The sequence below is a fragment of the Puma concolor genome, chromosome A1 (genome assembly GCF_028749965.1).
Source record: "Puma concolor isolate L17-30 chromosome A1, mPumCon1.1.hap2, whole genome shotgun sequence".
NCBI classification, from domain to species: Eukaryota; Metazoa; Chordata; class Mammalia; order Carnivora; family Felidae; genus Puma; species Puma concolor.
In genome coordinates this window covers 217,676,086-218,252,801 of record NC_141667.1, presented here as the reverse complement: position 1 = coordinate 218,252,801, position 576,716 = coordinate 217,676,086, and the positions used below count along the sequence as shown (strand labels likewise).

Genomic DNA, 576,716 nt, shown 5'->3' with positions numbered 1-576,716 from the left:
GAACAGGATTTATTTTTTTGGAAGTGGCTTCTTGGTGACAGCTGCCATGTATGTGCCTGACTTAGAAGAATGAGGATATGGGAATAGAGATTTTAGATTTATAGAATGTTAACATTGAAGGGGTTATGGAAACCAGAGTTAAAGTCTTGCTTTTTTTTTTTTTATCAATTTACTAATTTACTTGGTCATACAATGATTCCTATTTTGTGGTATGTAAAATACTACACGCTGGACAGTGATGTAGGACAGCTTTATAGTAATTTTATCTACAGATTCTTCAGCATAAACTCTACTTCCCTAGTTTTTAATAATTCTGAAAAGTCTTTTTTCAGAAGTGTATTGCAGTCTTGGGTTTTACTTCAATGTTTCTTTTTCTCTTCTCAACGAATCACTCAGCTTCTTAGACCACCCACCTTATATACTTGCCTTTTCATTCTTTGCCCATCCTTCTAAGTATTGCAAATTCACTAATGAAATCAACAGTTAAGGATAATCCCCCAGTCACCCTTTATTTGTTCAAAGGGAGTTATATTTTCCCTCTAAAATCATGATGCTTTAATACCTGTCCCATCTGTCCCTTAGCTCCTGCCGGCCTACCCATTTCCAACCAAGTGATAAACCCTCATATGGAGGGAACCCTTAGGAAATATTTCTCTCAAGTGAATAAGAGTTCAGGAAATGAATAAAAATGTAAATAATATTAGTCAATATTACAATTAGTCAAAATTACAGTTGTAATTAGCCAATATTATACTAAAGTAATACATGGAAAAAAGGTTACGAAATGTTATTTTTTTGTACATTAATATCTTCCTCTGCTTAAGATTATTATTCACATCAGCAAATATACATTTGGCTCCCCAAATTATGATTTAACAGGAATTAAGGAATAGTAAGCACACAAGACTCTCCACCACAATAAGCATTCACCATAAGAATACTCATCGCAATAAATATCCAAATCAGGTGACTAGAATTAGTCAAGTGTAATTACTTTAAGCACCTAGGCATAGCATTTATAAAATTAATTTTAATGTCCAAAAAAAGAGAACTCTAAATATATGAATCCAAGAAAGGGGTTGGTCTGTCCTTTCCTATTTAGTCTTGCATAAAAGAGTATTCTACTCAGTCCTGAGAACCAACCATTAAATGTAACATTAACAAACTTGTCTAAAGGAGGACAGAATAAAGTTCTAGAATATGACAAAAGTGTTTAATGAAGAGTATGACAAAGGTGCTAACAGGGAGAGAATTTTGCTTCAAAAAAAGAGGATTTTAGGAAAAGAAATAACTAAGGTAAAAGGGGAAGTCCATTAGCCTTCTGAGAGACAAACTGTCTCTCACCGTTGTGAGAGACAAAAAAAAAAAAGGCTAAACTCACTAGGAATATGAGAGAGACACAAAGATTCTCAGAGGCATGTGCTTGGAGAAGAACTGGATTCAGAGAGATTTGAGCCTGGCCTGGGACAGGGAATCCTCCACTGCTCCCCCCCCCCACCCGCCCAAAGAACCAGTATATGATTGCCAAAGAGAAACTTTGAATAATACATAATTGTTATGGTTAAAAAATATAGTACAAGAACATTTGTAATGACATACACTCTCTTACCACCTTACTCTTTACCTTCCAAAACTCCATTTCAGAGCCAGTAACTTTTAAATATTTCTGGTTTTAGATCTGTTTTCAAATGCCATGATGCTTTTATTTTAACTACCACACATATTATCTGTTGATTTATTACCCTTAAAAATTACTCTTGTAGGGATGCCTGGGTGTCTCACAGGCTTGACTACTGATTTTGGCTCAGGCCATGATCTCACGGTTCATGGGATCGAGCCCACAGTCAGTCTCTGTGCTGACAGTGTGGAGTCTGCTTGGAATTCTCTCTGCACCACGCCCCCTCCCCTGCCCGACTCCATGCTCTCACATGCATGCATGCTCTCTCTCACAAAATAAACATTTAAAAAAAATTATTCTTGTAATTGCATCTAATATGATTAAAATTCTTCATCCTCTCCCGTCCTCCAGTATAGCCCAATATCATTAGGTTTTTGGTGGTTTTTTGTTTTTTTTTTAGTTTTTAGTAAAATATTTAAGCCATTTTAGATCAACTGTATTCACACCCTTACCTTCATCCCTTCCTGCTTCTCTCCTTCCCTTTTCCCACCTCCACATTTGACATTATCAAGGGTGAAAACATTTATATTTTATTCTGTAATCGTAATTAAGTAATCCTTAGTCTACAGGGGATTACAAAAATAAAAGGCAGGAAATAGCATTTACAGACGGTAATATCTGAAGTAAACAACATTTCTTCATGGTCTCAGAGCTCACAGCTTCAATGCTACCCTAAGATGCTATAGAGAGTCTCATTCTTTTTTTTTTTTTAAGCTTATTTGAGAGAGAGAGAGAGAGAGAGCGCGTGTGCGCACTTACTGGAGGGGCAAAGAGATAAAGAGGGGGAGAAAGAGAGGGAGGAAGGGGGAGAGGGAGAGAGAGAGAGAGAAGGAGCAGGGAGAGGGACAGAGAGGGATGGGGAGAGAGAGAATCCCAAGCAGGCTCTGCACTGTTAGCACAGAGCAGGATGTGAGGCTCAAACTCATGAACTGTGAAATCATGACTTGAACCGAAATCAAGAGTCGAATGCTTACCCAACTGAACCACTAAGGGTCCCCAAGAAGTCTCATTCTTATACTCCATGAAAAGCCCAATCATGCTGCATTTTAATTTCCAAGATAGAGTAGTTGTTGTTTGCCTGGTTTATACAACAAGTGTTTTACCTGAAATTTCAGGTTGCTATGTGTGTGCCTATGTGGCAGGGTTGAAGAAAAGTTGCACCGGATGAATATCAACAGGTAAGGAAGATTTTACTCAAGACTGTTAAAATAGAGATTGAATTTGAGCCCACAGAAACGAGATGGGATGAGCTAGTGAGAAAGTACTGGAAGACATTATGGGATATTTGGCCTATGTGATCACACCATTTGTGTTTGTTAATTGCCATTTATAAAGGTTAGGCTCCCACTCTCCTACAGAAATTGAAAGACAGGGCTGCTGGTCAAGATAAGGGGACCCTGGCAATAAAAATCTATAACAGTATTGGAAAACCAGTACATGGTAATCTCCATGCCCTTAAACTCGTTGCATTTTATTCTTTCTCCATTGATACTCAGTAAAGTTTCCCAAGTTCCAGCTTGTTTCTCTAAGCTAAGAGGAGCCAATTCAACCGCCCATGGCTACTCTATGGTCACAGTGGTACTGATGAAGACAGAAAATTCTAGTAACAGTATACATTAAGGGCAACTGAATCAGGGTTACTTGATTAGAACACCTCTCCCAATGTAGTCAGTCTCTGTGCTTGAGCTGGTGTTTCCGAGCATTGTTTCTAAGAAAGGAGGCAATCTACTATCTCTTAATGTTTAACCCTTCCTCTGTCTCAGCCACAACTTTCCAATTTCTCATCCTAGTTCTAGGTTAACATCAAATGCCATTTCTTCCATGTAAAGATTTCCAGTCCCTAGGCAGAGCAAGTTTTCTTGTTTTTCTGCTATGCCATTAATGTGTTATTTTAATCAAAATCTCTATCCAGACATTTCCTAATACATACAAGTGGAGATGTCAAAACCTCCCTCCCAGGGACACCGTGAGAATTAAGGAAACATATGAGAAGGCTTCAGGCATGGTCCCTGGCTCTTCCTTCTTTCTGGTAGTCCGTGACTCCAACTGTAATGCTATTTTTCCCCCCTCACATGTGGCTCTGATATCCCTAGAATGTGGCCATGAGGACAGGGATGTATTTTGTTAACTCGTATCCCCAGCTCCTAGCACAGCTCCAAGGACAAAGGACCAATAAATGTTAACTGAGTTGGATACACGTTTACTGCAAGCCATTTGCCTTTCTATTTAAATCTACCTGAGGGGCTCCCAGGTGGCTGAGTCAGTTAAGCATCCGACTCTTGGTTTCAGCTCAGGTCATAATCTCATGGTTTGTGACTCTGAGTCCTACACTGGACTCCATTCTGACAGTGTGAAGCCTACTTGGTATTTTCTCTCCCTCTCTCTCTCTCTCAAAAAAAAAAAAAAATCTACCTGAAACCATACTAAATTGAAGTTGTTTGGCTGGGGGTGGGGTGCACAGGAGGAGAAACTTACTTCAAAAACATTTGAAGTTATTTTACAGCAGTAGAGTGACCTTAAGATGACCAAAAAAAAACATAAACAAAAACAAAAACCAGCCAAGTAACACAAATTGTTTTGGGAGGGGCATTACGCAGAGAAGTAGAATGGTGTCAAATACAAATATTCATGCAAATTCCCTCAAGTTCTCTTTAAGGCACAGTATTTTTTGGACAGGAATAATGAAGGATCCTTCTCCAGGAGTCAGAACTGTGAAAAATGCACTTGCATTTATAGGAGCATCTGGATCTCCTCTTACAGGCCCTGGTGTCACCTGATAGCCAGCTGCAAATCGGAATGTGCAAAGAAGGAAGAGGTTGAAGGAGACCCAGAGGGAAGGCTCAGACCTAGATTCTAGATTCCATTGTCCTGCAACATAAAGACAACTCCATGATCCCTAAGTGAATGGACTAAACCTCAGCTACCTTAAATACGCTCATTCCTCTTTCTCCAGTAACCTGTTAGAAGAGCAAGGAAGCCATATGCACGGATTGCCATTTTGGAGTCAGACGTGGTTCTAGACACTTTACTTGTGTTCACTTAGTTTTGTCTCATGAAAGCATGACATTTCCATTTTTCAGAGTAAAATGAGGCCAAGGGGAGTTTTATCATTTGTAGTAAACAGTCAAGGATTCAACCCCAAACCTTGCTGCTTCCAAAGGTCTGCCTCTTCTGCTATCCCTCACTGAGGCCCCCCTGTCAGTATGCTAATGATGGAGTCCAGCTTCCTAGTGGAAGTCCTGAATAGTGGCACAAGTGGCAGCTGGCTCTCATTCCTGGGCCCCAAAGACCATGGCAGTTTTCTAAGACATACAAGCATAGCTGGATGTATGCACTCGGCACATTTGTTGAGCTCTGTACTCTTTGACGGAGCACGTTCGCTTAGTCAGTCTGATCGTGAGCTCTTTGTCAGGAAATTCAGCTTTTGGTCGAAGTAGAGACAGGATAGTGATCCTCCTGTGTCTGTATTCATCTATGTTCATTAAGTTATTTATGTGCCACTCCAGGAAGGGCCAGTATTAATATTCTGACCTGGCAAAAAGCAAAAATTATTACCTCAGTAATGTGAAACCAATCATGCACAATTTCAACTATAATTAGAACACAGAGTGAGATCACAAGTCAGTCTCCCTTTTGCTCTTTCCAGTATTGTTTTGTGTGGTCCATTAGGAATGAAAGTTAGATCGAGAGTGGTTCCATCCTGTGAACCCTCCAAGACTCAATGGGCTGTTTAGTCCAGTGCCTTAAAGAGCATGAAGAGCTGTGTGCCCAGCAACATGGTTCCAACGTCTACAATACACTTAAGCAGTGTTTCTCTATAAATACAAAGTCAAACGGAGGACTGTTGTAATTTTCAGTATAATTCAGGCCAAATGTTTCCTATATGAATACTTAGCTGGTCATTACTGAGTGGAGAATCTTGTTGGAACCATATTGCTAATGGTCTCAACTCTCCATTTTGGATTTCCCAGACAGAGCTTTAAGAGGCCAAGGCCTCGCTAATCAGTGCAATAAATCAGTATGCCCTTTAACTTCTTAAAGCTTCCCTCGTGTCCCTCCAAAGACGGAAGCAGACTAACATGGCTTGCAGAAAGGTCTTGCTTTTTGGTCCATACACTGGATCCACCTATTTTTGTGTAAGAAATGTGTTAATAAAGAAATGAAGCAATTTATGAACCTCTTGACCTCTCTACTTCTTACTACCTCTGATCCTCTTGAATTCTAAACAAAATGAGTGATTTTTTTAATTTTTTTTATTTTTTAAATTTTTTTTTTCAACGTTTTTTATTTATTTTTGGGACAGAGAGAGACAGAGCATGAAGGGGGGAGGGGCAGAGAGAGAGGGAGACACAGAATCGGAAACAGGCTCCAGGCTCCGAGCCATCAGCCCAGAGCCTGACGCGGGGCTCCAACTCACAGGCCGCGAGATCGTGACCTGGCTGAAGTCGGACGTTTAACCGACTGCGCCACCCAGGCACCCCCAAAATGAGTGATTTTAATACAGCCAGCATATGATTACATTCCACCCCCTAAGAAGTCCATTCTATGTCACCTCCAGATGCTATTTGAGTTGTGTGCACAATGAATATTCTTGATAATCCGATGAAGCATATTTGTGACATGGCCTATATTGTGTGCTTAGAAGACAAAAGGCACAGCTTTTTCTATCAGGTGATTGGAGAGCTACAACATTAAGTAAAGTGCTGTGATCTTCTAAAAAATTTATACAAGTTGATGAAGAAAAGATACATCCCTATAAGAATATCCCTTAATCCCTTTAGCAACTGAGAAGATCATGTTCAAGGGCAGGTCTTACACAAGATTATATCAAAATCCTTGACTATCCCCCCATCCTGTCTCTCCAGGGATGTCATTCTTTGTGTGCCTTATTAGAACAAAACTCAAGATTTTTAACATCTTATACTTGCATAGCACTCAGTTTATAAAGCATTTTAGCGCCTATCATCTCATTTTACCTTCTGAACACCACCCTGATATGGACAGATAATACTGTCCACATTTTATAAAAGAGGAGAAAGTGAGGCTCAGAAATGGTAAGTGATTTATCCAAAATCATACTCAGTACTGCCTCTGTTCTGCCCCACCAGCGCCCTCCATGAAATGTTGGTACAGACGGGACTATCAGAGCTGATCCTTTCACATCTGGGCTTTCCCACCCCCAGTCCTTCAGAGTCAGGTATTTTAAGATTTTGAGACCTAGCACAGGCCTTAAGAAATTAACAAGGTTATGTTTCTTTACTGGAAATTAATTTCTCCTCTCATTCCCTTTGCAATCCATAAGGTATAAGTAACATAAAGATGCTTACTGCAATCAGCAACCTGAAAGACTGATGAGTGGTGAGTAAGACCCTGAAGGGCAACCAATGGTCATTTCCACTTTATGTACCTTGGGTTTTTTCACAAATCCAACAGACATTTGGCTTTTGCCTTATTTGTCTACTTCCTTATGTAACTGACTTTAGGCGATTATATAACATGAAGAGTGTGATTCAGTACGCTGTTATTTCCTACTTAGTATTATCAGAAGCCATCAAAGAAAACACCGTCGGTACACTCCAGAAAGCGATCTTTTGATATTCTATTTATAAATCTTGCATTTTCCTGTGAAAAGGAATCAAAACTAAAATTGTCACACATAAGATTGTAAAGTGGTAATTATTGATTTTTATGAAAAACATTCATCTCCAGAATGTTTTATGTGACTGAAAGCTAAGCAAAAAAAAAAAAAATTATATATTATAATTATATATAATTATATATATAATAATATATATATAAAATGAAACTCATGATCCATGTACAACAGATGTGCCACAGATAACATTACCTAAGACATCAGCCTGGACACTTAATAGCTACTTCCTTAAAATTCTTCCGCAAAATGCTATTAAGAGAACATTAAGTTTTATTCATGAGTATTGGTATAGTGTACACGTAAAATAATCCTGTAGATTTTCTCCCTACAAATTCTGTAGTAGTACATGTGAAAATATGTTGGGAACTGAAGGAAAAAATCTTTTTCCTCAGTGAACAGAGAGAACCATTAAAAGTTATGGATATGCTTCACAAGAAAATCTGAAGCATCCCAAAGAACTGTTTATAAAACCAACCAAAGAAGAGGAATAAAAACCACTAAACACAGGGAGTTCACCAAAGATGGTTTGTTTTTCTTGGTTTTTGGGGGGCTTTTGATCCTGTGATGATTACTTGCCAGTGCCTTTGTGCAAAGTTATAATCACAATGACTTTCTTCTTTTCCTAAGATTTATCTGTTTACCTAAGGCAAGCAACCATTCAATTGCCACTACTCCAGAATCGTATCTCAAACTCCTAGCCATGTGCCAAGACTTTCCTTTTTTTTTTTTTTTTTTTAACCCTTGCCAGCTTCCTTGGTTCTTTCCTCTTATTTAGGAAGTCCAATCTTTGAGAATTGTTTTACATGGATTTATTTTGCTACCTGATTGATGCAATCAACAACCTCATCCCTAAAGACTGCTTCCTTTGTGTATCACCATCTCCCACCCCACTCTCTCCACAGCAAGGTTTCCTTATCCATTATGGGAGTACAGGATAGTAGCATTTGAACCACACATTTTAAATTATCAGCGTATGTTAAGAATTTAGCACCTAAACTGTTACAGACAAATCATTATCTGCCAAAAGAATGCTCTCAAGTTGAAAGGAAGCCCTACTTTGTACTTATGAGAGATTAACTTGAAGTGTTCAACCAAATCACAAGTTCCGCAAGCATTTGCTTTCTTTTTCAACAGACAGATCTAGGTCTCCACAGAGTTTGTGGCCATGTCTATTTTGAAGCCTAAGCCCTATGTTCATCTTTGCATAACTAATTTCTAAACTTGTAGGTACACCGAGAGAAGGGTCAGAGGAAAATTAAAAAAATGATTCATGGCTTGGACAAAATCATTACTTCAGGGAGGTTACAGCAATTTTCAGGTGTACAAGGTGTCCTAGCAAGTCGAAGGGAATTTCATGGCCACATATCTCCTAAACGAAAATGTGAGACAGACTTAAGGACATATTTGCTGGGTTAAAAGGAAATGAACCAAAGGTAGGGCTTTTCTTTATCAGAAACAAAAAAATTCAAGCTTTCTTGGTGCCCAAATTTGATCATACTGGAACTTCCATCTTCATAGGTCAATATAAAAAGAAGACTGTCAAAGAATAAAAGAAAAAAAAATACAGTACAGGGCACCTTTATGCCAAGCCCCTAACAAGATTCAAATATACAACTTACACGGGCTTCCAAATAGGCACAGACACTAGAATAAACTTATCAGAATGTAATGGGAGTCAGAAAGCAGCCGACTTTTGACTTCAGCTCAGGTCATCATCTATCGGTTTGTGGGATTGAGCCCCACGGTGGGCTCTGTGCTGACATGTGGAGCCTACTTAGGATTCTCTCCCTCTCTCTCTCTCTCTCTCTGCCCTCCCCCCCTTGCATGCACACACACACACATTCTCTATCAAAATAAGTATTTTTTAAAAGGTAATGGGCAAAAAAAGGGGAACAGCAAAAATATCTTAAGATCTAAATAACCCAAGTAAAATGTTATGAAGCCTGAGACTTCTTTAACATATCCAAGAGAAGTCAGATAGGGGCAGAAAATTGGCCATGAGTTGCTAATTGATTAAACTGGGTGATGTATACCTATATTTCATTACAAGTACTCCTTTCCCTACTTTTATGTATATCAGAAAATAATAAGTAAAAAAAAAATACTAGTTTGATAGATTTCTAAAGAGAGCAAGACTGAGATCTGCACTTAATGGGACAACTGGTCAAAAAAGAATAATTAAAATGATTGCAATGCCCTTTAAAACTAAACTGGCACCCAGACCCAATCCAGATGTAGTACGTATGTGCCAAGTGAAAACCCAAGATTAATTCTGATCACTGTACCTTAAATTATTTGCTCAAAATTGGTTCCTAGTTGTATAGGAAGTGACTGAATAGATCCATCTGTTAAAGTACAGTTTATTTTTCTGATTTCTGGAGAAGATGTGTGATGTATAATTGCTTTAAGTGGATTAAGTCCCGAGTTCAACCTTCACACTTTGAGAGACCAAATATTCTGTTTGTTGAGAGATCATTCTCCACCAGTTTTTTTTGTTTGTTTCTATGTCTTGCCAACAAAGACGCAGACTATTCTTTAAGATTATCTTTTCAAGGATTTTTGTGTAGGAACAGCCTTGAAAGATAGAAATAATCTCTCCCTCTGAATAAAAGAGCCAACAGGTCTACCTCCTATTATTAAAGTTTGGGGTTCCTCAGACTCAGGTTTCTAACACAACTTGTGAGGACTGGGTCTCAGCAAATCGTCATGCCTGAGTATGATGCTCAAGATCCTTGCTATGCCATGAGTAATAAATTTCTTTTTCTCTGTCCCAGGCATCTCATGTCTTTTGCTCGCACCAACCAAACAGTAAGAAGATAATCTATTAGCTTGCTAGTAGAATAAAATCTCAGGCCCTTCACAAATCTGGAGCCTGCTAAATTGAAATGGTAAATATACTGTGCCTGGCATGAAAGTGACCTGTACTGAGACTGAATGCTAAGGAGGCTTCAACTGAATTCGTTTTAAAGGACTCTAGTTAAACATTAGCAATGCCTGCCAAGCAAGGCAGCAGGTAAGCTGCAGTGTGCACACCATTAATGCTGACAAAGTTACTTGTGTCAGTGCCAGCCACATAGAAAATGCTCAGTAAATGATTACTAAACTGAAATGCTTGCTAAAATTCTAGAATTTAATTCTAAATTTTAGTGTATTGAACCCTGAAGAGTCACATATAAATTTTGGCACTAAGTTTGATTTTTTTTAATTAGAGTTTCTTTAAAAATTAAGTAGAAAAACAAGGAAGGCATTTTACATGCCACAAGATAAAAGTACTGAAACTCCTTTTAAAAAATAGGAACTTCATGGGGCGCCTGGGTGGCGCAGTCGGTTAAGCGTCCGACTTCAGCCAGGTCACGATCTCACGGTCCGTGAGTTCGAGCCCCGCGTCGGGCTCTGGGCTGATGGCTCAGAGCCTGGAGCCTGTTTCCGATTCTGTGTCTCCCTCTCTCTCTGCCCCTCCCCCGTTCATGCTCTGTCTCTCTCTGTCTCAAAAAATAAATAAACATTAAAAAAAAAAATAAAAAAAAAAATAGGAACTTCAAATTTTCATTGCTATTCAAAGATAATTAGAAAAAACAAATTATCCTAAGTAATCTTTATTAAGTTCTAAATAACTTTAAAAGATGCTAAAATTGAAGTCTCATGTGTTACATCAAAATGTTTGCCAACTTCTCATGCATCTACAATGTCCTAATTTTCTTGGTATATATACATAGCCAAGGTTCCCAAAATAATTTGGAGACAATATATTTAGGGTCAAACCAGGACAGGTGTTCCAACAACACTGATAAAGGGGATACTTTTTATTATCCATGATGAATAAGGTATTTCTTCTCAATGGGTTAATCAAGAGATTTTAAGGGGGGAAAAATGGCTTGACTTTGGATTTCTCTACGATTGCACTTACTTGACACAAGTTCATTTCCTAGAATGCCATAAAGATGACACCAAAAAACGGAAGAAAAGGGGAAATCTTACTACACCCAATCCTAAGAGTACAACACCTTTAATTAGTCTTTTTTTAGGGAAGCATTTAGTTGGTAAGTCCACAGACCTGCAAACCTGCTGTTTCTACGAAAGGGGTGTGTAAAGATGGGATATTAATTTTACTTTAGTGGATGCAGGCCTGGACGCTCCCACTACCCCCTCACTTCAAAAAAGAGAAGGAGAAGGTGTCAGTGGCAATGGCCATTAAAAAGTTTGAGTGTCAATTTATTATGCATTTCACATGTTGTTATTCACTGTTTAGAAATTGTTATAAACACATTTTTTGCTTGACGGCATTTGATTTCAAGCATGTACAATAAATCCTCAGCAGAAACTCCGATTAAGTGATCACGGTTTGAGATATTCCCAAGATTCCTGCTTCAAGTAGGTAAACTACTTACTAAATTGGGCAAGACTGTGGGAATAATAGGGAGGAAAGACCTTATGTAATATATAAGTGAAGATAAAATATGAAATTGAAGTAAACATGAAATATATATTTTTAAGATGTCCAGCATCATGGAGATCCTTCAATGAAGACGATTTGAGATTTGTCAAAATACAGATAGAATCTAAGGAAACCTGGGTGGCTCAGTTGGTTAAGAATCCAAGTCTTGATTTGGGCTCAGGTCATGATCTCAGGGTTGTGGGACTGAGACCAATGTTGAGCTCCATACTGAGTGGGAAGCCTGCCAGGGATTCTCTCTCTCCCAGTCTCTCTCTGCCCCTCCCCTGCTCACACACATGCTTACATCCTCTCTCTCAAATAAACATTAAACACACACACACACACACAGAGAGAGAGAGAGAGAGAGAGAGAGAGAGAAAGAGAGAGAGAGAGAGAAAGATGGAATCTAAAGCCCCGATAATGAAATTAACTACAGAATGAGAGAAAGGATTTCTGTACTGAGTCATATATTACTCCAATACTGCAGTCTGGTAGCAGGAGCTAAGGAAATAGAAAAGGGATGTCCAGTGAACAAGGATATATCAAGGAGATGATCCCAAAGATGGAAGAACCAATGTCAATCAGTTTTTGATAGATTATCCAGAATAAGAAGTTAAAGGATTTTCAAAGATGGACTTATCTAGTAACCTTGGGTGGGGGGGGGGGGGGAGTTTCTATATATGGAAAGAACAAAATGAGTACAATAATGAAAAAGCACACAAGGAAAGAAAATGTGTACACAAAATTTTTGAGAATTTAGGCAACAGAGAATAATGAAATAGTTGAAGGGGGAGAGAGTGTCAATGAAGGGTCTTTTGTGACTGAAATAATAGAAGTTGAATATACAGAAAAGACGGGCTATTCTTGAAGTAACAAAGTCCTTAGGATAATGAAAATGGAAGGGATCCTAGGCACACATGGTCATTTTATATGCAGGAGCAAAGGATAAGTGGATGAAGGTACATTCACATATGTAGATTTAAAGATGGCAGGATGTGGACATAGCTCAATAACAATATTTTCTTCAGTGACATAGAAAACAAGGTATCAGATAAAATGACGATTGGGGTCTAAATGCAAATTTTGAGAAGAGAGTTACAGTATGCAATTTTCATTACAGAGGATGGAAGAGTGAGCTTCTTAGAGAAATAGATTTGTAGTAATAGGACTGCTCAGCATTGGCAGCTAACATGGCTTTACAGTATACTATTTCCCTTCACATGCATGACATCTTTTTTTTTTTTTTAATTTTTTTTTCAACGTTTATTTATTTTTTTTTGGGACAGAGAGAGACAGAGCATGAATGGGGGAGGGGCAGAGAGAGAGGGAGTCACAGAATCAGAAACAGGCTCCAGGCTCTGAGCCATCAGCCCAGAGCCTGACGCGGGGCTCGAACTCACGGACCGTGAGATCGTGACCTGGCTGAAGTCGGACGCTTAACCGACTGCGCCACCCAGGCGCCCCATGACATCTCCTTTTAATGAAACGAAGAGTTTATTTAAATAGGTCGGTTATACTTTATGGCAATGGTATGTTATAGTGTTATTCTTAATTTTGGCAGCTTTCAACTATTTTATTTTCCCTTTGTACACGTCAAGGATTGATTGACTAGTTCTAGATTATTTTGAACCTTTATGTCCTCAGAGATTTAGAAGTAGTAGCCAAGTTAGGGTCAAGATTCCCTGGAAGTCTGGTACTGAAGTGATAGCTTCACTGAGTCATGTAATTTTGGGCCTCACCATCCACAGAACTAGGTAAATGGTGACTCTGAGACAAGGTAGTGCTCTTGGGCTTTTGCACAGGGATTTGTAAGGAAGGTGGAAAAGTAATAATTTGGTGATCACTGATATTAGCCTTTTTCAGCAACTGAAAGCAGACTAACCATGTTACTAAAGAACATACCTGGAACAAAGCAATACTAAGGCATAAAAGAGACTGGCCAAGACTTCATGTCTCCTGCTGCTCTCATTAAGGGCTTTTTATGTAGAGACACCTTCTGTTTTTGCAAAAGTCAACATGTTTTCACCCCATGACCCTGTCCTCTGGTGATAGCCAGCTGAATTAGTATAGAACTATGACCTAGTAGTGGCCAACAATGGCACTGGACATGAATCTCAGAGTAAAAGTGCTGAAAGACAACTAGTTTTAACAATCACGTACTCGTTTTTGAGATTTTTTTCTTAAATTAACAACAAAAAGAAAGACTCTGATATAAGCCATGGCAACATTTTTCTAAATGTGTCTCCTGACACAAAGCAAGCAAAAAAAAGCTTCTGAACAGAAAGGAAACAATCAACAAAACAAACAAACAACAACAAAGACACAACCTCCTGAATGGGAGAAGACATTTCCAAGCGATATATCCAATAAAGGCTTAGTATCCAAAATATAAAAAGAACTTCTGTAACTCAAAACCAAAACAAAAGAAGATCCAATTTAAAATGGGAAGAAGACACAAACAGACACTTATCCAAAGATAGCATACAGATAGCCAATAGACACATAAAAGGATTCTCATCACTCATCATCAGTGAAATGCAAATCAAAATCACAGTGAGATATCACATCACACCTGTCAGCATGGCTAAAACCAAAAGACACATGAAACAAGTGTTGGCAAGGATGTGGAGAAAAATGAAACTTTATGCACTTTTGGTGGGAACACAAACTGGTACAGCCGCTTTGGAAAAGAGGATGAAGACTCCTCAAAACATTAATAACGCAATTACTGTATGATCCAGGAATTCTACTTTGGGTATTTATCCAAAGAACATGAAAACACTAATTCAAACAGATACATGCATCCCTATGTTTATTGCAGCATTATTTACAATAGCCAAATTATGGAAACAACCCATGTGTCCATCGACAGATGCATGGATAAAGAAAACATAGTATACACGTAACATGGAGCATTACTCAGCCATAAAAAATGAAAAGGTGCCATTTCCAACAACATGGATGGATCTAGAGGATATAACGTCAAGTGAAGTCAGTCAGAGAAAGACAAATACCATATGATTTCACTCATGTGGAATTTAAGAAATAAAAGAGAAACCAAAAAAATAGGCTTTTAAATATAGAGAATTGATGGTTACCACAGGGGGGTGAATGAGAGGATAGGTGAAATAGATGAAAGGCATTAGGAGTATATTTACCGTGGTGGGCAATGAGTAACGTATAGAATTGTTGAATTGTACACCTGATGCTACTGTAACACTGTGTTAATTACGCAGGAATTAGAATGTTTTTTTTATGTTTTTAAATGAGCAAGCTGAGCTATTAGTGGAGAGAACGTAAGCCAAATGATATACAGATGTTTGCAGGAAGAACAGTAACAATAGAACACAGAAATCTGTTAATTCCTGGTATCAAGTGATAACTTGGTTGTATGTGTCTATTTCTTATCAGCACTTGAGAATTCTGGGAATCTTTCTCATAGTACAAAAATCGACTTAAGGACTACCTTCCACATTCTTGAGATAGACTGTTACAAATGGGCCTGTAAAGATTCCCACCTTCCTATGTGCATGACATGTGTCATCTGCTCCTCCACTGACCCCAGTTATCCATGTGAGCCGTGGAACATTAGCAAGCAGGATGTCATCTGAGGCTTGATGCAAATTTATACAGTGAGGCTTGTCTTTTTTCAAACACTTTCCCTTGAAAGCCAGGCACTATGGCATAAAGGAGCTACAATTAGACTACTGAATGGTGACAGGCCATATGGAGAGAAGCCCCAAAGGATGAGAGGCCATCTTGTATGTTCCAACACCAGTAAGTTCCCAGGTGAATCTGTCATGTGAGTGACCCCAACTATACTGATATGTAGCTCAAGAATACTTAGCTGAGCCAGTAACCCACGCAATTATGACAACCAACTGCAATTGTTACTAAGCCAGTGGGTTTTTCAAGGCGTTTTTTTTTTTTTACACAACAATGGATTATTGAAACACTTACATTAACTTGGATAAACTTCCATAAACAGCTGCTCTATTCAAAGACAGAAGCAAACGTACTAGAAATTCGAGAAACCTGAATTAAAGTTCTTACTCTATTACTTCTGTAAATAAGGTTTTCTAGGCTCATTTTTTTTTTCCTATCAGCACTTCTGTCCTGCCTGCCCTAATAGATCATCCTCACATGTTCCAAGAGCTCAGTAAATACTTATGTACTAAGTATAAGAATGAGTGAAATCTGTGCCAGTTTGCTAGGACTGCCATAATAAAATACCAGACTTGTGGTTTAAACAACCGCAATTAATTTTCTCACATTGCTGGAGGCTACAAGTCCAAGATCAAGGTGTCAGCAGATTTGGTTTCTCCCGAGGCCTCTGTCCTTGGCTTGCAGATGACCACCTTCTTCCTATGTGCTTACATTGCCTTTTCTATGTGTGCACACATCCCTGGTGTCTCTCTCTCTTCTTACAAGGACACAAGTCCTACTGGATTAAGTCCCTAATGACCTCAGTAACTTGGTCATCTCTTTGAAGGCCCTATCTGCAACTACTGATTTCCTGTTTCTGCATGGTCACAGCTTCCTGGGCAAAGAGTGGTGGCAGCCTGGTTAAAGGATGGTAAATGACAAACAAGTCTGAGAAGTTAAACATAGAGCTAGCTGGAGAAATGTACTATTTTCTCTTCCCAGGAGCCATTTGTTTACATTCCACAGAGTAACAGACCTAGGCACTTTGGTTGGTCTCTTTAGGAAGGATTTGTTTACATTCCACACGATAAAAGCTAAAAAGTATTCTTTCTGTCTGAAAGTGACAAGAGATAGCTGTGCAAGCAGTTCCTCTATAAACTCCAAAATTCCTCATCTTAAACCTCCTCTCCTTAAAACCACTGTGTATGCAGGAGATAGCTGGCTTTACCATGTTGTTTCTAGAGAGAATGGGTCCCAGGAATGGGCACAGATGTTCTGTAAGTAAATAATTCTTCTGTTCTCTATTCCAGAAACCTCATGTTTCCTGTCAAGGTAAAATAAATACACACACACACACACACAGTAGGTAAAAATACTTTAAACAACATTTCTTTAATAGTATATCATCAAATACTAGAGCCTTAACAATTTTCCCCCTTTCAGACAGACAAGTCCATCCACTAAAGTGGCTTCATTTTTATTTTTTAATCTTTAGTTTTTAAAAATCTTGGACAGCTTTTTACTGGTCCAAATTTTTAGCTTATCTTTTACAATAAGCACAAGAAATTATATTATCGAGAGGCTTCTGGTTTTGTTGGTGTGAAGGTAATATGAGAACAAATGAGAACAAGGATCAGGGTTGTTTGTGGGACATTCTATTGACATGTTGCCTGAAACTCACCCCGTTGTCTTTAAACTGGTGCCTAACACTAAAACTTCCGACAAATACATCCCCAACTCTGGGCTAATAAGAAAGACAGCCCTACGAATATTCTCATTAATTTTTTTTTATCTTGTGCAGATTTTAATTAGAAAAAGATAATATCAACTATTATAATTTTTTTTAAAGGCTTGACTCCAAGGTGACAGAGTAGTGGTACTTTCAGTTGCTCCTCCAACTGTGCTACTTTTCTGCTTTTTCAAATCTCATGACAAATATGATAGACTCCCTTGCTTCAGCAGCCTCTTACATCCTTTAGCAAATACCTAATAAAAAAGTTAATGAAATTAAAGTGCTGCTGAAGTAAATGTATTTAAAGAAAGTATATCCTTACATTTGGCAACAGACTCATTGACCACAGATAAACACCAAGACAAACTTCTCAGGGATTATCTTCAAATGCAATCCACTTTCTACCTACTAACCATGTGTTTCTAAAACTTCTCTCAGGTTTGACTTTGAGAGGATCTTGGGTTATCTAAACCAATTATCTGTCAAAAATTCACATATTCTCATAGATGAATGTGCCTCCTAAACAAGTAAAATGGGTTCATGATCTTAGAAATCCACTTATTCCATCAACGACACTCTCTCATTGTTAGAAAATCCTTCTTTATGTTGAACCAAAATTGGGGGGCCTCGGTGGCACAGTCGGTTAAGCTTCCAACTCTTGGTTTCAGCTCAGGTTATGATTTCATGGCTTCGTGGGTTTGAGCCCCCTCAGACTCTGTGCCAACAGCTCTGAGCCTGCTTGGGATTCTCTCCGCCCCTCCCCCACTCATGCTGTCTCTCTCAAAATAAATAAACATAAAAAAAAAATTGAACCAAAATTTACATTTCCAAAAATACATCTGTTGATCCTAAGTCTGGCCTATGAATCATAAAAAATTAAGTCCTTTTTCCCCCACTAGTTATCTCTTCAGATAATTGAAGGTCATTGCCATGTCTGTTTTAACCTTCTTCTTCAGTTAGTTATTGATTCTAATGTCCCAATCAGTGTTCCTTCATGCTCTTTTGGATCAAAGTTTTCTACACTTCGGACTCATCTGACGATGCCTCGACACCTACACCAAGATCAAACTCTACAGCATTAAGTGGGTTTATCTTTCAAATATTACAGACACCTGGCCTTGGGACCTACAAGCTTTTCAGAGCTTAATATATGTAAAAGTGAGTATTGACTCCAAAGTATTAAAGAAAACTTTAAAAACTGAAATAAAATATGTTAGATATCCACAAAACCTATCACTTGCCAGATTAAATTTATGTTCATTACAAAATAATTACATATGCAAACAATGAGTAGGTTTTTCTCACTTGCCAGTAATTTCCAAATATGCACAATTGTAGAGAAATGAGAGCTCGTTATAAATTATTATAGTCAAATCTCTTTAAAAAAATTTTTATTAGTTTTCTTTTGAGAGGCAGAGAGAGACAGAGCACAAGTGGGGGAGGGGCAGAGAGAGAGGAAGACACAGAATCTGACGTAGGCTCCTGGCTTTGAGCTGTCAGCACAGAGCCCAAAGCGAGCCCAAACTCACGAACCGTGAGATCATGACCTGAGCCTAAGTCGAATGCTCAACCCACTGAGCTACCCAGGCGCACCTAGCCAAATCTCTTTAGAAGTCAAAAGCAGATCTGCAGGTGCTTGGGTAGCTCAGTTGTTTGAGTGTCAGAAGTAGGCTCAGGTCACAATCTTGCATTTTTGAGTTCAAGCCCCACGTGGGGCTTTAGGCTGACAGCTCAGAACCTGGAACCCTTTCAGATTCTGTTCCTCCCTGTCTGTGCCCGTCCCCTGCTTGCGCACACTCTCTCAAAATTAAGTAAACATTAAAAAATTTTTTAATTAAAAAATTTAAAAGTCAAAAGCAAATCTCAAAAATCTTCACAAGACATAAACAATTTACATGTATACAATCTTAATGATATTTGCATTTTGACTTAAAGTCAAGGAATTCAACAGAATTGTAAGAATCTATAAAGGTCTTAAAAGTGGCCCTTAAAATTATAAAGGAAAACCTCAGTAAGAATCACCTGAGGGATTTATCTTGCATGCAGTGTTCTGGACCCACTCAGCCCTAAGAGTCCAGTGTTTCAGGGCTGACTTTAATCACAAACTTCCAGGTCCCATCCCTAACTTTTGCTGATTATTTAGTCACCCTTATCTGACTTCTGACCTGCAACCTGTTTCCCATCAATTACACTGACATTTATATCCCTCCACTAGCTGTAAGCACTCAGTCCTCACATTACTGCTCGAGGGCCCCAACTATAGACCAAAAATAAACAAAGAGATTTTAATTTAAATTGTATCCACAATATATACCAATAGAAAAGTGACAAGGCAAATTGTCAAAGTAAAATCTTTCCCAGCAGCCGCAGTACTAAAGTGTAATTATATATAAATTATATATATATATATATATTTTTTTTTTTCCTTTTTGCTCCATGATTCCAGCTTTAATTGCCTTAGGCAATTTGAAACTGCTGCCCTCAGTGCAGAAGTGAAGCTAACCCCTCCAAGGAAGATGAACAAGTGTCCAAAACCGAAGTGGGGGTTAATTATAGCTCAAACGATTTATCTCTGGAGTCGTGGCTACAAGATCCTGAAGTATAGCGTCTCATTTCTTGAGCCACTTAAATAAGCAGGGAATACAAAGATCTTTTTAAAAACTTACACCAAGCCAGGGAACGTTGCCCATTTTTTTTCCTAGTGGTAGATTTTGGTTAGTCATTTTTCTAAAAATGATTCTAGCACTTACTATGCCTTAAATGGTCTCCAAGGAACCTGAAATGGTGACGGAGTCTCCTTAAATACAACTGGGGGTATGACGTAGAGTCCAAGAATTATGGAGTTCAATAAATATTAATGAATTTTAATAATATCAAAAATATCCCTATAGGATATGCAGCTTATCTGATTTTTATATGATTTTTTTTTACAGGACAAGTTCATCTCTTGTAGAAAATGACACTGCCCTGATACCATTTTCTGAAGACAAACATTTATCATTGTGAAATCTTTTTTTTTTAAAGCAATTTCTTCTTTCTTAAATTAAAATCAACTTCTTGGAAATCAAATATATCTATTTAAGGCCATAATGCAAAAAAAACAAAACAACCCTTGGGGAGGATTTTTATTATTAGACTTGTCAATGTATCTGTCCTCTGCTAAAAATAAACTAGGCAGAGTGCTAAAAGACAACTTTGGCAAGAGAACATAATTACTGAACATTCAGAATGGAACATTTATAAAAATAAACACTGGACACATGCCTCGGCCCATATAGAAATTGGGCCTGGTTCTGTGTAAAGTTGCCACATTGAACACATCCAACCAATTTTGCTATAGATTTAGCAACCCCCAAAAGAGCTATATACAATGAGTTTTCTTTTTTTACAAGCATAAACTAACATGACTAGAAGAAAAAGATCCAATAACAGAATTTTGGTTAGTAACCTGATTTACCCAGTATATGCTCAAAAAGCTCAGAATTCAGCCCTTCCTAGGGTAGGGCTCCAGGGGAAACGCTAAGATTGGTTTAAAAACATATGAGAACCATTAGATTCCTACATTACATACTCATGCTGCTGAGTTGCTGCCCCTTCCCTGGTACAGAATGCTGGACATTTATCCTCTGGAGAAAATAAAGTACAGATCTCTGCCCTGAGGGGAAAACACACAGATAAAGACAGAGCTACCTCACTGCAAACAAGGGAGGTTATCACACTTGGGCATGGTCAATGCTGAGATCCCCAGGTTGATTCTGACACTTGGCTCCCCAAACAATGGTAGTTCTCCCTGTCAGTCTCCAGGCAAGGGGTTCCAAGAATCTTCATGGGAAATCCGCTCAGCCTAACAAGAAATAGCCAAAGATACCAACTTCCACATCTGGAGTTTCCTCAACAGTGAGACCAACCTGAAGTGAAGGGCACCAAAGGAAATCCCACTGAACTTTCCATCACTTTTGCTAGCCCCTACCCTTCTACGAGCAGACAACCCAAAATCACCAGACACCTCACATATGCCTCTCAGATGGATACCAAAAGACACAAACATTAGAAAAAAACTTAGAAACAGACTGTCAAGGGTTAAGAAAATTCCAAGGCAAAAGGAAATTCCAAACCATTACTATTAATATCCTCAGAGAGGTAAGAGAAGGATCATATATGTGAAAGAATTCAATCATCCAATAAGAAACGTTTAAAGCAGCAGTTTTAAACCTTTTTAGTATAAATATTCCTTACCTAAATACTTTCAAAAATTGTTGGCCCCCCAAAGCTTTTGTTTTTGTAGGTTATCAGTATGTATCTTATTAGAAGTGAAACCAAATTTAAAAATATGTATTCCACATAACCAAATATTATGTAGGATATTTAAGTAAAAACCAAAGTAATGCATTTTTATGAAAAAATATTTTACAAAACAAAAAATCATCAGTGACAATCGTTACTTTGCTTTAGATTTTTTCAATTCTCTTTAATGTCTAGCTTAATAAAAGACAGCTGGATTCTCACATCTGTTTCCACATTCCATCTGTTACAGATCATCCAATATTCACTTAAATAATTTTAGAAAAAGAAAACAAAGGATATCATTATAGAAATGATTCAACAGAGTTTGTCAGAACTAAGGACATGAGTTCCAGATTGAAAAATTCCATCAAATGTCTAAGTCACAGAATAAAACTAGACACACTAGTCTACGTCATTGTAGACATTTCAGAATCTGAGCTGAAGATCATACAAGTCTCCAGAGAGAAAAAGATTAAGTCAAACGTGAAGGATCAGGAAATAGAAAAACCTCAAATTTCTCAATGGCAATTCTGGAATCAAAATGGAACAACGTCTCCAAAATACTGAAAGATAATTATTTATAACCAAACTGCCATCAAGTTTAAGGACAGAAGAGAGACATTTATAGTAGCAACACAAGATCCCAGAATGTGTTTCTTCATACACTATTCCCAGAAAACTACCAGAAAATGTGTTCCTATAAAACAAGTCCTTAAACCACATATTAAAAACAAAGGGACACAAGAAACAGAAGACACGGCAGCCTGGGTGGCTCAGTTTGTTGAACACCCAACTTTGGCTCAGGTTATGATCCTGAGGTTCATGAGTTCAAGCCCTACATCAGTGTACAGCCTGTTTGGGATTGTCTCTCTCCCTCTTTCTCTGCCTCTCCCCTGCTCGCTCTCACTCTCTCTTTCTCAAAATAAATAATAAACTTAAATAATAATTTTAAAAAACAGAAGATTCCCAAGGTAACACATCTGTGACACAGGTATAGAAAGCAAACAGCCTGAAGGAAACAGATCAGAAATCATCAAGAGAGACTTCTATAAATAGATAAACCTGTGTGTACAGAGAATATATTTACACAACTGTTACAAAGTATGTGATTAATATCACAAATATAGAAAGATAAGCAAACATGCATAATTACTAATGCCAGGAAAGACCAAAAGTTGTACGTGAAGGAAATATGATCATAGCTTACTAACTTAGCTCTAAATAACACGTCCATAGTTAATGTAAGATTTAACAGAAGTTACATTCTAGTTATATTGAGTCAACAGAGTAGGGAAAGGCAAGTATGCCTGTCAAGGTAAAAAGGGAAAAATTTGGTAGTTCCTGATCTTCCAAGTGTCAATCAACAGAAAGTATTAAAAATTGATGTAAGAAGAAAAGTAGTGGGACACCTGAGTGGCTCAGTTAAGTGTTAACTCATAGCGTGTGACTCCTGATTTTGGCTCAGGTTGTGATCTCACAAACCCTGAGATGATGTCCCATTTGGAGCTCCGCACTGATAGGGGGACACTGCTTGGGATCCTCTGTCTACCTCTTTTTCTCTGCCCCTCCCCGGCCGGCTCATTCTCCCTCAAAATAATAAACAAACTTGAAACAAGAAAAAAGAAAAAAAAAGTAGTAATACACACATATTATATATAGACATGGAAGTAAACTGCAAAACCTTAGGTAAAAATATTCTAAGAGGGTACGTCTGTAGAAAAGGAAATAAGGTTACTTTGCATCCTACCAATCTTGCATAGTTATTTGACTCTTTCATTGTATAAACAGGATGAAACACAACATTTTTAACATCATACAAGCTTCAAAAAGCAAAATAAAGTGCATTTAAAAAAAGCAGCCTTTGGGGGAAATAAAGGTAACACTATAGTCCAGTTTTGGTTAGGTCTTAAACATTTGAGTTTTGAGGAGAGTGAACACATATACCACAAATTGAAGCTAATGTCCTTAAACATTATATCTTTGCTAAATTCCATTATCCCATGTGAATTGCAACAATGAAAATTCGCCAGGCAATATAATCATAGGAACCTAAAAATTTTGATAATTATTTTCTAAGCTAACAATAAAATTCGAGAAGGAATCCTGTCATTACTGCTTTATAAAGGCTTGTTTCCTTAGTATGATTGTTTCAAAGATCGAATACATATTAAAGCTAAAAGCTAGTCTCATACGCAATCTTACTAAAGATAAAACCAAGGAAAAATTTTATTGCATCTGATATAGATTATGGTATTATCTCACTCTTAGGTATTTTGGTTTCCTTTCCACTATTGGCCACATACTAAGATCTCAATAGATCCTAATATTAACAATGATACACTTGAAGGCAATTCTGCTAAAAACCATATGTCAGTCTTTGTTCCAAACCATGTTTGTTCCAAATACTTTGTTAGGCGGTCCAGAAAAAGGGGATGTGTACCCTAAAAAGCCTAGACTCATGCTTGGACTATTTCTCTGGTTAGTCGTAAGTTCATAAGCAACTGGTTTCATTCTTCTCATTAAATTTCAGTATGCCCTACTTGCTGTCAATCATCCAAGTTACCCTGGAACAGAACTAGAGTAGCTCACTCCCTGGGAAGAAACAGACATCACATTTCCCAAGCACGGCAGTGGGATAGGCTTCTCTGAGTTTGACTGAAAGACATTCTTTTAGCTCATACACTCACAGGCAAGTGCTTTGAAGGAAACTCTCTCTGAAGCTGTACTAAAATGGAAATAGAGGGAGTCTAAGAAGCCATACACAAGGAGGTTCTGTGATTCACTACTGTTTTATGTCAATGGGAATAAGACATGATGGGTCCTCAGCCACAATGATAGAGAATGATGAAGAACAGGAAAAGGCCCATTCATGGTGGGACAGGGCCTCAGGAACCACTATGGTGAAAAGTGAAGAAGCAACAAGAAAAACAGCAAACAGGGGCACCTGGGCAGCGGTCACTTAAGCATCTGACTTTGGCTCAGGGCATGATCTCCAGGTTTGTGAGTTCGAACCCCGCATCGGGCTCTGTGCTGACAGCTCAAAGCCTGAAGCCTGCTTTGGATTCTGTCTCTCTGTCAAAACTAAATAAAATTACAGAAAAAGAAAACATGGGATTGAAATCAAAGACCTAAGTTGAAATATCAGGTCTAATCCTTTCTAGCTGTCTTGTCTAAATTACTTGTCCAGCAAGTAATTTATCCTTTTAAGTTCAGTTCTTGCTAGTGAAGTTACAAAGTTAATACCTGTTTTTAATTTAATATAATTCATATAAAGCTCGAAAGCAGTAGGCTCTGTGTATTGTTGTAGTAGTATTAAGGCACAGCTATCTCAGGTCAGGTTAATTTCAGTTATGATGCATAAAGTGCTCTCTCTTGATTTGAAGCACACCAAGTCTCAACGGCAGAATTTAAAATTCTGGTGTCATGTAGGAGGGCTGGTCACTAGATCAATTAATGTTGATGTAGCAGCCCGGACAGGACACCAAGGTCCGGGAAGAAGTTAGACACAATACTACTTCTCAACTCCCCTGGTTTCCATAAAGACAGATGATAGGCATAATAATAGCACCCCTAAAGAAATCGACATCCTCATGCCTGACACCTAGCAAATATTATATGTGACCTGACAGTTATGATTAAGGATCATGAAATGGGGCAAGTATCCTGGAAGGTCTCCATTGGTGGGCCAACGTCATCACAAGTGTTTTTTAAAGGCAGGAGGGTCAGAGTCAGAGACACCACCAGGGAAGCAGAAATTGAAGTGATGCCATTACTGGAAGGGAGCCATTAGCCCAGCAATGTGGGCAGCCATTACAAGCTGGAAAATTCTCTGCGAGAGCCTCAAGAATGCACCCTGCAGACTTCTTGATGTTAGCCCAGGAGACCCACTTTCAGACTTTCAACCCCCAAAATTCTAAGGTACTTGTGTTGTCTGAGGTCACTAAGCTTATCATAATTTGTCACAGCAGCAATAGGAATACAGACTTTCCCATAACACCCCTGGCCTGTCCCCACTCTTTACTCTTCTCCCTAGAGTTTCACTGAGAAGCCATATAGTTAACTCAGCCTCTCCTTACTCCCTTCCTCCTAGGGGCAGCCCTTGCAGGAAGCATATACCTCCCTGGGGTTCTCCAGGCCATTGCTTCTACGGGCACCAACCCCTGTGCAGGGTGGGTGGAAGGTGTGCGGTCTTTCAGCGGCTGCCTATGTTTGGATGAGTATCCAGTTCTGGAGGTTGGTATAGGGAACCCACCAAAGAAGCAAATGTAAGCCATATCCTCTGATCCAGCTATAATCACTAATAAAGCTAATGGATTCACCCCCACCTGTCTGCTTTACTTCTCACATGATTCAGAACTCAGGTGGACAAAGGCAAAGAACCCCGTTTCAAGCATTGAGATTCTCAAAGGTTATGCATGATGCTACCATAGAGATTCAATTCTTAGGAGAGGAAATGGGGACAGAAAGATAGCCCTTTTATTCAGACAATATAGAAGGCTGAGATTGATATATTTAAGAGTCAACGTGGAAGACAGACTGCTATCCTCAAGGTATCCTTTTACAAGTAAGGATTCTAAATCCTTAATCTACCTGCACCTAAAACCACCTGCACCTCAGACTGCAGGTGGAGGTGATCAGTGGGTCTGGCTTTCGAACATTAGAGAAAGCAAGACTACAGCTGGCATTCTGGACACACAGCTCAGAAAAAACCTAAAGAGCTAGCCTAAAATGTATCCACGGTCTTTTTTTCAAATAGGCAAATATCATACCACAAGCATGTGAGTTGGCATTTTCAGTTTTGCAAAGAAGGAAAGGCAATCACCCTCAAATTTCTCAACCAATTTCACAAGATGGTGCTCTGATGATTCCATCATGAGAATTCTCTTTGAGGCTACAAAGAGAACTTGGAGACAAACAAACGTATGAAGCAGTTCTTTGGGGTCTAATTATTGCTGATTTTGTTAGAGCAAATATATGAAATTCCATTCTAATCCCAAATAACATGGAGATACTCATCATCCTCATGACAGGCATAAAGCAAACAAACATTGTGTATCTATTTTTATTAATTTTTTCAGTCAGAATAACATATTGATAAGACCATTAAGAGACATTGATTGAAATTATCAATCATTTCACCAAATTAGGAAAGCACTTCCCAGCTGTGGATTGATCCCTGAAGAGCCTGGCTCTAATGATCTCCATCATTATCGCAGCTAGGAACAGCCCATGGGGAGCCTCAGCCCCCAGGGTAAGAATTTACAGCCCAAATGAAATTTCATTACTCAATAAAGTAGAAAGCAACTAAGTCTAAGATCATCACTCCTTCCTTCTCTTATTTGTTCATTCAGTTTTTAGAACCCTCCCTAACTTACTGCATTCCAGAGAACAACTCAACGAAATCAGTTCCCCTCTGAAGAGTAATTTGGAGTGTGTGGTTAACTGGGTGAAATGCAGACCATACAGAAAACTAAGTCGATAGAGAAGGTGGACGTATAGCTAAGAGCAAGAGCTCTGCCTTGGAAATTGCAACACAGAAGAAATGGGAGGAATAAACTCCTTCTCTGTTTCTCTGTAAAAAAGAGAAAAAGATTTTGTAAACAATTAGTTTTGAAGAAGTATTTCAGTAGTTAGGCTCCATGGCATCTGAACAGAGCACTGTTATGTGCACAGACTGACTTGAGTTACTCAAGATTAAGTCACATTATAAGGAGGGCTTTTGTTATAAGCAAATTCCCATTTTTAGACAGTAGGAAAGAAACTTAGTGCATGTTAAGTCACCAGCTTTGAAATTAATTGGAATAATGTAGTCTTTAAGTAAATGATGTATGGTCAAGGAGCATTTTTATCTGTTCATTTAAGTCCACAGGAAATGAGACCCTGGGAGGGATCCTTTCCAACCAGGGTCATGTTGGTGGACATTAGATAGAAGAATGTTCATGATACCAAGTTCTATCACAGGAAAGTATGAGAAATTTAAATATATATTATCTACAAAATGTACAGTCCCTTTTTTAATTTCATCTACCTTAGTACTTTGGTTTATTCAACATACATTTACTGAGCACCTACTATATGCCAGGCTGAGAGGCTCAGAAATACATTAAAATACAAAGACCTTGCCTTTAAGACACTTGATATATGTAAGACAAACATGTAGAGCAGAGGGAAGAGTATCTCTGTGCTAGCTACTCTTGGCCTTGAGGCATGCTAGTCACTATTCCAAGTGTCATCCTGGTTTGTCAACTGCTAGTTACTGGTCTGCAAGGAATTCAACACAAAGTGAGACTATACCTTTAGAAAATTTTATGTAAGGTTGAAATTACTGCCATATCTAAGCATATGATCACTTTTCTAGTAATCCATTTATTTTGTATGTTACATAACTTCAGACTATAACATATTTGTAATTAAAATACATATATATGTGAATATGTATATGTATGTACATGTGTATATGTGTATATATACATACATGTACATATAACCAGTCCTTAAGCACAGAGCTTTTGAGAAACACTACTTAACACTTTAGAGAGTTCATATCAGAACTAAGTTAATCTGTGCAAATAGCATCACTTTAGAATCCTTTCCCACTCCACCCTCACAATTCACTCCAAAAGATTAGGTAAATGTTCTTATAACAACTCATTGCAAAGTCCAGAAATATGCCTAAAAACTTTCTTTTAGCTTATAGCCTGGGAGCATGCTGGCTATCTAGGATCATTAGACAAACTTTATTTGTCCTGCTCAGTATCTTTAAATTTTTTATCCCCCTATTGAAAATTTACAAAATTTCAAAAACAAATCTAAATAATTGTCTTTTCTTAGAAAATAATAAAATGTGGGAACACAGGCCTATAGCCCACAGGATTGCGATCCCAAGAAATGGAACCCACGGGCACTTCGGTGGCTCAGTCAGTTTAGCATCTAGGCTTGGCACAGGTCATTTCATGGTTCATGAATTTGAGCCCTGCATCTGTGCTGACATCTCAGAGCCTGGAGCCTGCTTTGAATTCTGTGTCTCCCTCTCTCTCTGCCCCTTCCCCGCTTGTACTCTGTTTCTCTCTCTCTCTCTCTCAAAAATAAACATTAAAAAAGAAAGAAAAAAATGGTACCCAAATCTCTCCTTTGAGTTGCATACTTGTCCTCTGTAGATATTTGAATTTAGCACATTTACTTTTCTTCATTTCCTTGGTCTCTTTGGGGATGTCAGTACATCCCAGCTCATCCCCTATAGCTATCTTGCCTATAACTTTTTGCAGCCCAAATAGGAAACTAGGGACCCCTGTGGTAAATAAAATATGGAAAGGTTGTAATTTTCAAAAGCAGAATACTAGTTTTGGTTCAAGAAATTCTGAGGTGATGGGGAAAATGAGAGGTTTTCCAAATACCACTCATTAGAGATAATCCCTAAAAAGTTGGATGGTAAAAACCATACACTCCTGGAGTGTAACAGGGAAGAAATTTTGCCTATCAAACTGAACTCCTAGAAGAAAAACTTGAGAAACTATCCTTTTCCTCATAGCATCTCCTAATTTCATGAAGATTTATTCACTAAACAAATGTTTATGTAGTACTTGCTATGTAGCAATCCTATACACCATGGATTCAGTTGTGGACAAAATTAAGTCCCCACCGTTATGGAACTTACATTCCAATCAAGACACAGAGACAATAAACACCCCCAAAAATGTATGAATAAGTAATATAATTTCAGACAGTAACTATGGTGAAGAAAACAAAACAGGACAACAGAATACGACATGACTGGGTATTTGTATCAGGGAGGAGTGGTCCTCTATAGTGGTTGGCAAAGGACTCAAAAAAGATGACGTTTTATTATAAGACAAAAATTAGGAGAAGACACCCACATGGACATTTTGTGGGACATAAAAAGTCACAGAAAAGAAGGAAATGGGGAACTGGCAAGGACATATTTAAGGTGGTCTGCCAGACTGATGAAATGAAGAAAAACAGAGATGGTCGACTCAAGCACCTACAGGTAGTCTGGTACACAACCTCAAGAAGAGAACGGACAAAGAGATTTCCAGGCTAAGGAAAGAGCACACAGGTCCTGAAATAGGAGCGAGTTTGAAATGTCACAGAACTTATAAAGGTTTCCACATGTTTCTTATTCTTCTTTGGAGGACTTTTTCTAAATTTCCCCAGGATTCTCAGCAAACCACTACTGATAGGACTGATAGCTAGTCCTTATTATTTCCACCATGTTTTCACCTTTGCTTCTTCTCCATGCCACTCCCCAGTACCTGATAACATCCCTGTCAGCACCATCATCACTAGGACCAAAGTCTAAGACAAAAGTTTGAATTTACTGCCAAGTGATACACCAAGTAATGACAGTGAGTCAGGTATGTGACATCCAGGCACAAAATGGGAGTGGTATTTGAAGATTTGTCCTAATTCTATTGTGCACATTTTAATAACCCATGTCTTAAAGGCCCCTGATGAATTTCAATGGTACAGGAAAACTTTTGAAAATTATGTGATGGTAGTTTTTTTTCTCGGGACAGTAGAGGCCGTGTAGCGTCACCGTTACTCTGAGGAGAGAACAGTCGGTAGAGGGGTGCAAAAATGCAGAGCAATAAAACCTTTAACTTGGAGAAGCAAAACCATACTCCAAGGAAGCATCATCAGCATCACCACCACCAACAGCAACAGCCACCACCGCCACCAATACCTGCAAATGGGCAACAAGCCAGCAGCCAAAATGAAGGCTTGACTATTGACCTGAAGAATTTTAGGAAACCAGGAGAGAAGACCTTCACCCAACGTAGCCGGCTCTTTGTGGGCAATCTTCCTCCTGACATCACTGAGGAGGAGATGAGGAAACTATTTGAGAAATATGGGAAGGCAGGCGAAGTCTTCATTCATAAGGATAAGGGCTTTGGCTTTATCCGCTTGGAAACGCGAACCCTAGCAGAGATTGCCAAAGTAGAGCTGGACAACATGCCACTTCGTGGAAAGCAGCTGCGTGTGCGCTTTGCCTGCCATAGTGCATCGCTCACAGTCCGAAACCTTCCTCAGTATGTTTCTAACGAACTGCTGGAGGAAGCTTTTTCTGTTTTTGGCCAAGTGGAAAGGGCTGTAGTCATCGTGGATGATAGGAAGGCCCTCAGGAAAAGGCATTGTTGAATTCTCAGGGAAGCCAGCTGCTTGGAAAGCTCTGGACAGGTGCAGTGAAGGCTCCTTCCTGTTAACCACATTTCCTCGGCCTGTGACTGTGGAGCCCATGGACCAGTTGGATGATGAAGAGGGACTTCCAGAGAAGCTGGTTATAAAGAACCAGCAATTTCATAAGGAGCGAGAACAGCCACCCAGATTTGCACAGCCTGGCTCCTTTGAGTATGCCATGCGCTGGAAGGCACTCATTGAGATGGAGAAGCAGCAGCAGGACCAAGTGGACCGCAACATCAAGGAAGCTCGTGAGAAGCTGGAGATGGAGGCTGCTCGCCATGAGCACCAAGTCATGTTAATGAGACAGGATTTGATGAGGCATCAAGAAGAACTCCGGAGGATGGAAGAGCTGCACAACCAAGAAGTGCAAAAACAAAAGCAACTGGAGCTCAGGCGGGAGGAAGAGCGCAGGCGCCGTGAAGAAGAGATGCGGCGGCAACAGGAAGGATTCAAGGGAACATTCCCTGATGCGAGAGAACAGGAGATACGGATGGGCCAGATGGCCATGGGAGGTGCTATGGGCATAAACAACAGAGGCGCCATGCCCCCTGCTCCAGTGCCAGCTGGTACCCCAGCTCCTCCAGGACCTGCCACTATGATGCCAGATGGAACCTTGGGATTGACCCCACCAACAACTGAACGCTTTGGCCAGGCTGCTACCATGGAAGGAATTGGGGCCATTGGTGGAACCCCTCCTGCGTTCAACCGTGCAGCTCCTGGAGCTGAATTTGCTCCAAACAAACGTCGCCGATACTAATAAAAATTTCACTGTCTAGTTTCCCAAAAACCCTCAAAAGAAAGACCCTTTTTGGACTAGCCAGAATTCTGCCCTGGAAAAAGTGTTAGGGATTCCTCCCAATAGTTAGGTCTTCCTTGTCTGTACTACTCTAAGGGAGTATGCTGGAGGCTGAGGGCAAGGGAGGGGCGATAAAATTTAACAAATCAAAAAAAAAAAAAAAAAAAAGAGAAAGAAAGAAAATTATGTGATGGTAAATAAAACTTATTCAACAATTGGACATTTGAAATCTTTACCACATGGACCAGAATAGATTTAGGACCTGGAGAGGTACTTTAAAAGCCAAGTATCATCACCAGTTCCGAGAACAACCACACTGTATACTATACAATATCTAAAAAAAGGAAGCTATCTAATACAATATAAAAACCACTGTGATTATGTTTATCATATTGTAACATGTAATCAAATCAATAAAATTAGCACCCCCCCCCACCCACTCCCAAGTAAATGATATGGGATAAAAGGTTTCAGAAGTGAAACTAAAAGGAAAATGAATCATTCCAAGAATATGAAATTATATAATTCATTTTTAGAAGATTAAAAATAAAAAGATACTTAATAACTTCCTTCAGTGAAAGGAATTATTTATGTTGGTACAAGAAGTATAACTGAAAAGCAGGTATAAGAACAAGAAAACTGAATACTAGTGTGAAAATCGGCAGATGGTGGGAGATATAGATTATCTCATTGTTCTTGTTCAATATTTATTAAACATCCTGTTTTCCAAATGCTGTCACTTATGAAATTCCAAGTATATATACCTTAGTGAAGGAAGAGGTAGGGTTTATAGCCTCAAAAAACACAACTAAAACGGTAGAACTTTTGAAGTTTGTCTTTGAATGAACTTCCAACCTCTGTTTTAACTCTCCTTTCCAATACTATTCAACCACCAGTTTTGGGGATGCGACTGGGGATGAGGCAGTGGGTTACAAGCAAAGGTATAATTCAAACTCTGGCCTTCTTTCCAGGATGTCAACTCAAATTACCTACCTTCCATACAAACCCATCAAAATTCTTAGTCCTATCTAGAAAGTAACAATTGGACTCAAGTTTCACATCCCATTGGAAATGACTAATGATGAATTTGAAAAAAATACATGTTACGTATTATATTATTTACATGCAATTTCACAGAAACAAGACAGGTAGCACATAGACTGCAATACAGTGTTAATACGAATAGATGGGATACACATATACCTTTCTGTTAAAAAAAAGCAAAACAACAACAAAAAAAACACAACCTCTCTGGGTGGCTTCCCAGGCTCACCAGGGCCAAAGGCATCAAGTTGTCCAGCGGCCCACCGGGTAGGGGCCCCAGGGGATGTTTGATTCAGTGATACAAGCTCTCACTGCCCATATTCCTGGGAACTTACATAACATTCTATCTGTGCCTACAGTTTTCCCAGAATGAGTAAGGATGAAGTATGTATGAATCAGGCCAGAAGCTGTGGGTCATTAACATCTTCACCTCGCAGGCTTCAACTAATGATTCGAGGAAATTGGTTGTATCAAAACCCTAGCTCCCTCCTCCTCAAGTTAGTGAATTCTGACAAGTGTATTTTGTGTGTTTCCCGGGGTTTCCTTGATGGATTAACTTCTAGTCTCCTACCATTGTTGTCGGCATCATGATGTACTCCCTATTGACTGATTTATCTCCTCTGTGTCAATTCTTCACTCCCTTACCAGTGTTCCCTACATCTATCTCCCAAACAAATTCTTTGCACACAGATTTTTGCCTCAGTATCTGTTTTTGAATGAGCCAAATTAAGATACTCTTTATGAACTTATTTGCCTATAAGATGAGCTTGTTTATCCAAATAGATTTTCTCCATACCGGTAGCTAAGGGGCAATTGTGACTGAGAGGGCTGTCCTATGCACTCTGCCTACATCAGCACCTCTTTTTCTCCTACTCAGTTTTCAAGCCATCCCATGTTCCTACCTTGCCCACAAGCATGCTCTGCTTTTTCCCAACCCCACTTATCTTTTCCACATGTGGGATCATGTCTCACTTATTGCTTCAACCACACACCTAACACTCATCTCCAACATAACAGGACCTCAGGTGACTTAACATGTGGAAAGGATGGCCATGTAAATTCCCTTGTGTTATGATATGTCTCATCGCTCCTTCTTCAAGGCCAAGGTTTCCTTCAGGGGCAAGATGATAAGGATTAGATTAAGTCTTCAAAATATCCTCACTCCTTTGGGCATCTGAGATCTGGACTCTGACTTGGCCTCAGTTACGCCTGAGCTCTTATCCAAAATTACTTGTGGCTCATCAGTGATTTGTGAAGTATGGATATTATCCTTTCACTTGATCTTAAAAACAGCATCTAATTTTTAAATCTTTATTTCTCAAAAGACTAATCATCTGCCATCATTCAAGTCTAAACTCTTCTGTCCACCTGTCTTTCAGGAAAATCCCTACTGAACACCCAACTACAGACTTCAACTGTAGTTGAACAGTTGAACAGCTTGGTTTCACAGGCTGCAGTTGGATATAATTTTCCTGATGCTGAGATTAACTTCCTTCTATTTCTGAGCAATGAGGTCATCATCAACCCCAGCATTGTCAACAAAGATGATGATTTCCATAGACGAAAAAGTTCATAGTGAGTGTATTCCCATGCATGTCTTTTTAAAAGTATCTTTTAGCTTTATTGTGCTATCCTTGATTCTATTTTGGTTTAAAGGCATTTATAGTATCCTAAACCATAATGAACATCCCTATGGCAGAAATAAAATCCATGTTATAGCTTTCTTTTGAGAGGTGAACATCTTAGCTTTTAAGATACTTTCTCCCATAAAGCAAAGTCTACAGCAGAGATGCACTCCCTTGTGATCTTTCTGGTCACCTTCCCAAACTTCTAACAATTTACGAGTATCTTCCACGTCAATTTCTTGCCAAGATTTTCCAAGTTTCAAATATTGAACAATGCAAAATCAGCCCTGTGTTTAGACTAGCAGTACTAATCCTATAATGCTGCATCTTCAACTTGCAATCCACTGGTCTCCGGAGAGGTCAATGCTCATACTGCAAGTTACCTACTTTTTTGTAACAAAGTGGCATGCAATTTCCCAGTAGTAAAATCTTGAAGGCTTGCTTTCTAGTCACGTGGATCTAAAAGACAGCTGTGTTTTCCATGAATTCTTTGCTGCCTATTACACACATGCCACAGAAACTGGTATCCTTTTCCCATGCTGCTGTTGCTCCAGAAACTTTTCAATCTGTTTCTGAAGCTGCTCTGATGAAACATCATGCAACAAAACGTAGTTGTCTTTTTCTTTCCAAAGAGCATGTTGGGTTGATTCTCATTGCTCTACAGGACTCAGTGATAAACCTCTTTGCTTGGGTGGGGGTGGGGAAGGGGAGGTTCTCTCTCAACTCTGTCTCCATTCTAAACACAATTCCCAGCTCCTGGTTTGATGGCTTTCCGATTCAGTTTTCTTGTCTTGCCCCACAACATCCCTAAATTGATACGCTTTTCCCCTTCAAATTTCAATTGTCTTGCAATTTCTCTGAAGTGAGCTTGCTGTACAGCTCCTTCACTGACACAAGATACGAAAGAGCATTCAGGAAGAAAAATTAAGGGCTTAGCAAGCATTCCAGTTTGGCTTTCTAAATGAACACTTTTTATATCCTTTGAAAAAAATATCAGGGGACCTACAAAATACAGTTTTGTCAACTCTAACTTATAGGTGTGGAGTTCGTATGAGGGACGGTACAAGAGTGGTTGAGAGCCACTCCACCTTGCTGTAGGTCCTGGCCCCACCATTTACCACCTATTCAATAGTTGCTATTTGTGACCCTGCACAAGTTTCTTATCCTGCTTCTGTTTCCTCATCTGTACAACGAGCAAAAATAGTACTTAATAGGCTAGTGGTAAGGATTAAAAGGAAAAAAATACATATTGATAATTGCTTACCTTGTCATAAATGTTACTAGCTATTTTTATTGGTCAGTCTAGTGCCAAGTCTATTATAAAGGAGAATGTTTACTTTCAGGAGATGCCTGCATGTCATTTTTGGTCATTGGGCTCTGAAGGTAGCCTCTATGTTTTCACCACCTCTATGAATTACTCCCCCAAATCTCACAGTCTTTCTTCATATGCCAGCCAGATGTTTCATTTGCTGAATCCCTTCTCTGTCTCATGTCACTGTTGGCATGCTTTTGGGGTACATGGAACGGTACTGAACAACTGTGTTGAGGCACCGATGGGCTCAATAGGTAATACCTGTCTCCCTCACAGAGGTTCAGGACCAACTGAAAAATGCAGTATCATTAGACAAGTAGAACACCACACTTATTATAAGGAAAAGATTAGGGAAGGTGGCTTGTATCTACAGGGAGCTAAGTTTCCTTCTATTAAATCCCTCAAACATACAGACTTCCCCTTCCAAGTTGTGACTGTAAGCTTCCCAACCTTTACAACAAAACTGACCAGAAAGGTAAGAGCAGACGTGCTCTGTGGGCACATTTGCTCCCAAAGGGGGGAAAAGGAGGAATGAAAACGTTTACGTCCAGGTTCTCCTTGCCAAATGCCTACTGAGACTGTCACATCTCTAAAGAACTTGCATGAGGAAGTAGAAGCAGGCAAAGACTGATATCCCACTGGTGCTGCATCTACCCTGGAAGAAACATCAGGAGTGAGAAGAAGCACTCCTCTCCAAACAGGCTGGAAGCTATTACAGTGTAAGACTGGCCAGTAGTCCTATCAAAGGAGAAACCAAACTGCAAGCTCATAGTCCTATCATCAGAGCCTTGCCTTCCTCCTGTTTCCTGCCCTGAATTTGATAGAGGAAAAAAAAAAATTAAAAAAAAAATTATCCGACAAGCCCACATTTGAGTTTTAAATAACTCAGTTTTTCCTCAATTTGATCGGTCTATTATAATCCCTGACATTCTAAGAAGCCCCACAAAACTGTAAAATAGAGCCAGTGCTACAAGAAAGTGTTTTTTGGTGCCATAGATGTACAACAAGTTATGATAGTACAGATAGGCATTACCCACATCCATCCTTCCCTTTCCGTCCCAGACTCACCAAAATGAGATGACACATGACACTGATCACAGCGTGATACAGCATTGTTTCTGACATACCCTTAAGCACAGTGACCCTAGAATTTGTTAAGAAAAAAAAATGTGGTAGGCGGGGAAAGTTGTCAATTATGATTTCATGGTTGTGCTTCATTTCTTCGGAAAAGGGCACAATATTTTAAAGGTCAAATCTCCTATTTGCCCTTTTGTCTTGCTTGATTCCTGTAGTAACTCCTCAGCCTTGTCTGGGATCCTGGCAGGGGATTTCAGAGGCTCTCCCTTAACACAACACGCCCAAGCAAGCTCATCAACCTTGTAACCAAGCTGTTCTTTTTTTTTTTTTTTTTTCTCTTGCAGCCACTCTATTTTCTCCATTTTGTGGGTGTTGTGCTAGATTTCAGAAATAAGCCCAAGTAGAAGTAAGAACTAAATTATTCCCTTTAACTTAAAAAGGTAGCATCTTCCAACACAAACACAGACCTTCCTTGATGCCCAAAGCTTCACTTGTTGGAAACCCGGTAGATCCAAGGTCTAAAGACCAAGGAAGGACAGGGAGATACTCTTCTGACGGCAAGAGGAGCCCTCAAATAGTATCAATGAGAGAAGAGATACATTTTAGAAAGGATCTCAAACTCTGAGGTAGAAGCATTGAAACAAATTTTGTTTTCTTTTTCTCGCCCCCCCCCAACTCAGTATGTTAAGAAATACTATGGGAATATAAACAACATGTGATCTGTATACGGCCTACCATTACTCTGACCCAAATTGGAGCATTTCTTCAAAAAATTGCCAATGAAATACAAAATGCTACTACCACGACAGTGTAGTCCGCAGTTTTTCTTTAACTAGTGTCTCTCTCTGGAGTGCTGGCTTTCTTTCTCATTAAGAGATAATAGCCCCTTTTCAGACACTCAAGTTAACTTTCATGACTGTTTCTACACGGTTTGAGGATTCTGAACAGCATGATTGTAACGAACTCATATTACACACATTGACAACTCAGAAGAACACCACAAATCATGTAAAAAGGAGTTTCATCTATACTAAACTGTTCAGTAAATTGTAGGGTATAAACCACCTATTTGCCTAGAACATACTTACCAATTCCTCATACTAAATATTACAGTTTTCCAGAAATTGTAAAGCTTTAAGTCCATCCCACTTTACTACAAAATGAAATATAATGTATTTTAAATGTGTACAATTTTTTTTTTTAATTTGTGATGCAGGTGGGGACAGGAATAAAGTATGTTTCAGAATAGACAGAAAAGGACTCTATTTGGTCAGCCTTGGGGCGCCTTCATGGCTCAGTCATTTGAGCATCGACTTCCGCTCAGGTCATGATCTCACCGTTGATGAGTTCAAGCCCCACATTTGGCTCTGTGCAGACAGCTCAGAGCCTGGAGCCTGCTTTGGATTCTGTGTCTCCCCCTTTCGCTGCCCCTCCCCCCACTCATGCTCTGTCTCAAAAATAAACATTAAAAAAAATTTATTAATCAGCTTCCCAAAGACATGATTGCCTCATCACTCTGCAAAGACACACTGCCCAGGGTTCTTTAGCACCACATGTGTTCATGTTGCCACATAAAACGTAGAAGGCTTAGTTAGATTTGAATTTCAAATAAGCAACAAAAAATTCTAAAAGTAAGCATGTTCCAAACATTGCGTGGGACACACTTATGTGAAAAAAAAAAATGTATTCATTGTTCATCTGAAATTTAAATTCACTTAGGCATCCTCTATTTCTATTTGCTACACGTTGACCTTTCACCACCTCGTTGGACTTTTAAACCCTCCTTACTTGATATGAGAGATGAAGCTGCTTCATGAACAAAATCAGGGCAGAAATAGCATAATTCATGCTGGCCAAGTTTGGTTTTTTCTTTTGTTCCTTAGTTCAGAAAATTATTTTGAGAGAGAAAATGTCAACCCACCATTATATTTCTTTATTAAAAAAAAATAAGAACGTACCTCAAAGCCATCCGCTTTTAAAGGCTAGTATTGACAAAATCTTCACTCTAGGCAAGACAACGTTCCAACCTGCCCTAAACAGGTATCTATGAAATTAGGACTACTGTGATAACAATGGTTACCAGGCAGCTTAGGCAACGAAAAATTATGGCACGTTACCCAAAACAGGTAATAGTGAAGCCTGGAATTAAACCTAGCAATGTTGATGCCACAGCTGGTGCTTGAAACAACTAATCCACATGCTTCATGACTCGAGCCCTGAACTAGGAATTTATTGTATTGTTTGAGCATAACTGACACATAGTGTTCTATTAGTTTCAAGCGTACAACCTGGGGATCTGACAAGTTTATACGTTAGGCTATGTTCACTACAAGTATAAGCTACCATCTGTCCTGTTACATCACTATTAAAATATCATTGACTATATTCTTTATGCTGTGTTGCACTCATTCCATAGCTGGAAGCCTGTATCTCCCACTGTCCTTTACTCATTTTGCCCAACCCACCATCCCCTTCTCCTCTGGCAACCATTAGTTTATTCTATTTATAAGTCAATTCTGCTTTTTGTTCTTGTTTAGAAACGTTTGGAACTTTTGTTCTAGGTCCCTGTGTGCAGTCTCAAGTGGCACAGTCTCATCCTCTTTTATGGCTAACAGTCCATTGCATAAATACCAGGTTTCCCTAATCCATTCATCTATTGATGGACACTTAGGTTGCTTCCATGTCTTGGCTATTGTAAATAATGCTGCAATTAATATAGGGGTGCACGTATCTTTTGAAATTAACTTATTTTCCCTGAGTAAATACCCAGTACTTAAATTATTAGATCAGGTGGTATCTTTAATTTTTTAAAGATACTGGTTTCCACAGTGGCTGCACCAATTTATATTCCCATCAATAGTGCACAAGGGTTCCTTTTATGCTACATTCTTGCCAATATTTGTTTCTTCTCATCTTGATTGTAGCCGTTCTAACAGATGTAAAGTAATATCTCACTGTAGTTTTGCATTTCTCTCATTAGTGATGTTGAACATCTTTTCATTTGTCTGTTGGCCATGTGTAGGTCTTCTCTGGAAAAATGTCTATTCAAGTCCTCTGCCCATCTTTTAATTGGATTGTTTGATGTTCAATGGGTTAAGTTCTTTATATTTTAGGTATTAACCTCTTAATGAATATATAATTTGCAAGTATCCTCCCCATTCAGTAGGTTGTCTTTGTGTTTTCTTGATGGTTTCCTCTACCATTCAAAACCTTGTATTTTGATGTAGTCCCAAGAGTTTATTTTTGATTTTGTTCCCCTTGCCTTATGACAGGTATCTAGAAAAAGTGTTGGTATGGTCAATGGCAGAGAAATTACAGCCTATTTTCTCCTTCTGGGACTTTTATGGTATTGGAACTCACATTTAGATATTTAATCTATTATTCTTGTGTGTGGTATTAAAAGTAGTACAGTTTCACTCTACATGTAGCCATCCAGTTTTCACAGCACCATTTATTGAAAAGATGGTCTTTCCCCCATTGTATTTTCTTTTTTCTGGCATAGATTAATGATATAAATGTGATTTTATTTCTAGGGTCTCTGTTCTGTTCCACTGATCTGTATGCTTATTTTTGTGCCAGTACCATATGGTTTTGATTACTATGGCTTTGTAGGACGTCTTGAAATTTGGAATCGCTTGGAAATTGGAAAAGCTTTGCTTTTCTTTCTCAGGATTGCTTGGGCTATCTGTGGTCTTCTATGGTTCTATACAAATTTTAGGATTATTTGTTCTAGTTTTATGAAAAATGCTGTTACTTTGGTACGGATTGCATTGAATCTGTAGATTGCTTTGAGTAATATGGACGTTTTACTCAAACGTTTGAGAATATGGCAATATTCTTCTAATCCATGAGCATGGAATACCTAATTTAGGTCATCTTTGATTTCCTTCATCAGCATTTTATTGTTCTCAGAGTAAGATCTTTCACCCAAGTTTCTTCCTAGGTATTTTATTCTTTTTGGTGCAATTTCTTTCTGTGACTTCATTTTTAATGTTAGAAACAATACGAATTTATAACAATTTTGTATCCTGCAACTTTATTAAATTCATTTACTATTTATAGTTTTTTGGTTAAGTCTTTAGCATTTTCTAGGTTTAGTATCATATTATCTACAAATAATTAGTTTAACTTTTTCTTTAACAATATGGAAGCCTCATTTCTTTTTTTTTTTTTTTTTTTTTTTGTCTGATTGCTGTGGTTAGGACTTCCAGTACTATGTCGAATGAAATTGCTAAGACTGGACATCCTTGTCTTATTTCTAACCTTAGAGGGACATCTGTCAGTTGTGCACCACCGAGGTTTTGAGTTTTAGGTTTTCATATATAGCCTTTATTATGTTAAAGTATGTTCTAATTCCATTTTGTTGGGTTTTTTATCATGAATGAATGTTGAATCTCAAATGCTATTTCTGCAACTATTGAGATAATTATGTGATTTTTATCTTTCCTTTTGTTGATGGTGGTGTAGGATACTGATTGATTTACAAACACTGAAACATTCTTGCATCCTGTTCATGGTCCTGGTGAATAATCTTTTTAACCTATTGTTATATGTGGTTTGCTATTATTTTGTTGAGGTTTTTTCCATTTGTGTTCATCAAGGATACTGGCCTTAGTTGGTTTTTTTGTCTGTGTGTTGTTTGTGGTGTCTTTGCCTGCTTTCAGTAACAGGGTAATGCTGGCCTCGTTGAATTCATTTGGAAGCTTCCCTTCCTCTTATATTTTTTGGAATAGTTTGAGGAGTATAGTTATCAACTCTTTAAATATGTGGTAGAATATACTTGTGAATCCATCTGGTCCTGGACTTTTATTTTTTGGAATTTTTTTCAATTACCAATTGAGCTTTGTTACATGTCATCAGTCTGTTCTGATTTTCTATTTCTTCATGGTTCAGTTTTGTAAGATTATGTTTCTAAGAATTTATCCCTTCTAGATTGTCCAGTTTGTTGGCATACAGTTTTTCATGGTATTCTTTTATAATCCTTTGCATTTCTGTGGTATTAGTTTTTACTTCTCTACTGATTTGAGCCCTCTTTTTCTTGATGTATCTGGCTAAGGGTTTGTCAATTTTTTTTTTTAATTTTATTTAAATCCAAGTGAGTTAACATATAGTTTAATAATGGTTTCAGGAGAGTTTAGTGATCCATCACTTACATAAAACACCCAATGCTCATCATAACAACCACCCTCCTTAATGCTCACCACCCATTTAGCCCATCCCCACACCCACCTCCCCTCCACCAACCCTCTCTGTTTGTTCTCTGTATTAAAGAGTCTCTTATAGTTTGCCCTCCCAGGATTTGTCAATTTTATCTGTTTGAAGAACCATATGCCTGGGGTGCCTGGGTGGCTCAGTCAGTTGAGCATCTGACTTTGACTCAGGTCATCTCCCACTCAGGTCATGATCTCACAGTATGTGGGATCAAGCCCTGTGTCAGGCTCTGTGCTCACACTTGTGAACCTGGAGCCTGCTTCAGATTCTGTGCCTCCCACATTCTCTGCCCCTACACCCCCAATACTCTGTCTCTGTCACAAAAATAAAGCAAAAAAGTTTTTAAAACATATCCTGGTTTCCTCGTTCTATTTTTTTTTTTGTATTTTTTGTTTTTGTTTTTTTCTTAAGTCTCTATGTCAATTATTTTCTGCCCTGATCTCTATTTACTTTCTTCTACTCACCTTGGGATTTTCTTTTTCTAATTTCTTTAGGCATAAAGTTACATTGAGTTTTTTGTTTGAGGGGGTAAACTCATTTTGAACTCAATCATCTCCAAACAGTACAGAATATATTTCCAATGGACTTAATTTTCCTTGAAAATTATCATTTTCTAAACATTTGCCTAAATCTTTATTTTTGACCATATTACCTCTTAAATGACTTCCAGAAATTCATTAGCTGCTGTCTTAAAAACTACCTATTTTAAGCTACACGAAGTGATCCTACTTCTAGTTTCCTACATTTGATAAGGGCCACATTCTATCTAGTCACAGATTGCAATTATATGACATCCAACCAGAGCATATCCTCCTAATATCACTGTCATTATAATGAAGAATTAATCTCACAGATTTTTAGTGACATTTCTCTATCATTACCCACCCTCCTTTTGTCTTTACTGAAAGCTAACTGGAAATGAGATCTTAAAGTGGCCACACCCTAGTTCTTTACAATGGTCCACAAAACTTTGTAAGCCTTCCTTTCCAGGCAGGGCTTCCTAAGTCTTGGTGCTGTCTGGCATGAATTAATTTGGTCTTCAGTTCATCAAATATCTAATGAAAGTGTACACAGTGTAAGAACTGGATGGGGGCGGGGGAGAGGGGAGCAGTCTGATCTCAGGTATTTTATAATCTAATGAGTGACACCTCAAACTGCTTATAGTGACTTCTCATTCTCCTGTATCTGGGTTTGTACTGCCTGCTTAAAGCAGCTTGCTTTATGCACACTAGATTTCAAGTGGGAGACTAATGGGACAGGTCCTCTAAGAGCTCCAAATACCTTTGAATACCAGCTCTGCCCACATATGTTGTCCCACAAGAGCTAATATGGAGGGCAGATAGAGATGGTTGATGGTTCCTATCCTGCCTGGCTCGCTCACCTTCTGAAAATTAGAGTTAGCCCAATGTCATCAGCACAGTCAAGCTAAGGTAAAAGGCAATTTCAAAATTGCGTGACCAAACAAACCTAGTTACGAGGGTCGCTTTTCAAAATAAAGTTGGAAGGCCATAGGGAGGAGGAATTTATGCATGTCCTCATTGGAGAAACTATAAACTTATTTTGTAAACCTTTCCATCAGCTGGAAGCCCTCAGTCAGCACTTAACTGCCTCCACACCCTGAGGCCTGGATCACTGGCATTATTCAAGTCAAAAGGAATCAATGCAATTTAACAAGTTTCAACTCCTCATTTGAATAGTAACTCAATGAATCCCAGTTTAACCTAGCTTCAATCCCTGTTTCCTGTAGAGGACAGACCTGAGAACCACACTTGTAGCCTTCTGCCTATATAATTCTGTACACACACATGCACACATACAATGTCTTTCTCAGAACATGAGTTAGGTTTCTACCTGAATCTGTCTCCCAAGTTGCAATTCTAACAGCCCAAATAAACAAACCTATGTTAGCTTTAATTTTCAGTGAGTTCTTTCTTGGTTAATGCTATGTTCCAAACAATTCCAGCCAGCCAAATACATAAAACAGTCATCATGCTTTAAATAACTTCAGTCGTATGCAACAACAGTAATTCTTTTTAATTTCCATCCAAGTTAGTTACCTTATAGTGCAATAAAGATTTCAGGAGTAGAATCCAGTAATTCATCCCCTACATATAACATTCAGGGTTCATCCCAGCAAGTGTTCTCCTTAATGCTCTTTGCCCACTTAGCCCATTATCTCACTCAAAACATCTCCAGCAACCCTCAGTTTGTTCTCTGTATTTATGATGCTCTTATGTTTTGTCCCTCCCTGTTTTTATATTTTTGCTTCCCTTCCTTTAAGTTCATCTGTTTTTTTTTGTTTGTTTTGTTTTAAGTTCATCTGTTTTTTACCTTAAATTCCACATAGGAGTGAAGTCATATGATACTTGTCTTTCTCTAATTTTGCTTAGCATAAGACACTCCAGCATCATTCATATTGTTGCAAAAGGTAAAATTTCATTCTTTTCAATTTCCTGTAATATTGCATTGTGTATGTACATATATCTATATACATACACAAAGATATATACACATACATGTATGTTTGTATATATATATTCACATATATGTATATATATATACACACACACACACAAACACCCCACATCTTCTTTATCTGTTCTTCAGTGGATGGACATTTGGGCTCTTTCCTTTGGCTATTGTCCATAGTGCTATCAATATTGGGGTGCATGTGCCCCTTTGAAAGAGCACACCTAGGGGCGCCCAGGTGGCTCAGTCATTTAAGCTTCCAACTTCGGCTCAGGTCATGATTCACAGTTTGTGATTTCCAGCCCCATGTCAGGCTCTGTGCTAACATCTCAGACCTGGAGCCTGCTTGGGATTATGTGTCTCCGTCTCGCTCTGCCCCTTCGCTGCTTGCTTGCTTTCTCTCTCTCTCTCAAAAATAAACTTTAAAAATATATGTATGTCAAGAAAGAAACAGCACACCTGTATCCTTTAGATAAGTACCTAGCAGTGCAATTCCAACAGCAGTAATTTGTCATGGTATCTACTGTTTGAAAAAAAAAAAAAAATAGGCTCCAAAATGGTGTCCCTTAGGCCAAGTCACCAAACTGGGGCTTAGTATCTAACATAATTGTATTTTCAATCTCTCCTGGGCATTTACGTCTTCATCTGTCAATCATGAATTCTCAGATTGTCAATGAGGTAGTCTGTCACATGGGTCCTCTCTATTTCCCAAAGGAAGATGGGATAAATCCACTAAATAAAAATTCCCTGCCTTGCCCTTTAGGGTGGTTGACCTTGCCTAAAACAGTCTTTTCTTTTACCATTAACTTTCTTGTCCCCCCTTCTTATAAAACCTTTCCATTTTGCACAACTCCTCAGATCTCCCCTTTATGTGCTAGTTAAGATGCTGCCTGATTTAACAATCAGCTAAAGCCAATCAGATCCTCAAACTTACTCAACTGGGTTTTGTTTTTTAATACTACATTTGGGTCTCTTATCTGCCAGCCCAACCACTTATGTAGGCGTTGAGTTAGGTTTCTTTCTCCTTTCCCAATGCCTTGTTCTCATACGGGCCACAATAGCCTAATGATTTAAATTTCTGGATTTAAATTTCAAACAAATCAACGTTGTTTTCTCCAGTTTCTCGGTCTCACGTGACACTCATTCAAACTCTTCTCCATGTCGAAGGAATCGTGTCAGCTGCCTCTGGAGGTTCTCTCTTACAGTGTCCATTACTCAGTCTCCTGTCCTTTGCTCTCTCTTGATTCCCCCTCACTGACTTCTGACAGCACCAGTGTGAATTGTGGTGCTGTCATCACATAAAAAGTCACACTGCTCCTCCACTGAGGGTTGTTGCTTTTGTTGACCACATGTGCCTTATGAAGGGCTGAGCTCCCTGTGTTTCAAAATTCACTAACAAAGCTGTTGATGTTCTGGAATCCTTGCTAGGTATTCAGACTGTGCAATGTTCTCAGAATAAGATACAATTCTTTTATTTTTAATTTTTTTATACCACATATATTACCTTCTTTTAGAGGAACTCATACCCAAGCAGTATACTGCCTTGCACTCCAGCAGGCAACAGTAGAAACAGGATTTTAACATTTGCTTTTAAGTCTCCTCCCTTTAGGCCCACAAGTCCGTTCTAGGCTCACTGTGCTTATCCTTTCCGGAAACATAGGCTAATTATTGAGCCAAGTTTATTGGCCTGAACCACCCTTCTAATGTTCTTTTCCAAGAGGAAAACTTTAGACCTTCATGATGGGACCTCTCTATAGTCCTCCAGGGTCAGAGTCCCACATTTAAACACATTAGGTTTAAGCTCCAACTCTTGCTGTCTTTGTGAGATTTTTTTTTCCCAGTCCAGAGAATAAACTAGCCACTTATTAAGCCCTGATAGTACAAAACAGTAGTGTAAAAGGCTGTGAAGATCATAGAAATTTCTAGACTATTAATAAAATGTCCTGTCAACATAAACTTGACTCCTTCAAAGTTTAAAGCTTTACAAAAGAAATAAAGTCAAAAGGCAAATGGCAAGTGAAGAAATATATGTAGGTATACATGACAGATTACTTATTTCCTTGACAGGCAGATAACTCTTACAAATCAATACAAAAGATGAATAGCACAACTAAAAAATGAGCCAGCAATGTGAATAGAGAATTCACAGAAAAAAAAAATAGCAAATAAATCTAGAAAGCAATACTTACCTTACTCATAATCAAAGGAATATTAATTTTAACAGGAAAATACTAGAAGATATTCTAGATTTTCACCTGGAAAATTAGAAAAGGTTTACAAGAATAATAAATCTAGTACTATGAAGGTAGGAAGAATCCAGCACTCTGATACCCTGCTCTAAAAGGAACAAATTATTACAATTATTTGGAGACCACCTTGATGATATCAATAAAAATGAAGTTTGCATACCTTTTGACCCAGAAAGCTCTGGAAATTTATTCAACAGACATACCTGCAAACATGTATTTAGAACATGTATTCAATAGCATAATTGCTCTGAGGATCTATCCTTGTGTTTTCAAATGGGAAATGTCGCTGTGAACAAAGCCATTGGCTGAAACTTATGCATGGAATAACATGGTTTGTATAAAGTAAGTAGGTAGATGGATTGATAGGTAGATAGGTAAGTACTTTTAACGCATAGTAAAGTAGGTTAGATGAAGTAGAAAACAAAGTGGTTGGTCTGGGGAATAGCAATGCATATGGGGGCAAAGTAGAAGCGACCACAGTCATGGCAGCATTTAACCTTTCACTTTATTCCCCTCACATTGTGCAATTTTTTTTTCACAACGAACACGTGTAACTTTTGTAATTTAAAATGATATTTTTTTTGAAAAGAAAAGAAAAAATAGCCCCAGCTTAAATAGCTCCTGTAAGTAGCAGGGGACTTCATGAAAGTGTCCCTTATTTAAGGACTCGGTCCTTAAAGTTGAATGTGCGTCTCCTTTCTCTGATATTCTTCTGCCCAGCCCACTGCTCTCTGTGGCGTATGGTCTGAATCTCTTCCCACCACGACACAAACTCCACTTTCTCCTGGTCACAACGTCACATCTTTCACGTATTACACCCCTGTCTCTCATCTTGTCAACATAGCACAATCACGATTGCCCGTCTAGCCTGGTACTACTCCACAGTCTTCCTACCAGAACTGTTTTAGCCAACATTTCAAGGACATGTTGGTAAATTAGAAGAGTAGTAGCTATGGTAGTCTTTGGAACACGATATAAAAATAACCTGTCAGAACACAGACCTACATAGTTTAGTCACACCCTGCACATAAATAGCACATTGCTTGCTTCTTCATGGAACAAAATACAGAGGCAAGGACACCCTCACAAGTCATTCAACATCTATTTTTGAAATTTTTTCTTTCTAGTCCCACAGGTTACACATACCTTTGTAGAGAATACAACTAGCAAGTAGAAAACAAATTAAAATAGTCCAACTGCTTTTTCACATTTTGACACACGCAAATATGTGCTGGCTTTACAAAAATAGGTTTGTATCTATTCTAGAAGTAAATATGCAGCCACATTATCATTTTGAACTGATATTTAATATTATGTTCCATTACTTGATGCATTCATTCATACCACAAACGTTCAGGAGAGTTTTCTGGTCTCAACGCATATCATCATGAATAAAAATACCCCTGTGCTCTTGAGTTTATATTCCAGTGGGAGAACAACAAATAAATATATATTATAAATGCATTTGGGGACAAGCACAATTTACAAAACAAAGGAGGGTGATGTGATGTTGCACTGCAGAGCTGCAGAGGGAGAAGCCAGGCTTTTAGGCAAGTTGGCAAGGAAGGTGACCTCTGAATGGGTGGGAATGAACTCTTCGGATGGAAATACGTAGGCAGAGTCCCAGTAAAACTAACAGGAAAGGTCCTAAAGGCTCCAATAGTCTTTTCATGTCCCATATCTATTTTTCACACTTAAAGATTATATAATGATTCTCATTTGATTTCCTCTAGTATTTGGGGAGGAGGATTTCATTGTTGCATTTAAATCTTTTATTCAAACAAGTATATTTATCTTAATACAGGGATTTTAATCCTCTTGTGAATGAGTAAATGTATCAGTGTATATGCTCCCATTATTTCCCCAGGATAATTTCCTAGAGGTAGAATAGATTTAAAACACTGAATTTTTAAAGGTTTTTTTGATGCACATTGCCTAACTGCACACCCAGGAGGACTGGAACAATTTGAAGTGTTTAGGATATATCTCACCACACCCTTAAAAACTTGTGAAATCCAGAACACTATCATCTAGGAGAACAAAAGCATCTCAGGTTTTTCCACTGCACAGTCTTTTAAAAATTGCTTTATGTATGTATATATCTACTTGGTTATATTTATCTTTTCTGGTTTCTCTGTTCGTCCTTAATCATTTTGTAGTATCTATTTTAATGCTGTGATATTACCTCCCTGAAGGTTGATGAAAATCATACTTTCATTTTTCGGTAATTTCCTTCATTATAACATACAATTCCACCTTTAATCAGTTTAATGGTTCATATTTTAAACTTCATTTTGTCTGAAAATACTGCACCCAACTTTCTTTAAAAATGCTCACTTGTGGGGCGCCTGGCTGGTTCAGTCGGCTAAGTGTCCAACTTTGGCTCAGGTCACAAGTTTGAACCCCATGTCAGGATCTGTGCTGACAGCTTGGAGCCTCCTTCGAATTCTGTGTCTCCTTCTCCCTGCCCCTCCCTTGCTCATGTGCTCTCTCTCTTAAAAATAAACGTTAAAAAAATGTTTTTTTTAAATGATCGCTTGCAGAGCATCTGGCTCAGTCAGTTAAGCATCCAACTTCAACTCAGGTCATGATCTCAAAGTTCATGAGTTCAAGCCTCCCGTCGGACTCTGCGCTGAGAGTTTAAGCCTGGAGCCTGCTTCAGATTCTGTCTCCCTCTCTCTCTGCCCCTCCCCCACTTGCACTTGGTCTCTCTCTCTCTCTCTCAAAAATAAACATTAAAGAAAAAAATTTAAATTTCTTGCTCTCTAAAAAAAATGTTCACTCGCACTAAGTTTGTTGTTGTACCTTAGTTTTCATGAGGCACTGTGTTATGGTTGCGTCACTTGTTAATGGTATAAAGTTCCATTTTGGTTTGGTACCCAAAAGTATACATTTTATTCAATTAACTTTGTGTAATTTATAGTCATAACAGGCACAGTGGGTCTTATTTCTGATTGTTTTTTTTCCCAGTTGGTTTCTTTTAGATATTGCTTTTGCTTCTCTAATTGGAAAGCCACATCAAGGTGATTTTTATAAGTACTTAATTTTCAGGTTTTAGAAAAAACAATTTAAACAATTTTCTTAATGTCAACAGAATTTCTCTTTTTCTATGTAAGGTTAAATAATGCACTTCTTCCCTTTCTCTGACATTTTCTTTTTACTTGTGTCAAGTATGATTTGGAACTTTCATTTCATTATGGTCATTGTTTTTCTGCTACAGTCCGTATGTTCTCAAGAATAATATTTGCATCTTTTCTAATCATTTTTACTTAGAATTAATTCCATTCTCAAATAGTTTTCATAGGTACTATTATTTCTCAGACTGTGACTTCCTTTGTGGTCTTTCAATTGTTTCTCAGTTGAGTAAAATATATCTTGCCACACAGTGTGTGTGGAAGGACTTCCACCTTGAGCCTTATTGATCTGAAACTACATTTTCATTGTTGTCATAAATGAAAAACCACCTGCTATGACATAGAGTTGAAAGGGTGAGGTCACAAAAATAGCCCCAATTCACTTTACGTATTTCTCCATTTGTTGGGGGGGGGGTATCTAATATTTCAAGTCTGAGACCAATTCGCTATTTTCCCCTTTTATTAGCACTTTTCTCCCCTCTATTCTTGCAGGTCTCACAAAATTCCAAACCTTTGCTATGTGCAGATATTCATCAATTTTCATTAACTTTACTTGGTGGACTGAGTCTTTTTACCAGCTGGTTCAGGGCTTTTCAATTCAGTATTGGTTTTTTTGTTGTTGTTAAAACTGAGAATGGTATCATCCTTTCAATTCACACTGTTCACTTCCTCAGAAAAACCAAACTATCCTTGTGTTAGGTCTTTGTTAAATGTCCTCCTTGTATGTTGTCTTCAATCACATTCATCTCATTATCCTTCTTTTCCTTTATCCTATTTACCCTTTTCTCTAAGATGGAGTCTCACAATCTGCTTTATACCTCATTTGATTTTCAACAAAAACTCTGTCAACTCTTTACAATGTCTAATGTTATTTTTACTTCCACTAATTGTGTGTTCTGGTTTTCCATCTCCTTCATTTTTTTCCTCAGCACTACCAGGTCTTTAATTCAATAAAGTCTGTTGCTTGTCTTTTCCTAACAAGTTCCTGTTTTCTTTTGTGTACACAAGCACTCATAGCAAATTCTAAAGTTTCTTTTTCTGTCTGTAATAATTTTTTTAAATTTTTTTAATGTTTATTTTTGAGAGAGAGAGAGAGAGCATGTGAGACAGTGTGAATGAATGGGGGAGGGGCAGACAGAGAGGGAGACACAGAATCCGAAGCAGGCTCCAGGCCCTGAGCTGTCAACCAAGAGCCTGATGTGGGGCTTGAACTTATGATCTGTGAGATCATGACTTGAGTGAAGTTGGTTGCCCAACCGACTGAGCCACCCAGGTGCCCCTGTAATAAAAATTTTTAATAGATTTTCTTCATTTTAGAGACAGAAACAGAGCGCAAGCAGAGGAGAGAGGCAGAGGAAGAGAGAGAATCTCAAGTAGGCTCCATGCTCAATGAGGAGCCCAACGCAGGGTTCTATTTCAAAACCCTGGGATCGTGACCTGAGCTGAAACCAAGAGTCAGATGCTCAACCCACTGAGCCAACCAGATTCCCCTAAATAGGTTCTTCTTCTAACTTGCCATTACTTATGACACAAAATCTTTCTCCAAAAACTCCATGTTATTCTAAGTGCAATATTTCCTACAACTGTTATTTGTTTGAAAATATGTGGTAGAAACTTCACCATTTATGTAATGTTGAAATTCTCCTCTTGCAGAATCTCTGAGAAAAAAATCTCATTTCTATCATTTCAGTTTTCATCTTAATAAAGACAGGCATTCTTTCACCTAATCTTGGCTTACAATTAATGTAAATAGATCTTCCTTCGGGTCTCCCGTGATTTATCTAGTTATGTTCGAAATTCTCCTCTTACATATTAACCAAGAATGTTAGACAGTCTAGTTCAATTAACTTCAAATCATTAGGAGCCCTAATACCATGGGAAGCAAGGTCATGGAATGCCCCAGTGAAGGGGAGAACTTTCCACATGTTTTTGCATCTATTTATCTATATGTGATTATCTCTTTGGTCTGGCCCTTACTTCAGAGATATGGACTAAAGGCATCTACTATTTTTTTTTTTTCTAGTGCTCCTGACTTTTTAGTTGGAAAATGGTTACACCCACCAATTATTGAATTTTCAAGGGAAGTGCCCTACTGCTCACACACTTCCTATTTACTATAGCAAATGTTACATTTCCAGGGTCTATGCTGAAACCCTTCCAAGTCCTTATCGGTAAAACTAAAATTAGCTTTGAGTGAAATAGTCCTTGTTTTCCCATGGCACCCCTCACCTCCACAGTTGAACCCTCAAAAATAATGTTGTGGTCTTCTCCAAAACTATGTGTTTCCTAGAATTCTATACTATTTAACTGGGGAAAGAGAGCTATGAATTGATCCTTTGTTACTTCCTTCAATATACTACCAGGCAGACCAAGATTTCTCCAGGATCCTGATAGGTGGCTGGCATCATTCCCTTTGTCAGCAATGAGGCAAGTTTTCCTTCTTTGTGTTTTTAGTTATTACAGGCACTTTCTATAAAGTGAGTTTGTATGCTGGCTCTTATATTGATATTTTCTCCTGACCCTCACCAACTGTGTTGAATTTATGTTATGTATCAATCGTAACGCTAAGTAATCAAAGACAAAGGACTCTCCCTTGTCCTCAAGCCACTTACTTTTTTTATATGATCAAAGTAAGATCTGAATCCATCAGCTCACTCATGCCTGGTGCCTCTTCTTAGTTTCTAGGTATAAACTTACCCACCAAGACTTGGTTATTGAATTGGTTGCCAGGAATCAAGCAGCAAGACAAGGGACTAGAGCAGTTTCCAGAATCAAAGGGACCACAAAGACCAGCTTAGTCTATTGACAAGAATTTAAAGAGAACACAGAGGACAACAGTTTCCTTGCTAATGGTTTCATTATGTCTGAGAGGCAGAACTAGGAAACAGACTGAAACCAAACTCACAGGGAGGTGAAAAGAAGTGGTAAGGGGTACAAACAAAACAAAAACAAAAGTACAAGAAACAAAAAACCTACCACCAACAACAAAAATACCCTAAGGTCATTTAAAGACTGAAAACTCTGATCTAAACATTGAGAAGTTCCTTATTATCTTTCCTGAAATCTTGTGACAGGAGGCGCCCAAATTTCATACTATGTTTTAAATTAAGACATGACAATTGAACATTCTTATGAAAAATAGTCCTGTATAACAATGGGGGTAAGTATCGTTGTTCAAAGACAAATCACACCCGTTCTTTTACTACTAACACACACATTTGTTTTGTTGGGTTGTGTTTTTGTCTTTATGTCTTAAGGAAGACTTAAAGAGTGAAATTAGGTAAGAACCTCATGATCTTTCATTTGTCACTAACTGAAAAATTTAATAAATGTGATTCTATAAAGATGAAATTGGTTTCTTTGTGACCCTCAAAGTTGTTGCAACATCAAGTAGGCTAGTTGACTGAGAAAACAAAGCAAAAGACATCAATCTCAGAGGTATGATGTCCTTGAGCATGATTTGTTTATGTTTCAATTAATAATGACAAGAAGTTTTTTTTTTTCTTTTTGAACTGTAATTTTTAATTGGATTCCGGCCTTTGTGATTTTTACCTTTTAGGTCATGGATATTTTCACATCCATATAAATACTCTTCAACTTTGTTCTACGATGCAGTCAACTTACTGATAAACAGTTTGGTCCCTGTGAGCATTATTTTTTTATTTGGTAGGTGAGACAAGAGAAGTATATAGTCTGAGGCTAATCATTCTCCATTTCTGACAGAAGACTCTTCTGATTATTCTAGTTCATGTCCCATGAATAAAGGTTTTTTGCAGTTTGGTGGAAAGAGGCCCAATTCCTGGCCCTGTGTCAACTCCAGGGACTGTCACTTCTCATTCTTTCAGATAGTTCTCCAGTCTTGAATACTTTCCTTCTATGTTTGCAATCATCAGTTCCCTGCCTAATACTTGAGGATCCCTTCACACATCTCTGGTATGTTTCTGCTGGGCACAGCAATCGTCTTTACTGTGTTCTGTCCTACAAACTCTAGGTGCCTTATCGCTCCTGGCCCCTCACCCTAGTCTCGTTCAACTGAGGGGGTCTTTCTGGGTTCCTCCTCTTTGCACAATGGGCTACAAGTTCTCTCAAGCCAGTATTTGTGGCAATCAGAGTGCATTTTGCTTTTTTCCCCGATTGCTTTGCTTGTTTGCCATCCTGCCTGATGTGATCAGAGATCACATTCATGGAATCATACCCATTACCTTTTAAAAACTGTTGTTTCATGTATTTTTATCTGAGTGAAATGTTTCAGGCAGGAGGGTAAATATGGTCCCTGTTTTTCCAACTTGGACAAAATGGTGGTCTCCAGGGAAAGGTTTCTGAAATCTCAATATGTGAGCCTCACAGTAATGCATGTGGGTACTCTAATGTTTTCTGATAGGGAGAGAGAGGCTTACAGATTCATTAGTTCTTACCAATCATGTAACAAAAAGCCCAGCTGGTCAAAAGCAATCTACTGTTTTGGGGGAACTCCAAGGCCAGCTGCTGACCTAATGTGGAGGATACTGTAGAATATATGAACCAGCACTCTGGTTTCTCTTTCCGATCACCCTAGTGTGTGACTCAGTCCCCTGGTGTTGCAAATACAAGATACATACTCAACAGTAGGGGCCCAGCTAGAGTTCACCACTAACTGAATTCTTCTATTCCTCCTCCCCCACTCCTTTAACACTACCATCTGCCTCCCATCTGGTAAGGAAAATCAAATAAAAGGCTTCTCCCTACACTCAGGTTAGAGCAGTGTACCCCTAAAAAAAGCATTAAAACACCCTTGAAATGAAAGCGCTCCCCATCCAAAAAGAAAACAAAATTCAGAAAGGCAAAATCAGTTTCCTGATCTATTCATCACACTTCCTCTCCAATAGTCTCAAATAGTCCCTGTTCAAAGCCACCATCTTGATAGATTTTTGTTTATTCAGCTAAGTGATTTCTTCTATGCCCCTCACCCCAACGAAACACAATCACAGCTTCATTTACCCAAAGGACAAGTCAGCACTGACCTTGGGGTAACAGACCCCAGTGTTGTACAGCTTCTGTGGGGGTGGTGATGGGGTGGGGAGTATGTTAATAGAAAGCATAACGAAGAAAAATTCAGGAAAACAGTACAATAGAATTAGGGGCAGCCTCTATGACAGGCATTGTTCTTCAACTATTTCTAATTGTTAGAACATTTAAACATTGTTTTTATGCTATCTACAGATGTCAAAATTGAGGTTTGGAGTTAACGAACTTGTTCAAAATACTATAGTAAGTGGTTGATAGGAATACATTCTCAAACTGTGACCTGATTCCAAAGCTAATGCCCACCACAATGTAAGACTGTATTTTCTATCTCCAAATAAAGACAGTCCTGCCAGCTAATGGAATAAAAATTAAGTGAATCTCAAAAACACAATCAGACCCAAATCCTACATCCTTCCTACTGCCAACATTACCAAGTTGTTTGCAGTGCTAGCTTCACACATCTTCACACATTTCTTTATCATCTTAGGGATGCCCTCAATAGTCACTTCAGAACCATCTTGATGCCCTAAACTTCCAATAGAGCAGGTTACGGGATAAAGGTTGTGCATGCAGGCCACAGGCAAGGCAAGAAAAGATGCTAAAAAAGCAAAGTTCCCTTACCCCAGACCCTACCAGGAAGTTTCCTGTTAAAAAAAAAAAAAAAAAAAAAAAAAGAATGAAAGAAACAATTCCGATTGACTGCTTATTCACCATGTTAAAAGGCCTTTCTGCCCCCTCATTTCCTCATTGGTCTTTCTTGGCCTTTAAAAGTTTAAGCACAGTACTGTTATCAGTTAGAATGTAACCCTCTGGAATGGATGTTTGTTCAATTTGCATAGGGGAGAGAGATCTAAAATTCCCTCCTTTGTCAGCTATGAATACAAAAAAACAAGGGAAGGTCTTCTTTTTCGGTTTATACAATCTCACAGATACCAAATCTGAAGTATCTAAATTCTGAGTCTTGGGTATATTCGCCCCTTGACTTGAAATCAGGGACAAATGGAACAAACAACAAGTTATTTGGTAAGGAGAACACAAATGTTGTGAAAACACTCTATGTTGAACCAATGCTATGTTGTTACGAGTAAGGCATAAAAGGCAAGTACTCAAAGATTAAGAGTCAAAATGTGCTTTCAGGAATTCTACATAAACACGAATGTACTAAAATAAGCAAAAAATTATCTTCAATAGCAATTTTTTAATTTTCAATTTATCATTGCTTTTCCTGGTAGCTATTATTTTAGCCACATGCCCTTTAATACACCCACGCTGATCTGAAGGTGCAGGAACACGCAGATACACAGAAGCAAATTGATTCTTCTGTTTTGGTTTTTTTTTTCTTGCCAGGAAAATTGTCTGACAAAACACAGTCAGGTTTGAGGATGATGTGTTAAGATATCATTGTGGTACCCAGGCCATCCTTCAAGCATTCTATCACCAGCTCCATTCAGCAGTTTTCTGACCTGTGAGGCATTTTAATCTCTCCCACGTTTGGAGATGATCTGTTGCACAATAAATGAGCTCTATAACAGAATATAAGGTCTGGTGTGCTCAGAGGGTGAGGATAAATCCTAGCAGAACATTGACACCATTGCTCATGTATTATCGGAAGGCTACACAATAAAAACCACCATGCATTTTATATAATGCCCACTGCTATAAATCTGCATACAAAATAAAGCCCTCTTTAACAGGTCAGAACCATGCACATTCCAGCCAACATTCATATTCTATTGATTTCAGCCAAATTGGCTGTTTTCAACTCAAGCTAAGACCTTGTTCCTCAGAGAAATTTTAGAATCTGGAATGACCGTCTAACTTTCCTTGTGGTGGTGTTTTGTTTTGTTTTCCCTGCAAAAACTAACATGATGCAGCCCAGTGACTTTCATTTGTTAGAAATCTTTCCATGGAACTAAAAATTTGTCTTTGAGGTAAAGAGATCAATTTGTCTGAAGGACCTTGCTGTATTCCATACCAAGTTTGACTGTGGCTTTTTTTATTTTTAATTTTTTTAACGTTTATTTATTATTGAGAGACAGAGAGACACAGAGCATGAGCAGGGGAAGGGTAGAGAGAGGGGGAGACACACAGTCTGAGGCAGGCTCCAGGCTCTGCGTTGTCAGCACAGAGCCCGACATGGGGCTTGAACTCACAAACTGCGAGATCATGACCTGAGCCGAAGTCGGTCGCCTAAACAATTGCGCCACCCAGGTGCCCCATTTGCCTGTGGCTTTTAAGCAATATAATGTATGTATGACGTTGAAAACTTTACAAGATGGTGAAAGCCATAAGGACACCTTTGGTAGTTTGATGACTGCCATTTGTACCAAAGTTTCACCAAGTCAAGAAAGTGGCATTTTCCATGTACATGGATTCAACAAATGTTTGCTGAACATCTGCTATGTGCCAGGTGCTCTACCAGGAAAGCATTGAGTTGAACAAAATCCCCAACTTCATAAAGCTTAGTCAGAGGGACAGGAACAACAACAACAAAATACATACCATTATGTCAGGTAGTGATAATAGCTATCAAGAAAATGAAACAGGTTCAAGGCATAAAAAGGGGTGAGTTCTATTCTACATGCAATGGTCAGGGAAGTTCTCCCTACGGATGAGGTATGTGAGCAAAGATGTAAATCATGTGAAAGAAAATCAGGCTGAGAACAGTGCTATAGCATAGGAAAGAGCAAGTACAAAGGTTCAGAGATGCAAATGAACTTGGTATGTTCTAGAAATAACTTTTAGCTCACTGGAGCTAAACAGGGAACACAGTAAGGAAATGGGGTTGGAGATGAAGAGATAGTCAGAGACCTGGTAATGTAGGCCTGTGGGATCTACAGATACTAAGATATTGCAGAGTACTGAGTCTGGAGTATGCTCTTAGAACATTACTCCTCTGGCTATGTTGTGGAAAATAGAAGTTAGAGGATCCAGAGTAGAAGCAGGGACCAGCTGCTGGTCACAGCAGGACTGTGAATTAGTAATGACTAGGACAAGGTGAGAATCGTTAATAATTTGGATGAGAGGAGTTGAGAATTCACTGTTCTGTTTTCAGTGTGTTTAATTTGAAATGCCTATAAAGAATCTAAGTGGACAACAATTAGATCTCCAAGTCTGGAGGTCAGGAGCAAGGGCAGAACTAAAGATACAAGCTCAGAAGAGAACAGTAGGAGAGACTCTTAAAACCATGCACCTTTATGAGATGTAGAGTAGAAAGTTGTGTAGGGAGAGAAAACAAAGACTCCGATATCTAAAAGTCAAGAAGAGACAGAATCAGAGAAGCAAACCCAGGAATTAAGGGACCACTTTACCATATGGTATTTTAGAAGTGAAAGAAGTATTTTAAAAAGAATTATGATAAATGCTACTTAAATAATGAGTGAAATAAAACTGACCCTTGACCATTGGATTCAGTGTGTAGGACAACATAAACTTAAAATGGATGTTAGAAACATTTTTAAATCGATTTTCAGAAAGCTATTTTACCTAGTGGATAGCTTGCAAAAAAGGCAGCTTTCTGAATTTTATATTGTATTTATATTATAATTTCTAACAGGAATTTTTAAGATACTTAAAAAGATTTCAAAATATATATAATGAAATAGAAGTATGTTTTATCATAATAAAATATATGAATATATAAAATATATTTTTTAATATAAGAATATAGAAAATATATACATATATTTTTAATATGAATATATATTTTAACATAATGAAATATAAATATATCAGAAGTAATCAAAATGATTTCATATATGGTATTTTTCTTATAATTTTTAATACAAGATCATCTGGGCTAATTTGATTCCTTTCAGAGATGTCATTGATTTGAATAAAATTTAACTTGAAATATTAGTCACATATTAAGATTTCTATTATACAGATTCAAATATTCAAAATATTTCTAATTGTAATATTATTTCTAAGTTATGTGCTAAAATGTCAATCTAGTTTTGAATTAAACTTATTTTAAAATTTTTAGATCCATAATTGTTGCAAATGGCTAGTATCTTTCAAGCAGTTGAAAAAGAATACTAAAAATAAAGTTTGAACAAGAAAAAAAATGGTTTTTAAAAGTATCTAAAGGAAAATGAAATTAGCCAAAGCAATCTGGGTAAATGTGAAGTGCTTATAACAAGATTAACTACGACATGAGTAATTGGTACAAGTTTGCAGAAAATAGAAAAAAGCAAAGTGTCAAGTCAAATCAGGCAGTGAGGGGGGACTGAGTAATCTAGGAAGGGTTACTATTCTGGATCATTAAATCTGGACTGGTGAGAAATCACAGATGTGTCAAAACAAACACTTTAAATATTAATTTTTGGATACTAATTGCTAAAACCAAAAAAGTAAAGTTGACAAGCTACCAGAGAAAATTTGTAGAAAAATACTAAAAAGTTGGCAAGATTAGAAAGAAAAACAGATGTGACAGCTATAAAGCAATTTAAATTCAACTTAAATACCTATCAAAAAGGCATTTTACAATAAATAATGTGAATTACAAATTTATCTTAATCTTAAGTTTTCAATTCAAAAACATCCCCAATATATCAGAACTGGCAAAACAGTACAGCATAGAAGTCCCATATTTAAGCGTCCGTGTGAATGGCAGTTCTTGCTGTTTCTTATTTCAAATTCTCATGCAACCAACCTCAGAGAGGTGCAGTTCATCCATTCAAGCCAAATCACAAATTTTAAGTGACTGCCCTGTCAACAGATTGGCTTTTGGTGCTCAAGTTCTTCCCTGTGACTTGGCCTGAGGAAGAGCATAGCCCAGAGGTACAGGGCAGGCATGAGAGCATAGTGGTTCCATGACTGGTCTCTGGAATCAAACTCCAGGGTTCAAACCTTGGATCTTTCTTTCATTTACAAGCTGTGCAACCTTGGGCAAGTTATTTAATCACTCTGTGTCAGCTTCCTCAACTGTAAAAGGGTAAGAGTAGTATCTACCTAACAAAACTGTGAAGCAATGGGTGGAATGGGTTTAGATCTTGGCACACAGTGAACTAATGAAACATATAAACTGTTATTACAGTATGAAAGAGCCAATTAAGGGTTACTTTGAAACCCAGAATTCAGAATATTAGCATTATCCAGTAGAAAACGAGCATTGGTGGTTTTGGAGCAGGAGAATATGGAATGCACAACAATTAATCCAATGGTCCTGGGAATGAAAACTGTACACACATTTTAACAACTGGACTCTAGGGTCCCTGGGCACAAGATTTCCATTTTGTTCAGGGTAAGTTAACCATATACCCCAGTTTCCAGCACTGAGCTGCGGCTGTAGCTCATGTCCAACAGACGGGTTTATGGAATTGAACGGACTTACTTTAAAAAAAAGAATTGGTGGAATTTGGTGAAAACAGGAATGTAAAAGCAAGATAAACTTCCAACTACACTCAATCTGATTTTGATACTGCATCAAAGAATATCACTACCTTTTTTCAAAAAAGCAAGCAGGAAGAAAGTAAGTTAGACACTTTGCATTTCAGATACGGGTGGTACACTTAGGTGCAAATGTCTAGCAGAGAGAGTTAGGAATGTGAGACTGAGCTTGGAAGGTAAGACAGGGCTAAAAATACAAATTTGGGAATCATCTGCTTCCATGTGTGAATTAAAGCTAGAGGAAGGGATCAAATGACTAACGGAAACTCAGAAGAAAAGACGAGGCCAGAGCATGAATCAGGAAAAGCAAATAGTCTTATATAGTCGGATTCCGGATGGCCCAAGACAGGACTGCATTGAGCACAGAGGTAGAGCTGTTAATTTTAGAAATCTATGGAGATACCTTTTCCTTGATAAATGACCCCTGCATTACTTCATCTACTGTCAACAAACTCTGCCAAACTTCCAAAAAACAACTTCATCTCTTTTCTATGGAATGGTCTCGAACAGAAACTGTAGCATTAACCACTATTTTCTGCTTCTCCCCTGTAAATGCTGGAGCAATCAACATTGAAATTCTGAAATGATTTCACACTCTTGACCAGAGCTGAAGAAGGAATTGACATTCTTGGAAGGTAATAGTAAAATTGTATGTTAAACAGGGCATTTTTTTTTCCTCCCTCAGCAAAAATTTTCTCTAAGTCTTATTTTTTTATTTAACTTCATGTTTTCAATAACTTAATTTGGGCTTCACTGGAAATTTTTTTGAGGTGAATGACATAATGATAGCTAGAATATTAATTGGCATGTTCAGGCAGGGATGAAAATCTATTTGAGGAAAATGGAAATTGGAAGTACAGGGAGGTGGCATTTAAGAATCCAGAAGCACAAGAACAAACTGAATCTTCATTTTTTTTCCCGATTTTACTGTTTACATAAACCATGTGGCAGAATTTGGAATGAGTCGTTTCTGACCTATGCGGATAGCCTCTGAGCATACTTAAGAAGCTTATACTGAATGATCATTTACAGAAGGGGTAGTAGGCATTTCACAAAGGTGATTTATTTATTTTTACTTATTTTTTTAAATTTAATGTGAATACAGTGAGAAAGAAGACATTAGGACATTAAGACTTGCTTAAGATTATATCCTAAAAAACTAAAATTATGGGATCATCTTTTTAATCTCATGTTTAGTATTTACTTACATTGTAATTGCAAATGTGCATTCTTAGGAAAAAAACTAGTATATGAACATGGTTTTTCAAACACAAATATACTGTATATAATTTATACTGGATTCTTATGATCATAAAGACACACGTTTCACACACAAAAATTGTGCCACTTAAGCCTCTAATTTTCAAATTCTTTTCAGGTCCATCACTTCATTATTTTTCTCTTCAGTTGGTAATTGAAAATGTGGTAGACTTACACTATCAGTCATTTTTATGTGATTAATCACTTTCATGGATGTCATGAAACCTAAAATCCCTCCACCATGATTTGAGATTTTCAGTATGTTTGCATTGAATTTTTGGGTGTTTACAGTAACTGATATTCAGCGATGCTCTTCTGTACAGATATTTTTACAATGGGTAGGGATGGATGCTAGTGTTAGGACCAGGGAGAGGCTAGAAAATGGAATCTTTTTTAAGAACTCACTTCAACCGAGGAACGTTTTCATGTAATGTCAACATGTGTTTCCTTAGCAACTGTGTAACAATGGGAGATTGAATCATATATATTGGATTTCACAGACTCACCAGACTATAGTTTTTTAGACTGGATGACCTTTGCCTCTTACTCCAGAGATACAGCATAAAAGAGCAGGATAAACGCCCAGAACATACTTTAAGGTGAATACTTCATAGGGGTTTTAAGTAAATGAGCACTTTTCATTGATATTAACAACACTTATTGAGTGATCATTATTGCCCAACGTTTCACTTGCCTTAATTCTACTTTTCATTGTCACATAACCCATTAAGATGGGTATGATGACATTGCCTGCATTTAACCAGTGACAAAAGTGAGACCCAGAAAGGCTAGAAATTTTGCTCAATTTCACAAGGCTAGCAAAAATTTTGAAAAAAATAATTCTAAGCTCTATAAACTTTATTTGAGTGAGGTTATAGAGCTGGGTCACATGGGTGGCTCATTCAGTTAAGTGCCAGACTTCTGTTTTTGGCTCAGATCATGACATCACTCTTTGTGAGATCCAGCCTTGAGTCCAGCGCTATGCTAACAGTGCAGAACCTGCTTGGGATTTTCTCTGTCTCCCTCTCTCTGCCCCTCTCCTGACTGCTCACTTTCTCTCTCTCTCAAAATAAAGGAAGGAAAGAAAGAAAGAAAAAAAGAAAGGTTATGGAGTTTAGATACAACGGCATATACAAATAATAGATCCTGTTGGGGATAATGTAGCTATTAGACTACTTACACACTAGTTCATAAAGAAGGATAAGCTTACCTATGGAGTTTAAAGATGGAAATAGTGATAAGCCACTAATTCATTCTTTAAGCATCAAACAAGCTATGAGGTTATGTTTCTAATTTATATTAGTTTTGTTCCATACAACAGCCAAAGACTACAAGAATTTTAAATTATCTTTTGTGACTAGAAGTTAAAAAGGAATTCCTCAGAACTATCATGTTCTATATGGAAGTGCTAACTACTTAGTTGTGCAGCCGCATTCATCCATAAAGCACTGCATTTGACATTGATTTCTTCAGGCACTTGAAGGGAGTATCAACAGCTAGAAGGGTGCATGACCATTCATTATTTTAACAGTGAAAATACAAGCTCATGAGGTCAAAATCCATACCAGTAATGTATAGGTATTCATTTGCAAATCTTGACTACTTGTAAGGCTGATGAGACACTGATATTAGAGTATCTCAGTAATAATTCATAAACTGGGTTTAGACAGATATTTGAAGCACCAAGAATTCCCTAAGTGCCTCCTTCCATAAAACTGACACGAACAAATCCGTCCCCTGAAAATCCACTGATAGTTTTGAATAAATGGCAGGGGCAAGGACAAAGCATCTCTAACACATTATTCTTAAAATGTTCTAAAAATTTCAAAGTTTCCTAATTCTTTTTGCTAGCTCTACCTTACTTATCAAGTCTACTCAGTCATCAATGTAAATCAAATCTTAAAACTAGCAAATGAACAAGTCAACAAAAACCTACCAGGTTTACCAAGTCCCTGGATACCACTGATGTTTTCTGGCATTTTTCTAACAGGTGTTTCAGATGATCATTCAGTTGCCATCCCACAGGGAAAATTCTCTGGTTCACCACACTTAAGTCAGGCTCCTCTGAGCACTCTGCTTAACTTAGACTGGACCCTTGGTTTCTGTTACTGTCCTTGTAGTGTTTCGTTTTACCAAGAATACTAAGTCAGATTAGCCAGAATGCCCACCCACCTTCCTTTTCTTCCATTATCTTCCAGGTAAAATGTGACCACTCAGGCCTGCCTTCAGCAAGAATCATTTGAGGTTCAGTTTGGCAAAGAACTACTCTACTTTCTCTATCATTTTGTATCCACTGACCCCTCCACCTTCTTCCTTGACTATGAATTCCCACTTGCCCATGCTGTATTTGGCATTGAGCCCAATTCTATACTAAGATCTTTTTTTCCCATATTGCAATAGTTCCTCAGTGAAATCTGTCTTTACTGCTTTAACTACCATCCAGTTCTCATTTTGACAAATGGAGCAAGTCCAATAGCGAAAGTTCATGTTGATAATTATGGTCTAGGTACTCTACAAACATCTCCAACTGTCTTTGAATCTATGCATCAGCTTTCTCATCTCTAACATGAAGATAAAGTCTCCTTCACTTTGAGGATTAAATGAGTTAATAGTAGTTCAAAACTTAGAATGTCTAGCACATACTAAATATTCAGTCAATGTTATTTTTGTTACTCCTACTACCAAATTCTACATTCCTAAGTTCTTCTAAACCTCTGGTGCTTTAGCCATATAGGTACTTCAATATTAACAAGTCTTTTCATTATGCCCTGAATACTTAAATTCAAGCAAAATTTCCAAATACCGTGTAAGTATCCTGTAGGTAACTACAAGTTAGTAAGTGAAGATCTGTAACACATGAAAAAAAAAAAAAATCCCCTTGTTACTTCTTGGTCACCTATCAATATAAATCCATCAGTACATGAGTAGATTCACAAACTGTTATGGTTTTAAAGATAAGGAGCACCTACAGAGGTGTAAAAAGTAATCACTAGCACAGTAGGGATCAACCATGAATTTATCAGAGGCTGTAAAAGCAATTAGTATTTGATCACATAGAACCATGCCTGACTGACTAGACTCTTAGATATCTTTTTTAGTTGAAATAATCTGAAGATACCAAGCTCTAAGCCTTTTGGGGGTTCAATAAACGTTAGCTTTTGTTTTATCAGTGAAAAATGCTGATTTACTTTCAACTCACATATTTGGTGTGTAAAACACCTCTCAGAGTTCCTAACATAAAGGCTCTAAAGAAACTTGTTGCATCAAAGAATAGATGAGTAAATACATTAATGTGATCATATCAATGTCATTGTGATTTGAGTATCTCTGGTCTTCTGCCTGTCCTCAATCTCTTATTCATTCTTCCCTCTACCTGTTTATCTTGACCTTTTGGGGATTGCTTCCTGTCTTCCACTTCAGTTTGACTTTACCTACTCTTGTTTATTTGGTCATCTTCCCCCCCCCCTTTTCGATCTTATATACACACTGAACTCTCCCCTCTCAAAATTCTTCTAAGGTGGAAATAGATAATTTCTTTCAAAAGTATAGATCCTCAAGGACAAAGATAACAGGGTGAAGCAAACATCAAGATTTTAGAAGCTAGAAATCCTATGAATGAATGGGAAATGACTTAGCAAACCTGAAAGCCCTAACCAGCCTGGTTGATGGGGAAGCCCAAAATCTGGTCATTATATACCACAAATCACAAAAGCGTTAAAGAATTGAAGTTACATGGTACCTCCGAAAGGAAGAGATACAGATAGAGCTGATTGGCTGAAAATCTGTTTAGAAAGAAAATAAACACGCTCCAAACTCAGCCAAAGATGGACAATTTACTCTCTCAATAGGGTTAATTGGGGGATTCTAGAGAGTATCAGGCACAGTTGGGAGCAGAGTTACCCAACTGAGAATTGCTAAGTCAAAGACAGTCCACTGGGTAATGAGGCCCCCAATCCCTTCCCCAACTCAGATTCCAAAATAAAATCAACTAGACTTGTACCTTCCACAGGTAATTGAAAATAATCCAAAGTCATGAAGGAAATATGACCAGAGAGAATAGAGCTAGTGAAACTAATAGGCAAGTGATTGCCCCCACCAACAAAATGGTCTAGAAGACACCCCCACATAGACACAGACAGTGCTTAGAATCAGGATTTCTGCTCCTCAACCTAAAGTGAGTGGTGAGCCTGAGACCGTTAGACATTTGAGAAAAGCTTCTCATATAAGAGACAGAAATCCATCAGAAAATAAGAATTGTTCCTTGTGTCCCTTCATTACCTACCTTAGTCCTTTCATGGTTCTTTATTATAGTTATTTTTTCCCCATGTCTACCTTTTGCCAGCAGACTATGAATTGAACAGACAGAATGTATCTTATTTATTTTTCCATTTCCAGTGCATAGCCTGGGGCCCAGAAAAAAACAGAGTACTTGATAAAAGTCGGTTAATTTAAGGAGAGAAGGAGAAAAGTAGAGTGATAGAGATTATAAGGAGAAAAAGCTAACTGTGAGTGACTGAACACTAGACATGACTCATATAAAGCAAACAAAATGACTGGACTGTTTCAAAATTTAGTAGTTCAGTATAGGAAGAGAAGTTAGTGCAAGAAAATGAAACCTGCCAGGGAGTTAGAAGCACAGCAGCAAATATGGTCTCTGAAGGACAGGCAGTTAAAAAGTGCTTTGAGGAGTTCGTTGTCTATAATGGCAGTGCCACTGACCACATCAGCTTGGAGGAGGACAAAGAATTACCCAGAGGCTTTGGCATGCTGACATTGCTGGCATCCATGATAGTAGCCATTTCCAGGGAGAGGGGGAAGGAAAAGCCTCATTGGGCTGACTTGTGGAAAAATCTAAGCTGAAAAGTAGAGACAGTAAAAACATCCATAGAGATGTCTGCTGTGAAAGAGAGTTGCAGTGGGGGAAGATGGGGACTCACTACCAACATGAATAAAATATTACGAAGGGATAAGTGTACGCCCACAGGAAGGATCTGATACGGACACAGAAAGTGGTGATGGAAGAGCAACAACAGTGTGAGCAGATCTTTCGAGAAGATCAGAAAGATTGTAGAGAGGCTGCCCTTAGCAACGAGAACAGACAATTCCATTATAAGAGGACAAAAGGTACACTCTGTAGGAGCAGAGGAAGATGGGCTGGTAAAAATGGTGCTGGGAACATGAGGCAGTTCTCAGTTGATTGCATCCCTTTTGTCCATGAAATGTGCACCATTTGCACACAGTGAGAGGGGAGATTTTTCTTCTAACATGAGTAAAATTGGGTTGTAAAGACCAGGAAAAAAACCTCAAGTAGTTTTTTAGAGTAAGATGTATTTGCTGGGGAAAACTAACTAAAAGGCCAAGCTCTGGAATGTGCCTCTAGGAAACATTAGCGTCCTAAGTCTGGAAAGAAAGAAGTGTATAATTTAACTTTACAACAGACTACTACCCAAGCAACCACTGGGAAGGTTTTTTTTTTTTTTTTTTTTAGCTCAAGGCAATAGCCCCAATCACACAAATTCAAGGTTCTTCAGAGAACATCTCATAATAGCCATTTCTTTTAAATTTATTGATATATTTTGAGAGAGACGGTGTGGAGAGAATGCGTGCAAGCTGAGGAAGGGCAAAGAGAAGAAGAAGAAGAAGAAGAAGAAGAAGAAGAAGAAGAAGAAGAAGAAGAAGAAGAGGAGGAGGAGGAGGAGGAGGAGGAGGAGGAGGGGGAGGGGGAGGGGGAGGAGAGAATGAGAGAGAGAGAGAGAGAGAGAGAGAGAGAGAGAGAGAGAGAGAGAGAGAACGAACCCCAAGCAGACTCCATACTGCTAGCATGGAGCCCAATGCCAGACTCGAACTCACAAACCGTGAGATCATAACCTGAGCTGTAATCTAGAGTCAAACGCCCCATCAGCTGAGCCACCCAGGCACCATAATAGCTATTTCTAAATGTCAAAATACCGGGGCACCTTGGTGGCTCAGACAGTTAAGTGTCCCACTTCAAATGAGGTCATGATCTCACAGTCTGTGAGTTCGAGCCCCACATCAGGCTCTGTGCTGACAGCTCCAAGCCTGGGGCCTGCCTCAGATTCTGTGTCTCCTTCTCTCTCTGCCCCTCCCCCACTCCCATTCTGTGTGTCTTTCTCAAAAAAATAAACATTAAAAAAAATTGAAAAAAATAAAATGTCAAAATAGAAAATACCATGTACACTAGGTGTTTACATATATTTTACATACCTTAATTTCACTCAGTCTCATAACAATACTGTAAATTATCCTTTCCCTGTTTAAAACCCAAAAAAATGATACCCCAGAAAATTAACCAAGCCAACACAGCTGCCAAATAGCCAAACTGGAAGTCAAACCTCAGTGTGATTCCTAAGATCAGTTCTTTCTCCGACCCTATCAACAAAGACACCCATGACTTCATGCAATACCGTAACTTAAAAAATGCTCACTTTAGGGGCGCCTGGGTGGCGCAGTCGGTTAAGCGTCCGACTTCAGCCAGGTCACGATCTCGCGGTCCGTGAGTTCGAGCCCCGCGTCAGGCTCTGGGCTGATGGCTCAGAGCCTGGAGCCTGTTTCCGATTCTGTGTCTCCCTCTCTCTCTGCCCCTCCCCCGTTTATGCTCTGTCTCTCTCTGTCCCAAAAATAAATAAAAACGTGGAAAAAAAAATTTAAAAAAATGCTCACTTTAGGTAATACTTCAAAATTTAAAATATTCTTTTTAAACTCTATTTTTCAGTTTATTCAGAATTATATGGATCTCACGTGTATGCTGATACATGCAGAATTTGTTCATTTATAGACAGATGATAGATAGATAGATGCTAAATGTTGCTCAAGTATATACCTCTCATGACCGGTAAGACATGTTATAGGAGCATGGGTGGGGTGAGGGATGGGAGAGAACAACCTAGTAAGAAATAACTTCAAGAGTAACAGGCTTCATTTGGAGGCACAGATGGTTAAATTATGTCTACATTAAAACAAAAGGAACACATTTTCTGTAAAAGAGGACTAAAGCACATAGACAAGACCTTTGGTATAAGGTCTGGCACATAGTGAGCGCTCAAGAAATGTTCCTTTTCTTTTCCTCCCAGTACCACTGAAACTAGCAACATCCAAGATTTGGCATCTTAAATCAGTCCCTTAGAATAATCTATTATCTGAAGAACGGTATGGGCTCATCAAGATTTTGCTCTAAAACTACCAATCAGACACACAAAGAAAAACTAAATACAATGACCTTTGTATTTCTAATCTCAAGTTAAGTGTGGAGAAAATGTGAATAAAAAGCACAGAACAATCACTAGACATCTGAACATTCACCTTGGGGAAGCTCTGTTGACTAAAGAAGAAATCTACGAGGCAGAAAACAAACTGGAAGAGACAGCTTTTTCCATGGGGTCACTGGATGAATCATCAGTTTTGAGATTTGCTTTTGATTCTACAAAAATTCTAGAATGAAGGAAGAAAGCCCAGGGCCCACCCTAAGTGGGGAGTTTAATAATAAAGCCTGTGTAACAGATGCACTGTCCTTATTCTGAGCTATAAAATATCTCAACAAGTCAAAATATCGGTACTTATGTTTAATTATAAAAATGGGACACAAATATCCATAATTACAATTTGCTTACAGTACATGTAAAATATACTTCCAAATCTATAGGTTGTTAATATATCCAACTCTGCCTAGAATTACCCTGGTTTGAGTCTGTGGTCTTCAGATAATTAATAGTACATCCTTTCATTCTCAAATAAGTCCTAATTTAGACAATAGGGTATATGATCATCCTGATGGCTCAAGAAAAAAAAAATTTAATACCTAGAATAATAAATACCTGGGAAAATGTGAGATAGGGTATTTACATACTCTTTTCAAAACTGGCTGTATTAGTTTACCTCTCATCAGTGGTAGATTAGAGTCCCTTTTCTCCACATCATCACCAATAACTTTTTTTCATAATAACTATCTATACACATGTGAAGGTGATATCTCATAATGGTTTTGATTCCTATTTCTCTGATGATTAGTGATGTTGGTCAAGTTTTCATATACCTGCTGCCATAGGTTTATCTTCTTCCTTCCCTTTCTTCCTTCATTCCTATTTTTTTAACTTATTTAAGTTCAAGCTACTTAACACACAGTGTAGTACTGGTTTTGGGAGTAGAAGCACAGTGATTCATCACTTACATATACCTAGTGCTCATCCAAACAAGTGCCCTTCTCAATGCCCATCACCTATTTAGCCCATTTCCTCTCCCACCTCCCTTTCAGCAACTCTCAGTTTGTTCTATATCTTTAAGAGTCTCCTATCATTTGCCTCCCTCTGTTTTTATCTTAGTTTTCCTTCCCTTCCCCTATGTTCAAGTGTTTTGTTTCTTAAATTCCATAGGAGTGAAATCATGTATTTGTCTGTATGATACTTGTCTTTCTCAGATATATTTTACTTAGCATAATACACTCTAGTTCCATCCACGATTTTGGAAATGGCAAGATTTCCTTCTTTTTCATTGCTGAATAGTATTCCACTGTACAATATACCACATCTTTATCCATTCATCAGTTCATGGACATTTGGGTTCTTTCCGTAATTTGGCTATTGATGATAGCACTGCTATAAACATCGGGGTGCATATGTCCCTTTGAATCACCATTTTTGTTTCCTTTGGATAAATTCCTAGTAGTGTAATCGCTGCTGCGGTTATCTTCTGCTACCAAGGCAGCACCCTACAGGTCAAGTTCATCTATTGAAGACATCATGGTCTTTGGCATTTTCAACTCTGTCAAGTTCTTCCTTGTTAAAACTAATTCAAGGGTTTAAGTCTCCATTCTTTCATTTATTAATGCTTATTTGATATCTGAATGAGGTATTCTGTAACTTCCATCTTAAACTAACCAATACTTTGTGTACAGTTACTAGTATCAAAGACAACAAGTAAATACACACAAAAATAAAGTGGCATCCCAGCTAGACCCTGCTAAGAACAGGTACAAGAGCAAGTGGAAGCTGCATGCACTGACTGCCTACTGTATTAGGCATTTCACTTAGGCTCTCCCAATATGTTTATAACCTCCCATGGGGACAGGTGTCATGAAATAGCTATTGTTCTATTTTACAATAGGGAAACTAGCTCAGTGACATTAAAGAACTTTCTCAAGGTTATCCAAGTCCCATGCTTGTACTAAAAATTCACATCTGTCCCAAACTCATACTCTATTTTGTCCAGATTATAAATGAAATTACTAAGAGCGGACTTGAAATTCATCAATTTGACAACTACTTCTTACCACAAGATACTTGGACACTCACCCTTGTGTGTTGGTCCACAGCTCATCTACTTTTCAACGTCTGGACATAGCTAAGATAAAGTATTAATTCGATAAATAAGATTATGCAATTTCACATCAAAGTCAGCTGGGCCTACTCAAAGACTTGCGATTTTTGTAACATTTTACAATTCTACTCTGAAGATGTTATGACTTAGCTTGTCTGGATCACCTCAGTGACGTGGAGTTTTTACCATTTTAAGATTTAGCCGATAACCACACTTAACACATTTAGGTGGTGAGAGCTTGCCATACTACGGACCTCAAATTGCCATTCACACAGGCTAATGTAAAAACTTTTTAATTCAACTGTGCAAATCTGTCTCCTGCATTCAGTATCCTTGTATCTATGTCCTAATGATATAATCAATTAACGCCAGAAGCTTTCAAGTGGTTCCTTTCATCCTCTATCAATAGGTATTTTATACATTCTTATGTTTTCCTACCTTGTAGTGACACCTTTTAAAATCAGTTTACTATCTAACCTCCTATGACCATCATCCATCCCCTCATTTGTAAATGTCACTTCTGCAGCAGCTCTTTTCCCTGAAAACTTTGTAAATACTAATTCCACTCTTGGTTCTCTCCCCCTCTTTCCGAGTCACAATTTATTCTGGTCTTCTCTTCCTCTTATCTCCTTTCTGCAAACCATACACCTATAACCTGTGTCTTATTGTGCTGTGCGTTTTTTGTCTAACGTAATCTGTCCAGTATTGGTTCAGTTCTTGGCTCCACACTACAAAAGATCGTGTTTTGGGGAGACTTTTGTTCATTCTTCTTCTTCAGAGAAATGGAAGCAATTTAACTTCCTTAGCTCTGATTCATAGGCACTTTCACGTCCTTGGAGCTTTTCATGTTCTGTTGCTCGTTTAATTCAACAAATAACTGAACATTCCCAAATTCACTTCCTGGCTATCTAATTCCTTTGTCGGGCAGTGCATTTCCATAGTGCCTTTCAATACCTGACATTCAATTATAAATGGGACACAGAGGAGAAGCAGGGATGAACAGACCCTCCTCCTCCAGCGCTGTCTTTCCTGATTAGCTGGCTGTCTGAAAAAAAGCTCCTAGATGCCAGCTTTCAAAGTCCCGGAGCTAAAAGCAAGGGAATGACCGGACAAAGAGATAATTTCTCTTCCTGAAGAGATTCCAGGCATCAAGCCAGGGAAAATAAGTGCCATCATGTTTAATAGTTTAACCCAAGAGAAATTAAAGGGGAATGGATAGGGGAGGTGGATGAGTTACAAGAAACTGGCTGAAAGCCAGTCCACCCCAGGATTCAATCTTAGGCTGGCCTAACAAGAGGCCAGCAAGTCTGCGTAATGGGCAACTTCAGCAACATTTGGAGCTGTATTCTTCCTTCAATCCTCAACATCCCACATCGTGATTTTACAAATAAAATTATTAACATATCTCCAGTCCTGGACACCCCGTTTGCCAGGTTTTAAGTGGTGGGAGACAAAGGTCCCAGGGAATATCTACCTTCAGGAGTACAAATAGAATCTAACAAGGGAGTGAAAAATAAGGTAATGGGATCAAAAGCATGCGTGCAGAGGCTTTATGCCAAAAGAAGGCAACATGACAGTCCTGAATATTGATTCAAGATCAAATAGGAGAGTGCTTTGGGTTTTTGGAAGCCAGGTGCTCTAGGGATGCCAACTATGGCGTTATTCGTTCCTTTGCAGGCGATGAAGAATGAGACCATGTAAGGAGACTGCACGTGGTCTCAAAAGCACCATATCTATGCATATCATTCTTTAAATTAATTTGCATAGCTCAATTTTCAAGAAGTAAAATACTCCTTAAGCGCCCCATGCATGACCTACTTTGGCCAAGATGGACAGCTAAGCTCAAGCCCTTACCAGCATCTGCTGCCACCACAGCTTCACATATTAACCACCTTTAGAAATCTTTATGGATTAATCACTGGGAAAATTAAGCTCATAGCAAGGTTGTTCTCAGGAGAAAGATGCTGCCATTTTGAGACCTATTATGCCAAATATGAACTAGCACAAAGTACAGAACGATTTTTTTTTTTTTCAGTAAATGGTGACTCTAAATTTTGTTAGGTGTAGTTAATAATAGCATAGTTTTCTGAATACAGAATAACATTGGCACTGAGCATTCCTCTCTGGATGCATTCGATCTATTAATACCTTCAATTCAAACGATCATTTCAGAAGGTTGTTTAGAACATTTCATTAGCATGTAATAGGGCATTTTACAGTGATCCAAGATGAAGCTTTTATTAACTGTTACTTCTGAAGATAGAACATGTTTTTCAAGAGGTCCATCTATCTTAACGTGTATGTCAAGTTGCATAAAAGGTCAGTTGACCTCCCTGAACGATGGACCCCAGTTAAAGGAGACAGTGGCAGGCTCCTGACTGTGTCCTACCTCCCACCCTCATTTTAAGATGTGGGTTGTTACAGTTACAGGGCGAAACTCTAAGAGGATTGTGGGATGTTATGCTATAAGTAGGTGCTTCTTTTTAAGAATGTCTATTTTTGAATTACACTCAAGTCTCCCCAACTTATTTCCTAGTGCTTAGTTACGCTATCAATCAAATGTCAAAAGATTCAAGTCATTATTTGTTGTTGTTTTAACTGAGGACCATACGAAATATTTAACTATTAATTGGCTGAGTTGGCCAAAAGTCTCTAGGGAAGGGGCAGTGACTAGCCCAGGGACATACAATAAGTGCTTAATAAATGCATGTTGATGCTTTCATATCTTATTTCTGCAAGAGTTCTTATAGTTTTTATCAAGAAGAATTAGAGTCTATGTGTATGTAGATTCATATACAATTTTAAGAAATAATAAAGAGAAATTGTGTATACCTTTAGCCTAGTTTTCCCCAAAGGTAACATCTTGCAAAACTATAGAACTGTATGCTAATTGAAATTGATACAAGCCATTTGTCTTACTCAGATTTTCCTAGTGCTGAATTGCTGTACCTGTATTAGCTTCTATAACCTTTTTTTTAATTTTTTTTTAACGTTTATTTATTTTTGAGACAGAGAGAGACAGAGCATGAACAGGGGAGGGTCAGAGAGAGAGGGAGACACAGAATCTGAAACGGGCTCCAGGCTCTGAGCTGTCAGCACAGAGCCCGACGCGGGGCTCGAACTCACAGACCGCGAGATCGTGACCTGAGCCGAAGTCGGCCGCTCAACCGACTGAGCCACCCAGGCGCCCCTATAAACTTTTATAACAGAGTTTCTTGTATCCAGAACTGCAGACAAGATACAGAACAAACAGTTCCATTGCCACAAGGATTCTTCTTGTTGCCCTTTTATAACTCTGACCTATCCCCACCCCATGCCACTACTAATCTATCCTCCATTTCTATAATTCTATAATTTCACAAAGTTGTATGAATAGACTCACACAGTATGCAACCTTTCCTTCATGGTTTTTTTTTTTTTTTTTGACTCTGCACAGTGCCCTTGTGATTGATCCAAATTGCTGCATGTTTCAGTAGCCCTTTCTTTTCTATTGTGCTGAAAAGAATTTTTCTGGGGGAAACGCCCACGAGTGCAATTGCTGGATCCTATGTCAATTGAACATTTAGTTGTAGAAGCAACTACCAAAGTCATTTCCTGAATGGCTGTACCACTTTCAATTCCTACCAGCAATGTATGAGTGATCGACTTTACATCCTTGCCGGAAATTCATCTTTTATTTTAGCCATTCTGATAAGCATGTAGCCATATCTCGTTGTGGTTTCAATTTGTATTTCTGTAATGGTTAATAATGTTGAACATCTTTTCATGTGCTTATCTGCCATCTGTACATCCTCCTTGGTGAAATGTCTACTCGTGTGCTTTGTCCATTTTCTAATTGGATTGCACTTAGGCTGTTGAGCTTTCAGAGTTCTTTGTAAGTAGGATTCTATTTTAGGTAAGCTTTGGCAATGTTAAACCACTGGAGAAACTACAGTTGATTCCAATATAGAATGGATTTCATGGCTTTGAAAGAGCCAGCAGATTATCTGGCCAAATCTCCTCTTTCACAGGTAAGATTGCCTATGTTCACTTTAGCAGATAAGAAACTGGGACCCAGCAAAAGCACATGGTTTTCCCAAGTCAAGCACAGTTAGTGAATAAAGAAGGGGGCAGATTCCCTAGCAATGGAAAAATCACCTACCCCTTCTGGTCCTCAGGATTCCACCTGAAAAATTAAGGTAATACCGGTACTCTATCTCCAAAGAGATTAAAAGCCCAAAGTCTGTTTCAAAGTCTCCTAAGGGCACTCATTCCCAAATCCGTAATGACACTACCCAAACAACCCATGTCCTTTCTTAGTGGTGGCAGAGCTGACTTATTCTCGACCGTAGCTTTATGTCCCTCATTAAAATTGGAAGAAATAACACTTCATAAGTAGAAAAGCTTCTGTTCTGCCATTTAAGTAAGAGTCACCTAGTCAATTAATACTGACTTTCATTAGAATACAAAAAACATAATGAAGTTCTGAGAAATAAAGGGAAATACAATGAACACAAATAGTGGGTGGGAAGAGGGACCAATGCGTTTCCTCATTTGATGCTGCTTCATCTGCAGGCACCAAAGAAAAAGATTCCATTATTCACAACAACGTGAGAAGGTAATTACTAGTAGAAGTTGAACCTCAGGCTAGCAAAGACTACCAGGACACAGGCAGAATGAAAGGACCTATTTTGTCTCTTGGCAATGGGTCACTTAGCTCTTACCACTCATCAGGTGATTATGGAACAAACTTGCCATCTCCCAAGGGACTATGCTTGGTGTGATGAGTTACGGGGTCCTCATGTTCTGCCTCTAGTTTTTTGTTTTAGATTTTAACACAAGAAATGTATAATTAACTAGAAAATGAATCTGAAATATCCAAAGCTTTTCTTCTAGGGGTCTTCATCACTCAATCAGAACTTTCCCTGCTAGAATAGTTTTCAGTTGCTATGTCATAAATCCTACGAAATTAGTAGCTGGAAACAATCTACATATATTGCCTCATGATTTCAGTTGTTTAAGAGTCTGGACACGGCTTAGCTAGGTTCCCCGCTTAGGATCTGACAAAGGCTGCAAGCAAAGTGTCAGCCAGGCCCTACTCTTATCTGGAACTCAGGGTTTTCTTCCAAGTTCATGTGGTGTTGACAGAATTCAGTCCTTTTGGAGTGTAGGACTAAGGCCCTTAGTTCCTGGACACTGGCTATAGCTAGCTACCATGTGGCTATCCCCATAAGCAGAGTTCATTACGGCATTTGCTTTTTCAAAATTAGAACGCCCCAGTCTTCTAGGATGCAGTACTATATAATGTAACCATATGGAAAATGACATCCCATCACCTTTGCCATATTCTACTGGTTAGAGACAAATCACAGATTCCACTTCTACTCAAGGGGAGGTAATTATACAAGAGCATGATGCCTTGGCCATCACCTGAAAATGTGTCTGCCATGCCTACTTATGTTTAGTTGTGAAAGAAAATAAGCCTTTCTTTTGAATGTCCCCCTAAAGCAATCAGGCAGGCAGAGTGCCACGGGCAGTCAACTTATTCTCAAGATAGATCTTCTCAGCTGTCTTCCTCAGTTGTCAACTTTGAAAAAAGGGCAGGACACAGATAAAGAAACCAATGCAAACACACAGGGGCTTGCTGATGACACTTTTCTGGGGTAAACCTGAGGCGTTTCCTCTGGATTGGCATCAGGTGTAAAATGCCAAGGCTTTCACTCAGTGTTTGCCTAGGAAAAACCATTTGTTTAGCATTCATTTTGTAGAAAAGCAAAACGGCTTTGATTCAGTGTAAATGTTACATTTGCCAAGCACCTTGACCAACTCAGGTATTTTTGATTCAGCCTCTAAAACATTCCCTCCAACCGCATTTCTCCTACCTTGTCTTCCTTCTCTCTCTCCACTTCCAAAACAAGTGAGAGTCTCTTCCACCCACCTTCAACACTCCCGGAATCTAATGATAGATTCTGACATTTGACAGTAGTGATGTCACTTAATGAAAATTCTTCATGCATGGAGAGATAAAAGAATAAACATCACGCCTTCAATATGGAAGGGTAATTGAATCTTCTCCCTCCACCTTAGAGGGGAAGAAAAAACCTGATGTCATCACCCAGTGACTATTCTTCCCAAGAAAGTTCTCCATGCTACTTTATCTGGTTAAAAAATCTTTCGATTTCATATATAAAGCTTCCAATGCCATCATTTTCAGTCACCTATGCTCATAGTTTCAATCTTTAGTACTGACGTCCTCCAAGTGAAATCACTGACTGAATATTCACTATCATTTCCATGACCTCACCACCACAAACACATCCTATTTGAACAAGAAACTCTTGCTTTATTTTGTGCTTTTTCCTGCCTTCCTAATTATTAAAAGCAACACATTTCCCCTAGCTTCTCAGACTGAAATTCTGTAAATTCCCTCCCTCTCTTTAAAGACTATTTTCAGGGTTTTTGCTGCCATCTCAATCACTGCAGGATTGCTCCCCCGTATCCTCCCCTTTCCACTCCCTGTGCTCCTACCTCTGCTCTGGCCCACCTTTCTTGTTCTGTGCTGTAGGAAATAAATTCTTTTTTTCTTCTTCCTGCTTCCTTTATCATCAATTGCACACACTATTCCCAACATCTTTTTAAAACAACTCGTATTGGGGCGCCTGGGTGGCTCAGTCGGTTGAGCATCCGACTTCAGCTCATGTCACGATCTCACGGTTCGTGAGTTCGAGCCCCGCGTCAGGCTCTGGGCTGATGGCTCAGAGCCTGGAGCCTGCTTTCGATTCTGTGTCTCCCTCTCTCTCTGCCCCTCCCCCATTCATGCTCTGTCTCTGTCTCAAAAATAAATAAACATTAAAAAAAATTTTTAAAACACCTCGTATCATGGCGTGATCCTGTTGAAAAGTAGTCAATAGCTCTCTAAAACACAGGTAATACAACCCAAACTCCTCGGGCAGGCATTCAAAAATTTCCAGAATATGGTGCCCAACGTCTATTCCTAGCATCATCTTCTGTGACCATTACAGTCGCATTCTGTCACACTCTTACCTAGTCACAGTCATTTAGTCACTTATCTTCCACCTGCTTCATCTAATTTACCCTTTCCACACCATATATGCTTATCGCTGTGCAGAATTACGTTGATCTCTTTTAGGAGTTTTCTCAATATCCATGTGCCTCATGAAGCATTCCAGGTTTCCTCATCTGTATCCTGATTTGGGGAGAGGACAGAAGCAGCAGAGTGTTGCCATAGTACTCCACCGTAATGAATGAATGAATGAATGAATGAATGAATGAATGAGAAAGAAAGAAAGAAAGAAAGAAAGAAAGAAAGAAAGAAAGAAAGAAAGAAAGGTCTCTTGCTTTCCATATGACATAATAAGTAAGTATCTGACTAAATGAAGGTCATTTGGCAGAAACTTTCCTAGGAAAACATTTTTCAAAATTTACCCATTCACTCAACATTCATTAACCTTTTTATCATGTTCCAGGAATTGAAGGTGATGAACAAACAAAGATATGAATTCTGGCTATAAGGGACTTGGGATCTAATAGGAAACAAAAACAATGTGATAAATATCTGTACAAGCATACCTTGTTTTATTGTTCTCTGCTGATATCGTGAGAGTTTTTTTTGTTGTTGTTTTTTCTGAGAAGTTTTGGGAGGTTTTCTATGTGGTTTTTTTTTTCTATTTTTTTTTAAACAAAGTTTGTGGCAACCCCACATGTACCAAGTCTATCAGTGCCCTTTTTCCAACAGCATGTACACACTTTGTGTCTCAGTAACACGTTTTGATATTTCTTAAAAATACTACAAACTTTTTCATTATTATTATATTTATTATGATAATTTGATCAGTGATTACAACTCACTGAAAGCTCAGGTGATGGTTGACATCTTTTAGCAATAAAGTTTTTTTTTTAATTAAAGTGTATGCTTTGTTTGGGTTTTTTTTTTTAGATATAATGCTTTTGCACATTTAATAGATTACAGTATGTTGTAAGCATAACTTTATACGTACTAGGAATCCAAAAACTTATTTTGACTTGTTCTACTGTGATATTTGTTTTATTCCAGTGATTTAGAACCAAACCTTGAATATCTCCAAGGTATGCCTAATTGATAATAAGTAAATATAAGTAGACTGAGTTATTCTGACAAGAGGTGGAAATCAACAACTGAGAAAGGCTGAAGCCTTCAGTAAATAGAATAAATGACATTTCAGATGGGCCCACAATAGTCTATGTAACATTTTTGAGTAGTTATTACGTGCCAGGCACTATACCAGCACTTCATCTCTTTCTTTCATGTGATTCTAACATCCATATGAAATTGTCATTATTCCCTTTTACAGATTACAAAAAAAGAAAAGGCTCAGAGATGTTTAACAACATAGCCCAACCCACACAATTAATAAGCAGTGGACTTGGGATGAACACCTAGATCTGGCTAAGTCCATAATGCAAGCATTCGCAACCACATCAACCAGAGCTCTAGGCTCCAACAACCTAGATCTCAAGTGCCCCCATCGCAGCCCCTCCACAAATGTAGACAATGAAATCTGCACTGGACATTTGCTCATGACAACAATGCATCAAAACACAAGCAATAGACAGCAACAGAAGCTTTACTGAAAATTTTGTAGAGACAATTTGGGAGGTGGTCACACTTTTCATTATGCGTTTCCATGCTGCTAAATCACTTGTCACTCCGCTACCATCTGAGTATTTCTCCTCTCCCCTTCCTTCCTAGACTCCTTTATCAAAATGCCTGCTCCTTTTTTTCCTCCTTGGGTATACAGAGCAATTTCATTCATGCACATGCAAAACCACCAGTGATCCACAAAATGACCTCTAATTAACATCTTTATTAAAATCAAGTATCAGAGAAACTTCTGACAGTAGAATCTGCTGCTTGGGGACCTACTTCTCATGCCAAATAGATTTTACTATATTCTTCTCCCCCAAAAATGCAATGCTATCACCAAAAGAACTCTGGTCAATGAATTTTTCCCCCCACAATTTTACTATATTGGTATAATACTCCAATTTTGAAATATATTAACGTGATTTTCTCTGGCACACTTATATATACACGATTCTTCAGTCAGATCGAGTCAGACAGATAAACTCTACTAGTTTTCTTTAACAGAAAAATTTTAACAAAGATGAATTGGCTGAGTAGGAGACGATAGAGAAGGCCAAGAGAGAATAAATGGAGGTAACACCAAGATACTAACTGCAAGAAGCAGCTATGGCCCCATAGGGCTGGAACCAAGGGATGACAGTGGAAGCTCAGAAAAACATCTAGAGAGCCGGTATTCAGGCCTCTGAGGAGGTGGCATGAATGAGACTGAAACTCACAATTGTAACTACCTGTCACTAGTCAGGTTAGAAGTCATTACTGAAGTAATGTGACAAGGATAGGAAGCCAACAGGAAAGACTAAGTTGCTTCCCCCTTCTCATATGTTCCAGTCTTCCTCTGGTTCCCCTTCTGGCAAAACAGAATATTGCTTTGCAGAATCATTCCATTTCAAAGCCAAAGAGAACTGAAAGCCTTTGAAACACGTAATAGCTTGAAAACCAGTACAATCATCTCTCTAGTTAACCTGAATCATCCATCTGCCTGGATTGGGGCAAGGAGGTAGGGGTAGTAGTAAAGATTTTTACAGAAAGAATTCCAAAGGATGGAAAGATGGCATTAATATTTATCTTCCAATATCTGCATGATGAGTTCCGAGTTTGCAGTGAGACAATAGGCACTGTTAGGAGACAAAAGTTTCTTCTAAATTCTTTCATCTCAAGAAATAAATCTAGAAATCCAGAGAATTAAGTTTACCTTTATGCTCAGGATAGGAAGAGAAAATTACATAGATAAATAGTCTAAAGCTGGCCTCTTCCAGCTCAGTGGATTGTGGGAACAAGGGGGCAGTGAATAGGTCAAAAGCAAGGGCCTTCAGAAAAATTCTGTATGTTCTCACTTATATATGGAATCTTTAACACCAAACTCATGGAGGGGGTGGGGGATAGGGGGAAGACCAGATCAGTGTTGTGGTTACTAGAGGGGGGTGAGAATGTAGGAGAGAGAATTGGAGAAAGGTGGTCAAAAGGTACAAAATCACATATGGTGAGCCCTAGGATTGTGACACATGACATCATGACTATAGTTAACACTGCTGTATGATAGTAAAAGGGTTGTTGAAGTAAATCCTAAGCACTCTCATCACAAGAAAAGTTTTGCTTTGTCTTTTTCTTTCAACTATATTAGATGATGGGTGCCAAATCAACTGTGGTAATCATTTCACAATATACCTAAGTCAAACCATTATGCTGTATATCTTCAACTTAAACAGTGGTATGTGTCAATTTTATCTCAATAAAACTGGAGGAGGGAAGTAAGCAAGAGCTTTCATTTCTTTTGCTTCTCTTCATAGCAAGCCTCACTAGGACAGGAAAATGGGAAACATGCAGGTATACAGAAGGATAGCTCAAACACACTGGCAGTACGCTTAGGAATGCTAGGGGAAGACTGCAAGCTTTATTCATGGATATTACCAAATGGCACAGATTAATGCAGCAGCCAACATAATGGGAGGTAATTAAGCAGAAGCTTTGGTGTGAGGTGATAAATATTCCTGGTTGTCGATGAGCTATATGTGCTATACATGGAATGGAGAAGCTCCCACATGCCTCAGTTACTAGGTGTAACTATGCTCAAGGAGTCAATGGGTAACCAGGAGTCTGAGAAAAGAACAAAGAGGCCACAGTGTGTGAGGCCATCAAGACAGAGACCATGGACAGAACACCATCTATAGAGGTAGGTTCTAGCACATTGCCCAAAGGATGGATCAGAGGAGATGCAGCATGAAGATGATCAATTCAGAACAGACTGGCACTCATCTCAAGATCCAAAAGTGAGTTTCAGGCCAAGGGCCCCAAGGGCTTTATTATTTGTCTACTTATGATCATGAGGCTTCCTTTTCCCCTTCCTCCAATCTCTTCCTTCCCTCCCTCTCCTCTTCTCTCCTTCAGCTAAAACATTATTCTTTAATTGCTTTTTAAAGTTTAATTTAGCTAATAATGAATACTTTTTCACCCAGGGCTTTAATTCCTAAGCTACAACTTTATATTGTCACAGACTCTGCATATTACAGGTTAGGAGTAGGATGTATTCATTAAGTTGGCCTACCATAGAAACTCACACCTGCATCCAAAATGGACTAATGTCCGAGGAACATGGCAGCATAGCAGAACCTAAGGCTCACCTCCTCCCACAGATACACCTCAGTGTAAATAACCCACATCAGTGTAAAGAACTGAGAAAATGGCTTCAAGACCAGCAGAACAGACTCCACAGATAAATGGGAAGAAGCAATATCGAAGACGTTAGAAAGGACAGAGATGTGGACATGAGCCAAACTGACATGTGGGACTGTCTGCAAGAGAAAGGGATATCTCCAGAGCAGAGCAGAGCACATGTCCACACCAGGTACATCAGGCACAGGGACCCACACTAGGAAGATGAATCTCCTCAACATTTGACTTTGAATACCAGACGGACTTAATTGGAATTCTTACAATCAATGGGGCTTAATATCTACAACTTTAAAAATCAGCAGGTTCTGCACTGGGAGATCTGGGAAGATGACAGAAAACTGTGTACCTACTCTTAAAGAGACAGCATAACAAACAGTCCCACTGAAATACAACACTACAACATAAAAATACCAGTTTGAAAAATGCCTGGCGTATACGGGAGGCATTTTTACTATCATCAGGGCCTATGCTGGAGGGGCAGTGACCTTTGGAGACTTCTCCAAGAACAAAAGAGCTAGAGGACACCATTTCTCTCCCTTCCCCCTCCCCCGCCCCAAGCCTAGATACATTAACACCTGGGGGACAAGTGCAGCACCAACACTGCCCACCTAGCTTGCTAACAGCATATGCAGCCCTCACATTCTCCTGAAGACCCATATCCTCCAATGCACTGCCTATAGGAATCCATCCAAAGCAGATCCACAAGTCTGGCAGGGTGCAAGCCACCACAACAAAGGTCAGTACCACCTCTACCCAACTCCCGCCCTAAAGGGAAGAAAATCACACCTGAGTTTGACTGCAGCCCCAGATATCTGGTCTGACTGCTGGCCCCAATCTACAAAAGCTACTCAGGATATAATATAGGGAGAGCACCCTGAAGATTGGTGTTACTACAGCCCTGGCAAAAGCATAGCCTCACCAAACCCAAGCCAAAGGCAGCCACCAACTGGCCCACTAACAACACATGGACCAAACTCTGCCCACAACAGATTACTGAACTGAAGGCACGGCCACAACAGTGGGGTACCTGCAACCCACATGGGAGACACCCCTGCACTAATCCTGGTGAATAGAAGATGTTGCACTGCAGAGCATCACAGGACTTCTTCATAAGGCAACTACTTTCAAGATTAGGAGATGTACCTGACTTTCCTCATGCATAGAAACACACAAACAGCATTTGTAAAAAAAAAAAAAAAAAAATGGACAGAAGTGTATGTCCCAAAAGAAAGAACAGAACAAAATACCAGCAAGAGAGATAAATGAAACACAGAAAAGTAGTATGCCTGATAGTGAATTTAAAGTCATGGTCATAAAGACACTGGACTTGAGTAAATAGTGGAGGACCTCAGGGAGACCCTCAGAGAGAAAACAACGAATTTGACAAAGAACTCAATGACTGAAGTTAAAAATACAGGAGAGTGAAGAAATTGTAGACTAGAGAAAACAGAACAGATCAGCAACCTGTAAAAGAGAATAATGGAAAGCAATCAAGCTGAACAGGAGAAAGTAACATTAATTAAAAATGCAAATAGATCAATGGAACTCAGCAAGACCATCAAGTGTAGTAACATTCTCATTGTAGACATCCCAGAAGAGAGCAAAGGAGGCAAAAACTTTGGACACATGGTAGCTGATAACTTCCCTATTCTGGGTAAGGAAACAAATCCAGATCCAGGATGCACAGAGCGCTCCAACAAATCCACCCAAAGAGGTCCACACCAAGACACAGAGTAATTAAAATGGCAAAAAGCAGTGATAAAGAGTTTTAAATGCACCAAGAAAAAACAGTAACATACAAGGAAACACCAGAATGCTATCAGTGGATTTTTTAGCAGAAACTTTGCAGGCCATAAGCGAGTGGAATGATATACTCAAAGTGCTGAAACAAAGAAACAAACAAACCCTGCATCCAAGAATACTTTATCCAGCAAAGGTATCATTTAGGACACAAGGAGAGCTAGTTTCCCAAACGAACAAAAATTAAAGGGGATTCTACACAGAAAGGAATGACCATAAGAGGAGGTAAGGAAAGTAAGAAGCACAAAAGCAGTAAAATTAAGTATATCTATAAAAATCGGTCAAGGGATTCACAAAATAAAAGGGTGCAGAGTATGACACCATATACCTAAAATGTGGCAGGGGGGACAGGATTAAAAATTTGTTGCTTTCAGAATGGATTCAAACTTAAGCAATTATCAATTTAATATAGCCTATGTGAATAAAGTGCTATATATAATGCTAATAGTAACCACAAATCAAAAACTAGTGACATGCAAAAAAAATAAATGGAAAGAAATCTAAGTATATCACTAAAGAAAAGCAACTAATTTAAAAGAGAGCAAAAGAAAAGAACAGAGAAGAAAAACAAAAACTAAGAAAAGTAAAAAGAAAACAGGCAGTAAGTACATACTTATCAACACTTATTTTGAACGTACATGGACTAAATACTCCAATCAAAGGACAGGGTGAAAGAACGAATAAAAAACACCACTCTATGTACTATTTACAAGAGGCTCATCTCAGACATAAAGACACTGCAGATTGAAGGTGAGGATATAGAGAAACATTTATCATGCAAATGGATGTGATAAGAAAGCTGGGGTAGCAATACCTACATCAGACAAAATGGACTTTAAAACAAAGACTGTAACAAGAGACAAAAAGGCCAACACATCAGCATAAAAGGAATAATTCAACAAGAGTTACAGTGGAAAATAATTATGTGCCCAACACAGAAGCACCCAGTCCACAGAGTAGCTAATAACAAAGATAAAGGAAGTGGCCCATAGAAATACAAGACTTAAACACTTCTACTTCCATCTATGGCCAGATCATCCATTTTGGTTGACAGAAAATCCACAAGGCAACAGTGACTTTGAAATATCAGACCAGATGGATCTAATAGATACATTCAGGAACAGCCCACTGTGAAACAAGAGAATACACATTCCTCCTAATTACACACAGAACATTCTCTAAATCACACATAGGCTACAAGGCTCAACAAATTCAAAAGATGAAGTCAAACTATGCATCTTCTGACCACAGCACAATGACACTAGAAAAAAACACAAGAAACAATCTGGAAAGAGCACAAATTCATGGAGGTTAATTAACATACTACTAAACAATGAACGAGCCAACCAAGAAATCAAAGAGGAAATTAAAGAAATACATGAAGACAAAAATAAAGACACAATGGCTCAAATTCCTTGATATGCAGCAAAAGCTGTTTTAACAGGGGAGTTTATAACAATACCAGCCTACCTCAAAAGGCAAGAAAAATCTCCAATGAACATCTAACTTTACACCTAAAGGAGCTAGAGTACCAAGAACAAAACTCAAAACCAGTGAAAGGAAGAAAGAATATAGAGCAAAAATAAAGGAAGTAGAAACTTAAAAAATGCAATGATAGATAAAACCAGGAGCTGATTCTTTCAATGGATCATCAAAAAACCTTTAGCCAGTCTCACAAAAAAAAAAGAGAGAGAGAGAGAGAGAAAGACCATGAACTCCAACAAAATCACAAATGAAAGGGAAGAAAAATGACACTACAGAAATACAAAGGATTCTAGGAGACTATGAAAAATTAAATGCCAACACACTGGAAAAAGAAGAAATGGATAAAGTTCTAGAAATAACTTCCCAAAACTGAAGCAGGAAAAAAAAAGAAAATTTGAACAGACCAGTTACCAGCAATTAAGTTGAAGGAATAATCAAACTCCCAGCAAACCAAAGCCTAGGACTAGATGCCTTCACAGGTGAATTCTACCAAATACTTAAAGAAGAGTTAATACCTAGTATTCTCAAACTATTCCAAAATATAGAAGATGAAGGAAAGCTAAATTCATTCTGCAGGGCCAGCATTCCCAATACCAAAACCACATAAAGACACCATAAAAAAACAACTATAGGCCATTATCTCTCATGTACATAGATGCAGAAATCCTCAAAATATTAGCAAACCAAAGCCAACAATACATTAAAAATATCATTCACCACAATCATCTGGGATTTATTCTTGGGATCTAAGAGTGGTTCAAGTGAATCAATGTGATACAATCCATCAACCAAACCAAGGATAAAAACCACATCATTTCAACAGATGCAGAAAAGGATTTGACAAACTACAACATTCATTCATAACAGAACCCTCAACAAAGTGTTGAGAGCTTTTCACCGAGGATCAGGAACAAGATAAAGATGTCCACTCTCTCTCACCTTACCACTTTTATTCAACATACTACTGGAAATCTTAGTCACAGCAATCAGACAACAAGAAATAAAAGACATCCAAATTGCTTAAGGAGGAAGTAAAACTTATTTGCGGATGACATGGTACTATTTATAGAAAACCCTAGGGGCACCTGGGTGGCTCAGTCAGTTAAGCATCTGACTTCAGTTCAGGTCATGATCTCATGATTTCTGAGTTCAAGTCCCACACTGGGCTCTGTGTTGATGGCTCAGAGCCTGGAGACTGCTTCAGATTCTGTGTCTCCCTCTCTCTCTCTCTGCCCCTCCCCTACTCACTCTCTCTCAAAAATAAACATTAAAAAAATTTTTTTAAACCCTCAAGACCCCACCAAAAGACTACCAGAACTGAAAAATGAATTCAGCAAGGTTGCAGGAAACAAAATAAATATCCAGAAGTCCCTTGCATTTCCATACAATAACAAAGCAGCAGAAAAAGAAATTAAGAGAACACTCCCATTTATAATTGTCCCTAAAGTATAATATACCTAGGAATAGAGTTAACCAAGGAGGTGAAAAACCTGTACTCTGAAAAATATAATACACTGATGAAAGAAAGTTAAGATGACATAAACAAAGGGAAAGATATTTCATGCTTATGAATTGGGAGAATATTTTTTGAATGTCTATCATACCCAAAGCAATCTACACATTTAATGCAATCCCTATCAAAATGCTAACAGTATTTTCCACAGAAAAACAAATAGTACTAAAATTTGCATGGAACCACACACACACACACAAAACCCAAAGAGCCAAAGCAATCATGAAAAAGAACAAAACTGGAGGTATTACAATCCCAGATTTCAAGATATACTACAAGCTGTAGTAATCAAAACATTACGGTATTGGCACAAAAAATAGTCACACAGATCAACGGAACAGAATAGAGAGCTCAGAAATAAACCCATGATTTTATGGTCAATTAATCTTTGACAAAGGAGGCAAGAATATGTAATGGGAAAAAGGTAGTCTCTTCAACAAATAGTGCTGGGAGAACTGAAAACCTACATGTAAAAAAAAATGAAACTAGACCACTTTCTTACACCATATGCAAAAATAAACTTAAAATGAATTAAAGACCTAAATGGGAGATCTGAAACCCTAAAAGTCCTAGAAGAGAACACAGGAAGTAATTTCTCTATGATCTGCCAGAGCAACATTTTTTAGGTATATCTCCCGAGGCAAGAGAAACAAAAGCAAAAAATCATTTCAACTACATCAAAATAAAAAGCTTATGCACAGGAAAAGGAACGAAATAAAAAAACAACATACTGAAGAGAAGATATTTGCAAATGATGCATCTGATAAAGGGTTGGTATCCAAAATGTATCAAGAACTTATACAACTCAACACCGAAAGACATAATCCAATTAAAAATTGGCAGAAGACATTAAAAGACATTTCTGCAAAGAAGACATCCAGACGGCCAACACACAAACAAAACGAGGCTCAACATCACTCATCAGGGAAATGCAGATCAAAAACACAATGAGGTATCACCTCACACCCTTCAGAATAGCTAAAATCAAAAACACAAGAAACAAGTGTTGATGAGAATGTAGAGAAACAAAACCTTGTACACTATTGATTGAAATACTGATAGAGCCACTGTAGAAAACAGTATGGAGGTTCCTCAAAATATTAAAAACAATTACTATACGATCCAGTTATTCCAGTACTATTACCAAAAGAAAACGAAAATACTAATTCGAAGGGATATATGCACCCCATGTTTATTGCAGTATTTACAATAGCCAATATCTGTAAGCAACCTAAATGTCTATAAATATGTGAATGGATAAACAGTAAGTGGGGGCACCTGAGTGGCTGAGTTAAGCGTCCAACTTCGGCTCAGGTCATGATATCATGGTTGGTGGGTTCAAGCCTGGTGTCAGGCTCTGTGCTGACAGTTCAGAGACGGAGGCTGTTTAGGATTCTGCCCCTCCCCTGCTCATGCTAGGTCTCTCCCCCCAAAATAAACAAACATTAAAAATTAAAAACAAAAATAACTGGTATACACATATGATGGAATATTATTCAGCCATAAAAAGAATGGAATCTTGCCATTTGCAAGAGCATGGATGGAGCTAGAGGATATAATACTAAGCGAAATAAGTCAGAGAAAGGCACATACCATATGATTTTACTCCTGCATGGAACTTAAGCAACAAGTGAACAATGATAAAAAGAGATAAAACAGTCTCAAACTACAGAGAACAAACAGATGGTTACTAGAGGAGAGGTAGGTGAAATAAATGAAGTGGATTAATAGTATACTTATAATGAGCACTGAGGAATGTAGAGAATTATGGCATCATTATGTGTACACCTGAAATTAATGTAACACTGTTAATCATACTGGAATTAAAATTTTAGAAATACTATTTTTGATGAAAAAAATAGAACAGATTATTTGGCTTAAAAAAACCCAAGGGGGGCGGGAGGACCTGGGTGGCTCAGCCTGTTAAGCATCCTACTTCGGTTCAGGTCATGATCTCATGGTTTGTGAGTTCAAGCCCTGTGTCAGGCTCTGTGCTGACACATCAGGGCCTGGAGCCTGCTTCGCATTTTGTGTCTCCCTGTCTCTCTGCTCTTCCCCTGGTGACCTGCTGTCTCTCTCTCAAAAATAGATGAATATTAAAAAAATTTTAACTAAAAAACCAACAAACAAAAAAAACCCCACAGGGGCGCCTGGGTGGCTTAGTCGGTTAAGTGTCCCACTCTTGATTCTAGCTCATGTCATGATATCACAGTTCATGAGTTCAAGCCCTGCATCGGGCTCTGTATTGACAGCAAAGAGCCTGCTTAGGATTCTCTCTCTCTGATTCTCCCCCCCACCCATGTTCTGTCTTCATCTCTCTCCATCTCTATGTAAAAATAAACTTAAACACACACACACACACACACACACACACCACAGACTAATGTTTCCCTTAATAGAATTGGTAAAATTAGAATTGGATGAACCATGGAAATAGGCTCAATTCAAACATTCTTTGTGTTTGATTTTGGAAATTAATAGGCTTCAACAGTTGGCATTCCTGCCAATGCTGTGAATTGCATCAGCCATCAAGAATGAAGGAAGGAAGAGGATGATGGAATTATCGAACTGTGGAAGAGAGTTTCCAGAGAAAGGTTTAATACTGCAATGTTAATGAAATTTATAAAATGCAGCTTACATTTTAAAAGTTTATCCTTATCTTTTCTTCCTTTGCAATACACTTTCTCTTCCCTATCACCTGTATTTTTCCTTACTCTCCAATTCCTTTTTGCCTGAGGTATAATTAACCTAATGAGGTATAATTAACCAAATAAATTGCCTAAATCTCAGTTATTTCATTTTGTTAAATTTCTATTATTGTATATACCTCTCTATTAGCCACCTGAAAAAATGGCCACCTTTACAACACCCTAAGAAGTCTTTTGTGCTCTTTTCCAGTTAATTCCTGTCCCCCCACCCTAACTAAATTTCTAACTCTTTCCAATTGAATAGAATACTTATTACTCGAGGTTATGTATCTAAGTTTTTCAGAAAAATTCCTGGCACACATTAAGTATTCAATAAATGCTATTAAAATGTTAATGAGGATGTATCAGGAGCCTTATCAGGGTTATCATCATCCCTTATCACTGCCAGGCAAAGAACCAGGTTGGAAAATGGCTCAAACTATAAAAAGGGACATGAATTCAACTATCAAAGAAGACCAGGTGAAAAGGCTTAATTCACTCATGATTATCAACATATTCCCTAAGAAGTTAGTGGAACTAATTTCTCACTGATTAACTCCAATAGTCATGTATCTGAAGACTTATTTTGATTATCTTCACCCATATGTAGGAAGGAACTAACAAGAAAAGCAGGTAAGAAATTCAAGTGCTGTTCTAACTGCACCAGCCCCTCTCATCATTTTTATGAATTTACCAAAAGAGCAGAACCCAAAACATTTTACATCAATACATGGAGTTTAGATGCTGGAATTCAGATGGTCCAGGAGAGCATGGCTAAATTCTGTAACTTGGAGCAATGACAACAGTGGCAAAGCCGTTAGAATCATATCCACTACCTTTTACTTAGTAGTCAGTTTTATCTACTGAGGAGGAACAAAAGCTACAGTGTAAAATGTGTGAATGCTGCTCTTACTACATCCTACAAAACAGCTATTGCTGGAAATCAGGTGATAGAAAACACAGAACATATTCTTAAACAATGTGTTCCCTTTAGAACCTGAAAGGTATGTTAGAATTCAAAGGTATCTCTCTAAGGAGGAATAATATTGCTCAATATTAGTGTTCCAATTTCTTCTCATTTCCAGGGTTTTTATAGTAATTTAATAGGAAGTTTGCTGATTGTGGCTTTTTGCAACAATTAAGAACCATTCTTACTTGCTATTTAAAAAACAAAGGAGAGCCACTACTGAAGAGTTGGACCTCATTCCAAAGAATGAGAAGAGTCCCATGATTGTGGCAAGACCCCAACCCTCACAGCTACATACCACTACCATTTGCCATGGGATCCCCAGGACTCATTTTGTTCATTCCTTAATCTCTATTTCATCAATCACCCAAAGAATCTCACAAGGCCCTGGTTTTCCCCTCATCTTCCAGATGTTTTTCCATAGGAGGAGTATTGGGAAATAAGGAACACCAACCCTATACCCCAGCACTCCCTACACCCCTTTTCTTCTCTCCATACCACTTAGTATCTGATATACTATAGGCTTATTTGTTTATCTCCCCCTTCCCAGTAGGAGGTAAGCTTTATAAGAGTACATAGTTTTGTTTGGTCCAGATGTATTCCTACTGTTTAAATAGAGTTCCATTGTAGGCATTAAACATTTGCTGGATAAATTAATTCACCCTCTTTGCAATGGCATATAGGACTCCAGAATTACTCTACTCCCTACTGCTTTTCTCCAGTGGACAGAGTGGTTAGGCAGAGAGGAACAGAGCAGATGCCATGGTTTGTACTAGAAGGTCATCCCACTTCATTTTTCCCCCAAATTACGGTCTTTTCATCTTTAACCACTGAAGGTCTCTGGGTATGTATGGAACTAATTAAAAGGAATGATTCTAAGCACCAAATTTGACTTAGGCAAGTGCATACAGATGGCCATAGGCTAGGCTTTTCCACATTAAAACCCTAAGCCTAAATCCTTGGGTGAAAGCAAGGCAATAGTGAAGTGTTTTAATGTAAGCAACATGTACCCCGCTACTGCAGGAAATGCTCATGAACATGAGAATGTTCTTGCTGAGATCTACATAATACTAGAATCACTGAGATTAAGAATTTACATTTATCAAAATGTACTATAAAGAGTAAAATGGTGAGACACAGATTGAGAAAAGATCTGTCCAATCATGAATGTAAGGAAGAATGCAAATCTGGGGCACCTGAGTGGCTCAGTCAGTTAAGCATGTGACTGTTGATTTTGGCTCAGGTCATGATCTCAGTTTGTGAGTTGAAGCCCCACCTTACGCTTTGTGTTGACAGCATGGAGACTGCTTAGGATTCTCTCTCCCTTTCTCTCCTTCTCTGCCTCCCTCTCTCAAAAAAGAACAAACATTAAAAAAAAATAATGGAGATCTATACCTACACAGACACACACACAAAGCATTAATGACAAGAAAACTTGACAGAAAAAAAATTGATATGAGGCTTAAATAGGCAGCCCACCCCCAAAAAAAACAAATCATATTTAAATGGCCAACAAACACGAGCATAGTACTCCACATCATTCATCTTGAGAATGGCAATTATAGTCACAATGATATACCATTAACTCAGCAACATGACTAAACTAAACTGACAATGGGAAGTGATGTTGAATTATTAGAACTCCTATTACTGGTGAAAGTGCCAATTGTGCAATGCATTAGGCTTGGTAGTATGCATTAAAGAAAAATACATGCCTACCCCATGACTAGGAATTCCACTCCTGAATATACCAATGGAAATAAATCTGCATGTCCACCTCAAGTTATGCACTGAAACATTCAGAACAACTGTGCTCATAATAGCCCAAAAAGTGGATACAAAGCCCTAATCCTCACCAGCAATAAAATCCAAGGACTGATCCATTTACTGAAAGGAATACTCTACAAAAAGAAGAAAGGTTTTTAACTAGTGTTACACACAATAGCATCAATAAACAAAAACAAAAAAAAAAAAACACACACACAGGAAGAGAGGGGAAGATGGCGGCATAGGAGGATGCTGGGCTCACCTCCTCCTGATGATCCCTTAGATTCCACCCACATCTGCCTAAATAACCCAGAAAACCGCCAGAAGACTAGCAGAACAGACTCTCCTGAGCCAAGCATAGACAAGAGGCCCACTGAAGAGGTTAGGAAGAACCAAGTGCTACACGGACTGGTGGGAGGGAGCTGGGGCAGTGGAGGGGCAGCCCACCCGGCAAAGCAGAGCCCCTTGCAAAAGCAGAGGGACTGGACTCTGTGAGTTCTGGCAGCCAGAGGGACTTAATATCTGGAATGTTAAATGTCAACATCTCTGCTCTCAGAGAGCTGGAAGGGTGAGAGGGCACCAGGAGGGAGAGTTGTTGAGCCCCAGAAGACAGAGCTCAGCTCTGTGGGGGAACAAAGGCACGGGCAAGTGCCATCTCTCTCTCACATCTCCCAGCCGAAATCCCAAAGGGAACCAGTTCCCGTCACCAAACTTGCTTGCACCATGCAAACACCCAACGCTGTGCTTCTGTGGATCCATCCCTCCAACCGGTCTGCCTCCCTCCTGGTGCTGAAGGGCTCCTCCCACAGGGGACCACCGCCAGCAAAGCGGGCTAAGCCTGCCCTTCCTGCCCCTGTGCACCTTGCAGATCCACACCGGCTAATATGCCAGATCCCATAGAAGTAGCACCACAAGCCTGGCAGTGTGCAAGTAGCCTAGACAGGGGCCACACCACTCCACAGTGACTCCTGCCTCTGGGAGAGGGGAAGATAAGGTACATACCAGTCTGACTGTGGCCCAGCAGTGGGCTGGGGGCAGACATCGGGTCTGACTGTGGCCCCACCCACCAGGACAAGTTCCTCCAGACAGCACAGGGGAAGTGCCCTGCAGTTTGGTGCCAATGCAGGACTACCCCAAAAGACAAAATGGAAGAGCTCTCCTCAAAAGAAACTCCAGGAAGTAGCAACAGCTAACGAATTCATCAAAAACAATTTAAGCAATATAATGGAACAAGAATTTAGAATAATAGTCATAAAATTAATCGCTAGGCTTGAAAAAACTATAGAGCACAGCAGAGAATCTATTGCTACAGAGATCAAGGGACTAAGAAGTAGTCATGAGGAGCTAAAAAATGCTCTAAATGAGGTGCAAAATAAAATGGAGGTGGCTGTGGCACAGTTTGAAGAGGCAGAGGAGAGAATAGGTGAATTAGAAGATAAAATTATGGAAAAAGAGGAAGCTGAGAAAAAGATAAAAAAATCCAGGAGCATGAGGGGGAGAATTAGAGAACTAGTGATGCAATCAAATGGAACAATATCCGTATAATAGGAATTCCAGAAGGAGAGAGAGAGAAACGGGCTGAAGGTGTACTTGAACAAATCACAGCTGAGAAATACCCTGATCAGGGGAAGGAAAAAGGCATTAAAATCCAAGAGGCACAGAGAACTCCCTTCAGACGGAACTTGAATCAATATTCTGCACAACATATCTTAGTGAAACTGGCAAAATACAAGGATAAAGAGAAAATTCTGAAAGCAGCTAGGGATAAACACGCTCTAACATATAAAGGGAGACTGATAAGACTAGTGATAGATATATCTACTGAAACTTGGCAGGCCAGAAAGGAATGGCAGGAAATCTTCAATATGATGAAAAGAAAATATACACAGCCAAGAATCCTTTATCCAGCAAGTCTGTCATTCAGAATCGGAGAGATGAAGGTTTTCCCAAACAAAAACTGAAGGAATTCATCACCACTAAACCAACCCTACAAAAGATCCTAAGGGGGATTCTGTGAGTGAAAAGTTGCAAGGACCACAAAGTACCAGAGACATCACTACAAGCATGAAACCTACAGACATCACAATGACTCTAAACCCATACCTTTCTAAAATAACACTGAATGCAAATGGACAAAATGCTCCAAGCAAAAGACATAGGGTATCAGAATGGATAAAAAAAACAAGACCCATCTATTTGCTGTCTACAAGAGACTCATTTTAGACCTTCAGATTGAAAGTGAGGGGATGGAAAACTATCATGCTACTGGAGGTCAAAAGAAAGTTGGAGTAGCCATGCTTATATCAGACAAACTAGACTTCCAATTAAAGGTGGTAACAAGAGGGGCGCCTGGGTAGCCCAGTCGGTTAAGCGTCCGACTTCAGCCAGGTCACGATCTCGCGGTCCGTGAGTTCGAGCCCCGCGTCAGGCTCTGGGCTGATGGCTCAGAGCCTGGAGCCTGTTTCCGATTCTGTGTCTCCCTCTCTCTCTGCCCCTCTACTGTTCATGCTCTGTCTCTCTCTGTCCCAAAAATGAATAAACGTTGAAAAAAAAAATTTTTTTAAGGTGGTAACAAGCGAAGAAGGGCATTATATAATAATCACAGGGTCTATCCATCAGGAAAAGCTAACAATTATAAATGTATATGTGCCGAATACAGTGGCCCCCAATATATAAAACAATCACAAACATAAGCAACCTTATGGATAAGAACATAGTAATAGCAGGGGACTTTAATATCCCACTTACAACAGTGGATAGATCACCTAGACACAGAATCCATAAAGAAACAAGGGCCCTGAATGATACACTGGATCAGATGGACTTGACAGATATACTTAGAACTCTGCATCCCAAAGCAACAGAATATACTTTCTTCTCGAGTGCACATGGAACATTCTCCAAGATAGATCACATACTGGGTCACAAAACAGCCCTTCATAAGTATTAAATAATTGAGATCAGACCATGCACACTTTCAGACCACAGTGCTATGAAACTTGAAATCAACCACAGGGAAAATCCTGGAAATCTCCAAAAGTATGGAGGTTAAAGAACACCCTCCTAAAGAATGAATGGGTCAACCAGGTAATTAGAGAAGAAATTTAAAAATATATGGAAACAAATGAAAATGAAAATACAACAATCCAAACGCTTTGGGATGCAGCAAAGGCAGTCCTGAGAGGAAAATACATTGCAATCCAGGCCGACCTCAAGAAACAAGAAAAATCCCAAATACAAAATTTAACCACACACCTAAAGGAAACAGAATCAGAACAGCAAAGACAGCATAAACCAAGCAGAAGAAGAGAAATAATAAAGATCAGAGAAGAAATAAACAATACAGAATCTAAAAATACTATAGAGCAGATCAATGAAACCAAGAGTTGGTTTTTTGAAAAAAAATAAACAAAATTGATAAACCTCTAGCCAGGCTTCTCAAAAAGAAAAGGGAGATGACCCAAATAGGTAAAATCATGAATGAAAATCGAATCATTATAACCAATTCCCAATTATCACGGAATACTATAAAAAATTATATGCCAACTAACTGGGCAACCTGGAAGAAATTGACAAATTCCTAAGCACCCACACACTTCCAAAAATCAAACAGGAAATAGAAATCAAAATCAATCAAAAGAAATAGAAAACTTGAACAGACCCATAACCAGCAAAGATATTGAATCAGTTATCAAAAATCTCCCAACAAATAGAAAACTCCCAGACTCAACCTATGAAGCCAGCATTACTTTGATTCCCAAACCAGACAGAGCCCCAGCAAAAAAAAAAAAATAGAACTATAGGCCAATATACCTGATGAATATGGATGCAAAAATTCTCAACAAGATACCAGCAAATTGAATTCAACAGCATATGAAAAGAATTTCACCATGATCAAGTGGGATTCATTCCTGGGCTGCAGGGCTGGTTCAACATTTGCAACAATCAATGTGACGCATCCCATTAATAAAAGAAAAGAAAGGAACCATAGGATCCTGTCAGTCGATGCAGAAAAAGCATTTTACAAAATTCAGCATCCTTTCTTAATAAAAATCCTCGAGAAAGTCAGGATAGAAGGAACATACTTAAACATCATAAAAGCCATTTATGAAAAGCCCATAGCTAATATCATCCTCAATGGGGAAAAAGTGAGAGCTTACCCCCTGAGATCAGGAACACGACAGTGATGTCCATTCTCACCACTATTGTTTAACATAGTGTTGGAAGTTGTAGCATCAGCAATCAGACAACAAAAGGAAATCAAAGGCAAATCAAAATTGGCAAAGATGAAGTCAAGCTTTCACTTTTTGCAGATGACATGATATTATACATAGAAAACCCAATAGACTCCACCAAAAGTCTGCTAGAACTGATACATGAATTCAGCCAAGTCGCAGGATACAAAATCAATGTACAGAAATCAGTTGCATCCTTGTACACTAAAATGAAGCAACAGAAAGACAAAGAAACTGATCCCATTCACAATTGCATCGACAATAATGAAACAGCTAGGAATAAAAATAACCAAAGATGTAAAAGATCTGTATGCTATCAACTATAGAAAGCTTATGAAGGAAATTGAAGAAGATATAAATAAATGGAAAAACATTCTATGCTCATGGATTGGAAGAATAAATAGTGTTAAAATGTCAACACTACCCAAAGCTATCTACACATTCAATGCAATTCTAATCAAAATTGCACCAGCATTCTTCTTCAAGATAGAACAAGCCATCCTTAAATTTGTATGGAACCACAAAAGACCCTGAATAGCCAAAGTAATTTTGAAGAAGAAGACCAAAGTGGGAGGCATCACAATCCCAGGTTTTAGCCTCTACTACAAAGCTGTAATCATCAAGACAGCATGGTATTGGTACAAAAACAGACACATAGACCAATGGAATAGAATAGAAACCCCAGAACTAGACCCACAAACGTTTGGCCAACTAATCTTTGACAAAGCAGGAAAGAATATCCAATGGAAAAAAGACGGTCTCGGGGCGCCTGGGTGGAGCAGTCGGTTAAGCGTCCGACTTCAGCCAGGTCACGATCTCACGGTCCGTGAGTTCGAGCCCCGCGTCAGGCTCTGGGCTGATGGCTCAGAGCCTGGAGCCTGGAGCCTGTTTCCGATTCTGTGTCTCCCTCTCTCTCTGCCCCTCCCCCGTTCATGCTCTGTCTCTCTCTGTCCCAAAAATAAATAAACGTTGGAAAAAAAAAATTTAAAAAAGACAGTCTCTTTAACAAATGGTGCTGGGAGAACTGGACAGCAACATGCAGAAGAATGAAACCAGACCACTTTCTTACACCATTCACAAAAATAAACTCAAAATGGATAAAGGACCTAAATGTGAGACAGGAAACCATCAAAACCCTAGAGGAGAAAGCGGGGAAAAAAACCTCTCTGACCTCAGCCGCAGCAATTTCTTACTTATCTCCAAAGGCAAGGGAATTAAAAGCAAAAACGAACTATTGGGACCTGTTGAAGATAAAAAGCTTATGCACTGCAAAGGAAACAATCAACAAAACTAAAAGGCAACCAACGGAATGGGAAAAGATACTTGCAAATGACATATCAGACAAAGGGCTAGTATCCAAAATCTATAAAGAGCTCACCAAACTCCACACCCAAAAACCAAATAATCCAGTAAAGAAATGGGCAGAAAACATGACTGGACACTTCTCTAAAGAAGACACCCAGGTGAGGGGCGCCTGGGTGGCGCAGTCGATTGAGCGTCCGACTTCAGCCAGGTCACGATCTCGCGGTCCGTGAGTTCGAGCCCCGCGTCAGGCTCTGGGCTGATGGCTCGGAGCCTGGAGCCCGTTTCCGATTCTGTGTCTCCCTCTCTCTCTGCCCCTCCCCCATTCATGCTCTGTCTCTCTCTGTCCCAAAAATAAATAAATGTTGAAAAAAAAATTTTTAAAAAAAAAAGAAGACACCCAGGTGGCCAACAGGCACATGAAAAGATGCTCAACGTCACTCCTCATCAAGGAAATACAAATCAAAACCACACTGAGATACCACTTCATGACAGTCAGAGTGGCTTAAATGAAAAAATTAGTAGACTATAGATGCTGGAGAGGATGTGGAGAAACGGGAACCCTCTTGCACTGTTGGTGGGAATGCAAACTGGTGCAGCCACTCTGGGAAACAGCATGGAGGTTCCTCAAAAAATTAAAAATAGACCCAGCAATAGCACTGCTAGGAATTTACCCAAGTGATACAGGAATGCTGATGCATAGGGGCACTTGTACCCCAATCTTTATAGCAGCACTTTTAACTATAGCCAAAGTATGGAAAGAGCCTAAATGTCCATCAACTGATGAATGGATACAGAAATTGTGGTTTATATACACAATGAAGTACTACATAGCAATAAGAATGAAATATGGTCTTTTGTAGCAACATGGACAGAACTGGAGAGTGTTATGGGTGGGAATGAGGGTAGGGTGGGTGATGGGCACTGAGGAGGGCACCTGTTGGGAGAGCACTGGGTGTTGTATTGAAACCAATTTAAATAAATAAATAAATAATACAAAAGCACACACATTATGATTCTATGTATATGAAGTTAAAAATAGGCACACCGTACCTATGGTGATACAGGTCGCAAAAATGGTTACCTTTATGTAGTATTCACTTAAAGGGGCAACAGGAGGCCTAACAGAATCCTAACAAATTTTATTTCATGATCTGAGTATTGTTCCATTGATACCTACCAATATAAGCATCCATTGAGATGTACCATTAAGATCTGTGTACTCTATACAGTTTACTTAAAAAACAAGCTCTATAAAGGTAAAAAAAAAAAAAAAAAAAGTACTGAAATAGTTCTGTGTAAATCAGCTGATGGTCTTGCACATTTACCTAGTGAAATCTCCTCAATCTGTAGAGTTCAGCCATGAAAAACACAGAGGTGACACTACAAAGAATTACAAGAGGCACCTGGATGGCTCAGTCCGTTAAGCGTCAGACTCAGTTTGAGAGTTTGAGTCTCACATCAGGCTCTGTGCTGGGCTCTACACTAACCTCTGTTCTGACCTTGCAGAGCCTGCTTGGGATTCTCTCTTCCTCTATCTCTGCCCCTCCCCTGTTCATGCTCTTCAATAAATAAAACAAACATTAAAATTTTTTAAAAATAAAGAATTACATGCTGGGTAGTTTCCTCCCTTCTGCCCCAAGGATTCCTGTCCTTTCAGGAAGGATACAACCAGTAGAGGGGAAGAATGGTGAGTAGATAGTCTCAAGTTGACTATACTTTAGACAAGTGTCTTCCTGACTTTTGTCAGGCTCCTGGCCTCCCTTATTTACTTTAGAAAACTTCCTTTTGTAAATTCTTTCTCTGCCTCTTTCAGATGTAAATCTCGCATTCTTTTGCCAGTTTTACAGGGAAGAATGTCTTTCTCAAGGACCTGGACACCATCCCTTAAAAATGTAATCCATTAAAAAAAAATGTAATCAATAAAGATGATGCCTCCTAGTTTCTGTGGGAAGAGAGGACCCCAACTTGCAAGAACACCAATTAGGAAACAGATGGCCCAACCACATTGACCTACATCCCCCACTAAAGTCCCCCAGGACTTTTCAACTAGCTCACCCCAGCATTTGCTAAAACAGTTACCTTTTGCTTCAGCAAGGCTGAAATTAATCTTTCCTCCCCAAATAGTCTTGACCCCTACTGCAATAGGTTGGAATAAAGTCTTCTATGCCTGCCCAGGAATTTTGTCTGGTGTAATTTTTTTTGACACCCTGCTCCCTTGAAGTATAAGACCCAGTGTGAGGCCATAGTTGCCAGGTGCTAAGGACAGTAATGAATCTAGGAGCCACAAAACTTCTTGACAATCTTTGTCAGGGGCTATGCCCAAAGGTTGTATCTCATGGCAATCAGGTATTGCCAGTGGTCTCTAATGAAGATACCTATTAAAAATCAGACACACACCAGTTAGTTTTTTTTAAAATAAATCCATACTAAGTGACTATTTATAGATGGTCAACAAATGTACTAATTCTTATTTCCTAATAAATGACATACATGCGAGATAGAAACAAATCCAGAAATGCTTAGAATTGAGATTAAATTGAAAAACCATATGGAAGCCACAAATCAACCCACTATACATAGAAATAGTGATTTTTGTGGGCTTAACTAGATGAAGGTTAAGATATACATTTTTTTCATTTTTTTAATGTTAGTTAATTTTTTTTTTGAGAGAGAGACATAGAGACAGTATCTGAAGCAGGCTCCAGGCTCTGAGCTGTCAGCACAGAGCCCAATGTGGGGCTCAGACTCACAGACTGCGAGATCATGACCTGAGCCAATGTCAATATTTAACTGACTGAGCCACCCAGGCACCCCAAGATAGACATTCTAATTTAACAATAGAAAAATAGGTAAGGAGACACTTGGGACAATCAACACCCTAGAAATGTTCTATTTAAGTAAACAACATGGCTGACCAATTTCACTAAGAATAAAGATCAAAAAAAAAAATTCTTGATTGACAAAATAAAAAATATGAGCTTTTTTTTTTTTTTAAATTTTTTTTTTCAACGTTTTTATTTATTTATGGGACAGACAGAGACAGAGCATGAACGGGGGAGGGGCAGAGAGAGAGGGAGACACAGAATCGGAAACAGGATCCAGGCTCCGAGCCATCAGCCCAGAGCCTGACGCGGGGCTCGAACTCACGGACCGTGAGATCGTGACCTGGCTGAAGTCGGACGCTTAACCGACTGAGCCACCCAGGCGCCCCAAAAATATGAGCTTTTAAAGACAGACAAGAGAATAAATAAGGGCACATACCAATAAAGCTAGATTTTTCTTTAAGTTTTGGCTGATAATTTAGGAAATGTAAATTATTGTGGGAGAGAAATAAGAGACTTTGTTAACAACAACAAAAAAGTCACACAACATCTGAGATGACAAATCCACAAATTTCTACCATTAAACCCTCATCGTTCCTGACAAGAAAAATTTGCATGAGAGAGGCTTTGAGTCTCACATTGGTTAATAACCATATTTAATTTTTCCTCCTGGGATTTTGGGTATTCTTACAGGTTTAGATAATTTCCTAGCCCCTTTAAGTCTAAATTATACTTGGTGGACACTAAGCAGGGCAGACATAATCTAGTCTGAAAATCCACAGCCCCAAGGCAGAGTGCTTTGCAAACCAATGACTGGAAATGCCAAATTGAGAATTACCAGATGCAGACAGTATTTCCCTTAGGCTTTAGCCAAAGGGGTCTGCCCCAGGCCCACAAATCAGGAGTTCCCACACTTTGGAGTGCCTTTCTTATAATTTTTTAAGTCCGTATCAGGTGTCTGAGACAGGTGAACAAAAGCATTCTAGCAAAGCACCCCAAGCCAAATCCCATTGCTTCCTCTCAAGGCATTCTCAGACCTTCTATCCTGCACAGGATTTTGACCAAAGCCTGAAGGACCTCCCTGGCTTGTGCTTGTGGGGTCATCCTGGGGCTCAGGGACCAGCCCCATTTAAGGAGAATGAGATATGAGAGGCAAATCACTCCTGCTGACAAGCAAGCTACTTCTTTTGTACGTTTGAGATTGGCCTCCAGAATGGTGCTGACATGCTCACTTGGAGTAACTTCAGTTGTTTATAGGTGAAACCCTACACACTCAAGGAATAACCTGGGCTTCAGAACGTTCAGAAAACATTCTCCTGACTTCTAATAATGCATATATAAATATTGCAATAGAGTGTTAAGAGAGTTGTTTTATTACAAAGATCAAGGGAGAAGGCATCGACAAAGGGAGAGAAAAACAGACTTCTGTTTAGTGCAAAATGACAGTGATATGGGCATTATAATGACCATTTTAGAGACAACAAAACTACAACTGGCTCAGAGAGCCTAAGTTACTTGTCCTTGTTCACACAGCCATTGACCACATCTACCATCACTACAATAGAACTAGATCAGTATTGGATTCCAAGCAAACATTGAATCAGAAACAGAACGATGCCAAGAGATATTTAAATGACCAGATGCGTCTTATGTCCAGGAATTTGAGAGACCCCTCTGCTGTCACCATTAGCATCCAATGACCCATGAAGACATGGCTTGGACAAGCAACCCTATACAGGTCATGTTGACAGCTGTCCTCTGGGAGTGTTTTTCTCTGTGTGAATTCTTTCATGCTCCTATGAAGGATGTGTTCCTATGCCAACATGACCTGGTTATTATTATACCAGCATGTGGGATTCCATTTGGATCACAAGTCAATGGACAACCCCAATTCAGAGCATCAACATACCTCCAAAATACATTAACTCATTTTAGTCTGGATCATGGGAAAAAGTACTTTATGTCATCTATGATTTTTTTTTAAATTGAAGAACCCATATTATACATAAAAAAAAAAAATCAAAGAAAGTTAGAAGAATTGAATGAGGAGGAAAATTTCTTCAGGGAAAAAAACTCGGAAATTAGCTAAATATACAACTGGCTTAAATAGTGCCTGAGATATTAGGGAGCCCTGAGATTGGAATTATCCAGAATTCATATATGCATCTAATAAAGTGCCTTTCTACATGGTTAAATCAAGTTAGAGAGCTAGAAACTTCTGAGAGGTGGCAAGCTTTAGGTTATGCATTCCTCTCCAGAGGAAAGTGGCTCTTGACCCATTTCTCACTGAAGTGGGAAAGGTGATATCAAGTGCCCTGTGGGTAGGCATAAGTTAGGTGACTTCATGGCTTGGCTCTCATTGCCGTGATAGCAGGCCATCCAATATAAACTAGAAAATCCGTAAAACACCTTTCCAACTGCTCTCACAGGTATTTTGTGTAGGCTGGCATCCTTCTGCCAAAAAACCATCACAACTTTATTAGGCAGTTCCTTGTCCCACATGGTAAGTGTCTCCTGAAGGTATTCTGCTGAGTAATTAAGCTTATTATGGATAGGAGAAAGAGGATCATTTGTGTTACAGTGGTTTTGGTATAGCCTTTCTTTCCCTTTTCCCCACCTAGGCCTAATATGTACGAGCTCTAGTTTTTTAGATCAGATTAGTCCATTTTCCTGTTCCACATCTAACACAGAATACTTAGAGATCCATCTACAACCAAAGAAAATTATTTCCATTCCTTCAAAGTTTGTTTCCCCATTCCTTTGTTTTTGAGGTGGAACATGCAACTCAGCAATGAACATTTTACTGCTGTGTTCAGTAGGCCAGATTTTTTTTTTTTTTAATTTTTTTTTTCAACGTTTATTTATTTTTGGGACAAAGAGAGACAGAGCATGAACGGGGGAGGGGCAGAGAGAGAGGGAGACACAGAATCGGAAACAGGCTCCAGGCTCTGAGCCATCAGCCCAGAGCCCGATGCGGGGCTCGAACTCACGGACCGCGAGATCGTGACCTGGCTGAAGTCGGACGCTTAACCGACTGCGCCACCCAGGCGCCCCAATAGGCCAGATTTTTAAAGGAGCCATCAGATGGCTGAAGGCGAACAGAAGACAGGATGCAAAATTGTATCATTGCCAAGATGGCCCCACTCACACTCCAGCTCCACACTGAATCTGCAGTAAATTGTCCATTTATAATTAGTGCAATGTGAAGTTGGATCAATTTATGAGATACACTAAAAAGCACTGAGTCTGCTTAAATGACCAAAGCAGAATAAGAACAGAAAATGTTTTTGGCTTCCTTTAACATGACTTTCTAGGTTCTAGGCTTTTTGTGTTATAAACACAATGACAGAGGCATGCACAAAGAATTACAGTAAGGTGGAAAATGTGTACATGATCCAAGTAATGATTAAGATTGTGTGAGGGGGCACCTGGCTCAGATGGTAGAGCATGCAACTCAATCTTAAAGTTGTGAGTTCAAGCCCCACATTGGGCATGGAGCCTACCTAAAAAAAAAAAAAAAAAAATTAAGTTAGAAAATGAACAAGTTCTTCATTTTGCCTTTCAGAACAAAGATTAATCTGTCTCTGAGTAGACGTGAAAAAGGGATATGTATGGTAAGTAGACACGGTTTATTCAGGGGAGTCCCCTAGTTTTAGCAAAACACCCTGAGGAAAAGACTGGGAGTGAGGAACTCAGTCCCCCTGTGCATGACCCCCAGAAGGGAGATGAGGAATGGCACCAACGAGGTCTGAGTAGACTCACTGCCGTTTAAAAAGGGATTGTGTATTAGTTTGCTAGGCCTGCCACCATAGACTAAGTGGCTTAAACATCATAAATTTCTTCTAGTCCTGGAGGCTCAAGTCTGAGATCAAGGTGTTGACAGAGTTGGTTTCTTTCAAGGACTCTCACCTTGGCTTGTGAAAGATCGTCTTCTCCCTATGTTTCCCCATCCTCTTCCCTCAGTACATGTCTGGACAAATTTCCTCTTCTTCGAGTAACACCAGTCATACTCAAGTACGGTCTACCCTAATTATCTCATTTTAACCTAATTATCTCTTTAAAGGTCCTATCTTCAGGGCACTCGGGTGGCTCAGTGGGTTAAGCATCCAACTTCAGCTCAGGTCATGATCTCACAGTTCATCAGTTTGAGCACCACATCGGGCTCTGGGCTAACAGCTCAGAGCCTGGAGCCTGCTTCAGATTCTTTGTCTTCCTCCCTTTACCCACCCCACCTCAAAAAGAAACTTAAAAAAAAAAATCTTAAAGATTTTATCTCAAAATAGGTTACATTCTCAGGAGTTAGGATTTTAATATATGAGTTTAGGGAAGACACAATTCAGCCCACAACAGATGGTCAACTTCTGCCTGATTTTTAAGGGTATTTGTCTTGAGATTAAGGTAGGACTCTTAATTGTATATAAATTAACAAGAACAATCAAGTATAGGCTTATAAGTAGGTTGACTGGTACAGAGACGCTAGAGAAAATGAAAAGACATATACATATTTCTATCTGTATATGGGTAATATATAGATCTCATTTTCTCAGAAAAATGTTATCAGCAGGTATAGATTTTCAAAAAGTTCAAATAAACAACTCCAATTAAAAATGACTAAGGACACACTTGTGGATAGCTTTGAATACAACTAAACAATGTGGAATTGGTCAAAACAAACTATGAAGATTTTATTGCCTTTTTTCAACTAAATGAGGACCAAGAACCAAACAATTCTTTTGAAGCTTAAATTGCTAGTATTATGTAGGGTAGGCTGGTAGAAGAACAAACTAGAATTTCACCAAAAAAATATCACCAGGTGCTAAAAGCTTACATCAAATAGCAACCGTGGAAATGGGGGATGGAGATAGTAGAGAGAAAACTAAAGAGAAAATAAGAAAGAACAGGATCAAAGTTAGTAACTCTGAACTCAAGAAAGAGTGAGAAGAGTGAACAAAATACCAAAATTGAAACCCATCTTATTCATCACCACCCTTGATAGCAATGTTTCTATTTTCCATTTTTAAATACCTAATTAAAATGTCACTTTAAAAATGGAGCCATTTCTCTGTTGTTAGTTGTCTGAGTTGCTTTTGCAGAGCTGTGATTATTTAGAGGATACCTATTTTCCCCTCAGAATGGTTTTACATTAAGTGAAATGTTAAATTATTCACAAAAACTTACTAATTAAATTGACTTTAAGTGCCACTATTAAAATGTGATGGCCAACATAATTGGCCTGAAAGTGACTGCTAATGTCTCACGCATAGAGGATGTGCAAGTTAATTTTATTGTTTCCCATTTCAAAACAGTGCCTTCCATTCCCTCCATTACCCATCTGTCAGCCCCTGCCTACGTAGCCTCTCTCACCAGGCTCACTTATGACGTTCCTACAACTCCCTCCCAGGTTCCTAAAATAGTCATAACAGGAAATAAAGCAGCCACCTCATCTTAACTAGCACAAGTGTGGAGACAGTCTCATTGCTATAGGTAACAAGTTCCTGGCCCAAAGTCAAACTCGCAAATCATGGATTGCCCCACTCATTTCCTCCTTCTCCAGGACCACACCATGGTCTTACTTCTACCAGACCCGCCCGCAGGCATGCATATGCATACCCATGCATTTGTGACACTTGTCCAATAGCTGGCTGTGAACATCTACCTTGATTTCCCTATTCTGCTTTTATTCCCATCTGTTACAACTCTGCCTTAACCTCAACCACCTGATTAGGGCCCTTAAGATTTGAACTGCTTCTGTCAGTTTTCCTTCCCCTAAAAGCAGGATCCTGCACTGAATCCTAGACATAAACTGACCACCTTTGGTGAACTAATGAGACCACAGCCACTAACCTGAACTTTCAGTATTCCCTACTACCCGACTCAGGCTACCAGGCTCCAACTAACAAATCACATTCTTAGGGGCCAAGAGCAAGCTGAGTTGATTATACTTCTGATGACTCCCTCCAATAGCAGCCCATGCCCCAAATAGACCCAACTTTCTTCTTTCTCCCCATGAATCATTGTTGCCAAGGTCTTTGTAGATCTCAGAACAGAGACCCTGTGAATGGTAATGCTAATTTATGTTGGAATTTCTATACTGTTGGCTTCACCAGCAAAAGGAAAAGTTCACTTTACACATTACAACTCTAGCATATTCCAAAAATAACCATGAAGGTATTACAGGTAGCCAGGTCGTGTAATAAAATTAGCAATTCTAAAATCCTTGGGGAACCCTTAAACTCATTGTTTTCAAAATGTAATAAATAATATACATACCCTCTTTCCCAACCATGTGACTTTTCTCCCCTGGGGATTCCTTGCTGTCATGCTCCCCTCCCCCATACCTTTTGGAAGAGGTGAGGGGCCTCATCTCTTTTCTCAGACATAAGTCAACCTGTTTTGGGTCAGAGCCTCAGCGTCCTGCCTTCTGAATTATTTAAAGCCCAGTTGTTGAGTGGGGAGGGGGCTGCCTCTCCCTGACTCCCATCCCCTAGGTCAGGCATAATGGCTGGCCTGTGTTGCCTCTGCACAGAGGAAGTCCCTCCTCCTTCAACGTATTGGCTTGAGACCTGCCTTCCCACCCCCATGTAAGATATCTAGACCCTCTTGGGCAGATTTCTGTCAAGTCTGCAATAATCTTGGGGGGGGGGTATATAATAAATACCATAGCTGGTTTTACCTAACATAAGAATCAAGTTTTTCTTTATGGAAATATAGTCTATTACTTATTATAAGGGACTCCTACAAATGATCAGAAACAGCAACCCTCTAGAATGGTCTGGAATCTAGAAATCCATTCAAAGCTTCCAGGGTGAAAATCTTAAATTATGTGTCACAAATTGTTCCCATGCACTTTATTAGTCTTACAAATAGGACTTACGTGATTATTCCAACTTTGCGTTTTCTTCTTTTTTTTTATATTTTAATTTTTTTTCAACGTTTATTTATTTTTGGGACAGAGAGAGACAGCATGAACGGGGGAGGGGCAGAGAGAGAGGGAGACACAGAATCGGAAATAGGCTCCAGGCTCTGAGCCATCAGCCCAGAGCCTGACGCGGGGCTCGAACTCACGGACCGCGAGATCGTGACCTGGCTGAAGTCGGACACTTAACCGACTGCGCCACCCAGGCGCCCCAACTTTGCGTTTTCTTCTTGACAAGAAGCTGTAATTAAGTAGAAAGACTAGGAAATTGGAACCACAACACCTAATATATCAATCAGTGTTCAGCTGAAAATGACAACCTAGTCTGGGAGGTGTAAGCAGATGTGGATTTTGTCCAAGACAAAAATCTCTACAGGTGCTGGGGAACTTCCTTGGGCATATTATAGTCAGTCACTGCCCAGACAAGAGAACAGCTGGCAAGTTAACACACAAACTGGACTAGTAAGTCCCTCTAGGTGTCACCAGTGAGGAAGGAGCTCCAGAAAGTCCACTGTGGCCACACCATACACTCAGATATTTCCACCACTACACTTGCTCCTTGTTCACAGCCACAATGACTCCTAAGTCTTTTATGTTGCATTGGTTTGGTGGAACCCAATCCACTTGCTAGCACTTTAAGTTGCTAGGGAATCCAAAAATGTTGGTCCCTAGCAGAGGAAAACAAACAAAAAGGGAACTAGAATGGGTGTTATACAAGCCAAAGTAAGTATTGGTCATAGTCTGTTCCTATAACAAAACATCCTTCCACCCCTTCCTTGTTAGAATTGAACCTTAAAAACACAAAACACAACACCTCCTGCTAACTTACTCCAACTTTGCCTTACATAAACATTAAAACTTTTTCCCCAAAAAGTACAGATCCATTGTCCTATTAATCCCTGTACCTATATGAATGATACACATTCATCCTCTAATTCAGATACAATCTTATGTTCTGTAGGCTGTGGCCTAAATTACAAACATATTCAATGTAAAAATAAGGGGGAGAGTGATAGGAGATAAAGCTTTGAGCTTTCATTTCTCTTAAGCTCTGGAGCCCAGCCAGAAGCAACCCGTCCATTGGTCAGTATTCCTTGTGCATCCATATTACTTTGTGGGAGATGCCTTCAGTTCCATCCAAGCTATGTCTTGAGAGGCTTTTCTCTCCAAATGACCTCAAATGGTGATTAAATAACCATTCCAACAGGGAATACTTATGTCTCCCACTGTAATACAAGGGATCCTCACTACCTTCAAGCCTGTAAAAGCAATTACTAATCCCAGTACCTATTACTAAATTAACCCCTAGGTTTGGATACTGGTTCTTACACTTCCCAGCTCTGTGATCTGGTGCACATTCAACCACAAAGTGGGTGTAATACAATATGGTTCTTTTGAAATTAAAAAAAAAATGGTGAATGCCTTACATGATGCACTTCGTAGATGCTTAATATATGTGAAATGAAACTTATCTGATGGATTACCACCAAAATAATTGTTTTGGGCACAGGAACATAGGACAGGGAGGGCAACAAATCAGATATTGGGGTTGGGTACAAGGAACTCAAAGGCAGGTTAAAAGAGGATAATCCTAGGGGAGTTTGTCTTAGCTTGGGCTGCTTTAACAAAAATACCAGAGATTGGGTAGCATTAATAACAAACTTTTATTTCTCACAGTTCTGAGGCTGGGAAGTCCAGGATCAAGACGCTGGCAGATTTGTTTCCTGCTGAGAGCCTTCTTTCTGGCTTATAGACAGCCACCTTCTGGCTGTATCCTTACGTGATAGATGGAGGGAGCTCTAAAAGCTCTTCCTCTTTTCACAAAGGTACTAATCCCATCATGAGGGGTTACCCTCATAACCTCATCTGAACCTAATTACTCTCCAGAAGCCCTACCTCCTAATACCATCCTATTGGGGATTAGGAATTCCGCACATTAATTTTGGGAACATAAACATGCATAAACAACTCCCTAACAGAGTTGGTATGAGAAAACACATGTGGAACCAAAAAGCAATTGAGGGACTCCAGTAAGAAATAAGTCATGCCATATACATCCCAGGAGCCCTTGAAGAGAACCCATTTTACACAACGGTACAATGAATGCAATCAACAGTACTCCTGAGGCCTTGCAGTATAGTATCAACTGGCTGACCCTCTGGAGTGATATAAACGCAAACCCCAACTCCACAATTTACTAGCTTCATGACCATGACTAATTTAAATTTCTAATGAGGAAATTTAAATACAGTTTCCTCATTAGAAAGCCAGAGACATTTTAGTAAAGCTTCTTAATAGTCTTAAGAGATTATGTATGTGAGAAATAATACCCAGGATATGGCACATAGTCAACAAATACATTTTAGTAAAACCCTATCTGTGTTTCAGGCACCATATTAAGTCCCTTACATGCCTTATCTCATAAAATCCTAGGATCATCCTGTGACAAGGTTTGTTCTGCTTTACAGATAAGAGAACAAAAGCTCAGAAAAGTTAAGTGATTTATGTTTTCTATAGATGGCAAAAAAAAAAAAAAGGCATGATTTGCACACAGGTGATCTGGCTTTATAGTTTGTATTTTATTATTATTCCCTATGTCCTCCTTGTAAGGACAGTTCCTAGAACCAGAGTAGAACATCTTGACCTCATTCCCAATCCTACTGTGAAATACCAATAATACTTAATATTCTCTCAACATTAAAAATGGAAGTATATAAAGCATTTTCAAAAAACTTTCCATCAATACTAGATACAAATCAAAGTATTTCCAGGCCAAAAGACAGCACCTCACTTACCTGGGGGACAAATGCCACTAACCTAGGATAAGTGATGACCTAGGAAAAATGAGGAATACGTAAGAAAACAAGGTAATTACAGGACATGCTGCAAAACACCACCATAGGAGAGAAGCAAACATCTCAAATTACAGTAAAATTCAGTCTAAGGGTTTTCTAAACCTTAGAGACAGCAAAAGATAAAAATGACGGTCCTCAGAGTTCATTAGTTTAAGGACTAAACAGAAGCAAACAGGGGCTGTTTGGAGGCCTACAGAGCTAGGAAAAAATATATATACACCATCTCTTTATAGCAAATCAAATCATTCCAAAAATGCACTACTCAGCATAGGGACTGGGTGGCACTTTCATGGCAGCTCCTTCCGCCTCAGCAAACCAGGAGGCTGAGGCCCATAATGGCAAAACCCTAGGATGAGGAGACGATACATCTGGTTCCCATGGTCAACTCTCAGGCCAATTACTGGCATGACACTGAGCAAGTGGCTACAGGTAAGACAAGGGCCACAAAGCAATGAAATTGAAGCTCTCCCTTTAAACTAGGCAGGGGAAAAACCCTGGTAATCTGTACAAATTGTGAACAAGATGACCTTCTCCTGGCTTATACCTGGAATTATTTTGAGAACTCTAAGGCTATAAATCAATGTTAAACAGGCTGTGAATAGTCAAATTAGAGAAAAAATGTCAAATATTCTTGTATCAAAGTTAACAGAAATAGGGAAAAGCCCTGAAGAAAAAAAATGACTCATTTGCTAAAATATTGTTTGGGGAATGAGAATGGTTTGTATTTGTTATCTCTCTTATTATCTTAATCTTCCAAGTTCCCCACTACACTTTGCCGTTTTTCCTATCTCTGACCTTGATACCTTGGATCCCCAGGATCCTGGCAGTGAAGCACATAATCAACTTTGACTCAGCACATTTGGTTCTGACCACGTATTAGTTGAGCGAAGGGGATATAAATATGAGCTACCCAGTCCTCAGGATGCCCATCAGCCATCAACCACAGAGAAACATGCTCTATTTCTGGATACAATTCTGTAACTTACTCTATATTGAGGAAAAGACAAAATTCCTTCCCATAGCCTCAAAATCCTTGCAGGATATGTTGCCTACCTATCCCTGCAGCCTCGGTCTCATGATGCTGTCCCTAACCATCTTCACACCATGCCATCTAATGTTTCCTCCTACTCTAGGCCTTTGTGTATGTTGTTTCTTCTTCCTGAAAATTCTTGTATTTCATTGGTTTGCTCTTATTCATCCTTTAAACCTCAACTCAAGCATCACTTCCTTAAGGAATTTTTCCTGACCTCCCAGCAATCACCCTAGTTCCAATATTACATTTGATCAATATCTCCTTGATGAGACTAAAACTTTGAGGACAGAGAATCCTTTCCATTTTTCTCTTTATCACCAGCACCTATTGTAGTGCTGGGTACATAAGGTGTTACTAAATGTTAAGTAAATAAATTAAAACACTAGCTATTTATAGGCCAGTATTTTGGGGATATTTGGTGGTAACTATCCATGTTACACTAATATTCTCCTTTCTCTCTGAGCACACAAAACACCAAAATTCCTGTTACCCTTATAGTTGGGTGAGGATATGCAACCAGGTCTGGCTTATAGGTTACAGATCAATGAAACATTTAACTGTCAGTTGGAAACCTTTCTTCTTTTCTGATTTCTGTGGTGATCTTGGGATCACACTGAAATGCACTTTTCAATCAGGCTGGCTCCCTGAATGAGGACAGCAGAGACCAGAGCTTGCCAGTCAGCCAGCAATGGGTATGTAGTACCAGGGATAATAGGCCATTACCATGGAGTTTTTAAGGGGTGTTTGCTACAGCAGCGTAATCTATCCTGAATGAAGCAGACACTGCTACTAGGAATATGGTAATCCATATCATACAGTGAAAACATTTGACAATGTTATTACCTATGATGATTTGGTCAACTGATCAATATACTTAGTGAGTGTGTATCTCTCGAAGTTGTTAGGAATCACAACAGCATACTATTCCCACTGTGGTTGGCTTCATTTGAAGGGTTTATAGTTTTCTAGGGCTTCCATAATAGACTACCACCAAAAGAACAAATGTATTGTCTCAGTTCTGGAGGCTCGAAGTCCAGGATCAAGTTGTCACCAAGGTTGACTTCTGTGGACTTCGTATGAAGGACAATCTGTTTCATGTCCCTCCCTCCCTCCTGATGTTTTGTTGACTATCTTCGGTGTGCCTTGGTTTATACATGGGCTACTCGGTCTTCATCTTCATATGGCATTATTCCTGTCTTTCTAAAATTTTCCCCTTTATAAGGACATACACGGTACTGTATTGGCATTCAGCCTAATAAACCTCATTTGAACTTAATTATCTCTGTAAAGACTTTCCAAATAAGGTGACTTTCTGAAGTAATGAGGGGTTAGGACTTTAGACCTTTTACAGAGGACACAATAGCATAGCATAGGTACTACAAGAAAGATAAAGTCAGGGAACAAATTAGCCATGCCATAAGCAGAAATATCAGGTAATAGAGCCCATACTGCAGGAACTTCTAAGTTTAGAAGAGACAACTCTTTCTCAAACTTAACATATATAGGAAAAATGACCAATGTCTTCAACAGTGCATGCCCACTAAAATTCTCCATTGCAGGAAGAATTCAACCGGAGTTTAGCTGCCTCACTCATAGTTACAATCTTTGAACAGATTTAAGTCGCATCCAATTATGTCAGATGGGGAAAAAATGGCTCAGCAAAAAGTACACTGAAGAAATAGTTCTGCCAAAGCAGCATGATAGGCCCCTATGGCATCCACAATTAAGCCAAGAAAGAGAGGGTTAGAAAACAGATACAGAGCAAATCTGGAGAAAACATCTACCAAATATCTGAGTGTGGCCATTAGAACATTTTGGTACTTGGACTGGAAGAGCTAAGACATGGAGAGAATTGAATTGCCAAAACAAACCAAAACTATGACACCTACTAAGAACTTGATGTTCTCAAACATCTACAGTAAAAAGTGGGTTGAGGGGGCTGCTCAGATCACAAGAAGATGTCTTGTCCAATCCCTACTTCATACGTGACCAAAGAGGATAGTAGGAAAACAGCACATCTCCCAGAAGGTGAAGCCAAGGGCTACGGAGCACAATGGGGTGCGAGCTCCACCCAGCAATCATTACTAGTTAAGTCTATTCCCAGGTATGTATCTAGAAACAATGGCCCTTTCCCGGTCCCTGGTGTGTAAACTCATATACACAATCCAGAGATGCTGTACTTTGAACTTCATGACATGACTAAAAGGCACTTCTGGAGCATGATCCTCAGAGAGGGAGGAGTGTACTTCTCGGGTGTTTAGGAGAGTAAACTAAATATTTGATGAACATACGAGCAGAATGTGATCGTTATTACAACTACTCACTAAAATCCAGTTATCGGTTCCTCTTGGGGCCATGGGCAACTAAATCTCCAGGCTCCATCTGTGGGGGTGAAACCATGAAACCATGGAGCATGAGTGATGTGGGTCATTTCCAGGCTACATTATCCAATTGCTCTTGTAAGATCCTCCAGAGTTTCCCACCCCCATTTCTTCTAAGCTCGTCATGAAAGTCCATGTCAGGCTATGGTGTGCTTTTGAGCCTGAGTCTCAATGAGTAGAATAGAGTCCCCAACACAATTCAAGATGAACATGTAGCCTGAACAAGGAAGATGTTTGCTTTACAATGTTGACATTTTGCCTTAACATAATGCAGTCATCATGCTCCTTGCTATTTTCCTAAAGGAGTTGAAAATACGTATCTACACAAAAACCTGCACATGATGTTTACAACATCTTTAACCATATTTGTCAAAACTTAGAAGTAACCAACATGTTAAGTAAGTGAATGGTTAAACTGTGAAATACTCAAGAGAGTATTATTTAAAATGAGACATCAGGCCATCCATGAAAAAAAAACATGAAAATCTTGTATTCATTCTGGAAAAGGCAAAATTATGGGGACAGTAAAAAGATCAATTGTTGCTAGAGATTTGTGGAAAGGGGGAAGGCAAGAATACATGGAGCACAGGGAATTTTTAGGGTGGTGAAACTATTGTGTAGGACACTGTGACAGTTAATATGGATCATTATGTAGCAGTCAAAATCCACAGAACGTAGAACAAAAAATAAACTTGATGTGAACTTTGGGCTTTGTTAATAATGTATCCATACTGGCTCTTCAATAAAAATGAAATCAGAGGTTATTACAGAAGCATTTCCCTCTCCTGATACAGCATTAATAAATCAGTTGATTAAATAATCTCACAAAACTAAAAAGGATAATGTGGATTTACAAGAGGTGAAGCAACAGCACCTGATTAATGGTAATACAACATAAGAGCAGTCTTCCAAAATGCAACACCTTTCCAAAGTAATACGAACCACTTTTAAAAAATAACAAATTCCAAGAATTCTTAATACATCACAAAAATATGGGCTTAATTATCTTCAATATGTTAGAATTTATTTTTCAGTGAATTGCAATGAATCATTTCACTCCTCAAAATTTTAATGAACTCAAGCCAGCATTTCTAAAAAAAAGTGAACCAACTGTACTGGAATAACCTGAAGAACTTTTGAAAAACGTAGATGCCCAGAGTCCCTCCCAGCTTTGTTGACTCAAAATCTTTAAGAGGCCCAGGGATCCAAAGTGTGTCATGCTACACAGGTTTGAGCATCACTGACTTTAATTCTATATAAAATTATAAGACACCATGTGATAAATCTTTCATTTCTCAAGACACTAGCTTCTCGATGCTTCATAAGCACCTAAGCACTGCTGTCACAATTAATCTTATGCATACGCAATACCCAGAGTAACAAGTATGAGCCTTCCTGGGGCACCATTCTCCCTCTAGCCCTTGAGCTGTACTGAGTAGCACAGTTGTTTTATAATAAACAGTCTCAGAGTGGGGCTTACCAACAGAATGCACTTCAAGCAAAAAGAGCTCATAAATGAATTCCCATTTTTCCTAATGCAAAATTAAGCTACTTCTATATCTGAATTTTCTTCCTTCTGCCTCCATTTCCTATAAGGGCTAAATGGTATAACTTGAAGTAATGAGGCTTTGCAGTTAAGAAACTGATGGGAAACATAACATAAATTGCAAGATCCTCAAGTGTCTGTCTGTGGAGGACCCAGCCTCATTGTGCCAACAGCAACACAATAACACAATGCAAGTGCATCCATTCATCTGTGTTTTCCTAAGAATGAAAGCCAAAATATGTTATTTGGTGTTTCTTTTGATAATGAGTTTATTCTCTAATTGCACATCTATGACTTTTACAATGAATTAATCAAGGGTGATTAGACACAGATAGACATGTTCTGTATCTGTAAAATATGAGCACCTCTGTCCTTCTTACAATCTAACATTAAGGAGCTAAGATAATGTTTCCATTGTGCAAATATAGGGAAGTTCAACTGATACTTTTTCACAAATCAGAGGCAAGAGTAGGCCAATTCTTACATAATGGGATTTATTCAACCTACACTGACCTTTCTCCTCCTCTATTTAGGGTCACAACCACTTAATACTTTTTTAATGGTTACGTATCTGTTAGTTTTTCTCCCTCAAGTTGCTCAGTGTAAGCTTTTTGAGAACACAGACCATATCTAAATAACATTATAGCTGTGAAAACACTGATGACTATAAAAAGCAACATAAAAGTTACATATTATCATTTGTTCCTTGTTCTAGAACAGCAAAGAAAATATAATCATTTGAGCTATATTTAATGAACAAAAACAGTGGTCTCTGAAGACTCTAAGATTAAAATTCATTTCCTAACTAATTAAAACCAATACACAAACCGAATCTTAGTTTTACCTTTTATCTAGTTTTTACACATATGGTCATCAAAAAAAATGTCATCAGTTACATAAATGTCTTGATTTCACAGTTACCAAGGAGGCTGAGGAACTGGGATATTATATGGTAAGCCAGTTGATAGATTTCTGAGTTAACTATGTTTTCTTTCAGCAAGAATGGACTTTCAAGATTTTTGGAGATACCAATGTAAATTTAATCTAAAACACATTAATATGATAATCTCAGCATCTGAGAATGTACTCAGTCAACACACAGTTTCAGTTTGGTAGGTAGATGTAGTATCAGTAACAGGCTTCATAACACAACTTCTGTGACACAGGAGCCATGACCTACAATACAAACTTCCCCTTACTATACCTGAAGGGTCCTCAGGGGTTGAAGGCCCTCCTGGGAATAAATGTGCTTGTATGTCCAGCCATCAAATAAAACTCACCAAAGAAGTCACAGAGATGTCTTAGAGGTAGAACTACAGAGGTAGTAGAGGGAGGCGGCGGCTATCCATCAGCCGGAAACAAATATGCACGATAGAAACAAGGCATATAGGATCTAAAATAGGTCAGGACATTAGAACATTGGTCAAAATTTATAGTGCAAAACAGAACTGATAAATATGCAGTTTGGTGACCAAAATAAGGGAGTTGGTGTATGGGAAAGCATCCTGTACAGGTCTAGCTTATAGTATGTGCTTGATACATGTTAAGCTTGGTTTTTTAATGATGACCTTATAGTTCATGACAGTCAGAGGCTCTGCCTTTCTACAAAATCCTACACATGGCTTCTCTGCCCCTGCCCATGGCTGCAAAACACATTCTCATGGGAACTGGTACTATGACCTGTAGGAGATTAACAACGGATACTAACAAATTACATCCCAAGCAAGTTCAGCCAAGGTGAAGGGTTAAATGGCAAAATCCTTCCTTCTGTGGATGAATTTGGTGTTTAATGAAAAAGAGCATTCATGCTGCCAGCACTCCGCAGGATGTGCTGTCACCCAAAGACACAGAACCTGATACTTGAACTGAATGCTGCTAAAAGTGGCTCATCACCTATCTGCTCCTTCATTCTTCTGTCCAAACCTGCATATCAGAAACCACAGAAGAAAGAGTTTCCTGGGTTTTATTCAGAGACGAGACCCATAATCAAAGATTTAGTCTGGGACAGATCCAAGAACTTTGACTGCCATATTTACCCAGTCAATACCAAGGAAAGTCTGAGAAAGAAACAGATTTGAAATTGACACTGTAATAAGACCAGGCCATTGATCTACAAGTCAGGTACACTCCATCTTCATTTCACAGATAAAGGAAGCAGGTTTAGGGACTTTCCACTGATTACAGAGTAAGAACTACTTTTTCCGGTACCTAGTACCAACATCCGTTCTGCCATGCTGCTGCTCCTCAGGACCAGGGTGGTCAACACTCCTGGCCAACAATGCTCAGGAGCTAGGTACACTCTCTTAAAGCAACTCCTGTACCTTCTCTTCCCGTCCTAATGCCAGTCATTCCCTCTCCATCAAAGTAAAGGGGATGAGCATCTTCTAATTTCAGACAGACTCACCTCCATCTATCCCCTTTAACTTACCCTTACCCTTATTGTCCCCAGAGAATATCTTCTATATGGTGTATTTGTGTGTGTAATGTCTGTTATGTATAAATAAACTGTATACATTATATCTAATTATGTGTAAAGTATATATTCTATATTCTAAAGATTTCTGTATTTATTATTATTAAACTTTTGGGTTTCATTATAAAAATCAAATATGATTTGCTTTAAAAATGGGGCCACTAACATTATGAACACTATTTCCTGAGTCCTTAATCAGTTTTGCCTAAACCAGGAGCTTTAAGAAACCAGATCGTATCTATCCATCTTCAATTCCAAAATTTAACATGTTTTCCTTTTCCTTTACTTTCTCATGTTTCCAAAAGTCTGGTAGATTGGGTGGGACACAAAGATGACAAAGATGTTATCTATTGCTCTATTTTTTATTACAGTAAAAAAAAAAAGGCAATATGAGCTCTGCAACTAATTTTTAAGTATATAGCACAGTATTAGTTACGTGCATTGTGATGCACAGATCTCTAGAACTTTTTCATCTTGCATGATAAACCATATCCACTGAACTGCATAGCTCTTCTGTACTCTTCCATACCTGCTAGAAGTACGATCATGCAGGATTCGTCTTCCTGTGGCTGGGTGATTTCTCTCAGCATTATGTCAAGATCCAACCATACTGTAGCAAATACAATTTCTTTTTTAAGGCTGAGCATTCTATTGTAAATTTTTGTCACATTTTCTGTATGCCGTCCTCTGTTGATGGGCACTTAGGTTGCTTCCACCTCTTGGCTAATGTGACCAATGCTGCAATAAGCATACGTATGTAAATATCCATGCAAAATCCTAAGTTTAATTCATCTGGATAAATACCAGGAAGTGAGATTGCTGGATCACAGTATTTTTTTTTTCAACCTCTATACTATTTTTCATAGTACCTGCACCTCTTTATATTTCTACCAACAATGGAGAAGAGATCCATTTTCTTTGCATACAAACCAAAACTTTTTCTAATAGCCACCCTAACAGGTGAGCAATAACAGCTCACAGTATTGATTTGTATTTCCCCTGATAATGAGAGATGTTAAGTATCTTTTCATGTACCTGTTAATCACTGTAGGTCTTCTTTGGAGAACTGTCTATTCAGTCCCTTTCTTCTTTCATCAATCAAGTTTTGGTTTTGATTTGTTTTAGTTTTGTTTTTGGTTCTGTTTTGTTTTGCTGTTGAGTTGAACGAGTTTCTTACACACATTGGATATTAACCCCTTATCAAATAGTTTCTCCCATTCCATATACTGTCTTTTCACTCTATGGAAGGTTTCCTTTGTTTAAAAACTAAAAAATTAACAAAACCAGAAGCTTTTTAGTTTAATGCACTCATCTACCTTACAATGGGGTTACATCCCAAAAAAGCCATCATAAATTGAGAATATCGTCAACTGAAAAAGCATTTAATACACCTAACCTACCATTCCTAGCAGTTTAAGCTTAGCCCACCTTAAATGTACTCAGAACATCAGGGTGCCTGGGTGGCTCAGTCGGTTAAGTGAAGCTGACTTCAGCTCAGGTCACGATTCATAGGTCAGGAGTTCGAGCCCAGTGTTGGGCTCTGTGCTGACAGCTTGGAGCCTGCATCCTGCTTCGGATTTTTTGTCTCCTTCTCTCTTTGCCCCCCCCCCCCCACTTGCACTCTCTCTCTCTCTCTCTCTCTCTCTCTCAAAAATAAAACATTTAAAAAAATATTTTTTAATACTCAGAATACTTACATTAGCCTACAATTGGGCAAAATCATCTAACTCCAAGTCTATTTTATGATATAGGGTTGAAGATCTCATTTAATTTTTTGAATACCATAAAGTGAAAAACAAAATGGTTTTATTGGTACAGGATGGTTATAAGTATATCAGTTGTTTACCCTCATGATCACACAGCTGACTGGGAGTTGCTGGTGCCCAGCATCATACTAGAGTGTTGTACCACCTGTCACTAGCCCCAGAAAAGTTCAAATTCAAAGTACAGTTTCCACTGAGTATCTGTCACTATCCCATCTTCATCAACTTGAAAAGTTTTAAGTGGAACCATTGTAAGTCAGGGACCACACATAGTCCCATTTGTCCAATTTTTTGTTGCTTGTGCTTTTGTCATATCTAGGCAGGCAATCATTGCCAAGACCATTATCATCCATCTTTTCTGTTTTCTAACAGAAGTTTCATAGTTTCAGGTCCTATGTTTAGGATATAGGACACTGTAGCTTTATAATAGATTTTTACATCAGGAAGTGTGAGCATTCCAGCTTTGTTCTTCCTCAAGATTGTTTTGGTTATTCAGGATCTTCGTGGTTCCTTATGACTTCTAGGATTATTTTTAAAATGTTTGAGAGAGAGAAAGACAAAGACTGAGTATGTGGGGGGAGGGGCAGAGGGAGAGAGAATCCCAAACAGGCTCCACACTGCCACAGCAGAGCCTAACTCAGGGCTCAATTTCACTAACTGTGAGATCATGACCTGAGCCAAAATCAAGAGTCAGCCACATAACAGACTGAGCCACCCAGGCACCGTAGGATTTTTTTTTCTATTTCTACAAAATATATCATTGTGATTTTGATAGGGATTGCATTGAATGTGCAAACTCTTTGGGTAGTATGGATGCTTTAAGTCCTCCAGTCCATGAACACAGGTAACTTATTTATGTCTTAAAATTTCTATCAACAATGTTCTCTAAGTTTTCAATATACAAGTCTGTCACCTCCTTGGTTAACATTATTCCTAAATACTTTTTCCTTTCTTACGCTATAATTGAGGGTTTTTTTCTTAACTTCTCAGATTGTTGTTTAGTATATAGAAATACAAGTAATTTTTGTATGTTGACCTTATATCTGACAACTCCGCTGAATTAGGTCCAATAGTTTTTTATGGGGTCTTCAGGGCTTTTTACATATGCCACCTGTGAATAATGGTATCTATACTTATTTTGTTCAGTAGTATGTTGAATAGAACTAGCAAAAGTAGGTGTCCTTGACTTGTTCCTGATCTTACAAGGAAAGCTTTCAGTTTTTCGCCAAGTATGCAATTATCATGGGATTTTAACGTATGGCTTTTGTTATGTTTAAGTAATTTCATTCTATTCCTACTTTGAGTGTTTTAACTTGAAAGGATGGTATATTTTGTCATTTGCTTTTTCTGTATCTATTGCCATGTGATTTTTTTAGCCTTCATTCTGTTCACATGGTATGATTGATTTCCATATATTGAAGACTCTTTGCATCCCAGAGATAAATCCCACAAGATCATGCTCTATGACCCATTAAATGTGATATTGAAATCCGTTTGCTAGTATTTCGTTGACAAGTTTCACATGAGTATTCATCAGGTATCGTGCACGCGCACACGTGCATGGGCGCACGCACAGGTGCACACACACGTACACACACACACCTTTGGCTTTGTTAGCAGGATGATAGCCTTATGAAATGAGTTTAAAAGCATTTTTTTTTTTCTTGGCAAGAGTTTAAGAATGACTTGCATTAATGCTTCTTTAAATGGTTGGTATATTTCTCCAATGAAGACATCTGGTCCCAGGCTTTTACTGTGGAAAGATTTTTGATTACTGAAATAATCTCCTTACTAGTTATACGTTTCTTCAGATTTTCTTTTTCTTCATAATTTAGTCTTGGTAGTTTGCTTATTTCTAGGCATTTTTTTCCTGTAGATTTTCCAATTTCCTGTCTTCAATTTTTCATAAGTCTTCTAATTCTTTCATTTTTATGAATCATTTTTTATGCCTCTGCTTTCATTTCTGATTTTGAGTCTCATTTTCTTGATTCATTTTTATCAAAGAACCAACTCTTAGTTTTATTGACCTTTTCTACGTAATTCCGTTTCATTTATGCTCTGATTTCCTTCTACTAATTTTGAACTTAGCTTATTTGTTTATAAATATATATTGTTTTTTATTTAAATAGTTAACAGACAGTATAATAATCATTTCAGGAATAGAGTTTAGTGACTGATCACTTATATTTAACACCAAGTGCTTATCCCAACAAGTGTCCCTGATGTCCATCACCCATTTATCCCATTCCCCCACCCACCTTCCCTCCAGCACCCCTCAGTTTGTTCTTTCTCTTTGTCCTATGGTTTGCCTCTCTCCCTGTTTTTATATTATTTTTGCTTCCCTTCCCTTATGTACATCTGTTTTGTATCTTAAATTCCACATGAGTGCTATCACATGATATTTGTCTTTATCTGATTTGTTTCTCTTAGCATAATACACTCTAGTTCCATCCATGTAGTTGCAAATGGCAAGATTTCATTACTTTTGATTGCTGAGTAAAATACCTTTGTATATATATACCACAACTTCTTTATCCATTCATCTGTCAATGGACATTTGGGCTCTTTCCATACCTTGCCTATTGTTGATAGTGCTGCTATAAACATGGGGGTGCATGTGCCCCTTCAAACCAGCATTCCTTTATCCTTTGGATAAATTCCTAGTAGTACAATTGCTGGGTCATAAGGTAGTCCTATTTTTAATTTTTTGAAGAACCTCCATACTGTTTTCCAGAGTGGCTGCACCAGTTTGCATTCCCACCAACCATGCAAAAGTGTTCCTCTTTTTCCACACCCTTGCCAACATTTGTTGTTGCCTGAGTCGTTAATTTTAGCACACCATTCTAACAGGTGCGAGGTGGTATCTCATTGAGATTTTTATTTGTATTTTCCTGATGAGTGATATTGAGCATTTTTTCATGTGTCTGTTAGCCTTCTGGATGTGCCTTCGTTGGAAAAGTGTCTACTCATGTCTTTTGCTCATTCATTCACTGGAATATTTGTTTTTTGCGTGTTGAGTTTGGTAAGTTCTTTATACATTTTGGATAGTAGCCCTTATCTACTATGTCATTTGCAAATATCTTCTCCCATTCTGTAGGCTGCCTTTTAGTTTTCTTGTTTCCTTTGCTGTGTAGAAGATTTTTATCTCAATGATGTCCCAGTAGTTCATTTTTGCTTCTGTTTCTCTTGCATCCAGAGAAATGTCAAGTAAGAAGTTGCTGCAGCTGAGGTCAAGGAGGTTGTTGCCTGTCTTGTCCTCCAGGATTTTGATGGCTTCCTGTCTTACATTTAGGTCTTTCATCCACTTTGAATTTATTTTTGTGTATGGTGTAAGCGAGTGGTCCAGGTTTCCAACACTATTTGAGACTGTCTTCATTCCATTGGATATTCTTTCCTGCTTTGTCAAAGATTAGTTGGCCATACGTTTGTGGGTCCATTTCTGGGTTTTCTATTCTGTTCCATTGATCTGAGTGTCTGTTTTTGTACCAGTACCATAATGTCTTGATTATAGCTTTGTAATACAGCTTCAAGTCCAGGATTGTGATGCCTCCAGCATTTTCTTATTCAGGATTGCTTTGGCAATTTGGGGTCTTTTCTGGTTCCATACAAATTTTAGGATTGTTCTAAGCTCCGTAAAGCAAGCTGGTATTATTTTGATAGATATTGCATTGAATATGTATATTGTTTGGGGTAGTTTTGACATTTTAACAATATTTGTTCCTCTGATCCATGAGTATGGAACATTTTTCCATTTTTTGTGTGTGTCTTCCATCTCTTTAATAAGCTTTCTATAGTTTTATGTGTATATATTTTTTTGCCTCTTTGGTTAGATTTATTCCTAGGTGTTTTATGGGTTTTTGTGCAATTGTAAATGGAATCGATTCCTTGAGATCTCTGTTGCTCCATTATTGGTGTATGGAAATGCAACCAGTTTCTCTACATTGATTTTATATCATGCACATTTGCTGAATTCAAGAATCAGTTCTAGCAGTTTTTTGGTGGAGTCTTTTGGGTTTTCCACATACATATCATGTCATCTGTGAAGAGTCAAAGTTTGACTTCCTCGTTGCCTATTTGGATCCTTTTGTGTCTTTTGAGTTGCCTGATTGCCAAGGCTAGGACTCCCAACACTATGTTCAATAACAGTGGTGAGAGTGGACATCCTTGTCATGTTCCTCATCTTAGGGGAAAAGCTCTCAGTTTTCCCCTGTTAAGGATATTAGCAGTGGGTCTTTCATATATGGCCTTTATGATCTTGAGGTATGATCCTTCTATCCCTACTTTCTTGACAGTTTTTATCAAGTAAGGACGCTGTATTTTATCAAATGCTTTCTCTGCATCTATTGAGCATTATGTGGCTCTTAATCTTTCATTAATGTGATGTATCACATTGATTTATTTGTAGATATTGAACCAGCCCTGCATCCCAGGTGTAAATCCCACTTGGTCGTGGTAATTTTTTAATATATCAGTGGATCCAGTTTGCTAGTATCTTGTTGCCATTTTTTGCATCCATCAGGGAAATTGGTCTGTAGTTATCCTTTTTAGTGGGGTCTTGGGATTTAGCATCAAGGTAATGTTGGCCTCATAAAATGAATTTGGAATTTTCCTTCAATTTCTATTTTTTGGAACAGCTTTCAAATAGTAGGTTTTAACTCTGCTTTAAACATTTGGTAGAATTTCCTTGGGAAGCCATCTGGCTCTGGACTCGTTTGTTGGGAGATTTTTATTTTTGATTCAATTACCTTACTGATTATGGGTCTCTTCAAATTTTCTTTCTTCATGCTTCACTTTTGGTAGTTTTGTTTCTAGGAATTTGTCCACCTCTTCCAGATTATCCAACTTGTTGGCATATAATTGCTTATAATATTCTATTTTTGTTTGTATTTCTACAGTGTTGGTATTATCTCTTTCACTTGTGAATTTATTTACTTGGGTCATTTCTCTTTTTCTTTTTGATCAATCTGGCTAGCAGTTTATCAATTCTGTTACTTCTTTCAAAGAACCAGCTCCTGTTTTCATTGATCTGTTATTTATCATTACTTTGATATCATTGATTTCTGCTCTAATCTTTATTATTTCCCTCCTACTGGTTTTAGCTTTTTTGTTATTTTCCAGATCTTTTAAGTGTAAGATTAATTTGTGTATTTGAGACCTTTCTTCCCTCATTAAGAAGTCCTGGATTGCTACATACTTCCCTTATGACTGCCGTTGCTGCATCCAAGAGATTTGGGGTTGTCATGTTTTCCTTTTCATTGGCTTCCATGTACTTTCAATTTCCTCTTTAATATTCTTTAGTAGGATGTTCTTTAATTTCCAAGTATACATGGTCTTTCCAAATTTTTCTTGTGGTTGATTTTGAGTTTCACAGCATTGTGATCTGAAAATATGCAAGGTATTATCTCAATCTTTTGTACTTGTTGAGGGCTGATTTGTGACCGAGTATGTAATGTATTCTGGAAAATGTTCCATGTGAACTCACAAAGTACATGTATTCTGTTGCTTTAGGATGAAATCTTAAGGTATCTGTTAAATCCTTCTGGTCCACTGTGTCACTTAGACTCATTGTTTCCTTGTTTATTTTCTGCTTAAATTATCTGTCCATTGCTTTAAGTGGGGTGAAGTCCCCTACTATTATGGTATTATCAATGAGATTCTTTGCATTTGTAATTGGTTTATATATTTCGATGCTTTCAAGTTGGGGGCATACGTATTTACAATTGTTAGATCTTCTTGGTGGATAGATCTCTTAATTATGATACAATGACCTTATTCATCTGTTACAGTCTTTATTTTAAAATCTAGTATGTTTGATATAAGTATGGCTACTCCAGCTTTGATGACAATTAGCATGGTAGATAGCTCTCCATCCCCTTTCCATTTTTGAGTGTCTTTACATATAAAATTAGTCTCCTGTCAGCAGCATATAAAAGGGGCTTGTTTTCTTTTCCATTCTGATACCTTAGGTCTTTTGATTGGAATGTTTAGTTTATTGACTTCTAGAGTGAGTTCTAAAAGATGAATTTAGTGCCACTTTGTTGCCTGTAGAGTTGGAGTTTTTGGTTATGTTCTCTGGTCCTTTCTAGTCTTTGTTGCTTTTGTCTTTTTTTTCTTTTCTCCAAAGAGTCCCACTTAAAATTCCTTGAAGGGCTGACTGAATGGCCACAAACTGCTTTAGTTTTTGTGTGTCCAGGAAACTCAATCTCATTCTATTTTGAATGACAGCCTTGCTGGATCAAGCACTCTCATTTGCACATTTTTCAGATTCAGTACTATGAATATATCCTGCCCCTCCTTCCTGGCCTGCCAATTCTCTGTGGGTACATCTGCTGCAAACATGATCTGTCTTCCCTAAAGAGGTTAAGGACTTTTTTGCCCTTGCTTTCATAATTCTTTGTCTGTGTATTTTGTGAATTTGACTATGATACGCCTTGTACTAGTCTTCTAGGGGATGTGCTTGGAGGCTGCAATTGGGCAGAGCTTGGTTTAACAACTCCATTCTCCACTTATTAGCATACTGGGGTGGATCAGTGTGGCACGCATGCACACGTGCAGATGTGGGAGAAGCGGCAATGGCTTCACCCAGCTCCCGAGTCTTTGGCATAGGAACTTTGCACCCTCACCTACCTACGATCAAACACCCCTCCTTTAACTCAGGCCTTTTTCCATTCCCTACCTCTACCCTATCCATGTCCAAGCTGTCTGCCTGCCACATGGTTTTATCCAGAGTTTTATCTCAGATGGGGTTGTCTCTCACAAGTCCATACTTCAAAGACCCTGCAACTTGGACCCCCCCACCAACTCTCTGGGGGAGAGTCTTGCTGAGCAATGGCCTGGTGCCATCTTGCCCCAGAAAATGTTCATTAGATCACACAGTGGTAGAGGTTTGGAGATTGTGGCATATCACAACAAACACCTGGCACCAGGTTTCACCACACTTTGGCATCTTTGTTCCAATAGCAGCAAATGTGGCTGTTCTCTGGGGTCCACTGGAACCTTTGCCTGTGTGTAGGCTGTATGGCCTCTACCAAATGCTATCCCAGCAGGGGAACTGCTTCTCCCCATGTGGCACATGGACCCCTCAGACCCCACTGCCTGCCTCTGGGAGTTTGCCCTACTTCTTCACCAGAGCATCCCCAGGCACTGAGCCCTAGAATTTCCAACTCTGCCCTCCACTCTTTATAGAACTCTGGTGGTGTTGAAACCTTCTCTTTTCTTCTCATCAATGGTTTTGCGGAACAGATTTTTTGTTCAGTCCCCTGCAAGCATTTTCAGTCTTTCTCTCCAACTACTTTCAGGGGGAGTGCATTTCTTGCACAATCCCGACGTCCCTCTCTCTCAGCCTTTTGCTCTGTTCTCTCTCCATAGTAACAGCTCCCTACCCTCCACGGCTTTTCTCTTCCCCAGTTCACCTCTCTGTACCACATGCTGGCCAACTTTTGCGGGTCAAGTTACACAGATTGTTACATTAATCTTCAAATCAATTTCCCAGGTGTTCCAAAATGGTTTGGTGCTGATCTAGCTGCATTTCAGGGACAAGACAAGCTCAGGCTCTTCATACAGCTCTGCCATCCTAACTTCTCCTCGTGCCTCCAAGCTTGTTCTCTTTCTTGAAGTGCCCAGTTAGAATACTTGAGAGATCTCAACTTAGGTATTTATCACTATAAATTTTTATTCTAGTACTGCTTTTGATGCATCCCAATATTTTGTTACCTTGTGTTTGTCTTACCATATCTTCTATTTTCTCTTTTGATTTCTTCTTTGGTTCATTTGTTGTTCAAGAGTATTTGTTTCATTTCCTCATATTAGTATTTTCTGGTTTTCTTCTGCTATTAGTTTTTAGTTTCATTCCATTGCAGTAGGGAGAAATACTTGGAAGGATTTTAGCCTTCTCATTAGTATTTTGTGACCTAATGTATCAACAGTCTTGTAAAATATTTCATTGGTGCAATCTTCTGTGTATGTGTGGACTGTTTGACCTATAACATGATTCATGCCGTCTATTTCCTTACTGACCCATCTGGATGCTCTAGCCACTATCTTAAGTGAAATTTTTCATGCTTTAATATGGAGTACATTTATACTTGTTACAGCTTCCTAGTGAATTGGCTCTTTCAGTGGATTTTGTTCCTTGTTTAAGTTTTTGATTTAATCTACCTTGCTTGCTTTAACTTTGGCCATTACCACTCTTCTAGTTACCACTTGCCAAAATATCTTGTTCCATCCTTTCACTTTTAGCCAACACATGTCCTTAAGTCAAAAGTCAGTCTTTTGCAGATAGTGTATATTTACAACTTATTTTTTTTAATCCAAATAATCTTTGTGGCATTTAATTCATTTGCATTTAAGCTAATTACTGTTAAGGGAGAATATACTATTATCATTTTGTTATTCTCTTATAGTTCTTGCATCTTCTTTTCCTCTCAAAGTCTGTCTTCCTTTGTGCGTTCCTTTTTCTGTAGTGTCACCCTTTGATTCCATTCTCATTTTCTTTTTTGAATCTTCTATAAGTATGTTGTGTTATATGAGCCCTCTGGCAACCAAGATCTATTTTAAGCTGGTAACTTAATATTAATCACATTGAAAAAAAATTCTAACTCTGCTCATACTGTTACTAATGTGACAAATTGCATTTTTTATATCCTATCCATTAACATTTTTATAGTTTTATCTTCTAGGGTTTTTATCTTTTAAATTCTACATGACCATTAGAAGTGGTTTACATACCAGTATTATAGTGTTCTCTATTTGTCTATTTACTTTTCTTTTTAAATATTTTATTTATTGTCAAACTGGTTTCTATACAACACCCAGTGCTCATCCCAACAGGTGCCCTCCTCAATGCCCATCCCCCACTTTCCCCTGCCTCCCACCCCCCCATCAACCCTCAGTTTATTCTCAGTTTTTAAGAGTCTCTTATGGTTTGCTTCCTTCCCTAACTTTTTTACCCCCTTTCCCCCTTTCCATGGTCTTCTGTTAAGTTTCTCAGGATCCACATAACAGTGAAAACATATGGTATCTATCTTTCTCTGTATGACTTATTTCACTTAGCATAACACTCTCCAGTTCCATCCACATTGCTACAAAAGGTCGTTTTTCATTCTTTCTCATTGCCAAGTAGTATTCCATTGTATATATAAACCACAACTTCTTTATCCATTCAGTTGATAGATACCAGATGGCCAACAGGCACATGAAAAGATGCTCAACATCACTCCTCATTAGGGAAATACAAATCAAAATCACAATTAAATGTATATTTACTTTCAACAGTGAGCTTTATGGTCTCATGTCCAGTCTAGAATCCTCAATTTCAACTTGAGGGACTTCCTTTTTAGCCTTTCTTTTAAACCATGTCTCTTCATAATAAAATGCCTCATGTTTAGTTTCTCTGGAAAAGCCTTTATCTCTCCATTTTTAGAAGAATTTTGCTACATACAGTATTCTTGGCTCAAAATGTTTATCAGCACTTCGAATGTAAGATCTCACTGCCTTCTGGCCTGCAAAGTATATACAGGAAAAAAAAAATCCACACGTAGTTTTATGGAGTCTCCTTCCTATCAGGCCACTTTTACTTGTAAGATTTTTGGTTTTTGACAACTTGATTGCAAGAGGTTTCAGCATGAACTATGTTTTCATCCTAGTTGAACATCTATGTATGGAATTCTTGAATTTGAACGTGTATCTCCTCCAGATTTGGGCAGTTTTCAGCCATTATTTATTCAAATAATCTTTCTGCCCTCTCCCCCTCCTCCTCCTGGGACTTCTACAAGGCATATATTGGTTTACCTAGTGTTCTTCACTCTGCTGTTTGCTTCCCTTTTATTTTTGTTCTTCTTATTGGGTAATTACAAATGACCTATCTTGGACTTTACCAGATCCTTCATCTGATCAAATCTGTTGAATTTCTCTGGTGAATGTTTAAATTCAGCTATTTCTGTAGCTCCACATTATTTTTTTATCTTCTCTTTGCTTATGCTCTTACTTTGTTCATGCATTGTTTTTTTCAAGTTTATTGACCATCTTTAGGTCATCATGAGGTGTTCGGTAATTCATTTTCCTCCATTTCTTTGGGATTGTTTTCTGGAGACTTGCCTTGTGCCTTTGGCCATATCTCCACCTTTTTTCATATGCCTTACAACTTGTTAGGATTCACACTTTGAAAAAAAAAGAAGAGCCAACTCTCCCAGTCCTTAGGGTCCATCTAAACAGGGGCAAAGATTGACCAATTCACTATTCGGCCTGGCTAAAGATTGTGGGGAACTTTCAAACCTTTTCTGTCAGTATGGTTATTCCCTGCATTTTTACATGTAAATTATGAATTAGAGGGATATTCCAGTTCACCCCCACCCCTCCCCGCAGGAGCTCATTTTCTCTTCCTTCCTCTGGAGTTCGTCTATGCAGCTGCAGTTTCTCTGGAGATCCCCTACCCACCCAGGAGTCTTTTGTTTCTATGGCTCCAAGTTTCTAGAGTATGCCAGGCCCCAACAGTGCTCCAAGTCAGATGAGACCGAAATCAGTCCCTCAGGCAACTGCTTAAAAAGCTGTAATAATAAATGCACGATCTACCCCTTTCTCCCTACTCTCCCACAAAGGAGAGGTCAAATTTCATTAGTTTCTGTTTGCTTTACTTCACATCATCTTCAACAACAAGCTCCATAGTGCTCCTGTTCTCAGTGACATCTAGATAATCCTAAGTATGCCAGGTTCTACCCATGCTCCTAGTTCAATCAGACAAACCAGTCCCCTCATATATCCCCCTAAAATACTGAAATGTCGTATTCATGTGCCAACTCTCTCTCCCCCCACAGAGAAGGTGGAATTGCAAGTTTTCTCACATTCATTCCATACTGAGTCAGGGGGAGAGACTATAGAAGGTCTTAGTTCAAACCATCACTTTTGTTCTCAGCTGCCCCCAAGCTTTGGCTCTTTCAAGTCAATACTTAGATTCAGGCAACACAAAAACCAGTTCCTCCAGTACCTCCTCAATTTATCTGTATATTTGATGTACAGTCTGGTATTGTGTGTTTCCCTATCCAAGAAGCCAGGGTGTGGGAGTTTTCTCCTGATAACACCAAAGAGCTATGGGGACCAGAAGACAAACTGAGTGCCATGAATTCTATAGACCTTGAAGCAGTTGGTTTCATGCTCACCTGGGATGCAGGTGCCTCTTAACTAATTTCTGGAGGTATCACAAAGGAAATTGGTACAACCGTGTCTCTTTTGTGGAGAAGTGAAGTATGGGGCTTCTACCCTCTTTCTAATGTCACTCCTACGTCATGTCCTCCCAGTGGAGCTAAGGATGTAACCCTACATGCTCAACTACAATTTCTTCACCTATGAAATGCAAGCCTACACTGTATAATTTCCATGTCCTATAAAATCCCAACAACCTAAAAATTAAGATCTATGACCTAAGTTGAGAATAAAAAGTAGTCTATAATGAAGGTGGACAAGCCATTACAACACATTGCCAAACCGATTTGTGAGATTTCTAAGTATGACAAACTTAGTAAATATCCTTTAAGTTTCTCCTCAGAATTAAATGTACTTCCCCTTTTTAAGTGCCTTTTCAACTTACATATACAAATCCAAATGTCTATTTTGTAGTTTACAAAGTTAGAAAATGGACTTTTATAGTAAAATAAAAATTCTCACCTGGAATTAGTAATTATAGGATTAGTAATAAAATGATAACAGTAACAGCTATAATGTTCATTAGTAATATCAATGCAACCATGGTGTGTGTATGTGTGTGTGTATGTAAATTGCAAATATTCCATCACAGATGCAAAGTTGTAATTGCATCCATTATCTTTGGTCCAATTTCTACCATGCTCACCATTCTAGCAGCCTCTCAAATAGAAAAGCATGGGTCTCAAGCTTTCTCTGCTGGAAGCTAAGCAATATGAAATGTCAAACAGCTGCACACACTTCATTCCTCTTTTGTCTTTTATTATACACACAGTTTGGCCCCTTTTAAAATAGATTAAATAAAGTCTAGCAGTAAATGAATTCTTGTTGACAAATACAATCATAATGCTCAATTGAACAAATTGTTTTTCCTGCCCTCCAACTGTTCCTAAAACAAGAAGCCACAGAAGTTATTTACCAGAAAAAAATATATACATATCAAGCCTATGAGGACAAAGTTTTTTTATGTTATTTCACCGATTTCCTTTCTGTTAAAAATAGGTATTTCCTAACATTTGGCAGAATGTGCAGAGTCCTACACAAAAAAATGCCTACAAATTTCAACAAATATAATACTATTTTGGTTTTATAATGTTCATTTATTTTTGAGAGTCAGAGTGTGAGCAGAGGAGGGACAGAGAAGACACACACAGAATCCAAAGCAGGCTCCAGGCTCTGAGCTGTCAGCACAGAGCCCAATGCAAGGCTCAAACCCACAAACCATGAGATGACTTGAAGTCACTGCTAAACCGACTAAGCCACCCAGGTGCCCCTATAGGAATACTATTTGGATCAGACCTGAATGGCAAGGAGACTGTTCTTCAAGGTGTAAGGGCAAAGCATTTGAGACAGTAGTAGGTAGGACACACATTTGGGAGAATGAGGCTCAAAACACTTTAGGGGAAAAAATCAGAGTGGCTCAAGAGGCATCACATGTAGGGGAGAATGATAAAATTGAGATTGCAGATACAGATAGGAAGCAGGTCAGCCAGACATAACCTCTGTAAAGGAGTACCAATTTTATTCCATGAGGGTAGCAAGACATTTTAGAATTTTAAGGACAGTGACATCACCTGGCTGACATCAAAATTATCACTCCAGCTCTTATGTGGAGAACAGCTTGTGGGTACTAGATATAGAGTGGGGGTAGAAGTTGCTAGACTGCGATAGGCCTTCAGACAAAAGGTGGTGGCTGCTTAGAAGATGGTAGCAGTGGGAGCTGGGGCACAGAGCAGGTTAAGGATAGATTTTCAAAAACGCTGCTGATAGAGGTTTGTTGATCAATTAGAGGAGATGGGGGGAAGAGAAAACAAGAATGAATTGTATGCTTTGGGCTTTGGTGGAGCAATTACATGTGCTAATAGAAGGTGGTTATCTGGAACAGTGGACCAAACATTAAAAATTAACTTTTGTGATGATTACTTTAGAATTCTGCCCTTAGGTTTTTAAAAAATGACTGCCAAGTTTAGAAACATCTGGGTTAACTCAACTGTGTTAGAAAAAAGTTTTGTGGGGCGCCTGGGTGGCTCAGTCGGTTACGAGTCCAACTTCTGCTCAGGTCATGATCTTGCAGTTCCTGGGTTTGAGCCCTGTGTCAGGCTCTGTGCTGACAGTTCGGAGCCTGGAGCCTGCTTCAGATTCTGTCTGCCCCTCCCCTACTCACACCCTCTCTCTCTCTCTCTCAAAAATAAACATTTAAAAAAAAGAAGAAAGCTTTGCGTACTTAATAGAACCCTAGAGAACAAGTAACAATTCCTATTGTGTATCTTCAGACTGCTTATGTGCAATGCACATTATAACTCAACAACACAAGGCCTTCGCAACCATTTCATAAAGTTCATAACATTCTTATTAAATACCTCAAGACTTAAACAGTCCCCTATGAAATAGCTTAAATTATCACAGTGACTATCAGCATGTATATGGCTTTTTGAACATGCGGGCTCACTTCCTGGGAAAAATTTCTCAAGACAGAATTTTAGAGTGAACACTGATTAATATTCAGCCAGTACACATTGTATAGCAATATTAGCTTCTAAGCTATTACAGTATATTCATATTGGGAAATAGCCACTGCCCAGCACCTCCTGAATACCTCCTTTCCTCCTCAACAGGCCTTCCCTTGCAACCACCCTGCCATCTCCAAGATCCTAAATCAAGAAGATTAACACCTGGCTGCATAAAAGGGTTGTGACCAGGGCCCTGATTGGTCACCGGCCACCCATTGTCAAATGTTAAATATTTTCATTCCCTGGAGTCAGAGACTTTTGCATCTATCATGACATTTGTGTAAAATTAGTTCCATTTTAACAAGTTAAATTTAACTTGTCCTACTGTGTTGATATTGGTGCTATAACATTCAAGGAAGAGTGGCCATTTCATCCAATTTGCCATCTTTTAATCATTGTAGCTTCTTTGGAACCTAAAAATGCCTCATGAGGAACAGCTGGCTGGTTCAGACGGTAGAGCATTTGACCCGATCTTGGGGTCATGAGTTTAAGCCCTACACTGGGTGTATAGAATACTTAAAAAAAAATAGCAATACACTTTAAAAATGCCTCAGCAAGTTGCCACAGATACTCCCCAGCCCCATCCCACCTCTCACCCACACTTCACATAGGTGCTCTTCGAGCTACCCTGAGATATTGCAAAATTGTGGGATCTCTTTACCACTGCACTCCTCCCCTTTACTTCAGTAAATATTGGGCTCTGCAGATGGCCTTTCTTTCCTCTTCTGTGTAGGAATAAGGTCTATAAATATTTTTTGATTTGTTGACGGTACATAGTCTGTATTTTTTACTGTTGTCCTAAGGACATTAGGGCTTTGGAAGATCACAAAAATAGTACCTTCAGGGCTGCTAAGGGATCAGACAATTCTGAACTCAATGAATAAACTATTTTTCTCCTTCTGAAATAAATACTTGAGGGTGCCTGATCTTGACAAAAGAACAAATATTCTATTCAGTGAATAATGCATGTAAGCAATTTATGCCAAACTTATTTTTCTAAAAATGTTGTTCAGCCAAAGCAATCAATCAGACAAGGATTATTGCACAGTATGATAGTCACCACCCAGGTAGCTATTACAGGTAGTTTTGTGGTTCTTCCCACAGCTCATTTCCCTTTCTCTTAGCTGTACCAGTTGGTTTTGAGAATCACTCAAAGCAAGGCGAGTGTAACACATAATTCCATCAGTAAGAGACCAGATGGACCCAGTTTAGAGTAACTGGGAATTTTATCCTCAGAGAAGATACATGGAGAAAGTGTGAAATTCTGACAAGTCTATCATCTGCAAAACTACCACAGTGAAATCCACTAAAGGAACTATCAAAAATTATCCTAGAATACGCTTAAAGCAGATTGCATTTAGGATGAACTTATCAAGACATACATAGAGTTTGGTAAGTGCTTTATAGATTTTGGATACTAACCCTTTATCTAATATGCCATTTGCAAATGTCTTCTCCCGTTTCACCAGTTGCCTTTTAGTTTTGTTGATGGTTTCCTTTGCTGCACAGAGGCTTTTTATCTTGATGAGGTCCCAATAGTTCATTTTTCCTTTTATTTCCCTTGCCTCTGGAGACATGTCAAGTAAGAAGGTGATGGGCATTAAGGAGTGCTCTTCTGGGGATGAGCCCTGGATTACTTATGTACGAGATGAATCACTCGGTTCTACTCCTGAAGGCAAGACTACACTTTATGTTAAGTAACTTGAATTTAAACAGTTATCTCACCTGAAATTCCTCCATTATTGAAAAAAAAAAAAAATCCATCCGCCACTGAGTACATATTTATCACTCTATACAAACTACCATGGTAAGCAATCCATGTGGTAAATACAATATGCAACTCAAAGAAACTTTGCCTTCTAGTGGCAAGTAAAGGCAGAGTTGAAAGGTAATGTTAAGTGCCAGATATGTAAACTTACTGTGCTAAGCAAGCTACTTTCCTGTTTGTTTCACAAATTGGACCATGTGCTAGATGTTAAAGGAACAACTGAGGAAATGGAAAATAGATGAGTATACAATAGAGATCTAGGTAGTGTCATGAATAAAGGAATTGAAACAAATTTTCAGGATAGGGTGTTCTCTCTCTTTGCTACTCGAAAGAGCAGCAACCACACATGTGATTAACCTTTACAGAGAGCTTTGAATGTTCCGATTGGAAGTTTGTACACTTCCTTTGAAGGGAATGTCAAAGCCATAACCAACGAGTGGCTCTCCTCTGAGGTACCTCAAGATTAGACCCAAGTTTTTTTAACAGCCCATCTAGAAGCAAGTTAGCTGAGTAATACTGCAATGATCCAAGTAACAGCATACCTACAACCATGCTTCTCAGATCAACAGAGATTTAAAATCAGCTTATCTTTTTACAATTGTCATCAGGCATGCGGGAAAGATAGTAAAAGAATAGGAGAAAGATTTCCTTAACTATCTCAAACTTCCTCTGCACAACCTACTTAACAACATGGGTATGTTCTTAGTAACCGCCAATTTAGGGACCATCACATGAAGCTACACCTCTATTCACAGAAAAGCCCTCTAAAATTTAATCACTTGTAATTTGTAAATACAGATGGTCCTAAAAACATAGACATATAACCATTAGGAGAGGCAATCTGCTATAGGCCTTGAGTGCTCCTTCCCACATGTCCCTGTCGAGTCTGCCAAACTGCAAGGCCCGACTGTCCTGTCATAATTTCTACAGTTAGTCACACAATTAAGGTGAACACAGTTGACTACTATGCGTTTCCCACACACTAGATGGTTCTGTTTGCTGCTTATGAAACTAGCACTACTATACGGATATACTATACGGATGCCCCTATACAGTTGACTACTATACGGATGCCCCTACTCTGATGTAGGGGCACTCTGTCAACAGTCAACAGTCTTGTTTTGATCCATTGTGTTCTACTGGCTTTTTTTTTTTGGCCTTAGGTTATGATATAGCTATAGGGTTGGGAATCTTCTGCAGCAGCCAACTAGGTGCCAAGACAATGATATTTAGAAAAGAAAAGGCAAGAGCCTCATGGGCCAGGTTCTAAGATATATGAAAACTCCCAGGGACTAGCGGCAAAGGCTCCCATCCAAGTGATGGGCTGGGGGTGAAGGGAAGCAATGATCTCTCACTGTCCCAGTTGCTAAAAAGAGTTGAGCCAATGAATGGTGAGAAGTAGGATTGAAACAAGCTGTCTAAACAAGTGCCATTGTATTCTTGCTCTGTGGGATAATGCATTAAGAAAGCACCCTGGGCCCCTGTCAACAAAGAAAGCACGGCCATACCTTGTTTTAACATCTACCAGAACCACCCCTGCTGAGCACCGTATTCCAATACAAACTAATAAGATGTAGACCCACAGTGAGAGAAGGGGAGGGAAATGCAGAACCGCTTTCATCAACAAATTTAGGATCTGTTAGGGACATGGCTAGTGTATTTCTGTGATGAGGGAATTAGAGATGTTATTCTCTTAGGTGAATGGCAGCACCTAGGCCAGCTCGAATCTGACACCACTATTCCAACATATAAGATCATTTGGCTAAAACAATGTCATGTTTCACAAAAGTGCCTCTATGGAACCTGATTCCTCTTTGGAGATCGATGTTGTTCCAAAGAAAAAATTAAGAAGGTGGGAGCTGGGTAGCTCCCTTAGAACTATTCCTTCAGTATCTCCATGTTGCCTGACCATGCACCCTGCCCTATTTGACAGCCCTTAACAAAAAGAGGGACTTGGGGTGAGTCTAAGAGTTCTGTCTCCAGAGGCAACTGTCAATCTCATTTCCCAGGGAGGGTACATAGCTCAAAGCCTCTGCCCATTCCTGGTGAACAGAGTACCTCAATCCCCTTTTATCTTCTTCTACCAGTGTTGTCTGGAAACCATCAACAATTACTCCAGCCATGACCACACAGTAGCACTGCAGACCCAACTATACCATGTTTGGGGGCATCTGGGCCTTTTACAGTAAGACAGTGATATTGTTTCATGGAAGAAGGGACTCAACAGTGGGTAAACAGGCATGGCATTCAATGGATATTTCACACCCTTATTATCCTGAGGCTTCTGGCAGAACCAAAAGGTGAGATAAACATTTAACTTCTTGACTGAAAAAGATCGCTGTACAGAATACACTGTCATCATTGTGGACCAACACGTAGTGAGACAGCCAAGTCATGAGATGCAGCTGTTCTTTTTGAGGGAACCTGCCTTTGGCAAACTCAGGACAGCAGTGGGGAGTAGAGGACAGATGAACTTTTCTGCAATTCCAACAAAATGATGTTTCTCTTTTTTTCCACTGACTCTTCTATCTGGGAGGTCTGCGAAATTTCATCTTAGTGTGGCAATTAAACAACAGGGTGTGAGTGACTCTCCCCTGTTGCTTGGACTCCATTTCATTTCAGTTATCAACTATGAGAGATCACAGACCACAAGCACATGTAACAGCCGCAAGAATTTTAAACTCTAGACAATCCCTACTCGGCGTGGCCTGCTTGGGAAGTGTTAGGGACATCCTAAGTTGCCACCAGTCTACAACTGTACCCTAACCCACTTGACACCTGACCCATCAGGTTGAGCAAAGGGAAGAAGTGGCTAATACTAGAACAAACTATGTAGTTGTGGAGAGAGGAAAAAAAAAAAAACCAACTCTGGCACCTGAGAAGAGCTTAGATCCTGAAAAGTATAGAGAGAGAACTGATTCATGATCTCCTTGTCCCCTAGACCGAGCACCACAGTTTGGAAATACCATCACGTAGCCTGAGTCAAGCAGCAGCTGAACTGGCCATCTGATCTTCTGCTGGCTTTATGGTTCCCTTTATTCTAAGGGAACAGGAAAATTTATATAGGCATGACTGGCCAGCAATTTTTCTGTGCTGGACACCATTGTCAGGGGCTCCCAGTGTCGATCTCCCCTCTCCCATACAGGACAAACATGGACAGTCACAACTTCTTGTTTACTTGATTGTCTACTACCTTGAGTAGTTTAGCATACTCATCTTTATACCCCAAGTCTTTAATACAGTGCTTACCCAGTGCCTCACATACTTTGAATGATTAAATGATGTTTTAACGAATGATAACTTAATAAATCAATCCAAAGAATAGCTATCAAAGGCTGGTGTAAAGCAAGATTAGTCAGGACTCTCTTTTAAGTGACAGAAACCCAAACTGAGTTCCCTCGGGCAAGATTAGTATTTATTAGAAAGTAACAGTCTTAGAAAACTCTCTAGATCCATTGGGATCTAATTAGAAGACAGAACCATGCCAGTAATTTGAACAAGGAAAATATTAATACAAAGGTCAACAAGGTAAAAGGTAGTTAATTATTTAAAAGTTGTAAAAACTTTTAGGTCCAAGGGGGTAGCAACTTCACTAAGTGGCTGCCACCATAAGGCAGAGAAAAACTGAGTAAGGGTCGTGGAAACGCAAAAGAAGGGGTCTACCACAGGATGAGCATTCTGACATTTGAGGAGAAACTGGCTGCTGCAAAAATATGCTGCCATCAATCAAGGTGAAGAGGCAACAGGTTCCAGGTTACTTGCCAGAACCAGGAAAGCTGGTTGCTGCTGTGGCAAGGGTTGCCAGGACCCACCAGTCCCCTAGCAACTGACAGCAAACTCAAAGCACCCCCCCCCCCCCGGGGGGTGCGGGGGGGGTGTTCCTTCTCCCACCTTGCTATCTCCCTACAGCACCACCTACTGGCAGAGCTTAACATCAAGCCAGTTGGTAAAGCAGAAGTTACTTCTACGCAGTCCAGATTCATTATTACACATTAAAACAAAAACCAGTGGATTTGAAAGTAATCACTGATACTTCCCAAACTGGAGCAGGTGATAATAAAAACCAGGCTAGCTCCTAAGACTGGAGATGCTAGGAGCCGAGGCTGCCACACTGTAAGCATCTTGCCTGTGCAGCTGTCTAAAAGCTTTCTTCTCTAAAAGAATCCTCCTAATTCCACCATTCAACCTTGGATGAGCTTTTTTATGAATCAGAGATCATGGATATTGTCACCTTTGGAACCATACTTTTCAAATCAAAACTAGAGTTTAAGCGTTGGACATCTTCTCCTTCAACTCCATTATAAAAAAAAACTCCAAAGAAACTCCAAATAAGTTTTGAGTCATTCAGTGATTCAATGACCAAGACGGTGTACAAGTCAGACACTTCATGTGACACATGCTTGTCTCTGGAGAGAGGAAATAAGAGCTATCATTGCAACTGCCACCAAAAGCACACAGGTGAAATGGCAAACAAGATCTCCCCCAAAAGAAGGAGCAGGGTAAGACAAAAACAGTAAATGTCTACTACAGATACCTCAGAAATATTCTATGCCTCCCTTTTCTCTTCTTCAGGCCATTGTCTCAAACCCTGTGAACAAAGCAGAGAGGCAAAATTCTGCAAATTCAATACCTACATAACCAACTTGTTCACTGTGCTCGATTCTCCTCTGCTCTCATTTCAGCCATGACTCAAATAGAAGGCCAACGCATGGTGGTGGACACAATGATAGATCACAACGCAGTGAGTCTTATGGCTGGTTGTGTTTCCCCAGTGTAGCTACTTAAATGCAGGAAAAAGGGAATTTGAAAGGCAAGTTATATATATATGAGAAAAAATTGGTTTTAAATTAAAAACTTCCTTACAGAGAACCAATATTTATGACTAATGGGTTTTTAATTCAAGGAAAGGAATATACATTACTATGGTCTTTTAATATTAGTCTATTAAACTTTTATCTGATTAAAAACTTGAAGATTTATGGAGGACTTAGACATCGATTATAACTTTGATTAAATCCTCTCAATTTAAACTGTAATTACAAGTTGAGTATGGTTGATTCCTTTGACTGTATTAAGCATCTAAAACAGCAGACAAGTCATATACAATTAAAAGGATTACAAAATTTACAATACACTAAATCTAGTTATCAAAATGCTGAAACATGTTTAACTGTCTCTTATTCCTACCTTTATTTTGACACCTTGCTAGGGCTCCTATTTTTAGATACTCTTAGGAGTTCTTCATCTTACCGAACACAAAGGAAAAAGATTGATCTTATACCCATCAAGGTTGCAGATTCTGAGTTGCTGGCTAGGTGACCCTGGGTTGGAACCTCAATTGTGACTCAAAGGTCCACAGTGATTCAATCAAGAGACACTAAATATGGTAAGCTGAATCATCTTATATAATAAATGTGTGGGGTTTTTTTTGACTTGGTGACTGTCTGGAAATGATATATTCCTAAACTTTTGTTTCTCATCTACTATTCTGCCCTTATGATGTATGAACCTAAAACTACTGACATTTTAAGTATATATTTTACCAGTTTTATTTTAATTACTGGAGGCACCTAAAACTTAATCTCTATAAACAGCTTACCTCCTGGGCTATTTAAGGCTTCAAGATGAGAGATTAGGTTGTTTTACTGGAAGCAACTTATGAAATATCCATTATACTGACCAACAGGTCTGATTACCTTTTGTAGTATTACATGTTACAACCCATTACAGTAGGTTCTTTTATATAAATAACTACAAAAGTGCATCACTACATATCGTTCTTGGTAGAGTTCCTACTTTATACAGGATTTGTCTCCTGCTTACAAAGAAACAAGTCTATGCATGCGTATTTGTAATAGAAGCCAAATACCAAATATACTCTACTGTAAAAACCCATTTTTTAAAAAGTATCCGCATACAAAAGCTTCTTTTATATGACCACCCTCTGCATACTAACTTTTTACTTCGTGTGTATTAGGAATTCATAGATTTTATAGCCCCTGTATCTTTGAAAGCATTCTTGCTTTCTGACAACAGAATATTCCAGACCTATCCTGTTTTGTGTTTTTTTTTTCCCTACAGCTGTAAAGCAGCAAATATCAAATACCTTCAAGAAGACCTGGTCTTTTATGTAGAGGACAAAACTAAAGACCAAGCTATATCTGGACACTAAATGTACACTGTAGAAATGAGCCAAAGATATGAATGCAGGATTTTTTTTTAGTGTCTGATCTAGAAAACTGTATGTGTATTTAAAAGTATGGCTTAAAGCTAACTTTTCCAGCTTTCTACCTTTTTGCTCCCTGTTTTTCTTATGCTACTTCATAAGCCACTTTCATACTGGCATTAAGGCCTCTATGGTTCAACAAAGAAGTCTCCAAAAAAGTAAAAAGTTTAGGATTCCATATTGCTTATACAGTCAAAGACTCTTTTCCTATAAAAAATTAAAAGTATCTGTTTTTCAAAAAAACAAAAATATATCCCCCAAGGAAAGCCAATTAGCAAATAGAGTAGGATTTATGATTTTGGAAAGGAAAATTACTGTAATAGTGGTCCTAGATAGAGAATTGCCACTTTACTCTTCTTTGAGAAGAATAGAAGGCTAAAGTTGGAGGAGTGAATGGAGAGAGAAGCCAGTATTTTATGAAACTCAGCCAGTTTCATAGGAGTCCATGGATCATACTGCTATATAATCAGTTCTAATTCCAAGAAATTTTTACATACTCCTATACCATAAAAAAATGTTATGAAATCATCCGTGTGTTGAATCTAATTCCATGAATGACTCAACTATCCACTGCTTTTGTTATATATTCTTGAACGTATAATAATAAAGTTTGATTCAGGGAAGATGGTGGCAGTGGCAGCTTAGTTTTTCAATCTCTTTTAATCCCACTATACAAAGCAGATTGAAAGTTAGAAAAGCAGACGACCCATGTTTTCAACAAACTTAAGTGACAAAGTATCTTCATGCACCCCACAATATAGGCAGGTGTGGATAAACTTAATAGCTGTAACATGCATAGCATCCACACCAGAGAAAGACTAAGCAACTAGGCATCCCACAGTCCTAAGAATCCTAAAATAGCCAAGAGGAAGTCACTAGACATTTCAGAGGGCCAGTGTGAGAACGGCAGCTAGAACTTACTGGGTTTTTCATACACTAGTAGTAGGTCAGTGTGATGAACCTTGCAACTGGCTGTGGAGAGACTGGAACAGTCTGTTCATCATTAACTCTCAAAACCAGCTGCCAAGCTCCCTTGCAACAGAAGTCCCACACTGAGAATAAAGTGCTAGGAGTAACACTTCAAAGAGAAAAAGGAAAAAAGGGTGGCTCACATGTTAGTTGGACATAGGAACAGAGCCAAGAGGTCTCAAAGTAAAGCAGGTATTTTAACGTTACACAGAACAATACAAGACCTACCTTTCGAGTGTCAAGTCAGAAAACTCCCTCTAAACGTTAAGAAAATTTCAGGGGCACCTGGGTGGTTCAGTAAGTTAAGTATCCGACTCTTGGTTTGGGCTTTCATAATCTCATGGTTTTGTGGGTGCCAGCCCTGTGTACAGCTCCTCCACGCTCAGGGTGTGCAGCCTGCTTCGGATTCTCTGTCTCCTTCTCTCTCTACCCTTCCCCCACTCATGCTGCCTCTGTCTCTCTCAAAATAAATTTAAAAATTTTTCAAATAATAAAAGTTTAAGAAAATGTCATGTAAAACTAAGCAATAGAAAAGAGCAAGAGGTCAACCTCCTTTCATAGTAAGAAAAATTAAGTAATTGCCATCTTCTGTAGAACTGAGGTCATCATGATTATATACCAGGAAACAGCTTCAGAGGATGTGCCACGTGACTTGGAGGGTACTTGGGTAAAAATCTGTACATTTAAAAGTATTTTATTTATAGAATCATTTGGTCCAGTATTTGGAGTTAGCCACAAAAAGATTAATAGTATCCTCCTCATTTATAACTAGGAAAACTGAGGCTCACAGGAGACCTTCTTGGGATCCCTTTGCTAAACTACCAGAATAAAAGCATTCTATAAAGCCATCTCCAAAAAATCATCTGGAAACTCCAATATTTCAAAATGAGTCAAATATACTTAAAATAAGATTAACATAAATCAGAATTAGAGAAACGAGGTTAACAGAATTCAGAAGAGAAATAGAAATACAAGAGTAATTTTAGAAAAGAACACTCAACTAGAATAAAGTGGGGAAAAGTAGACATCGGAGACATAGAAGGTAAGAGGAAAGGAAATTGTAAACATCTTGAAGAAATTTCAATAGGAATTAGATGCTACTACACACCTATCAGGATGATGAAAGTCCCAAACACTAATGAAACTAAATGCTAGCAACAAAGACTCTCACCCAATCATCCACCCACTGCACTGCTTTAAGTATTTACCCTATTGAGTAAAAAACTTGTATCCACACCAAAACCTGCATAAGCTAGATCTTAGTAATGTTAATAGCAGTCTCATTCATAATTGCCAAAACTTGGAAGCAACCTAGAGGTTAGTAGGTGAATGGCTAGACTACGGTACTTCTAGACAACAGATTATTGAAAACTAAAAAGAAAAAAAAGAAAAAGAAAATGAGCTATCAAGCCATGAAAAGACAAGGAGGAATCTTCAATGCATAATACTAAGTACAGTAAGGCAATCTGAAAGACTACATGCTGTATGATTTCAACTATATGACATTCTGGAAAAAACAAAACCATAAAGACACTAAAAAGACACTCAACGACCCAACAGAGGTTGGGGTGAGGGAGTGATGAATAGGCAGAAAACCGCATTTTTAGCGCAGTGAAATTATTCTGTATGATACTACAATGGTGGATTCATTTGTCAAAACACATAGGATGTGCAACACTGGAGTAAACCCTAATGTCAATTATGGACTTTGGTTAACAATCATGTATCAATGTAGATTGCTTAATTTTAACAAATGTAGCCTGATGTAGGCATGCTGATGAATGGAAAGGCGGTGTGTGGCAGTGGCAGGGGCAACCTGGGAACGCTGCTTTCTGCTCAGCTTTGCTGAGAAACGTAAACTATTTTTAAAAACAAAGTATTTTTTTAAGAAGCAGAAACAAAGATTTGAGACTACGGGACCAATATCAAAAGGTAGGTAGAGAAGATACAACATACATAAATATAAGTGCTTAAAGATAAAAATCAAATTGAGGAAATAGAATACAGTATATGAATTGATACAACTTTTTCCTTAATTAAAAAATTGAAACTGTATACTCAAACTGAATTTTGAAACAAATAGGGTACCTAAATAGAAACTACCAATACCTGGCAAAATTCTAGTGAAATGGGAAAAAAAAAAAAGAGACTAAGGGTGTATTACTTCCAAAGAAATCCTATTTTTATCTGATCTTTCAATAAATAGCAGTGTTTTATACCATCAGAAAATATAGTAAGACATTTGAGTTATCAAGGAAAGAAAATGTAAGCCAAGGATTTTTATAACTAGTCAAAATAACTTGTTAATAGGAGGACTAAATCAACCTGGTATCAAAACATAACAACTCAGGTAGTATTTTTTCCCATGATTTTCCTGAGGGATCTACTAGAGAACAAGTTTAATATCCAAATTACTAGAGAAACATTGACCTATGGACAAGAGATGAGCATTAATATGCCCTTACTTGTAGAGCTAGGACACAGTGATGGTTAAAAGTGTGATAATATTACTATACTATAATAAACAAATTGTGAAGTTTTTTAATGGGAAATACTGAGGAAACATGTGCATAAAGAAATGTTAACCATTTTTACATGGACCATAACAGTAGTCCTATGTAATTCTTAGAGCCTGCTGTTTAAATGATGCAGAATAAAGTAATAGAATAATTATATGATATTCTAATTCAATCATCCTATCTCCTTGAGAAGCAAAATTCTTGATGTGGGACAAAAATTCAGATTTTAGATACAAACTACTGAACAGAAACCCTATAGTCATGAAATTTAATGTCTACGTATTTCTCTTCATATAATGTATTTATGCTTTTGGGATTTTTCTTCCTAACCATCCACTCAAATGGCTTAGCAACAACCAGTCCAGTAGCAAGGAAAAGCCCTAGCACTGAGGTTAGGGTCTTGAAAACCATTTCCCCCTAAAAAATACCAGGAACCCCTGGTGAATGGCTGATTATGCTGTATTAGGAACAGGAAACATAGAAAATGAGCCACAACCTGTTATCTTAATGAATGACTGTACCTGAGCAATGTGCACAAATGGCTGCCACCATCAGTCAAGAACATGTCCTACCCATGGAATAGTGTTGCCAAAAAATTCACACGTAATTAAATTTCTATATCCAGTTATCAATCTACATGAAACAAAGAGGACAGAGGAACAGGCTAAAACCACATGTGGGGCATGCAACTAGCATAATCCAGAGCAGGAGAAACTCTACATACAGATCAAATATCTGAATTTCTTCAGCAAAAATCATTTCAAGGGAAAAGATGGAAAGAGGAGAGAGAGAAGAAAAACCTGTACATTATGGAGACCATAAAGGGACTATATTATACTCTACTGTAGAAGCACTATAAAGGAACAAAGACAGGGAGGGAGGGTACCAAAGGGCACCAAAGTTGCACACTTTGGTGGTAAGACAAAGAAAAGCAAAAAAGTAATTACTTTAAATGTCAGTATAGTGGTTATTTTTTTAGAAGTCTAAGAGATTTTGAGTAGAATAGGGAATTGCAAATATAAAGACTCAAAGACTTCTAAGGTGACTGCAAAAAATTTTATTTCTTCACATGGGTGATTTATAAATGTATTTGCCTTAATTCACTAAGTTACTTATGTGTTTTATACAATTCTTTCATTTTACAGTGATTTTATCAAATAAAGTTCTTTAAATACTTTATTTCAGACCAGGGTTTTGTTTTTTTAACTGAATTTACAATCATGCTTTTTAAATAACTCCCCTTCCTGGAGTTGCCATTTTATTGAAAACTAAACTTAGTCATATCCATGCTTAGTACACAACCATGCATACAACAGGGGCTCAAGAAGTGGTTACAAAGCAAAGTAAAAAGTGCTTCGATAGCATAAAAGTTCCAGAAGTTTGAGAGCAAACAGGATATCCACGGAAAATAAACCAATTTTCAATTTAGACAGAACTAAAGAGATGTGGTGTTTTTCTTAGAACTGGAAATGTTCATTGGACAGATCACAGGAGAGCAGCCATTGCAGGAACACAGAAATAAACATCATTAGCCTAAGAATGAGCAAGAGCCCACAAAACAGCTGCAATAAGGTGTAATTTTTATTTTTGAAATGAAGACTGCCTTTCCACTAGGCACAAAGGTCTATCAGACTGGCTTTGATGAAAAGGAAACTAACCTCTGCTAATCAGAAACTTCTTTCCCAAGGCAACACAGACCTAAAAGTTGACCATAAAGAAGTAGGAGTAGAGGTATTTTAAGAGGTCTGTGAATCCACAGGTGAGTAAACAATGCTTATAGGTTCAAAATATCATCCTTATAAAATGTTCTGTAACTGTTCAAATATAAGTAATTCCATTTTTATTTAAAGTAACTTAGATTATTGAAGTCAGTTTCTTTCTCATTTAGATTTTTATGAATGTTTTAGTATCTTTATCTTTATTTTGAATATTTCCAAAGCTACAAGGGAGTTGGAAGAATAGCACATGACCCCATATAACTTTCAAGTAGATTCACTAATCCTTAACATTTTTGGGTGTGGGAAGTAAGTTTAGGAATTCCCTGAGCACCAATGGGTTAACAAGGCTTAGGATGAAAGCATCCACAATTACATAATCAGGGCAAAAGCATCCCCAACATAGTACAAGAGCAGCAAGCTTCTTTCACTGGATGGAAGATCCAGAATAGGTAAACAGGATAACAAGGTTATAGACTTCTGTAGCAGGGTGAAATTGCCCAGAGCAGAGCTAATTAGCAAAAGAAAGGTGCCCTGTGGACCCTGAGGTAGCATGCTCTATCTTATCCCCCAGGCAAGTTAAGATAAACAGACACAGTACCTCCTGTCAGAAATAACCATCTGCTCAGTGCTAGGATTTTGTTTTGTATTGACCCAAATCCCTAACACCATCTATCTTTGAAACCCCCTTTCTCTCACACAGGAGTTTATGTTCACTGTTTTCACAGTTTCTTTCTGCACACCCATCACGTTTGTAAGCCTTCTGATCCTAATAAAAATGGAACAAGGACCCTTCCTCAGGACTCTTGTCTCCTCCCAGACATTAGCCGCTCTCACATTTAATTTTGCATTTCTCTCTTGCTGGACAAGAGCGAATTCCAGACTCAAAATCTGTGACAATTGGGAATATATTTTCATTCTCTCTTGCTCACTCTTATATGCTTACCCGTGGTGGGTTTGTTTGTTTTCCTGATCCACTTTTAAGTTAACTTCAGACTTCCCTTCTTTTTTAAATTTATTTACAGAATGTGAGTGTTCAAGTCAGTCAGTTAAGCATCCTGACTCTTGATTTCAGCTCAGGTCATGATCTCAGGGTTCTGAGAAGGTGCCCTCCTTAGTCTCTATGCTGAGCATGAAGCCTGATTAAGATTCTCTCCCTCCCTTTCTCTGTCCCTTCTTGGCTGGTGTGCATCAATGTGCTCTCTAAATAATAAAGGGAGACAGAGACTAAATTCAGTAACTCCTAAGTATTACCTAAATTTCAACAATTCCCAAAATATTCCTAAATATTTATTTTTGTTTCTGAATATGAAATTTGTTTTTCAAGTTTGTTCTCCCCCCCCACTCCCCCGACCCAGGATCTAAACAGGATTCAAGGAATGAGTTTGCTTGTGTGTTTTTTTTCTTCTTTTTTCTTTAATATAGAATTGTCCCTTGGCCTTTTTAATGGCTTTTTTTTTTATTTTTATTTTTTTTTATTTTTTTTTTTCAACGTTTATTTATTTTTGGGACAGAGAGAAACAGAGCATGAACGGGGGAGGGGCAGAGAGAGAGGGAGACACAGAATCGGAAACAGGCTCCAGGCTCTGAGCCATCAGCCCAGAGCCCGACGCGGGGCTCGAACTCACGGACCGCGAGATCGTGACCTGGCTGAAGTCGGACGCTTAACCGACTGCGCCACCCAGGCGCCCCAATGGCTTTTTTTTTAAAGCCAGAGCCAGGACGATCTTATAGAATATCCTACATAATTTGTCTGATTGAAAGTTCATTAATAAATTCAGTCAACTTTTTTTTATAAAAACATTAGAGGCAATATTAGGTGTTTATTTCATTTAATCAGGATGTACATGAGGGCCATTGTCCCACTATTAAGGATGCTAAGTTTAATTGCTTAAGATGATCACAGGCATACGTCCCCATTACAAGGTTGAGTTTTCCCTAAGTTATCTAATTCTCAACAAAATATCAGCAAATTTTATTTTCCAGTATTACTATATTCCCTAAGCTTTTCATCTCAGTGACTTATTTTGAAACCAGAAGTTTGTACCTCTTAATTCCCTTTATCTATTTAGCCCATCCCATTCCCCTCCAGCCACAACCCCTCTGGAAACCACTTGTTTGTTCTCAGTATTTAAAGGTTTGTTTTTGTTGTTGTCTTTGTCCATTTTCCTAAGTTCCACAAGTGAAATCATATGGTATTTGTTTTTATCCACCTAAAGCTAATATAATACAGTACATTAATTGTATTTGAAAAGAAGAAAAAAGGAACCAGTTAAAGAAAAATGTATAATATCCATATACTGGCAAGCTGAATTCAATAGTACATTTAAAGAATCCATCATGATCAAGTGGGATGTATCGTGAGGATGTAAATATGATTCAACATATACAAATCAACAAATGTGATAAATGGAGCACCTGGGTAGCTCGGTCAGTTAAGCGTCCAACTTCAGCTCAGGTCATGATCTCCAGGTTCATGAGCTTGAGCCCCATATCAGACTCTGTGCTGACAGCTCAGAGCCTGGAGCCTGCTTCAGACTCTGGTCTCCCTCTCTCTCATGGCCTCTTTGTCTCAAAAATAAGTAAACATCAAAAAATTTTAAAAAAATAAATGTCATATATACATTAATAAAAGCTGCCATGATCATCTTAATAGATGTAGAAAAAAAAAAAAAACACTCGAGGTAAATTCAACAAATGAGGTATAGAAAGAACATTCCCCAGTATAACACAGGTTATATACAGTAAGTCCACAGGTAACATCATGCTCAATGGTTCAAAGTTAAAATCCTTTCCTCTAAGATCAACAAGACAGGGATGCCCACCTTGTCACTTCTATTCACCAGAGTCCTGAAGTCCTAGCGAGACCAATTGGGCAAGAAAAAAAGAAGGCATCTGTATCAGAAAATAAGTAAAATTATCTGTTTGCAGCTGACATGATCTTATATATAGAAAATCCTAGGGGTGCCTGGGTGTTTCATTCATTAACCATCTGACTCTCAGTTTTGGTGCAGGTCATGATCTCAGTTTCATGAGTTTGAGCCACACATCAGGCTCTGTGCCGGCAGTACAGAGCTTGCTTGGGTTGCTCTCTCCCCCTCTCTCTCTCTGCCCCTCCCCTGCTCACACTGTCTGTCCCTCTCAAAATGCATAAATCATCTTAAAATTAAAAAAAGAAAATCCTAATAATTCCACTAAAAATAAATAAATGCATTCAGTGAAGTTACAGGATATAAAAATTACCATATAGAAATCAGCGGCATTTCTATACAGTATTTGAAAGAGAAACTAAGAAAGCAATCTCATTTACAATAGCAAAGTCAATAAAATATTTAGAAATAAATTTAACCAAGGAGGGGAAAGATCTGCATGATACAACTATAGGACACTGATAAAAGACTGAAGACAACACAAATAAATGGAAAGGTATTCTTGTGTTCTTGGATTGGAACAACACTGTAAAGTCATCCATATTACCCAAAGTGAACTACACAGATTCAATGCAATCCCAATGGCAATTTTTTTTAACAGAAAAACATTTTACTAAAATGTTTTCAGGAGAAACTTAACAGAAACCCATGGGGGAGGGGAAAAAAAAAAAAAAGAGGTTAGAGTGGGAGAGAACCAAAGCATAAGAGACTCTTAAAAACTGAGAACTGAGGGTTGATGGGGGGTGGGAGGGGGTGGGAGGGAGGGGTGGGTGGGTGATGGGTATTGAGGAGGGCACCTTTTGGGATGAGCACTGGGTGTTGTATGGAAACCAATTTGACAATAAATTTCATATATTGAAAAAATTAAAAAAAAAAAAAAAATAAATAAATAAATAAATAAATAAATAAAATGTTTTCAGAACCACAAAAACTTTGAATAATCAAAGCAATCCTGAGAAAGAAGGGCAAAGACAGAGGCATCACACTACCGTATTTCAAACCATATTATAAAGGCCTAGTAATTACAACAGTACTATACTGGCATTAAAACTGGCACATAGGTCAGTGGAATAGAAATCCCACACATAAATCTACAAATATCAGGTTAACTAAGTTTTACAAGGTTGAAAAAAAAAAATCACAATGGGACTGAACAGTCTCTTCAAAATATCGTGCTGGGCAAGGTGGCTATCTGCAGGGAGAGGAATGAAACTGAACCCTCATCTTCCACTACTCACAAAAATTAACTTAAAATGGATCACTTAAATGTGAGACCTGAGATTGCAACACATAAAAAGCAAAAGGAAACATTTCTTAACATTAACCTTGTCAAGGATTTCTTGGAAAAGACACCAAAAGCACAGGCAACAGAAACTAAAATAAGTGGGATTACTTTAAAGAGCTCTGTACAATAAAACAAGTTGAAAAGGCATCCTACAGAATGGAAGACAATATTCACAAAATGTTTATCTGCTATGGAGTTAATATCCTAAATATATGACGAACTTATACAACTCAGTAACAACAAAGGAAAGAATCCATTAAGAAATAAGTGTAGAACCCGAATCGTCACTTCTCCAAAGAATATATGAAAATGGCCAACATGAAAAGATGCTCAACATCACTGTCAGGAAGATACAAAACAAAACCATAATGAGCAATCACCTCACACCTGTTAGAAAGGTTAGTATCAAAAAGAGGTAAATGCTAAGAAGGATGTAGAGAAAAGGGAAGCCTTATACACTACTGGTGGAAATGTAATATGGTACAGACATTATTGAAAACAGCAGTTTTCCAGTTTGCATTCCCACCAACGCAAAAGAGATCCTCTTTCTCCACATCCTCGCCAACATCTGTTGTTGCCTGAGTTGTTAATGTCAGCCATTCTGACAGGTGTGAGATGGTATCACATTGTGGTTTTGATTTTTATTTCCCTGTTGAGTGAGGTTGAGCTTTTTCTCATATGTTAGTCATCTGGGTGTCTTTTTGGAAAAGTGTCTATTCATGTCTTTTGCACATTTCTTCACTGGATAGGTTTTTGGGTGTTGAGTTTGATAAATTCTTTCTAGATTTTGGATACTAACCCTTTATCTGATATGTCATTTGCAAAAATCTTCCCCCATTCTGTCGGTTGCCTTTTAGTTTTGCTGATTGTTTCCTTCACTGTGCAAAAGCTTTTTATCTTGATGAGGTCCCTTCATTTTTGCTTTTGTTTCCTTTGCCTCCAAAGACATTTTCAGTAAGAAAGTGCTGTGGCCAAGGTCAACGAGGTTTTTGCCTGCTTTCTCCTCTAGGATTTTGATAGCTTCCTGTCTTACACTTAGGTCTCTCATCTATTTTGAGTTTAGTTTTGTGTATGGTGTAAGCAAGTGGTACAGGTTCATTTTTCTGCCTGTCACTCTCCAATTTTCCCAATACCATTTGATGAACAGACCGTCTATATTCCATTGGATATTCTTTCCTGCTTTGTCAAAAATTAGTTGCCTATACATTTGTGGGTCTATTTCTGTGTTCTCTATTCTGTTCCATTGATCTAAGCTTCTGTTGTTGTGTCAGTACCATACTGTGTTGACGATTACAGCTTTGTAATACATCTTCAAGTATGGGATTAAATCAAAACAAATAGTTATCTAGGAAAGGATATTTCAAAATAATGTTAGTTTCTTGTTTTCAACAATATTTTCCCTCTAATTTTAACATCTATTGATGTTATTCTGCTGGAGGTGCCAAGATAGAATAATGAAGTTAGAAAACCACTTTCTGCATTAACATGTAGTTTTTATCTTATCTCAATCCCTACATATAGAAACATCTACTTTTATGATAGTACAAATCTTCACCTAACTTAGAAGTCACACTATCTAGGCAGACACTAGACTTTTGACTACAGAGTGCTTAACTGTCCCACTTTCCCACACATTTTCCTGCAACAACACACAGGACAATTATCTGTTCACTTAGATGATCTGTTGATTGAGAGCACTGATGTTTGAATTATTTGCTCAGATTTCATTATTAAATAATGATCAATGGTTTTTGTTTTTATAAAAACCAGAACATAATTATTCCAGACACCTAGTATCAGGCTTTTAGAAAGTGGTAGGAAATAAATCAGGTTCTATCCATATATGGAATTAGTAAGCAAATAACTATTCAACCCCTATTCTCCATACATGCTGAGAGCAATGCAATTTACCATTTGCTGTTTTATACATCTTCATTTTCTTTGATTTCTGATGTGTTTAATGCAAAGACTACATGGGGCCATGTTGTTAAACTTTCGTGCAGGCACATTACTCTGTAATTTCTCATTTCCTGGGCTTTCTTGAAAATCAGCTAAAAATTGCTACAGGTGCACAATTCAGCAGCTTGAAAACTGCATTCAAGGAGTAGAGAGACAATTTAATTAAGTAAGAACACAGTATGTAGATCCTTCATTAGATTCACAAATAAGGGCCTGACTTACTTGACCTAAGCCAAGTCAAGAATCTGGCTGACCAGTTACAGTCTCGCCCCTCTGATGTTAACAGAAACATCAGTTAAAATAGAGGTTCCATTTCCTAGATATGCCTGTACAAAAGTGTTTAACAAGTTGTTTTTGTGAAGATTACTAATTACTAAATTATCAAGTCTTCTAGTACAAATAATAAGAGCCTCTTTACTGATCTGGGGTGATCTTCTCCAAAGCAGACCGATGGTAAGTATTTAAAATACAGCAGAAATCAGAGACTATTGTAGTCAATAGACCGTACCAACTTTCTGGATTATGCTAGGATTACTACTTTTGTTTTAATAAAATTTGAACGATAATAATGGAGTAAATACTTGCTTATAGGAAACACTAGCTTATAGGAATTATGTAAATTACTTAAATGAAAACCAATAATCCTTGGATGAAATTTAGGAATGGCTGAAATTTGGGAAGGGATCATACAAAAGAGCTAATTCCTAAAACAGATGATGCTTTGTCCTTTTTTCAGAAAGTCACAATCAACACTATCCTATTATACATTTTATTTTCAAGTATATTACCATGTTTCCAACAGAATTCTTCTACCTAACAATCCAAATGTTGTCTAATAAGTCCAGAAAATACATGGAAGTTTGCCTTGCTAAAAGCCAAAACACATTTCTTCTCTAAGTCTGTTGTTTGTGTAGCTATAAATGAGCATCATTCATTCAACACTAAGATTCACCTTGGATCAGGAGAGTTATTACCTAAGGCTGTATCTATCGCCTAGATTAAAAATACCCATGATTGAGCACAACTCCAGACATTCTGGTTTACTCAAAATTTACTGGATTCAGGTATGTTCAGATTTTAAAACCTCTCCCAGGTGATTCTGATGCATACTGCCATTTGGAACCACTCAGTATAAAGTAGATATATATAGGTTTGCCTAACTAGTTATGCAGTATTGCAAAGGATAGTAATATCTCCAAACACTCCTTTATTCATATGTAATCATGCCACATAAGCATAGAAAAATAATGAAGTATCCTTTTATTTCATTTCTTGCTTTTTTTATAATGTTTTAGGTAAGAAAATCTATGCACATGTTTAACAGCATTCCCCCCCCACCAAAAGCTAGTCCTAAAGTCACAGTGAGTCTTAAGATGAATGATATCCTAGGATGAGCAAGCAGGGTGTGGATTCAAAGGCCATGGCCCAAAATCAATGTTGCCCTGGCAATGTTCTACCAGCCACATACTCCTCTACTATGTCAAGAAGCGCCTTAGAACCTGAAAATTGAGTTTGAACAGTCAAATCAAACCATTTGAGTTCCTTCAAGTGTCAATCTCTATAGGTGTGACAATTAAGTTTGGGTAATCAGAATCTATCATTTTAGTACCATCTCAGAATGTAAATATAACCTTAATAAACAAAAAAAGACCCACAATTAGTCCTAATCGAAACTCCAAGTGTCAATTTTAAGTTCTTATACAAATTCTTCCTCTCTTCATACCAACTTCAAAAGTCACATCCCTCTTGCTTCCTGGTCTTGTCTTTTTTGAATCACCCTTAGGGTGGATAATTATCCTTTCATGTGTTTGGGACCACCATCCATTATTATTACTCTTCATCATTTCATTTTATTAAGGGAGGAGACCTAAGAACAGACCAGAATGGCTTGAGTAGGGGCCTCTCTACCACAGTAGGGGTTATTTAATTATGACCTATGTTAGTGTATTAGGAGTTTCTAACAAGAATTTTAAACTTTCATACCTCTCATCTTCCTTTCCATCCTCTCTATATCCTCGAGTGAAATAATGGTAAGCTTTCATGAAGGATAAAGTATCACACAGTACAGTGTAGGTAGGTAATCCTACAGCATTTTATTTTTTGCATCTAATCTCCTTCATATAGCCCTGAGAGCTTCTGATTTGGAAAACAACAACCCATAGTCCTTAGCTTTAGCTTTTATCAGTTCTTCAGTTATTCCATTATTGGTTTAATGTCTCTTCTGCAAGATAAGCTAACTAAAGGATTTTGTCTCATCATTGCACCTTGTCAAATGCTTAACAAAATGGTAGGTATAGGGGCGCCTGGGTGGCGCAGTCGGTTAAGCGTCCAACTTCAGCCAGGTCACGATCTCGCGGTCCGTGAGTTCGAGCCCCGCATCAGGCTCTGGGCTGATGGCTCAGAGCCTGGAGCCTGTTTCCGATTCTGTGTCTCCCTCTCTCTCTGCCCCTCCCCCATTCATGCTCTGTCTCTCTCTGTCCCAAAAATAAATAAACGTTGAAAAAAAAATTAAAAAAAAAAAAGGTAGGTATATAACAGAGGAACATTACTACTGAATGAAAAAATTTTAAGCCTAATTATATTGAGTCCAGAAGCTACTCCTGAATCAGTCTGTGACTCTACCTTCCATCATATAAATATGAAGTAGCAGTTATTTTTGTTCCTTATTATAATATCCAAGCACCTCTCTCAAGCCATCTCCACTCTCTGTGAGGCTCTTAGGGGCCCATGTCGTCGTTCAAGATAGCAGCTGTGTCTGTGGTTAATAGAATGACTCACCAATGGTTATTTCTCATTTGGCCACATGAGAGGTTCTTTCTGAACTTGCTTCTGCCACAAAGTATCTGGGATTTTTCCTCCAATTAACTGGTTCTTCCATACTAACTGGGTGTCCAACAATTCAATTCTGATACCTACTCCTGGGATTAATTCAGACTCCACAGGTTAAGAGCTCAGTCCCACAAATCTAATCCCAATTCAGATACCAGCTGCAAATGGGTTTCCCAGGCTACTCACATTTCTGCCCAGCTAATATAAACGCATGCATTTCTCAGGTTTGATAGTTTAATCACAGAACTTGTGAAAACTTCAATTTACTATTACTGGTTAATTACAAAGGATATACCTTAAAACAGCCCAATTGAAGAGATACATAGGACAGAGAATAGAAGAGGTACAGAGCTACTATGCACTCTCTGGGTCAACGATCCTCCTAGCACTTTTATGTGTTCACTAATCTGGAAGCCCCCCTACCCCAAGCTTCATTTTTAGGGGTTTTAATAGAAGTTCTATTGTGTTGGCATGAATGATTAATTGACCTGTCACTGAACTCTATCTCCAGTCTATCCCTTCTCTAGATATTGAGGGGTAGAGTTGAATGTTCTAAGCTTCTAATCAAGGCCAGGTCTTTCGGGCAACCAGCCTCCATCCTGAAGCTATTTAGGGGACCCACCAAGAAGTGCCTTATTAACATAAACTCAGGTATGGTTGAAAGGAGTTCCTATCATCCTTTTGAGAAATTTCAAGGATTTCAAGAGGTCTATGCCAGGAATTTGAACAAAGTCCTACTATTTTTTCTTATTATATCACACACCATGGGTGTTGCCTCTCTGTATTTTACCTGTGGTCATACTGAAGGGAGAAATGCAACCCCCTGTCTAGGTTGAAATCTACTTTTAAGCTATAATATAGAACAATCTTACGTTCCACAGAACCAACACAGTCCTAAGACTATACATGGTTCTTTAACTTGCCTCCTTAAAGCTTTAATGTAGGTCCACCTCAGCAACCTGTTATTATCTCCCTAATGGGAATTTGAAAAATAACCCAAGGGATCGTATGTCATGTTCGACATTTCTTCCTTCAAACTCACAGGGACTATCTCCAGACCAAATTTCTATGTTCAGACTATCTGCCTTACATGCAGCTCCTTCGGTATCCAGAAATATCCTTCACCTTGGTTGAAACCCAGAAGGCTGCCCTTGAGCTCCGTGTAACAAGATTTTTTTTTTCCCCAAGTAAGTGAAACTTATATAGTCTACTACACAGCAGGCAATGTACTTAGTGCTTTCCTACACTAATTCAACCCTTACAACAATCCTTTGAAATAGGCACCGTTATCTTCTCCATTTTCCAGATAAGGAAATTGAGGCAACAATATATTAAGTAACTTGTCCAAAGTAATAAAGTAGGGGACCCAAGATTCCAATCCTGAGACATTGGCAGCACAATCTAAGCTCCTATCATCAATACTACTTTCATGCAAATTAAAACCCACACACTCAGGGTGCCTAGGTGACTCAGTTGGTTGAGCGTTCAACTTCAGCTCAGGTCATGATCTCATGGTCTGTGAGTTCAAGCCCTGCCTCGGGCTCTGTGCTGACAGCTCGGAGCCTGGAGCCTGCTTCAAGTTCTGTGTCTCCCACTCTCTCTACCCCTCCCCCACTCATGCTCTCTCACTCTCAAAAATGAATGTTAAAAAGAAAAAAAAAAACCAGTCTACAGAGTGGTTGTAATGATTCAATGATACACTTTCAAGTATTAAGCTATTATTTTTAAAAGACATGTTGGTTTCTCAATTTCTTATCTCCACCTCTTCCTTCCTTCTCCCATTTCTTTTTTCCTTTTTCTCCTATCAGCTCCTCAAACAGTATTATGGCAAAACCCAATGCTCTTCAATGAGAGGTGCTGAGCAGAGGTAACAGAAATTCATTAGAAGTGTCAACAGGAACCCCAGGATACAGCCTCCCAACAGCGTCTTCTAGATGTGAAACCTTAGGCAGACCCAAGTAACAGAAACTCCAGGGATGCCTGCTTTTACCAGAGTAACCAGACTTCAGTCAGCAATACAAAACTGAAAATGGCAGTTCTGCCAAGAGGTCTTGTCTTCCCATACAGAAAAAAAGAAAAGAAAAAAAAGGACTTTCTGGGATAACACTTAGGCCTAGGCCCATCACCCTCATAGACCCTCACATACATTTGTTTCTATACCTGCACGCTGGCTAAGTTTCTTTGGTCAAGATGTACTTCTAACTGGTTTGTGTAGCCTTGGAGAACGTCTAAGAGAAGGCTTCTATTTAACCAGGAATAATATCAGCAATCTTTTGCGTGCTAAATAGTAAAGCCTGTGCTGATATGCCCACTAGAGTTAGTTATACATGTCAGCCTTGTCCTATTAAAGCATCATGCCTGCTTGTCATCTTCTTGGCTGACACCTGCAGAGGTACTGTTGCCTTCAAGTATGTTTACAGAATCCAGTTCAGATAATGAGACCATTTGCCATCCCACCCTCATCCTGTCAAAAAACAACATTGAGGAAAGACATAGCTAACTAAATCTCAGACAAGAACCAAGTAGTTCTAAAGAACAAAAGCAAAGCAATGAGTGACAGGAGGAATGTAAGAGAACATTGTCTGTAATTCAGGAAGTAAATCCTCAACACTTTAATGCCCAGTAGGGTACATTGCAACAGGTGGGAGTGTCATAGTATTTAATTCAGGATGAGGTAATTAACTTTTCAGAGTTATCATCCCTGCTAGATTTTCTCAGTGAGTTGAAGAGAGATTTTACATTTCCTATTATCATTCCACATTCCTAGTAAACATCCTTCCCTCAGTATGCAGTTCACTCATTATCTACAATGGAGATTGGCAAACTGTAGTCTACAGGCAAAACACCTGTTTTTATAAATAAATTCTTACTGGGACATAGTCATACCCATTCATTTATATGTTGTCTATGGCTGCTTTTGTACTAAAACCGAGTTCAGTAGTTGCAACAGAATTCATATGACCTACAAACCTAAATTGTTTGTGGCGCTTTAAGAAAAGAATTTGTCAACCTTTAATCTAAATTCTGGGCAAAATTCTCTGGCCCTGGGTAAGATGGGGTAAAAGTACTCCTACCCCATCCCACCCTCAGCGTTCCTCCCATTTGCTTCAGTTATAAAACGTGGAAAAAATGCACAGGGAAACTAGGAGAGGACTTTGAAAATTACCAGCAGGTGGATTGAGGAGAAAGAGCCTAATTCAAAGTACCACCAAACCTATGGTGAGTTTGCCATTTTTCATCCCTCGTCTCAAAATTCCCATTTGTCCCCAACAAGTGGACACAGCTGCAGAAGACCATGGCCAACCAGTTTAACTAAAGCCCCATGTATCCAGCCCGAAGACTGAAAAGGATATCCCCAGAAAGCTGGAAAGTACCGAGAAGATTTCAATGGTAGAGAAGCTTGTGACTTCATAAAGGGATCTAATTTTTTTTTATTTTTCATTTTTATTTTTGATCTTTATAGTTAAATTATCTACAATATAAACTATACTAAAAATTTAAGACTATTTATAGTATGTTATTAATAGCTGGGTTCATCCTTGAGCCATTCATGTGTAGATAGGATCTTAATCAGAGTATAACAGATTGAGAACTGAACTAAGACTACCACCCAGATCCCAGACTGGCCATCGCTGGCTGATGCAACATGGGGTAGACACAATCAGCACTGCAAAGACTTTGAAACCTGAGCTGATATTGGAACCATAGCACACTGAAGGCAGTTGTGAATCTGCAGCCTAAAGCTAATCAGGATGCTAAAACAAAATGTCAATATTCACCATAGGATTAAAGAAGACCCAGCATCTCGCAACCTAATATTCAAACTGTGTCATACTTGATGCAAAATTTCTATAGATACACTTTTGATGATCACTTTGTTTTCTTTATGTTGAATTACTAAATTGTACACCTGAAACTAATATTGCAGTGTCTGTTAACTGTATTTTAAGTTAATACTTATAAATTACTATGCTCCCAATCAGCAAATTCCCCATTCCTAGGTCACACGGTAAAGACAACTGACAGATGTTAACACTGAGATTAAATAGATACTAGAACCATCTGACAAAGATTTTAAAGTGGTGAATTATAAAAATGTTCCAGGAAGCAATTGTAAACACTATTGAAATAAGCAAAAAACTCAAGTCTCAGACAATAAATGAAGGAACAAAATAGAAATTTTACAACTTAATGTAAGAAATTCAAGACAAATGACTAACAGATGAAGCTCTACCAGAGGCACTAGGATAATTTTTTTTAACCCATATAAATATGCCTTCATCAGTGGGCAAGATGACAGAGGAGGAGAACCCTAAACTCACCTCATCCCAGATACAACTAAATAACACTCAGAGCAAACAACCCAGAAGAGGACCCGAAGCTAACCAAACAAACTCCACAACTAAATGTAGATAAGAGGTCACAGCTAAGATGGTACGAAGGGTGAGGACTCATTGTGAACCTAAGTCCTGTAGGTCTGTCTGCAAGAGGGAGCCATAGGCACAGAGAGAAGCCAGAAGCAGTATCCTACCAGGGATCCTGCAACACGAAGAGCAATCCCCAGAGCATTTAGCATTGAAAATTATAGGGGCTTAATTTTATGAGTGAGTGTAACCAGCAGGACTTAAAGCCTAGCCCTTTTAATATCAGCAGGCTCACCACTAAGAGCCTGAAGGGCAATAGGAAATTGAGTCCCTGCCCTTAAATAGACAGCACAGCAAACAGCCTGCATAAATACAAATACAGCTCACAAGCAGCAGTTTGAAAGGCACCTGGGGTTTAGGCAAGGGAGAGTTACTAATCTCAGAGTTCACTGAGGGACTTCTCCAGAAACCAAGGAGCTGGCTGGCACCATTTTCCTCCCCCGACCCCCAACATAAACACCCAACCACCTGTGGGAGCCAGCAGGCCACTGGCATTCTTTACCTAACTTACTTACACCATGACCCACACCCTCCGGCCAGGCCTCTGTCAGTCCCAGGGCTGAGGATCCCCTCCCTCCACAAAACCGACACAAACCTTACCAACACTGGGTCTCCTGACCTCCCATGGAGGATGCACTACTAGTTAGTAGTGCACATCCCACCCACTTTCAAGAGAAAGACTTGACTGACTTTCCTAACATGCAAAAACAGGCACAGGTAAAATGGGGAGACAGAGGAATAGGTCACAAATTAAAGAATGGCAAAACCACAGCAGGAAACCTAAGCAAAACAGTTATTAAAACTTCTTAAAAGCATAAAGTTGAACAAAAAGCAAAATGGCTGTACTAATGCTTCAGTAAGGTTTCATTTTATACTAAGTATCCTTTTCCCTCCCTCCTGGAACCTCCCCTCCACCCTTCTTACACTTCTGTTTTAGGAAACTGGTACCAACCCAACCTAAAGACATGATAAATGAGGCTAGCAGCACTTAAAAAAAAATCCCTGTGAAAAGAAGCTAGATACTTGACTTTCCCATAAACCTCCCAGCCCTTTCCTATAGGTGGGCTTTAGTTTTCAAGTACTCAGCCTGGGGCAGTCTCCTTTGCCTGGGAAAGCAATAAAGCTACTGGTCCTCTATTATACCCAACTCTGTCTTCACAGTAAGTAGTTCAGCTTCAGAGCACAAAGGTCAGTTTTAGGCAACAATCTGAGTAACATGCCTGATAGAAAATTTAAGATAATGATCATAAATATAGTCACTGGACTTAAGAATGCAGGACCTCAAGAGACCCTCAAGAGGTAGAAAACTACTAGAGAGGAAAAGCACAATAAATAAGATTGAAAATACACTTGATAGATGGGGTACCTGTGTGGCTCAGTTGGTTGAGTGATCTTGATTTCAGCTCAGGTCACAATCCCAATGTCATGGGATTATGCCCCACATCAGGCTCTGCTGCACTGTGGAGCCTGCTCAAGATTCTCTCTCCCTCTGCCCCTAAACCCTACTCACACATGCTATCTCTGAAGAGAGAGAGAGAGAAAGAGAAATACACTTGGTAGAACAAGTAGACTGGAAAAGCAAAGGAATGAATCAACCAAATAGAAGACAGAGTAATGGAAAGTAATCAAGTTGAAATGAGAGAAAAAAAGATTATGCAAAATGACAACCATTTAAACATCTCAGTGACTCCATCAAGCATAGTATCCATCACATTATAGGGATCCCAAGAAGGAGAAGATAAAGAAAATGAGGCAGAAATTTTATCTGAAGAAATAATAGATGAAAACTTTCTTAATCTAGGGCAACAAAGAAACATATCCAGATCCAGGAAGCACAGAGATCACCCAACAAAATCCACCTAAAGAGGTCCACACCAAGACACCCAGTAATCCAGATGGAGAAAACTAACGAAAAAATTTTATCACAAGAGAAAAGAAGATAGTAATGTAAAAGACAAAAGACACCATATACCTCATCTGTGAGGGAGGGGAGTAAAAAGTGGGTTTAAACTAAAGGAACTTAATATATTAGACTGCTATATGCAGAAGATTTTATTTACAAACCGAATGGTAACAAATCAAAAGCTACTAATAGGTATGCAAAAAATAAAGACAAAGCAATTCAAGTATATCACTAAAAGCCAGCATACCATGAAAGAGCAAGAGAAGGATCAGAGAAAAACAAAAACAAGCACAAAGTAAGTAACAAAATGGCAACAGATACATATCAATAATTATTTTGAATGTAAATAGACTAAAAGCTGCAATCAAAGGACATAGGGTGACAGAATGTTTAAAAAATATTTTTTAAAAAGGAACACCCGGGGCGCCTGGGTGGCTCAGTCGGTTGAGCGCTGACTTCAGCTCAGGTCACGATCTCGCGGTCCGTGAGTTCAAGCCCCGCATCGGGCCCCTGTGCTGACAGCTCAGAGCCCGGAGCCTGTTTCAGATTCTGTGTCTCCCTCTCTCTGACCCTCCCCCGTTCATGTTCCATCTCTCTCTGTCTCAAAAATAAATAAACGTTAAAAAAAATTTTTTTTTTTTTAAATAAAAAGGAACACCCATCTATTTGCTGCCTACAAGAGACTCTTTTTAGACATAAAGACATCTGCAGATTGCAAGTGAGGGGATGGAGAAACATCATGTAAATGTCAAAAGCACGCCAGAGAACCAATACTTATATCAGATAAAATAGACTTTAAAACAAAGACTTTAACAAGAAGGACAGTATATAATAATAAAAGGGATATTCCAACAAGATGTAACAATTTTAAGTTTTTATGCACCAATATGGAAGCACTCCAATACATGAAACACTTAGTAACAAAGAAACTAATTGATAATACAATAATAATAGGGGACTTTAACACCCCACTTAAATCAATGTACAGATCATCTAAAGAGAAAAATCAAGAAACAGTGGCTTTGAATGATGCTGGATCTGATGGATTTAACAGATATACTCAGAACATTCCATCCTTAAACAGAATACATATTCTTTCCAAGTGCATATGCAACATTCTCCACAATAGATCACTATTAGGACAAAGCAAGCCCCAATCAATTCGAAAATATTCAAGTCATATATACAACTTTTCTGACCATAAAGCTATGACACTATCAACCACAAGAAAAAAATAAGATATAAAGACCACAAATACATGGACATTAAACATACTACTAAATAATAAATGCACCAACCAAGAAATCAAAGAAGAAATCCAAAAGTCCATGGAAACAAATGAAAATGAAAACACAATGGTCCCAAACCTTTGGGATGCAACAAAAGTGCTTTTAAGTTTGTAGCAATACATGCCTATCTCAAGAAGGAAAATCTCAAACACCTAACCTCACACCTAAAGGAGCTAGAAAAATAAAACCCAAAAGCTGAAGAAGGAAGTAAGATGAGAGCAGACATAAATTATATAGAAACTAAAAATCCATGAAACTAGGAGCTGGTTCTTTGAAAAGATCAAAGCTGATAAACCTCTAGCCAGACTCATCTTAAAAAAAAAAGGAGGGAGGCAAGAAGAGATGAACAAAATCACAAATGAAAGAACTATAAAAAACTGTATGACAATTAATTAGACGGCTTAGAAGAAAAGGATAAATTGCTAGAAACATAATCTACCAAAGCTGAAGCTAGAAAAAAATAGACAAGTTGAACAGATGATCAGCAAGGAGATTGAATCAATAATCAAAGAAAAAAACTCCAACAAAAGTCTAGAAACAGATGGATTCACAGTGCATTCTACCAAAGATTTAAAGAAGAGTTAATACCTATTCTTAAACTATTCTAAAAAAATTGGCGGAATATTCTCAAATTCATTCTAAGAGGCCAGTATCATCCAGATAACAAACCCAGATAAACATACCACAGAAAAACCCTACAGGCTAATTTTTCTGGTGTAGACAGATGCAAAAAATCAGTAAAAGTACGAGCAAATCAAAATAAACAACACATTTAAAACACCATTCACCACAACCAAGTGAGATTTATTCCTGGGATGCAAGGCTGGGGGGTTCAATATTTTCCAATCAACATGATACATCCCATCAATAAGAGAAATGATAAAAACAGTATGATTATTTCAGTGGATGCAGCAAAAGCATTTAACCAAGTACATGCATTCATATTAACATCCCTCAACAAAGAAGGCTTAGATTGAACATACCTCAACATCATGAAGGCCACATATGAAAATCCAACAGCTAACATCATACTCAGGAAAAACAGAGCTTTTCCCCTAAGGACACTGTTCACTTTCACTGCTTTTATTCAACATAGTAATGGAAATCCTAGCCACAGCAATCAAAGAGAAATAAAAGCCACCCAAATTAATAAGGAACAAGTAAAACTTTCACTATTTGCAGCTAACATGATATTCCATACAGAAAACCCTACAGACTCCACCAAGAAACTACAACTGGTAAATGAATTCAGTCAAGTCACAGGATACAAAAATCAATCTGCAGAAATATGTTGCATTTCTATACACTAATCATTAAGTAGCACAAAGAGAAATTGAGAAAACTATCTCCTTTACAATTGCAGCCAACTTAAGATACCTAGGAATAAACTTAACCAGAGTTGAAAGACCTGCATTCCAAAAACTATCAAACACTGATGAAAGAAATTGAACAAGACACAAAGAAATGCAAAGACATTCCATGCTCATGGATTGGAATATATTGTTAAGATGTTTCTGCTACCCAAAGCAATCTACACACTTAATACAATTTCCATCAAAATACAGCATTTTTCACACAGAATAAACCATCATAAAATTTGTATGAGGCCACCCAAGACCTCGAATAGCCAAAGCAATCTTGACAAAAAGCAAAGCTGGAGTTATCACAATTCTACACTTCAAATTTTATTCCAAAGCTGAAGTAATGACAAAAGTAGACACATAATCAATAATCAATGGAAAAGACTAGAAAACCCAGAAATAAACCCACAATTCTATAATATTCAATGTAATCAGTGGAAAAGAATAGAAAATCCAGAAATAAACCCACAATTGTATAGTAAATTAATCTTCCACAAAGGAGGCAAGCAAACCCAATCGGAAAAAGACAGTCTTGTCAACATATGGTGTTTGGAAAACTGGTCAGCTACATGCACAACAATGAAACTGGACCACTTTCTTACAGCATACAAAAAAAAAAAAAACCACTAAAAATGAAGACCTAAATCCATAAAAATCCTAGCAGAGAGCAGAAACAGTGATATCTCTGCTCACAAGTGCTCAGTGATATCAGCCATAACATCATTTTCCTGAGGCAAAGGAAATAAAAGCAAAAATAAACTATTGGGACTACATCAAAAGGTAAAGCTTCTGCACAGTAAATAAAAAAATAAAACTAAAAGGCAACCTATTGAATGGGAGAAGATATTTGTAAATCACTTATGGAATAAAGGGTTAGTATCCAAAATACATACAGAACTTAAAATTGGAAGACAGGATCTGACATTTCTCCAAAGATGACATACATCCAGCCAACAGACACATGAAAGGATACTCTGTATCACTCAGCATCAGGGAAATGCAAATCAAAAACACAATGAGGCATCACCTCACACTTAATGAGAATGGCTAAAATCAGCCCAAGTGTTAGCAAGGATGTGGAGAAAGGGCAACCCTCTTGGTGGGAATGCAAAGTGGTGCAGCCACTCTGGAAAACAGCATGGATGGAGGTTCCTCAAAAACTTAAAGGGGTGCCTGGGTGAGTCAGTTGAGCATCCAACTTTGGCTCAGGTCATCATCACACAGTTCATGAGTTCAAGCCCTGTGTCAGGCTCTGTGATGGCAGCACGGAGCCTACTCGAGACTTTCACTCTCTCCTCTTTCTCTGATCCTCCCCCACTTGTTCTTTCTCTCCCTCTCTCTAAAAATAAACTTCATAAAAGTTAAAAATCAAAGTACCTTAGGATCCAGTAATTGTACTACTGGCTATTTACCCAAAAAACTCACAAACACCAATTCCAAGGGATACACGCACCCCCTACGTCAACAACAGCATTCTCTACAATAGCCAAAATATGGAAACAGCCCAAGTGTACATCCACTGATTAATGGATAAAGAAGATGTGGTATACATACAAACGGACTATTACTCAGCCACCCAAAAAATAAAATCTTGCCATTTGCAACAACATGGTTTTAGCTAGAGTGTATAAGTGAAATAACTAAGTCAGAAAAAGACAAATATCGTACGATTCCACTCGTATGTATAATGTTGAGAAATGAAACAAAGGAGCAAAAGACAAAAACACACCAAGAAATAGACTTTTAGACAACAAATTAATGATCACCAGAGGCAGGTGGTTGGGGGGATAGGGGAAATAGGTGATGGCCATTAAGGAGGGCATTTGTTGTGGTGAGCATTGGGGTGGTATGTGGGATTGTTGAATCATTTTATTATACACTTGAAACTAATTTAACACTGCATATTAACTACTAGAATTAAAATTAAAACATCCTTTCACCAAATAGCACAATTACAAGTTCTAGATCTCAAACTATATTTTCAAAAAATGTATCATTACTCCTTTGATCTACCTCTAAGATAAAGTTTTTGTAGCTGAGAAACTTAATTTTACAGATGTGTGTGTGTGTGTGTGTGTGTGTGTGTGTGTATTTTTGGCTTGTGAAATGAAACTGGTTTCACCAAGTTCAGTTTTCCATCAAATGCAATGTTTTCTGGCAAACACCTATCAAATATTTGCCACATTTACTGAAACACTTGTACCCATTAACAAAAAAATATCAAAGACAAGTGTGTTGTGCCAAGAGGATATGGAAGCTTATCAGAAAGGGCTATCAGGGGCGCCTGGGTGGCGCAGTCGGTTAAGCGTCCGACTTCAGCCAGGTCACGATCTCGCGGTCCGTGAGTTCGGGCCCCGCGTCGGGCTCTGGGCTGATGGCTCAGAGCCTGGAGCCTGTTTCCGATTCTGTGTATCCCTCTCTCTCTGCCCCTCCCCCATTCATGCTCTGTCTCTCTCTGTCCCAAAAATAAATAAACATTGAAAAAAAAATTTTTTAAAAGAAAGGGCTATCAAAGAATGAATGCTGATAGAAACACAATACTAAAACCCATGAATTCATAATGACAATTTAAAGAGAGCAAGGGAAAAAAACTAACGGAACATCTCTGAAAGTAAGTAGGTCACCAGTGCCTTATTTTGGAGGTTGGCTATTGGAAATTAAAGAGGAAAGAATTTGACCATCAGGTTGCCTTCCCTACATGAACTGTGTTTTAGCATAGTTTTAGTTCATGATGGAAATTTTTATTTTATTTTTCTTAACCCAAATATTCTAGCTACAGTATGTAAGAGGGACACGAGATGTAGAAACACACTACTCTAGACCAATTTCCCTGACGAACATGGATGCAAAAATCCTCAACAAGATATTAGCCAACTGGATCCAACAATACATAAAAAAAATTGTTCACCACGACCAAGTGGGACTTATACCTGGGATTCAGGGCTGGTTCAATATCCACAAAATAATTAACATGATTCATCACATCAGTAAAAGAAAGGACAAGAACCATATGATCCTCTCAATAGATGCAGAGAAAGCTTTTGACAAAATACAGCATCCTTTCCTGATAAAAACCCTCAAGAAAGTAGGGGTAGAAGGGGCATACCTCGAGATCATAAAAGCCATATATGAACGACCCAACTCTAATATCCTCAATGGGGAAAAACTGAGAGCTTTTCCCTTAAGGTCAGGAACAAGACAGGGATGTCCACTCTCGCCACTGTTATTCAACATAGTATTAGAAGTCTTAGCCTCTGAAATCAGACAATACAAAGAAATAAAAGGCATCCAAATCAGCCAGGAGGAGGTCAAACTTTCACTCTTCACAGATGACATGATACTCTAGATGGAAAACCCTAAAGATTCCACCAAAAAACTGCTAGAATTGATTCATGAATTCAGCCAAGTTGCAGGATATAAAATCAATGCACAGAAATCGGTTGCATTCCTATACACCAACAATGAAGCAACAGAAAGAGAAATCAAGGAATCGATCCCATTTACAGTTGCACCAATAACCATAAAATACCTAGGAATAAATCTAACCAGAGGTGAAAAATCTATACACTGAAAACTATAGAAAGCTTATGAAAGAAATTGAAGACACAAAACCATGGAAAAAGATTCCATGCTCCTGGATAGGAAGAACAAATATTGTTAAAATGTCGATACTACCCAAAGCAATCTACATATTCAATGCAATCCCTATCAAAGTAACACCAGCATTTTTCACAGAGCTAGAACAAACAATCCTAAAATGTGTATGGAACCTGCAAAGACCCGAATAGGCAAAGCAATCTTGAAAAAGAAAACCAAAGCAGGAGGCATCACAATCCCAGACTTCAAGCTATACTACAAAGCTGTAATCATCAATACAGTCTGGTGCTGGCACAAGAACAGACACTCAGATCAATGGAACAGAATAGAGTACCCAGAAATAGACCCACAAACGTATGGCCAACTAATCTTTGACAAAGCAGGAAAGAATATCCAATGGAATTAAGACAGTCTCTTCAGCAAGTGGTGCTGGGAAAACTGGATAGCAACAGGCAGAAAAATGAACCCGGACTACTTTCTTACACCAGACATGAAAATAAAGTCAAAATGGATGAAAGACCTCAATGTAAGACAGGAAGCCATCAGGATCCTTGAGGAGAAAGGCAAAAACCTCTTTGATCTTGGTCCCAGCAACTTCTTACTCAACACATCTCTGGAGGCAAGGGAAACAAAAGCAAAAATGAACTACTGGGACCTCATCAAAATAAAACCTTCTGCACAGGGAAGGAAACAATCAGCAAAACTAAAAGGCAACCGACAGAACAGGAAAAGATATTTGCAAACGATATATCAGATAAAGGGTTAGTATCCAAAATCTATAAAGAACATGTCAAACTCAACACCCAAAAAACAAATACTCCAGTGAAGAAATGGGCACAAGACATGAATAGACACTTCTCCAGAGAAGACATCCAGATGGCCAACTGACACATGGAAAGATGCTCAACATCAGTCATCAGGGAAATACAAATCAAAACCACAATGAGATACCACCTGACACCTGTCACAATGGCTAACATTAACAACTCAGGCAACAACAGATGTTGGCGAGGATGTGGAGAAAGAGGATCTCTTTTGCATTGTTGGTGGGAATACAAGCTGGTGCAGCCACTCTGGAAAACAGTATGGAGGTTCCTCAAACAACTAAAAATAGAACTACTCTATGACCCAGCAATTGCACTACTATGCATTTATCCAAGGGATACAGGTGTGCTGTTTCGAAGGGACACATGCACCCCCACGTTTATAGCAGCACTATGAACAATAGCCAAAGTATGGAAATAGCCCAAATGTCCATCAAGGGATGAATGGATAAAGAAGATGTAGTATATATATACAATGGAGTATTACTTGGCAATCAGAATGAAATCTTGCCATTTGCAACTACGTGGATGGAACTGGAGGGTATTATGCTAAATGAAATTAGTCAGAGAAAGACAAAAATCCTATGACTTCACTCATGAGGACTTTTAGAGACAAAACAGATGAACATAAGGGAAGGGAAACAAAAATATAAAAATGGAGGGGAACAGAAGGGACTCATAAATATAGAGAACAAACTGAGGGTTACTGGATGGGTTGTGGGAGGGGGGATGGGCTAAATGGGTAAGGGGCACTAAGGAATCTACTCCTGAAATCATTGCACTATATGCTAATTTGGATGTAAATTTACAATATAAATATAAATATATATATAATATATATAAAAGAAAAACACTACTTTGCAGCCCCTAAGTAAAATAATTGATTCTGACAACATTAAGAAGAAACCCTTAGACTTTTCCTAATGGCAACTTTACGATGGAAGAGTCAGGCTTCAGCAATTGACTCTTAATATCCCAAGGATTAAAACAACCAGACATTGCCTTCTGATGTTATACAAAAGCACCCAAGATCCATTCTATGAAGTATTCTTGCCAAAAATGTTGAACAAAAGTCAAATCAAGTACCTAAAATTAGTATAAATAACAAGAAATACAGGTGATGGAAGCTATCATTTAGTTAAATGACACAAGGAAGCCAACTATTCTATACTTAGGACTTCTTACACGTTTCTTATAACAAGTCACTGACCTGGTGCTGTCACAAGTCAAAAGGTCATCCAGAGAAATAGGGAAGGAGTCAATATACATGAAAAGAGTCTTAGGAACCAATTATGAAATACAATGTATAGATCTTCTTTGGATTCTAGCTTTAGAGAAAGAGACCTCTTTGAGAACATGGTACTGGGTTATAATGAATTATTAGGTATAATAGCATCGTAATTAAATTTAGAAGCACGAAGGTGTAAAATGACATGTCTGATATTTGTCTTCTGACACTTCAGAAAAGTTATGAAGTCAATATAGAAAAATCCTAACTCTTAAACCTTGATGTTGAGCATGTTCAAGTACTAGCCTGTGTACTATTGTATGTTTGATGTTTTTATGTTTAAAAAAACTTTTATTAAGAGTAGTCACTGAGATCATAAAGATATTTCCAAGTCTGCCAGCTAAGTTCCAGAATTATCTCTGATAAAGTAATAGAAGATTTGGGTGCATTACCAGCCTCTTTTAAGCATACGGTTGTCTTCCCAAAGTGATTTTATTTATTTTTTATTTTTTTTTCAATATATGAAGTTTGTCAAATTGGTTTCCATACAACACCCAGTGCTCATCCCAAAAGGTGCCCTCCTCAATACCCATCACCCACCCTCCACTCCCTCCCACCCCCCATCAACCCTCAGTTTGTTCTCAGTTTTTAAGAGTCTCTTATGCTTTGGCTCTCTTCCATTCTAACCTCTTTTTGTTTTCCAAAGTGATTATTTTAAAGGGACAACTGTCTTGAGTTGGAAATTGTCTTCTTTTTAATGCAATCACTTGCACTTGTAGTTTCACATGTCTTACTATTTACTGTAAAGTCAAATCATTCCGTCTCTGAAAAAAAAAAAAATTAAACCCCATATCTTCCATTGATAATGGAAAAGAAGGTCAGGTGGAAGAGAAAGCATCACTGGACCTCATAACCTTCCCTCTCAGAGATTTATCTTCTTACTGACTATAGCTGTCTCCCGGGGGAACACCACACCTTTAATATTTCAGGCTAAGACACAGCATAGGAACCTTCTCTTACAACTCAAGCTAAACTGAGGTAATGTGGCAAATTTACACACTAGATTTTAGTTGATAATTGGGAATAAAAAGTGAGCACTAAGAGTAATATAACCAGATCAGGACTCCACGAAAAGTAGCCACTGAACCAGCATCATCACCACCACTTAGGGGTCTAATATACATGCAAACTCATGGACCCCACCACAAGTTACTGAGTTAGAGGATCTGAGGATGCAGAGCACAATTCCATGCTATAAAAAGCTTTGATTTTTAACAATCATTAAACTTGATAGCCACCAGAGATTCTTATTAGGTTGGTTTATTATAATCATTTTCTCAAACTTGACGACACATTAGAATCACCTTGGGAATTTTACAAGTCCTAACACCCAGGCCTTACAATAAACCAATTAAATGAGAAACTCTGGGAGTAGATGCCAGGCATCAGTAGTTTTTAACACTTCCCAGAGGATTCCAATGTGCAGCTAAACTTGCGAATCATTGCTCTAGAATGGAACATAACCCAGCCATCATTATTTAAGAATTCCCTTGGGGCACCTGGGTCTCAGTCAGTTGAGTGTCTGACTTTGGCTCAAGTCATGATCTCACCATTTATGAGTTCCAGCCCCGTGTCCGGCTCTGTGCTGACAGCTCGGAGCCTAGAGCCTGCTTCACATTCTGTGTCTCCCTATCTCTCTGCTCCTCCCTTGTTCAAGCTCTGTTTCTTTCTTGAAATTAAATAAACATAAAAAATTTTTAAGAATTCCCTAGATGACGCTGAAGAGCAGCTCAAATTAAGAACCAATGAGTGGCTTACACACAAGATACATTCCATTCATCTTCAAAGAAGACTCTAATGCATCTATTTGCTTCCATAGAACATTGATCATTTTTTCCCTACACACCAGAAATACCCACAATCATGACTCAATGCCAAAGAAAAATCCAAGAAAACAAGAATGAAGTCATCAATTCCTTTTTCTAGCCTTAAGTGTGTTCCTTAGAAATTCTCATGAGCTTTTTCTTTAATAGATGGGTGACAGAAGCGATTTTATCCCCAAGACCTTAGTAACAACCATATCAGAATCTAGTACAATACAGTAATTTTAACATAAAATTCTGATTTAGTATATTAGGTAAAACATGTAATCTGTATTGCCAAAAGTAATTCAAGCATTTGAGCATCCAGAACAGACCATTAGAAGTATGTGTGTGCTATACACATGTGAACTACTCTGGTTTCTAATTTGATTGTAGACCCTATGGCTAGAAATGACTTTAGATATTGATCTCCACGATTTCTGAAGGCTTTAGGGTTCCAAAGAACAATTCATCTGCTATTAATGCTATCCTCAACTACCACCAGAGGGATACTACCACGTTATGAACTTGTGTTTGGGATTTAGACAGACCTGCATTTGAACCCGGATCCCTCAGTTACTATGGGATCTTGAACATGTTACTTTATTCTAACCTTGATTTCCTGATGTAATAATGGGATTAACACCTGCCCAGAAGGACTTTTATGAGGATGCCTGGGACATGCTGAAATTTTGTAGCATATTTGTGTTCAACAATGGGTAGCTATTGTTTTCAGAACACCCCGAGTCCTTTTGATGCCTCCATGATTTTGCCACACTATTTCCTCTTCCTGGAATGCCCTTCCCTTATGTCAACCTGGTTCATTCATTCATCTGGTATATTAATTACCTGCTATGTATTGAACCTTTATTAGGCATCAAGAATAAACTAACCCACATCAGACATTCCATCTCTCATGTTAGTACAACCCAAGCTGATAAATGCTATGAGGCAAAATATAGAAATAAATTGAAGGGTATAAAAGAGCCTCTAGGGTATCAGAGAGCAGTACAATGTAGGGGTTGAAAGCATGAACTCTGGAGTCACACTCCCATTGCTGCTTAACGTGTGACACTGAGAAAGTTATTTCAGCCTCTGTGCTTGGTTCCTTTGTACCTACTACATAGTGTTGCTGGGACAATTAAATGCTGTTCAATCAACATAATACTTGGCATACAACAAATACTTAATAAAGCCTTCATCTGGTGAAAGCCATCTTGACTTAAGTGTTGTATTTTGTATGAAACCTTTCCTGTTATTGGCCTAAGGCACATAGCAGAAACACAATACTGTTTCTAGTTGCATGAATACAATGCACATGTGCTGCAAATAAGTCAGATGCTTTGATCAAGTTATACTAGATTGTATTGCAGTTCAGCATGGCAGCATTTTAGCATCTAGTTTAAGGTTTGTCATTTTAACCTCTATGTAATAGCTCACGTATTCCACTAACATTCCCTAAGATCTTCAAAGGGAAGCTGTTTTAGTATAGGAAATGGTTTATCTTTGTTAAAGTATAGCTTAAGTAAGTCTATCTTGGCAATTTTGCACCTATCCATACTAACTATAAGGTGGCAACTACAATACCCCCTATGAATAAAAAATCATATTAAGCACTTATTAATACACTTGTATACACACTAAAAGATAATATTAGAAGAATAAACCCAGCTTGGAGGCTACTATGTCCATATTTGTAACTACTAAAAGAGAGACACAACTCCTTCAAACATAGGCTTCCAAGCTCCATGATTTTTCACCTTCTTGCAGCTACAAACCACAAGATCCTTATTATATTTAAATCCTTTTTTTAAGAAAATGATTACCAATATCCCCTAGTAATTCTAAAGCCAACTGAGTCTGTGTCAACATGTACACAGAGGCCAATGTTTCACTGCAACCAAGCCCCACCTAATTTCAATTTCTAACCCGTCAGCTCCGATAGGTATTATAAACATTAGGAAGAGCGTACTAACATTTATGCTTACTATGTGCCAGACACCATGCAAAGCACTTCACAGGTATTATCTCATTTAGTTCTCTCAACATCTGAGATACCCAGTGCCACTGCCCTATTTCACAATGAGTGATTTGAAGGTTAGAACGGTTTATCTAGTCTATTTTCAAAGCTTTAATTTTTAGCCAGTTTTCTTTTTGGTGTTTTCAGCTCATCTGGGTTCTTGGTTATGGATAGGATACCATCTTAGAGTTTCCCATTCTTGTCTTCTCTGTTGCTTGGTATTATAGTTCTCTGCTTCAGGTTATTGTTCAATTTTTTTTTTTCAACGTTTATTTATTTTTGGGACAGAGAGAGACAGAGCATGAACGGGGGAGGGGCAGAGAGAGAGGGAGACACAGAATCGGAAACAGGCTCCAGGCTCTGAGCCATCAGCCCAGAGCCCGACGCGGGGCTCGAACTCACGGACCGCAAGATCGTGACCTGGCTGAAGTCGGACGCTTAACCGACTGTGCCACCCAGGCGCCCCTAGGTTATTGTTCTTAAAGGTCATTATATTCTCTGCCAAATTTTTCCTCTGAAAGGTCCTCAACTAAGTCTGAGAGTCTGTGTTCAATGTATCAGCCTTTGTACCTACGTGGAAGGATGTGGCAGAAGAGGAACCTTTCTATGATGTTGGTTGAAATGTGAATTGGTTCAGTCCCTGTGGAAAACAGTTTCGAGTCTTCTCAAAAAATTCTAACTACCATGATTCAGCAATCCCACTTCCAGATATATATCCAGTGGAAATGAATAAAGGATATTCAAACAGTATTTCCACTTCCAAGTATTTTTGTTTATTTTTATCTATAGCAGCATTATTTACAATAGCCAAGATATGGAAAAAAAAACTTAAGTATCTATCAATGAATGAATGGCTAAAGATATGGTGTACATGATATGTATTTTTCTAACCATGACCAAGAAAAGGACATCCTGCCATTTGAAATATAAATTGGAGGGTATAACAACCAAGTGAAAAAAGACAACATACTTCATGATCTCACTTACATGTGGAATCTATAAAAGCTAAACTCTTAGAAACAGTAGAATGGTAGTTCATGAGGGCTGAGGGGTGGGATGATTGAGGAGATGATTGTTAAAGTATGTAAACTTGCAATTATGAGTAAGTTCTGGAAACCTAATACCCAGTATTGTGTTTATAGTAATATTCCATTATATACTTCAGAGTTGGTAAGCATAGATTTTTCTCACACACACAAAAAAATTAACATGATCACTTCTTAGCTAATGGTAACTGTAATGGTTACCATATTACAACATAAAAATATATTATAACACATCATACCCTTTAAATTTACAATGTTATAGGTCAGCTATATCTCAAAACAAAACAATACTGCAAACTCTATACATGGGTTCAAAATCCAGAGAACTTGGCAGCAAAGGAATACAGCAAAGGAATACAGATGAAGCACTCAGAAGGTACTATCCTAGGGAGGTTCATGTGGAAAAAAATTCAGACTTGAGAGACTGAATTCATGTTATCAGAAGAGCAAATGTGGGAACCAACAGGGAAGAATTGGCTCCCTGAGGGAATGAGACAAGGAGTTTAAGGATAGCATTGAAGTAGAGAAGAGAAATGGCTTAGCCTCTTAAAAGGTTACATCCTTGTCAAGTAAGGCCCTTGTGGTCAGGCAGGATTCCAAGCCACCCAGTCTGCTATCTTCACAAGGATGGTAACCAACGGCAAAGCCGTTACCAAGTATGTAACAACTACCAGCTCCTCTTAGACACCATTCATGTGGGGAAGATTCTAGATCAATTCTGGCACTGTCCAGCATATTGAGGGGTAGAAACATACACCTATTTCAGTTGTGATGAGAAGGAACACGTGCAGACAGACTGCCACCACAAAGAAATATACTTAGTGATTTAGCCACGTGTCTTTATCAGAGGAAATCCGAAAAGAGATACTTAAGAGGGGTGGGAGGGAACCTACACAGTGTTCCTTATCCTTTGCAGAGTAAGAGGAGGGTCAGATAACCCAGGTATGGTTGGATTCCATTTGAAGCAAACACAAAAGGCAGCCCAGATGGGGATTCTGCCCCATCACTGGTGTGACTCAGTTTGACTCAATACTCAAATCCCTCATGTTCCCTAAGGCACCGGCTTACCTCTAAGGCACTCATCTGCCTGGGCAATGGCAGGAGAGCTGTACCCAGAGGTTAGAGCACAAATCTTCCCAGCACTTTAATGTCCAGGCTAAGGAGAGATACCTAATAAAGTTCCTCAGATTAGCCATGCTCAATCCTGAAGGGACAGGGAAGAGGTGGGTGGCTGGGCCTAAGAGATGGGGCTCAACTACGCATCTTAGTCAAAAGGGAAATCAAGGGACAGTGAATATTACATAGGATTTTTCCACCAATACTTCTGTCATCTTCCTCCTCTGCTACAAGTGGCTTAGCAAGAAGCAAAAGTTACTTTGTTTTGAAACTCAGAAGGGTAGGCAAACTAATGGGGACAGCCCATTCTCTTGAATAATAGGAGGGATTTTAGACAGATGGCAGGGCACACACATGAGAAAAAAAGAACATATTTGTGTAATGGGAAATTCTTAATTTTTTCTGTATGGTGTAGGATATAGAGGTCTCCTCTAATCCACTCCCAAAGAAAGTACCTTCAGAAAAACTAGGCAAAGAGTACTCTGGCTGTTCCGGTAACAATAGAGTGAGGTGAGGAAGTGCTAAGTCTGGCTGGAAGGTAGGAAGCAGTGAAGGTGAAACACATAGAGTCAGCCTCACCCAAGCTGTGTGAGGTCCTCCTATGGACCAACAGAAGGAGAGCTCACACTGTTTGCCCCTGTAAAATCAGACTTGTGCGCAGAACTGGCAGGGACATTGGCACTGAAAATCTGAGACCCTTTGGTTGCCAAAGGAAACAGAAGAACCAACACATCCTGAGGAAAGTCAGAAGCCACCAGTTATAGAAATATCACTACATAACAACTATGTCCAAAATTATGTGGCTTAAAACAACTGTTGTATCTCAATTTTATGAGTCAGGAATTTGAACGAGTCTTGGCTGGCCAATTCTGGACCATGGTAGTATCGCCTTGGATCACTCAGCTGTATTTAGGTGGTGACTGAATAAAATGTCTAAAATGTCTGCACTCAATGTGCCTAGGCCTTTCAGATGAGGGAGGCTGGAAGGTTGGGCTTGGATGGGCCCCTCAATTTCTCCATCTAGACTCAGAACTACTCCAGGGTACCTCCCAGCATGTTGATTTGACTGTGGACGTATGGCCCAGAACTCTCAAGGAGCACTCCAAGAGACAGTAAGTAGGAACTGCTATCCCCTTAGTAGTTAGGCCTACAAGTGACATAGCACTGCTTTTCCAAAATCCATTGGTAAAGCTATAGCAGGCCAGCCTGAATTCAGGAAAAGTGGACCCACCTTCCAATGGAGCATCCTTAAATCTGTCAGAGAAACAAGTTTAGCACACCAACAATTCTGTTTTCCAAGGAGAAGGATGACTGAATACATACAGTATGTGTTTCTCAGTCTGCACTGAGGCACCCAGGCATATACACCAGGTTTTACAAAAGGGAGCTGCAGTGCAGAGAGGAGATAAAAGAACATCATCTGAGTTTTAGTAGAAAACTGAGGAGACTGATTAGCCCGAGTTGGGGCAGATCACCTGTCAATGTCAGATGTGCACCAGGCCAGGAGCCACCAAGGCCCTGAGCCTCCCTTCTGTATCACAGCCTCAGAGAAGCCTCCACCACAGCCTAAGGAGAGGACAAGGGATAGTCAACACCCATGGCCACCACATACCCTCACACACATAATGTGCCTGTCAACTCCAGGGCATCAGAGAGAAGGGGACCAAGTCCCACGATGTTGTAGGTGGAGAATGAGAGAATACATGTCTATTCCTACTCTTGTGATCCCCTTTCTCTCCCGGACAAACAGATGCCATTTATTCATCCCATTTACTTGTGATCTGTTGCTGAGAAGGTGGAACGAAGGTTGGCCTCTATGGGAACTTCTACATACTGCATGAACACAAATAAGCAATTTCTGGGACACTTGAGTGGCTCAGTTGGTTAAGCATCCAACTTTTGATTTTGGCTCAGGTCATGATCTCATGGTTCCTGAGCTCAAGCCCCACATCAGGCTCTGCATTGGCAGTGTGGAGCCCACTTCAGTCTCTCTCTCTTCCCCTTCCTCCCCACAACTCACACATGCTCTCAAAATGAACATTTACAGAAATAAGAGATTTCTAGTACATCATGACTTTCTTCCATATTTTGTCATTATTGCCAGTCCTTCTGTTCAAATACTGCAATAAATGTTAGGGATATAGAGTTTCTTGCTGCAGGACATTCCTTCATGTTCATGGCAATGCATCATGGTGGGCTTCCAAGAAGAATGTGAATATACTCACTAAACAGACATGGTCCACTTCCCTAGTCCCACAGACTCAATTACTTTACATACAACTCAGCAGCATAACCAAAATTGGGGCATATGCTGGCAACTAGAATGACAATGTAGTTTCTTTGTTAGAAGTAGGTGGTAAATAATCTGAACGAAGAAGCTCAACAATAAGATATAGGCAATGTATTTCTCTACTAATTTCCTTTCTTAGACTATCCACCCACATTCCATGCAGACATGGAAATCCTATATGACAACCAAAAGATTTGATCATCATTGTTTTCCAATAGGCTCAGGATTCAGTATCTGAAAATATATAATTCTGTTACCTGTGCCATGTAGTGTTAAGGATTATTACGACTTTTTCAGGTACAACTTGTAGAAATTCACCCAACGACCCTAAGCCAAAAAAGGGAATTGACTTAGGCAACTGGAAATTTCAAGGGAGGATACACTTCAAGCACAGATAGATCTAGAGGCTTGAATGTGGTCATTCACACTGTCTCTCTACCTGGGCTCTGCTTCTCCTTCTGTATTTACCTCATTCTTTCCTACCTCAAGCTTACAGATTATTCTTCAAAAGTGAGATGTTCTGTCTCCTAGAATCTATAATTGTAATCTCACAGGACTCTACCTCAGTCTTCTTAGATGCCATGTCCACTCCTAGACCAAGCACAGCGGTGAAGGAGATGGGCATCCAGATCACAGTAGTTAGGTCCTGTTCTCACCCTAAAAGTCAGAAAGCCCTAACAACAGGACTATCAGAACCCTGGACTTGAGAGGACAGTTTCCCTACTACTCAAAGAGAGATGCTGGGCTGAAAAAGGCAACACATGTCCATCTCACATGATCAACTGGGTTTGGTTAAACTGAAAAGCACGTGCTAAAAGCAATGGTAAAACAAACTCTTGAAAGTAATCTAACAGTTTAAAATACAACTATTATAGTCTATGCTGTTCTACTTTTATTGTTATATTTTTGTTAGATTTTAATTCCCATCTTATTCCACTTTATATTTAATGCAGTTATAGCTCTTCTTCCTTAGCACTTCCTGCTCCCTTGCTATAGTATTTTTTTCTCTAAGCATAGAAACATACTGCAACATTTTCCATCACAGTCTCCCCCTTAAACCCCATCTTCTTTTCCAGCTCCCACACTGTTTCTCTGGTCCTATTTATGGCAAAACTCAAGAACTGCCTATTAACTATCCTTCTTTTTCACCTCTAATCCTGTTCTCCATCTATGCCAATCAGACTTTCATCCTACTTACTTCCTCAAACCTTTAGTCAACAAAGTCCTCAAGTGTTATCTCTTTTTTAAGACTTACAATCAATTATCAGTCTTCTCTTGATTCATTGCTCAGAAACATTTGACACTATCTGGTCACCTATGAAGATTTCCTTCTCTTGGCTTTCAGAAGACTTTTCTTTCCTTAGTGTCCTCCCACCTCAGTGACTTCTCCCCTTGTTTCCTTTGCCAGTGATCCCTCATCTTCTGGACTTCTATCTCAGAGGTCAGCCTTTAGTTATCTTTTTCTCATCTATGTTCACCATTTAGGCAAGTCTGCCAATTCCATAGCTTCAAAGACTGTATACAATTTGAGGACTTTCAAATTTATACTCCAGTATTAATCCCAATGCGAGGCTCTACATTCAACTGTATCACCATTTGCATGCCTAAGGGGGCACATCGAATGTAACATTTGCCCTCCACCCCACAATAAGTTTCTCCTACAGTCTTTCATGTCTCAGTAAATGGTAACTCCATCCAATTGCTTAGGTCAAAAGCCAGAGTTGTCCTTGACTCCTGTCACACTCCATATTTCAATCCATCACCAAGTTTTATTGCTTCTACCTTCACAATATATCCTGAATCCAATGAGTACTTTCTCACTTTCACCAAAATCAGGTAGCCCAAGCCTAGATTATTTGAACAACTTCCATCTGGTCTTCCTTCTACCCTCTAGCTTCCTACAATTTTCTACCCCACTGCCAAACACTCTTGTGTTCTGAAGCATCCACCTACTTGCCATGATCTGTGCGACCCTGCATCATCTGATAGTTGTTTATTTCTCCCACCTCCTTAAACCATCCCCCTCTCACTTTCTCCCTTGTTAAGCTGGACATTATTATATTCCTCAAATATCCCAAATCCATCTCAAAAGGTCTTCACATTTACTTTTCCTCTGCCTGGAAAGCTCTTGTCCCAATTCTCAGAGCTCGATCCCCCTGGCTATTCAGATCTTAGCTGTAACATAGCATCCTCTGAAAGATGTTAACAACCCTCTCTAAATACTTCCCACCCACCTATCTTCCTACACTGTGTCATGGTCTTTGGCACTCACCATCACCTGGCCAAGTATTATATATTAATTTGTATACCGTGATTTATCTTCCCAAGGAGAATGGAATCTTTATACACATCTGTATACCCAGAATCTAGAGCACTGGGGAAAAAAAAATGGTAGACCCAGAATACTTAGTAAGTGAGGCAAATGTCAGAGGCTGTTGAAGAGAAACTGGGGGAAAATGTTAGCTGTCAGGGTAACTGGAACTGGAAAGAGATTACAGAAAACATCTTTCTGTTTAATTAGAGAGTTTTTATTAGTGACAGAACATCACTAACCCAATTATGTTTGCAGGAATATAAGTGATTTTTAAATACTGTTAAAAAAAGTACCAACATTGAGAATGTCAAACTTCTGACAAGAAAATGACAGCTGAGATTTGTTAGGAATACGTAATGAACATCTTCTGACTAAGTAGGTTATGATTAATAAATTGCATCTTAGAACTAGTATGTTTAAGTAATGCATATGAAATTTGATAGTGTCCAGTTATCTTTGTAAATCCATGTTGTATGGCATTTCTTCATTTAATACTAAAGACTATTAATATCTATGATTTATCATTTAAATTTTGTCTCGATCTAAAATATTCAGTCCATTTTCTTATATCCATTCATACTTAATTTGTCCATTTATAAATAGTTTTCAGACTGCCCAAGTGGTGCTAAAGTGGCATCTTTTCTCACGAATGGCACACAATTAAGGACAAAGATAGTGGTTTTTCAAACCCTTAAAAAACCTATATAATAATTACCTCATAGAGCAACAGCCTATTCTAATTCCCCTTTCACAGGTTCTGCTTCCAGCATGCCAACAGAGTAGGTACTAAGTCCCTAACAGTACTGCTCTCCTTATAGATAAATAGAAAGAAGTGGATAACTGGCCCTAACTGGGCCATTCAGATGGTGTTTAATTCTGAGATGGTCTTCAAAATCCTTCAGCAATAAAACTTCACTTCCAGGAACAGAGACATACTTTTCCTTGTTCTTTCCATGGAATTCAACTAAAAACCCTAGACGTTGTATGTAAAATGAATTTAAGACTATTCTGAATGGTGGAAAGGAGGCAGACCAGCTAGGGTCCTTGGAATCCAAGGAACACCACAGTGGTGAGTTCCTTGGGTTTTCTTTTTCTCTCGTAGATTCCAGACCGACTTCTAGAGAAGGCAGAAACCTGGAAACACCAATAGGATTCAACAAGAAAAAACTTTAAACGTTTCTCTCTAGCCAAAGGATCAAAAAAAGGCAAGCCTAGGAAGATGTTTTTTCAACTAATAACAACTCTCTTCCAATTCAACATCAAAAGATTAAACTGTGGTCCCATCAAGCAAAAGCAGAGTGGAAATCCTAGACTTCCACTCTTTCCAGGCTATACTGAGGTACCTAAAGGACCTAAGATGTTATTAGAGAAGGCTGAGTAGGTTGCCAGGACACTTACCTCTACTGAGTGACAAACAGCCCTAACTCAGTGTCACTGGAAACTGCATGGGGAACCTGGACTTCTAATGTCCACATGGCAGTAACAGAGGCACTCCCCTCCACTTCCCTGCAAAAGCATGTATCAGAGGAAGCCAACAAAAACAGAAGGTTTACTAAAGATCCCTAATCTCAAATCAAAATACCCAAATGTCAGATTTCAATTGAAAAAAATTATACAAAGCAACAAGATCTCTAATTGAAAAGAGATAATCAATAAACACTCAGATAACAGTGTATTAGAATTTTATGACAATGATTTTCAACTAGCCATTATAATACTTCAAGAAACACAAACACACTTGCAACAAATGCAAAGTATCAAGTGTCAAGGAAGATATAAAGAAATGAATGAAAATTTCGTAACTGAAAACTACAAAAATTTTACATGCTCAATGGGTTCAACAGCAGAATGAAGAAGATATGGGGCTAGGCAGTGAGTGGGCAGTAAATGGAGAGAGCGAACAATACAAGTTAGCTAATATGAACACAATTTTTTTAACATTAAAAGATACTGGTTGGAAATGAGGACAAGTCTCAAGTCAATAATCAAAACTCCCTATCAAGGATCCAGAAAAAGCAAAAATAAACTGAAATATAGGAATGAAGTAATGAAATAGCATAATCAAGAAAATTGAGCAGAAAAAAAATGAGTAAAATCAATGAAACAAGTAACTGGTTCTTGGAAAATAAAAAAATTGACAATCCTCTATCAAGATTGAAAAAAGACACAAATTACCAATGTCAAGGGAAAAAAATCCAGCATATCACTAAAACCTTGTATATATTGACAAAGTGTCCATTATGATAAGTCTACACATGTAAATTTGACAATTTAGATAAAATGGACCAATTCCTTGAAAAGTACAAACTACCATAACTCACTGTAACCTAAAACAAAATGAAATCAAGGATCTGAACTGGATAGACATTCCATGTTCATGGAGTAGAAGTTTCTACATATTAAAGATGTCACTTCTCTCCAAATTTATGCACAAATTGAGTTAACTCCATCCCCAATTTCAACAACAATTTTATAGATACAAGTGGAGGTGTTGAACATTTCAATGAAAAGGCTAAGGATCTAGAACAGCAGTCATTTTTTTGAAGAAGAAAGTAGGAAATCAAGTTACTCAATGTCAAGGATTATTTATCTACAGTAATCATAATTGTGTGGTTTTGGTAGAGGAACAGGCATACCGATCGAAGAATAAAGAACTCAGAATTAGTCCCACACAATTATGCCTTTTGACAAAGGTGCAAAAACAATGCATGGGCAAAAGTTGCCTTTTCAATAGCACTGGAGCAACTGGTCATCTATAGCCAGAAAATGAACCTCCACTTAAGTCCCACACCTTATACAAAAATTCCTTTAAAGCAATCCTGAACATAAAACTATGAAACTTCTTCGGAAATAAACCCAGATTCATCTTTGGGGTCTAGGGCTAGGTACAGAGTTTCTCAACTTGACACCAAAGTAACAACCCATGAAAGGAAAACTATATAAATTGGATTTAATCAATTTATCAATTAATCAATTAATACTAAAAAAGCTTTCTCTGTGAAATTGTGGATTAAGAGGATGAAAAAACAGTCTGTGGAATGAGAGAAAATGTTTATAAGGTGCACATGTGATCAAGGACTGGTTTGTAAACTATACAAAGAATCCTCAGTGTAAAATTAAAATTTTTTAAATTAAAATTGAAAAACCCCACACAAACTGAAAATGGCCAACAGATATCCACAATTGTTTTACTGAAAAGGATATACAGATGGCAAATAAGCACTGGAAAAGATATTCAATGTTATGAACAACCAAGCAGCTAAAAAATTAAAACAATGAGATCACTACATACCTGTTAAAACTCAATAAAGAATAGTGACAGCACGAAATGCTTGGAAGGAAACCAAACAAACTCACACCTTTCTCATGTGAATATAAGATTTTATAACTACTGTAAACATTAGTTTGGCCTTTTTGTAATAATCTAAACGTGCAACAACCTTACAACCCAGCAGTGTTATCAGATATTTATCCCATGGACGTTTATGTTTACACAGCTACCCGAACATCAAAGTTTATAATTGATTCGAAATAGCAAAAAGGTGGAAACCTGTTGAGCAACAGGTCAATAGGTAAACTACAGTACACTTTTACCACAGAACTCTATTCCACAATAAAATGAACTGCCAGTACACATAAAATCCTGATATACCTCCAGACAATTAGCTGAGTGCAAAAGCCCTTTTCAGTACATCACATTCTGCATGATTTCCTTCACGTACCATTTGAAATAACAAAATTACAATGAGGAACAGATTAGTGGTTGTCAGGGGATCAGGAGGAAGTGGAGACAGGAGAAATTGGGTGTAGCTATAAAAGGATAACGTAAGGAATCCCTGTGATGATGGAAATGTTCTGTATCCTGACTGTGCCCATGTCAATATCCAGGTAATATTGTCTTCCAAGAGGTTACCGTGTTGAGGAAATGTGTAAATGGTACACAGAATCTATTTCTTGAAACTGCATGTAAATCTACAACCATCTCAAATAAAACACAGCAAGTCTGTTGGGAGCTTGAGCTGAGAGTGGATTTCAAATGGAGGCTGGGAGGCCATGTTGGACCAAGTAAAGCAGGAAAAGAAGTTTGAAGCGATTGGAGAATAAAGCAAACAAGGCAGGTAAGAATGAGCAGCTATGAAAAAGGAGCAGTCTAAATAGACAGCTGCCTTGGTTCCTCTTGACAGTGGAGTTCTTGGTTCCATATTAATGCAAGGCATAGCAGCACTTCCCAATTCTGAGATGTCTAAGACAGGTGTCCTTGTGTTTTTCCAGGTCAGGTTCCTTTGGCCTTATGCCAGTGTGGGTGGGTTGTATTACTTGCTACGAAACAATTCCTAACAAGACAGCCATGTTCAAATCACCTCAACTCTCCTTAGAAAAAAGAAATGTAAGGAAAGTAAGGATACAGGACATATACTTCCTTTTGTTTGGTTGCACCAGGGTTCTGTATTTTTAAGGCTAATATAGTGTGAAGTATTAAGTGTATTCAAATATTGATGTTATAGGTTAATTTTAATTGTAAAAAGCCATCTGCCAAGTAACATACATAACCTTACAATGTCACTTATATGTCCCATTTCAGTGGGAAATTTTCAAATTGTTTTTCCACTAAAGCAAGGTGTTCTGATACGACCTGTTTTTCTCTTTAGATCAGCTCATATTCAATTGTTTTAAAAAACAAAGAAATGGTTAAGAGAAACCACTGTTTGCTGGACATTTTTCAAGCTGGATAGCATAAACAGTGATCAATTTATACTACAGGACTGTGTGCACTATGAGTGAAACATTAGGCTTATGTTCATTTTATGCTTTTAATGGGGACGACAATTAAATGCAACAGGTGATTCAGATCCCTTCTTAGCAAACAGAGAAATCATTCAACTAAATAATCCTCTAAAAAGCATTGGTGTCAGATTTCTTTAAAATAGCAATTACCCTTCCATCTCCTAAAATTCAGAATTAGTAAAGTTAGCTGGAACTGTTTCAGAACACTTTTATTATAATGAGGATCCCTCACCCACCCATTTATCCATTATTTATTCAACACAACACAATTATGGCACTCAGTGTTACAACCTCTCTCAACAGCAGAGTATCTCATGATTTTGAAGAAGCATATTCTGAGATGTACCAATATAGTCAACAGAAATTAGTCCATCCCAAGTAAAACCTTGCATTTTGTGTGTGAATGTAAGCACATTATGAAATTGAGCACAGAACCTCGCAGGACATATCTCCTAACATTGTTGTGTGGCAACTAAAGGTAAGGTGGAGACTTTATACAAGTATCAGAAACTATTTCTAAGAAGAATGAAAAATTCAAACCAAGATCAACACTGTATTTTAGAAATTAGACACTTTTGACCCTAAAAAGCACTTCTGATAGGGACAAAGTAAAATGCATTATGCCCACACAAACTATGAATTTAAGGATGAAAACATCATTTTATCTCCAACAGTCACAGATTGTCCAGACCCCAGAAAATAGAACTTAAAGCAGCTTGGCATATTTTTAACTCAGCAAATTACAAACATACCATCCTTATTTTCTTTGAATGAGACAAGCTTTTAACTTGTCCTCTGTATGTGGAAATACGATTCATGTAGAGTGAGCAAATGCTGCCTGAGAGTAAAACCTGAAGCACCTTCTTGACCTTCATCTCTCTTCACAACAAAGCACTTGTTGGCTCTCATAATTCTAATCCTAATTTTCCATTTATTGAATGTCTGTTACGTGCCAGGTACCATACTTTGTACTCTTCAGAAACTGCATTTATTCCTCACAATCTTCAAAGGAATTACTACCCCATCTTATAGTGGAAGAAGTTGAGGCTCAGAACGTTTGGGCTAGCCTAAGGCCACCATATTGCCAACACAAGTCCAACACCTCACATATGCTTGGAAAAACGAAGATGGGCTCGCTTCTGGGAACTGAGCCCGACAAATGGTGGCTAAACAAGAGTTTGTATCCACTGTTTGTTTTTTTTTTTTTTAAACAAGGAGAACGGTTATCTTTTATAATAAAAGCTATTGAATTCCTTGATCTGTTCAAACACATGCTGTACAAAAATTTCCAATCCCTGGAGAGCTGAACACAGAGCAAACACGGGGTATAAATAAAGTCGGTTAAAATTGATTCCTCTTAAAAATTGAAGATAAACTATACATACATCTTTATCATTTATGATGTATCATTATACTATATATGAATATACATAAACCCTTATATCAAATATAGTTAATGTGCCCAAAGAATATTTAACATTCTTCTCTCCTGAATATGATTGATTCTCAACTTTCAAAGCACAGGTTCATCCCCATGGACTTTGTTTTAGTGAAGAAAATTTGGCCCCACTCCAGAGGAGCTGAATCTCAACCTAAGGTAGAATTCAGGCATATGCATTTTTAAAAATCTCCACATATCTGTTGAATGGACCAGTGACTCAGAATCCCTACAAAAACAGAAACTCAGCAATTCCTCCTTCTAGGCATATGCCCGACAGAATACTCATGTTTACCAGAACACATGTAGTAGATTAGTAACAATAGTCCCAAATTAGAAGCTAACCAAAAGCCTAGTGACAGAATAAATAAGTGCTGTGGTCTATTCACACAATGGAATGCTATAAAGCAGTCAACAGCTACATGCAGTAAGGATCAATCTCACAAAATGTTGAAAATAGCCAGACACAAAAAAGTACACCATGTGTAATTCCATTGCCCTAAAACGCATATCTGAGGAAACCCATTTTTGCTGTCACAAGTCTAGATGGCAGCCACCTGTAAGGCTGCAGGAAGGGGAGAGTGACAGGGAGATTAAGGATTTCTTGTATGCTGCTACTGTTCTGTTTCTCCAACTGGTCACATGGGTACATTCAGTTTAGGAAGGTTAATCAAATGGTACAGAGATGCTATGTGCACTTTGCTATATTATACAGCACCTTAATGATAAATACAAAACGCCCATAAAATAGCAGTCATTTGGCAGTTTAGAATTTAAGAACCAAGATCATTTAAAATACACAAAGAAAATGTGATGTGAGTAATAGATAGGGGTTCAAGTCCCAACAGGACCATCAGCCTATTGGACTTCAATGGACTGTCATCCCTAAACTTCTGAAGACTCAGTCACATATTATATTTCATCTCTTGCAAAGGTTTTTCCTAGGATTATGTAACACTAACAAAGCTTAATATTTGGCACTTGGTTCACCATACACATAATTTCTCTTCCTTCCTTGATTTTATAACAAAATTGAAGCTTCATAAAAATCAACTCTTACCATTCTTAAATGCAGTAGCAATGCAGGAAAAACTACCAAGAAATTTTAAGCCAGTTCAGAAGTAAGTAATTGCAGAGTATTTTTAGATACAGTAAAACATTGGTTTGAGAGCAATTTGTTCTGGTAACATGCTTGTAATCCAAAGCATTTGTGTATCAAAGCAAATTTCAACAATCATTGGCTCAGTTATGATCATGTGGCTTTTGGCATCATGTACTACTCAGATTGCAAGAAATCACTCATTTCTCAAATTAAAATTTATTAGAAATGTTTGCTTGTCTTGCAGAACAGTCACAGAACAAGTTACTCACATTTCTAGGGTTCACTGTAATTCTAATTTTGCATGCTTTTCTGGGGTGGGAAAGCAAATGATAGGTGATGACTAAGCTACCAGACAGACATCTCCAGCAACCAAATCCATGGAGTGCATAATGTGCTATCTGAAACACTGACAGTTTTCAACAACCAGGAGCTGTGATTCTAACTCAGTGGGATATCGCTAAAATGTGTCACTGAAGGAAAAAATGATCAAATTCCAGCAGCCAAATTCAAATGCAGCAGAAAAAAAAAAGAGATCTGGGTATTGAACGATTTTGAGTTGAATGGCAGTTAGCACTAGCATGTTTCCATTTAAAAGGCAAATCATCAGATGTAGCACGAACTGGCCTATTGTTAGTCATAGCACACTGACAGAACATTTGCTGTGTATGGAGACTCTGGTCTCACCACCCAGTCCTCATCTGGGCTTTAGGGAAGGGTTGAAGATGCTTAACAGCAGCAAAGGTTGATGACTAGGACATATAAGCACAACTCCAACTGACCAACATTACTCAAAGAAGAGAAAAGCAGGGCACAATTCAACAATCTGTGTTTGAATCAAAAGATCAGATTGAGAGAAGTTACAAATACATGGTCAGTAAGATCAAACCTATTTGTCATTCAACCTTACTGCATGTTTTTAGCACCATGCCTACTGGACCCCTTTCTGCCCCCCAGACAAAATGATGCCTCCTTCACTGGCCTTGTTTTAGAGTAGTATGTGCAGTTAGGATATCATCCCTTTAATTTCTGATTACAATAATGAACCCATGCCTGGAAATGGAGGAAGTAGAATGGAAGGGAAAGGAGTGACTGGGTGAATAGGGTGGTTTTATATCCCACTATCTTTATGTTACTTGGCTACCAGGTGAATTGCAAATGGCTTTGTAAGTCATGAATCATGAGCACCCCAAAATAGATCGTAACTAAATTGAGGGAATTATGGCATGTTATATAGCCATGAGAGATTGATAAATGATACACACCTGAGTATCACAAAAGGTAACTCAAGAGTAAAATCCTGTAACTTTGCTCTTTACCTTTAAATCTTTAAAATCTAGTTTTCTGTCCTCTCCCCAAAAATGAACGATGGCTTACAAATATGGGATCAGGCCCATGGCTAAGAAATACTTTAAAAGCACTGTTTATATGCCAAACTTTCACATGCCATCTACTCAGATAGGAGAGGAAGAATGGAAATTTGATTTATTGTTAGAGTGACTGTAATAGAAAAAATAAAAATTGAGCCTTGTAAGATGGTAGACAACTAGTTCTTCTCAAGTAGGGATCAGTTGTTTTTTTTTCCTCTAAAAAAAAAAAAACCACTTTAGAGTATGTAAGCTAAATGGTTTGCCACAACTATTCAACTCTGTTGTAGCTCAAAAGAAGTCATAGACTACATGGAAGAAAATGAACATGGTCATTTTCTAATAAGCCTTGACTGAAACAGGCAGGGGGCAGTATTTAGCCTGAGAGCCATACTTTGACAATTCCTTTTTTTTTTTTTTTTTGAATTTAATGTTTGTTTATATTTGAGGGAGAGAGAGAGAGAGAGTGCACAAGCAGGGGAGGGGCAGCAAGAGAGATGTAAACAGAATCTGAAGCAGGCTCCAGGCTCTGAGTTGTCAGCACAGAGCCCGACGCGGAGCTCAAACCCATGAGCCCTGAGTTCATGACCTGAGCTGAAGCTGGATGCTTAACCGACTCAGCCACCCAGGTGTCCCTGTTTTTTTTATTTTGAGAGAGAGAGAGAGACAGAGAGAGAGGGCAAGAGAATGAACACTCAGCAAGGCAAGCAGGGGAGGGACAGAGAGAGGAGAGAGAATCCCAAGCAGACTGTGCTGACAGCACAGGTGGCCCGACTCTTTCTTTAAAAAAAAAAAAAAAATTAATGTTTATTTTTGAGAGAGAGAGAGAGAGAGAGAGAGAGAGAGAGAGAGAGAGAGAGACAGAGACAGAACATGAGCAGGGGAGAGGTACAGAGAGAGAGAGGGAGACAGAGAATCCGGAGCAGGCTCCAGGCTTGGAGACGTCAGCACAGAAGCTGACACAGGGCTGGAACCCACAAGGCAGGAGATCATGTCCTGAGCCAAAGTCGGACGCTCAACCGACTGAGCCACCCAGGCACCCCCAACCCTTTCTTTAGAATATTAAGATCTAGTTAGCAGAGGGGAGATGTTCAGTAGGTGTTGGGGCTTGAGAAATGCGCTTGTGAGGAGCACAGGGTGATATATGCAAGTGCTGAATCACTATGCTGTACACCTGCAACTGATATAACACTATCAACTAAATAGGATTAAAATAAAGCAAAAAAATAGAGGCACCTGGGTGGCTCAGTCAGTTAAGCATCCAACTCCTGATTTCGTCTCAGGTCATGATCTCACAGTTCGGGAGTTTGAGCCCCACATCAGGCTCTGCACTGGCAGTGGGATTCTCTCAAAAATACACAAAAAATTTAAATAGAAAGATGTGGTAGAATATGGCAAACCACCCTTTTCCTCAAACTGGCCATGAATAGATAACAGTCCTCAAAGCCTTGGCCAAAAGCTTGAGCACACATACTTTGGAAGACATTAAGTTCTTCAAATCTCCTTACACTGAGAAAAATAAGACGACCTTCTCTTCTTGATATTTAAACACATTTCACCTGTTTTCATAAGCTCAGGAATTATAGAATCAAAACTTTAAAACATAAGGCTTTGACACAATAGAATTGGTAGGAAAAGAGAATTCAGTCTGATTCCAACAGAATTCATCCAGTGCAACAAAAAGACAATTCCAATATATGTACTTAAGACAATTTTGCCCCTTTGTTTTTTCAGTGGCACCATACAAACTCCAGGAGTTAGAAGCAAATACAGGCTGTATAGCTTATTGCAACCTTGCAACGCATTGCAACCATATGTGAAAAAACGCTGCCAAATTCAGGAGAAAAGAGGTATGGGACATGCCAAGAGAATGCCTGTGGCTTCGTATCTCAAAGCTGGCAGCACAGACGTTCCCAGGAAATGGTCCACTATGAGAGGACCAACAAACCATTTTGGTGTTTGTTTTTTGTAATACGCAGGATAGAATAAGCATGTTAACATGAGCTTTCCTAATCCAATTTGGGATAGAGAAGGCAAGGCTGAATGAAAAATCTTCAAGTAGCAGTGAGGAAGGGTATCTACGGCCAATATTTGCATCATTGTCCTGCAGTATCCATCTCTCACAGCTAGAGAGAAGTAAGCTGTAAACCTCACAGTGTATGATCAGCCACTTGAGCAAACAAGATGTAAATTGCTCTAGACCTATGGACAAATTCTCTAAGCAAAGGGGAAGAATATAAGGGGAGTGGTTGAGGAAAAACTAGCAGACCAAGACTATATGCTCTTCTCAAACATTTCCGTGGAGAATATTAAAATTTTGACCAAACATAGGTCATGAATGTAAAGGTATTAATCAATCTCCTCTATAATCAAGAGCTTGAAACAGTGATTCTAAGATCTCGGGCAGTCTCAGGTAAGATTAACAGGGAAATCAAGAAATATAGCAGGACCTGGCTCATGGCAACAGAAAATACGAAGTAGCTTCACAAATGTAGACCACACTGAAAATAGCAGAAATAGACACTGCTAAAACACTAAAATGTAGGACAGTCAAGATTAATAAAATTGAATACAAAGATGCATTACAAAGAAGATGATGGCCATGAAATTAAAGCAGTAAGACAAACTCATAATTGGTGTCCTGAAGGGACAAATACTAGGAAAGTTTTTTAAGGATTCTCTCCAAGAGCCTTTGGAAAGATCATGGCCCTGTCATAACCTTGGTTTTAGGCATCTGGCTTCCACAACTATTAGAGTATTTGTTGTTTTAGGCCAGACAAAAAAGATATTAAGCTATAATTCAGGAAAGTTTCAGGAGGACTTCAAGAGGAATTTCATCTATACGTTGAAAGGGCACAGTATGTTCCAGGAAAAACTGACAAGGATCAATAGCAGTACATTTCCAGGTAAACTTACTTGACATCAAAAAGCTCAAAAAAAAAAAAAAAAAACCTAAAAAACACACCGAAGCTCTTTGAGCATTCCAACACAAGGAATCAAATGCTTAAAATGGTGAGAAAAATCTCACTACACTCGTATTTCTACACAGCCATATTCAACAGAAGATACTAAGAATATACATGGTGTCCTTTTATTGGCAATAGCCAAGACATGGACGCAGCCTAAATGTCTATGATCGATAAATGGATTAAGAAAATGTGATATATACACAATAGAATGTTATTCAGCCTTAAAGCAAATCCCACCATTTGGGATCACTTAAGTGGACCTGGAGGGCACTGTGCTAAATGAAATAAGCCAGATACAGGAGAAATACTAGATGATACCACTTACATGAGGAACTCTAAAATAGCTAAACACAGAAGCAAAGAGTACAATCACGGATGCTACGACTTGGTGTAGGGCAAGGGGAGAAAAAGAGGGAGATGTTCAAGAGGACTAACTTTCAGTTATGCAAAATGACTAAGTCCTAGAGGTCTACTATCTGGCATAGTTCCTACAGTTAATAGCATATCGCATACTTTAAAATTTGCTTAGGGGGTATATCTTAAGTGTTCTTACCACAAATAAAAAGTGAGGAAACCTTTGAAGGTGATAATTATGTTTATGACAAAAATGTGTTCAGAGGTTCCTAGATGCATACTTATCTCCAAAGTCATCAAGCTGTATCCATTAAATATGTACATTTTTTTTTGTCAAGCATACCTGAATTGAGTGATTAAAGACTTTATGTACAATGTTCAAGAAAATGGCAAGAATCTGACTAAACGTTTAAGTATACTTACAGAGGTGTTTTTTAACTTTTCAAAGTCAGGTCATATAGTTTCAGGTGTCGTTTGTGAATAAACTACTACAGAACTATCTTCTATCAACCAAAAGATAACTAGACAAATGATCAACTACATGGTGGTACATCCCAGAAAACCATAGGATTAAGCCTAGATTAGATATGGGGATTATGGTCACAAAATAGTATTTAACATTATAAACCCCAGAAATTCTTAGGATTGTTATTAACAAAACCGGAAGGAAAACCAGGGGGAAAAAAAGTAGTAATATAAGCATGCTGATTTTCTCTTTTTATAGTTTATTAAAGCTCTCTAGTAAAGGTATACACATATACTTAAAAGTTACAAAAGATGTAAAAACCTCAATCACAGGCACAGATCTTCACAAGTACTAGGTGTTACATTTTTACGTTGCCTGAGTAGGTTAAGTATTTTCTCCTGTCTTTGACTTTTCTTTGTGGAAAATGATCTAGAGAAAGACATTTGACCTTTGTTAACAAGTTATCTGGAACCAAGTTACTACAACAGAGTTAAAATTAACTTTGATGGAAATGGTACAAGCAGAGAATTCCCAACTAAGGAACAGAGACATTCCAAGTGAAAGTCAGGGTTTTTCAGTTACAAAGATTGCAGGTTCCCCAAATTGCTTCATTTTTAGGCCTTGAAAGTTTATATATAAATGAAAAAAAATTTGTAGGTACAATAAACATTTCTTAAATATTTTTATGTGTCACTTAAATTTTTTTGTGTCTAACAGTGAGGTACAAGTTTTAACAAGTGGTGTTTCATAAGATGTATAAAAAAAAAAAGTTTTTAAGAATGTAAAAATGTTTGAGCTGACAATTTAAAGGAAACCTGTGTTTTGATCAATTCTACACTACATTTAGAAAACTAATACCTATCCTCCTCAAACTATTGCAAAAAATAATAATATTAATAATAAAAGGAGGAAAAAGAATGATTCCAAGTTTATTCTACAGAGCTAGCATTACCACTTCTGGGTGTTTGTTTGAAAAAAATAAAAATACTAATTCAAAATGATACGTGCACCCCTATGTTTATTGCAGTTTTTTTTTTTATAATAGCCATGACATGGGAACTACCCAAGTACCTATCAATAGATATATGGATCAAGAAGATGCAATACACACACACACACACACACAGGATTATTACTGAGCCATATAAAAGAATAAGATCTTGGCATTTGCAAGGGCATGAATGGACCTAGAGGGTATTTTGCTAGGTGAAATAAGTCAGAGAAAGGCAAACACTGTATGATTCCACTTAAATGTGGAATCTAACCAAAAACAAACAAAAAAACAAAACAAAAAAACAAAAGTGACTCAACTACAGAGAACTGGTTGTTGGCCAAGGGGTAGGAGTGAAGATGGAGTGAAACAGATAAAGGAGACGAAGACATACAAATTTCCAGTTATAAAATAAGTCATGGATGTAAAATTTACAGCATAGCGAATAGTTAACAATATTGCAGTAACTTTAAATCTTGAGATGGTAATCATACTTATCATGAGCATTTTAGAATGTATATTATTGTCAAATCACTGTATTATACACCTGAAACTAACAGGATATGTCTACTTCAAAGAAATTTTGAATGCTTACAAAAACCTTTAGAGAATCTTAAAAAAATAAAAGGCCATAATTAGATATAAGAACATGATGAATGAAAGGATGTAAAATCTAACAGCATATACATAAAATGTAAAAGGAGTAAGCAAGTTTTTTACAATGTGTTTGAACTTAAACGATAGTCAAATTAATATAGACTGCTATGTACTTAGGTTATTACAAATAAACCTCATGGTGACCAGACTCACAACCTGTAATAGATCCACAAAAAAAAAAAAAAAAAAAAAAAAAAAAAAAAAAATCAAGCCAAATGTAACACTGTAGAAAGTCAATCCCCACAAGGTACCAGAATAACTCAAAAAATAAACAAAAACTAGAAAACATAACAAAATGGCAGTAAGTACATACTTATCAATAATTAACTGTAAGCGGCCTAAATGGTCCAGTCAAAAAACAGTTTGAATGGATTAAAAACAAGACTCATCTGTGTGCTGCCTCCAGGAGACTTACTTCAGACCTATAGACACATACAGACAACAAGTGAAGGTATGGGAAACCATTTACCCTGCAACTAGAAGCAGAAACGTTTTGTTTTTTTCTTGGGGAGAGGGGAGGCCCCAAGCTATAGTTTTAACCAATAAAAGAGACTTCAAAACTATACTATAACAAGAGGGGAAAAAAAGAGCACTACACAATGATAAAGGGATTGATCCCACAAGAAGATATAGCATTTTTAACTGGAGCTAAAAAAATGCATTTTTAACTGCATTTTATCTGGAGCACCTATATACATAAAGCAAAAATTAATCAACAGGAAGAGAAATGGATGGTAATGAATAGTAGGGGACTTTAACATCCCACTTGTATCAATGAATAGATCACCCAGCCAGAAAATCAATAATATAACAATGTCTTTGAATGGCACACTACACTAGATGGACATAACATGTATACAGAACATGCCATCCAAGAACAGAATGTATCTTTTACAAAAGAAATTTTTTTTCATGTTTATTTTTGAAGGAAACAGCATGAGCAGGAGAGGGACAGAGCACTGTTTTTGCTCAATGAAGTTGGTCAGTGCTGATGGACAGGATGAAAAAGACATCCCCAAGCTCGTTTGTCCCTGGAGTGGGAAGTGTGGGCCACCACTCTTCAGGAAGCCCTCACCTCTCTTGTGTCCCCAGCTTCACCAGATCCCTGCCTGCATCTGACCTGCCCACCTGCCAGGTGGCACAACATACCTGTGTTCTGTCTCTCCAAATTTTAGAGATTCCTGCAGCACGGATCACACTGATCCTCTGGGAGAGGCTCTCACTGAGCTGTGCCAAGTGTTGGCTTGTCCAAGAAATCAACTGTACAGCTGTGCAGTGGGTCAGAGTTTATGGTAAAGCACAGAAGGCTTACTGCCCTCAGCCAGTGTCCCTGGTCCTGTGTTGAAGAGGGCAGCTCAGTGGCACCTGCCGGGTCTTTTGCTCTCACAGAGGCTGTGTCCCATCTCCCAAATGTATCCCAAGCAGGGGAACATCTCCCCCATGCAACCCAGGGGAGCCTCAGCCCATACTACCCACTCCCAGGTCTCTGCCCTCCTTCCCCACTGGAACAACACTAAACCCATCAGACAACATCTTTGATGGCCCAAACCTCCCCAATTTCAGACTCTGCACTCCACTGTTTATGAAATTTGTGGTATTTAGCCCTGCTTTTTCCACAGTTAATGGTTTGGGGGAAGAGGCTTTTTTATTTATTTAGGAGGGAGGGAGGGAATCAAATGAAAGCAGGGGAGGGACAGAGACAGAGGGAGAGAGAGGGCAAATCCCAAGCAGGCTCTGCACTCTCAGTGCAGAGCCCAACACAGGGCTCAGACCCATGAACCAAGAGGATCATGACCTGAGTTGACATCAAGAGAGGGAAGCTTTACAACCGAGCCATCCAAGCGCTCAGAGGAAGATTTTCCTTGTGCAATTTCCTGCATGTGCTTTTACTCTCCCTTTCTCCCATCAGGGTTCCCTCCCCATTGCAGCACCTACAGCTCTTCTCTCCCCCAAATCAACTCCCTGTAGTTCCTACCTTCCATAATGGGTTATTTTCACCTTTAGTTGTACATTTTTGCTGAGCCCTCAGATCAGTTTCTTGGGTGTTCAAAACGATTTTATATTTATCTGTGCTCCAGGAACCAGACAAAACGAGGGTTTCCATACTCCTCTGCCATCTTAAACCCTTCTCTCCTGAAGGAATAATTTTAATGTACAGTAATATTCTTGTCCATTTCAATAATTTCTGGAACCCCATTGGAGGTTTTTTTTTTTTTTTTTAAATTTTTTTTTTCAACGTTTATTTATTTTTGGGACAGAGAGAGACAGAGCATGAACGGGGGAGGGGCAGAGAGAGAGGGAGACACAGAATCGGAAACAGGCTCCAGGCTCTGAGCCATCAGCCCAGAGCCTGACGCGGGGCTCGAACTCCCGGACCGCGAGATCGTGACCTGGCTGAAGTCGGACGCTTAACCGACTGCGCCACCCAGGCGCCCCTCCATTGGAGGTTTTGATAAAAGGCCCTGAGGGGTTTAACTGCCAGAAATAGCAATGTCAGGTGGACAGAAGGGATATTTGGATTTAAAAAGTCACAAATTATACAAATTAAAAATGGGCAAAAGACATGAATAGGTATTTTTCCAAAGATGACAAATGGCCAACTGATATGTGAAAAGCTGCTCATTACCACTTATCAGAGAAATACAAATCAATAACTCCAATGAGATATCACCTCCTACCTATCAAATTGATTAAAATCAGTAACACAAGAAACAAGCGTTGGCAGGAATGAGGAGAAAGTGGAACCTTCTTGCACTTTTGGTAGAAATGCAAAGGAATGCAACCACTCTGCAAAAACAGTATGGAGGGTCCCCAGAAAGTTAAAAATAGAACTTCCCTACCATCCAGCAATCACACTAAGTATCTACCCAACAAATACAAAAATACTATTTCAACGAGATACGTGCACCCCAATATTTATAGCAGCATTATCTACAATAGCCAAATTATGGAAGCAGCCCAAGTGTCCACTGACTAATGAATGGATAAAGAAGAGTTAAGATATATATAAACATACATACCACACATGCATACATATACATACAAATAGTGGAGTATTACCCAGCCATCAAAAACAATAAAATCTTGGGGCCCCTGGGTGGCTCTGTCAGTTAAGGATCCGACTTCAACTCAGATCATTATCTCCCAGTTCAGGGATTGAGCCCCGTGTCGGGCTCTGTGCTGACAGCTTGGAGCCTGCTTCAGATTCCGTGTCTCCTTTTCTCTCTCTCCCCTTCCCATTCATGCTCTCTCTCAAAAATAAACTTTAAAAAAATAAAATCTTACATTTTCAATGATGTGGATGGAGCTGGAGTGTATTATACTAAGCAAAATAAGTCAGACAAAGACAAATACCCTTTGATTTCACTCACATGTGGAACTTAACAAATGAGCAAGGGGGGGGGGGGGTGGGAAAGGGTCAAAGCAAGATTTAAAGTCTTAACAATTCAGAACAAACCAATGGTAACCAGAGGTGAAATGGGTGGGTGAATGGCTTAAATAGGTAGTGGGAATTAAGGGGTGCACTTGTTGTGATGACCATCAGGAGATCTATTCAAGTTTTGAATCACTATATTGTACACCTGAAACTAATACTGCACTGTATGTTAACTGTAATTTACCTAATTTAAAAATAAAAATAAACAAGGGCCTCATGAAGGTGAAAATTTGGCTTTTCTGATATACATTTTTACTCCTGAGGAAGGTCAATAATTACTATTCACATTCACTAAACTATGATTATTGCAGCCATTAGAATACAGAGGAACCAAGTATATGGTCTACCCATCTTATTCTACCAAAATTCAAGATGAGGTAGAGATCCAATGTGGGTCAAACCCAAGGGCACAATTAGGCTGTAATGTGAAAAGATACAGCCTTCCCTGAAAGAAGCCAAGACATTAAAAATCTATCCTCTGAGCAATGAGCTGTCATGATTTGCTTTTTAGATGCATTTCCTCTAATAGGCTGCTTTTCTCATAGTGCTCCTTCAGTAAAATTGTCCCCAAGGGTTTTTCCCCCTTGGAAAGTACCTCAACCATCAGATACCCATATTCCCTATTACCCCAAAATTGGAAATGGAATGGGGACACAGAAGGGAGGTCTAACAGGCTGTTAGGTGTGGCTCTGATCACACAAATAGAACCCTCACAGCTCACATGGTCCAATGTGGTTCACTACATGTCCTAGTTAGGAATATGTGTATTTGCCAGGAATATTCCTGCAGCACATATCACAAACAACTACCAGGGTAGCACCACCCTCAGTTGGTGCCAGAACAAAATTTGGGATCCTGCCCAAATGTCTTGGAGATTCACTTAATAGCATCTGCAAGATTTTTATGAGGCAATCCTTTGGAACCGGCAAAAATATTTGCCTTAAATAGTTCTGTGCTCTTCATATAAGAGGTTATCCCCCTGCCGTATAATTAGTCTAAAGAATATATATATGTTTATCCCCAAACCTGCATTGTGTCTGGTTGTAAATTAGGTATTTCAGGAAGCACATCTAGTAAGAATGTACCAAGTGGATTCCTTATGACTTTAAATAAAGGCAATGCACCTTGAAGCACCTCAGTTAATCCGACTGAATAAAGAAGAAATTGGCAAATCAAGTGTGTCATTCAATTAATAGGCTAGATAGTCATTTTACTAGTCTGAGTAGAAGTCCTTATTCAGGAAAGGGGTCCTAACTCACTGGTTAGTCACATGTCCTGGTATCTCTGCACAAGGATGGTCAGGTGGCAGGACCCATATTGGCCAGTTCAAGTACTCAATTCTTCCAGCCACCATGATTGGTTCAGAGATGGGCATCTGAACATCAGGTCCAATCAGGATCTTCCCTCCGTGTGATAAAAGGATTATGACAGTTAAATCCTTTTCGCAAGCTCCAATAATGCAAAAATTGGCATTGTCAGCAGCTATCTTTCACAACTATATGAAGGAAGCCATCTCAGTAAAAGAAAATCAATTCAGCCCAAAGGAAAGCCAGTTCTAGGGATAGAAATATTGTCTCCATCTTTTTAGCTTCTAGATATTGCCATGCCTTAAGCTCCAGTTCTATTCCTGGACTTGTCAATTACCTCTCTTTCTGAGGTTTCTTTGACTTAGATATTTTCCCCTTGCCAATAAAATCCTGAATACCACAACTACTATGTCTTAAAGGTACAAGCTATTTTTTAAAAATTTCACCTTAAAGTCAGTGTATCCCATAGTAAGAATGTAAGATCATCCCCAGCTCTCTTCATAGGACATTTGATCATTAAGTAATATTTCTAGGAGCATATACATGGCTCAGAAAGCTTATAAAGTCCAAAATATGATGGACTTCTTGGCCCAGATGGTTTTGACCATTTTAATGTGTTTGCTTTAAATTTAAGAAAGGCATACATGTTCTCAAAAGTAACAATAATATTCTAGAGAGGTCTTTATATCCTACTCTTGTTTAATGTTACCTTATGAGTAGTTTTCCACATGATGAAATACTCTTCAAGTGCATGATTCCTAGAAGCTTCACAGTATTTCACCTTCTTTTTTAAGGAAAAAGTTCCATTTACCATTACACCAAAAAGAGTTCAATACCTAAGAATAAAATTAACTGAAGAGGCCAAAGACCTGTTATCTGAAAACGCAAGCACTGAAGAGGACACAAATGGAAAGCTATTGTACATTCATGGATTGGAAGAACGTTGGGAACATGTCCATTCTACCCAAAGTAGTCTACAGATTCAATGCAGTATCAACAGCATTTTTCGCAGAACTAGAATACTAAAATTTATATGGAACCACAGAAGATCCCAACTAGCCAAGCAATCAAAGCTGGAGGTATCACAGTTCCAGATTTCAAGTCATACCACAAAGCTGAAGTAATAAAAACAGAATAGTACTGGCACAAAAACACATATGGATCAATGGAACAGAATATAGAACCCAGAGATAAAGCCATGCTTATCTAGTCAATTAATCTAGGACAAAGTAGCTAAGAGTATCCAGCAGGGAGAAGACAATCTCTTCAATAAATAGTACTGGGGCAACTGAACAGCTACATGGCAAAGAATGAAACTGGACCACTTTCCTACACCATATACAAAGAAACTTCAAATAGGTTGAACACCTGAAACCATCCAACTCCTTGAAGCAGGCAGCAGGCAGTAATCTCTTGGACATCAACGGAAACTTATTCTAAAGGTCTCCTAAGGCAAGAGAAATGAAAGCAAAAATCAACTATTGGGACTATACCAACATAAAAAGCTTTTGCCAAGTAAAGGCCAACAACAAAATAAAGGAACATAGTGAATGGAATATATTTAAAAACGATGTATTTGATAAGAGGTTAATATCTAAAATAAAGAACTCCAACGCAACACCAAAAAGACAAATAATTTGATTAAAAGTTGGGCACAGAACCTGAATAGACCTTTGACCATACAAGATATAGAGGACCACACATGAAAAGATGCTTAACATTACTCATCATCAGGTAAATGTAAATCAAAACCACAATGAGATATCACTTCACACCAGGCAGAATGACTAGCATCCAAAAGACAAGAAATAACAAGTGTTGGTGCAAATGTGCAGAAAAAGGAACTCATGCACAGTTGGTGGGAATGCAAATTGGAACAGCCACTCTGAAAAACAGTACAGAAGTTCCTCAAAAAATTAAAAATGGGAATACCATATGATCCAGGAATTCTACTACTGGGTATCTACCCGCCCCCCCCCCCCAAATGAAAACACTAATTTGACAAGATCTATCATCCCTATGTTTATTGCAGCATTACTGACAATTGCCAACAAATGGACGCAACTCACGTGTCCATCAATAGATGGACAGTGTTATATGTATTCAGTGGAATATTACTCAGTTAAAAAAACTGAGATCTTGCATTTTCACCATATATGGACCTAAAGGGTATAATGCTAAGCGAAACAAGTCAGACAGAGTCTAAAGACAAACCGTATTGATTCACTCATATGTGTAATCTCAAACAAAAATGGTTACAATACAGAGAACAAACTGGTGGTTACCAGAGGGGAGTTTGGGAGAGGGCGGGGTCAAACAGGTAAAGGAGATTAAGAGTACATTTATCATGAGCACTGGGTAACGTACAGAATTTTTAAAGTATTTTTTAAAGTTTATATACTTTGAAAGACAGAAGTGCATGCAAGCAGCGGAGAGGGGCAGAGAGAGAGCGTGCACGAGCACGCAAGGGAAAATCCCAAGCAGGCTCTACACTCAGTGCAGAGTCTGACACAAGGCTCAGTCTTACAAACCGTGAGATCATGACCGGAAGCCAAAATCAAGAGCCGATGTTCAACCGAGTCACCCAGGTGCCCCTACAGTTTTTAAATCATTATGTTACACCCTCTATGTTATACATCAATGTAAATAATTTTTTTTTAAAATACATTCTATTGTCTTAGCTCCCAGGACACCACACTCTTGCCTTTTTCTCCTTCGTCATCACCTCCACCCCACTGTCCTTTGTGGGTTCTTCCTCATTTCCCTCACCTCTAAATATTAAAGAATCTCTGGATTCTGTCCTTGGACAGCTTCTTACTCTCCTTAGATGGGATGATTTCTCAAGTATTTCATGACTCTCAACACCACTTATATATTCACAATATCCTAATTTGTATCTCCAACTTCAATCTCCCTCATTCTCCTCCAGACCTTTACATTCACTTGTGTTTTAAGACATTGTTATTTGTTATAATTCATCTCCAGTTTAACATGCCCCAAACTGGTCTGAAATTTTCTAAAAGTTGTACCTCCTAAAGCCTTCCCCACTTCGGTTAAGGACCACTCCACCCACCCAGTTGCTCAGATCTAAAACCTCATAGTCACCTTTAGACACTTGGTTTTCTCACGTGTCACATGCTATCCTTCCACCTCCCATTCACCCCCTGCTATCAACCCATGTTGTTCGTGTGTATTTTAACATTTTCAATGAAAGGGATCTTATCAATGTTATCACCAAACGCATGTTGCTAAATCCAATGGACTCTTCCGTGCTTTCATCTTAATAGACATCTCAGTATTCACGGACCTCTTAGCCTCTTTCTTGAGAACACTTTCTTCTTTTGGGTTCCAAGACACCATACTCCCCTAAGTGATCTTACCATTTCTCTAAAGATTCTTTGTTGAATCCTCTACCTCCTTAAAATCTTTAAAATCCATCCCTTGTCTCTAAATCAAAGCTGTCATTCCAGCAATTATTTCCTGCCTCTATTGCATGGTCAATTTCTTCCTTTCTTCTGGATCATTCCTATCACCACAAAAACACAGTATAATTTATCTTTATCTTGAAAAAAAAATTCTCTTTGCCTCATATCCCGTCATTTGCAATTCCATTTAGATTATCAAAGTAGTTATCTCTGTCTATATTTATCACTTCTTCCCGTCTTCCTATATTTTTTTTTGTATCCACATAGTTGGGCTCTTACTCCCAACTACTCCAGTTACAGTCAAAGCCAAAAGTTTCCATTTTGGCAAATGTGATGGTCATTTCTTCTATCTCATACTCAGCTAATCAGAGCATTTGACAGTTGAGTATATTCCCCCTTCACCCCTTTTTTTATCTGACTTCTGGGATAGTACTCTTTGTCCCTCCTAATTCACTGAGTGCTACTCATTCTGCTTGAGTAGTTCCCCCCTAGATTGCTCCAACATCAAAATATTGGAATAATCCAGGGCCCATTCCTCAAACCTCTTTTCCCTTATGTTTCCACTCCTTCCCTCAGCGTTCCCACCAAGTTTCATACATTAAGTACCACCACAATGCCATGGATCACCAAGTTTGTAACCTCCTCCCTATACCCCTGAACTCCAACTTGCTGCCACCAACTATTTAAGTTTATGAATTAAGGCAGGAATCTTATCTTCAATGGTCTACTCAGCACTACAACAGGGCTTGACATAGCACTCAAAGGTTGTCTGTTAGGAGTATTGTTAAACTAAACACCACTGTGCAAATATTTAACAGAGAACAGTGATTAGCTAATTCCAAGTAATTGCTTCTTTTGACCTAAGTCAATGGTGTAAGGGAGGACAATTTAAGACCTTGCTTTTCAAGCATGCAGTCATCAAGTGGTCTGGTTTGTTCTAAACCTGAGAACTAGAGCATCCAAAGGAAGGGATGGATCATTTATCATTTGGGAAATCTTCTGTTAAAATTTGTTCTCGGGGCACTCGGGTGGCTCAGTCCGCTGGGCAGCCAACTTTGGCTCAGGTCATCATCTCACAGTTCGTGGGTTCGAGCCCCATGTTGACAGCTCAGAGCCTGGATGCCCCTTCGGATTCTGTGTCTCCCTCTCTCTCTGCCCCATCCCTGCTCATGCTTTGTCTGTCTCTCACTCTCAAAAATAAATGTTAAAAAATTTTCTAAGTAAAAAATTTAAAGAAAATTGTTCTCATTCTCAGACTATTAGTAGGATTTGGACAGTCTAAATCTCAAGGACATATTCTTAAGAACAGAGTTGAAGAATTCTAGGCAGCCATTTCAGAATAAAATCAGACATAGTCCACTGAGCAGAGATGAAGGTTGACACGGCCCTGAAGAGAAACCTAGGAAGACTGCAACAAGGATGTGGCCTAGGTTTCTTTGAACAAGAGGAAACAAATGACTTCCCAAACATACAGGTCATTTAACAGTTTTTCAGACTACGATCCACAGAAAGTTTATAGCAACATGGATAAATCTCACATACTGCTGAGCAAAAGAAGCCAGAACCCAAATCAGTATATACTACAGGTTACCATTTAAATCAAGGTGAGAAGAGCAGGAGGAAAGAAATTTCAGAAGTGATGGCAATGGTGGCTTTTTTGTTTGTGGGATGGTCACACCGGTGGATGCTCAAAACTTGAACTATATGCTTATGATCTTTACATTTTAGTTTCACATTCCTTAAATGAATGAAAGGGGCCTGAAATGAGTGTTGTGGGGGACAGATCAGAATTGAGAAAGGTAATTGTGAACAAATCTCTTCACTGCACAGTCCCTCACTGCATATATTAGGTTTACAGTACACTGCAGATATCTAAGAGGAGGCAATAGGATGCATCCTACTCCCAATTTACTTGCTCAACAATTTCCTTCACACATCTACTAATATCTGTAAGGCACTCATGTTTCAGAAGCCACTCACTTTTGACTGTAGAAAAATTCAAGGTTGCAAACACCACTGCAACCATTAAAAAAAAAAAAGTCAACATCTGATTTAGGCAATCATCCTTTGGTGAACCCTCCCAGAATAAACAGAACATTGCAAAACATATCCTGAAAGAAGGCCCAATTAGGAACTCAAGTAATTGTGCCCCAAGGAAGTTTCTTTTGGGGGTTATTGGCCTTAAATTCCTTGTGGAAGTATATAGTAAAGCCAGTTGTCCAATAAAGAACTTCTAGATTATTAGAATAATGTATTTTTATAAAGTTTAATTTCTGAGAGACAGCACAAGGGGGGGAAGTGGCAGAGACAGGGAGACACAGAATCTGAAGCAGCTCCAGGCTCTGAGCTGTCAGCACAGAGCCCAACATGGGGCTGAACTCACAAACCGTGAGATCATGACTTGAGCCAAAGTCGGAGGCTTAACTGAGCCTCCCAGGTGCCCGGAGGATAGTATATTCATCAATATACTTTTTTTTTTCTATTTTCTCTAAGATATTAAGCTCATCCAGAGTGAGCATTAAAAACACAGGTTTAAAAATATAGGCCTTTCTTCCCCCACCCCCACCCATGATGGGCATAGAGGACGGCACTTACTGGGATGAGCACTGGGTGTTGTATGTAAGCGAATTTGACAATAAGTTATATTAAAAATAATGAAATGGGACGATTAAAAAAAAATAAATAAGTATTAGAAAAAATTATGGGCCGTAGGGGGGGTGCCTAGGTGGCTCAGTCAGTTAAGTGGCCAATTTGGGCCGAGGTCTGGTCTCGAGGTTCGTGAGTTCCAGCCCCATGTCGGGCTCTGTGCTGACGGTGCAGAGCCTGGAGACTGCATTGGATTCTGTGTCTCCCTCTCTCTCTCTGCCCTTCCCCTGCTCACTCTGTCTCTCTCAAAAATAAATAAACGTTAAAATTTTTTTTTATTTTTTAAATATAAGCTTTAGGTTCCCTAGGAAGCCACACTTGTGTGCAAGAGACACACTTGTGTGCAAGAGAAGGAATGCCTAGAGCTCCAGATCCGTATCTGCAGGGCAGCGAGGGAGGCAGGACAAGGGAGAGGGAGGAGATTAACTATGGTGAAGTCCCAACAGAGGCCTCAGCAGATGCCACGGAGGCTCTGGTATACCAGGATGGTCCCTCAGCATCATCCAGTCCCGAGGCAAGGGAGCCAGACTTTTGTATCCTCACAGCAGACTCCAGGGGAGAGGCAGGACTATGGCCAAAATGGCCTCTTTGGTGGAGGTTAATTTTCACAATGAGAATCCACTGAGAGCCATCAGTTATCAACACTTCCAGCAACAGGGAAAACGAGAACCTCTGAAGGAGAAGCCGGGCTGCACATCAGTGTTCACCATAGCAGCCAAATTACAACCCTCTTCCCAACTCAACAGTGTCTGACCTTTAAGAAACCATTCCTACCAAATCTCACCCCCACCCTATTAATACACAAGCTCTGCTTAAGCACAGTCGCCAAGGCTCTGAGTTTTGCACAAGTATTCATACAGTTGTGAATAACCCCAAAGGCTACTGACAATTATTTTTGCAATATAAATCGTACACCAAGAAATTCATGGACTGGCTTTGCCATGATTGCAAACCTATTCATGAAGCCTGAGATCAGATTTCTCTAAGAAAAACACAGTAATCCATAAAACAAAATGTATCATCAGAAAGCTTTAATTTTATAACAAAGTATTTTTCAATCACACTTCTTCTCTTAAGATTAAATTAGTATCTCATTGGGCAAAGTAATGAAAAAGGAACTAGAGATTCTTTGTTTCCCCCTGATTCTGCTTTTTAATACAGGCTGCCAATTCATTTATTCTTTCAAAATTCAGCGGGAGATACCATGCATAGCCTTGAAGATAGGTAAGAAGTTCACCATTTAATAAAGACAGACATGTGAACAGGTATTTATCAGTCACACGTTTCTTTCAACAAACAAATCTAAGCACTATGTGTACAGCCATCAACAAGACAAACCTAGTCTTTACCTACATGCAATGTGAGCCCTGATAAAATAGAAAGCTGAAGGGGCCTACATATGGGAGAAGGAGAGCCATGGAAAGCTTGATAACCGTAAGCCAACAACTAGACTTTACAGAGCTCTTAAGTTTACACGTGTCTGGTGATTTTTTGTTTGTTTAGAGAGAGCAAGAGTGCAACGCACAAGCATGCGTACGTACACATTTAGGGGAGGGGGCAGAGAGAGGGAGAGAGAATCCCAAGCAGGCTCCTTACCATCAGCACAGAGCCAATGCAGCATCAAACTCATGAACTGAGAGGTCACGACATGAGCCAAAATCAGGAATCGGATGCTCAACGGACTGAGCCACCCAGGTACCCCATGCCTGGTACATTTTAACTCTGACATCAATTATCTAAGGTAGATACGATTTTTCCCTATTTACAGATGAGGCAATTCAGGCACAAAGATGAAGCAGCTTCTCAAGGTCACACAGGTAGTGAGTGTCAAGAGTGGGATTCAGAGGACTTACCTCTGGAACTGAGCCTTGACAATGGAGTAGGAATTTGCCAGACGGATACTAGGAGGGGGGTGGGGAGCATTCCAGACACAGGGAACTGCAAGTACAGAAGCTTCGAAAGGATCAAACCTGCAAGTTCACTTGCACTCAGGCTGCCTATAGAAGAAAACAGGAATCCAGGCCTGGGAAGTGGGAACGGTGGGGGCAGAAGAGACCGGAGTTGTGCCTCACAAGGGAGAGACTGAACGAATGGAAGCACAAGTTGATTGGGAGTGAGGTCAATTTTGTTTTAATAAAGTCAACACTAGTATTAATAGAAGCCACTGACATTAACAACATCCTTTAAGCATGTTGGGTTAATTATTTATATGCATGACCTCCTTTTAGTTTCATTGCCACCTTGAGGGAGGTACTACAATTATCCCATTTTTACAAGGGAGGATACGGAGTCTCAAGGAGGACAGCTGGATTGTCCAGGGCTCTGCTGTTTCAGTCAAGGAGCCGGGATTCAAAACCAAGGAGTCATGACCCAGAGCCCAGGCTCTCCGCTGCCTGCTCTAGGTGCCCGGCATCACCCCCCTCCTTCTCTGAGGAATGCAGAGGGGGAGGAGGGTGGCAGAAAGGGAAAAATCCCACTAAGGAGATGCTCCAGCCCAGCAAGCTTGTAGGGCATGGGCCAGAGGATAGGACATCTGAGTCCACCCAAGTGGCATTGTGGACAAAGTTCTGGCAGTGAGAACAAATGAAGAGTCTTGCTAACAGCCAGCTGTCTGTAGAGATGCTGATTCTGTGACTAAGAGAATGGGTGGAGATAAGCACCAAGAAGTGGGCACAGGGTAGGGAGAAAGGTGCACAGTCAAGGTCTTCTAGGGCACAGACGAAGGGGGTCAGGCAGCTGAATGTCTAAGTCAAGAGCCGAGAGAAACCATCTGCTAAGAAGATACAGGTTTGTCCCAAGACATGTTGAAGGGACTCAAGTGATGGAATGTGTCCAGAGACAACGTGAAGACAATGGACAGAAGCCGAGAAAACTGTGCTATTCAGCAAAGACTCCTGTTTTCTTCTGTAAAAATAAGCAGATAGCGTGTGTATGCATACATACACTTCTGCGTCTGCCATATAGCTGCTTTCTTTAGAAACTATAGAAGGCGCATTTTGTTTGGTTTACAAGGAAGGCAGGAGGCCTTCAAAATTCTCTGAGAAACTAACTCTGTCTTCCACATGTGAGATTTTTAATTACTTCTAGGCGGTACAAGTCTGGACAAAGTAAGTTAGTTGAATGGTGTTATGCTTTTAAGAACTAAAAATGCTACAAACGGTTTGAGTATCGCCCAAGAGGTGCTTGGCCACTCTGAGCCCAAGTCACTGACGTCAGTAGCTGCGCTTCGGGCATAAGCGCTTACGGGCTCTGGACGGAAGCATGGCATGCTTACAGCGCTCCCGGGATATGCCATTTTCTAGCCTTATTTATGTTAGCTCTTCACCCTAAAAACACCACAGAGCAGCTTACCTGCTTTAGCCATCTGTACAGAAGGCGATTTCTCCCGTTTCTAACAATAGAAAACTTCCCAGTGTTAACATGTAGCAAAAAGGAGAAACGAGAAAAAGAAAAAAAAAAAAAAAAGCCTCTTTGGTCCGCCCTCCCTGGCTGTTGCTACCTTGCAGTTTATGACATGCAGATAGAGGGAGGTCTGGTGAAGTGAACAAGGCAGCCGGAGAGCTGGTCCATTCCCGTGGAAACCACGAATCCCTGGGCACAGGCAGCTCTCCCTACTTTCCTGTGGGATTTCTTTTGTGCGACTTTGAGAGGGGCTCATGAATGATTTCTCAACGTGTGCCTGGCTCAGGCAAGCCGCACAGGGAGGGAGTAACCCAGCTGAGTGGGGGCAGAGCCAGCAAACACAGACCGCGCAGCGCTGGAAGTGCTTCTACTCGTGCATGCAGTTTTTGAAGTCAGCAAAACAGAAATCAAATTACTATCCTATTATGCTGGTCGATGCTCAAGAAGGGACTCTATGCTCGCTTAATTACCATGAGAGATGCGGCAAGTCACAGAACAGCAAAGTATGTCTAACGTGGGGACCCTGAAGACAAATGTAAGTTCTCATGCTGCTGTATTTTTACTGCCGTGCAATTTTCTTTCTGGCTTGAAATCGTGCTTGGCCAAAATGTTACCATTTCCATGAGAATTGCTAGCGTGGAAAGTTGTCTGATCTTTGCTTAAGACTTTTTTTTTCCTTCTTTTATTAACTAAGAATAATGCAAATGGAAATTCCCGACAGCAGCTGGGAAATTCCCGACATTCAGCCTCAGACTTAGAACTATAACCCCAACTAGATTCAATTACTATGGGATTAACACTGGATGTATTTTTAATGGATTTTCTTAATGTAGAATGCCTCCCGCCCCACTGTTTTGGACTGCATGCTATTTTAATACTGCTGTGGCTAAACTAGTGTGATCAACATAACCAACAGAATGAGATAGAGCTCAGGGAGATTCCTGGTAATCACCAAACTTTTCTTTTCTGGCCAGGATCACCTTGTTTCTTCCTGAATCCTCAAAACTCTGCAACCTCTGTTAAAAAGTTCATTCTGCTTTTTTGACCTTGCTTTGAAGGAAAAAAAAAAATGCAACCAACAAGACTCCCCTAACATTGTAAAGGAAAGAAACAGAAGAAGCCACTGCAGTTCCTCAACAACCATTGTGATCATGAGGGAAAAAAGGCAACCCAAGGAGCCCAGCATGTACACCAGCTTCCGTGTGACAGAGCGTGAGGACAGAAAGATGAATGGCGGGCTGAGGCTCTGACTTGTTAGTTTTCCTTTACTTCAGCTGCTACAAATTCCGGCTTAGCAATGGATGTTCTTTTTGAAGAAAATGCTTCCTTGAGCTCCACTACAAACTCCTTAGTGCAATTACATGACGACACAAGGCTCTACAATAATGACTTTAACAACGGAGAAGCTAACACTTCAGATGCATTTAACTGGACAGTGGACTCGGAAAATCGAACCAACCTTTCCTGTGAGGGCTGCCTCTCACCACCCTGCTTCTCCTTACTTCATCTCCAGGAAAAAAACTGGTCTGCTTTGTTGACAGCTGTAGTGATTATTCTAACCATTGCTGGAAACATACTCGTCATCATGGCAGTGTCCCTAGAGAAAAAGCTGCAGAACGCCACCAACTATTTCCTGATGTCACTTGCCATAGCTGATATGCTGCTGGGTTTCCTTGTCATGCCCGTGTCCATGTTAAACATCCTATATGGTGAGTGGCGTTAGTTTCCCAGCTATACCCACCCTGGTAATAGCATGTGCATGTGAGGAGCAGATGAGCTGGGGCTCAAGGGACAAACTCAACACCAGGGCTTATTTATAGTCAAGGGTCTACGGTGTCATTCTCCTTAAATTTAAAGTGAACTTTCACATATTACACAATCTGACAACCTATTATTGGAGAGTTTGGGGCTTTGGGACACGTACATTTCATCTAGTAATTTTAAATGCCCCCAAAGAAGTCATAAAGCAGTAATCTATCCTTCTGAATCCCCTTGATTTTCACTTCTGTAGATTCCCAAGTATTCCAGCCTCCGGGACAAAGCACAGTGGTAGCTTTGTCACAGTTTTCAGCACTTCTACTGGAGTGGTAAAACCTTCCCAGTTGCCTTAGAACATGTGCAGAGACAATCTCAGTGGTGCAGCGGGTGTGATGTGAAAATATGCAGATTCTCCTTTAGAATAAATGAATTACTCCAGTGTCAGTTGTTCCTACCCAGAGAAGCTAATTCGGAAGTGTGCCTCTGAATTATGCCCTCCGCTCTTTAAAAACACAGCCACACCAACTCCTCCCGTCTGGTTTGGAGGGTAGAAAACAAACGGGAAGACATTAATCCTGCTGTCTCCAACAGTTTCAAAGAGTCAGACCTCTTAGCAAGTCAGCAAACACTGGGACAGCTTCAGCAGAAAGCAGAATGTGAGGTTTTCAAGTCAGGAGTAATACATCCGGGGTTTCTTTTTAAAACAATATTTAGACTGACATAGGCACACAGTCACTCAGAGCTGGAAATACATTATGGTCAGTGTAAGAGGGGATTTTTCTAGCCAGGTCTTAGGGGCTATATATGTATCACCCCAGCGCCGAGTCTGGAAGAGGAGGGAGATGGGCAACGCAGAGCAGGCGCCGGTTTGCACAGGGTCGATAATGCTTCCTTGCAAGGCCAGCCTCCGTTTGGCCACTCAAATGTCACACCGGGATGATTTCATTAAATTCGCCGTCATTTCCCAGACAGGCTGCAAAGGTTCTGGCTTCCTCAAACCCCACCCCCTTAGAAGGCGAACTCCGGGAGTTGCGCACGACTCCCAGAGGTTCTGTCAGGGAACCAAAACCACAGCGCGGGGCGAGGGCGGGGGCGGGTGACCCCAGTGGCAGGTGGGGGGCAGGCACCCGCCAGCTGGGTTAAGAAGCTAGGACCTGGCCAGGGCCTCCCGCTCGGGATCCAACTGCGCCCCCTGGCGGCGACCACTCCGCGTGCAACCTGTTCCAGCAGGAGTTGGACCTCTCCCCGAACCCATCACCGCAGGGTGAGGAAATGCTCCCTCCCTATCCTTGCCTCGGAAACCAGACTAGGCCCGCCCCAACTGCCTCCTCCCTGCAGAGCAAACTCCAGAGGCTAACATCAGTTCCGACCAGATGGAGCGGGGCTTCCCTCTAGGCACTGCAAATGAAGACGCTCCTGTTTTAGGTTTTCGTTGTTGGTTTTTTTCCCCCTCCAAATAATCAGAGTGAACAGCATTATGTTAGGCTGGTATCCTGCACCCTTTACTTTCCTATATATAGGTGATGGCATTTTCACAGAGTCTGTTTGCGAATGTAGTTCATTCAGCTTTGTGAGTCTGGAATATCGCAAAGAAAGGCAATCTTTAGGACTTGCCTTTTCACAAGCACACAGATGCAACATCACTGCTTACACAGCTATCAAAACTAATACAGGTTTACCTGTTTGAATCCCTCTCCAACAAAGACAGGGCACTTCAAATATGCCTTATGGACCCTCCTCCCGCAGAGCTCTTCATATTGGAATCATCAGGGACAGATTTGCAACACTTTGTTTGGGGCCCACCTCCACCCACACCCCTAGGCCCCGGGACCCTAGAGAAAAGCTCTCCAAGCTGATTGCAAAGTGCGGGGGGGGGGGGGGGGGGGGGGCGGGCTGACAACCACTGCCGGCAGCAGCTGCTGCCCAAATGTGATCCTTCCACCAGCAGCACCAGGCTGCAGATTCACATCATCAGGACCTCCAGGTGGGGTCCGGCAGTACCATTTTAAGACCCCATCAAGGAAATTCTGAGGCTCCCTCAAGTTTGAGAGCCACTTCCCTGAAACAATGGTCAGGGCAAGAACACCATGCTTTTCTGCAGGTTTCCCCTACCCACAGGCACATTCCAAACTGGAGTTAAACATCCCCAAATATTATGTAATTACTTTGTCTTTCCAAATAAAAATATTGTCCATCTGGACCTTTTAATCATTTATTCATTCACACCAATAGCATTGATTGGGAGACCACCAAATGCAATCACTGTGGAAGACTGAGGGGTTCTAGTGATTCGCAGGTGGGTCGAACCTCCGGGACCCTACAACATGTGTAAGAGGTGAACTGAAGGCAGTGCACTACAAGAGGAGCTTCAATAGAGGGGCTCAAAATACATCGAGGCTGCTAGCTCATTAAAGACAATAAAGGTCGGTTCCGTTAGGCAGAGGAGATAGATCAAGAGAAACCCTGAAGACAACCCACGTTAACCACAACACCCTGGCCTAACTGCAGCCACAAGAAATTTCCAAACCTTGTGTTCCTCAGCTAGTATGGGCTTATTGTAAACACAATTTTTTTAAGGCTTTTTAATATATTGAAAATCTGTGGTAATTGCCCTTTGCCAGCACCTGTGCCTTTGCCCGGAATGGAAACCCTTCCGGCACGGTAAGTGCCACCCACCAAGAGGCCGGAGGTCCCTTACTAACGCTAACCTTCTGCATCACAGGCTATCGGTGGCCTCTACCTAGCAAACTCTGTGCTGTCTGGATCTACCTGGACGTGCTCTTCTCCACGGCCTCCATCATGCACCTCTGTGCCATCTCGCTGGATCGCTACGTTGCCATCCAGAATCCCATCCATCACAGCCGATTCAACTCCAGAACTAAGGCATTCCTGAAAATAATTGCTGTTTGGACCATATCAGTGGGTAAGTTGGGTACAGGATTTCAGGGTCTCATTTGAAAGGACAGGTCACACCTTCCAGAGGGACTGGTCCTGTTTTGTTGCCCTGAAACCTGACACCCTGAATCTCTGGGTGTTTTTTTGCTGTTGTTGTTGAGAGAGAAGGTATAATGTAGTCATTATCAGGTTTGCTTTAGGAAGCAAAGTCTATTAACGTCACTGGCTGACAATGTCAAGCTTTCACAGTTAAGACCATACATACCTACAGCGCCAAAATTAGACCTAACTGTGCCAAAGCCACTTCCAGATGCTTTTTCCCCTTCTCACACTTTCGAACTCAGTTCTCTACAATTCCCCCGGAGACCTCAGCATTTGTCATCACCAGACTGTGGTCAGTTTAAGACTACAGATCCCCACGCTGAACAACACACAGCTTCTGGAGACTGGGGAAAGGTGCTGGATTCTGTAACTCAGAGGCAGAGGACAGAAGACTTGCAGAGGCAGTACTTGCTCAGGGTCAAGACGTTTCTGCCTGCCTCATGCCTCTGTAAACCCTGGTCCTGTTATGCCACCACACCCCAGAAGATCTCAACCCCCTTATGTTGATCACACACATTCACCGCTCACCAGGATTGATGTTCTGTCACACACCCAACAAACAGGAAAGCCCGGGTAATGGAAGCCAGAGGGGCAGCTCCCAGGTAACTAAGTCAGTTGCACCTGTCACCTCAGCAGACTTGGTTTATAACCAGATTCCCCCGGGGTTTACTTTAAAGCTGCAGAACTTCACAGGCAATAACACTGCACCTCCTTATGGTCACATGGGTACCAGCATCTACTAACATGAGAGACTATGGGATTTGATAGCAGGCTTGAGTCTACCCCACAGCGTGTAATAGAAATCCTAGTTCATAGCTAACACGAGGATGGGTTTTTTTTGGGTTCCCATTGTTTGCCTTGCTGCTACAGATTCCTCTGCAGAATAGGTAAGTCCATCTTATGGATGAGGGAAGTAGGGTTCAACAAGTGAAAAGACTCCTGCACAGCTAGCCAAAAGGACTCCCACAGCTAGCACATAGGACCGTGCCAAATTATGATGGAAATGCTAACAATCTGCATGATTTTTTAAGTTGTGTAGAGCCTTCTATTTTCCATTTTAAATTTCCTATTGCAGTTTGAACTAGATAGATCTCATTAAGCTTATTTGATCAATTAGGGAGCCAGAGCAATGAAAGGTCTTGTGGGCTTGCCAGATCAGCTCTCCAACTAATGGCGGGACTGGGACTCCCACCCTTCTGGCACCAAGCCCTGCACTTACTGCTGAATGACCACCTTCTTTATAAAACCATATTTGCTTTACCAAAGTTTGTGGTTTCTGCATCTATGCAATCTTAGACTCGTTCTCTTTCAAGAGAAAGACTAGTGACTCTCAATCCCAGCTGCACCCCTGGGGAGCATTGTGATTTAATTCTTCTATGGGAGGGTGATTCTAAGAGTACAACTAGGGTTGAGGAGGACTGAAACAAATAGCAAGAGGTAATTAGCAAAAGTAGGCAATAATTCAAATGAAGTAAACCATGCTATAGTCAAGTTTTACCCTTGTACACTGTCCCATTGGTGAGACAGACACTAGGAGCACTACCCATCTTTTACCTTCTGCTGTACTAACAGCCCTTGCCCCATCTTAGTCAAGCTCAATAGCACTAGAAGTAAGGGCTGTTTCTGAGCAAAGACTACCAACCCGGCAGTGTTTAAAGCACCCTACGGGAAATCAAGTGCAGAGAGGTTGCACAGGATGACATCACTCCATTCAGCCATCACTCCAGGAGGAAGGCAGGCTGCAAAGGTTGTGGGGGTGCTAGTAGGGGTCATCATCAATGAAGCCATGCTTACAGCATAGCTACTATGTGCTTAGCACTGAATGGACCAAGTTATGTATTTGAAGACCTCCAACAAGGTGGTGGGGGAAGGCAGGTAAGAAGACAAAAATGGAGTTTACCTAGGCTCTATATCGCAGGTCTGAGATGTAAGGCTGAGTAGAGGACAGTTGGGGGAAAAAATTCTTAAGAACCCAAAGGAGCTTAGCCTAACTATTCTGAATTTTCTTGTGTTTCCTTTTCTATTTTACATTTAGATACTTATGTGAGATGGAATTTTGTGTATACAAAATAACGGGTTCTTTGACTAACTTCACTTAGCATCATACCCTCCAGTTCCATCCACGTAGTTGCAAATGGAAAGATTTCATTTCTTTTTGATCGCCAAGAAATACTCCATTGTATATATATACCACATCTTCTTTATCCATTCATCCATCGATGGACATTTGGGCTCTTTCCATACTTTGGCTATTATGATATTGCTGCTATAAACATGGGGGTGCATGTGTCCTTCGAAACAGCACACCTGTATCCCTCAGATAAATGCCTCGTAGCACAATTACTGGGTCGTAGGGTTCTTGTACCAATGAACATAGCCTTTTCAGCATCTATTGATAGATCAATAAACTGAAGGGGAAAAACTGGTATCTTGTTTTCTTCCTAGATTTGAATTTGAACTGCCCTTGCATTCCTGCAATACGTTCCTAAATGAAATTGTTTTTGGAGGACCTTGTTAGTTTTTCTTAGAAAGATTCTTTTTCTAGCTACAGTAAGTAAATTTGGGGCATTACTCCCCCCTTCCACCATGGTCTTTATTTAAGTAGGAACATTCTTTAAAAGCTAATATAGAATTTAATTCCAAATCTCTCTTCCTGCTACCTTTTCAAATGTTACCTTTAATCGCAACCCTAACCTTTCTTCAGTGGTTATTTACATTTTCTACCTTGCCTTGGGTTAGTAATTACAAAGTTAAAATTTTCTATCATACTGATTATTATTAAATGCAATTCTTGCCTTAACATCAAAGTCAACTGATCTTAGTATAGTTATGCCAGTTCCCTTTTGGTTATCATACTCTGGATCTATCTTATTCCATCTTACTACTGTTACTTTTTTGATTTAATAAAGTATATTGCTTTTAAGCAGCAAATAGTTTTCTTTATAATCCAATCTTTACCTTTTAATTGGAGTATTTACTCCATTTATATTTCATGTAACCCATATATGCAGTATTTGGGTTTAAATTTACCCAGTTATTTTTCTTTGTATCTTCACATTTATTCTAAAAAAATTTTTTTATTAGTTTTCTTTATTTTTGAGAGGCAGAGACAGACAGAGCATGTGTGGGGGAAGGGCAGAGAGAGAGGGAGACCGAATCGGAAGCAGGCTCCAGGCTCCGAGCTGTCAGCACAGAGCCTGATGCAGGGACTGAATTCACGAACCATGAGATTATGACCTGGGCCAAAGTTGGACGCTCAACCGACTGAGCCACCCAGGCACCCTATCACATTTATTCTATATTCTGGTTTCTATCCTTGCTTCAGTGTCCTCATCAAGAATTATTCATTCATTATTCCCTTTATAAGCTTGTTATTTCTTTTAAATCCTTTTAGTGATTTAATATTCATTTTTTTTTTACCTAATAGAGTACAACACAAATTACCTTAGTATTTGTTGGATAGTGGAAAACCTTTGGAATAATTTAACCCATGTACCCCTAGATTTCCTATTATTTTTTCCTATTTCCTAATTTTAAGAATCCTTTTAAAACCCCTAGGACTTAAGTGTTCTTCTCCCTACTTCCCATATACTAACCATTTCTGTTGCTGTTCATTACTTTGGTCATTTCCATGATTCTGCTGGCCCTCATATTCCTTACTTCTGAGGAATTTCTTTTAGCCTAAGGATGTAGTTTTCTTTCAGCTTATTATTCTCAACACCTTTATTTTGCTGTCTTTTTTTAAGCAGGATTTTTGCCCAGTCAATATTTCCAAGTTTCTAGTTTTCCAGCAACTTAGAAGTGGCATTCTCAAATTCTAGTTTTTAGGATTGTTTGATTGTGAGAACTCAGCTGACTTAGCGGTGTTCCTTAGAAACCACCATATCTCTTGCTACCCTTTGCTGCTTTGGGATTTTTTCTTTGTATCTTAGCAATTTTACTATGATGGGCGTACATGAGGTTTAGCTTTGGTTTTGTCCTGCATGGTCCTTCTTTCTATTATTGTATTTGTTACTCAATGTCTTTTGTTAATTTAGCAACACTATTGGCCATTGTCTTTTCAAGTACTGCTTCTGCCACATTCTCTCCCCCCAACACATTTCTTGGACTCCAGTTTCATGGATGGTGGAACTTTCATGGTTAGGACTCAGCTTTTCTACTTTTCATCTTTAAGTCTTCAGTCTGGGAAGTTTTACTGCATTTTCTTCTGGATTATTAATCCTCTCTCCAGCTACTTCTAATTTGCTGTTCAACCTACGTATTATAGCCTTAATAGTTCACTGTGTTTTCAGTTTTGATATTTCCATCGAATTCCTTTTGTATGTATTTAGTTCTCTGGAATAATTCTCCATGTTTTTAACAGTTTTCTTAAATACTGAATCACAGGTGTCTGTATAGCTGAGTTACCTGGCGATTTCTATTTTCTGGGATCTTTTTTCCCTTTGGCTCTTAGTATGCCTGGTAATTTTTTTTTTTTTTAATACTGGACACTGAGAAAAATTGTGAATATTCTCTCTTGATAGGGGTTCTTTAGCTTCAGCAGGCAGTTACAATAATCCCCTTAATCCAATCAGGGATTGAGTTTATTTTAGTCTGACTTCATAAGCACTTATTTTTAGTTTACCCTTATACCTAAGGGTATAGTCCTTCATGACTTCAAATGAAAGCCTCAAGCGTTTTCCATTTTGCGCAACTCTGACCACCTATCTTCTCAGCACTTTAAGGACTACTGCTGACTCTTCAGTTACTCAGCCTCTCAGTCTATTCCTCTAACTAACTGGTATAGGACTACTTGGCAGAAGTGGATAACGTTAATACATTCTTTGTGCTCCCTTCACTCCTGAATCTTAATTCCTGAAATCCTGGCTGCCTTGGTAGCCCTAACTCCAATTTTTGATCTCCCTAACTCCTGAGACCAGGCTTTGGGCCTTGAGTTCTGCTTTATTTCAAACTACTATTACCATACCTTTTCCTCATTTGAAATTGTCCAGTGCATCTTTTCTCCTCTCATTTTTGTCATTGTTCCTTTTATCTTTTCACAACTTGTGTTTAACACACCATCTGCCTACCTCTGCCTTTTGAGGAAGAAATTCAGCCTATGTTACTGTCACAATTGACAGTTTTATTCTTCTCTTTCATATGCTTTTCCTTCATAGTAGCTCATTTTCCCTTTCTCAGGTTTACTCAATTGTACAAGGCCTTCATTTCCTTCACCCCATCCCAGCAGTTTGGATTAGCTGGTTTTTCCATTCTTTTCATTATCCCAAATCATTTCACTGATATTTCTATTAATATATCATAAATAATCCTTCTAAGGTTGTTTCATTTCCTCGTTCACCTTGAGGCCAAAATCACAGACTTTTCCATAACTTTAAAAGAACTTAGTAGTGAAATAGCTTTTTAAGTCAAAAAAATGCACAAACTGTCAATATCCAGACATACCTGAGTACCTCCTGAGAAAAAATTTTATGGCTAAAAAATCAATATGAACAGTCAAAAGAAAAATTTCTGTGTGTATGAAGAGACCAAGGGTTGCCATTTCCAACCTACAGTAAGTACCTACATTTTGAAAAACAAAAAGACAACCCATAAAAAAACTAGGAAAAATATGAACAGGAACAAAATGGACGATAAATGCTGGGGAAAAAAGGACAATAAATCGACTGGAAAATGCTTAGCTTCTGTAATAGTCACAGAACTGTAACTTAAAACAATGCATTACCATTGTTCACCTGTCTCATTGTTCACCTGTCTCAAAGTTAAAATGAGCAAGACACCACACTAGGTGTTTCCACGTGTACTCACATTTGTGTGCATATGAATTGCTCTTGGAGAGTCTAGCCAAAGTTATTAGAATTTTACCTACTTCAGATCATCTGTTCTACAAAAAAACCAAAGTAGATGTAAGAATCTATGCCTACAATATTAAGAGGTGCAACAGTCTTGGGAAGTAGCAGAAAAGAAGGTTGGATTATGGTTTGTTGTATTGTTTTTATCCTAATTACAGAACATTTTATAGCTCTTAAGAATACAGAGGTGGGGTTATTGGATATTCAACTGGAAAACTGGCCATGGTTCTAAGTGAAAAAAGATTTCAGCATGGTGTGGACGACATGAGCCCCTGCTGGTAAAGTAGGAATTTATGGAGATCTATTAGCAAGGAGAATCTGAGGACTTCACGTTTGCCAACAAGGTGAAATTAAGGGGAAAAAATGGCAGGATTATCGTATTTTCCCTTGTATTCTTCTGTATAGTTTTGTCCCAAATATTGTTATGATGATCAAGAATGAAACATTTCCATCTGTGGTATGGGAGAGGCTTCATGGAGACGGTGGCGGACCTTCCAAGTTGGCTTGAATCTAGCATACAGCAAACCTTGGGAACCACAGCCTGGATAGCTCGTTTTCTCCTGCACTTGGCGTTTCTGAGATTTGCTGCTGCCTCCCCTGCTTACTGCTACCAGCTTGGTCATTTTGCCGTTGCCAAGGCTTTCATCCAATTCTGAGGCAAATGAACGTAATTACAAATCAATTGCACTTTCTATTCGTGAGCTTCTTTGAGTCAAGAATTGATGACAGAAAAGATTGAGGCATTAGATTAAGAATGATCCCAGGGTTCTTTGGATTTCATCATCCCTTCATAAACCCAATTCCCATGATCAGAGGCAACCATGACTTCGCTACAATGTATAAAATAAGCAAACCCTTTCCCCTCAATGATTGCCTTGCTTATGTCATGTAACAAGAGAAAATACTTTATTCCCCAACTGTCTTTAACAAGTCTAAGTATAGATTAGATGGAAAAAGTGAAATAGACTCTCTTTCACAGTCATTCACGTGACAGGCAAAGACACCTATGTAAATTTTTTCTTGCATTTCAGAAATCTATTTGCAGCTCATGGAATCATTTTTTAGTATCATGGGTCCAAAAAGAAAGATTTTTTGCCTCCCTCCTCAAGGCTATGCCTGACTATGTATTCTCTACATTACTACTTTTATAGTAGGATAAAGGCCAGCTGTGTCACATGTATTCAGAACCTGTGTTTTCACAAACTGACAGCAGACAGAAATCCTCAAATTAAATGCTTCGGCCACTAGGTACAACCTCTTGCCTTCGAGCAAGTCAAAAATTTACCTTCTTAGTGCAGATTGATAAAGAAACTGAGGGACAGTGGAAGGATCTCGGTGTAGCCTTAATATTTTGTATAGGACTTTGAGTATCTTTAGACAATTTTCTATCTTGTTTGGTATGGTCGGTCGGTCACAGATCTGGGTTATAAGGTAAAAGCCTGGAGTATGGCTATCTAACTGTCGCTCCTAATCTCTGTGACAGAACAAGTTTTTACTAACCTCTCTGTACCTTAGGTTCCCCAAGCACAATGACAGTAATAGTACCTATGTCCTGACATTTAGGGATTGAGTCAATATAGTGTTTGTGTCTTAAGTGTTACAACATGTAAACCTTTCTGTAAAGTTCTTGGGTTTTTTTCCTAACAAGTTATCGGGATTAGCATTTTGTCTCTTTTCAGGATTGAGCTATGTATTCCCAGTACGTTACTACTGGTCACTTGACATTGGTGGTTTTTACCATAGGGATTTTTGTTTTTGGGTATGTTCTTTTCTTCTTTAGGTCTTCTGAATTTTGAGCTACTAAAATTGCCTAAGTTATTAACAATATAAAATCAATAAAAGTAATGGAAGATTAAGTCTTTGAGCCATTTAGAGAATTTAACCTGGGGGCGCCTGGGTGGCGCAGTCGGTTAAGCGTCCGACTTCAACCAGGTCACGATCTCGCGGTCCGTGAGTTCGAGCCCCGCGTCGGGCTCTGGGCTGATGGCTCAGAGCCTGGAGCCTGTTTCCGATTCTGTGTCTCCCTCTCTCTCTGCCCCTCGCCCGTTCATGCTCTGTCTCTCTCTGTCCCAAAAATAAATAAACGTTGAAAAAAATAATTAAAAAAAAAAAAAAAGAGAATTTAACCTGCAATTTTATTCTTTCTACATTGCTACTTATGCCTTTTTTCCCCGATTTGACATGCCACTTTATCATAATCTGAGTTCCCATATATGTATTTGGGTTTATTTCTGGACTTGGTTTGTTCATCTGTTTATTCTTTTACCCAAGGTGTATTTTGGATTAAGAATACATAATAGCATTTATTATCTCATATCAACTCCCTCATTCTTTCAGACTTACCATGACCATTTTCACTTGCTTTGAGTTTTAGAAATCACATCTAGCTCCAGGGGGAAAAAAAAGTTTTATTGAAATTGCATTTAGCTTAATCAACTTTCTAGAACTTTTGGGTGGTATAGTGTATCTTTTGGGTCTTTTCTACTTTTCTGTGTTTTTGCAAGCAGACTCCAATTCAATATGGAATGAACTGAACGTATAGAAACAAATATAACTATCTAAAATTCTAGCATTTGGCATTTTAAAAAGCCATATGCACATAGGTCCAAGAGAAACAATAGTGAACTATGCTTCATTTTTCTATCAGATCCTATCTTCTGGGGGAAAAAAAAAAACTTACAAAATACAAACTGAATTAACTGAATCAAATGAGCTCAACACCAGTGTTCTGCTGGCCTTTATGCTGGGGCCAATTCCCAGCTCCACTGCCTGAAACCAAGTATCTAAGGAGTCTGCCTGGGATTCTGTCCTCTGGAATCCTACGGGTTTATGCCCAACTCCCTTACTGCCAGGAGTCAGCCCAGGAAGTGGGGTCCAGAGACTCAAGCAACCAGGACAGGAAGCCAATGGGTCACCTGTTCTGTCTCCCACTGCTGGGAGATCACAATGTAGGCTAGCACCTACCAGGACACAAAGGCAAACCTGACGAATTAATCTACATCTTCCTTCCCGTTGGTTTCTGTAGTCATTTCATCTCCTGGGTGAAGTGAAATTGCCCTCCCCAACTTTTTTTTTTTTTTTTTTTTTTTTTTCCCCTCTGCCGTACTGCATTGTCTTAATCCAGGAGCTCTGGGCACCACCTCAGCCTGCAGGTGAGTGAGCCAGTGTCCACGGACAGGGATGCTCACAGCCACACACAGATGGCTGTCCTTCCCAAGAGGAGCACAGTGCCAGACAAGCTGCCAAGTGGCCAGCCCCCACAGGGCCTCTACCCACTCAACCCACCTTCTCTTATCCCTTGAGTTCCACAGTCCTTTCCTTTTCTGCCCACAGGTGCAGAATTTAGGGACCTCTTCCCTGCTGACCAGCGCTTCTCATACTTAGGAACACCACAGAAAGGCTAGGCTTTTGGAGGACATGTCCTTGATTGTCCTCCAGGATGCTCGCCCATGGATAGGAAGCCACTTAATGGTCCACGCAGCTCAAAACCTGCCAGACTAACAGCTGACTTCTTTCTGCATGGCAGACTCAGCCATAGCTATGGGACAATATGCTCAATAAAATGACACTTAGCATATACTCTCCAGGGTTACTGGAAACTGGTGAGAACATTAACAACTGATTTTGGTGGTAAAGAAGAAGGGCTTATACTTTGTCTGTCTGCTGCTGTGGCCTGCTTATGGACTTTTTTGCTCTTTTTATCACTCCCTCAAGGAAAATGAGGAAGGAAAGGAGGGACAGGGCTCGGACTTTTGTTGCCTCTGACCATTTTTTAAGTCTTACTTAGAGAGCATGTGCACGTGAGGTGCGGGTGACCTAGAGCAGGGGGGGAAGATCCCAAGCATGGAGGCCGACATGGGACTTGATCCCGTAAACTGTGACATCATGACCTGAGCTGAAATTAAGAGTCGCTCTGCCTTGGGTGACTGAGTCACCCAAGCACCCCACTTCTGGCCATTTAAAGCAGAGGACTAGCATCCATATACTGCCCCTCCATGCCCATGGGCTGTGTCAGGAAACTTCAGGTTATGGAGGCTTTTACTTTTTCCACATCTAACCACTCCTTCTGGGGTAGATGGTAGGAACCCTCCAGTCAGAGACTATGGTAGATCATCTGATTGATAGGTTATCACCAGCACCCTTCATGTCCTAGTACCTGTTTCTTCGTTGGCCCAACAAAACTCCAACCCTGGATCACTCAGACCACCAGTCCTCACTGTTGCTGCACCCACGTAACCAAGAGTTTTTGGAGAAAGTAGCCCACTGAATTTCATGGCACCATAGATCCCTGGTTTCCAACTTTGCCTGGACCCTCACTCTGGTCAGTGCTTTGGTTTGTCCCTAGTGGATCTTTCAAGTCTTTTCCTATTTAAGTTTTCTCAACCTCAGACATTCATTCTCCATATAGATAACCTTATCCCATTCTCCTCTAAGGAAAGGCCATCAAGCCCAATTCCCCCTTTCCCTACTTTACTTCCCATTTCCAATTTCCACATGCATTCTAGGACCATCCATGTTCTTCTGTACTTTGGGGAAGGACAGGAAGTAGAGACAAAGTGTCTTCAACTCGTCCCCATCCTCTCTGATTTAGCTCCTTCACAATTACACCCTTGCTTGTTCCATCTTGTCACATTGTTCACCCTCAAAGCACCATCCAGCTTTGGCCGCCCTCCTTTTCATTGTTCCCAAGGTCACCAAAGCCTTTCTCATTTCCCGTATCTGGAAGGCTTTAATAATATACTCAAGTAATATGTAAATACCTTCTCAATGTGAAAGTCAAGCAGTTCGGACTACAGAGAACACAAAGTCGCTTTCATCTCTTCTGCCTTTCCTGAACCCACTGGGGTAACCTTGAACCTCACCTTACCATTCAACACGGAGCACAGGCATGAGAGGAGCAAGCGAGTAGTACCGAGCAAAGATCCCTCAGATTTCAGCCCTTTGACAATGCTCCTCAGTCCCCTTTCATCTGTCTCTCCTTGGACTCTGCACTTCAAGCTGTTCCTTCTAAACCCTGCTGGCCTTCGCTGCAGTTGCTCTGGTTTGGCCCTTTCTTCAAGTTCTGCGTTTTCTAAACCAGATCCCATCTGCTGTCCTCCATCATTTGTGAATTACTAATGAGTGTACATTCTTTACATGGGTTATTCCAGTTAATTTTGACCTGTGCGTTTTGTTTTTTAATCAAAGGAATTTTAGGGTTGTCTACACAACCCTGATTCAAAGAGATTTCTCATTCCTTGTCTACTCTTTTATGTATTTAATTCAGATTAATCTCTCCTTCAAAAAATTCCTCTGTTCCTTTACTACCTCCAAGAATCACTGTGAAGGTTTATATGAGGAATCATATTTACAGGCTACACTCAGATAATTAAGACATGACCAATTCCCACCACATTTAAGGATACCACTTAGGAAACACATTTGATATAGGAACTTTGGAAACCACCCTGGATATAGGAACCCAAGATCTGATTACTCAGGGATCCTTTTTGCTTCCGATACAGCAGTTACCCCATCTAGTTTGTTTTTGTTGTTGTTGTTTTTAATTTTAATTAAAATTTCATTTCATCCAATGAAAGATACTCCATCCTGTCTGGGAGAAAGTTGATGCTCATTGATTGTTTTATTTGGCCCAGTGGTTATTGTGTCTGCCTTACGCACTGGCTAATGAACCCCTCATAAATGCCCATGTTGTACTATAAACCATGTACCTGTGGTTTCTCTACTCAGAGGGAAAGGAGAGGGTCCTCTTACATTTCCCAACTACCTAAGTTCCCAGCACCTTCCTGTACATTCCTACCAGCATTCTATTGTGGCTCCCATCACTATTCAGGCATCACCATTCTTAGATGTATATTGAGGCATTACCTTTTGGATGCCATGATGAAAAGTCACCAAGTCTACCCTATCATTCTGGCTTAACACACATGCTCCCCCGATGTATACCTGAAGACATTATTTCTTTTAATTGGTCTCCTAAAGCCACCTATCAAGGAATCAAACACCTAGGAGACAAAGGCAAAGTGTATTTAGCCACATAGAGGAGCTCAATCATGTTGTTTCAACTAAGTAAATCAACTAGAAAAGGATGAAGACCTGGAAGAATGGATAGGGAAGCAAAGGGAGGGAAAGCAATAGGGTTTCTTCAGAGGCCCTTGTAGTTTTTCCCTGATACCAAGTCATATTTAAAGTAATAGGTCCCCTATGCCAGCTGTTTTACATACAGGACCTCAGTTAGCCAAGCGTAGCTTTTTTCAGTATTCAGATGTAAGGTCTGTTACCATAGAAACAGGTTTGGCAAGAGGGGTCAAAGCAGCAGCAGAGACCTACCATAAGCATTACACTAACTTCAGGCAAATGTTAAAAGTCACACTTTGGTCTCTTCTATAACTTGGTGCTTTAAACTCAGCAGGAGAGCTTTATTAAGTCAAGCAAAAAAATAGTTATTAACGAGGTTCCATTTTTGACTTAGATTTCTCATAAAATTGACAGCAGTCACACAACAGTGTGACTTGGTAATGTTCCTCTAGGGAATGGAAAACTTTCAGATTCTGGGTATGGTGTTCAGAACCGCCCCCCACCCAGCCCTTTTCTCCGTGAACTGTCATAGCCACCACTTGCTCATCTGCATATTTTGAGGTATTTTATGGTTTAGCTAAACACTTGGATTGTTAGAGAAAACTGAAAGACTCAAAGAAGATGACTGAATTGTGAAAGTGAAGTGTTTCTCTAAGCATCCCTAGTAGCCATTCTCAGACCAGTTTCTGAAACCATGTGCAACAAAATTGACAACCCATAACTGAAGACCATTTCCACCCTTGGAGGAGAACTTCCTTTGTGTCTGAAGGAGGACTTTTCTGTAACAATGGAAGTACCTTAAAATTACTGTAAAATGCACGTGCTTGGGGCCCATTCCCAGATCGTCTGGTTCAATAGGAACAGAGAAGCCCAGGAATTGGTATACCTCAGGAAGCACTGCCCGGACTATCAGTTTGGCATTTGAATTTTTTTTTAATGTGTATTTTCATGTATCATACTGCATGTTTTAAGATTTCAGATTGTACGTATTTGTCAAGAACCAGGTCAGCATTTCCACTGGTACACAGCTGTTCAACCATGAAGAACATTCTAGGCTTTTAACAAGGGGGGTGGGGAGGGGCAGGGGCAGGTCTTACTGGTCTGTGTTCTTTACTAATAACAGTAGATAGTCACTAATTTCTTGCAAAACTGACCAATAATGAGCCAATCCTCATTTCCTCAGTTTTCCTTTCAAATCTGTCAAGGTAATAAAATACTTTCTCACATCTAAAGGAAGATCATGATATATTTTACAGATATCAAGACCCATCAGTAATATTACCAGAATTTAAGAGGTAAAATACAATTAAGACCTAATTTCCCTGGAGCTCTTTTGAAAGGGTTTAGAAAGTTTTACATCTTACATGGGATTTGTCTAGAATTAAATTACATTTTGATGATCCTAACTTTCTAATTCCACTTTCTACTCTTGGGTCTCAAGACCTAGAATGGTCAGCAAGCCTCTGAACAAAGATGCTTTTGTTCCTGTAGCAAAGAATTCTATTTCTAGATCTGCATTCAACCTTCAGAATCATGCTCAGAACAAGTTGTGTGTCAAAATATGGAGGAGAGCACTGAAACCACTTACTGGCCTGCCCAGACAGTGTTACCTCCAACTATCTGTTCCCCTATTTGGAAAGTGTGTCAGCTCTTCATAATTATTTTGAAATGGGGATGGTTCTTGGGTGACTAATTTACAGACCCTATTGAAAGAGTAATGCTAAATAGCCTAGCTTCAGAATGATTTGCTTTTCTTTTTCCATAAAGATTGAAGGCAGAGAAGACATCGCTTATTTAGCAACCCAATCAGTGGCTCAGCAGCGCGAAACATTATATAAACAGAATTAGAGCAGGTGAGGAGTAACGAATCTAAAGGGGTTTTTTGTTTTGGTTAGCCCAGATCCAGTTTCAAGTAGAACTCAGTAGAGAGCAATCATAAAAGATAGGGTCTTACGATTGATATCCCTTGGTTTGTCAGGTCAAAATTGACTGGTTTAGGGGCTCTTAACAGATTTTTCCCAAGGATAAAATAAGAAGTCAGAATCAGATTGCTTTCAGAGTTCTTTAGGAAGATTGTTCCACATTAATACATGCTAGAAGCTTAGGTCCAATTACTCTAAGTTGAAATAATTCTCACCATGTCAAAGACCCCTAAAAGTTAAAAAGGAGAGTAGGGATGATGGGTGTGGCTCATAGCAAGGAGTTCAACATTTTAGAGCGGCCTTGCAGCACCAAGCCCCTCTGTCCATGGTACATTGACATTCAGAGTTGAGCACCAACCAGGTAGGAAGCTTCACCGGCAGGATGAGCTGGGTATGGAGACCCAGGAGACCTAGGCTACCATCCAGCTTTCATCAGCATGTGGGCTGTGTCCATGCACTCGCGAAGTGCCAAGTTTGGACTACAGTCCTAAAGTCTGTAAAATTGAACCCTGAAGTCTTGGTATCAAAGGAGAATATTTAGGGAGAGCCCAAGTAAAGCTTAATTAGCATTTATTATCTCTAAACCACCAGTTTGGCTGTTCTTCACATTTTAGCTCAAATTAGATAGAATTCACCAGATTAAAATCGAGTATAACTGATATAGCTCTAAAATATGCCTCAAAACTCCAATAGGTAATTAACAGGTCATTAATATACATAAGGTTTTGAGCCAGGCAATAGCTTTCCTCTTTAAAGAAAAAAAAAAAGTTGAAAACAGTTGCAATTTTAATCCTAGAACTATTTTCATCGGTCTCCCACGTAGAAAGTATTTTAGCAAAGATAATACCCTTCACGCGATTCTATACCCTAATACTCTCATAAGATTGTTTTGATGTTTTTCTATTTTTCCATTACAGGCTCTGTTATAGGGTTTTAACAGAGACAAGTTATTCCCTCATGTTGGTAACGCATACTGTGTTAGCAATCTCCCTGTAGTTTCTAGTTTTGACCAACAGTAGTATATTCAGGACATTCATTTGGCACTTAATAGCATTTACTATATTCTGTCCTTATGGTTGTCTACTTTTTAGTTTAGTACTTTCAGTTTCACTTGCCCCTATTTCCTTCAGGTGCATTTACTCTGGTCCAAATGATTTCTTCACTGTTTTCCTATTTAAGCAAATCTGACCAAGGTTTTTTTGTTGTTTTCATTTTTTTAAGGTCACAAAGGCATGTACTTTTCGAAACCAAGTTTTAACATCCAAGGTGCCATTTCACTATTAAGCATCTAATCTCACGGTTTCACCTTCAGAATCTTGTGCAACCATCACAGCTTTCCAATTCCAAGCTTCCATGCCAAGCAGAAGCTGACCATTAAGCAATTATTCCACATTCCCTCCTACCCTAGCCCCTAAATGCTAACCTACTTGGTCTCTCTGAATCAGTCTCTTCATTTCATAGAAGAGGAAATATATTCGTCCTTTTGAGCCTAGCTACCTCACTTAGGTTTTCAAGGTTCATTACACTATGTATCTAGAAACTGTATTCCTCCTTCTGGCTCAGTAGCCTATTGTAGGTACATTTTTTGTTGATTTATCTGGTGGTGGACACCTAGGTTATTTTCACCTTTTGCCTATTGTGCCAACTGCTGTAATGGACTTTGGCATTCAAGGTTCTGCCGGAGTCACATTCTCAATTCTTTTGTGTATTTACCAAGGAGTAGAATTGCAGGTATTCTAGGTTTACCTTTTTGAAGAATTGCTACACTGTCTTCTACAGCATTACATTTCCATCAGCAACATGTAAGGGTCCCAGTTTCCCCGTATCAAAGTTACCTTGTTTTTTATTGTAGCCATACTAGTAAGGGTGAAGTGGTATTTCATTGTGGCTTTGAAGTTTATTTCCCTAACGACCGATGTTTTTTCATGTGTTTGTTGACTTTTGTGTGTCTTTGACGAATTGTCAAGTCCTCTGCCCATTTTTTAACGGTTTAATGTTTATTTTTCAGAGAGAGAGCAAGCACACATGAGCAGGGGAGGGGCAGACAGACACAGAATCCGAAGCAGGCTCTAGCCTCTGAGCTGTCAGCTCGGAGCCCAACGTGGGGTTCAAACCCACGAACCACAACCTCAACAACCTAAGTTGGACACTTAACCAGCTGAACCACCCAGGCACCCCAACTCTTCCCCTTTAATTGGGATGCTTAGCAGTATCTGAGTGGCTCAGTCAGTTAAGTGTCCAACTTCAGCTCAGGTCATGATCTCACAGTTCGTGGGTTCAAGCCCCACATCAGGCTCTGTGTTGAACACTTGCTCAGAGCCTGGAGCCTACTTCAGATTGTCTCCTCTCTCTGCCCCTCTGCCGCTCACGCGCTCTGCCTCTCAAAAATAAGTCAATGTAATAAAAAAAATTTAATTGGGATGCTTATCCTTTGATTTCTAGGAATTCTTTACGTATTTTGGACATAAGCCTTTCAGGCAACACTTGCAAATATTTTCCCTTATAGGTTGTCCTTTTGACAATCAAAATTACACTTGTGCATGGAAGGACATTAAGTCCAATTTAGCTTTTTCTTCTGTTGCTTGTCCTTTTAGTGTCCTGGTTTAATCAGTTTTTATTCCTTTCATCTAGTTTCCTTCCTCCCTTCATGTTCCCTAAGGTTTATCACAAGCTATACTATTGTTAGATAGTCAATCAATTATCAAGGTTTAAATAGATTTGCAAAAAGTTGTTTCCTCTCATTTAAGTGTTGAAATCGTGTGTGGCACTGTTAATAGAAGTGAACCCTTCCATTTTCAGACATGGCAATATGTCAGCAGTTGGCAAGTGTTGATGTTGTTTACAGATCACTTTTGGATGCTTCAAGGATAAAGAGCCACCCTAGATTTCTTTGGGGAAGTACCTCATGATAGATCATGAAAATAAGGTGTAGACAATGAAATACCCATGCAGTCAAATAATAGAGAATTTAAGATATTCTACACCTGTGTGAAAACACTCTCAAAAGAACTAGGTATAATTACACATCTGATGGTGCTAACTCCTTCATTTAAGAGATAAAAAGAATCGAGCAATATTTTAGTCAAGCGTTAGGTAGTCTAATTCCTTCAGTCGGAGTTTGCTCTTCCTCATATGGTTGATTCTTCCCAATACATGATCTTCTGAATAGTTATTTGTTCTTGGCTTCACCCTCCAAGACCTTATAGGAAGGTTAAATCTCAATACCAAGCTGTCAGAGCTTTGCCATCTAGTTCATCTACAGATTGCATTTCCAGCCACACAGCAGCCTTCGGTGATTCCATTCGGCTGGACTCTGAGCCAGCTCTGGCAGCTTTGCACATCCAAGGATGCTGAGCTTTCAGATGATGCAAATGTTATGTGCTTCCTGAAGCCTGACCTCTCAAGGGAGAGGACATCCGCATGGCTTTAGAGATGGGAAGGAAACATTTTAAAATGGGAACGATTTCCACTGATCAGCTTTTAAATTCACAATTTCTATCATCTAGGTTTCTAATTACCTAAGGAAACAAACTACCTAAGAATTGACCATCTCTCTGCAATACTGAGACAATTAATGAAATATCCTCTTTATATCCTACTTTATGATCTGGTTATTTTGTACCTCAAGACAAATGAGGTGTAGATTCTTCTGTAACTTCAAGTTTATTATTTCTTCAATTTATTCTGTTCTAGCAAAATCTAATTAATTCAAATAATAGATGTGAAGAATTAATGTGGATCTTAGGCTTACCTCTACGTGCAAAGCTAACAAATTAGCTTGCCAGTTTTATAGATGCTGGCAGAGGATATCAAACTCTTGGGTCAGAGATTCCTCACATAGAGTATCCGAATATTCTTATCCTAGTTGCCCGAGCCCTAGTTCCCCCAGTATGCCACCCAGAGAGCCATCTCACAACCACACAGTGTACTGCATTACAGGAAATGAACCTCAGCTTAAACCCAAATCCTTCCTCGTGAGCAGTAAGCAACCAGCCCCTTGCTCCACATGAAGAGGTTAGCTCTGTCATCCAAGGCTGTTCACTTTTCAGACAGCCTTGAAGAGATGCTCTGGAGGAACAACAACTCGGAATTCTGTGGAGAATGGTCTCCCCAGTTTAATTTTTTTCTCCCTTTAAAATTTTAATTCCAGGGTAGTTAACACACAGTGTTAGATTGGCTCTTTTTTATGCTATATTCCACATCGTATGTACCAGGCGGTCACAAAGTTGATCTAAATTGGCGAGAAAAAAAATGCTAAAACAAGACAGATTTCAAATTAAAAACGGCAAATTATCAGTATCAGGGGACAAGAGAGCTGCCTTCACTTTCTAGGATGAAGGCCACTTGGTACCAGCTTGTAAAGTAGATCTACACTATTTTAGCTATCATCTATGCCAGGTACTTCATCTACTCTGGGCCTCACATGTAATAAGCATCTTGGAGGAGCTGTTTTCAAGGTCATTAGGTCCAGGAAAGTGTGGTTTAATACATTAAACTATATATAAAATATAGAAGCTATGAAAACTCATTTATATACAACAAACTAGGTTTTGTATTTTCCTGTTTCTGGATCCAGAACTGTGTTACTTCGAAAGCTCCTCCCCAAATAGGAAATGGGCCAATAGGACGTGTACCTTCAAGCCTTTGCTCCCGTGTTCATTTTCTGGAGAAGCCTACCTGACCCCATCTGGAGAACTTCTCACATTCTTTCCTGTCTACCCTTCCATCCACCCTACCCAGCTTATTACCTTCTTTTTATGTGTATTTATGTTTATCTTCAGCTTCCCCCACTGGAATCTATGTTCCATGAGGGTAGAAGTTTGTAATCTAGTACCTGATCAATCTCCAGCCCCCAACAATGTCTATCCACCCACAGTTGATGCTCAGTTTGTTCAAGGAGAGAACAGAGGCACAGGATTTCCTAAAGAGGTAGGATTGGGACGCAGATACAGATCTTCTGGCTCAGTTACTATCTCTACCTCTCCCTGTCCTCAGGCCTCTAGGCATGGCCTGTGCTAGCTGGACCTAGGAGCTGAATGACCCCAGGAAAAGGGGGGACTAGGAGGCGGCAGAAGGATAAGTCAGCTTTCCGGGTAAACAGACTACCTGATCCAGCCGTATGTATGCGTTGGCCTCCTGGGTTAGTAACAGATGCACATCTCTGAAATCTACAAAGGTGAGCTTTCAGAAGTCTAATCTCTCCAAGTCAGGACTGCCCAGAGTAATAAACACTTGATAATGAATTTTAATCTACAAAGCAATTTCTAAAACTCTCCCAAGCGAATCCTCTTAGGATTCCCAGGATGTAGACAAAATAGCAGAACTTGAAAGGAATGAAGTGAGACCAACAGCAAAAAGGCCTCATGAGATGGCTGGAAAGCCCAAAGGAGTTTACCTCGGTCTGAGCATCCCAATATTCCCATCACTGCTAACAACTTTTAGAACTTCCACTCCAGTGTCTACATATCCTGCTGTCATTCATAGGTCCTCACCAGTATCCTAGACTTATTTCCCCCTCATAACACAAGTGATGTATATTTTCACATATACCCTAAGTGAACCCAAGATTTCCATTAAATCAAAGAGTTCCATAAAGCTACCCATGAAGGAACCACTCGACCCGTGCATTGCTATTTAAACTTGAAAATAGGGGCGCCTGGGTGGCGCAGTCGGTTAAGCGTCCGACTTCAGCCAGGTCACGATCTCACGGTCCGTGAGTTCGAGCCCCGCGTCGGGCTCTGGGCTGATGGCTCAGAGCCTGGAGCCTGTTTCCGATTCTGTGTCTCCCTCTCTCTCTGCCCCTCCCCCGTTCATGCTCTGTCTCTCTCTGTCCCAAAAATAAAAAAAATAAAAAAAAAAAAATTAAAAAAAAAATAAACTTGAAAATATAAGAGGTAATTATTCACATTGCTACATTTTCAATTTTCAGTAGACACATATGGCCAGTGACAACTGTGTAGGACAGCAGATATACGACACTTCCATCACAGAAAGTTCCAATGGACAGCACCATTCCAGGTACAGCCCATGTGAACAGGTATACTCTGCATGTCAACCTGGTAGAGCTACGATGGTTTTGTATGGCAGTCTGTGGGAAGTCCTGGTGCTAGAACTTGTGCCCAATAGTCCCTTCAACACTTTTCTTATGAATTTTGGGGCATTGCTTGGTCTCATACAGCCTTATGAGGCCAGCAAGAGTTTTACTCTCCATCAGGGTTTTCTTGTTGACCTTGAGTCCTCAACCGTTGAGACTGTTCCCTCCCCAAATGCACTAGTTTTTGTCAGCCAGCTGGCACTTCCTGGCCACATGAGACTAGGACAATCTAGTTTGCTATTCTCCTTCTTTGATGCATCAGGGTCTCCATGCCCAAATTACAGGATTAGCTGTAATCCCAGAATATGGGGAGGGGTAGCAAAATCTCTTCCAGTAGCAAGTAGCCAGATATGGAAATAGGAGAACTCAAGTTTGGCACTCATGGTTAACCCATAGGCCAGTCTCCTAACGTCTCTCAAAATCTCTGGTCATTTAAGTATTCACATCTGCTGGAGGCCTGGCAGAATATTTTAACAGCAGGAAATAGAACATCAATTTTAGATCTTGTTGAGAAATTAAACACAGATTCTCCCAACCCAGAAAACCTCTCCACAAAACAACCGAGAGTTCTTAACTAAGAACCATTGGTCAGCACATACTCTGCATCACAGGCAACTTAAGACTGAGGAGACAGGGTGAATTTTCCTTTATTTAGCCAGGCAGGGACAGCCGGATACCCATGTGGTCTGAAGCAACTGGTCCTTAAGTATACAGGATTTGCCGGCAACACTTGTCTCACAAAGTTCATCCTAGACTTACCTGGTAATTGGCATGACCTGACTATCTGTGTTAGCTAATTTGTTGTATACAAATGTGAATTTCTCATCTTTATGACAGGAGGCAGTTTTGCAAATCAGTGGGAGGTATTGGCCAAACTTAAGATTCCACTTTCCTACAGAACCTGGTAAATGTGGCATCACTCTTGTAAGATCTCCTTTAATAATTACATTTCAAAAGGATGGCTTCCTGATCCTTAAGATATCCCCTAGTTTTAAGACTCACAATAAGCTTGTAAGATGACTTAAAATTCAACAAGGCCAAGAAAGAATATACCATTACAATTTGATCAAAGAAAATGCCTTAAGAAAAGGAAGGGGAAGGTCTCTCCCCTTATTAAGGGGAATTAAGCCTTTTTTCACTTGTATTTGTCCTTTAAGTCTTTATAAGCAATAGGCTATTTCCAATTTGTATCTTGACTTATAATGAAACCTTATCTAATTGTTGGGAAAGCAAATCTGAATTAAAGCATCTTAAGTGCCTATTAATTTTACCCTCACGTGCACATAGTAAACTAGGGTTATACCAAAGAGAAGGCAGTGAATATAGGTCCTTGATATCTTCTCCCACTGAATTAAACAGTTGTGTAAGTAGTGAAGTCACACCAATGCGGACCATGTACCTAAAAGCAGTGTAGACATCTTAATATTTCCCCCAATAACTTGAGGTTATAGAAATGTCATTTTGTAGATTGCATATATGAGAAATACTTGTGTGAAGTAGTGATAGTTTTATTATAGGAACTGAAGAACCTAATTTTTCTTGGATGGGTTGCATGACAGGCCTTACTATAGGTCTGACTTGTGTTATTGAAAATGTCATATGTAACAATGATGCACTCCTATCAGCTTTGTCATTGTGAAGGCAAACTCAAATAACCCTATTTCTTAGCAGTTGATTCCAGTACTTGATAAACATCAGTCAGGAGTCCTAGCATCATTCACCTCAAGAGCAGTCAGCTATGGTCCACATATTTCATGCTCCTAGAGATCTTAATGACAATCAAGTGGTCAGAACAGTACCAAGATTGTTATATACTCTTTAAATACATATACCTATTAACCCAGTTAATTTGTGGTTGAATAGTTGAATGTTTAAACACCCAAAGGTTTGATTCATTATTTTAGGTACTCAGAATTGAGAGGGAAGGGTTCTGAAAAAGCTTTTAGTAACTTTTCCAATGGCTTACCAGCCTTTAGGAGGAGTTTGAGAGGTGTTCACTAGGCTTAGATGCTAAGGAAGTCCTTCTGCCCACCCCCCCCCCACACACACCTGCTCATGTCTCCACCCTCTTTTTACCCAACTTGTTCCGTATCTCCCTTCAGACCTGCCTTGACTTTCCCACACCAGTCTTGCTCCTGCTTCAGGGGTCAAGGACTTCCTCCCCCACCCACTATTCACTTCACTTCCTATTCTTCCTTTAGGTCTGAACCCCAAATTTTTTAAACTACTAGGTTTTACTACTGGAGCCACTACTAGTTAGAGGACATGGAGTTAGTGAACCCAACGTAAGTCATCATCAGTTTAACGGAAACCACTCACAACTTTATTTCCCCTCACTGGTCAGCCAAATTCTCATTCTTCTTCCTATTTCTGGGGTTTCTCACTAGGGGCTTCTAGGTCCCTGTATGCCACATTTAAAACCATAGTTTAACTTCTTTTACAGCTAATTTTCTTTTGTTTATATTAGACTGTATAGTGAAACAGTTTATTTTCCCCATTTATTTGGACTGAACTGATCTTACAGTGCTTACCTCTAGACTCTTTGGTTGTGATACCTACCACAGTAGGCTCGAAATGATCTAATACACAAAATCCCTACCACCACTGCCCCCTAAGAACTGCTTGCCACGAGTCTATTTCTTCCAATGTGTGATATGCTTGAGCTTTGAGCTGCTTGGTTCCCAACTCTAGATGTAGTTCCTACATGCTGTGTAGTAACTGTTGAGTTTAAGTATACTTTCAGAAGGTACAGTAATTTCCTTCATTAGAACAGAGTCAGACAAGAAACTTCCCCATCTTCATCCAGTACTCTGTTTCACGCTTGGATAGAGATCATTTAAACCCCCAACTCATTTCTTATGAAATAAACTAGTAGGTCTTAGACACCTGATCCAGAAACTAAAGGACAAGCAACAGCAACACAGAATCTTGTCTGTGAGGTTGCCTCCCTAATAAATTCAGTATTTACCATCTTAGGCTCTTCAGTAATATATCAAGGTATGACAACTGCCATCAGTAAGCCTGCGTGGCTCAGTTGTGTGTCCCAGTCTTGGGAGGGCTTGGGAGTTTGGGGAGTTTGGGAGTCTTGGGAGTTTGTGGGTCTGAGCCCTACATTGGGCTCTGTGTCGACAGTGCAGAAGCTACTTGGGATTCTCTCCTCCTCCCCCTTCCCCTCCCCGTTCGTTTAAAGAAAGTTTAAAGAAAAAAAAAAACGGAAATTGACTTGAGTTGGGCAATTAGTGATTGGGGAAGTTGGCAGTAGAAACAGAGCCAGAAAAGGAGCCTCCTCTTCAGAGGAGAGCAGGTAAAACCGAGTTCTCTACACATAAACGCACAGGAATACAAGAATAATTGTCGGTAAAGGAATCTGAAAGCCCAGTGTAGTGGGTTGAATAGTGCCTCTCCCCACCCCACGTTCACCTGCACCCAGCACTTCAGAATGTGATGTACTTTTCTGAGGTTGCTGTAACACACCATCACTAGCAGCTTTCTTGTGGATTCTGTGGGATTTTCTAAATATAGAATCCTGCCATTCATGAATAGACATAGTTTTAATTCTCTCCAATTTGGATGTTTTTTCTCTTGTCTAATTGCTCTGGCTAGAATTTTCTGTACAAATATTGAGTAGCAGCAGTAAAAGCAGGCATCCTTGTCCTATTCCTTATTTTAAGGGGAAGGCTTTTGGTCTGAATGTTTTTTTTTTTAATTTTTTTTTTTCAACGTTTATTTATTTCTGGGACAGAGACAGAGCATGAACGGGGGAGGGGCAGAGAGAGAGGGAGACACAGAATCGGAAACAGGCTCCAGGCTCTGAGCCATCAGCCCAGAGCCTGATGCGGGGCTCGAACTCACGGACCACGAGATCGTGACCTGGCTGAAGTCGGACGCCCAACCGACTGCGCCACCCAGGAGCCCCTGGTCTGAATATGTTAAGTGTGGGGTTTGCGCAATTGTCCTTTATCTAGTATATAGTCATCATTTAAATATTTTGGTCCACACTGGGATACCGTTTATGCAGAATGCCATAGTTAAAAAGAAAGAAAGCCAATGTGTTATGATACCAATGAAAAAGATTTTCATTGTATAAATAAATGCTCTTTACCATGAAAAAGAAAAATCCACTCTTCTCCCTTTGGAGTGTATTACTCTCCCCCTCTTTCATATGCTGATTTCCCGATCATCTATTCTACCTGCTTCAGTCCCCACAGGACTTCTATTTGGGTTAAGGTTTTAATTGAGCTAGTAGGTTCCAAGTTCCTACCTCTTCCAGAAAGGAGTGTTCAGGAACAAAGAACTGGGGGGGGGGGATCAAGATGCTTGATACAATGAATGAATCTGATTGAAAAATTGTAGGAAGGTGGGAGAGCTCATTTGAGAACAGGTCTTTCCATGGTCTCCCAAACTATATCCTAGAAGCAGGTTCACTCCTTTGTCCACAGCTGACTGGGGGTTGTCCATGGAGGGAGGAGGGGAACCCGTTTAAATACTTGTTGTTGCCAGTCATGTGCCTGGAGATAATCCAAGTTTAATAATGGCCTGGGGGATAAGGGAAGAAAAATTTTTACCATCTCCAAATATGTCAGGGAGGAGGAAGCTGCTTAGGAGAAGAAAATCTCATTCTTGTGTACAGCAGCCCAAGCTTCCCGACTTCAGAAACGCTAACACTCCATAGGATTTGATTTATTCTCCTTCTCACTTCTAAGCTTTTCTCCTCCATTTCCCTCTGAACGTGATTTCAGTTCAGTTTCCTACCAGCTGTTATGAAATAACTAGGACCTTTTGAAAGGATAAATTCCTATCCCCCCCCCAGTCAGCTCCCCATTCCTGCCTCCAACAAAAACATCTGGCAAGTCTAATTTTAAATCAACCTTTCCAATATGGTAATTAAAAGATATATATCTGAATTTGCATTCGTTTGTAGGAATTCTTCCTGCAAGCCATTCATTTTTCATCAAGCTCCCTGTGCTTTTCATTACTTCCTTCCTCACCTCCTCCCTGTGGGTTAACCTGAGTAAGCAAACGAATTTCACTCCAGGCTCATGTGCTCTGCACAAGTCCAGCCATTAGCATATGTTAATAGTAACCCATCATAGTTCATTATTTCTGTAATGGAATCTGTCAGTCAGCCCCTGATGGCCATTAATGACCACTTTGTTGATAAATACAGGATAACTTCAACAATATTAATTTTAAGCAAATAAAATATGTTCTGATTAAGAACTCATTCTGCCCAGTGGGGATCCAATTAAGCCAGCTTCTGGAGGAAGGTTCATTCAGGATCTCTCAGTCGTAGAAACTTAAGCTTGACTGGGCTGCCTGGGTGGCTCAGTCCGTTAAGCATCTGACTTGGGCTCTGGTCATGATCTCGAGGTCCAGGTGTTTGAGCCCCACATGGGGCTCTGTGCTGACAGCTCAGAGCCCAGAGCCTGCTTCAGATCCCGACTCCCTCTCTCTCTCTGCCCCTCCCCTACTCACACGCTCTCAAAAATGAATAAACCTTAAAAAACTTAAGAAACTTGTACTCCATACAGCTCTCCTCTTCGAAAGCAAGGCAACTTTGTCCTTCTTTCAAAACAAAGGGTGATAGCTCTGCAATCCTCCCTGGCCACAGACCTCCCCATCTCCAACCTTAACACACACAGACCCACCCACTTACCATTTCTGACACTACAGGTTTTCTTCCGTTTTTCATGTTACCATTGCCCATCTCAAATTCTAAAGGTTTCCATGTATCATAAACCAACATAAAGCAGATTCTGACCGCGAATTAGGAGTGTAGTCACAGGGGACCATCAAAAGATTTCACTGACCTATTCAACACAGACACCAAGGACATTTCAGTAAGAATGAAAACTATATAAACAAAAAGCAGGATTTGAAGCTGATGGAAGTGCTCTGAACACATAGTCCATAGTTCCCACTATTATGATACTATTTAGAGAAGGTGTTCAAGGAAAGCTTTTCACATTTCAGCTGAAACTTTAAAAATAGATCAGCCATATAACATCTTGAGGCCTTGGACAAGTTATTAAAAAGCTTTTCTTACCGATATCTGTATCTGACTTGGGAAAGAAATCCGTCCTACCAATTCTAAGTCCTAGTACTTTTCCCTCCACGTGTTGAATACGGATACCTCTTTAGAAAACAAAGTAATTTGGGGCACCTGGGTGGCTCAGTTGGTGTAGTGTCCGACTTTGGCTTGGGTCATGATCTCGAGGTCTGTGAGTTGGACTGGAGTCTTTTTCAGATTCTGTGTCTCCCTCTCCCCCTCTCTGCTCCTCCCCTGCTCACACTCTCTCACCCTCTCTCAAAAAAAAAAAAAAGAAAAAAAAGAAAAAAATTTTGCAGAGTGAAAATTCCTAAGCCTCAATATGGATATAAACAGGTAAAAAGGGACATCACTGCAAATTCTTTACTGCAGATGGAAGTAAAAGTTGCTTTTTCTCATAGTGACTGCCACTTCTAATCCTTCAGTAACTCTGACTGAAGTCAGACGAAAAACCGAGGTTTGTGACCCATCTACACTGCTTTCCCTAAAACTCCCTCTTATCACCCATCTGGTGTCCTTACCAAATGACCCGCCATCAGCCAAGTCAGAACCCGGAGCACCATTCTTGCCTTCCTGCCTCCCTGAGTCCATGGCTCCATCTACCTTTTCTGTCTCAGTAGTGCCTGGATTCACCCTTTCTCCATCCCCTCTGCCTCAGTTTGTAACTTCTTTTTTGACAGGAGTAGTACTGTGTTCTCCTAAGTAGCGTGACTTATTCCCATTTCCTGTACTCCTGCTAGTCACTTAGGTTCCTAAAGCACAAATAAGAGGAGGTCTCTCCCCTGTCTGAAACCTTATGGGCTCCTTCCTAGTCCCTTAGGCATAGAACAGGCCATGGAAGACCTCATGATTTCCTGCCTTCCTACTCCATCTCAATCCCCTATACCATGTACAGTTCCTCGATGCATTCTGGTCTCTTTCACCAACCTGCTCCTTTCTGGAGCACCTTTACCTTCTTTACCACCCAACTACTACTATTCATCCTTCAAAACTCAGCTCAGTACTGCTTTCTGGGGTCCTCCTCCAACAGCAGTTCTGAGCAACTCCTCCTCCTGCCAGAGTCTCTAGCACCTTCCCTCTCCAGGTCTCATGAATCTGTTTACCTGAGAGCTCTACTTGGATATGCCCTGTCTCCCAATTAATGTGTCTCAAGCTAACTTCCTTTCCTTTTCTCTAAAACTGATCCTTCCCCTGGAGTTCAAGTTCCAATGGGGGGGGGGTACCACTCTATTAACCTTAAGAAACCGAAACACACTTCAGTCTTCCGTTTCTCATTCATACCCACTAAATTCTACCAGTTCTATTTTTTAGTAGCTCCTGTATCCCACACTGCCACTGTTGGTCACTTCTCCCCTTGTTTACTGCATCAGCCCCATTACTAATCTAATTCCTTTCTAATCTTTTTTTTTTTTTTTTTTTTTTTTTTTTTTTTTACACTGCCAGGCAACTCCTCTGATCCTTTTCACTAAGATTTAATGGCAACCGGTTGCTCTCAGGATAAAAGTAAAACTTCAAATGGCTCACAATGCCCTTCTTGCATACCTCTCCAAGTTCTTATCTCTTGAGGATCCTCCTAGTGAATTACTTTCAGTTCCTATTATGTGCTGTGCTTTTCTGCCTCTAGGCAACTTGTCCAGTTTGCCTGAATATATACCCTTCTTATTTAGAGTCATAACTTAGAGTCCCTCTCTATAGAAAGCGTTCTTGATCAGTCCTCAAATTCAAGTCAAATGTGCTCCATGGTTTCTTCACAGCACCAGTTACCATGAACCTGTTCCCATGAATTCTTAATGCCTCCTACTGAACTATAAACTTCATGAGGCCAGAGACTGGCTGTTTTGGCCAGGCATCCACCCTGCTTAGCATCATGCCTGACACTTAGTTGACATCCAGAAAGGATTTGCAGGATGAGTAAGTAATTAGATCATGAAATCCCTTTAACCTAAGTTATGAGGATTTTAAGAAGAAACTGATCCCAGGATCAAAGTACTTAGATCGTAAATATAACCACCACCATGGGGCACCTGGGTGGCTCAGTCAGTTAAGTGTCAGACTTCAGCTAAGGCCATGATCTCTTGGTTCGCGAGTTCCAGCCCCAGGCCAGGCTCTGCTGACAGCTCAGAGCCTGGAGCCTGTTTCAGATTCTGCATCTTCCCTCTCTCTGCCCCTTCGCACTCATGCTTGGTCTCCCAAAAAATGAACATTTAAAAATAACAAAACAAAACAAAACCCACAACCATCACTCTACTATTCTAGGGGTCCTTTCATCCTTGTGTTGTTAGTAAGAGTCGAAGCCTGCTAAGAAAGAACACGTTTATCTTCCCTTTTACCAGCTTTAGGGTCTCAGACTCCTATCCACTTAAAAGACTTCTATTCCATAAAGGAGGGGGATAACAAGCTTCATGTCCACTTCGAGGACTGCTATTAAAAACTCTGCATTTTTTTTAACTTCTTGAGTTTCAGAAGCTTGGATCAGAGTGAATGAAGGAACACCTTACATCTTTACTTCCAACTTGTCTGCCTAGGAAAAATAGAGGCTACCTCCACTTATTGAGGGTTCACTGTCCACTTAGGAGATAGTGCCTATGTATGTGCTTTCATTTCACATCTTTTCTAAACCGCATATTTGATTACAAAGCCACAGGGGATTGCTGGGTTTTTGTTTAATGAAAAATTTTTTAATGGAGATCGACTACTTCAAGTGGGGACTCTTACAAAACAAGGAAGCACTGGCAGGGAGAAAAATCACCTGAATCTTGTTCCCAGCCCACTGTCACAACAGTCCATTTTCCCCATGTATCAGAGATGAAGTAGCACCAAGGATTGCTTTATTCCAGGTCTTTTGTGCTCCGTTCACAAAGTCTCTCATCTCAGAGGTCAGTGTACGAGCAAGGAAGGGGGGTAGGTGCTAGACGGCAGTAGCTAGAGGAGGAAAAACCACTTGCCCCGATGCCCAGGGCTGTTGAAGATTTTTGCTTACTGTTACATTTAGAGACTTCACCCACATCATAGCTTAAATAGGATTTCATGTGGTCTACTGATCTGTAATTATCTAAACCGATCTGGCTGGGCTATAGTTTAGATATTCAAGTGTTTGAGGTTCCATATATTTTGGATATTTTTTTCCAAGTCTTAAGATTTTCTTAGGCCCTTCAGAACACCAAAAGGTCCCCACCTACCCACCCACCTCAGGCCTTTCCAGGGAGGGAAAGCTTCAGAGTTCTGTTCCTCCTCCCTTATCCCACCAGATTTTTACATCACCATATGGGATAGGAGAACCCCACAAAAAGGGAAAGCCTAAGAAATAGGTGGCCAGGATGTTCCCCAGTTCAGAGCACTTCCTTCATTCACCCCACAGCAAGTGAAAAATCCAGAGAGCACCCCCACCTACCCTGAGATTCTCAGGTCTCACAAAAGGGTCCCCCCACTAGAAAAGTTTTTAAGTGGATCATGGGATACTACCCTTCCCGAAGGTCAAATACCAGCCTTTTCACTTCCAACCTAGTAGTTCACTGAGGGTCTCTGAAGTCAACCAATCCATGGCATCCCTGCTCCTGAGAGGCAGACAGAAATAGTGTGTTGGATTCCTAGGGTTGCCATAACAAAATACTACCAACTAGGCAACTCAAACAAGAATTTACGGTCTCAATTCTGGAAGCTACAAGTCCAAAGTAAAGATGTTGGCAGGGCCAATTCTTCTGGATGGCTCGGAGAATCCATGTCATGCCTCTCTCCCCCAGCTCCTGCTGGTTTGCTGACAATCTTCTGCATTTCTTCAGTTGATGGACATCATCTAACTTCTACCTTCATCTTGATAGTGTTATCCCTGTGTGGTCTCCACCATCATTTCACCTCTTGTAAGGTCACCAGTTATATTGAGTTAGGGCTCACCCTAATGACCTTATTTTCACTTGTTCATCTCCAGAGATCCTATTTCCAAATGAGGACACATTCAGAGGTGCTAGGGGTTAGGATCTCAACATGGGAGGTGGGGGGTGGGGTGGACAGAAAGGCATCTATGGTCTACTAGCCCCAATCAGTTTCAGCCTCAAATGTTCTTATCACATCTGCCGAGTTCTGTTAGGTAGACTAATAACCTCAGGGCAGATTCCAGCCTGCAGAGGCTTGAGGTCAGATAGGGCCATACCTGGAACGGTGAGATTTTATTCCAATATATTCTAATACGGACTCAAAAACAAAAACCATTAAGTCCAGACACAAAGTTTTATCACCTTCTACCAACAGCCAATCCAAGCCTGAAGTTACAGGAGGTTTAATGCCCCTCTTGTAGCCTAACAGAGGAATCTCATCAACTAAATTCTAGCCAATTCTAATAAGCGATCTTTTTTTTTTTTTAATTGTTTTTCAACGTTTATTTATTTTTGGGACAGAGAGAGACAGAGCATGAACGGGGGAGGGGCAGAGAGAGAGGGAGACACAGAATCGGAAACAGGCTCCAGGCTCTGAGCCATCAGCCCAGAGCCCGACGTGGGGCTCGAACTCACGGACCGCGAGATCGTGACCTGGCTGAAGTCGGACGCTCAACCGACTGCGCCACCCAGGCGCCCCTCTAATAAGCGATCTTAACAGAAGGAAGCACTGAGGTGTGGCTCACAGCCACTGAGGAACCCCTAAGTCTGTGATTTTTTACCACCACCTACTAGATGGTTCTTCTATTCTCAGATAACTGATCCCTGGTCACTTATCAGTTAATGTTTCTATCCTATTCCCCCCACAACAGTTAACCTCCAGCTAATATCTAGGATTACCTCCTGAGAGCCCATTGCTGGTGCATACTTTTCTATTTTATCCCATTTAATCCTCACAAGAACTCAGGGATAAATTTGTTTTGTTAAGTATCTAATCCCAGACTTGGCACTATGTGGCCTGGGTCTTCTCCAATAACCCCTCAATTGGATAATGTTCTGAAGCAAAATATACAGGACACCGAAAACCAGGACCCTTCAGACTGGTTTCCCTTCAGTTCTCCAGGTGCTGTCATGTAGGCAAGTGGATCAGGTTTACAAGAGGCAGCTGGCAGTTCTAAGAGGGAAGTTGGTGAATCTTAGAACATAAAAGCTTTGGGAAAAAACCTTAGAGAAGGGGATTAGATCCATACATGGCAGACACGTAACCCAGATGGAAAAGCCAGAGAGCCACAGACAGGGTGGTTGGCTCCCTTTTGGAACCTCCACAAGGCCCTTGGCAGGGGCCCACCAGCCCAGGACCAAGCCAAGACAAACGACAGTGGTGGCCCAGGTCCTCCTCCAGCTGGTTGAGCAACTTCAGGATAGGCCCAGAGCCACCTAGATAAAGCTTAGGCTTTGTGGCACATTAGTATCACCTGTGGAGTTTTAAGGCCTCCTTATGCCTGAGGCCTCACCTGCAGCTCCTGAGAGACTCGGTTCATTCTAAGTGTCAATATTTTTAAAGCTCCCAGGTGGTCCCAACATGCTCCAGGGTCGAGAACCACAGAATTTAGGCAAGTGGAGGGTGAAAGGCCACCTGTCTGGTCTTAGCTTTCTCTCCTCCTGCTCCTCCCAACCCAAGAAATTGGAATCTAGATTAGCAGCCCAGACAGGTGTCCGTAGAGGGATCTGGGAAGGATGCAGGTAAATGGGGAGTGCGGGGGTGGAGGGAGCCTTAAGCCCACATTTTAATTCTAGAGGTTCTCTGCCCTCATTTCCTCCTTCCACTCCAGCCAGAATCACCAGGAGGGGAACAGAGTAGGGTTTCAGCTGCAGCCCCTTCTTCTGTTATATAGACTTGGTTGTGGTAGCTTATATCCCCAGAGCAATATTAACACACAAGAAAAAAATATTTCAGCATAGGAAAATCAAGTCTCTATAAAAGACACGTAACAAGTAGACCAACCTCTACCCCACAATTCAGAAGTAATACATGACACAAAGGAACAAAATGAGCAAAAAGAATAACGCAGCAATACTGGATGTGAAGACGGGTTAACATAAAAACTTACAAGATCTTTTGGGGGGGAAACAATGAAACCTTAAGATTATAGGACATCAAAGACTTAGCCTTTTCAATACAACACGTTTGTACTGGGATAGTTTAGTGTTGTACGTTACAGGACTAAGATATTTGTTCTCCCCCAAATTAGCCCACGGTTTTGATGGTGTCAATTCAAATGCCGGTAGGACTTGAACTTGATGAAATTCCTGTAAAGATGTTTCTGGGAAAATAACCACAGCTTGCATGGGGCAGGGGAAGGAACAAGGGAAAAGCCAGGGCCCTCACCCCCCAGACTGGGCCTCACTTTACCCTACTTGTCTACAGCTCTGAGTTACATTTTAATAGGCTAGTAAAAGTGAAAAGCATTGCTTACTTACAGCTTGCTCACAGAAAAATTTGAAAGTTAATCCAGAAGTCTGAAGGTCATAAAAACCCACCAAGTCCATCCCCTTGAAGGATTCTCAAAGTGAAGATCACTCCAAACGCAAAGTAATGCCATTCAAAACAGTGGGAGCAGGGGAGCCCTCCACACAAGCAAACCTAGTCCTCCCAGGCTGAAGAGCAGCCCGCCACCCTCTCCAGGAGTGTGCACACCTACAGCAACATCCAAATGTTGGAGCAAGAATGGGGCCAGCCAACATACATTTATTTTGCTGCTCTAAAACACTAGCACTTTTGTTAGTTAAAAAAACAAAACAAAACGTAAATTCAAAACTTACAGTTTCAGCTCAAGGTCCAAAACTGGTCTCACTGGGCCAAATTCAAAATGTCAGCAGGGCTATATCCCTTCCGGAGGCTTTAAGGGAAAAATCGTCTACTTGAGACTTCCAGCTTCCAGAGAACACCCGCCACTCTCTGCAAAGACAGAAGCACTCTGACATACCTCTCTGCCCTCCTCCTCCACTTTTAAGAACGCTAGTGATTAAACCAGATCCACCCAGAAAACCCACGATCCTCGCCCTATTTGAAGGTCAGCGAATTAGCAGCCTTAATTACCCTTTGCTGTGGAACACATCGTATTCAGTTTCCAGGAGACAGATGGAAACTTTGGGGGGGATCGTTATTTCTACCACAAGATGCATTGGGGTCAAATGTTTAGCGGGCTGAAGTTGGTTAAACAATGTCCCTGTTACTGTCACAAACTTTAGAAAAGTGATGAGTACATCACGAGTAAGTTCACAGCTTATTTAGCTGACCCACAACCATCCCAGTTGCCTAAAATACTGTTAAAAGGAGGACTTCTCTCCCAGTTAGCTTAAAACCACCCTAACTTTATAAGGCGAGGTGGAAAGCTGAACCAATTTTTCACATGTTCCTATTCCCATTAGATAGGGATATCCTGTGTGAAAGTATCTTTTGGGCTGACTTATTCTAAGTGCTTCAATTTTAACATGTGTCTAGCCTGGCAAGTTAACTTCTCCACAGGATACCAAGGTGAATGAATTAATGTGTTTTGTGGAGTGTGCGTCTGTGGGTTTTAACCTGAATACACGACTCATAAAGGAACTCATTCTTTACCACTTTCCTGCATTTCCTTGAAACTATCTGGCTCATTATATTTTGACTGTGAATTGTCTCCTTAATGTCTTGCAAGGCTCCAGGTTGCTTCCACATTTTCAGAAATGAACTATCCAGGGGAAGTAGAACTCTGGAGATTTTTTTTTTTGTTGTCTTTTTGGTTTTTTTGGGACACACACAACATAGCCTTTGTACACCCACGCTCAGTGATTCAGAATCAATTTTGTTTTACAGAGTATTAGGGGATTACCTGTCTAATGAAAATTTTACACAGTCACAACAACATAAATTTTCTATTCATTCTCAGGGGGTTTCTGCCCCACTCCCACCCCTGAAATCATATAAAGGTTAAGTTGGAAGAAAAGCATTCAGCATCAGAATGGGTGTAGGACGCTAATCCTCTGGAACCCATGAAAAGAAAATAAGCATAGTAAGAAATCATGCCAACAAGTCTTATTCAATATGCCTCAAAGATATAGCATAAAATTCCATTAAAAAAAAAGAATATAATGGTTAAAATAGTAAATTTTATATTATGTATATTTTACCACAATAAAAAAGAGAATGCAGAGTGCCTTACAGGTATAAATTTCCATGTCTTCCAACATTTAGTGCCTGTAAACTCTCATTATTTTCTAAAATACCTGAAACCATAATAAGAGCGAGTTTAACACTTCGCAGATGTTTAAAAACATATCTTCCAAATATACTGCTAGTGAGAAGCCAAGCACAAAACAATTCATGCTGAGTGACTCCAATATAGAGAGTTTACAAGCACAGGAATCTAATCTATTGCAGAGGAAGAAGACCCGGGACCTTTGGGCAGGGGGAGGGGGAGAGGAGGAGTGGCCACCGGGAGGAGTCTCCAGGGTGCCTTTGAGGTGCTGGTAATGCTGTGTGTCAGGCACATGGATTCACTCACCTTCAGTAACTCAGCTCTACCCTCTGATTATACACTTTTCTTTGTGGGTGTTACACTTCAATAAGTTTTAAGTGTCCACTTTAAAAAAGTGGGGAAGGGGTGCCTGGGTGGCTCAGTCAGTTAAGCGACTGACTTCAGCTCAGGTCATGATCTCACAGTTTGTGAGTTCAAGCCCCGCTTCGGGGCCTGTGCTAACAGCTCAGAACCTGGAGCCTGTTTTGGATTCTATGTCTCCCTCTCTCTCTGCCCCTCCCCTGCTCACTCTCTGTCCCTCTCTGTCTCTCAAAAATAAATAAATGTAAAAAAAATGTTTTTAAGTGGAGGAAATTATAATTTTTTAAATGTTAACATTGTTAATACTAATGTAAAAATGCTAAATTAGGGGGAAAAAAACTCCTGAGGGGTGGATATCAAAGGCTTACAGTACATAATGACTCCACAACCATGAGCCCCGCAACAGCACGTCCCGTATCGTATCTCATTCATGACTCAGGGCCATGACTGGCCTTCCCGTGGAGAGCACCTATGTGACTCTAAATGTGAAACGTGTGCCCAAACACAGGAATAAGGAGACTCAAGCTAGTCGCACTCACTTTATCAGTAGAGCACTGCAGGAATGTCAGGATCCAGACCTGAGGCTGCAGGGTGCAGGAACCAGGCCTGACTGATGGGGCTCGTCAAGCAGCAGATTCTCTGCAGTGGGGTAGTTTGATCCCTCCCCCACCCATCACCAACACACACACACACACACACACACACACACACACACACACACACACAAGCCTGCGGGCCTGAGGGCCTGAGGGCTAAGCTGGGCTGACGCCACACAGCAAAGCAGCTCACAGACTGTGGAGCCAGGCCGAGTGCATCTCAAAGTCCTAGTTCCTACCTAGGATTGTGTGACTTTAGGCAAGTTACTGTGTGACTTCAGGAAGGAAACTTCACTTCTCTGTGCCTCAAGTGTTTCATCAGCAAATGAAGACACTGTAGTATGTACTTCACAGGGTTGCTGCTAAGGATCAAGTGAGCTAATTGGTATAAAGTGCTCAGGCTAGTACTTGGAACATCGGAAACATCATACAAGGATTTGCTGTTACTATTTTTACTGTTCTTATCACTACCACCGCGGCATAGTGTCCCTGAAGTAGTTAGGTTGTAAAGATCAAGTATTATCAACTCCAGGATATTAGAGAAAGAGTAATATCTGTAGAAAGCTCTCATATTTAATAACTTTACCTTTCACCTAAAAAGCCCTAATTTACCAGAATTTTTCCTGGCCCAAATGACCTCTTTTTTGGGCAAACTCTTACCCTTACCCCTATAACCAAGATAATGAAGATGTCTACCATCTAGTCATAATTTCTCTTTTTATTTCCCAAAGGCCTCTGAATTTGCCTGTTCACTTATTCCACAGATCTTTATTTAGTATTTACCATTTAAATACTATGTGCCAGGCAGCCCCTATCTTAGGAGAACGCCTTGATTTTATGGGGTTCACATTCATGAAAAGAGACAGACAACAAACAAGCAAATAAATAGACCAACAAAAAATGTCATGGAGTCACAAATGCTATGGAGAAAACAAATCAGGGAAATGTGCTATAGAGTGACTCAGGTAGGGGTGAGGAAGGACTAATTTATGTGAACGTCTCAGGAAGGGCCTCACTGAGGAGAGGGCATTAAAACTGATGCTGAAGAATAAGAAGGAGCCAGCCTTAGGATTGTCAGTGGAGGGCATGTTCCTGGCAGTGGGATCAGGAAAGTCTAAGGCCCTACTGTGGAAACCAGCTTTTGGGGTTGAAGGATCAGAAAGAAGCTAATGCAGCTCGAGCAATTCATCAAGAAGGGATAAGTGTAGGAGACAAGGAAGGAGAGGTAAGCAGAGCCTTATAACCAAGTAAGGAGTTCGGACATTGTTCTGAGTGTAGTGGGGGACCTCTGAGAGTTTTAAGCAGGGGTGGGGGTACATAGGTAAGTGTAGAAACAGTGAGGGTAGCTTAGGTTAGAAAAGTGAGTTGCTAGTTGGGGACTCTCTGTGTCCCTTCCTCCACAGACACTGTCAGAACAAGAGCTTATCCACCTGGTGTGACACCTGTGTGACTGGATCTGAATCCAAGGGGATTGCATCTTGCTATAATCCAGTTGTGAGTCTTAATGGCTTGGAGTACTGAGACGGCAGTGGAGATGGAGAGAGGTGGACAGATTTGGACAGAAAATATATTTCAGAGATAGAATTAATAGGATGTGGGTGAGGTTTTTCTAAGGGGAGGCTAATGGAAAGAACGACTTCTAAGTTTTTGAGCCGTGCACGTGGAAGGATGGTAGCACCATTAGCTAAGATGGGGAAATGATGGGAAGTGGGCATTCAGGGGATAGGGAGGCAGTGTGCATTCCAGAGTTCTATTGTGACCGTATAAGGCTACGGGTGCCTATTCAAGACATCCAAGCTGAGAGGCGACATAGGTAGCTAGATGCTTGTTTACTCCTTATTAAAGAGTTGTTTGTGACCTTGAATAGAATACTTTTATTGAAGAGCTTCATGAGCCCTGAGGTGGAGGTTTGATTTGTTTTCCATTCCTTATCTCCGGTTTCTATTCCTACCTCCCATGTATAAGATCTCACATAACGTTCAAGTGCATCTCAACATCTCAAGTGTTACAAATAAACACTCGTAATCCTTAAAGCCTAACGAAGTATTTGTTATAAAGTGAAAGCAAATGAAAAAGCTGACTAAACGCTGATGTAGTCAAAGGCCCTCTAGACTAGGGATCACAAGGCCAAGGTCCTAACACAAAGCGAGGTACAGAAGAGAACCAATGAGGCCTACGTTGGAATCCTAGTCCATTCATTCACTAACTGAAAACCTAGAGCCAATTACAGAATATCTTGGAAACACAGTTTTCTCCACCTGAAAATGGGGATAATAACTCTTGCCTTACGGGTACCTTGTGGGGATGAAATTTGTTGCAGGCTTACACAGTGTCTGACATATGGCGGATACCTGTAAGTATAGGGTTTGTCACTCTTTCTGCCAGTACACCACTCTTTTATCAGTGTAAAGTTGTGAGAAGCATTTAATGTCTCTCTACCTTAGTTCACCAACTATGAAAGGAAGATGCTTCACCAGCTGATCGTTAAGCTCCATGTTAGGTCTTTGAAAACAACAACAAATGATTGTCTTGATAACAACCAGATAACACTTCTTGGTGAAGGCTGCTTTTTAATCTGATATCACTGCATCTTTCCGCAAAACCACTTAGACCAAAGAAGACAGGGCATTCAGAAGCAGAAATTAGACCAGAAAACTGTATCTCCGATGTCACAAAAATGTTCTTCCCCCAAACCACTAAAATTTCAGGATACAAACGACTATGCAGAAGATGGAGTAAATGAAATCTCACCACAAACACAGTCTGAGAGGAATCAAAACCCAAAGCTCTTCATCTCAGGCTTCCTAAACTGGATGGGAAGTTTGGAGGTCTGGGCCAGACCAGATGGGAAAGGTGGAACTACAGATAAATTTCTAGAATCCTAGCAGCTCAAAGAGATGGTGGCTAAGACAGGAGGGAGATCCTGAAGTTTAGCTCAGGTTAGAAAAATGAGTTGCTAGTTGGGGACTCTCTGTGTCCCCTCCTCCACAGACAGTGTGAGAACAAGAGCTAATCCACCCTCTGTGACTGGATCTGAATCCAAGGGGATTGCATCTGACACCCATGCTGAGATCAAGACCCTGCTTGATCGATGGGCTTAGGAACAAAAACAAAAACGTGACTGAGGCTTGTGATAGAAATAGTGTCAATCTATCAATGCAGGACCAGTGACCCCAAGAGCAAAGCCAAGATAAGAAGCCCATAAGAGAGGGGCGCCTGGGTGGCGCAGTCGGTTAAGCGTCTGACTTCAGCCAGGTCACGATCTCGCGGTCCGTGAGTTCAAGCCCCGCGTCAGGCTCTGGGCCGATGGCTCAGAGCCTGGAGCCTGTTTCTGATTCTGTGTCTCCCTCTCTCTCTGCCCCTCCCCCGTTCATGCTCTGTCTCTCTCTGTCCCCAAAATAAATAAATGTTGAAAAAAAAAAAAAGCCCATAAGAGATATGAATAAAGAAGAACCCCAAATAAAGTTTATTTAAAGTTCCAAACCTGTGCCAAGCTAACTGAATAATGAAAAATTTGTCTAGCCCAGAGATATGTGTTCTCTGGCTTGTGTAATGTGTATTTTTTTTTAACTGAACCTGATTGTCCTTAGACACTTCCCAGGTTACCAAGTACTGTTCTATCTATCACCTTATACCCCACAACATGGCTCAGTTATATGACCACGCTAGCCCCACAAACATTTCACAGGTACTGGTAGGTAATTTCCAGATTGGCTCATTTTAAAATATTAAATAGTTGAACGTATGCTGACCACAGAGATGGCAGAGAAAAGAGAACAATCACAGGAAAAAAGATGAACATAGGAAAATGTCAGAAATTCTAGCATCACCATCTTTGGGAGAAGCATCTCCCAGGCCCAGCTCAGTTACAGCAGCTACAAATCATGCCATATAAAGGTCAAGTTAAATGGGTTCTTGACATATTTGTGGCTGCCTGTCTCTTTCAACTAACCTTTCTATATTTAGGGAAATTCCCAAGAAGCAGAACTCAAATTCCAAGCCTTCCCTATAGCTAGAACATTGGCTCATCGCCTAGATTCACCCAAATAGCAGTACCCTGGCAAAACTGTGATGTAGAAAAGAGCAAAGTGAACAAATAGGTGAGCAAACCACCTCTATTTTTGCCAGCATGGAGGTGGCTGAGGTGTCCGGCTTCCAGCAGTTGCGTAATTGAGTCCCTGATGTAGAAGTGGCATTGGTGAGGCAGGACCTTCTGTTGTTGTCGCCCCGGTGCTGAGTGGACAAGGAAAACAGACATTTCCTCATCAAACCAAATTTGTAATGCAATTTTACCCCTGGAATTTTAGCCTGGAGCCCAGCCCTGTCAAGAATTCTTTGAACTACTCTGTATCATTTTATTAAACTCATTTTCTGCTACATCAGCCCAAATCAGCTTCTGTTGCTTCAAACCAAAGTACCCTGACTGATAAAACAAGCAACGGCAGACCCTCCTTTCATTGGGGGTGCCTTGGGAGAAAGCCAATCACGCTGATATCTGTGAACCCTAACACCTGTGAAAGAAACCCCAGATTTTGTAAGGCCATCCTTGTTCCCACAGAGGAAGTACGCAGTAGAAATCTCTCTTTATCCTTGCTCTGTGAATCCTAGCATGTACTTTCTAAAGCAATATCATATTACACACCTGTTACTCAGTACTCCTGGCAGTTGACTTAATTGTCACCATTCACAGAAGAGGCCATTAAATTTTCATCATTTGCTAGTCAGCTATGGAAAATTACAGCTTTGAGGAGTCCATTATCAACCATTCTGGGCGATGGTCTTGCTCGACGAGGCCTCTAGGTAAGTGATAACCAGGTTCCATATTAACAGACTTCTACATGAGCAAGCGAGGCACAGATTTTTAAGCTAAACTGTAAAGATGACATCAGGCTGGTTTGGATTTCTATGACATCCAAACAAGGGGCATTGGAGGTCTCAGCTACAGAAGGGATTTTTAGACAGAATAAAGAACTCAGCACATTAAGGAAGGCTGTGGAGCATTCTTCTCTATGATTTCCATCTACTAGACAATACTGTATTTATTACCAAGAGAACAGCAATTTTCATTGTCCCTCATGATAAGTTGTTAAAGGGGATACTATTAAATAATAGAACATTACCCATTTTAAAGGTGAAAGATCTCACAGGGATTAAGTGGCTTGCTTAAAAGTCATAGGGAATCCAAACGTGGGTTTTCTGATCCCAAGCTAATAGTTTCCTCCTACATCAGTGGGATTTCTGGGGATACCTGAGATGCTTTCAAGATGTCCAAGAAATTGATACTATTTTCATAACAACAAAAACAAGAACAACAACAGTACTAATATCCAAGGAAAAGAAATCACTATCTCAAAGAGATATCTGCACCTCAATGTTTGTAGCAGCCGTATCACAATAGTCAAACATGGAAATAACCTAAGTGCCCAACGATGAATGGATGAAGAAAATGTGGCTTGTATATCTATATCTATATATAGATAGATAGATATGTGTATGTATGTAGATATAGATATAGATATAGATAGATACAATGTGACATTATTCAGCCACGAAAAAGAAGAAATTCCTGTCATTTGTGACAACATGGATGGACTTTGAGGCCATTATGCTAAGTGAAATAAGTCAGAGAAAGACAAATACCGTATGACCTCTCTTGCATGTGGAATCTAAAAACATCAAACTTCTAGGAACAGAGAAGAATGGTAGTTACCAGGAACTGAAAAGCGGGGAAAATGAGGAGGTGTTGGACATAGGGTACAAACTTTTAGTTATAAATAAGTTCTGGGGTTTCCGAGGTACAGCATGGTGACAACAGTTAACAAAACTGTATTGTATATTGGAAAGTTGCTGGGAGAGTAGAGCTCTAATGTTCTCACCATAACAATAACAATGAAACGGGAATTGTGTGAGGTGAAGGATGTGTTAACTAACCTTATTGTGGCAAATACGTCTCAATGTATAGGTGCTTCAGATCATCACACACTACAGCTTAAACTTGCACTTATATGTCAATTATATCTCCATAAAGTTGGCAAGAAATCAGGTGTTATCTTCTCTTTTCCTTTTCATCCTTTTATAAGGGTATAGTGGAGTTTTCTGGAGGATATGTTGTATGTGATATAACAGACTAAAACAGAAGCATCTGTGAGAATCCAGCTGTGTTCTATTAAACCAGTCATAAGAGAAACTTTCAAAACTACAAAATAGTGCCATTCTTCTATTGACATTTGACATTTGCCATTCTTCTATTGTTCTGGAAAATATAATTCTTTTCCATAAAAATTTTATTTATGTTGGGGCGCCTGGGTGGCTCAGTCGGATGAGCGTCCTACTTCAGCTCAGGTCACGAGGTCACAGTCCGTGAGTTCGAACCCCGCGTCGGGATCTGTGCTGACCGCTCAGAGCCTGGAGCCTGTTTCAGATTCTGTGTCTCCCTCTTTCTCTGACCCTCCCCCACTCATGCTCTCTCTCGCTCTCTCTTTGTCAAAAATAAATAAACATTTAAAAAAATGTTATTTATGTTAACATGGAATGGGTTTATTAGTTTTCTTTTTTAATGAATTGATACATCATTATTTTAAGTGCCCTCGGTTTTCATTTCTAATACCACAAATATTTATAGGTATAATCCACAGAAATAAAGATTCTTTAGAGTCCTTTATCATTTTTAAATGTGTAAAGGAGTTTTGAGACCAAAACATTTGAGAACTGCTATCTCTCATTATAGCTGCCTTTAAAAAACAAGAACCCAGGGGCACCTGGCTGGCTCAGTCAATTAAGCATCTGACTCTTGATCTTGGCTCTGGTCATGATCTCACTGGTTCGTGAGTTGTAGCCCCACGTAGGGCTCTGCATTGACAGCATGGAGCCTGCTTGGGATTCTCTCTCTCCCTCTCTCTCTTCCCCTCCCCTGGTCATGCTCATGCACATTCTGTCTAAATAAATAAACAAACTTTAAAAAAACATCCAGGCTAAATACAGATTTCCCTTGATTGTATTATTTTTAACCAACTGATGCCCCTGTTAAACCTAGTTTTTCTGCTTACATCTCTGTGCCATCTTTCTCCCTAGTCTTGGTTTGGACTGAGGAGTTCATGCATGACAGCAAAAAGTCTTGGAATGGAAAGCAGCGATTATAGACTCAAGCACCTCCTTCCTCTCAAATCCCTAAAGTACCTACTTCACTGTATATTCAATTAATATTTGATTAACGGGTGGATAACTGAAACTGATTGCTAACACAGAGAGGCCTGCTTGATGCCTCTGAGAAGTAACATGTATGCTTGCTCCTGAGTTCACAGGTGCATGCCAAACACAGCAGAACTCAACCCAGCAAGGCCAGGTGCACCGGGGTCCTGGGTGCACAGCAATCATACACCTGTCTCCCCCATCCAGATCATACTGCCATCCGGATTCTGTTCACTCACAGGACGTGAATCAGCAACTCGTCTCCTACACAGCTTTTTCCCCCGGAGACGGTAACCCACAATGAGCGTCACATGCTGAGCTCACACATCCATCCATCTTTATCCATGTGGCTGCTTTTGTCCCCTGATCTCATTCTTTTTTTTTTTTAATTTTTTTAATGTTTATTTATTTTTGAGACAGACTGCAAGTGGGTTAGGGGCAGAGAGAGAGAGGGAGACACAGAATCCGAAGCAGACTCCAGGCTCTGAGCTGCCAGCACAGAGCCCGACACGGGGCTCGAACTCACGAGCTGTGAGATCATGACCTGAGCCGAAGTCGGACACTCAACCGACTGAGCCACCCAGGCGCCCCCTCTTGATCTCATTCTACTCCGCACCACTGTCTGTCTAGATTAGGTGTGTGTATTTTATCTTAGGAGATAAAGATCTCAGGCTCCATGAAGGTTCTCAAAGGCCTTTCGAGGTACCCAAGAGTCTAGCATAGCACTAAGTAAATTATAATCACTGTCATCTCAAAAGTTTACAAAATAGTTCAGACACATGGCCCCACTGTTTTCTCACCAAAGCCCTATATGTGAATTACAGAAGGTCCTCTGTTTATGTATCTGCACCTCACAGAGGGAGGCTTCAAAGTTAAGCAACCTAAGGTCACACAGTCGGTGATTGTCAGCCAGGGCGCACGCGTGCCTCGTGGGGTGGCCCAGTCTGTACTTACCTCACTGCATCAGGCTCTTATTTGTCAACACACACTCATTCAGTCTATCTGAAAGAGAGCTTTGAGAAAAATAACAGCCCTACATCCAGACTATGAGCCAAAACATACAAGAATAAGCCCAGGTCTCCTGATTCCCGCTCAGGCACTGTATTTTACAGCATCTTTCCCCTGGTGATTTTAGCTGTCAAAGTAGTCAGTGCACGTGCTAGTTAATCTTATATGTTCTTCTCTCCGAAAAGTACACAAATTATTAAGTATCATTGCAATACCACTTTCCTTCTTTCTGCCCTCAGTGGCTAATGGGAAGCCACATTTTATTGTGTTTTCCCAGCGAAAATGAAGGGAAACATTATAAAATAATGCAGTAAATTCAAGCTGTGTCACTAAAGTTGATTATGATTCCTTTTTTTTTTTTTTTTTCTCCCTTTCACTGACTCACTCATCAATCCCACAAAATGCTGGAGTGGCTTCCAGTAAGTAAAAGATACCCCTGCCATTAATGAGATTATCGCCTCGTGGGTGAAATGACACTTCCAGAGAAAAATTCTAAGGTATTAGAAGTGTGAATTAGCACAGCATAAATTATTTATGAAGGTGATGAAGGAATATAGACTAAAAGAGCTCTTATTACAGGGAGAATTTTAGGAAAGCTTCATACAGGGCATGTCCTTAAAGAAAGATGTCATGACATATATCTTAAATGTAGGGAGTGGTTTGGGAACATAACCTCCTTCTGCAGCCCCCCAAATCCAAACAATCATAGAGTCAAAGCAAAAACAGTATGCTTCCTCTGCAAATGGAGCCACAAAATGAGGTTATTTCAGTCTCCCATGTCCAGCCAGATGCCACCTGTAGGGCCCTGCTACAGAGACATTCTGGAGCCCCCACTGGTTGGTAGAGTATTTCAGGAAAGAGGATGGAATCAGAACTGAACCAGGGCAAAATGGAGAAGTGAGTCTACCTTTCAGTTACTATTTACAGTACACGTTCCCCCAGAGGAAACACGACATGCCACAGATACCACATCCTCTCTGACCTGCATCCCTGAGCTATAGCCTGTGTCTTCTCTCCTGTGACTACTTTCCTTTCCAAGGGCCACGCCCCCAGGGTTCTTCCTGGCTGTGCATCTCTGTGCCACTACAACTTGGGCTTGGATTATTAGTTAACTGTCTGAGGTGTTACAGGTACAAAACAATGGGACCTCTCTCATTCTATCAGTGGCACATTGCAATGTTCCAGCAAGCAAGCCACTGGGAAAAGACACAGGTGGGAGCCGGCAGATTTTGAGAGTTCTTCAGATCATATTATGTGATTGGCTGAGAAATCAAGCTATATATAACTCCATTCTGAATCGTTCAAGAGATGGCATAAAGAAGAGAGAGACTGCCACATGACTATGTCAAAAATTGACAACGTTGGGGGCGCCTGGGTGGCGCAGTCGGTTAAGCGTCCGACTTCAGCCAGGTCACAATCTCGCGGTCCGTGAGTTCGAGCCCCGCGTCGGGCTCTGGGCTGATGGCTCGGAGCCTGGAGCCTGTTTCCGATTCTGTGTCTCCCTCTCTCTCTGCCCCTCCCCCGTTCATGCTCTGTCTCTCTCTGTCCCAAAAATAAATAAACGTTGGAAAAAAAAATTTTTTTAAATTGACAACGTTGAATGATCACATTAAGGCCAGATCACAAAGACCTTGTAGGATGGGCTCAGTAGTTGGTAATGGCTTGAGCATTAGGGCAACTGTAGTCCTTCATTATGTCATATGATAAATGCTGCTTTGGGAAAGTATAAGAGAGGCTAAGGGAAGGAGAATTGACAACCTGTGGGCCTGGATTATGTGGTCACCTGCTGCAAGCCAACTTTCCAGCTACCATCCCTGTGGCTGAACACACTCTAGACCAGAGTCTCTGAAATGAGACGTCACATGTGAGACCCATTCCCCATGCTTTCAGAAAGAATCACTACAAGATCTTTTAAAACAAATGGAGGAAAAGATGTGATACTTTGAAGATGAGGTTTAGTAATATGAAGCAGAGATGATTTTTTTTTTCTAAATAAACCTCTGTTTGTGAGCATATTGCTAAAAGAAACTTTTCCATTGTTGGTGAATAGTGTAATATCCGCTTATTTAAAAAAGGGTCAGTGGATGACAAGTTGAAGAATTTGATAAGTTTCTCTACGAATTGTGATTCCAACAGCAAAATGAGGCTCTGATCATTTATCCACATGCCAACATATCATTCAGATTCTATGTGAGATACATAACACATTGACGGGAAAAGATGGTACACGGAAGTCAATCTGCCTTGGAAGGAAAGACATGATGGGCTGCCAGGTGTCAGAGCGACAGCTGACAATCCACATCCTGCAAGTCAGAATTCAGTCCCTTTACCTTTCAATGCAAGATTATCATAGTAAAGCACAACTTCCAGGCTACGAAACTGAAAGGAAACAGAATGAGGGTCTGAAGAGCAAGAGACCATCTTTCCAGGAATCCATGACAGGGCAGTTGGGCCAGTGGCTTTCGGTAGTTCCTGACTGGTTATACTTCAGGGAGACTGAGTATTTCTTCCGAGTATCTCCTATCTCCTGGGACAGAACACAAGCTTTAAGCCTTTGGGGGCATTTAGCCATAACAGTCAAACTATTAAAACAAGGATGGGTAGCTTTATACAATAACTCACGCAACACATTTTTTCCCCCAGATAACTCATAGCCAAGTTGAGGGAAGGGTGGAGGCAGGCTTCTTTCCCTGGAAACTCTCCATCATTTCTCCACTTGAGGTCAGCCCGAGCCTTTTGGAAATTAATAGAGTTGTTTAATAAAGGCAAAGGGAGCAGCTGTAAGACTTTCCTCTATTTACTCTTCTTTCAAAATAAAGACATTTGTACTATGCTTTTCACCCTATACATCCCAGGTTCTCAGCACTAGTTGCATATCAGGATCACCCAGGTGTTCTTTTGTTTGAGTAACAATGTTCATGTGGGGTCCGAACATTACCATTTTCTAAAAGTACCAGTATCAGAACCTCTGGGAATGGTGCCCATGCAATGTAATTTTTAAAAGCTCCCTAGGTAATTCTAATATGCAGCCAAATTTAAGAATAACTACCATACTGGGGCGCCTGGGTGGCTCAGTCACTTAAGCGTCCGACTTCGGCTCAGGTCATGATCTCATGGTTCGTGAGTTCGAGCCCCGCATCGTGCTCTGTGGTGACAGCTCAGAGCCTGGATCCTACTTCAGATTCTGTGTCTCCCTCTCTCTCTGTGCCCCTCCCCTGCTCATGCTCTGTCTCTCTCTGTCTCAAAAATAAATAAAACATTTAAAAAAATTTTTTAAAAAGTATAACTACCATACAAAAGAGGAAACTAGGTGTTGATTATAAGGATTTTAGTTTTAGAATAGCTGTCTGACTTCAAAGAATAATGTCTCACCAGAGGAAACTTTGACCTTGAGATTAAAGAATGAAAAAAAGAAAGTATCAAAATGCAGAGAATCATTAGAGTGTGTGTGTGTGTGCTCTTGACACAGGGAAGCAATATAATTTAGTGTTTATTAACTGCCTTGGGGCCTGGAACTTTTTTTGATAATCTGTGTCAAAAAGTAAGCACATATATGAAAATTGTGCAGATTTCAGAAACATCACAGACTTCCTGAAACCAATGTTAAGGACCTCTGGTATAGTCGTAGACTTCTGTAGCTACTCTTGTAAATAAGCAAGTAGGAAAAAAAAATCATCCATAAGAAATGAGAAATTTACATAGGAGTCTGGATTTTGCCCCTAAATTGCTATGAGTGTAAATAAATCACCTAAGCTTGCTAGCCCTCAGCTTTTCCACAAACTGAAATTTTTATCTACCCATAGGACAGTGTGGGTAATGTTTTTACGATTTTGTAAAAAAAAAAAAAAAGTCAAGAGTGAATGAATACATGTGAAAGTACTTTGAGAAGTTATGATTTATTATTAGAGATATTAAGAATTAACCTAAAAAGAAACATAATTTCTTGGGTAACTGACATGTTGATCTAGCTCTCACTTTTATCTGCCTGGTCAGCAGACCATAGATTATAAGAAATATAGCAACTCTTGAACTTTACACTTCCTATTAGAAGGATGAGTCCCAGCCCCAGTTGCCCTTAGATACCCCATCTCTCTCTCTCTCCCTGCCGTATGATGACTATCCTGCAGTATTCACGAATGGCGCTTTCTGTCAAACTGATAGTAAAGCCATTCGTATTACTGGAGAACATTCGGTGTGAGTTAAAATACAAAGGAAAGGAAGTAGTTCCAGAGGAAATGAAACCCATGAACCAAAATTCAGTCTTTTTCACAAAAGCCCTGAAGTATTTGTTTCTTTCCCCTCTACCCCCTACAAGACCTGAGGCCCTGCGGACTCCACTGTCGTGTTCCCTATCAGAGGATCATACCTAGTAAGGCAACCTTCTTACTTCCCAAGGAAACGCTCCGGCAGAAGCACACTCAGTCCCCAGATATTAAAACGTAAAAAGCTAGGATTAAGAATAAAGCTTATCTTTCACAGCCAGTGCTCCAGAGTTAAGGCCATTCACCAGGCCATGGTTAGATGTTAACCAGAGGTGCAAACTTAATGTGCAGAGTAAGCAGAGGCACCCTAAAACACGACACCGGCCCAAGTCTTCATGCTCCTGGGTGTCAGTATTTCCCATGCATTTCATTGTCTGAATTTTAATGAAAAAAACAAAATGAGAATGTGCATGGAGGAGCCAGTACTGATATTGAATCTTGACTGCTATTTACCACTCCTCAGAAAAATATATTAAACAAAATGCAGAGTCACGTAGTTTAAGCTACTGTCTATTTGTTCATAAAGGAAAATGCTTTATATGCAGAAATTTCAAGTGAGAGGAGATGTCAGGTCTCCAAAAGCAGCTATTATCAAACAAAGCAGCCAGAAAATTAATGCACTGCAGATGGCTGTGACCTCAACCTTGGATACGAGCCAGTGTCTTCGTCTCTCTTGGTAGAGTTTTTGAACTCTCTCCTACCCACAAAGCCTCCTTAAATGTTCTAGTTCTTTGACATAAAATTCTTTCCCCTCTTTTACAGAGTATTGCTTTAACTGTCTAGTTTTTCTTTCCATAAACCCTTGCTGACCTTTACTACAAGTGAGGCACTAAAAAAGAATGGTAAATTGACAATAGTCAGGACATTGGTGTTAAATGTAAAGAGGAATGGGTCATTTAAAGAACAATCAGGTTGATTCTCCTCTTCCAAATCAAGGTCCCCCTTCCAGACAGCCTGCCTGTGTCTTCGTTCCATATCCAATTTATAAAGAGGTTTTTTTTTTTTAATTTTTTTAAATGTTTATTTATTTTTGAGAGAGAGAGAGAGAGAGAGAGAGAGAGAGAAACATAGCACAAGCGGGGAAGGGGCACAGACAGAGGCAGACACAGAATCCAAAGCAGGCTCCAGGCCCCGAGCTGTCAGCACAGAGCCCAATGTGGGGCTCCAACTTACAAGCTGTGAGATCACGACCTTAGCCAAAGTCCGGCGCTTAACCGACTGAGCCACCCAGGCGCTCCTTGCCATATGCATTTTAAAGTGGCTCTTTATCCCAGGCAGCTAAAAGAGGGAATCTCCACTTTGTAAAATGGCTCCATCATCCCTTTATCTCCCTGGCTACAGAAGTTGAGCCATTCTGGAGGGTGTGTGTTCTTTTGTTCTTGCCAAACAAGTACACTCACCTGACTTCCAAATGACTGAAGAGTTTTGTGTTTTAAGTAGTACTTTATTCTGGTTAATTGAGAATTGCCACTTATATAAACCACCAACCAGGCTGCAAACAAAATAGGGCAAAAGACTCACAGTAGCAACTTCCTTTGCATTAGGAAAATGCACACCCAAGAGTTTAATAACAAAACCATATACCTTTTTACACAGTTGGTATTTTGTTTATGTGTATCATGACTAATAGTAATGGCTGTAATTCATCACAACAGAAAAGCAATCAACTGCTCTAGCTGTAGAAAATTAAAATTGATTGAGACCTTTTGTCTACCCTGGCAGAAGCTAATAATTACATCATTATTAACAATATAGCCAGTAGCCAAATTTTTTTAACTTCTTTTGGTTTAAGACAAAATAGAACAAAATCAAGTTAATGTATTCAAGTTGAGTGATTCTGTGGAGCAGGCTACTCCCATGTGGATCTACCATTGGCAGAACATCCACTCTGGACTAAGGACTGTCCTACGTGTTTGCACACTGGATTCATTTTATCCTCCCCACATCCACGGAGGCACATTGGTGATAGATGAGGAACTATGAAAATGAAGTAACCAGCCCAGGAGCACAGAGCCAGGACACAGACTCAAATCCAGGGCCTGTCTCACTCCAAAGCCTCCATTCTAACCAATGAGCAACTACACTGTCGAACAAAGACCTTCTAGATGAGTACAGGAAACACCTGTCACAGGTACATACTCAAACACCTGGAAAACAAAACATTCTTCTTAGAAACCATCTCTTAATTTTTGTGATCCAGAGTTTTCTGAAGGCTAAACAAAACTGGTATGTATACAGTCTCAGAGGATGTCCCCAGGCCATAGAATGTTCCCAACAACAGGCCAGGGATAGAGAGGAATAAAGGAAATGAAGAGTCATTAACCACACTCAGTGTCCTTAAGACCAAGCTCTGATGTCATTTATTTCCACCTTCCAAGAATACTGGGATGGCCCGGCATGGACAAGTGACAAATACTTGTCAATTAAGTTTGTGAAGATAATGGCAAATGCCACTGAGAAAGACTTGCATTAAACATTAACTCAAGCTAATGTCCCCTCCTTGCAAAGATGGCCAATGTGAGGTTAGGAGAGTCAGGTGCGTGGTTGGATGGAGCTGAACTGTGTTCTGAGTATGCACAAACTAGATTACAGAGCCTCAAAGGAAGTTTTCCCAGATGGATAGAAGAGTCCAACAAGCAGCAGCTCCCAAATCTGAAATGAACCTGTGTTCTTGGCTGGACTGTGACCATTTATTAGGCTCTAACTGATGGTCAGAAGCAGTGAGCAAGATGCTCCCTGTTACACAGCTCTGAGGGAGAGGGTAGGAAGAAACTTTGTTCTGATGTTCTCCCAGGGTGCCCCTGCGGCATCAACCCTTTCATGAAAGAAGCCACCTTAAACTAAGTTATACAAAGTAGTTATTTGATTCATGTTTTCTCTCCTTCCTCTCTCCCTGACTCTTCCTTTATGGCAATCACATGATTGTCTTGGTCTGTCCCAGGCCAGTAGAGGAAGACATTCCCAGTCCCCCAAAACTGCACAGTGGTGGTAGTGGCCGGCTCAATCTCCCTTAAATAAGGCCCTACATCATGGGGGAGAAATTAGCACCATTAGAGGCCAAGTGTTCCTTTAACTCACTTTGTTCTCTCTTCTGCCTAAACCCTGTGCCTAAGGGAGCTGCATGGGTTCTCTAAATTTCAATGATGGAACAGTTGACCATGGGCTAGTGTTCCCATGTATTCTCTCATCTCATACCTAACTCCCGTATTTATCAATAAAAGAAAAGTTTGTGGCTGCTTATGATTTTGTATTCCACCCTTATGAATGTTCTACTACTAAAAACATATAACGATTTTTATGGACCAATTGGAAATTTGAACGCTGATTCCATATTTAAAAATATTAAGGAAATATTAAATTTCTATTTAGGAGTGGGAATGATACTGTAATATTTGGGGTTTTTTAAAGAATGCATAGCTTTTGGGGCGCCAGGGTGACTCAGTCGGTTAAGCGTATGACTTGGTTTCAGCTCAGGTCATGATCTCACAGTTTGTGAGTTTGAGCCCTGTTTCAGGCTCTATGCTGACAGCATGGAGCCTGCTTGGGACCGTCTCTCTCTCCCTCTCTCTCTCTGCCCCTCCCCTGCTCTCTCTCTCTCTCTCTTTTTCAAAATAAATAAATAAACTTTAAAATATAAAAGAATGCATAGCTTTTATATCTATATATGAAAATATTTACAAATTGGATGATATGCTGTCTGGGATTTGTTTCAAAATAACATGGGAGGAGTTGCAGCAGGTGGGAGTATGGGTGAAACAAGATTGCCCTTGAATTAATTATTGCTGGAGCTGGGTAATGGGTTCATTGTGCCAGGTTTGTTTTTGTTTTTCGGTGGTACTTTTTCTGTATGTGTGAGAACTTTTTGATAGTAAAAAGCTTTTTTAAAAAAGAATCAAAATTAGCTAGATTAAAAAAAAATAAAATATAAAATATAATTGGTGACTTACTTTAATTCACATTAGGAAATTATATTTTTCAAAAATACTTTAAAATATGTGCAATTTGCATGATTGAATGTTAAATGGAATAGGAAGATCTAAAACTGCACATAAAATGCTGCATATACATAATTATTTACACATGCATATAAATGGAAGAAAAACTACATAAAATGTATATCAGAATTTTCCCTGGCTGGCAAGAATATATATTATTATTCTTTACTGTTACTTTTTTTTCTATTTTTCAAGTGTTCTGAAAAGAAAATATGTTTACAATTTCATAAAGTTCTTTTTATAAACTATACTCATAATGTTAGGGGAAAAATAGTTACAGAACTGAATGTGAAATTCAGTTATAAAATGGGTGTGAATGGTGTGTGTGTGTGTGTGTGTGTGTGTGTGTGTGTGTGTTTATCTAAAATAAATAGCATCATATTGTTAATAGTGATTATCTCTGTGTGATAGCATCATTGGTCATTTTTATTTTTGTTTGACTCTGTATTTTCTCCAATTAACAAGAATTATGTTATAATCAGAAAAAACATGAAAAATTAAAGCTAGATTTATTGTACTTCTTTAGAAGTAAAGGACTATCTCTGTAGGGCAAACAACATACAAGTTTAAGAAACCATGCATTATATATAGCAAATATATATTATATACATTAGTATAATATTATCACTACATATAATGTCACTACATATAACCATATATTATAACCATATATTAAATTTTATATAATAACCACATAATACCTGTAAAGACAGGAGACTTTTAAATTCTCATTGAAGGTATATGTTGAGATTTTAAACAATGTTAATACAGAATCCTTTGCACAGCCACCATGATGTAGCGATACTCACAGATGATTCCTTCATAATCATGTTTCGTTTTCTGTCCAACTCCAGGGATATCTATGCCAATACCAGTCTTTGGACTACAGGATGATTCCAAGGTCTTTAAGAAAGGGAGCTGCTTACTTGCCGACGATAATTTCGTCCTGATCGGCTCTTTTGTGTCATTCTTCATTCCCTTAACCATCATGGTGATCACCTACTTTCTAACTATCAAGTCACTCCAGAAAGAAGCTACTTTGTGTGTGAGTGATCTTGGCACACGGGCCAAACTAGCTTCTTTCAGCTTCCTCCCTCAGAGTTCCCTGTCTTCAGAAAAACTCTTCCAGCGGTCAATCCACAGGGAACCAGGGTCCTATGGCAGAAGGACTATGCAGTCCATCAGCAATGAGCAAAAGGCCTGCAAGGTGCTGGGCATTGTCTTCTTTCTGTTTGTGGTGATGTGGTGCCCATTCTTCATCACGAACATAATGGCCGTCATCTGCAAAGAGTCTTGCAACGAGGATATCATCGGAGCCCTGCTCAATGTGTTTGTTTGGATCGGTTACCTCTCCTCAGCGGTCAACCCACTTGTGTATACACTGTTCAACAAGACCTACAGGTCGGCCTTTTCACGGTATATTCAGTGTCAGTACAAGGAAAATAAAAAACCATTGCAGTTAATTTTAGTGAACACTATACCGGCCTTGGCCTACAAATCTAGTCAACTCCAAATGGGACAAAAAAAGAATTCAAAGAAAGATGCGAAGACCACAGATAACGACTACAGTATGGTTGCTCTAGGAAAACAACATTCAGAAGATGCTCCTACAGACAATATTAACACAGTGAATGAAAAGGTTAGCTGTGTGTGATAGACTGGTTGCCATAGCAACCACAGAGGGCACACTGGGCAAATTTTTACCTATCTGGGGGAAAAAAAAGACAAAGGGGAGACTGGAAAAAAAATTAGGCTGATCTAGTAGAACCAACAATAATATTTATATGCCTCATTTTATTCTGTCAATGAAAAAAAAAAAAGGCAGGGTTAAAAGACACAAAATGTGCACTTCAAAAATGTTCTGACAGCATTTCAGCTGTGAGCTTTACGATACTTATTTTTAACATTGTAAATGATATACATCTTTAAAATAATTAGCTTTTATTGTAAAATTATAATGAGGCCATAAATAAGTCTAAATTAACTTCTATTCCAAGTGGAAACCTTGCTCCTACGTTAGTTGATGGCATGAGTTGGTTACCTATTGCTGTAAATAACAATAGCTACAAATAGTGAGAAGTTGGGTGAATATAATATAATGACCTCTTAAAGAAAAATCCTCTTTAAAACTTATGCTACATATTTTGAACAACAAAAAAGACACTAACGACGGTGTTATGAAATCTGTATTGTTAAGATACTTAAATGAAATACTTGACAACTTTTTCATTCCTGCTTTTTCACAGATGTCGTTTTGAAATATTCACAAAGTTGCTGACATTTGCTGCATTTCAACTTAATTCTTCAAAGAAGTGAAAAAGTTTTAAAATGTTATTTAATAACTACTGCTGCTTTCTCTTCTACTATTTGTGCTTTATTCTGAATTTCCAATGTGGTCTTGTTTAGTGTTTCTTCTCATAGGTAAACTATCAAAAGGATAACTTAACATTACCAAATACATTTCTAGAAATTGCTTCTCCTAAACGACACCATAGTGGTGTTTGGTAACTCGCTGTTTAATGACTGCACCGTGCATGCGCTCCGTTGAGCAGTAAGCAGTATTGATGTAACTGTGTCAAGATTGAGGAATAAACTCAGGTTTTTGGCTACTGCCAGCAGTACAGTCTTAGGAGATCTCTGTAAAATAAATGCAGGTGACTTTCCCATTGGCACCCATCAGGTAAATTGATGCTTTCTGATCAATTAATCTCTATTATTTGCCAAAATTGTTCAGCTTTGGTCTCACGATCATCTACTGAGTGTACATTATCTGTGAAGAAATTTCCTGGGTACTGAGGATATAAAAATAATTAAAACAAGATCCCTGCTTTTAAAGCAAATGACCTAATTGGAAGAGTCCTTGTCAAAAATATTAATTAACAGACATTTTGAGAATTGGTTCAAACTATTTCCTTCTACATAGTTCAGAAAAAGGCTTGTTTTGACCCTGAGGGTAATTTTCTCAGTAAGTTTCCTGATTGGTTGTCGATGAATATCAACCAAATGACCGAGAGGGAAAATATTACATGAGGTCAAAATTTGTAATTAGTTTAGAAATATACACCTCAACCTGGGCCCAACCTATGACTACCAAAGTTTGGAGCAAACTTTTGGTTCATTTCCATAAAAACTAACTTCTTTATTACTTACTAACACTGGACTCCATAAAAAAAAAAAAAGCAATAATATAATGCTATGTAAAAAAGTTTGCTAAAGAGAGAAAGACTAACAGCAGTTAATTCACCTTGACGTCACTCGAGATTCAATTACATATCCTTACTAAAATAGAAGTTAGGTATGAGATTACAATACTGAAGCATTTCTATTGAATGAAAAATAGTGTTTTGCACTAAGCCATTTGAAAAATATTATGGATTTGAAAACTAAAGAATGTGGGAGATGCCACTGTGTAATTTGGAAATGTATTAAGACTATCCAATTATGTCCTTGTAGATACATTGAAAGATATGTATTTCAAAGCTAGAATTTATAGTAAGCCACTTGTATCAAGGCTGCATTTGAACTGAACTACTTTAATGATTACACCATACTAACTGATAAAACTACAAATGTTAAAAAATCTCTTCTCTACTGTATTTTGCCTTAGTTTGTAACTCTGCACATCTCATTAAATATTAGAGAAAAAATTCCAGATTCTATCCCCATACACTCAATCTTGATCAGAATGAACATAAATACTGCCTGACAGATATCTTTTGACTACATATATATTACAAATGTGTATGTGTTTTCTTTCCATAAGTATCTATTCAAGTGTATATAGACAACCATGTATCTGCGTACATGTACAGACATGTTCTCATGCACTTTATTCGATATTTATATATTTATATGGAGAAAAAGCAAGAAGTCATTAATGAAAACCTTCAATATATACACATGTGTGCATGTTTGTATCCTGTCCATTAAAATGTGAATTCATGTTCTAATGTTTCTATGACCTTCCATTGCAGTCAAAGGCAGATTAAAATGTAACAGAAGTATCAGCTCTTTAAATAAACTGGAAATTCACCTGATTTTATGGGAAGACTTTAACACAATTCTGTAAGGGTGGTGAAAACAATAGTCCTTATATACAGTTGAGTGATCTTGAATAAAATGGTACCTTTGGGCCCTTTGTTTAGTCTAGGGACTTTCTGACTACTAAGGATTTCAAAAATACACCCCCAGCCCCAGTGAAACACGGTGCTTGAATGATTTATGGATCTGTGATTAAAGGACTCACTCCTAGTCAATACTATTAAAATACAGTGACCAACCTTACTCTACTTTAAGTTGAATGGTAGATTCTTCTATATTTAAAGAAAGGAATTAAATGCCATACCTAATTAGGGGAAACACTCAGTTTAGACATACTTAATCTACTTGGCCACAGCGGCACCTCATGGTCATTTTTTAAAGTGCTACCGTAGCCAAATTGAACTAAGTTACTGTACTGCTTTTGGCAAAGGGTGCTTTTCCCATTTGCGAATCTATGAAACATGTTCATAAAGTGTTAAATTATTCTGTGCCATATATGATAAATACAGTGAAGATTATTTTGTGTAATGATTTTAATCAAGGTAATTCTAAAAGATTTCAAGAAAGAAGGAATAATTATCAATAAAGTCTACTCAAAAATCAATGCAATTATGTGAGTCCATAGTTTTGTCTGCCAAAGGGAGTGACCCACACCTTTCAGATACTCACACTAGGAACTCCATGTATCATTTAGATATTTTGAGAGAACAAAGCCTGTTCTTCTGAAGTTCAGTGACTCAACTAGGACTTACCTGCTTATGATTCAGCTTCCAGTTATCTGCAGCAGAGACACTACACATTTGGTCACTCTGTCTGGTTGCACACAGCCCAGAAACATAGAGAACTGCTGCTGTAACCCCAACACATGCACACAGGTACTGATGGCCACGTGTGTACAGGCGTACCCCAAGACATGCACGGGTGCATTCACACAAACAGTACACACATTTTCACAGGAGATAATTTCAGGAATTAAAGTAAACCAAGAAGACACAGTATCATTGAATAAACTGGAAAGCTGCCTTGAGTTGTCATTTCACCTCTAAATGTTGGAAAAGTTTATGAAATAGGGACAGCAGGTATCTTTTCCAGGTGTTTACAGCTCCCTGTATTGAGTACCTACCACGTGCCAGGCATTAAGCTGTTCGATTTGTTTGCTTCACCTAATGGAATCTTCACAACAATCCTATAAAGTAGGTATTATTATGCCTTATTTTTCATAGCTAAAGAAACTGAGATTCAGAACAGTTAGTAATGTGGCCAATGTCCCACAGCTGCCAAAAAAAGAAAAAGTGGCAAGCCTGGCTCATCTGACTCCGAAAAATAAGTTCTCGTTTCTACCCAATCTGGCAGAGAACAAAGAGAACTGAGTTTAGAACCAAAGGATGCGCGATCCCATCTTGGCTTGGACAAACCACTTAATAACCCCGTGTCTCAATTTCATTGTCTCTAAAAATGGAGCTACTAGCACCTGTCCTGACTGACAGCATCACTTAAATGAGGTCATGACTATAGCTGTGCTTGATAACCTGTAAAGCACTATGTAAATGTAATAACTGTTGTTATTAAAAAGAAAAAAAAACACAGCCATTATATATTATTAGCTATCAGAGCAAAAAGTAGACAAATTGTGGGATAGTCAATATTATTATTCAATAGCTTCCACATTCTGTGAATACTCTCATTTTTAATTTTTTTTTTTTTTTTACTTCTGCTTTGTCCTCACCATGATGCAGCATTCCCTTTGCTGGTACTCTTTCTTCCTGCTCACATCAAAACTTGCCCATTCTATGACCCATTCCATTAGGTTTCTCCTCTTTGCTGGAGCACCAATAAGTAATGCAGGCTGATAAACTATTGTCTATCACTGAGGTCCCTTTAGCTGTTCACCATGATATTAATCCAAAAGGTAAAACTTTAGCACCAGGAAGACAAGTGAGAAAGAAATTTAGGGACAAGAAATAGTCTCCTGGTATCACTCAAATGACCCACAAAAAAACAAGCACCTTCAGAAACTCCATAATTTATATAAAGTTTTATAACTTAATATTAAATTTCAATCCATAGTAATAACAGCGATTTGAAAGAAAACATCTGATTTCTAAGATTTGATTTTAACTGAGAACACTAATAATATTACCAAGTTTATCTCAAGTTTAATACCCAATGGACATTTGCCCCAGTCGCTATGCAGTAAGACAAAAATTTTGTTAAATTTTTATTATTTTAACAGGTGGCTTGCTAAAACAAATGGTTTCCCTATTTTCCCTAGTGGTACATACCCCAGTCTTACCTCTATTCTTCATTTTAGATATTTAACAACAGTATATCCACCTTAGCTAACACATGATGGGCGGTTTTCACCCCCAATTGGAGCCTCAGGATTTGATGTAACCTATTGTCATGGAAGACTGAGGAAGGAAACCGAGGTTCAGTCTGCTGCTACTTTCTGAACCTGCACAAACAAAGCCTCTCTTCCCTTGAGTGTATACTATGGGACTAGAGTCACTGATCTTTTCAAAAGGTCTCTTCTAGGTTTATGCTCATCTCAATGCTACGGAGTCCAGTCAAGGCTTTGATGAACCAAGACACAGCTTCATGACCAAAGAACATTCTGGAACAATACTCACATTCTCTTAAATTCTTTTAGATGAATTGCAAATAAATGACAGTTTTAAGTTTTATATGGGAATATTATGAGAAAAATCAAATTTTTAATGATCCAAGGAGTTTCTAAGATATGAGACCAAGAGTCAGATTATCAACACAAATGATCCCTAACGTGGCATTTTTCTTACAATCAGCCTCCCTTCTGCACAGTTTCTAGCTGCTACCAGATATCAGGTTGCACTTTATAACAGCCCCCGAGCTTCCTGAAGAACAAGTACTCTCACTATTTAAGTTAAATTTCCTTAGAGGGTTAAATTTTTAAAGCTCAAAAAGATTTAGATATCATGGTGCAGAGGAGGTTTCTTTTTAACTGCTAGATTTTTATTGAAAGTGAGCCAAGGTCATTTAAGTTTTTATTTATAATTAAGATTATAACATCTTCAAAGGTGTTTATTCTGGCTTCTGGAGCACAGCACAATCTGTACTTCCTGTCCTACATTTATTTCAGATATTGAAAGGTAATAATATGCTATTATTCTGATGATCTTGTCTACTTGGGGTGACCCAAGTACAGAGCCAAGACAAGAACTTGAGTGCAGATTGTTTATGTGGAGCATGATCCCAAGAAGCAGATAGAATTTGGGAATAAGTCAAGTCTATTTAAGGGTATGGTACCAAGGATCCACAGACAGGGATCAATTCCCCTACCAGGAGATGCCTTGGAACTCTTCACTGCAGATGGAACTAAAATCAAAGGTGGGCCAAAAGCAACCGGTTGAGCTTGCATGAAGGTTTTACTCAGTTGGTGACTAACCATAGTCTCAAAAATCAATATGCATCCTGAACAGAAAATGCTGTTATTATGGTCAGTAACAATACTTAAATGAGCATACATTCATATTGTACAATCACGTCTAAAATTATTACTGAGACCGTCAAACACATTTCTTATAGAATGAAACTCAGTAATTCCTTCCAGCTTTGCTAAGACAGTTCTGGTTAGCCATTACCATTCCCACAGGAGCTGCAGAAGACCTAGAAAAGTTCTCTCACATCCAAATACATAAGTGACTAATTCTCTGTATGAGCTCTACTTATTTAGCCTATGTAATGGTTCTAAACTACTAAAATATAAGGAACAAAAAGAAACATACTCAATAAATTAAAAAGCTAGAGAAGCTTATACATCATCTGATCCAGGATTCTCTTTTAGCAGAAATGGTGATAAAGAGCCAGGGAAATAAGAGAAATTATGCAAGGCCACCTGGCCAAGCAGCTGATCAGAGCCAGCAATAGGATCAGGGCCTCACATCTTCCAATCTCTAGATTTCTCCTTTTATATGAGAAAAGGATCTAAGAAGGGCCCATTGGTCCATGGTTTATATGGCGTATTTATTCATATAACCAAAAATATATTTAAATAAGGTTGAGAAACCAGTGCTGCAACACTCTCTCAACATGCTTCTCAGTGAGGGTCTACTATGTTTATGTTATATCTCAGACATCGTCTAGTGTAGGAAGTCTCAAGATGAAATTACTCCCGGGGTGCCTGGATGGCTCAGTCAGTTGATCATCTGAATTCAGCTCAGGTCATGATCTCACAAGTCATGGGTTTGAGCCCCAAGTCCGGCTTCAGCGCCTAAGCCTGCTTGGGATTCTCTATCTTCCTCTCTCTAATTAACACACTTACCCATGATGCTTCTTGAGAGACTGCATCTGATAGGTGTCCCCAGGGCATGCCACCTCTCTCACGCTGATGTTTCAGTGACTGTAGACCCTAGTGAAAAGCAGACTCATGTGGGCCACTGGCAAAAGTGTTAAAAATATTGAAATTGGAAGTTAATTTTAAAGGGGGGGGGAATTAAAACTAGATATAATGTTCAATATCATTATCTCCAGGCTCTACTATCAATGTTCTGCATTCTACAACACAGGTTCACAATAGTTTATATAAAGAAGACTATCCAAAAGCTGGGAACTGAGTCAACATAGACAAGCAAACAGAGAAGAATTTTTTTTTAATAAGAAAAAAAATTAAAAAGAAATAAAACGATGATAAAATTCAAAACTAATTTGCTCAGCATGTACTCATTTAATAACTTGTCTGATACTCTGAAAATGAGAAATATCTAGAAGTATTTAATTTCTAAAAATGAGATGGTGCGTTTTTTTTCTGAGTTAGCAGGGAATAGGAAATGTTCGTTATTCATGAGTGATTATGAGTATGACAAATTTAATTCAACTAAACATTTCCAAGACTGAAGAGCAAGAGTGATTTGCATGAAAATGTCATGCTATTCTCAGCCTTCAGTTCACCAGAGAAATCGTCTTTGATAAATGCATCCCTGTACTTGTCTACAGTAGTATGTGAAGTTCTGACTCACATTTGGTCCTCCATCTGTCCACCAGATAGACCTAACCAACTTGCACCACTCAAAAGGAATAATTCTTGTCACCCTTAGAATTATAATGGTAATCATGATGCAAATATCATGTTATCTCAATTCATGTTAAGCATAATAAATAAAACACTGAAGCTATAGGTGCATTTATATAATCTTCTGGTTTAGGAAATTTGCTTAATACTTTGAATTTGAAACACAAATTTGAATTTGCCAATGACTTTGAAAGACAAATTTACTTCCCCCTTGGAGAAGAATTTTTTTTTATTTGAATTCAATAATAACTTGCATTGCTAAGGGTTTTGAGTGGTCCTACTTGGTTCTAAGAATTCATGCAAAGTACAGCCAGCTACTTGTAGGTAGATGATAACGTGTATATGAACATAAACTACAGTGTTTTGCCATCTTTTTGAAATCATGGAATTAAACCCAGAACTATCCAATCTTTCTTCCTTACAGTAGAAAGGAAAGCAGAAGGAAGAATGTAAAAGGAAGACACTGACATTACTATTTATTGAGCAACTATTTGGTACTAAGGGCTTTCACATATGTAATCACAGTGATACGTATGTCCATCTGTCTATAGTGTATCTCACTATAACCAGTGAGGAAACTGGGTCTCAAAGGGAAATTGGCCCAGTTTCCCTAAGCTAACGACTACAATCAGAATTCAAGTTCAGAGCTGTATGACTGTTATGCTTTTACTGTTTCCTCTTTCCACTATGCCAAAGATCAGAAAACAGCTTCTACAAACAGCCAAGTAGCATATATCTTAGGTTTTGTGGACCATACGATCTGTCAGAACCATGCAGCTCTTCTGCTGTAGTGTGAAAGCAGACAAAGACAATAAGCAAATGAGAGGACATGACTGTCTCCCATTAAAATTGTATTTATAAAAATAGGTGGCAGGCCAAATTTGGCCGTTGGGTTGGGCTAGCCACCCTCTGGAATACACCATCCAGCAACAGTAATAATTACAACAAACACAATAACTATGACATATTCTACCATCACAACTATTCATTTGGACCCTTACTGAATGCTAAGTATTGTTTGGTCCTTTAATATATCATTTCATTTAATCCTTACAGCATCAACACTAAATGCTTGATACTATTATTATCTCCATTCTGCAAATAAGGAAATTCAAGATTAAGGGACTTGACCAAGCTCACACATAGTAAATGGCAGAGCTGGATTTTTGAATCAACAGTCCATATTCTCAGCCACTTGCTCTATTTCTTCCCTACTCCAGAAATGTAAGAGCAAATCTCCATCATGCCTACATTATGTCCAAGATTGTTCTTCCTAAGTTAAATTAAAAAAAAAAAAAAAAAAAAAAAAAAAAAAAAAAAAAAAGGTGAACAGAACTCTAACCTTGTCGAAGGACAACCCCTCCTAACTTCACTAACCTATAATGCAGAGTACAGGAGACATTGCTGAATAAACATTTTAACCTGTGAGTATAGTTCATCATCAACATGATTAATGCTTACCTAAAGGATCATTCCGGATCTTAAAAGATACAATCACCATATATTGATTGCTGTCTCTTCTCTTGGCTTACCTTCATACCCAGAGAACGTATGTCACGTTAAGTTCCTCCCAAAGAAGGCTAAAATGAACAAACCTTATGTCCTTCATGCTAGTAGAATTATGCTTAAAAATACATTTCTGCTGTTTCCTTTCTATATCTTGCACTAGTGAATAAAAGAATGAATTTGAACTAATGATAAAAATACTATTTAAAATGAGTGTTAGACATGCTGGTTTGTTGAAAAATGTCCTCAAATTCCTTCAGAGAACATGGAATTTATTGTCAGGAGGCACACAAAATGAGTAAGGAGGAATCACAAATGTTAAGTAGACTTCCCAGAAGCCAAAAAGAAAAGCCCAGTTTCATAACAAATCTAAGATCTGAGGTTACGCAGGCACCAGTTCTTCCACCTTGATTAGAGGGTTTGATCATCCATGGGACCCAGCTACTCCCTCTCAGCCTGTTCCTCTCTGTGCTTCTTTAACTCCTCCTGCACCTACCAGTTGGCTTCTTTCCAGGTTCTCCTTACTTGTAACACTCTCACTCATGGTCCACCATAACCTCTCTCTACTTCATGGACTTCCATCTTCTACACCTGCCACTAGTTACTTGATCTTTGCTGTAATACCCTGTTCAGATTTCTAAAAGATGGTGATCAAGTTGGTAGTTGGTCCATACTCTCCCTATTTAGGCAGAGATTTTGTTCTGAGCCCCTCTTATGGTCCACTACCATGGTAAGGCCAGATGCCCATCCCAATCCAATCAGCTGTGTGGACTGTGCAGAATGTACCCTCCAACTTCCATTGGGTCCCTGGACAGAAGAAGAATTTTCATGTAACAGGTTAAGAAGTGTTCAGTACTGTGTCTAATCAGCACCTTATATGAAAAGGTAAAAAATCTACTGACTTACTATTCTGTTAAGGAAAGCCATTTCTTTCAAATAGCACTCCTATTTTTCCCCTTGTAATACAATAATTTCCAATTTCCTACCTGTTACCTAGTCTATAAAACAGAACAGTCACATTTTAAAGAATGTTACCAAAAAGCGAGGCAGCCAATTTTCTTTTATGGGGCAATCTGCAAAACAGTCATTGCTAAAAAATACAGAAGCTTAAATATGAAACCCAGAAAATACAATGGACAGGAGATGAACCAAACTCAATGACGCTTTTCCAGCACTCTCCCTAGGAACTTTGATTTGATGACCTCAACAAGTAACATAGTGTACTGTGATTAAAATAGCCACCTTACAATCTAAAGAAAGTTAGACAACACAGAAGAATAAATCTGCCAAGCCTCAGTAGAGGAGGAAATCATTTAGTAGCTGAGTTGGAAACATTTGTGTTATTGACTGGGCTAGCAGAGTCCTCCAAACACCTGACCCTGATGTTATGAAGACAAACCTAGGAGAAGAAAGGCAAAGAATGACACAAGTGGCCTGCAGCCCTCAGTACAATGCCCAGCTTATACCCATGAGCAGAGAGAAGCATGGGTTTAGTTATCTGCAAACCAAGACTCTAAGAAGAAATGAGGGAATTAACTACAGGATGTTAATAAAAATAAGCTAATAAAATATTTTCCCCTGTAATGCAGCAAGCATTGTTCGAGTTATTCCATATTCCTTGGATTCACAATAACAAGAAGTTACACCAGAGAGCTAGGGGGCTTTATTTTAGTGAAAATTGCACCAATTCAAAGTTCATGGTAAGGCCATTAGGGGAGGTTGTGTTTTAAACCTAATGGGAAAACACTTAGGAAAATGTTAGAAAGGGCATGGGTTTAGGAGTTTAATATAGACATTACTTCAGATTCTGCCTCTACTATTTAATGGGGCTGTATGAGAAAATTACTTCACTTCTGTGAGACTAATCTGTTAAATGGGGATGCTACTACCTCATGGTGTTGTAAGAACTAAAGGTAGATCCTCAGACAGCATTTGACCTATTCTAGATGATGACTATTAATGTCACCAGCTAGAGAGCAAAGACACAACTCTGCTTATTAAGAGCATCTGCCTGCCTATCTCTCACACAAAGGAGGACCAAAATGAAGGCAAAGGGATCTCTAGAGCTACCAAGTCATAGGCAAAATTTACACCTGAGGTCTGGCAAGCCTCTCAAACCAATCTATCCCTACCCTGCTTTTCCTTTGGTGTTTATATAATAATGTGGGCTGGCAAGGAAAAAAAAAAAAAAACAACCCACGATTGTTTGGGGCTTTTTACCTGCAGGGATTTAAAAGGAATAATTTCATTTGCCTACTTCCACCTGTCTCTAAAACTCTGTGGGCTCCTTGCCACAAGGGGGTTGGTGAACAGGCCTGTTTCAGACCTACCAAGACTGTGTTCTATCAGAAGCACAGAAGACAGAGCTAATGCTTTAAACTGCAGGTGGAGGTGATGGTCTGCACCACAGGTTCCCTGAGTTTCGGAAAAGTGCAGTTGAGCATTTCTATAAGTGAGAAAGATTTGTCCTCTACCCCATCCAGGGCCCTGGGACTCAGGAATGCTTCTGTCTGGCTCCCAGTGAATGGCAGAGAACAGAAAAGCAGATGCCTTTGCAAAAGCACTCCAGGCCTGGGGCACCCGGGTGGCTCAGTCAGTTAAGCGTCTGACTTCAGCTCAGGTCATGATCTTGTGGTTTGTGACTTCGGGCCTTGTGTTGGGCCCTGTGCTAATAGCTCAGAGCCTGGAGCCTGCTTCAGATTCTGTATCTCCCTCTTTCTCTCCACCCCTCCCATGCTCATGCTCTGTCTCTCTCTGTTTCTCAATAATAAATAAATGTTAAAAATAAATAAATAATAATAATAAAAAAAAAGCACTCCAGACCTGATGAAGGCCTGGGCGGTATATGCTTCCCACCCTCCCTCCTCAGCACACAGCCATAGCCATGAGTGTCTCCAAGTTTCTGGACGATGACCTTTGGATTCTTACAAAGTAAAATAATCGACTCCCTGGCAACAGTGACCAAACTGGACTGTTCTCCAAACCTGGGGGGTGGGGAGAGGGGAGGGAGAGGAGGGAGGGGAGCTCAGGCCCAGATTTGTTTTTATTTAGAAAACTAAGTAATTTTTTGTTGTTTTGTTTTGTTGCTCTTGGGGGTCATTATATAGAGTAGCAATAAGAAGGAAGAAGGAAGGAAAGTCCCATTTCCTTTTTCAACTCTGCCCTTTGATGATAAGTCTGTTTGTCCGTTGATGATGAGTCTGTGAAGACTATCAGTCCTGACTGTCCATGAGAAGGCCTCATTCCATTCTAGTGAAGCCATCTCTGGGCAGAATAATCCTGTTCTAATAAAGGAATTCTTGTACCACTGGCTGACATTTTCTTGGCATTAGCTGTCCAGCCACCTCAGATCTCCAGAACAGAGTTACAGAGAGAAATGAGTGAAAAGGGCTTGAGGGGCCAAAGTAACCTCCATCAAGGCCATCGACGTAAGTCTGTTCTTTATTCCACAGAAAATGCCCTCAAACCCCGAAGCAGAGTCAATCTGTCTATGTAATAAGCAATATTTTTTTTTAATTTTTTTTTTCAACGTTTATTTATTTTTGGGACAGAGAGAGACAGAGCATGAACGGGGAAGGGGCAGAGAGAGAGGGAGACACAGAATCGGAAACAGGCTCCAGGCTCTGAACCATCAGCCCAGAGCCTGACGCGGGGCTCCAACTCCCGGACCGCGAGATCGTGACCTGGCTGAAGTCGGACGCTTAACCGACTGCGCCACCCAGGCGCCCCCGTAATAAGCAATATTATGTCCCTCACACCTTCATAAACTTGAGGTTCCTTGTACCTTGGGATTGTGGCAAGGATCAGAAGATGAGGTGCTCTTGATTACTATTGTCTGGTTGCTGGTTATAAAACAGATTAGGAATTGAAGACTGGGAAATAGGAAGGAAATGGGATCTAAAGAACAGCCATGGCTGAGTGGAAGGCAGAAAAACTGTAAAGCGGGTAGGAGAAGAAAATCACCTGAACAGTTTCTTTCTGCTACAATTCCCACGTGCTTCAAAGACCCCCAAAATAACAGCTTTTAGCTTTCAAAACACCCCATGAGTTTGTTTAAAGTGCAGATTTCAGAGTCTCCCTTTGGAATTCTCTTTGGGGCCATCTAGGGTTGGGCCCAGAAACCTGAAGTTTTTTAAGAGACCTTGGGTATTTTTGTAAGAGTAAGCCCTTGAATCACTTTTCAGAACATTGAACTGAAGGTATGACTGCACCCCAGTTATTCATTCCTTCAAATAATGTTTTTTTTAAATGTACCAGGTCCTGGGGCGCCTAGGTGGCTTGGTCGGTTAAGCGTCCGACTTCGGCTCAGGTCATGATCTCACGGTCCGTGAGATAGAGCCCCGCGTCGGGCTCTGTGCTGACAGCTCAGAGCCTGGAGCCTGTTTCAGATTCTGTGTCTCCCTCTCTCTCTGCTCCTCCCCTGTTCATGCTCTGTCTCTCTCTGTCTCAAAAATAAACAAACGTTAAAAAAAAAAAAAAATTAAAATGTACCAGGTCCTGAGCTGGATGCTGGGAATACAGAGATGATGGAGTCATGGCCTCTGCCCTCGGGATGCCCGCAGCCTAGGTGGAGATACAGACAGGTAGATAAAATCTGCAACAATGCCATCGATACTCTGCTGGCATATATTTATACATATTCTAAGCACACTGGTGACAAAAAGAGAACAATCAACTCTACTTTGGCAGAGCTGAAAAGCCTTCCCTGATGAGGAGATGTTTGAATTGCACCATGAACATGTATGAATTCACAAAGCTGACCTAAGGGAAGGGCATTTAAATAACAGATGAGCTCCGAAGTTGGAAAAGTGAGGACAGCAAGAACTGTTAGGTCTAACCTTGAGAGTGAAGGAGGAAGAGAGAAACAGCAGAGGAGGTACAACTGTACAGGTAGGGGGCCGGTCAAAGCCAACCCTGAATTGCAAACTTGTCATGTTAGGACTCTCTCCTGTGGGCAGAGGGGAGCCACTGACAGAATTGGTGGAAAAACAACACATAGATTTGTACCTTTGATCTTTCGGGTGCCAGTAGGCAGCCCACACTTGAAGGTTAAGGGTGCCGACGGCTTCAACAGTATAAGCCCGAGCCTCATGTAAAGCAATAGCAGCAAGGGTGGAGAAGCCCAAAATGTTGAAATGTGCTAGTATAAAGAATAAATTAGAGATGGGAGGACTATAGCATCAAGCTTTCCTGGAACTATTATACAACAGGCACTGAGTTTTTTAACTGTTAAGTCCCAAATCCATTACCCTCAATTCCAAAGCCAAAAAGCTCTGAAAACTAAAAAATAATTCGTAATAACTGATGTGGTAGCAAAACCTGACCTGATCTAGTCATTTATGACAAAACCAGCCCTGAGCTGATATGATAAATCTTGCATAATGTTTAGTCGTCCCCCTTGGTGTGACTTTATGTTTTGCTGCAGAAATATTAAAGGATCCGATTCCTCGTTGCTGTTCTAGCTCCTGCTGGTGATGTTATGGAATGTGTGCTTCAAGTTCCAGATTCCTTGCCTAAAATCAGGATAATCTGAATTCACAGACACATTTGTCTGGTCCCAAGGATTTTGGATAAAGGGCTGTGGCCCTATGAAACTAGAGCCAAGAGCCTGCCCTGACTTAAAATAGCCACAGCATCAAGAGAGAAAAGGAGATCAAGACTTGTACCTGCATGTGATGGAGAGAGAGAAATCTCATTTCTGGCCTGGGTCTAGGACAATAAAAACTCTCATCATCCAGAATGATGAAGAGGGAACCAAGAGATCAAGGAACACTTGAAAGGAGCTCAGGAATATTCCAATTCAAGTTATTTATTTTGGGGGCACCTGGGTGGCTCAGTCGGTTGAGTGTCTGGCTCTTGATTTTGGCTCAGGTCATGATCCCAGAGTCATGGGACCAAGCCCCACATCAGGCTCTGTGCTGAGCATGGAATCTGCTTGAGATTCTCTCCCTCTCTCCCTCCCTCCCTCTCTCTCTCTCTCTCCCCCCCTCTGCCCCTTTCCCCCCACTTACACACTCTCTCCCCAAAATAAAAAGCAAAAACAAAATAATTCATTTTTAAAATGGTGTCTAAATGGGCACATTACACCTATCTAGAAATCCATGTGTCTAGAATATCTCAAATCTCTTTAAAGCTAGATAAATGAAATCAAAACAATAATTCCTTACATTGTCGTGTGCTTCAGAGATTATGGAGCACTGTCCTATAACTATACCACTTAGCCCTCTGAACCACTCCAGGGGATTTTTTGTGTGAATGTACTCATAGACTTAGCTGAACTTTAAATTCAAAAAGAAGCACTCAGTTTATTTTTGCATCTGTAATGTTTGAAAACATGCACTGAATATCAGAAAAGCCTCTGTGTACAGGGAAAGGTTTGCTAATCTAGGGAAAAGAATCTATAGAGCCACATGAAGTCTAACTGGTGTACTTTCATATCAGTGTGGAAGATGTTGAAATCTATATTGAATTCATCAAATGGTACAGGATTATGGGACTTCTGTAGGGGAAAAAAAAAAAGGCAGGCTGTACCTCTCTCTCCTTAAGCATTCTAACAATATGGTTTGATCACTATTTCTTTCAATCAGTAAACTTTTCTCCCTTCTAAAATATGCACCATGATCTATAATTATACATCTGTTAACCTCAACTGTATCTCAATCTCCTGAGTCAATAACGAATTTAATTGTTCACTCTTGATTGCATTTTTCTTTATAATTCTGTTTATCAGATGATTCCATGGCACTTTGCAGTGTTCTTGCCAATTGTAGGTGCTAACTATTTGTCTCAATTAACCTACATGTCTGATAAAACTCATGTTAAAATTGCATACATGTTGCCCAAATGAAGGGAGAAGTGTCCTTGACAAAAGTTGTCAGTCTCATCTGTAACTTTTTTTTTTATATCATGCAAGTAACATAAGACTATATTGTTGTTGTAAAAGATTCAAATACTCAGCAGCACACAGCAAAATGGGAAGGTTCCTTTCACAGCCATTTAGGCTCTTGTATTTCATGCCACTGACAACAGTTCGGTATAAGTTTTTCATGCTGCACACCCTTTCTGTGCTCCAAGAGTAGTTCAAAGGGGATTCAATTGTTTCTTTTAGATTCTCTCTCTCTCTTTCTCTCTCTCTGTATATTTAATGTCTTCTCCATCAGGAAACCCTGTCGACTCAGTCTTCAAAATATATCCATCACCCCATTCTGTCACCACCTTGGCCCAAATCACCATCATCTCTCACCTGGATGACTGCAGTAGCCTCCTTCCTGGTCTCTCGGATTCCATTCTTACCCTACCCTAAAAATCTATTCATAACACAACAGTCAGAAGGATCCTTCTGAAAAGAGTGTTCTGTTCAAAAGCCTCCAGTGGCTCCCCACCTCACACAGTCAAAGGTCTAGTCCTTTTGGAGCCCAGAAAGTTCTATAAAATCTGCCCCAGTTCTTACTTCTCTGAGCTCATCTTCTGTAACTCTCCTAGCTCTGTCCAGCCGCACTGGCTTCCCTGCTATTCTCAAATGTGCCAGACCTGGGTCCACTTAGGGTCTCCAGAATGAACACAGCTCCACCAACACTTCGATTTTAGGCCTGGAAGACTCATTGTGGATGTCTGACCTCCAGAAAGTAGAAGATAATAAGTTTGTGCTGTTTTAAGTCACTAAATTTGTGATAATTTGTTACATAAATAATAGGAAACTAATATATAATCTGCAATTCTTTTACAGTAGCCCCAGGCAAGCATCCCTTCTAGACACAAGTGGAAAAAGTACTTCCAACTTTGAAATTTCACTAATCTCCCAGTGAATCTGTGGATGCTTATTTACTTGCTTACATATTTGTTTGTTTATGCTTGTATAATATATGGCAACTGGAATTCTAGCCTATTCAGTAGACATAATGTATAGAAAAACAGGCATTCAAAAAGAGAAAGGGCAGAAACCTAAAAAAAATTTTTATTTATCCAGAAATTACTGAAAATCTCCAATGGGCCAGATGCCATAACCATGGCAGGCAGTGTGCCCCTGAAAAAACAAAGGACAGTAATCATTCAAGGACTGAATTTGGGACTATGGTTACTGCTCATCCATCAGCCATCTAGCAATTACTGGCTGATCATCTACTACTCAGTACTATACCAGACACTGAGTAACACAAAGAAGCATTAAGATTCACAATTATGTATGACTAGACTGATAATAAACAATGTAAGGCACCACAGAGTTTACGTTAAATCACAAGGATGGCAATAGATCCACATATACGGACCAGAGTGAGGGCTGCATTCAGCAGGGCCTAAATGGAGGACTGCAAGATTAGGATGAGTGGAAAGGGGATATCAGGGCATCTTAGGCAGGAGAAAGAGCAGGAGCAAAAGTGTGGAAGAGGAAATGAGCATAGCACAAGTGAGGGAGAGTGAGGAAATTAGCTTGGTTACAGCACAGGGCTTGATAGGGAGCAGTGGAAATAAAGTTGGACAGGTATAGCACAACTTTTTAATTCTGAGTTTTAACAGCCCGGCAGAGGCATTTAGACTCAATGTGATAAAAGTAGGGAGCTGTGGCATAGATTTTCCCATCTTACGTGGCAAATTTTCAAACAAGAAAAACAGTTGAAAAAATTGTACATAAAAGATCCTATATGCATAATGTGGGTTCCACAATTCACCTGCTGCTATGTCCACTTTATTCTTATCTAATCATCCCTGTGCCTCACTAACAATCAATCCATCCCATGTTTTAGGACTTTTTAAAAGTCTTAGGGCTTTTTAAAGATTTTTAATTCTTATTCTTCCAGATGAATTGTATCATTTGCCAAGTTCCACAAGAACACCTTTGGAATTTCGAGGGATATTACACAAAACTTGTCCATCATTTTGGAAGGAATTTACATTAAAAAAATTTTTTTAATGTTTATTTATTTTGAGAGAGAGAGAGAGAGAGAGACAGAGCATGAGCAGGGGAGGGGCAGAGAGAGAGGGAGACACAGAATCCATAGCAGGCTCCAGGCTCTGAGCCGTTAGCACAGACCCTGACACAGGGCTCAAACCCACAAGCAAGATCATGACCTGAGCCAGTCAGATGCTCAAGCAACTGAGCCATCCAGGTGCCCATGGAAAGAATTTACATTTTTAATTGTCTGCTTTTCTTCTTAGGGAAGTGGTTTCAGTAATTTTTTTTAGGTTGATTTATTTATTTTTAGAGAGAGAGAGTGCACGTGCAGGGGGCAGGGTCAGGAGACAGGGAAAGAGAGAATCCCAAGCAGGCTCCACACCATCAGCACACAGCCTGATGGGGTTGGGGGGAGGAGGAAAGGGGAGATGATCCCATGAACTGTGAGATCACAACCTGATCCAAAATCAAGTGTCAGGCGCTCAACCCAGAGACACCCAGGCTGCCCAAGTACTGTACTGTATTTTGTGTTTTCTGTTTGCATAGGTTTCACAAACTTACAATCAAGATTCCTTAGTAGTTTATCAATAATGTGAATATCTTTTCCCCCTATTTCATGTTTCTAACTAGTGGCCCAGATCTTTTCTTTCATGGTCATGCTTAGCCATTCTTTGCTCGTCTTGTATGTTTCTCTTACTGAGAACCCATTATCTCCTGGACTCACAATGCCTCATGCAGGGCTGAGATGGGTGTAGTCTATACACACAAACCAGCAGTCTTCTCAACAATCCATTCAGAAAATATTCATAAGACTTGTTTCTCAGTACTTATATACTCTTTTGCTAACATTTGGGAGAACAATTTACTCAAAACACATTTAAGAATTTAGGGAACAGGGGCACCTGGGTGGCTCAGTCAGTTGAGCACCTGTCTCTTGATTTGAGGTCAGGTCATGATCTCATGTTTTGTGGGATAGAGCCCCATGTGGGGCTTCATGCTGACAGCACAGAGCCTGCTTGGGATTCTCTGTCTCCCTCTTTCTCTGCCCTCCCCAGTTTGCACTCTCCGTCCCTCAAAATTAATAAACTTTAAAAAAAAGTTAAGAGAATAAAAGATCTAGCAATTGACAAAAATTAATAGCCCAAAGTAAATATACATCCTTCATCAATAGTTGGTAGCATTTATTTCCTGAATAAATATTCTTCTGAGAGAATAAAAGGCCAGGATACACAAGATGGTCATTTAAAATCAAAGATAAAAGGTGGTGGATATGATCAAGTGAAAAGAAAGGGGAAAGCTGTGTGGCACATACCTTCAGCAGCACAGGGCCACCTTCCTCTGGAGTCATCATCTTTTGATTCAACACTGAATGAGCAGAACTTCTAAATAAATGATGTATTTCTTTTACAGCTAACCACAGAACATAAATATTTTCATTTTGCTTTAAAATTAGTTTTATAGTTAACAGATTCAAATGTTTTCAAAAAATCAAACCAAAATAATTAGGACTCCCATGGCTTCCTGTTTCCTCATTTTCTTCCTCATTTCCTCATTTCCAAAATTTTATTTATGGATAGCACACTTCAGTAGATTTGCGTATCCTCCCAGTATTTCTTTACACAAATACAAATACCTACTTATATTTTTCCACTTTTATATATGAAAGGTACCATACTACATGCATTAATCTACACCTTTCTTTTTCCTTGAACTACAGATCATGCCATATTTGTACACAAAGAACCTCCTCGTTCTCATGTAAGGCCACAAAGAATCCCATTTTGTGATGTGGAACAGTTTATTTAACCAGCCTTTTACTGACAGAGACTTAGGTTGTTTTCCTTGGTTTACCATTATAAACAATGCTGCAACAAATAGCCTTGGATGTATAATATTTCATATATTTGCTGTCATATCATGTGGTTTATAATGTATGTAGATGTAATATTAATGATTACAATAGCTAAAAGAATGATGGTGGAGAAACGAAACTATATGGTCACAAAATTCTCATTTCATAAAGTGGCATAATATTAAGTCAAGGTAGACAATGGTAAAATGAGAACGTACATTGTAATTTCTAAAGAAATCAATTTAAAAATATAGAGGTTGGGGCGCCTGGGTGGCTTAGTCAGTTAAGTGTCCAGTTTTTTGGTTTCATCTCAGGTCATGAGCTCAACTCAGGTCACAAGTTCTAGTCCCATATTAGGCTCAGTGCTGACAGTGATGAACCTGCTTGGGATTCTCTATCTCTCTCTCTCTCTCTCTCTCTCTCTCTCCCTCTCTCTCTCTGCTCTTCCCCCACTTCCTTGCACTCTGGCTCTCTCTCTCAAAATAAATAAACTTTTTTTAAAAATACAAAGGTTAGATTAAAAGGCAATAAAGAATACTGAATACTGAAAATAGAACACTGACAAATATTCAATGAACCCAAAAGAAAGCTAGAAAAAAATATCAGAAAAATAAAAACCAGAGGGGACAAACAGAAAATGAATAGCTAACGTATAGATGTAAATTCAACCAATATTTACATTAACTGTAAATAGACTGAACATTCCTACTAAAAGACAAAGACACTTCAGGGGGTGCCTGGGTGGCTCAGTTGGTTGGGCGTCTGACTTCAGCTCATGTAATGATCTCATGGTTTGTGGGTTCAAGTCCCATATTGGGCTTTGTGCTGACAGCTCAGAGACTGGAGCCTGCTTCAGATTTTGTGTCTCCCTCTCTCTCTGCCTCTCTCTCTCTCTCTCTCTCAAAAATAAATAAACATTAAAATTAAAAAAAAAAAGACAGAGATACTTCAAAATGAAAAAGGGTCAATTTATCAGGAAAGTATAACAGTAAAAAATGTTTACCAGAATTTCAAAATACATGAAGGAAAACTGACAGAACTAAAGAAAAAGGACAAATCTATAATCATGGTTGCACATTTAAATACCCTTCTATGAAAAATTAATGGAACACCTTTAAAACTACCTACACAAAAAATAGTAAAGATATGGAGTAGCTGAACAACATTATTGACCAACTGGACCTCATCAATATTTATAAACAGTACACTCAACACCTCCTCATACATATTATATTCAAGTGCACATGGAATATTCACTAAAACAGACATTATACTGGGTTGTATGAATGTCTCAATAAATTTCAAAAGTTTGAAAGCTTTCACAGTATGTTCCCTGACAGCAAGGAAATTAAATTAGCAATCAATGACAACAGACAGCTAGAGGATAGAAAGGAGAATTACAAGTATGGAAAGGAGGGAACACTAGGTCTTGGCATTGGATAGGAATTGGGGACATCAGCCTGAACACATTAATCTTAATATGTATAGAAATAAATACAGGAAGGTATGCCTACAGGAATATGTGTGCCCATTCTAGTCTGGCTTCCTGAAAGGGCCCAGAAGCAATTACATGCCAGAAGCAATTAGCACACTTAACTCCTAAATCTTAATTTATAAAAACAGACCTCCTTGGAGAAAAGACTGACTCTGGCTCTGGGGCAGGGATAAGCCTAGAGTATCTTGTTGCTCCAGAAAGTAAGAAATTGCTCAAAAAAATAATGGAAACATGTCAGAAAGACATGAGAGCCCCTCGCAAAATCTGGGACACCTCAAGCATCAGAATAAATCATATTAGTAATGGATTACATAACCCATTGAAAGATACAAATGCCTGAGTACATTTTGATATAAATAAGTGAATTAATAAACAAAAAGAGGAGAAGGGAAACATCTTCCTTATATTAGAATGCCCGCTAATAAAGACAGAAGAAACAAGAAAGCTAGAAAAGCATTAATGAATGCTAAAACTAACAAATAAAAACTCAATAAGAAAGAGGATACTCTAAAATTAACTAGCCTGTGTTCTTCAAAAAAGGCAAAGAAAACCTGAGGAACTGTTCTAGACTAAAGGAGACTAAAGAGATATGTCAGCTAAATGCATGACTCTGGACTGTGAGGGGTAAAATACACACACACATAGATGCACACGTGTGTGCATGTGTGCACGCACACACACACACACACACTTTGAATATTCAAAGGGAAAGCTGACAAAATTCAGACATGAACTGTGGATTAGCTAATAGTGTTATATAATGTTAATTTCCTGACTTCAATAATGGCACTAGGTTATTTCAAATTTAAATAGTGTCTTTGATAGAGCATAAGTGGTAAAGGATGTACAAGACTTCCTTATGTTATTTTTGCAATTATTTTGTAATCTCTAAATTACATCATCATAAAATGTTACCCAAAAATGAATATCCCAAGCATGTGAAATTCCTCTAAAATCTTTTCTACCACTCTTGTAATATACCTCCATAAGACTGTTTTCTCCACTATGGTGCTATTAAAACAAAACATAAAAACATTTTAGATGTCTATTATCCCTTGTGTGTAACACAAGTTATCAATCCACCCTACTTTAGATAAAGTAATACACAAAAGGCAAACTCATTTGTCAAATTGAAACTTCTTTTTCATGTGCTTTATATATTTTCTTTTATTTATTTATTTTCAAGTTAGTTAACATACAGTGTAGTCCTGACTTCAGGAGTAGAACCCAGTGACTATGTCATACATATGACACGCAGTGCTCTTGGGACTTCATCAAGACAAAAAACTTCTGCTCAGCAAAGGAAACAACCAACAAATCTAAAAGGCAACTGATGGAATGGGAGAAAATACTTGCAAATGACATATCAGATAAAGGGTTAGTATCCCAAATCTATAAAGAACTTTCCAAACTCAACACCCAAAAAACAAATAACCCAGTGAAGAAATGGGCAAAAGACATGAATAGACACTTTTCCAAAGCAGACATCCAGATGACTAACACACACATGAAAAAATGCTCATCACTCATCATCTGAGAAATACAAATCAAAAGCACATCAAGATATTACCTTACACTGGTCAGAGTGGCTAAAATTAACAAGTCAGGAAACAACAGATGTTGGTGAGGATGTAGAGAAAGGGGAACCCTCTTGCACTGCTGGTGGGAATGCAAACTGGACAGTCACTCTGGAAAACAGTATGGAGGTTCCTCAAAAAGTTAAAAAGAGAGCTACCCTACAACCCAGCAATTTCACTACTAGGGATTTACCCAAAGGATACAGGAGTGCTGGTTTGAAGGAACACATGCACCCCAATGTTTACAGTGTGCTATCACCAATAGTCAAATTATGAAAAGAGCCCAAATGTCCATCAATAGATAAAGAGGATGTGGTACATATATAATGGAATACTACTCAGCGATGAATGAAATCTTGCCATCTGCAACAACGTGAGTGGAACTGGAGCATATTATGCTAAGTGAAATAAGTCAGTAAGAGAAAGATATCATATGACTTCACTCACGTGGAATTTGAGAAATTCAACAGATGAACATAGGGAAAGGGAAGGAAAAATAAGATAGAAACTTTTTTTAAGTTTATTTATTTATTTAGAGAGAGAGTGAGAGCAAGTGGGGTAGGAGCAGAGAAAGAAAGGGTGCGAGAGAGCATGAGAGAAGATGAGAGAGAATCCCAAGTAGGCTCCACACTGTCTGCACAGAGCCCGGCCCAGAGCTCAACCTCACAAACCATGAGATCATGACCTGAGCCAAAATTAAGAGTCGGATGCTTAACCAACTGAGTCACCCAGGGGCCCCTGATATCGACACTTTTAATACTGATATGCACTATGCTCATTCAAAGTATGCATATAGGCATTTTATATGTGGGAATGACTATTTGATTCAACTTTTAGTTTACTTATGAATGTGGAATTTAAAAAGTAATTAGTGATTATCATCTATTCCCATGAACATATTCAATAAACATTTTTTCTAATTAGAGTTTTTTCTTCTTATATTATGCTAATTATATTTACCGAAATGTAGTTTTTTTCTGTTTAATCTACTAATTAAAAAATTGGAACTTACTTACGTTTTGGCCTTTGTGGGGGGTTTTTGTTTTGTTTTTCGAGAAATTCATTTTTATTGTCTTTGTCCATAACATTGGGCATTATGTGTGCGGTTATTCATCACAGACAGTTTAAGAGGCACTGGTTAAAAGACTGATTTATGCATCAACAATCCAGCCTCCCAGAGGTATCTGCTTACTGAAAGGACCTGATCTCTTTCACTAAGAGAATAAAGGATCCAGTGGGTTGATAGGATTTCTTTAATTTGTTTGTTTGATTCAAATAAATATTCCCACTGCAACTGAACTATGCTGTCACTTCTACCCACTTTGGTAATGGAAGAGTCCAAATATGTGGGTTTCATCTCTGCAAGCATCAGCTACCCTTACTCACAGAGGAATCATGCGAGACCACAGCCTCGTTCAAGAAGGCACACTTCCACGGCCATCTCACATCTGCAGTGTGCACTGATTCTGAGGGGACTGTATACTTAGCTCGGTATTTGGAAGGCTGGAGAATGGGAAGTGGAGCACATTTAGGAGGTTAAAACCCACTGACTAGTTACATCTATGTGGAAATTTATTTTTAGTTTTCTTTAATGAGGAAAAGTTTTTCTCTCATCTTCTCACAGAAAGCTTTAAAATTCCTGTCTCCAGTGGAACTATGCAAGGCCTTCACCTGGCAAGCTAAACCCACATAAATCCTTCTCTAGAAGTTACTAAACCCAGGCCGTGGCACCACTGTAGAAACAAAGTAACACAAACACTGATTAAATAAATACTGTCAGTGGAGAATTACGGACTGCTGAGAAAAAATTACCCAATACTTAAAAATAGGCAAAAAGATTACTGGGGGTGCCCTGGATGGAGATTGGGCATTGTCTAATGGACACTCTGGGTATTACCTGATTGTAAGGGAGCTTGCATCCATGATTGACTTTCTATTGGCGAGGCTATTCTACAACGCTACAGGGGTAGAGGTTAAGTAATAGAAAACATGTAGCAATGCAAATGATTCCAGTTAGTCACAATGCAAATTACTCATATTTATAGTAATGCAGATTAATTTTATCTAGTAGAAAATATAATCCCTGACTATAAAACTTTGAACCAATTTTAACATCTTACTAGCTTCTCCTTTAATTAAGAAGTTGAACAAAGTTGGGGTGCCTGGGTGGCTCAGTCAGTTTAGCACCAGGTTTGGCTAAGGTCAGGATCTTACAGTTCGTGGGTTCAAGCCCCACGTCAGGCTCTGTGCTGACAGCCCAGAGCCTGAAGCCTGTATCTCTTATCCCTCCTCTGCTCATACTCTGTCTCTCAAAAATAAATAAACATTAAGTTTTTTTAAAAATAATAAGAATAAATAAATTGAATAAAGTCTTTGATTCATGTTACTCATTTTATTTGTATGAGAATCATGCACATGCATATGACTTTTTAAAAATTACACTTAGCAGGACTATCAGGTAACAAATGTTTCCTCCAAGGAAACCTAAAAGGCAACATGGTCAAAAGAAGGAGGAGTGACATCTTTATCAGTAATAAAAAATTTCCTTGGAGAGAAATTAGGCCTGTTGAGGGGGCTGAAACAACCAAGGCATATGTTGATCAAAGCCCCTTCTGGGGCGCCTGGAGGGGCTCAATGGGTCAGTTAGGTGTTGGACCCTTGGTTTCCGCTCCGGTCACGATCTCACAGTTGGTGAGATGGACCCCCACAGGAGCCCCACCTCTGACTCCACCCTGACAGCACGGAGCCTGCTTGGGATTCTCTCCTCCCTCTCTCTCTGCCCTTCCCCTGCTCCTGCACTCTCTCACTCTCTCTCAAAATAAATAAATAATATTTTTTAAAAAAATCCCCCCTCTTGAGGAGGTAATTCCAGAAAATTAAAAAGTGAGAAATATTTGTGAAATTCTGGGAAGAAAAATGAAGTAGGAGTTGACAATTGGCTGGGAAAGTAGAATAAAAGGCAATCAAATATATAACTGCTTGGAGTTTCTTGTTTAAGAAACAGGTGATACTATGATATTAAGAATGAAGAGACATCAAGTCATCCTTGGAATACAAACAGTTAAGGACTTAGAAAAAGATTATGGGGTCTGATCCAATGGGAACATGACCACCAGTGAACTAGACGGGAATTTCCCAAATTGTGTTTCAGATGATATAAATCTATCAGAATGCTCTAAGACAAAAACAGTACTATATCCCACAAGGGGAGATTTATATGTTCCCTACCACCTTGAAGATTCAGTGAAGTCCTTTGTTTAACCTACCACTCCCACATTTAATCACAGAAACATGAATCTAAATAATTTCCTAAAGAAATGCAAGTTTCTCAACATCACTTTGAGAAATGTGGCACCAGATTTATAAAGAAAGTGCATTTATTAAACAAGTTTTGTCAAGTGATGATAAAATTAAAGTAAGATATAAATTATGTGAGCTCTGACTTCACCCAAGTGTATTCCTGAAACATCCTGGTCTATGGTTTTATATAATTAGTTCATGAAAATTCCAGAAATCTGGCAGTTTTATAAGAATGTTTTTTTTTATAGTACCAGGCAATTCAAATATAGTAATAAAATTATCACAGTTTCCTTACCATTTCCATTAAGTCCAAAATGGTCTCAGCATTTTTCCATTCTTCCATTTCAAATCAAGTTCCAGTCTGTAAAAATCTCTAATATTCACACATTTATTCTCACCTTAGTCTCATTTTCCACTAACTCATCTCACTCATACTTTTTTAAAACTCTACTCTCTCCTTCTCTTATGGATTCCAATAAAAACAGTTTTAGATATGGCTCATTACCCCTGTCTCCTACTCACAGCGTAATGCTTCTAGAGTGTTTATGTAACATGGCTGATTTCCAGGTTCTATGGCCTAATTTAGTAGAAGGTAAACTGGAAAAGATCAGAATTTACTAAGAATCAGGAGATACTGGCTATGTCTTCTCAAGTTCGACTGAACTTTACAGAGTTGAAAGCACTGGTCATTTACAAACACATCAGCTACCATTCTATGGGACAGATGCTGCCTCTCTTGCAAACCTTGGTCTGCTCCAAGTAAGTGGATTCATTCAGTGTTTAGGCTGGAGCCAGATCACTTGGGTTCATGGCAATCTAATCTTAAACTTGATTTCCAGCTGTGCAAATGCCTTGACTCAAGTCATTTATTCCCTTGCGAATTAGTACGTAATCTGTAAAGACCAAATTAACTGTATCTGAAGATATTTGATTCTGTTAACTGAGTTAGTTTTAAAGATTTGCTTTACTAATACAGAATTTTTGTCACACTTTTGGAAAAAGTAAACCCCATAAGAGCAGAGACTAACTTGTCCATTTCTGTATTGCTAGTACCTAAAAAAGTTCCTGGTATATATGGTAGGCAAACAGTAATTATTGGTGGGTAAAAGAATGGATGAATGGATGATGGTACAAGTGGAGATCCAGAAGGTATAGATCCAGAAGGTATGGCAAATGAGTTTACTTTGCCCAGTGATGCAAAATAAACCCATGTCCTTGTAACCAGTATCTTATATTTTAAATACCAATTCCTTATTCTTTTCATAAGATGTAACATGAGGATAACATTGATTTGTTTAATCTACGATGCTTTGATAGCAAAAATAAAGGTGTATGCCACTATCTTCCTCATTATTGTTATCAAGAAGCAGTATGGTTTAATGGTTAAACAGACAAATTCTGGATTCTGACTAATGGAAACAAATCTCTGTTCTGCCATGTACTACCTCTTTGATCCCATGTTAAGTAACTTATCTGTGTTTCAGTTTCCTCATCTACAAAAACATAAACATAAAAATATGTATCTCATAACCTCATAGGTTAACACATGTAAAGAACTTACAATAGTACCTGCCTGTAGGAAGCACTATATAAGTCTCTACTGTTATTAGTAATAGCACTGTGCACTCCTATCTCAGAATCAGAAAAACGCAGGACAGCCGTTAGAAATGGGAAGGGCTGATTTTTTTTTTTTTTAACATAAGCTTCACACCCAGTGCGGAGCCCAATGTGGGGCTTGATCTCAAGACCATGAGATCAAGACCTGAGCTGAGATCATCAAGAGTCAGACACTTAACCAACTGAGCCACCCAGGTGCCTCTCATTTTGATCTTTAAGTACCAAAAGACAGAGAGTCTCTGTTAGGGTTAAAAAAAAAAAAAAAAAAAAATCAGAGCATCTTTAGTATCTGCCCTGTTAGCCTTCGTTCTTTTGTGGAAGCACACTAAGTCCTACCTTAGGGCCTTTGCACTACCTATACTCTCTACTTAGAATTGTCTTCCACTCATCTTTACAGAAAGGAACTATTCTGATTCTGATCTCAGCTAAAATTTAGCCTCCTCAGAAGTCCTTCTATGACCAATGTTTCTAAAGTAGAGGCTTATTACTATATCCCTACTTAATTCTCTGAATAGTACTTACAACTAACTAAAATTTTCTTATTTATTTACATATTTATTTTTATTTTATTTTCTGGCTCCTCCTTCTGGAATGTAAGTTTTATTTATTTTTTATTTTGTTAAGTCTATTTATTTATTTTGAGAGAGAGAGAGAGAGAGAGAGAGAGAGAGAGATTGGGGGACAGGCAAAAAAAGGGGGGAGAGAGAGAATCCCAAGAAGCCTCCACACTGTCAGCACAGAGTCCAATACAGGGCTTCAGATCCTGAACCATGAGATCATAACCTGAGCCTAAATCAAGAGTCAGACACTTAACTGACTGAGCCACCCAGGCACCCCTAGAATGTAAGTTTTATAAGATCAAGAACCTTGCCTGTCTACTGCTGTCTAGTTCACCATTTTATCCCAGGAATAGTACCTGATACATAAAAGGTAAACAAATATACACTGAACGAATGCATTAGTAACTGAATCAACCTTGAGTTCTTTGAAATGACTCATGGCTAAAGTCATGGGTAACTTTTATTCCAGTTGTCTCATCTCTCGAAACAGCATTTTTGAGGAGGAAATTGCTGTTTAACTAGCTACAATCAGAATTGATTTTACATGGTTCATAGAACATTTGTGGAAGGGACACAGAATTAACTCCATAGACAAATAAATGTACACATAACTATGAAATGTAAATCCTATTTTCCCATGACATTTGGAAACCTAACCAGTCTCCCATGTCATATTTGCAAGCTAACACATAATAACAGAAAGCCAAGATACCAAACATGATAATGTCTAAAAAATACAGAACCAGAAACATAAACTATTTCAGGCTGTCAACCTACAGTTGCTAGATCTGTCATCTTTGTAAATATAAAACGTTAAAACATGCAAACCTCTCTTCTATAGCTAGTTCTGTTATAAAGGAATCCATTAGATGTTTTATTAAATACAGTTTATAAAAACAAAATCAGATTAAACTTAAAATAAAGCCTTTGATTACTCCCAAAGTCCTAGTTTCTTTCGCCAGGCAGAGAAAGGTGAATAGAAAAATAACTCACACTCTAATTTTTAAACTGTTTCTAAGTCATACATAAAAATTAATACATATTTAGCCCAACCCAAAAATCATCTATATTACTAATTAAAGATACAACTTTTTTTAAGAGGCAGGGGGAAGGAGCAGAGGGAGAGAGAGAGAGAATCATAAGGCAGGCTCCATGCCCAGTGTAAAGTCCCACACAGCACTCTTTCCCTCAACCCCCGGATCATGACCTGAGCCAAAATCAAGAGTCAGACGCTCAACTCACTGAGCCACCCAGGCACCCCAAGATATAATTTTTATCAACTGGTTTATAATTTGACCTTCTCTCCCCACCCTCTAAAAAGTATTAAAGGTAGATTAATTATAGTAAGAGCTGAACATTCCACAAAAAGAGAGAGAGAAATAAAAAAGGACAAAAGAAAATTTATATTTTAAAAAATCTTGCTTAAAGTGAATAATGCTATAGTAATTGCATAGAACTTAGTTCTGATCATCCTAAAAACCAGGACAAAAAAAGGAAGTACACCACATAGCTCTCACCGATAGACAGAAGTACACTAGTTTATTGGGAAAAACAAACTTTTATTCAGATCCTTAGTGCTAAGAGAAATACTCCTAGGGGATTTTGTAAGAGGCCATTGAACTGTTTTAAAAATATTATATGGAGGTTTTTCAAATGCTACATGTTTTCATATCAGCCATCTATATAAGAAAATAAGCCAAAGCATGGTTCTGTAAATGTAGTTATAATGGGCGCAGGGAAATACAGACAGGTGGTGCAGTGCAAGTATTGAATTTTCTATTTTCTTTAGCACATGGCGCACGTGAAAAAGACACAAAACATTCATCAAAACATCCTATTCCTAGAGAATTACAACTAGAGAGTTGTTCGATGTGATTTCTGAGTTGACTCTGAAAATTTGTAGTTAAATGTGCTTTATGTTATATATCAGAAAATGCTAAGTGCCCCACTGTTGAAGAACATTGTCTAATGAAAGGACATGTTGATGGGATGTAAAATGACATAAATGTTCTGTTATTTAGGCAAAATGTATCAGGAGGCTTAAACAAGAGGATAAATTTTAACTTGGCAATTCTACTTCTAGGACTGTATCCTTAGGATATAATTAAGAAAGTGGGCAAAGGTTTACTTACAAGGATATATACATCATCAAATTCCTTAGAGTGGTGAAGTACTAGGAACAATCTAAACACCCAAACAATACAAGAGTGGCAAAATTCATTATATGGAAAACTATTTATGCATTAAAAATTCCTTGACAGAAAAAGTATTATCCTGGAAATACGCTCAAATACAGGTTAGTGTTTCAATCCCTATCAAAATAACACCAGCATGCTTCACAGAGCTAGAACAAATAATCCTAACATTTGTATGGAACCAGAAAACACCCCGAAAAGCCAAAGCGATCTTGAAAAAGAAAACCAAAGCAGGAGGCATCACAATCCCAGACTTCAAGCTATACTACAAAGCTGTAATCATCAAGACAGTCTGGTGCTGGCACAAGAACAGACACTCAGATCAAGGGAACAGAATAGAGAACCCAGAAATGGACCCACAAACGTATGGCCAACTAATCTTTGACAAAGCAGGAAAGAATATCCAATGGAATAAAGACCGTCTCCTCAGCAAGTGGTTCTGGGAAAACTAGACAGCGACATGCAGAAGAATGAACCTGGACCACTTTCTTACACCATACACAAAGATAAACTCAAAATGGATGAAAGGCCTAAATGTAAGACAGGAAGCCATCAAAATCCTTGAGGAGAAAGCAGGCACAAACCTCTTTGACCTTGGCTGCAGCAACTTCTTATTCAACATGTCTCTGGAGGCAAGGGAAACAAATGCAAAAATGAACTACTGGGACTTCATCAAAATAGAAAGCTTCTGCACAGCGAAGGAAACAATCAGCAAAACTAAAAGGCAACTGACAGAATGGGAGAAGATATTTGCAAACAACATATCACATAAAGGGTTAGTATCCAAAATCTATTAAAGAATTTATCAAACTCAACCCCCAAAAAACAAATAATCCAGTGAAGAAATGGGCAAAAGACATGAATAGTCACTTCACCAAAGAAGACATCCAGACGGCCAACTGACACATGAAAAAAATGCTCAATGTCACTCATCATCAGGGAAATACAAATCAAAATCACAATGTGATACCACCACACCCCTGTCAGAATGGCTCACATTAACAACTCAGGCAACAACAGATATTGGCGAGGATGCAGAGAAAGAGGATCTCTTTTGCACTGCTGGCGGGAATGCAAACTGGTGCAGCCACTCTGGAAAACAGTATGGAGGTTCCTCAAAAAATTAAAAATATAACTACCTTACAACCCAGCAATTGCACTACTAGGTATTTATCCAAGGGATACAGGTATGCTGTTTCGAAGGGACACATGCACCCCATGTTTATAGCAGCACTATCGACAATAGCCAAAGTATGGAAAGAGCCCAAAGGTCCATCGATGGATGAATGGATAAAGAGGATGTGGTGTGTGTGTATATATATATATATATACATATATATATACACACACACACACACACACACACACACACACACACACACACAATGGAGTATTTCTCGGCAATCAAAAAGAATGAAATCTTGCCATTTGCAACTATGTGGATGGAACTAGAGGGTATTATGCCAAGCAAAATTAGTCATATATCATATGATATATGACATAAGACATATATCATATGGGGCGCCTGGGTGGCGCAGTCGGTTAAGCGTCCGACTTCAGCCAGGTCACGATCTCGCGGTCCATGAGTTCGAGCCCTGCGTCAGGCTCTGGGCTGATGGCTCGGAGCCTGGAGCCTGTTTCCGATTCTGTGTCTCCCTCTCTCTCTGCCCCTCCCCCGTTCATGCTCTGTCTCTCTCTGTCCCAAAAAAATAAATAAATGTTGAAAAAAAAAAATTAAAAAAAAAGACATATATCATATGACTTCACTCATATGAGGACTTTAAAACACAGAACAGATGAACATAAGGGAAGGGAAGCAAAAATAATATAAAAACAGGGAGGGGGACAAAACATAAGAGACTTAAATATGGAGAACAAACAGGGTTACTGGAGGGGTTGTGGGAGGGGGGATGGGCTAAATGGGTAAGGGGCATTAAGGAATCTACCTCTGAAATCATTGTTGCACTATATAATAACTAATTTGGATGTAAATTAAAAAAAATTTATTTTAATGTATAAAAAAATTTTTTTAAAAGTGGAAAAAGGAATACAAACTTAGGAATACTCAGCTTTCTCAAAAACCAGGTAAATACAAATTTTTTCATCAGATTAGCAAGAGAATGATCTTCTGCAGAATTGGTGATGTTCATTAGAAACGGACACACTCCTATATTGTTGGTGGAAGTCTAATTAGAACAATGTTTTGGGAAACCAATATGGAATGTCTACCAAAGTTTTAACATCAAGTTGTATAGATTGAATATCAACAGCTTTTTGCATGCCAATCACTCCTCAATAACAGGGTTAAAATTTAAAATATATATAGGTTAGTGTCAGGAAAGTGGTAAAGAAATAACTTCTTTCATATTGTAGAGGGTGCATAAATTTGGCAACGCCCTATGGGAGAGATATTAGGTAGATTTATCAAAATTCTACATGTGCACCCCCATGGAGCAGCAATTCTATTTATGGAAATTTGCCCTGTAGGAACTCTTACCGTGTGCATGCAGACATGTATGCACATGTTCATTGCTATGTTGTAATGAACAAAATCGTAAATGACCTAACTATTCATAATAGATGTGGTGGTTTTATCCACAAAGTCTCTGACACTTCTTCCTTCAAAAGATGGGGTCTATGTCCCCTCTCCTGATGTGACTACCATGACCGACTGAGTGCAACAAAAGTGACACTAGGCCAAAAAAGGCCATGCAGCTTCTGCCTGGTACTCTGGGGGCATTCACCTTTAGGACTGTCAGCCGCCATGAAAAATGTCTAACTGCACTCAAGCTGCCATACTGTGAGGAAGCTCAGACCACATGGAGAGGTAAGTGCTCTGGACAAGATCCTGCAGCAACCACAGACATGTGAGTGAAAATACCTACCAGTGATTCCATTCCCTGGTTGTTGAGTCTGTCTGGCTGTTGGGTGACCCCAGCTGAGGCCACAGACATCATGTATCGGAGATAAATCATCTCCACTGTACTCTGTCTGAACTCCTAATCCACAGGGTGAGCACAACAAAATGTTATTTCATATGACTAGGTTTTAGGGTAGTTTTTATGCAGCATAGCTCCCCAGAATGATAAGGCATTGGTTAAGTAAAATATGGTACATCATTGAAGGAAACACTTGACAGCTATTAAAAAGTAAACGATGGCGTAGTTTTAGAAAAAATACATAATATAACCCAACTTGGTTTTGTGTTTTTTTGTGAGGCAGCCTGATCAGGGAGGGGCTGACAGAATGGGCAGTAATACAATCCGCTTAAAGCAGAACAAAGGAGATAGGAATTTATTTGAATATACTGTAAGGGAGCAGCTGTCAGGAGAGCAAAGGAGAGACTGCCACAAGGCAGTGAGTGGTACAGGACTATAGTGAAGGGGGGAGGTGCAGAATTTTCCCTTTTTTGGTATCTATGTCTGGGTGTAAGTAACACATTGGTCATATTGGTCAGCTAGAGCTTATGGGTATTTAGAGGTGTGTCCTAATGGGCCTGCTTGTATTCAGTCAAGGGGGTCACTGTGGTCTCTTCTACCTTACTCAGGTTTCCATTGCTGAAGTTGGTTGCCTAAAAGCGGCCCCTACATTTTAAAAATTTTGTTCCAACTTTATTGAAGTATAATTGACAGTTATGACCCAGTTCATAAAACAGAGAAATAAATACTGCATATGAGTTTTATGAACTGTCTAGAAAGCAATTTGGCAGTACATTTATTTCAAGAGCAGTAGAAATGTCCAAAACCATTGACCCAATAATTCCTTTTGTAAGAATATATCTATATTTTGCATTTTAAAACCTTAACTGTGAATCTAAGAATTGTTCTTTAAAAAAGTCAACTAAAAAAAATTCCCATCTGAATGAAAGAATCAAGCAAAAAAAGAAAGAACACAAACATTCAAAACTAACAAGGAAAAAAGTGTGATAAACACAGGAGTGGAGATTTAAATTTTTCAATGCCAAAAAATATAAAATTGGATAAAATAGATTGTTTTTGAAAATACAAATTATCAAAATTATCCTTTTTAAAAACAGACATTTAAAATCTAAGTAATTATGTTAGAAGGTAAAAAATATTTCACTGCGGCTTCCAAAAAATTGTCAGGCACAAAAAATTATGCATGCAAGTGGTTTCAAAACTTGAATGAATGGAAGACCTATCAGAGAAATTAAACCAAATTCTCTCTTAACCAGTCGGATTATTGGTGATTTAATTTTCTTTTTCCACTATTCCATATTTTCTAAGCGTTCTACTTCTCAAATAAATTTTTATATGATTAATATAATATTATATGTAATATTACAACTAAAATGCATTAAAAACTTGGATGAATCTGAGATCATGAAACTGGCAATATGTAATTTTTTACAAAGCTTTGAAATCAGTGAAAGGCAGGGTCAAGGTGGTACTCATTTGGCTGGGAACGTTGAGCTCTTTAGAAAGAGATCAGAACAGAAGTGTAGCCTGTTTCCCAGGCCAAAGCTCCAGAAAAAGCAAAGTAGGCCTCCTCCTCCGAAAGACAGGCCTGTGTTGCAGTCTATCAGCGCAGGGCTGTAGGGGTGCCAGTCTGGTGCTCTTCCCTCCAGAGCCAGCCCATCAAGGAGCTTCCCCTGGTTTCTCACTGCAAAACCTGGGGCACCAGACTGTGTGAAAGGTCCCGTCTGGGAGATACTGAGGCTGTGGAGTGCGGCAGAGGGAGAGCCGGAAGGCGCCCACCAAGGAAAGAAAAAAGGTCTAGGGGAAAAAAAGGAAAATGGCGCCTGCCACCAGTGCTATCGCTAGGAGTATCCCAACAGGCCCCTGCCCCTCCGGGGATCCTTTAAAATTAGCAATTGAATCTCTTTCACCTAAATTCTGGGTATTTTTCAAAGAGCTGCTTCTGCTCTAGACCCTAGGGCAGCTGAGTCTGCGGGAGCCCTTTCAGGGCCGCTCCTTGGTTCCCTTCTGGTCTCATGGACTCGGGCCTTGTTTGTTTTCAAAGCCAGATGTTTTGTGGGTTCCTTTCTCGGATGCAGGTCTTAAAAGTTGGGGGTGCCTGATGTGGGATACAAACTCATCATTCCTCACAGAGAAACTTCAAGTTTGTGGGATTCCTTCTAATTGTGAGTCACCGTGGGAGGGAAGTTAAAGGTGAGCTTTTATCCCAGCCTCTCTCGTACCTGCTCCAATGTTTTCATTTGCCCAAGTGAAGGAGTTTCTCAGCTTGCTTTCAGGTCTTTTTCAGAGGAAATTGTTCCGTATGTAATTGCAGATTCTCTGTGTCCGTGGCAGGAAATAAGTTCAGGGTCTTCCTGGGTCGCCATCTTGAGCTGCCTCCCAGGACTTAACTACATAATAGGAAATTTGTAGCTTTAATCCACTTGAGCTTTTGCCCATTTGCCCACCCCCAATTGCCTAACTCTGACAACCTCCAATATGTTCTCTATACCTATGAGCTTGGAGTTATTATTATTAATTTTTAGGATTCTACATTTAAGAGAGATCACATACATGTAGGTGAGCCAGTTTTTGCCTTTCTCTGACTTACTTCACTTATTATTTTTTTAAGTTTTTTAATGTTTATTTAATTTTGAGAGAGAGAGAGAGACAGAGCAGGAGTTGCAGAGGGGCAGAGAAAGAGAAGGAGACACAGAATCTGAAGCAGTCTCCAGACTCCAAGCTGTCAGCACGGAGCCTGATGCGGGGCTCAAACCCACAAACTGCAAGATCTGAGCCGGTCAGAGGCTTAACCAACTGAGCCACCCAGGCACCCCCTTACCTCACTTATAATACCCTCAAGTTCCATCCATTTTGTCACAAATGGCAAGATTTCCTTCTTTTTATGGCTGATTAATATTCTAGTGTGTGTGTGTGTGTGTGTGTGTGTGTGTGTGTGTATACACACACACCACATTTTCTTTATCCATTCATCTATCTATAGATACTTGGATTGTTTCCATGTCTTAGATATTACAAGTAACATCGAAACGAACGTTGGGGGAGGGGGTGCAGATATCTCTTCAAGTTAGTATGTTTCCTTTGGATAAATACCCAGAAATGGAATTGCTGGATCATATGGTAGTTTTATTTTTAATATTTTGAAGAAACTCCATCCTGTTTTCATAGTGGCTGCCCCAATTTACATTCCCACTAACAGTGCATGAGTGTTCTCTTTTCTCCACCTTCTCACTAACACTTGCCATTTCTTGTCTTTTTGAGTCTAGCCATTCTAACAGGTTTGAGGTGGTATCTAATGGTTTTGATTTACATTTCCCTGACGATTAGTGATGTTGAGCACCTTTTCATGGATCTGTTCACTGTCTGATGTCACTCTTGATCTTTTTGAGACAAGTAAGGAGTTACAAGTAAGGAGTGAATGTGTGGTGGAAAAGAAATACAAGCTTTAGGATTTAAGAAATTAAAAAAAAAAAACGACATTGAGAAATAAAATGGAAAACAGTCTGTGAGATTTGGACATTTGTCAATACGAGTGTGGGAGTTAGATAATCTTCACTAAGGTTCATCTGTACTCATTCTACTGAACTCTGCAGTTAGAATTAAGGTCATAATGTTGGGATGCGACACTGACATAGGGCTACACATTTGCAGTACTGGGTTGAGTTCTCATGGTTCAAAATCTGGTCTTCAGCGATACATATTTAGAAACTCAATTTTATAAGGTGAGTATCACATTCAAAGGTGAACAGTCTCTTAGAGAATGAGTCACCCCAATTAGATTCTCCAGAGACTAATACATTATTAACCCAAATTCTGATTTATTAAATAATAATGAGGGCTATTCTTTTCTAAAATGTCATTAGATGAGAACAGACAGAATCGGAATAAAAGGAGTTTTGGAAAATGTTTACCTAGGCCAGAGTTTCTCAAATGGGGGCAAATTTCCCACCCTCCCCCCCCACCCCCACCAAACTAGTGGACATTTGGCAAGATCTAGGGACATTGTGGTCATCACAGCTTGGATGCACAGGAAGCAAAAGAAAGTTCATCTGGTTATATTAGCCTCAGAGTAAAATTCAAGCTTGGAGGTAAGGGGAGGTCTGGGAGTCCTCTTGTTATTTGGTGGACAAAGGGCAGGGTGCTACTAAGCATCTCACAATGCCCAGGATAGTTTCCCACAGCCAAAAATTATCTGGTCCTAAATGTCAATGGTGCCAACGTTGAGAAACACTGATCAAGTCTGTGGAAAAGCCATAAGAACTCTTCTCAAGTAGCACAGTGCTGACGTCCAACAGATTATACCATTCTTCATGTATGTGTGGTGCCTTTTCTGTCTCCTTTCCCAAAGACCTTAAGCAGAGTTGAGCTTTTCTCTCTTTCATGATCTTTGTTGCCTCCCTAAGATTACACCCTATTTATTTTAGTTCAGACAGAGTCCTTAAATCTTCTCAGCCACATATTTACAGATCATTTGGGGTCTACTTCTTTAAGTAGTTAATATTCAGCCATTTTTATTACTAGTTTTGTTATGAGAAATATCAACCTTAATTTATTATTTCAGCCTACTTTGCTTCCATGCATGTATATGAGTACATAATATTTTAAAGCAGAAACAGAAATTTACTGGATCACTTATTATTTATGTGGAGTAAAAGAAATTTTAGTTCTGGTTATTATCACATTGTATTAACACCAGAACCCTTGCATAAACGACTTCATGCTCATTAGGTTAGTTTGCACCCCACAGCAATTAATTTATTAAATAAACACCCTTTAACTTTCTTCAAATATTTCCTATCACTTTGAAATAACTTGCAAACCCAGGTGTTCTGTTTTGTTGTGAAGCTCAGTTTAGAGAAAATTCCCTTTTCTGTGATTTATATTTAAAAACAATAGAGGGGCCCCTGGATGGCTCAGTTGGTTAAGCATCCAACTTTGGCCCAAGTCATGATCTCACAGTCCATTAAGGGCTCTATGTTGATTGTTTGGAATGCTCTCTTTTTTTCTCTGCCCTTCCCTCACTCACGGTTTCTCTCCCTCTCTCTCTCTCTCTCTCAAAATAAGTAAATAAATAAAAACAATAGAAAGTAAAAAGAAATTTCACTTCACTTCAACTTCACTTTCCCAGAATAAAAGCTTTATTTTGATTAAACATTATTTTCAGACTGAGTCTCAATTGATCTGCAGGTGCACAGGTTTAGTCCACAGGTCGTTATGACAAAATGGGCTTGGGCCACAGGACAGACTCTGGCATCCATGTCAGCTCCCAGAGGTCATGTCACCCACAGTCCTTTCAGCAGGATTAACCACAATTTGCAGGGTTCAGTGCCATATGAAAATATGGGAACCCCTCTTTAAAATCATTTTAACCATGTGGCACAGAAAATAATCACACCAAGCAGAGAACTGTACCAAGTGAAGGGTCCTTCTGAGATAGGGACCCTGTTCTGCACGGTTTGCACACCCATAAAATTAGTCTTGCCTTTCAGATTGTATCATTTACACTGTCTGTTTGGCTTAAAAAAAAAAAAAAAAGCTGTGATCAGATTTAATTTTTCTCAAAAGGCAACAAACTACACTAACAATCAGTTCAATTAAATCATATCAAAAAATCAAAGGAAGATTTGCTGTAAATTATCAATCAGCAACTATTAATTCGAGTAAGTTATATTCAAAGAAGGGAGAAAACAGAACATTGGTGGAGCTCCTTCTCTGTGCCTGGCACTGGAGATTTAAAAATGATGTTTGATGTGGGTTGGGGGCGGGGATAGGTGAAACATGTGAAGGGGATTAAGAGTATGCTTACCCAGGGGTACCTGGGTGGTTCAGTGCCTTAAGCCTCTGACTTTGGCTCAGATCATGATCTCAGGGTTTGTGGGGTCTGGCTCTGCGCTGTGCAGAGCCTGCTTGGGATTCTCTCTCTCTTTCTCTCTCTCTCCGCCCCCCCCCCCCACTTGAGCGCGCAGCGTGCTCTCTCAAAGTAAATAAACTTTAAGAAATTAAAAAAAAAAAAAAAGAGTATGCCTAACTTGATGAGCACTGAGCAATACATGGAACTGCTGAATCATATTATACACCTAAAATTAACGTAACACTATGCTAACTACACTGGAAATAAAAATGAATAAATAATAAAAACGCAGCTTGTTGAACTCCAGCTCTCAGGAAGGTGAACTGGAAAGATTTGGGGGCCTGGGGGCTTCCAGACTCCCTAATATAACCTGGTTTTTAAATAATTTCAAAGCCTACGTGTAAACCCTTTCCACCAGTTAAGTGGGGCCAGACCTCAGGCCTCCGGGAACAACCCGGGTCGGTGGACGAGCTGGTCCTTCACGAAGGGACGCTAGGCCAGGAGGAGCAGGAAGAGGAGCCCGCGACAGCTGGGCGGCGGAGCAGCGCACGGTGAGGGAGGGCGGAGACGGCGTGGCGGAGCCGAGGGGCGTGGCTGTGGCTTGACTCCGCGCGGGAGAAGGGACACAAGAGCAAAGACCCGTAAGTGGGCGGGCCCGACGGGGGCGTGGTCAAGGATGGGCTCCCCCGAATGTTGGCCCCGGCGGCCATGATGAGGCCCCGCCTTTGCGCTCCAGCTGCCGCCCCTTTCCTTGCCGCGGTGATTCCGAGAGGTAAGACTGCCTGGACTGAGGCTTAGATGTCCTCGGCTCGCCTGCGGTTCGGACTGCACCCGCGACGCGGCGGGGCCTGGTCCGGGCGGACGTTGAGGCCAGTGGCGCCGCAGGCTTGATCGCGGAAACTGCGGCCGGGATCCCGCCTGCGATCGAGCCGAGGCCGGAGGCCGAGCTGGGCACCTAGGCCAGGACCTTGGCTGTAGACGCAGGCCTCGTCTCGAATCCGTTTCTTTCACTGAACTTCCAAGAATGGGGTGCTCGGGCCTACGGTTTCCGCTACGTTTATTTAGCGCTTTCCATTTTGCAGAGATTTTCCCCGCCCTTTGACCCGATCTCCACTGCACGAGGTAGATGTGTACCCAGTTTATAGAGAAACAGACCCCAAAGCGCTAGTGGCCCTGCCAAGCGCCCCGTTCAGGGGTCAGCGAGCGCTTTGTACGTCTGTTCGTGTCGTAAATGTTTTGCGAGTTCTGGAGGGGTCCGGAGGTCACCCCTGAAGGCGTTGCCAGGGAGCTGGCATTGGAGCGGACCTTGAAGGAGGGCATTCAAAGTTGCTGGAATAATAATAACTAACATTTGCATGCATATCATAGTCAGCAGTGTCACAACCAGTAGTGAATTAATTCATTTAGTCTCGGGAGCAATCACGAATATTCTATCGTATTAGGTATTATACATATTAGATATACGTGGTGAAGCCGGAATTTTGACCTGGAGGGTCTGGCCCCGGAACCTACTCTGAAATTGTTAAACCATAGCGTTGAGTAAAGCCACCCAGTGGAAACATCCAGGCTGTACTAGGATTGTGCATAATTGAGTTTGACTGATTTAAGGTAATAGAAAGTGAGGCCAAAAAAGTAATGTGGGACCGTTGAAGACAATTTTGAGAGCGAAGTTAACGTGTTTGGAATTCGTGGATGCTGTATTTTTTCCTCCCACGGTGGATTAAGAAATGTGTATGTGGGCCAGCCATGTGAATGTTTATAAAGGAAAAGAGATTATGCTTAGTACCGCAGTTAAAATGGGACCAAAGTATATTACCAAAGTAGGGCAAGTATTATATATATACCAAAATAAACCAAAGTTTTATTCGTCTTTATTTACCTTTTGTCATTTCTTCATAGTTTCAATTTTATGAAGTTTTAATGGCCTCAAACCTGAAAATATATATATAATTAGTTGCATTATTTTTCGTTTCAATAACTTAGTGGGTTTCAACCACTAGGTGAGTCGGATAAGCCTTACACCTGTAGCAGCAGCCTGGAGATGGCCAAGATTTCTCATCTGCTAGTTAATGTGGGCAGGCTAACCATGTTTTTAAAATTGATAGAACATGCTTACCACAACTGAATTATACACTTAAAAATGGTTAAGGCAGTAAACTTCATGGTATGTGTTTTTTAATCACAGTTTTTAAAAATAAAAAATAAATCAAAATGACCAGCAATTGCATGCAGGCCATGTTAGGCCTGAATATGTAATGTGTATAGGTATCCATTAAGCAATAAATTCATGTATTGAAGCCCTACGCTTCCATGCAGGATTGATTTTAGTGGGATATACAAGAAAGAAACAAAGCAGGAGCCTAAGTTTTCATTTCTTGTGTATAATTAGGATGGTAGCAGTGAGAATTCAAAGGAGTAACTTTAAGACATTTCACATATAGACAGGCATGGATGAAAAGAGAGGCAAACAAAGGAAAGAAAATGGTTTGAAGGTGGGACACAGACACTTCATTTTAGATGTGTTGAGCGTTTTTTTTTTTTTTTTTAATAGTTTATTTATTTTTTGAGAGAGAGAGAGAGCAGGAGGGGCAGAGATAGAGGTAGAGGTAGAAGGCTCTGCCCAAGCAGGCTCTGCACTGTCTGTGAAGAGCCCCATGTGGGGCTGAAACTCACAAACTGTGAGATCATGACCTGAGCCGAAATCGAGTCAGATGGTTAACCAACCTACTGAGCTACCCTGATGCCCCAGATGTGTTGAGTTTTGTTAGCTGGTGACAGGTCTTGGAAGAAGGGTCCAGCAAGACATTTAAATTCTGGCACTAATGTGTGAGAACGATTGGATCTAGAGATGCAGAATTTGATTCTTCCACCTAGAAAATGTGGTAGAAACATAGGGAATGGGGAGGTAGGGCAAGTGCGTGTGAAGAGAAAAGGAAAGGGAGAAGGGGCAGGAGTAGGAGAACCCGGCTCTCGAGTTCTCTCTGAGGCGAGGATTGGTGCAAACAAAAAGGCAAGTAGCATTTGGTCAGGTAAATTTATATTTCTTATATGTTACTTTGAAAGTTGGATGAGGGGCACCTGGATGGTTCAGTCGGTTAAGAGTCTGTGGCTCCAGTCATGATCTTGTGTGGTCTGTGGGTTCAAGTCCCATGTCGGGCTCTGTGCCGACTGCTCAGAGCCCAGAGCCTGCTCCAGATTCTGTGTCCCCCTCTCTCTCTGCCCCTCCCCTGCTTGCACTCCGTCTGTCTCTCTCTCAAAAATAAAGAAATGTTAAAAAACAATTTTTTTAAACTTGCATATAATTGGTAGTCTGAAGTTAATAAAATAAGTTATTCATTAATTCAACAAATAATTATTAGTTATCTCTTATCTACTAGATGTACCATGGCCTGGGAAAGCAGACAGTCCTTACTAAATTTAATAGGACATCCTTATAGAATAATTCAGCAAAAAAATTTATTCCTTGGTCTTATGTATATATGCTAAAATTATGCATCTGTCTTTGTCAGTGTATTATTTGTTAGGATCATGAATAAGAATAGCTGAAGTTAATAGTCAATAATTAATAACATTTATAAACTTTGTTAAAAATTGATCTTTTATAGATTAAATGCAGGGGCGCCTGGGTGGCGCAGTCGGTTAAGCGTCCGACTTCAGCCAGGTCACGATCTCGCGGGCCGTGAGTTCGAGCCCCGCGTCAGGCTCTGGGCTGATGGCTCGGAGCCTGGAGCCTGTTTCCGATTCTGTGTCTCCCTCTCTCTCTGCCCCTCCCCCGTTCATGCTCTGTCTCTCTCTGTCGCAAAAATAAATAAACGTTGAAAAAAAAAATTTTTAAATGCATATACCTGTGATAGAAGGTAATGTCTCTATAATTGTAAACCCTAATCCTATAAAATTAGTCAATCTCAGAGTGTCTAACAAAGAGAGTATTTAAAGACCCTCCAAGGAAAGGAGAGCATAGCAGTAGAGTAGACGTCCTATTGTCAGGCTTCCTGGTTCAAATCCCAGCTTTCCAATGCAAAACTAAGTATTGGATTTACTGAGGACATTACTAAAAGATGGAATTCAAACTAATTTTTTTTAATTTTGCAAAGACATTTCCAAGATTAACTTTTTAAGATTATTGTTAAGTATTTTTTTAGAGTGACCCTAACACCACAACTGATCAGCGTACTGTAGAACCCAGCATATCAGTAGAAATTATGTAGAACATATTCATTGAGAAGAAAACTAGAGTGGTAATACCTGTTTCCAGTCTCTGAGGATTTTCTATTCAGTGTGTTTGGCTGGTCTGTAATAAGGAGGGGAAGGGAACCTTCCTCAAGAGTTACAAATCAGAAGATTCTTCTTTGCTCAGCGGGCACTTATGGTAAGGATGCTTTTCCAGCTTTTTTCGTATCATTCAAAATTAATAATGTGTGGTATTTTAACATTTAAGTTTAAAACTATTTATGACATTTAAAAGATTTATTGGAGAGAAAAGAATTACCAAACTTCAAAATCTCCCAACGATAAGCTGCACTTTTAATTCACTAATGTTTTTAAAAGGAAAATTGTTGATCTAAAAGCTGTACATTGCTTTCTCAGAAAAACTCTCCTGGGACGAGGAATTTGATCGGGGTGAGCATATCACAGAGTGGCGATCACGCTGTAAGTGCTCAATAAATGTTTTCACTTACTGTTATCAAAATGGTTATTGTTACATCATTCTCCTCCCATTTTAAAACCAGCCATAATCAGTAATACCAATTCTTTGATTCCTTTGTTAGAGTTGACAGGTAAACTATTAGCAATTTTTTTAAAAAAATTGTTAATGTTTATTTATTTTTGAGAGAGAGAGAGAGAGAGAGTGTGCACATGAGCAGGGGAGGGGCAGAACAAAAGGGAGATAAAATAATTAAAATTCTTTCTGAAAAGAATTTGGAGCAGTCCAGAAAAAGAAAAAAAAAAAAAGCTTGTTAATAAATTAGGCGAATTAGTAATGACATACCAAAGTACTAAAGTTTCGTGAAGTGCATAACAAGTATAATTGTGTGCATGAAAGTGAGTCAGTTTCTTAATGTTACTTAACAGAGAAAATTAGCATGTGAAAAAATATTCTAAGTGGAAAACAGTTGCATGTTTGATAATCTATCTGAAAATGAGTTTTCAAATTTTTCAAGAATGAATGTAGAAATGAATGAGCTTGATCTTTACTAATAGGAGAAGAATGGCATTGAAACAGATTTCCAGTAACAAGTGCTTTGGAGGATTGCAGAAAGTTTTTGAACATGACAGGTAATTACTAAGAAGATCTAATTTTAGATATCTTTCATCCTGCTTCTATTTGATTCCTTAATAGGCCCACGAACGATCACTGTTGCACAAAATTACTGTTTACGTAGAAAAATGCATATAGTTCTTGTCAAAATTACCTCATTTGTGATATTAGTGATTATAATACAATATGAGTGACAAAGATGTGGTACATTTCAGTGCCCATGAGCAAAAATGTAATTTAAGATCTTTAGAATTCATTTTTTATAAAAGCTGATTTGTTATTTCATACATTTCTTTAGAAACAGAAAAAGTTTCTCTTTTAGTAATATTAGTGCTACATTGAGGATGTTACATTTATTCTTTTAATTTATTCCCCCATCCCCCAAGTGACTTACGTGCCATGCACAGCAAAGACTCAAGTTGGTTAATAGATCAGTATGCTAATTTGGCCCCATTCTTTAAGGATCAAGTTATGTTCCTTAAATATTGGTAGAATCACTTATTTTGTACATTAAAACACTTATTTTTATGTTTCTGTCTTAACCAGTCTGAGACATTGATTTTTTTGTTGTGGCTGTTAAAATTACAGTGTTGAACTGAACTGCAAAATGAAATTCGCGATCTACTTACCACCCAAGGCAGAAACTGGCAAATGCCCTGCGCTGTATTGGCTGTCTGGTAAGTATTATGCATTTAAGTTTTGGAAGGAGTTTCTTTTTGTTTTTAACTGGTTCATCTTACTCTTTTATCTTGATTTCCTCGTGTGCTTTCTGAGCCATTTATAGGACTTTAGGAGCCTCTTATAGTCAACTCTTACTTTATCCTGAGAATAACTTCAGCCCTATGGAATTACATTTATTTCACTTCTTTTAAAGTTAAACCAAGTAATTTAACAGAAAATGTAAAATTCTGGACTCAATGGCAAGAGCTTGGAAATGTTACTTATTCAGGCACCTGGGTGGCTCAGTCGGTTAAGCATCCGACTTTGGCTCAGGTCATGATCTCACGGTTCGTCGGTTACAGCCCCGTGTCAGGCTCAGGACTGATAGTGTGGAGCCTGCTTGGGAATCAATCTCTCACTTGCTCTCGTTCTCATTCTCTCTCCCTCTCTCTCCCTGCCACTCCCCTGTGCATTCTCTCTCTCTCTCTCAAAAATAAATAAATAAACATTATTTAAAAAAAAAGAAAGAAAAATTACTTAACTTGTACCTACCTAAGAATTTTGGAAGTCTATGGAGATTTTACCACTCAAATAGAACAATATTAGGTAAAACACCAGAGCACCCACGATACACTACTTAGAAACTACCAGCAAATAACTTCTTTAGAGCCTTCTCTAGAATGTTTTAATTGGACACCACCAATCTTCTCTGGCAACAGTCTGGGAAATCACAAAAGAATACTAAAGCTTCTTAAGCAGTGGTGAATATTAAAGACTATAGGATGGATTATGAGACAGTAAGGCTTTGCCACCAGTAGTTTGAAGCTCCCTGCTAACTTATTTCACAAGATGTTGTTGGTATTTTATCTTTAGAAGCAAACATTGTAAGGAGACACTCTGTAGAAATCAAATTATATCATAGAGTGCTCTTTTTGTTACCTTAAAATTGCTTATATCTTTGATTTTAATAAATTCCCACTTAACATGTGTTTTATCAAGGATAAGCCCCAAATACCAGTCTTTTAAAATGAAAATACATATTTCATTTTAAAAGGTAAAAATTTTTTAAGTAAATAAATAAAAGGCAAAAATTAAGTGTCTGTGTGATTGTAACTCAGCGGCCCATTTCTGTGGTTGAAAAAAGCAATCTGATTTTGCTAGAAGAGCAACAAGTATTGCCAAAAGCAAAAGAAAGAACAAAATTGCATGTTTGTTTTAGAAACAGTATTGTATACCTGAAGACCACCTTAGAAAATAGGTAACTGGGGTGCCTGAGTGGCTCAGTTGGTTGAGCGTCAGACTTCAGCTCAGGTCACGATCTCGTGGTTTGTGAGTTCGAGCCCCGTGTCGGTGTCTGTGCTGACAGCTCGGAGCCTGGAGCCTGCTTCGAATTCTGTGTCTCCTTCTCTCTCTGCCCATCCCCTGCTTGTGCTCTTTCTCTCTCTCTGCCTATCAAAAATAAATAAATGTAAAAAAAAAAAAATTAAAACAAACAAAAAAAAAGAAAATAGATAACTATTCTGTAGGCCCAGAGAAGTTATACATTACCCAAGATCCCTTGACAGAGTGAACAAGTTGTCTGACTCATAGCCTGGCACTGGATTTAGTCCTTCTCTTATTCTTTTTGCATTTTGTTTTCTGGCGGCAGCCACTGGAGACCTGTCTCTTGGCTGAAAGAAAGATAACCAAATCGAAGTACCAGGAGGGTATTGTGTAAGAGGTACTATAATAATAAGGCCCTAAATTCCTCCACCTAGGGCCGTGGAGGGAGGGTTGGGTGAAAATAGGAGCGACCACAGATGGGTATGGGGTTTCTTTTTGGGGTGATAGAAATGTTCTAAAATTAGATAGTGGTAGTGTTCCATAATTGTAAATATACCAACAGTCGAGCTGTATACTTCTATGGCATCTGAATTCTACCTCAATAAACCTGTCAACCAACCAAAAAAACCCTCAAAGCTCTTCATAGAAAATATAGTTGATCTAGTGGATATTAATTCGTAACCATCTTTTTACTTGTGAGAGTAATTCTGCTAGTAGAATTATCTTCCCTTCTAGGAGTCTACAGTTTATTCCCTCCTACATTAATCAAGGAATTTGTGTTCTGACTAGAGAACAACAAATTTTTCTCTGGTCTCTAAACATTGACATTTCTTAAGCGTAAGACATTGTGCACTGTGTCCGAGGCACAATTCAAGGCTTTTTACATGTTACCACATTTAATCCTCACAGCCATAGTATAAGATAAACATAAGCAGTATTATCCCCATTTTTGAAATGAAAGAACTGAGACTCAGAATATTCAGCTTACTTGCCTAATTTTGGTTAGGCAATGAGTGGCTGAGGAACATCTTTAGAATGAGATCCTGTCTGAAATCCTTTTCAGACATTCTTTTTACACTATCACCTTGCCTCTAAACACATTTACATTAAGGTCAGCAAGAGTGCTAACCTTTTAGCAGTATTTGGGGCAGCTCTCCTTCATGATACGGCTCCAGTATCTCTGGAAGACGTACTGGGAAGGAACATGGTAGACAAACAAGGACCCTGTACTCCGCCATGACTAGTGAAGGTAGGTATGTCCTCACAGTTTAAACACAAACTCCCATAACGCTTTATACCATGATACTTGTAACTTTGTATCTTGTAATTATGAATTTAATCTTCATTAGCAACTATTTCATAAGTCCCTGTGCTGGCTGTTAGGGGATAAATAGAAACTATAAAAGTGTTCCATAGTTAATTCATTCTGAGTCATGCGTACTAGTAAGCTTTGATGTTGCTAATCATCAGATGTAGTGGAATATTTAGCATTGGACACGGGAAAAGGTGTGTTAGGTTGGGCAGTACTTAGCTCAGTCATTTATTGCCAGTTTACTCTTGGCCATTCTCACGTCATTATAGTATTAGGCTCCTATAGTAAGAAAATTCAGTCATCTCTTCGATCACATGTCTGAAAAGGCTAGATAGCTAGGAAAAATGGAAGAAACAGCTGTAAAGACTGGGGCTAAAATTTAAGGAAGGTACATGGCGATCATTTCTCTTTTAAATCAGTGAAGAATACAGAGATGAGCAGGCAGAATTTTGTAGCTGAGGACTACTCATATATAAAAAAATTGTTAAGTTATTTATAATATTATGATGACTTATTGTATTTATGTTTTAATGCAGGAATAGTAACACATTTAACTGGCATGTTTGACAGCACCCCAGTCGGGTTGATATAACATTCTCCAGTTTGAAAAATTCTGATTCCCAAATACATCTGGTCCTAAGGATTTCAGTAATTAAAACTTCAGTGAGTGACTTTGAAAGGACAGCTATGGGAGCATTTAACCTAAGACAGTTCTTGATTAATATTGTTGTAAATTTTACAAGAAAGGGAACTTTATTATCTTCTTTAGAATTATTTCTTTTAAAAAAAAGCCTTTTATTGATAGTGAGCTCATTTTCCCATATCATACAGGGATTAACTCTTATCAGCTATCCACAGTATAGCATGAAATAATCTATTCATCTGCAGGTTTAACTTGCACGGAACAAAATTTCATATCAAAGTCTGGTTATCATCAAGCTGCCTCAGAACATGGCCTTGTCGTCATTGCTCCAGATACCAGCCCTCGTAAGTGTTCTCGTTCCAGATATTCTTTGTAAAAATATGAATCTTTAAAGTATAAGTTGTGTAACGCTATACAATGTATTTCATATTTTTGCTATTATCTCAACCTTTCAGGTGATAATCATGATTATAAAAGACTGTGCTATATTTTTTCCTCATTGCGAATTTTACTCATGACATCACTCTTACAAGAACAGACAGTTTTGCTATTCCCATTTTATAGATGAAGACGCTTCAAAACAGAGATTGAGCAACTTGGTTAATATACCATATTGGCACCAGTGCCGAAAGAACATACGATGGATAAGAAGTTTTTCTGTTTCAAAGATAAACTGCCTTGTCACATGAAAATTAGGTTTTTTTCATCTTCTCTTCATCAAACAATCATACAGTGAAATGTGCATTCGTTTTAATATAAATAACTAGAATGCTTACATTGAAGAAATGAAAACATCAAATATTTGAAAACTCAGTCCATCAGAATTAAAGGTTACTTTGTGACCCTAGAAGTGTCAGGAAAAGGAATTTACTTGTCTTTAATTTTTTTAAAGTGTACTTATTTTTAAGAGAGAGACAGAGTGTGAGCGGGGGAGGGGCAGAGAGAAGAGAGGGAGACACAGAATTCGAACAGGCTCCAGGCTCTAAGCTGCGAGCGCCAGACGTGGAGCTCCAACCTGTGAACTGACCTGAGCCAAAGTCGGATGCTTAACCTACTGAGCCACCCAGGCACCCCTGGAAGTGGAATTTAAACCATGGGGGAAGGGAAGGGGAAAAATAGTTACAAACAGAGGGAGGAGTGCAAACCACAAGAGACTCTTAAATACAGAGAACAAACTGAGGGCGGATGCAGGGGGTGGGGGGAATGGGTGATAGGCATCGAGGACGGCACTTGTTGGGATGAGCACTGGGTGTTGTATGTAAGCCAATTTGACAATAAATTATGTTTAAAAAAATGGCAGCTAAAACTATCTGGAAGATAAATGGCGGGCCTTAGGAAGTAGTGCATTTCCTTTCACAGCACATATAATACACCAACGCAAGACAGGTCTCACTAGAAATGTAATAAAAAATTTAATTCAGGGGCACCTGGGTGGCTTAGTGTTGGTTAAGTGTCCATCTCTTGATCACAGCTCAGGTCTTGATCTCAGGGTCATGAGTTCAAGCCTCACATTGGGCTCCATGCTGAGTGTGGAGCCTACTTTTTAAAAAATGTAATTCAGAGTACTATCAAAAATGTTAAATGCCTAGGAATAAACTTTAAAAATATGAAGAATTATTTTTTAAAAGAATTGCAAAACCTGCCAAAGATCATAAACGAAGACTTTAATAAATGGAAAAATGTCATGTTCCTGGATGAGTAAACTGAGTATTACAAAGAGGTCATTTCCCTGAAATTACGTATTACCATAATTCTATTAACAGTCTCAGTTGGCTTTTTAACTACCTAGAAGTATATAAAATAAAACCTAATAAATTTTAAAAGATTATAAGAAAATCCCATTGGGGGATGAATAAATAGGGGAAACATGATGGAGTGATTCCAAAATACATTAGGAGACATTTTCAGTGCAAGATAGTGAACTCAGCACAAGCATCTTGTCTCCCTTCCCTTGAAAAGAAGTGTTGGTAATAGGGGAGGGGTCATCAGAGAAGGAGTCTCAGCACATTTTAGAAGGATAGAGGATATAAGCCCTTTGAGAGGTGAACAGTGAAGAAGCATATATTCAGAATACATAGGGGTGCCCTGGGTGGCTCAGTTGGTTGAGCAACCAACTTCAGCTCAGGTCATGGTCTCATGGTTTGTGAGTTCAGGATCTGTGCTGACAGCTTAGAGCCTGGAGCCTGCTTTGGATTCTGTGTCTCCCTGTCTCTCTGCCCCTTCCCTGCTCACACTCTGTCTCTGTCTCTCTCAAAAATAAATAAACTTAATTTTTTTTTTTTTTTAAAAGAATACATTGGAGGACATTTCATTCACAAAGAATATCAGTGTGCCTCACCTTGGCAGTGAATTCTCCAGCCTGAAAGGGCATTCCCTCCCTTGCCTCATTGACTAGAACTAGTCACGTGGCCCTATTGAGGGACAAGAGGGCCAGGAAGTATGTGCCCTAAGAGGCAGAGAACTGCAATAGTTGGCGATCAGCTCAGATGCAAATGAACTTTCAGATTCATTTAAAAGTGTGTTACGAAATACAGGTTATCACTGCGAAGTAGGTGAAACCACAGGATTTTCCCTTGATAGGTGGCTGCAATATTAAAGGAGAAGATGAGAGCTGGGACTTTGGCACTGGTGCTGGGTTTTATGTGGACGCCACTGAAGATCCTTGGAAAACTAACTACAGAATGTATTCTTATGTAACCGAGGAGGTAATTTCATTTGTGTTGTACTTATTAACTGATGATTGCCAATAGTTTGGTTTGGGACACAGAGTCCTTCTAGTCCTGAGAATTTTAAATCGGGGTGTGGTAGTATTGAATCTATTTGGTACATATTTATTATCTTAGTGAACATTCTAAAGTTTACTTGTACAATAGTCTTATTACAATTGAAGTTAACATTAAGTACACTTTTAAAGAGGGTAATAATTATATTGACACCTTTATACACTACCCAGAGGATACAAAGAAAACAATATATAAAAAAACTTTTCATTTCTCTGGCAGCCAGTTCATTCAGACATATTTTATAATGATTTACCAAGGCTTAGTTAGAAAGGATAAATAAGTAGCTAAATCACTGCTTCTATTAATAATATTTACGTGTTGGGGCGCCTGGGTGGCGCAGTCGGTTAAGCGTCCGACTTCAGCCAGGTCAAGATCTCACGGTCCGTGAGTTCGAGCCCCGCGTCAGGTTCTGGGCTGATGGCTCGGAGCCTGGAGCCTGTTTCCGATTCTGTGTCTCCCTCTCTCTCTGCCCCTCCCCCGTTCATGCTCTGTCTCTGTCTGTCCCATAAATAAATAAAAACGTTGAAAAAAAGGGGCGCCTGGGTGGCGCAGTCGGTTAAGCGTCCGACTTCAGCCAGGTCACGATCTCGCGGTCCGTGAGTTCGAGCCCCGCGTCGGGCTCTGGGCTGATGGCTCGGAGCCTGGAGCCTGTTTCCGATTCTGTGTCTCCCTCTCTCTCTGCCCCTCCCCCGTTCGTGCTCTGTCTCTCTCTGTCCCCAAATAAACGTTGAAAAAAAAAAATTAAAAAAAAAAAACATTGAAAAAAAAATTTAAAAAAAAAATAATAATAATATTTACGTGGTTTATGCATTTTTCTAAATTTTGCATATGTACATCATAAAACAACGATACAAAATTTTAATCATCCATTATTCTGCACCCCAAATAACAGCTATGTTTTGGTATACTCCAGACTTTTTTTCTATGACTAGTTTTCCTAGAATTATAAAAGTTTTTTTCATGTTCATTTTTTTAATTGTATAAAACAAACATTTTCTAATACTCTGTTGGTAACATAACCTTAATAATTTCATAATATGATAGCACATGTCATAATTTACTTTTTTGTAATATAGGATACTTACATATTTACATATATTTTATACTCTATTAAGTTTTACTGCATTGAGTGTCTTTATGTATCATTTTTCCCCCCTAAGGACTTTTTCCTTAGAATAGATGCCAAGAAGTGAATTTTAGACATTTTAAAGGTTCTTTCTGCATCATTTTCTTTATGCTGCTTTCCTAGAAGGATGTACCAGGTTTTCTCCAGTGTTACGTTAAGAATCCTTGTCTACCTGAGATTTTTATTTTTTCATCTTTATTAGTTCATACTATTGTAAGACTAGATTTGGAAGTATTGATTGTGTAATTATTTTATATAACTTTGGAAAAGTTTAAACTTACTTCTCATACCTTCTGTCATATTATTAAATTCTCTCTAGCTTCCCAAACTCATAAATGCCAATTTTCCAGTGGACCCCCAAAGGATGTCTATTTTTGGCCACTCAATGGGAGGCCACGGAGCTCTGATATGTGCTCTGAAGAATCCTGGAAAGTACAAAGTAAGATTACCGAAGCTTCCAGTGACAAGTATTTCTCTTGGATAATATCAATTAGGAACTTTACAAAGAGCGATAGTAGGATATTATTATTAGTACTGGGACTAAACTTTTCTAGTGTTGGGAATGAGCTGTAGGGGAAGAGCATTAAACTGAACACAAAATGATATGCTCCAGAATCAGATGTATTGGAATTCTATCACATTTGGTCTACTAAAAACATAAAGGGGCGCCTGGGTGGCGCAGTCGGTTAAGCGTCCGACTTCAGCCAGGTCACGATCTTGCGGTCCGGAAGTTCGAGCCCCGCGTCGGGCTCTGGGCTGATGGCTCAGAGCCTGGATCCTGTTTCCGATTCTGTGTCTCCCTCTCTCTCTGCCCCTCCCCCGTTCATGCTCTGTCTCTCTCTGTCCCAAAAATAAATAAACGTTGAAAAAAAAAATTTTTTTTTTAAATAAAAAAAAAAAACAACATTATAAAGCAATTTCTACTGCTTCTATTCAAACCGTAGCTTTCTCGGCTTTGTTTCCCCTCTAAGTCATATTCTTGTTACTATTGCAGTATATATCATATTTTTACCAGGAAATATATTTGTTAATTGAGTTCGATGTTCTGAGGGAAGAAGAAGATATTCATGATTTGTGAAAGTGAAGAATTCTCTCTTCTCAGTGCCTTGGATGAAAATTGGATTGCAGCGTAACTGATAGATAACATCCTCAGTCTTTCCATTCATTTATTTGAAACTGTATAGCTTTACTTTTTTGTTGTTTAAACGAGCCAAGTTGGAATGACCACCATATGTAGAATGTCTGACTGGCAGAGCAGCATACCATCGTGTTGAAAAAGGGAATGTTGAAACAGGGATAATCTCAGGACTGCTCTGTCTTTAAAATCACAGGGCTGTCGGATACCTCAAGATTTGTTTAATCCATTTCCTTCCCCCAGAGGGAACTTCTTAGTCATTTCGGGTGTGCCACTGAGAAGTGAAAATATTTCTTATGCCAGCTTCTTATTGCGGCATCAAATATTTTTCTTTTAATGGGCTTTGCTATATAAAGTTGAATTAATTCAAGTCCTGGTAGTGGGTTTTTAATTAATAAATAAATATATAAAATGGTCTTATATTTTTGTACGTAAGACAATCTGTTTATTACGTTTGAGGAAGAAAATCAAATTCAGTTGTTTTTTTTGTCCTTTAAAAAAAGCGTTAGACTTTGATAAACCTACACAGTGATAAGTGCTCTGAAACTGAGCGATTCCATCTGTGCCACTTACCCAGTGAAAAACAACATTGCATGGGGGTGCCTGGGGGCGCAGTCGGTTAAGCGTCTCATAGTTCGTGAGATCAAGCCCTGTGTGTAGGGCTCCAAGCGGACAGGAGATGGCTTGGGATTCTCTCTCCCCACCCTGGCTCACATACTCATGTGCTCTCACTCTCTCGCTCTCTCCCTCTCTCTCCCTCTCCCTCCCCCTCCCCCTCTCCCCAAATAAAAAATAAACTTTCAAAAAAAAAAAAAAGAAAAACAACACTGCTTAGAACCCAAAATTGTGTTGTATTAAAATTCTGCCACATTTAAGGGCATTGTTCAGTGCTTTCTTGGTCCTGTTTAAAGTGTCTCAGATTTAATAACCTCACAAAAGTAGGTACGAACTGTTTTATATCACTACGAATTAATTTTAAGTGGAAAAAAGGAGTAGAAAGTCTGAACGTAAACTTGCATTTGTGCCTTATTTAATGAAATGTACTGTTTTGCTTTCCACTATGTTGGCACCTATGGTTAATTAGCTCTCTTACTTGAACACATGAGAGATGTATCATGGAGAGGCTGCCGTCCCAGCACATATGATAACTCACAGAGAATTGTTCACAAGTAGTTTTCATGGCAAGTCGGAGTTTATAAGCAAGTTGCAAATAAACTTTTGAGTTTTTAAGCAAGTTGCAAATATGTGTTCCTGTTTGATTTTGCAAAATATGACTTGTTTTTAAATTTCCTTTGTTTCTGAAGTCTGTGTCAGCATTTGCTCCAATTTGCAACCCAGTGCTCTGTCCTTGGGGCAAAAAAGCCTTCAGTGGATATTTGGGAACAGATCAAAATAAATGGAAGGTAGGTACTGGGAAGGCTGTCTTAATGTTCATTTTTAAGTTTTCAAATTTGTGAAGACGCTACATATCGCAGACATTATATTCCTAGCTCACTCACAGACGCAGAGCTAAAAATAATTAACAAAAGGAAATACATGTAATAATAACCAAAAAAGCCCTTTTCTTCATTGTATTGAATTGTGGCAGACATTCTGAGACTACATGTTTTTTCTGCTAATGATTAATTTATATGTTTATTTCTTAAGTAACATTACCAAAAAATACATTTTATCTCTAAATTTAGATTTGCCTCTTAACCCTGTGCTCATTTGTACAACAGGAACCATGAGTCCCGGCCTTTTAATTGTGTCATGTGTCTGTTTCAAAATCCAGCATCTCTCAGATTGAGATAGTCAATTCCAGACTTAAAAGTCTTTAAAAATAGATATTGTGTAATGTACATCTATGTGAACATTCCCAATAGCAAGATTGCTTTTTGAAGCATGGGAGCAGATGCTTCAAAATGAAAATTAAAAATGGCTCTTTCTCTTGAGACTCATTTGACTTTTGTGCAGAAATAGACTATTTGCAAACTTCACCAAGAGTCTGAATATTTTGCAAATGTACTCATCATCATATGCATGTGAACAAGTAGGAAATACTTGAGTGGGGGGAAGAGAAAAACTTTTTTGTCTTACTGTTGTGTGTTCCAGGTCATTCACCCGTGCATCTCAATTTTATTTAAGATTGGTCGTTGAAATTCTAACAAAGCAGAGGTTTAATCCTGTAGTCACTAAATTAGAATCGTGTTTTGCTTAGGCTTAGATTTTTGTTACAGTGGAAGAATGCAGAACATGATTACTATTAGGCAGTTTGAGAGCTGACAGTGCACGTACATCAGTGTTAGCAGTCCTTGCCACTGTGCAGAGTCTGTGTGGAGTTCTGAGACCTTAGGTCACAAAAGCGGTCACCTTTCCCATCAACACGGGGCTTAGGGTCTCATAGAAGCATTGAGCAAAAGACCAGCTGGTTGAGAGAAAGGAAGGGAGAGGTAAAGGCAACCGATAGGTAACCGATAAAGGAATCTATAATTTTTCTCCTGGACTATCTATAATTTTTCTCCTTCTCCTAAGGACTATGAAATCACAGAATTTAGAACTAGTTGGACTTTATAGATCCCCTTCCACTCTCTCCTTTAAGATTAAAGAAAGCAAGTCTTAATAAAGCATGATACTTTAGAAGGGGAAATCTTGGGGGGTTTGTTTGTCTTGATTGGTGCATGGAAGTTGTGGCTAGTGAATATATATGAATAATCAAGAATACTTAAAAGTGGATAATAAAATATAAAATTCTAACTAGTGGCAGCTCCTGAGATCATAAATTTGAGGAGTTGTTTATATGATTCAGATTATTTACATTAAATCTTCCTGAAAGCTCATGGGGATAGCAGATATTTGGTGCTATTCAACACCATAAAAGAGAAGGCTGAATGTACTCAAGCCAAAAAGAGAAGACAACAAAACAGACTGTTTATTTGAAACAAAGAATATCTGGAAATAGAAAAAGATACAAGGGAGTTAGAAGAAAGAGTCAATTTGTGGTGGGATTCATAAAGGAAAAGATATGATGTGGGGTTTTTTGTTTTTGTTTTTTGTTTTTTTGGAGTTAAGAGATGATTAAAAACCTCAAAGGTTTAGAAGAGAAAAGGCTATATTCTATGAAAAATGTTGAGGTTCAGAACTCTTGCCACTGGCTCAGGACTGCGTGGAAGTAGAAAAGAGGCTATAATTGGGACATAGAATTCTGAAGATCTTGTGAATAAAAACCAGGCAAACCAATGTAAAAAGTGTTTTCTGATTTAAAAGGCCTTCGAGCTTAAATGACTTTAAATTTCTATTTGGTTCTACTGTGGTCTCTTCTGAAGAATATCTTTCTGGGTACCTTCAAATTTATTTTTCAGTGTTTTTCTTTTTCTAGGCTTACGATGCTACCCATCTTGTGAAGTCCTACCCAGGTTCTCAGCTGGACATACTAATCGATCAAGGAAAAGATGACCAGTTCCTTTCAGATGGACAGTTACTACCTGATAACTTCATTGCTGCCTGTACAGAAAAGAAAGTCCCTGTTGTTTTTAGATTACAAGAGGTGAGTCCCAGGAAACCTCAACTTGTTCCAAGTAACTATAAAAAAGCAAATCCAGGGGTTCCTGGGGGGCTAAGTTACGCATCCAACTCTTGATTTTGGCTTAGGTCATGATCTCATGGTTGTTCATGAGATTGGGCGTGGGGCCTGCTTAAGATTCTCTTCCTCTCCCTCTGCCCCTCCCCCCACTCACATGCTCTTTCTCTCTCTCTCTCTCTCTCTCTCTCTCTCTCTCTTTCAAAAAAACTTTTTTAAAAAAGGCAAGATTCCATAATACTTTATATTTGGAATTTGGAAAACTACCTCTAGTAAGATATTTTTAAAATTATAATAAGATACTTAATGTGAAAGCCTTCTGATTAAATTAATGATATCTAAGACCAAATTCCATAGAAAAAAAGAAAGCTTTGGCAGTGAAAAGTGCTTATAATTTTCTGTATGGCCGTAGAACCAGTGAATAACAAAATTACTGGATATGTCTTTCTTTACACACATGTGGCTGTTCTCACAGGAAATAACAAGAATAAGCTTAATTACTCTTCACTTCGTGTACACCTTAAGCTCAGAGGCTGTCAACCATTGGTCTCACACACATCTGCACTTTATACAGTTTGAGTTAGGTGCTGCTTGGCAAGTTTTCCTTGACTAAATGACTTTTGGTTATCCACTGCTCACGTAACTCTATGCTAATACAGTTATAATTAAAGGAATTCTGTTTTTATTTTTAAAAAATTACTTATTGGGGCGCCTGGGTGGCGCAGTCGGTTAAGCGTCCGACTTCAGCCGGGTCACGATCTCGCGGTCTGTGAGTTTGAGCCCCGCGTCGGGCTCTGGGCTGATGGCTCGGAGCCTGGAGCCTGTTTCCGATTCTGTGTCTCCCTTTCTCTCTGCCCCTCCCCCGTTCATGCTCTGTCTCTCTCTGTCCCAAAAATAAATAAACGCTGAAAAAAAAAAAATGTTTTAAAAAATTACTTATTTATAAGCTTAGGAATATATAAACAAAATATTTCAGGATGAAAAGTGAACACTGTGAATTACAAGGGATTGTGATTTTATTTTTTATTTTTTTAAATTTACATCCAAGTTAGTTAGCATAGAGTGCAACAGTGATTTCAGGAGTAGATTCCTTAGTAACCCTCACCCATTTAGCCCATCCCCCTCCCACAACCCCTCCAGTAACCCTCTGTTTGTTCTCCATATTTGTGAGTCTGTTCCGTTTTGTCCCCCTCCCTGTTTTTATATTATTTTTGTTTCCCTTCCCTTATGTTCATCTGATTTGTCTCTTAAAGTCCTCCTGTGAGTGAAGTCATATGATTTTTGTCTTTCTCTGATTGACTAATATCACTTAGCATAATACCTTCCAGTTCTAGCAACGTAGTTGCAAATGGCAAGATGTCATTCGTTTTGATTGCCGAGTAATACTCCATTGTATATCTTCTTTATCCATTCATCCCTCGATGGACGTTTGGGCTCTTTCCATACTTTGGCTATTGTGGATAGTGCTGCTATAAACATGGGGGTGCATGTATCCCTTCGAAACAGCACACCTGTATCCCGTGGAGAAATGCCTAGTAGTGCAATTGCTGGGTCGTAGGGTAGTTCTATTTTTAGTTTTTTGAGGAACCTCCATACTGTTTTCCAGAGTGGCTGCACCAGCTTGCATTCCCAGTGATTGTGATTTTTTTTTAAGTTTTATTTTTCTTGAGAGAGAGAGTGCGTACATGCATGGGGGAGGGGCAGAAAGAGAGAGTGAATCTTAAGCAGGCCCCACACTCAATGCAGAGCCCAATGTGGGGCTCCATCTTATGACCCTGAGATCATGGCCTGAGCCAAAATCAAGAGTCAGATCTCAACCAACTGAAACACCCAGGTGCCCCGAAATGATTGTGATTTTAAAAACATTTTTATTCATGTTCAAGGGTACTGTGTCAGACACATTGATCTAAAACGTGTAATTACGATGATAAATGTCCAGATACATCTAGATCAATGTATAATGTGGCACATTGCAGTTTACCAAATGTTTTCACAGCATTAGGTCATTTTATTTTTATGTGACCACATGAGAAACCATTCTTGTCCTCTCCCATCTGTTTTTTTGTTTGTTTGCTCTTTCATTTTTTTCAACTTTTTTGTTGTGGCAGAATACCATACATAAAATTTGCCATCGTAAGTATTTTCAAATGTACATGTCTTTGCTAATAAATATATTCATAATGTTGCTCAGCCATCACCACTATCCGTCTTCATAACCCTTTTATCTTGTAAAATTGAAACTTTATGCCCATTAAACACCACGTCTTCGTTCCTCCCTGCACCCAACCCTTGGCAACCATAATTCCCCTTTCTCTGTAAATCTGACTACTCAGTACCTCCTGTAAGTGGAATCATACAGCCATTTGCATTATTTCCTTCCTAGACTGTTCACTGCTAGTATAGAGAAATGCAGCTGATTTTTGTGTGTTGCTTTTGTATCCTGCTACTTTGGAGGCTTTAGGGTTTTGTACAGAGAAGAGCATATCTATGAACAGAGATAATTTTACGTCTTTCTTTCCAATCTGTATGCCTTTTATATCTGTTTCTTGCCTAATTGCTCTAGCTAGGACTTCAGTACTATGTTGAATAGAAGTGGCAGAGGTAGGTACCTTGTCTTGTTCCTGATCTTAGAGGAAAAGCTTTCAGTATTTCCCCGTTTAGTGTGATGTTTGCTGTGGGTTTTCTAATATGGCTCCTGTCCATCTACTTTATGGGCTCAGAAAAGTAACCTGCGTATCTAAGGTCTCACAACTAGTTCACAGTAGAACCAGGATTGGAAGCAAGGTCACTTGAAATGAAAATACTTGACCTCCTGTCATCCGTCTAAGCAATCCCAAGCACGGTAAAGCGGTGCTTCTGAGGAACAGAGGGATGGAATTAGTTACTACGAGAACTTATGCACAGCCTCCTCTCCGTCTAACTTATGCAACAGATCTGAACAATCTTCCTGTTTTTTTTTTAATTTCCCTAATATTTTGAACGTGTGAACAATTTATATAAATATACTGTGTAACATATTATATATATATATATACACACACACACACACACACACACATACACACGCACATGAGGAAAAATATGTCAAAAACCAATATATTGGATATACCTTTTTTTCTCTGAGTGTCCCTCTTTAAGTAATAGGGTTTACTTAGATTAGTTAAAATACTTAAACATTTAATCACTTAAATTGCCTGTTTTAGATCAATAACCAACTTTGAGAAATCCAAATACTGATTTGATTGTAAAGTAATGCGTTTAACTGTATTAACCATAGCTATAAGTAACGTAACAAACCATTTCTTTCCAAATGATTTCTTGGCACTCACAATGTTGGATGCCTCTTCTTGCCCCTGAGAGGCTGTGCCAGGAAATTGTGTTGTTACCACCACCAACAAAGTTTCAGCCTGCCAACAGAGACTGAAAAATCTCTATAGAGCGTGTTATAAAAACAGCATAGAAGTAAAACACTGATGAAATTCTTAGAGGGGGAAAAAAATAAAGAAACTTTTTATTTCTGAAATGCTCATAGCCTAAACAAGTAAAAAACATAGATGGGTGTATTTAATGAGGAGTCAAGACAAAACGTTCTTGAATTCTGAAAACAAAAGAAAGCGAGAAAGTATTGAAATAACCAGTCACAGTCTTTAGCTCGGGCAGTTTTTCATTCAGTTTCCTTCTGGCAAGGGCCACAGTCTGAAGGTTTTGTTTAGGCTTATTATAATTGAATGAGCGACTGAGTAGACATGACTGGGCATAGCTTCGGCGAAGTTGCTTTCAGGTTTTCAGGCCGGCTTCCACTGACTTCAGATGACCTTAGGTCCGAGACTTTTACCTGCTTTATCATTTGCTTATAATACAGTATAACTGTATTTCTTTATGAAATGGGAGTGGTGAAGAATTAAGTAAGCTGAAAAAAATGGGGTCTATATAGAAGTATGTGAACTGAGGAGAAAGGCAGAAAATTATTACAATCATGTACATGCTTTACCCAACTTCATTTATTTACTTCTTTTTGGCGTTAAATCTCAGGGTCTTTTATTTATTTATTTATTTATTTATTTATTTATTTATTTTTTTAACGTTTATTTATTTTTGAGACAGAGAGAGACAGAGCGTGAATAGGGGAGGGGCAGAGATAGAGGGAGACACAGAATCCGAAACAGGCTCCAGGCTCTGAGCTGTCAGCACAGAGCCCGACGCGGGGCTCGAACTCACGGACCATGAGATCATGACCTGAGCCGAAGTCGGACGCTTAACCTACTGAGCCACCCAGGCACCCCTCTCAGGGTCTTTTTGTACATACTCTCTACTGTCAGAAAAAAGTTGAGAGCTAAGTGTGGTGCATAGAGGCATTTGTATGATTGTCACCTCATAGAATTTTTCCTTTTCTGTTTTTGGCTTCAGTGAATCTAAGTTGAAAAAGCACTAGATAGCAGAGTCCTGATAGTATACAAAGATCAGATTTTACTCTGAAGCCTCATTTGTCTAATTTTCAGTTTTAAAGTTACACTGTGAGGGAAAAATTTCAGTGACCTAATGGAAACTTCCAGAAACAACATCGAAGCAAGGCTGTATACTACCTCTTCAAGGCCCTTTCTGAAGATTCATAGATGGTTTTGGCCTCTGCACTGCCTGTCAGAGAACAGTAAGAACATGGCACAGAATTCCAGAAGTGCAGGGATCTCTCAGGCGTCCCTGTATCCTCATACTCAGCACGATTACCCAGCACAGACTCTCAGGAATTGTTTATTAAGTAAACAAGTGAACACCTTTTCCACAGTCTTCTTTGTATTCTGAAGAGATTTAATAACCCAGGAATTCATATGTGCGCCTTTCTAATTGGGTCTGGAAAATATGTAGGAAAGCACTGCCCTTTAGGACAAATGTTCATCATAGCTGCTGGAGCATTGCTGCTTTTTTGAGAGCCGAGTGAAGAATGAAAGAAATGTGTTCATTTATTTTTATACTCTGAGAGAGTCTTGCTACTGATGATTTTTCCACGTAGAGTGGGAGGTAGTAGAGGAAACCTAGGCTCTTTCAAGTGTCGCCAGATATATATAATTGTGCAAGCTGCCTAACAAACCAAACCGATTCAGAGAATTTGATGAAAGGACCCACCCCCATTTAATCATATTGATAAATAGTTCATGACTGGTCAGGGATGACACAATTGGCTGAGGTTATATAAGGATCTTCTGTGTACCAGAATGCCAGTAGTTCAAATGTGTTCTCCTGCCTTCAACTCTTTCTTGGTGTGTCACAGTAGGCATTTTGTGTTTTCTCGTAAAGGTGGATCTTCTGTGAAAATATCATTATGGAAGTCAAGGGCATCGGTTTGGTATTTTAGATAAAACGTACTGTGTTTTTGCAGTACACCCCTGAGAGCTCAAAACTGTAACTTTGTTTTACCCTGGGACTTCTCTAATATAGTCATAATAATAATATAATAAATAATAATAGCAGTGGTAATAGTGACTACCCACTATGTGCCTGAAACTGCAAGGCATTAAACATCTGTGAAACTGCATAAAAATACAGCATACGCAGTCACCGTAGGGACTTTGCTCCTCAAGTGCTTGGGGCATCCATTTCCTTGCATCGGTCCCTATTGAACATCAGATACATCATTTCATCTGTTAAAAACCAGCAGCTACTACTTGGGACTGTATTCCCTAGGGTTTGTGGATTGCAAATCATGGGCCTGGTTAACCTGGTAACAATTCAAGAATTCCATGAATGGAAAATGCTTTTCTTCACGTTTCTTTCTCTACATAAGAAATTGTTCTTTAGCTCCAAATTGAATTAACTGGGCCTCGTCTAATCGTTGAGAAATGTGAAGCCAAATAATTCCAAAGGTCAGTCTTAATTTTGACAACGTTCCTGTCAGACTCACTTCTATGGTTCGGCCACAGTAAATAGAAGACAGTGCTTTTGAGTTGCTTTGATGACTTTAAACTAGAACTCTTTATTAACTGCCGTTCTGAGATACGTACCCCGCATACTCCTGGAAGTAAGAGATGGAGAACGTTGACTGATTCGCTAAAACCTTAGGGATTTGCCTTGTCCCTTGAAACCCAGGTGATATTTTTATTAGGGCTCTTTTTTTGGTTCTTAAGTGCTTAGGAAAATTCCCATTTTCTCCCATCAGAGACCATTCACAAGATTAAGGTAAAAACTTAAAAATCTTAAGACTTTTATGTCCTTTCGGTGTATTCACCTTGCGTGTTCATTGTGTTTTGGAAGGGAGGCTGCCCCCAGATTACCTGCTGTTTAACCCCCTTAGTTCTTCCCAGCTTAATTTTGTTTCTTTTTCCTTTAGAAAGCCTCTTGTTGTATTCAAGATGCCCCTGGGGGCATTGCCTCTCCATTGACCTGTTTCAGTGGGGGTATTTTTAAGTTTTTTTGTTTATTTTTGTGAGAGAGAGAGCAGGGCAGGGGCAGAGAGAGGGGGTGGGACAGAGGACCCGAAGCAGGCTCCGCACGAACAGCAAAGAGCCCTACTTGGGGCTCGAATTTATGAACCATGAGATCATGACCTGAGCCGAAGTCAGATGCCTAGAGAACTAAGCCACCCAGGTGCCCCTTTGTCAGTGGATTTAATTGACCAGATAGTTTGAGATCCGTTTCAACTCAACTGCTTGGCAGAAAATTACATTTTCTTTCTGTTTCATGATTGTTTTCTAAACAGTTTACTGACTTTTTTCCCCAGTGTGGTTTATTGCTAAGGGATGTCTGTTTTTAATGAATTTTTCCTTTTTCCTCAAATGATGATGTGATAGACTTTTATTGAGTAGAAAGTAGAATTTGTAACAAAACTTTATGATGGCAGTGTTTAACTTCCCAGACAACATTTGACCATTGGATGTTTTTTGTTCTTTCTCTATATTGTTTATGTGTGCTTATTTTGCATTTTAATACTTTCTGTCTTATCGATGTTAATGTGTTTCTTCTGTAAGTCAAAACTTCTTGCCAGTGTTTGACTTCTTTAAATTCTGATTCTTTTAGCCCTTGTTGATAGGCCCACTTGTATATCCTGTACATTTAATTAATGTGTCATTTCCTCTCTTTGCATAGTAATGGCAGCATCTAGAAACTAAGCTATGGAGAATGTTTATTTTTCTTCATATTTTTGCTGTTCTTATAATGTTCAGAGAAAATGTTGAAGTACAAGTATACGCTTGACTTTATTTGTTCGTTTATGTATTTATTTTTGAGTAAGAGAATGAGCTGGGGAGAGGGACAGAAGGAAAGAGAATCGTAAGCAGACTCCATGACAGTGGGGAGCCCCAACACAGGGCTCAATCTCACAACCATGAGATCATGACCTGAGCCAAAATCAGGAGTCGGACGCTTAACTGACTGAGGCATGCAGGCACCCCTAAGCTTGATTTTGATTATAAGCCTTCCTTATACTGTAATTTTTTCACTGTTTGCAGATAATTAAATGACATGAGAGATATGTTTATTGTCTTTGATGTTTCTGAATGGAAAGCATATTATGTTCCTCTCTTTTGTCTTCTAGGGTTATGATCATAGCTACTACTTCATTGCAACCTTTATTACTGATCACATCAGACATCATGCAAAATACCTGAATGCATGAAAAACCTCAGATAAGAAAATTTGTTCAGGATTATAAAATTGTAATAAACAGAATTGCTGGGAAAAATGATTTCAATGCATTGGATTTCGTAGTGCTAAAAATGCACCATTCCATAGTTGAATCACTTTCTGAATGAATATATAAAACCTGCTTTTGATTTACAAGTTATTTTGCCAATGTTGGGAAATATTTAATACATTACAGCTTTCTCAAGGTCATTTGGAAATCATTGTATTAACCTCAGGCCACAGAATATGAATATAATCGCATTTAAATCATAGAATGTTAACTCAGGAATTGGTTTAAGAGGTAATTTAGCCTAAACCCCTCATTTTTCCAGACTTTAAGTCTGTGAAGGCATGGACTGTCTTCATTGTGTTTATTGTTCTGTCTCTAGTATCTGCCAACCACTTGGCTTCTAGGAGGCATTTAGTAACTATTTGTTGTTGAGTAAGGAATGAGGCTCAGAAAGATTAAGTAAATTCTCCATCATTACACAGTTATTTGTGGGACAGCTAAGATTAGAAGCCAGATTTCATAAACCCAATCCAATGAGACTTCTTTTCTTATCTATTAAGCCAAACAGATTTGTGGACATTGGTTTCTGGGATTTCTCAAGAGACGAGAAATAATAAGACTCAATCTGAAAATAGCTCTATGTAAGGAAAGTTGCTTCGTATGTTTCTGTAAACAGATATTTTCCTGTAGTTACATGCAGAAATTTAGCTTGGTGAGCTCACCAAGAAAAGTAATCAGTCTCTTTGTAAATACCAAATTGTGTTCCTTTTACGAACTTAATATGAATAAACTCATTTTGAAACATGATAGATGAAGTCTGACTATTTTATTTTATTTTTTTAATGTTTATTTTGAGGGGAGAGAAAGCAGGGGAGGATACAGACAGAGGGAGACAGGGGATTCGAAGAGGGCTCCCTGCTGACAACAGAGAGCCCGACAGGGAGCCCAAACTCACAAACTGAGGTCATGACCTGAGCTGAAGTTGAATACTTAATGGACTGAACCACCCGGGCTCCCCAGATTATTTTAAAAACATTTTTCTATTAGAGAAGCATGAAGATTATACATTAATTTTTTTTTCATTCCAGTGTAGTTAACATTTTGTTCATTTCAGGTGTGCAATATAGTGATTCATCACGTCCATATATTACTCCGTGCTCATCAAGATAAGTGTACTCTTAATCCCTTTCACCTGTTTCACACAGATTATACATTTTAAACACTTGATATGAATGCATGTTAATATGGTAATCAAAGAAGTCATCAGGTTCTTAAAGTTATCAAATTAGTAGCATTTAAATGTGAATTAGATTGTACTAGAATTTCTTAAATTAGTGCTACTGAAATACCAGTAGCCAAGTTAGAGCCCCATAGTGAGCTACACACAAAATGGTTCTAGTCTAAACAGTCTCATGTGCTCTAATAAGTTCACTTAATTCGTGGAATTTGTGCATGTTTTTGGTAACTCCTTTGTAAAGAAAAGCAGTTGTGTACTTCTAAGATCGCTGTATTAGCTGCACATTTAATCAGAAGCAGAACTAGTAGGAGATATATAAAGAGATTTTTTTTATGAGGAGTTGGTTTCTGTGATTGTAAGGGCTGGCTAAGCAGGTGTAAAATCCATAAGGCAGGCCAGAAGGGAGGTTCATGAGCAGGATGGGACCCCACAGTTGTGGGCTGAAGCAGTTGCCCACAGGTGGGATTTCTTGTCTGGAGCAAGCCTCAGCCTTGTTTTTAAGTCCTGATAAGGTGGCGCCCTCCGTTTTATCCAGGATAATCTTCCTTATTTAAAGTCAGTTGATTAGGGACTTTCATTATATCTTCAAAATCCCTTAATAGCATACCTAGATTAGTGTTTGATTGAATGACTGGGAGCTTTACTCTGCCAAGTTGGCTCAGCATTATAAGAAAATTGTTGCTTTGCCCTTTTACAAGGTAAATGCAAAACATTTAAATATTCAGTAAATAATTGCTGACATCTAGCCAATGATAACTGTAATAAAAATGAACTCTTTCACAACACAGAATCGACTGTCAAGGATCTATAGGACACCAGTAAATTTAGGCTTGTTATTCTGTGCTGCAAAGACTGGCCTGGGGAGGGATGAATTCTTATATATGCCTAAATGTAAAATATTTTCTCCCACCGGAAATAATTCTCAGAGTCGCTCACATAAGGAACCATCTCCTATGACTTCATAGTAAAAAAAAAAATAACCTAAAAATGACCTCCTAATACTAGTTTTGTGTGCTTCTAAAAGGCACCTGACAGAATCAGGTATAAAAGGAGGCAAAAGAATTGACACATTTCCTGGGTTACAGATGTCGTAAAACCCTCTATGATCCCTTTAGGAAAGAATACAATACTATGAAAGCCACCTTTGAGAAGAAAAAGGCAAGCCCTAAAGAGGGTGGAGTTGCTTGCAAAACATATCTGATAAAGAATTTGTATCTAGATATCTAAAGAGCTCCCACGAGGTCCTTGTTTTAAAAAGATGGAAACCAACAGGAAAATGGCCTAAAGATTCGAATGGGTAGTTCACGAAACAGAATGTAAGTATGCCTAATAAACCCATGAAAATGTGCTTAACTTCCTAGGACCCAGAAAATGCACATAAAAATTACAATAAAATACTACTGCACACCCACCTTCAGGGCTAAGGTTAGGACGGCAGAAACCCCAAGTGTTGGCGAGGCTGTGTGGTAGTCCGCCAGTGGGCGTGGGCCGCAGTAGAACACGCGTGTTCCTCCCCAGCGATTCCCCCCGAGGTAGAGAAGCAAGGGCATGCGAAACCCGTATGAGAATGTTCTTAGCAGCACCGCTCGTAATAGCCACGATCTGGAAACAATCCAAATGTCCACCTACACAGAAGGGGTAAAATTGGAGTATATTCAGAAGTGGAATATGCTACATTAGTGAAAATGAGCGTGCAACATGGAGGGCTCTGTCCTGACAGCTTAGACGCTGGAGCCTGCTTCCTGCTTCGGATTCTATGTCTCCCTGTCTCTCTGCTCCTCCCCCTACTCATGCTCTCTCTCTCTCTCTCTCTCTCTCTCTCAAAAATAAATAAATAAATAAATAAGTAAACAAACATGTAAAAAATTTAAGTGGAAAAATTCTAAGCTAACATCTTAAAAATATTTTTTTTAATTTTTTTTAACGTTTTATTTATTTTTGAGACAGGGAGAGACAGAGCGTGAACAGGGGAGGGTCAAAGAGAGGGAGACACAGAATCTGAAACAGGCTCCAGGCTCTGAGCTGTCAGCACAGAGCCCGACGCGGGGCTCGAACTCACGGACCGCGAGATCATGACCTGAGCCGAAGTCAGACACTTAACCGACTGAGCCACCCAGGTGCCCCTTAAAAATATTTTTAATATATATGTATTGTAAGCTGTGACAAAGAGACATGAATTTTATATAGAAGAGCTCATAAACATATTCCAAGTTAGCCAAGCAACCTTTTTGCATATTCTCATCAGAAAAATTGCAGATCTGCATTTGGGCACACTGGATGAACACAGCGTATACAACATAGATTACACTGGTTTATGAAACTCCTGAAACCGGAGCGCCTGGGTGGCTTAGTGGGTTGAGAGCGAAACTCTTGATTTTGCATCAAGTCATGATCTCACAGTTCGTGAGATAGAGCCCTGGGTCGGGCTCTGTGCTGACAGCACGCAGCCTGCTTGACATTCTCCGTCTCCCTCTTTCTCCACCCCTTCCTATTCTCTAAACGAACAAACATTAAAAACAAAAGAAACTTCTGGAACCAAAATCACTTTATTAAAACAAAACTGCCACGTGTCGGGGTTTTTTTTTTTTGTTATTGTTGTTGTTTTAAAGCTTTCATTTTATCGGGTTTGGGTGAAGAAAGGACATACAATTGGCGGTGCTTCCTGGTGAGGAGAGCAGAAGTGATGGAGCAAATCAAGGAGCAGCAGTGGCCACAGCAGCACCGGTGACTTGAGGACAGAAGCAGCGGCTGTGTTCAAGATGGGGGGCAAAGTATTCAAATGAAGATCAACATCTCAAAATTAATAATTTTCCTATCAGCTTATAAATAATCTAACAAAAAAGTTTAATGGTTTTTTTTTAACGTTTATTATTGAGAGACAGAGACAGAGCATGAGCAGGGGAGGGGCAGAGAGAGAGGGAGACACAGAATCTGAAACAGGATCCAGGCTCCAAGCTGTCAGTACAGAGCCCGACAGGGGGGCTCGAACTCACAAACCTCTAGATCATGACCTGAGCTGAAGTCAGATGCTTAACGGACTGAGCCACCCAGTCGCCCCAATAATCTAACAAAAGAGTATAAAAGGAAAATGATCCCATTCAGAGCAGCAACGAAGAATCAAAGTACCTAGAAATCACCCGAGCAAGAGTTGTACAAGGTCTTTAGTAAAGTAAACCTTGAACAAATGGAGAGCAATATATTATGGAACAGAAGACTCAATATTGTAAAAGTATTAACACACCCCATAGTAATCTATAGATGCAATGCTGCCTTAACCCAAATCTCAATGCTGTCTACGGAAATTGACAAGCTAATTATAAAATTCATACGGAAGAATACGCTTTTTTCTTGAAAAAGAACAAATTGCTCTACCTGGTGTCAAGACACGTTGGAAGCAGCGATAATGAAAATGGGTTTGGACTCAGAAGAGTGCAGTGGACCAAAGAAATCCTGCTGCAGGCCAATTCGGGGGTTGGTGGTGTCTCAAGTCGGTGAGGAAAACAGGCACGCTTCCATGTACGGTGCTGCAAAATGACTTCCCAGCAGCTTTGTGGGGAGACACGACCAAGAGTAGACCCGGCCAGGCCCTGCATTGCAACATTGCTTGTCATGGAGAAAATATGAGAACAGCCCCAAGTGTTTACGAATAAAAATAAGCTGCTGAACAATGCACATAATTCAGTACTGTTATGTTTTTAAACCACCGACACAATGTGTTATATGTTCCAGAGGTACAAATACGTCATGGGAAAAGATCTGAATGAAAATAAATGGCCATTACTTCCGGGAAAAAAGAAGAGCTTCGGAATTGAAGATGATAGTCAAAGGGCTTTATTTTTGATGACTGACATCATTTTTACAAACGGAAGTTACGCGTGTATATTTGGGGTTGTAAAACATTAATTTTAAACCTTAATGTTTAATAAATGTGGAAAGCCAGAAAGAACAAACAGTGCTTACACCCAGCTGTGTCAAGGCCCAGAAACACAACTTCATGCCTTCTACTTTCTTTATACTTCCGGGAATTTCAATTCTGATTCAAAAACGCAAAAAAAAAAAAAAAAAATAGAATTCACTTACTCTGTGACACAGTGAGACTTTCAGAAGAAGAAAACCTTACATGACTCCCGCATCTATAAGATACCTTGGGACTGATGGTTCGTCTGCAAATGGGGTGGACAAGAGCTCCTACGCTGTTTAACTCACAGGGCTGTGGAGCGTCGCCAAACGAGATGGCCTTTGAAATCACCATTATCCTATCCAGATGTTAGTGACCAGGTACATCAGTGTCACTGGCCTCCAAAATGAGGCATGCTATCTTGGGAGGGTGCATAAGAGCTTCTGTCTATGCTTATTTTGAGTTCATCCCCCTCCTGTTAAAGCGTATATTTCTGTGCATGCTTTATAATTTCCATAACCTACTGGAATGCTGATACATCAATGACATGGAAATAGTTACCCATACCGTGGATGCATGCGGCATGTGTGAGACCTCTCCCCCTAAAATTCCCCCACCGTAACTTTTTGAGTAAAAGGATTGTGAAGACCAACACACTGAATATCAGCTGCGCAATCACCCTGTACCTAGAGTGATTGGCGGTAGATATACAATCGTTTCCTCCAGGAGAACATAGTTTTGTAAACTTCTGTGGGTCTTTGTGTAGCCCCAGCCAGTCCAGGAGCAAATGTCCTTTTGGTCTTCAGAGATAAAATAAAGGGAATGTACACCCTTGTTATATTTGGCCGGAGACCAGGAATCCAGTCCAAGAGCACTGAATTTCCAATTTCATTCTTATCCCTTTGGCACCAGGTGTCAGCCTGGCACTGGCCGTGTTTAATGAGCACTTCACTTCCTGGCAATAGAATGTAAAGAACAGAACCCCAGCAGCGCCTTTGTTTGGATGACAATGGTGTATATACTCAACCAGTCAAATGTATTAGCATTTTCATCTCATCGGGTTCATTAGATCCAAGTACCATTCAAAGTGGGGCATGGAGGTGAGAACTAGATGAGGCAACAGACTTTTCTTTTAACTCATCAAGATAGTATTTCCGGCATGGCGTTCTGGTGTGTGTGTGTGTGTGTGTGCGCACGCGCGCGTCTGCGTGTGCTATATGCGTGTCTGTGTGTGTATGTGGGTAAACATTGCATCTGGAGTTGGAATCTTCAGCACGGGCTGTGCGGGTGGTGGACTCATGGTGGACTGCCTTTTTGTTCACTGCTGGTGAAGTAGGATTTTTCTTCTTCTCAGAAGACAGAAACCTACTCCTTTCGGGGCGCTTATGAAATCATTTCAGTAAAAATACTGCCACCCAGTGTTTTGATTAGGACAATGACCATAGACCACACACGAAAAAATAAAGTTTTCCAGAGAAAATGGCAAATGACTCATTTTTTTAGTCAGATACAGATAAGGCCTGATGGCCTTATCTGTAGAACATTACTGTAGAACATTCTGGCCTTATGTAGGCTGATCCAGCCCGAACGTGCTGCATCATGCAGAGAGGGTATCCCAGCTGTCGGAATGAACGTTTTGTTAAAATATGGATTTGGAGGTAATCCTGCTAATATGCTAGCCTTACTCAGTTGTTGCGTGCTGAGGGATTTCACAATGCGTTTCCCCCCCCACAGCTTTTCTGCTGCAGCTGTGGCCCATTCCACCCCCCCCCCCCAAGAACTTATCTCCAGAGCAGTTCCCTCGTGTGGGGGGAAGGGAGACTGCATCTGGAGAAGCTTGTGTTCTGTGCTGCACCCCAGAGGAAGCACTGTTCCTTCCCAGCGTGGCCCCTCTCTCCGTCCTGCCACCCCACAGGCCAAGACTCAGACGCCGGGCCCCTGTGTCAAAGACTCCAGGGAGCACCCATCAGGCTTTCCAAATACTCCCTGTGTGCCCAATGTGACGAGGCAGGAGGTAGACCAGCTGCCCATCTCCCATGACAGGGCAAGGCCGGGGAAGTGCACCGCACCCCGCAACTTTCTCCGAAAACCCTTGGTCTCTCAGCTCTTCTCCTCCCCTTCACAGGGGGTGTTGGACAGAGCTGGGTTGGCATCCCCTTTGCAGATGGCCTAGCGCCTCCCTTTGGAAGGTGGCCGAACAGAGTGCCCACTACTTGGGGACCTCTGTCAGAACTGGGACAGAGAGAGCCCCACTACAACTTCCTGTCACACTCAGGAGAGTAAAAGAGGAATGACCATAATGGGGCCTACTCCTAGGGCCATGGTGAGGATCAAATAAAATAACCCAAGTAAAGGCTTTAGCTCTGTATCTTATTTTTATTATTGTAGATATTTGGTCAGGGGCGAGGGGCAGCAGAGGAAGGGCTGAGAGTAGAATGGTCAAGGGCTCTGCTGACAATGCAGAGCCTGCTTGGGATTCTCTCTCTCCCTCTCTCTCTGTGCCCTTCCCCCACTTAAGTGCATTCTCTCTCTCTTAAGTAAATAAACATTTATTAAAATGTCATCAGAAGAAAATTCTTGGGTTTCAAGAAGCAGGTGGTCAACCATCCCTTATGCTTCCCTATACAGGAAGAAGCCATAGGGATGGGACCCATGACTTTATGATGAGTGTTTTCAATACAGTGATAAGGATAGAAGGGAAAATGAACAGAAATTGAAGGCATTTGTTCGTTCATCTGCTCAACAAATATTTACCAAACACCTCTTATGTATCAGCCACTGTTCTAGGCCTTGAGGATACAGTAGTAAGCCAAACACAGACCCCTGCCCTAATGGAGATTGTGCTGCAGCACTGTTTATAGAACACTCTTTGAAGAACATTCACTAAGGACTGGGGAGGACAGGAGCGTAGACAGTATTTTGAGGGGAAGGTGAAGTCTACCTATATGGAATCTTCCTCGGGCAGTAGGCATGTCTTTCCCTCTGCCCCCATCCCCAGCTTCAGTGACTATAATAGGTATTTATGTGGCGATCACATTCCAAGAGACCAAAAGCTTTCTTTTACCTCTCAGAGAAAAATGATAGTTGTTAGGGAGTTTGCTGGCCAAGTATTGGGGTTGTAACCACAGTGGAAAGTAGACTGCCTACCCACCATTGCTTCTCCTTCCCAATCCCACCTCCACCCTACACCCTGTGATCTTGTAAAATACTATTGAGTCTGCGCCCGCCGCCCTCTATAAATCCTCAGCAGTTTTAGTTTGTTTTGTTTTCATGAGTGTTGCCGAACCAATTGACCTCAAGTCCGCATACGAAAAGCTCCGAGGCTGGTCAGGTGGATTTTCAACTGTTAGCTGCATTCCGTTCCTCTGGTCTCATCATCTCTTGGACCTTGTCAGAAAAGACCTCTTTACTGTCTTCCTGGAGACATTTGTCCAGCATTCTCAATGACACTTCGCATAACGCACCAAAACTCAGCTCCAGACCTGCTCACCAGGACAGGGTCCTCTGCCCACAGACAGGTGTACTTCTTCAGATCTTCTGGTCAGACACAGCTGGATTAGCCCTGGCTGTATGGTGACACAGATTTCCAGTACTGCTGGTGGAGGGTTCTACCTACCTGTTTAGATGGTCCTCCTCAAGTACCTTTACGAGTGCAGCACCCATCCACTAGAAGGCAGAATGAAGAAGTCTGGGCTCCTGTCTTCACTTTCAGGGTCACCTTGTCTTTCCCCCTTCACGACAGGTATACATGTATCCTCACTTGTCCCGCCTGAAATTTGTTGTGTGTCCTGAATCCAACCATTCAAATGCTTTCTCAGTTTCAGAAAGTTCTCAAGTACCATCTCTGCGTCGCCTCTCCTGTGTTGTATTTGCTGTCTTCTAAACACCACACTAAGATGATAAATAAATACTTGAATAGCCTCCCGCCAGTTCACTTTGAGTCTCACCACTACATTTAAGTAGAAACCTTTCAGGCTTCAAGTTTCAGAACCTCTTTTGTGATTTTGCACAGGAAGCTCACGCTCGGTTGGGTGTAATCCCGGGGCATCTGTGGGGCCTGCTTCAGCAAGGGATTGCTTTTTCCTCTCCTTGGTGTCCCAGGGTGTGAACACCCTGAGACGCTGTAAGTACATACTCTTCATCTCGGGGTTTCCCAGACCACAGCTGCACCGGAAATTCAAAGCATGAATCTATGGAAGATGAGGCTTGTAGTAACAACATCACAGGAGCTGCTATTTTCCCACTTCCTCTCATCCGAGGATTGGCTACTCTCCTTGACATCTCTCTTTGTAGATAGGCTAATTTTTTTCCCCTCTATCCTTTCAGTGAAGATACAGCCCTCTATGGATGCTGGCTTTTGCAGGCTTCAGATTCCGCTCAGGACCCACCTTGACGGGGCCCATGTACCTATCTCTGTCACGGGGTGCCCACTAATTAACAAACCATCTCTTGGTCAAGGGGATGATGGACCGGTTCTCCCAGCACCATCATGGCGTCGCCTTCATTTTGATATTCTGGTCACCAGCTCCCTCTCCCAGGAGATTCTGATGTATATTGAAATTTAGGAAAAACTTAGCCTATTGGTCATTTCTATCAGGTAGACCCACAAGAGGGGAACACAGGTAAAGTAACTTTTTATTTATTAAAATTTTTTTTAATCTTTATTTATTTTTGAGAGAGACAGAGCACCAGCAGCGGAGGGGCAGAGAGAGAGGAAGCCACAGAATCCAAAGCAGGCTCTAGGCTTTGAGCTGTCGGCACAGAGCCTGATGCAGGACTCAAACTCACCAGCAGTGAGATCATGACCTGAGCTGAAGTCTGACACTCAACCACCTGAGCCACCCAGGTGCCCCTCTTTTTTTTTAATGTTTATTTTTTATTTTTGAGAGAGAGGGCCGGGGAGAGGCAGAGACAGGGAACTGGAGAATCTGGGGATTTCCTTATTTTCTTATATAACCAAAGCATTGATATGAGCATACATTTATTTTTTTAAGCATTTCTAGGCATGTTTTTGAAGGAGTTTTGGGGGTGGATATAAATACCTCCTGAGAGTTTGGCCAGGATAATTCTGAGTTATGAGATGTTCTGTACCATTTCCCAGAGCTTCCTCCAGGATTGAACTTCAGTCTTTCACTGTGGAGTGGCTTGAGAATGCGCCCCCTATTGGCCACCTTCCCTTTCTAGCCCTACCTTGTTATCAATCCCCCCGCAGGCTCCCTGTGCCCATCAAAGACCTAAGGGCCCTTCTCTCTATTTCAGGGTCTGTCCAGTTCTTTTAGGTATTGCCCACCTAAGACCACATGACTCTAGGAACTGGACATTTTTCCAGAGGAGGCTTCTAAAATATCTTGTTGGTGGCTGTTCAGTGAATCCCCATTTTTTCTTTCAGCAAATAATACTATCCTGGGGAAAATGCATATCCTCTGGTACTAACAAAGGAAAAAAGACAGTACGTAAAGTTGTACTGTATAAAAATACATAGGGATGTCTCAAAGGAAATATTTCAAAAGTTTAACAGTTTCCTATAAGACAGGATTGCAGGTGACCTTCCCCAATCTCTTCATACTGTCCAAAGTTTCTATGATGAACCTGTATCATTTCGATAAACAGAAGAAAAAAATTCCAAAATTAAAAAAAAAAAAACAAACAGAAATGGCAAGGAAACTGGAAACTTCTTCCTAGACCTCATTTCAATGTGAGGAATGCTTCCTCTGTGCTCTACCTGTTTTGTAAACCTCTTTTCCTGACCTTGATCTGTCTTAGCTACTGGCATTAAAACTGGTCCCAAGAGGCTCAGTTTATCAAGTTTTATCCCATGAATATATACTTTCTTTTGTATCTCCAAAATCCTAAGCATAGCCAAAATACGTGCTGCCAGCACAGCCACAGGTGTTTCTTTTGTTCTTGTTTTTATGGCAAAAAAAAATTGTATTTAGATTTAGCCAGTTGGACTCTTATTTAGATGATCCCAATTTTGTTGGCAACATTGAAAGCATCATAGTCATTTTTTTTTTAACTCTAGAAACTCTAGTTGGTCAGCTCTGCCAGGATGCCTCCTGTACAGTGAACAGGGAAGTCCAACTTAAATGGATTTTATACAGTCTTAGCCTCTTGAAAGGACTCAGGGAGGGGTTGACTACCCAAGCTCTAGAAATTCCGGGCTCTTCCTACTGGAGCCAGGAGTGCAAACATCAGGGATTTCTTCCCTGTTTCTTGTCCCTACATCTCTCTGAATGCCAGTGTTAACCTCAGGGTCTGTTCCAGGTTTTATGTCTTTTGTCTCCTGTCGTCAGGAAAAGAATTAAAATCTTGGGGAAGAGATTTAGTGCTCAATTTTGAGTAAGGTGGCTGCTCTTGAACCAACAGCCACGTGGGCAATGTCAGGTAAGAACCACAAAACCTCACAGCATAGGAGGCAGGGTTAGTTACTGGATGCGTGTAGTACGGGAGTATAGGAGTCCACAAGTTCTTTCCTGGTAGCGTTTTGGCAAGAGTTTTTGAAATAATGTATGCAGGGTTCATTAATTCTCCTCACTGGCATCTTTTTGGGCCTCCTACAGGACAAGCACTGTTCCAGGCAATGGGGGGATCAGCAGAGAACAAAACAGACAACAAGCGGCCTTGTTTTAAGGCAGCTTACAGTTCAGGAAAAAACGCTCGCCCCAAACAGTAGCCACTCAATAAATAGTAACCATTAAGGTGGCCCACAAGCGTGTGAGCGTGAGGAGTAAAGGTAGCGGCTGAGAGTGGGCCTTGCTTCCCACACACGCCCGACACTCAAGGACTACCAAGTCCTAAGAGAACGCCCCCCCCCCCCCCCCCCCCCCCCGATCATACCTCCCCAGAGACCAGACTCATCTGGATCTGGGCTCTGCTAGCTGCCCTCCTGGGAAAGCTGGGAGGTTAGTTAACCAGCCCCACAGGGGTCATTGCTGCCTGGATCTCTCAGATGCACCCAGGAAGCACTGGGACGCCCCTGAGGTGGCCATTGGCCAGGACTCGGTCTCTGGGACCGTCCCCAGTTGTGGCCAACGCCACATGGCTGCACGGCACGGATGCCCCTGCCAGGCCCCCCGGTGCTCCGCTCCCGTGGCCTCGCCTTCGTTTGCCCCTCACACATTCTCCGGTTGTTCCAGCCGACTTACAATGCACAGAGTCCGTGAGTGCTGGTCCTGCATCACGTGCAGAAGCCTAAGAGAGCTATGATTTCGAGGTCCGGCACAGGAGCCACATCCCCAATCGGCACGCGGGGGGCCATGCGTCGGTTTTCTCGACTCGGCAGAAACAGATCTTAAACGTGGAGACCCTGACACCGGTCCCTGCTTAGGCTGTCGCTCTCGCATGTTGTGTGTGGTTGGGACGAGCGGACGGACACGACCAGCCACTGTTCTCACCGGAATTCCTCAAGGCAGCTGCACCTCTACCAGAGATAGGCTGCTCGCGTGGGAAAACCCTGGCCTGGATTTGTGGGAGGTGTTCTCACGGCAGCCACTTAGCTCTCTGTGGGTCACATTCCACAGGGGGCAGTTGAGGAGAAAGGACTGGAGGCTGTGGTTCAACAACACCCACCAGAACCCTCAGGCTTCCTCAGTGACACCTTCTGGAGCTGCCACCCAAGAGACAGGTGGAGAGTCCTGAGTCTACACTCCCACTCCCACTCATTCATAGCAACTCTGCTTTAAGTGCTCTGCGCTTCCAGGGAAGATTTTAGTTTGAAAGAAAATTTGTCAGGGGCGCCTGGGTGGCTTAGCCGGTTAAGTGGCCGACGTCGGCTCAGGTCACGATCTCACGGTTCTTGAGTTCGAGCCCCGCATCGGTCTCTGTGCTGACAGCTCAGAGCCTGGAGCCTGCTTCGGATTCTGTGTCTTCCTCCCTCTCTGCCCCTCCCCTGCCCATGCTGTTTCTCTCTCTCTCAAAACTAAACATTAAAAAAAAATTTTTTTTTTAGAAAAAACTTGTCAAAAACAAAATATATATATTACATCCACACACTCATACATATACACTACATAATTGCTACAATCTATTTCAGCAATGACACGCTAGGATTGCTTTTGTGACTACAATCAACCTTTGCATCAGATGGGTCAGTCAGTCAGAAGATGGTTTGTACAAATTCAAAGTTTTAATGACTGTTAAATAATAAAAGAGAGGATATTCGCACTATGTACATTCTGTCCACTTAGGGACTCTCAGCTGGCCACGCACATTTTATTGCACATATAAACAGTGTACAAGGAACTTGAAGACGTCTTAGCCATACAAGGACTGCACGTAAAAGAAAAAAAGCCATTGCACAAAGTATTGAAGCCATTTGTATTATACAGCCAACTTTAAGAAAAATACTGAAGATGAATATCCAAAGAAATATTTTAATTTTGGGAAAAAAAAAAACCCCTCTCAGAACAAGGATTACAGAGCTTCATGTTGCCAATATATACACGTAAAAAAATATCTCAGGACCCTGCATTCTGAATGCCCGTCAAGGTGCAGCAAACTAAGTTCCTATTTCTGTATCAACCTTGGCCTGTTGTTTACATTGAATACGCTCTTTGTCCAAAACGTCTCTTTTACATCATTATGCTATTCGATAAAACAGGTATTTGTGCAGTACAGGAAAATATTAAAACATCTTTTAAGTTAGCTTAAAGTGCACAGTACATTTATTTGACAGGAAATAACCGCTAGCTGCCAATGCAAACGACCATTTTCAGTAACCCCTCCATCCTGCCCACGGCAGATGCTGGCATTGACCGACGGCAGTCAGTCCGCGGTTCAATGCACACCATCGTCCCGGTATCCTCTGCTCTGTGTTCACCTTCGTATTTGTCTTGTGAATTGTGGCTGCCGCCGCTCTAAAAACTTACAATGGCTTTTCACGGAGGCGAAGCTGCAGTCAGCCTCCACGAGACTTCGGAAGATGAAGGGCTGGGATGGGCGAGTGCACGTGCACGTAACGGCCTCAAATAGGTGGTTGTGTCTGTTAAGCCTTATGTGAATCTCTCCAACCAACACAGCTCCCTTGCCTTTGCTGGCTCTTCTCTAGTCGTGCTTTGATCGAACTTACTTTTCACTCCTTCCTAAGCCACTCCGTCTCCAAACGCCACTTACCTAACTTTCTCCGGAGCCTGCCTGGGTGTTCATGCGGCTGCCACACCAACTCGCTAACTCACTTCCACGGTTTCACACCAGAGACCGTGAATCCTGCAGCGTTTTCTGGAAGCCACCAACTAAATTGCAATAAAATGAGCACGTCTGCTTTTCTCACAATCGTTTCCTCCCTTAAGACTGGCAGTGGTAAGAAGTGCTGGTTTCCTGATCCGGGCCCTACGTGCTGTGCGTAATTCTGGCACACTCGTCAGAGCCGTCCTTCAAGAAGCTTTTTGGTTAAACAATACATCTTTTTATTACCTCCACTTTCCGATGCCATTTCCTGATTATTTACCTTTGGCGTTAGACTTTCTTTCATTACCCAAGTTACAGTGCAAAATTATACTTCAAGACGCACTATGCTAACACTTACTACTTCTCTGTGTTAAAAACGTGAATGTTTTGTGCATAGCAAAATAAGTCTGAATCCAAAAAAATAACTGTTCACATTTCATCTTCAAGTTTAATGTGCTTTTTTTTTTTCCATCACAGCTATTTACAGATAACTTTGGGGTGCTCTCTCGATTTCAGTCAGTTCATTACATGAGAGGACAACAGGGCTGGTGGAATGTAGGAAACTGGATGGAATGCAGAAATATAAATAAAACCAATGTTCGATGAACCGAAGTGGAAATAATGCCTCCCCAGAAAACAGTTCTTGTCACAGAAGCACCTGTTTTTTGGCTTCATTTTTTTGTTTGTTTGTTTCTGAGTCACAAACACCAGAAAACGTGATTACTGAGACCTACAACTACTGCACACCAAAGAGCATAGAAAATAATTCAATATTTATAATATTAAAATAAAGTGTTTAACCACAAAAAAGCAGTAATAAAATAGTTTCCTAATTTACAATTTGCATCCAAAGGATGAAATAACAACTCACTAATAAATAATATTTATATAAATATTTTGTATGTCGAAAATAGTTTTTTAAAAGGCAATGGTCTCAAGAAACGTCTTGAAAAATTTGGTGGTGAAAAACCTGATTGAGTTCCCCCCCCCTCCCCCCACCAAATACACAAGAAGTTTGGTTTGAATAAAACAAATGCGTCTTGTTGCAAAAACGGTTGTGCTTGGTGTTTCGGTAATGGCAGTAGGTGAGCGTAGGGATGGAAGGAGGTTGTAAAAGGCATCGATGTGCTGCTCAGTTCTTCACAGACAGCTCCCTCACTGGCTTTAAGGTAAATCTCTCTCATATCTTAACAGTGGAGGTCAGTTCTGAAAGGCAGAAACATCTTCCCTTATGTCCTCCCTTCAATGCAACCAGAGCCAGGGAACTGACAGGTAGTGAGCGGGAGGGTAGGAGGAACAGGTGCTGAGAGCAGAGTTCAGGATCTCTGACGAGAGATGAGTCTGAACCGACCCAAAGGAGAGGAGCTGGTTTCATGTGAACAGAGACTTCGTTACCGTTACATCTAGTAATGCTTGAACAGTAATGCCCACTTTGACCAGGCCTTTCTCTTCAAGGATGTGATGGGGTAGACACAGTTTTTCCTAAAAGGGAGAAGAACAAAACATCAATTTTTAGATGACCGCAACATAATCATAAAATCTTAGGACACCACTGACAGGAGCTGAGTTGAGCTCTGACATATGCCTGTCTGATCGTCTCAGACTGTGCTCTCTCCCTTGCTTTCAACCCACTGGCAAAGATCTTTTCTGTATTTGCAGAGAAAATACTGATTTTTCACAAGTGGAGGTCGTTCCAGAAAGTCTCCCAATCATCCTGAAATATGCAATAGATCCAAACATTTTAAAAAACGTTATGCTAAATAACTGAGCTACATAGAGTCAGGGGGAAACCAAACACCGAGAATATATTAGCTTACATTCTTATAAAGCCAAATTGCCAGTAGCTTCTCACACATTTTAAGGGAACTAATATACTCATTTATACACTGACCATGCACCGTTATAATGACCATAAACCTTGATTTTATTTGCTGTGATCTCTGAAATGGAGGCATGCTGGTGGACTGGTATCCTTTCTTCATGGTTTATCAAGAGCCTTGTAAATAAGTAATTTTAACCACAGCCTTCATTAGTGTCTCTTTTAAGACTCTTTCGTAAAACTGTCAAAGACACAAATGTCCTGTTACTTCCTCATTTTTGCTCTTGGGAAATGGCCGGTATGTGTGAGTCAAGGAAAATAATCGACACAAATCACTCCTTATGGGGAGAACCTTGCATGCTCAACCAAACAGTTTACAAAAGAACACAAGATAATTTCAAACCTTTGTCATTTGGCTCGGGGAATGAGGGGAATCTCCTTGCTGAGTATGTCTCCTTGGCTAGGAAAAGAATCCACAGCAAACACTCCCTCTTGTCTACCAGATCATGGTATGTTCTCCACAGCCCAATGGCCACTGTTTTTAAGGGCAGTTTAAATGGCACGTGCGTCACACCCCAGGCAATGGACACAGTGTTTAACATGAAGCCAATCAGGATCTTGGACAATTCTGCTGCGTCTCATGAGATTTGTGCTTGAGGAACCAGATCCTCCTACTTCCTCGGTGCAGGATTCCCCATAAATTACCACAGATACAGACATTCTGTCCTCAGAAAGGTCTTTAAAGGACATGTCATGACATCTCAAGTAATTTGTTCCACTGTCTGCAAATGTCATCTTCCTACACTCTCTCAACCACCTTTTTGCCCCTATCCCCATCTCCTTCTCTAACTTGTGGTAAATTAAGAGTATCTCCGACTCTCTCTGGCACCAGGTCTTAAGAAATGACCACATGTCAACACAGGACAACTGATTCTTTACAGCACAATTTCAACCATTATTTCATGTGTCTGATCTGTATCATAATACGATTATCTTGTCAATGGCATATTAGGTGGGTGTGCAGGTTTATGCTGCTGGCCAACTTAGTAGCCACATGCCAATCTGAGAAAGGATGGGAGGTTCTGTCTGGGAGTCAGGAGCGGTCACTAGGACAGGATGGGCATGCCACAGCCGGACATCAGTGTATATCCTTCCCTGACACCATTTGCCATGGCTTGTGAAATCACCCCAATCTGGCATTTCATTGCTAAGATTGGTTCCACAAGGGCAGGGGTGTATTTACTTCATTCTTATGATCCCCACAGCATATAAGTTGACATCTGCCTTTGTAGGAAATCACAAATGGCCACTATTATGGTTAAGCACCTGATACAAGGTATTACTTGGGGAAAAAATAAAGTCTTCTATTTACACCATATGCTAAAATCAATTTGAAATGAATTAAAGAACTGTTTTTTTTTAAATCATTAAATTTTTTTTAATGTTTATTTTTGAGAGAGAGAGAGAGAGACAGAGCATGAATGGAGGAGGAGCAGACAGAGAGGGAGACACAGAATCCGAAGCAGGCTCCAGGCTCTGAGCTGTCAGCACAGAGCCCAATGCGGGGCTTGAACTCACCAACCATGAGATCATGACCTAAGTTGAAGTCGGATGCTTAACCGACTGAGCCACCCAGGTGCCCCTAAAGTGTTAACTTTTTTTTTTTTTTAAATCAAACACCTCTAATAAAACAGACATGAATATTTAGCATTTTCTCTTGTAAATAAACGGAAAATTATCTAAGCTAAAAAATGGTATAAAAATCACAAAAGATAGAAACAACTGATTATGCCTTAAAGTTTAAAGCCTCTATGTGTCAAAAAAAAAAAAAAAACAAGCTAATTAAAAGATAAACAACTCTAAAAAAAGTATTTGCATCAAATCACAAAGAGTTTTATATGACACATAAGCTCAATAAATCACTGAGAAAAACAGTAAGAGATCAACTGAATATTAGGTGAGGAACACAAATAGAAATCTTAGAAGGAAGTATATGACCGAGGCCATCTTGAAAGACACTTTGCTTCTTGACCACAGTGTTTATTTATGTTTAGTCCTAAATGTTCCTGAATTTAAGTACTAATATTTCCACAGGGTCTAAACTGTGTACAACATGGCTTTTCTGGGGCTACGTGCCTTATCCTAAGTCCTGCTTAAGATTCAACATGTCTCCATTCATGACTGCCCTGGTCCCATTAAAGAGTGGTTCCAAGCTAGAGGTCATGGTTGGGAAAGGCTGGGGGCTCCAGAGACACAGGGATGGGAAAGTATCGAGGTCTCAGCCTCCTGCTGACAGGACTTCTGCAGACATCACAGGCTGAGTTCGCTTCACCCTCTCTCCCAGGTCTTTTTTTCACTTCCTGGTCTCGCTTCCTGGTCTTTTCTCTCCCTGGTCTTTTCTCACTTCCTGGTCTCCTCACTCCTAAACCTGGTGCAGAGTCCAAGGCTCTCCCTTCCACCCTTACAGTTGGCAATGAGAAGTAAACAGGAGACAGAAAAAGGTACTTTTTCACATCCTTCCTGCCTCTTCTCCTTTCATTCACATGCCCTGAAGAAACCCGGAAGTGCCCTCAGATTACTTGGATGGAGTTGCTGGTAACCTAGGAAGACTGGCATGAGCTAGTAGAAACAAAAACATGGCAGTTCAGGCTGTATCATCACAGGACTGGGGTGAAGACTGATGGAATTATGAGCTGAGGCACTGCTTGACAGGCTGAGCAAGGACAGTAAGGAAGGTCAGAAGGCCATCTTCCACACACTTGGACCTGCCACTGCATGTCCATGGGGGAATGGGGAGAGGGTCCCTGAAGTGACCTAGAAGTTGAGATGGGGAAGGAACTGCCGTAGAGTTATGGCTGGGTCAGAAGGGACAGAGAACGGCCACCAAAACCGGTCTAAAATGGATTTAAAGCGGGGATCACTGTACATTTACACGAACTTTAAGTGCATTTCAATTTCACTGTTAGAGAAGCCTAGTGGCTCTTCTTGAGAATGTGGCACCATTGCTGTGTTTCCTTTCAAAGCACAGAGCAGAGTCATGAAGTAGTATCTTACAGAAATACAGTGCTTCTGATCCCCTCCAAGGAGTGCTTGCTGCTGCTTCTCCCATGGTGGAATCGGTAAGTTTCCCTCACATCGCCTCATCCAGCTCTTTTTGGAGCCACAGCAAATAGGGCTAGAAAAGGCAGGCAAGCCAGAAAGACTAAATGTTACCTTAGGAAGGCTTCCCGCGCCCCTTCCTACAGGCTTGGTGCCAATGCTACAGATTTACATCGCTTAATTCTTTATGACAACTGTGCAAGGTGGGTATAATCCCTCTACTTTACAGATGGGAAAATGGGGACGTAGAGTTTAAGTAACTCTGGTAAAGTCATACAACTCTTAAGTACCAGAACCAGGATCTGAAGATGAGTCTCATCTCAAAGCTGGGGCTCCTTCTACAACACCAAGCTCCTTCCCAGAAATTCCTTCAACGGGGGAGTATGTTGCATCTGCGGCCCCTGGGACAGGAAGAGGCCTCTAGACCCTCGGAGTCCTATCCCGGTAACCCCCAACAAATTCAACATCACGTGGGGATCCTCGTTCGGCTCCTCTTCAAAGACAGAAACAGACATCGATCGTGCCCTGGCCGAAAACGCCTCATGGGAGCAGCCCTGCCTGGCTGTCCTCTTTCTCTAGCCCCTCGTGCTCCCAAACGGCCGCATGCCTCCTTCCAGGCCAGCCACTTGACTAAACCAAAGTCATTTACATCAGTAGATTCCATATAGTTCAGTCTGTTGCTCACATGCAGGTTCCTGGCACTGAAGTGAGTGAACCTACAACAAGACTGCATTATTTTCACACTGAGAGAGTTTCCAGTTCCTGCTCAGGAGGGTCAGTGTCGTCCAACTAAGAGGGAGACCACGTTAAACCCTTACAGACTGAGAGGGCGTCTCGTCACTCCTCATTTGATTCTCTGCTTTCCAGCCAGGCCATCTTCCAGTGCTTCCTCCCTCCAGAACGCCTCTTTCTCCACACACATCCGCCCCTTTTCTCACCTCCGCAGAACACATACCCCCCCCTCATCTGGCTATTCCTCTTCCAGGTCGCAGGGTACATGGCACAAGGGCAAGAAGGCTTCACAGACCGTTACCCATCAGGGTCCGATCCCCTGCCTTGTGCTTTGCAGAATCTCGTATCACACTGAATTCCATTTTATTTGTCCACTAGATCAGGACTCCAAAGACCAGTGCCTGCAGGCCAATTCAGTCCACAGCCTGTTATTGTGAACAAAGTTTTATGGGGACACAGCCACGCCCCTTCATGTATGAGTCATCCATGGCTGCTTCCAGACCACAACAGGACCGGGTAGTTTGTGTAACAGATTGTAGAGCCCACAAAGCATAAAATATTTACAATCTGGCACTTTACAGAAAAATTTTGCTGGCTCCTGGTCTCGACTGCAAGATTTTCGAAGATGGGGTCATGTATCATGGTCACCTTTTTATCCCCCAGGTCTACCACACAGCCTTACTCAAAGAGTGCTCATTCAATATTGAGGAATGAATGAATGAACACAGGCACAAATAAAATCGCAGTGAAAAGCCAAGGAACTGGACCCTGATAGTCTCAAAGAAAAAAGCACACATTCTATGTATCTGATTTTTTATTGAGAACTAATTTCAAAACCTGAAGCCTAATCTTAAAAACTAAAATCTCCAGGGCACCTGGGAGGCTCAGTTGGTTAAGCGTCTGACTTAGGCTCAGGTCATGATCTCAATGGGCATTCGAGCCCTGCGTTGGGCTCTGTGCTGACAGGTCAGGGCCTGGAGCCTGCTTCAAATTCTGTATCCCCCTCTCTCTCTGCCCCTTCCCTGCTTACACTCTGTCTTAAAAATAAATAAACATTAAAACAATTTTTTTAAAAAACACAGAATCTCTTAAAATGGGATTAAAATATTTTTCCACTCAATCCAAAACCATTGGATTGAAATTTTAATCCACTGTCCATTCCTTTTACCCTGTAAGGTAAATATCCTTTGATCTTATGACAGGGACTAGTGTGGATTTTAGACGACCCTCGCACTAAATTTAATTTCTTACAAATAAATGGTATCAGGATATCAAGTGCCTTTTTTACCTGTTCTCATTGATGAAACTCCTACTTAGTTGTCTAACTTTGGAGTTCTGCAGCGCCTCTCCCCCAGCCCCATTTCATAGGTGTCTCTCCCCAGAACTGTGAGCCACTTACAGATTTGAATCCATAAATAGAAGGAATGAAGAGTCACATTTGCTGGGACACACTGTGGAAATCCTAACGCTGAGTGGCGAGCTGCCATCAATTGGGGAAGCTGGAGAAAGAGAACCTTCTATTTCAAATAGATCTTTCTATTTCAAAGACAGAACATAAATAATTGGTTCTTTTTAGCAGGCATTGGAAGGAAGTACTAGGAAAATGGTCCTTCTTGTGTCAGGAAGGAAATTTAGGATTGCACGTACAAATCACACAACTAAATCCCTGACCAGCTCTCAGACGACAAGCACATCAGTTTGCATCCCCAGTCACACGTAACGGCAGGCATCACGAGAGCATATGAGTTGGTGTGCGGGTACTCTGGGGAAGAACCACGGGGGTGCTTAATATTCTGTATAGAAATGAACAGCTTGACAATGGGCAAGACAGTTCATTCAAAGTTTTGCCTAAAGGGCTAAATTAATTGTGTTCTGCTAGTTACTATGCCTCCTGATTTAAAAAAAAAAAAAAATGCCATTCAACAGATCCCAAGAGGAGCAGCACATCAGGGGACAGATACATTAATGACAGGAGAAATGAAAGCACATCCAAAGAACCTTTGAGGCCAGAACTGAAATATGGACAGAGCCAGAGAATGATGTCAGCTCAGCACCAAAAATTAAATCTGATCTCACATGATTGTTCTACTCTGTTTTGATTGATAGGATTTTCTTCCAAGTGCCCCCCTGTAAGTCATCTCCCTTCTTCCCTTTTGCCCCCCACCCCTCCCAAAGAAGAAACAAACCAAACAACAGTGATCATTACAGGGCAGCGTCAGTGCAAGGTAGAGCCAGATGGAAAAGCAAAGGCTGTTCTAGGTGGGCAAATCAGTGTATCGATGGGCCGATAAAAACCTGGAAGAATCACTTGAAATGTGTTTATTAAGCAACTTAGGGTTTAGGGTGCTCATGAGACATTGCACAAAGGGGTTTCATTGTGTTACAGACTGAAGGGTACCAGAAGCAATTCAGTACATCTGTGGGTTGTTTATACATAACCGAGCTTAATTAGACAACTTCCGCATACCCTGTACTTCACCAGTCCATACAAAATCAGGAGGGAAGAGCTATCTTTGAGGGAAGAGTGTTTCCGGTTAGAAAATCGGACTTGATTTAGCAACAAAAAAGATTTATAAATATACTCTTCTCACTATGTGGGTTTTCCATATTCTCAAGTCCCCTGGATTCATGGACACGTTCAGAAAACTAAAATTATCTTCTTAGTAGCCATGGATGGAGACTCTTCGCATCTCAGTGAACTAGAAATTTATCTTGAGGAAGTTAATGTCATCATCCCTCAAATTTAAGAAATAGTACATGGCACCCAGATGTATAATGAAGCAGAGGAGAAACTGCCCAAACCTCAAGCAGGGCGTTCTCATATTAGAAACAGAAATCCCAGAACCAGGAATATCTTGGCCGAGACAAGATTCTAATGTGTGTTGTTGTTTTTTTTTTTCTCTTAGTTACAAACTGATCGATCACATTGCTCCAAAAGCAGATTTAGTTAATATATAATCCTGTAAGCTTACTTAGGAATAGAAGCAGCTTGCTCATGTCACTGGAAACCGAAGGTTAAATGGAAATGTCAAGTCATTAGGGAAACTACATTCTGCTAAAATGAGAGCAATCTTATTGTTGGCTTCTGCCATAGTAACCCACGTCCTCAGACCAAGAATGTTCCATGACTCATGGCTTTATTTGAAAACAAATACAGTCAAATCCATCAGGTTCTTGACCTGAAGCTATCATGTGATGCAGCAAAAAAGCAAAACGACCCACTACATTATTTAAAAATAGAAATCCCTTCTGGAAAATGCTTTTCTAAGAGCTTCAGGGTAGACCTAGCAAGGAGTAAAAGGTAAAACTATGCGGGAAGTGATGTGCAAGTGAAGCCTCCAGGTGGCGCTCTAACAGCAATGGCCCCTCCTTCCCCAGCCCCGCGCTGCACAGCTCCTTCCCCTGCAGCAGGGCAGAGGGGCTTGCTCAGGGTAGAAGTGGGCAGCAACCCTCCCACTGAGGGAAACAGGGAGGAAACCAACTGAATGGCCGGCAAAGCAGTCACTCACTGACGGTATTTTTCAACTTGGTCAGTAACGGTATTATTAAAGACTTTTCTAGACTGAATTGGGCCCAAAATGCTGATTTCCCGTCTTCTCTGCAAGGTGGCTCCACTACACCTCAATTGCCCGTTCCTGAATTAGGATATGACACTGACCCAAAGGAAAGACTTCCATATCCTAAATCCCCTCTGCTCCTGTTCTGGCATCTTCTTCCACTCTACCCAGGGCAGCTATGTGAGTGAGAAAGCATGAGGTCTCGATACACTCTGCTGTCAGTGGTTTTTAGGAAGCGAGAGAGATTATTCAATGGGAACTGCACTCTATAAAGTCTGTGCCTCGGGAAAACCTGACTTGTAGCGTTCCCTTCAAAACTCGAGAGACTACTGAAGAGATGACAGGGATGGAAGCTGGCAAGGCAGAGGCTCAGAGGGAGGAAGGGCCCTGTGATGGCTCAGGGTGACACAGCAGAGTGTTTGTTCGGATGCACATGCACACGTTATGCGGACAGAGCATTCCAGCGGTAAGTGATATAGATCAGCACTATAAAGAGAATATGGACAAGACAGAAGCTTATAAGGTCCCTGGAGCGGAGGGCAGAAGTTGGTTGTGGGGGTTTCTCCCCAAGGGCCAGCAGAGTGTCAACAGTCTTTCGAATGTGACGGAAGTCCAAGTGCAGGATGTCATACGGAGAGCAGAGGTCGGCCTATTCCGTGGGCAGCCATTAGAACAGAAAGAGACAGTGCGTACAATTAAAACTACACGGAAGAACAGCTGGAAAGAAGCACACATTTTTGGTTACTAGCAAATGGCAAGACTAACCCCTTATTTCAAGCAGGTAAAACCCATTCCACCAAAGATTTTTTAACCGGTTACAAAACAAAGTAGCATACCCAAAGTGTTTTATGCAAGTAGCACAAGGAAATCCTTCACCCACAAAGCCACTACTAAGGAAAAGCACGCTCTTCAATTGGATGTTACTGGCGTCCAAACAGTTTTAATATCCAGGTGGTATCACGTGCTCACCAATGGCAAAGAAATAAGAGCTTTTCACTAGGGACATTTAGGACATAACCTCACCTAAGGGCAAAACATAAGCTTCCAAGTTGAATCCCCACCTGTCCTCACCATTCTCAATGTATTTTTTTTTTCACCCTGGTTTATGAAGACTCAATGAATATAAAGTACTCCTCTCTGAAAGGTAACACACACACCTAATTCATTTTTGTTCTAGGGTTACTGATAGACTCCGGGGAATTCTGGTTTTACTTGTGTTCCTACATGTGTCAGAAAGCACGTTAAATTTCATGTTTTTGCAGTCACACATAAACCAAAAGTCTAAAGGAGGCTTCTTAGATGTGCGGTTAGAATAAAAGTACACCCCCCGATGTGGGAGAATCGTGTAAATTTATTCATCACTAAACACGTATGGTAGGGCACGGGTCTTCTGAGTTGGCCTCCAAATATCTGCTCTTGTCAGGAAGCAGTTTCCTGATACAATGACTTCCTGAACTGTAAAGGACTACAGATTAACATTAACAGTGATTATAACTGATTATGACTGATATGTCAACATGAAAGTAGTTTTGTGTCCAAATGAAACAAGAATTGAAACTATTTAAGGTATAGTTCATACATGCAGGTTTATTTCAAATCTGGCAAAGCATTTAAAAACATATATACGATATATATTTTATATCATACTTTGCTACAGTTTTCCCCTTTAATTTAGCCTCATTGCTAAGCAGATGCAAATCACAGAGCAACTGAAAGCTTCTGAGATAAAGATGCTGTCTTATATCCTCTGAAGTCAGCTTGATGCCCTCAGATGAAAAGTAATGCTATAATATCAAGCAGGATGGATAAGACTAAAAACATTCTAATTTTAATTTATGAAGGTAAAGGTGCTGTTCTTAAGACTTTTTAAAGACAGTAAGCCACGTTACATCTATTCAGATCATGCAGCTTTTCTCAGTGGATTCGGAGGAATCAAGCTACTGCTGTTACTTTCCCAAGAATTAAAACATCTACACATAGATTTGATTTCACTGGGAGAGAGACACTGGTCAAGGATTAGCAGATGGGGAAACATCTAAGGAAAGACGTGTTATTGCAATAAGAATTCTCTATTGCAATGTTGTGCTGAACCAGTGAAATCTGAGCAAAGCAGACGTAAGACATAAGGCGTCCACAAACTGAAATGTGAATTTTCACAAAAGTGGGTATTTCCACAGCAAAAGCAAATCATTCTACCTCCAGTCTATGCTTTAAAACACTTCCCAGAACCCTAGGGAAAATGTCTGGTCTGCTCCCCAGCAATGCCCTCCAAGAACTTGAATCGGATAGTCCTTACAGTGTTCTTGAGTAGCACACTTCTCGCATGGGGAGCCTACACAGACCATTCTTCTTGTCCTGGAATTAATTTTGTGATGCCACAGATTCGGGGCTTAATTCAGATTTCAGATTAAAGTGGGTAGGGCCTAGACTCACAGTCCATGGTGTTTGGTTTAAACTAAATTGTGATCTCTTAAGGAAAAGGCATGGGTCTAAGATTGTCTGGTAGGCAAAAACTGGAATCACCGTAACATGTGGAGTGTGGGCTGCTGGGGTCCTCTGAGACCCGCGCTCTGATTCCGTCCCACGTCCCACAGCCCAATTGCCACAGCAACCTCCTCAAGGACGCTGTGCTAGGAAACAGGGCTGAAACCGCTGGGGGAAATGAACTTTCTGATCCTGTGCCTACCAAATTACAGTCTTAATGAGCGGCACTTAGAGATTGTGCATTTTTTTTCTCTTAGAATTAAAACAGGAAAATAGTAAAAAGGAAGAAAATGGAAAGAGGCAAAATTTCACCCTGTAGGACAGAGCATTAGTAATTACTGCAAGGCATTTGAAAGGCACAGTGAATACAGTCAGAGTCCTCAGAGGCAAGTGTGGATGCTAATTCCCACTACAAAGAACAGAAATCACAACTGCCAAGGTTAATTCAAGAAAGTGTGACTAAGCTTACTTACTATTAAAGACTGGCCGAGCCTCCCCCAATACTAGGGATGCAAACAGAAATGTAGACAGATCTGGAAAAAGGTCTAGATTATAAATGTTGTGAGTGTTCTGCAGTCTAAATTCTAGCAATTTTAGAATATATTCATTTTATTAATTTTAGGGACGCCTGGGTGGCTCAATGTTGGTTAAGCTTCCAACATTGGCTCAGGTCACGATCTCACAGCTTGTGAGTTCGAGCCCTGTGTTGGGCTCTGTGTGGACAGCCCAGAGCCTGGAGCTGCTTCAGATTTTGTGTTTCCCTCTCTCTCTGCCCCTCCCCCACTTATGCCGTGTCTCGCTCTCAAAAATAAACATTTAAAAAAAAAAGTTTTTTTAAAATAAATATAATTTTAACTTTTAAGTCAACACGATTACAAAGTATTTTTTCTTTAAACCTAAGGTAACATAGCTCAGGAACGTTGACGGCCACTCTGAACATGTAAAGCTCTGACTGACAAGGTATAATCTGGTGGGGAGTTGAGTGAGGTAGTGAAGGGTTTTCACAGTTTTCTCCAAATACACAGAACTAATCATCAATTTTATGAACGTGGAGGGTAACTGTTGTATCAGGAAACTACTTTATCTAGAATTGCAGTTTAAAACCTTTTGAAGATGCCGCTTTTAAAATGGTTCTTCTCAACCGTGCATTCATGAAAGGCTGTTAGACCGCTGCCCAGAGAGACACACAGTGGGAAAGAATTCTTACATTCTCAATGGCAAACACACACCACCTGTAAGAAATTGGGCCTGATTTTACAAGCTAGAGACTGGTCCTTTTTAATCTATTACAAATTTTTAAATTGCTGTTAACAAAAATAATCAATGTGTCAGTCTTCACCTCTGGTTATTCAGACTCAGAATTAACCAATATAAATGTAAAAGCCAAATGAATTTTGTAGTAAGAATCTCATTCCAAGGGCAGCGGGGAGGCTCAGTCAGTCATGTGTCTGACTGCTGAATTCAGCTCAGGTCATGATCTCTGTGCTGACAACATGGAGCCTGCTTGGGATTCTCTCTCTCTCCCGCTCTCTCTGCCTGTTCCCTGCTCACAAGGGCATACTCTCTCTCTAAACAAACAAACATTAAAAAGAAAAGAATCTCAGCCTATCCCAGAAAAGTACTTATTATGATTTGAATTGATGCTAAAGGGGACAAAAGAGGCATAAAGGTCAAAGAGAAAGAACTCATTTCTCCTCAAGATTACAACAACGTGTTTTCAATTTATAGAATGCCTGCCAATAAAAAAAATAATTCAGATTAGTTACAAATTTTCTAAACCCTCACAGACAGTAGGAAAGTTACTACTGACACTTTCAATTACCGTATCCCATTTTAGAAAACAACGAAAGGCAAATATGAAAGGCACTGAAGACTCGGCCATAATATCAACACAATCCTCTTATAGCAACAGGATCATGGTTAGAATCCAAAATGCACTAGATTTAAAAAAATTTTTTTTAATGTTTATTTTTGAGACAGAGAGAGAGAGAGAGAGAGAGAGAGAGAGAGAGAGAGAGAGAGACACAGAATCTGAAGCAGGCACCAGGCTCCGAGCTGTCAGCACAGAGCGCGACACGGGGCTTGAACTCACAAACCACGAGATCATGACCTGAGCCCAAGTCGGCCCCTTAACTGACTGAGCCACCCAGGTGCCCCTCGAGGATTTTATTTGTAACTCCTTTTGGCCCATGTAGAAGCTAAGGGACACCCTACGGTCCCGCAAGCCCCTGGCGTGTGTGCTGCTCAGGCAGGCAGGTGGGGGCCCTGTTCGGCCAAGGTGTCTACTGAGGTAGAGCTGCTGCCCTTAATCCTCCTCTGTTTTCCCTCTGCAGACAACAGTGGCTACCAAGGGCTGGGCGGCTCAAAATCAAAGCGCGTTTCATCTAAGTTCCCTTCTCCTCTAAAGAAAACAAGTCTTAAATTAAGCTCCTTACCGAGGTCTGAGGCCAAGGCTCCTTATTTAAAACCGAGTAGGAAAATTTCCCTTGTGAACCAAAATATAATTCTCTATTTTCTAATAACTTTAATGCTTTGTAAGTCAGAGATTTCTTTTGAGCGGAGACAATACTAAAAAGAGCCCCAAACAGCCCTAAATTTGGATCCAATTGGAAATCCCCAATAATCAACGGTGAATCTTCTACATCAAGCATAGAGGCCAAGCGTGGCCCAGGTGACTCAGAAAAGAAGCCTCAGTCTGTCCATTCATAGCCTCATGACTTCAGGTCAGATTTTGGGGGGATATAAAGAACATATCCTCAAGAAGCTGGAAGCCCACCAAGGGGAGGTCGGTCTTCAAGATCAAGTTGATGCCGGCACCACCACCCAATCCCCAGATTTTCCAGGGCACCCTGATGCACCCGCTGTGAATTCACCCACCGCCAAGCAGTGGATGAGAAAGAGGTAATTACGGAGCTGGACTTTCATGGAGTATTACAGCTCAGAGAAAGCGGAGAGGTCTGTGATTTTCAAGCTAAGCTTAGCAACAGGATGCTTCCTAACCGCCCCCACCCCCCCCCCAAAGAAAATCTTTGCTAGAAATCTAATATATGCTATTGATAAAACAGAAACTGCTCTGGCTGATGCAGGAGGCGAGAACGATCTGTAGTCTTCCCACTTGGCTCTCCCTCCCCTCCCGAGCTGGCCATTTGAAAAGACTCGAGGGCTCTGAAGAATGGGCTTATATTTACTCCTCAAGTCCCAACACCTGCAGTTTGCAGAGCAGGGTGGGGGGGAGACTCAACCGGTTCAAACTGCCATGTCTATGGCTACCAGCTGTGAGAGTGAGTTTAGGGAATTATAAGCTCTCTGGACTCTGTTTCCTCAGGGTACGGCGAGAAAATATTTACCTCCGACCCTCAACAGTGAGCATTTAAGACAATGCATGTATAAGAAGTTTTTAAGATGATGCATGTATAACAAGTCCTCAACGAATGGTTAACTGCTGCTAATTTTAAAGGGTTTGCCTCAGGGCACATAACTAGTTACCAGCTTAAGTGGGGGATCATTGACCCCAGACCTTATGCATTCCCTCCTCAGGCTCACAGATCCCTTTCACCCACTCACTCTTCTTCCACATTGTGTTCACTCAGTTTGTGTCCCTTTAGTTAGGGAACTTGTCCTAAAACCAAAACCAAAAACCCAAGGCACTTAAAATGGACAGCAGGAAGGAAGAATAACGTACATTGAAGTAACTACCGGAAGGAGGGGCACCTGGGTGGCTCAGTCGGTTGTGTGTCTGACTTCCCTTCAGGTCGCAATCTGTTTGTGAGTTAGAGCCCCGTGTCAGGCTCTGTGGTGATAGCTCAGAGTCTGGAGCCTGCTTGGGATTCTGTCTCTCTCTCTCTCTCTCTCTCTACTTCTCCCCCACTCAACGTTCTGTCTCTCTCTCTCTCTCAAAAATAAACATTAAAAAAAAATTTTTTTTTAAAAGAAGTAACTATTGGAAAGAATGTCATCCCGGCATGGAGAAAGAAAGTTGTCCACAAACGCTCTGTCTACTTCATTTGTAAGGACCTTTCCTTGGTATTCTCATCAGCAAACCTCCACCTCATGCCAAATCCCTCTCAGTTGATGGCAAGCAATTCTCCTGTCACCCTAACAGAATTTCTCCAAGGTCCCCATCGGTAACTTCTTTCTGTGATGTCATCTTTCCATCAGTGGCAGCTGCTGTTCCAAATCCTGTCTGTCCCCACCGACTAAGGAGCCAAGGATCCAGCCTTACCCACACGTCACAAACCACACACCAGAGCTCTGGAGGTGCCTTACCCGTCTACATGTGCTAACCTCCTGCAAATACACCGACTGGGCTGCTTTCCCTGCCTGCAAGTCCAAATGCAGCCAATTTGAAGAAGCCACATATACAGTAAGCCACACCAGAACCTCGCTACCCAAGTGCAGAGTAAAATGCTTCATGAACCTTGACCGACCCCGAGGTATAGAGCTGGGATTGTGTCCATGGGGACTTCTAAAGAAAATATAATGCACTAGAACTGGAACAATTTTAAAATTACTTCCATCCCTTCATATTACTTTATTTGTAAAAATTTAACTAAATCTGCTCAGCAACCGCATTCAATCCACAGGAACCTGACAAATTATAGAAGCTGCCGATGCTGACTTTGCCTTCTAGTTTCAAACGGTGATTCTATTACAAAAGACAACAAAAGCAAAGCTTAGAGCACAGCTGTGACTTCTCAGGCTCTACAGGGTGATTCATCACTGTCAATTAGTATTTAGCTTATCAAATACAGAATTCAAGATCTCTGTGACTTGTGAGTGTAAGTGAGTAGATAAGTAATGGGTGGAGAAGCAGGAAAAGCTTGCAAATTGAGGAAATAATTATGTTTTTGACTGAGAAATCAATGACTGTTTTGTACCCAAATATTAAATGTGATGCAATTAAGAAGGTAATGGCACAGGTTCTCTGTGTTTTCAGGTACCAGCCTTTTCAAATATCTGACTGTAAATGGAGAATTTCTGCAATTAGGCTTGTAATATATTATTTTTTAGTGTAAATAAGCAATTGTTTATACTACATTAAAACACGTACATTAAAACTTCACCCCCGCTAGTGAAAGAAGCATACCTAAGGGGAAGGGAGTCATTTCACCCCTCCCCCAACTATCATACACCCAGAGGAAAGATTTCGTTTCCAATCATGTATTTCTAATTCATTCCGTGAGATGAAAGTATGCTCCTTTGAGCATCCAGGGAGATTTGCCAATTGCCTTCCAATGGCAATTTCTAGTTTTCCACTAGAATATTCTTTCCTTACTTTAACACATCTGATTAAAGAAGTTCAATTGCTAATTAACCAACAGACTTTCTCTAGTAGCAAAAAGCTTCATGTAATTCTAGTCACCAGTGAAATGCTACTGGATTATCCATTAGGATGGATAACACACACACACACACACACACACACACACACACACACACACACAAGCCTGCACACAAGCATACATGCACATTACACACGGTGCAAACTTGAAAGTCACCTCAAATCTTTAAAAAATTTCAAAACTGGCCTAAGTAATATATTTCTTACTAAGCATAGTTAAATGGGACACTGGCAAAAAAGGTTATTTATTCCCTGTAATTCAATCTTCCCGGAAATTATGAGCTACTGATTAGTGCAAGGGACACTTTGCTAGGGGCATGATTCAGAAATTATGAAAAAATTTTCTCTGCATATTATGGTAATTTAATTTCCTTTTCCCTACTTTGAAAGAAAATTATAATTACCAACCTTTATTCACAACACTTGGTTAAGGGCATTTCCATTTCATTTTGTATCACCATAAGCCAAAAAAGAATTTTTTTGATGAGTTTAAAAATACCACAGGGGATTAGGCTGTAAGTCATCAGTGCTTTCTGGCACAGACACAAATAATTTATCGTCTGAAACCTAGTAGGATAGTTTTGATTCACACATGGAAATCTTATTAGCCCATGATGGTCAAATTATTAAAAATAGTGTGTGTATAAGAATTTTCACAAATATTTGAAGCTGAGAATGTATATGCAATATTAAAACATACACATGCAATATAGAGACAGAGATTAACATTAACATTACTGAAAGACATTTGGATTGATCACAAAGACATTTCATCCATTATATAAAGATTACGCTCTTTTTAAACGTGAATTTATAAGGTTTTCTTCATGGATACAGTTCTGACTTAATGGTGCTTTAATAATTCTCTCCTTGCCCTCAAATAAGATAAAAAATGCACCACTAATAACCCCTTACCTTTGAACCTTAACAAGCTAAAAGACAGGGAGGGAAGAAAGGAAGGAAAGCAGGAAGGAAGGAAGGAAGGATGGAGGGAAAAAGAGGAAGATGGGAGGGATGGTGGGAGGGAGACTAAGTCTTTCTCAACTCCAATAACTAACTCCTACCACTGAGTAGAATTACGTTGCAACGCAATTCCTTCACATACTCATAAACAGTATTTCACAGCAGAGTTTGTAGTTACTTTATCCCTGGCATGTTAGAAAACATAGAAGAAAATTTTTCAAAATGTAATTACTGTCCATATCTGTTTATCACAATGATTATCAACTTCTCAACTTATCCCCAGATTGAGTGGATTTTGTTACTAATAGCAAAGCCTTTAAAAGCCCCAAATTAGCCATCGGGCTGAGGCTGAGGGTGGGGCTTAGCTTGGGAGAAAGACAAAGTAGCCAACTATAGTTGGGCTGGCTATAAGGAATGCCAATTGGATCTACAGTGGGTTAACGGGGGGAATGGAACTGCGAACAGTTAACAAATTACAAAGCAACATACAAACATTGTTATTATTAGTGGTAATGATTAATGATAATAATAACAATAATTACAATATTTTCAATATTATTTTGATCCACATACCCAAAATGCAACTACACAGAATGGAAATCAACAAATTAGGAGTTCACTACAGGTGTGCTTTGCATAACAGCTTTGGATAAGGAAAACCATCACCTCCAAAATTCTACCCTATGGAATGTGCCAGATGGCTCAATGGAGCCTCAGCAATTTTTGTTCTTGGAGTAGAGAATCAAGCTGACTACATGTTTTTCTCAAGTTTGGAATTTTGCATTTATTTCAAAACCTTAAAGAAATTCTACTCTCTTTTCCCTCAGTATTGACCAATACCGCTTTAAGCCATTTTAATTTCACTGTAATAGAGAAATTCAGCTAAAATTTTATGTAACTTATTCAACATTATTCCTCGAAAAAGACTGAGACTTCAAAGGATGTGTAAATCTGTACATTCATTCAGTGGTCTCAAACACATGCATTAAATGAAATCGGTACCAAAACATGGTTATTGGGACTAAGTTTGATGTTACCTCTGGTACTCCTAATTTTCGACAGGCTTCCAAAAAGTTTTCCACATTTCTTCTGCATTTGGCCATGCTAAGTTTGGGCTATAAATGCAAATATGGAGAAATAATTAATTATTAAAAGAGAAATGATTTTTCATAACAGGTTAAATTTTAACCTTTCTAAATGGCACAAGTAACACATGTTCATTGAAGGGAAAAAATACCTAAGCAAATAGAAGACAATAAAAATCATCTAGAAACATCCACCTAGAGATGAGAACTATTAATATTTTGGATTATATTCTTCCAGACATTGTGTATGTGTATATGCATGTGTGAAAAGATACACAGAAACACACGTATACACATAGATGTTTATATAAGCAGGACTTCTACATGTGTATATACATGTGTATATATATGTGTATAAATGCAAATTTCTGCATATGCATGTATGTGTATATACATATGTATACTCATAAACAGTATTTATATATATGTATATGTATATACACATACATGCATACTTACAATTTTTATGGGATCATACTCTTGCATAATCTGCTTTCGTTCATCTATTAATATACCATAAGCATCACCTATTCCCAACAGCAATATATTTCTAAAAGAAGGGTTAGATTCAGCAGGCCAATTAATCTCCTTCCTGCCAAAGCAATGGGTTTGATGAGAAAGAGGCAACAGAAGTAAACAGCATAAAAATGGTGGCCTGTTTAGGATTTAAGCAATGGCCTCTCACAGTTGAGTTGACTGTGGTTACAGATGGCCTCTAAGGTGTGGGATGGAAAACAGGTACATCTGATTCACACAGTTTGATTTTTACATGGTAAGTTTAAAAGCTTCACTGTTAAATTTTAATATTCTCCTCTTAGTTCCCTTAAAAAAGGAGCAAGAAGAATGACTGAATCCAACAGTCTGGGTGTGGAAGCAATATTTTATAAGGACTGATTTTGCCCTGTGAAAAGTAAGTGAGAGTGAGGTGACTCTTAGCCCATCTTAGAGGGTCCATGCCACTCAGCACAAAAATCTCTTTGCACATTATTTACTTTTTAAAAAGGGACTCCTTATCCTCCCCCCACCCCCGCCCCCGGAAAAAGGGAAAAAGAAAACCTGCTGGCATGGAACCATTTAATTTGGAGGCTAAACAAGCATTCTCCACCTTGGCTAGAGAGGAAATGGTACCCCTTAACGTGAGACTTGCAAAGATGGGGCAGGAAGCTGCTTCGGTGGTTTTGCTCACTCCCAGGCATGTCTTAGGACAAGGCCACCACGTTAACCCTTATGCAAAGGGAAGGAACAGACTTAGGTAATGTGACACGAGGTTACCAGAAGACTAGGAGCTGGCCCAGCTGACAGGGCACCAAGAGGCATTTCACCATTTGAGACCTGAGTATTTGTCTCTCCAACCCTCCAGGCCCTCATCGTCCTCTGTGCACTTAGGATTTTGTGGGGCTCTTTTCTGAAACTCCAAAGACGCCCAACACCATTCAAAATATTTAGGTCAGCCCAGCAAAGTCAACGCAAGAATATTTCCCATCTTTGGAATTGAAGGAGGGCCCATTCTACTATTGTCGTCTGGGTTTAGTTAGAAAAGCACTTACTACAAATAAAATAGTCAGAGGTTCGACCCCGTCAATGGTCAAAGAATCAAAATTACACCTGCTTGGCATAAAAAAAATGGACACTATTAGTTTTGTGAATGAAAAGTTAGAATGCTTGATATTGACAATAACGTGGGCAGAAAAGGCATCCATTCTGTTGGTGCAGATATGATGGCACATACTGTGTGTTTCCCATGTGTCAGATACTCCACCAGCTGTGAAGTATGCACCCGTGGAAGCGAAACACACAATTCTCAGGGTCACTTACCTCTAGTCTAGTTGGAAATATTAGTAAGCTGCAGGAAATTATAGTTTAGTATGGTAGAGGTCTGAGTTGTGAGACTATTAGGAGAAAAAAAAACATAAGGAACGGAACCTAACTCAGTTCTAAGGGCTCAAGAATGGCTTGCCTCCTGTAGACGCTGAGGGACAGGAGCAATGGGAGCCAGTGAGGCTGCAAGATGAGGACATTTGGAGAGAAGGTTGGGGGAGCCTTCTAGTTTAGAGGGAAGAGCCCGCGTAAACACAGGAGAGAGGGTGGGGGGAGCCTTCTAGTTTAGAGGGAAGAGCCCGCGTAAACACAGGAGAGAGGGTGGGGGGAGCCTTCTAGTTTAGAGGGAAGAGCCCGCGTAAACACAGGAGAGAGGGTGGGGGGAGCCTTCTAGTTTAGAGGGAAGAGCCCGCGTAAACACTGGAGTAGACAATGATAGCCCAGACTAGGACCAAAAGCAGGTTCCACAGCTGCAGCACAGCTGGTGGGCTGATCAAAGGGGGCTCCAAGAACCTCCCCAAAGAATTTTAGGTAAGTGGACATTTGGAAACAGCCCATATTTCTAAAAAGGAAAACTACACTATGATAATGCAAGCTAAAATACATTACAGTTATTAAAGTGGATATTTATGAAGAATTTTTGTGACATGAGGAAAATCTAGGTTTTGATACATTTTAAACACTACTAAATAGTATACATAAGTAGCCCATCATTCAATAAAAGACCTTAAACGCAGAAAGGATGCTAGCAGTTAGTAGAGAGGCCAAAATGCTAGCAGTGGTTGTCTTTGGCTCATGGAAAAAAGGTTGATATTATTTTTTCCTCTGCATTTCTCTATTTTCTCTAGTTGGGCATTATTTCCCATTATTTCTTCAATTAAAAAAATATTTAAAAAAGAAAACAGGTTGACAACCAAAAGATTTTTAAAGGAGTGCATCATTTTTCCTGAAGGATTAACAAAATATAAAAATGCTTAGACACATGACTCATATTCACTGTGAATAATATAACTAATTGTACATTCAAACTGGAGGCTATGAGGAGTCAGTTTCTCTCTTATAAAAAAATTGGGGGGGGGGGCACCTGGGTGGCTTGGTCGGTTAAGCGTCCGACTTCGGCTCAGGTCATGATCTCACGATCTGTGAGATCGAGCCCCGCGTCGGGCTCTGGGCTGACAGCTCAGAGCCTGGAGCCTGTTTCGGATTCTGTGTCTCCCTCTCTCTCTGCCCCTCCCCTGTTCATGCTCTGTCTCTCTCTGTCTCAAAAATAAATAAACGTTAAAAAAAAATTTTTTTTAAAAATTGGGAAAAACTGTTAAATGTGAATTTCGCACATGGCTCACACAACTTTATAGCCATTTGGGCCTCACTTGTAGAAAATACTGGAAAGTTTCATAGCAGATTATAGGACAGAATTTGCTCCCCAAACTAAGGCAAGCTAGGCACAGATTTGAAGAGACAGATTGATCATTTTCCTCTAATTTCTGAGGCAAAAAAAAAGGGGTAAAACTTTTCCATGAAAAATATGTTCAATAGTATAGAAAGGAAGCTGACAGTTGGAGTAGATTCATTAGCTAATCTCTCCTGCTGCCGAAAGAAAAGCATCAATAATGTCATTTTAACCTTGGGGTGGGGGGGGGGAGGGAGAAAAACACTCATTATGTGATATTTTATGTGCCTTGCAATTAGGGGTTCTGAATGTTGAAACCTGTTCTATAAACACTAATGACATCAATGGCTTACATTCGTGCATGTATCACATGCGGGAGCCTTATTTTATCCTCAGAAGAACATGTCCAAGAACAAATCAAGTTAAAGAGAGGTCAGATACCTACCCAACGTCACACGGCTTATAGGCAGAGCTAGAGTTTGAGCCCAAACGCTGCCTGCAGAGCTCCAAAACTCTCCCCACCTCTCCTAATGAACAGTGGAGAGTGTGGATAGACATTTTTCTTTTTTTCCTACTTGCCTGAACCTGATATAGGACTCCAAAGACAAGCTTATCTCTGGTTCCCCCACCCTCATCTGAATGACCAAAGAAGTGACTCTGTAACCCTCTTCAGGAGGGAAACGTGCTCTGTGATCCACAGGAAGAGGTTTCTGTATGCAGCTTTACCTCCCTGCAGTGGAGCAGCGCATTTTGAGGGTGTTGGTGGAGTTTCACTCAGTCAGTCAGTCTTTTCTCATTATTGCCCCAGGACCTCCAGTGTACCCCACCTGAGCAAAGTGAGGCACCAAGGAATTGCTGAATTAATGCCCGGCTGACCAAACTCTGGCTGGAGAGGTTACTGATGTCATTATATACAGAATCCATGTCTTTTCAGAGTCATCCTAAAAGCCTCAGTGATTGAGAAAGAGATCCCATTTAGATGAGAAGCTACCGGGGCGCCTGGGTGGCTCAGTCAGTTGAGCGTCCGACTTCGGCTCAGGTCATGATCTCACGGTTCGGGGGATCGACCCCCACGTCGGGCTCTGCGCTGACAGCTCAGAGCCCGGAACCTGCTTCAGATTCTGCATCTCCCTCTCTCTCTGCCCCTCGCCCACTCGCGCTCTGTCTCCCTCTGTCTCAAAAATAAACAAACATTAAAAAAAAATTAAAAAAATAAAAAAAAAAAGAAGAGAAGCTACCTACCAGAAGAGCTTTCTGGAAAGACTTCTCACTCTTTAAATCACAACTCATCTTTAACGAGCAACACCGTCCCCCCAAAGTGTGTGTCTTATGTAAAAGTTAGTCTCCCTTTATCTGGTGTTACTTACAACTGCTGGTGACGGGACATGGATGCTTGCGACGGAGCGCGGGCGGATGTGATTGACCAGGTGACAGAGGACCACGCCATCCATGAGTGCGGCCCCCAGGTCTTCATGCAGGCTGACCTTGAGTCTCATCTCGATGCTCTGTGGGGGGAATCAGAAGGAAGCCAGCTGTTACCAGGCAACTGACGGTAAGAAACAGCTACGGGTATTTATCAATTGAGACCCTAACTTCGTTATGGGGAAGAAGAATAGGAAGATTTGGAAAACACTGACATTATTTGAACCTTTTCCGAAAGATATTACAGTAAAAATTCCACTGTAGAAAACCAAATTCAGCCACACCTACAAGTTTTAATAAGTTGAGTGAAAGGAATAATGGAATTACTTCTTGAGTTCAATGTTGCCAGAGCCTTGGCTATGAAAATAGAAAACCAGAATGAGGCGACCGACAGAAACCAGGCCCAGCTGGTTCTGATGGCCTTCGAGGGGCAGACGAGGGATTGAAGGATGCTTTTCTCTCATATTATGGTTTTTTTTTAATTTTTTTTTTAACATTTATTTATTTTTGAGACAGAGAGAGAGACAGAGCATGAACGGGGGAGGGTCAGAGAGAGAGAGAGGGAGACACAGAATCTGAAACAGGCTCCAGGCTCCGAGCTGTCAGCCCAGAGCCTGACGTGGGGCTCGAACCCACGAACCGTGAGATCATGACCTGAGCCGAAGTCAGACGCTTCACCGACTGAGCCACCCAGGCGCCCCTCTCACACTATGTTTTAACCGAGAAATCCATTTTTATCCCTTTAACAAAACTGAACTTTTTATCTTCAGAAATTATAAATCCATACTCCATTACAAGAAATATTAGAGAGACTCCGTGTGCCTTTTACCTAGTTTCCCCCAAAGGTAACAACTTGCAAAAGTACAGCAGAGTATCACAGCCAGGATCCTGACACTTACATGGCTAAGACACACGACACTCACGTTTGCCCTCTGACAGCCAAACCCCCTCACTCCCACCCCGAGGACCTCTTCAGCCCTGCTCTCTCTCTCTTCCTTCAAAGCTCCCATGCCGTGAATACTGATTGTTTGCTAGAGTCCTACAGGTCCCTTTCTACGGTGCTTCAAAGTCGATTTTTCGAAAATACAGAATGCTGCCTCCACCCTGAAGGCGCTTATTCGGTTATATACGATCTCTTGGGTACCTCGCGGAGATGTTCGACCAATTCCTTCTCTTCTCTCATCTGCTCCATTTTCCTCCGAATTGTAAACTGTGGGTCTATAGATTCCAAATTTCTCTGAGGTCTCAGAAACACTGTAAGAGAGAGGAAAAAAACAAAAACCTTTATTAAGAGTGCCTACCACAGGCTGCCATACAGGACTACGCACAGTTAAGCTAAACAAATAGTTTACCCCTAAATAGCACACTAACCACTCATGGAAGCAAATTCAGACTTCACACACAAAGCTTGGTTTGACTATTCTAAGGGATTATATTTTCTTTTCTTTTCTTTTCTTTTTTAAATGTTCATTTATTTTTGAGAGTTAGAGTGCGAGCCGGGGACGAGCAGAGAGAGAGAGGGAGACACAGAATCCGAAGCAGGCTCCAGGCTCTGAGGTGTCAGCACAGAGCCAGACGCGGGGCTCAAACTCACAAACTGTGAGATCATAACCTGAATAGAAGTCGGGCGCTTACCCGACTGAGCCACCCAGGCGCCCCCAAGGATTATATCTTCAATTGTAGTGAGTTATGCGGAGTAACAGAAGCTATATTTTTGGTGACAACAAAGTGAATCCAGGGAAGGATTCAGGGACCCAGGGAAGGGTCTGGGTCATCCTTGGAACCATGCCAGGCCATATGCCTGACAGATGTCCCCTCCCTCTGTTCCTACTGCTTTCATTCTAAGTGTTCATTTATACCTGGGGTTTCACAATCCTTTCATAAATTCAAATAATTTTATTCAAATAAGAGGACTCAAGACTTGCTTTACACATTGAAAATCATGGTAGGTTAATGTTTCTGTTAGCCAAAATTTTTTATAAGCCTGACTTAAGAACTAAGTGACAATACATAGGATTACATATTTTAAGTGTGGAGGGGGAAAACTCTGACAGCATATCCCAAAGGTCAGTTCTTCTTTTTTTTTTTTTAATTTTTTTTTTAATGTTTTATTTATTTTTGAGACAGAGAGAGACAGAGCATGAGCAAGGGAGGGGCAGAGAGAGAGGGAGACACAGAATCCAAAACAGGCTCTGGGCTCTGAGCTGTCAGCACAGAGCCCGACACGGGGCTCGAACTCACGGACTGTGAGATCATGACCTGAGCCGAAGTCGGACGCTCAACCGACTGAGCCACCCAGGCGCCCCCCAAAAGTCAGTTCTTTAGAGATGACCATAGACTCCTTTTAGAAAAGTTGGCAACATTAGAAGCCGTTTAAGAGATCATTTTTGGCTTCACATCTTTAAAATTATAACCACTAAGGGGCGCCCAGGTGACTCAGTGGGTTGACTCTTGATTTCAGCTCAGGTCACGATCTCACAGTTCATGGGATTGAGGCCCGCGTCGGGCTCTGTGCTGACAGCTCAGAGCCTGGAGCCCGTTTCAGATTCTGTGTCTCCCTCTCTCTCTCTGCCCCTCCCCTGCTCATGCTCTATCTCTCTCTCTCTCTCTCTCTGTCAAAAAATAAATAAACATTTTAAAAAATTTAAAAAATAAAAATAAACATTAAAAAAATAAAAAAATAAAATAAAAGTTAAATGTGGACTCCACTCCCTAAAGTCAGTGATCACATGCTCACCCAACTATGTTATTTTACTCTCAATGGGTACCTTTGTACCAAATCACCTTAATGAACGACTTGCATTATGCTTCTCACATCTCAGTATTTTCTTTCTAAATCAGTTATAGGACATTTTAATTAGCATTCTGATGCTCTACGGAAGATTAGAAAGTTGACACGTCTTAATAAGCCTTTGATTGACAGTAGATGGGAGAAAGAAGGTGGTCTAATAGACACAGCACTTTCCAGAATCTCAGAGATTCGGCCTGGGACATCCAGGGAAATCGGCCTGGGACACCCAGGGAAATCATGGGCAAAAAGAGCGAAAGACGTGTCCCCAAAGGGCTGTCACCAAGACCCACAAAAACCAAACCCACAAGAAGGGAGACCAATTGTTTCAAAAATAAAGGCAAGTCCAGCCAAGGAAGCAGGGTAGAGTAAGCCAGCAGGGAGAGATGAGAAGCTCGCAGAGCACAGAGAAATGAGAAGGAAGCATGGAAGAAATTAGAAATGCATTAAACTTGCCTTTGCATCCTATCAAGACCAACAAAAAACATCTACCCATTTAATGTTACAACCAGAAGAGATATATATTTATGTGTAAAATTTAAGAAATAATCCACACCCCCAAAGAAAAGAAGTCAACCAAATTTACCAAAAAAGTCCAGGAATGTGAACACAATTGAGCAATATATACACTAGCCAGCAAGGGGCGCCCCAACCTCGTTTAAACAAATCTAATGTTTTCTTTGGAGGTTTTATTTTCCTTTGCCTTTTTTCTAGGGGCAATCTTATCTAATACAGCGTGCTTAATATTTCCAATATGTTTTCATTGGCAGATTTCTTTTTGAATATGAAACTATCAGGAAGTTAAATTAACCATGAGCTTTTGTTTAACAGCACACAATTCAAGTATCTACGCCTTGTTAGAACCCTCTGTGAGATAAGATAATGCAATGGTGTCTGGGTTTTAATGTTGTGGCCTCATTTTTCATCTTAAATTCCCATACATCTTAAAAATATAGAACGCATGCTTGGGCATTTGCTCTATGAATGTTAAGCAATCACAAAGTGTTAAAACACATTTGAACCGTGTGTGTTTTTTTTTTAAGTGAATACTTCAAATGTACTTAAAATTACTGGAAACCATGGCTATACTACTACTTGTTTCCTAAATGGTTTAATTACTGTGGAACACATGAAAAATTAAACTCTTTAGGCTAATAATAAATCCAAAGAGCACATAAATGCTTGCTTATTTTGCTGGGTCTGTTGTGACACAGAAATTTTAATGGGACCGTTATGATAGCTCTGACTATATTACCTACGGTTTTTTTCTTTCCTTTCAAGTCATAATTAAATAATACATGCCGTTACCAGATTGGACCAAAGCTTTGGGAAACTGATCTGTGGAAGAATTACTCTGTTTTTTCCTTAATTTAGCATCACTAAATTTTAAGAACTTTTTTTACTTAATTCAGGGGAGGGAGAAGTTTAACTTGAGGCTCTAAGACAATATTAAGAATAGTTGCACTGTTAGCACCTGTTTTTCAAATCAAATGCCATCCTACTTAAGTGTAAGTAAGAAGAAGAAGAAAAAAAAAAGAGGGACAAGAGAGTAGAGTGAGTGTATGACTCTGTGTGTGTGTGTGTGTGTGTGTGTGTGTGTGCGTGTGTGTGTCTATGTGTATGAATGTGTGTGTGCATGAGTGTGCGTAGGAAGAGACAGGTGGTTTAAGATGCAGGAGAAAATCAGTCGTGCTTAACTATTTAATTACTATGTATCTAATGAATAACATTCGAAGAATGCAAAAGATTATTTGCTCATATTTGTAATTTATTTAGCCAGAGAAACAAATCTCTAAGGAAAGATCCTGCAAGGAGTGATGAATATGTTTGCAGAACGTCAAATTCATCTTTGCAGGTACAGGTGAGATTCCCCTGATTTTTCCATTATCTCTACCACTTCCTTCCCTTTCCTCCTCATCCTCATCCCTGACCTGGGACTGAGCTATCCACGTACAGAATTCTTTATCTGTGTCTCTCATGGCACTCTTCACTTTCTCTTTTACAGTACAGATCTGTTCCTCTCCATTATGACTCTGTGAAAGGTTATGTCTGTTTCTAATTTGTATCTCATTCTGCCCCGCAAAGCAGTTTGATGGATGAAAAAAATGAAATAAGTGTTTCAAAAATTCCCTCCTTCAAAGATCAGTCTATTTGGAGAGCATCTTTGCAGATTATCCTACCCTGATAATCAGTCATCTGAATTTCTCCTGTCATGAAAAATCTACCAAAACTTGGTTTCCAGGTCTGAACACATTAGACTCTGAAGTAAAAGTTCTATTAAAAGATATATTGTCTGTCTTTTTCAGAGTTTATCCATAATAATGAGCATCATGCCTAGCACAAAGTAGACATTCAACAGACATTTACAAATGTGCGAGGAAAAAAAAAACATTTCTCTATTTGTTGTTGTTAAGAATATCTGTTATTTTAAACCAAGAAAACCCATTGCTCTAAAAATTGCCTGAAATGCCTATGTAATTATTACATGAAATGCACCCTTGGTATAGAAATTATGTCTATATTATTAACCTTGATTACCTAAATTTAGCAATGACAGGAGATTTCTTCTCTGTGGATGCATGAAGTTTTGAAATGTAGCTCTTGGTTTCTCCTTGTAAGTTAAAAGCTAGACTGTGTGTGATATTAAACACACAAATTCAAGGGCAGCAAAATATAGTGGCTTTGAAAAAAATACCATGTGGTTTAAGATCCAGGCTAATGCGAATTTAAAATCTGATTAATGCATTTATGTATTCCCTTCTGGTGCCCCCAAATGAATTAGATATATTCTCTGCCCTCAAAATGCTCATATTTTGGGCAATTTACTTTAAGCTAGTGACTTTTACCTGCTAACATAATATCAAAATCAGTAAAAAAGTAATCAATGTGCAGACTCCATGTGGCACCACATAAATTAGCACCTCTGAGTGTGGGGGACAGGCACCTGTAGTCTTAAAAATATTCAGATGACTCAGGGCACTGGGTGCTCAGTCGGTTGAGATTCTGGCTTCCACTCAGGTCACGTCTCATGGTTCATGAGTTCGAGCCTCACATCAGGCCTGCAGCTGTCAGCACAGGGCCCGCTTTGGATCCTCTGCCCCCGCCCCCCCTACTTCTCTCTCTCTCTCTCTCTCTCTCTCTCTCTGCCCCTTCCCTGCTCATGCTCTCTCTCAAAAATAAATAAAACATGAAAAAAAAAATTGCTCAGATGATTCTAATGAAGCCAGGGCTAAGAATTGCTGAAACATCTCTCATGGCCTATTTCCTCATTTTTGTCTGGGGCAAAGAATACCTAGAGGGGCAAGATTATTGCAAAAACTCAGAAAATGTCTGTAAATTGACCCCAGATGAATAGGTCCATTCGTTCACGCTCCAGTGATAATTCAAAGGCCAATTTAAAAAAATTTTTTTAACGTTTATTTATTTTTGAGACAGAGAGACAGAGCATGAATGGGGAGGGGCAGAGACAGACGGAGACACAGAATTCGAAACAGGCTCCAGGCTCTGAGCTGTCAGCACAGAGCCCGATGCAGGGCTCGAACTCACGGACTGTGAGATCATGACCTGAGCCAAAGTCGGACGCTGAACCGACTAAGCCACCCAGGCTCCTCAAAGGCCAGTTTTAAGTAAGTATAAATTAGCACCCACGAACTAATTGCAAATAAAAAAGGGACAATGTTTCAAAAGAATACAGGAACAGTTTTCACTTCAAAGTGAAGGCAGTTAGGCAGGAAAGAGGCAGAGTAATAATAGGGCGCAAGAGCCAAAGAAAGAATAGAAGTTTCTACGTTAAGAACCAGTTGAAGTGAAGCTGCCCCTTCCAACACCAGGAGCGGGCAGACCTACACACCTACTCCCCATCCGTCTCAAGAGGCTGGACCCTGGGGGCCGTGGCAATTCAAACCTCCAAGGACCTGCTAACCCGTTTGCCATGTTTCATTCCTTGGAAGAAAGAGCTTTAGAAAAAATGGGGAATTGAAAATGAGACATGTCTGGAGTGACATACTGAAAAGAATTTAAATAAAGGGGGATTTCAATATAAAGCCAGACAGTGAACAAGGTCTAAAAATGCCAACTTACCAAAAATAATGACGAAAAAATATAAATGACAGACAAGCTACATTACTCTGGGTTGGGCTGGTAAGAAGATACCATTTATTTACAAAAGTCGAGACGGACACAGATAATGGATGATAGGAATAGGAGGAAACAAAACTGATGTGGTCATCAGCTTTGAGATGCAAAGAGTGGCCACTAAAGGGGATCTCCTACTTAAGAGGAACAAGTAAGAACCACCTAAAAACGCAGGCTGTATTTCTCTTGCAAGATTAGCTTGTGTGCTTGTGAATACGTATAGTGCATCTTCATCAACTTAAAAAGTGCTTTGGAAAATCCATCCAGATCACAAGGCCAAGCGTAGCACAAAGAGAATGAAGAAGCATGTGAAAAGTCTGATCTAGGAACCCGCACAAATATTTCTGCATAGAAAATTAGCTGTCGGCCATGGCATATTATAGACAAACTGCAAATAGGGACAAATGACAACCACCAATTATCTGATGTGACAGATGGAACCACATGAATATTGAAAGCAATTCCTTTATTATGGTTGTGGTATGGCTTCATCGTTACACATGAATCCCTGGAATCTGCACTCGTACAAAAAAAAAAAAACAAAAAACAAAAAAAACAAAAAAAAACCAAGCATGTAGTGCAAGGTTATTTTATCTTCAGAGAGATTTCTGTAATTATTCATTTCTATGAGAATTTTAGGATTTTTAATAAGAAGGCGGCAGTCTGGCACAAAGAGTCCTCAATAAATTGCTACAGAATGAGTAGAGAAATGGGGCATCATCAGGGCCCTGCTGTGGCCTCACCTCCACCGCTAAGTACCAACGTGCCCTCACCTTCTGGTTTTAGTTGGCTCGTCTACACAGATTCTACTGCTACATAACATGACTACATCTTTTCCAGCTTAAAAAAAAGAAAAAAAAAAGTCTTTGGTTTCAGATATCACTCCGAAGGAAATACCAAATCACACATAAATCTTTCATTTTAGGCTTTGCTTCCTTTTAAACAACAGCAGATCCATAAATAGCTGTGCTTTCTGAAAAACAAAAATGCCTGTCCCTCTCTTTTTTATTTTTAAGTATAGAAACAGTTTATCAAAAAAGTTTCCATTGAGCCCTCTTCAACTTCCAGAATTTAAAATGGGATGGTATACGGAGGGACTTGTGTCTCGTTGTTGTTTAAGCCTACTTATTTTCAGTTAAAAAATTTAGAAATCTATGAAACAATAGAACTCCTTTTATAATTAAAATATACATTTTATGTATATTTTGCCAAAATATTATGCCAAATATTATGCCAAAATATACATTTACCCTTCTACACAAGGAAATTGGAAAAGGCTTTTTTATTGAATTTTAACCAGAAATCACAGCAAATATTTTAAATATATATTTTCTATATAACATGCTCCAATTAAAAAATAACTACTATCAGAAAATTTATTTTCCTATTGTGTTTGCATTTTGGTTATACCTCACATCTCACTTCTCTTCCTTATAAATCATACTATTTCATTTAACATCACTTTTATCACTTTGTATCATACAGTAAAATGTTTAAATTCTTAACTAACATTAGATCAAATGGAGATTCTGATATATGTGACATGTAGATCAAAATAACTACATTTTGTTTTCATCTTTTAGGCTATTTAAGATATGTAATGGCATTAAATTAAAAGACATTCATAATACTCCCAACTAGCTGTCTTTAATTTTTTACTGGCACATTTGATTTTCAGGCCAACTGACGATTATATAGGTGTGAGCTTACGCTCACAAAGGTAGAAGGTGTCCAAAGTCAAAATGTGCAAATACCAAAAAAAAAAAAAATTTTAAAAAGGGAGAAGGCAGGTGCTTTCTCTTCATTTTTAGAAATTTCTCAATGTTAAGATTCTTTTCAGTGCACCACTCCGGGATCAGTCATGGTATTAATTACCTTAAAAATCTCACATGGTGAGTATAGATAATAAAAGATCAAACTCTAAACACACTTTGTTGAGATGCAGGAGGAAGCAGAGACACTCCCAAATTTTGGTAAACAAGCATACACACCAAAAAACCCAAGCAGAAAAGGTAGAGAAAGAAATTATTGTAAAGTCCTCCCGAAATTCAGAATATTCAAGGTCATTAAACGTAGTTGAACAAACTGCTAGACAGCAATCCACATGCACCGCTCTGGACTTCACTTTCCAGCTTTACTCATTATTTCTTATATCAGGCATGCAGGTGAATATACTCTATCTTCAGCTGTACAGAAACGAACGTTTAGTATATTCATTGGCTTATTAATGAGCACATTGAAGAACAGGTACAAGGCCACCTACCATTGTCACTGTCTCCTTCAGATGGAACACTGTAGCTAGAGCTGTCCCATGTTTGTGCCTGTGTAAGTTTGTTGAAGGAGATAGGAGGAAGAGTGAGGGCTGGGTCTTGCAGGAGAGCGAGAGAGCCGGTCCGCGTACAGTTGGACAAGGACCAGGAAAAACCAAAGGGACAGCAGCATTTCACAAATGGCATAAGGTTTGTATGGAAATGAAGCGAATTTCATATCACGGGATTTAAATTCAAATGTACAATACAGGAGAAGAATGAAAGATGGCGCATGAAATAAAAAGAATGATAAAAACCGAGTGTTAGTACTTATCAATCATATACTTTGCATGCAGTTAATATCGTTAATCTTAACAGTTCTGCAAGCCCACAGACTCAGAGTACTAATGAATCACGTCAGCAGAAAGGAAGAGCACCCATAGATAATGCAGATAAAAAGCAGAAGACCTACCAGATACCTTTTTCAAAAACCTTCTAAGTAACCAACAATTGTAGCAAATACCATTCGCACAAAAAATTTGGTTACATAGGCACAGCTTAATAATATATGCAAATATATCCATTATTTAGAAATGAGACTATTATAGAATCTGGGTTTACCATTTGTCAATTTTTCCCCCATGGCAATGTAAAATTTCTCTTTAAAGTCTACTGGCACACTTTACTGATGGCTGTAGCTGGCCAAATCTTTCCTCAACCCTTGACACACACACTTCTCAACATTGTCTTTGATACTGATCAGGAGGAAAACAATTTTGACGCTAGTAGAGTCTCAATTTCAAGCACTTCTGAGTTTGTCATTTATGATGTTAATCAATTTCAAGCACTTCTGAGTTTGTCATTTATGAAATGACATCTTTTTTGTACTAAATATCCATCTAGTAATTTTACACGTTGAGGAAATATCTGTACCATTTTTTTTTCAATGCTAAGGCAGGGCCAGTACAATAAATGGACACGCTTCTAGGAACGAATCTTTGAGTACATGTAGTTGTCTTTCCTTGAAGGAAAACACAATTGAGGAAAAAATTTTCTTTTGAAGAAAACTAGCAGCCTATTTAAGAATCTAAGTTCTTATCCAAACTTGCTGATTCGAGCAGTCTGTTTTTATTTATAACACAGAAACCACATAAATCCATATACTTAACTTTAAAATAAAAATTAATTGGCTTTTTAAAGTTTCAAAGCTGCTCGGTCAAAAAGAATTTCTATCTTTTTAAATCATATAATCTTCAAGTAAGATCACTATATATATTATTTTCTAGAAAATGGGAAAAATACTGTAATATTTTTAAATCACTAAACAAAATTTAAAATTCCCCAATACATAATGCTAGTTTTATAAAGATCCTACATGCCACTTGATGTTCCTGAAGATAAATCAGCATTATTTATAGCAACCAAACTCCACAAAGCTTTCAACGGCTAGAACAATTTCCACAGTGGTTAGTCAGCATTTTAGAAAGTTTGGAAGCCTGGAGAGGAAATTATCTCTGTTTTCTGCTATTCAAAATAAATACCCCATTTCTATTTCACCAGTACAAAGAATCTGAAATGGTTGAAGAGTACAAGCACAATGTTGATAAGCTGAGTTTGGACTCCACACAAGGAAGAAAAAGGAATCACTGGGACAATTTTACAACCAAATTGTAAAGATGCACACTCAAAAGAATATTGTTCTTTGGAGATCCACTCAACTTCTGTTTGCTCCATTATGAACTATTTCGAAATTATGTAAAACTGCCTGTAAGGATTAGGAGCAAGTCTGTAGCCCAATCTGAGGTCCTCTTCCGGCAGGCCAGCACTGAAGGCACGGATGAGATGTGCCCACCTGATCCGAGCACACACCTGAGACCCCAGGGAAACGGAGGCCCAGCCCAGATCTGGCCTCATATGCTCTGTTCATTCCATACATGAGGAAGCCAGTCATTTGAACCTTATTTCACACACAATTTGGCTTTCCATAAAACACCTGCTAATTCTTCCCATGTCCAGGCAGTTTCTCAAATAGCTTTTCCTTAGCGCCCATCCAAAATGCTAGGAAACTATTAACACCTGGCTACATGTTACCCATCAGTCAACTTGCTCTAAATACAAAAAAAAAAAAAAAATCCTTCATAAAGAAATTATATTTTTATGGTACCCTTTTACAAAATATACACATGTATAACTTCTACTGTTGCCAAAATGCTTTCTTGAAAAAACAAAGAACATCTACACTCTTTATTAGCTTTTTGCTTACATGTGTCTGAATCCTTTCTTAACACTTCCTTAAAAGCATTATAGTGGGGAGTGTAAACCAAGAACTAAACATGTTAAAACAAAAAAGGACCTACAACCAGGTAGACAGTGCCAGAACTTGAGCGAAGAAATCAAAAGAACCAATTTTTTCTATGCGTATCCCTTTTTAAAATCAATACTCTGCACGTTGCTAGAATTTACACCTGTGAACATACTAACACTAAATTAAAAGAAAGTAGGTAATATAAGCAGAAAGGCTCTTTTAAAGAAATGACTCCTGACCGCTCATGTGAGCCTCGAAATGATCACCGTTACAGGAGAAAATACATAACCCTACACGGACTAGAAAGCAAACAAGCGATGTCTTAGAGGAGTCACTCTCCCAGAGGCTGCTCTAAATTTAGCTCAGCAGGGTACCAGGAACCGCTGGGGCAAAGGGCTGGCTATTTTCACTTCCCTGGATAAAAGACTCATTGGAAAATTTTTGCCCCACTCACACGCCCCATCACCTTTTCTCTTCGCTCTGACTGAAAAGGAGGGAAGGTATCTGCTACTGAGAGCATGGACTTAACAGGTGACTCACTGAAAACAAGGCTCCAAAGTCTGCCCCCGCCCCCCTGCCCCGGACTCGCGTTCGCCCGAGTTCGTCACAGCTGCTCACGCTAGAACATCGACATTTAATAAAAGACTCAGGAGAAGCCACTGAGTATTTACGAGTACAAAGATGCTGAGGTTTTCATTTACCTGATCGAGGCTTCAGGCCAAACGGCCCCGTGCTGTTGGCGGTAGGAGAGATGGCAGGGGAGTTGGCTCTAATCTGCAGGATCAGAAAGAAAAGACGGTTTAAAAACAACACCCGAAAGCAGAACTATGTGTGCTTCTCTACGTTCAAGGATTATAGTAAGACCGCTACCTTTTGGATTTGCTGCTTTGTGATGAAGCCCGGACCAAAAAATTTGATATTGGATGCATCTTAGCACTGCAAATGCTTTAAGCGGCATCATCAACAGAATGTTGTTTGGGGAGGGAGAGCTAATTGTTATCTGCTCAATAAAAAAATATTCTACAATCATGTGAAACTGGCAATCCCTTTCTGCTGCAGAATAGATGTGTGCATGTGTATACATACACAGGAACACACTCACATCCACCTCACAGAGGGGACATCTGAGGAATGATGTCCTAACACAGCGAAATAAGAAAACAGATAACACTGAACAGATGTCTCATCTACAGGGAAGGCACACACTGAATCATTTATGGATACCAGGACATTCTAAATATTGCCTGTCTGAGCCATCACTTTGTCTTCTACAAAGATGTTGCCATATTTGCTTTTCAAAATATACCTTATGAAATTAATCCTTAATTATGGATAGGGCCAGCTAAGACTAGGACAGCTAATGAAAGAGACTCCCCCAGAGAATCTGCAATACAATTGGGTCGTGAATCATGACAGTCTCAGATTATGTATTTCTGTCAAAGATATTCCAATTCAGTCTGCACAAAACACCTCAGCTTACGTGAATCTTCAGGAAACTCACCTCATTTGGAGAATACTCGCTCCCATTACTCTGTAATGTTAGGTCATTTTGCACCTTAAGGAAAAAAATGCATGGTATATTTATTAGACCATAAAATTATTGAGGCAAGAACTGCATCCTTCTGACTTCCATCATATCCCTGGTACACAGGCACACAAGGAATATACACAGAATTAATTATTCAGTGTGTTAAGTAGCTAAGTAGTTCATACTTACATTTGCTAAAAACATGCAGCTATTACATTCGCGCGCGCACACACACACACACACACACACACACACACACACACACACACACACAATACATCTAAAGTATCACACAAACTAAGAAAAGGAATCTCCCAGAGCAAAGAGTTCAGCCCAAAGTACCTGCCTTGCTAGGTTACTAAGCCACTTGCCGGCTCCCACCCCCCCATTTGAACGAGAGGTTTTTAGAAATGGTCCAAGGCAGCACTTCCCAAATACACAGAACCCCACTGGGAGCTTTTAATAAACGTACATGCCTGGACTCCAAATTACCTGCCACGATCTTAACGTTGTCCATTCAATGCCAGTTTGCTTTGGCAACCAAGGAGGAAACTCTAGCTTATGTTACTCAGATCTGCCTTCTGCATATGGTGATCAAGAACCCTACAGATTACCCTAATAAAAATCTGGGGATAACTAATATAAGCATCTTCATTTACACTACGCCAAATCAGTATAAATTTAAGATGTCTGTTCCTACTGAGGGGTGCTATTTAAAAAATATTCTGAACTTTGACAAATCCAAAGGAAAAACATATATTTAGAATAAAATGTCATTAATTTCCCTACCCAGTTAAGCAGCTTTGTTAGAACTACTAACAAGTATCTGCAGGGCTGATCCCTCTATAAGCAATTCCTTCCTCTGATTTTTTTCCTGTTGTGCCCCCAATACCTTCCCCAATTTGTTACTATCTATGAATGAGACTATCATTTGCAATTCTTCCTGAATGGAGGCCAATGCTACCTAAACTTGATACAGACAGTCATCTAAAGTATATGTAAAGTCAGACAATGTGATGTATAAACCACTTCATAACTGTGGCCTCACCTGTCGAACTGGGCACCACCCACTCATTCATTCCTCAGTTCACGCCTGGTCCTGATTCTGCCACGGCTGCCTGCTTCCTTGCTCAGCACAGCCTCCTGGGGCTGACCCAAGTCCAAACTACCCCCCAAACCCAGGTTTACTTCCCTCTCCTTAACTTCCTATCTCTTCCCCGGTCTCCCAGAGCACCTAAAACACTCAGGATTACAGACCATGTCATATCCTCCTCTCAAGTTTTTCAAAATCTAAGTCTTCTTCCCTTCATAATTTTTAAAACACCTTAAAAGGAAGGACAAGTTCATATCCTTAATACCCCAGTCCTTGACACCAAAAACAAGACGAAATCCAGCACAAGTACTCAACAAACACTGGCTAACTGAGTCAAGATTACGCTACAGATATTACTTTCCTCCTGAATGAGATGGAGGAGAGAATGTAAAAACAACCACATCATTGATGAGGATCACATTTAAGTTCTGTATCATCACTGGCACCGGCATTGCTAATCCGTTACTTCCTCTTCCTCCTCCCTGGGACTTCTAGAGCCAGCTATCCTATCCCTCCTTTTTAAAATCATTGACACGTGCCTGTCGTGGACAGATGACTGCCCTAGAGAAGGGAGACAATGAGTAAGAACTTCCTATGCCAAATAGGAGTCCTCATTCAACCAAAAAGGAAGAAAAAAAAAATATATATATATATATATGGAGACAAAACACTATAAACCAGAGGTGGAGTAGAGATATCTTTGTTCTAGAGGATTTGTGTCTCACTGGTATTCCTGAAATCACGCACCCAGGGTCCTAAAGTAACTGTTCACTGAATGCTTACTGGTTGTAGCAGGAAAACAGGATAGTAATTACATGATTGTTAAGCAACAATTGGGTAATCAAATTAACATCATCTCTGAGGGCCACACAGACATAGGGGATATCCTGAGAAGGACACAAATCACCCATGCAGTATCCCAATGAAATACATAGAATCTCAATCTAAACATGGGAAACAGGAGGAACTTCTGTCCCACAAAATAAGGGGCATACACCATTGAGAAGAGAGCTATAGTCTTCAAAATTTCAAGGCCATAAAAACCAAGGAAAAGCTACAGAAATGTTCCAAAATAAAGGAAACTGTAGATACCGCATGACTAAATACAACACCTGCCCCTAGACTGGGCCCTACACTAGAAGGGAAAAAATGAAGAACATCATTAGATCAACTGAAAAGTTTGGAACATGAATGGTAGATTAGATGAAAACATTTTATCAATGTAAATTTATGAACGTGATAACCAAACGTAGTTAGGTAAAATAAAATCTCTATTCTCAGAAAACGTACACTGAAATGTTTAGGAAAAAAGGACTATGATGTATGAAACTCTCACATGTTTCAGAAAAAGAACTGTGTGTGGAGAAACAAAGACAAGAAACAATACAGCAAATGAGGTAAAACGTTGATAATAGGTAACTCCAGGTAAAAGGATGCCATTTTGGTAACTTTTAATAGAATCTTACAATTTTCCCCCACATTTTTGTAAGTTTCAAATTATTTCCAAAGAGGAAGCTTTTGAAGAAAAGCGGATCAACTATCATCAATCACTCAATAATAGAAAAGTGGGCCTGCACAGGATCACAAGTATTGTGTCTCAAAGGAGAGAGCCCGTTGGAATGGTGCTGGGGCAGCCTTCACATAAGATGCTTCCTGATGTTCCAGAACTGGGTAATCCAATGATGCCTCTACCGGGAAAGACACGGTGCAGTAATTCTAAGGACCACACCGATAACAACAATAGAGTGGCAGAGTCAGAGTAATAGCTGCCACCTAGGTGCCCCGGCTTGTGAGACGGGTCCCAATTTAGAGAAAATGAAGCTGAAGTTTGGAGAGATAGCCCACAGTTGCCCAGTTAGCAAGTCTTTGAGGTAGGATTACAACTCAACACAATTCTAAGGCACGGCTCTCAACAATGAAATCACAGTAGTTCTCTCTCCTCTTCCTCAACACAGACTTCGCTAGTAAAGAGTGTGAAACTGCTTCACTACACTCCCCATGCTCAGACACTTCAGGGGACATAAACTGGTGTGTATACTGGAATTAGCCATCCTAAACCCACTCATTAAGGAGAGATGAATTAGAGTGCCACCCAGGTTTCACTCCCAAGTCACCAGCTCAAACCTCCTTATATAACTGCTTCTCTGGGACCGTTTAGGCTCATCTAGTCAAAACTGCTTTCAGCAGCCAACCACATTTCACCCAGCGTAATTCTGCCCTTACTCTGCCCTCAAATAACTCCCCCAGGTCTCTCTGCTAAGGTCTTCTAATCCTCCTAGGGACTTCTCAAATCATTTGTCCTTGCCTTTCAAGTCTTTTGTAGTTTATTTTCTCCTGGCCACTTCCGAGGCTTCCTTCTTGGCTCTAAAATTGCAATGAATGGGCCTACGCTTTCTGATGTCTCGGGGTTCCTTAGGGATCTCAGTTGCTACTGCCTGGCTCAGCAAGACCATCTGACCCAAGAAATTTCGAGATTTTAATGGAAATAGCCGACCCTCATCTTTAATGGAAGACGGAAGTATAATACACAGGAAAACTAAATAAGGCAGAAGTATACAAAATCAGAAAAACAGACCATTCATAAAATCAAATATTGGTTCAATGACTGTTCTATCCCAATGATAAATCTTTGTAGAATACAGGAGCCACCATTCCATGGTGGAGGACTGCACGGAGCTCTGGTTAATCCAAGAGCAGCCTTACCTCACAAACGGGAGAGGTCTCCAGCTGTATTTGACCACTGTAGGAAAAAAAAGGATATAAAGTGGAATTTAAAGCATACATACTTCACTGTAGAAAGAGAAAATACATTTAGTTACAAAAAGGTCAACATACTTTAGTGCAGAATCTTGTAAGTCTAAGGCTTCTGCTGATTCCACAGGATAAAAGTTTACAACATTTCTCTCTGAAACATCTGTGCTTAATCTAAAGAGTAGGAAAAAAAGATGTTAGCATGTTAGTTAAACTTTTCGTAGGTTCTATGATTTTAATAAATCCAATGCTTTGGGTCATATGTAGTTTATAATTTTAGTATATTAAAAAGTTATGTTTATCGTTAGATTAAGTAATCAAAGGTTTATGGTAGAAATTTCAAGCTACATGGTATTTTCCCACCATGTGCAAAATTTTATATAATTTGAACATCATTTTCTATCTGCTATTGGTACTGAAATACAACTTATTTGCAATATAATAGCAATTTCTGCCAAAGTCATAATATTCATAGGTAGCACAAAATTCTACTCTAGAACTTGATTAATTTATAGAGGTAATAAAATTGCTAAGAGTACTATATTATATGTATGAAGGGCATTTTGTTTTAATAGGAAGATATCTCTGATATATACTAGTACTCTCATTTTAAAAAATTAGAATTCATAAGCAATTTTATTTCTGAAATTGCCTTACAGATAGTTTCTGAATTTCTGCAATTTTAAGAGTTGAATTCTGTTTAAGATCTATAAAACCAGGAATTTCTGTAAGTCATATGAAAGTTACAAGGCTACTGTAAAAGGTAGGGATGAGTCATATTATATATGCCCTACTGAAAATGCTGTCAAATCTATAATCAGAAATCCTTAAAAAAGAAACCAAGATAAAGACAAAATATGATACCAATATTCAACTAGGTTTTTTTGATGTTAAGTTTGTATGAAAGGTAAACCTCTAAAATTTAATCCTATAATCAGTGGTTTAACTCAAACAACAAAAAGTTTGGACCTATGAAATATGAGATAAAGGAAAAACCCAATATTTATGTGTATTTTTATTATTAATATTCAGTCCCAAGCAGCTAGAAATAAGTGACCTCTTGAAGAGCCCTCTCTTAATAGAAACAAACAGTGACCCTTTCTTTATCGCTATTATACTGGCTCACAGAAACATTATTATAAGTTAGAACTGTCCTATCATGATAATTATTCAGGATGAACAACAAAGATCTAAAGCAGCCAAAGTAGTGAGTTATTTTAGGCAGCAAATGAAAGCCATATAAAGTTTTACAATATGATACGATTTTAAAATAGCATTCCATAAAGATGCAAATCAATTAGCTCTTGGAAAGTTACTCAGGGCTGTTTTCTTCCGCAATTCGCAATTCGAGCACACACCCACCATTCCACTCGCTCTACATTCTTGGCAACTCATTGCCTCAAATGTTTCCAAGCTAGAGAGGAATCTTGAGGTCCTCAGTTCATCGCACTTCTCATGAAGGATGACGAAATTAAGGCCCAGAGCTGGGAACCCTCCTCCGGGTCACCGAGATCTTCACTACTGGGCTCCGGGCCCACATTCCCCAGCCACTTTTATTTCCCCCAAACGAGGCTGTTCTTTTTCACTTTGTGGTTCACATATTAATCAATCTCAAATTTGTAAGAAACGTTTATTGGGGGCGTGATACAAAATGCAAAAGGTACAAGTATTGAAATAATATATTAAGTTTGAGCCCAAGGGGGGGTCCTTTCTCTGTAATGTCACACTTTAAGTCTCGATTCTGGACTCATGTTCCCTTCCCATCTATACGCTTGGCTTTGGGAATCTCATCCTCATTATACAGCTCTGTTACTGAAGCACCTTACGAAATGACTTTCAAATCTAAGTCTCGAAGCCCCAGAACCAAACTCCTAGCAGCAGAATGGACATTGCCACCTTGGATTTTATTCGGCATGTCCTACGCGGACCACAACATCCTTCTCCTCAACCCTGGCGCCCTCTTGGTTCCCCATCTCAGATAACCAGAAACCTGGTGCTCATATCTAACCAGTCTGCACTGTTCCTTCACACTGTTCTCACCACCCACCGCAAATAACCTGCCAAAGAACTACAACAGTGCCTGCTAAGGGTCTACAATTCATAAAAGTATAAAAAAAAAAATACTAATTTAGAAATACCTACAGAAAAACATCCCCAGTAATATATTTCCTTCCAGTTTTAATTTTTTTTCTGTTTCTGACACAAATAAGACCTAATTCAGTCTATATAATTGGGATCAAACCTTTGCATTTTATATACTTTTAAAGTGATTATAAAATGAGCATTCTTTTTTTTTTTTTAACGTTTATTTATTTTTGAGACAGAGAGAGACAGAGCATGAACGGGGGAGAGTCAGAGAGAGGGAGACACAGGATCTGAAACAGGCTCCAGGCTCTGAGCTGTCAGCACAGAGCCCGATGCGGGGCTCGAACTCGTGGACCGCGAGATCATGACCTGAGCCGAAGTCGGCCGCTTAACCGACTGAGCCACCCAGGTGCCCCTAAAATGAGCATTCTAAAATATATTGGAAAATTTAAAAAAACACATTGTATCAGCCATGTTCTATTCCATTTTATAAAGGACCAAATTATATTTAAGTATCTCTAAAATATTACATTATTTCATTTTCCCCAAATGTTTGCTATAAAAATATCTTTCCCTCATAATCTTTGTTCCTATCTCTTTGTCCCTTAGGATACATTTTTAGAATTTATTTCAAAAAGTTTACATATATTTTAGACAACGGCCATGTACTACTAGGATGTCTTCTAGAATGGTTTTGCTAATTTGCCTTCCTACTAGCAGTTTATAAATTATTTCAGATCTTCACAATCCTAAAAAGTAAGTACGTGGATCCCATCTCACAGAGGAGGAAACTGGCGTACAGTATAGTTATATCTTAACCCACATTAGTGGTGTTGGAGCTGGGTTCAGAACCTGTGGCTGGCTGATCCAAATTCTGTTCTTTACCCCCAGATGAGCTGCTTCCCCATTCCTTATAATTTCCCACAAACACATACAACACACACACGTGTCCTCTTGTCCCTGTTTCCCACCCTCTCACTGACTTCCCTGGTTTAGAATGTGAAACGCAGCTCTTTAAAGAACATGCTTTGATTAGGCAATTCACGAATAAGCCAGGCTCTGAGCCACACAGTAGGGAGAATTAGGAACATGAATAATCATGCTTTTAAAGTACCACCACCTCCCTCTATATATAAAATAAAGTCTGGGCTCCTCAACACAGCATTTGAAGACACCCTCAGCACCCCTCCGACTGCCCCTCCACAGCTTCTCAGCCCTGGCTGTGCATCAGAAGCACTGCCCAGATTTTTAAAAGGTGGAAACGGCCAGACCCCAGCCTCCCAGGTAGAGTCCACGCCTGCTCCACTCCTTCTGACCTCCATGCCTTTGCCTAAGCTTTTAATTCAATCCAGGGTTTGCTTTTTCCATGAAATGGCCAGTAATTAAAGGCCCAGATGAACTACCCCAGGCTTCAGGGAGGCCAGCCCCGCCATCTCCCCATTTCCATCTGCGGCCAGGAATTCACTGGAGCCTATCACTTCAAGCACCTAAATCAATTACACTTACAAATAGCTACTCAAAGCCATCTCTACCATAGCTTAAGTTCTTAGAAGGCAAGGGCTGTGTCTTGTTCATCTTTATATCCCCAGAGGTGCACGCAGTAGATCTTCCCATGATCTCTAAGCACTCAATTAATGTCTACAGAACTGAAAATGCTTTTCAAATCAATTGCTAAAGACTTTCAGCCAAACACACTGACCCATCACTATTCTTTTAGGGCCAAGCAACATTGGTGGTGAGCCATTACTGGCACTCTGGGACTTGCTAACCACCCTTTTCAGGAATTGCCAAAATGTGGTATAATTTCTGTGTTCACCATATTACGAGACCGTATCATTTTCATATTTAAGTCCACAAGACCCATAAACAGTTTACCAGGAATAAGCTTTGGATCTATTTTCCTAGTGATAAAGTAGTTAGTACCTGATACTGGCTATATTGTCTTACTGAAAAATATTTTGTTCACGGGAATTCCATGATCCTTTGCTAAGAAACCAAAAAATGTATCTACTGCATTCTGTGCCTCTGATGACAATGGCCAATTCAATTAAAAACTTATCTCATAACCCCAATCTTTAGAAATATATTGTTTAGGTAACATAAGTTTGGCATCTCAAAATAAATACGATAGCACTTGATAAAACAATTCTTTCATTTTTGGAAAATCTCCTTGGTATTTCTAGAAGTCAGGAGTTGAACTTGAGGCAACATCAAATATGCATTTTCATCGTGTTGCTATTTTCTAAGAATTATGCCAAAAACTCCCATATGAAGTTCATGAAGGGTGAATACATTTCATTAAGGGGTAGCAAAAGGGGGGAACGATCTCCATCACTCCAGAAGTGTGACTCTGACGCTTATGGATCTTGCAAAAGCTTTTCTTTTTGGGGGTTAGACTGAGCCCAAACTGTGTACAGACATTTTTTTTTTTTTAATTTTTTTTCAACGTTTTTTATTTATTTTTGGGACAGAGAGAGACAGAGCATGAACAGGGGAGGGGCAGAGAGAGAGGGAGACACAGAATCGGAAACAGGCTCCAGGCTCTGAGCCATCAGCCCAGAGCCTGACACGGGGCTCGAACTCACGGACCGCGAGATCGTGACCTGGCTGAAGTCGGACGCTTAACCGACTGCGCCACCCAGGCGCCCCACAGACATTTTTAAAGGCGAGACGATATACTCACACGAAACCTGGGCCAAGGAAAGACACACGCACCTGTCAGGATCTTGCAGCAAATCTACCGCTTCTCTCAGCTGTTCGATCATAGCCATATCCACATCCTGGTCTTTGGATGAACTTATTCTGTAGCATGAACCAAGCATAAGAGTGACAATGATTACTAGAACATGGATATTATCTAGATTCTTAAGAGCACACTTATAAAAATGCATCTAACGTGTAAAAGTGATTTCCACAAACTCCACCTTATAATGAACGTGTGTCAGTAGCCTGCAGAGGAGATGGCCAGAGTGTGGTGGAAATGGAGCTACTGGGTGGGGGAAGCCTGGCTCTGCTATTAAATAGCAGCTCACGCAAAGTCTCAATGCCCACGGGCCTGTATCTGCTCCTCTAGAAAATCAAGGCGATGTGCTCTCTGGGTGGTTCCCTCGCTGTGCTCTCCTGAGCCCTGGGGGATGCCCTGATGCAGCAGGCCTACAATACTTTTGCCTCTTCCAACTCCAGTGCTACCAGTGTGGCTTGCTTGGTTTTACTGCTTTCATACAATATGGGATTTTGCTGTGGGATAGTGGTTCTCACTCAGTGCAGGCTCTTCAGGCAGCAAAATCATCTGTGGCACTAGAACAAAAGGCCAAGCCAGAGACTGGGGCTCCACAGGCAGGGTTGAGAACGATCAGATAGAAGATTTAGAATGGGGCTTCCAAAGCCTTATACACAGTTGACCCTTGAACAACGCAGGTTTGAACTGCATGGGTCCGTTTATACACGGGTTTTTTTTTTTTTTTTCCAAAAATATATTGGAAAATTTTTTAGAGATTTGCAGCAATTTGAAAGAATTCACAGATGAAATGCATAGCCTAGGAATACTGAGAAAGTTCAGACAAAGTTAGGTATGTTCTTAAGAATACATCATATAATACATATACAAAATATAGGCAAATCAACTGTTTATGTTATTGGTGAGTCTTCTGGTCAACAGTAGGTTTTTAGTAGTAAAATTTGGCAGGTGGGGGGGGGAGTTGAAAGTAATATACAGGTTTTAACTGTGCTGGGGTTGGTGCCCCCAATTCCTGCATTGTTCCAGAGTCCACTGTGGTTTAAAAGAACACCCTCCCTATAAAATCTCTTCCCTATAATTCTTTGATTCTATAATCAAGCTAGTCCTCCTTGATATTACAGAAATATATTCAATGAATAGATAATACAGGACAGTGATGTGAAAGGTACCCAGCAATGTTTTTAAAGGTCAAGAGATATTTGATCATGGTTCCTGCTCTCCACTACAGAATATAGGTCAACGTGTTTCTCTAGGTGGAAAAACTTTTTTTTTAATTTTCTTTTAGTGTTTATTTATTTTTGAGACAGAGAGAGAGACAGAGCATGAGCAGGGGAGGGGCAGAGAGAGAGGGAGACACAGAACCTGAAGCAGGACCCAGGCTCTGAGCTGTCAGCACAGAACCCGACGTGGGGCTCAAACCCATGAACCATGACATCATGACCTGAGCTGAAATCGGATGCTTAACCGACTGAGCCACCTAGGCGCCCCTAAGTGGAAACACCTTTTAATATAATAAAGACTCACTAAGGGGGAGTCTCCTACAAGATATGAAGGAAGGTCCAGGCCCACATGCCAGATCATGGAAAATGAAATCCTGGGAACCAAAAATCTACTGCATGCCACATGGGTCCATATTCAATTCCCCTGGAAATGGTTCATCATATAATAGATGACTCAGGCCCTCCCCTGTAAAGCTGGCCAAGTAAATCTTTATGTGCAATAGAGTTAAAGGGATATCCATGTGATGTGAGATTCCTTGGGTTCAATGCCAGCCCTTTGTAACCCTGGGGCAAGATCATTGATCTCTCTGTGCCTCAGTTTTGTCATATGTGAAATGGGGGATAATAATAGAACTTATCATACAGACTTGGTTTGAGGATGAAATCAGTTACTACCTATGGAATACTTAGAACATTGCCGAGCATGGAGTGTTCAATAAATGTTAGCTATTACAATTTTAGACACAGGACCAAGACATGAGAGGTATACGGTTTTCTCAGATCTTGAACCTGAAGGCTAGGTAAAGAGTGACTGGGACTACATATTGCTCTGGGTCCAGTTGTTGGTTTCTTCAGACAAATGGCAGTAAGCTAGAATCTCCAGTGTAGAAACTTCATCTAATCTCCTGAATCACATTCTATCCACAGCCTCCAATCAGATGAAACTCAAGGCCAAGGAAGAGGTGTGACCTTGCACCGTAACACCCCAATACCATGACAATAAGCATCGGACAGAGAAAAAGCTATTGATAGGAATGATAGGAAAAACTTATCAATGATAAGAAAAACTTATCAATATCACTGGGTGAGAAAATAGGCTTACCCAAAGTAAAGCAGACCAAAATTCTATCACGACAGGGCTGCCTTCTGCTTGAACCATGAACTTTACAGGTAGCTCATAACCAGGCCCTGGATACTCACATTCCCTCAGGTTGCCAGTGCGTGTCCTCTTCTATCCGTAACAGTTCTTCACAGTCCTCAGCCCTATCCTGTGGACAGAACATATGGGAATTCTGAGAGCCACTGGCTATCAAGAGTCAACAGTCAAACCCTGCCCTCGTCCATGTTCACAGGACCATTAGCCACAACAGCCAAAAGGTGGAAACAATCCAAGTGTCCATCTACACATAAATGGATAAACAAAATATGGTCTATACATACAATGGAACGTCATCGAGCCTTCAAAAGGAAGTTCCGACACGTGCTACAACACGGTGAACCTTCAAGACATTATGCTCAGTGGAATAAGTCAGTAACAAGAAGCCAAATACTGTATGATTCCACTTATATGAGGTCCCTGGAGTCATCACCCATAGAGACAGAAAGCAGAATGGTGGCTCCCAAGGGAGGTGGGGGGGCAGGGAATGGGAAATTACAGTTTAATGGGTTTGAAGTCTCAGTTTTACCAGATAAAAAAGGTTCTGGGGATGGATGGTGGTGATGGCTGCAAAACAATGAGAATATTTCACTGAACTGTACACTTAAAAATGGCTAAAACGGTAAGTTTTATGTTACAGATATTTTACCACAATTAGAAATTAAATTAAAGAGATCTGACCCAGGACCACAATACCGGTTAACTTAGAGTCAGAAATGTAAAGCTTAATTCTATTTCTTACTACCCTCTTAGCACCTCTTGCTGTTGACAGATTACTCCATTATTAGTTGGGTTTGTCAGTCACATGAGAATACGCATTGTACTGTTTGTGAGACGAGGGTGTGTGTGTGTGTGTGTGTGTGTGTGTGTGTGTGTGTGTGTTCTTGGGAAAAAAGTATAAAACAGTTAACAGAAAATCCCTCAGAGTGACCTTTCCAGAAAGAGAAGACATTCATTTCCAGATTTTAAAAATTTCCACTTTTCTCTTTTTACAATGGACATACTTCTAAGAAAAGCATTCACCTAGAATGCATTGAAAAGAATGTGAATCTCTTTCCGTGTTAACTTTTACTAGATGGTAATGGCAATTCTTACATTTGCAAACTTATCCTGATGCACTGAGTGGTGGAAAGCCAAGCAATTACTGAATATAAAATATAAAAGAAAATCAGACACATTTACAGACAAACGGAGAGGTTATGTCTGACAGGGACCAGCCCCTAATGTCAGAAAATACACACCCCAAACTTTGAGAAGATGTTCCATGTTATAAAAATCTGAGGACACCGGCAGTACGTTGGCATTTAAGGTGACAGATTGGTAACCGTGAACTTAAATGTTAAGGTGACAAACAAAAGAAGATTTAAAAAAAATTATTTGATCCTCAACTTGCCTTAATGTACGTTATAAATTCTGAACGGAGAACATCTCTTCCATCAGTAAATTGGTCTCTTTCTTCTCCTGAGTTGTCATTGTCCCCCAGAAGGGAAGGCTCTGGTTGAAATTCCTGATGAAAGTCCCCTATCAGGAAAATACAGAGAAAGACAAAAAGACGGTCTCATGAAGAGACAAGCAAAGCACAGATGAACCTCAAAACCAGCTAACTATTTCAGTCTCCTCTCTTACCTCTTATAGAGGTGTATGAGTGACCCCACTTCTCTCTTCCCTGAGGGTGTCAGGAAAAGATGAATAAAGGATGAAAAGGAGGGAGAGAAGTAAAAGAAATGGAAAGCCCCCCCAAAATGAACTGGAAAGTCAACTCCTCTTCGTGGCTTAGTCCCTTATGAAAGCAATGAGATCTCCTGTAACTTTCTCAAGAAACAGAGGAAAGAAAGTATAAAGAGGCAAATGGAACAGCAAACAGATCTCTTCTCCCCGATCTGGAAACTAAAAAGAATCAAGGAGGGCTACCTTTAAGGACTCCCCCCTAGCAGAATACCCACTTCTAGAACAAAGAGTTAGAAAACTCACTGGTAACAAATCACAGAATTCTTTTATTTTAAGTTTGCCTAAAACACTACCTCCTATACTGTATAATGTTATAAAGATTATCTACTAAAAAGGCAGTTATATTCTTGCATGAAGTATACAGTGATATTTTTTGGAGAGTGTATGGTTCCAATCATAACCTCAGATAAACATAAATGCTAAACTTATGTGCTAAACTAAAAAAACCTGAAGGTATAAAGTGAAAGCAAATGCTAGTTGGTTCACACAGCTCCCCATCACTAATGAGAGCATATTCAAACTGTTAGGGAGATGATCTGCATATTAATCTAGTTCTTTATTATTCACATATCATGAAATCATGTGCTAAAAATCAGCAAACACTGAATTTTAGGATTTTCTTTAACAGTCACTGAACAAATAGGAGTAGTAAAAAAAAAAAAAAAAAAAAATCAAAACCCTGCCCTAATGTAATCAACTGAGGGCTTCCACCAACTTATGAAATACGTTGCTAGGATTTTCAAGGTGGGCAGGACATAAAGTGCTTAGCGATCATTTGATGATTATTAGAGAACCACAGAACTTTAGAGCTACAGAAGACCATGGGTAATTAGGTAATTAGATATTTCCTAATCTAACCATCTCACTTATAGGTGACAGAATTAAGGTCAACTATCGTGTCCAAAGTCAAGTGGATTCCTAGGCACACATCTCAACTATATTTCCTCCCTTCGCATGTGGTTAGAAGTGGCCATATGTCCGAGCCTAGCTTGTAAGAGATGGGCACTCCTAGGCCCAGCCCATTAAAAACCTCTTGTGAGCAAACCTCCATGTTCAGCCCTCTTCTGCCCTAAAATAGGACCTTGGAAGTCTTGTGTTAAAGATGGTGGAATCTCAGAATGAAAGCAGCGTGGGTCTTTGGAGGGGAGCTGCCTGCCAATCACTAACTCTCGTGTAGACTTGATTTGGATTGTGGTAAGCCAGTGAGATTTGGGGATTTCATGTGCTACCACGGCTGTTGTTGTCTAATAGGTCTACATAGCAATAGTTTCTTTCCAAGAGTGGATTTAAAGACTGTTATATAAATCTTCAAAACGAGAACAACTCTACTACTGGCTAGCTGTGTGATCACTGGCATGTTACTTAAACTGTCTCACCTGTAAGATGGAGATGATTAAAATTTCGGAGTTTTGGACTCTAAATGGGCTCACTTTCACAGATGAGCAAAGAGCCTGGTGCTCAGGAAATGCTCAATAAGCATTAGCTATCATCAAGGCCCTATCGGGACAGATTGCAAACATAGCATTTGAAACTTAAAAACAAGCACTTTCTCCCCATCATTCATTGTCAGACCTTTAACTGGGCTAAGGCGATGGCACGAGTCCTCCTTGATGATCTGTTCTTCTTCCATGATATTGGACATTGGCACGTTGAGGCTAACCGTGTCTTCATCAGAAGGCTAAAAAGGAATAGTGCACTGCTTTATTCCAGGGACAAGAGCTCTCAATGTAGATTAAGAGAATGCTATGTGATAAAAAAAACCAAAAAAACAAAAAACAAAACTGTGATTCTCAAACACATAATATTGAGTAAAAGATGCCAGATACAAAGCATGGTTCCACTTACGTAAGTTCAAAAACCAGCAAAACTAATCCATGGTGTTTGGAGTCCGGATAACGGCTACTCTTGGCTTGGAGGGTGGGCGCATGAGTGGGCTTTCTGGGGTACTGGTAAAGCTCTGTTTCTTGAACGGGCAGCTGGTAATATGGGTGTGTTCGCTTTGTCAAAACTCACTGAATTAACACTCAAGTGTCTCTCTGTACATGTTTTGAGCTAAAATTTTGTCAGGTACCTGATGGCATTTTCCAACCTAAGAGCAATGGTCAGGGCACTAAGAAGGACTATGTAATACCTGACAGAACAAAGGAATAATAGTAAATATATATAGTGTGATGTTATAAATATGGTCAATATCACAGTGGCCCAAAGGCCAACCAATCGTTGTAATAGCAATGATACTCTGAGATCTGACGACAACACCAATTTCCCAAACTACATTAGGGTTTCATGCAGCTCGTCACAAAAAGCAGGCAATATCTGGGGGCACCTGCGTGGCTTAGTGTGTTAAGTGTCTGGCTTCAGCTCAGGTCATAATCTCCAGGTTCGTGGGTTTGAGCCCCATGTTGGGGCTTGGAGCCTGGAGCCTGCTTCGGATTCTGTGTCTCTGTCTCTTTCTCCCCCCCACCCCCCACTTGTGCTGTCTGTCTCTCTCTCTCTCTCAAAAATAAATAAACATTAAAAAATTTTTTTAAAAAAGCAGACAATATCTGTGACAATACCTCATTTATTTACAGTGCATCTTATGTGCAACATTAAGCTTCGGTTTATTTCCCTGTTTTAGGTTGAAGAATATAGGAATTTAGGCTGCGTCAAATATATGAAAGTGTTGAATGGCTGTAGTACTTAAAAGGAAATGTGTTCCGTGCAATTTTCAGAGTAAGGCTTCAATTCAGTACTCAAAGTAAGTTGTCTCTGGGGCGCTAGTTTCTCACAGTAGCTGATGAAGTTTATTCAGATAATCTAGGATTCCGTCACAAGTGAAATACAGAGCCTCGGTGACTTTCGTATGTCTCCATTTTAGTGTTCCTATATAGTAAAAAGCTTTCCAAATCACAGGGATCATGAACCTCCACAGAACACATTTCAGGGAGTTGTGGGCTGTTCCTCAATTTTTGAAGCCGTGACTTTCAGGATAGTGTTTGTTTACATTTGGACGCATGCACAAATCGTTTAGAAACCGGTGCAAAACAAGTGTGCATTTCATCCAGTAAACAGATATTCATTCAGCCGCCAGTTTTTTGTTGCATGTTTATCTTCAGAAAAACACGTTTTAAACTTCCTAGAGACAAACGCTAAATGTACTCAGACAATGGCAACAGCCAAAGGAGTGAGATGTGCTTTGCAAATACCACAGGGAGACAGAAGTGGGGAGTCAGATAAACCCTAGTAAGCGGTGAGATGACAACATAATTGCCAAACAAAGTGAAAAGAGAAAGCTACACTGGAGAAGGAGTCAGAATGCTATTCCTTCTACAAATTTCTTGGAGGTGTTCTCAGGTAATGAGGCGGCCGTGTGAGACCAGACAAAAACGCCGAGGGAAGATTCATGCACTCAATACTGTCAAATATAAAATCCTTTCTGTGGTCCTTCCTTCCACCCTCCTCCTCTCTTGAAAGCTTAGCAAAATTCCAAAGATACGCATCTAGTTAAAAGGGACAGAATAAACCCTTGGCCTCCTTTTAGAATGATTTTAGCCTCCTACTTATATTAAGTGAGAACAAAAGGATAATGAGGTTCTTTGTGTGATGTTTTATTAATGAACTTAATTATCCTTAAAAAACAGATAAAGGATAAAGCAGAGTCTGTTTTAACTTCGTAGAAAATAAGCTGAGGGTGAGTAATTTCTGAAACAATGGGACATTTCAGGGGACTTATGAGTTTTAATAAAGCTAAGGGAGTTGAATTAAATACAACTTATAAAGTAATGTGTTGAGTATTTCCTCCCCCAGGGAACCACAGTAAACTATTCATGTGGCTTCATGAGAGTAATTTTCTTTTATTGAAATTGGCCTTCTTTTTCTCCCTACAAACTCCTTTCGAAATGTTCCGTATTAGAAAGACTTTAAGGTATCCTAATTTTTTAATACATTGCTTTATAAAGCATGTTGTAGGAAGTAAAATGCAATATCTTAGCTACACATTAATCCTCAAACACCTGAAGAGAACAGGCAAAAGGCACTTTCTTGGAGTCACACAGAGTACAAAGGAGAACTCCTTAAATGGGGTAACTGACCTATTAATTACATCTTCAAAGAGTAGAATTATATTTCAAAACTCAGTAACCACAAAATCTCAATAGATTTCCTCAAAAGGGAAGACTGATGATACATCCAATCCCTCCACCAGCTGTCCCTTCTAGCTCCCCTGCTCAAGAAACCCCACTTAATGGTATATTAGTGAAAGGTTTCGGGGAATCTAACTATAAATGAGATAAATGTGCTAACTGAGCTATTTATAACCACTTTAGGAAGCTCTCGTGTGGCTTCTTGGCTTACAAGTAACCAAACTTTTATCCAACCATCTGAAAAAAACACAATCGAAGACTTTCAGGAAAACAAATATTGCTATAAAAACTCTGGCTATTCAAGATCGCACTTCCTGTGGGTACACTGCTAAAATGCAATGCACATTTGACTCCTTAACATCTATCCATGCAAATAATGTTTTTCCCAAATTATTCTGTCAATTAGAAACAAACATATCTATAAAAATGCCTCATGGGTACTTGCAGACCACTCTTAGTCATTTCCTAATATTTATGAAGCATTCGAGAATATTCTAGGGGCACCCAGGTGGCTCTGTCAGTTAAGTGTCTGACTCTTGATTTCGGCTCAGGTCATGATCTCACGGTTCATGGGATTGAGCCCTATGTCGGGCTCCCAGCTGAGAGGGTAGAGCCTGCACAGGATTCTGGATCTCCCTCGCCGTCTGCCTCTTCCTGGCTCGTGCGCGCACACATGTATGTGTGTTCTCTCTCCCTCCCTCAATATAAAGAAATCAACTTAAAGAAAAAAACGAATATTCTAGATAATGTCAGGAGTGTGGTGGGAGGGGAAGAAGATAGGGACTCTACCCTTGAGACATTTACAAAATATTAAAGATGCAGAAAAAACTAACAGCGGCTCATATTTCTATAACACTTGGATTTCAAATTGCTTTCACAAACATAATCACACCTTCTCACATAGATGCATTAATGCCCTTTACCACAGAGGAGTTCAGGAATGCAGGCAAATCCAGCTAGAAGCACAGAAGGAAAAATACCTAATCACGAACTTTACCTCTGTGGCAGATAAACGCTTGTCTCCATTATCACTTCCAACGCCCGAATCAGAATCCTTCTTGCTGGGATAGATGCCATCGGTATGGAATCCATTTAGAAAAAAATGAAATCACAAAGTTCACAACAAGATACATCAATTTATATTCAAGTAATGACTCTGCTATACAAATTTTATTACTACCATAAGGCAACGAATCAGCCCAATATTAAAGGAGGTTAAGACAAGGGCCTCATGAAAATCAGATACTCTGTCTAAGCAGAGTAGAAGACAAACTCTTTGCGTTCAGGGTTTCATAAATTCATACTCTAACCAAGGGGCCTGTTCTTTGAAACAGTTAACAATGTTCTCATTTTAGTGATTCCAGTGTACGAAAAGCAAAAACTACCTAATTGCTTTTACCTTTTACGTTACAAGAGGCTTTTAACTTTTCTATAGTTACTTTCAATAATTCTGTAAGCCTTTTACCCAGTGACTAAATAAATTGATGTTTATAAAAGTAATATAATGAATACATATTTTAAGCATTAAGTAAAGCGATCCTTAGGGTAGCCTGAGATTTTAAGCCACCATGTTTACTCTTTTAGTAAAAAGTTAAGGAAAGGTCTCTGCAATGAAGACCTCTCAAAACAGCCTGTGTTTCTATACATGTGTTCAGCGTGGGAATTTTGTTCTCTGAAAATTCAAGGCCCAATTTATGCCACAAAAAGGCCAAGGGCATGTGAAAGGATTCCAACACATCGGTTCCAAACAGGAAATGGCAAAAACTATGCACACCACATTTTTAAAAAGACAATTACAACACAAAACCTGTCGTGTTTCTTAACAATGTTCTGGTGGCATATTAAAAATTAATAATTAAAAAAAAGCATACCTGAGCCTTTATGGGTGTTTTAACTGATAAGTAAAAAATACCCATATTTATATTATGGATTGCATGTATAAAGATACATATATATATGCATTATAACACACAAATGGTCCTCAAGAAAGACCGATTATTGATTAGATTAGGGAAGGTAAGATTTGCAAGATGCCGAAAGGTTATCCACACCATAAATCTGCGCTGGTTAAGAGAGACCAAGGGATTTTTTGGACTTACCCACCCAACCGGTGCACTCTGGCCTAAACAAATCCTAAACAGGGGCTTTCAGCCACTGCAGTCACACCCACCTGTCCTCCACGTGCTGGTGTAAATGTGGCCTCTCCATCGTGTGGAGATACAGGGAGTCGGTTGTCTTCATCTGACATGCTTGTATGCTGAGATACTTGAATATGTGCACTTTGCCCTTTGTGCATATCTATGGAGAAATTAATAACACATATTTTTAACGTTTTTTAACGGCAAAACAAAATGTAAACCCTAGACATTTGACTGTGTATTTTCATTTAAAATAACACTTTAACAATACGCACCCAATTTGGCCTCTCCAAAACATACGAGAATTTAGGCAACCATTTCTTCCAGATTCTACTTTGAATAGAAAACCATTCTAACAGAAGTGTGTTTAAGTCTAAATAGTGTAAAAAAATATAGAAGTCAGGTAACCGACATGGTTTAACATCCCACTTCTGGAAGCATTCACTTTGTTCCCACATGGTTTAACAGCTGAATTCGAAACTTATCTCTGAAAAACCGACAATCATATTTGAAAATGTCTGAACTCCATTTCGCAGCTCACAGTAATGTAAGGCATGTATTCCTCCTTGAGTCTAAGCCACACGCTCCACGAAGGAGTTTCCAATGACCGTACAAATGCCGCCATAATCACACCTGTAATTCTGGGACTGCAGCGATCAGAACAGTGAGCTAAATGCTAGTAAACGGACTCTATGTAGCAGAAGACAACGTACCATAGTCGGATTCACCCATGGTTTCATCTTTCAGAGACTGTGATCAAGTCTAAAACAGTGTGAATTCAGCAGACGATCAGAGGTCCGGCTCTGCCCAGAGTTGCCGCCCCCGCGCCCCCCCCCCCCACACCACTGACAGCATTTCTCCCTGAAACCGCTTTGCTGCGGGCCCTCACCTGTGCTGGAGGAGACTGCAAAGGGTTGTTCTCAAGTAGTAATACCTGCAGCCGTTTCATCTCTCTAAAACAAATGGGAATCACGAGCACTTTATTGCAGGAAAAGTCAAACTTTACCAAGGGAAGTTCTACTAGTTCTAAAGAACAGGGGAGGGAAAAAAAAAAGAAAGAAAGAAAAAGAACAATTTCAGAAAGCAACAAGATTAAACGGCTTAACATTCAAAACTTAATTTTCTGCTTACAAGGAAAACTATCATTTAGCATAATCAAAGCAAGTGAGGCATCAGGAATATGAAGTATGTGTGTCACATGTTTTACTAAAGGGGAGGGAAAATCTTTCACTGGGAGCCCAATAATTTTAAATTGTTGTTAGTTCTGATAGAAGCCGGACACACTTGACATTTACAATATCTATTGTTCAGAAAGCCCTCTCTTCCAGCAAAACAATCACGTAAGCCACACCACATCAGTCATGTTTATATTTTAACTTCAGCTGCTAGCATACGAACAATGTGCTAATTACAAAATATTCTTATCCAGTGAATGTATCTGGACCGGCATAACCTCAGAACTAGTTACAAGAAATACGTTCATGGTTTTTTTACTTCCACTTTAAAAACTAAATTTTATTGAATTCGGAATTTTGCAATGGACCCTGTAATCCTGATTTGATGAGGCTCCATTCTGCTGCTTTTTAAAAGTCTTCTGTAGCTCCACAAACAAGACAGAACATTATATTTAGCTTAAAATCCCCACCCAGTGGCACAGTAAACACTCAGTAATTTCAAGCATTCCAACCGACATTGGCAGCTGCAAGGAACGAAGTCAAATATATTCCGCAGAGCAAAGAGGCTGAGCCACGCCAGAGAAGTAGAGTGACACGGGGCAAACCACTAAGGTCTCTCTGTGTGGGACACTCCAGCGGGTTCCGGTCCGCAGGGGCCTCGCCACGTTTGTTATGGGACCTGGTAAGGGGTGAAATACGGTGCTTTGGAAGACACAGGGAGTTCCAAAATGGAGGATGAGTGGGCCGTAGACGAAGTGACCTGAAGTGAGCATGAACACAATTTCTCTTCTCCTCCCAGTAGGCCCTAGGGTTTTCACTTTACTCAGCTATGCCACTTCAAGCTCCACAAACAAAGATGCTCTTAGCAACCGGTTATCTCCTCTCCTATTCACTGCAATCTGGGCGTGTAAGGGACTTTCCTTGTTTCATGCCTTAGCGAATGTGAATTACTCCACAAGGAGTCACGAGGCTAGTGACTAGAACAGAGGGACTAGTGCTAGAACAGAGGCAGCAGAGCACCCCACGTGGCAGGTCCCCAGCTCGGCTCCTGACAGGCGGCCGTGCAAGAGAAACTCAGGAAGTGTAGTTTGCAAACTGCCCCGAATAATTCGCTGCCCAAACCCAGTCCGCACCCCCTACCCTCAAGAGCAGGGTAAGTGATTTGCCTCACCCCCTACTAGTCCTGGAGGTTGCCTTGAAGGCTCTGTGAGCAACGGAAGGTGGAGGAGAGAGGGAGGAGGGGAAGGTGGAAAACAGCATGGAATCAAAAAAGTCAAAGGAAAAGGGAAAGTAAGATCTCTTTCGCTTCACAGTTTAGTTCTAAAACCCGGGTAAGAATTAGAGAGATTTATATACAAAAGGAATATCCCCTTGCTGTATCCGTAGTGATATCAATCCATCTCTAAGACAGTTAATTTTACTCACTAAACTTAGGTTGACAAATTAGTAGCAAAATGTAACTGGACTCTTTCTTCAACTCTTTGCCACTGGAAATGAAGACTTTTAAGTAAGACTGAGGGCTAAGATCCTGGAAGTCATAGCAGGAGAGGGAGGAGAGGCAACTTAAATAAATAAAGTAAGAATGGCTTTTACAACAACTATTCCCTTTAATTGTAGTTTGGGACACAACTACCATCTTAGTTTAGGAAAACAAGAGCCTGGCAGTTTCACAACAAGAAAATGGCGGGGAGAAAGTGCTAACACCAGCCCAGACATGGTCAAAAGAAGAAACAGGGCAGAAAAAGGGGGTAAGAAAAAAAAATCCCAGGGAACCCTTTGTTGCAAAGAAGGTCAATGAGTGACTCCTTTAATCTTACCTCTGTCCATTCATGTCCTAGAAAAAACAAAGTATGGTCTCCTGGTTGTAGTATTTGTAGTAAAACCACCACAAAATTGATTGGGTAATTAAGGCTACAGACTAGTTTTCCCTCCTCAGATTGAAAGCATATGGGGAGGGGTACTCAAAGAGGAAAAACAAGTAAATATGGAAAGTCCTTAAATTCACTGCCTGCAAGCACCATCAATGCTCTTTTGTTAATGGAGTTCTCCCCAGTGAAGCAAAAAAGAAATTTGATATTCAGGAAGTTACTTAAAAAAAAAAAAAAAAGTTTCCAGTAAACTAAAGCCTTAGCTTTGAGTAGATTTTAAAATATTAAACCTGAGAAAACATAATTATGAAAAGGATAGAAATTTGTAACTGATCTCTTCCAGGGAAAGGAATGCTTTCAAGGTAGGAGCATAGGGGGGCACCTGGGTGGCTCAGTGTGTGAAGTGTCCGACTTCAGCCCAGGTCGTGATCTCCCGGTTTGTGGGTTCAAGCCCCGCATCAGATTCTGTGCTGACAGCTCAGAGCCTGGAGCCTGCTTCGGATTCTGTGTCTCCCTCCCTTTGCCCTTCCCCCACTCACATTCTGTCTCTTGCTCTCGAAAATAAAATAAAAAAAAAAAAAAAGACATTAAAAAAAAAAGGTAGGAGCACAGGAAGTGGGGAGAACAAGTTGTGTGGACACACTTTTCACCTGCTTCTAAACTACAAAAGGCAACCATTCCATGGTTCCATTACATTTTTCTTTTGAAAATGAGAGTTTGGGGATTTGTAATGATTTGTCAATGATTAGCATGAGAGCTTAAATGTAAAGAAAAGTTTCCGTTAATGCTATGAAAGGTTAAATGCTTACAAATGTGTTGTTAGTAAGAGTTTCTCCCCTTGGTACTTGCTCAAACCAAGAAAAACAATGTCATCCAATCAAAATGCATTGGACAATGACAGAATGAAAAAACAATGTTTTTATACCAAGTCATCTCAAATATTGAAGTAATACATCTTTGTGCTGAGATGGTTTCTAACTTTGTTTCTTTAAAAAATTTTTTTAATTTTTATTTACTTTTTTTTGAGAGAGAGAAAGAGAGAGAGAGAGAGAGGGAGAGAGAGAGAGAGAGAGAGAGAGAGAGAGAAAGCGCACACACTCGGGCACGCGCAAGTGGGGTAGGGGCAGAGAGAGGGAGACACAGAATCCCAAGCAGGCTTCGGGCGCTGAGCTATCAGTACAGAGCCTGAGGCAGAGCCTGAGGCAGGGCTCGAACTCACAAACTATGACATCATGACCTGAGCCGAAGTCTGATGCTTAACTGACTGAGCCACCCAGGCGCCCCATAACATTCCTTCTTTAAAAATGCACAAGCAAGGTGACGGTGGCAGGCAGGCACTCAAATGTCCCATCCATAAAAGCACAGTGCATTTTATAAAGTTCTTTCCCTTCTATGAGCTTCACTGGCTTGCCTTCAAGCCAAAGATCGAAATGCAGAAAAAATCAGGTAGCTCTCAACTTGCTGCAATAGTGTCAGATTAACCAAATGTCTTAGCTTTTCTTTCCAAATATATGCTTTTGCTTTGTGGTATATTTAAAAAAGATTTTTTTAATGTTTATTTATTTTTGAGACAGAGAGAGAGACAGAGCATGAGCAGGGGAGGGACAGAGAGAGGGAGACACAGATTCCTAAGCAGGCTCCAGGCTCCCAGCTGTCAGCACAGAGCTTGACGCGGGGCTCGAACCCACGAACCATGAAATCACGACCTGAGCTGAAGTTGGACGCTTAACCAACTGAGCCACCCAGGGGCCCCTGATGTGTATTTTTAAATATATGTTTGAAACTGGGTATGCCCAGGGGCCTTAAATGGAACTGATGGAAATGAATACGATCTTTGAAAACCAGAGCATGTTTTTGGGAAAGCATTCAGTGTTCCTTCCACTGCTCCTCAACTCCTTCTGATTCAAGTCTGAACAAGAAGCCCAAAATCTGAAATTCAGATCCACCACCATCTACAGAGCTGCTTGTCAAAGTTCTTAATGGTGCACCATTTCTGAACAACTGTATCTTTTTATTTGAACTCAAAGACAATATGTCAGAGGGACATCCTGGACAGGCCCACAGCCGCAGGGAAGGGTTCGCCTGAGTCTGGCTCCCGAGTAGGGACGTCTGAGCAGGCAACCAGTCTCGGTGCTGACAGTCTGGAGGATCCCTGCTTCTGGCCTCTGAGAAATTCACTAAAACTGCCAGTGACATTAGTCCGACTACCATTTCATCAGGGGCAGTGCCCTCACCTGAAGCATAGATTCCGTACACAGTGGGTGGTGCCTAACCAGGTCTACCAAATAGGCAAAGCCAGAAATCCTAATAGCTGGGTCTACAAGACCAAGCATATGACCTAAAGTGTTGGCTGATTGTTCCAGAACATCACACATCCATACCAAAAACAACTCCTGTTATGAATTGTGTGTCCTCAAATTTCCTATGTTGGAGTCCTAACCCCCAGTACCTCAGAATGTGACTGATTTTGGAGGTAAGGACTTTCAAGGGGTAATAAAGTTAAAATGAGGTCATTTGAGTGGGCCACAACCCAACATGACTGGTATCCTTATACAAAGAGGAGATTCGGGGCACTCAGGTGGCTCACTAGGTTAGGTATCTGACTTTGGCTCAGGTCTCGATCTCACAGTTCATGAGTCCGAGCTCAGCGTCAGGCTCTGTCCTGACAGCTCAAGGCCTGGAACCTGCTTCAGATTCTGCGTCTCCCTCTCTCTCTGCCCCTCCCCTGCTCGTGCTCTGTCTCTCTCTGTCTCTCAAAAATAAACGTTTAAAAAAAATTCAAGAAGAGGAGATTAGGACAGAGACACAGAGGAAGGATGATGTGAACACATGGGGAGAAGACAGCCATCTGCAAGCCAAGGAGAGAGCTCTCAGGAGACACCTTGATCTCGGACTTCCAGCCTGCAGATCTGTGAGAAAGTACATTTCTGTTGTGTAAACCACTCAGCCTGTGGTACTTTGTTATGTGAGCCCGAGCAAACTAACACACACACACACACACAGTCTCATACAGGGGAATGATAGTGTTGCTGTACCCCTTGACTAAAATGAAAAGTTGGATATTAACTTTTCTGTCATTTGCATGTGAAATTCACAGAATTCATATTAATATAATAAGTAATATTATTAGGCATACACAAACATGACTAGACAAACTGCCTTCTTCACAAAAGTAAACCAAAAAATAATAATAATGAACATCTCCTATTTTATTCTTTTTACCTTGTGGTAAGACTTTAAGGTAATTTCTTCTGACATTCAGTTCCCGTAGAGCTTTCAACTGACCTATCTGCTGGGGCAGGGCTGTGATCTCGTTGCAGCTGACGTCCTGCATCAAAAGCAAAGGCAGAAATGATAAGCATCTTTTTCCAGGAAATCAAGCATCCCATGTGAAATCTCCTTCAGGAATTTATGTATTTATTTTAGTAGCCTTCACGCCCAGCACACAGCCCAGCTCGGGACTTGAGCTCACGACCCTGAGATCAAGACCTGAGCTGAGATCAAGAGTCGGACGCTTAACCGACCGAGACACCCAGGTGCCTCCTTAAGGAATTTAAATATGAGGGCAACTAACTACTCGGGTACATTTTTATCCTGGTCTGTAGGTCAGGCTTAGCACAGAGAAGAAAAGGAAAGTGCAGCATTTTGAACACTGAGGACAAACAGAGAAAAGGAAGGATATTCGGAGCATTCAGGAGCTCCTTTGCCGGCCTCGCACCTGCTGCGTTCATATGCTTCAGTCTCATTTAATTCTCACCACGAACCCCTGAGGCAGTATTAGCAGCTTAATATTTACAGTCAGAAAAATGAGGCTCAGGGAGGTTAAGTCAGGCGTCCAAGGCAGTTACCACTCGGAACAAATGCCCGCCCCCTGTGAAGCCACCATCCCACAGTACCTCGAAATAGAATGTCACACATCCTATTTACCAAACACACATCTGACAGTGAAAAACTGTGACTATGAATGCATCTTTTGGATGCGTTATTTATTTAAAATGGATTTGCGACTGGAAGGCTGGGAAGTTTGTGGACCTGAACACCTTTCGGTACATTTTCCAAGACTGTGGGGCATGCGGATGATGTCTTTTTTGCACTGAAAGACTAATATCCTATCAACAGTTGACTGGAACCGCCTCTTGACGAGTGCAGAATGAAAACTAAGAGATTTATAATCTTATTCTCCCCTAATCCCACTCTTCCACTTTCTCTGGAAGCTCTGCTCGGCTCTCCACCCCCCACCCCAGCTACTCTACTGTCCAGACCAACACTCCATCTCACTGGGCACTATAATGGTCTCCTTGATCTGCCCCTCAGATCCACCTTTCACAGAGCTGCCGGAGCGTGCGCATTTCACTGCATCATTTACCAGCTTAGACATCTGCAACAGCAATGTCTCAGAAACCCATGGGGTAAAGTCCCCGACTCCACAGCAAGGGCCAGCAGCTACGGTTCAGATGGATTTCTCCAGCGCCACCTCTCTGAAAGCCCTTGCTTGCATCCCCAGGCCACGTGATTACCGACTGCAGCCGCCAGTGTGTGCCAAGGGTTTCTCAGTCCCAAACTTCTTCCGGCTCTTCCCGTGCCTGGTGTGCCCCTCCCCAATATCGTCCTCTTGTCCCACCTGCATCCTTCAAGATTTAATTCAAGGCTCTCTCTTCTCTGAAACCTTTGTGGAGGTTTCCCCCACTGTCCCCCTCTTAACGAACACCCACAGAGAATGCCCTTTTTCCTTGGTGGTCCTGTGGATAATCTATTACCGCATTCACGTGTGCACACATTTGCCTTCTCTTAGAAGCCTGTGAACTCCTAGATGGGAGGCTCTCATTCACTCCATCCTTCTGGTGCCAAGCAGAGTGCCGGGACTAAAGTAAGGGATCAGGAAGTGCTGGATGAAATTTCTGAAGCCCATTTATGTTGACACTCCACATGCCGTGGCTCTCTCTGCCTCATGGCTGGAACCCCAGGATGCTCCCACAAACATACCAATCCCGGCAGGTCCCTCCTGGAAAGGCACAACCACAGATATATTTGGGCTAGGAATGATCCCAGTGGGATCAACTCTTCAGATACCCCACATCTCTTCTCAACCTGCAAAAACTTCCCCTTTCACTCCCCCTTTTAAATTTTTTTTTTTTTTAACGTTTGTTTATTTTTGAGACAGAGAGAGACAGAGCATGAACGGGGGAGGGTCAGAGAGAGGGAGACACAGAATCTGAAACAGGCTCCAGGCTCCGAGCTGTCAGCACAGAGCCCGACGCGGGGCTCGAACTCACGGACTGCGAGATCATGACCTGAGCCGAAGTCGGCCGCTCAACCGACTGAGCCACCCAGGCGCCCCTCACTCCCCCTTTTAGAAGGCAGCAAAGCCTCGTTGCAGATATCGGTTTCACATTCACTCAGATGAGAATTCACCATTAACCAGTCCCCTCAAACCTCAGGGCTCCCGTAAGAACAGAACTATGCAGAACACAGGGCATCACTGCCCTCTAATCTCTTCTCATCTAAAAATCCTCCGGTGACCTGGTAATCTGCCAAGGTCACGAGGCTGCTAAACGAGTATCACTTGCTGAAGAGGAATAAAATCACTCCTGATAAAAGGGAATGAAGCAGGCCTCTGCAGAGGCTGAGTGCACAATGCAATGAGCCCGCGGGACTGCTCAGCTGTCTGGCCGAAGGGAGGTGACATGACAGGCTAACATGAGGTGTTCAAAGGCGTCACCCCCAGGCTGGCTGTTGATGCATCACTCCTGGCCCAGAAAGTCACATAAAATTCCTTGAGAAACATCCTTAGTGTTTAAAAACAAAACAAAACAAATAACCCACAACGCACATCTGCAGAGAAATACAAGTCTAAGGAAATAATTATAGAATTAGAAAGTCCAGAGAGTTGTCCAGTCACTTTTAGCCCCTCACTGCATCAGCAAATAATTCTGCCTTTCTGCATGCACTTTCCCAACTCCTATGGTATCTGATCAGTCCCAAGTACCGACAACCAAACCCTTTCAATGAAATCTTTATCTTTCTTTGCCTCAACCGAGTCACAAATAAGCAAGTATCCTTCCATTCCATTCTCTTTAAGATTTTTTAAAAACGTTTATTCACTGGGGGGCCTGGGGGGCTTAGTCGGTTAAGTGTCCGACTTCAGCTCAGGTCATGACATTCTCACGGATCACAAGTTGGAGCCCCAAGTCGGGCTCTGTGCTGACAGCTCAGAGCCTGGAGCCTGCTTTGGATTCTGTGTCTCCCTCTCTCTCTGCCCCTCCTCCACTCACACTCTGTGTGTGTGTCTCTCTCTCAAAAATAAACATTGAAAAAATTAAAAAAATTTTTTTTAATTTTTTTTTAACGTTTATTTATTTTTGAGACAGAGAGAGACAGAGCATGAACGGGGGAGGGGCAGAGAGAGAGGGAGGCACAGAATCAGAAGCAGGCCCCAGGCTCTGAGCCATCAGCCCAGAGCCCGACGCGGGGCTCGAACTCGCAGACCGCGAGATCGTGACCTGAGCTGAAGTCGGACACTTAACAGACTGAGCCACCCAGGCACCCCAAAATTTAAAAATTTTTAAATGTTTATTCATTTTTGAGAGAGACAGACAGAGCGTGAGCACAGATAGACAGAGAGGCGCCCCTCCATTCTCTTTTAAAAGAGCCTTCACACAAATAGTATATAGGTATATATACTATATACTAATAGTATATATTTCTAGAAATATATGAGATTAAATCATGCTATTGGACTCACAGCCAGGCATAGTCACACTGGTGATAGGAGTGGAGGGTCCTTAGGGAAGAAATAGTGGGAATGTTCCTTCTCTGGAGAGAAGTTATGTTATTGACATCTACAGTAAGTCTTTGTAAGTCTGTGTATGACTGCACAAGAAAAATCCTTTTGCAATTTATGGGAATCACAGATTTTTGATATAAAACTGAAAATTTTCAGAAGCTTCAAGGACAGAATTCTTTAAAAAATTGTTCTTTCAAGAAAAAAGGAGGGGAGAGAGGGAAGCAAAAGATAACGTATTTTTAGGCAGATTATTCACAGCATAAAATCTCATAAAATCTCATTCAGTCTTATCCCATTGGGGTGTACTATAAAACACGCTTTGCATTTTGTCCATTACCCTCTGGTTAGCCAGAAAGGCTATGCTATTTCCCTAAATATAAGGTAATTTTTTTTCTAACATATATTTCTAACATAATGGCTTTATCAAGGAAAATCACCTCCCCTCAGCTATATTTATAGGTTTATTTGACCAGCAGGGGAAGCAATTACCCAATTTACACTTAAAAAAAAAAACAAACAAAACATAATGATAAAGAGTTTTTTCCTTTTGACTTACAGGACAGTACATCTGTAGACAATTAGAAACACAAAGTCCAATTGTCCATTCACATTTTGAAGGGTATATAGTGAAGGTCAAAATGTTTCAATAGTACTCTTCAGTCAGTTATTTCCTATCCTGCCAAAATAATGAGGGGGAAACGCCCAGGCGGATCTAGCAAGGAAGCAAGATAAAGACTTTACACCATAGGCGCACCTGGTGGCTCAGTCGGTTAAGCACCTGACTCTAGCTCAGGTCATGATCTCATGGTTCGTGAGTTCGAGCCGCGTGTCCTGTCGAGCTCCGTGCTGACAGCTCAGGGCCTGGAGCCAGCGTCGGACTCTCTGTCTCCCTCTCCCTCCTCCCCTCCACTCATGCTCTGTGTCTCTCTCTCTCTCTCTCAAAAATAAATAAACATTAAATAAATTTTTAAAAAGGCTTTACACTATTGTATAATCCATATTACAGAATTAAGCAAAAGTCTACTGCCTCCCAGTTACCGAACCTTGCTGAATTTTAAAGAGGCGATGAATTTCGTCACAAAAACAAAACCTCCCGTGTCTTAATTAGCTGGGGAACGAGGAGGAGGAAAAAGATGAGAGAAGATAATAGTCTAAATGTTTTGGGATATTTCAGGTTAGAACATGAAAAACATCATCCTAGAACAGGCCGGTTCTCTAAAATATGTCTGTCCACATTTAGCCTAAGGTCTGGTTTTTCAAGTCTTGAGTTAATTTTAAAAAGATAACATTTAGGGGCGCCTGGGTGGCTCCGTCGGTTGAGCGGCCGACTTCGGCTCAGGTCACGATCTTGCTGTCCGTGAGTTTGAGCCCTGCATCGGGCTCTGTGCTGACAGCTCAGAGCCTGGAGCCTGTTTTGGATTCTGTGTCTCCCTCTCTCTGACCCTCCCCCGTTCATGCTCTGTCTCTCTCTGTCTCAAAAATGAATAAACGTTAAAGAAAAAAAAAAGATAACATTTAGGAAAATGAATTTAGTAAGTAAAGAACACTAATGCCTCACACTTCTTCCGCATTTAGTTGTGAATTTACCAAGCTGTGAATTCCAGATTCAGTGGCTTCTTAGAATGTCAAATGAATCCCTTCTGAATTGTCTATTAGCCCTTAAACTATGTCTTAGAAAATAATTATTGCACGCTTCAGTGGATCAAATTGTCATATATTTACTGTTATAATGCTGCAAATATATAAGCAGGCCAAAAAGAAATCATCATAAACATGTCATAAATATTTACAAATTCTATTCTTTGTTATATAGAAATGAATCTAATTATTATATAATAACATACATACTCAAACTTAAGTTAAAGGACCAGCCAGTCCAATTTAGTCATTTAGAGTAAAAACAAAAACAAAAAACTGGACAATTTTAACCATGACCTAAAATATACTTTTTTTCCACTGGTTTAATCAACATGTTTTTAAGTAAGAAACGTTAGAGTCATTTTATGCCAGCCCTTCCAGGCAATAATGGAATTTACTAGAAGTATTAAATGCACACTGGAGACTAATGGATTTTTGTTATCAAGTACTAGTTGTTAATTTATCTTTAGTATGTAAGAAACACAAGGATTTAAAACACCAGATTAAGTTCAGACATTATTAAACTAGGTAATGTTCACTTTCAGAAAATAATACTGTAAAAAAGAAAAGCGATTTTTTTAAGGAGTAACCTCTAATGAAAACCAACACAAATAATGCGTCAAGATGACCTTGGTTAGGGAAGATGTCCAGAGTAACCAGGCCACCCTGTGGAACTGTGCACACGGTATTTTTTCATGAGCTACCTTGATCTCTCAGGTTTTCAAAAACCTAGTGTAGTTATACCATTGCTTAAGCCATACTTTTGTAATAAATCTAGCTCTTTAGTTAACTGAAGGGAATGTGAACAGTCTGACAGGAAATTTAAGCTAGTAATTCCCATCAAGGGCTCCTACTCTTTTTTTGGGAGGAAATGTCTATTGTATGACCTTCTGTGTGACTTTAGGTCAATGTCTTAACTTCTCTGTACCTATGTAAAAGGAAGTGGCAAAATTAATTTAAATTTCCTTGTAATAGTAGGAAGATCCATTTATCACATCAGAAATAATGAAGAGACTTTGAAAGACAGATACTTAACTTAGAAGTAATGTCAATTTTGATTTCTTAGCAATCAAAAACTTCAATGCCTGTAGTCAGAATTTCTTTCTTTTAAGAAAAATCCAGTATGTTCATTTAAACTCAAAACTTTTTCAAGCAACCTCTGGTATTGTCACCTCCCAACACTTACTGAATGTCTCCTTCTAGTATAAAACTCCGCTCCACACCCTTCCTTCCAACCCAATGCTCTTCAACAGAACAGATGGTAAACAAGCCACGGACTTCCAACTGTCCCGCAGAAACCAGAGAGGTTAGAAGGCATGTCCAAAGACTGTGAATGGAAAAAAGATTATGGCAGACACATGAATTAATGTCTCCGCTATACCTAACTCAGAGGCTGGAATGTTATGTATGAAAATAATTAAGGAGGGGCGCCTGGGTGGCTCAGTCTGTTAAGCATCTGACTTCGACTCGGGTCACGATCTCGCGGTTCGTGAGTTCGAGCCCCGCATCGGGCTCTGGGCTGACAGCTCGGAGCCTGGAACCTGCTTCAGATTCTGTGTCTCCCACTCTCTCTGCTCCTCCCCTGCTCACGCTCTGTCTCTCTCTCTCTCTCTCTCTCTCTCAAGAGTAAAATAAAAAAAAAAAAAATTAAAAAACAATAATGAAGGAATTATCCTCAGAACCAGGTCATCCTGTTCTACATCAATCAGATACATCCTGTGTCTACAATCAATCCCTGAATTCAAACTCGCTACACAAACAAACATTTTAGGAAAGGAGAGAGAGGTCTAGGCAGGGCCGGGAAATGCACCGTTCCATCAGATATTCCTTGAGTCAGATTCTGTGAGCTTTTCAGTGTAAGAGCAGGCTTCTGGAGCAGTGATACTGTGTTGTCTTACAGCTGGAAGCCACGATTTTCACACACTGTGTGAGCAGAAGAAAGACAGAACTGAAAGAAACCAAACAAGGGACAGACAGTCTCCGGCCCTCAGTATGTCAGCCCGCTCAGGGAACCATGAGAAAACTCAAGTTCGTCGTGCTCTGCCACAATGCGATTATCTTCACGGCTCTCTGGTTACTATCACAGAAGGCACACACACAGCATCTCTTCCCAGGTACTCAGCATGTCTTCCCCTTCGGGCATGATTCGACAGTACAAGAACCGTGTTTCCAAATGCTAATGTCGTTTTAATGAGTAAAATAAGGTTTAGTCAACACCAGCACCCTCTACTGACCTTCCCTGCCCGGCTGTGGTTTCTCAGCGAGGAGACCTGCACAGAGACACAGCCCGAGTTTTGCAACATTCATTCTCTGATTCACTCTCAACTGTTGGTGCGCTGCCCCAACTTTAATGGGAAAACCACTGCCAAGATGAACCAGGAACTCAACAAACAAACAAGCAAACACCACGGGGTCCCTCTCCGTGAGATGCTAAACGATCCAGAAGAAGACCCAGTAAGCACAGCTGAATGGTGCTATTGAAAGGATTGGGGCTTTCATCACACAAAACTGGTTTTTACCCCAGCTCCACCACTCCAGCCCCCCCCCCCCCAGCTCTGGGTAAATAATTCTGAAACTCAAATCTGTCTACAAACTGTAGATATTATATCTACCTTGCTGGGTTATTGTCAAGATTATATGAAATTGCCCATGCCATATACCTAGCAGAGTGCCTGGCATATAGTAGGTGCTCAGTAAACGCTATTGCTTTTTCTTTCTCTTACAGAAAGAATGCCCAGATACAAAGACTTACAAAACAACATCTATATACAGCTACAGCTCTTAGAGTACTAGAGGTACAGAAGGAAGTCAAAGAGGCCAGAGAGGTCCGAAAGTTCTAGGTCATTCCCATCACAAATGAGCCCGGAGGGGCCAGGTCCAAAGAGCTAAGATTCCCTAAATTCTCTTGCACCTGAAACAGCACAGAACTCTATCCTGGCCTCTCATGGATTCAAAAAGGACATCTCAATAGGTGTTTCTTAATGGCTTCTTCATGGAAAGAGGAACAATTGCACTCCTTTGTTCTCTGCACCATCTCAAATGGCTGGACAAGCCAATCGCTGAATGGCAATGCTTTTTGTTTCATTTTCACAGTTTCAGATAACTGTGATATATTTAAGACGGTAAGGTGATGTTTTCCAGCTCTAGTCCTTAAAAATTACAGAGGACAACTCCTTTCTTGCAACAGCTATGGTTCTCTTCTTTTGTTTTTCAAACCAGCGATGACTCTGGAATACTCACACTTGGAAGAGGAGAGAGTTTACAACTCTGTTTGGGATACTCTTTGAGTCTAATGTGAAATTTAAAAATATTTCTTCTAAAATAGCCAAACAATGCTCAGAGACCAATAAATTGAGTGATTTTATCAGCACGTCATTGGCTTTAAAGTACCCTGAATGCTTGGGTGGGGTCTGGTGGGAGCTGTCAAACTTTTTAACAAGTTGGTTACCCTGTAACCATTTAAACAAAAGCCTCCCAAGCAAGTCTGGAATTATTTCAGGCTCTCCAGGGAATTTCTTTCCAACTGATAGCTAAAAATCATTTGACAGGGTTACCTACAGTAGCACTGCCATTTTAAGCAAAAAGATATGAAAGATAAATAAGAACGGATGGAAACTAATCTTTTTTTAGTCTGTGACCTTAAGCAAGGCCACTCACCCCTTGTGGTTAAATAATGGCAACAAATGAAATATTCACCAATGTCACAAATAAATGCTTTTCACAAGGAATCATGCTGGCGCACAGAGTGAAAGACCACAGGCTACAGAGCTGCTCGGCCACAGCTACGAGCATGAGAAATGCGGCTGTTCCAACCTGTGAGATGCTGTTGGTATACACCATGGACTTCAGAGACATAATATGAAAAATATATATAAAATACTTCATTGATTTTATATCGCAAACATGCTGAAATAATATTCTGGCCATCCTGCATTAAATAAAACATATCATTAAAATTAATTTCACTTGCTTTTTTTTTTTTTTTTTTTTTTTTTAATGTGGCTACCAGTGCATTTGAAGTACATTTGTTTGGACGCCTGGGTGTCTCAGTCAGTTGAGCATCTGACTCTTGATTTTGGTTCAGGTCATGATCCCAAGGTCGTGGGGTTGAGCCCTGCATTAGGCTCCACATTGAGCATGGAACCTGCTTAAGATTCTCCCTCTCCCAACCTCCCTCTTTTATTCTCTCCCTCTGCCCGTCTCCCCATCTGTGCTCTCTCTAAAATAATAAAACCAAAGACCTAATAAAAAAGTTACATTTACTAACAGCAGTTAGACAATCAAATGAAATTAAAGGCATTCAACTTGGTAAGAAAGAAGTCTAACTTTCACTATTTGTAGATAACATGACACCCTATATAGAAAATACTAAAGACTCCACCAAAAAACTAGTAGAACTGATCAGTTAATTCAGTAAAGTCGTAAGATATAAAATCAATGTGCAGAAATCTGTTGCATTTCTATACATTAATAATGAAGCAGCAGAAAGAGAAATTGAGAAAATAATCCCATTTACAACTGCACCAAAAATAATAAGATACCTAGGAATAAACCTAACTGAAGAGGTAAAAGGCCCATACTCTAAAACCTATAAAACACTGATGAAAGAGACTGAATACTACACAAAGAAACAGAAAGACATTCCATGTTTATGGACTGGAAGAACAAATATTGTTAAAATGCCTACACTATGCAAAGCAATTTACACATTTAATGCAATCCCTATCGAACTACCAATAGCATTTTTTCACAGAGCTAGAACAAATAATCTTAAAATTTATACGGAATCACAAAAGACTCCAAATTGCCAAAGCAATTTTGAAAAAAGAAAGTGAAGCTGGAGGCATCACAATTGCTGACTTCAAGTTATATTACGAAGCTGTAGTCATCGAAACAGTATGGTACTGGCACAAAAACAGACACATAGATCAATGGAACAGAATAGAAAACCCAGAAATAAACCCACAAGGATATGGTCAGTTAACCTTTGGCAAAGCAGGAAAGAATATCCAATGGGCAAAAGACAATCTCTTCAACAAATGGTGTTGGAAAAACTGGACAGCAGCATGTAAAACAGCGAAACCAGACCACTTTCTTACACCACACACAAAAATTAAAAATAGATGAAAGAGTTACATGTGAGGCATGAAACCATAAAAATTCTAGAAGAGAGCACGGTTTTCTGATATTGGCCGCAGCAACATTTTTCTAGATATGTCTCCTGAGGCAAGGGAAACAAAAGCAAAATTAAACTATTATGACTACATCAAAATAAAAGCTTTTGCACGGCAAAGTAAATAATCCAAAACACTAAAAGGCAACCTACTGAATGAGAATAGGTATTTGCAAATGACATATCCAATAAAGGGTTAGCATTGGAAAGATGTAAAGAAGTTCTAAAGATCCACACCCCAAAACAAGCAATCCAATTTAAAAATGGGCAGAAGAAATGGACATTTCTCAAAGAAGACATAAAGACAGCCCACAGACATACTAAAAGATGGCTCAACATCACTCTTCATCAGGGAAATGCAAATCAAAACCACAATGAAATATCACCCCACACCTTTCCAAATGGCTAAGATCAAAAACACAACAAACAACGAGTGCTGGCGAGGTTGTGGAGAAAAAGGAACCCTCAGGTACTGTTGGTGGGAATGCAAACTGGCACAGCCACTCTGGAAAACAGTATGGAGGTTCCTCAAAAAGTTAAAAATACAACTACTCTATGATCCAGCAATCGCACTACTGGGTATTTACCCAAAGAATACAAAAATAATAATTCAATGGGATACATGCATCTCTATGTTTACAGCAGTATTATTTACAATAGCCAAATTATGGAAGCAGCCTAAGCGTCCATCCACTGATTAGAATGGATAAAGAAGATGTGTACACACACACACACACACACACACACACACACACACACACACAATGGAATATTACCCAGCCATCAAAGAATGAAATCTTGGGACACCAGTGTGGCTCAGTTGGTTAAGTGTCCCACTCTTGATCTCAGCTCAGGTCATGATCTCACAGTTTGTGATTCTGAGCCCCACATAGGGGCTCCACATTGGCAGCATGGAGCCTGCTTGAAAATCTCTCTTGCCCTCTGCCCTCCCCTGCTCATGCTCACTCTCCCTCTCTCTCTCAAAGTAAATAAATAAACAAACTTAAAAAGAGAATGAAATCTTGCCATTTGCAACAAGAATGGAGCTAGAGGGTATTTTGCTAAGTGAAATTTAAGAAGCAAATGAGCAAAGGAAAAGAGAGAGAGAGAGAGACAAGCCAAGAAGCAGACCCTTAACTACTGAGAACAAACTAATGGTTAATAAAAAGAGGTGAGTGGGGGGATGAATGAAATAGGTGATGGGGATTAAGGAGTGCCCCTGTCACGATAAGCACCAGGTGATATATGGAAGTCTTGAATCACTACATTGTGTACCTGAAGCTAATATAATGCTATGTTAACTACAATGGAATTAAAAATAGAACAGCACAGGGGCGCCTGGGTGGCTCAGTCAGTTCAGCGTCCGACTTTTGACTTTGACTCAGGTCATGATCTCATGGTTCGTGAGTTAGAACCCCACATCGGGCTCTGTGCTGACAGTGCGGAGCCTGCTTGGGATTCTCTCTCCCTCTCTCTCTGCCCCTCCCATGCTCTCTCTCTCTCAAAATAAATAAATAAACTTAAAAAAAACAGAATAGAATTAAAATTTTTTCATGAAATAAAGTAAAATAAAATTTGCTGCTCGCGTTACCTTTCTATCAAATAGTGCTGGGTGAGGGTGTTTCAGCTTAAGTTATAAATTAGCTACAGCAGGGTGAACTTCTGTACATCACACACTGCCTCTCTACCTTAGGTTTCTCTCTACCCTTGCAAGATGTCAAGAGCTTGGCCTAGATGCTTTTAAAACCCCAATGGCTCTCACATTCTAGGATTTCTAGGATTCGAGGATCCAACAGGTTATTGATGGTGGAGAAAAGGCACCAGAGCCAGCTGAACACAATGCTAAGTAAGTAGTTACACTCAACGTTTAGTGTAACTAAGAGGCTACACTAACCTCTGGGCTCTGGACAGGATGCCCAAGAAAAGCTCAAGGACTCCCTCACAGCCACCCCACAGCTTGTGTGTCCTGAGGCGGGAGACAGGAGACAGTGCTATTCTACCACGGCCACAAGGCCAGCCCAGCGGCTGATAAGAGCATCTCAGGAAAGCCCCGCTCTGGTGTGGGACTGGCCCCAGGCTCAGCACACGGCCACCTATTCACAGATGAGCTGGTCCGCAGCTCGACAGGCAGAGCTGATACATGGCATGCTGTCGGCTTACGCCCAGGGTGCAGTGGGACAGAAACACATTCCAGCTGCCCACAGGTTCCAGAAGACCGACCTCACCTGTGTGCCACCCATCTGTGGGAGCCCGACAAGTGGGGAAAAAAACCAACGCGTTATATATTGTGCTTGTAAGACCTAATCCAAATTCTAGCAGATTTGGATTGTGTGTCTATCAGACTCCTAAAAGAAGAATTCTTTAAAAAGAAAAAAAAAAAAAGCTTATAACTATCAGTTTCATCCAAAGCATTATTCCGTATTATTGTTTTGTTTTCTGGAACCGATTAAGATGGTGCCTTCTGAATCAAGATGGATTGCAAGATAGTCATCCCCCTGGCAGGCTGAGCACCTGGGAGTCTTCACAGTCTGTCCCAAGCCACAGCCCACTTTCCACCCCTCGAGAGCAGCATTCAGCAAACACGTATTGGGTCTTATGCCGAGCACCAGGTACAACAGCAAATCCCTGTCCACAGCCCTCAGCGGCTTTCCAGACATACAGGGAGCTGGTGTGGAGAATGCCAAGTAGGAAGAAAGTATGACTGCACAGAATTCCGTGGTAAGTATAGCGTGCTTGCATTGGGAGTGCCTAACTCTGGCTTAGAGGATTTGGGAAGGCTTTCTGGGGGAAGTGACATCTAACTTGGTTAAGAACTGACCAAGAGAAGACGAGAAGGAAGAAACTGTCCCCACAGAGACAGTGATGTGTGTCAAAGACTAGAAGTGGAAGTGAACAAGGAACACTCCCAGATGGCTGGAACTAAAGGGGCCAGGGACAGGAGATGAATGACGGGTCTTGAATGCCCCGTGGAGGAGCTGAAGGTGGCCTAACTCTAACTCTAAGGCAGTGGCCATGAAAATGGAGCACCCAGTGTCATTCTACGTAGCCTCAGCCAGATTAAACTGCTTCCCACGCTCCAAGCAAGCCACCTCCTCCTGGGCTGTCTTGCCTTTGCTCAAGCCGTCCCTTCTCTCTTAAATGCTTCCTCTGTGCCTGTCTTCCTTTTTCCGTTTAGAAAATCCCACACAGACTTCTGCAAGGGGCCTCTCAAAGGTCTCTTCCCTTACAAATCCTTCCCAACTCCAAGGCTGAATCAATCACTCCCTAACCACATGCACATATTTCTTGTAATGGCAAACTTGGGGGTGGGTGTGCCTACCCAAATTAATATCCATCGTCTTTCAGAACTGCCCCCTTGTTGGCAGGAAAGCAGCTGTGTGTCTGGGTCATGTGACCATGTGCCTTGTGCATCACGGACTCAGTCAGGAGAGGACATCCGACCCACATCTTGCCTTTCTCATTTAGACATCAGGGCTGAGACAGACTAGCTAGTGCTTAAGTCGGAGGACATTTAAACTTGGGATCTGTGGGCGAGACATCTCCACTGCATGGAGAAGTACAGAGAGCTAAGTGAGAAAACAAACCACTTCCATGGCTCCAGACAACTTTCCAGTGTCTTGTTCTAGACATTAATGATCCCTGATCAAATGTCCAGGTGCTGAGTGGCAGGAATACCCCTGCATCTTTTAAAAATATACATTATTGAGGCACCTGGGTGGCTCAGTCGGTTAAGTGTCTGACTTTTGACGTTGGCTCAGGTCATGATCTCGTGGTTGTGAGATCAAGCCCTTGTGTTGGGCTCTGCACCCAGAGTTGGGATTCTCTCTCTGCCTCTCTCTCTGTTCCTCCCTACTCAGGTGAAACACTTAAAAAATAAATAAAAAATAATACAAAGTTAAAAAAAATGATTATTTAGGTATAGTTGATATACAATGTTGTATTACTTTCAGGTGCACAACATAGTCATTGAACAATTCTATTCATTGCCCAGTGCTCATCAAGGTTAAGTCTGGTCACCATCTGACACTATACAATGTTATTACAGTATCATATTGTATGGTATTTATTCCCTGTACTGTGCTTTTCATCTCTGTGACTTATTTTCTAACTGAGAGTTTGCACTTAATCCCAGTCATCGATTCCATACATCCTCCTGGCCCCCTCCCCTCTGCCAGTTGCCAGTTTATTCTCTGTATTTACGAGTCTATTTCTGATTTTTTTTTTATTTTTTAAAAACTTGAAATTTAATTAATTAATTATTTTATTTATTTATTTGATTTGAGAAAGAGATGAGATCACAACCTGAGCTGAAATTAAGAGTCCAATGCTTAACTGACTGACCATGCAGGCACCCCTCAATATGTTTTTATTCCAAATATAAGTGAAACCGTATGGTATTTATCTTCCTCTGTCTGACTTATTTCATACCCTCTAGGTCTATCTATATTGTCTCAAAAGACAAGATTTCATTCCTTATGGCTAAATAATATTTCATTGTGTGTGTGTGTGTATGTATATATGTACATATATATGTATACATATATACACACATATACATATATACATATGTATGTATGTACGTATATATACATACACACACACACACACGCACACACACATACACCCCACTTCTTTATTCACTTATCTGTCGATGGACGCTTGGGTTTCCTCCATATCTTGGCTGTTGTAAATAATGCTGCAATGAACATAGGGATGCATGTATCTTTTCCAATCAGTGTTTGTGTCCTTTGGGGAATTACTGGATCATATGGTAATTCTAGTTTTAATTTTTGGGGGAATCTCCATACTGTTTTCCATGGTGGTTGCATGAGTTTACATTCCCACCAGCAGTGTGTGAAGGTTTCCCTTTCTCCACATCCTTGCCAACACTTGTTATTTTTTGCCTTTCTAATTACTAGCCATTCTGACTTGTATGAAGTGTTTTCTTATTGTGGTTCTGATTTGCATTTCCCTGATGATCAGTGATACTAAGCATCTTTTCATGTGTCTGTTGGCCATCATCTGTATGTCTTCTTTCGAAGAATGTCTCTTTGGGTCCTCTGCCCATTTTTAATTCAGATTTTTCTTTTTTGGTGTTGACTTGCATAAGTTCTTTATATACTTTGGATATTACCTCCTTATTGAATAAATCATTTGCAAATATATTCTCCCATTCACTAGGTTGCCTTTCTCTTTTGTTGGTAGTTTCCTTTGCTGTGCAAAAGTTTTCCATTTTGGTGTAGACTCAATAGTTTATTTTTACTTTTGTTTGCCCTTGCCTTGGAATAAGTTTCAGATACTAATATCACATGAGTCCTGAAAAAGACACTCTTTCTTTACCTTTCAATGCCTTTATACAGCAGTAACTCAGTCCTATACTAAAATTAAAGCTGATACATAGGTCACTTTCCTAACCTGTCACGTTCCTAACCAACTCCCACTGCAGACGTGATGAAGGGATGACAGCACTCTCTATCTGAGCCTCCTAAGTCATCACCATGGTGGTCCACGTGGCCTCAAGAAATTAAATGGAGTTGGCACCCAATAGAAAAGGTATTGGCCATCAATGTTCTAGACTGGAATCTACTTGAAGGAAGGGACTGTGTCCTTTCCATGGTTGTAATCACAGCAGCTGTGCTTGATACAAGGTCAGTATGGAATAATGCCTGCTTGAAGGAGACATTCTGACCATAGTATTTCAGCCTGATTGCTTACTCTTGTCTCTTCATTCACCCATCTTACCTGGATGGGATTCATTATTTCCCATTTTAGAAACAAGGTAAGTGATTCGTTTAGTAGTGAAAGACCTGAAATAGAACAGTGTGTCTTGGCCTCAGATGCACACTTACAACCCATCTCTACCCATCTAAAACATTTGTTACACTTTTTTGTCTCTGAGGATATGGTCATATTTTAGAGTGACATCACTTTGGGGCAATGGTTACTAAAACCATACAGAATCAAAGCATTCTGTTCTTTCTAAATTACTTACATTCATGTAAAGTTGGCCCTACTAACTTATTTGTACATTATTTTGCCAGTGTATCCATAATTTATCACAAATTTATATGCGATCTGGAAAAAAATGATGTAACTACCACATGATAACCTGTAAACTTCAGGAACTGTAAATCCCATGGACTTCAGGAAGTGTAAACTTCAGGAAACCTGTAAATTTCAGGAACTGTGTCTGCCACAGCCAAGCCAAGATCATTCCTCTCCCCACTTAATGTCTTTATCACATACAGCCATCCAACACCCTATGTCCAACTTTACAAGAGTCTTCCTGACTACCTTGATAGATTATGATTAGTCAACAAATAAAAAGAGCATCTTAAAAATCAGTAACATACCAACTCCATTAACTGTTTGAGCTGACCTATCTCTTCTGGCAGCGATCCAAGTTTGTTGTTACTTGCGATTAAGACTTTGAGAGGCAGACCACACAGGCAGGCAGGCAGGGCAGACAGCTGATTTCGACTGCAAAGACAATACAAGAACACGGTAAACACACAAGCCACGTCATACCGTTTCCGATTATATTTGTGAATAAGCGAGAAGAAAGGAGTGATTGGAGAAGACGTCTGACAAATACAAAAAGTCCAATGAAGTTTCCGTACGTGTAATCCCTCAAGTCCCAAGTACAAAAGACAATAAAATCTATTTCTAGGAAAGAAAGGCATAGGCAGTTCTGCGGGAAACAACGTTTCCCGGCACAAGGAACCCCACCAAGCCCCCTGCAGAAGCCGAGTCCTTGGCCAGCCAGGAGGCAGATGGGCATCGCGCCCTGCGTCACCAATAACAACGGGAAGCGGGTGCCAACTCTTCTCTTTCTGACAATGTAGCAGGAAACTCAGCGAGAAACGAGCACCACAAAGGCATCCTCCCGTCCATGTTACAGTGATGGAGAAGATCGTTTTGCTGCAACTTACAAAAGACCACCAGCCTGATTTCCAACATTTTGACTCTGCTTCCTTTTGCTCACACAAGAGTCACTGCGCTTAACGTCTATTTGGGCATCTGCAAGGGAGCTAACCAAAAGAAAAAAAAAAGTAATGTTGGCCTTCTGGCAAAAGTGAATCTGGAACCCTGAGGGGTTCAATTTCACAGGGTACCCAGAAAAATCTGGGTACAACTCTCATCTCTGCTTTGCATGAAGAGGTTCTCTACCCAGAAGTATCTGAACTTCCTGTTATCAATGCTCAGTTTGCTGGGAAATGGGAAAATAATGGATAAATGAAATCTGTGAACCATCTTTATGTGTGTCAGCCATTTATTTCAACCTCTTCTCCCACAAAAAGCCCTTTTCCTGACATCAGGGACGGAGAGGGATGGTATTCAGTTTCCCTGCCTTTCTTTCCCCACCACTCTGCTGACAGAGACAATGACCAGGCAGTGAAATATCTAAAAACACGTTTGTCTTGCTATTGCAACTACGCAGAACTTCTTTTGTGCATACGCGCACACATGCATGAAGTGTCTGAGGCGGTGGTATTGTGGGCACGTGTGGACACACATAAATCTGTGTGTGTGAGGGGGAGGGACAGATGCACTGAAAACACACCAAGATGCTATCGGTAGTCATGGGGGCTGGAGATTAGGTACAAGGAGTGTTCTTTACATTTCTCTTTCTTATACTTTGCTGAGTTTTCCAAAATTCCTACAAAGTGCATTTATGATTAAGAAACCGATTATCACTATAAAAAGATAAACTTCATCTGGCTACTGGTTGCATGAGTGCTTCTGTTTTTTGAACATTCACTGAGATGTGTCCTTATGAGCTGCACACTTTTCTGTATGTATTACATTTTAAAGGTTTTCCTCCCCTACTCCCCCATATGACGAGGTGGTAATCCGGCTAAACAAAGGGCATCTCTAGCTGATGGGCTGAGAAGAAAACACATGGTGCGCTCTGGAAAGAACCTTTCTCATGTGGATGATCCCCTGTAAATATCCTGACGTTTCTTCTCTTCCAGGTACCCAAGGCCTGGGTAATAAGCTTTATCAAGAAAAGACACAGCCAATCTTCCCTCCATTGCCCAGATTTACAAAGAAAGCTATTTCCAGAAAGGAGCAGAAGGAGAGAGGTTTCTCTAAGGGGGTCCAGCAGAGGGACGGAGAAGATCGAAACCCTACAGGGGGCAGGTGGGGGGAGGTCCCTGGCACTGGAAGGACCAGGTGGCTGTTCACCTCCCCCTGGTTAGAGTGACAGGGGAAAATAGGGTGATGGGCCCACCCTGGCACTGTCTCCTGATCTCTGAGGGCAGTGAAAGGGGGTTACTTAGGCTGCCAGTTTCTGACATCCACCCACAGGAGCCCAGAGGGGCTATTCTGGCTGGTTGAGGGGGCTTCCTGGTGCTCTGATGGGAGACAGCTTTCTTCAAGCTCCAAAAAAATTAAAAACAAAAAAAAACAAAAAAACCCCGAAACCTCCTTAGACACTATCTCCGGGAAGAGAACTAAGTTTATTAAAAGGTGGCACATAAACAGTCTGGAATGTAACCTGTGGTTATAAAACATTTACTTTTTTTTTTTTTTAAGTTTTATTTATTTATTTTTGAGAGAGACAGTATGCACACACGCGAGCAGGGGAGGGGCAGCAAGAGAGGGAGAGAGAGAATCCCAAGCAGGCTCTTCGCTGTCAACATGGAGCCCAAAGCAGGGCTCGATCCCAGGAACCGTGAGATTGTGACCTGAGCAGAAATCAATAGTCTGACACTTAACCAACTGAGCCACCCACGCGCCCTGTGGTTGTAAAATATTTATTAACATGTATTTTCATAAAGTGAGGATTAGTAAAAAAAAAAATGCTAATAAGGCCTGTTTTTTTTTTTTTTTTATTTTGGAGACACATTTAAACTTCCTTTTGAAGAGAAGCTAAGGAAACAAAGATTAGTATTTTGAAAAACTTCTACATGCTTATTTTCACAAATTAACACTTAGAGTTCAAGATTCTTCCCGTGTTTCTTTGCTTGGAAACTCAGATTTAAACTATTCCCAGTCTCACCTTGACACAGGTATCTTGTCAGACTGACAGACACTGAACCGAGAGAGCTACTGATAATACCATTAAGCAATGCAGGGGTGGCTGGGTGGCTCAGTAGGTTGACAATCTGACTCTTGATTTCGGCTCAGGTCATGATCTCATGATTTGTGAGATCGAGCCCCAAGTTGGGCTCCACACTGACAGCACAGAGCCTGCTTGAGATTCTCTCTTTCCCTCCTTCTCTCTCTCTCTCTCTCTCTCTCTCTCTCTCTCTTTGCTCCTCCTGCGCTAACACACACACACACTTTCTCTCCCTCTAAATAAATGAATAAACTTAAAAAAAAAAAAAACAATGCTCTGCTCATTCAGAAGCATGAATATTTGAGAGTACATGGGATTATTTTCATGGGATTTCTAGGATGGATACTCACTTATTTTCTTTTTAAGTGTTGTAGTTTTGTTTACTTTTTATTTATTTATTTAATATGAAATTTATTGTCAAACTGGTTTCCATACAACACCCAGGGCTCATCCAGACAGGTTCCCTCCTCAATGCCCCTCACCCGCTTTCCCCCTCCCCCCCACCCCCAACGACCCTCAGTTGGATGGATACTCATTTAAAACAAAATAACACTTAAGCATTTTAAATTTACATGTTAGCATTAATTTTAAGTATTAAAATTTATTTAATATTTTATTAAAATCTATTTTAGTATTTTAATATTTAATAATACAATTTATTTAATACTTATTTGTTAAAAAATAAGTATGATTTCTTTGACGGGGATACAAGCCTTTTATACTAAAGGTTGCTGATGGAATCGTCTGTTTATTTATGTCCCACACATACTGTATGTAGTCACCTGTAGAAAAATCCAGGTGCCAGAACTTTGGTCATAATAAGCATGCCACAGACCTGGGCACATCTTTCTTGTATGTTGTTGATCTATTCTCTCAAGCTCTAGTGCACGTACGTTACCACTGGATGCCCCTCTATTCCTTGTAATTTCCCCAAGAGATAAAGGAAATACACGTGCACACAAAAACCCATTAGCTGTCCAGCAAATATTTATAAAGGACAGGAGAAATTATGTTTCCTTTAATCCTCTGCCCACTAAAGACCACATCGGCTGCCTGACTTTTTTGTTTTTTGTATTTTTTTTTTTTTTGAAACCACTCATTTGGCAGCAATTTTTCTCGAGCAAGTAAGTGCCTCAGGCTGCAAACCACTATCCTGCCCCCCACTTGTCTCCTGGAGGCCTCTGTGCTAAAAACAGGCCTTTTGCAGAACCGATGTTTAAAATAAGGCCATACAGCGTCTGATAAGGTAACGGCCAACTTTGGTTTTCAAATCTACCCTGTAGGCTCCATCTGAAAGCAGAATTTAAAAAAAAAAAAAAACAATTTTTTTTAACTGGCTCATTACAGAAGATCAAATTAGCGGGGGGAAAAGGGCCACTCGTTCAGAAGTAGAAATTACAGATTTGGTGGTGGCAGGATGAGCCTTCCCACCCAGCATCTCCAGTCACTCTCCCTGCCCAGTCTGGGTGGAGGATGGCACAGGGAGGGGGGAGGAGGGGCGGGAAGACCGTAGGCTTTTATCGCTAATGCTTCCTCTTCCATCTTTCTCTGTCGAACGACTCCCTACTAGATTTATTGGCCTATTTCCTCATGTCAGGATGAAACAAGGCAGCTCAACATAATCTGAATACTTTTGACAGCTTTAGTTTACAGGATAAACTTCTCTTGGCTTCAAGGACCACGATCCCTCACTCGACATAATTCCTGAACTAAGGAATTTGCAAACCAAAGCACTACCGTATGGTTTTACTTTTAGAGAGCCTTATTTTAATGTGTTTTGACCATGGCACTTATTAATATCCATGACTTCAGACTTAATGGTGGTATTTAACATTATTTATTATCAGTTTATCAGAAAGTTATTTTCCCTAAAGTATGCAATAATAAAAATAACTATATTCTGACATGTGATTTTAGGATCAGGGGACCATATATATTTTTTTATTCTACTGGAATACAACTCTTTTCAGTATATGGGTTCACTTAATAATTGAGCAGAACTCACTTAGTAGGAAATAATTTATAGAAAGATTTTTATAACATATTCACCTAGTTAACTAGGGAAGAGGTCACCAACTGTGGAATTAGAAAGCCTGGGTTCAAATCTCATGTGTGTCACAAACGTTTAGTTTAGGTAGAACATTTAACCCCTCTGGGTTTTGCCGTCTATAAAACATAAATAATAATACCTATCTAACATGAGACATGAGACTCTGGATGAAAAAGTGCTCAGCCCAACATTAAGTCTCTACAGAAAGATTAAACCATACCCAAACACTCACGTAGCAAACCAGTGGGTAGGGGGCCAAAAAGAAGGTATGTGCACTTAGTTTGGTTTCAGTTATTTATTTTATTTCCTAACTGCTAAAATTGCCGCCACTTCTAAAATACGGTTACGTGTTCCACTCATTGAAAACATATGCCAATTAAACACAAAGATGGTCCCTCCGAGGCATGCTCGGAAGAACCAGGCCCGGGCTGTACAATTTCAGGCTGAAACACAACCAAGTAACCATTACCGGGCTGGAAAACCTGGACTAGAACATACAATCACATGAATGACTTTCTCTGTGGCTGTTGAGACGCATGCTATGACACTTTCTTCATAGGTTTGTGATGGTTGCTGATCTCACATCATTATTGCTGTTACAGCACAGAGCAACAGAGCACAGAGAAAGCAGGGCAGGTTTCGTGGTGCGGACACCCCCGGGCTCACCCTACAGGAGTCTCAGCCAGGGAGAGGGAAAACAACGATGCAGCCGTGGCTGCTACTGTCTGAATAGTCGACCTGGGCTTGGTGTGCAACCTACTGTGAATGGCAGATATTTTAAATATTTTACTTTATGGGGCGCCTGGGTGGCGCAGTCAGTTAAGCGTCCGACTTCAGCCAGGTCACAATCTCGCGGTCCGTGAGTTCGAGCCCCGCGTCAGGCTCTGGGCTGAGGGCTCGGAGCCTGGAGCCTGTTTCCGATTCTGTGTCTCCCTCTCTCTCTGCCCCTCCCCCGTTCATGCTCTGTCTCTCTCTGTCCCAAAAATAAATAAAAAATGTTGAAAAAAAAATTAAAAAAAAAAAATTTTACTTTAGCCAACCAAGCAAGTTTCCTTTCTCACAGGATACCTCACCTCACCAAATTTTGTTTTTATGGGTTGTGGGGTTCTTTTGGTTTTTTGCATACCCTGTTTGCCTTTCATTCAAGGCAGAGTAGTGTTTTTATGGTTTTTTTTTTCTAGTTTGCATACGACACTTGGCTGTTAATTGTCTTTATATACACACTTCAGTGAACAATATCTATAGAGAACCATTTCCTTTTTCCTGCTGGCTCCATTCTGAAAAACCCACCATAGCAAAATGTCTCACCCTCCTTTCCCCTAATGACAGAGGACTTCCTCTTCCTCGCCAGCCCCTCCCCCTGCACTCCCCCCCACCATCACTGTATGCCTGAGACCTTGACCCCAACAACCAGAGCCTTGCTTCAGGTTGCCTGGGATATTTCGGCTGGCTTTCACTTTATAAATACAAATTACATACATACGCTTCTAGTAATATTTTACGTGAAATTGTTAAAGCAGTAATTTGATTGAGATTACGTGCGTGCACAAAATCTGGGCGCCCACGCTGAAATGGAATTTGGAAAGCAGTTACGCTGTCTACTGCTTGAGGATGGCTATCACTCAAAGACTTAACATGTTGCAAGACCAGAAACGCAGAATCATCACGTCCCTGAATCACGAACCAGCTGTTGAACTCCAAACCCGTCCGGTCTCACATTCCGCCCACGAGGGCCGTGTTTGGAGAAGGGAAAAGGGTCAGCTTCCGAGAGGAGACCTCACAGAAACGCAAGAAGCAAAAAGTGAGTGTCTACAGCGGCTCAGAATTCAGGCCGATTGCTGCTGCACCACTCGCGGTGCATTGCCACTGTGCGTCCCTGTACCATATTTGGCCACTGCGACTGAACCTGCTTCTCACAGTGACAGCCTATCAATCTCCTCCTGAGTATAAATAAAGCCTTGCTTAAAATACTCCACTTTTTTTTTTATACTCTCAATGGCCCGCAACTACCACTCCGATGTCTATAATTAGATTTCAAAGTGTAGTCATCAATAACTCCTCCCTCTCAGTTATTTCCTCTCCTTTTTCCTCAGCGCTCTTCAATTCTGAAAGAGTAAGGCTCTGAAAACCAGTGCTTTAAATTTCCTCTTTCATATTTTACCATGCCCTTCCTTCACCCTAAAATGGAGCTAAATGTTCACAATCCAGGGAACACTGCATGTTCAAAGAGAATGCCATAAGAGATGCTACAAAGAATATTAATTTGCCAAACACCTTCAGAGGCAAGAATGTAGATTTGGGGTTGTAAGTATTAAGAGTGTAGAAGCCTGAGCCCTATGCCCTGAAAAACACCACTGCATAAAACACTGTTGCTGGCATATAGGCAAACCACCCTAAATGGCTTAAAGGATGTAGCGAGGGGCGCCTGGGTGGCTCAGTTGGTTAAGCATCCAACCTTGACTTCGGCTCAGGTCATGATCTCATGGTCGTGAGATAGAGCCTGGCGTTAGGTTCAGCATTGAATGTGGAGCCTGCTTGGGATTCTCTCTCTACCCCCCACCCCTCTGCCTCTCCCCTGCTCAGTCTCTGTCTCTCTCTCTCAAAATAATAAAATGAACATTAGAAGTTAAAAAAAGCATACGTATTGGCACTAAGTATAATTCTCCCACTTTCTAGCGCCATGTTCCAGGTAGAATGGACCCCTAGCCTCCTGTTATGCAGAAAGTGGCCTACCTCACCTGCCTTCTCCTCCTTGCAATTCCATCAAATCAAATGTTACTTTAACTTTTTTTCCCCACCTGAAAAGAAAGAGATATCCATACTGACTTAAATGAGAACAGGACGCTCAGATCAACTTCCACCCAGGGACACTGCGTGAATACAAAATATTCATAATAAAATTTAAAATGCCTGAAGATTTTTGTTTATCATCTGAAGACATATGTCTCTCCATCTATTTCTAGGAATTTTTGAATGCAGATGGAAATGCATGAATATAAGTCTATGTACATCCTCTTTTTCCTACTTATTCTTCCAAGGAAATCAGTTGTCAGAGAGCTCCTATCATGTAACTTGACGGCCAATAATAACAAAGTTCCACTTAAGGCTTTAATACTGTTACAAATCAGTAGCATATCCACTTTACTAATCATACTAGAGAATCCACTTACTTTTTACTAGATCTTTTGCACTATTTTTCTTAACCCAGATTGTAATACATATGAGACAGCATAACGCAAAACTTGATTTGACAATTCAAGAAACATTTCTTGGGTAGTTACTATGTATAAGGCACTGTGCTAGGCACTTAGACAATTATATTTTATTTATATTCACAACAGTGGTGTAACATAAGCATTTAACCTGGACCTTTCAGATGCAAAAACTGATATTGTTCAGAGAGTTTAAAATGCTTGCTCCAGGGGCACCTGGGTGGCTCACTCCGTTAAGCATCTGACTCTTGGTTTTGGCTCAGTCACGATCTCACGGTTCGTGAGTTTGAGCCCTGCACTGGGTTCTGCACTGGCAGCATGGAACCTGCTTGGGATTCTCTCTCTCCCTCTCTCTCTGCCCCTCCCCTGCTCATGCTGTGTCTGTCTCTCTCAAAATAAATATATAAACTTAAAAAAAAAAAAAAAAACTTGCTTTAAATTGCCTAGCTGGTGAGTTGTTCTGTGCTGTGTGGTTTGAAACCAAGTAGGTTAGGATTCATATCAATGTGTGACCTTCCTCCAATACAACCCAGCCTATTTTCACTTACTTTGGAATAAAAAGTGAAGGGAAGCCAGGAAAACAGTAGGAGGAGGACCCCAAATTTCAAGCAGGAGGCAACGAGATGAGATGCTAGACTGGTCATTCAACGATTAATGTCTATGTAAAAGTTTGAAGGGCGGGGTCAAAGATAATTTCTGAGATTCCACGCTGGGGGGCTGGAGAAAAACAGGAGCACGGACAGGAACGAGGATGCTAACTTGGGAAAGAAGAAAGTGAGCTTAGTTTAGCAGACACTGAATTTCGAGGAGTCAATAAGCATCTAAGAGGAACTGAATTTTAGGCAATCGGGAAAATGAAGACAAATGCCCAAATGACTTGAGGAGCTGGAGACTATATTTGAGACACCCGAGGCCAGGGTCTGAGAGAGAAGCATTAAGGACCATAGACGGAGCTTTGGGGAATTCTAGCGATAAGGTGCAAAAAGAGAAAGAACATCCAGACGGGGAATAAAGAAGAAAGAGAAAGACCCAGAGGAGCAAGCAGGAAAGCCTGTGACCAAGTCAAGGGAGGACGGTGCCATGGTGTTAAATGCTGACCGGAAGCGAATTATTTTTCCACACTGACTGCCTGCTCTGCTCAAGATCGTGTCCTAAACTCTGAGAAAACATGAAATGTCCATGAATCCTGAGACTTAACCTTTAACAAGATTAGACACTATCTCGCTGAGCTGACATCACCTACGTCCCACTTGAAGACGGGTCATGGCATTTTCAAATGCTGTAGCGGCATTTATTTCCGACTGGGTTTCTCAAGATTTAAGGCAAGACGTTAGTGACTCTTAGCAAATGAAAGTGAGACTCCCTTTATGGATCCTCCCCATAAAGTGAGGTGAAAGGGTCTCAGGCTCATCCTAATAACTCTTTACACAAGTGTCTGCCGACTTTGGGCACCTCTGTCGAATGACCCAAGGTTGCCTCTGCCAAAAATCCCGGGCTGTTCTCTCCCCTTGGTACTGCGGTCTCAGTGGTCTCTTGCTGGGACTGACGGTAAGGGAGGGACCACTATTCCTAACAGTTGGCTTCAATTCCCTCAAGATCACCTACTCGAAAAATGACTGGCCAACAAAAGTAAACGTGCTACCCTCATAGCACACACGTTGCCTCTTCAACCCTGTCCCGCCACCCACCGGCACACAGCCAGCCTCTCACCATCTTTGGGACCCAGGCAACGAAGAGTTTCCCAATCCACAGTGAATACCACTGCCGATTTTTTTCTTCTACCTCTAGTCCCACTCAAACTGCTCATAAATGCCACGATCTACATGAAATTATTTGGTGTACCAGGACACATCGTAAATGATTTCGAGATGGGCAGAATCACTGCTCGGGGCTTGTCTAGTACACCCTTCCGAGTTATCTCCGTTTTTCATGGTCTTTGACTTACTTTACAACCCTGTAACTTGTTCTAACACTGAAAACTGATAGTAATACAAGCAGTTTTCGAGCATAGAAACACAGACAAATTGAGGCACCTGGGTGGCTCAATTGGTTAAGCATCCGACTTCGGCTCAGGTCATGATCTCACGGTCTGTGAGTTCAAGCCCCGCATCGGGCTTTGTACTTACAGCTCAGAGCCTGGAGCCTGCTTCAGAGTCTTGTGTCTCCCTCTCTCTCTGCCCCTCCCCCAATCATGCTCTGTCTCTGTCTCTCTCAAAAATAAATAAACATTAAAAAAAAATTTTTTTAAAGCACAAATTGTCATGAGTGCAGTGGAACTGCAACTGATTGCTGCCTTCTCACAACTATTCATAAATTCACTTCAGTAAGCCCGCTAGCGTGAATGCATGCATGTGTTTGTGCATGCTGAGTTCTCCTTTAAACAGGTTGTAACATCTTACTGGTTTCTTCGTTAATTAATGAACTATATATATTTATATACTATTATATATTATATACATATAATGTTTGATGGATGTTATATTTGTATGAGAGTCATGATTTTTACCTTTTTTTTAATGTTTATTTTTGACAGAGAGAGTGACAGAGCAGGGAGGGGCAGAGAGAGAGGGAGACACAGAATCCGAAGCAGGCTCCAGGCTCTGAGCTGTCAGCACAGAGCCCGATGCGGGGCTCGAACCCACAGACCGCAAGATCATGACCTGAGCCGAAGTCGGATGCTCAACCGACTGAGCCACCCAGGCGCCCCTGATTTTTACCTTTTTAAAAGAATTACCCTATAACGGGTGATTAGTTTCAACTATAGGGATGTGGCGTTGCAACGTTAAAATTTCAGTGCAGACAATTTAAAGACTCAGTTGTTTCAGACTTCTGGTCAAGGTCATTCTTTTTTTTCATTATGTAATATAGAGCTCTCAGAACCTCTGAAAAAATCCTCTCACCCCCTCCAAAAAAATTCCATCCTATAAAGGAGTTAGGGAAAAGAAAAAAAAAATCTTATGAACAAATGTCTTAAAAAATTAACAATTGTTTGAGCACCGGTGATGACATATATATTATTTGTACTTTGCAGTAATTTTTTCTCAAAAGAGATTGCACATTTTATTTGATAGGTAATAAAAAAAGTAAAGTTTTTTTTTTTTTTTTTAAGTACTAAATGAGAAAATAAGTCAGTTTGGATGGCACCTCTGTGTAACACACTTTATGCTTTAGTGTTTCCTGGGCCTTTCTGTCTTCTACTTGTATTTCATTTTTTCCTTCAATACATGGAGTCCATACAGATTACCTGGGCTCTGAATATAACAACATGAAGGGACATACTTTTTAACCTCGTCCTTTTTTAGGCATGAGGTCAGTTCTTAAAGGAGTCAGTGGGTGATAAAAATTCTTCTAAATTAGTGTTTACAAACTGGTGTTCTGGAAAGCACTGTTCTGGGAGATGCTAAACGGTAGGTCTCACAAAAAAAGAGGGGAAGAGTTCTGTGTTGCTTGGAGACATATAGTGCAGATTAGCACAATACTTGGGCTTTGGGCTTTTTTGTTTGTTTGTTTAAGTATACCTATATCTGACAGAACACTTTTCCATAGAATATACTTTGGGAAAACAATGTTTTATTTATTCCTTAATTGATCCAATGGCATCACTGAGGTTAGAAATAAGTAACTGTTTTTCAACCCCCTATGGAGTCTGGCGAGTAAGTTTCCTCCAGATGTATTATTCTCTATTCATGAACAGATGAATTAATCACTGAGTGAAAGGGGTCAATTTTCTTATGTTATTTTCACATTCCTTTCTGCTATGGCTTTCTAGCTGCCAAGAGGGGTATCAGAAAAACACTGCCTGATTTCATAAGGTTAACGTGGATATGCTTAGATTAACAGATAACAGTTCCACATGATCCAACTCTGAAAGTGACCCAAATCTTCTGGCTATTTTCTTACCGTTCACAGAGATTATCTCATTCCACCTGTCGTGACAGTCCATCTGGTCCCGAGAGTATGAAGGTGTTCCAAGAAATGGCAGGAGGTGAAAAAACAATGCCTCACAGAATAAACTCTGTCACCTAAACATTCCATCCCTTGAATGCTTCCAGATAAAGAACCACAGAATATGTATTTATTCTTGACTTAACTTATCTTCCCTGGAGAAATCTATTTATGATTATTACGCACGCTGAAATTCTTGGCTGCATTACTTTACCAAGATCGCCCCTCCCTGAGCTCTCACAGCACAGGTATTCTTTTCAGAAGTAGGGTAATACTTTTACATCATATTCTACAATTTTTCAGCTACTACAGTCTATTTTTTTTTTTACTTTTGAAAATGAAGCAATGCATTTAGATTTGAATTGGGAAGCTGAGAAAACCAAGACTGTCTTTTTCCTCAAAAGCAACTCTTGTAAAAAAATTTTTTATTTGTCCTGTTACTATCATTGTTACTAACAAGCAAATAAGAACAGCAAGGAAACCAAAGCGAAGCCCTGGACTGGCCCTCACACCTCCAGACTGCAGTCAAAACCCACTCACCTTTAAAAAGCCCTAATTCCAAGGGGCGCCTGGGTGGCGCAGTCGGTTAAGCGTCCGACTTCAGCCAGGTCACGATCTCGCGGTCCGTGAGTTCGAGCCCCGCGTCCGGCTCTGGGCTGATGGCTCAGAGCCTGGAGCCTGTTTCCGATTCTGTGTCTCCCTCTCTCTCTGCCCCTCCCCCATTCATGCTCTGTCTCTCTCTGTCCCAAAAATAAATAAACGTTGAAAAAAAAAATAATAAAATAAAATAAAATAAAAAGCCCTAATTCCTTGTTTGGAGGTTCTAGCAGGGGAACGCAGCTACTCACACACCCTTGACTGAAGAACAGTCCTCCTCTATCGGAGAAGGTTGTCCTCTTTGATCCAGTGTGCAGCTTTGGGAGGGACACACATGGAGTGGTGAGGAAGGAAGGGGACACCCGCCTAGCCAGCCAGATCAGCCAAATCAATGCTGGCGATCAACAGGGTGACAGATTTGCAAATGCCATAAAGGATAAAGGGTTAGTACCCAAAATCTATAAAGAACTTACCAAACTCAACACCCAAAAAACAAATAATCTAGTGAAGAAATGGGCAGAAGACATGAATAGACACTTTTCCAAAGAAGACATCCAGATGGCCAACAGACACATGACAAGATGCTCAACGTCACTCATCATCAGAGAAATACAAATCAAAGCCACACTGAGACACCACCTCACACTGGTCAGAGTGGCTAAAATGAACAAATCAGGAAACTACAGGTGCTGGCGAGGATGCAGAGAAATGGGAACCTTCTTGCACTGTTGGTGGGAATGCAAACTGGTGCAGCCGCTCTGGAAAACATGTGGAGGTTCCTCAAAAAGTTAAAAATAGAACTATCCTATGACCCAGCAATAGCACTACTAGGAATTTACCCAAGAGATACAGGAGTGCTGATGCATAGAGGCACATGTACCCCAATGTTTATAGTAGCATTTTTCAACGATAGCTAAATTAAGGGAAGAGCCTAAATGTCCATCAATTGATGAATGGATAAAGAAGATGTAGTTTATGTATACAATGGAATACTACTTGGCGATAAGAAAGAATGACATCCTGCCATTTGTAGCAACGTGGACGGAACTGGAAGGTATTAAGCTGAGTGAAATAAGTCAGTCAGAGAAAGAAAGACATATATTTTCACTCATATGTGGATCTTGAGAAACTTAACAGAAGACCATGGGGAAAGGGAAGGGGAAAAATAGTTACAAACAGAGACAGAGGGAGGCAAACCATAAGAGACTCTTAAATACAGAGAACAAACTGAGGGTGGATGCGGGTGCAGTGGGGGAGAGGGGGGAAATGGGTGATGGGCATTGAGGAGAGCACTTGTTGGGATGAGCACTGGGTGTTGTATGTAAGCAATGAATCATGGGAATCTACACCAAAAACCAAGAGCACACTTTACACACTGTATGTTAGCCAATTTGACAATAAATTATATTAAAAAAAAAAAAAAAAGCCCTAATTCCATCTGACCCTCATGTTAAGACAGCAGGGAAGAAGGTATGGATGATGCTAACTAGGCAGAATCCAACAAAGAAAGGACTGAAGATTAAGAAGTCAAATTCTCGCACACTCCGATTTAATGAGGCAAAGGCTTCAAGACTTGTCCTCATCTAATTTTATAATAAAATGACTTAACTCATAGAAATTCGGTATCAAGTCAAAGTTCGTTTTTAGCCAATCACCAAAGTATACTATTACAAGGGTAGGAGAGGGCATCAGATCTCACTAAGAAGCCACAATACAGAGTTCTTTCACTACACATTCCAGTCACTGAGACTCTTTTCCATTAAGGATCCCACAATACTACAGTTTTTTCCTGCTTTCAAAGTAGTACTGTCCTTCCACTCTCAATATGTTTAAACACTTTTTTTTATTTGAAAACTATCCCAAATTTAAGAAGTGAGAAAGAATGAAAGAGCTAAGTTAACCAATAGGGAGTACCCAAAGTAGGCAGAAATAATAGAAAAATGGAGGAAGGGGCAATATGCAAAAAGACAAAGACAATGATGAAATACATGAATCTTCAGGCTCAGAGCGCAAAACAAAGTTTATAGCTAGGTAAATCAAGATAGAGCTATACATAGCATAGCAAAAAATAGAGAGCAACAAAGATAAAAAGAAGTTAGGGGGAGAAATCAAAAGGAAAAACATAAAAATCCTCTACAAGCCTAAATCATTTGGATTAGCGAAGGATTTCTCTATAGCAAAACAGAGGCCAGAAAACACAGCATCTCTGAAATATAACAGAAAAGAACTGTAACTTAAAACTTTACACTAATACAGCCTGAAGTTTGATCCCAAGAACTGAACCTTCCTTCAACAATGAGGTGAAAAGACATTTCAGAAAAAAGACTGAATTTACCACAAACATTATCACTAAAGAAACTTCTTAAGAACGCATGCTATAAACAAAGAGATTCATCCTAAAAAGAGTGAGATGAAAAACCAGAGAATCTGGTAAAAAATATAGGTAAGTACAAATGAGCATCAGTTCACTCAAATCAAGGTAAAAAGCAAGAGGGACCTAAAATATAGAATAAAAATAATATACGTTTGCAGAGGAGTGCTTGCCATTAAAGCTTTCTGTGAATGTTACCAATTTGGGGAGGATGAGAGAGGCATTTTTTACCTTTAGATCTTTAGGCTTTTGCAATTTATAGGTAACCTTTCAATTAAATGTATAAAGATATAATGACAAATTTCTAAACCAGAGAAAGAAAAAAACTGGAATAAACAAAACTTGGAATATTCAATAGAAGCTAGGAAAAGGCAGGGAAAAAGAAGCAAAGATAATCTTGACAAAATACAAAGTAAGAAGAAAAATATAAATCCACATACATACGTACCTAAACCAAGGTTGAAAGGTTGAAAATGAGGAAGTGAAAACATGTATGTGAGCAAAAGACACCAAAAGAAGCTAAGACGGTACTATTAATTTCATATACAATAGACTGTAAGTCAAAAAAAAAGCGTTTTAGGGATAAAGTGAATCACTACACAATGATAAAACTTGCAGTTTGTAAGAAAGATATACATTTTGGAACTTGGGCTCAAAATACCTGGCCTATAACTTGGTCTTAAAATACATCTATTAAGAATTGATGGAATTACAGGGGTAAAAACCAACAGATCCACAATCATCCTATTTTGCTTAAAGCGCATCTCTCAGTAACAGATATATATTAAACAGGCAAAACGTGTTAGGGTAAAGACAAGATGAGCTGCATACTTAATGGATTTACTAGAATCCACATACAACACTTAGAGGACATACATACTTTCAGAATACTTACAAAATTAACTACACACAGGCTACAAAGCAAATCTCAACCAAGGTAGAGAATCAACATCAGACAAAATATTTTCTAAACACGGTGCGGTAACATTAAAAATCAATTATAGAAGGTAACTTGAAGAATCTACTCTATAGCAAATGCATGGGTCAAAGAAGTAATATTGAAAATTAGAAAGGTTTTAAGAGTGATTTAAAAAATACCACACATCACAACTTATAGGACTCAGCTACAGCGCTACATATAGGGAAATTCATAACCTTAAATGCTCCTATGAGATTAATGAATGACATACCCTAAACTCTAGAAATTAGAAAAAAAAATAAACATACAAGAAAATAGATGGAAATATGACAGATAAAAATCAGAAACTAATGAAATAGAAGATAAAAACCCAAAAACATTGGTCACTGAAATTAAAAGATGATCCAACAAAAAAATACACAATCAAAATAGACAGACTTCTAGAAAAAGGGGGATAAAGGAACACAAATCCACAGTATTAGGAATTTGAAAGGCAAACCAACTACAGATACAATAGAAATGTGTAAAATTACAAAAGTCCTCCTTTATTTCAATATTTATGTTGGTCTCCTGGACAATTCTCTAGCAACTATTTTTAAGACTATGAAACTGTCCTAAAGGGCATAGTTAGCATTAGACAAGATAACAAAGGTGAAAATGTCAGGCAAACTATAACAAAAACCCACACCCTCCTCCTTGCGTATACGCTCTTTTTCTCTTTCCCTCTTCTTGATGACAGTACTTGTCACTGCAAACTGCAATATTCTTAGAAGAAACAGAGTAAGCTGATTATTGACGCAATGGCAATGTTTCAGAGGGTTTTTATCTGTCTAGCTAGAAAAATAAATTAATTTGCACCTTGTTCGTTTTGACTTGCAGAAAAAAACTTTGAGAATTACTATATACAAAACATCTAAATAATGAATTAGCTGTAGGCATTTACCCCATTTTCGGAGGGAAAATCTTCAGCACAAAGGTCTTACAAATTTTATTAAGATCAGAAGCAGAACTGAAAACAAAATCAACACATTCTGACAGCGCTCTAGCCATCAAAGCCATAATGTCCCTTTTGTGTCTCTCTGTTCCTGTTTAATACAAACACTGATCTAAAACAACATCTATTATCAGGTGACATGTATAATGGAAAAACCCTCTTTGGAAGTCTTGCCAAGTATGAACTATACTAAAAGGAATGGAATCTGGTAAGAAATATCCTACTATTAACTCATTCACCCTTAATAAAGCCTGACAGCTACCAATGCCAATGTACAGAATTTTACAGGTGCTACAATTTATAAATATATTAAAAATTTTAGAGACCACTGTCTCTAGGTTCTGCCTTGAAAACAAATGCCCAGTGGGCTCACTAGAAAAGACAAGGCTTAACCCATACACTGTTGGTCGTGCTATTGATGAGTCTGGTGGCCATTTCCAACTCTAGCATTCTACAAAAAATATCTTCAAATTTTAAGATAATGCTTCCAAATTCCAACATGGTTTGCTGTGTTTTGGTGTCTTCCTGCTGATCTGTCCTTTGATAAAACACAGCCTAGCTTCCAAAGGTCAGTTCCACAATAGCTCATTTTCCCTTTGAAAATAAAGTAAGACCTTCATAAAAGGATTTGGGATACACATTTGTCTTGAACTGAACAAATCTCCTCCCCTTCTTCAATGTAGGAAGACACCATCAATTTTCTCAGTTTCTAGAAAGAATAAATGCTATCTTACAGTCAAGACCTTCAGAAATGTCAGTGGCAAGGCGAGGGATACAATTAAAATTCTTAGGAATAAAAAATTAATTCAGTTCACAACCAAAATATAAAATCTGGGCTAAGGCAACCTTAGCACGCAAGATGCTTCTCCAAATCCTTCAGATAGTGAGCTATTCTTAGGATTAAAGATTATTTCTCAGAAGGACCTCCCCAAACCGCCCCCCCCCACCCCACCAAAGGAATGTAGGGATACAGGTTATATGGCCATCAGGAAGTTGGCTCTTTCTGCACATTGTTTAGCAGCCAAAAAGGATGCCAGGCTTCAGAAAAAGCATCCAAAACAGATTCCTTTTATGGTATGATAACATTTTGCTCAAGAGACTGCCCTTTCCTTCACAGGCAATGCCTCAGAAACTATTCCTAAATAGACTGATAGACACAGGGGGGCTTCTAATGAAGAAGCCAGCTCCCGATGTGTGTGTTTCACCCTCGGAAAGTAAAACCACTCACGAGAAGTCCTGGAAGCAATATGATCAAATGCTGTAAAGAACTTCCATTTTTGGCAGTTTCTATTCCTGAACCTCTCTGAGATGAAACTTTTAAGCTAAAGTCCCTAGTCTTAGACTCGTAACACCCCTTTGTTGCCAAGCGTTTTGCTAGTCCGGGTTATTCTGTTTTCCTAAGGTACATCTTCTCCATGGGTCTAATCAACAACAGCCTCTCCAGCACCTTAAAATAGAGTTTAAACTTTGAAAGGCTTTCCTGTGTAGCTCAGGTTCAAAGTGTTTGTTCTCTATAGGAACAGCTCTTGCTTGATCGTTTTTATTGTTCTTGGCCACATTTCTGGGATTAAGACACTTTATAACAGGAAGAAACACAGTGGCACCTACACTAAACTAACATAACCTTCTGTTGTGAACACCAAGACGCAGAGATTAAAAGCCCTGAGACTTCAAACACAGGCTACATAAACAGCAATAAATTAGTATTTTCCACGAGTCTGACATTTCTATCATGTGGGAAGACGCTGAAGTGTTTTTCACTGTATTTCACAGTGAAGAGTTTTATCTTGCATGTGCTAATTACACCCATCTCTAGTCTAAGACAGGAACTGGGTTTCTGGCACTAAGCAGCCATTGACACTTAGAGATAACATCTCTGAGACATCCCTTCAGCCAAGAAGCTATGTAGGCAATGGGGAGTACCACCACCACCACCATCAGCTCCATTGTCATCCTTACCACCATCGCCATCAAATATTTATGGCTGTTTCCTCTGCTGAAATGCCCAATATATCCCACAGGGTGTGATCAATTTTGAATGTTTCCCGTCAATGCAAAGTAGCTTCATATGGCATCTCTCCTACTTTAAAACATACAGCCCTAGTGAGTTCTATATGTGATTTATTAAAAAAGAGAAAAAATTAAAAATACCTTGAGACCGTGTTTAATTTTAAGGATAGAAACATGCAATCTGTGAAAATCTGAAAAGCAACATCTCTACACTATTTTATCTAAACAGCTCTTTACTCGTAGTTCACAGAAATAAGAGGAAAAACCGCTAAGCACTATGGAAGAGAAAGCAGTTTCAGGTACTGATTTGTAAAGTCTGATGAACGTGGCTATTTGCTAAGTTGTGTCAGAACAGGCTACAGCTGACAGAGTCCGCATTAAGTGTGTGCCTAAAAGCAATTTACAGTTGGTCTTTAATTTTCTAAAATTGATACAGATTTCCCCGATACCTCTAGACTGGTGATGAGGTCGTGATTTGATGATACACTTCTGTCTAGAGTATAAGCTTCTTTCTTTGGCATAATCCCCCATTTGTCACAGAAAAAAAAAAAAAAAAAAACTGCACGAAGACAACTCAGTTCTTCTACAACGCAGTATGTCTGTGGCTTCCTGAGTCCCCTGCATCTTTTTCAAGTACACAGATTGACAGCCTCTCTTCCAAAGGCCAAAGTCAACGGGAGTCCACTATGCCCCTTCACCATACCCAAAAAGAAATAAATTTTATTTCGTTGACTTGATTTTCATGAGGGGTAGAAAGGAACTGAAAAGGCCACAGTGCCCAATCCTGGATATTGTGGATGGGACATGTATCATGATCCCACACAAGCACAATATTCTAAATGCCTTCCTGGTTAGCAGCATGACGGTGGCAAGGAGTGGAGTAGGAGTTTGAGCACGAGAAGAACTCACACAGACTACACTATCGTGTGGATGATGCCACTCAACATCTTAGAAGAGATCATGATTTCATTAGATGCCACTGGTATTTTCCAGGCATCATTATATATTTGCAAGTAATATTATGTATTATATATTTGCAAATAAACAGATGTGACAGTCATCTACTATTTTACAAGTTACAAATAAATCTTTTAGGCAAATACAACATTGTACCTCAAATCACTATCAAACACAAAAATAACTCAATTGCAAATGGTCCAATTCTTAGAAGACCTATTCCAACTAAACCCAATAAATTGGGAATTAAAGGCTCTATAATTGAACAAAGGGCCCATCTTCCCGGTCACTTTAAAGCTTTCCCTACGTTATTTTATGTTACACATTTATACTCGTGAAGTAAATTTTAAAAAGGGTATCAAAAATAATTACATATACATATCAAAAATAATTACATATATATTATATATAATAATTACATATATATATATGTATATATATATATATATACACACACACAAGCATACACACACACACACACACACACACACACACAGGACCTGGCTTTCAAAGAGTTTAGAGGATGTACTTACATTTTCATATACCCTGATACAACACCTAAAAAGTAAGAGACATACTTTTTTCTTAATTTTCTATATGTAGCTCTCAATTCCTTTAAAGAGTCAGGATTCAGCACTACAGAATAGGTATTAAAGCATAGAGATGTGAGCAAAGAAAGACAACACAAAACAAAAGTGATCTATATAAAAGGGGAAAAGGATAGAGGCAAACGAGAAATTAAGCAGATAGAAAACAACATTTAAAGAGTTGGGTGTTCAACAACCCCTTTCTTTCTTTCTTCTTCCTATTACCTAGCAATTCACCACAAAACTGTCTGCAATATACCCACATTGTTCCTCTTCAGCATCATCAGTCTCAATGACTCTGTTCTTGCCCTTAAAGGTTCTGAAATCCACACTTCAATACATCCTTTCTATCATCTGAAGACAACAATGTTACTCTACTCTCAACTAAGCTCGACATGAAAATCATCATACCAAAACCAATTATATTAATGCTTTTAAAACCTAACATAGGGGCGCCTGAGTGGCTCAGTTGGTTAAGCATCCAATATTGGCTCAGGTCATGATGATCTCGCAGTTTGTGAGTTCAAGCCCCGTATCAGGTTCTGTGCTGACAGCTTGGAGCCTGGAACCTGCTTCAGATTCTGTGTCTCCCTCTCTCTGCCCCTCCCCCACTCACTCTGTCTCTCTCTTTCCCTCTCAAAAAATAAACATTAAAAAAAGTTTTTAAATAAATAAAACATAAAGGTTAAGATTAGATTATTTTAGATTTATAGAATTCTATAGTTTATATTATCCCAGAAGAGTTATGTCATCTATACCCAAAAGTTTCTCACTGTATATGGACTTAGTGTAACAATGCAAAGGTAAATCTTCTTATTTGTTACATGTAGCACTGCTGGATGTGAAAATGCCACAGCGGGACAGATACAGGTAAGTAAAGTGAACACACCAACTGTATATGCCCTTGGGATATTTCCTCCATGCAGATTGGAATTAGAGGGCAGATGTTTAAGGGAAATAATGAACCAAACTCTGTAGACACCACTACGTTGGCTCCATCCAGCAATTCCAAGGAAATTAACATTCTGCTGTTACGGAAATAGTTTAGACTGTCTCACTCAAGAAAACTCAAAATGGTCAGATGACCTAGAAACCTGGAGAAGTTGAAAGTAAGCTACAGGAGTCTCTAGAGATTATGCTAATAGTAATTTACATCTCATTTACCAAAAAAGTAGCAAAGGCCACTTAAAAACATGAGTAGGACTTTTTTTCACTCCCAAGGAGGATATGCACATATAATGAAATGCAACAGAAACCCACTCTGACTGCAAAGAAAGCAAAAGAAGACCCCAACTCTCAGTAGCTAGCTTTAAAAAAAAAACTAAAAAATAATTGACATTGTTATCTATCACAAGTTAATGCTATATCTGGTTCATTGGGAATTTTGCACTTTAAAGTTTGGTATGTTTGTTACACAGCACAAGCTTTGCTAATCAGGTGCTGCTCTTTACACACCAAGATAATGCCACTGACATGAGTGAAGGCTTTGCTCAGGCTTAAACTTTGGAACCTTGCTTTTTTTGCAGAGATAGATTTGATATAACAGCTCCTGTCTCCCTCCTGACATCCAGTATGAGTCAAGGAATTAGGAGACAAAGAGCCAAAACCTAGCCAGAGCAGCTGATAGTCACAGCACAAGGTCTAAAACCAAGGCCTTAAAGTAGCTTATTTTCTTAACTTCAGAGCTACTCAGGGGCATTAATATGTGACACTGTGCTGTGTGTAATTAGAGAATCAACACAGACCACCAGCCTGTCCTCAGCAAATGCTGACCTAACTGAATGGGGTTACAAAGACAGCAAACTTCGTATCTTACTGGAGTTGCTCAGTGCTCTTGAATTTTCTCAGGTGGCCAAAAAGGAACAGGCTCAGACAGTACTAAGTAGAAAATCCAAAGGTACAAAAACTCCCAAAGACCAGCAAGGTCCCAACGGGTCAAAACCTCTAAGTTCTTTTTTCGCTTCCTTTAGCCCTCCTCCTCCCAAAACTACACCAATACCCAAAGACCATATACCAAGCACCAAAGAGACAAAAGGTATAAATGCTGCCATATAAATTACTGTAGAAAAACTAAACACTAGTATGTTGTCATATTGACATTCAGAGAAGTCTAGCACCAAAAACAGTATGAATGGCACTACAAATCTATTATGGAAGGTAGTTCTTTAAAAAATCCTTGTATGATTTACTTCAAAAGATGATCAGGAATTGCCAAGAAGAAAAAGCCCTGATAGAAATGGAAGCATCATTATTTGGGGTTCTTTTTCTGTGAATTTGATTATAATCTTTATAGACAACCTACCTCAAGTTTAAGTAAGTCAGCATCTGCAGATTAATGATCGCCTCAGGAATGACTCTGATGCAATTATGATACAGATTAAGAATTTCCAGTGATACAAAATGGCACAATTCCATTGGGACTTCGACCAGTCTGTTTTTAGATAAATCTATGAAAAAAGGAAAGAATGTTTTGTCAATAAATCTTCAACACAAATACAATTATCAACTATCAATACTTTTTTTCCTTAACATGTTTTAAAATAAACATAATCTAAATTTTTGGTAGCTCTGTTACTCCAGGGTTGATTTCCTTTTCCTGGCATATTACCCAATTTATACGGAAAAGCCAAAATATTGCTGCAACAGTTTTAGCTTTTTATATTAATTTGGAAATGCAGGCCAGATAGAAGGCCTCAACTGAAAATTATTTCAAAGTCATTCTCCCCTAGGGAAGCATGAAAGCTGTATCCCTTAATATACCTGAATATTTAATATTTCGTTTATTTAATTCAATTTTGTATTCATAACATGTATTGTCTCTTGGAACATGTCTTTTATAACCTCCGCAAACACACACACACAGACAACTAAACAAGTATTTCATTCACTAGCATCACTGAGTACCCACAATGTGTAAGACCAAGATAAATCAACGGTGTCTCTCTTAAGGACAGGCACTGTGCCTGCCACATGACCAGCAATAAAACTGAGCTCTCTTGGCCAAGGATACCAAAGACCTTACTAATGGTGGTCTACAGAGCAGTGTAAACACACAGCATGGTTTACAATACTACCATGTCAACAATAAAAATATGGAATAGTCCGTAAGGTCTAAATATGGGAATGGTAGACATAACCAAATACAACAAAAGAGGTACCACTCTTGAAAACTGTAACTCGACATCAATCATCTCAATCAGGCTGAGCTGACTGAGGAAGGACTCAATCAGTACGAACAGAAGATGTTTCTTAAATAATATATCATATATACGTAAAGAATCACACCCCATTGAAAAAAAAAAAGAATATTGAAACAGGTCAATACTCTAACGAAATAGAAGTCAAAGGGATATCCTCCTGACTAACCCGCCAAGAAATAAAAACATAAAGAAACAAACACGGGCCTCGATGGCTTCAGGGGTGAATTCTAAGCAGGTTTAAAGGGACAATTATGCTAATATTCAAACTATTCCACACAAGGTAAAAGAAGGTAAGTTTCTAAATACTTATTTGAATAGTAAGGTATAGTACTGATACCAACGCCTAACAAGTATCCAAAAAAGAAACTATTTATGAATCTCCCTTCTAACTACTGATGTAAATCCTAAATTTAAAAATTTGCAAGCAGAATTGAGCAGTACATAAAAAGATGAACATACTGTAACTATGTGGGATTTATTCTAGGAATACAAGGATTTTGTATTATTTAAACAATTCACTATATAACTAGAGTAAAGGCAAAATCGCTTATGATCACCTCCATAGATACTTAACAGGTATTGATAAAATACTGAATACATTCTTTTTCAAAAACTACTTTATTGAAGTATATCTTCTATATCATAAAACTGACCTATTTGAAGTGATCTCTAGCAACTTTACCAAGTGGAACATCATCACCATAAATCAGAACGTTGTTTTAGAATAAGAACAGTTGGCTATTTCTTACATAATCTCTCTCTCTCTCTCACACACACACACACACACACACACACACACACGCACGCACGCATGAGAGAGAGAATTCTTTTATTTATGGCTAAACCTTGAACTACTAGAAATATTACCAGTAAAATCAAGACAATACATCATTACCACTATCACAACTTACTATTGTTCAGGAGATACTAGCCACTGACATGGATAAGGAAAGAAAAGAAGAACCAAAATTGGAAACAAAAAGATAGAATTATCAGTATTTACAAATAATATGATTGTTTTCCCAGAAAACCCAAAAATATCAAGAGAAAAGCTATTTCAAATGTTAAAAAGGTACAGGGTAGAAAATGAATACGCTGAAAAATAGCCTACACACACACACATACACACACATACACACACACACTCACTAGCAAAATGATACAACACAAGAAATCTAATTTATTATAAGAGTAAAACATCTGGAAATCTGACGAAACATGCAAAGTTTATATGAAGAAAACTTTGAAATGCTACTAAGCAATAAAAAACAAAGGTTACAATTGGAAAGATATTCCCTGATAGTAAATAAGACAGCATCAAAAAAAGTATCAGTTCTCCCTAAGCTACACGTGTATAATGGAATGAACCCCCAATTAAAAAACTAAACTTCTACAATACTTTTTGATTTGCTGAGGTTATTATACAAGTTGACTTTAAAGTTCATATGGTAAAATAACAATGCAAAAAGAGCAAGGTATCTCTCAAAACAAAAGGCGCTCTGGGGGCACCGGCTCCCCTAGGCATTAACAGACACATCATAAGGCAGTGTGATGGGCAGGTGAGAAGGTCAAGGGAACAAATTACAAATAGGTCAAAGATATATATGGAAATCAAGTGTGCAGTCAAGGTTGCATTTCAATTCAATAGGTTAAAGAGGTAGGGTCAGTAAACAGTTTGAGAAACCTGGATAGTCAGCTGGAACAAAGGATGACCTATTTCACTCCTTTTATTTCAATACATCCTAAATGAATTAAATGATTGCCTTTAAAAAGTGAAGCCATAAGAGCACTAGAACAACACATGGGAAGTTTGTGTTTATGATCTTAGAATGGAGAAAGCCTTCCTATGAATGGCATAACACAACACTGATGAATCAACACATAACAAAATTTAAGGCATTTTAAAACAAACAAAAATTCTACCAAAGACATAAATGACAGTCAAGGAATGGGGGCAGGGTGGGAAGTCCTACAATACATAAACCCAGTAAGCTAATTTTTTATACATATAAAGAGCTTCTACAGTCAATGATAGTAAGTTTGAAACTCTGGAAAAAAAAGGAAGGAAGGAAGAAAGGAGGGAGGGGAAAGGAAGGAAGGAGGGAGGGAAGGGGGAGGGAAGGAAGGAAGGAGGGAAGGAAGGAAGGAAGGAAGGAAGGAAGGAAGGAAGGAAGGAAGGAAGGAAGGAAAAGAAATGAACAGATGGCTCACAGAAAAGGAAATATAAATGGCTCTTAAGCATATGAAAAACTGATCAACCTGACTCAAATGTGAACAATGTAAATCACAGCTACACGGGACATTTTTCACCTAGTAGACTAGTAAATATCAAATAGTTTGATAAACACATTATAATGCTGAGGACATGATGTAAATGAAGAACATGTCAGCAAAATCAATCAAAATTACAAATGTACATACTTCACTCAACCTAGAAATCTTTCTCATCTACAGATAAACTCATATGACTGCAAATGACATTTTTTAGCATGGCTGGAAAGAACAAAAAATAGAGAGCAAGTTAAATATCGGTGTGTGGTTATACATTAATATGCTATTAATAAATATAAAATTAATTAAACTAATTAATAAAACTAAAATTAAATCAATCAATATTAACATACTGTTAATATTTCATGTGGTGTAATAGAATATTAAACATTATATTCCATAATGAAGTGCTGATACTATGCAGTCATTGAAATGAATGAAGCAGCTTTATTTGTGCTGATCTGGTACAGTCTCTCAGACATATTATATATATTTTTTAAAGCCTGGTACAGAAACAGTATTAGTATTTGTGTTTGTAAATGAATATTTACACAGTTGTTTAAGTATAAATAGATTATCTCTGGAAGCTGCAGAAGAAACCGGTAGAAGTAGTTGTTTCTGGAGAAAGCATTTCTTATTGAGAGGACAGGTGTGGGGGGGGGGGCGGTTCCTGCAACTGTACATCCGGCTGTGGCTTTAGAAATGTGAGTGCATTGCTTATTTGATTTTATATATAGAAATGAATTCCATACATATATATATATATATATATATATATATATATAATCTTGTGTATATACATAGATATAGGATTATGTATATATACATATGTGTATATATACAGATGTATGTGTGTATACATATATGGGTTTATGTATACGTATCTGTGTATGTACACATATACAACTTCCTACCAACATTCTTGTGTTTTAATTTTTTTTAAGTTTATTTATTTATTGTGTGAGAGAGAAAAAGTACAAGCAGGGGAAGGCCAGAGAAAGAGGGGGAGAGGGAGAGAAGGGGAGAGACAGAGAGAGAGAATCCCAAGCAGGCTCCACGCTGACAGCGCAAAGCCGGATGCAGGGTCCATCTTGCAAACTGTTGAGATCATGACGTGAGCTGAGATCATAACGTGAGCTGAGACCAAGAGGTGGACGCTTAACCATCTGAGCCACCCAAGCACCCCTGTACCAACCTTCCTTCTCTACATGCAGAATTTTGTTTCATTGGAAAAGAGATTTGAGAAGCCAGAGCAAACCGCGAAGTCCCATGCCCTTAATTAAGGGAAATACAGGAGCAAGCTTCTTTTCACGAATGTTTAAAATCGCGACAGAAAAAAACTCCGAAAGTCTTGCATTCTTTCTTCCTGAAACTCTCTACTGGACACGGCAATCTTCTTGTGCTACGGTGCTGGAATTTTGCCCAGAAAACTTTTACGTGCGTTTTTCCCTCGGATTCAACTCAAATTTCTACTGAGGCTCCAGTTTACATTCAAAACTTTACCTTTCCTGAGAACTGCTAGGATGGCACTATCAAGCTGAATGTCTCAGTAACTATTTTCAATAATAATAATATTATTATTAGTTTCAGTGTCATGAATGCTTTTTTTTAAAAAAAAAAGATATAGGCATTTTTGTAGAAATGCTGTCATATAACTATAAACCTTTTACTTTTTTATTGTTTTTAAGCTTATTTATTTATTTTTGAGAGACAGAGAGAGCATGAGCACAGGGGGATGGGCAGAGAGAGAGAGAATCCCAAGCCGGCTCCCGACCATCAGCGTCAGCCTGACACAGGTTCCATCTCACAAACCACGAGATCATGACCTGAGCTCAAACCAAAATCAGATGCTCAACCAACTGGGCCACACAGGCACCTCAACTATGAACCTTTTAAATGATCATGGGATACCAAATCAATAATAGAAACCACCCCAACCAGAGCGCAGATCAATTCTAAATCTATAACCACGTGTTATAGGTTTGAGAAAGTTACTCAATTTCCCAGGTCTAGGTTTCTGGATACATAAACTTAAGAGTATATGCAACTGAAAATGTTCTAATGCTCTTTTCAGATCTCAGATTTCTGTATATAAATAAAAAGTATTTAGAATTCAAGTATTTTCTGTCAAAAGTACTCAGAATCCAAGTGGTTTTGCTTCATCATAGTAATCAATAGCAACAGTGGAGTATCACAAAAAGTGATAAAATGCAAACCCACATGTAACAAATACTGGCACATCTTTTTAATAAGTTTGTCCTTTCATTGTAAACTCTATATTCTTATTACATAATCTCTTTTAGGAGTGCTCTGTTTTCAAACTTGGGGAAAATGCAATGGCAGGAGAAAGAAATGATATAATAGCTTATAAATTAAGCTATATTTAATTCTGGTCTCAACTTACTAATAGCATCATCATGAACAGTTACTGTTAGAATAATGTTCCAATTGGTGTCTGAGTCTGGTATCTTTGTTACTACTCAGAATAAAGACATGATATGCTCTCGACCCTTTTGACAGTCTCCTCCACAATCTCCAGATCGGAAGGGAAGCTTTAGCACTTTCCTTCCGTAATTTCCTGCTGCAGCCTAACTTCACATGCTAGAAGGAGCTGAATGAAGGGCTGGTGAGAGCTTCTCAAGAGATGCTCTTAGTCCTGCCTGCTGAGAGAAGAGGAAGCATACCTGGTAAAAACGTAAATTGCCCTCATTTTAAATTGTATCTGATATCTCCTCTTTAATCCTTGTTTTTAATGGTGCAGTTCTGGAGGTATTTTTTTCCGGAATCCTTTTTCTGAAAGGCCTCAGGCTATTCATTATAAATAAAGTTACAAGAAGGGCACCCAGGGGGCGCCTGGGTGGCGCAGTCGGTTAAGCGTCCGACTTCAGCCAGGTCACGATCTCGCGGTCCGTGAGTTCGAGCCCCGCGTCAGGCTCTGGGCTGATGGCTCAGAGCCTGGAGCCTGTTTCCGATTCTGTGTCTCCCTCTCTCTCTGCCCCTCCCCCGTTCATGCTCTGTCTCTCTCTGTCCCCCAAAAAATAAATAAACGTTGAAAAAAAAAAATTAAAAAAAAAAAAAAAAAAAAGAAGGGCACCCAGGTGGCTCAGTCGGTTAAGTGTCCGACTTCGGCCCAGGTCATGATCTCACTGTTCTTGGGTTCGAGGCCCATGTCAGGGTCTGTGCTGACAGCTCAGGGCCTGGAGCCTGCTTTGCGTTCTGTGTCTTCCTCTCTCTGCCCCTCTCCCACTTATGATGTGTCTGTCTCCCAAAGATAAATAAACATCAAAAAAATTTAAATAAAGTCACAAGGTATAAACACTGGGCATCTGCCATGCCCTAGCCTACATTGCTAGCCACCCAAACAGACCTCCAGGTCTACTTGGTTAGTGAGAATTTACCTAGGCACTGTGCTCCCTATCATCCTGGGTCTGTGTTCCAGTTTCCACATCAAGAGGGAAGAAATTTATTACAAAATCTGCATACAGCTCAGACTCTTTCAATGCCTATATAAAAACAGTTGCCTATGGGACGCCTGAGTGGTGCAGTCAGTTAAGCGTCTGACTTCAGCCAGGTCACGATCTCGCGGTCCGTGAGTTCGAGCCCCGCGTCAGGCTCTGGGCTAATGGCTCAGAGCCTGGAGCCTGTTTCTGATTCTGTGTCTCCCTCTCTCTCTGCCCTCCCCTGCTCAAACTCTCTCTCTCAAAAATTAATAAACATTAAAAAAAAAATTTTTAAAAAAATAAAATAAAAACAGTTGCCTAGATCAGCATCGTTCAAATTAAAACAAAGCTGAAAAACAGGAAAAAAAGTTTTCCTTTCTTATTTTTTTAAGTTCACTACCCATATGATTAATTATCGACTTACTTATCAACATATACTAAGTACATGGTTTCTGGAGAAACAAAAACCACACAGACTTACTTTTATTTTTAGTGAGTTTATCATTTGAAAAGTGAGATGAGGCAAACCTAGAATAGACTAGAAGGTAAGATGTTCTAATTGAGCTAAAAAAGGAAAAGATACATGTAAAGAGCTAAAATCCAGGGATGCCTGGGTAGCTCAGTTGGTTAGGTGTCTGACTTCAGCTCTTCGTAGCTTGTGAGTTTGAGCCCTGCGTGGGGCTCTGTGCTGACAGCTCAGAGACTGGAACCTGCTTCCGATTCTGTGTCTCCCTCTCTCTCTGCCCCTCCCCTGCTCACACTCTGTCTCTGTCTCTCCCAAAAATAAAATTTTTTTAATAAATAAAATAAAGAGCTAAAATCCAGTTGGGTAAATCACGTCACCATCCATTGAGCACATCCATTACACCACACATCGTATCTGGAGTTTCGTACCTGGTACCTCGTTTAAACCATCCCAAAGAGGGGCACCGGGGTGGCTCAGTCAGTTGAGCATCTGACTCCTGCTTGGTTCACGTCATGATCTCACACTTTGTGAGTTCAAGTCTGCCATTGGGCTTTGGAGCCTGCTTGGCTCAAGCTCCACGATGACAGCTTTGGAGCCTGCTTGGGATCCTCTCTCCCTATCTTCCTGTCCCTTCTCTGCTCCAGCTCTCTCTCTTTCTCTCTCTCTCAAAGTAAATTTAAAATTGTTTTAAAAATAAGTAAATAAACCATCGCAAGGAGCAGTGTTCCCAACATCTGAGGAAACAAGTCTCAGGAGTCATCAGTGACTTGCCCAAAGTCACTGATGAGACAAGCAATTCTACGCACACCTAAGTATGTCTAACTCTAGGGCCTGACTGAGTTCCCTGCACTCTTTCTCCACAGAATAATGCCAGCAAGACCACGATGTGTCCCTCAGCTAGACTGTTAGGAAGATATGACAATTAATCTTCACTGCATTTTCATTTGTCCAAAATGCAATCACAAAAGAAAATCAGCATGTTCTGTGCATGGACCCAGGGGGGAAGACAGTTATAAACATGATGTTCAAAAAATAAAGTACTGAAAACAATATGTCAGCTAACGGGCTAAATTCTGGAAACAGCTACAGGAAACTTGCTAAGTAGAAATCCTGGCCTAAACTGGTAATTACGCGAAACTTACGTAAGCACTGTGTTCACTGCAGAGTTTAGAATGGTCTTCAGAGCCATGACTTACTTTTCCTACTTGTCTCTGAGCATCATTTATTTTTGCAATTAACTTTATTACTGGAAGACAGAAAAAGGGTGCAAAAAAACAGGCACGTGTGCTTTCTCGTGCTTTACTCAGGCTAATGCAAAAGTCACCTTGTGCCTTTGGGCATCCACGAGCACCATGGGAAAACTGTCCAGAAGGGCTGAAGTCAGTCTGGATTACGATGTTTTGACTTTGATAATCCAGAGTAGATAACCCAATTATAAATATGGGTGGGGGGAATAACATACAAACTTTTTTCAAAATCTCTCCTGTTAGCCAAAAGCAAAGAAATAAAACAAGGTCTGATCCTTCAAGAAGAAGGAGGAGGAGAGGAGGGGGAAGATGGGGAAGGGGAAGGAGGAGGAGGAAGCAAAGAAGCAGCAACAGAAGAATGAAATCTAGGACTCTGTTGTAATGAAATCTGTAAGAGGACAGTCAGCTCGCAGCGTCACACAGTTGTGAATGTCGCTAACTTGGCCTTGGAAAGCACAGAGATATGCCAGAAGGCAGCGGAGCCCAGGCAGGAGCCCGGCGGTCCCACTGACTATCACAGACAGACTGAGATGGAAGCGATGAAGGTTCTCCAACCCAGGAAAGACAAAACAACAAGGGCTCACAGATACTAGGCAAGTGTTAAGCAGAAAATTAGAATCTTTCTCTTGCAATGCAACCAAATCCAGCTGGGCAAATGGGTCTGGAGCTATGAAAGGACCCAGTAGGTCTGAGTGACAGTAAGTAAGCTTTTAGAGGTAGAGATAAATATAGATGAAGAATGCAATTAACTAATTAATTAAACAATTAATTTTTATTGTTTGTTTTTCTAATTCTGTTATAAATAGATAGAGGTGCTACTTCGAAAGTGGTAGAACTTATGGGCTACTTTCCTACATAAAACATTTGCCAAGTTATTTCTCAGCCTTGTTGGTACACTGTAATCACCCGAAAGTTTTTTGAAATCCTGAAGCCTGGGACCCATGGCTATAAATTTTAGGATGTGGCTCTGACATCAGGATACCTTGGATGTCCAGGTGACCCTTCTATTCCAGGGGAAATGCAGTTAAGTAGGTGATCCAGCCTCTCAGGTTCCCTACCTAAGCCACGCCTCTCCAACAGGTGGCACTGAGCTAGGGGCAGACAAGGGGGCCCAGGAGAGGTCTGGTTTGGAGTGCCCACTGCTACCTTACCAGGAATCTTACTTTGGAAAAGGAAACCTGACTTGATAGAGTTAACTATTGGTCAATTAGATTTTTATTCCCCCAAATTATTCTCCACTAGTATATTAAAAACTAGTTTGAGTATTTGATCAGAGCAGCAAAAATCTGACCTGGAAGGGATTTTTATTATGTATCATGAATCGACTATCATCATAGAAATGTAAGTTTTTCCTCATTGGTTTCTCACCAGACTCAAGTGAGGCAGGTGCTGTTACAGCTCTCAGTGATGTGTGGACACTAAGGCTCAGGGAGGCTAGGTAACGTGCCTGAGGATACAGAGCTAGTACGTAACAAGGTAAGAAGTAAACCAGCAGGTATGACATGAAAGCCTTGCTCTGAACTATTACTGATTCTGCTTCATAGGACTCCAATGCAGGGAAAGCCAGCTGTTCATATGGGTATCTCTTTTTATTTATTTTAATTTATTTTTTACATTTATTTATTTTTGAGAGAGAGAGACAGAGCGTGAGCAGGGGAGGGGCAGAGAGAGGGAGACACAGAATCAGAAGCAGGCTCCAGCCCCGAGCTGTCAGCACAGAGCCCGACGTGGGGCTTGAACCCACGAACCGTGAGATCATGACCTGAGCCGAAGTTGGACCCTTTAACCGACTGAGCCACCCAGGCGCCCCTGGGTATCTCTTTAAAAAAAAAAAATTAAGAGATCCATTTCAGATACCTGATCAGAAGACATTAAAGGACCTCACAACTCTGTACTAAAAGTAAGTGACCTTTGACCAGGTCTCCTAAAAATTCTCTCCAGAAAGAGCATGTGCATCAGTGCCTTGTTTCCCACCCCGAGCTGAACACTGTCCTTCTTTGCTGCAAACGCGCCCTGGGGTCTAGCCCTGCACCGAGGAGCAGGCAACACCACCGTTCTGTGCAAACACTCCCGGGCGGCAGACCGGAACCCCAGAACCACGTCCTCCCCACGTCCGCTTCTTAATTGAAGCACTGACATGAAAGCTTGTGCAGCCAGAAATAAAACAATAAGTTTCGCCACGGCCAAAACAAGCTTTGCAAATCCCTAAAATAAAGTGGCCAAATGAATAAAAATAAGCAGGGGAGGGTAGAAAAACAGTTGATGGAATCTGGTGTGCAGTCAGCACCGTCAGAAGCACGATGTTGTTTTTGTATAAAAAAGGAAAGTGGTGCCTCAGGAGGAACTGGATGAGGCCAGCAGTCCAGCAACAACATCCTGACTTATCAGCCACAACAGCCATGCGCCAGAAGCGCTGACAGACCAGTACAGCTGGGAACCTCATTTGCTGTGTCTTGCTTTCTGGTCGGAAGAAAAGGCCTAAGCTTGGAACTTCAAGTCGTGTCTTGTTCCAGCCAAGACCACATGATATATTTTTCAAGCTGAACAATAAACATGCCATCATGAGAGTTTAAGTTTAGAATATTAGCACTCATCATGATATTTCAATAACTGGGTGAAATGGGTGTCCTTCATACATAAATCTAACCTCCTGACCCGCCAGCTGAAGCATAGGACCTACTATTTTCCAAAGACTGAGAAGGGATGCTCTGTGCCTGGCCTCTCTACCCTCTTGCTTGGTCACTCCTGGGGCCACAGTGCAGAGACAGTCCTTAGGTGGAAGCATGGTCTGGGGCCACCTGCCCTCTCTGGACAACCCATATCCCCTCGCACCTAGGTGGGCAGGGGTCTCTTTTAGAAGAACCTCAACTAGGGGTGCCTGGGTGGCTCAGTCAGTTAAGCGTCCGACTCTTGGTTTCAGCTCAGGTCATGATCTCAGGTTCCTGAGAGCCCCACATCGGGCTCTGTGCTGATGGTACAGAGCCTGCTTGGGATTCTCTCTCTCCCTCTCTCTCTCTGACCCTCCCCTGCTTGTGCCCTCTCTCTCTCTCTCTCTCTTTGAAAATAAATAAACATTACAAAAATAAGAATCTCAGCTGTATCTTTCTGTCCCTCCTGAACTTCCTCCCTCTGCTGCACAATCTGACATCCGACTGCCCCTCACTTCAACTTTTCTCTCAGCACAGACACCCTACCCTGCCCCATGACGCAGCACCCCCGGGGGTTCCCCCAGGGCACCTGCACATTTGGAAATCCCAGTAGTGAAGCATAAGCCCCTGGGCTGACGCATCCTTGACTCTAGAGATGAAACCACCTAACGCTTCCAGGGTTAAACGGACATAAGCGGGTACATAAATGTTTTGAGGGAGTCCATCAAAATTTCAGGCTACATCTCTAAGAGAGCAACAGGAAAAAAGTCTTATCAAACAGTAGAGAGGAGTTAAATAATTCCTCAGTATGAGCCATGAGTCTTCCCTGGCCACCTGTTTAAAGTTTCCACAGCTCTGCCTTAAGCTCCTTGCTCTCATCCACATTTTCTTCTTTTCTTAGCACTTAGATAAACTCCTAACACAACATACCATTTATTCTTGTATTTGGGTTATTAATGTTTGCTCTCCCCTACTAGAATGTTAAGTCCCGTGAGGGTTGGGATTTTGCATTGTTCACTGGTAGACAGTAAGAGTGTAATAAATATCTGTTGAATGAGTGGAAGAAAGCAGGCTCTTAGGTCAGAGAGCTTGAGTTCAAATCCTGCTCACACCACACTCAGCTGTGTGGACTTGGAAATAGTCATTTAACTTCTCTATGCCTCAATTTCTTCACCTGTAATATGAGGGTAATAACAGGACTAGTAGCCCCACTGAATTACTGGAAGGATTAAATGAGATGTTTGATACCTTTAAAGTCCTTAGAGCAGCGTCTGGCACAGCGTGAAATACTCTAAGAAAAGCCTCTATTGTTAGGTCAGCTAATGCTGGCTTCTGAGTATTTCTAGCAAGAAATATACTGGTTGGGCTGGGAAGGAGCTTAAAAGTCTAACTGACAATCATGTATACCACATGCACAAGTGCCTCATAATAACAAACAACAGATCTTAGATTTAAAAAAAGAATTTTTAAAAAATAATGTATTTTGAGTGAAAAATGTGTAAGTTGGTTGGAAGGTTTCCCTTTCACAGGCTACAGGAGGAAGTAAGAAATAGAAATTACTTTTGGTAAAGGCCAAAAAGCATATGGTGACAGATTAGACACTCGGCACAGTGATTTTATTAGCAGGTGATACCTAGTAAGCCCACAAAGTACAAAGAGGTAATTACATGTAGGTGGCCTTTTACTAACAAATACATTACGGAAATGTTGAGAGCAAAAACTGATTTCTTTATTGTACCTCTCCTATCCAAGGCGCAGCCAAAAAATAAAAAAAAAAAAAATTACAGATTACACATGTTTAAAAGACCAGCATACATATGGGGCTGGGATTGGGAGGGAAGGAGGTAGTTCCTGCCCCGAAGGATAATCATTGCACTTAACCTCTAAAAGAGGCTTTCTGCTCTTAAACACAATTCTAACAAACGCTATTATTAACTGTTCCAGGCTCACAGCATTTTAGAAGCAACAAATAAATAAGGAAAAGAGAAGCAGCGTAAGAAAATACACTTCTAACGAAGAACGGTAACAAACACAGTATCAACCTATATTTCAAATTTTAAGTATCTTAGGGGAGCCCGCGTGGCTCAGTCAGTTAGGCATCTGACTTCAGCTCAGGTCATGATCTCACAATTCATGGTTCGAGCCCTGCATTGGGCTCTGTGCTGACAGCTCAGAGCCTGGAGCCTGTGCCTCTTCTCTCTCTGCCCCTCCCCTATTTGCTCGCTCTCTCTCTCTCTCTCTCAAAAATAAATAAACATTAAAAAAAATTAAATTTTAATTATCTTAAATTTAAAAATTAAAATGCAATGTCAGGGCCCCCCTAAATATTACAGCACAAGGTAGTTGTAACACAAGAGCAAAAGTGGAACAACTTTGAATAATCCAGCAACAGTTCACATATCTGAGGATTATGTTTAAAATGCTCTGTTGAAGACAGGAGGGAAGTATGTAAGTAATTATTTTAATGTTTTCATGTAAAATCACTGAAAACAAACATTTTGGGGGTTACAGCCCCTCTGTCATGACCCATCCCCTGGGGATTCTGTTTAGCTAAGGCTTCACTGCACAAGAAATCATTTCCCATTTGCTTGAAGCTAATTTTGGCTTGGACACATAATAAAAGCAGCCCATCATTACAGTGGGACACGCCAATTTGAAGGGGAAATACTAATTTTCTTGTAAAACAGAAACGCTTTAAGTAGCATTATTTGCAATATGCAAAAGGTAGAAACAACCCAGATGTCCAGCAAAGGATGAACAGATAAGCAAAATAAGGTACATACATACAATGCAATATTATTCAGCCTTAAAAAGGAAGGAAGTCCTGACACGTGCTACAGTTGCTTAAAACCTGAGGACATTTTGCTAAGTGAAACAAGCCAGTCACCAAACAGACAAATACTGTATGATTCCACTTGTATGAGGTGCTTGGAGTGGTAAAGCCTAGAGAGACAGAATGGAGAAGGGTCATTGCCAGGGGAGAGGCAGGATGGAGGGCTTAGTGTTTCGTAGGTGCAGAGAAAAAAAGAGTTCCGTGGATGGATGGTTGCACAACCACGTGAGTGAACCAACTACACACTTCAACAGGGTTAACCTGGTAAATTGAAATATTTTTTTACATTTATTCATTTTTGAGAGACAGCACAAGTGGGGGAGGGGCAGAGAGAGAAAGAGACACGGAACCCGAAGCAGGCTCCAGGCTCCGAGCTGTCAGCACAGAGCCCGGTGCGGGGCTCGAACTCACAAACCGCGAGATCATGACCTGAGCCAGAGTCGGACGCTTAACCGACTGAGCCACCCCAGCGCCCCTACCCTGGTAAATTTTATGCTGTATGTTATTTTTCTCACAATTGGAAAAAGTATGAATGTTTTCGAAAACAATCGCAAAATACAAACATTATCCTGGAAAATGTAAAATTCCCCACGATACCAGAAGCCACTAACCCTACAGAGCTGGAAGCCTGAGAGAAGGGGACAGCTTTGAGGAACGACACAGGGACAGTAGCACACGTGCAGCATGAACAGCGTCCTGCAGCTCTGAGACCAGGCCCCACTACGTTAGCGCTCACCTGACCGCTTTCTCTAGCTCCACCTATCGATCTGTAAATATGTGCCCTCATTCATCACAGTGCCAACATTAGGTCCTTGGTACGTTTGTACCTCAGAAATGCTCGGAAGAAAAACTGAGGGCCATCTGGGTGGCTCAGGTCCTGATCCCAAGGCTGTGGGATCGAGCTCCGAGTTGGGCTCCCCGCTGAGCATGGAGCCTGCTTAGGATTCTCCCTCTGACCCTCTGCCCCTCTCCTCCACTTGCTCGCTCTCTCTCTCAGAAAACAAAACCATGGGGGCGCCTGGGTGGCTTAGTCAGGTGGACATCCGACTTCGGCTAGGGTCATGATGTCGTGTCGGGCTCTGTGCTGAGCCTCACAGCCTGGAGCCTGCTTCGGATTCTGTCTCCCCCTCTCTCTGCCCCTCCCCTGCTCATGCTCTGTCTCTCGATAATAAATACACGTTAAAAAATATTGTTTTAAAAAGTGAAATGATGCATATAGAGCAGCAATGCATGGAGCTCAACATATGACATGACGGTTAAGAAAGGAAATATAACCAGGACCCAGCTTCTGCTCTAACAATCTCTCCGAACAGAAAGGAAGAGAGAGGCAGAGCGTCATTAAATTGCAGAGAGGTATAGGAACAGCAGATCAGCACAGGTCCCCCCATGGGCTGCAGAGGAGCCCAAATGAGACACAGCAGCAGCAACTCTGCTGGGACCCTGGGCAGGGAGGGAGCAGGGAGTGTGCGGGGCTAGGCCTGAGGCAGGGCACACAGGGCAGCTGCTCAGGGGCTGTGAGGGGAGGGCAAGGACTTGGGTCCTCTGGGCTGCCATTGGGAGGACAGAGGCCCCCGTGGGCTGCCATTGGGAGGACAGAGGCCCCCATGGGCTGCCATTGGGAGGACAGAGGCCCCCATGGGCTGCCAGAGGGAGAACAGAGGCCCCCAGGCTTTTCTGATGAGGCTAGAGAGTTCCAAGGGCCCTTTGCTAAAGCACATGGGCAGTATTCAAAATGTCACAAATACCTTGTTGCCTGACTAAAGTTGAGCCGCCGAGGACAGTCCCTTACCGACTGTCCTACCTTAACTGGAGGAAGACGAGCTGCAAGTCAGTAAGGGTGCTCAGCGAGCTCTGAAGGAGGAATAATGTGGGGAATGCAAAGAAAGTGAGTCCCAAGGGTTCTGAGGAGCACTGACTTCGCGCATGCCCAGACTTACACTATGTGTTGGAGTCAGAGGCAGGGAGTGGACTTTCTGTACACAGAGCAGGGGAGAAGACATAGGAGCAAACTGTGAACTCCATGGTCTCAGGCTTGCCCGAGTTTTATTATCATTCCAGGCTCACTATCAAGAATGAAACAATGCACTGTTGTGAGCTGGTGATTACCTAAATGCTGAAACTCTCAACCATAAAAGAAATGTTGTTTGCCAGAAAGAAAGCCCTTTCTAATTGAACACTGACCAAGCCACAAAGTTTTTTCCAGGATTTTTACCTTTGTTGGAAGCTTCTGAAATCAAATATATTGCGAAAAAGTCTATTTAACTTCAGTGACCCATAACCATCAGTTAGATTCTTTTATTATACACTTTAAAAATAAATGATTTTAAATAAAACCATCAAGAAAGTTAAGACTACCCCCAAAGGTAAAAAGGGTGCAGTGCTTTTATAGTTTACACAGCACTTCACATATATTATTGATTTGGTCTCACCTATTAAAAAGAGCCTTTAGAAGCAAATCAAATACTACCATTTTTTTAGGGGCGCCTGAGTGGCTCACTCAGTGACAAATAAATAAACTTAAAAAAATTTATCATTTTTTGCTACAACATGGTAAATAACCTCAGGCATAAGACCACGTAACATCTGTAATTATCTTTAATTAGAATGAAATTACTGGCCCTCCAGGAGATTTTCTAAATGCCATGGGAATGTACTGGTACATTTTTAAAGAGTTCCAAGACAAAGAAATGAATCTTTCCTTTTATTAACTGTGAAGTAAATCACAGCTCCAGTAGCCACACAACCCATTATTCAAATTTTCCAAGTACTATACTTGTGTTAAGTACTTGGTAAGAGCCATCGTTTTGAATTAGAAATCAAACAGAATTCAAAATTTATACCATACGGTGTTATAATTAATTATCAGTAACTGATTAATCTTAAATGAGGCAAAATTTCAAAGAAGTTTCAACAGATGCTAATGAGGTCGAAGGAGGACCACAAACTTTACCACAAATTCTATCAAAAAACCCTCAAAGATACCACCAGTGATATTTTTAAGATATAATCCAGGAAACCTAAAGCTACTATAACACTTAAATGTAATAGTCGATATGACAACAAGTTTTATATTTGAGTCTATTTGAAAATCCACAGGAGGGGCGCCTGGGTGGCACAGTCGGTTAAGCGTCCGACTTCAGCCAGGTCACGATCTCGCCCTCCGTGAGTTCGAGCCCCGCGTCAGGCTCTGGGCTGATGACTCGGAGCCTGGAGCCTGTTTCCGATTCTGTGTCTCCCTCTCTCTCTGCCCCTCCCCCGTTCATGCGCTGTCTCTCTCTGTCCCAAAAATAAATAAAAAATAAAAAAATAAAAAAATAAAAAAAATAAAAAAAACGTTGAAAATCCACAGGAATTTTCTTGTACATAATGGATATAGTGTTTTTACTACTAATGATATTTTATGTGTATAAAAAATGTTCAGAGGAACCTAAATTACGATTCCATCTGTATGTGCTTTTTTGAAAGTAGATACATCGTGTTGGGGAATTTTAAATTCAGCTTTGTTATCTTTCAGATAAAACAAGAACTTGAAATTTCAAATGAAACTTCTGTTTGGAGAAGGAAATGAACAATGAGTTATAATTTTCTTCGCGGGGGGAGAAGCTTCTTCTCTATAGAGTCATTCAACAAATACTTGGGCACCCGCTATATGAACCCTGGCACAATGCCTGCCCTCTGGAACTTACGTTCAGCTGGGGTGACCTAAACAAAACTAACAGATAAGATATATAGTATGTTAGATAGTGGCACATGTTAGAGAGAAAAAGGTAATAGAAAGTATGGAGAAGGGGCCTGCAATTTTAAACAGGGTGACCAGGGAGAATTCACAAATCAGGTGGCATTGGGTGGAAGTAAGAGGAAGTCACCGGAACATCTGGGGGATGAGCCTTCCCCCCAGGGTGAACAGCAAATGGAAACAGAGAGAACAAGGGTGAGAAAATAAGAAACTAAGACCAGGGAGGTCATGGGACTGCAGACCACATAGGGCTCTCTGTTTGGTAAAGATTTGGCACTTACTGGCCACTGGAGGGTTTTGAGTAGGATCTCCTCATCTCTTAAAAGGATCTTACTGGATGTTGCACTGAGAACAATTGTGAGGAAGCAAGGACAGTGACCGAAAGACCCACAAGGAGGTTATTGCATAATCCAGACAAGGTAAGAGAGTGGCTAGACCTGAGCGGTGGAGTGGAAACGACCAGAAGCGGTCGGATTCAGGTTACATCTTTTGAAAGGAGAGGTGGCCGAATTTGCTGACTGGACGTGATTCTGAGAGAGAAGGAACAGTTAAAGATGTCTCCAAATGTTGCCTTCAGGAAGTCAAAGAGTGGAGCTGTCATCCTGAAATGCGGAAGCCTGTGGGCAGACACTGTGGGGAACACAGAGAGACATCAGTGTCGAGATGGCCTTGAGGGACACACGTGAAGACATCAGATAGGGAAGTGCACCAGCCTGGAGCCCAGGAGACATATCCGGGCTGGAGATCCAAACAGTGGGAGTTGTCAGAGTATAAATGACACTTAAAGACATAACTAAGACCACCAAGGGATTCAGCGAAGGTGGGGAAGAGAGCCCAGCACTGAGCCCCGGGACATCCTGATGTACAGAGGTGGGAAATGAAGAGAAGACTAAGGAGGTGTGTGAGAAGAAGGAAAACTCAGGTGAATATGGTCTCCTGGAAACCAATTTAGGAAAACGTCTCAGTGGGAAGGGAGTGGATCCACTGCACCCAGTTTGGCTGCTGGGTCAAATCAGCCCACAGTTGAGCAAGGACTGTTGCATCCGGCCAGGGGGAGGTCACAGGTGACCTTGAGAAGCGCAGGGGGAATATAGGAGGAAAAGCTGTTAGAAGTGGGTTCAAGAGAGAATGGAAGGAGTATTTAGAGTGGTCAAATTCATACAGAGAGAAAGTAGGAAGGTGGTTGCTAAGGGCTGGGGGAAGGGGGAGGGAAATGGGGAATCACTGCTGAGCAGGTAGGAGTTTCAGTTTTGCGACATGAAAAGGTTCTGGAGAGCAGCTTCACAACAATGTGCGCATGTATTGCTGATTTTTACACTTCAAAATAACGAAGATGGTAAATTTTATGTTATTTTTTACCAAAATTAATTTTTTTTTATAATTTTTAATTTTTTGAATGTTTATTTTTGAGAGAGACAGAGAGTGAGAGGGGGGAGGGAGAGAGACAGAAGGAGACACAGCATCTGAAGCAGGCTCCCAGCTGTCAGCACGGAGCCTGACACGGGGCTGGAACTCACAAACCGCAAGATCATGACCTGGGCTGAAGTCGGATGCTTGACCAACTGAGCCACCCAGGTGCCCCCACACGATCTTTTTTTTTTTAATTTAAAGAGTAGAAGACAGTATGGAAGGAGAAAAATAGGTTACGATGGATTTAAGCAAATCAAAGCACCTTGTGGAAAAAGAGAGCAGAGAAATGGAATAGAAGCTGGAGGGCACACAGTATCAGGGGAAGAAATACCAGCAGGTTTGTATGCTGATGAGAATTACCAAGTGAAAAAGGGGGAACATGAATCAGAAGAGAAAGGAGACATTGAAGGGAGTGATGTTTTTAAGAAGGCGAGAAGGAGCTCAAGCAGAGATCATGGTCTTCCATAGGAACACGGACAATCCCCCTCCAGCAAAGGAGGTAAGGCAGTGGGTATCGGCACAGATGCAGATAACTGAGTAGATGGCACAGAGGGCACACAGGGAAGTTTCCTGATTGCCTGCAAGCCCAAATTGCAGACAGGGAGGGAGGGAGAAGATGTTAAAGATTTCAGGAGAGACAAAGTATGAAGTAGTTAATAAGAAAGGGAGGGGAGCCTGGGTGACTCACTTGGTTGAGCGTCTGACTCTTGATTTCAGCTCAGGTCACGATCTCATGGTTTCATGAGATAGAGCCCCAAGTTGGGCTCTGTGCTGATAGCATGGATCTTGCTTGGGATTTTCTCTCTCTCCCTTTCTCTCTGCCCCTTCCCCGCTAGCACTCTCTCTCTCTAAATAAATAAATAAACATTGAAAAAAAAAAAACTCAATCTGGAAATTTTAAGAAACTATTGTCTTATATTTTGCAGCTGTGGCCCCAAAGCACATATCTAACTGGACAGAGCCAAGCAAAGTCACCCATGCAAGCTTGCTCAGCAGGAAGTCAAGAGGCTAGAGGGCAGACTCCAAAGGGCTGTGTGGCCCCTTCCCAATCCCTTCCCACACCCGAGAAAACCATCCACGTGCTCACTCACTCATTTATTGGATGTCCTCATATACTGGTATGAATTTAAGATTCCATTCATAACCTCAAGAAATGATCCAAATAATCCAACAGGGGAGGTGGAGAAGTAAATGAAAACATACCACGAATCAGATCCACACTTACCAGCATGGTTAAATATCAATTCTGTCTGAAAGGGTGAAAAAGGCTTCAAAGAGGCACTGGCCTCTAAGCTGACTCTCCAGACAAGCATATGGTGACTGCCAGGGCAAGTGGATCATTCCCTCCAGACTGGCACACACAGCCTAGATGAAGAATGGAGGGATGGCGTAGTGTGTTGAGGGAAAGTTACTGGCATTATGGCAGAGGCACACGGGATTGATGTTGAGCAGGGATCCGTGGAGCCAGTTGTAAAAAACAACAGCCACAAAATTCCAGGTAAGAAATGAGGAGGGCCTGCATTAAGATGAAGAAGTTGATATGGAGGAATGGACCCCATCACCGCCACCACCACCATTGTCATCAGGAGGGAATGGACAGGGGACATTTATAAAGTACAATTGGCAGAGTGTAGGGATCAGTTAAACATAAAAAGTGAGGAGGAAAAAAAAGATTGATGGCATCTTGGGGTTTCTGGCTTTTGGGGTAAATGCCTGGGAGCATGCTCCTTGCTCAAAAGGAAAGCAGGAAAAGAAACAGGGTAGTGGTGCAGTAGAGGTGTCGGATGAGTTAAGTTTTTGACATACTGATTTAAGATATCTATGTCACAACCGGGCAGAGTGATCTGCTGGTCACGGGATTGTGGGTCTGGAGGCCATGGGAGAGGCCTTGGCTAAAATGTAGGTTTGAAGGACATTAGCATATAAATAAGGAGTCACTATACGTGATGTCGTCCTGGAAAAATGTGAGAAATGAGGAAAGGAAATGAACTACAAAACAACCTTCTAGAAGCTGCTACCATTAAGCCACGCCTTTCTCCTTCCCATCACAACTTCTTGAAACCTAAGGGCTTGGCTCCATGGCGAGCTCTGGAATTCAGACTTCCGGAACCAAGATCTAGTGTTACGTCCACTACAGCACTCTGCCCTGCGTGTTTATAACACAATTCAGCGATAATGAAGGTCTTATGCTGACCCCCTGACCAACTGTGTGTAATATGATGACAGCATTATTTGCTACATTATCATTCACTCGTTAGGAACCAATCACGATCCATGCTTTACAAATGTGTATTCTTTCGGCAACACTTAGGGTCACGATCAATTCCTAAAACAACAAAAATATTGTAGGCTAAACTACCAAGGCAGTTGAAAAGTTTGACTCCTTCCAGAAATACTTCCTTGGGCGATTTTCTTTCTTAGCCCAAAAAATATGAAACAAAGAATGAACTGTCTACAAAGTGCCTGGTTTTCCCATTTTTAAAGTTCACATTTAGCTACGGCAGCACTGATAAGAAAGACATTTTTGTGATGGTGACTGAATATAGTATATTCTATTGTAGGAACACGGATTTTAAGGCTAGAAATAGTTTATTTCAGATGATTTCTGCATTTTTTTTTACAAATTTAGTTAGAAACTCCTTGCTGAACTAAAAAGTAAAAAGGTTGTTGGTAATAAAATAGAAACTGTTTCAGGTTATCACTTACCAGAAACTATAATAGAAGTGTGGTTTACCTAAATTATTTATGAAAATATATTAAACTGGTATATTATTTTCAAACATATCTGGAAGACTTAAATACAAACAAAATGCTTCTTCTCTTGAGACTTCTCCTTCTCCTCTCATTATGATCACACGATTTACTCATCTAGACTTCATGAAAACAAATCATCACGGCTATCATTTTTTTTTAAAGCAAGAGCTTTTTATCAAAGTCTCCGAAAAGAGTTAGTGTTCGTGGAATACATTCAGAAGCCCACCCCCTTTCAGCTTCTTGCATTATACTTTAAACGTGAAGACTGAATGGGTTGTATCTTTTCATTACCGATTGCTTCGCAAACAATTTGAAATCTAAATCTTGGAGAATCTTTTCTTCCCCTGAAGTTCAAAGTGCATGTTAGTCCCATGCTAAAGTGGACACAGAAATGAGGCAAACTATCCAGTGCCTGCACTGAGAATTCTCTAGGTCTTTAGACTGATTCAGTCGCAATGGTTGCTACCAACTACACTTTTACATAATATATGCACCATACATATGGACACCAGCTCATCAATGGCTCCTACTAGCAAATGCAAGCCTTCTGGTACTACGTGTTGCCATGGCCACTAATCATCACTGAACACTTACTGTGGCCTGTGCACACTGCGTGTTTTCTATGAACTAACTCAGAGTCTCAACAGAACCTTCATGGGGGTGTTATCCCCACTAGCAGATGAAGAAACTAAGTCACAGAGAGGCAAAACATTTTGACCTATGACACACAGCCGAAAGTTGTGAATGTACTTAATGCCACTGACTTGTACACCTAAAAGTGCTTAAAACTATAAATTCTATGTTATGGATTTACCACAAGAAAAAAAACCATTAAAAAAAAAAAGGATAGCTAGATCCAAACTTGACTCCTTACAACAAAATGAATTCCAGCTAGATTAAAAATCTGACAGTAAAAGGCAACAATAAAATTACCAGGGGGGTGGGGGGAAAGTTGAAAAGCTAGGATTCAAGCCAAACTAATCTAGCTCCAGTGTCCATCCTACATGCTAACCGTCTTCCACAAATTGCTATTTTATGGAGAGAACTACCCAAAGTGCTATTTTATGGAACCCCCTCACCACCATCAAATTAAGTTGCACAGCAGCTCACGGCTTCCTGGAAAATACACAACACACTGGGCACGTCTGGCTGTGAAACATAAGAGAGGCAAAGAGCAATACAGGGTCTGAAGCCACCCAGCAAAACTCAAAACTACAACAAGTTGTTTGCTGTAGAGACAGTCACTCTCAATCAGCATTCCAAAGGAGACTGTATGTCAAGTGCACTCGAGAACCCACTTTTGGAGACTGTACTTTAGGGGGAAATGTTTGCTATGGAAAGGATGCAGAAAATAATCACACTTGTGTTTTAAGAAACCACATGCATACAGCAGAGAACAAACAAAATTACAGTTGTCCAAAATACCTCAGAGTTGAAAGCTTGCAAAAAGCCTCAAATCTTTACTGCAGCTCTAAAATAGAGTGCAGAGAGAGGAAGGAGGGGGCAGATCCCACTTCTGAGGTCTCCCAGCAGCCTTCACACAGAAAGATTCCCAGCTCTGGGGAGCACCTCTCTTCTTGGAGGCAGCCCTAGAAGGGAGCTGGGTGGGACTGCAGAAAACCCGAGAAAACCCAGCCTCCCCTAAGCCTGCAGTTATGGAGTGAGGAGTTTATAAATGCCTTACATAAGTCACTGCCCACCTCGTTTATTTTACCATCCTTCACATACTAATTAGTACTTTCCCACCATTGTCCTCAATATCAGTTTAACTGCATTTTAAAAAGGAAGGAAAGTCAAGAAGCCCCTCTCTTCATATATCCAAAATCTCAATGTTGAGTTTAATTTCCATTTAACAAACAATGCAGTCCTTTCCCAGGCTCTATATCTTACTGCACACAAAAGCTTGGCAGAGAGCAAGTGAAAGAGAAACAGAACTGACTATTGGGTGGAGCTCTCATCCAACTGTGGGACCTCAGAGACGTAGTAAAAGTACCTTGGATTCTTATACGATGGGCCACGGTAAAATAAGATATATTTAGATTCAGAGGACCCCGGTTTATGAAAGCCATAAGTCCAACCCTGTTAAATCTAAATAATGTCATTCTTTGGTCCATTTGCTGAAGAAGTAGTCATAATAAATACTAATAACCTTCAATAATCTTAGAACCTAGGACCACAAGGGAAATGCCCATTTTTATAACTTATAATCAACTGTCATTGGTAGGAGGAGAACAATATTCTTGCCCCATCCATCTGCTTTCCACCCACCAAGTATGCTCCAGGGATCCAAATCCTAGATAAGCTCTGAGACTTCCCATATGGCCATTACCATTAATTTTCAATAAGTATTCTCTGAGGGAGTGGTAGGACTATTGTAGGAAAGAAAGGAAAGGGAAGGGAAGAGGAAGAGGGGAGGGGAGGGAAGAGGGGAGGGGAGAGGTGAGGAGAGGAGAGGAGAGGAAAGAGAAGGGAAGGGGGGAGGGGAGAACAGAAAAGAAAAAAAAGAACAGAAAAAGAACAGGAGAGTAGAGGAGAGGAGGGGTGGAGAGGGGAGGGGAGGAAAAAGAGAAGAGAAGACAAGACAAGAGAAGAGAAAAGAAAAGAAAAAAGAAAGGAAAAGAAAAGAAGAAAGAAAAGAAAAAAGAAAAGAGATCAGCTGCCCTGTAGTTCCAGGAATGAGGTCTGTGGACATCACAATTATCATCCTCACGTGCCCCAAGGAACCGCTCCGTATCTTCCGCGTGTCCTAAAACTCTTCTCGACCCCACTTTCCTTCCCTAAAGTCACACCACCTCCACTTAACCCAACCCTGTCCATTCTTTAAAGACCTGCTCAATTACCACCCACTAGGGGACACCTCTGCTCTATCCAGCTTTGAGAGATGACTGCCTTTCCTAACTTCTGCAGGGTGGCCCACACATGTGGCTCTTGGTCAAACAGTCCTTATATCGTGGTTAGCATCTGAGAGCTACTCTAGCAAGCTACTCCCAGAAAGAGATGCAGGACACACATTCCAGCCTGCGTTGCTGGCTCCTAGTTCATATTCCTGCTCCTATTTAGCCCATTTTCTAGTCTCTCCTGTCACATCTTATTCTACAAAGCCCTCTCTCTCACCTCCCCAACCTCAAAGACTCAGAAAGCCATAAACCATCCCCCAGCTTATCCAGCAGAGACCTCTGTGAGATACAGGGATGCACTGAGCTCCCACATGATGGGGCCTGAAGATGTGAGAGGTTTGGTGAGGACAGAATTGAAGGTCAAGTTACTCAGGAGCCCCAGTCAAGTGCCCATGGCCAGTTTCAGCCAGCCACTTTCCATCATTTTCAAACCTTTCCAGAACCATGCAGTTAGAGGCACTCATGGTGTTTATACCTATTTTTGATTGGTGTACAGGTGACACAGAATGCATTTCCATAGTATTAGTATTTTTTAAAAAGTTAAAAATAACAAATGAGATCTAGAAAATAAAAGACAGAAATGGGCTACAGACCCTGAGAAGACAGTATTCACTGATACTGTTCCCTTCATTGGGGAAAGGTGTCTTTTGCCCCCACAAAGGATTCGATCCCATCTCATCAGTTTGCCCTTTTGCTTACTGATTTTGCCCCAGGTTGTACACCCTTGAGAAGCTCCGCAACGCTGTCCTTGGCCTTTTGTCACATAGTTTCCAAAGTTTAACAGCAACAAGGTATTAAATAAAGTTCCATGGAAAAGTCCTCTGAGAGCTCTCTATTTACTTTCCAGGGTTCAGGGATAGTTAATGGGCCACTTGAATATCTGAAATTGCCCATGAATAACACGTTCCACAGACCACGCAGTGAAGCTGATGTTCCATACTTACAGCACAAGAACCCATGCGTCCGTTCCCCGTACAGCCTGAGGCTCCTGTGCCCTGGGTCTTTTAAGTACCCCTCTGCACAAAAGTCTCCGAGACCTTTGTTCACTTCCCTCTCATCGCTCAATCCTCACTGGCTTCATCTCCTCCCTTCCATCCCCTTCCATCAAGCATCCCCCATTTCTTCATACTTTCAAGTCATGTTTATCCAAATACGTATGCATACAGTAAGAATTTAATACGCCTTGTGAACTGTGCTGCTTTTACTCTGCTTTTTATCGTTTTTGTTAGTCCTCTGGTTGCAAAGTGGCATCGATTTAGAGTGGTTGGCCCCAACCCTATATATATTTCCCATAAGTCACGTTCATTTGATGGCACGATGTTGCAGAAGGTGAGGTTTTCAGAAATTGTGTTAAGTTATAGCAGAGATGCAGGCCGTGGAAATGGACAGAAAGAGAAAAATCATGTGGGCGCCTCGAGGACGTCTGTCACACGGGTCCAAAAACTACAAATGAAAAGGAAAACCTAGAAAGAAGGAATTATATTTAGCTCTTCCAAATATGCTATTGTTGTAAGTGATCAACAAGCATCGACCATGTCTAACCTGGAACAGTATTGGCAGACTCCCGTGGAAAACAAGCCGGACACTGCATCCTTCTTGATCTCTGCCATCCAGCGTGTGTGTGTGTGTGTGTGTGTGTGTGTGTGTGTGTGTGCGTGCACAGTGCACTGAAGTACAGTGAATTGGGATTGCAAAGGAGGTGAGGGGAAGACTGGGAAAATGGTAGGATGGGCAGTGTTATAATAAATAATACAGTATAACGATGGACAAAGTCCCTGGCTCTGCTTCTCATATGCTACGGGGCCTTGCATCATCCATCTAATTTTCTGGGTCTCAACTTCCCCAACTGTCAAATAAAAATCCAGCCTTATCTCAAATGCCATGATAAGCAAAAAGAAAGAGATAAAGCAGAACCATCCCTTCTTGGTACCTCAGCTTCCAGAAATATGGTGGGTTCAGCTTTCTTCATGTTTATATTTACAAATACAGAAGCACACAGATGCTGAAGATCAAATTGTTACTATCAAATTTCCTAGAAACACATAGACTTTCAGACACGGGTCAACTGGGTTGGACTGAATCTTTCCAACTGGCCAAGAGATCACTATTATTAGTTCTACCTTTTCCAAATAGAACATTTACAAGTAAATGACAGAACCAAAATCCAGACTTAAGCCTATCTGACTCCAAATCCAAAGCTGTTCCATTTTATCCTACTGTCTAAATAAAAGATGTATGAGGCCTATGGAAACTCCCAACCATTCTTCAAACATTAATTTGAAGAACATACAGGAAGAAATTACAGGAAAACACTACCCAGTGTTTATCTCATTTATATTAAAACAGGAAATCAGGATATTATGGTCACTTTAATTTTCATTTTTGTTTTGTGGGTTTGTTTTTGTTTTTTGTTTTTTGTTTTTGCATGACCCTCTGATGGGGGTGGATAATAAAAGAAGGCAAAGAAAAGCAAAGAAGGCTGTTTCTTTTTCAGTGTTTATTTATTTATTTTGAGAGAGAGAGAAAGAGACAGACAGAGAGAGAGAGAGAACTCATGCATGAGCAGGGGAGGGGCAGAGAGAAAGGGAATCCCAAGCAGCCTCCACGCTCAGGGCAGAGCTGAGCTGACCCCCAACCAAGAGGTCATGACCTGAGTCAAAATCAAGGGTTGGACAGTTAAGCGAATGAGCCACCCAGACGCCCTGGCTGTTTATTTGATAGATTAACAGATGTCCTCCATCGTCTCTGGTCTTTAAATTTTAACAAAATTTAACAAAATGAAAGGGCAACACAGACTATGCACGAATTTGATTATGAGCCACGATGCCATCCACAGTCACTGCCAGTGTAAAGGGGCCTGTGCTCTAGAAAGAGCTGCTACCACCCATGCCTGCCTGTGAAAAGGGCTAAAATGGAGGCAATGAAAACCAAGTCTAATATTACACAATTGGCACATAACGTGTCATGATCAAGGTTGCAGGCTTCAAATGTAATTCAATGGAAACTAGTCAACACACCAAGGAAGTGGTCCTACTTCACGACTCCTCGAATTACTCAGAAAATTACTCAATACAGGATCACGTGTTGTGCACAATGGAAGACAGAAAATGATGAAAGATTACTAAAACATCATCTTACAAATTCCACTTCCCAGTTGCAATTTAACTCAACTCAACCCATATTTATAAAATGTTCACTCTGTACCAGGTGCTATCCAATAAGGATACTAAAATAATAGAGTACCACTCGGCAGTGGCTACTTTAGGATGTACATCATGGGATGGCCCCATCTTCAGTATGACACAATATAGCCACTGACACACTTCAGAAATGAAACCTTCTATCTTCTATAGATAGTTGTCATCCATCCATCCATCCATCCATTGATCCATTCGTGACTCAGCTAATAGATATTTTTTGTGCCTCTACTGGGCCTTAGGGATTTAAAGTTGGAAAGTCACTGTTCCTGCTCTCAAGTATTTCCAGGGCAGTGAAGAAAAAGGACACCAAAAGACAGAATGAACCGTAACGGTGAGCTGATTTTCAAACATGGCCTTCACTGTACAGCCATGTTCAAGGGAGCATTATTCACAATAGCCACAAGGCAGAAGCAACCCAAGTGTCCATCGACACATGAATGGTTAAATAAAACCTCCATACTGTATACATACAATGGAATATTATTCAGCCTTAAAAAGGAAGTAAATTCTAACACAGGCTATAACTTGGATGAATCCTGAGGACGTTACACTGAGAGAAATAAGCCTGCCACAGAAAGTCAACTACCATAGGACTTCACTTACAGGAAGTAGAAACAGAAAGTAGAATGGTGGTTCCCAGGGGCCAGGGGGATGGGAAAATGGGGAGTTACTGCTTAACGCACACTGAGTTTCAGTTTTACAAGATGAAAAGAGCTCTGTGGATAAACATGGTGATGGCTGCACAATAATACGAATGTGCTTAAGGTCACTGAACTGGGCACTTAAAGATGGTGAAGATGGTAAATTTTATGTTACGTGTATTTTACTACAGTTTAAAATCTAAAAAAAAAAAAAAACCATGTCCCTTCATTCTATGACACCCCTTCCATCAAGAGGTGGGGTCTGTGTAACTGCCCCACACATGAGCATGTCTTTGTACCCATCTCCATGAATACAGTGCTGCTAATGCAACCGTGCGTGACTTTCAAGGCTAGGCAGGTTCTGCCAGTCTCTCTTGGGACACTCACTCCAGGAGCCTTCAGCCATCTCAGAAGAAGTGCAGCTACCTGAGGCTGCCATATGGAGAAGGGACACGGGAAGAGAGAGAGACAGAGATGTCCCAGGAGCCCCAGCAGTTCCGATGGCCAGTTGTAGGAATCTTCCAGGTCTCAGCACCAAACCATGAGCAAAGGAACCTCTGAGGGGATGTGGCGCCCCACTATGTGTGTGGCCACATGAGACCGCAGGCCAGAACTGCCCAGCTGTGCCCAGCCAACGCTCCAGATTCATGAGCAAAATAAATGACTGCCACTGTTCTAAAGCACTGTTTTGGGTGATCTGTTCCACAGCAATGAAGAGCTGGAACACAGAGGCGCATATAGGATGTGAGGGGAGTTTGGGAGAGGATAGTCCTAACTTGAGGCTGAGGGACTCAGGGAAGAGGAGATTCTTAAGCTTAAACCTCAACAGGCCAAGGGCATCATTGAGCATTGGGCCAGGGAGAGGGCTGGCATCCTGGCAACAGATAAAACCATACCGCCATGGTTGCTGGTAATCAGGTGGGTATGGTTAGAACCTGGTCAGAACAGGGGCATTGCTGAAGAGAAGGCTGAACTGACTATCAAGGGTCTCTGTGCACATGACCCAGAAGCTGTGGGAGGTCAAAGTTAAGGTTTGGCTTTTTGGGTTTTTGTTGCTTTTGGGTTTTTTTTTTTAATCTTTTTTTTTTTAATGTTTATTTATTTTTGAGACAGAGAGAGACAGAGCATGAACAGGGGAGGGTCAGAGAGAGAGGGAGACACAGAATCTGAAACAGGCTCCAGGCTCTGAGCTGTCAGCACAGAGCCTGACACGGGGCTCAAACTCACGGACCATGAGATCGTGACCTGAGCCGAGGTAGTACGCTTAACCCACTGAGCCACCCAGGCGCCCCATTGTTGCTTTTGTTTTTTAAGTAGGCTCCACACCCAGCGTGGAGCCCGATACTCACCACTGTGAGATCACGACCTGAGCTGATACCAAGAGTCAAACGCTTAACTGACTGAGGCACCCAGGTGCCCCAGTACTGCAAGTTTTTAAGTAAGAAAGTAACAGGGAGAGTTTCCGTGGTAGGAAGGTTACAGATCGCAATCAATCTGCTGCATACGGCATTCCACTCCACAGGCAAATACTGCACACGTAACCAGGGTGAAAACAGATCTCGAAAAAGTAATTCACCTATTCGGAATCATTGGAATAAACTCAGTATGTTGAGATTCTTCCGTCATAACATCCCTAGGTCATTCCAAAGGGGTTACTATGGTTTTTCTTTTTTTTTTCTTCACCCTAAAACAGACTATGTCACCAGTATAAGCGGCTGAATTTCAAGTCTGCAAGGAGCTCCCTCGACTGCCCTGCCCCCTGGCACATTCTCACAACAGAATCCCTCCATGTTCCACTGATTCCCTGCAAGATTTTTCCAACTCCCAACAAATTCAAGCCACCATTTTAAGAGGCACTGATGCCTTCTCAGCAGGGAAAAAAATAAAGGCATGCATTCCACTGAAAATGGAGATTTGTCAGCTGCAACAGCCCAAGTCTTAATGAGGTGGGATGGGCTGGGAATGGGGAGAGACTGAGGGCGTGCCAAAGCCCTGTCATTCAGAAACTAAGTTAAGTGGGACCTGGCCAGTTCTCAGTGCTTTCCTCAATAAGGCGTGGAACACATCCATTCTTTAACTCTGCACCAGTCAAATCAAGCACCAGAGAACAAAAATGAATGAAGGAAGCTCTCACAATGGAGTGTTCTATTTTGTCCACAAATCTTAAAATCTCATATAAACTCAGTCCTGCAGAAAATTTTTTGCAAGTTAAAAACAAGCCACATGGTGGCACAAATTATTTTTTGAGTCAAGTAAAGGGGGCAGGACAGGAAGAGTGAAAAGAATGATCCAATTGGCATCATCACTAATGGAAGATGATGGCCTTAATTAAACACATCCCTGGGGGAAAAGGTTGACTTTGAACAAAAGCAAGTGACTGACCCTCCAAGAAGGAGTAGATTTTTTTACATGAAGCTAGAGGCTGGATGCTTTGCCTACTATTACTAGTGCTGTAAAGCTCACATTTTGTAAACACGTTACTTAAAACTCTTAAACTGATCACATATTCGTGGCTTTCCTTATCCCAGAAAGTATCTGCTTTCTCCTCATCACGATCCTTTCATTGAATATCTGCCTTCCCCCACTACCACCTTGATGTCGAGACCCCCTACTCAGTCTGCACGTTCTAAAACCACGAGCATCATCTTTCACCACGAGTGTGCATTATTATTATTATTATTACGCCCCAGAAATTGCTCCCAAGATGAAGCAGGATTCCATTAAACACACCAGCTGATAGGTCCCGGCTCACACGGAATTTGCAGCCCTTCACCAGCTGCTCTTGGTGGTATAACATAACATAAAACTCAAGCCGAAATCTCTTGCTCAATTTCAATGGATGCAAATGACAGACTGGCATCTTTCAACTACGCTAAAAGCTTCCAGCCCTGCTCACTCTGGGACACGTGCCAGTGGGATCAGCTATTACACCATCGGTCTCTCTCCAAATGCTGTTTCCCAAAAGGCTTCGGCTCAACGAGCGGTATGATCGAACAACAAAGCCGCTTTACTGAAATAGCTAATGGCAAACTTTTTACAAAACCGAAAGCAAATGTAAAAAGATGGAGACAGAAATGCCAGCCCGACCGCGGTGCTCTTGAATGCTGCTGGTCATTTCTAGAGGCTGTCACGGTAGTTTAAATTACAGAGTAATTTTCTTAGCCTAATTCTAGCATGCCTTAACTGTAAATAAGTAAACAACCTGAGAATTTCTTTTTTTCCTTCCAACTTACACGTTCTTTGGTTCTTTGGTAGTTCCCTTTGGGTTTATTAAAAAAATCGGCATTGTTGGAGTGGTACTGGTCGTACTTAGTCTTCTAGGACTCAACTTTCATGGTGAAATGAAGAGTCAGGAAGCTCTCCTGATACTGGAAACGCAATCCACTTACAAGGGTTTGCAAGTTAATGCCTGCTGCTAGGGATGTCATCAGGATTTGCACTTGCAGATGCTTGTCTGTTAGGAAAGATGCAATCACACTCACCCAAGCTGGAGAATTTAAAACCTAATTAACAGCCGATTTCGTACAACAGTGGATTAGTTTATTTCCTTTGGAGGACTTCAGTGTCACTGACTTGGTTCATGGTATACACTCCATTAACCAACCAGGTGGTTGGCCCACCAGAATTCAATCAAAACAGAAGATACAGGACACTCTGCCTTGGGAAGAACCACGCAAATGAGCATGTACTTATTTGGATTTCAGTTTTTAGAAGTTCTTTATCTCACAAAAGGTTCATCACTAGGTTTTTTTATTTTTTTTTTATTTTTTTTTTTCAACGTTTATTTATTTTTGGGACAGAGAGAGACAGAGCATGAACGGGGGAGGGGCAGAGATAGAGGGAGACACAGAATCGGAAACAGGCTCCAGGCTCCGAGCCATCAGCCCAGAGCCCGACGCGGGGCTCGAACTCACGGATCGCGAGATCGTGACCTGGCTGAAGTCGGACGCTCAACCGACTGCGCCACCCAGGCGCCCCTCACTAGGTTTTTTTAAATAGCAACTTCTGTCAGCACATTCCATTTGATTCAATTTACTCAGGGCTGATTTACACACAGACTTGCATAAACATTTCTGTTACATAAAGAATAATGCAAGATTTCTTTACCCTTGGAGCTCAATATCTGAAACATAGGCCTAATTACCCTGTATCGTAACCATCTTTTAAATCCTTCTGGCTTCCATGAGCACAGAGAGGGACTAGATGAGTGAATGAATGTCTGCAGGATCAAGAGACGAATGCAAACCTCTCAGCCGCCTGATGAGTTTTTAGTTTTATTATCATAATACAGTGTAAAAAAAATCAATTGTTTAAAAAATATTATCCTTCCTGATTACAAGGTAGCTACTAACTCCCTATATTCCTTTACGATACTGGGCTCTCTGTGCTGTCCCAATGTCAGATTTATTCAATTGTAAATACTGCATACATCTAATAGAAGATGTACTTTTTTCCTGAGAAACCTAGCTACGGCAATGAGAACTAGGCAACGCAGAGCTCCATCATCCCTCACCTTTGTCAAAAGCTTTCGAACTAGCCCCTTACCCCAAAGTCTCCCCTCACCTGAGGCCACTAGGAATAACTTGTGACCACGCTCCTGCCCCACCTCCCGCATTCATCTCCTTTACTGTTTCCTCCTGCCCCCAACCAAGGTCTAAATTTGTTTATACGGTACTCAAGTGTCCTACACTCAGAACTGAGCTCTGGAGAGCCAGCTTCATCTGCATTCACTCAGTGTGCATGGCATCCTACCTAAAGTGCCAGAGTCGAGGGGTAAGCACAGCACTTGCCCCGAAGCCACTCACAGCTACGTGGGAAAGACGGGTGTGTGAACAGACACAGACAACACGCTGGGGCACCTGCACCGTACCTCCCACAGACTGGCGAATGTCATTTTGCAGGTGGAGGAATCTGATTCACTGTACTTACATGATGCTGAACGATCGTCCATCTGGGCCGAGGAGAAGGATAATAAGCCTGCTGGGTACAAGAAACTGTGCTCACACATAGCTCTACCACGCCAAAATGTCCCGGGTGCCGAGGTGTAAAACATGAAGAGAGGGGTCAACTGAAGAGAAGGAGCATGGGTGGGCATGGCAGGCCAAGCCCCAGTCCCTGCTCTCAGAGCCCACAATTTACCTTAAACTCACTAAGAACTCAGTGAACGTCCCACATTTCCCAACCAAGGAGAGTGAGCTTCCCATGCGAAATAAAGTAGCTCATACATTAGTTATTTACCCAATGTCTCTGTAACATGGAAAAAAGGAAATAAGCACTAATTGAGTACAGCCGTAACTAAAACTTAGATTAAATGAGAAGCATGGCAATGTCCAAACCCAAAGGCAAAATTCCCCATAAATAATAAAGCAAACAGCAAGTTCCTCCATACGTTGGCTCCATAAGTCACCACTGTTTCACAAAAACGTGGTGGATCATCTCCAAGTCACCTCAGCACTACATAGCTCCATGTTCTGACTGATTACCTAATCAAGGTTTTTGTGATTATTACAACACTGTCCTTTGAGCCCCCACACTCGTTTGTAGAGGGGAATACCACAGACTCCCCATTTGCTCTATACTTTTCCTTTTTTTCCCCTCAGGAATTAAGCGAACATAAACACATACATCATGGAACAATGAACATAGCACATCATCATCAGTGTAAAAAAAGGAAGAAAATAATATTCTTTTCTATGGCATAGCCAGACGGATATGCAAGAAACTGGTGACTGACACCAGTTGACAGAGGAGGAGGTGACCTGTGTGCCTGGGGACAGACATGGGAAGGAGTTTGCACTCTGTACCCTTTATCTGTCAAATGTGGAAACACATAAATGTGTTACTGAGTCCAAATATCTTAACAACCAATACAGACAACAATTACATTATCTCCATTCATAGTTTAAATTATTACTGAGCCAAAAGTAAATTAAATGCACTCTTTCTCTTGAATATATATTTAACCCAATATTTAAAGAGTAAAATGCAATTTCTGGCATTTTGGAAAATGTGTTCCTGGCAGTAACACAAAGACTGAGTATGTGGGTGTAGAATTTAGGAAATGTCTCAACATAAGTATCTATTTTAGCTAAAATTCTCAACACATGAAATCCACAAGGCTCACAATTTGGTCCATCTTCCAAAGGAAAAACAGTAGTAAAAGTCGTGCCAATCCAACTGTTCACTTCCATCCAAATGTTCACTCTCCTTTCTTCTGACTTCAAACACTGAGCTTTGTGTGTGATCTCTCTAGATGAATAAATTACCCCGAAGATGATTTCTATACTGAAGTATTTTCCTCTTTATATAACTTTACCATCTCCTTGCCTGTGTCCTGTAAACCCACGTCCTAACTTTGAGCCTGTTCTGGTGAATAATTCATTCCTTAATGGATTTCCTGGAAATTCTTGGTCACTGCTTCAAACCCAACTTCTCAAACTAAAAGAAATCAGAAGAAAATATTTAAATGGGGACTTATGAAGCTAATGGATCCCAAGAATCTGACAAGACTTTTTCTGAAAATATTTGTAAACTATGAAGCACTATCCATATAGTAGTTATTATTTTACCTAGTAGTAATAAAATAGCAAAACCCACACAGGGAAACACAATAGAGGGAGAGCTACAGAGGCAGGAAAGTGCTACTTTAACAACAGAATTCAGCTCTGAGCCTCCTCAGGGCCAAACTAAACAAGAAAACATGAATGACAAGGGAGAAAATGTACAGTCACAAAGGGGAAAAATCCCTCTGAGGGCACACTAAGTTTTGTCGTTATTATTATTTCATTTTATATGAAACTTAGTCTTCGAAGAAATGCCCACGAGAGGGCTGCCATAGTGTAAGGTCGATGTCCTCAACATCATCTCCACAGTGAATGCCGAAGAGGACTCTCTCTTTACGATCATTTGCAGCAACTTTTCTTATAAATTGAGGGGAAATTATCAAAGCAAAATTCAGTGCCATTTTGCTACACACCAAGCTTTGCTAAACTTTGAAGGAGCTATAATTTCGTATATATGAACACACATATACAGAGTTCATGTAACACGTTGAGGGCGTCACTACCAAGGTATAAAGCTTCTCGAAGGTAGGACCTGTCCTACCTGTCTTTGTGTCCAAGTATCTAGTAATACCCAGTGCTCGGCAGACTCTCAAAAAATTTATTGAATGAATGAATGAACCAACAAACAAATGCAAAAGAAGGAAATGATACCCCACCATTCCTATGAAAAAATAGCTTGGGGGCGGGGAGGGGGGCTATCTTGGAGGAGAGCTTTTATCTTGCTCCAGGAACTTTCTCAAGACCTATCATTCTCGGGGCGCCTGGGTGGCTTAGCTGGTTAAGCGTCCGACTTCGGGTCAGGTCATAATCTCACAGTTCATGAGTTCAAGCCCCACATCAGCCTCACTGCTATCAGTGCAGAGCCTGCTTCAGATCCTCTGTTCCCTCTCTCTCTCTGCCTTTCCCCTGCTTGCACTCTCTCAGAAATAAGTAAAAACTTTCTTTTAATTTATTAAAAAAAAATGCTATCATTCTTTATGAAGAATCTGAGTAAATAAGACGGAAATACAGCTTAATGACAATAGAGAAAAGGCCTGACGTGCCTTTTTTTAACTTAATTTTATTTTTGAGAGAGTGAGTGAACATGCACGCATGAGCCGTTGAGAGGGGCAGAGGGAGACAGAGAGAGACTCCACACTGAGTGTGGAGCCTGACACCGGGCTTAATCCCACAACCCTGAGATCAGGACCTCAGTCGAAATCGAGTCACACGCTCAACTGACTGAGCCACCCAGGCGCCCCGTCAACACACGTGTTTTAAAGAGAAGGGTTAGGGAAGGACCAGTGACCTCCAAGATCATGAGACCTTCAGGGGGCTTGAAGTGGGGACTTGGCCCACAAGAGCCTTGCTCTGTGTCACCTCGCGGCTTCTCTCAACCTCTCTGAGTAGCAAATAAGACTACACAGCTCCGATGACCCTTTATGGGCTCCCACTTCAAATGCCGTAGGCTCCCGCTCACAAAAACACAACGTTGGAAGGGACCACACAGATGAGCTGACATCCTGACTTCACAAAAGGAAAGAGGGAGGTTCTGACAAATGAAGTGACTTGCCCACACAGCTAGTAAGTAACTGGTCCGGGATGAGAACCAAGTTCTCCGGGACCCGGGTCCAAAGTTGTGTCTAATTCACCACACTCCTCTGCCTGAAATGAAAGGCTGACTCCTTTTCTATTCCCATCCAAAGCATCCAAGTATAAACAACCAAAAACACATATCCAGTCAGCCAGAAGCCCGCCCACAGAGCTGTCCACCTGACACAGACAGACTGAGAGTTTTGAACGCTGTGTTATGCTGCCCCTGAAAAACACATATACAAAAATATTTCAGATCAGTTACCTTCACAGAGAAGGGAGGTTTTATTCTGGGCCATTTTTTTTTTTAAACGATAGTTCGCTCCTGTTCTTCAATATGATACTACTTAAACTTCTCTGGGCAGAATCTAGAAGTAAGTGACTCAAGAAATTACACTTACTTTCATTTTTAGAAACTCATTAAATAATAGATAAGCCACCTGCTAGTAGGTGCTGGTGCCCCACCACACCATTATTATTTTTTCTTATAGGTTAGGCTTACAACCAAGGACTGGGGTGACAGATACTGTCATCTTAAGGGCAGAGGAAAAGCCATCCATCAGACAGCGGTTCTGTTTTAAGCTTCTTTTGATAGCAAATAAATTATTTTTATGGTGCCATAGTATAAAAGCTTTATTGAAAGGGCTCTGTCTCTGTTTTGTGCCATTTACTTTCAAGTTTTTTATTTGGAAGCTGGTCTTGTGCCCAGGTAGACTCATCTGGGAAGAGAAAGTACTGCCATCAGGGCCCAGGGTCTTGTCTGTTCCAGTTCTCTAAATAAAGCCAGTTCCCCTATCGGCAAAACTGAAACTCACTCCAGGATATTTTTCTTTTCCCAATACACAATTCCTCTGCCAAATGTGTTACCACAACTTAATTCTCAGTCTCATGCTTACATTTCCAAGAAACGATGCTTAATTACTCTAAGAAGGAAATCCAAGGCAGTTACTCAAATTGTTTGCAAGCCATAACTACAAGAGTTGCCTTCCAGAGGAGTGTAAGGGTGAGGAAAGGCAGGGGAGCGACCAGGCACCTCAGCTGGCGGGTTTTCCCCACCGACACTCAAAACATAAAACTTGTTGGGAAATTTCTCCATCAAACCCCTAATAATAATCATCATCATAAGGGGCGCCTGGGTGGCGCAGTCGGTTAAGCGTCCGACTTCAGCCAGGTCACGATCTCGCGGTCCGGGAGTTCGAGCCCCGCGTCAGGCTCTGGGCTGATGGCTCGGAGCCTGGAGCCTGTTTCCGATTCTGTGTCTCCCTCTCTCTCTGCCCCTCCCCCGTTCATGCTCTGTCTCTCTCTGTCCTAAAAATAAATAAAACGTTGGAAAAAAAAAAAAAAAAAAAATTTAAAAAAAAAAAAAAAAAAAAAAAAATAATCATCATCATAATAAGAGTTAGTGATTTTTAAGACAATCCATACTGAATACCGTAGTTGGGCATGCGCTGGAAGAAAACACAATTGAAAATACCCATTCCTGGGAGCCAAAACATGTCTAAAACTCTTGCACTTAAATCTCTTTTATTCTGGGGAAACAGTAACACAAAAGCGGGTCCTAACACATAACCACTGAAGGTCAGAACAGAAGGAAGATTAATGCTGGGTTTTTACAAAGCAAAAATGGTGCTGGTTGCATCTCCTGCCACTTAGCCATGGAAGAAGTGTTTTTATGAAGAAGAACTAAATCATCAGAGCAATAACTCAGGCTCACTACTGTGCAATGAACTGATCAGTGTGGACATGCAACCAGCATAGCCCTAAAAAGGACAGCACCCTGACAATTAAATTTATAAGGACATGTGGCCACGGAATGAAGTCAGTATCCCAGATGCCCAAACCATTCTGGAATGGTTTTCTGCATTATAATACAACTCCAACAGGAGTTTCTGAGTTACTATTGTCTCTCCCCGGGACAGAATGTTCTGATATGGCACCGTGATCTACAACTGAGTAAGTCCGTCTTACATCATTGCCCATCTTGAATGTCCTAATGCCCTTCATCTAAGTTTGGAAGTCCCCAGCAGAGAGAGTTAACACAGTAATATACAAGGGATGAGAAACAAGGAGTATCCAGCAACTATTCATTTTCAAAGGAAAAACAAAAATGTCAACCAGCAAACGTGACTCAAGGTAAAATTCTAGAGGGGATTGAGAAAGAGCATCTATGCTTTTATTAAGACTTTCTTTCTTAAATCTTCCCTTAACCGTGCATGCTCTTCTAAGAACGGTTTGGTTACGTCAGTCTTTTACGAAGGCAACATTTTTTTTAAAATGTTTTCCTTACAAGGATTTGTTTGACAAATGTTTACGATCTACGTTTTATCATTTTGTTCGTGTATCGCATTTTCACGGTCATGAAAATTTTGTTCATGTCCACGTTTCCCTATTCTTTTCATGTTCTTTTTCTAGTCGTTCCCTAACAACTTCACCTCTCTGGAGCCAGACGAAAGGCCCCCAAAATTCAGTGATCACACACCATCACTCCACACTACCTCAAAAGGCATAATTAATGAGGGCAGCATCACGAGACTAAACCGCATACAACCTGGCTCACCAAGAAAGAGTGGGCAGCATTTATGAAACAAAACAACCTGCTAGTGTTTTTGATGCTAGAAAAGAATGTGTTTGCACCAAGCCACCTCAAAAGCATGAGTGGGAAATAGGAATTCTGAAGACATTTAGAACCATATCAGACTTGAATGATAAATTCTGTGGTCACCTTACTGACCTTGTGTCTACTGGAATGCTTTCAGCTACATGTCATAAAGAACCTATTTCAAAATGGCTTAAGCCAGGTAGACCAACTAAATCAGAATCTCTGTGAGCACAGCCCAAGCATCTGAATTGAAAGATCTCCCAGTGATTCTAAGGAACAGCCAAGGCTGAGAAATGAAAGCTCTGGCCAATCATGTTTTAGACCACATACCTAGAGCAATGGATGGGAGAGGACTGAGCAAAGCTGGGGTTTTATTATCAAGGAAGAAATGAGTGGGGTTGGGGAGGGTGATGACTGATAGAGAGAAAGCAGAGAGAGGTAACCAAAAATTGAGAAGTTCATGGGTTGTTTTTTTTTTTTTTAAGGAAACTGAAAATCAGGTAATATCTACAATGGTGATCTGAAATCATAATGTATAACTGACAGGTTTCTGCAGTTTTTCATTGGCTTTCTATAAATTATGTCATCCATCAGTGTGTGTGTAAGTATGATTAAGTGTGTGTGTATGTGTGTGTATGTGTGTGTGTGTGTGTGTGTAAGTATGATGAAATCATGCAGTGATTTATTATTTAAAGAGGTCAAAATGAAAGTGATTTCCATTTGGTTCTTTAACAACTGACCAAGTACATAAATAGCAAACTATATATATTGCGTTGGAGATGAGTAGGAAATATCATGGGCTTTCAACAAATTACATGATCCACCAAGGTACACCTATACACATATACTTAACCAGGAAGCCTCACGAACAATCGTTGCATTCTGTGATTTCAAGGTCACAATGAAAGTGTTTTCCTCACATTTTGGTTCTTAACTGACCAAACGCATAATCAACAAAATACACAGCCTTAAAGATAAGCAAGGAAACAGCTTTGTTATCTTCATAACATGTTAGTGTCTTCTTAGAAATCATCTGTGTATCTAACAAGCATGCACAAAGAGTACAGAATTATCCCTTTCCCATGATTTTGCTTCGAAAACACAAAACTAAGCCTAAGTCACATGAACAGCTCTGGTACGTGAGCTACACGCTTTCCCCAGAAAACACCAAGATGAAAAGGTAGTGGTTCTCAAAGTGATCAAACTGGTCTCATGCCAAGAGTGGGTGCTTGAAAATCAACACATATACCAGCCCATCTCTCCGAAGAGGTGGAGGTTTCAACCAAACTGTGAGCTCTTTTTATGAATTTACACTTGGGAGCCCATAATCCAACTGGCCCAGTACCACAGCGTGATGGAAAATCAAGTGATGTCTTCCCTACATCAAGTTATTTCTTGCTTATATACATTTAAAACTGTGTGACAGAAAGATAAAACTACACAAACTCATTTATTCATATGTTCACACCTTAATAAATGTGTCCATAAATATACACACTTTCATTGTAGGGATTCCCCTTAAAAAGCAACACACATAAAAGTAATTTCTTAAAAGACCTATTGTATTTCACTGCCTATTAAAGCTTCCTTCATATCCTTTATGTAAGTTCATCTACCTCTTGTCCAATGTAACAGTCTGTCCGTTTTATTCCGCTGAGGAAAACTGAGGTCTCCTTAAGGCCAGGAATCGCCCTGTTGCCTTCGGCGATACTGATACTACCAAATAGAGGGGGTTCGTACTGTGCCTCCTCGCACTTAATGCCACGTTCACACGACCCCCACGAAGAGGGCCCTTGTACCTTTCCTTCACTAAGCTCTAGATCAGTGCCCAACAATCAAAATATGGCAAGCCACTTAGTAATTTTAAATTTTCTCGTGGCTGCAGTTTTTAGAAAGGTAAAATTATTTTAATCATCTGTTTTACTTAACCTAACATATCCAAAGGGTGGCCATTTCAACACTCATTCAACATTTTTCTAATACCGAAATACGGTGTGTGTTTTACACTGACAGGACATCTCAGTTTGGGTGCTGAATTCCTATTGGAAATATTTGAGCATAAAATTAACAGTTGAAAAAGTAAACTCACATGCTTAAGTTTTCCACTCACTGATGTATCAGTTTTAAAATATAAGTTACAATTAATTTAAATTAAATTAAATCCCAGTCCTCATATGTATCACCATATCTCAAGTGCTCTTTAGCCAAATGAGGCCACAGACTATAGCCCTGGGCAGCGCAGCTCTGGGTCATGGGAGCACAGTGGCGCTTGGATGCTACGCAGGTGTTTTCCAGAAGGTCTGGTCCATGGACCAGCCCCTCAACGTCCAGAGGAGCCCACGGGAGGGAGCTGTGGTAGCTCAGTCCAAACAAGGCTCACTCCAATGTGGGCAGGCTGAGAAAGGCTGGCCCTTAGTAGCCTAAATAGATGTTATCTTGGAAGACCCACGGAGGACCTGCATGGGGGCTTGGAGGGCATAGGGCCACCTCACTAGATGACAACTGCAAGGCTGGTTCTCAGACGCAAAAACGACTGAGGACACAAGGCTGCCATATTCTCCAAAAGCTTCCCAAACCATGGTCATCCTAACCGAGAGCAAAAAGCGAAGGTTTCTAATGGGGCGCCTGGGTGGCTCAGTCGGTTGAGCGGCCAACTTCAGCTCAGGTCATGATCTCACAGCTCGAAGGCTCGTGAGTTCAAGCCCCACATCAGGCTCTGTGCTGACAGCTCAGAGCCTGGAGCCTGGAACCTGCTTCGGATTCTGCGTCTCCCTCTCTCTCTGCCCTCCCCTGCTCATGTTCTGTCTCTCTCTCTCTCTCTCTCTCAAAAAAAAATAAATAAACATTTAAAAAAAAAAAGCGAAGGTCTTTAGACTCCGCAGCTCTAAAGCTGTTTCTAACTTTGGTTGTAAAACTGTCTCCCAAATAACATTTTAAAGTGATGTCATCTCTTCAATATGTATGTTAGCAGAATCAGCAAATTACATTCTATGCCGTTTTCCTAATCCATTTGCAGTTGATGTCATTATATACAGAGTGTACCTAAATGTCCTGGCATAATAGATGATGCAGAACATACCAGATGAACACATATCTGAAAAGATATTGTGCTATTACCCTGGGGAGGGAGGTGTGGGTGAGCAAATTAATACAAGTTTACAAGTTTTTAAAAGGAAAAAATATACAGGATAGTGACCATTTTTTTTCTCATCTTAAAAAAACACAAAACAAACAAGATGATATGGTCTGAAAGAGGCCAGATAAATCAGTATTACTGTAGGAAATCTGCCTCTGAATATAAAGTAAGGAGCAAAACATAGAGAACTGGATACAACTAAGTATTAAAGACAAGGTTTGCGTGGTTAGCTTCTACAGTCATCCAAAGGGAGAAATCATTTGGGATTATCATTTCAAACTCTCTCCCAAATAATTCTGCACCAGAATTAAAAGTAAGGCCTAAGAAGTGAGCGTTCCACTTCCTCCTGGCTCTCTTTTGTGTGATTTGACAACGGAGGCCATGAACAGTGAAAAAAAGCAAAGAACAAGGAAATGGAGACGCTAGCTCCCAGACATCTTGAGGACCACGACACGTAAAATACAGACACAACCTTTTCTCCTTTCTTCACAGGTCTTCCTCCTGTATGGACATTTACTGAAGATGTCAAAAGGGTCCTTTCCCTGCCTGCGAAACCCGGAAGTAGCTGTGTGTGTGTTGGACGGTGGACAACCAGATCACCTGCTCCCTCCTGTGGATTAATCCCCATGCATCTTCCTGATCCCCCTTCCCCAGGTTAGAACTGGTCCCCTTCCCACCTCTGCTCTCAGAGCCCCCTAGCCCCTCCTCTGGTGGACTCACCATTCTTCTAGTGTCTGGTTAGTGATAAATTTTTTTGATTATTTAAATATTGTCTGTTAACCCCCTAGACCGTGAACTCCCTGAGACGGGAACCACATCTGTTGTGCTCAACATGTAAGTGCATTTCCTAGCACAAAACCCTCTACCCAGTAGGTGTTCGAGAAGCCTTTCTGATTGGATGAATCAATTAGCTACTTGGTTAGTTAATCTAAGACCCCCCCCCTTTTCATTCTGAAATTCTGAAGCTCTCCATGCGACCTTCCTTAAGTAAACTCTTAACCCTTCAAATAAAGAGAAAAGATTACTCGTCAAGTGTTTATAAAAATACATGATTTTTTTTTCTCTTGTACCCTTGTCAGCCTTCTCAAAATGCAGTTTTTAATCACAGGGATCATGCAAGTGAATAGCAGGGGACACAAGTGGTTCCCAAACTTGGAGACAACTAAGGTTCAGGTCTTGTCACCAAAACTGTCACCCTCCAAGGATGAAGAATGGAGATGTTTTTTCCCACGGCAACAGCCCTGGGACTCCATCCCAGGACAGCACCCCAAAATGGGGAAGGTACACAGACCTCGGGCCTCATGCTCAAGCCCAAATGTGGAGCGTGCGACAAAGGAGCTGACCTCAGCAGACGAAGCACACTGACGTGGTATGGTATTCAATGCCCACCCTATGCAGAAATTACCGATCCTGTTTTCAAGTATGATGACAGGTTGAAGGTCGTGAACAACTAACCTCAAGTCAGTAAGGTTCTGTGGATGCTAAGAAATGATCAGGAAGAGGCTGCCTCCACCTGGTTCCCTCAGCTGGCTCCCACAGTTCCGAGCACACAATTCTACGCCTCCCTCATCCCCTTCATGAGATGAGCAAGTGAGGGCAGGCCAAGTTTCTAAAAGAGGATTACATCGTTCTTTGGCCACTTTGCTCAAAAGAGGGATATGCAGTGCATTTACTTTCCTGAAGAATGATGGAAAATAAAAGCATGTTCATCAAACACATTATGAAAAGACTTTATAGCACTCCACAATGCATTTACTTCTTTTTTCCAGAATTTACTCCAATTGTGTCTCGTGGTCTTTTCCTCAAATTGAGTGGAAATAAAAGTCAAAGTTACCCCAAATGACACACAGCACTGTCAGTGGAAAATATGGTCAGCAACAGCCACAACAACGTGTCAGTCTCTTTTTAATTCCAAAGCAAATCAACTGTACTGATGAGAGTACTGTCTTCCCTCTCTCTCTTTGCACCACATCTGGAAAAGATGGGGACATGCCTGCACTTTTCTTCTGCCCTGTGACTGCTGTTAACACAAGAGATTAGGAAACAAAACTGGATTTGGACTATAGGAAATAAATGTCCACTGGGATCCCAGTTCTGGTCACTTTAGAAAGGCATCTGTGACCCATGATCCCCCCTCACAAATCCTAGACTGCTTTGGTTGTACCATGGGGTCACAGTGCACCCAACAGCAACTCCTAGCCTAATCTGTGAATACAGAGTGACTCATCGCCTTCCAACTCTGGCTATAAAACTGGGAGCTCATGGACAGGGAAGTCAAGACTGCCCTATGAACACAGAAAATGCCCTGCCCTCAGCTCTGCTTCAAAACTAATTGGTAATTATCAACAGTATTAGAAGTAAACATGGGGCACGTGGGTGGCTCAGTCGGTTAAGCATCCGACTTCAGCTCGGGTCATGATCTCACAATTTGTGGGTTCGAGCCCCACATCGGGCTCTGTGCTGACAGCTCAGAGCCCGGAGCGTGCTTCTGTTTCTGTGTCTCCCTCTCTCTCTGCCCTCCCCCGGCTCATACTCTGTCTTTCTCTCACTCTCACAAATAGTAAACATTAAAAAAATTTAAAACAAAAAGCAAACAGATGCATTTAGTGTCGCAGATCCTTCTCCCAGAGCTTAAGTTCATACAGAGAGACCTCCCTTGTCCCACTGACCCTCTCCGCCCTGACCCCACCCAACCCCAGCCCTCACTTGCACGGAAGCTGTTCCCCTGGTTGGTAGGTGACACATGTCAGTTAGTCATGTGTCACCTCAGTTAGGGCCTGAGAGCTTATATTATGCTGTGCATGATATCAGTAAAATGGGACCAAAATTTAAATGTGTTGTATGGAAAGTTGAAATGTTTAAAGGAAGGGGTTGGTTATTTCTGACAGAAAATACCTGACACCACATATGTTAATGAACAGTGTTGGTTTCAACCTGAGGGAGGCGACAGCTTGTATCTACCTTTTCCTGGGCATATTCTTCAGATTCTGGGCAGCATCTGAACACTCAAGGCACTCAGCCAGTTAAAACCAACTGAAATATGCGTTCTTTCTCTCAACTGTTTCCACCTAAGTGCAGGTGCATGCATATGTGTTCCTGCAGAGTGTTAAGTGTATGGGGGGGGGGGGGGAGTTTGTGTTATGAGGGATCTTCTTTTGACCCCTTGAGAATATGTCGAAATGGAAAGCTCTTTAGCCCCGCACCATGTGAGAATCCCTTCTCTTCCTTCAGGTCTAAGTATCTGGGTGCTCATAGCCCAACAAGAGTCCAGAAACTACAAATTTCTAAATGCAGGTTCTATTCGTTTCCTATGGCCCCTGTAACAAATCGCCAAACTCAGCAACCTGAGACAACACAAATGTATTTATCGCCTTATGGTTGTGGAGGTCAGAAGTCAGAAATGGGTCTTACAAGGCTAAAAGCAAGGGGTTGGCAGAGCCGGCTTTCTCCAGGAGGCTCACCCCTCGCCTCTTCCAGCTTCTAGAGGCTGCCTACGTTCCTCGGCTCCTGGCCCTGTGTCACCGGCCCCTCTGTTTCCATCCCAACAATTGAATCTCCTTCTTTGACTGATCCTCCCACCTCCCAACAAGAAGAATGCTTGTTATTACGTTAGATTCACTGGGGAAAATCCAAGATAACCCCTCCACCTCAAGATCCTTAACTCAATCACACCTACAGAGTCCTTTCTGCTGTGGTAGGTAATGTATTTACAGGTTCCAGGGATCAGGACTTGAGATCTATTGGGGGGTGGGGTCATTGTTTGACCTACCACACTAGTGAATTACATTTCAGTGTAATTGAAAGGCCCTTAGAAATTGGGGTTTTCATTCAAAAACATTTATATATATAATTTCAGCCTACTAATGGATCAGATTAGGTTCAAGTCTTTTCAATTCAATTATTTTTCATTACGTGACCTTGGTTACCCCAAACTCCTCTGCCTCTGTTACTCCACCCCTAAAAGCTGTATTGCCCTATAGATCCAGAAACGCTGAGGGGGGCCTGTCTAATGTAAAATCTCTTAACATCTTACATATTTAGACAGATTAATATGCGTGACATGTAGCAGTTTCTTACACCCCTGGAATCACTCAGCAGACAGCCTCAACCATCGAGACAAATCTAAGATTCCCCCAGGGAAGCAACCACGGAAAATGACAAGTCACTGCAATAAATATTACTTCTGGGTACCTACTGAGCACATGGCTAGCACTAGAGACTAAGGGGAAGACTTAAGATAACAGCGGCACAGGCCTAGCAGAGGACAGGAAATGTGCAGGGAGAAAAAAAATGGAAGACAGCAAATGGCATACTACAAGTACTAGAGCAGGGTTTTGGAGTCTGAGCTGAGACAGGAAGCGGAAGGTGGCTATTCAGACAATGACATCACAGTAAAGGCGGCCCTTGGGCTTAGTTTAAAACAATTGTAGGCGTCCTGGGTGGCTCGGTCGGTTAGGCATCTGACTTCAGCTCAGGTCATGATCTTGCAGTCTGTGAGTTCGAGACCTGCATCGGGCTCCGTGCTGACAGCTCAGAGCCTGGAGCCTGCTTCGGATTCTGTGTCTCCCTCTCCCTCTGCCCCTTCCCCTACTTGTGCTCTGTCTCTCTGTCTCTCTTGTCTCTCTCTCTCCGTGCTCTCTCTCTCAAAAATAAATAAATAAACTAGGGGCGCCTGGGTGACTCAGTCAGTTAAGCGTCTGACTTCAGCTCAGGTCATGATCTCACCGTTTGTGAGTTCAAGCCCTGCATCGGGGTCTGTGCTGACAGCTCAGAGCCTGGAGCCTGCTTCGGATTCTGACTCTCCCTCTCTCTGCCCCTCCCCCTCTCGTGCTCTGTCTCTCTCAAAAATAAACAAACGTTAAAAAAATTTTTCTTAAAAGGTTGTAGAACTTTGCTTCAGCCTCTCCAATGAGAAGAAATAAAATGGATCATGGTCTCAGGGCAAGAACAATCCTCACTCAGAATCTATTTATTTACCACTGGAGCACATTAAGTTTCCAAATAAAATAGCCTCGTTTTAATTACAAAAAATTTTAGTCTTTGTTTTAAAAACAAGTTCCAATTTACAGAAAAGCACAAAAATAAAGTAAAAATCCTTGCCAAATCCCACCAGTCACAAAAAGGTACCCACTCCTCCAGACAACTCTCTACGAAAATATAAACAAAACACACATACTTCCAAGAGGCTTGGGATTTCTTGGTTCACCACAAAAATAAAAGCAGCAAAGTGAGACTGGGGAGCAAGGAAATGCCATTATAAATATCACCAGTGAAGGGAACAAAAAGTGATAAATGACAAGGAGGAAGGATACCAAAATGTTACAGTATTAAACCTATGCACTAAGAAGGCCTGGCATCCTGGAGTTTTAGTGTAACCGAGGGCAGAGGGTTCAGTATTTCATGCTAGCACAGGGCATCTGGGTAGTAAGCCACAAATAAATGATGCTCACAGGATAATGAGGAGGAGGAGGAGGAAACTGAGAAAAGGTTAAAGGAGATTCTGTATCATCAGTTTAGCCTTCAGAAGACAGAGCATTTCAGAATGACTGCCACCAAAAAAAACAAAAACAAAAAACAAAACAAAAACCTGTTCAAATTAGAAATGGGGAACTTAAGGGAACATCTCAATGAAACTGAACTCTTGTTTCTTCAACAGTTGGGAGAGAGCTCTGCTCAGGAGTTCGGCAACCCAGCCCCACTCACAGAGTTTCCACTAACTCTGCTGTGTGACTCTGGGGAAGTCACTTCACACCTCTGAGTCTCCATTTCCTCCAGTGAGGCTAAGTGTTGGACTAGGTCAAACCTCCTACTTCTAGCATCTTATATTTTACAAGTGAATTGTCACCATTAAACCTGAAGTAAGAACTCCAGTCACACCTTCCAGCCACTATCACAAATTACAGTCTGGTGCTGGCTTTATAACCAGAAACGTAACACTTCTAGACAGCAAAGGAAACTGAATGAAAGAAGAAAACTAAAAATCAAAACTGTGCAACTCTCTCCTTAAGGAATTCGTCCCATGAAGAAATACCCAACTTCCCCTATCAGGATGTTTAGAAATTCCCGAATGCCCAACAAAAATATTTACAGGCACATGACGAGGAAAAAAATCTGCTAGGATTATTAAGAAAAAGAAGGTGGGGGGGGCGCCTGGGTGGCTCAGTCGGTTGAGCATCCGACTTCAGCTCAGGTCACGATCTCACGGTCCGTGAGTTCGAGCCCCGCGTCAGGCTCTGGGATGATGGCTCGGAGCCTGGAACCTGCTTCCGATTCTGTGTCTCCCTCTCTCTCTGCCCCTCCCTCGTTCATGCTCTGTCTCTCTCTGTCTCAAAAATAAATAAATGTTAAAAAAAAAAAAAAAGAAAAGAAAAAGAAGGTGGGGGGTGGGGGGGAAGGAAAGGAAAGAGGATGGGGGGCAGCAGCTGGTGAGAACCAGACACACAGGGTCTACGGAACCTCTGAACAGAAAACACTTCACAGTTTCTGTACCTCTGCTCCCGCAGCCCACAAGTGCGTTTCCAAGTGGAGATGAGTGGATAAAAAGCACAAGACTGCTGTAAAATAAATACGTAAAGCAGCATGGAAAGAACACATCATTGTTCCAGAGTCAGGAAGCTCTGGAGACCAGCCCAGGAAAACACTCTGTAACCTAAGGTGTGCCCTTCCAAGTCTTGGTCTGTTTGTTTATAAAGGGCTCAGAGAGATAATTCCAGACACGTGTGTTTTCATGTCACTCCAACTTTCCTTGGAGAAAAATGATTTTAAACTCAGGACGGCTAAGGTTTGGAACGGGGAGATGAAGAGGGCTCTTTCGGCGTACTTCTCAGCGGTGCCCTGTGCTAACTGGATTGCCCCTCCCGGGGACTTCATGGGCTGATTTCTTGAGGAAACAGTGCCGTGACTTCATTGCCTGCCACTCAGCCCAACGTTTTTCTCATCTAGCTGGGTTTTTGTTTTTGTTTTTTTTTCAATTCAAGTTTATTTATTTATTTTGAGAGAGAGCACGCACACACGAGTGTGGGAGGGACAGAGAGAGAGGGAGAGAGAAGAATCCCAAGCAGGCTCCATGCAGTGAGCACAGAGCCCGACGCGGGGCTCGAAACCACAAACCGTGAGGTCAGGACCTGAGCCGAAATGAAGAGCTGATGCTGAGCCGACTGAGCCACCCAGGAGCCCCAGATCTGAGTTTTTACTTACACCTCAGCCGGTATCCAATATGGCCCAGAACATTCTCACATGCACCCTTCCCCCTCATCACTGCATTAGGACTAATAGAGTTTGCCTGCTGCTGATTGGATAATGGTCAGCACGTTGTCTGAAACCTGGATAGTTCTGGGGTGAAATGAAAGCACTTATGCTCTTAGTTCACCTGCCTCAAAGCAGGTCACAAATTCCCATCAGGCTGTTCCAGTACATCTCAGTCCTTGGATCATGAAAAAAAGGTTAGAAAAAGATAAACCTCGTAGGAATTCAGAGGCTGAGGGCAGAACAAGACCAACAAGAACCAGTTCAGCCTGCTCTGCTCCAGCTGTAATTCATGCTTATGCGGCATCATGGGGGAGAAAAGGCAGACAAATGTAAGCCTTGCATGTGGGAAATACACACAAAATGGAGAGATCTGAATTTCAAATAAATAACCAGTCTTTTTTTTTAGTGTAATTATGTCCTAAATATTGCATGGGAGGTACATAAAAACATTATTTTCTGTTTATCTGAAATTGCTATTGAACTCTTGCACGGGGCATACCTAGACCTCAAAAATTCATGGTTGATGTGAAATTCAAAGGCAAATTGAGTGTTCTGTACTGTTATTTGCTAAATCTGACAAGCCCATCCCTCGGTTTCATCAATACTCCTTCACGGTGTTCTATAACACAAGGAAGAAATTGCAGCCAGCATAACAAACTGGGGCGGGGGGGGGGGGTGGTTATCAACAAGCTAATTTTGAAAGGAAAGTTCAACAGTATTGTTGTTATTATTATGTTATTGTTAATATTGTCCAATTAAGGACAAATGATTTTAGAGACTATCACTGTACCCCCCCCAAAATCTGTGTATCACTGAAATTAAAGAGTTTCACTGGGGTCTTCAGAACATAACCTCTTTCGTGGTACTTTGAATATTAAAGCATCTGATTTAAAGAGGCGAAGGAGATTAAAAAGTATTTTTAAATACTTAAAACTTGCCAGTACTTAAAGAGTTTTCTAATAGAATTGTCTGTCTATCCTATGACCCAGCAATAGCACTGCTAGGAATTTACCCATACAGGATACAGGACTGCTGATGCACAGGGGCCCATGTACCCCAATGTTTATAGCAGCCCTTGCAACAACAGCCAAATGATGGAAAGAGCCTAAACGTCCATCAACTGACGAATGGATAAAGAAGATGTGGCTTATATATACAATGGAATGCTACTTGGCAATGAGAAAGAATGAAATCTGGCCATTTGCAGCAATGTGGATGGAACTGGAGGGTATTATGCTAAGTGAAATAAGTCGGGCAGAGAAAGACAGATACCATATGTTTTCACTCTTATGTGGATCCTGAGAAACTTAACAGAAGACCATGGGGGAGAGGAAGGGGGTAAAAAGTTACAAAGAGGGAGGGAGGCAAACCATAAGAGACTCTTGGATGCTGAGAACAAACTGAGGGTTGAGGGGGGGTGGGAGAGAGGGGAAAGTGAGTGATGGGCATTGAGGAGGGCACCTGTTGGGATGAGCACTGGGTGTTCTATGGAAACCAATTTGACAAATTACACTTGGTAGTAAAAAAAAGAATTAAGTCGTCTATGGTAGGTATAATTTCAAATTTATCGCTGGCATTCAACGTAAGCAATCCACAGTTTTCCACTTAAACTACTCACTCTGGTGACACATATGAACTCTCCTCCAGTTCTCTTCTATTAGACACAGAACGCCTCTGCAGACATCAGCTCAGGAAACAAAGCCTTTGGGTTATGTAAGGAGGCCGCTGACAGAAAGAGAATGGGGCTGGCAGAAGATTTCAGGGAAGACCTGAGTCAGGGTCAGGAGGAAACTGGACAGCTTCCCAATACCTCAGAACGCCACAGTGTGGCTTTGTTACTCCCTCCGTGATCAGACACACCCATGCTCCCGATACAGTGCCACGCCAGAAAGAAGTGATCTGGAGATTGTCCATATCTCTGTTTGAGCATATAAAGAAGAAGAGGGCTTCTCCTTCCTAGATCATATCAACCGCAACAGGCACAAAGTTATTTAAAAGATGGGGCCACAGGGGCACCTGGATGGCTCAGTTGGTTGGGCGTCCGACTTTGGCTCACGTCATGATCTCACGGTTCGTGAGTTCGAGCCCCGCATTGAGCTCTGTGCTGACAGTCTGGAGCCTGGAGCCTGCTTTGGATTCTGTCTCTCCCTCTCTCTCTGTCCCTCCCCTGCTCATGCTCTTTCTCTCTCTTAAAAAATGAATAAAACATTAAAAAAAAAAAAGATGGAGCCACAACACACAGATTTTTTATTATAAAAATATAGTCATGTGTTCAACAACAAAGAAATTTATTTAAATTTACTTTTTTTGTTGTTTTTTAAGTACTGAACAATGGCTATCAAAACCACTCTGACCATGCAGAACCTCAGTCTGGTGTTCAGAGAAGCATATTGCTTGGAGGGGGATCAAAAGCAATGCCCTTGGATTAAGAAATAATAATGACACTGCGCATTTTCTATGCACCAGACATTGTGCTCAGCGCTTTGCATAAATTTACCCCGTTCAATCCTCACCACACCCCTATGAGTTAAAAAAAAAAGACTTTTAGTTTTATTTAATCCCGTGAGAAGACTTTCTCCAAGAAGTTAAGTAGTTCGTCTAAGGCTACAGACACTATAAACTGCAGGGGAATAATTCTGATCCACTAGAGACTAATCCAAAACCAGTCCTCTTAACCCTGAGTGGACACCCCATTCCAGGTTAAATGACACATGTTCTGGGTGCTAATCACGGCGCTACCATTGCTACAGCAAGGGAACAACCAAAATGCACTTACATTTCTCTGAGTCTCAGTTATACATGACGCTAGATCATCTCCAAAGACCTTCCCACCTTCAAAAATGTCGGCTCTTTTCAATTTGAACCAAAGATTCCTCAGGACCAGCTATTCATAGCTGCACTTCATCCTCCTGACACCTCGAAACATGGACAGATTAAGTGGCTTCCTCAAGCCTCCACAGTTAGAACGGAAAGAGATGGGACTCAAATTCTGATCTTTTGAATCCACAGCCAGAGTCGCCACTGATTAAACCAATGACTGGATCCATGATCTCTAATTTACATGGCAATGCTTGCAAGTGGGTAAATCCAGAAACATCCAGGTTACAAGCTCAACTACAGCACACCAGCTATTAACTCTCAGGTTTGTGAGACAGGCTCCTTCTTCCCAACAAAAAAGAAAGTGGCTGAAAACTTGGGACTCATTAGTTGGATGTCAAGAGTTAGACAGAAGTGCTGACGCCATGATGCGAGCCAAGCTTGTGTTCCGAACATCCCAGGCTCTGGTGACCCTGCAGAGAGACCTCCCACCCACAGAAAGCACTCTGGTCCTGCGGGATCTTCACAGGGCAAGAACAGAAACTCAACAGGGCTGGGGTTGGCGGGTATGGGGTAGCCGGCCACCTAAACATCGCTACGGAAATCCTTATTAACCTAAGACTCAAATTCTTTTATGGTTTTGTGACAAGCCCCACCTGGATTTCAAATGGATAAGAAAATTCAGAATTCCAGAAAATACTGAATCAACCTTAGAGGACATGCCATTGAATCTTTTAAAAGCCTCTAATTACCTTTGACCAACGAGATGATTGCTAATCATCCCCTCTATTCATCTTTTTAAAATTTTGTAACCTTACTTTTCCTTAATGTAAAGAGTCTTTTTCCCTATCCGCCTCAAACATAAACTTTTACATCAGGCAGTCTCCACCTCCCCAGCCAGTTCCCCCTCGCATCATTCCATCCAGTCTATTTATCTCTGGCTGTATGGAACTCCCTTTTCCGTAGGAAGGAAGAAAAGGCACTGGAGAAAAGAGGGAGAATTAAAAGACTCTACCAGACTTGAGGCTGATGCGTTTCCTCCACACGTTGTGTTAATAAGTGTAGAAAAGAAAGAAAGAGAAGTAAGAATTTCTCCCCTCAAATATCCTCGAGGCAGGTAACAGCATGCTGTTCCGAGTGGCCATGAACCTGTGCTTTTAAGGGGCAGGGGGGGCTGCTGTGTGATTCCCATCCCGCTGGGCCTTGCTTTGTGAACAACCTCTCCCTCCAAACAAAGCTGTTTCTATGAGATGTTCCATCCGCTCCCACCTCCCAAGAACAGCAACGCAGGTACAATTCAATGAGCAACTAGAGCTAGCAGGGCTTCTACAATCAAACGGCTTACAAATGTAACAGAATCCCCGGCAGCAGGCAATCGACCATAACAGAAAAGTTGACTGTGGCCACAGAACACCTACAAAAAAGGAAACGCATATCCTTCGCAAGGATGATCCTCATTCCAACAAGTACTTTAGGCCCTGTCGGGTGTGTGAAACTGGTCAGGATGTAAAGTGTATTTCTTACTGGGGGGGGGGGGGGGGGGGTCACGGTTTCAAAAGCTTGGAAACACTGTTGTGGGCTCAGCAGTAAACTCAATTTAGAGTAGTAGCAGCAAAGGGAGCGTGGAGCCCAATGCGGGGCTCGATCCCATGAGCCGTGAGATTGTGACCTGAGCCGAAGCCAAGAGCTAGGGAGGCTTAACCGACTGAGCCACCCAGGTGCCCCTGTTTTTCTTGGCTTGAAGTAATCCAACTACCCAAGAAAACTACTGTAAAACACCTGAACGATTTCAAATGCAGGTGTTTACAAGGCACATGCCAAAAAACAAAACAAAACAAAACAAAACATAAAAAAAAAAAACAAGTAACATCAAAGTTTGAAAGACAGGAAGCCACATTCCCAAACCATAAAGATATTACTAGGGTAAAAATGTTCAAATTTCTACATTTAAAACCCTGGCCCGAGTAGTCAATACGCAACGCGAAGCATTACGATGACTCCTGAATCCCACAGAGGCAAAATGTCACACAGGCAATGCCCTAGTGTGAGAAAATAGAAGAGGGACATTTTCTTTGAAAGGACTAACACCTTTCACGTTTAATATAACTACCACATTTAACACTGGGTAGCATTTAATATCCAGAACGTATACAGAAAAATTACAACTCAACAACAATAAAACCACCCAAGTGAAAAATGGGCAAAGAACTTAAGACATTTTTCCAAAGAAGATACACGAACGGCCAACAAGCACATGAACAAATGCTCAGCATCACTAATTATGAGGAAAATGCAAATCGAAACCACAGTGACATCCCTCACACCCCTTTGTGTGACTACTATCAAAACAACAACGATGAGAAGTGTCGGAGAGGATGTGGAGAAACTGGGCCTCTCGTCCCCTGTTGACGGGATGTAAAATGGCGCAGCGGCTATGGAAAACAGCATGGCGGTTCCTCAAAGAGTTAAAAATAGAATTACCACATGATTCAGCAATTCCACTTCTGGGTACATGCCCAAAGAACTGAAAGCAGGGATCTTTACACCCACGTTCATGCCAGCATTATTCACAACAGCCAAGAAGTGGAAGCCACCCAAGTGTCTATCCACAGACAAATGGGTAAACAAAGTGTAATATATACATTCAAGGGAATATTATTCAGTTTTAAAAGGAAATTGTGACACACGCTACAACTTAGATGAACCTTGAAGACACTATATGCTGAGTGAACGAAGCCAGTCCCCACAAGGCAAATACCGAATGAATCCTCTTACCTGAAGTACCAAGAATAGTCAAATCCATGCTTATGGAAAGCAGAATGGTGGTTTCTAGGACCTGGGAGCAGGGGGAACGGGGTACAGAATTTCAGTTGTGCAAGATGAGGGAAGGTGTGGAGACTGGCCGTAAGACAGCACGAATATACTCAACACTACTGAATTGGTTAGGATGATACATTTTATGCGTATTTCACTTAAAATACATAAATAAATAAATAGGGGTGCCTGGTTCAATTGCTTAAATGTCCAACTTCAGCTGAGGTCACGATCTCGCAGTTCCTGAGTTTGAGCCCCACATCTGACTCTGTGCTGACAGCTCAGAGCCTGGAGCCTGCTTCAGATTCTATGTCTCCCTCTCTCTGCCCCTCCCCCATTTGTGCTGTGTGTGTGTGTGTGTGTGTGTGTGTGTGCGTGTCTATCTCTCTCTCAAAAATAAATAAACATTAAAAAGAATAAAAATAAATAGGGGTGCCTGGGTGGCTCAGTCGGTCAAGTGACCAACTTCAGCTCAGGTCATGATCTCACAGTTCATGGGTTCGAGCCCCGTGTCGGGGCTCTATGCTGACAGCTCAGAGCCGGGAGCCTGCTTCCGATTCTGTGTCTCCCTCTCTCTCTGCTCCTCCCCCACTCGCATTCTGTCTCTCTCTCTCTCTCAAAAAATAAACATAAGAAAGAAAGAAAGAAAGAAAGAAAGAAAGAAAGAAAGAAAGAAAGATCCCCACACACACTCACACATACACACACACAATTCAGTGTTTCCTCCTGGGGTGTGTAGACCGTGGTGCTACCCACAGTTCTGTAAGCAAAGGGCAACTTGTTAAAAGCTGAGCGAGGCTCTGCAGCACATACATTTCCCTTCCCGAAAGCCCATCCCGGAAGTCCTGACACTTTAATTCATTGTCTAACCAAACAGCCTCACAAAACCATTTCCTCAAAACACAGGACAAGGCTGTTTTGTTTGTGTCCTCTTCTCTTTCGGAGGGTGGGATGGGGTGGTGGATAGGGTGTGAAACTGTAAAAGAAGAAGCCAGAGGGAGTACCGAATTTTTTGAAGCCAGACTTTTTCTTGAACCTGCAGAATACCATCCATTCAGAATCAAGAGCTTCTCTAAATCTGCCACCATCTCCCACGGATGGCCAAGTTCCTGTGTTGCCTATTTTTATACCAACTATACACTGAACTGGGGCACGCAGGCTGCGAGAGCACCAGAGGAAACCACCCCCAGGGCTGCTCAAAAGAGGCCATTTTACACATAAAGAAATAGTGGTGTTTTTGGAACTTGGAGAGGAAAAAGCACACTATACATGGACTTACTCTGAAACCGCCTCAGAAACTGGAAAGTTTAAATTCCGCTCCACTTTGCTAGATGTGTGGTTCTGGACCAGCACAGCGACACATTTCCACACTTATGGTGACAAACCAACTACACAGTGGTACCAGGAACCTCCCACAGGCTCCCAGAACTTCTGGTACTGGTGGTGAAGTATTATGGTTAATGATCTATGCTCCAAGAAATTGAAGGAGACAGGTGGGATGGAAGGAAAGTGCTCCTACATATGGTTGATCCCCAATATTTATGGTAATTCTGCCCCATAAGGTCACCTTCAACACTGGATTAGCAAATACCAAAGCACTGTTACTAGGGGACGTACAGGATTAGGTTCCCTACATACCACTGGTCACATTTTAGTCAATCCATCAATACATGACCTTGTTCTATGTGTGCTTCTGTTTCGAAACCCCTTATTTGATACATGTTGCTGATCCATTAGCCCTGCACCCACAGCCAACAGCACTATTAACTCATGTCTGAACAAAGCTGCCTTATAGGGGCAGCTGGATGGCTCAGTTGGTTGAGCGTCCGACTCTTGATTTCAGCTCAGGTCATGACCTCATGCTTCGTGAGTTCGAGCTCCACGTCAGGCTCCATGGTGACAGAGTAGAACCTGCCTAGGATTCTCTCTCTCTCCCTCTCTCTCTCTGCCCTTGCCCTGCTTGTGTGCTCTCTCTCCCTCTCTAAACAAATAAACTTAAAAAAAAAAAAAACTGCCTACCATACACATTTTCTCCAAAAGACACACTGCACCTTATTTTCTTAGAGCTTTTATTTAAATTCCAGTTAGTTAACATACAGCGTGATATTAGTTTCAGGTGTACAATATAGTGACTCAACAATTCTATACAATACCTGATGCTCATCACAGGTACCCTCCTTAATCCCCATCACCTATTTCAGCCATCCCCCCACCTGCCTCCCCTCTGGTGAACATCAGTGTGCTCTATATAGTTAAGTCTGTTTCTGGATTTGTCTTTTTTTTTTCCCCTTTGCTCTTTTGTTCTCTTTTTTAAATTTCACTTTTGAGTGAAACCATACGGTATTTGTCTTTCTCTTACTGACTTATTTTGCTTATAATACTCTGTAGCTCCACCCATGTCATTGCAAATGACAAGATTTCATTCTTGTTTATCCCATTATAAATATATATATGTTATATATATATATATATATATATATATATATATATATATATATATAGTGTGTGTGTGTGTGTGTATATATATATATATATATATATATATATATATATCCATTCACCAACTAACAGACACTTGGGCTACTTCCATAATATGGCTATTGTAAATAATGCTGCCATAAACATAGGGGTGCACGTATCCCTTTGAATTAGTGTTTTTGTATTCTTTGGGTCTTGTACTTAGAACACTTGGTAGCACTCAGCACTAGCTTGGGGCATTTTAAATAGTGACATCACATTAAAAAGTACAGAAATTGCAAAAAAAAAAAAAAAAAAAAATGTGGCCCAACTGTAACAGACACAACACGAGAGAAGAAGAAGGCAGAGCATGGCCTAGTCTGAACTCAACCTTCAGGAACTCAGATTTTTGGCCACTGGGCTGCAAATGACCACAAAAGTACCGTAAGTACTGATTAGGGGTTACACATAAACCTTAGCAAGTGGGCAAATTCGCAAAAACAGAACCCACGAAGGATGATCTATGATATTAACCGACTTGGGAACTCTCCTAGAGTTAAGCTTATGATAATAAATACAAAATCTATTCAAACCTATTAGGGGTGACCCTTTTGAAATCCATTTGAAAACTCAAGTATTTTGAGCTGCACTGCTTGCTAGAGACAATGGAAATACTCCCCTGGCTCCCCAAATTCAGCAGCCCAAGGATTGGGCAAACTGGTGACCACCACAGGCCCAGCAGTCTTGACTACCAACATCAACCCCATGTGCATGACTTTGATCCAATCAACAGCCACCGGTCTACCTACGACGGGATTTCCCACCATCTCCAGAAGGCACTTCCTCATCTCGTCCCCTTTGTCTATGCATGCCTCTAAAGTCTCATCTGAATGTAACTTCAAGTTAGAATTCACGGGCATTCTTTCACACGCTAACAAAGATGTCTCTGTTCTTCTGAATATTTCATTTCCATACATATGCTTAAGATAAAATTCAAGACTGAAAAATGCCCAGCTTTCTTCTATTTGCTATTCATGGCAACACTGGGTGTCTTACACTACAAAAATGGAAACATGACCGACATAATGCAGTTGATACAAGATCCCTGCACAATAACAAGTAATTTTTTATCTCTCTGGAGAAGTAAAGACTCTGATTTTATCGTCACTACCTCAGACTGCACCAAATCATGCTGCCTCCTCCAAGCAGAAAATGTTTAGGGGCATGGGAGAGGCACCAGGTACCCTGGGCGTTGGTTAGGATCACAGCATTTCTTCAGAGCTGCACGGCAAGTTCAAAATTCACCAGCCATACGCTCTCCTAGCATCAAAGAGCGTATCACTTAAGCCACGCATGCTTCCAGGGAGGGAGCCACTCTTGATTGTCTCCCTCCTCCATCACAGCTGGACAGCTTTCAGCCCCACCTTCCTGTCAGTCTTTTCCTAAACTAGGAAGCCCTGCTCTCTAACACTTCTGCTTTTTTTAAATCTCAAAACTGGTTGCTTTTTCAAAGCCTTTCTGACATCACAACTCAAAAAGCTTCTGAGCACTAAAGTTATGATTCCCTGCGTCTAATTGTAAGGCTATGCTCACCATTTAGAACCACCTTCCCGCCTTTACCACCCCTTTTCCTATACAAAATATTCAAAGAACAAATGTTGAGCCATGCTTCTGATTTCCTGTGGCTGCCTTTGCTCTGTGCCCGTCGCCGGCAACAGTCTGTGTCTGGGCCAACTAGTATGTGCCTAGGGCCTTTCCTGTTCTTTTTTGTTTCCTTGAGTCAATTCCTGTCAGGTGCAAATGCTCCAGAAATGTAGAATTAGGACACAGGAACTCACCCTGAGTCATAGCTGGAACCCATCTTCTCTTCTGAGTTCACGATGCAAAACAAACAAAATCTAAAATTACATTCAAAACAAAAAGGTAGGTGGAAGTTGAAAGTGCAGATGTGGCTGCAGCCCCAGCTGGATATGTTCAGGCAGAACAGATGTCAGTAATAAACCTAGGAGAGCTACAGAGGTTAGTTTATATCCATTGCCAGTCCTGAGTGAAAATGCTGACATGAATATAAAGCCGCACAGTGCCTCCTTTGCTACCCATTCTGCGTGTGCAACATGGACATACGACCTGGAAAAGAATCTGAAAATGTTACAGGGATGCAGAGTGGCTGTGTGACATCAGTGGCGAGGAAGCAAGCATGTGACCTGATCCGGGCAGTTTTGCAGGCAGCACGTCAGAAAAGCTGTGGTTTCTTCAAACAGCTGGCACCAGCCCGATTCTCCCTCTGGGTGCCCCAGAGAAAGAAAACGTGGAACCCAATGGTGCCTTCGTTCCAGTCCAGTCTGCCATAAAGGCATATGGTTCCTGGCGGAATCTGGGGCCAGCAGTGGTATAACGGGAGCCAATCAGGTTCTCCTAAATTACATTCTTGTTATCTGATCTTACTACAGGCTTCACATTTCAGAGCCAGATAGGTTTTATTTTTAGAAGGCACCAACCATACACTTGAAAAGGAGGGGCAGTGACTTCTTCAGAATTTGCAGCCACTGTGATTCGGTGATTTCGTTCACTGCAGCTAACTGAAGCAGCCACTTGGGAAGGCATATGGACTCCTTCAGTTCACCTGAGAAACTTTAACTATCAAAGCCTACTGTCGCATTCAGCGGGCAGTCCTCTCTCCCCCCACCAAATTCCCAGGGCACCTGGTATGTGTCCTAGGGCCCTACCTGTCTCAAGGAGGCAGCATGACCGTGACTTGAAGTCGAAGGATCTTTATTCTCTGGGAAACAAGAAATCATGTTATTTTTGTTGAGCCAATTGCACTAGCACTGGCCCCCAAAACAAGGGTCCTGCATCTGTCCTGTAGTGTCTTTCTTAAACACCTTATAAGCAAATAAACTTTGGGAACAATTCCCTATCAGCTTGGGAATTTATTACAATACATGTTTATTTTACTTAATTGTTAAATATGCATTTTCCACTTTTTTTTCTAAAATTAAGGAAGGGTCCAGGGCCAAATATAAGATTATAGGGAATAAAGGAAAGAACAATGGATATCTTGACTTGTTTCCTGGAGTCTGACTGCCTGAGTTCAAATCGCAAATCCTCCACTCACTGGCTGGGTGATCTTGGCCAAGTGACTTAAGCTCTCTGAGCTTCAGTGAGGATAACAATAATCACTATCTTATAGGATTACTGTGAGAATTAACTAGGTAAGCCAAATACATAAAACCCCGAAAGCTGTTCCTGTCACATAGTAAATGCTATATGTGAGTTAACCCTTATTTATTATTTTTATTAGTAGTAGTAATATTATCATCACTATCTCATTCAAATCTTGTATCATTTGAAGTTATAATACTTAATTCATAATGATACCTCTAAACTTCACCACATCAAATTAAAATTGGCTTTGTACAGGAAATGATACATGATAAAAAAAATAGCTAACAAAAAAACACAGTGTTTTTTCTCTATCATTATTGTGGGCCTGCCGAACCAAAATTCCCACAGTGAACAAATAGGAAATCAAACCAGGGTGATTTTAAAATTCAGAAGAGGAGACGAAAGTGGCAGAGACCAAAGACGGGAAGTGAAATATGGGTCCACCAGGGGAAATTCACCGCTCCCTGGACTTGATGTAGGGGTAGCATCATCCCCACCTCAGGACCTTCCCACGGGACGAATGGTCCCCACCCGGATGGTGCTGCTGGCAGGGCAGGACTAGGGGGTCACACTGCAAATGTACAAGTGTGCCCCCTGGTTTACGAGACAGCCGCTAGAGAAACTAGCCACTCGGATCAACTCACAGAATAAATTTATTCAGAACGTCGCCTTGCTTATATGAGATCGTGCTTTATTCAGATCACAATGACGGTTCACGAAAGTCACTTTGGTTTCTCCTGGCTCTAAAATCCAGTGACTCTCTGTGCAGAGTTTTTCATTGCTGCCTTTGTATTCTCTAGCATGACCTAATCAGCTACCAAGTGCTGGGATTCAAAGAAATGTTTGAAGAATGACATGTTCTAGTTAACTAAATTTGTCTAATCAATTCAGCTCTTAGGAAAACAAATTTAAAAAAAGCCCAAAGAAAAACAAATGTTTTAGTTTCAATTCTTTTTGAAAAATGTTTGAAAATACAGGTGACCTTTGAACAACGCAGGGGTTAGGGGCACAAATCCCTAGGCATGATGCAAAATTCACGTATACTTTTGACTCCCCGAAAAGTTTACTAATGGCCTACTGTGTCCAGAAAGAAGCCTTACTGGTCAATAACCACACAATAACATAAACAGTCGATTAACACATATTTTGTATGTTATTTATATTATATTCTGTATTCTTATGGTAATGTAAACTAGAGAAAAGAAAATGTTATTAAGAAAATCATAAGGAAGGGGTGCCTGGGTGGCTCAGTCAGTTAAGCATTCAACTCTTGGTTTTGGCTCAAGTCATGATCTCACGGTTCATGAGCTCAAGCCCCGAGTCAGGCTCTACACTGACAGCTGGAAGCCCACTTGGGGTTCTCTCTTCTCTCTCTCTGCCCCTCCCCCACTCATTCTCTCTCTCTGCCCCTCCCCCCGAAAATAAATAAACTTTAAAAGGAAGAAAAGCACAAGGAAGAGAAAATACGTTTATAATACTGTACTGTATTAACTGAAAAAATCCACTTATAAGTGGATCCTTGCAGTTCAAACCCATGCTGTTCAAGGGCCAACTGTACATTGATTAACTTTCATATTAAAGAAATGAAAGTACTGAACACTGCTTACTATGTCTTAATGATCTGAGTTCTAAATAAAGTTCCTTAGGGTTTTAAGAGAGCTATAAATATAGGGTTAGCAATTTAGAGGAGGCTAACATTATTTTCAGGGAAATAAAATATATATTTTTTAATTTTGGTAGGAAAGGCCACTTTCCTAAGTGGTAGGAAAGGCCACTACCTTGGGCACAGGACCCTGAAGGCACAAGGGGATTTGCACAGGTGGAAACTGGAGAGGACAGGGCAGGGAGAGAAGATTAGGCAAGAATGCAGATCACCAGGGAGTTTTAGGCAGAGAGAACCCACAAACTCCGGAAGCCGTAAATTCAGCAGCAGGTTCGGCATGACAGCTGGTCTGCATTTTCTATACCAATCCAAGCAGGAAGGGAAGCATGAGCCCAGGAAGCTAAGACAGAGGCCGATCACAGGGAGCCTCCTACGACAAACCAAGGGGTTTAGATTTTAACCCATAAGCAGGAGGGAATCACCGAAGGTTGTTCAGCTTTAAGAACACAGATTGGGAAGAGGAATGACATGACCAAATGAGGGGTTTAGAATAATAATACTAGCAGAAACGTAGGCGGTGTGAGTAACGCTAAGTACCACTTACGACGTACTTCCTAAAAGCTCAACACAGTCTAGCAACTTAATCTCACTTTATAGATAAGAAACAGAGACATCAAGGGATTAAGCGAATTATCCAGGTCAGTGTGACTCCACGAAGTCCAGTGATGGCAGTCACAGGGAACCCCAGCATCCATACAAAGGGCGTAACACCTTGCAAGATACAGAGCAAGAACTCTGCACCCTTGCCTATTCCGAATTGAAAAAGGGGAAGTCCAAAAGCTAAAAGGATGGAATAAAATTCAGTGGCATATATCATAGGGCACTGTCACAGGCATTACATTTTCAGGGGCCACAAAGTGGTTACACTGTGATGTGGTCTCTTGGAAGGGCATGCCGCCTATTAGCCACAGCAGGAATCAGGAACCCTCCTCTGTTTTTACAGAGATCCAAAGCCACGAAGACCATCATTCTCTATTAATGGGATGAGATGATACTTCAAAACTCTATCCAACTGTGCACACCAGGAAGATCTGTAGGATCTCAACATCCCGCTACTAAGTTCCAAATAAGGACTGAGTCACAGAAAGTACTGCTGGGTGGGAAGCTTTGGCTCTTCTAACACTTTAAAACAAAATTCAGATTTTTATTTAAATACCACATGACACTGGGGAAGGCTCGAAAACTAGGGACATTTTTCACCCAGCTCCATTACAGAGTTTAAGAAGGGCTCCATGGCAAGTCATTAAGTTGCAAACCGATGACCGAACTCCTCTAATTTCTCAAGCTCTAAATATTATTGTCCTTGATATCAACCCAGTGCATTGAATTGAAAATAAAACCATTACATGAAAAGGAAAAGTGCAGTAAGACAGCCCAGGCTGCCATCCCCTCTTCTCCTTTATTTGTTCAAAGCAGCACCATGGCTTTCAAAGGCTCACCTGGGAACAGCAGTTAATATCTTACTTGCCTTAAGGCAACAGGCTGGATCTGATGACTTTCTGCAGCCCCTTCCTGGTCAAAGAACTCTAATTTAATTAGGTTTGCTAGACTGAGAGCTCCCTGAAATCCAGACTCTCGTCTTAATTGCCACGAGGAACCTGGTGGCTAGCCTCAAGCACTGCCTAAATAAATGATACTTAAAAGCGAATGCCGAAAGCCGCCTTTCCTCTTATTAAGTGCACGGTCAGACAGACTATTTCTTTTTCTTCAAATCTCATTAAAATATTCACTCCATGATGCCTTTCCAGAAGCGAGTCACAACGAAATCATAATAATCCTACTGGAATCACTTCCACTCCAACAAACTAGGTAGTAATGAAGACTTATTCTTGCAATTGAAGAAAGGAACTAATTCATTATGAAAATGAAGAACACACATGCGTGCTTATCAACCGCCCGTAAAATAAATATTTTCATGTGAAAGCTCTGTTTTTATATCCCAAAATTATTTCCAGCATTTGGCATGGAACCAAAGCAATTCAGAATCATTGCCATTTATAGCAAAGTTTAGGCTAAGTTGTAGGGCACACAAAAAAAGTATACTTGCACAACATTTTAGGGCCATAGAGCCAATGAGAATGTCCCTGCAGGAACGGACTTTGTCTAACCGATATCCCAAGCTCTGTGAGAGTAAAAGAGAGTCCACATGTTTCCACGGGAATAGCAGGCAAAGCGCTAAGAGAAACAGCCACCACAGGCAACAGAAAATTAGTTTCAGAGAAGATACACGTCAACTCCTAAAACCCAGGACACCTGCTGATACACACACCTATCTTCTCACTTCACTTGGGAGTATCTGAAGACCAGACGTGTCAAACTAGCTAAACTAAGGACAGGAGAGAGAGGGTGAATCCATCCAGTATTTGAGAAAACATCCACACGCCCAGCAGAGACAACTAAGTCGTGGATCCAGAAAACTCCTTTCCCCAAACTTCTTAAGAAGAAAGTTTTAAATAAAAATAAACTAGCAAAATAATGTAATTCAATATGGTAACACTGAATTGTTCCAATAAAATCAAGATCATTCCTGCTGTCAGGATCTCGTGGGCTGAGAGGCAAGACCAAAAGGACGCACAACAGTTGCCACACTGCGAAAATGATCTACTGGGGGCACACAGGCCAGGTGCCACAGAAGGCCAAAGGAAAGGAGACAGGAAGGGACTTTTCCTTCAGGTCTTTTGAAATAAGGAAGAGACTCTAATCAGAAGCTCGCAAACACCGGGGCATCCGGGCAGCTCAGTGGGTTAAGCACCTGATTTCTCAGGCCATTATCCCACAGTTTGCGAGTTCGAGCCCTGTGTTGGGTGCTCCTCTAACAGAGGGAAGCCTGCCTTGGATTCTTTGTCTCCCTCTCTTTCTGCCATTCTCTCCCTCAAAAATAAAGTAGCAAAAGTAAATAAATAAGCTTACAAGTATTGCCTTCCAATAAAGACTTTATTTCTCCCCACTCTACTCATTCTCTCAGATGCCTGGGTTTTAAGGAAATTTGTTCTGAAAAGACAGCATTCACTTTTTCTTAAGCTCCTCCACCCTACCCCCCCCCAAAAAAAAAGGTAAGAGAAACAACCTCCAAACTTTTTGCCCAACTTCCAGTTTATGGGACATACAATAGTGAAAGAAAACCGAATGGCCCCAAGGGAAACCATCCATCAGGCGTGTCCTCAGTGTGAGGCAATTCTCCACGGCATGCAGCCTGGTCTCTGAAAGTCAATGTCACACAAGAATGTAAGAGAACGGCTCTAGACTCTAGAATAAAGGCCAAAATGTTATTGCAAGGCATAAACACTGCCTGAGTCTTAGTTCAGGGAAAAAATAAACTGTCAGAAAAGTAATTTTGCAGCTAATTGGGCAAATCTGAATACAGGCTAGATATCAGATGTCACGAAAAATTGTTGATTTCCACATTTTGAAATTTTATTGTGGTTATGCAGACTGTCCTTATTTTTAGAAAATAGACATTTAAGAAAGTAAGGGGTACACATCATGGTATTTGCTTACTCCAATTTATCTCCCATTATTCAGCAAAAATATATACATATATGTACACACCTTCACACCCTCACACACACACACACACACACACACACACACACACACACACACAGCAAATGCAGCACAACAGTAATTAATGAATCTAGGCAGTAGATATACAGATGTTCAATGTACTACTATTTGTTCAATTTCTCTATTTTGAACTCCTTTATTATAAAAAGATGGGTGGGGAACTTGGGGCAAAATACTGCTAAGACCTTAAGCATGTGAAAAAGAAGTAGGTATGTCTATAAGGAAACTCAAAGGGGTGAACAAGGAAAGTTATGGATTATTTATCTGTAACTAGCAGAGAGATGTTTATTCAGACTAATAAGTTACTTATTTATCTCTGAAAACTGCTACCACTTTCAGTATCTCAGATTTATAGGAGTTTCTGCTATAATCTATCCCAGATTTACTATGTAAATAAAAAACATTCTATAACTTTATATGATAATGAAACTGTATGGTTCAGGTTTTCACAGTTTCATGCACAGCATGTTGTAAATATAAATACTCTGAGATAAGTCGGTCAGGAAAAATCAAGTAACTCGGCAGTTACAATTCTATCAGAGATCTATGACTGGATTTACCCATAAGGGGGGGAAGACAGCCTCAAATTTGCACATCCCTTTGATTTTCTCATATTAAATTATATTTAAATATCTTTATAATGCTAATAATCATAGGCCCACTATCCCTGAAATACTCTGTGATACTGAAAATGAAATGGAAACACTAAAACTAGTTTCAGCAATTGAGAAGATGAAGCAGAGACTGGGGCCCCTGGGTGGCTCAGTCGGTTGAGCATCCGACTCAGTTTCAGTTCAGATCATGATCTCATAGTTTGTGAATTTGAGCCCTGCATCGGGCTCCGCGTTGACAGTGTGGAACCTGCTTGGAATTCTCTCTCTCCCTCTCTCTCTCTCCCACTCTCTCTGCCCCTCACCCTCTCTGTCAGAAAGAAAGAAAGAAAGAAAGAAAGAAAGAAAGAAAGAAAGAAAGAAAGAAAGATTATTTATCTTTTTTTTTCTTAAATTTTTTTTTTAATTTTTTTAACGTTTATTTATTTTTGAGACAGAGAGAGACAGAGCATGAACAGGGGAGGGGCAGAAAGAGAGGGAGACACAGAATCCGAAACAGGCTCCAGGCTCTAAGCTGTCAGCACAGAGCCCAACGCGGGGCTTGAACTCACGGACCGTGAGATCATGACCTGAGCCGAAGTCGGACGCTTAACCGACCAAGCCACCCAGGCGCCCCAAGGAGATTATTTATTTCATACACTGCAAAGAATAACATGAATGATACATGTATTTTCATAGTTTCGCAGAGTTCCCTCACCTAAGACCTAATTTCAGGTCTATAGTGTCACAGGTATCAAAAAAAAGGTAGATTTGTTTCAATCTTTCACCAACAAAACTAGTAGCATTTAATGAAATCCATCTCTAAAAGCTTGTTCTAAAACCACCACAATAACAATAAACCACAGTAGTGCCCCCTTACCTGTCGGGGATACGTGCCTAGACCCCCAGTAGATGCCCGAAACCACAAACAGTAGTGAACCCTACATATACTGTGTCCTTTCTATACATACACACCTGTGATAAAGTTTATCTTATGAACCAGGCACGGTAAGAGATTAACAAGAAAAATAATAAAATAGGACAATTTTATCACTATACTATAATAAAAGCTATGGGAGTGTGGTCTCTTTGTCCTTCTCAGAAGGTCTGACCGCACTCCACTCCTCCTTCCTGTGAGGACAGGAGATAAGCAAATGCCCACGTGATGAGACGAAATGCAGTTGACGACGCAGCAGGCACCGTGACGTAGTGTCATGCTACTACTGACCTCGGGAAGGTGCCTTGGAGGGAGGATCACCTGCCTCTGGCACATGACACTATGGGAAGAGCAACTACAGATAAGGGAGGGCTAATGAAATGTGCTTCTGATTCCTGACTAATAAATGCCACAAAAGAAAAAAAGAAAAGCATTTACTAAGAGACCCATTCCTAAATCAGGGACCATCTAAAACTTAACTTGAGTCAAACACCTCCTCTCAGGCACCCACAATATGTTCCAACACCCTTGCTGATTTCCTTCTTCTACAATGTCTTTCCCATACTGCAAGGTGATCAGGAGTGTCCTAAGGGATTGTCTAATCCACCTTGATTCATCAGTGCCAAAAATCAATTATCAAGCCTCAATATTTTTTCCCTTAATAGGAATAAACAATCCACACATTCTAATTGCAAAGCAACCTATCCGGCCTTTGCAGAATGCAAATATTCATGTCTTCTTTACAGAAATGTGCCGTTCCGTGACTAACGGAAGTGTGGCACATAAGGTCAGGAACAAAGATGGCTCCTAAGGCCATCCCTCCACTCTCCTCTACAATCAGGACAAATGGAGATAAACTTCGTCTTCAGCAAGCAGTATGCCGAGGGAGGTGTTGTTAGAACATTTACAACATCAGCAACTGGGATTGGTAAAGAAAGGTCTAGTCTTACAAGCTTCTTGTAGCATCTTCTTATAGCATTTGATCCTTAGCAAACCATGCATCTCAAGGGTCTCAGCTAGAAGGTACGACTGAGGTCATTTAATGGCCTACTTACTCCTCGATGTCCCAATAAAGATATCAAGACCCAGTTGAGAGTCTCTGTCCCCTCTGCTGAAGCTGAAACAAAACCCTGGGTGACGTGAAGCACATCTACACAAAATGTCTAACAATCCTTTCTGCTTGGGGAGACCTGATGCTAGGGAGAGCTGCTGGTGTGGACAAAATACGGCAGGACCCTATCCTGACCCCCATACACATACTGCTGCGGCTACGGCCCAATTCCAAAACCCAGGGAAGGAATTCGATCACAGTTGGCTGAAAGAACAAATAAATGAGTGACATTCTCCTCAGCCTTGCTAGGGCTGTTCCTGGCTGTCAACCACATGTGACAGGCAGCCATGGACCCCGTGTGTGGCCTTCCCTAAGGCTTTCTGGGCAACAAGTACCATAGTGAATTTAGCAAAATGTGCCATCTCTGTGGTCACACCCACCGGTCTTTCTCCTGTCATTGTCTTGCCCTCTCTTTATTCTAACAGTCATGTGTTTTGTGTCTCCTATAGGTCAAACTATTTCTAGCCGCTACACGATCAATACACATGTCTGTGTGCTCTGGCCTGTGAAAAGAATGCATGATGCTTTTAGGGTTTCAAAATTCAAAATTCAAAATTTGAAAGTGCAAGTTTTGTTTCCAGTACTGGCCTGATTCATAATTGAGAACCGGGAGAACACAAAGTCGAGAAAAATCTGAAAGCAGACACCGGGAAGCACAACCAAATCTGAATATATGGTTTAGATTTTAAAAGGGAAAAAAAAAAAAAAGAAAAATTTAGAAAGTCTTAAACCACAGTCTTTGTGGTTGTTCTTCAGCAGAAAAGGATTTCTTAGTACTGCAATGACATTTATCATACCAATGTCCTGGGGTGGGGGGGAATGACCATGTTCATCCTTATCCCCAGTAAACCCAGTTACAACCAAAAAGATAGACGTAACCTGCAGAATGAAAATTATCTGAGTGAATCATGCATACGTAGGTAAAGCACATTCAGGAAAACTAATTTCATACCACACTCGTTACTACAACACTGTTGCAAATTAGAGAAATACAGAATGTATGCTTATGAACAGCAGAAATACACACGTGCCAGCTGCTTTTAAGACATCTTATTAATAACAAAGAGATCCACAAGGTTTTCAACCATATGTCAGAAATTGTACCAAGTGACCCCTGCTCGTTTTCTAAAACCTTACTAATCACGAGAGAAAAAGACATCTGTTCATTTTAAAAGCTGGAAATGTTTCCAGTTACCTATGAAAAATACAGTTCTCTTAACGAACTACTTCTACTCGATGTCACTGTTATCCCATTAATTTCCGTTTACTTTCCAGTAGTGAAGCAACTTCGCAACTCTCTGCTCTTTCAGTGCTTGGTCGTGTGGAAGCAGCTTGGAGAGTAACTTTTAGGGCAGAACAAAATAACCTTCCCCATCAGTTCCCGATTGACGCACAAATTCCACCCATATTTTACATATAGCTTCAGCTCAGGATGATCCACTTCGTTTTCGTAACAAGTGGTACTTTACAAAACGTTATTAAATAGATACCACGTGGGTTTTGACTATACAGTTGTCACCAGACTGAAATGCCCTGGTAAAACTAAGAAATAAAGAGCTATGAAGTTCAGAGCACTTAGGAAGAAATCCAGGGGACAAAGCCTCAAAAAAAAGCACACGGGGGCACAGTTAGGAAGTCTAAAGAGAGGAACATAGGGTGCGGGACGTCTTCACAGAGTGCAACATCATCAGAAAGAAAGGAGTGGGCGTCTCTGTTCTATCAGCAACACAGGCTACACAGCAGGGCAGATCGGATTCAGGAGGTCTGGGGTGAAGCCTGAGGCTGCATGACTGAGTGAGCTCCCGGGTGATCCCAACGCTGCTGATCCGTGGACCACACCGTGGGCGGCAAGATCTTAAATCAAGTGAGAAACACTGAGATTAACATAACTTGCTGTGGGAAGGAATGAGGCGATGTGTGTAAGGAAATTTAGGTTCCCCAGAAGAAAGCTACTCTGTAACTAAAATTATAACTATCCCAGTGGTAAATTGAACAGACTATAATTTAAATGTCTTAATTATCCTTTTGTCTTTGAGTTTAGGTCCCATTGCCTAGAATTTCAGAATCATACATACTTTGGATAAAGTTACAGACAGATTAATTTTTACTAACAAATATGTTTTTCTAATCTTATGTGGTTTTTCTCACTAAGATAAATTTCTAGGGGCTTCTGGGTGGCTCAGTGGGTTAGGTGTCCGACTTCAGTTCAGGTCATGATCTTGCAGTTCATGGGTTTGAGACCCATGTCAGGCTCTGTGATGACAGCCTGAAGCCTGCTTCATATTCTGTGTCTCTCTCTGCCCCTCCCTGTTCATGCTCTGTTTCTATCTCTCAAGAATAAATAAACATTAAAAAAAATTTTTTTAAGATGAATTTCTAACAAAAGCTACAGGTTTCCCCTGAGATACTGGAACATTACTACTGTTTGTACACTTCTTTTTTTCTTTTCTAGGCTAAACATCTGGTTTCTTCAATTATTCTTTGATTAATAAGGTTTTGATTTCACTATTTTAGTTGTTCCATTCAAAAATTCGTTGTATCGGTCCACGTGTATCACTTCCCTGTTTACTACTAAAAAGCTGTTTTAAAAAACTATAGGGGCACCTGGGTGGCTCAGTCAGTTAAGCATCTGACTTTGGCTCAGGTCATGATCTCATGGTTCATGGGTTCGAGCCCCGTGTCGGGCTCTGTGCTGACAGCTCAGAGCCTGGAGCCTGCTTTGGATTCTGTGTCTCCCTTTTTCTCTGCCCCTCCCCTGCCCCTCCCCTGCTCACACTCTGTCTCCCTCTCTCTCAAAAATAAACATTAAAAAAAATTTAAATAAAAAAATAATTTAAAAAACTATAAAATACCAATGAACAGGAACACAAAAATATTAGTTTGCATTTACTGAATGTCTACGGTCTGTCAAGTACTGAGCTTTAGGTGGATTATCCCCTTAAATCTCCCAGCATCCCTTTCTCATCCTCATTTTGCAGAACAGGAAAATAAGGCCCAGAAAGATTAAGGAACTTGCCTGAGGCCCCACAGCTGGCAAGTGGCCAGGCCAGGATCTGTATAAGGAAACTTCAGAGGTCAGGTCCTTAACCACTACCTATATCACCTCTAAAAAAAAAAATACCTAGAAAATATTCTTCTATATAAAGGGAAAACACATTATATGAACTTTCCTGACTTCATGCAGTTTAACATCTTGGTAGCTAAAAAAAAAAAAAGTCTTGGTTGAAATGTTAACAAATGATACAAATAAATGATTAAGGTCAAACGTTTGCAGGGATCTAATCAGATCAAATCACATCACTAACATCTAATATCTACTCTATGAAACAGAAGAGAAACCTAAGGGGGTTAGGGACTCTGAACTGCCTAGACCTAACATATGTGAGTACTGACATTCACACGTGCAGCCAGGAATCCGAAGGCATCTCTAGAGCCAAATATTCACAGAGTGGCTTCTGAATTAGAAGGTTTCCATAAAAAAGGGAGGAAGGGTAGATAAGCCACAGAACATGGACAAAACCACACTCCATATCCCCAACCAAGACCCCCCATGCATGAGATAGATCACTGACTTAACTTGACGATAAAAATGTCTTGGTACAGTGAAATCCATTCTTTTAAATTTGGCCAGGATTCTCAGGGCTATATTTCTTTAGCACCCAGAAAAGACCAGAATATTAATTAGTGCTTTTGACCTGGCTGATTGAGGAGGATGAGCAATCATTGAGCAAATTTCACCAACACCTTTGAAAAAGAGGGAAACTAGAACTGATTTGTCTTAGTAGCTGTCAGAATTAAACGTGGAATGTGAGACTTGACAAACTTTTAAAGATAAAAAGGTTTGCAATTTTATGACATCAAGATCAGTCTTTGGAGAATCCGTGGCAGAATATTCCTTGAGATTGCAACAGACAGACACTGGATGCCTCTGGCTTTGATCAACATGGATTTCTTGGGAATACATTTTTGAGAAATGGATTAAGTTCCCGGCTCCACCCTTGGCTGAACGGAACTGTCCTCTGTTTTCTTTCTGAGAGAGTAAGTCTTTGTGGTGCACGCTGTTGGGAGAGCTGGGGTAGGGCCTTTATTCCCGAGCTCAACAACCTCTGTGAAGTGCTTGGTAACACTTACTGTCTAATTCCACCCAAACCACGTTCGTCCCCCATGAAGACATCTACAGGAACTCAAAAGCAACCACTTGGCCACTGGAAAAATGAAATGATAGAAAAGACGAGAGCAACAGCTGTTTTCCTGTTGGTGGAAAAGCCTGGTAACAAGGGTCCTTTGTGTCCTACAATTCAGTCAGATTTTTTCAACTGCCAGAGTCCCGTGAAATGAACAGCTTTTAGCTTACAGCCTTCACTTTCTTAAAAAAAAAAAAAAAAAAGAACTTTTAAAAAAGGTGGATACGGAGGGCCACCTGGGTGGCTCAGTTGGTTAAGTGTCCGGTTTCAGCCCAGGTCATGATCTCGTGGTTTGTGAGTTCAAGCCCCACGACTCAGGAGAGGCAGGGTGGCTGGAATAACCTGAAGGACGAAGCCGGCTTTGGTTGTGATTTTTGTCCCCTGCTTTCTTCAAGACAGTGTAACAGTTAAGGGCATAAACTAGAGCCAAACTGCTGGGGTTGTGCCCCCGAAAGGGCCACTTCACAGCAGAAAGATTGCCTACAGATTCCTCGTATCTACGCTGGGGATGATCGTGATGGTAGCTCGCCTTCCAGGGCCTTTGCGAGACTTTGATGAACCAATAAATCCCGTGTGCGTGGAGCCCAGGGTGACACATGGCACACATTGGGTGGATGCTGCTGGTCTGACTGCAGCCCCATCCCTCAATTCCCATCTCCAGATCCTGTGGGCCCACTGCCTTCATCCCAACTCCCAGTTCCCCTGCGCGTTGTGGTTTTGCGTTCATTTCCGTCTCTGGCCTTCCTACCTCACCTCCCTTTAAGCCTTTCCCTAAGATGCTCCAGGCACAGCCAATGCCATATTCCACTCAGTGTACAAAGTGAATCAGGGGGTTAAGGGGGTAGGGGGTCAGAGGCAGGAGGCAAGAGCTCCCCTGCCGCCATGGGGTTCGTTGAGGCAATGAGGACCCAACAAAACCCCAACACCGGCAAGGTTCCAATGTCAGGATGGAAATGGAACGTGGACCCAGTTTCTGGTACCACCGTGCTACAGAGATTGTGTCTTGCTTTATTTCATTATGCAGGTGAATGCTAGACCCACTGGTGAGGTGATCTAGAAGCCTACTCAGTGGTACATCTATCAGCAAGAGGATGAGTTCCAGCTGCACATGCCAATATCTGAAGCATTGCTGCTACTAACAGTAATAAAATAATGATGACGATGACGACGATGACGAAGGCCTAGGGGCGCCTGGGTGGTTCAGCCATCTAAGCGTCTGACCCTTGATTTCAGCTCAGGTCATCATCTCACAGTTCGTGAGTTTGAGCCTCGCATCAGGCTCCATGCTGACAGCACAGAGCCTGCTTGGTATTCTCTCTCTCTCTCTCTCTCTCTCTCTCTCTCTCTCTCTCTCTCTCTCTCAAAATAAATAAATAAATAAATAAATAAATAAATAAATAAGCATTTAAAAAATGATGATAACAATAATATCAAAGGCCCAAAGACAGCCCTTGTACACAAATTCCCTTTCCTGGAGCTTCATTAGAACTGACTCAGCCCTGAAAACTTTGGAATTTTTACCACTTCCCCCTGTGTTCTGCTCCTCTTTGGGAGAAAGAACTCTGCCCCCAAGGCTCTGTCCCTTCCAAGGTCACTGCAATGCATTTAAGCTTTCCCATCTTGGTCCATCTTGCACGTCAGAAATGTTTCTCTGGTGACATTACGTTTTCTCAATACATCTGCACTGATTAATCCACATCTTGCAGGATCAGTCCAGGCCAAAAAAAGGAAGGAACTTCTTTTGGTCTCACAAACAAGTTCATCTTTCAAGCCCTGCTGTAAAATATACATTAACTGGTCATTTATCAGTCTTACAGATTTGTCCCAGATCAAAAAAGCAAGTGTCCCCGTTCCAATGTCAGCGCCCCTGGAACACAAAGCAATGTGCTACATGCTAACACTACAAGAAGCCACGGAATCCCTTATACTTCTTAGTGGTTTTGCTCTTGTCATTTCAACTACTGGTTAGGATGCAAATTGCAAATTGCACCCTGTAGGATTTCATATCCCATTCTAACAACACAGGATTCCAGTAAGGAGATCAGAAAAAGTAAAATAAATGAAGCTCTTTCTATTATTTTCAGATCTTTAGAAACATCTATAGTCAGCTTATAATCTGATCACAAGTGATAGAAGTCATTTTAAAACTTCTTCACAGAAAATAGTTCTTCTATAAGGCAATTTTCCAGAGCTAGCTCACTACCAAATAAGAATGTTTGGGTTAAAAGAGACTTAATTTTTTAAAAACTGGAGGCAAGGGGGGGGGGGGGTGGCCAGGAGAGAAACAAATTCTATGCAAAGGCCTTGGGGCTAGAAACTCAAAACAAATGTTCATGCCAAAATGCCCAAGAGCTTCCCTTGCCCTGGGCTCCTTCAGTACCACTTTCTGGACCTGCCTTTCTCAGGTACAGACTATAGTCTTGTCAAATTACCCTGAAGTTACACAAAGTTAACAAAGTTACAATGCAGGAGGTAAGATCAGGCACCTCATGGTTCAATATTTTAAATTGCAAGATGGTGGACAATGAGACAGATGTTTCTGAAATTAGATTTAACTGATAATTATTTCAATGTCCACACTGCTGACGTAGGTCAGAGACACAGCAGGCAGCTAGCTGCCTTTGGGTGAGTCTGCAGAAAAATTAACTCTGAAAGGTGTGAATATGGTGAAATGTGGTAAGGTGATTTAGGAAAGAAACTAAAGGTTATTTGCTTTGTTGTGCTTACAGAGGTGTTATTACCTCTTTATCGTTCACATCATCAGACTGATAGTGACCAGCCCCAGAAAAGGAGCCGGCTTTCCCCTCTATTCAACTCAGCTAGAAGAGGGACTAATATAGAGAAAGATCATTTTTTTTCTCACTAGCTATAAAATGGGCATATATGGAAACACCATTCCCGATACAGAAAAAATAACCATAGGCAAAAAAGACAGAGCATGTCAATCGATCTAATATTGGCATCTTGATCCATGGCATTCTATAGTGATTACTATCTCTCTGATGGGTTAAAAAAAAAAAAAAATGATCACTGATGACTACCGAAGGTCCAGCCTAGAGTTAAGCTGTGTGCGGTGGGCTCGTATCAGGTAACAGTCTGCAAACTCTGCCCATAATTAGATGCTGCAGTCGAGCACATGACCACACTCCTGCTCCGCTGAGTCAACCAGACCAGGTTTCCAAAGACCATTCCTTTGGCCTATTTTGTTTTCATTGCCAAGTCTACATACAAATTCTTGAAAATGCAGCCCCTTTGCCCTGCACACAACAAGTCCCCCACCTACACACCTGGGAAAACCATGTTCTTCATGAGGGAGGGAACGTTTAGCAGAATGTAGATTTCCCTGCAGAGCTAGAGACAGCCAGTTAAAATCATTAATAACATTCTTCCTCCCCAGAGAGCTCTCCCACAGCGTGCATCCCCGCCCTTCCAGACAGGAGAGCCAAACCCCAGCTGCCACCTCCCAAGATGTTAGCATCTTACTGCATAATTCAGGTGTTCCCAAATTCAGCCTAGTTGATTCTCCACCAGCTCATGGAGGCCAGCCACCAAAGCCATTTTGGTTCTCAAGGGACTGCAAAGGACCAGCACATTAATTTTGGAGGGAGTAAGAGAATTGAAAAACAGGGATAGGCTACTGTAAAGAAGAAAAACACGGTACTTCCAGCTGAATGCTGGTTCTTACAATCCAGAAAGGCAATCAGAATGTATCCAATTGTTAATCAGATGAGACAAAGACTCTTTCACTGTTTGTACATTACCAGGCTCCAGTCTTCATATTTTCCTCCCAATTTTAATGAGACCCTCCAGCTGCTATTAATGTGTCATCCTTTTGCTTCTGCAACTCACTAAAAACAGCACTGTTTACACAAGGTGGCACCCATGCCTGGGAACTGTCAGGGAAGCAGAGCCATTGTCTGCACGGGAAGCTTCCAAGGCTGGGCAGAGTGGTATTATGTCATGGAGACTTTTATACTACGTGGGCGCCACAAAGCACACATCCTTTCTGTTCTTCCAAATTAAACACAGACGGCCATGGTTCAATTTGATTTTTAAAGCCAACCACAGCCAGGAGATTTGAAGTTAAGGCTTCCTTTCCACACCTAATGCATCTCACTGCAGGAGGGTTCCAAGAGATACCGCATGTGCATGTGGTTATAAGGGATGGAATAAAGAGTCAGGTTTTTATTTCAGCCTACGGCAGAGACTCCGTCTCTGGAAACTAAAAGCAAAGCTGACAGGAGGCGGGGGGGGGGGGGGGGGGTGCCCTTGGGGGGGGTGCCCTTGACTGCCTCCACCTTTCTGCTTCCAGAGTGGCTAAGCCCAGGGGCAGAACTGAGAAGATACCCCTAGCTCTTGGTCTCTGACCAACTTTAAACATCAGCAGACCAGAGGGTGAGTAGAGTTCCTCGGAGCTGCCGCCTGAAATCAGCCCAAGACGCAATTTCCTTCTTTTCTTTTTCCTTCCTTGCTTTCTTGCTATTTCTTCTCTTCTGTTTATGCCTTTATAGCTGCCAGGAAACAGCTCACTTGGGATAAAATGCAACTGCATTTTGCAGTAAGGACCTCAATACCTTCTCTCACTCATTTTACAATAAAGCCGGTTGCTATGCTGCCATCTGTCAGAATTAATTCATTTCATTCATTCATTCTTTCAACACTATTGAGCATGCATTCTGGTAGGCAGAATTTTAAGATGGTCCCCAAGATCTCTGTCCCCCTGTTATATATATCCTGTATAAGCCTCTCCCCTTGAATATGAGTGGGACCTGTGAATCTGAAGGGATATTACTCCCATGATTATGTTACACGGCAAAAGGATCTGGCAAAAGTAGTTACGTTCCCCAACTGGTTGACTTTGAATTCATAAACAGAGAGAGGCTCCTGAGTGGGCCTGACCTAATCAAGCAATGTGCTTTTTTCTAATGTTTATTTATTTATTTTGAGGGAGGGAGGGAGAGAGGGGCAGAGAGGGGGTAGGGGAGAGAATCCCAAGCAGGCTCTCTGCTGTCAGTACAGAGCCTGACGCACGGCTGGATCTCATGAACCGTGAGAACGTGACCTGAGCGGAAATCAGGAGTCAGACACTAAACCGACTGAGCCCTAAGGCAATGCTTTTTTTTTTTTTAAACATGTTTTTGAAGTTTGTTTATTTATTTTGAAAGAGAGAGAAAGACAGCATGCAGGGGAGGGGAGGAGACAGACAGGGGGGCAGAGAGAATCCCAAGCAGGCTTGACACTGTTAGCTGGAAGCCTGTTGCAGGGCTTGAACTCAGGAACCGCAAGATCATGACCCGAGCTGAAATCAAGAGTCGGACACTTAACCAACTGAGCCACCCAGGCACCCCAAGGCAACGCTTCTTAAAGAGGGCCTGGAACTGGGACCCTCTTTTAAAGAAAAGAAAAAAAGCCACCATGAGTTCTATAACCACAAGGAAGTGAATTTTGCCAATAATCTCATGAACTTGGAAGAAGACTGAGCCTCAGCAGAGGGGGGAAGCCCTGGCCATCACCTGATGACAGTCTTGTGAGACCCAAATCAGAGGACCTCATAAAACCGTGCCCTTCCTTCTGGCCCGGGGAAACTGTGACATAACAAATGCTGTGTTGTTTTAAGTAACTACGTTTTTTGTGGCAATTTCTTATGACGTAATGGAAAACTACCACAAATCCCCATGCGGGCCTAGCGCTGTGCTCAGATGCTGAGGACAGAGAAATAGAGAATATAACACAATGAGGGACATAAAGTACAAAATTGCATGGGAACACGAGGGAGCCTCTAATTCTGGCTGGGACAGAGTGGTTGAGGACATCCAAAGAGAAGCAGCATGCTCCCCAATCTTTCAAAGGGCACCAAAGTTGACCACATTTAAAACTCAGAGCTCTAGTCAACAACAGCATTGTGAACACGTCGTGATAGCCCCTCCTGGGTCTCAGAATATACACCGATCATCGCCTTAAAGAACACAATTATTTCTGTAGAGTCCAGCAGCAAGTGACAACTTTGGTCAGGACTCCATGTTATCAGAAGGAAAGGAACTTAAATTGTGTCACTTGGGAATTTTTACACGGAGAGAACCTGAATCCTACAGAAAAAAAAAGTGGGGGGGCGGGGGAATAGGATAGGATAGGAAAGGAAAAAGAGAAAAGAGAAGAGAGAAGAGAGAGGAGAGGAGAGGAGAGGAGAGGAGAGGAGAGGAGAGGAGAGGAGAGGAGAGGAGAGGAGAGGAGAGGAGAGGAGAGGAGAGGAGAGGAGAGGAGAGGAGAGGAGAGAACATTCTCATGTGGGGCCTGCATAAAGGGAGCACTATGGTTAAAACATGCTACCACTCATGAGAACCTCACTAAAAGTGCCTTTCGGTTTCTTGCTTCTCTAGCTTAGGGAGGTGTTATATGAACACAAGGTCCGTAGCAAATGTCTAATCCAGATGGTCACCAGCATACCTCAAGGCTGCCACTTTCTTTGGCCATAATCAGCACGTGCTTAAGGAATGCCGACTAAGCCCAACGTTTGTCCAGGCAGAACACAGGAGGCAAACCCACTGCCAAAAATAGATGCATTCCAAAGTCAAACATTAGTTACTTGCGGACGATGTACTGTTTTGTATCATCCCTGCCAGGGCTTTGGCCCTCGCTCCTGTTCATCATGTTCACTCCCTCTGAATTTCCCAAAAGAGCTTCCTTACTACTTTACCAGAGGCATGAGCTCAAGGGCTTAGTAGCCAGCCTCACTCTTGCATCCAGGCCAAAAAGAGCTTCCTACAAGCATTTCAAGAAAAATCTAAATAGAGAGAAAGAAAAGATGATGTACTTAACATAAATTGAGCAAGCTGCTGTATCATTCAACTCAAATGGATCCTGTCATTAATCCAAATTAAATGTCTCCCGTGTTTGGGGCACCTGGGTGGCATCTGACTCTTTTTTTTTTTTTAATTTTTTTTTTAACATTTATTTATTTTTGAGACAGGGAGAGACAGAGCATGAACAGGGAAGGGTCAGAGAGAGGGAGACACAGAATCTGAAACAGGCTCCAGGCTCTGAGCTGTCAGCACAGAGCCCGACGCGGGGCTCGAACTCAAGGACCACGAGATCATGACCTGAGCCGAAGTCGGCTGCTTAACCGACTGAGCCACCCAGGCGCCCCAGCATCTGACTCTCTTTATTTCAGCTCAGGTCTTGGTCTCAGGGTCATGAGTTCAAGCCCTGCATTGGGCTCCACACGGGGCATGAGGCCTACTTTAAGAGAGACAGAGAGACAGAGAGAAAGAGACAGACAGACAGATAGATAGATAAATGGCTCCTGTGAGCACACATTGACTTCCCACTGTCTTCAAGGCGCTGGACAGGGCTCAAGAAGCTTTGTTAACATTCAGTCAACTCCAGAAGCTGAAAACCACAAGCCCTGTCCAAGGCTTTGAAAAGAAAGCACTGTGTACCCATCTCCCAAACACACTTTTAGTTTAGTAGATCTACGTGACAGAGCCACGTCTCCTTCAGCTTAGAGAGAGAACCATCTGAGTGCAGAGCATAGGGATGAAAAGCCCCTCCAAGCACAGCTCCAGTGCCCTAACCACAAGGCCGAGTAACAGGGCTTTGTGTAGATAGATGGCGGTGCACACATACCCCACGTCTGTGTGCAACTAAGTCACACAGCAGGCAACTTCACCGAAGTTTGGGATGCGGAGCTGAGCTCAAACTCCACACCTGTAAGATCATTAATTAACCTGCAGTGGAGAACACACTTTGCCATGCTGGTGATAATGGAGGAAAGCAGCACAGAGCCTTCTAGCGGTTCTCTGCTTCCTATGGTCAGCCAGTCAGGACCCTAATTAAAGAACGGCTCTTATCCGTCAGGCATACTTTGACTCGATCTTTTCAAGTTATCTCATCACCCACTAGCCAAAAGAATCTGTTATTCTAACATTCAAGAATGTACTTGTAGGGGCACCTGGGTGGCTCAGCGAGTTCAGCGTCCAACTCTTGGTTTCAGCTCACATCATGATCTCATGGTATTTGTGAGATCGAGCCCCACATTGGGCTCTGTGCTAACAGTGCAAAGCCTGCTTGGGATTCTCTCTCTCTCTCTCTCTCTCTCTCAAAATAAATAAACATTAAAAAAAAAGAATGTAAATATTTAATGTAAATTTCATCCTAAGACTAAGCAGAATCTTTAACATTACTGCTGCCCAAAAGAATTTTGCTGGCTGAATTTATCCAAACGAACCAGGAAAAGATGAAGGAAAACCAATAAATATCCCACACACCAAAATGGAAAAAAAAAAATTAATACCAAGCAACCAAAAGTAAACACGTATTTATCATAAACAGTTTTAAGTTACTTGGTTGACTTTTTAAAATCTTTTACAACGCTGAGGTTTGTTTGCCTTCCTTTTAAAAACCTTAGAACATGCACATAAGGGTTTATATGTTTGAAGAGAGCAAATATTTGAGATGGAACTGCTTTAAAAAGCAGAGAGGGGGACCCACAAATAATTATTTTAAGTCTCCAAACAGATGAAGAGAAAAAGGTATGCTGTTTATCAGCCAACCATACAACATGGTCTGAAAATGCCACTTCTTCCCTGATCGTGCCATCGAAAATAGTCTCTTTCCCTGTGTGTCACTTGTCACCATTGGTCACGATATATGTCCAGGCCCCTCTCCACTAGACAAAGTGGCAGCTCCACGAAGTCAGGCACCGTGTTCACTCTATGCACTGTATACGAATCATCCAGCATGGAGCCTGGCATTCATTCACGTGTCCACTTTATTCATTTATTGAGCTCAAATATTTACAAAGCTCCTACCATGGGCTGGACACCATCCTGGGAACTAGCAGGACTTGTTACAAGAGAAAAAGACAAGGTCTCTGCCAGCATTTGACAGTGGCAGGGGAGAAGGACAACAAAGAAGCAAACAAAAGGAACAAGTAATAATAGCTGACAGTTACGAAGGGTTTCTCATACGCCAGGCACTGCTTTACACCCCTTACATGCTCAATTTCCCAAAGCCCTCTGAAATAGGTACTGGGCGGGGCTTTCCCAGTGACTTGCCCAAGGTCACCAGGCCAATAGGCAGAAACGCAAGAACCCTAACCTTAACTGCCTTGAATGTGGTTCCAAGCCACTAGGCACACTGCTGTGTGATCCGTTGCCGACTTGAATACCTGGTCTCCAAGCCCACGACCTGAACAACTACCGCGGTTTCCAACCCCTTGGATGGTCACAGCAAAAAAAAAAAAAAAAAAAAAAAAAAAAAAAAAGACGGAAGCCAGTGACAGAGACGTGGTGATTTGAGCGCTTTGCTATTTCACTCTGGTAAAGCTCTCACATCATGTACATTCTAAGGAGCCCCCACAGCCCTGGAAGATGACCTACCTGGCCCACTTCAAGAAAACCCAGTGCACACAGCCAGCACCGCTCAGTTACGTGGCACAAAAGGCCAAGTGTGGAACAGAGTTGGTGCCCACCACTCAAGGATCTACACTTGAAAAAAAAGGGAACCTTTTTTTTTTTTTCAATCAACCTAACACTAATTGAAAAGTTTCACTAATATCCACCTGGGCCCTGGAGAGAACAAAAAAGGAAATAAAAGGCCCTGGAGAGAATTAAGAGAAAGAAATATAGATGGAGTTTCTCATGCACAGAGCAAAGCATGTCTAGGGGCAGAAAGACCTGGTTTAATTTTGATGTCTCCACTTACCAGCTCTGTGACCTGGAGTAAATCATTTAAATTGAACCTTGGGGGGCGCCTGGGTGGCTCACTTGGTTAAGTGATCGGCTTCGGCTCAGGTCATGATCTCACAGTTTATGGGTTCGAGTACCGTGTCAGCACTGTGCTGATGTCTGGGAGCCTGGAGCCTGCTTCGGATTCTGTGTCCTTCTCTCTCTGCCCCTCCCCCGCTTGTGCTCTGTCTCTCTCTCTCTCTCTCTCAAAAGTAAATAAATGTAAAAAAAAAAAAGAAAATTTTTTTAAAAATTGAGCCTTGGATTTCGGAGGCCATGATACCTAATTTTTAGCCTTAGTGTAAAAGTCACACGAACTGACTTCCTTTTATGCCAGTCCCTGGTAAAGAAACAATAAATGTCACGTTCTTTTCTTTCCACTACCTTCAAGGAGTTTGCCAGGAGTCAAGAGTAGGATGTGACCACTCAAGTCAAGTTGGATTTGAATCTCAATTTCTCCACTTAGTACCTGGACATTCCTCTCTGAGCCTCAATTTCCTAATCCGTCAGATAGGGAGAAAACATATACTTACCTCCTTGGGGACTGCTGGAAAAAAGCCACCTAATGTGCACAGCACAACACCGGACCCAATAAATAAAGCGATTATCATTCTTATTGTTCTGAATTGGGAAGAACAGACATGAAATTAAAGAATAACTGAGGGACCTGATCACTTAAACCACCTGGTTCAGACCCAAAGCCTGAAGCTCAGAGAAGATGGAGGTGAACGGGGAGCGTAGGAGACTGGGATCGGGGACATCACGGAAGAGGCAGGAGCTGAGATTTGGGGATGACTGACAGGCACTGGAGTACTGGAGTTTTATTTTTTATTGTTTTGTTTTCTGTTTTATTTTACTTGGCAAATGCAGAGAGGAAAGCAAAGGTATGATCAAAGGCAAAGTGGGGCCACTTAACCCAGAACATATGGGGACACGACAGGAAAAGGCAGCTGGAGCCCCAGGGGTCCTTGAGGAGGGTGTGAGGAAAACCCAGTGGGATAAGAAGGGTGGCGCCAGAGTCCAGGACCCATCAGATCTGCCAGCAGGCGGCTGACCCTGGCTGGGCAGGCAGGAGAGAGCCACAGAAGGAGGCTGGGCAAGGGGTGTGCCGGTCACAGGTGTCATGTAGGAAGTCTGGAAGTGATATGCCACATGGTCTTCGTGCTACAGCTACAGCCAGGGAGTAGACAAAGCGCTCCCCTTTCTCCAGGAAAAGGCAGTCCTTTCTAAATGACAGTGTGCATGGTGGGAAAGGGGAATGCTTTACAGTCAGACAAATGAGATTCAAACCCCGGCTCCCCCACGTCCCATGTGGGGATCTTGGGCAAGCTGCTTAATACCCACAAGCCTCAGTTTCTGTACTTGATGACATTTAAGGTACATGACACCGGAGGCGCCTGGGTGGCTCAGTCAGTTAAGCGTCCAACTTCGGCTCAGGTCATGATCTCAGGATTCGTGGGTGTGAACCCCGCGTCAGGCTCTGTGCTGACGGCTCCGAGCCTGGAGCCTGCTTCGGATTCTGTGTCTCCCTCTCTCTCTGCCCCTCCCCCGCTTATGCATGAGCACTCTCTCTCTCTCTCTCTCCGAAATAAATAAATGTTCAAAAAAAATTTTTTTAAATAAGGTAGATGACACCTATCATATAGGCTGGGGAGAAGAATGAGATCCTGTCTGCACAGTGTCTGGAACCCAAGAGACATACAACCAATGCTCCTGGGCCATGGACTTCATTAGCCAACATCAGCAGCCCAGTGGTCGTAGAAAACAACTCAGTATCAGTTTTGTCCATCAATAAAATAAAATACCACTCATAAATAGAATTAGAATATTTTATAGTATGTCTATGCAGCCAGTTAACAAGCTGTTCCAAAATAAAGAAAATGAAGATCAAAGAATCTGCCCACTACAATAGAAATATCAGTCTTCTAACAGTGAGGCACTGATTCGGCCATAAAGACCCAATTATTCTGTGTTTTAAAATAGCCCGTCAACCGGGAATACACAGCACGCAAAGAGCTAAAATACACATTGCAAATGGTCTACTTTGTAAGTTGAATAATGGGTCTACTTTACTAAGTTACAATTTATAAACAAAAAATGCCCCCATCTGCAAGGGTAGAGTTCCCTGAGTGCCGCCAAATGCACACACCTGGGTACTCCACATTACAATCAAGACACGGACTGTTTGCACCACACCTTGTACCTTCCCAGGTGATCCCCACCCCCAGTCCCAGCGTCCTGCCGGCTCTCTGCCCTGTGTCTATTTCACTATCATCATTTAAATCATGCCCACATTTTGTGTAGACTCCTTTTACACACACTATATTTCAAACATTTTAAATGAGTACTGCGTTTTGCCCACTAAAATTAACAATGAATGCCAAACACCTTCCTGTGAGGGTTTCTTGGTGTGAAAGTTAAAAAGAGAAACCAGCCAAAGGACATACAGCCAAAGCATAGCAGTACGGGCAGTTGACAGAGATGGCCAGGATAAAATCTTCTGATTCTAGACCTGATCTAATCTGACAGTCACTGGGGAGGGGCGTGGAGGAGGGGCAGGGGGATGTGCAAGTCACTTCATTGGTCTCCTTTTCAGTTTATCCTTGGAGAGATGGTGGGGCACCTGGGTGGCTCTGTTGGTTAAGCCTCCGACTCGATTTCGGCTTAGGTCATGATCTCACAGTTTGTGAGTTGGAGCCTCAAATCGGGTTCTGTGCTGACTGAGCAGTGCCTGCTTGGGATCCTCTCTCTCCCTCTCTTTCTGCCCTGCCTCTGCATGCTCTCTCTCTCTCTCTCCCTCCCACTCAAAAAACAATAAATAAACTTTAAGAGAGAGAGAGAGAGAGATGGTGTCTATGGTCCCGTATGAGGGAGTGATCATAGGACTTATCGTCCAAATCAGGAGCTGCTATCATCCATTAAGCCAGTGCAAGCGGTATAAACCAAGCTGGGCTTAGCATGAGGCTACTTATGTGCACCCCGTAAGAGCACGTCTTATGATGTGTACAGTGACCAAATGTTCTCTTCCAAATTCAAAGTGTTGCAGATCACAAAGTGGTATGTTAGAAAGCCGACGTCTCTCATCCAAAACTCATGAGGCTCATCAAGCAACCTACCGTGTGGAATTGAGAGGTTACAAACAAGGCAGCCAGAGGAGAGAAGGGGCCTGAGACACTGACACACTAGAGAGCACAACGCACCCCACACAATGAAACGAAACAACCACCGTAGAAAGACACAGGCTGCCTGATTATGCAAGCACTTAGCTGGGGTACCCTCTCTTTGTCATCCCCTCTCTAAGAGGCAGACATTGGGGGCTCTATCAGGGCATATTACCTCAGAACTCCCACTGTGCAAATTTCATATTGAGATACCAAGTCCTCATTAAGATATCAGGACTCTGGGGGTGGGAGGGGTGCAGAAGCAAGCCTGTAGAGCCACCAACTGAATTTCATAAACCAGATCAGACTTAGGCACCTTAGCAAGCACAAAGTTATAGCTTCCTTTAAAGTACTGCATAGATACAGGAAAGCATTAATTGTAAATATCTGAACAAACCACAGCCAGCGTTTATTGCAAGACTACAGCCACAGGAATGAATAGCACAACTAAAACTAACTTTCATTTATCCAGGCTTTCTAAAGGCCAGAAAAACACATATAATTGCCTAAAATTGCATGCAGAGATTATCACCCACACCTCCGAGGGAGCTGTACAAAGAGAGGTCTATCTGCCTTCAACTGAACAATCAGATTCCTTTGACTTAGATCAATTTGCATCAACACAAAAAATTTTGGTTATTTAGCCATAAACCATGCTGCCGTTTTAGCCAAAATGGGCTGCTGTTCAATCCCATTTATAATATTGCAAAAGCAATTAATTAGTGTACTGAAGGATCTGTAGGACAAAGTAATATGCATTTTTAGAAACCAAATCAATGATTACTACCTAATAAAACTTTTAGAATATAAACACTTGTGTTACACAGGGAATGTTCTAGAAAGTAAACTACTTGCTCACTCACCCAATGGCTCTTCATTCATTTCTCATAGTAGGGGAAAAAAATCTAGTAATGTTTAAATGGGTTGTTCAATTAGGTCACAGGTTATATACAGCCTAACAAAATTTTATACCAAAACTAAAAACCCTAATGTGTATTTACATCTCTAAACAACAGAAACCTTGGAGAATTTTTGAAACTAGTAATTGTTGCTTCTTTAAAATGCAGTTCTCAGAATGGAGCTGATAACTGGCCATTACGCACAGGTGAGGATTAGAACTCGCTGCACCTGTACCTGTGTCCCCCACACCCGCTTTCAGACTAGTGGGAGAAAGAAAGTAGTCCAGAATCTGAGTCCAGCTCAAGCTCCGTTATCTGAGTCACCCCAGGGCCTGCCTGTCAAAATGCTATGGCCTTGATTCTCATGACAAAATCCCCTCCTGTAGTCTGTTCCTCCAGTTGTACATATTCAGTGACACCGTAACAGAGCCTGGCAAGAGACTCCAGAACTTTCCACAAGAGTTCAGACTCCGGTTCTGCTCTGTCTTTACTGGATCTACAAACCTACTATAAGCTTGCCTAACTGACCCATTTCCTTCTCGGCAACAAGGACAGTACCTACCTTGCAAGCCGGTCGTGAAGACTGAAGAAATATTCCTAAGGAACCTGGATCCAGAGGACATCCCCCTTTCAGTTCCATTACCAGTAACTTCAGGATGATATTGAACCTATCACAAGCCTTTTAAAGAATTAATACCTGAATAAAGTTCAAAATAAATGCCGGATGCCAGGAAAACAGTGAGAAAAGAACAGATACCTTTCAGCATTGAAGCCTATATATTCATTCTTAAAGCTTTGCCTCCTCATAGACATCTCTCACATCTTATAGAAGAATTAATTGCTAAACATCCTCACAGCAGTTGCCAAAATGGAAAAAGATTCACAAATTGTTTTTGCCAAGAGCATAAAAAGGTTATCTATTTTAATCTAGAAAGCTTTTATTTATTTATTCATTTACTTATTTGTCTAGAAGGCTTTTAAATATTTTCTAGAGAGCTTTTACTTTTTTTAACTTTTTTTAATGTCTATTTTTGAGAAAGAGACAGAGCGCAAGTGGGGGAGGGGCAGAGAGTGAGGGAGACAGAATGCTAAGCAGGCTCCAGGCTCTGAGCTGTCAGCACAGAGCCCAACCAGGGCTCAAACCCACGAACCATGACATCATGAGCTGAGCTAAAGTCAGACGCTTAACAGACTTAGCCACCCAGGTGCCCCATCTGGAAAACTCTTAAATCAGTGTCAGGACTCTTGCACAGGGCAGAGAGCTGCAAGGCAAGCCCTCCTCTGAGGCCTCACCCACTCCTTCCCACCCTCCAATCCTGAGGCCAAAAACCAGTCTTGGTCCCCAGACTCTTGGCCTCATCTTGGTCCCCAGACTCCTGGCCTGAATACATAGTGTGGCACTGGAACACACTTCCCCATCCTTTACTGGGAGGATCCTGGACTCATTCTTCTCATCAGCCTTGTCCCCCACAGGATTTCTCTGTCCTGATAAAATCAAATCAGACCTAAGAACGCTGTTATATTGCTAGCTGAATAGAAATCACATAAAAACTCAGAAGACCTTGTCTTGGCTCAACCGCCCTATAGCAACATAACCCAAGGAAAACCATTTCACCCTCTAATCTGGGTTTCCTCACTACATAGAATTTGGCTCTATGTAGAGCTGGAATAATAAATCCCACCTACTCCACCATCTTCCAAAGACTGCTAAAGAGTATCAGTAATGCTGACACACAGTGAAAGCACGTATACTCAAGCATTCTGGATATTAAAATCATTTTATAATGTCACAAAATTTCCAGTTCAGGTTTTGTGTGCTTTAAAAAATTAAATCTCAGGGCGCTTGGGTGGTTCAGTTGGTTAAGCGTCCAACTTTGGCTCAGGTCATGACCTTGAGGTCCATGGGTTCGAAGCCCCATGTTGAACTCTGTGCTGACAGCTCAAAGCCTGGAGCCTGCTTCGGATTCTGTGTCTCCCTCTCTGCCTCTGCTCCTCCCCTGCTTTTGTGCTCTCTCTCTCTCAAAAAATAAATAAATGACCATTTTTTTAAAAACCTGAATATCTTGGGGCGCCTGGGTGGCTCAGTCGGCTGGGCGGCCGACTTCGGCTCAGGTCATGATCTCATGGTCCGTGAGTTCGAGCCCCGCGTCGGGCTCTGGGCTGATGGCTCAGAGCCTGGAGCCTGTTTCAGATTCTGTGTCTCCCTCTCTCTGACGCTCCCCCATTCATGCTCTGTCTCTCTCTGTCTCAAAAATAAATAAACGTTAAAAAAAAAAAATTAAAAAAAAAAACCTGAATATCTTTTCTAAAGATAATAGAGTATAAAAATAATGGCAAAGGTCAATGCCAGGCACTGAACTAAGCACTTTACACGTATATTCGTTTACTTACTCCTCACGATAATTCTGTGATTGTTATCCCTCATTTTATGCTGAAGAAATGGAGTCAAGGCAGGTTAAATACTCGCCACGTCCTGGTGGAGCTATGACTAAGACCCAGCCACAGTGTGCTCTTAGCCCGTATGCTAATAATATACCAACAACTTCCAACTATTTATTTTACTGAAGAAAACGGTCCTGCACCTTCCCTCAGGAACTGTCACAGCCCTGAGGGGTAAAGAGCATTTTCACTTCTAACAAATCACAAACCTGAAGTTCAGTGAGATTCAGGAACTTGCTTCAAAATTCTAAACTTAATAAACTGAGAAGATAATACATAAAAAATATAAAAATTTTGGAGAGAAGTATTAAAAATTTTTTTTTAATGTTTATTTTTGAGAGAGACAGAAACAGAGTACAAGCCAGGGAGGGGCAGAGAGAGAGAGGGAAACACAGAATCTGAAGCAGGCTTCAGGCTCTGAGCTGTCAGCACAGAGCCCCATGCGGGGCTCAAACTCACGAACTGAACCGTGAGATCATGACCTGAGCCAAAGTCAGAGGCTTAACTGACTGAGCCACCCAGGCACCCCTGGGAGAGAAGTGTTTAAATTCCTGCCGGGCCAGCCCCTCCCTTGTGGAGTCCCAGAGCAGACACTCTGACCTGGGCCAACCATAGCTCCCCATACCGGTGGGAAGGAGCACCCACGGACCCAGGGACCTGGAGGAGGGGAGGGAAACCTTCTGGCACTCAGTCGGAAAGGATAAAAGGAGAGGGAATTATCCCCATGAGGAGGGGGCTTCATTCACAGCCTGATGCCAAGATCTCCAGATTCAGAATTTCATGTCACAACTAACGCCGCGTTTTTCCAAAGAAACAATGAGAAACCACCATTAATATGAAGGCCCATCGCTGCCAGGGTTAAATAGACGGTTGGCGGGAGAGCCAAACCACCACTTACTGCTTTATTTCCACAGGAAAATGTATTCCAAGAAAAACACTGCAATGAAAGACCGCTGCGGGCCTCCAGTTTGTAGGCCGGGGACTGTCCAACACGCCTTTCAGTATTTGGAATCCCATCTACCCGGGGCCCATGCATGCCCCCCAAACCACATGCAGTAAAATCCTGAACTAACATATTTCATCTTTAACCACTATTAGTTATATATCTTATTCTCCCTGGTTTTAAACCATACGTTATTAAAGATTTCACAGTAGTTTTTGGTCTTTTAGCGACCGTCCATGTGGCGGGTCCAGAAAAGTGTGACCTGAGAATTCTATGAAGGGTAGGATTTCTTCCATCTATGCCGGGGTAGCCTCCTGGCTCCACAGAAACAGCCCTTTGGTGTCAGGCTGTGAGACTCCGCCTTGGTTCAGGAGCCTACCCACCGCCCTCCTGTGTGACCTTGGGCCTCAGTGTCCTCAGTCACTGAATGAGGGAGAGATGTGAATGGACGTTTTCCAGATATCTAAACTCCCTCTTCAAGCCACAGTCATCAAGAAAGGCATTTCAGAAGCAGATGAACGGGAACCAGACACAGGAGGTCAGGAGGAATCCAGATAACAGCTAGAAGAGTTAGGGAGTTCCTACTATAGTTAGAACACTTAGCAAGAATTAAATGAGGCCATACCTAGAGTACACATATTTAATACATAGGTTTACATATAAAGCACTAGGATCAACATCTGGCACAGAGAAAGCACTTGATAATGTTCTGGTATCCATATAATTATTGTCCTCACAACAGCTCTACTAAATACATATTATTCCCATTCTGCCGGTGAGGGCACCGATGCTCAGGGTTTAAGCTATCTGGTCAGATCCGAGATGATGGATTAAAAGTACAGGGACTAAGAGTGGGCCATGAGCAGGAACGAGGAGATAGAACAGTCCACTGATGTAGATCTAGCACTTTCTGTGATAGGCATGGAGGGCACATATAAAAATAAAGGAAAGAAAAAAAAACCCTGCCTAGCCAGACCTTCCAGGCCAATAAAGGCAGAGAAACCACTTAAACATGGGAAAAGTACCAAAGGAAGCAGGTAATAATTAGCCAAAAATGCCATAAGGAAATACTGCAAAGGCACCTTGGGGTCATATATGATTCAGGGCTCAGATCTGCAAGGAGGGCTGGCGGGGAGACTGTGGAGCCTGGGGAAGGCCTGGGGATCTGCCGAAATGAGAGTGGGAGAAAGAGAATCCTACAGGGCGGGCAGGAGGGGGAAGTGAGGGAAATGGCCTGGAAAAGCTAAATGAAGGCCATGTAGAGGAAAGTCAAGTCAGACAGTCTGCAGCTGACGCCCTTCTCTAACTTGTCACTGTTGCCTGCAGAGATAACGTGAGTCAAATCAGCTACGCTGATGGAACCAGGTCAGACATACTGATGTCACTCCTAACACTGAAAGGCATGAACATCAAAAACACAAAAGGATATTAGAGGAATACGCTGTGTAGCAAAACACCTTGTCTTGCACTGCAGGGGTCAGCTGTCAAAAGCAAGGCCACCGAAGAAACCAGAGGATTAAAAAACTTAAGATGGGGTCGTTTCCTGCCCATGCGGGGACAACAGTGAAGAGGAAACTCAAGACTCGCTGAGCTGAGAGGTCATGGCCCTATTCATCTCTCAAGGTCTTATGACCACCCTCCAGCAAAAAGATTGAGGAAACACAGCCCAAGGAAGAAAAGCAAGCATCAAGGAAGATTCCAAACCCACGGAGCCTGATCCTGGTAACCAAAATGCCCTGGAAGGGTCTTGGGAACTGTAAACGGACAGCATATGAACAGAAGAGCAGCAATTTCTCATCACAGAAAAATATATTATATTTGTCATGTAAATCAAATATCGTTCTTCTCTACTTCGTTTTTGTTTCCCCTTACCTATATCCTCCTTGGTGGCCAATAAAGGAGGATACGGTTGGGAAAAACTATGAACACAGACAGCAGTCTGATTATAAAAGCATTTCTCCTCTATTGCATTGCTGGAGTATGCAAGAGAAACCAAATTCTCACAGTTCGTCAACTTTCTGTTCATGTAAACAATCTCACTTTATTTCTGAATTACGTTGTGGGAACAGATGGTTTCCAAATGCATGACTTCTTACTACAGTATATGGAAGCAATACTACCGAACTCTTAAATTAAGATGAAAACACAGGCATGCTTCCAGCTTGTCTGTATTGGTAGACCTAGTTTTCCCAAACTAAGGCTTATGTGGAATTCTGACCTTTTTTTTTTTGTTGTTTTTTGCTGATTTTTTTCTTTGGGTTGAACAATTCCCATCTTATAGAAAAAAAAAAAACAAAAACAAAAACAAAAAACCTGTCTGAAATATCACAGCAACTGCAAATTTTGGAATTCTGGTGGGAAAAAAACCAAAAAACCAGGAGTATCTGTAACAGAAGCCTCTAGACTTCCTCCTACAGGTTATATATAAATAAAGGCATCAGGTATGTAAATATATAGTTGGGTTTCATGCCTTATATACTTAAACGTTTTATGATAGATTATAATATTATAATTTGAAATAATCACTGCAATTAACACCAAATTGCCTTAATCCTTAACAACTGACTCAGTCACTGGAAGAGTTCACAAATTAGTGGCATTACCAGATCTAAGCCCAGGACAGTTTCTCCTGATGTATCTCTTAGCCAGAAGACTCATTTTCCAAAACATGAAACCAAATCTGGAAAGGAGTGTCACAAACAGGTTTTTGTGAGGCTTACACAAGAGTTCAACTTATGTGGCCTGACTGGTGAACCCACTGCCAGGGACCGTAAGTTGAGTTAATAGCATTTCTGTTATTTCTGGAAAAACATAATCGGTGCAGCACCTGGAGGGGTGGGGGTGACTTTTGGAGAGAACTGAGTAAGAGAAAGTAAATGCTGCCCCTCTAAACACAAAATATCTATCTATCTATCTATCTATCTATCTATCTATCTATCTATCTTTCTATCATCCGTCTACTACCTATCTATACCTTTATGTATATTTATTTTGCATATTTTTATATTTCTGTATATTTATACAGAAAAATAGACATAAAGGGAAACGTAGGCAAGTACACACAAAGAGGGGAAAAAAGTTATGTTTTTTGTTTTTTTTTTTATTTTTTTTTTCAACATTTATTTATTTTTCGGACAGAGAGAGAGACAGAGCATGAACGGGGGAGGGGCAGAGAGAGAGGGAGACACAGAATCGGAAACAGGCTCCAGGCTCCGAGCCATCAGCCCAGAGCCTGACGCGGGGCTCGAACCCACGGACCGCGAGATCGTGACCTGGCTGAAGTCGGACGCTCAACCGACTGCGCCACCCAGGCGCCCCAAAAAGTTATGTTTAAAAACAAGCAATGATGAAGCTAAGTATCAGGACAGAAAAAGTCTTTGGACACCCCAGAAGGACAAGAGTAAAAGGAAACTGACCTCTGAACTGATCAACACTAACACAGACTTCAAAAGGCCTTTACCCTTGAAATGCTTACCACAAAAGAATGTCTAAACCACAGCATGAAAAAATTGAAGTTTGCCATAGAACTCAAAAAAAAAAAAAAAACAAAAAAACTTTTAGTCAATAATTTGAGTAAAAACTTTTAAGTGGTGAGGTGCCCAATTTTGGCCTAATGACCTATACTCACCAAAAATCAAATAAGATGTCGCCGTGACGGACAAACTATCCAGTGGGACAATTTCAGTGATGAAGGTCAAACCCTGGGCCATTTCTTCATAAAGTGGCACAGACCAAAAATTCCCGGAGGTTGTGTGGCCTATAATCGTACGCTATTCTTCTAGAAACTTGATTAGTGTGCTCCTGTCTCTTCAATAAAGAGCAGCCTCTAAGGCAAGCACTGAGAATAGCAACGTGTTTGTGGAGACCGTCTCTGCCACACAGAGACACACATAAGAGCACATAGGGATGGGATTCGAAGCCGCCATATACGTGGAGTTCTGGATGTCCTAAAAGCTTCCACCATTAGAAGCCCTCTACGCCTTAACAAGGAAGGAACTGATCAACAGAAGACAACATACTGTGAAGGAAAGGCTGTGAATGATCATTTATGAATGGAGAAGTATTTGGAATACATGTAATAAGTACAGACATTTATATGAGAGTGACTACCACAACAAATGGCAGCTACGGCAATAATAAATCCAATACAACAGCAGAAAAACAATGTGAAACCAGATGTAACTATCAAAGCAGGTACGTTTTAAGAAGACACATGAGGGGCGCCTGGGTGGCTCAGTTGGTTGAGCGTCCGACTTCAGCTCAGGTCACGATCTCACAGTCCGTGAGTTCGAGCCCCGCGTCGGGCTCTGGGCTGATGGCTCAGAGCCTGGAGCCTGCTTCCAATTCTGTGTCTCCCTCTCTCTCTGCCCCTCCCCCATTCATGCTCTGTCTCTCTCTGTCTCAAAAATAAATGTTAAAAAAAAAAAATTAAAAAAAAAAAAGAAGACACATGATTTCCAAAGTTTCATCACGTGTGTAATGAAAAGTCTCTGTGGCCCAATTTATGGAACAGAGCGTGTTCTTGAGAATACATAGATTGCTTTATCAAGTCCCGTGTGAATTCCAGTGACTAAGAGAGCGCTGATATCCCAAGGATTTGGTTGCTGGAGGATGGGAGTGGGGGTGTCAGCATTCAGCAGATAAGCCTGCCCACAGATCTCAGAGAAGAGTCTCTGAGTCCATACAGACATTTCAGAGAGCTAGCTCACACAGACTAGGGTGTTAGTCCCGCAGGCTGACAAATCCCAGGCCTCAGCCATCTCCAGAGTCCTCAAATAAAAGGTCCTAAGAACCCTGCTCTCTGTTAGATCATTACATGGTGACAGTGGGGAGGGAGGACATGACCAGAGGCACAGGCTTAAATGCTCTCTCCTTCTGTTTTAGGCACAGATCTTAGAGCATCAGGTTCTCACTCCCCATCACAGAAACATCTTTTCGACCGCAGAAAGCTCATGGGCACTTCTATCCAAAACCAATCCATCCTACAAAACCTCACCCAAACCCTGCCTCTGCTCTGAAAGTCTTTCCAAACCAGCCTAACTGGAAAAACCTTTTCTTCTGAATTTCGCAGACAACGTCTATCTATGCTATTCAGCATCTCGCTTTGATCTGCTTTGAGGCTCCCGCAACTTCCTGAACTATTACCTAACTTCTCATGCATTCCTGTCTTGTCTTCACCTTGCAATCTCCTACACATTCCGCATGGGCACATACAGGACACAGAGAGTCATTTTTTTATGCCAGACTTCTATATTCCTGCCTGAGTAGGCTCTCCATTTCCCGTCCGGTGTTTCCTGCTTCCAAATGCCTCGGAAAGATACTGCCGTGATATACTCCGCCCTCTCCTTAATGACACCAGTTTTTGCCAACTGTCTGTCCATCAAGTCCAAGGGTTTGCTTTTTATTTTCTAGCACCTCCTGCAATCAATCTGAGACAGACACGTTCTTTTCTTACTCCTCTTTTCAATTCGTGTTTTCTCAGTCATATTCCACACCATCTTGAACTTCTCATCCCAAAATGACACACTTAATAAATCAGCATTGGGGGAAAAACGTTCACTTTCCTGATGCACGTATCTGTGTCCTTTTTTATCAGTCCCAGTTCTGCGCTTCAGTCTGTATTACCAATCACCCTTTGTGCTCTTACTGTTGCAAACCACCTCAAGTCACCTTAAATCAACGCAGCATGACTATTTCTAAGACAGGGATACTATATTTATACTATAAATCTTCCTACTCATTCTGCAAAATCGATGTCCTCATTTCGCTCCCGATCCCCCTCCAGATAGAACAGGGACTCCATTATGAAGGGACACACGGATTCTCTGATGGTCACGGCTGTATCCCTGGTGCCTAGAACAACGCCTGACCCTTAGAGGTGCTTGGTAGGTACCTGGGGAATGAATGTTGGCTGAATGAACCTCCAAACAGCCTCCGGGATTTGGCTCCTTCCACCTCTTCTCTGCTTCACAGGAAAATGGTCAAGAACATCAATGCCAAAGTGAAACCATCAGGGTCTAATCACTGGCTCACCATCTAACCAGGGGTATGATCTTGAGCACAGTACCTGACATCTCGCAATCGCAATCTCCCCAGCTGGAAATGAGGATACGAGCAGGATTCCAGTGAGGACTGAACAGGATAGTGCAGATAAAGGACTCGGCACACGGCAAAGCCGAGCGCTAATCGCGGCTCTTCGGTTCACACTTCTCCCGTTCAGCCAATGTCACCTCTGCCACCACACCTGCACAGCTGAGCCTTTCTCTTTCGCACCCGCAGAAAGACTAACTTCTGACAACAAAACTATTCTGACTCAAATATGAGTAAATCAACAGGCTCAAAGTGAGGGCTTGGGAGTTTTTTTTCCCCTGTGAAAAATACGTAGGCACTTTAGTGACAGAGCTTAGATACCTATCTACTCAGTGGCCCAGGGCCTCTATGTTTCTGCACTTATATCTCGGTTTCCAACTCCGTTCAGGTCGGCTACATTGCCCCAGAGTGCAGTTCTGCATACGGGGCTGCCAGAAGAGGTACTTTTACAAGGAGTAAACCAAAGGGCCTGTATTATACAAGCCAACAGTGAGAAAAGGCTTTCTGTGTCACTCTCTGTTTTACAAAACTTATGAGAAGGTACACTTTCCAGCTTGGGTCTTTAAGAATCTTCACGTGCCATTCTGATTTCAAGAGCTGGTCTGAAAAGTGAATATTAACCCAGGAAAAACCGCTTTCTTTATCATACGCACTATTCCTCTTACTCTGCGCTCTGCTAGAACACCGTGCAAACCGGGGGTGACTTTAACTCTTGCTTTATTTCGATTTTTGCTTTTCCAAATAAAGAACAGTGACCAGTAAATATTTCTTTAGAACAAAGGGCAGAATGCATTTGGCTCACAGCCAGCTGTTGACCTGAGGCAAAGATGTTTTGCCAGAAGCAACCCCTGAATACACCGGGGTGCTCAAATTTCACCTGAAATGGCTGGCTACCTTAAATACGCTTTATCTTTTCTGGCATGTCCGAAGTTTCTACAAACTTTGGTGACATTCCCTGGCCCATAACTAACGTTGCATTTTTTGTTGTTGTTGCTGTTGGGAAATTAACGTTAAGACTCTGAGTCTTAACTAGAGTTTTCTGAGCACTAAACATGCAAGGGAGGGTCATAATTAAAAACTGGCAAAGCTCACAACCCAAGTTCACCACAAGCAAAAACAGAGAGGAGAACAGGAATGCTGTTGAGCATTTACCTCACATGGCAAGGTCTTAACTGAACAAGATGGTCCCTGCTTTTAAAAGCATGGGTCTCAGGGGCGCCTGGGTGGCGCAGTCGGTTAAGCGTCCGACTTCAGCCAGGTCACGATCTCGCGGTCTGTGAGTTCGAGCCCCGCGTCGGGCTCTGGGCTGATGGCTCAGAGCCTGGAGCCTGTTTCCAATTCTGTGTCTCCCTCTCTCTCTGCCCCTCCCCCGTTCATGCTCTGCCTCTCTCTGTCCCAAAAATAAATAAACGTTGAAAAAAAAAAAATTTTAAAGCATGGGTCTCAAAGAAATGCCAACTCAGCAGACACATCGCGTCATTCAGCTTTGGGAGTAAATGTCTGCATAACTAAAGCCGGGGAGCAACTTTCAAGCCCCCCTACTGAAGGTACAAACATGTATTATTGGTCATGCCAGCTCCATATCCAGTCCTTCCCTATAGTCTCTGGTATACCGTACTATAGCAAAAGGGAAGTAGAACTGAACAGATTTTTTTTTTAAGTTAATGATTCAGGCAATTCTTGGAATAACTTCCACTTGAGAAAAATGTAACCAAGAGGTCCCATCAAAAGACTCCCCAGCTGCTGACAGCTCAACTCTGGAAATTCCCTCCCAAATCACAAAGCGTAATGACCCTCAAGAGCCTTTTCTGCCTCCAGTGAACTTGGAATTCTTTCTAAATATTCATTAGGACGCCCAATAAATGTTTACTGAATTGAAGTCAAAAACGAAAAGCAAGCACTGGAAACGTAAGCTCCTAAAGCCTTGCTCCCTCGCCCAGCCCCCGCTTCCCCCACGAGAGGAAACTGGGAGATCTGGAGCTGAGAGTTGAGCCAACCAGTATCCAAGGGGTCTGACACTCGGCCCAGGAGGTGATGACAGCCAGGAGGGCTGGGCAGTGGTTCCAAAATGGGGCACCCACTGCGCTGGGAAATGTTGGGCGCTTGCCAAGATACAAAGCCTCCCCGGGGGAGCTGAACCGGATGGTCGGAAACCAAGGCCCGAATCGAGTTCCACCACCCTCCTTCCTGTTTATAGATCCCGCTCCAGTGACTCCAGCTACCAAAGAGAAAGCAGACGTCTCAGAAATATGTCAATACATGACATAACTTGAAAAGAGCTGGCTGCTCATTGGCGCGAGTTACAACTTGTCGGGCTCACACAGGAAAACCGGCTCACTTTAATTACTTTTCTTTTAATATGCCTTGCCGTCCCGTCCCGGGCCCCCGCAAAGATCGGGTTACTGGGAACTAGGGGGCCTCGGCGGGGCGACCAAACGGTGTGGGCGGTTAGCTAGGGGCAAGGAACGCGGGAGCCCAGCCGACCGCCGGCGCAGTGGCTGCCCCTTCCGAGTCGCGACAACCGGCTGCGGCTCTTCCCTCGCACAGGCGCAGAAACAGGAAGCCTGGCACCTCCTCGCAGTCTGCACCAAGTCGCCCCGCCGCTCGCTGATGTCGCGAGGGGGCCTAGAGGCACCGCGCCGCTGCCCTGGGGTTGGCCCCGGGAGCGCCACCTTTGTCTGGGTTTTCCCGTCCGACCGGCCACGCCGGGACGCAAGGAGCGCTTGCCCAGGTCGGAAGCGCGGACGCGGCGCTCGGCTTCCCCGGCCCGGCGCGGGGGCCCGGGAAGCCGACGCGGCCGCCCCAAACCTCCCGCTTCCACGGCGCGCTCGCGGCGCACCCGCCAGTGCCTGCCCGGCCGCCACTGCCCCGGCGCGGCCGCCGCGGGGTGCGGAGCCGGGGACCCGCGCGCTCTCGGGCGCCGCCGCGACCGGGCGCACCCCGGCTCTCCCGGCGCCGCGCCGCAGGCCGCCCGGCGAGGCGGTGGCCACCGTGCCCTCGGCCGGGCCCACCTCTCCGGCGCCCACGCGTGCCCGTTACCCGGGAGAGCACCGGTCAGAGGACCCCCAGCGAGGCCACATCTCAGACTGGCCGCCGCGGGGGGATGGCGCGACAGCCCGTCACCCACACCCCCTGCCTGCCCCTCGCCCCTTTCTCACCTGCCTGCACCGTGTCCGAGAGGTCGTGACCGGGGGCCGCGGTCCGGGGAAATTCCTTCAATTTCCTGGCGCTGAGGTTCAACCCCCCGGAATTGGCCGCTTCCTCCAGCGCGCGCTCCAGCCCCCGGTTCAAGGGCAGGTTGAAGCCCCCGCTGCCGCCGCCGCCGCCGCCGCCTCCCCCGACCCCGCTGTTGGCTCCCGTTCCTCCGTGGTGCTGATGGTGGTGGGGATGGTGGTGGGGATGATGATGTGGGTGCAGAGGAGCCACCGAGAGGGCAGGGACGAAAGGTTGGGGTTCGCTTCCCGGCGTCGCCATCTTCTCCTGGGCCCCCCCACCCCGCCCCGCCGCTCCTGCGGGGGGGGTCACAGCGCTCCCCCGGGAGGGGGAGACGGCAGCGCGGGCCGAGTCCCTGCAGTGCCCCACCGAAAGATCGTGGAAGAGGGGAGGAGGGTGTGGCAGGCGCGCCGAACGGGGGCAGTCGGGGAGGCGGCAGTGGCAGCTCGGTCTCGAAGGTTTCCTGTCCCCGGGAAGCTAAGGACTGCGGCGGCGGCGGCGGCAGGCAGCGCGCATGTGTCTCCTCCCGCCCTTGCTCCCTCCTCTCGGCGGCTCTCCCCTCCTCCGCCGCGCCGCGCCGCGCCGCCCGCTCTCTCCTCCTCCTTCCCCAAGCTGTCAGTCCAGCCCGGAGCCTTCCTCCGCTCGGAGCCCGGCCGGCCCCCGCGGCTTCGCTGCGCTCCGCCCGGCCATGCGGGTGCGTCAGGGGGGGCCGGACCCCTGCAGCGGGTCACCTTGGTTTAGACGCCTAAGGCCCCTGGGGTTCTTTTCGCTGCCCAGAGTATCTTGGAGACCGGAGGTTTTGGGAAGTCTCAGAAGACGCCAGCGAGGCAATAAATGGGGTTTGAAATACAGTGAGATCATGGGGAGGTGAAAGGTTATGATCTCAAATTTGCGAACTACTCTGCCTCTCTGACCCGAAGTTCCCCGACAGGCAGTTTTTCACTGTGGGGTCAGACCAACAGTCTACCCCTGCTCCTGGCATCGGAGCACCTACAAGGAACCAACGGTGGTCTAAGTAGTTTACAAATTAATCTCGTTAATCCAGGGATCCCATGAGCGGAAAAATTGTTTCCCAGACCACAGAGGAAGTTAAGAAACTTGTCTAAGGCCACCCGTGCAGTCAGAGGAGGAGCTGGATACGAACTTGCAGCCCTTGGACTGTAGGGTTGACCTCCTTCCTATGTACTCCCAGGCTGGAGAAGAGACAAGAGTAGGGTAGGTTTTCTGAGCGATGGGGGAAAACTACAGACACAGAAAGGAAGGAAAGACTTTCAAAGTGAGGGCAGTTTTCATGGCAGACAGAATCCATTGTCACAGGAGGGCTGACTAGGGCTGACTGAGTCCCAGAGTTGGATGGTGCAGGGAAAGGTAAGAAACCAGTGGCCCCAACTAGCCAGTAACTCAGCACATTTTGAACCTGTTCACAGGTGCCGTCAAAGTGTCCTCATGACGCTTCTTGCTGCCTCCAAAGGACATGGGGACTGACATGTAAGCAAATTCACGTTCTGCCCAGACCAAGGCTAACACACCAGTGGCGACGGAACATCTGGCACCTTAGGGCGGGCCAGGTGAAGACTGATAAAGCCTCACTCCTTTCCGGAGTTTCAAGTCTAGCTCTCTGGGGCCTTTATTTGTGTGAGATAACCAAGTCTTGATGGTCCCTATAAGCGACTTGGCTAGGAGAGGTGAGAATACATGTACAAAAATACTACAACCTGGGGGATAGGTGAGCCCATCTTTTAAATGGTAGTTCGGAAAGTTGATGGCCTAGATAACAGGGTGGAACTTGTGACCTCATGTACTCGGCATTAAAGTACGACATGATCTATGTCACTTGCATTGACTGCATGCACAGTCGACCCTTAAATCCTACAGGATTCTAGGTGGAGTCAAATATTCTTATCTCATCGGAGGAGACAAGCGCCACCTGCTGGTTTCCTCTCCCAACTTCCTCTCTCACCACCTCTTTTTTTCCCCTCAACCTCCTTCCTAGACGTTTATAAACCAGGCTTGAAAATAATAATAATAATAATAATAATAATAATAATAATAATAATACATGGATAAAAGAACACTTACATCACTTCTAAAAACTGACCTACCTTCCCCTTTCTTCATGGTCTTTCCCCAATAGATGAGTGAGAAACAGACACAGAAAAAATTTTCAATTAATACCTTCAGCTGAGACCAGGTGGTAAGGCTGTGTGATTAGTATGCAAGGTATGAGTGAGGACATCCAGCAAATTGCAAATTTAGTTCAGACCACAAATTGTGGGGATGCACCATATAGAGTATCATTTGTTGTTGTTGTTGTTTTTAAGACCGCAGATTCTTTTTTAGAGGAAATGATAGAATAGGAATTCAGGATTTGTTTTTTAACAAGTGATGGATCCTCATGTTAGGTTCACCAAGTTATTATAGTTTGCTTTTTCTTCTACAGATTACTAAAGTGTAAACTCCTTAGGGGAGGGACCCATTCATCTTTGTAATTCCCACCCCATATCTAGAATAGTACTTTGTGTATGATGAGTGCACAATGAATATTAGTAACTAAGCATTGCACAACAGGCCAGTTGTACAATAAACCTATCTATTGCACAATCGACAGCTTACCATTTGTTGATATGTCTTTCAAATTATGCTCCTGAATGAAGGAGTTTTTCCTTCAATTGGAGGAGAGTACTTGACCTTTAAAACTGACCTTGATTATTTGTAAACATTCAAGAACTTGACAAGCTATTTTCTCTTGCTATCTTGCTTCTCTATTTTCTCAATAAGATGGACATATCTGTTTTGTTATTATACTCTTTTTTACATCTTCTGAAAATACCCTCTTTCCATTCACACTCCCCACTCCATACATACAGTTCTTTGATAGTAGCCGTGCTATGACATTGACCCTCCGGTGGTCGTCTTGATTAGTCCAGAAGTGGACTTCTGACCAAATGACAGAGCACCCAGGGGATAAGAGGATCATGATTATGTTCAAACCCTGGATTCTGACTGTTCCTGATTTTCATCTTTAGTTTCTATGAGATATCTAGTATATTTTCAATGCATTCTGTTGTTCACCTAAGTCAATTTTATTTGATTTTCTGTCACTGCAACCAAGAGTTCTAATTAATATATTTGATTTACCATATTTTAGTCTTTATGCCCCCTTGTTTTTCTGTATAACCTCATTTTGGGATGGTCCACAAATAATCGTGTATAAACTATTTGGATAATGTCAGCAGATTGTTTTCATGCTTTGTCTTTAGTACCTTTCAATCATTTTACAAAGTTAACAGAATTCAAATGATTGAGAAAATGGGATAAATAGAAATACTCTCAGATTAAAATATTGGCTATTAGGAGTAAACTAATCAGTTTCATCAACAAATCAAAACATTCAGAATTAAAAAAAAAAAAATTCCTCTTGTGCTTAGAAAAGATCCCAGACTCTTCCACATTTAAAACCCAACTCTTTTATTCCTGCCTGAAATATAGAGCCATGGACACGCTTATAAAACTCAAACTTATTAAGAACAGCAGATAGATTTGAGCAGGGCTCTTTGGCGTATACCACCTTCTCAGAAAACCACCAAGAATTCTCTTTTGGTGGGAACTCAAAGCGTTTGCTGAAGAGACGGTCACAGTCACCCAGGTTTGTCCCTCACAGTCCTGACTGTCCCCTCCAACCATAGCTAATTAGGTAAAAGGGGCTGACACAAGATCCAGTCAGCCCCAAGCAGGGGAGTTCCCTGTCGGACTCTCCTGAAAATTTGAGCAACACACACAATGACCACAGTCACAACAGCAGTCCTTAACAGCCAGAGCCAGGACTTACTCACATCCTTTTACCCTGATATCCTCCAACCTCTCGGCCTCAGTTTCCTCTTTCTTAAGAAAGGAGCAAGAATGTTCCCTGCTTAACACCACCCTTTTTGTTACTCCTTCCACATGATCTCATACTTAAGTATTCTCTTTGCACTGTGTCAGTAAGTATTTATTCAGTAAATGCTTATCTGGAAATGACCAGAGTGTGTTGTATTCATTCATTTGTAAGTACATCAAGGACAGAGCTCAGGCCTTTTTTTCTCTAGAAGATTCAATAAATAATCTTTATACAATTTATACAAATATTTATATATTTATACAATAAAGATTATACAATAATCTTTATAATATACAAACGTCTGAGACGTTTGTATATTCTAAGGCAACCAATAACACCAACATGAATTTCTCTAAAGATAATAATACTATCTCGGACATGTTTAGGAGATTCTTCTAGCATTCCAAAACACTAATCTGAACCAGTTGGTCAGGGACAAAGTGAACCTAACAAAATGAGAAAAATTAGGACAATGTACCAGGTTTTTCATAAAGCTGAATGCATTTGATTTCAAACATCAAACGTAAATGTTGGACGGTGTGTGCACATGTGGGATGATGCCTTTCTTATTTTTTTCAAACAATGGTAATGATGGATTCTAGTCAAATAAGTTTATTCTTACTTGGGGAAAAAAATGGTAGGCGACTAGAGTCAGCTTTCAGATCAAGTTTTTTAAAGTTACTTACTGTGAAATCAAAGCACCTACAAACTACTTCCAGAATTTATCATAAGTCTGAAAAGAGGATATTGCCTGCCTTTGGATTTTGAAGTATTTCACAGCTGCCTGTTGTCTGGATCCGGCTTTTTTGCCCTCTTCACTCCAGCCCACTAACACAAATCCTCAATCCCCTCATAGGGGCTCATTTTTACTTCTCACGGAGAAAAACAGTAGCAGCCACTACCGTGTGGCCAGACCCTACCCTGCCTCTTTCTCCCGTTTTCTCCCAGACTGTGAGAGCCCCGGCTCCTAGACCAGGGAGATTTTATTTCCATTCTCCTTTCCACTGCAGTTCCTATTAAATAAAAAAACACAAAATCTGGGCCATCAAGATAAGATTCTCAAAGAGGCTGCCTTCTAGAACATTCCCTGAATGCCAACAGAGGAGTTATCCAGGAATGAACGAATTAATAGGCTTTAATCTTTGTTCCGCTTTCATAAATATAATTATTTCATTTCATAAAAATGCCAATTTTGTGTGATTTTTTAAATTATTTTTAAGCAATATGTTATAAATTACGTACATGAAATATCATAACCAACAGTGTAGCAAGAAGACAATATTCTGACCTAGAACTTCAGAGAGATTAATAGCATTTTGAAAGAGCCTGTGTGGGAAAGAAAGCTTGGACCACCCAGGGCGTGAAGCTGATAGTGAGGAAAAGAGTTTTTTAGGCTTAATTACGTTGATATCGAAGGGGGGGGGGGGAATATCAGTGACCAATAACTGACCCTCAGGTCCTGTCAGAAGTTTCTTAAGAGGGGACCAGAGGAAGAGCCACTGGAAAATAAGGATTGAAGACAACCAGCTATATTTTGATAAGTGTATTTTGGAGTAACTGGTCTTTTGAAGATGTGAATGTAAATATTCGATTATAGATACTATTAGATAATATGTTCACTGTGCTTGGTGCCCCTAAATATTTCACCCATGTATTATACTGGGTGTTATTGGTTTATAATATAATGGCATATTATGTTATTGGCGTGTAATACAGTGGTCTCCCCTTATGTACGGTTTTGCTTTCTGTGGTCTCAGTTACGTGTGGTCAACCACGGTGTGGAAGCGGATAGTCCTCCAGACATATCATCGGAAGGTCAATAGCAGCCTCACTAACCCTACATCACAATGCCTTTGTCATTCAGCTTACCTTGTGTCATCACATCGGCATTTTATCATCTCACAGCAATATTGTTATAATTGTTTTATTTTAGTAACGGTTATGGTTGTTAATCTCTTACCATGCCTAATTTATAAGTTAAACTTTATCATAGCTATGTGCGTATAGGAAAAAAAACAGTATAGGGTTTGGTGCTGTCTGTGATTTCAGAGATCCACTGCGGCGGGGGAGGGCAGTGGTGTTTGAATGTACCCCCCTGTGGATAAAGGGGGGACTACTATATAATGAATACATGAAACATTTCTGGGAACCAATTACTTGTTTATAAATAAATTGCTTCACTTGCTTGGATAAACTGAAGCAGCATTTTTGTCCAGTATGTGTTCCTCTGAACCAAAGTTCTTTAGGCTGTTAATAGGCATTGTGCATAAAGGGTTTCATTGCCAGGTAAGTTTAGGTTAATAGAAAATTTTAGAGGCTATTTCACTCTAGGACCTCTCAGAGTCTTTGATGGGCTAATGTGCATCGTGGACATGCAAGAAAGAGAAATGCTTTATATCCAGCTTTTCTCATATATTTTTATTTGACTGCTAAACCTCTTCCTACAAGACTGTCATCCTTGGTCCACACATTGTGAAACTCTAGATTGGGATAATCTCTCTCCTGATGGTATCTATAATGCATCACTGTTAAACAGATCAAAATTTACCTCCAAGTCAATATTTAAAATGATGCCAAACGTCACGAATGTAGCACCTCCTCAGCAAATGCCATTCCAGGCCTGCTGTTCATTAGGTGGGTTTTAAAAGAACAAAAGAACGTCTTCCTATTTGTACTTAAGGTACTGCGTATCTAATGACAACAGTAATTTCTATGTTCCCCAAAGGCAGTTTTTAAGACTCTTGATGTCATTACAGGGATATTTTCCAAAGGCAGGGCTGTCATTACTGTCTAGTCAGTTGCAGAACTAGAGAGTGTCTCCCAGAGGAGCTGTTCTCCCTGGATTTAGCAGGAAATGCACTCTGGCTATAAAGGCATTAAGCTTTCTGCACCCAGATGTTATCGCTGTTCATGTGCGCAGGATTTAAAGGGTAGATGTGGAGAATCTCAAGTTCTTTCTCCAATCATTCCAGGGCATCATTAGAAGAGGGGTCAACCTGGGCTTAGGAATCAGGCCCGGCAAGGAAGCGACAGCTCAGAAGCAAAGTAACATGGTCATTTCATTCTTACTTCCTGACAAATCAGGTGAACAGATAACTCACCATGGTTCAGATGCAAAACCAGTTAGAACTGTCTCCAATTTCGGGTTGATACGAAAACAGCAGAGTCAAAATTAGTGGGGTTGGGACTGGAGGACTGACCAGGAAGGACTACTGGAACACCTCACAGCGGTCACAGGGGAGGGCGTGATTTGCAGGTCTATCACAGCCCCCCCCCCCCCAAGCCCCAGACAATCTAGTGAGGGCAAGGACAGTCTCAGATTCATGCAGGTTGAGGGAAATGACAAACCGGTGTCTGGGAGTGTGTATGGTAGAGCCCAACCCTGGGACAAACGTCCAGTAGGTAAATAGGGCCCCAGCCCAGGTGGCTGGGATAAAGGACAGAGCCCCACTCAGAGTGGTGAGCTGTAGTCCAATCAGGAAGCACTTGTATGGCACCGAATATCTCTGCCAGGATATATAAGAAACTGCTAACAGTGATCGCTTCTGGGAAAGAAAACTAAGAGAATGGGCTGGGAGAGAGATGTTTCTTTCCCACGGTATTTTTTTTTTTTTTCCAGTTAAATGTTTTATTAGTGCCTCTGTAACTCTTTCTAAGCAGCGGATTAATTACATTTTTTAAATACCAATTGAGGAGATTGAGTTTGGATCAAAAGTGCTTGAGGAACTGCTGGAGAGCCCTGAGGAAGATGTAAGTGATAACATGCTCTGCGGGATAGACCAGAAGAGCCAGTGAGGCGCAGGGCATGCGGAAGACCGGGTGGAAGAGAAATGTGGGGAGGAAAGAGGGAACAGAGCCTCCGTGTCTAGCCGAGGTTAGCCCAGCAGCTTCTAACCACCATCAGCGCTGGGCGCTGGACGTCGGTGGTGGAAGGCACTCTCTCTCCCTCGGTTATATCAAATGCCAGAGACAAAGAGACGGGAACACGGAAAGCCGTCTTCGAGAAAGCACTTCCAGGATAGCTTGTGAACGTCCAGACGGCAGAGGTAAGAAAGCAAAGGGAGTAGATACAGTAGATAGAAGTGACTTACCCTAGGATTTGGAGATTTCAGGGAGGAAAAAAGATGAAAAGGTGACTAAACAGGCAAATAGAGCAGAGCAAAGTGTTTCAATGTTTAAGATAGGGAAGATCTGAGAAAACTTGAAAGTAGAGGACAAAGCCGGGGAGGAGGGGAAGACTAGAGGGCCCCGCGGGAGGAAGTAGGGCAGGGGGGTGGTGGTGTAACATCCAGGGAAAAGGGGGAGATGGGAAGCATGGAATCCAGGATGGCTAGAAGGACTCGGAGGCCTCCTTTGAGTCTGGAGTGAAAAAGTCAGGAGACCGAAGTGAAAACACTAATAATGCACCTTAGGGATTAGATGCAAAGGGTCAAAAATCGAAATATATACGATCTGCTAAGAGCAGAACTGGAGGTTGAAGGTGGGTGGGGGAGATTTATGAGCCATATTTCCAAATCATAAGCCAAAGAACAGGCACCCCATTGTAATCAGAAATATTTGATCTTTGGTTTTCAGCCCTAACTAGCACATTAACCTCTCACTGAAATCTAGATACTCCCCACAAGTGATGGTTTTCCTCTTGGGGGTGTCCATTTGCTTCTAATCCTTCTATGGATTGCAAAACTCCAACATGTCTTAAAACATGGAGCTTGATGCTGAAGATGGAAAAATGAACTAGCTCCCAATAACAGACCGGTTGTCTCTCATAACGTCTCTGCAGACAGAGGCCCACCAGGGAGTTCGTACGTGGTGTGTTATGTCCTCAGCTAGGGGGTCCTCAGGAATGCAGTCCAACTTTCCTATTCTACAGATTGGGACACTGAAATAAGTATATGAAGGTGAAGTACCCAGTGTTATGCAGCTGGCCGGTGCAGAATGTGGGCTAGACCCCAGGTCATTTCCTGTCCATTGCGTTCTCCCTGTCCCTCCTGAGGCTATGCTGCTACCTGCCGTGTTTGGACATCTGCTCTTGTCCTTCTATCCGTGGGGTTCATTTGCTTTTTGCCTGAATAGGACTTTATGCAAGGGGAGTCATCTAGGGTGCTAGCCCGCAGGACGGGTGCTGGGTAAGGGCTTTCATGGGAGCTAGTCCGAGGGACCTGAGATGGACTAGCTACTTGTCTCTGAAACATGACAGGCAGTGTGCCCTCAGCTAGCTGAGGACAGATGTAAGTCCCCAAGGGCCAGGCAAAATACAAGGCCGTGTGTTACCTGACGTCCACATCATGCAGTGACCCTTCAGGATACTTTTTGCCATGATTAGAAAGGCTGGGTTTCCCTGGCCTTTATACCAGTGGCCACAAAGCATTTCAGGTATTTCAGATCCTTTGAGGTTCTTTGACAAGAGAGACACCCTCTTGCCACAAAAATAAACATTAACTCCTACACGCACCATTTTGTATACAATTCAAAGGTATTAGAGTTACTCTGAACCTTCTAGGGCTGGTCAAGCATCATCTAATCAACTCTGATTCTGAACAAACCTTCCTTACTGATAAATAAATATACATATCAAGAAAAATAGTTTGTTCCACAAGACTATCTTGGAAAATATTCTGTTGTAAAAAAAGAAAAGAAAAGATTCTGGTTTTTTTAGATATAGCAATTTTTTCTCCCCCTGAACCCCTGGTATCTCCTTTGGGCACAGAGGGAATTGTGTGACATTGGAACTGTCTTCCAGTACAGAAGTAGAGGTGGAGGGTAGTTGAGGTGATGCTGGTGACAAGGATTCATCCCTGCTGACCATGGACTTAAACTCCTGTTCTGGCTTCCACAGCCTCACACCAGATTTGATCCCCGCCCAGCCCTCCTAATGGCCTCCCACAGTCCAGGTTAGATAATTCATGCGTGCTCAGGTCTTTTCCAGCATTTCTGCCATCTGGCTAATGATGGGGCACCATATGTCAACAGCAGGATACGGGCACCCGCCTATGGGTTGGGGCACAGACCTGCCCCCATGAACAGCATGAGACTTCCCAGCGTGAGACTCACTTCTGAATGACACAAGGAATCTCTTTTGCATGAGTCTGCAACCAGGACACAAATGACCGACGTTCCTCCCACGCAGGGCTGAGCGTGTCGTAAATGACATAAACGTATTTGAGTTACCTTTAAGTCACCTGTCACCTGCCTCTTCCCTAGCAGCTTAGCGCTGTTCGAGTTGTTTCACACGTAGGCACAGATATTATCTAACAGCCTATTACTCCTGTGGGGTTAAAAATCAGGAAGCAAAGGCTTTACTACTGAGTTCGGTGGATATATTAAGCAGATTTTTCACCCAACACTATCCCCAAGGGGTTCTAGATTACTCAGGTCATTCAGTGAATTATGACTGGAAGAGATCTGTAACCGAAGCGGGTACTTCCTGTCTTCACATATCCTCAGCTGGGAAACTGGGAAGCATGTTGATTACCTTGTGCAGTTGGCACTTCTGTGTGCACACTGGGGGTGGGAATGGGACCATCTAAAAGTCCAGACCCCAGGTAGTGGACAGAAGCTTCCTGATCAGCACAAATCTTTCAAGTCCTTGCTACTGATTAGCTTACACTGTTCTCCACTGTTTCTAATTATATGTGTCTTTCCCCATAACTGGAACCATTTGGGTCCAGATGGTTGCATTACAATAACTGTTTCTCTTTATCATGCCTGAAAGTCCAAGGGTTCCTCTAGGCTTGAGGTTTTCTAAAAATGAGGCCAGGCTCTTATTCGCTACCCACCCCCCCAAACTTCCTTTTCAACTTAAAAAATAATTTGAATGCAAATGAGAGATATTAAATTCAGAGCTCTTAATAATGGACTATTTTCTTAGTCATTAACTATTGAATTAAGTAGGCAAACAAATATGTGTTCAGCATCAATTAGCCAGCCTTGCCTAATTTCAGCAAGCTAAGAGAAAATCCCAGAGGGCTTTCATAAACGGAAGAGGTGGAATGCATGACAGTCATATGACCTAGTCCAGGTAATGAGGACAGTGGAAGTCTGATATTAACTTAAAATTTATTTTTGAAAGCTGTAATTTAAGTGTGCATTTGCCACCATTAACCTTGCCTTTCATTTTTCCTTCAAATGAGTAAAACAATAAGCTTTTATAAACCGCACGATTTCATAAGATCAGAGAAGTTCAGGAAACTAATGCATACTATAGTTATTTCTTAACTTATTGTGCTAATTGGAGTTCTTGAAGGTCAAGGTCATTGAAATGCTGTGTGTCATGGAAAGAGTACTGAACTGGAAATGAGGGTGCAGCCCTATTTCTGGCAAGGTCACCTGTCAGCTGTGTTACAGGGGCCCGGTCATTTAATTTCTCTGGAACTCCGTTTCCACACGTGTTAAATGAAAAGTTTGGATGGTTCATGTCTAAGATCTTTGTTCTCTGAAATGTCATGACTCTCAAAATTATAGTTGAATCAAAAATTTCATCTTTCTGTTCTACCAAGTTTCCTGACATTTCTCACCCGGAGAAAGATATATCTCTTAAGTATCCTCTGCCTCGTCAGAGGAGAATAAAACTAGAAATGGCTAATGAAGAGCCTGAGGCTGGCAGAAGAAACGAGTATCCTGAAGAATCCACAAAACACATAAAATCTTTCATGCAATTAGGTGTGTGAAATACTGCAGGCAAATTCAATTCTAAAATTCTTAATTAGGCTCCTATTGTATATTCCCCTTCTAATAGCACCTTGCTTTTAAAGTCTCAATCAGCAGAGAATCTTAATTTTGCAGAACAAGAGAAAATGTTTCAGGGGATAATGAGAAATAATGTAGCGGTAGCACTGGGGAAAGAATTCAGAGAAGGATCATCTCAACCATCAATCGCAAAAGGTGAGATTTAGGGAAAGTCCAGAGTGATCAAAATTTTCACCCTGCCTCATATGCTCATGTTGTAGATCCCTAAGGTAGAAAAAGGAACCATGAGAAGGAAATAATACTGACACTTTCTGATTCTATTGGTACACACACATGCAAAATACATTCTTTTTTTGTAAATGTTTATTTATTTTTAAGGGGGGAGGGGCAAAGAGGAAGGGGGCCGGAGGCTCTGAAGCAGGCTCCATGCTGACAGCAGAGAGCCTGACGTGTGACTCAAACTCACGAACGGTGAGATCATGACCTGAGCTGAAGTCGGACGCTCAGTCAACTGAGAGCCACCCAGGTGCCTCCAAAGTACATTCTGTTAAAAGATAATCTTGAAGGGTAAAATCATGATTGTCATACCAATAGAAAATGGAAACACATGTCAAGGTATGTCTCTAACTCCTTAACTAATCATTGGACCCATAAGGTATTTCAGCTGTTTCACAGGACAATTGAAACAAATACACACTTATACGGGCAGATAAGGAATTAAGAAATGAATTTACAAACAGAAACAAAAAGCAGTCCATCCAGAGTGCAATTATCAGTTGCACTCCATCAGACACAAGTAATTTGCAACTCTGTGGACAAGAATCATTTGCATTATGATTAGCTTTCTGTAATTTACTGAGTTGTAAAATAGCTCTGAGACAGTGAAAGGGAAGATATCTAAGAAGCATGCACTAGACAGAACACTCAGGGATCCTTTTATCTTTTTTTCCCCCTTTTCAAAGTCTTTCACGATTTTCCCTGATAATTTGAGGGAATGTTACGTGGTAGAGACTAATGAACCCAGGATATGGCAACAGGTAGCCCAGGATTTGAATTCCTTTGTCATCTTGAGCAATATATTTGACTTTTGAGTCTCAGGTTCCTTTTCAGGAAAATGGAAATGACAATGGCTAACTTTGAAGATTGTTATGCAGGTTAACTAAGATAAAAATATAAAGAAACTATTTCAGGGGAGGGGCCAAGATAGCAGAGCAGCATGGAAGTTTTCTGCTTCTCTTGTCCCTGAAATGCAGCTAGATCAGTACCAAACCATCTTGCATATCTAGAAAATTGATCTGCGGATTAACATAACAATCTGCATAACCTGACCCACAGAACTCAGTAAGTACGTGGTGCAGCAAGGTGAACTGGGGGAGAGAGAAGCTGTGGAGGGTAGGGAGCTGTTTTTGCTTGTAGAGAGAGGACAGAGACAGGGAGGAGAATACAGGAAAAACACTTCTGCCGAAAGCAGATGGAGAGAAAGAAAAAGAGTGGAAACCACCCATAAGGGGCTGAACAAGAAAAGGAGAAACAAGAAAGGAGAGGGTTTCAAAACCATTAAGACTCTATAAACAGGGTAGCACAGAGTCTGAAACTCCACAGCTCGATACCTGGTGGAGCTCTGGTGGGAAGAGTGAATCCCCCGGAGCAGACAGTGAGATCTGAGGTGTCCTGGGGCCACATGCAGAAAGGCAATTCCCCTGATGAGAGGACATTTGGTAGAGGCTGTGTGGTCTCCCTACAGGCAAAGGTCACAGCAGACCCCGGAGAACAGCCATGTTTGCTGATGTTGTAACAAGGACATTAGAGAACAGTGAAACCTGGTGCCAGATGTGTGCTGTGATTTACCATAATCCCTGAAATGCTCCTGCTATGTGATCACATGAACTTTTTCTGGGGCAGGCTGGCCACCCAGCTGCAGTCTCTGGGCCTCTGCGGCAGTGCAATGGGGTGGATGTTCCCGAGGGGCTGGCCGCACCCCAGCCGTTGCTTGGGAGGCCCTACCCTAGAGAGTCCCAGTGGATCAAAGGCACAGGGCCCTCAGAAGGGAGGGGTTTGGAAACACAGCCCGGTCTGAGATAAAATTCGGCAGGGAGATGCTGCTTAGCAGGCTGACAGCTTGGTCACGGACAGTGTAGAAGCTGGGATTGGACAGAAGCCAAGACAAAAGAAGGGTGCTTGATTACTGGTTGGGGAGTGCACAAAATTCTGATGCTAGAGACTGGATAGCTGGGTGACGCCATTTTCACCTCTCCCATGCATGCGCATACATGCCTACGTGCGCCACAGTGATCTACAGTGATCCAGTAAGCTAAGCAGCACCATCTAATGGAGAACAGAGCTATTACACCAAGCCCCGTCCAACTATACCAACCAAGCTCTAGAGGACCACCACAAGTCTCTCCACCTGCTTAGTTTACAGTATAGAGTGCTTCATAGTTTTACTTCTAGGGGAAACTGGATGTAATTTCATTCATATTTCATTCTGTTCTTTGGTCCATCTATTCATTTTTTTTTCTTTTCTTATTTTTGAATACAGAAAGAGAAAACATTTATTTTTATTTTCACTTTTTATAAAAAAGATTTGTCTTTAATTTTTTTCTACCATATTTTTTTGGTAAATTTTTAACTTCTATTTTACTCTCATCATTTCATTTAATTCTACATTATCGCTTTCTTTTTAATTTTCAAGTGTTTTCCTAATTTTTTCCCCTTTTTAAAATTTTCTTTTCTTTCCCTTTTTTCTCTATTCTATCAACAGCATCTATCTTCTCTCTTCTTTCAACAACCTGACAAACACACACCTATGATCTAGCATCCTTTCTTTGATTTTTTTGTGTTGTTTTTAATTTTTAATTTTTAATGTTATTAATTTTTTCTTTCTCCAAAGTGAGAAGATGAAGGAATTCACCCCAAAAGAAAGAACAGGAAGAAATGACAGCCAGATGACAACACAGATGTAAGCAAGATGTCTGAACCAGAATTTAGAATCATGATAAAAAAAAACACTAGCTGGGGCTGAAAAAAGCATAGAATTCCTTTCTGCAGTGAGAAAAGAAATAAAATCTAGTCAGAACGAAAATTTAAAATGTTATAACTGAGATCCATTTTCGAAAGGATGCCATGGCTGCAAGGATGGATGAAGCAGAGCAGCGAATCAGCGATATAGAAGACAAACTTAGAGAAAAACGAAGCAGAAAAAAAGAGGAAAACTAAGGCAAAAGAGCACGATATAAGATTTAGAGAACTCAGTGACTAGCTAAAAAAGAATAATATCTGAATCACAGGAGTCCCAGAATATGAAGAGGGAGAAAAAGGGGTAGAAAGTTTATGGGAACAAATCATAGCGGAAAACTTTCCTAACCTGGGGAAAGACACAGACATCAAAATCCAGGAAGCACAGAGAACTCCCATTAGATTCAACAAAAATCAACCATCAATTAGGCATATCATACTCAAATTTACAGAACACATGAACAAGGAAAGAATTATGAAAGCAGCAAGGGAAAAAAAGTGCTTAACCTGCAAGAAAAGACAGATCAGGTTTGTGTAGACCTATCCACAGAAACTTGGCAGGACAGAAAGGAGTGACAGGATATATTTAATGCGCTGAATCGGAAAAATATGCAACCAAGAATTCTTTATCCAGCAAGGCAGTCATTAAAAATAGAAGAAGAGATAAAGAGTTTCCCAAACAAAAACTAAAGGAGTTAAACCAGCCCTGCAATAAATTTTAAGGGGGACTCTCTAAGGGGAGAAAAGATGAAACAAAACAAAAAAGACCAAAAATAACAAAGACTAGAAAGGACCAGAGAAGACCACCAGAAACTTCAACTCTACAGGCAACACAATGGTAATAAATTCACATCTTTTAGTATTCACTGTAAATGTCAATGGACTAATGCTCCAGTAAAAAGACATAGGGTAACAGAATGGATAAGAAAACAAGATCCATCTATATGCTGTTTACAAGAGACCCACTTTAGACCTAAAAACACCTTCAGATTGAAAGTAAGGGGATGGAGAACAATCTATCATGCTAATAGTCACCAAAAAAACAAAAAAACAAAAAAAAAAAGAAAGAAAAGAAAGAAAGAAAAAACCAGAGTAGCCATACTTATATCAGACAATCTAGATTTTAAAATAAAGACTATAATAAGAGATGAAGAAGGGCATTATATCATAATTAAGTGGTCTATCCACCAAGAAGACCTAACAATTGTAAACATTTATGCCCCCAACTTAAATATATACTCAATTAATATATATACTCAATTAATCATAAACCCAAATATATACTCAATTAATCATAAACATAAAGAAACTCATTGACAATAATATCATAATAGTAGGGAACTTCAACACCCCACTTACAACAATGGACAGATCATCTAAGCCAGAAAATCAATGAGGAAACAATGGCTTTGAATGGCACACTGGACCAGATGGACATAACAGATATATTCAGAACATTTCATCCTAAAGCAGCAGAATACACATTCTTCTCGAGTGCACATGGAAGGTTCTCCATAGTAGATCACATATTGGGAAACAAATCAGCCCTCAACAAGTACAAAAAGATTGAGGTCATACTCTGCCTATTTTCAGACCACAATGCTATGAAACTCAAAATCAACCACAAGAAAAATTTTGGAAAGACAACAAATACTTGGAGAACTACAGACCAATTTCCCTGATGAACAGAAATGCAAAAATCATCAACAAGATACTAACCAACTAGATCCAACAATACATTAAAAGAATTATTCACCAAAATCAAGTGGGATTTATACCTGTGATGTAAGGCTGGTTTAATATCCTCAAATCAGTCATTGTGATACATCACATTAATAAAAGAAAGGACAAGAACCACATGACCCTCTCAGTAGATGCAGAGAAAGCATTTAACAAAATACAGCATCCTTTCTTGATAAAAACTCTCAAGAAAGTAGGGATAGAAAGATCATACCTCAAGATCATAAAAGCCATATACAAAAGACCCACTGCTAATATCACCCTCAATGGGGAAGAACTGAGAGCTTTCCCCCTAAGGTCAGGAACATGACAAGGATGTCCACTCTCACCACTGTTATTCAACACAGTATTGGAAATCCCAGCCTCAGCAATCAAACACAAAGGAATAAAAAGCATCCAAATCGGCAAGGAGGGAGTCAAACTTTAACTCTTTGCAGATGACAGTATACCCCATATGGAACACTCAGAAGATTCCACCAAAAAAGCTACTAGAACTAATTCATGAATTCAGCAGTCACAGGATATAAAATCAGTGCACAGAAATTGGTTCATTTATATACACCAATAATGAAGCAACAGAAAGAGAAATCAAAGAGTTGATCCTATTTACAATCGCACCAACCCCCCTAAAATACCTAGGAATAAATCTAACCAAAGAGATGAAAATTCTATACACTGAAAAGTATAAAAAGATTATGAAAGAAATCAAGAAGGCACAAAAAAATGGGAAAATATTCCCATGCTCATGGATTAGAAGAACAAATATTGTTAAAATGTCGACACTACCTAAAGCAATCTATATATTTAATACAATTCCTATAAAAATAACACCAGCATTCTTCGCAGAGCTAGAACAAACAATCCTAAAATTTGTATAGAACCAGAAAAGACCCTGAATAGCCAAAGAAATCCTGAAAAAGAAAACCAAAACTGGAGGCATCACAATCCTGGACTTCCAGATATATTACAAAGCTATAATCATCAAGACAGTATGGTACTGGTACAAAACAGACACATAGATCAAGGGAACAGAATAGAGAACCCAGAAATGAACCCAAAAACGTATGGCCAACTAATCTTTGACAAAGCAGGAAAGAATATCCAATGGAATAAAGACAGTCTCTTCAGCAAGTGGTGCTGGGAAAACTGGATGGTGACATGCAGAAAAATGAACCTGGACCACTTTCTTACACCACACACAAAAATAAACTCAAAATGGATGAGAGACCTCAACGTAAGACCGGAAGCCATCAAAATCCTCCAAGAGAAAGCAGGCAAAAACCTCTTTGACCTCAGCCACAGCAACTTGTTATTCAACATGTCTCTGGAGGCAAGGGAAACAAAAGCCAAAATGAACTATTGGGACTTCATCAAGATAAAAACTTCTACACAGTAAAGGAAATAATGAACAAAACTAAAAGGCAACCAATGGAATGGGAGAAGATATATGCAAATGACTTATCAGATAAATGGTTAGTATCCAAAATCTATAAAGAACTTATCAAAAATTCTACACCCAAAAAACAAATAATGCAGTGAAGAAATGGGCAAAAGACATGAATAGACACTTTTCAAAAGAAGACAGCCAGATGGCTAACAGACACATGAAAAAAATGCTCCACATCACTCATCATCAGGGAAATACAAGTCAAAACCACAATGAGATACCACCTCACACCAGTTAGAAAGGCTAAAAGTAACAACTCAGGCAACAACAGATGTTGGCGAGGATGCGAAGAGAGAGGACCTCTTTTGTGTTGCTGGTGGGAATGCAAACTGGGGCAGCCCACTCTGGAAAACAGTATAGAGGTTCCTCAAAAAATTACAAATAGAACTACCCTACGACCCAGCAATTGCACTACTAGGTATTTATCCAGGGGATACAGGTGTGCTGTTTCGAAGGGGCACAGGCACCCCAATATTTATAGCAGCGCTATTGACAATAGCCAAAGTATGGAAAGAGCCCAAATGTTCATCCAAGATGACCAGATAAAAAAGATGTGGTATTTATATACATACAATGGAGTATTACTCGGCAATCAAAAAGAATGAAATCTTGCCACTTACAACGACGGAACAGGAGGTATTATGTTAAGTGAAACTAGTCAGAGAAAGACAAATATATGTCTTCACTCATATGTGGAATTTAAGACACAGAACAGATGAACATAAGGGAAGGGAATCAAAAATAATATAAAAACAGGGAGGGGGACAAAACATAAAAGACCCTTATAATGAACAAACTGAGGGTTGCTGGAGGGGCTGTGGGTGGGGGGATGGGCTAAATGGGTAAGAGGCATTAAGGAAGACAGTTGTTGGGATGAGCACTGGGTGTGATATGTAGGGGTGAATCACTGGAGTCTATTCCTGAAATTATTTTTTTTAAATTTTTTTTTAACGTTTATTTATTTTTGAGACAAGAGAGACAGAGCATGAACGGGGAAGGGTCAGAGAGAGGGAGACACAGAATCTGAAACAGGCTCCAGGCTCTGAGCTGTCAGCACAGAGCCTGACGTGGGGCTCGAACTCACGGACCGCGAGATCATGACCTGAGCCGAAGTCGGCTGCCCAACCAACTGAGCCACCCAGGCGCCCCTATTCCTGAAATTATTATTGCACTATATGCTAACTAACTTGGATATAAATTTAAAAAATAAATTAAAAAAAAGTAAACCATTGCAGTTCACTGCATAGATTCCAAATAAGTAGTAGCCTTTATTTCATACTGACAATTACACATAAAAGTCCATCATCTCGTTACGACATACTTATGGACTTTACTTTGGGAGACATCTGTCTTTCTGAGATCCGGGTACAGTTAATACAGATAAAAGTCCTTTGTAAATTATACAATTCCGTATAAATGTTAGTTATTTCTCTTTTTTAAGTCTTTTATTTGAGTATAGTTGACACATCATGTTACACTAATTTCGGGTGTACAATATAGTGATTCAACACTTCATTTTTTCTTACTCATTGCTGGTGGGACTTCAAAAGGTACAGCCACTTTAGGAGGCAGTTCTGCAGTTTTATAAAACTAAACATACTCTTACCATGTGATGCAGGAATTGTACTAAGCATTTGTAGAAATGAGTTGAAAATGTATGTCCACACAGAAACCTGCACCTGAATGTTCATGGCTGCTTTATTCAAAACTACCAAAACTTGGAAACAACCCAAGATGTCCTTCGGTAGGTGAATAGATACACAAGCAGTGGTGCATCCAGACAACGGAATTTGATTCAGTGAGAGCAAAAATGAGCTTTCAAGCTACAGAAAGACCTGAAGGAAATTTAAGTGCATATTGGTCAGCAAAAGCCACTCTGAAAAGGCTGCAGACGGTATGATTCCAGCTATCTGACATTCTGGAAGGAGGTGAAACTGTGGAGACAGTAAATAGAGCAGGGGTTGCCAGGGGGTGGGGGGCAGGAGGGAGGGGTGACGAAGAGGAACACCAAGGGTTTTCAGGGCAGTGAAAGTATTCTGTGCGGTAGTGTAATGTGGGACACATGCCATTATACAATTGTCCAAAGCCATAGAATGTACAACACAAAGAGTGAAAGCTAAGGTAAATTATGGACTTAGGTTAATAATAACATATCAATATTGGCTTAAGGGGGCGCCTGGGTGGCGCAGTCGGTTAAGCGTCCGACTTCAGCCAGGTCACGATCTCGCGGTCCGTGAGTTCGAGCCCCGCGTCGGGCTCTGGGCTGATGGCTCAGAGCCTGGAGCCTGTTTCCGATTCTGTGTCTCCCTCTCTCTCTGCCCCTCCCCCGTTCATGCTCTGTCTCTCTCTGTCCCAAAGAAAATAAATAAACGTTGAAAAAAAAATTAAAAAAAAAATATTGGCTTAAGAAATGTAACACAGGTACTATACTAATGCAAGATGTTAATAACAGGGGAAACAAGGTGTGCAGGCAAGAGGGTATATGGGAACTTTCATATTCTCTGCTCAGCCTTTCTATAAGCCTAAAACTGTGCCCCCCCCAAATCCATTCATTTTTAAGTTAGTTATTTCCTTGTATTTGCCATGTGATCTTGGGCAAGGTCTTTAAATTCTGTAAGCCTTGGGGCGCCTGGGTGGCTCAGTCAGTTAAGTGTCTGACTTCGAGTCAGGTCATGATCTCATAGTTCGTGAGTTCAAGCCCCGCGTCGGGCTCTGTGCTGATGGCTCAGAGCCTGGAGCCTGCTTCGGATTCTGTGTCTCCCTCGCTCCCTGCCCCTCCCCCCGCTCTCACTGTCTCTCTCTCTCTCTCTCAAAATAAACATTAAAATTAATTCAATAACTAATGAATTAATTCTGTAAACCTTCATGTCCTTCTCTGTAAATGGATGTAAAGGAAGGATTTCCCTGCAGCGTTGTGTAGGGAATAGAAGCTGTAGCACAGGGCCCGGCAGCATTTAATGATATTCAGCAGGTGGACTCACCTGTACTGGCTGTTCAAATAGGCAACACTTCCATACCAGCTGCCCTGAACATACTCCCCACCTCTTCCCCCCCAGAAACACCCACATCACCTGCCAGGCTCCTCCCCCTAGATTCCTCACACTTCCCTGCGACCCACCAAATACAGGGTTAGTGCCCAGTGTGGCGACAGGCCTCAGGGATCCTACGGCAGGTATGATACAGTGACAGTCCTTACCATACCATACTGTCTACGAAATGCTTTGTATCATTCCTGGTACCTAATGAGTAGGACGCCCTGAAGGACCGTTAGCTACTTTTATTAACATAACTATTTCTATTATTTGAATTTTATGCTCTGAGCACAGTTTCGTTTTTATCAAAAAATGGCAATAGCATACGACTATTAAAGGAATGTTGTTGTTGTTGTTTTTAACTATGGAAAAGTACACAGAGTAGAAGCTTTTTATGCCAGTTTGTAGCCTGGGCTCAAAATGCATGCTGCAAACATTTAACTGCAGGATGATGAAAAGCAAGGCCGTCGGCTGATATAATCATATTCCATAATTGCTTTAGGCTTAGCGTAGCATTCAAGAGTTATTGTGCAATTACTACAAATGAAAACCCTCTTGATCAATTGACGTAAGTGTATAGCACCATATCTAATTTGGGTGCCTCCTCTCAGGTAGAACCCAGATGCTTCCATCACCAAGAAATAATAAGAGATCGATTGGAGCTTGGGACTTCCAAGAAAAACATGAAAAGGGAGAGGTGAACCATTATTGGAGAAATTTGATTATCTGAACTAGATTATCCTATCTAAGAGGTGTGGACTATGCTTTTCTCTCAAGAACAGCTTATTCAGCCCATGTTTTTGAGTCTGTACAACTATGTGAATTGTCCCTTCCACATTGTCTGTGCTGCCATTGGGAGGGAGGAAGAGGAAGTGAGCATAAGACAATACTGTCAGCAAAACAATGGGACAGTTTTTTTTTAAAAAAAAGCATTTTTTTAACGTTTATTCATTTTTGAGACAGAGAGAGACAGAGCATGAATGGGGGAAGGTCAGAGAGAGAGGGAGACACAGAATCTGAAACAGGCTCCAGGCTCTGAGCTGTCAGCACAGAGCCCAACGCGGGGCTCGAACTCACGGACTGCAAGATCATGACCTGAGCCGAAGTCGGACACCCAACCGACTGAGCCACCCAGGCACCCCAACAATGGGACAGTTTTACTCGACTTCCCATGCCAGCATTATAGTAATCAAAGTATTCTCTTCATTCCTAAAAAGTAGGGACAGGACACTCTTTCTGGTTACATTAGAAAATAATCCACTCTGGAGGTCAAATCCAATTGAATCCACTCTTCGTTCTAGGAGATCAGCTGTAGCAAGAGGGGGAGGGGCCCAGCTGAGAACGTCACAGGGTAGCTCACCCAGAAATGCTGGCTTCAGGCTGGCCTCTCCTTAGGGGTCCCATATAGCCACCGCCAACAGCAGCGATATCGTCGCTTCGCCCCTGTGTACCATTTGTGTGACTCTGTCAGACAAAGTGATTTAGCTTTCTGCACCCCTGCTTTCCAACCGGCTGCCAGAAACCCATCAAGGAAGAGAGCAGAACAAAGGCCTTTTCGGGACACCATCTATCTGTTTCCAGAGCCCATTAGAGTTTCAGGGTTGGGGTGGGAGGGGTAGAGGTAGTAATTTTCTTTCCTGTTAGGTCTACATATGGAGAAAGACACCCAGAGGTGCGGACTCGGAAACAGTGCGATGACACAACTGTGCTCTTCCCCCGCTCCCTCTGCCTGCACACCAGCCATGCCCTGGCTTCTGGTCCAGCTCTCCTCCCCAATCCCGGTTTGCCTGGGACTGCACCGTATTCTCCCCGTCACTCTCTCATGACCTTCACTCAGGCTATCAGTGGGGTATTTTGTTCTGGTTTCAAAGCTGGTACTGACGCTCACTCTTGAGTAAATAGACTGCCTTCCAGGAGAGCAGGGAAAAGCCCTATTACATCCTGACCCATTATTTGTTTGTGTGAATTTGTTTTGTTTTGTTTCTTTCTTCTCAACTGCAAGCATCATCCGTCCTTCTCTAATATGCCTGTTGAATAGGCTTCTGCTGAAAGGGACTTTGTTCTAATATGATCCGAAACAATGGAACAGAGGCAGCAAGTGCATTGTCAATACTGTGTTCATAGCTCTCTTTGGAAGAAGCCATGCTAGTTTGGTGTGTGTGTGTGTGTGTGTGTGTGTGTGTGTGTGTGTGTGTTCACGTGACTTAGCAAAGGTAACTGTTTAAAATATATTTTAATGGGGCGGCTTGGTTAAGTGTCCAACTCTTGATTTCAGCTCAGGTCATGATCTCATGGTCCATGAGTTCAAGCCCCACATTAGGCTCTGCTCTGACAGCACAGAGCCTGCTTAGGATTCCCTGTCTCCCCCTCTCTCTCTCTGCCTCTTTTTCCCTCTCTCTGTCTCTCTCTCTCTCTCTTTCTCTCTCAAATATAAATAAATAAGCCTTTTTAAAAAATGTTTACTCTGAATCTAATCAAGCCTGTTTAGAAGATACAGAGTCTAAGGGGTATTTGGGTGGCCCAGTCGGTTAAGCGTCTGACTCCGGCTCAGGTCGTGATCTCAGGGTCCATGAGTTCAAGCCCCACCTCGGGCTCTGTGCTGACAGCTCAGAGCCTGGAGCCTGCTTCTAATTCTGTGTGTGTGTCTCTCTCTCTCTAGTCCTTCCCTGCTCACACTCTGTCTCTGTTTCTCAAAAATAAATAAATGTTAAAAAAAATTTTTTTTACAAGATACAGAGTCTAGAAGAGTAAGATAAAGTGCACCATGAAGAGGTAATCAGACACGTCCAGGCCAAAAGCATGACTTGATGCTTTCAGAAGATCAAAATGATTTTCAAAATAACAAAATTAATTTCTGGAAGCCTAAGATGTGAAAAATCTTATGGAGGGATTGTTTTCTACAATAAAAGAGACTAGAGAGTCATAGTAACAAAATGTGACTTGTGATGCGTGATTAGGTTCTGATTTGAAGGGGAAAATGCAGCAATAAATGACATTCTCAGGACAACTGAGACATTTAAATATGAAATAGGTATTAGGAAATCATTATTAATTTTCTCGACGTGATCATGTCACTATGGTTATATTGGAAATTGTATTTTGAGGACACAGATATCCAAATATTTAGGGTGAAGTGTAACGATGTCTGCAACTTGGTTTCACAGGATTCAGCAACAATAAAGAACACAGTACAATTATGTATGTACATGGTATGTGTAGGTTAAGTTTTGTTTTGTTTTTTGTTTTTATTCTTGAGAGATAGAGAGAGACAGAGCATGAGCAGGGGAGGGGCAGAGAGAGAGGGAGACACAGAATCTGAAACAGGCTCCAGGCTCCGAGCTGTCAGCACAGAGCCCGATGCCGGGCTCGAACTCATGAACCACGAGATCATGACCTGAGCCGAAGCCGGACGCTTAACCGACTGAGCCACCCAGGCACCCCTTTGGTATGTGTATATAAATATAGTGTACGTATATATACACATAAATACATGTATAATCATACACATACACACAAACATGCATGGATGGGTAAATATTAGCAATTATCAAATCTAAGTGGATATTTTGGTGTTCTTTCTACTATTTTTTCAATTTTTATGTTTATTTAAAAGTCCTTCATAATAAAAAATTGAGGAGGGAAATAAAATCATTTTCTGGAGTGTCCAAAATTTTTCATTGAGATTTTGATTTGAACTGCGTGAAGCCAACATATTATTTTGGGAATAATTAGCACATTTATAGAACTTAGTGTTCCTTTCCAGGAACATGCCACTCCTCCATTTATTCAGGTTTTCTTTTTACATCTCTCCCTAAATTATGTTCAGTTTTTTTTTTTTTTGGAGGTCTCATATTCATAAGCTTGATCGTAATGACAAATGACACTCATTTGTGTTTTTGTTTAGTGGTTTGCATTCGCATCTCAGAGGCTAAAGCTAAAGGGAACTCCAAAGACTGGCTTGTGACTCACTTGCTGTCCACAATATCTTGCAGACAAAACCACCTTACATGTTTGATGGGACGCAAAAAAGAATGGAAGGGGGAAAACAGGTCCCCACGCTCCACGTGGCTTTAGTCTTCCACGCTCGTCTTTCCTTGGGAACTTGGTACCATGTTATTACACGAGCCCACTGCACTCCCTGCCAGTTCTCTCATGTCCTGGGTGGAGGTTTGGGGCTCGAAACTGTTGCCTAGTCTCTCCTCCAGATTCCAAACCAAATTTAAAATTTTTTTTTTCAACGTTTATTTATTTTTGGGACAGAGAGAGACAGAGCATGAACAGGGGAGGGGCAGAGAGAGGGAGACATAGAATCAGAAACAGGCTTCAGGCTGTGAGCCATCAGCCCAGAGCCTGACGCGGGGCTCGAACTCCCGGACCGCGAGATCGTGACCTGGCTGAAGCCGGACGCTTAACCGACTGCGCCACCCAGGCGCCCCCCAAACCAAATTTTAAAAAGAGACAAGAAGCCACACTTAGCGGCAATACAACAACAGCTGCATTTTTTTTTTTAATTTTTTAATGTCTATTTATTTTTGAGAGAGAAACAGAGCACAAGCAGAGGAGGGGCAAAGAGAAAGGGAGACACAGAATCCGAAGCAGGCTCCAGGCTCGGAGCAATCAGCACAGGGCCCTACACGGGGCTGGAACTCACGGACCGTGGGATCATGACCTGAGCTGAAGTCAGGCGCTTAACCGACTGAGCCACCCAGGCGCCCCTCAACAGCTATATTTCAAGTACAGCTGGTGTCTTAGAGATTGTGGCTTAACCCAAGGCTAACCCTGAGCCTCCTATTCTCCCTGACAAATTCACCCCTGTCACAAGTCAAATAGCAGAGGACTCAGGGCTCTCCTTGCAGGGTGGGAAAGCCCTCTGTTGAGCTCCCTGAGGAGGAGATGAGGGGCAGACCTTCTCTGCTTGCTGGCAGATAAACGAGACGGAGCCATTATTCCACCATTTCTATCGGTGTCTGGCACCGTGGAGAGGAGCCAGTGAGAGGCAAGCCTCCTTTCAATTCTCCCAGAGAGCTGAGGGGCTGGGGGAAATTCCTCAGCATCTGGAGAGGCCAGGAGTTTCCACTCTACAGTCAAGATGGAGAGCCCTGGGAAAAAATGAAAAGAAACCCCCTTCCTTCCTGAATGAGGTTTCATTCACATACTTTCCTTCTTGGCTGACTGGTCCTCTGGCAGAGGGACTGCTGACCCCCTTGAGAAGAAGTGCCTACAGGGGGGAAATACTTGGATGAGCCATGTGTGAAGACGTAATGTGGAACAGAAATGAAATCAAGCCATATCTTAATGTAACTGGCACCATTAGAAGGCTAATTATCTACATTGTTGTCTCCGTATTAAAGTCTGCCTGTAAAGATAACACAGAGAAATAGAAGGATTCAGAAAAGCCTAGAAGTGAGGCTCAGGTTTGTCTCAGCCTCACTGAAATGCTATCTGGCTGTTTCAGCTAAAATGTAATTAAATGGGTAATCATTGTGATGAAAGCCAGGCATGTGAAATGAATATCAACTGAACAGGATCATGAACTTAAAATAGCATGAGAAAGCCAAATAGATTTTCATCCTGAAAAATTATCTACCCTCCCCCTGGTTTTTGCCTGCCATTTTTATTTCAGGAAGAGGAGAGGTGTGGATGGGGGAATAAAGGGGAAATAAGGGGGAAAGGCTCTACCCAGGAGATTCAATTTAGCCTAAGGAACAATACAACTATGAAAACACAGTTCTAAGTTCTTAAAACCCCTAACAAAACCTTGGATGAAATGAGTCAACAAACGATTCATCGAAGGAGCCCCTTTGTCTCCCAAGAGTCTGGAAGAATAAAAATTGCAAAATTGAATTAGTTAGGGCCTTTAAGGATCCACCAAAGAAAAAGACTTAAGCACATACATAACAGTTGGTGAATACAATTTCATAATAAAAGTGCTAATTTTATGTGCCAGCTTGACTGGGCCTCAAGGTGCCTGGACATTTGGCCAAACATTATTCTGGGTGTGTCTGTGCAGGTGTTTCTGGAGGACATTAATACTGGAATTGGTAGACTGAGTAAAGCAGATGGTTCTCCCTGATGTGGGTGGGTCTCGTCCAATCAGTTGAAGGCCTGGAGAAGACAGAGAGACTGACCCTCCTGTGAGTAAAAGACAGTTCCTCCTGCCTGGCAGCCTTGAACTGAGACACGGGGTTTTTTTTCTGGCCTTCAGAATTGAAACCCACCATTAGCTTTCCTGGTCTCAGGCCTTCAGATGTGGACTAGAGCCTTATCATCAGCTCTGCTGTATCTCTGCCTTGCTAACTGCCAACCTTGGGACTTGTCAGCCTCTATAATCACCTGAGCCAATTCCTTACAATAAATATCTCTCTCTCTCTTTCTTTCTCTATCTCGCCACCCAGCTATCATCTAGCTACACTACGGGTTCTGTTTCTCTGGAGAACCCTGACTAATACAGGTTTGCATTGGTCTCTGTGTCCATTAGGTCTCTATTGGCAAGTGACAGAAAACTATACCTAAAATGCCTTCCACAAATGGAAATTCCGTAGGTACGTGGCTTGGTTTTAAGCCTTGTTTTCTACACGTGTTCAAGTAATGACATCAGAATCGACTTTCCCGACGTCTCCGTTTGTCAATTTTGCATTCTCTGAGTAGGTGCGATTCTCACACCGACTCTTCTCTACTGGGCACAAGGTGGCTCTTCTAAATTCTCATGTGAGGAGGAGGTGAGACGGGAAGTAAGTTGTCTGTCATCTGAAGCAAAAGCTTCGATGGTTTTATTTCACCTCACTAGTTCCGGTTGGCTCACACGCACACCTCTGTATACGGCCAAGCAAAACTGATACCGTCGGGGGGTGCGTGGCCCCGAGTATCTGAAATGCACCTGCTGGGTGTGCCAGACTGCAGCGTCTGTCCTTCCTCTCCTGAGCAGCTCTGGAGCTAGTCACGTGGGCAACTGAGTAGGTCAAGGACCCCCAGCTTGCCTGTCGTTCTCATGGGGGGGGGGGGGGTGGTGGTGCAGAGAAAAGACTTGCTGGCAACAGTGCTCCCTGCTTGCTCAAAACGTACTGGGCCCAGGGCTCTGAATTTCTGTGCCGTAGCACAACCCACTACGTGTGCAGGCGTCATCTGTCCCTTTTTGCCACCCTGTGGCATTGGAGCTCGGGAGAGCCGAGCAAATAGCTATTGCCGACACTTTAGCTATTGCTTTGGCTGCGAGTAATAGTTTTGTGCGTGTGCGTGTGCAGGGTAAAATCTCGAGGCCTTTCTGATTCTTGACGGAAGTGCCGATTGACTTCTAAACCTCGACAGCCCGTCTCCACCTGGGACATGTTGACTGAGATGGAGAGGAGCAGGTCTCCCAGAGGAAGACTGGGCACAGATACCAGAAGAAGGGCAAAAAGGTGGCGGGCAGGCGAAAATATTGGGAATTCTACCAACTCGCCCACGTGTGCCCGGCCTCCCCGCGTCCATCTCTATTTAAGAGGCAGTATGTCTTTTTTTTTTTTTTTTTTTAATGTTTATTTGCTTAGTTTCGAGAGAGAGAGAAAGAGAGCACAAACAGGGCAGGGGCAGACAGAGAGGGGGACAGAGGATCTGAAGCAGGCTCCAGGCTCTGAGCTGTCACCATAGGGCCCAACGTGGGGCTTGAACTCACAAACCATGAGATCTTGACCTGAGCCGAAATCGAGAGTCAGACGCTTAACCGACTGAGTCACTCAGGTGCCCCAAGATGCAGTATGTCTTCATCCATCCCAGCGTTTGGGAAATTCCGCCTTTAGGTCTCTTCCCTGGGCTCAGGACTCCATGAAGACTTAACAGAATTCCATAGGACTCAGGCAAAGGGCCAAGAATCCCACAGCTGCCTCTCTCAGTGGACACCTATGAGAAATCAGGGACAAAACTTAAATGCTTTCTAGGCGCCTGGGTGGCTCAGGTGGTTGAGTGTCTGGCTTTGGCTCAGGTCATGATCCCAGGGTTCGTGGGTTCAAGCTCTGCATGGAGCTCAAGAACAAAGCCCACTTCAGATCCTATGTGCTCCCCACCCCCCATACTCTCTCTCTCTCGAAAATAAACAATTATTTTTTTTAAATGTCTTTAAAAACTTAATTGCTTTCTTTCATGTTAAAGAAGGATTTTTTTAAATATAACTTCAAGCACAGACAGCACTGACAGAAATCAAGCTAGAAGGAAAAAATTCACCCAACTCTGCCTCCTCCCAAAAAACCAAATTGTGTTCGTTTGACCCCCTTTTTCATTTGTTTTCATACGCATACATATTGTTTATAAACTTATAATGGAAGAATATAACATTGATATTCTTCATTCAATGTGCCACAGTCATTTTTCCATTTTTTGGTATAGTTTTCGTTTTGATTACTGCAAAAAAACGTAATGCCAACAGAGGAGTAGTTACAAAAACTAATTTACCATTCCTTTTTAAATGAGCGCTTCAATTATTTTCCATTTTCTTCCTAAAATGGCACAAGCAAATAACATTCATATACGAGTGCTTTCTGCACTTGATTTTCCTCTGTGCTCCCAGCAACTCAGCTGTGTTGTTTATTCCATGTTTACAGCTGAGGAAAGAGGGCTTGGAGAGACTCTGTGGACTGTTCTCAAATACAGCCTGTGGTGCCACAGGGCACTGACTTGAGCCCAACACGAACAGCGCTTCTAGATTCCATTGGCTTTGTGTATGTTGGTGCTGACAGATTTTTACTTTTCAAGCCTCACTGCCCTAAAACTTCCACCAGCGACACAAATAGTAGTGTCAATAAGCAGAATTCTCAGGGCCCCTGGGTGGCTCAGTGGGTGAAGTGTCCGACTTCGGCTCAGGTCACCATCTCGCGGTTCGTGAGTTTCAAGCCCCTGCACCGGGCTCTGTGCTGACAGCTCGGAGCCTGGAGCCTGCTTCGGATTCTGTGTCTCCCTCTCTCTCTGCCCCTCCCACGCTCATGCTCTGTCTCTGTCTCAAAACTAAATAAACATTAAAAAAAAAAAAAAAAAAGCAGAATTCTCTGGCTTTCTGAGAAAGGACCTTCACAGCTCCCTACATGAGGTAATTTTAAAACTCTGGAGAAGGCTTTTGTGCCCCCCCAAAATCTCAGACCCTGATGCATCTATTAGAAAGGCATTTCTCTGAGTTTTGGTGACCTTTTGGTCTTTTAAGAGGCCTTTATGAAAACCTCCAAAAGATGGAGAGGGATGACCAAAAAAACAAGGGTTTGCCAACCCCGGTAAGAGATTGTTTTCCAACCCTAGACTATAGTGGACATCTGTTGTTTTCTTAGCTCAGCACCCCACCCCCGGTCTCATTGAATAGAATCGCAACTTCCTCCCAATGACGTGGGAATAATCATGTCAGAGTAATGTGATTATTGGTGGTGATCGCTCTAGTGTCAGAGTTGAGTCAATCAGGTCCTTCCCTGGGATTTTGTAATGCAGAGAG

At 40.6% G+C, this 576,716-nt stretch overlaps 4 protein-coding genes and 1 pseudogene across 8 annotated transcripts; 3 read left to right on the top strand and 2 right to left on the bottom strand.

Annotated features, from left to right (window-relative positions):
• Positions 1 to 29,952: 29,952 nt before the first annotated feature.
• Positions 29,953 to 31,576, top strand: LOC112861040 (non-POU domain-containing octamer-binding protein pseudogene; annotated as a pseudogene).
• A 177,201-nt stretch (positions 31,577 to 208,777) lies between these two features.
• Positions 208,778 to 269,803, top strand: HTR2A (5-hydroxytryptamine receptor 2A). 2 transcript variants are annotated; one of them, XM_086711861.1, is made up of 4 exons: positions 208,778 to 209,425; positions 209,865 to 210,599; positions 213,371 to 213,571; positions 266,008 to 269,803. In XM_086711861.1, exons 2-4 carry the CDS (start codon positions 210,188 to 210,190, stop codon positions 266,805 to 266,807), a joined length of 1,413 nt encoding a protein of 470 aa, XP_086567987.1. In that variant the 5' UTR covers positions 208,778 to 209,425; positions 209,865 to 210,187; the 3' UTR covers positions 266,808 to 269,803. The 2 variants fall into 2 exon arrangements, with proteins under 2 accessions (XP_086567987.1, XP_025780231.1); XM_025924446.2 differs by having other exon boundaries at positions 208,778 to 210,599.
• A 2,776-nt stretch (positions 269,804 to 272,579) lies between these two features.
• On the bottom strand, positions 272,580 to 307,343 carry LOC147584772 (uncharacterized). Its single transcript, XM_086717562.1, has 4 exons — positions 307,290 to 307,343; positions 306,478 to 307,187; positions 302,395 to 302,562; positions 272,580 to 273,581 (listed from the first exon to the last, which is right to left on the bottom strand). The coding sequence occupies exons 1-2, from the start codon at positions 307,341 to 307,343 to the stop codon at positions 306,516 to 306,518; spliced, it is 726 nt and encodes a 241-aa protein (XP_086573688.1). The 3' UTR covers positions 272,580 to 273,581; positions 302,395 to 302,562; positions 306,478 to 306,515.
• On the top strand, positions 306,662 to 332,255 carry ESD (esterase D). Of its 2 annotated transcripts, XM_025923700.2 has the most exons (10): positions 306,662 to 306,795; positions 310,611 to 310,673; positions 311,226 to 311,300; positions 311,872 to 311,960; positions 315,467 to 315,565; positions 317,802 to 317,926; positions 319,450 to 319,569; positions 321,570 to 321,668; positions 323,624 to 323,791; positions 331,350 to 332,255. In XM_025923700.2, exons 3-10 carry the CDS (start codon positions 311,233 to 311,235, stop codon positions 331,428 to 331,430), a joined length of 849 nt encoding a protein of 282 aa, XP_025779485.1. In that variant the 5' UTR covers positions 306,662 to 306,795; positions 310,611 to 310,673; positions 311,226 to 311,232; the 3' UTR covers positions 331,431 to 332,255. The 2 variants fall into 2 exon arrangements, with proteins under 2 accessions (XP_025779485.1, XP_086567989.1); XM_086711863.1 differs by lacking the exons at positions 306,662 to 306,795; positions 310,611 to 310,673 and having other exon boundaries at positions 311,188 to 311,300.
• A 12,431-nt stretch (positions 332,256 to 344,686) lies between these two features.
• Positions 344,687 to 547,260, bottom strand: LRCH1 (leucine rich repeats and calponin homology domain containing 1). 3 transcript variants are annotated; one of them, XM_086711855.1, is made up of 20 exons: positions 546,420 to 547,260; positions 447,144 to 447,288; positions 424,486 to 424,612; positions 407,760 to 407,865; positions 402,384 to 402,520; positions 401,527 to 401,654; positions 400,354 to 400,417; positions 396,805 to 396,910; positions 394,898 to 395,025; positions 393,549 to 393,616; positions 391,107 to 391,193; positions 386,391 to 386,480; positions 386,259 to 386,295; positions 382,436 to 382,489; positions 381,636 to 381,708; positions 378,644 to 378,748; positions 370,603 to 370,712; positions 369,404 to 369,541; positions 364,781 to 364,858; positions 353,703 to 355,604 (listed from the first exon to the last, which is right to left on the bottom strand). In XM_086711855.1, exons 1-20 carry the CDS (start codon positions 546,733 to 546,735, stop codon positions 355,398 to 355,400), a joined length of 2,304 nt encoding a protein of 767 aa, XP_086567981.1. In that variant the 5' UTR covers positions 546,736 to 547,260; the 3' UTR covers positions 353,703 to 355,397. The 3 variants fall into 3 exon arrangements, with proteins under 3 accessions (XP_086567983.1, XP_086567981.1, XP_086567982.1); XM_086711857.1 differs by lacking the exons at positions 353,703 to 355,604; positions 378,644 to 378,748 and adding an exon at positions 344,687 to 347,230 and having other exon boundaries at positions 546,420 to 547,255; XM_086711856.1 differs by lacking the exon at positions 378,644 to 378,748 and having other exon boundaries at positions 546,420 to 547,258.
• Between the last annotated feature and the right edge of the window lie 29,456 nt (positions 547,261 to 576,716).

What these genes read in the sequence shown, in the direction of transcription:
- LOC147584772 (XM_086717562.1), bottom strand. Translation starts at nt 307,343, where the DNA reads ATGCCCTCCTTCAAGGTCCGCTCCAATGCCAGCTCCCTGGCAACGCCT. An exon ending in CCCTGGCAACGCCTTCAGGG is followed by an intron (nt 307,188 to 307,289) that starts GTGACCTCCGGA and finishes CAGGGCCACTAG; the next exon opens with CGCTTTGGGGTCTGTTTCTC.
- LRCH1 (XM_086711855.1), bottom strand. Translation starts at nt 546,735, where the DNA reads ATGGCGACGCCGGGAAGCGAACCCCAACCTTTCGTCCCTGCCCTCTCG. An exon ending in CTCGGACACGGTGCAGGCAG is followed by an intron (nt 447,289 to 546,419) that starts GTGAGAAAGGGG and finishes CTTTTTTCATAG; the next exon opens with ATTTATCTAAAAACAGACTG. An exon ending in AATTTATAACGTACATTAAG is followed by an intron (nt 393,617 to 394,897) that starts GCAAGTTGAGGA and finishes TTCTGTCCACAG; the next exon opens with GATAGGGCTGAGGACTGTGA.
- ESD (XM_086711863.1), top strand. Translation starts at nt 311,203, where the DNA reads ATGAGCTTGATCTTTACTAATAGGAGAAGAATGGCATTGAAACAGATT. An exon ending in TGCGCTGTATTGGCTGTCTG is followed by an intron (nt 311,961 to 315,466) that starts GTAAGTATTATG and finishes ATTCATCTGCAG; the next exon opens with GTTTAACTTGCACGGAACAA. An exon ending in TTGTTTTTAGATTACAAGAG is followed by an intron (nt 323,792 to 331,349) that starts GTGAGTCCCAGG and finishes TTTGTCTTCTAG; the next exon opens with GGTTATGATCATAGCTACTA.
- HTR2A (XM_086711861.1), top strand. Translation starts at nt 210,188, where the DNA reads ATGGATGTTCTTTTTGAAGAAAATGCTTCCTTGAGCTCCACTACAAAC. An exon ending in CATGTTAAACATCCTATATG is followed by an intron (nt 210,600 to 213,370) that starts GTGAGTGGCGTT and finishes TCTGCATCACAG; the next exon opens with GCTATCGGTGGCCTCTACCT. An exon ending in TGTTTGGACCATATCAGTGG is followed by an intron (nt 213,572 to 266,007) that starts GTAAGTTGGGTA and finishes GTCCAACTCCAG; the next exon opens with GGATATCTATGCCAATACCA.